The 499,229-nt window shown below is 43.5% G+C and overlaps 3 protein-coding genes across 13 annotated transcripts; all 3 read left to right on the top strand.

Annotated features, from left to right (window-relative positions):
* The first annotated feature begins 80,705 nt into the window (after positions 1-80,705).
* ATP2A3 (ATPase sarcoplasmic/endoplasmic reticulum Ca2+ transporting 3) lies at positions 80,706-220,194 on the top strand. Of its 2 annotated transcripts, XM_050929395.1 has the most exons (22): positions 80,707-80,871; positions 131,818-131,835; positions 133,552-133,634; positions 144,816-144,920; positions 145,835-145,973; positions 157,471-157,551; positions 160,001-160,086; positions 162,709-163,173; positions 183,345-183,433; positions 190,723-190,825; positions 191,730-191,861; positions 195,938-196,063; positions 198,007-198,225; positions 199,548-199,883; positions 201,035-201,255; positions 202,257-202,459; positions 203,779-203,864; positions 205,052-205,185; positions 205,991-206,108; positions 206,600-206,717; positions 209,861-209,936; positions 216,956-220,194. In XM_050929395.1, exons 1-22 carry the CDS (start codon positions 80,754-80,756, stop codon positions 217,032-217,034), a joined length of 3,135 nt encoding a protein of 1,044 aa, XP_050785352.1. In that variant the 5' UTR covers positions 80,707-80,753; the 3' UTR covers positions 217,035-220,194. The 2 variants fall into 2 exon arrangements, with proteins under 2 accessions (XP_050785353.1, XP_050785352.1); XM_050929396.1 differs by lacking the exon at positions 209,861-209,936 and having other exon boundaries at positions 80,706-80,871.
* Positions 220,195-234,086: 13,892 nt separating this feature from the next.
* P2RX1 (purinergic receptor P2X 1) lies at positions 234,087-268,277 on the top strand. Of its 3 annotated transcripts, XM_050929424.1 has the most exons (13): positions 234,125-234,552; positions 244,204-244,351; positions 245,127-245,198; positions 248,167-248,236; positions 250,897-250,993; positions 255,009-255,089; positions 257,725-257,866; positions 260,111-260,241; positions 261,956-262,046; positions 263,120-263,185; positions 264,016-264,117; positions 266,740-266,808; positions 267,259-268,277. In XM_050929424.1, the coding sequence occupies exons 1-12, from the start codon at positions 234,416-234,418 to the stop codon at positions 266,803-266,805; spliced, it is 1,203 nt and encodes a 400-aa protein (XP_050785381.1). In that variant the 5' UTR covers positions 234,125-234,415; the 3' UTR covers positions 266,806-266,808; positions 267,259-268,277. The 3 variants fall into 3 exon arrangements, with proteins under 3 accessions (XP_050785383.1, XP_050785382.1, XP_050785381.1); XM_050929425.1 differs by lacking the exon at positions 255,009-255,089 and having other exon boundaries at positions 234,088-234,552; XM_050929426.1 differs by lacking the exons at positions 264,016-264,117; positions 266,740-266,808; positions 267,259-268,277 and having other exon boundaries at positions 234,087-234,552; positions 263,068-263,166.
* A 17,104-nt stretch (positions 268,278-285,381) lies between these two features.
* On the top strand, positions 285,382-466,403 carry CAMKK1 (calcium/calmodulin dependent protein kinase kinase 1). 8 transcript variants are annotated; one of them, XM_050929423.1, is made up of 17 exons: positions 285,382-285,456; positions 346,940-347,509; positions 374,074-374,121; positions 384,018-384,071; positions 395,906-395,957; positions 397,488-397,621; positions 398,695-398,731; positions 402,401-402,422; positions 407,489-407,577; positions 426,162-426,361; positions 426,948-427,001; positions 429,412-429,485; positions 439,687-439,774; positions 445,645-445,773; positions 448,288-448,391; positions 456,291-456,338; positions 460,805-466,403. In XM_050929423.1, the coding sequence occupies exons 2-17, from the start codon at positions 347,042-347,044 to the stop codon at positions 460,875-460,877; spliced, it is 1,674 nt and encodes a 557-aa protein (XP_050785380.1). In that variant the 5' UTR covers positions 285,382-285,456; positions 346,940-347,041; the 3' UTR covers positions 460,878-466,403. The 8 variants fall into 8 exon arrangements, with proteins under 8 accessions (XP_050785380.1, XP_050785374.1, XP_050785375.1 ...); XM_050929417.1 differs by lacking the exon at positions 456,291-456,338; XM_050929418.1 differs by lacking the exons at positions 285,382-285,456; positions 456,291-456,338 and adding an exon at positions 286,474-286,486.
* The last annotated feature ends 32,826 nt before the right edge of the window (positions 466,404-499,229 follow it).

Here is a 499,229-nt window from a genome sequence, read left to right as displayed (position 1 = left end):
GAGAGGTTTGTCGTGTGTGTTTACTAAATACATATTGATAACCTGAACTGTAGATTGTACTATACTCAAGTGAGCCGCTAAGGGCGAGGAGAATCTAGGACGGGGATGTTGGTCTCATGTTGTTGTGAGCAGGATCAGGCTGTAAACTAGCTCGTTTCATTCGTTTATTGTGGGATGCGCTTCTTTTTCCACCCCTGCTTCTTTTAAGAGCAAAACTCTATGGCATGCTTAAAGCAAAATAAGCAAATACCATTGACCTTTCCTGCCCCACCCAGGCGTCTGTACCTACATGCTCTTACAGTCTATTGCCACAACCCCTTAACAGCTGATAGCATCTGAGCTCCTTCTGTCTAGCCCTTTAAGAAACTAGATCCTTTTAATGCATTAGACTGACTTTAGAAGTGGTGTCCACAAAACTTAGCTCTGCTGCACTGGTCCAGATCTCTGTGAGTACATGCTTATTTTGGTTTTAAGTGATTTCTACAGATTTAGCTTATGTCTGTTCCTAATCAATTTAAGCTAAACCAGAATAAGTGTGTGCACTGGTCTAACTAAATTAGTTTAAAATCACACTCTAAGTGAAAATGGGACAATTGTCCATACAGACAAACCCTTATAATATAGAAACTGGCAGCAGAGAATTGCACACACACACAGACCCTGAGCCAGTTTTGCCTTCCTTCAGTTTGCAAACATGGACTTTCTGGCTTCTAATGGAGCAGAAGCCAATAGGGCTGCCATACGGTTACTTCTGTACATTCATTAAACGTCGAGGAAGTTGATGCAACAGTACTCAGGTCTGGAAACGTGTAGTTGCTTGCTGCGAAAGTGAAAGTGATTGGGGTCATTTTGAGGGGATGGTTGCAGGTTGCACATTAGCTTAAAAAACTTTGGCAGTGGAATGCTGCATTTAAATTATGTTATGTATGTAGGGAGAGTGTGGTGTAGTGGATAAAGTATAGGACTGAGAATTGGCTCCAGGTTTGTAGTCTAGGCTCTGCCGCTGACCGGGGACACTCTTTGTTGGCTCAATTTTTCCAGTGGTGAAATGGGGCAGTATTCATCTAATACAAATGAACTGGTTGGCTTAATGTTTGTGAAGTGCTTTGAGCTCCTGGATCACAGGTGCTATATAAAGGCAATGTGTTTTCCTTGGTGGTGAATAACAGCCTCTGTAGTCTGAATCAAATATAAAGACTCTTTTTGACATGTTGTTTTGGGCAACTTGCGCAGAATTCTCCCTGTAGACCTTGAGCCTAAATCTATTCTCTGTCCTAACAGGATAAATTAGGAATGACTCCATTTTAAATCACTGGAACTGCCCTAGTATAACATCTGAGCACATCCACAACAGTCTAGCCCAGTGTTCTGATCCTATACTTTCATTTCCCTTGTTTGTTATACACAGCATATTTCATGCAAACAGGATTGTGCTGCTTTATGTGACACAACTGAATTATCACAAGGGACTGTTTTGAAAGTGACTGTCACAAGTGACTGGTTGTGTCTTCTGGTGACAGGCAAGTACCGCAATCACATGCGCTGTTTAGAAGTTCGTTTTGGTTTTAGGCAAAATCCTAAACAAACGTTTTAAATAAAAACAAACACACAATGAAGTGTTCCTGAAGAGGATACTTTTCAAAGTTCCTCTGCTGACACCAGCCAGTCATTGAAAGGTCAGTCTCAGTCAGGAGGCTGATAACTGTGTCTAAGGCCTTGTCTACATTGCAACTTCTGCTGCTTGGGGTGTGAAAAAACATTCCCCCCCACCCTGAGCGATGCAAGTTTCAGCACTGTAAAGTGGCAGTGTAGACAGTGTAGCGCTGGGAGCTATTCCCCTTGTGGGGGTGGTTTTATTACAGCGCTGGGAGAGCTCTGCGGCAGTGTTTTAACGTTGGCTCTGTAGACATACCCAAACTGTAACCGTGTAAGCAGCACCACCACACTTGAAGCTTAGAATGAGCAGGAGCTGATTCTGCCTCCCCAGGTGGAGCAAAGATTTGATCTCCTCTCTCTTTAAGCCAAATAGTTAAGAAAAGTGCCCCCTGTAAACAGGGAAGGAATGAAATAGAAGGTTAAGGAAATAAGATGAGTGAGATAAGAAAGGAATGAGCAGTTAACGTATGGGTTTAATCAGATCTCTTTGGCAGGACTTTTCCCTGTTCTGCCATTGTTCTGTTCCACTTGTGCTTTCTTTTCTCCAGCTCCATAACTGAGCTGCAACAATACAGGACTTCCCACAGGAGTGTACTGTGCTGTGGGCAGCACAGAACACAAAAAAATTGGTCCCGTCTCCCCCTAAAATCTGAGTCGCAATGTGTCTCATCAGAGTTATCAACCCCAGTACACGAATCGTAGTGAATCCTCAAATGGCTTGATAGTATTTCTTAATGTTTAAAGAATATATCCTGCTCCTTGAAAATGGGACAGAGAAGGCATGTTTTGGTTTGGAGAACGCATGGAGGAAGGTGACAGAAGGGCTAATGTAAATGGTGATTGCAAATTAGGGGAAGATGTGCTGTTTTCCCAATGTGTGTCATTCTAGTGCAGTGCCAATGTACAGCATTACAGTGCTACCCTGAAAAACTCTAGTGCTTGGCTTCAGTGGCTGGTCTCAGTGAATAGAGATTTCCCCACCCCGTCCCCTGCTTAATCAAATCTGTGGGATGTTCTCCTGGTGCTGCTTTTCTCCCCTGCTCTTCCTCTGTCTCCCCCCTCACTTCATTCCTCCTTGCTCCCCTGGTTTCTTGTTCCATTTCCCCATCATACAGCCTGTCCTTCCATCAATGCTTCAGCATTTTTTTTACATCTTCCCTGCGAGTAGGCGGAAAGACTTAACCTGTATCGTGTGCAACAGGAGCAGAAAGTGTTAGTAAACTGACGAGGGGTGAGATTGAAGCTTCTTGAAATATTTGTCAATGGTCCCTTCTCTCTTGTGGCTTATGTCTACACTGGCACTTCATCGACAAAACTTTTGTCATTCAGGAGTGTTAAAAAAACAACTCCCTGAACGACAAAAGTTTTACTGCCGAAAAGCACCGGGTGAACAGCACTTTGTCAGCAGGAGCGCTTTCCTGGCAACAAAGCCGCTGCCACTTATGGGGGCGGGAGCTGGGGGGAGTTTTTTGTTGGCAGGAAAGCTGTGTAGTGTAGCCATAGCCTCAGACACCAAAAGGTGATTTGGCATTTCTTGGAAGGGTCTAATGCTCATACAGTGGAACCCTTTTAAAGTGATGTCACTTACCAGCAAACTAGTTTTTTCTAAGCAGAGTTTCATTAGTAGAGCTGCATTTTACACATCACAGTGTGCTGGAACAGATGGAGAGTTCAATCTACTTCACTCTGAATGCAGTTCACTATATTCACAAACATACAGTGTGGTGTAATGCTTGGCCCCAAAACAACACAAAAGGCTGATTTTTTTAAGCTGCAATGACAAAATACCAAGGACCAGCTTCACATGGATTTCTTCTCTACGTATCTGTCTGGTGCCTAGTGTATCTTGGCTGGGAGTTGAACATGAGTGTGCATTGAATTTCATTGGAGTGGGGCACCCAATTCCCTTAGGCTCTTTGAAAAGCCCAGCCATAGGATGCTACTGCAATATAAATAAAGACCTTTAGCGGCTGAGTCATACTGATGAAAAGCCTATTGCAGCCCAGCAGCAGGTGTAGAGAAGCTGCTGGTTGCCACTATAACTGGCATTATCTTGCACCATGAAATATGATGGTTGTGAAATGAAGGCAGAAATTAAAACAAAAGAGACTGTGTGACGCCAAGTATGTTAACCCCAGTATTCTGGCCAAATTCCATGACCAGTAATTATTTTCTGTCTGTCTATATTTCCCCTGCAGTGGATACAGTAAATCTCTTTGAACTATTGCTTAACAATGCCATGTGCTGTTAAGCAGCTGTATACTGCCCCAGAAGTGGCTGCATCATGGGGCAGTGCAGTAATTCCTAGTATATGTAGTCTGAATAGCAGTTTAAATTTCAGGATGAAAAACTGTATAAACCTGAGCTATTGCAGAAGCTTCTCCTCCAGTAAGAATTCAGTGCTCTGTGCTCCTGGAACAGCCACTGTGTGTAGTTTTCAAGGACTCTGGTTCAGCAGTCCCCAGGGTTGCCAGCTCTGACTGACTGAAGCTATTCTGGGAGGATTTCTCTCCCCCCCCCCATGACGTAATGTCATTTTTAAAAAATATCCTATTAAAATCTCCCAGATTGCTTTCAGTAGTCACAGAGGGAGATGCTGATTCCAGGAGACTCCAGGCTTATCCTGGGGGCTTGGCAACCCTAGCAGTCCCTCTCTGTTCATCAAAGCATTTAAACACATGCTTAACTTTAGGTACATGCTTAAGGCATGGCCTTATGCAAATACCTAACGTTAATTAAGTACTTAAGTGCTTGTCTTAGAAAGGGACCAAATCCTGTGCATAAATGTTTTGTTTGGCCTGCTATTGTAAACAGGAATATTCCTATATGAAAGGGCAGAGGCCCTGAATTCTTGAAGTATCGGGGTAGCCATGTTAGTCTGGATCCACAAAAACAACAAGGAGTCCAGTGGCATCTTAAAGACTAACACATTTATTTGGGCATGAGCTTTCATGGGTAAAAAAAGGGTTTTTTACCCACGAAAGCTTATGCCCAAATAAATTTTTTACCCATGAAAGCTTATGCCCAAATAAATGTTAGTCTTTAAGGTGCCACCGGACTCCTTGTTTTTGTGAATTTTTGAAACAAGTCAAGACCTCAGTTCTTATCAAAATGCTTAATAGGTCATCTCTCTCTTGCATTCGCACCATTTTCCATTACACAAACAAGCTACAGTAAAACTTATATTAACCGAAAATGTCAACTGTTTTTCAACTTTTTTTTTTTTAAAGAGACACAAGGTGGATGAGGCAATATCTTTTATTGGGCCAACTTCAAGAAAGGAGAAGCTTTTGAGCTTCACGGAGCACTTCCTCAGGTCTGAAAGGAAACAGGCGTCCAAGCTAAATACAAGGTGGGACAGATTAAGTGTTAGGGGTTTACACGTGTTGTGGGAGACACACTTAAAATGAAGGGAGCAATTAAACCTCTGCAGCTGTAGGACAATGGAGAGTTAGTAGGCGACAGGGTGTGTTACAATGAGGCATAAAACCCAGCTGTCTGTTAAATCCGTATTTTTAGGCCTTGTCTACACTATAAGGTTTTGTTGACAAAAGGCTGCTTTTGTGACCAAACAGTGGATGCGTACACACTGCAATTTGACTTTTGGCAGCAATAATGCCCTGGTTTGGCGATTAAAATAAAACCACCCTGAGGAGAGACATTGGCTTTTTGCACAAAATTTCTGATGACCAAGTGCCAGGTAGGCACCACGCTTGATTTTATCATTTTAATTGGCCTCCAGGAGGTGTCCCACAATGCCCATCCTGAGAACCACTCTGGTCAGCAGTTTGAACTCCACTGCCCTTCAGCCAGGTAAACCACCATCTGCCCCACCTTCTTAGAAGTCCTGGGAATTTTTGAAATTTCATTTCCTGCTTGTTCAGCGTGGAGAGGTCTCATAGCATCTTCCCAGATGATTGTAGCAAGTTATCGCAGCAAACACTCTCCCGCTTGGATCACTGCGGAGCTGCTGGACCTGCTCAGTATATGGGGAGAGGAGGCTGTGCAGTCCCAGCTGCGCTTGAGGAATTTTGATAGGGGCATAGGCACCGACTCCATGAGTGCTCTGGGGCTGGAGCAAACATGAGGAAAAATTGGTGGGTGCTCTGCACCCACCGGCAGCTCCCCGCCCCAGCTCACCTCCACCTTCTCCCCCTCCCAGCGCTTGCGCTGAGAAACAGCTGTTTCACGCAGTAAGTGCTGGGAGGGAGGGTGGAGGAGGAGGAATGCAGCACGCTCGGGGAAGAGGTGGGGCCAGGGCGGGAATTTGGGGAGGGGTCCAATGAGGTGGGGAGGGGCTGGGGGGCGCAAGTACCCACCGGCGCCAACAAAAGTTGATACCTGTGCCTATGGGCAGATTTCTCGATGCTTGTGCAAAAAGGGCTATGATCGGGACATGCTGCAGTGCAGCGTGAAGATAAAGGAGCTGAGGCAGGTGTACCATAAGGAGAGGGAGGCAAACCGTCACTCCAGTGCTGCACCTAAGACCCGCCGTTTCCATAAGGAGCTGGACACTATCCTCAGTGGCGACCACCTCCATCACCAAGAGCCCTGTGGATACTTCAGCGGGCCTGGAGGTGGCGGAAAGAGGACCTAACCCAGAGGACAAAGTCATTGATGTAGAGGTGGAGTTAGACAGTGATGTGGAGCTCCTGGCCAGGTCGCATGGTGGGGCAGACAGCCAGGAACTATTCCCCACTCCAGCGGTGTCTAGCCAGTCTCAGCAGTTGCTCTCTGGCGAGCAAGAAGCAGGAGAGGAGACGCCTGGTAAGTGGCTGTGGTTTGTGTAGTGTGGAGGTGGGTTCAGGGTATAGAAATGTACAAGGCTGGCTGTGTTTCTGTGAGCTGGACATTTCCCTGTGTAGTTGATGCATGCTGAGAGCTCATGGGAATCCTCCAGAGAGATCTCCAGGACAGTTTCCTGGAGGTACTTGGTAATCCTTTGCCGAAGGTTCCTTGGCAGAGCTGCTTTGTTCCTTCCCCCATTGTAGGAAACTTTCCCTTGCCATTTGGCAGTCACTTGTGCAGGGACCAAAGTGGCACACAGGCAAAAGCCACAAGCATGTAGTAGATGAACCCTCGCTTCCTTGCTTACCCTCAGCAGTGAGATATCTGCTACAATGACCCCCATCTATGGAAAAGTGTGGGAAAATGTTAACAATTTTTTGCCTAGTAGGCTGCACCACAACCCTTGCAGAGTGCTTTTTGCCCCATGTAGAGCACCCCCTACTCCCCCAGCCTACATTTACCATGCTTTGGGTGTTCGCAGAGATGTGTGCTTGCCAAGAGTCAGTGAGAAAGTGATTGATATGTTAGAAAAGGTGTGTTTTACTGAAATGTTTCAATGCTGTGTGTGAATATAGCAATCATGCTTCTGTGCATTGTTCCTTCTGCTTCGGCAGATGTGGCCTTCAGGAATACCCTGCACACACGAACCAAACAGCTCTGCCAGATAAGAAAACGTCCAAGACAGTAAAGAAGATGTGCTCTGGGAGGTGCTGCACTTCTCCAATGCAGAGGAAAGGGAACACAAGCCAAAAGGCAGGACAGAAAAGAGAATCAGGAATTTAAGGACGCTACTGAGCAGATGATTAAAGTCATGGAGGTGCAAACGCAGATGCTGAAGTCCTTAATAAGGCTGCAGATTGATCAGATGCATGCCCGCCCTCCCCCACAGCATATTCAGAACTCTTTTTTCCATGTCCCCCCAAACTCCACCCGCACAGTCCTTTCCACTTTCCGAGACTTCTCGGTTTCCCCTTCACTCCACCCCCTCGGACATCTTTCACAATGATAGCTGGACCTACACAGAGCTCTGAAAGTCTGCCCTTCCTGGATACCTCCTTTCCCATCAAGCATCTTTATGTGCATGTGTGTATTGTTTCTTGCGCAATAGAAGCAAAGTTTTTTGAATGGTAACTCATCTTTATTTGCTTTCTACAAATTGAGATAGCAGGCACTAGCAATACATATACAGGCAGTTTAATCATTTGCTTACTGGAATGTAAGGCCCCAAATGTCACCATTGCTTCATAGGAAAACTGCATGTAATGTAACATTGCAGCACCAGTCACAGAGATATACATTACAGGTTCTCATTTTCAAAGTGTTGCCTCAAAGCCTCCCTGATTTGAATTGCCCCTCTGATAGCTCTGGTATCTGGCTGTTTAAAATCATTATCCTCATTGAGGTCTAACCTGCCAAAATGGCATCATCAGCACATCTTTAATCTGCCGAAGGACATTCCCCTGTCATCCAGCATCTACCCAGCCTGTTGAACTGCTCCTTACTGCTGTCCAGATTTCCAGTGTAAGGTTTCCTGACCCATGGCTGTAAGGGGTACACTGGGTCTCCCAGGATCACTCTGAGCGTTTCAACGTCTCCCACTGTAATCTTCTGATCTGGAAAGGAAGTTCCCACTTGTAGCTTTCTGTAAGGTCGGTGTTCCTGAAGATGGGTGCGTCATGCACCTTCCCGGACCACCCTGCGTTGAAGTCAGTGAAACGTCCGCGGTGATCCACAAGCACCTGCAACAGCATGGAGAAGTACCCCTTCCTATTGATGTACTCTGTCGCAACATGGTCTGGTGCCAGAATTGGAATGTGCCATCTATCACCCCTCCACAGGGAAACCCATTTCTACAAAGCCATCCACTATTTCACGCATATTTCCCAGAGTCATACTCCTTCGTAGCAGGATGCGATCAATTGCCCTGCACATTTGCATTAAGGCAGCCCCAACAGTCAACTTCCTGATTCCAAATTGATTTGCAACCGACTGGTAGCAGTCTGGAGTTGCCAGCTTCCACACATGGATTGCCACACGCTTCTCTAGCAATAGGGCAGCTCTCATTCTGGTGTCTTTGCGCCATAGGTCTGAGGCAAGCTCCGCACAGCATTCCCGGAAGTGGCTTTACGCATCCAAAAGTTCTGAAGCCACAGCTCATCATCCCAGACCTGCATGAGGATATGATCCCACCATTCAGTGCTTGTTTCCTGAGCCCAAAAGCAACGGTCTACCCTATGCAACTGTTCTATGAATTCCAATTAGCAATCTCAAGTTGCTCCAATCCATATATCACAGCATGACAGGCAACTGGGAGTCTTCTTCAGTTAAGAACTTCACAATTAACTGCTCTTCCATCTGTGATGCTTTCATGAGTTATCAGAGCATAGGAGAGAAGTTTGGGATCCATCCCTTCTCGCAAAGATGCCGGGGTGCACAGCAAAGGGCGGTTGAAAAATGGCCTGAAAGAAAACTGGAAACTCATGGAATGCTGGGACAGAAAGCAATGCATCATGGGACATTGAGCCTTCTTCCCACAAGATCTAGCAGCAGAAGATGTCGAGCCAGACTGTGGGATACGTACCCACAGTGCACTGCTCACACTGTCAATGCTAGTGCCCCAAGCGTGGACTGGCTCTGCTGACAAGGGAGTGAGTGTGAACATGCAATTCCTATTTTTATTATAGTGCTTTTTGTGTTTCGACATAACTTTTGTCGACAAAACTCTGTAGTGTAGACAAGGCCTTTGGCGTGTCTACAGTACAGACTTTACAGTGGCACAGCTGCGCTGCGCTGCTATAAAGTCTCCTGTGTAGGCTCTAATTAAACTACCCTCAATGCACAGCATAGCTATGTTGGCAGGAGAGTGTCTCCCGCCAATGTAGCGCTGTCCACGCCAGTGCTTTTGTTGGTTAAACTTATGTCGGTCAGGGAGGTGTTTTTGTTTTTTTCACACCCCTGACCGCCAAAAGTTTTGCCTACCAAAAGTGCTAGTGGAGACAGTGTCAGTGTCCAGCAGCATTACAAATTTAAGTTCCCAAGCTCATCATTTCAAGGTGTTCCTCTTTTTAAGCAGAACTTGGCGTTCTGCTTTTCAGACTGGCATATCAGGCTTTTTCCATTTTCATTTTTGCAAATAATCTTTTGTGTGTCTTCCTCATCCCCCAGAGTGCTAATGTTCCTGATAGTTTTGAAGTGGAGAGAGTATTCCATAATTAAAAGGATTGATGAGGGCTTATGATGGGGTTTGAAGACACTAGCAGGACGATGGTACCAGTTAGCATTACAAACGAGTGTGCCTCCTACATGTATGTAAAAAACAGCATCTGCCTCCCTGTGACTTTCCATCTGAGTGTCGTTTATGATGTGCTTGATCTCTGGCAACTTTTTACTGCTGAAATTGGGCTTCAGCTCCCCAGTTGTCACCTAGGTGTGTACCTCTATTGTGTGTTGATGGCTTGTTACATTCCTACATAAACTGTGGCGTGATGATACTGCACACAGCATCATGATTTGGTTCAGGAAGATGCTTCAACTCCAGGGGACAAAACACAAAGAAAGCTGCACCGGTCACGTGTCCGCCATGTAAACTCAAGGGACAATGCCAATGGAGTAAGCTGAGGTGAAGAATTCTACTTGCAACTTTTAGTTGCTGACACAGTGCTCAAAACATATTGGGGCTCTTGAGACAAGGTACAGCCTTTCATCATGCTTTACAGCCTGGAGCCAGGATCCCAAAGAGGCCATGTAGTCTAGCATGTAGCTCACTGCGGGCAGGGAGTCAGGACGTCTGGGTTGTTTTCCCGGTTTTGCCACTGACCTGCTATGTGACCTTGCTGTAGCCTTCAGTTCTCCTTTCTCGTGCTGTGCTTTTCCTTTCCCATCCTTGTCTGCCTGGTCTGTTTAGCTCAGTGGCTCTCAAACTTTTTTACTGGTGACCCCTTTCACATACCAACCCTCTGAGTGCGACACCCCCCTCTTATAAATTAAAAATACTTTTTTTATATATATATTTAACAGTGTTATTAATGCTGGAGGCACAGCGGGGTTTGGGGTGAAGGTGGACAGCTCACAACCCCCCATGTTATAACCTCGTGACCCCTTGAGGGGTCCCGACTCCTAGTTTGAGAACCCCTGGTTTAGCTCACAGTGGAGGGACTTTCTCTTAGGAAATCTATGTACAGCGCCCACCCCTAGCTGAGGCTTCGAGGTTGTACTGCCATATAAATAATAAGGGGCCCTGGTCTCAGGGAATTAGAAACCTAACTGCAGGGCCCCTGGCATTCTCCTTAGCTTGGGCTTAACTTGTGCGATTGAAGTGTGTGGGCTAGTGTTAAAAGCACCATGTTTCTTTGTGTGATATTTCATTGTAGCTGCCAAATATTGCAATTCAAAGGGCTGGAGATGGTGCCTGTTGGCCTGTTAGCTCTCTGCTGGTTCCATATATTCCTAGAGAATTGTTGTTTGTTTTCTCTTTTTGCTTCAGGCAGTGGTAGTCTCTGGATGCCTAGTGCTAGCGCTGTTCTCTCAAAACAATGAATGCTAGACATGGGTAGGTATTGCTATGTATTATTGTGGTAACTGTCCTGGCCATTTGTAGACTATTATGTATTTCGCCCTAGCTTGAGACTTTAAGCTACTCTTGTCTGGAAACTGCCTGAATCTTGAAGTATAGACAAGAGTAAGTACATTAGCTCAAGTGTGTCCAAATTTCTATCATGGCAGCTGAATGCCATGACTTCCTTGTGAAGAACAGTATGTCCTGATGCAGAGACTGGGAACGCCTGTTCTCGGCATTTCAGCGAATGTGACATACAGCCTCTGTGCAGCGACGAGGGTTCCCACCCACAGAGCTGCTGTCTGTGAGCCTCAGAGAGAAGGTTGTGTGTATATTGCCGTTCCCTCTACCCTGCTTGTGGGAGCTACTTTCCGCATGCGTGGGGGGGCTTATCCTTGCATTGCTCAAGAGTTTGGTCAGTTCAAGAAGAGACTTTGTGCTCGTTGACTCGAGACGTGGCTGACTCTCGGGAGGCCTGGAGAGCTTCTGCAGGGTCTGTACAGAAAACTGGGCTAGATAGTAATTGCTCCCGTTTGTAACCTTCCTGCCCCCAAACCTGGCCAACACTCAGTGAGTTAATAGTACTCCAGGGCAGGAGAGCTAAGTCTGCTGAAACTGAATTCTCTGCCTGTCTTGCCTGGATGCTTTCTAGGTATGTGTGTGTGCCCTGGGAAAGCCAGAGTTGGGGAGGGAGTCAGACAGAAGCTTGCAGAAAGTTGTCAGCCCGTTTTATTCAAAAACCTGCTAATAAACAGATTGTGAGGGTAGCAGTAATCTCACCAATGTACACTGAGCTGCTGCTCTCAGTCTCCTCCAGACTGAGTCTCTGAATCTTTGCCTTTTCTCAGTGTCTCTCCTGAGGATTTACTGCTCTCGAGTCCCAAAGAAAGGCAGCAGAGTCCTCGCCATACTTTGGCAGTCCCTGAGCCCAGCTCATGGCACTATAGAGTGAAGAAGGGAAGCATCCAGGTGAAATGAAGCGAACAAATCTCAACAGGGCTGGGCAAATACCTAACTTTAAAAACTATTTCTGGCACTTGATTTCTCTTCTTCCCACCTCCACAAGACTCTTTTGAAGTTAGGCTCCTTGCAGAGGGTGAATCCGTGCCTCATTTGCCTCCCCCCCCCCGCCCCCGTTAAAGCTTCACACAGTGGCCGCTTTATTTTGGGGATTGTTTCTCTTGACATTCCTCTGGTAGCCCATACATCAGGAAAGCTGGCACAGATTCCCCTTCCATCTGAACTACTGCTTCATCCATCTGGACAGCATGTTGACTACTTCCCAGCTCCACTAAATTATTTGGTTTCCAGCTCCCTGGGGGGCTGGCCTTGCTGCTTTTTCATTTGCTGAAGTAACGGTGCTGGCTCAGACACCAGCCCTGTGATAGTAAACATGCTTGACAGCAAAGCGTTGAATCCACTTACCCAAGGCTGCTTTACATTGCAAGCATAGTAATGAGCTTACATATGCAGACTACTGCAGTTGTCAGCCCTGCTCTATGACTTCCATTACAAACGAGTCTTTTGCTAAATCTCAGGTCAAAGTTGATAAATGTATCTCAAGCCCAGCTAGTGAGCAGTGTGATTCATTATTCGTATGGTGGGGTTTCACCGCCAGCAAAAACTCAGATGCTTTCCTTCCATGGATACCTATTGTTATCTACATATTTGTATTGAGAGGGAGAACTTTTGTTTTAGGCTACCTCTCAGCAGCAAAAAAAGACGTGAAGCAGTGAGTCTCCAAGCCCAGCTCACATCATGGGGCTAAAAGTAGCAGTGTAGACGTTCCTGCTCAGGCTGGAGCCTGGGCTCTGAAACCTGGCTGGAGAGGAGAGCCTCAGATCCCTGTGCTCCAGCCCAAGCCCTCACACCTACACTGCTATTCTGAGCTCTGCAGCCTGAGCCTGAGCTAGTTGATCCAGGCTCAGAGACTTGCTGCTGCAGGGGGTCGGATTCAGAGGGCCGGATTCTGCTCTCAGCTGGGAATCCATGGTAATTCCATTGACTCTGGTAACCTTACTCCTGCTGTGACTGAGAGTAGAGCCTGGCCTTCTAATGTTTTTGACTGTGGAGTGAAGGGGTGTCCAGCAGAGTTATCGAACGCCTAGTGCTAGCTTCTCGAACCTGGCTGTAGCAGATGTTCCCAGCTGATTTTTCAGTGAGCTGAAACTGTGCAGGGTGGGCCAAACCATGTGGGCTTTGGAAATATTGAGGAAATGTGATTGAACTTGGAAAAATGCTAGTTTAATGCTCCTGATGGGAAATAGCTTGGAACACAGAGATTCAAAAGGAGGGCGACACATGGAAAGCAATAATGGCGAAACACCCAAACAACCTCTAAGTTAACACTAGGTTATAAACAAAATGGAGGAGGCAGCAAGGTCCAGTGTTAAGAGGATTGGACTGGGACTTAGGAGACTTCTGGGTTCTATTCCCAGCTCTGCCACTGATCTACTGGGTGACCTTGGCCAAGTCACTGCCCCTCTGTGCCTCGGTTTCCCTTTCCACCCTTTGTCTTGTCTATTTAGATTGTAAATTCGTTGGGACTGTTTGTCATGATGTGTCTGTGTGGTGCCTGGCCCAATAGGGCCTTTATCTCTCGGCCTATAAGCTGTAATACAAATAATAAAAATGGGATAGAGCAGTCACGATGGTTGGAATGGGAGAGCTGCATCCTTTGAGATGCATTAAAATAAGGCTGTACAAAGAACTAGAGCTGATGCTGTAGTGAAGGGGAGATCAGGGAGTGAGATGGGATGGAAAAGTCTTTTCCCTCTCTCATTTCCATGGTTTTGTAGCTGGTTCTGGTAAACGTGGCAGAGCCTCCACACATGCTTGGAGTACAAATAATACCTAGTAGTTAGTGCTCTGGCACCTCCGCTTGGCTAGTTAATCAAGGCCGTTAACATTCTCTGAGATGCTCTGTCCTGGCTCCTGAGCTAAACGCTTAGGGAAGTTGCAAGTGTTTCACTTCCATTGATAACCTTTTTTTCTCTCTCTCCACACCTTCCCTCCACAGGATGTGGCGAACTTGCTTATTCCAATGGCTCTTTGATATTCGGCACTTCCTGTGTGTCCTGGGGGGCGGGAGGAAACATCGGATTGTGTGGACAGCGGAACTTGCTGGATCTGCTTCAGCTCCCTGACATGGAACGGGAGTGAACAGTAAGCAACATATGCCGTTCCCTGTCCTTGTGAAACAAAATGTCCCCTACCAAACCAATCTGCCTCAAATCCTCGCTGAGCCTACACAGAAGTCCTGAAACATCGATTTGACCTGAACATAGTTAATTATTTTGCTTGGCTCGCTGCCAGGCTCTGCAGGAAACACTTGAGGAGACAGGATCTCTGAGTAGATACAGCCTGGTTAGAAATGCCGTGCCTTGTGGGCTGATGACTGCTACACTGTATTGCAGTGGCGAAGGAGGAAGAGAGGCAGGATGATCCGGTGGTTAGGGCTCTAGCCTAGGAGTTGGGAAACCTGGCTTCAGTCACCTGCTCCACCACAGTCTTCCTGCGTGACCTTCGGTAAGTCACTTAGTCTCCCTGCTCCTCAGTTTCCCACTCAGATATTTCAGTAATGGTATTGGGGGGGGGAGATGCATATAAATATCCAAGACAGGAAAATAGCATCTAGAATCCCTGGCTGAGGTCAGGGCTTTATACAAACACAGAATAAAGATCTTGCCCCAAGGAGAGTACAATAGAGTGGGAGGGAAAATAGAAGCACAGAGGCGGGGAATGTCTTGCCCAAAGTTATGTAGCAGGTCAGTGGCCAAGCTGGGATTAGAACCTAGGGTGATAGGCCCTTTGGGACTTGAAACAGTTTAGTGTGGTGATGTCAGACTTTTGGGGAGAGGGCTGCCTTGGATTTTAAATAATAGTCCATGGAACTGGGCTACTCAAGGCCATGGGTTTCAGAGTGGTGGTTGTTTTTGCTGATACAGACTAACACAACAAGGAGTCCTTGTGGCACCTTACAGAGTAACAAATTTATTTGGGCATAAGATTTCATGGGCTAGAACCCACTTCATCAGATGCATGGAGTAGAAAATACAGGAGCAGGTGTAAATACATGCAAAGATGGGAATTGCCTTACCAAGTGTGAGGTCAGTCTGAGACAATTCAATTAGCAGTAGGATACCAAGGAAGGAAAAATCACTTCTGTAGTGGTAATGAGAGTGGCCTATTTCAAACAGTTGACAAGAAGGTGTGAGTAACAGTATGGGGGAAATTAGGTTTGTTTTGTAATAACCCAACCATTCCCAGTCTCTATTCAAGCCTAATTTGATGGTGCCCAGTTTGCAAATTACTTCGAGTTCTGCAGTTTCATGTTGGAGTCTGTTAGGGCCATGTTCCCTCTAATGATGCCCCTTGCTCATGTCAGTGGGAGGTTTGCACAGGTCCTTCTGGAGGAATGCCTGGGTGCACATGCAGCGGACTGGAAATCCCACACCCATTCCATGGATGTTACAAAAGGGAGCTTTTCACGGACACGAGAATCTGAATGATGCCACCTACTCATTTGGTTCATTGGGGCATTCGACATCATTGTCTTATGGGGCTCACAGCAGAAGGACGGCGCCGTGGCAGATCTCTCACCTGCCTATATTTGGAGTGTGTGTGTGTGATGGCACCGGCCGAAGCTAGTTGCTCCCTTTCTCACACCTGGGCAAAGCCAGTGGCACAGCACATCTACTGCCACTGCAGGCTCCCAGGGCCTTTTCCAGTCCAGCAGACAAGTGGTCGGGGAGGAGATGGAGCTGCTCTTGATGCTTCTCCTTTCTCGCCTGTAGCTATGGCCAGAAGCCTTTCTTGCTTTTCCAGAGGGGCAGAGACAGAGCAACTGATCCTGAACTGAAAAGTTGCTTATCCCAATCTCACTGGCCCCTCCTGCTTTGCCCCAGCTTGCAGAGTATGTGCTTATGTTCAGGTCCCACCTCTGCCTCTTCCCCAAGCACTGATAGACACTCTGGCCTGTCCATTTAACACGTTGCGTATCAACCTCCGCTGGTGCATGTGTGCATGCAGGAAATGTCACCAGTTAGTAGACCACACTGCTTTGTAAATGAGGTCAAACGGGGAGCCTTTTGTCAATATCAACTGTCTCATTGCTATAGCGACCATGTCCTCTGTTGCCAGACACACCTGTTTGTTTTTCCAGCTCCTTTCTGCCACTGTCAGATTTCTCTGCTCACATAAAACAAAAAAAAACACCCCTTCTTTTGTTCATACACATTCACGATTGTTCCCTTTTAAAGTGGTCTCCCTGCCCCTGTTAATTCTGGTTGCTTTGTTCATAGGGGCAGCATTTTGTAAGGGGGGCTGTCTCATATGCAGCAATGGGGTTTCAATTAACCTTCTAGTCCCACCCCAAAACCTTTATTTCTACCTGTAACTTTTAATAAAACTCCATTCCCATTGTGTTCACCTACCTGGAAGCAAAATAACCTATTTCGTACATGATGGATGTTTTATGCTGAGGAAGTAGACAGAGGCTTTGTTGCTCTTGTCCTGTAACTCTCTCATTAAATATCTTTCTATGATTATTATTATTTGTGTTACAGTAGCACCTTGATGAGATCCAGGCCCCCATATGCTAGGGGCTGCGTGTATAACGTATGTAGTGAGAGACAGTCCCTACCCGCAAAGAGCTCAACAATCCTTCCTTTGTCTATTTAGATTGTATCCCCATTTTAGAGGTGGGGAACTGAGGCACGGAGAGAGAAAGTGACCTGTTTGAGGTCACACCGGAAGGTTGTGTCAGAGCTGGGGACTGAACACAAATCTCCAGAGTCCCAGGCCAGTGCTTTAGCCACAAGACCATCCTTCCTTGTTCACCTCGAGAGCTTTCTCTCTGCTCATGCACACTCAATCCTTCACTCCAAGTCTGTGACCACCTCAGGGGAGGCTGTCTCATGAGTTCTGCTGGCACAGTCTCCTGAAGGAGGGCATTCATGTTTGCACTTAGCCCTTTCCCATCCATAGTGTTCAAAATACTTCATAAAGGAAGGCAGCTATCACCATATGCCTGTTTTACAAATAGGGAAACTGAGCCACAGAAGATGCAACTTGCCCAAGAGCTCACAAGCAAGACAATGGCAGGAATAGAAATCAGCTTTCCTAACACCCACTCCTGGGCTTGTTCTACTGATCTTCAAGAGCAATAACTCCTAAAGTGCCTGGAGTAGCAGCTCCGTCACACTGAGGAACCACTGTTCTTTGGCTCTTTGAGCCACCATGTTTTGCTGCCGTGAGGACCCATAAAAAGTGGGTTAAAATGCTTTCCTTTTCTCTACCCTGCCCCACCTTACTTAGAACCAAGTGCACCCCAAACTCTTAAGAGTAACAGTCGGGAAAGTTTGGGCCAAGGGTCCAGTGTTTATGCAAGCAGCTATTTTCACTTGGGAAGAAGCTTCTGGCACATTTCTTTGTTTAGAGTTGAGTATAGGGACGAGGCTCTGAAGCTGTATCCCCTGGGGCGAGGGAGAGGGCTCACCTTCCCTAAAGCCTTTGTGGAAATCTTCTAAAAATATTTCAAGGCTTCTTAATGTTTGGGCTGACAGCTTCCACTGCAGTGTGTGCTGAGATGCTGGGTAGATAATGGTTTGGCTGGATTCCTTCTGGGAAAGAACTGCGTTTGCAGTTCAACTAATGAAAGATTCACAATGCTATTGAGTTTGATAGCCAGGGAGCCCTGATTCACTGTGACACCTCGGGCAAGTGATGTAATTTTTCTGGGCCTCTGTGGACCAGAGGTAATAATACTTCATGAACTATCTGGAGTGTCACAAGGGCCAATTTAATATCTGTAAATGGTTTGTGAAATCCAACAAGTGTTGTTAATTCTGTAACTTCCTAGGAGGCGATGCTGTTGGAGAAAAAAGCCATCAGTTGGGCTTAGAGGGGGAGAAAAACAGGCCTTCTTTCTAAATGTGTTTGTGATACTCACAACAGCCTAAGTCTTAAATGACAAAGGCAGATCCTGGAGATGAAGGGAAAACTGGTAAATATTTACAGGGAGCCAGTGTATGGGTGCACGCTCTGTTATAACCAGAGAACAGAAAGTAGGTTAATCCTCATGGACGATGTACTTTATTTTTCTTGTTGAGTGTTTGCATGGATTATACCAGCAAGCCAACTACGTATAATGTGAGAGCGGGGTCCTGGGCATGGTCTGGATAAATACTGGTCATACGCTAGGAGCTAGAGCTCAGAAGAGACAAGTCGTTGCCAAATATCCAGGACTGTTTGTGCCAGAGAACGTGCACTGTAAAGATCAGTTCTTCTGTGGGAATGATACCTAATGCTAATTACACCATAGTGTTTCAGGTGCTATTGCTGGGGTAGGTGTTGGCTTTAAGGTACAGTGTAGTCTCGTGCTGGAACCTGCTGATGGATGTCACTGTTTAATGTACGTATCTGTTCAGATGTTTGCAGCAGCAGTAGGTACAAGTTGTAATGAACTGGCTGGAGTGTGAGCGTGTGTGTAAGTGCACGCTGTTGTCTGCTAACGGAATCTGAACTGCTGTGCTCTGTCTTGGGCCATGCACTGCTAATGGAGTTTCTCCTTCGGAGAAAGTGGCTTTTGGAGCAGGAAGGATCTGAGTTCTCGCCACAGTTGCTATCATGTTGCGTGTGGCCACGTGGTGCGTGTGTCATAGGGATTTCCCAGTTAGTCACATAATAAGTACAAGGAAGACGGGGAGTTGGTGGAGGAAGGCTGCTTCCAACAATGTCTGTACTTGAATTAAATGCTTCCCAGTGTTTTTCCTTTTTGCTTTGCTGGGAAACCAGTCTTTTCTCCAGCAGTGAAACTGTCACTAGAGCTTTGGCGTCATTCTACGAGGACGCTCTGAAAACACACCCAGCCTTTGGTTAGCTAAATCTGCTGTACGCTAGCGAAGAACTGCTTCCATAGCAGGAGCTCTCTTAGGTTTTTGTGTGAAAGCAAATTCTGGTTATAGTCTTTGTGGCAAGGTCTTCATTAATATGAAAATTTGCGATAGGCTGCAACAAGACTTCCGTGTGAGAATGGAAGCCATTCACAGTCTAGTGTTCAGCAAGGATGTGGGCTAGCTTTATGCTTCCATTTGCATGAGCTTGGATAAGTTTTCTCCATGCCTCAGTTTCCCTTGTCTATAAATAGGGATAATGATCCTAACCTGCCTCACAGGGATGTTGTGACTCTTAATTCAAGCATCCAAAGGCATAAGAGGATCTCATAATATCGGTAGCAGATCTGGTCAAAAAAACTTCCCATGAACAAATTATTTACTGAAAAATTTGGCTTCCACAGCAACGATTTTTTTTTTTTGGTGGTAAAACTTCATTTTTTGGTGAATTTTTTCATTCTTTGACTGCTTCACAATGAAAACTTTTGACAAAATTAAGTTTTTTCCATATTAAAGTTGTGTGGAAAATCCTACTTCTCTTCACATACAGCCCCATTTTTCTGGTGTCTAGGAGAAGAGAGGAGAGAGAAATTTTAAGATAGTGGGATTTTTTTCCCACTAAAACAGAATGAAAAATTTCTTCAAATGAAATGAAAACTTGTTTACATTTTGGGGGGGTGAAACTTACCATTTTTGACTAGATGTAACTAATATTTATACCCTCGTGTGCCACAGCTCTTGCCTGTATTGATTCTGCATATTGAACCTTGATTTGTGGAACCTCTTAATCTTTTTTTATACTCTCCAATCAACTCGCATTACAGCAAAAATTTTAAAGAGATCTGCAAAGTGGGTTAAAGAAATCCACCAGGTGCTGTGCTGTGAGGTTTACTTAGTTAATCCAACAGTTCAATAGTCTGACCCCCTTAAATTGATCGCTACATGAATTAATGCAGTACAACAGCTTCCTGACTATCAGCAGTGACTGGAAAAGATTGTAAAGCTCTCTAAATCTGAACCTCTGAATGCATTTTGATTTCCTTTGTTTCAGGGGGGAAAAAGCATTCATGGAGAGCAGCAAGTAGAAGGCAGATGAGGTCAAGTTCCAACTGAATATAGCAGATGCTAAAAAGGAGAGGCAAGAAGTGTCTATGTGGGGCAAGTAGCTAGGGTGAGGTATCGTGTTCTGTGTACGGAATCTCTTAAATTTCTGGCGACTATGACAGTTTACACCTGCTGAGGATCTACACTTTGCTGCCATATGTGAGGCTGAGACAATGCAGAAGAAACAGGCACAGGGACCTCTCTCACAAGTGGCTTTATTTTTGTTCTTTCTTTCTGTTGCTCTTTGCCTTAATCTAAAATGGCACTCTGAGTGGAAATATCTGAGCTCTTTGCATATGGACAAACACAGACCACGGAGGGAAATTCTTCCTCCTCCCATCAACCTCTGGGGGAGCAGCACTGGTATGTGGCAGGACTCAGAGGCTCACTTTGAGTTTGCATGGGCACAGGCAGGTGTGACTGCAACAACATGGACTTGCCATTCAGTCCCAGGGAAACCATTGGAGTCTGAGGGTTCCCTTCTCCTGTCACTCAGGATCGCAGCTTGGGAACACACATTCATTCAGCTCCCCATCCTCCAAGCTGATCCACGGAAGGGGAACCTTATTTATCCCAGTTAAAATCAATGGAAGCAGGGTGTGGCCTGCATCGATCAACTTGAAGGATCACAGCCGTGGTCTGGGCATATCTTTCCAGGAACTGAGCCCTGTTTCTGCTGGAAATCTGCAAATCCGCACCAAAATGAATCATATTTTTTAAAACTCTGTTTAACATTAATTTCATTGCTATTTATTGTCTTGTTTCCTCAGAGTAATCTCTAAATATTTCACAAGTTTATAATAGTATTTTTGATTAGTTTGTTTTTTCTGCATAAAGCACTCCTGGGTGTGCGCACTCTGGGGTTAAGAAAGGCCTCTAGGTTCTCGTATATCACTCAGCCCTGTGCTGAACACCACCACAAGGTACATGTTAATCCCCAATAATATATGCCTTGGCGTGTTCTATTAAATAGAAATCTGTCAAATACTATATAAAAGTCTAACTGCTTAGGAGCTGCCAGCTACAATAAAATAAACCCAGTAATATAACACACCTATTTGCTTAGATACAGTCCTGCATTTATGCAAAATTTTCAGCAGTGCATGAGGAGTTCAGTATGTTCACCAAAAAGACACATCTGGATTGCAGAGGCATCTGGGCAGCTTTATTCAATCTAAAGCAGGTGACACAAGTAGTTCTCTCTCCTGCAGTGTCACTCTGACAGGAAGCAGGTACTGGTCAAAACTTTTTAGTAGCAATGGGCCAACTCTGCAGTGAAGAATTGGTGTTATATGTATTGTATGATCCTGAAACAATAGCTAAGTAAAATAAACCCATCTGCCGTTGCCATTCAGTGAAATCTGAATCAGATGCCAAACTTCTCACAAATTATATCAGTCATACTTTACAGTCAGGGTCAATTTATTAATAGTTTACAGAGGGTTAATACGTTATTAATAGATGTTTTAATAAATGGTGAATCAAGTGCTATAGAGTCCAACAGGCCAAATAAGTTGCTTGATAACTGGCTCATAGCTATCTGTAACACTTTGTACTGATGGACTTAACTCTCTAGAACTCATGCTGCTCGGGACTGAAACATGCTCTTAACGTATATAAACCCTTTATAAATCATCAGTAAATGAACCTTAATATAAAATGCGACCCATATAATCTTACAGGCATCTTAAAATAAAATATTCCCATATAAATTTCTGTCAAAAAAATTTTAGTGTTTTCGCTGAGCTCTGTTCACAAGGACATCTGTTTTATGCTGAGTGGTTACACTTCATTTAGAACCGGTCAAGGTGCATGCGTAGCTTAATTCTTTTTTGCTCTTTATTTGATGGATATGACTTAAGCAGCGTGTGGGCGACTGATTCGACTAGAGAGTGCCAGGAATATAGCTACAAGTGACTGGGCCATCTTACAGATGGAGGGTATCAAAGGCCACAAGTGGCTTCAGAATACAGAGGAAATAATTTTCATTGATCAAATGGTGGAAGGAACCAGGCTTAGAGAAAATATCCCAGAGATGGATGGTGGGCATGGCTAACCTCACCCAGGTTAATAAGAAAAATACTAATGCCTGTGTTACTGTATGTGAGATTGCTTCAGAGTCACCTGGTATCCCAAGAGTTGGGTTTTCCCATGAACGTGCTTTCCTCTTCGAGAGGCTGATGGGAGCCCTTCCATTGATTGAATATATTTTTAAAGCCAGAAGTGATCATCCAGTCTGATCTCCTGTGTAATACAGGCCATAGAATTCCATCCAGTTACTTCTTCTGTATTGAGCTCAATAACTTGTATAACTAAAACATATCTTGCAGAAAGGCATCCAGTCTTGATCGGAAGACATCAAGAGATGGAGACTCCATCGCTTCCCTTGACAGATGCCTCGATGGGCTTTGGATAAAGCCCCAAGAGAAGAAATGTTAACAGGTAGAGGAGAGGGGGTCTTTCAAGATTTAAAGTTTCTGGGGCTCCGGCTGTGGCTGTGAGCCCCAGGACCTTTAAATCACCCCAGAGCTACCAGCTGCAGAGGCAACTGGGAGCCCCAGGGCTCAGGGGTGAATTAAAGGGCCCAGGGCTCCAGCCACCGCGGAGCTCCGGGCCCTTTAAATCACTGCGGGAGCCCGGTTGCCGGAGCTCCGATGGGGATTTAAAGAGCCGAGGGCGCCCTGCAGCAGCAGGAGCACCGAGCCCTTTAAATCCCCACCTGAGCCCAGCTGATGGAGCTCCGGCGGGGATTTAAAAGGCCTGGGGCTCCCCGCAGTGGAGTCTGGCTGCCAGAGCTCCAGCGGCGCTTTAAAGGGCCCGGGGCTCCCCGCAGCAGCTGGAGCCCTGGGCCCTTTAAATCACCGCCGCGGAAGCTGGTCCAGTCTGGCAAGGCGTACTGGCTCTTGCCGGTACACCGTACTGTACTGTCTTGCGTTCACCTCTGAGCAAGATAGTCAGTGTCAAGTACTCTCTTGAGCAAAAACCTTACAATAATTTTCTCAAGGCCAGCTTGCACCCTCCCCTTCTTTCTGAATGAGGTCCCTTGACCAGCAACTGACCCTGGACTTCCTTATTGGCTTTCACCAGCCAGGAAGGAGGTAGTTTGTAGCCTGGAGCTACCCTCCCACTCAGGCCCCAGTGCCACTAGATGCAGACAACAGCGAAGGACACACAGCGTTAATCCCTGCTCTGTCACCAAGGAAACTGCTCAGTGCAGAGCTGAGCAATTTCATTCCATAGAATTGCAGGAAACTTTCCCAGAGTGAGAGTCTCCACCATAACTGAATGGAGACAGACTGGGTTAACAGAGCAGCACAGATCCACGCTGCCAATGTTACGGCATAGGGGAGGGAAGTTTTCTTTTGTTTCCTATCCTGCCACGGCACACTGGTCTGCCTTCCAACCTCTGTAGTCCTGATCGGTCTGTGTGGCATGCAGGTGGGCATTAGAGCTGGTCAGGAATTCGGTTTGTTGAAAAATGCCAATTCATCAAAAGCAAAAATGTTCGTCAGACACGGTCGACTTCGGCAGATTATCCAACCTGAAAAAATATGGAGAAACATTTCAAACATTTTGATGTGGTCTAAATGAAAAATTCCAGTTTTCCAGATTGAACCAACTGTTTTGTTTTGCAACGTAGACTAATTAGATTGTAAAGAGGTTTTTTAAAAAAAAAAAGAAGAAAAAGATCAATCAAAATGATTGACCCAAAACAAACGTTCAGTTTTGGTTCACAAATATTTTTGAGATTTTGACTTTTGAAGATGGGGAAAGTTTGTTTGTTTGTCTGTCAAAACTCAAATATTTGCTGGACGGGGGCCAAGTTTCACACCCGGTCAGTTCTGGTGTAAATCCATGCATTTTCCAGGTCACCACTGACAGCCAGAGCCCAAAGCAGGGTAGGTCAGCCATCGTTGTAAGCCTCAAGATCTGCACTGTGCACACCCAGAACACTATGCCAAGGAGAAAAGCAATCCCATTTGTACGCTGTGCATGTTCCTCGCCAGCTCTCAGTGTCAGACCTGCTGGCCTAGGTCAGAGTCTAGACCCTTGTTGCTGATGTCCCCATGCGCTCATGTTCATCTCGGAGGTATGGCGTGGTTCACAAGTGAAGATTGCCTAGGAGGAGATTTGCTTTCTAATGACCGGCTCACCAGGCAGGGGCTGAAGGGGTCAGATGAATGGTTTTCTGGACATGTGGTTAGGAGTGTGCATTATAGGGCAAGCAGAGGAGCCCTGCTATCAGTCTTGCTTGTTTCTGTGGTGCCACCCATTCCTCTTGTGCACAGGACCGTCTCCAAGTCTGGCTCCTGCAGACAGCTGCTGCTTGTGCGGTTCATTCAGTTGCTGCCGTCGGGAGCATGTTCCTTAAAGCGTGAAGATCGCCACTCCTCAGACTGGTCTTCAAAAATATCCCTGCCACTGTAGACAGTGAAAGGACTACACTGGAGACCCTTACCAGGTGCTGTGCTGGACCCAAAGCAGAGCAGAACTCCATGCTGATCACAACTACGTACGATAATATTAGTACACACATTTTGCAGGTGGCTTTTAGGTGGCTGCACTTGAGCATAGTCCTTCAGGACTGTCCCCTGTCCCCCACCCTGCCCACTCTTTTTGGTCCCCAACAAAAAAACAACTGACGGGCACATGTCCCCTGCCTCTTGCCCTGCTGCTGCATCACACCCTTTTCTGCTTCGATTTTCTTCCCTGCCTTTGTGTTTTATTGAGTTCCTATGTCAAACTGCAGGAGACAGGTGCAGGGCATAGCCGCATCTGGTTGACTCAGTCATGCCCATGTCAGCTGGAGACACCGTAAGAGGCCTGATATTCAGGTAGGGTGACCAGACAGCAAGTGTGAAAAATCAGAATTGGAGTAGGGGGTAATAGGCGCCTACATAAGACAAAGCCCCGAGTATCGGGACTGTACCTATAAAATCGGGACATCTGGTCACCTATAGTCAGGAAATGCTGAGTACCCACTCTCTGTGTGCCAGGCCCAATTAAAGTGTCTCAGGTTGGGCACCCAAAATTTCAGGCACTGAAAATCACTAGTTACTTTTGAAAATCTTGGTTCCAGGGTCTGTCCAACATCACAGAGCAAGTCAGTGGCACAGCTGGGCAGGTCAGCCAAGGTTTCCTAACTCCAGGCAAGACCCACCCCAGTCACCCTGGCAACAATATATTGGGTGTTCCTAAGATGATGTGCTGTTTATTTGCTGTGCCTGGGAAAAGATTGCCCAGCTTTTGCAGAGATGTGCTCAATGCTATGGGGGAGCCAGTTTTGCACATTCTCAGACCATAGGATTTTGTTCATATGAAGCTCCATGTTTCCCACAGAAATGCCCCACTTCACACACTTCGATACACTATGTCTAGTTTCACCTGAAAATACGTACATGGAGGTGCCCGAACTGGTCCACGGCAAAACTGTGACATTTTTTTTCTGGCAGTGTCATGAATGAATTTTTGGTACTTTTCTCTCAGCCTAAATTATTAGCCAGAATGGAGGCAACTCTAAGCCCCTCCTTCCCTGGGTGATGGTCTGAAAAACAGAAGAGGATATAAACAGAGGATGCACCTAGGACCCTAAGTCTAGAGCAGTGCAATCCCTCTGGTCATTCCCTATTCCTGTGTAACAGCTAATTAGATCTGCCAAAGCTGCTCCTATTCAGTTCACTACCACCTCTCCTCACAGGGACTTTGCTTCTGAAATGCTCCCTCATCACACTGGAACCAGGTGCAACGCCAGCCCTTGTTTTGGTTCACAATGTGACTTCTTCCCTGCCTTTGACATAGGAACTCAATAAAATACAAACTACGGGAGACAGGTGCAGAGTATAGCCACATCTGCCCATTTGGCATCTGGTTATACTGGCATTACAAAAGGTTCAGAGAAGGGCAACTAAAATGATTAGGGGTTTGGAATGGGTCCCATATGAGGAGAGATTAAAGAGGCTAGGACTTTTCAGCTTGGAAAAGAGGAGACTAAGGTGGGGATATGATAGAGATATAGAAAATCATGAGTGATGTGGAGAAGGTGAATAAGGAAAAGTTATATACTTGTTTCCATAATATAAGAACTAGGGGTCACCAAATGAAATTTAATGGGCAGCAGGTTTAAAACAAATAAAAGGAAATTTTTCTTCACACAGCTCAGTCAGCTTGTGGAACTCCTTGCCTGAGAAGGTTGTGGTGGCCAGGACTACAACAGGGTTTAAAAGAGAACTGGATAAATTCATGGACGTTAAGTCCATTAATGGCTATTAGCCAGGATGGGCAAGGAATGGTGTCCCTAGCCTCTGTTTGTCAGAGGATGGAGATGGATGGCAGGAGAGAGATCACTTGATCATTACCTGTTAGGTTCACTCCCTCTGGGGCATCTGGCATTGGCCACTGTTGGTAGATAGGATACCGGGCTGGATGGACCTTTGATCTGACCCAGTACAGCCGTTTTTATGTTCACCAAGGCAATGTGGTGGCTGCTCAGGTCTCTGAGCTGTAGCTGGCTGTGGCTGTGGCAGTGCGAAGTTTGTCTTTCCTTCTCTGCTTCAGGCCCCAAGCTAGACGGGGGAGAACATCCTTTGTGTGTGAATGTGGTGACTCAGAGAAAAGCAGTGGGAGTTTGTATGTTGTCTTTCTGATTTGTTTCTGTGGTCTTTGGTTGGATCATGTTTAAATTCCTTGCTGGGATTCCAGTTCCTCTTCATGTGTTTGTGTGTCTCCACTTAACGTTTTATTCATGTTTTAATACATGTTGAACACAATTGTAATGCTAGAGTAGACAGGACACATGTTTGTTCCTGGTTGTGTTTTGTTTATTTTTATTTTTATTTGTATCAAAGGAACCTACAGTGAAGGTTAAAGGCCTGGGTTATACAGGGAATCAGACTACATCTAAATGGTCCCTTCTGGCCTTTAAAGTCTTTGGAACTAAGAGCCTGTTTGTACATGTCAATAGAAATCTAAATTGCATCTGTGCACTGCTGGCTTATGTTGAAGGCTTGGAGCTAAATTCATAGTGATGTGTAAATTTCATTTGTAAGCTGTTCAGGGCAGGGACTGTCTCTTCCTATGTATTTGTGCCTACCATAATGAATCCCTTTTTCCTGACTGAGGCCTGGTAATAACATTATGGTGTAGAATATATTATTGTAGTAGTTTTTCCATTTGGGATATATGTACGTGTACACACACACTCACTCACTCACGCATTGTCTCCCCCCCTCCCCATGAGTGATGTCGCTGGTTGGTTCTGGCTCTCACTGTGCAGCCTTTGCAACAGAAGCAGGTTTTTGTAACAGTGAGTCTTTTAACCAGTTCCTGTTTACATAATTGTTTCTCCTGCAGATTCCATTCTATTGAATTATGAGAGGATCTGGAAAAGCAAGCTATTTTGGCAGCCAAAATGAAGGGTAGCGTTACCATTTTGTCATCGTTCCTACAGAAATGCATTCAGACATCAGGCTCATTCTAGCATTAACCATCTCCCACTATGCAAATAAAGGATCAGCACCCCCCACTCCCAGTTTACTGAAAACCACCCAGCTCATCCGGTTCAATAACACACAATTGCTAATTAGCCTAAGTTCTCTTAAAGGAGATTTCTTAAAACAACTATCTCTCAGCTGTAGTGTCTGAAACAAAAAGCAGATCAATACCTACACCCCTTTTTTTGTGTTTTCTTAACTTTCCTGAAGTCATTGTAATAATACCTCTTAGAGTTATAGCACTTTTCATCTGTTGGTCTCAAAGCACTTACCCAGCTTTGTGTAAAGCATTATTGTCTCCATTGAAAAATGAGGGCACAAGGACACAGAGCAAATCAGTGGCAGAGCTGAAGGGTCTAGTCTAGTGGGTTATTTCTAGTCTAGTGACCTATCGGACCTTGCAGGCTCCCTCCCAAGACTCCAAAATGCTGTATATATGATTTATGGTACAGATGGACCTGAGCTGCAGATGTTGGGCTCAATTCTGGGTTTTGGGTATATTCAGATTTGTGGTTCTGGTTCAGTCCCTTAAAGAGACAGGCCCAAATAGTGGAATGTAAATCTGGTTTTGTTTGTCATCCCCTTAAAATTTGGGTTATTGAGATTTGAGTTTCTGGCTGTCTCTGATTTGCAGTAAATGTGCCTCTCATGATTTAATATGTACTGTGATTCCATGTACAGTGCAGGAGAGATTATAGGTATAAATGGGAATATATTGAGTAGAAGTCGAGAAGTTGTTACGTTTGCTTCTGATGTGACTGCTGCTGGAATGCCGTGTCCAGTTCTAGTGTCCACAGTCCAAGAAGGATGTTGCTAAAAATTGGAGAGGATTCAGAGAAGAGCCACAAGAATGATTATATGATTGGGAAAACATGTCTTATAGTGATTAGAAGCTCAATCTAATCTTAACAAAGAGGTTAAGGGGTGACTTGATTACAGTTTACAAGTACCTACAATGGAAAACCAAAAATTTGATAATTTAATCTAGCAAGCAAAGACATACCACGATCCATTGGCTGGAAGTTGAAGCTAGACAAATTCAGACTGCAAATAAGGAACAAATTGTTACCAGTGAGGGCAATTAACCACTGGAACATCTAATCAAGGGCTGTGGTGGATTCTGTATCACCGGCCATTTTTAAATGAAGACTGGATGTTTTTCTGAAAGATCAGCTCTAGCTAGTTCAAACTGGAATTAAGTCCGGGAAGTTCTATGGCCTATGGTATACAGGATGTCAAACTAGATGACCACTGTGATCCCTTCTGGCCTTACAATCTATGAATCAATGTAGATTGGTATTAGCTTACCGGTTCATCATTAACCCAGGTCAGCATTGACTGAGATGTTACCATCTGATGGCTGATCAGTAGCTTTGTGTGAAGTGAGTTTAGTGGTCCTGGATTCATAGGCGCCGACTCTGTGGGTAGTCTGTGGCTGGAGCATCCATGGGGAAAAAAAGGTGGGTGCTGAGCCGCCCTATCAGCTCCCCTGCCAACCTCCTAGTGCCTCCCACCTGCTGACAGGCCCCACAGATCAGTATCTCCCACCCCCATCCCCACGCCTCCCGCCTGCTACAATCAGCTGTTTAGCTGCCTGCAGGAGGCTGGGGGGGAGGAGGAAGGAGTGAGGATGTGGTGCACTTGGGGAAGGGTGTGGAACTGAGCAGGAAGAGGAGGGGTATGGGTGGGGCCTGGGACAGAGCCAGCGTCGAGCACCCCCCATCACTTTGGAAAGTCGATGCCTGTGCCTGGATTGGTTCCTGTTGGAGAGGTAAATCAGTAAAACTCCTATCTCGCTGTTCAATCTGTTGTCAAGGTGAGAACCAGCACTGAACGTGTATGGAGAGTCAGGTAATCTCTCATTCCTCAGGTTACATCTACACTACGAGCTAGGAATGTAATTCCCCTGCTCATGTACACATACGCTAGCTCTCCTCAAGCTACCATGTGTAGGTAGTAGCCTGTTAAAGTCACTGGCAAAACTCCTGCTGGCTTTAATGGGACCAGGATTTACTTCAAGGTTTGCATCGTAAACCAATATAACCTGGGATCCATCTTGTCCCACATATTAAAGTTCTTATCAGTGGTCAGGTAACTTTAGGGAGGGATGGTTTGTTTTTGTTTATTTACTTATCCATCACTTGGGTAGATTACACTTGTTCAGTGTGCCTGAAATCTTCCTTCTTTCCCTGTTGAGTTGATATGTCTCAACAGAAGAGCCTGCTCCTTGAAGATTGTGTCAACATACCAGCTTAGAGAGCAGTATACTGAAAACTCTGTGTTCAAATTGTAGGGTAGATTAAATAACAGGGTTTTCCTGGTTCTGTTTGCAGGTTAAGGAGCTCTGAAGGGACAGAGCGGCTCCAGGCACCAGCACGCCAAGCGCGTGCTTGGGGCGGCAAGCCGCAGGGGCCGCTCTGCTGGTCGCTGCGAGGGCGGCAGGCAGGCTGCCTTCAGCGGCATGCTTGTGGAGGGTCTGCTGGTCCTTCGGCTTTGGGGGACCTGCCGCAGAATCTGCGGGACCGGGGACCTCCCACAGGCAAGCCACTGAAGGCAGCCTGCCTGCCGTGCTTGGGGCAGCAAAATGCCTAGAGCCGTTCCTGTGTAGGAAGGTGTGCGATCTGGTTCTAGCAGCGGCAGCAATCAGTCTGCAGACAGCCAAGAGTAAGGTGCGGGATGAGTTCTGCTTCTCTGTTTTGGAGAGCAGCCTGCTTTGTATATCTGTCTTCTGGGGTTCTTGTGTAATATCATTCGGAATGCTAAGAAATAACCTTATGTTGCAACCTTCCAGCAGGTGAATTTGTTTTTATCTAATTTCTCTGCATATGCCATGAATGTAACACACAGTCCTTAAGGAGAATACTTGCAAGTCATTTACATTCTCTGCCTAAGTAACTTCAATATTCATAATTCTCAAGGCCTTTGGCCATAGGTACAAGTATGTGTATCTCCAGCATCTTGCATCCCATAATTTGCAAGTTACACAACTCTGCAAATGGAAGGAGATTCCTTTCCAAGGGGATAGAAAATGTGTTCCGGTCTGAACAACCTCCGCTGTTTATTTGATTGGGGGATGGGAGGGAATTGTTTAAAAAAAATAGGAACATTTAATAAGCCGATAATGACTTCTCTTGAGGTTGATATTTATTATAAATAAACACTGACCAAAGTAAAATCACAGGATCTGAGTTGCTGACATCAAGAGTGGAAAAAATGAGTGATGAAGGAACAAAGAATAGGTTAATTTACAGTAAGTGGGGAAAGTATCCAGCACCAGAAACTGAATGCTTAGCCCCTGACATATAGACAAAGCAGGGTAATGCTAGAATTCTGCTGGATCCCATACTTCACTTCAGGGAGCTTCTCCGTGGCAATAAAAGCTTGTAGGTGTCATCACCTGATGGGTCTGTCTTCCTCTATGGACTGTCAGAAGGCAGACCCTGGAGGGACAGCCTTAATAACCAGATTTTCACAAGTGCTCAGCACCCAGAACAATAGAAACTGAGCCATAAGTATATCTGGTCCAGGAAGGCGGCGAGGGTACTGTTATGCCTTTGGGGCTGGTGTGAGTAGTTTTAGTGTTTTACTCATTGAGTAACCCCACTGAAATCAAGGTGATTAATCAAGGAGTAAGGTACTATGCAGCATGAGTAAGGGTATAGGAATCTGGCCACGGACAGTGGGTAAAATAGGCCAGGGGAGGCTAAGCTTCCCCTAACCCAGGCTGTGGCCCTGCCCTCACTCCCCGTCTTCCCTGAAGCTGGCGGGGACTGAGCTTGCAGCCTGGAGTTCTGGGCTTGGCCAACCAGTGGCCTCGAGCTGAGGTCAGACTGGCCGGTGGGCCATGGCAGGCATGCTAGGGGGTGGGGTTCCTCTGGCCATGGTGTGGGGGAGCTCTGGTGGGTGAGGGTGATGGTGGGACAGGGCCGGGGGCTAGCCTCCCCAAAGTGGGGGTTCACATGCCACCCCTGAATCTGGCCCTCTGAGGGTATGGCTACATGAGGATGATAAACCCACAGCTGGCCTAGGTCAGCTGACTGGGGTTCCCGAGGCTGAAAAATAGCTGTGTGGACTTTCAGGCTTGTGCTGGAACCTGAGCTTTGGGACCCTTCAAGCGTGGAAGGTCACAGAATGTGGGCTGGAACCCGAGACCGAACATCTACACAGCAATTTTTAGCCCTGCGAGCCTGAGTCAGCTGACCTGGGCCAGCCAGGGCTGTGCCATGGGTCTTTTCCCCCCAGTGTAGACATACCCTGAGAGGTCGCTAGTGTTGTGTGTGATACACACACCCCTATGCATGTTCAGCTACATTGAAGCTACACCTCATGCACGAGTCTTGTTGGGATCGGAGCCCAGAGGACACAACTTTATCTCTTTGTGGATGACCCAGCTGGGTGCAGTCTAGATGAGTATGAAATATCCACCCCAAAGAGGCCAAACCAGATCATTTTACCAGCTTTCCATTTTTCCTATGGGATAACTCTAGGTTCATTCACTCCTTAGCCTCCCTCTGAGAATGGCAAATGGTTGCTAGTTAATGAAGGGAAGGGAAACTTTTGTTTTTAAGGTCAAGGCTGGCAGGTTATTTCACAGAAGCCACAGAACACCTATCAGATGATAACTTTGACTCCATCGATACCGGTCTGTGCTGGATTTGAACCCGTGGACCTAGAGGCAGAAGGCCATTTTTTGCTCACCTGATCCGCTCAACGATTGTAGCATGGGGGTGGTGTTTCTTCAGCAACAGAAGCAGTGCATTACATAGATGAAGTCATTGCCCTTGGCTGCTACTTTCATATAAATTACAACAGTGGGAGGAACTGAGCAGAAAGCAAATTGTAATGATTTGAAATTGCCAGGAGTGATTGTGAAGCCTGAGTTGTGTGAGTTGCAGCTGCCTCCCCCTGAATGTGAGTCAGTTTCTCATTCCCCTGCTGTGTGAGCGAGGCTCATATGCCACCTTTTGTTATTTCTAGCAAGGTGAAGCCTTTCTGATGATTCTGCAGTAGTCACCGGCGTTGAACAGTCACTTGGATTGCAGACACATATGCAGCAATTAAGCGAATGTGCACAATTCATGAAATACTAACCACGGTGGAGGAGAAGGAATAGCTGACGACAACTGACCTATGAGTAAGTGATGCCATATCTGTCTTCCAGGCTGCAGAATGCCTGGAGCTTTGCTACAGTTGCAGACGTTGGGTTTGTTGCACTTTCTGCCCCAAATCTGTATTTGGGAATATCACATTGGCCTCATGTTTGTCATTTCATTCCATCTCTATTAGGACAGAAGGTTTGGGAGGGGGGGAATACTACTTTCTGTATCAATGTTTACTCTGAATGTGAAGTGGGGGGGGGACTCCTAGTTTCATAGATTCTAGGGCCACAAGGGACCATTGAGTAGTAGGATTAATTGATTATTTGCATTATTGTAGCACCTACGATCCCCAGCCACATGCCAGGATCCCATGGGGCTAAACATTGTACAAACATAGGATAAAAAGATGCTCCCTTCCCCTAAGAGTTTACAGTCTTAAGTGTGAGACATGAGACTACAGATGAATACAGATAGAGACAGCAGCACAAAGAAACAATGAGGCCATTGACTCTTCTGCTAACCTAATGGTCTCAGCCCACCAGCAGCCTCCCTGTTAAGTTCCATGTAGGCATCACAGCAAAGGGGAATTTGAAAGAGGGATTTGAAGGAGAACAATGGAGAAGCTCTGTGGATGTTTAATCGTGTGGCCTGCCCTCCTACATGATACAGGCCACAGAACTTTACCTAATTTTACCGTGGTCCTTGACTTCAAGGATTGATTGATATTAGTAGGAAAGGGAGTACTTGGAAAGACGGTTAATAATACTTAGCGCTGTATTTTGCGTGCTCTAAACATGAATTAATCTTCACAGCACCTCTGCGACAGGGAAATCTGTGTGGTGGTGGTAATTGTGGTGAAGTTTTGAAACCGCTAAGCTGTGGAGGAGGTTAACAAACACCAATACAAATAAGGAAAATAGCACAAATAATGATGGGGCACCCAGGTCAGTGTTGTAGTGTATGTAACGGTGTCACTATGACTCTGTGTACTGCACCTTTAATTTTCCAAGAACTCTGTCTACCATGAGGCCCTCTGTTTTGGAAAATGGCACACAATACTCTCAAATGGAGACTTTGTGATGGTTTTGTGTCCCTTCAGTTGCTGAAAGCAGTTAGCACGGCTCTGCTGCACTTAGTATCCAAATATATACACCCAAGTATGTTGTGACTAGGGAAGGCCCCAGCTTCATGGCAGCCAGCTCTTGAGGAAAGCTTAAATGCACATTATCAGCTGCTTGAGATTTCCTCTTCACAGGCATTTCCTTGCAAAAATGTCGCTTTGCACTTCGCAGCCCCACAGTACCCAGCAGACATCAAACAATGCTATATTGTTAAGTGGGACTGCCAAGAATAAAGTCTGAACAACTGGCTGGTTCTACCCAGTTCCTGTGGAAATTACTTGGCCGGCTGATTTATGTTTTATTAGCTGGTCCTTGAGTTTTGCTCATGGAAAAAACGTCCCCAGATGGAACTCTCCAATGGCCTGTTTCATACTGCTACCATTCTACCTCAGGAAACAGCTGCTACCTTTACTCATCTTACTGCATAGAGGCCACCTCTGAACACCTTTGGTCAGCTGTGTCATCTGCCTGCTACTAGGACTAGTTCAAATGGGCTAAGATGGGAATCTGTTTGCCAGAAAGCCCTTCATCGGACAAGCTTTGAATTGCAAAGTGTGTGTGTGTGTAGGGGGGCATATAGTCATGATGTTGTAGTAAACACATAGCCTCTCATGAGGCATCTAAGAGACACTGCATTCTGAGTGAGCTCAGTTTCCCTCCATGTGCACTATAGGGAATGAGTGGGTTTTGTGTGTGTTGGGAGGTTCGGTTAAGCACCAAAACACTCAATTGTGTCTCCATAACACTTGGGTCTGTAGAAATGGGGTGGGAGACCTATGAGAAACAGGTTTTCATGATTACTAGCACTTCCTGGTTTGGTTTGGATTAGAAATCCCAGAAGAGAAGACTGACATGGCTACAACAACACAGCACAGAAGAAGAGTAGTCTGTCTTCCCAGTGCTTCCAGGCCAAACGTGATCCTTGACATGCAGAGGAAGAAATGAGGGGTGAGGTGACTCAACTTTTCTGAACCATCTAATCCATTACTTTATCACTTTTTAAAAAGCAGCAACTCTGAGCTTTGGTGAAGATTCAGGAGTTTTGGTTGTATCCAATTTGGTCTTAACCATCTGTTGTAAGACAAAGGTGCTTTAACTTGGGCTAGACAAAGCCATGAGGAGATTTGTATAAGAACCCCGAAAGAATGAAGCAGTCTTACCACAGGACTGTGGTCTTAAATCTGGCCGTCATGTGAATGGAATCTGCCTTTGTGAACCCATTTTGACATCAGAGCTCCCATGTAATGCCCAGAAGCGTATGAAGAGATGCACGAGTGCTTTACTCCAGTACATCATATCTGCAGTATTCTGTCCTTTCTTTAGCAAGAAATGTTTAAACCCTGTGCTACCTGCCCATCTCTAGCGGGCTGTCCACTGGCAAATAAACCTCGTCGTTCCTTTTAGAAAGACAAGGGGGTAACACCGTTGTCCAGGGCCCAGATGATTAACCATCAGAGCAAACTACCAAAGGAAGCGGTGGATTCTCCATTTCTTGATGTCTTCAGATCAAGACAGGATGCCTCTCTGGAAGAGATGCTTCATCAAACACAAACTAGTGCCTTCATTCTAGGGGTAAATAAGTGGAATGTTATGGCCTGAGTTTTTAATGGTCTCTTTAATGGTCTCTCTTTTAATGGTCTTTAAATCTATAATAATTTTTACCCTGTCTTATTCGTAGCTAGGCAAAACTTTTGTGTAATGGAACCCCAAATTTAGGAGAATATGTAAGCCGGCATCTTAATTTCCTTAAAGTCCCATCCCTGCCATAATAAGCTCAGAAAACGGCCATTCAAATAAGAGGTGGCATGGAGCGAGTAGTGATCGCTGATACCAATTTGCTATGAATTCTCCACCCAGTTTAGTGTGTGCTACAACATCCTATTTTTGTTAACCTGCCCTTTGTTTTTTTTATCCACCTGTTACAGATAAAGTCTTTTAGACTGGAAGCTTTCTGGACAGGGATTGTTGTTTACTAGTTGTGTTTCTAGCACAATCGGTTGTTTGAGACTTCTAGGTACCACTGCAATATAAACAATCAATATTTCAGTCAGCCTGTGCTGAGTTCTGAACTCCAGCTTTGGAGTGTTTCACGTGAATCTGGGTTGATTGATGGTTCAGGGTGGAAAGCATGCCCCAAAAGATAGTAGAGATGGGCTGTATCAAATCCTTGGATCCAGGTTGAAATCAGAGCTCACAGTTTGAGCTTCTCTCCATTAAAGGCCTGAATGAGAATGCTCCAAAACTTGGTCAAGGTGGAATTTGTATCTGAATTCTGAACCCCCAAGTTTGGGAATGTTTTCAAATTGGAATTTTGCTGCAGGTTGTTAAAGAGAGAGTGAGTGTCTGGGTTCAAAGATGAAGATCTTTAGTATCCATCCCAAAGCCAGGCAAAACTTCACGGCTTTAGCTGAGCTTTGTTTTGACACCCTGACTTCCTTTCCATAGTCATCGATTTTTGAGGCCAGAAGGGACCATTGTGATCATCTAGTTTGACCTGCTGTATAACACAGACCCAGGGGTTCTGCCTCAAACCAGTGATTTCTGATTGAGCTAGAGCAGATCCCTTTAGAAAGACATCCAGCCTTTAGTTAGAGGCTATAAATAGCAGTGAATCTACCACATCCTGAGATAAATTTTGCCAAGGGTTAATTAAATTACTCTTATTGTTAAAAATGTGCACCTTTATTCCTAATCTGACTTTGTCTACCTTTCAGATTGTAGCCATTGACTCTCATTTTGCCTTCATCTGCTTTATCAAATCTTTTCCCATGCAGATACTTACAGACCATAATCAAGTCCTCTTAACCGTCTTGTGGATAAGTCTCTCCTGTAAGGCAGGTTTTCCAGGTCTTGGATAATTCTAATAGCTGTTTCCTGAACTCTTTCCAATGTGTCAACCTCCTCTTAAAAGTATGGACACCAGAAATGGACACAGTATTCCAGCTGTGATCTCACTAATACTGTGTTTGAACTTCACGTTGGGCGTGTGATCTGGCCTGTACCACTGTGAAACAAAATGACTATCACAGCACGGTAGTGCTTGCATCTTCAGGGACTCTGAGCTTTTGCAGACTACTTAAATACTTTTGAAAATCCCACCCTAAGTGATGTAGGGACATTTGAAAATCTCCTAAGTGACTACATATTCACTCCCTGCTAGCAGTAGAACTGATGGGTTTCTACTAAGTGCTTTAGGCCATACACGCACTTTAGAAACCAGTTCTATTCTATTGCGTCTGTTCTGCTTACAGATTTTGAGGCTGGACAAAATGGTGTCATTCTGGCTTAAGGAGCCTTTTTTCCAAGCCAGTTGCTGCTGCACGCTCAAGTTTTGTCCCTGGAGCCTCTGAAATGCCTCTGGAGAGTCAGCATTCTGTGCGCGCACGGTTTGCCTGGATCAGTCCAGCCTCTGGACCAAGACAAATGTTTACACACAATAAGCAAACTGCAAGAGGAAATGGGAGAGAATGTCCTCTCTGCGTGACAGACGGTGGCTGTGCTGAATCTGGGGACAGCCTGTTGTCTCAGGGAGCCACACCCAACTTAAAGGGGCCTGTCCATTTCCCTCTGCTCCTGTACGTGGGCCCTCCCCAGCATCCTCATGTTAGACCATATTTCCTCCTCCATGCTATCACTGCTAAGCACGTGCAGGGACTAGGTCTCTCTCGCTTCGTACATATACATGCTGAGATACAGGCTTTTTATGTCCTGGGTACAGGCTCAGTTAGTTAAAGTAAAGGTCCACGTTGCAGGTGGAAAGCCTAGTTCTCCTGCTATCCAGACCACAAGGATTTTCAGTACTTTTTGGGCACTTTTAGGCCTGCATTGCTTATTGGAACTGAATCTTTGGTGGTTCCTCCCCCCCCCCCCCCGCCAGTGCTCATTCCCTCATTTTCTCCTGACAACTACTCCATTTTTAGCTCTTCTTGCCTCCTATCCACCCTCTCACTGATGCTTTTCTCTCCTGCTGTCCTCGTATTCAGCAGCTGTTTCTTACCACCCGCTATTTTGACTACTTAGTTAACTATTGACCCAGGTGGAGCTGTTCTGTTGTCTTTAATCTTTCTGTTTTCCATATACAAATACCAGGCTGAAGCAAGCAAGAGAAAGAGCCCACAAGCCCTGCAAGTTGTAATGAAAATGTTGTGCTGGCTTTGGCTTAAATTTATCCTCCCACAAATCGGCCCTCGCATGAAATCCCCTTAATTTTAAATTCAGATCACCTTTATAGTTCATGTGGTCCTTTCCTTCCTCTCTGCAGTGGGTCCATGGCCCGATCACACCTGCCCTGCCCACCAGTGAAGCTGTGTCACCCTCTGGGACCAGCATAGCTTTATTTTAATAGCACTTTATTTTAATCAAAGGCAAATGTTGCAAAGCACTTTGCACATCAAGCAATTTGCATGAACGTTGGTTGATGGAGCTGGAGCTGCTGCTAACTAGACAAAGCTGCTAAAGGAAATGACACAGTCAGGACAGGTCTGAGGGGAACAGCAGAACAGTGTCCCTAAGCCAGCCATCAAACCCTGGTTTTGGCGTGGCTCATCTCTCCGTGTTCCTCACCAAAGCACAAACGGGACTCGCGCTCGGCAACGTGGACCTTGCGCTGGTCAGAGCATCCAACAGTGGAAACGCGTTTTTACCTATCTTTAACTTACCCCATGTAGGGGTTAGTCTCAGAGGGTGACTTTTCTACCCCAAAACACAGGGGTTCTGCAGAGAATTCCTTTGCATTCCCACTAGTCCCGGGGACCATTGTGTGCCCAAACTGATTATCATCAAGGACAGGGGTTGGGGAATGGACTTTATGGCAGGATTTCCCCACTTCGTCCAGGTTAACAAGACACACGATGCCCTGGACATGATTCTAGTACTGACCCCAAGGAGGTACAGGGGTTAAACGTGGACGGTGATATCATTCCAAAGCATGCCGCACATGATGAAAAGAGAGCGAGTATGTGACACCCTAAGGGGAAAGATGGAGAATTGGAGCCGGTTGTGGATCTCCTCCAAGGGGCTACGGAAGAATTCCAGAGTGAGGTGCTCAGGTAGAACACAGACAAGGTGCTTGACGGAGACCTGCTTCATTCAGTGTCTCAGTTCCAGCTGTCTGTGTTATATAACATGAGCTTCTTAAAGGTACAGTTCCCCACAGGGGCTGCTTATGCGTGCCTGGTCCAGGGGGTGGCGGTGAATATTTGTACTTCTCTTGGACTCTAGTTTACTCCCAGAAGATGAATAGTTTGGGTGTTCGACTGGACGGCTGAACTACCCAGCCACTGACAGGCATACTATCTACCAGTGGAGAACCTGAAGCACAGCTGCATCCCGAAAGTGACAGGTCAGAAATTCCTGCATCCTTATCTCCGTAATATAGCATCTACCTTCATGACTACAATGATTTTATGACCCTTTTCTCCCATAATGGTGCATTGTGCGCCTACTGTCCGCCTCTTCCTCCTCTCACACTGTCTGTACGTGTGCTTGAGCAGACATTATCTGCTGCATTGCACTGCCCTTGTTTGGTGTAACTGAGCTCACTCAGGCTGGCTATGCTAAGATGCAATCCTCTGCATGTTAGGTCTCTAAGCGGCAGGTTTTCAAGTGCTGAGCACTCACAGTTGGAGCCAGACTTTCCAAAGTGCACAAGCCCCAGCAGCGCCTATCGAGAGAAGATCAGATTCGCTCAGCAGCCAGCATACACCTGTTGTGCTGAGCTCTTTGGCAAATCTGGCCCTAACTTCTGTTAAATATAGACACTTGCTGCAGTTAAACTAATGCTGCAAGTGGAGACATAAGCTGGATGCCGAAGGGCAAAGAGATTTACACACAGGCAAATTGAAGGCTCAGTGCCATCAGAGGTATGAAGTGTGTGTGTGTGTGTGTGTGTGTGTGTGTGTGTGTGTGTGTTCACTAAGAACATATCAGGATGTGGGGTCTGGATTTAGCTTCCCAGCCACATTTGCATTGAAAATCTCAACTTTGAAATGCAAAAGGATCAGTGAGTTTTTGACATTTAATGCAAGACTTGCCTACTTATTACCAGAGGAAGAATGGTTCTGTGGTTAGGGTATTAGCCTAGAACTTGGATGACCTTGGTTCAGATTCCCTGCCACAGATTTCCTGTGTGATCCTGGGGAAGTAACTTATTGTCTCTGTGCCTCGGTTTCCCCAGCTGTACAATGGGGATAATAGCATTGCCCTGCCTCACAACGGTGTTGTGGGGATAAATGCATTAGATTGTGAAATGCTTGGAGATCTACTGATGAAAAGTGCTATGTAAGAGCCAAGTATCAGAGGGGGTAGCAGTGTTAGTCTGGATCTGTAAGAGGCAGATACTATTATTTATTACAGAAGCAGCCAAACTGTCATTGCAGTTTGTGATGGCTCTGTGGATGTTTCCATTTTAAAATGTCCCTTTTCTCAGCAGTATATAACTCAGCCTAAATATTTATTCTGGTAATAGCTGTCTATAATGCCAGAGAATGGAAAACCCTGAGCTTTCCTCTGCTGACCAGCCCACCCCCAGAGTTTTTTCTGAGGTAGGAAAAAAACATGAATTTAAAATAAACTATACACCCCCAAATTCAGATAACGTTCCCTCTTCTGGATGAATATGGACAGCAGTGGAGCTCAGAACTGCCGTCTCTGCAGCCTGTAGGGGCTTTCTCTTCATCAGTTGTAGTAATTTTGTCCACCAAACGGTGGTACCCATTACTCATGAGCATCCCGCAACCTAGAAGGCAGCACCAAAGATCTGATAAATCCCTCCCTGGCTGCCCCAAGCCTGAGTGTGGGTGTAATTGTGAGCAGATCTCCAGTGTGCTCACAATGAGGGGTTGTGCGTGCATGCTGAGTGGAATCCTGGCCTCAGTGAAATAAATAGGAGTTTTGCCATTCATGTCAGTGAGGTCACAGTTTCATGCACTGGGCTTGTGGCACAGCTCCGGTTTGCACATATATTGGTGGGATTTGTATGCCAAAAATTGGGCATGGGTATAGAAGCCCCACCCTCCTTGTGAGGTAGGTATTGAGAATAACCCACTTGGATACATGGAGCCAGTCCTGGCTGATGGGTCATTTAAGTGACAAGCTCCTCTTGAGATACTTTTGATGATGTTTTATAACCCTTATAATCTAATTCTATCCTATACCTTTGAGGTGGGGGATCCCTAGTGGGCATGTAGTTTTACAATACCTAGAATCAAGGGGCTCTGATTTCAGGTGGGGCGGGGGGTTGCTTCTGTAAACAGGGTCTATGGAACATCCTTTTCTCTCATCTTCCCATGTTGCGTTCGTGACTATATGGAAGCTCCACAGGCTGCACTGACTCAGACTTGTAGCAGGACGAAGATGATGGGTTATTGAATTCACTTCTCGGTAGAACTGAGCATTCAGACGTGCAGGGAAGGGCGAGGGGGATGATTTTGTTCTCCCTCCTACTCCCCCTCCAGCCCCCATCTGCCATCACAATAACTAAAAGCAGATCCAGGGAAGCCTGCATCACCTGTTGCGTAAGGCAGTCTAACAATGACACTGCCCGGCCTCGAGCACTGGAGCGGGTTCCGTTGTACCTTCGGGGGACAATGCCAATTCATTTCAGGCCTAAAATAACATAACATTTGAAACTAATGAAGGGGTGGAGAAGGTCACAGCTAGATTAAACACAGAAATTTCCCCCTGGGTCCCAGGCAAGAAGCAACTTTACTTAGCCAGGGTTTTTTTAAAACCTGTTCTTTGAGGGAGGTATAAATTTTCCATGCTAAGCAGCGCATGAAGGGTGACTTCTTGTGTTGCTCACAATGCGAAAGGAAAGTTGGCAGATCTCCGTTCTATTGTGAAGGGACTTATAAAATTAAAGAGCTTCGGCAGGACTTCCTACCGACTGACTTTATCGAGGCTAACATGCACTTGGCACTTCTTCATTCCAAGCGCGCCTGGCTCCAAAGCCGCCCAGACGTACCCCAGGTCCGTGCAAAGTGTAGAATTGGCAGTCGGGAACGAGCTGTGGAGCTACACCATCTGTCAGCCCCAGCTTGGGAAAAAAGGACACGTTTCCAGCCCTATGTCGCCCCCTTTATTCCTGCTGCTGGACCTCCTTCCCTGCATCCCCCTGGCTGCAGCAGACATGGTGGAGATGGGGCAGACAAGGGGAGGGGCCAAAGGGCAATATGCTCTGACAATCCCCAGAAGCCACGTGGTCCTTTTTGGAACCACGGACAGCTGGTGCAGGTTAGCTGGATAGCAGAACAACTGATCAGAAATTCAACCCAGGCAAGTTCCTAGGAGGTGCCACAGACCAATGCACAGAAAGCTGTTGCCTGAATGGGGCTTGGATTAAGGGGGTGTTCTGTGTGTAGCATCACGTATGTCAGTGGCCCATGAGACATACCCCGTTACACTGCAACGTTATGTGTATAGGTCCTTGGGCTCCGGGGGTCATGCACTCTTACAGCACGTTGTCCCTGGAGTGAATAGAGTCCTCTACATTTGTATTTATTCCCAAGGCATGTCAGGAAATGAATCAAGCAGCCATCTGAAAACAATTCTTCTGAGCCCTTCACTGTTTCCTTCTTTTTGGCCCCAGTAAGGTGGAGTGCTGGGGACTGGCTTAATGACCTCTCCCTTTGTGCCCTTTGCATTGCTGGGGACAGTTGTGAAGTGCGAGGCCAACAGTACAGTGGTCATTCTTCTGTGGTCATCATGAAGCAGCCAAGGAACGATAACAGCTACAGCACAGCATTGTGCATGAGCTCATCCAGGCTGCTGGAGGAAGAGAGAGCCACAGGAAATGATGTGGATTCTTGTTACAGCCAGAGCTGGAAGAGGGAATGAAGTGGGGGTTGAGGCAGAAAAAATGACAAAATAAAACAACAACAAAAACCCAACACCCCTGCCAGCAAAGGTCACTGCTTTTGCCACATTGTAGTTAATTGCCACACAGATCTGATCTGTTATGGTTGGAACAGTTGGCTGTGGAAGTAAGGGGAACACTAACGAACAGGCCAGTGTTGGTATCTTTCAGTCTCCAGTTTTTTTGCAATTTGATTGACTTAGACATTCCTGAGCTGGACTGTAAGGTCCAAATGACCCTTCTCTGAATGCTGATCCAGATCACCACTTTGCCATTTGGACCCATCACTACAGTGGGCTGAACCAACACTTCAGATCTAAACATCCTGGAATTCAGATGAGTTCTGAATTTTGCTGCTTGGCAACACCCCTGGCTTGCACAGGACATTGAAGACGTAAAGAGGTAAGCATAAGGATTACTCTGCTATTAAGAAAAAAGGTAAATGCAGTGCTTAGTATACGGCCAGTGGAGTTTCAGTATAGTCGCAATTAGAAAAATAGCTGTGTAAAATAGACAATGAGGACTCCTTATTTAATAATAATATATGAAGCTATACCTATCTCATAGAACTGGAAGGGACCCTGAAAGGTCATTGAGTCCAGTCCCCTGCCTTCACTAGCAGGGCCAAGTACTGATTTTGCCCCAGATCCCTAGTTGGCCCCCTCAAGGATTGAACTCATAACCCTGGGTTTAGCAGGCCAATGCTCAAACCACTGAGCTATCTTTGTCTGGCTGTTTTTTTTTATCAAATTTGCCTTGTTACAAATCAGAAGTTGGTTTCTCTAATAGCTTCTTCTCTTTCTGCCTCTTAAATATTCTGCAGCTGGATGCTTAGCTCTTGGGTGGCTGGTATGTGAAGCACAATGGGATCCAGTGCGTTCTCCTTTAGCTGCACCATCTAGACCAAGTCGACATATGCAGAAACTTGCTGGTGTCCATAAAATAAGCAAATGCAATGCACAGGCCCAGTGGGAGGTTGAGAAAGGTGCTTGTAAGCCGATGCACCTGTAGCTCAGCCAAGACATGAACCCATTTCTCTTGAATCCTAGGCCAGTGCCCCATCCCTGGATCCAGATGTTGAACAGAGCTGCCAACCGCAGTAGCATTCCAGTCCCTTCCTTCCTTTAGGGTGGTCTTCATTTAACACTGGAATGTCAGCTGTAAACAAAGCTGTAATGGACTTTCTGAAACCCAGGACCTGCTGCCTGGCTTTTCCCACTGCTCCGTGCAGTCATCCCCTCTCAGACCTTCCACCTGGTTGGTGCAGAGCTCATCCTCATCCTCATCCTTCCCGTGACCCCTATAGGAAGTTCTGCCTCTAAGCTTTCACGTGACTGTGGGTCATCTGACTCATCTGGCCAGCCATTGCCGTGACATAAGGCACTTGTTACACGGGTGCTGTACAGCCACATCATACCCTAAAGAAGAGGTCATCCTTCAGTTCCAAACTCAGGCTTTCGGGGTTCACTATCTCAGCTCTTTGGCCCGAGGCTGAGAATACGAGTTGTCGATCCAGATGCAAACGTCTGTGAGACAGTCTCATCACTCACCTTCCCTGGCTTGCATGTGCATTATCACACTTCTGTATCTACCACATCTAGTCCCTCAAAGGGTGCGATCAGCACAGAAAATCAACATCGATGGAGAGTGTTGCCTTCCACACAAGGTTTTACTGTGTATTCTCGTTTTGCACTGAGGGCTTACAGTTGAATTTCTAGATGTAGTGTTTCTCTGTTGTTTACTTCTACCAAAGCTTGTACTAACCAATGTTAGTAAATTAATAGCTTAACAGGAATTGTAAAGCAACTACAGATGGATTTGGGGTTAAAACATTGGATTGGGTTTCAGGTAATCTAAATTTCAATTCCCACCTCTGCCACACCCTTCCTGTGTGACCTCAAGCAAGTCACTTCGCCTCTGTATGTCTCAGTTCCCACCTGTAAAATGAGAATCATGCTTTTCTCTCACCATTTGTCTGTTTTATCTATTTACACTAGTATAGATTTGGAAAGATTAGATTTTTATTGGTAAATGTTGGTAAACATAGATTTTGTTAGTTTTTCACTATAAAGTCAAACCATCTCCATTTAATATAATTAAAATTTACAGATGGGCAAAGTAAGAAAAAAATGCTGCTTGAGAACTTAAGGTTTGATTTAAAGAGGTCGACTTTGTCTATTTTAACCTGTGATGTTGACAATTTGTGTGTTAATGGTTAAAAAGCTTTTAAACTTTTTGAATCTCATTGTCTTCTGTCATTAAATAATTGTCTGACCTCCCCATAATTTCCTGCAAGTGTGAAAATTTAAACCGATAAAAATAGAGAGAGCTTAAAAATAAATAGATTATCCATCAAAATTATATATTTAAAAAAAAAAAAAAGGAATTCTGCCAAACTGGGAATGGGTGACAGGGGATGGATCACTTGATGACCTGTTCTGTTCATTCCCTCTAGGGCAGCTGGCATTGGCCACTGTCAGAAGACAGGATACTGGGCTAGATGGACCTTTTGATCTGACCCAGTATGCCCGTTCTGATGTTCAAACCTGATTATAAGCTTTTCAGGATAGAGATGCTTTCTTACTCTGTGTCTGCATAGGGCATGGCACAATGTGGATCTGATCTCAGCTAGCGCTTCTAGGTAGTACTATCATGCAAATAATAAATATGAATACCTGGTGCTGACTTCAGTGATCCCTAAAAGTTTACAGAAAAGTGAATTTTAAAAAAGGGACTCAGGAGAAAGTGCAGTTTCTGCACTAATGAAAGGAGCAGCCTCCTACACTGTTCTAAAGCTTCCTGGGCTTGCCAATGAATTTCAAACTCCTTTAAAAGAATTGTAAAAATTCTAGTCATTCCAATGTTAATGGTTTCCCTTAATTAAAAACTTCGAATTGATCTGGTCAGTGAGAAGACTGTGTAGGCCTAATGTTTTGCAAAAGTCTCATTAAATCAGTCAGATTGCAGTTTAAATTCAGTCAATTTAATAATTAAATAGCTAGGGAGTGATGCAGTGGTGGCTGTATAATGACATGATTAATGGGATGAATCTTTGCTTTAAGGAACAGCATGAAGTACTACCTAAAACCCAATCTTTTCACTCTAGAAATTGGATGTGGTTTTCAGGGATCCTTTATCCTCAATGTAGAAAGAAGATAAAGCGCCTCCCCCCGCCCACACACAGAGACAAGGATTTTGTACACCTCACAGTTTTAGGGCTGTTGGGTCAATCCTAGGCATTTGGTTCAGTTCACTTAAATTTTTTTTCAAAATTGCACAATAGATTTGGGGGCCTTAATTTGGATTTCAAACACTGACCCCTAGGTTTGAGTATTCCAGTCGAGTTTAGTGTAATGATTACCAGCATATGATTTTTTCAGCAAATTCCACAATTTCCACAGTTCTATTCACAAATTCACTGGTCTTCTACCAGTGTATTAAATTCTCATTCTACTGTTGCTTAAAGTTATTTTCTAAATACCTTCTATGAATAGCTCTTGGTAAATAGGTACTGCACAAGCAGTTCTTTGTTGGAATTCAAAATTCTAGCTGCATTGGTTAGTTCTGACTTGGATACACAGGGCACATGGTATAGTTCTTGTTCTGGAGATGGATCCACATAACTCTTATGCTCAGGTTTCCAATGTAAACCCTCATGTATAAATATTAAAGATTGGCTTTCTCTACATGTAAAATCCACTGTTTCTATGACCATTGCTGCCAGTTAATTTATTTGATAGAATATCTGCAGAAAGCAAACGCGAAGAAGGTTCTAATGTAAGTGGAGTGAATTCATTTTAAAATGCAAATGAACACTGCAGGAAACTTTTTTTTCATGATTTGCTCAGCTTTAATGCTCAGACTTTTCCCATATACAAAAGTAGCTATCTGTCTAGGTACTTGTATGAACTTCTTCACTCCTGTGCCGGAGCACCTCACGATCATTACAACACCTGTGAGATAGTTATTTTACAAATGGGAAACTGAGGCACAGAGCGGGTTAAATGACTTCCCCAAGGCCCACAGGAAGTCTGTAGCTGAGCTGGGAAGTGAGCTTAGTTCTCTTGAATCCCAGTCCAGTCCTTCCAAAGCTTGTTGATCTATAGGTTAAAGACAGATTGAAATCTGCATGTGAGAGAGAGGACAGTCAGTGTCTGACTCCTCCCCCAGCAAACCACAGCAACGCCAAGAACAAAATGGCCACTATCTCTGCAGACAGGTTCAGTTCTTTAAAAATGTAATAGCCTGGTACATAGGCAATGCAGACTCCCTGCTTCATGCATCAGCATTTAGATGTGGGAGTTTGGCTCAGGGTGATCTCTGCCCCAGCATTCTGTATTTAGTGAGCAACTCAGCAACCCTGTCTAGCCAACCATGACACGTTAAAGGCTCAGGTTTAATCCGTGCGTTAGAAAGGCATAAGTAGCTCGTGGATCACAGAAAATATTCAGCACTAGGGGAGGCTTCTGTGAATGTGGAGGGACGAGAAGGGTGGTGACGTCAGCCTAGGAAGCAGCATGACAGGTGCAGAGCCATTCGCTCCCCCCATCCCTGAAGATAAGGTATCGTGAGGGATAGCCGCAGGTGCTGTTTTGGTCGCAGCCCCGGTGCTACTTATAAGCTGAAGGCCAGCGTCACCTCACCTTTTGGTTACTCCGGCTGTTGTGTTTTGCTGATCCCCTTGGGTCAAGGCTGTTAGCAAGTGTTCAGACACTTGCACGTATCTGCACACCACCATAATGTGATGAGACAGTCGCTATGGCAACACTTTAATTAAAGAAAACAGCAGCATATTAAGCCCCTCCACTTTTTCAGCGTGAAGTACAAAGGGTGCTCTGGAACTTTAAGAAACTGCTTCTGCATCCTCTGTTCAGTTTTTCATGGACTATGAGGGTCTTGCATTTGAAACCCTTTGATGGTCCCTACGTCCGCTGGCTCCTTCTCTTCTGGAGCTGAGTGCTGATGTGCTGTGTAAGAGAAGCAAGTCCCTTTACTCCTAGGGCGTGGAAAGATTTTTAGGAAATAAACCACTATTGGGAAATTTGCAAACTGAGGAATGCACATTATTCTAAGCATTTCTGTAAGCCTTCAAAGGAAACTGTTCCTGTCCAGTTCGAATCTATTCTGCCATCTTAGGGTTTGAAATGATCCAGCAGAACCAAACAGTCTGCGGTTTGTCATATCTGTAAAATGTTGTCCTTCTATAGAATCTTTCATCCCGATTCTCAGAGCACTTCAGACATTTAATATATGTATCCTCATAACACCCTCTCTGGGATGGGTCCGCATCATTTAGCCTCATTTTACAGAAGGGATAAGCAAGGCAGGGAGTGATGTGACATACTCATTTTCACAAAACACTAAACTCTCCAGTATTCTCCCCAAGCCCTGTAGTGTTCAATCAGTACTGTAACACATTTATCTGAAGAGGGTTACGCTGCTAGTTAGTCACAGAGCCCGGAATAGAATCCAGAACTCCTAACCTCTCATGTTCCACCCCGTTATATGCTCCAACCTCCTGACACTTAGTTCCTATCCCTTGTACTGTCCTTTTAAAGTTTGAGTAAGGTGATTCCCCCCAGCCCCCTCACCGAGTGTAATATACTGCAGGTAGTAGGGTGACTGGCATGGAAATTAGAAGCACCGTTGACAAGATGCATTAGCAAGATTTTTTTTGTATTGTATATGAATATTGGAGTTTTGTGTCTTTGGCTCCTGGTACTACGAGCTTTATCTGTCTATGCTGTCCATACTAAGTGCTTGTGGTCCTGTCTCAGTATTAACTGGGTTCACTGTGGAACCTGGATGGATTATTTGGGGGGCAGTCTCTACTTTTGTTGTCCTAACATCATAGTCAGAAAACCAGAGGGAAAGATAAGTGTTCACTGAAGTGCAGAATATAACACAGACTTGAGCAGAATCATGAAAATTTGCAAAGCAGCAGTTTGGCCCAAAAGGCCCAGTTGATATAAATTCCTGGAGCAGGTGGTGAGCCGGAAAGGTTTTGAAGCCGAATGTTTGCTCAGAGTTTTCCATGCAACGTCCACAGCTCTTAGGTAAACAGGATTAGGTAGCGCCCAGAGCATGATAAGGACGTATCAATGCAGAGCTGAATGATGCAAGAATGAGATCAACTCAAAAATATTTATCTTCGGTCTGTTCTGCTACACCCACTCTTCCCCGGCCGGCGGAGTTGCAGGTGCCTTTCTTGCCCTGTGGCATCCCCACGGTAGCCCAGTGCTTGGCGAAACATCTGGGCCCAAACCCTGCTGGTCTCAAAGTCACAGTGCTAGTGCAGTAAGGCTGGCAGGATTTGCCCTCTTTGTGTGCTTCTTCCTATCACTCTTCAGGTATCAGGCCAAGTGAGACGGGCGTCAAATTAAATAGGTGGCAATGCAGTTTAGGGATAAAGCACTGGATTGGGACACAGGAGGCCTGGATTCTGGATTCTGTCATTGCTCTGCTGAGGGACTTTGGACAAGTTACTTTACCTCTTGGTGCTTACTCAAATGTAAAATAGATAATGATCCCTACCTCCTTGGTAAAGCGCCTTGAGAGCTCTTGGTGAAAAGCACTAGATAAAAGCAAGGTGATTGGGGGCGTTACTCTGTATTGCTAGTGATCAGTTTTCTTTCCTCTCCTTAACGTGGTGCAGAGCGTTCTCTGCATCACTAGCCCCATGGCAGGGCTGCCGTGCAGTGAGGCTACCCGCACAGTGGCCGCTCGGGAGCGTGCATGCCATGGAGCTGGCTCTGTGCTGACTCCCACATAGCATCAGGATCAGATTATACAGACTCAGTTATCCTCCTCTCCCGTGCAAGTGCTGCGTCGGGTAGAGAGCTGCTGCTCCAGCTCCTAGGTAGAGCAGCAGCAGCAAAAGGAATGAGTCCTGGGAGATAAACGCGTTGCAGCCTTGGAGCCCGGTCCTCGGTTGGGGAGGGTGGATTTCCAATTAGGTTTTAATAGGTATGAATTTCACCCTTATTTTGCAGAATCCTACAACTTTCAGGGCATTCCTTGCAGAATCTGCTGACGTACTCTGGATTTACTCGCTGTATAACTGAATGCAGAATAAAGTCTAGGAGTTTTCTCCCAGAGAAACAGGCTTACGTGCAGGTTTTGCCCGCTTCTCCCCACCAACAAACATAGATCGTAGGGTTCAGTTGCTTACTGTACATTTCATGTTGCAGCAGACAACAAACCTGGTAATGTTTACGTGAAATATTAATACTCCCTGGAAATAGGCCACAAAGTAACTATGTAAGTGGGTGTTCTGCTTCCTAGAGGCAGTCTGGCCCAAAGAGATAAGAGGCAAGAACAGGAAGTTGGTCAAGCGAGTTGTGTATTTCTCCTTTTAGCTCTACGGCTTTCATGGTGACAAGCCAGACAGGGCCTGCAAAGCCTTTATCTGATCTAGGTATTACCCTCTGGCAGGGAGTAATTAGTGGTTTAGTGGATTACACTGTTTGTTTGTATTGTGCTCTTGTACTATGGCAATAGGAGAAGGAAAATATTCAAATAAGGACAGATTTCCCTGTCTGCTTTTGCAGCAGGTACAGGCATGTACTACGTGGAGGCTCCCTTATAGAGAGTGAAAATCAAGCTCTCAGTGGCAAACCAGCAATCTTCTTCCTGGACTCCAGGGGAACATCCCTAAAGAAGGGGATAACCAGTGTTGCAAGTAGTTTTTAACTCTTATTGGTCAGGTACGACATCCCCAATCCTACCTCCCCTAACAAAAAATGTTCTGTGACTAGAGCCCTGTGCAGATACAAATTTATACCCGCGGGTGCAGATATCCGCAGATAGAAATCAGTATCCGCTGAACCGCAGGGCTGTCCCGGGAACCACAACAGCATAAGGGGAGGACGTGGGGCCGCCACTCCCAGGAGGCAGCTCCCCACGCTGGCAGCTCCTCCAGCATGGCTGTACTGCCCCCAGCCCGTCCACGCAGCTGCGTCTCCTGTCTGGGCTCTGTACAGCCCTGCCAGAGGACAGAATCTGAGTCCCATACTAGTGTTTGCTAGACAACCCTTGTGTAACCAGTGCTGGCTGGGCCGTCCATAAGGACAGAACCTTGGGACCTGCAATGCTAAAAGCATGAGCCTCTACTGTGCCTAAGTAGAAGGATTACAGTACTTATCCGAGTGCCATCACTGTGGTACTTGAGCAGCCTGAGGTCACAGGGGAGGTCCGTGGGGAACAGAACCAGGCTCTCTCGAGTCCCAAGCTAACACCCTAACCACTGAACTGTCCTCCCTGTCGCAATGGGAGGACTAGCCCCCCGCAAGCGGCAGCGGAAAAAGGCTTGTTAACTTCTGATGTGGACCAGTCCCTAGAGAGGGACAGACGCATCCTCTCTAGTGTGTTATTCCAGCATTCAAGTGAGTAATTTCCCACCCAATCAAATAACAACCCCCCTTCCTTATCTTGCTTGTTGTTCATGAACCCAAGGTACCAGCCATGTGAAACTTTCATAGACAGTAGAAGGGAAAGAAGTTTCATGTTCTTGGGGCTGAAGGAAGAAAAAGATCCATATGGAATTTGCACTGCTAAAAACTTTGTCTAGTGTCACTAGGAAGTGTTGGGTCTAAACTTTTGGTGAACTTTGGGGAGCCAAAACACACCCAGACTGGCCGTCTCTGCATAATCCTTTCTGAACCCTTTATCGAACAAAGCACTGACCTGCAAACTACTCATGACACCCCCTTTCTCAAGTAGCCATTAGCCTTTATCTCTATGCATTTACTTGTTAAACTTGCTTTTCCTGTAAAATCTTGATTGATTATGCATGACCATTATCTTTTGTTAATCACTTTGTTTACTTCTGTGTATGGATATTGATGCTCACCCCTAATAAAGGGGCCACACTTAATCTAAAGCTTTGAGAGCTAAGGATAGTGTGAGCCCGTTGATCAACGCATTGGTGTCTGGTCTCTGACAGAATTGTGTGCCCCATACCAACTCCGCACGAACTCGGGTGCTGGAGAGGTGAGTGAGGACTTGCTTTATTACCTAACAATTTGGGGGCTCGTCCGGGATTCCTTCTGGTGCGGTACCTCTGTCCAGTGGTCAGACCACTCATATATGAATTGGCAAGGCGCCACAGGAGATTTCTCCCAGCCAATTCAATATTGAGGGGTCATGTATTGGACAGCAGGGTAAACGCCAGTTGGAGGGCTCCTGTCAGACACCATGGGTCAAGGGACTAGCGTGCCTCTTGAGAGTCCGTTGGGGATTGTAAATAAGTTATGGAACGAAGGGAAACTCCCAGTACAGACAGGAATGTCTAGGAAGAAGTTGTACACACTATGTGTAAGGAATTGGACTGGGTATACCGCGGTATTGGCCGACCCGGAGATGAGGTGGCCTTCGTATGGCTCTTTCGAACAGGCTGCCTTAAGAGGAGTAAAGAGCCAGATCGAAAAAGACCATCCGGGAGAGTTATGTTACTGGTTTTGTTGGGACACAGCAGCAGAGCTGTGGAAATCTTTAAAAATTATGGCAGTCAGGTACTCTCCCGAGAGTGAACCCCCTCCAGGTTATTTCGATGAAGGGTGTAGACCACGGCGTGTTTTGACTCGTCAGCTGGTCCCCTCTGCACCTGCCCCTATTCCTCCGCAGGGGGACTCTCTCCTTGTAGCAGAGGGGAATCTGCAGGATACCAGATTGGAATTTCTGCAGAAGGATGAGGAGGAAATGGAGGGGCAAACCTCAGGAGGAGTGGTTACTAGGCTAATGTCCAAGCAGGTACGGCAGGGTGCATGCCCCCCCCCCGAGGATAGCCCAGAGGATGTCCCCGTCAAATCTCTTGCGAGTAATAAAAGTATAGTTAGAGAGATGCCTTTACAGGTGCACGATCAACCTTATATGGGCAATGATGGACGGTTACAACATGCTAATATTGTGGAATATAAAGGATGGCTAGAATGGGACTTGAAAGAGTGGGGACAGTTGTCAGGGTCTTTTGGGGAAAATCCCCGAAAGATCATAGAACTTCTAGAAAGATTGTTTTTAAGTTATAATCCTACTTATACGGATGTGGATCAGTTGTTAAGTAGAGTTTTGACCGGAGAGGAACGTAGTAGATTGTGGATGGCAGAAAGGACATGGGGAGATAGCAATGCAGCTAATCGTACTTGGATGGATAGGCGGGATCTGGCCGCTGGCTGGAATCCCCTAGACTGGACTCAGCCAAGGCTGACTCAGCTGCGAACAGATCGAGAGCGATTGTTAGAGAGACTCAAGGAAATGGCTCGCCGCTCGCCTAATCAGGCTAAGTTCATGCAGATTCGGCAGGAATCTGATGAGCTGCCCAGAAAGTTCTGGTCGAGGCTATTGGAGGGGGCCCGAATGTTCACTCAGATGGATCCTGAGAGAGAAGCAGACCACCCTACTCTTATTTCGTTTTTTGTGAATCAGTCGGTGACCCCTGTAAGGGATTACTTCTTAAAGTTTCGCCCTGGTTGGGGAGGTGAGTCAGTCACTTCAGTGTTGGACGTAGCTGATTTTGCCTGGGAGAAAGAAAGGGAAAGTAGTAAAAAGAAAGAGAAAAAGGAAGAATATAAGCTGATGGCTTTAGCTTTTCACGGCGGTGTTCGAGGCAAAGGCCGTGGCCGTGGCAGGGGATTCCAGGGTGCTCGGGGAAGAGGGTCCTGGCGACCCCAGCCATCAGGAAATTGTTTTCAGTGCGGACAGCCCGGTCACTTTAAACGTGAATGCCCCTGGGGACGCCCAGAGGGTCTGGTTGCATCCGCAGATGCTTACACAAGTGAGGAATACACCCCTGCACCACCAGCTCAGCCCATTCCCCAGGCCTGGATCAACTACGGGAAACAGCAGCAGCCGCAGCAAACTCAGCCTCCTCAATGACGGTACCCCTGGGGCGAAGGCAAACAATGTGATGGTCTTATTTCCTTAATGTCTTTAGCCGGCTCCTTTCTCACTTTCTCCCCTCCCAGCAAAGAGCCTCGTTTAACCCTTTCAGTCCAGGGACTGCCTGTCTCTTTCCTCATTGATACTGGGGCTACTTTCTCTCTTTTAAATCATGCCCCCTCTCCCTGGCTATCCTCTGAGGTTAAAACTGCGACTGGGGTGGAGGGCAACCCACAGTCTCTGGAACTCACTTTGCCTTTGAATGTTGTTTATGCTGATAAATGTTTTCCTCACCGTTTTCTTTTTTCCCCAGCTTGTCCGATCCCTTTGATGGGCCGGGATTTACTCTGTAAGCTTGAGGCTACTTTAACCTGCACTCCTGAAGGGGTAGGATTATTGATGACAGTGTTAGGAGATTCGGCCCCTACTCAGGGTAATTGGGAAACACCCCCCTCTCTCTCCCCTGACCTCACTGACTTGCCTTCAACCCTCTGGGGAATTTCTGACACTGATGTTGGCCTGCTCCTTTCGGCAGAGCCCGTAAGGATTCAGGTGAAGCCTTCCTTAACCCCCCCGTCAGTCCCTCAATACCCCCTGTCGCTGGAAGCCCGGGAGGGCATCCGCCCCATTATCGAGGGATTCATTGCACAAAAGCTAGTCCGCCCTCAGCGCACTCCCTGTAACACCCCTATACTGCCTGTCAAAAAGCCTCCTAAAAAGGACGGAGACCCTGTTCGTTGGCGCTTTGTACAGGATCTACGAGTTGTTAATCAGTATGTGGTCCCTCTTCATGCAGTAGTTCCTGACCCAGCTACTATCATCAGCCAAATCCCCTGGGATGCTGAGTGGTTCACTGTTATTGACTTAAAATCAGCTTTTTTCAGCATTCCTGTGCACCCAGACTCTCAGTATCTCTTTGGTTTCACCTGGGAGGGACAAAGTTATGTCTGGCAACGACTTCCTCAAGGCTACAGAGACAGCCCCACGATTTTCAGCCAGTGCCTCCGCCACGACTTGGAAGGTTTCACCAGTCCGCAGGGATCCACACTGGTCCTATACGTAGATGACATCCTATTAGGTAATCGCGAAGAAGCTGCCCTCCGCATCGATGGTAAGGCACTTTTATTATACCTACACACCAGAGGCCACAAGGTAGACCCTAAAAAGATTCAGTGGGTCTCACAGAAGGTCCGATATCTGGGCTTCCTGTTAACCCCAGAGGGAAGACAGATGGACCCAGCCCGCATAAAGACTATTCAAAACTGCCCTCTACCGAACACCAAGAAACAACTTCGAGGTTTCTTAGGATTAATTGGCTTCTGTCGCCCCTGGTTGCCGTCCTGCGGGGAGTTAAGCAAACCGCTCCACCGACTCACTGCTAACCTTGCTCCTGACCCTTTGCAGTGGTCCCCGGACACTATTCAAGCCTTTCAGTTACTCAAGGACAGTGTGGCCTCCTCCATGTCTCTCCGCCCCCCCAATTACAGCAAACCCTTTCACCTTTTTGTCCACGAGAGGGGCGGAATTGCTAGTGGTGTCCTTACCCAGCTGAGCGGGCCCCACCATTTCCCGCTTGCTTTTTACTCTCAGCAAATCGACCCTGTCGCTCAGGGAACCCCATCCTGCACCCGGACTCTGGCAGCAGCTGCCCTGCTGATCACAAAGGCAAAGAGCCTAACCCTGGGTCATTTTACCACGGTTTGGACCTCTCATGCCTTGTCAGCCCTTCTGCGTAGGGGCACAACCCAAGTCTTTTCGGCCCATCGTCAGCAACAGCTAGAGGCCGAACTCTTGGAAGACACTAACCTAATTTTTGAAAGGTGTGGACCCCTTAATCCAGCTACCTTGCTTCCTGACCTGCCAGTCCTCCAGGATCAGCACGACTGTGTGGCAGTAGTTTACAGCATCTTACAGATAAGAGACAACCTGTTTGACGTGCCACTGGACAACCCCGATTGCATCCTCTTCTCGGACGGAAGCTCCTTCTATGTTGATGGCAAGCGTTCCACTGGTTATGCTGTCACCTCTGAATGGGACATTCAAGAGGCCGCCTCACTGCCAGGCAACTGGGGAGCCCAAGCCGCTGAACTCTATGCCCTGGCCCGAGCTTGCCAGTTGGCCGCTGGTAAGACCGTTACCATTTTTACTGATAGCAAATATGCTTTTGGAGTTGTGCATTGTCATATCCACCTCTGGAAGTTTCGAGGTTTCCAGACAGCTGCCGGTAAACCCATTCAGCACCTCCCCCTCATCCACAAGCTTTTGGACGCCCTCCAAAAACCCTCTGTCCTGGCTGTAGTTCACTGCCGGGCCCATACTAAAGATAGTAGCCCCGTTACCCGTGGGAATGCCCTGGCTGACGCCTCCGCCAAGAAGGCTGCCACCTTACCTTTAGCCATGCCCACATTGGCTATTGCAACCTCCTCCTTTACTCCACCGCACCCCGTACCAGTACCCGCTGCTGAACTACAATCGTGGGAAAGCCTCGGGGCCACTCTGGTCAAAGGGACCTGGCTTATGCCAGATGGCCGAGCCTGCCTCCCTCGCTCCACATACCCCGTGGCAGTTCGCTGGCACCATGATAAAGGGGGTCACTACGGCACGCACGCCCTCGTGGACACTATCGCTCGCTTTTGGTATGCTCCAGGCATTCAACCCTATTGCCTATCAATAGTGAAAGCATGCAGCACATGTCAGCGTAATGGACCTGCTCCGCCTCTTAACAAAATTAAGGGTGGAAGACCTCCGCCTGCTGCTCCATTTCAACATCTTCAAATTGACTTTGCAGATATGCCAAAGGCTTTTGGGAAAAAGCACCTCCTTGTTTTGGTTTGCCCTCTGACTTCCTGGGTCGAAGCTTTTCCTACTGCTAATTGTACTGCTGCCACAGTGGCGAAGATTCTCCTTAGAGATATTGTACCCCGTTTTGGCATCCCTCTTGTGCTCGACTCAGATCGCGGACCTCACTTTACTGGTCATGTCCTTGGCCGTTTAGAACAAGGACTGGGCATTTCACACTCCTTTCATACACCCTACCACCCCCAGTCTAGCGGGAAAGTTGAGCGTATGAATAGGGAACTTAAGTTTACATTGGCTAAATACTGTCAGGAAACAGGATTAAAGTGGCCTCAGGTACTTCCCTTGGTCCTGTTTCACCTTCGTACTCGCCCAACCCGCGCATTGGGATTATCCCCCTTTGAACTGCTCTATGGACACCCCCCTTTCAAAGGCGGGGCGCTACCACGTGCTGATGTTTCACTATTGGGAGGGGATCATATGACCGCGTGTCAGTTTCTCTCCCTACAGGCTCGCCTTCGTACCCTTTGGAAAGCCTCGCAGTTTTCCCAGACCGTGCCGCTGGAGGAACAAATCCACCCGTTCCAACCAGGGGACTTCGTCTGGGCCAAAAAGTTCGTTCGTGACGACACCCTCCAGCCAAGGTTTACTGGACCCCACCAGGTTCTTTTGACAACCCAGACTGCAGTGTTCCTGGAAGGACGCAAATCTTGGATCCACCACTCCCACGTCAAGCCAGCCGTAGTGGACCACAGTGACGGACCAGCAGCTCTTGTCACCACTGAGGACACTGCCTTCGACCAGTGGACCAGCTTACCTCTCTCAGACATTAGACTTAAATTGACTCGAAAAAAATGAGAGGACCCTTTATTCTGACAACTGTATGTTTTTTTTTTATGCTTTTTTAGTTTATTTTCTGCTTATGAAGATAATGCTTTTATTAGATATTCCCACGAGGTTAAAACTCGTATTTTAGGAAATAGAAGTGATTGCTGGGTATGTACTCAATTTCCAGTAAATGCAGCACAGGGACTCCCCTTCACACCCATTCCCCTAACCACTGCTAATATGACTTGGATGCCACCGACTAGAATAAAAGATCCAGTCCAACCCAATCTTACATGGGACAAAACAGGAGTGCCAATTAACAAATATCTCAGGGTAACCAATCAAACAGGATCACTGTGTTTTGTTAAAGAAAAAGGGTCAACTTTTGTGGGAACAAGTAAATGCAACATATATTTTAATGGCACCGCCTTTAGTAAAAATCTTGGCTTCAAGCCTTGCGCATCCCACTTATCCCATATGTGGATCCCTCACCCCGATCCAACCTTTTCAACTTTTTCATGGAGGGGCAGGTTTTCAGAGTCAGTTTTTAAAAAGCCCTGCTCAGATCTCGAGGGTGTCCAACTAATTGTTAAAGGATACACAATTGCCTTCTACAACTGCTCAAGCAGTACTACACTGCCCTTTGAGGACAACACTACCAAATTGTGCCTCTGCAGTTCACACAACGACCCCTCTGCGTTACCAGGGGAACAGTGGTACAACGGGTGGTGGGTTACCTCCTACTTTGAGAAATGGAATACCCAAAACGCATTATATGGAACATACTGGGTGTGCGGGCCCAAGGCTTATTATTTTCTCTCCCCTGATTGGGCAGGGTCATGTTATTTGGCATGGCTAGCACCGCCTTCTCGCATCTCCCTCACTCCCCCTCATTTTCCCCACATTCGTAACATCCGTGAAACTGACAGAGATATTAATCTCCGTGATGGTTTGTCCTGGCAGCGGTGGGCTGGTCACACTAGCTTGAAGGGTGCTATCATCCGCCTACAGGGACTATTAGAATCTTTGACAAATGAAACTGCAACCCTATTTGAAAATCAGGCCGGGGAAATGTCCCAGCTGCGCCAGTTAGCTTTGCAAAACAGAATGGCTTTAGATATGATGTTAGCAGCCCAGGGAGGAACTTGCGCCCTCATAAATGAAGAATGCTGTGTTTTTGTAAATGACACCTACTCTGCCACTTTTCAACGTACCAAACACCTAAGGGAAATGGCTAAAAACTACTCCTCTGGCCAGCCACCTTATGATTGGTGGGGAGCCTTATGGAATTGGCTGCCCGGACTTGGGTGGGTTAAAAACCTCTTGGTGGGTGTTGTTGGGGCCATAGTAGTCCTTATAATACTGTGTTGCTGTATTCAGTGTGTCCCCTCCCTCATAAACTCATGTAAGTCAGTTTATTCTTTTCCCACTTCAGCTAAAAGCCTTACTCTCTTCGAATTGGCCCAGGCTGAAATTGCCCAGCGGCCCTTGAGATCTTGAAATAGGGTGTAGCTTTTTGATTAATAGTTATCTCAAAGCTACAAATGGAGGAATGTTGGGTCTAAACTTTTGGTGAACTTTGGGGAGCCAAAACACACCCAGACTGGCCGTCTCTGCATAATCCTTTCTGAACCCTTTATCGAACAAAGCACTGACCTGCAAACTACTCATGACACCCCCTTTCTCAAGTAGCCATTAGCCTTTATCTCTATGCATTTACTTGTTAAACTTGCTTTTCCTGTAAAATCTTGATTGATTATGCATGACCATTATCTTTTGTTAATCACTTTGTTTACTTCTGTGTATAAATATTGATGCTCACCCCTAATAAAGGGGCCACACTTAATCTAAAGCTTTGAGAGCTAAGGATAGTGTGAGCCCGTTGATCAACGCATTGGTGTCTGGTCTCTGACAGAATTGTGTGCCCCATACCAACTCCGCACGAACTCGGGTGCTGGAGAGGTGAGTGAGGACTTGCTTTATTACCTAACAGAAGCAGTTAAATTGTGAATCTGCTCTGAGAGGAGCCTGTGCAAATGGCATTGTGGAGTTCCATGTCTATTGCCTCTCAATGATTTCTGCATCAAATGGGCTTCGTTTACTAATATAAAGATACTTCTCTAAATCCCAGCCCTGCAGACTCAAGCTGTGCTCTGGGAGGCAAGCTGGGCTCTTTCCTTCACATACAACATTGCTACTGACGTAGGTCAAATTAGGCCTTCAGTGCCACCAAGCAACTCCATTTCTAGTCAGAGAGGTCGCACCAATGTAACTAAAGCTTAGTAAACAATCCTGCTGGTGATGGACAAGAAAAAAAAACAGAACCCAGCTCATTCTCCCATTGATCTGTTGACTCTGCAGGGCTAACAGGAGTGAAAACCCGTAAAAGCTTCACTCAGAGAAATAGTGTCAGGGAGTAGCAATGTTAGTCTGTACCCACAAAAACAAGGAGTCTGGTGGCACCTTAAAGGCTAACAGATTTATTTGAGCATAAGCATCTGAAGAAGTGAGGTTTTTTTTATCCACAAAAGCTTATGCCCAAATAAATCTGTTAGTCTTTAAGATGCCACTGGACTCCTTGTTGTTTTTACTCAGAGAAATAAGTCAGCATATCGAAAAACACAGGCAGGGACCAGATCTGTTGAGTAAGAAGGTGCTTTCAGTGAGGACTCGCACATGAGTCAGGGAAGACTCTGTCTAAAATCTAGTCAAGTGCAAATTGCTCAAATAAACAGTTGGGCCTAGGACATCCTATTCTATTGAGTGTCCAATTTACTTATCTGTTTAGAAGGTGTAAAACTTTACAGAGTCATTTGCTCAAGTTCACTCAGATGAGACCCAACACATACCAAAGGACCATGTATATAGCACGAAGAACTAGTAGCTAAGGCTAGAATTTTCAGAAGCTCACAGGATCCACAAATGGAGCTAGATTTTCAAAACCACTTAGGTACCTAAATAAAGGCTGGCAATGGTAGCTGATGGGTACCATAGCCCTTTTGAAAGTTTGGTCCCACCTGTCTTAAATCTGTTTCTATTATTTTAAGGCTGTTTGAAATAATAATACTAAGTGCATGTCTTAGTTTCAAGGGTAAATGCACCAGTATTTTCTTCTCCATGGTCCCTTGAAGGCACCTTCTGAAAGGTTTCTAGGTCCTAGCCATCACCTCTCCTGGGCAGAGACCTGCATCTTTCTCCCTTCTGACTGGGGTTTTAAGGCCGCATAGCTCCCAGAACTACACTCTGATATCCCCAGCAGACCAGTTTTCCTAAAAGGCCAGCGTCTGGGGTTTGCTTTCTCTCCATGGGCTATAACCAGTGTATTGCCAGCAGTTACACAGCTCCTTCTAAGCAAGCACATCTATTCTTAAGATAAAACCATTAGAGAGAGATTGCAGATAAAACAATAAAAGAATCTGTGCACATGCTAAAAAGCTTACCAGAGATCACCCCAATTCCAACATCGATGGCAGGAGTCAGTCCTCCAAACCCTGGAACTGGGTTTTCACTGTGGTAACAAGTTCATGTCAGTCTTCAGATCAGGAAGCAGAACCAAGGTCTTTTCATCCTAAGTCCTTTCTTTGTCTGTTTGCTGTCTGGAGAATCCGGTTTGAACCCAAATACGCGACCCTCCCCAGGTGGTGGTACCTCTCTAGAGGTGTTCTGTAACCCAAGAGATTTGCTTTAATTATCCCCTCTGTTTTCACTTTCTGTTGGAGCTGTGGTAACCTTTCCCCTGTGGAGTGCATACAATCCCTAGCCCACAGTGATACATAAACCATTCACAATATGGGCTCCCAAAGATCTTGCAGGAAACTGCCCTATCTGTCACCAAGTTTTTGGTGCTGCATGAACATCAGCTAACTAGACCTCACAGCATGCCCATATCTTTATTTTGTAGATGGGAAAAGTGAGGCTTAGAGAGAGAGAGGTTAAGTGACTTCCACAAAACCCATCAAAGGATTCCATAATGGACTCAGGATTAGCACTGAGGTGTTCTTGGATTGCAGGTCTCTGCTTTAGACCACCAAGCAATGCTGCCTGCAGGATGAGAAGCGGGGTGGGGCTGGACACTTACTTGAATAATAAGATCCCTAGTCATTCATTTTAGGGTTTTATTTCTTTATTGATGATTAATTGAAGCATTTCAATCCTAATGGAAGGAAATAGGGAGGAAATGGCTTGTGTGTTGTATTCATTTATCAGGTATTTGTTTAAATGGCTTTTACAGTTGCTGGAAATAGAACTTGATTGCACATTCTTGGGTACAAAAGCCATGTTGGACTGTGACTGAAGTGGCAGTTATTTGGACTTCGACACCCACTGTCTTTCCTGTACAATAATTTTCTTGTCTTCTTTCCCTTTCCTCCCCATCTAGGCTTCTTGCCACTAGTACAATATATACTGCTGTCTGTGGTACTGCTGCAACCACGCTCCATCAGTGTCAGATCCCACCCATTAGCTGGTGTGTCAATGCCAAAGGAAAAGGTTATGCTGCTGCTGCTGCTTATCCCTGCAGAAGAAATGTTCCTATCTTCCCTTTCTTAACACCCCATCATTCAGATGGTGTATAATGGTTCATCTGAACCTCTTGCCTCTGCATCATTAGGTTGGCCATCTTGTGAGATGTCTGTGTTGGCTGGGAATATTACAAGTTGAGTTGCACAAAATGATATTTCCACTAGGTTTCACATCACAAGGTTCAGATACAGGGCTTGATCCTGTGACGAATGTTAAGCAAAGTTCCAAACAGATGCAAAGTACCTTGGGGCAAGGGTGGCCAACCTGTGGCTTCAGAGCCACATGTGGTTCTTCAGAAGTTAATATGCAGCTCCTTGTATAGGCATCAACTCCAGGGATGGAGCTACAGGCGCCAGCTTCCCAATGTGCTGGGCGGTGCTCACTGCTCAACCCCAGGTTCTGTCCCCACTCCACTCCCTCCTGCCCCCTCCCTTGAGCCTGCTGTGCCCTCGCTCTTCCCCTCTCCCCCCCAGAGCCTCCTGCATGCCAGGAAACAGCTGATCGGGAGGTGCAAGGAGGTGCTGATCGGTGGTGGGTGAGAGGCACTGGAGGTTGGAGGTGGGTAGCAGATGGGGGCTGCTGACGTATTACTGTGGCTCTTTGGCAATGTTCATTGCTAAATTCTAGCTCCTTCTCAGGTTCAGGTTGGCCACCCCTGGATTGGGGCATTAGCTTGGCGGGATTTGTGAGCCCTCAAATTTCTGTTTTCTACCAAGTTCAAAAAATTGGCTAGCTTTGCACTGCGAATACAATTGCATTTTGGAGCTGCCTAATGAGCCTGCTTTTGACTTCTTAGCAATTTAAAGGTGCAGTACGGGGACAGATACAGGGGCACATCTACCATAGTAATGAAATGCCCCAAACCCTAGCATTCTTACTAGTCTCAGTTCCGCTCGTGCTGTTACCCTAAAGTCTGTGCGTGACTGCTGCCTCTTCCAGAGAATTTAAGCACTTCTGCTTCTAGCTACAATCAGGAAGTTCAGAAGCAATATGAAAATGGAAAAAAATAACTTGGATTTTTAACTGAACTTTAAAAAAACAAGCAGACTTGTAACTTCAGTTCAGGCTCTGGGGAAAGGTTCAGGTTAATTTTTACTTTATCTGAACTTGTATTCCTGAAACCTTCCCTCAGCCCAGATCTGGGACAGTTGTGTTTCCTAAACTGAAACACCAGAGCATCTCCGGTGCTCACCTGGAGTGGTGTTTCTGTCTGTGCCACATTCTGAATTCCTCTGTCAGGGCTTAGGCAAAGCAGCCTCCATTGATTTCAATAGGAAGTGGGCCTTGGTGACAGGTGAGTTGAGGAGGTTGGGTTTCGGATCCATATTGGGAAGCAGAGACAGTTCTGTATTATCTGCAAGTCACTTGCCTTTTTTTCTCTCTAATGCGTTTACAAGGATTTGGTTTTGTAGCAATGAGGAATGATTGGTCTTGTAATTAGGGCAGGCCACGGTTCACTTCCTTGCTCTGATACAGACTTTCTGTGTGACCTTAGCCAAGTCACACAGGGACAGATTTTCAAAGGTATTTTGAGGTCTGAAAATGCTCATAAGTGCCTAGGGAGGTTTTCAAAAACCTAGGTATTTCTGAGAGTCTCATGAGGGCCCAGCTTTTCATAGGTATTTAGGCACTGCTGCACACAGCGTTGCAATGCCAAACTGATTTATCAGCCTAAATCTTATTTTCCAAAGGGATTTAGGCACTTAGTTGACAGTCAATGAGATTTTGACTCCTAAGTTCCTAAATCCCTTTGGAAAATGAAACTTTGGCTCCCAAATGAATTAGGCATTGCAACATTGAGCTCAGGAATGCCTTTAAATACCTGGCCCTACGTGCCCACCTGCATCTCTAGGTGCCCAAATTCCTTTGAAAATCTGGCCCTTAGCCTCTCTTTGCCTCAGTTTCCCATCTGTAAAATGGAGATAACACTGCCCTGCCTCCCACGGGGGTAGTGAGGATAAATGCATTTGATTGTGAGGCTCTCACTCAGATATTATGGTGCTGATGGCCATATAAGTACAACACATAGATGGATAATCCAGTGTTTTCTCTTGTCCTCTAGTAGCTGACCCACAGAAAGGATGAAGGATATACAACTACTGCTCATTATTGAAGATCTCATTTAGATCAAGTAGCAGAATCATGTGGGTTTTGGAGCAGAAGTATCAGGGACTCAATCTTGGGTCCTCAGCGAAGGTGAGTCAGGTGATTTATTTTCGTTTTGGTGGTTCTTGACTTCTTCACATGGATTTGTTTAAACAAAGGGTGTGTCCACATAGCAATTGGGTAGACATACCCGCGCTAGCTCTGCTCGAGCTAGCACCTAAAAATAGCGATGTGGCTGCAGTGGCAGGGGCAGTGGCTCAAGTGGGATTGTATGCAGGTAATTAGCCCGAGACTTGTCTGCTAGCTCTGCTCAAGCCAGCGAGCGTATGTCTACCCTAGCTGGGAATCACTTCTCTCAGCTGCTGTCTAGTTGTACCCTAAGAAAGATGCTAATGTCCATAAGAGAGTACTCCAGATGGAAAAAAATAAACCTCACCGTTCTGTTCTGCAAAATTCTCAGCAGCTGTTTTTGGAATTTGGTCAGAAACAAAATTTCAGCCTCCTGGCTGCATATTATCATGAAATGTTTTAGAAAAGTGATGTCATACTGGAAAAAGGTTGGGAGAGGGAATGGGATGGCTGCCAGAGCTGACTCTCTCCCTGTAAAGGGAACCCAAGCAAAGGTTTATGCAGATAGTTGGGTGACGATGAAAAGTTTCCACCTGCAAAAGGTCGTGTGATGAATAAACTCATGATATTAACTGTGCTGTAATAAAGCAGTCTAGTGCAACTCTTGTGACAGTACAGAACAATGGTATATAAAGAGTCTTTTGGTGTATACAGCCAATTGTTTTAGGGCACTGCACTCAGGAGACCTGTGTGTTGTTCCTAGCTCTGCCACTGACCTGCTGGGTGTCCTGGGGCAAGTCACTTCACTGCTCTGTACCTCAGTTTCCTCATCTGTAAAAGGGAGATAGAGACAGATACTGACCTTCCTTTGTAAAGTGGTTTGAGACCTATGGGTGGAAAGGGTTATGTACTAAGAATTATCACTAGATTAGAAAGTCTACTCATATTAAATACTAAAACAAACAATATCAGCTAATTGTGTGTGTGTGTGCGCGCGCGTGTGCTCTCTTAGATCTGCATTGTAACAAGACTGCTGCAGTAGACACTAGGGAATCTATTCAGTTGTTTTCGCGTTTAAATAGAAAAGCTGTCTATGTGGCAACTCAACCAGGCAAGCATGCTTTATATCTAATGCATTTGCTGGAAGTGGTCGCACTCTGTTCCTGAAAAATATCTCCTCTATGTAGATAACTCAGCACGGTGTTAATGATGTGAAGTGGGATGGGTCTGGGATGGGGATAAAGACCAGTCATCTTCCCCCCCATGAAACTTCAAACTACCTGGCTTTGGGTGCAATCTGGTCCATTCTAACTTGCTCTTTGGAAGTATATTGATGAGGTCATATCTGTCCATGATGATTTTATCGGGGCGGGAGTGACTCCGTCACAAGCAATGAAAGTACCCCAACCTTCTGCTTGATAGGGTGATGGAGTTTTTATTAGGGTCCCCCTCCACGTACTGCCTCAATGCCACAATGATATGAGCATCAGCTAGTTATTGGGTATCATCTTCAAAAGTGGGTCAGTGATTTAGGAGCTTATGTCCCATTTTCATATGTGACAAGTGATTTTTCAGTGCCTGAATTTTGGTTGCCAAAATTGAGATGCCTTAAGGAGGCCTGATTTTTTTTTCAGAGCATGGGTGGTGACACCTTCATGGTGTCTCAGGTAGGGCACTCAAAATTGCTGTTCACCTTTGAAAATCTTGGCCCATGTCCCATTTTCAAAAGTGATTTAGTAGCCTGTTTTTTTGGAAAGTTAATAGGACTGAAGGCATTTTTTAAAATGCAACTTAAGCACTTAAATGACTTAGGAGCCTTTGAAAATGTTACTTTTTCTCTTATCTCAAGTAACTACATGCTCAAGAATCTTCATTTCAAGTGATTCCCTGGACACTGCTGTGCAAGGCTTTCAGCGTGGCCTATCAGCCAAAGAATGAAAAAGCTAGCAACAATTACATTGTTTTCTATATTTGCATCACTTAAGTATTAGCAGAAATGATGACACACTGCAGAGCTGCTAGTAAATTTGTTACTGATGCCATCTGTAAGAGCCTCCCACTCATGATGCTAAAATTAAATTTACTTCACTGTTTGTTTTACGTTTCTGTGCTAGGCTCTCTTGAGCCAGCCTAACCCGCACCAGAACATGCATCATTGCTCAAACCATACAGCACGACAGCCCTGCTGGAAAGCGTATCATAGTCACATACCAAAATGAACATTGCTCCTTCATATCTTTCTCACCAAAGATGGTAGGATATCCGTCCTGGTGTTGGACAGTGGAGTATTCGTTCTTGTTTCCCTTCCTTTCAGTAGTCTCAGGTGCACACAGTGTAATGCAGACTCTTTACAGGTATTGTCCACCTTCTCTTAACAGTGTGCAGAATTGCCAAATCTCATGACTTGTGATAGGGGACTTAGGGGCTTAACTCCCATTGTATATCATTGTAAACTTAACCTGCTTAGATGCTTTTGTAAATCCAACTATCTGCATTGGCACCTTTTAGGTTCTGCAATACTTCTGTAAATCTGACCCTTGTTTTACTTGAAGATTCAGCTCCTGGAGTCATGTGATTATGTGAGAATCTGAGCTTTCATTTTAAAAAGGAAGTGAGTTTCTAGCCTTCATGATTACATAAAAAGTGTGATCTGAGTGCACCAGTAAGCCTCATAAACCAGGAAGCAAATGAAAGGAATTCCAAATGTATTATTATTTGTAAAATCCATGCCAATTGTCAGTCATGTCAGCTGCATGATTTTGGGAGCCTGACTCATGGTTTTTGAATGTCTGAGGTTGGCTATAAGGAGTCTGGGTTTGGTCAGAGCAGAAAAAAAAATCCATATTGACTTAAATGTTCTGTTGGGATCTACACTGGTGGTATAAGCCATGTAACAGACACAGAGCTGTATTATCTTCCATTATGCCCAAACCGGACACTCCTAGTATGCAAATGATGCTTGGTTTATGCATATTGTCTAGTGGGTGTGTAGCGAGGATAGCACTGGGCAATCACAATATGTTGGTTTTCTGCTGTTAAACAGTGAGAGTGCTCTCAATTGTCTTTTAGCCCATCTGGAGATGTTTAAGACAAAAAGAAAAAAGAAAAACACCCAGCTCGGAGGCTTTAAGACAAATACCATAAAGCTGAAACTCAAAGGTACATAGTTTCCAGCACACCTAAGCTTCCAGGCAGAGAAACTACAGCTCTGTGATGTGTAGGGAAGGCTAGGAAAGCCAGTCCTTTCTAACGTGCACATTCAGTAACATGTGAACTGTCACTAGGCACGCTATTAATGAGGGGTGTGCTTCATAGTCTTCAGTATTGCCTGCCTCAAGTGTTCAAAGATCACGAGCCTGAGACCACTAAATATTGTGAGATTAGCTTAAAAGAATGAGGGTTTTTGCTTTGTTTAAAGTTGGGTTCTTTTTATTTACTTTGTGCTTTTTGAATCCTTAGTGTGCGTTTGCTTCCTGTCTCTTTGTTCTGTTTGTACAGCACCTAGCACACCTAGCGGGGTCTTGGCCTGTGTCTGTGGCTCCGAGGCACTATGATAATACAAATAATAGAAATCATCATCTTCAGTCTTAGCTCCGCAGTCATGATGGCTAGAAACCGGCTTTTTATTATTTTTAAAATTGAAAGCCAAGGTTGTCATGCAAGAGGATGATTCCAGCAGCTGGGACTTTTAGCAAAGCATGAAAAACTTACGGGACTCGCCATAAACTTGTGAGGGATGGCAAGACTGAGTTTGTAAGCTCCCTTTATGGCTTGTAGACTTCAGGTGAGTTTCAAGATCATCTGCTTTACGGACATGCAGAGTATTACATGGGAATGAATAGTGCATAGCCTCAGTCATTCTGAGCATCTGTGCCTCCTGGTCATTGGGGCTGCCAGTATTCCCCACCCTTATCTCTGGTTCGAGGGAGGAAAATTCACTGTACTTGCAAATCCTGCGAGGTTGATAAGACTATAACTGGGGAGTGCAAATGAAATGTAATATGACAACTAGGGAGCTGTTGTTTTGTGGCGTTACTATATAATCACTGGTTCTGCCATCCTTAGCAACACTTCGGTCAGCAAATGCACCATTTTCACATGGCTGGCTACCCCTCTGCTGGGAAGGGCGGTTAGGGAGGTATCCTTGTTTTTGTTCCCTCCCTGTCCCATTTGCAGTGGGTCACTTTTGGTAAATAAATAATGCTCAGAGATACTAAAAAACCTAACCAAGCCCCCTCCAACCCAAGCAGGCTTTCCTGAAGCGAGCCAGACCTGAGGGAGCTCAGGTTAATTTGACAATATTTTTTCGGAAAGAGCCCCAGCTGTGTTGCTTGGCATGGGATTGATGCTTTTTTTGGCATTTGAATGTCCTCTTTTTTCCAACTGAGGCTTCATGCTGTGAGAGCTCCCAGGAAGCAGACAAACTGCTGTGGGAGATGGTTTATGCGGCAGTCATTGGTATCCTGAGCTCAATCTCTCCCCCTACTCCTCCTACAATCAGATGTGGTCCCTTTGCTCTCCCACATGCCTGGCTGAGTGTGGCATGGATGAGAACCCGGCTTAGTGCAGAGGGAGATGGGTTTGGAAGGCATGGATTGTGCTTGCTCTATGGAATTGGTTTCTCAGTTATTTTGTTAATGACATTGATGGCTCATATTTGCTTTTGAATCCCTGAGTGTTTCTAGAGCTTCAGGTAGGGATGATGGCCAGAAGTGCCTTTTACTTTCAGCAGTTCACTAAGAGCTTGAGGCTTTCCCACTCAGATGTGAACCTGCCAAGGGTATTCCCACCTTTGTCACCTCTAGAGAAGATTATTGCAGCGGGTTCCATATGGGGTTCCCAGTGAGAAAGCCATAGCTAGTGCAGAATGCAGCTACACACATTTCACATGCCACATATTTCATCTGTTCCTTATGACTTCCACTTTGCTTCTGGGGGCAATTCAGGGTGTTGCTTTCAACCTGGTTAGTCCTGTGTAGTTTGATTCCCTGCAGCTTGAGACCCTCTCTCTCCATAAACACCATTTCAGTGGTTGAGCTCAGCTAGGATGTGTCCGCAGACTGTCCATCACTATGAAGCGCAGACAAGTAGCGGCAGAGCGCTGCTGGTGGAAGACTCTCTATCCTGGAACTTGGTTCCTCTATCAGTACAAAGTGAGTTGATTTCGGTGCAGTGTGAGCTCTATCTTATTCCTGAGCTGGAGTGGCTGGGAAGGTTGTGTGTCATGGTGGAAGCTGGTTTAATTAGCAGTAGATAATTGGTCATGTGAGAATAGGGCTTTTATTATCGTTCCTGCTCGCTAAGGTGTTGTGATGCCTACATTTTACACACTTGCAAATGAAGTGACAAAGTGTGGCAGTAGAACCAGGAGTGTGCCTACAGCAAACTGCCATGGCTGAGTCAACCTGTTTGATTCCCCCGCTACTCTCCCTCTAGCCAATCCGTTATCCTTTTAGCAAGGCTGAAGTCATATATTACCTTTTTGCTTTCAAAATCTTGGTCCTTGATTTTTGTGGCCTGATGTTTCCCCGGCACTCTGACTGGAGGCAGTGGCATCACGGGAACGTACTTCTTAATTCCCTTTGGAATAAGCGGTGTGAAGTTAAGTGAGGAAAAGAGCACTTCCCACTAGCCAACCTAACCAGCTTCTGTACTGCTTTTGGGCTACAGCATCCAACGAAGCTCACGTGTGCTGGGGAGCACTTACTTGTGCCAGAAACTCTCATCAACTTCCACCTCGATTTATGATTTCAATGGGTTGATTTACGTGAGTAAGTGTTCACCAGCGTAACCAGCCCTTTGAAAATACATGCACCTGCCCAGGGTATTTCAGAGATTGGCACTGGTTGAAGAGCCACCTTGGCTACCTTGGGAAAGTCATGTACATTTTTTTTTTCCATCTATAGTGACCTGTTCACCCACATTATCCCCTACCCTTCCGTGTCCCCTCCTTCCCATGTCTTTCAGTAATCCATGAGCTGCCAGCTGCACTTAACCTGCATTGCCGAGTATTATGTGTGAATGAATAGTGCATATCCTAAATCCAGGTTAAAGAGTCATCCCTGCCATCTGCTAGGATTGAAAGGTTAATCTAGCCCCCATGTCCTGAGTCTTTGGCCTTTCTGCTGAGACTGAAAACATATGGGCAGATCCCCAGCTGGTGAACTGGCGTAGCTCTGATTTCCGCCAGCTGCGGATCTGGCCCATGCAGCATGTCAACGGTAGTGTGATGCCTTTAACTAAATGATCTATCATTTTAGAATAATGATGGCATTTAATTCATGCCCAGTGATGAAGCCGGACAGAGTTTGTATATAAAATGGTAGGTGGGTTTCATAAATTTGGTTTGCCTACAAAGGTAAAAATCAAGGCTTTAAAAAATGGCTGGTGATACTAGATGCCGAACCTGAGACACCTTAAAGTGGCCTGAGTATCAGAAAGTGCTGAGCACCCACCTGTTGAGTTATGATGTGTTTTGTGGGAGTAGCTAGGCACAGCAGTCATGGACCTGTTGTGCTAGGCTCTGCACAAATACTGAACAAAAGACTGACCGTGCCCCAAAGAGCTTCCAGTGTAAGTCAGGGTCTGTCAAGTTAGGTTCCCAAAACTTGAGTCACTCAATCTCTAGCAGCCTTGCATCTCCCACGAATTTATTCCCAGTCTTGCAGTATGGTGGTGTTGTTTTTTTTTTAAAGCCCCAATTCTTGGGGGTCACATGAATATGTGAGAAGCTCATTTTACATTTTTGTTTTAAAAGGTAAATTTAGTAGGCTAATGCTCAAACCACTGAGCTAACCCACCCATAGCAACAGAAGGCAGATCCATCTACAGATTTAGATGCAGACCATTTACATTTTGGTGGCAGGGGCCCTCTTTTTATTCTGTTTGTACAGCACCTAGCACAATGGGATCCTAGATCATGACTAGGCTTCTGCGTGCTACCACAATGTTGTTGTTCACATGAGTTACCCTGAAGACTTTCAGAACCTGAGCCAAAGCCAAAAGACGACATGCTTGAGAATTACTATCCCTAAGGTAGCATGAGCTGACCTCTCAGCAACATCTTTCTAATATGGGCAGCTGAGCATTCATTAGACTAATTTCACGTCGTCCCTCGAAGAGCCAGAAGTTCGTGAAGACACTTAGTTACTATGGGCCAGATTCAGCCCTGAACCCATGAAAAGCTCTATAGCCCATCACCAACCCTCTGAGCCACCTGCTGTTTTAAAGCAAGAACTAGATAAAAATTCCTCCTCCACTTAAAATCCATAAAAGGAGCAAATAGAATTAGGGCTTTTATTTGGTAGGACCAGGCCTGTGGGCTTTGAAAGAGTCCTTTAATAAATTAGCTAGTCTGTCTTCTCTCACTTGCTCCATCACTGAACACAATCAGTCCTGGATCCAAAGATCTTCTGATTAATATGTCCTATGGACAGGTTTTTGTACATCAGTATAAACTAAACATCCTCCCCTGGAGGTGACTACAAGTGTGACTTGGCTGAGTTGTATTTTTGCCTATGTGCTTCCCTTCCTCGGAACATTTCTTTTTTTTTTGCAAGTGTATCTGTTTGTGTTTTGCTCAATACGCAAGCCCGTAAGAAAGAGGAAGGAAGCAGACACCACTGGGCTTGATACACGGTTAAAAATAGCAGTGCTCACTCGGCCGGGGATCCCGTGTTTGCTAAAGGTCATTTTCTCGAAGCCCTGCAGTTGAAAATAAGCCACTGAGCTTCCTGTTCAGGCTCATTTGTGACATGTTTGCCTATGGCAAGAAACCTTTTGCAAACTCACTGTTTTAATACCAGGCAAGATTTTATTTGCTACCTTCATGCTCTTCTTTCTGTCTTATTCCTGGCATCCTTTCTCAGGGCCAGATTGTGATAACCAGTGACGGTTGCCTGGCATTGGCAGCACCTTTCTCTTCCATTAACATCAGTAGGGCTCGTGGAAGAGTAAGGTACCACTCAATATAAGTAAGGATGTTATTGTCTCATTGATTCCTTGTACTTTGCTGTTGGTCTGTCTCTAGCCATCTGTTCTCTGTTGTCTTATACTTTCATTGTAAGCTCTTTGGGGCAGGCACTACCTTTTTAGTTCTGTATATGTACAGCACCTAATGCAGGGGGTTCTGATCCATGACTGGGGCTCTTAGGTCCTATGATAATACAAATAATTAATAATAATAATAATAATAATAATATTTCAAATTGGCCTTTACCAGGATAGAGGTCTGTGGTCCTCCCTTACATCTCTAATGGTGTAGCTACCAACTGGTGCAGGAGACTGAAACATTAGTGACAGGTTTCAGAGTAGCAACCATGTTAGTGTTTATCTGCAAAAAGAACAGGAGTACTTGTGGCACCTTAGAGACTAACACATTTATTTGAGCAAAAGCTTTTGTGGGCTACAGCCCACTTCATCAGATGCATAGAATGGAACATATAGTAACAAGATATATATACATACAGAGAACATGAAAAGGTGGAAGTAGCCATACCAACTCTAAGAGGCTAATTAAGATGAGCTGTTATCAGCAGGAGAAAAAAAAACTTTTGTAGTGATAATTGAGTTGGCCCATTCCAGACAGTTGACAAGAAGGTGTGAGGATACTTAACATGGGGAAATAGATTCAATATGTGTAATGACCCAGCCACTCCCAGACTCTGTTCAAGCCCAAGTTAATGATATCTATTTCTCCATGTTAAGTATCCTCACACCTTCTTGTCAACTATCTGGAATGGGCATTCTTGATTATCACTACAATCCTAATTTTCATAGATAGGGAACAGGGGTTCCCCTCTGATGGAAGGGGCAGGAGGAGAAGGTGGGCTCAGCCCCTAGAACATATAACTTTCCTGAGTTGCAGGTGTTCCTGAACTCGTGGCTCAGAGTGGGAGCTTACATGGAAGAGCACTGCATACAAGTTAACACTGTCTTGGTGAGCACTAACTTGTGCTGGTTTACCCAAATGTCTTTGAGGGAAGGACAGATCTTATGCAGTGTGTCCAAACTGCCTTCTTCTAAGGACTCAGTTTTATTTCCTCAAGGAAATCCCCACTTCTCTCCCCCGCAAACCCTTCCTTTCTCTTGCCTAGTGCAGTTCTACTGTGAGCTGCATCAGAGACCTGGGCTGACAAGCCTCAGCAGAGGAACTTCCTGATGACAAATGGTGCATTGCTACCGTGGTGCTACTCAGGGTGGGGGAAGAGAGAGAGTGGATGAAGGAAGGGGTTGAGAGATGGGCAAAGAGGAGGAGGACAGCCCAAGCAGAATTTACAGTTCAATGTATTATTAGTCATCACTGGCACTGACTAGTGAGTCTCCTAAGTAACCAGCTGAGTGAATCATTTATAGCTGAACGCTTCCAGTTCTACCCCCCCAACATTCCAAACTTTCCACACCAGGAAAGGCAGCTTGAAAAAAAACACACACATTCAAATGGCAAAAGATAACATTAATAAATTGTCATCCAATGCAGCTTTCCAGCAACTAAGCGCCACACTTGCTCCTTCCTCTCACTGTGACTCATGTAAGGCCAATTAAAAGCAGGACGGTAGTTGAATCAATAGCTGGATGTGGATCCTTGAAAGACTCGTCAGTTTAGTGTGCGATTTACTCCTGGAAGCAACCGCGTGAGGCTAGTTCCTAGTAGGCAGCATTCCTATCACCAAAAAAAGCAAGCATTGACACTAGTTGGCCAATGGCAGGCCAACTCTTGGCAGACTCCATGGAGTCTACCAAGAATGGCATGGACAATGCAGACTGAACCCATGCTCTCAATCAAAGATGGGTAGTGTTCGCCTGTCCCAGGACTGAGGCCAGCTTGCTGTCCTTGCTGGCTAGATGATTTGTTGTGTGGCTACAGGATGACAATTTCCAGTGCTCTGATGAGCAGGCAGTTTATTCAGGCTCTGCTCCCTGCTTGACAACATTCCTAGTAGTGAGCAGAACTTATCTTCACTTGGATGAAAATGGATGTTCTCAGGATCTCCTTCGAGATCCTGAATGGGCAGTATTTTATGTTATTAAAATAGTCCTCCTTATCGACTCTGACGGGTTTTGGATCAAGCTCCATGTGAGACGGGTTTGGTCCATAATCTCTCAGAATGTGGGACATCGGTTAGAAGTAAAATCCAAACATAGGTCTGGTCTCATAAACAGACACTCCTGAGCCCATTGCTGCTGGGTTCACGGAAAATACCAGGCAATTTACAAACTCATGAGAGAGCCCCAGTCAAATCCAACACCTTTGAGCTTTGCCCTTGGAAACAACGGGTCAGGCTAGTGTGATTGGTCCTAGTTACAGTGGTGAAATATCCTTTCAAAGGCTGAAGGGGAATTGATTGGTGTCCTCCTGCTTAAAAGAGAAAATGAGCAACATTTAGGGCCTGGTTTATAAAGATGGAGCCAGGAGTTTTGTGGGAAGGAACTCTGCATTTACAGCTAGCTAGTATAAAGGTGGAGAAGGAAGGTGAGCGGGGACTTCTGTAGTATAAGGTCTTGGCAGAAAACATTGCAAGGTGGCCACTGACCCTCCATCTGATGCCTTATCCATGAAACATTTGCTTTCCAGGGCTCTGATTCTGCAAATGCTTGTGTGTGTGCTTTTACTACAAGCACGTCACTAGTCTCATTGACTTCAGTGGGCCTACTCGTGCTACAGGGTAAACGTGCATGTTTACAGGATTTTAGTCTTGAAGGCCCTTTCTCCTTACCCATACCTGGTATGCCCCCAGCTACCTTCATGACTTCTTCTTTCCCTCTGCTTCTATGGCCCCAGCTGGGTGGAACAATTTATCGCCTGTCCTTCTGTGGGCACTCTGATTCCCTATACCTTTTATAAACTAATGCTGTGATTTCTTTGTGTGTATCTAATTACTAAGCTCTGAGCCATGATAAAACAGCATTATGTGTGGCTATATATAGGTAGCCATGCAAAGTTCTCAACTTCATTGTAGAACCGTAAGCAGAATGGGAGAAGAGGCGTGTGTGTGTGTGTGTGTACATGCACTCCTGATTTTGTGGGTAGAAGCAAGAAAATGTTGCTTGAAAAAGGGAGGCCAGTTACTAAGGGGCTTTTCTGCTTCTGTTGATTCCAGTGGGAGCAGAATGAGGCCAATAAATAGGGAAAAGGCCAAATCCTTTGTTTCCCAATTGGGAAACCTTTTCTATGCCTACGGCAGTATTTTATGTTGTTAAAATAGTCCTCCTTATCAACTCTGAAGGGTTTTGGATCAAGCCCTATGTGAGATGAGTTTGGTCCATAATCTCTCAGAATGCTGGACATCCGTTAGAAGTAAAATCCTAGCCCTGAATCTGAATGGTATAACGTTTAGTCACTCCTCAGATTTTCAGTTCGGACTTTTTTGTCTGCAGGAAAAGCAGTATTGAAGCTGCAAGAGGAAAAGAGCCCTTTCTTAATGTCCATAATAACAGGGGACGAGGTTTACTGCACGTGAACTGGGGGAGAACTGTTTAATGCATGACACACTCACTGTGGGAGAAAAGGGTAAGTGAACAAACTGCACAGGCGTGGAATGATCACAGGAAATAGGAATGCCACTGCCAGCTTAATAATAATCATGTCATCTTATGTTAGCGTCTAACAGCAAACAGAAGAGCCGGAAGCTCTTCTGATTCCAATCTTGAGCTGAAATATGGTGCAACCATTTTTATCCTGCACCAAGAGAGTTGCAATGGCCTCTGAAGTGATTCCCACCTCCTTGGATTAGCCCCTTTGTTTTTGAGCAGGTCATGAAGTATTTCTCCAGAATGCAGTAGCTTTAGATATTTTCCCCTGTCCCTCAACTAGTCAGAATTGCTGTATTGGAGAAAAAAAATCAAAGGAGAAGGGGGATTTTATGATTTAACTTTATACTCAGGAAACTGAAATGAAGTGTGTGGTTGGCGGGGGAGGTGGAGGTTGTTAGATGACTTTGAATTTACAGCTAAAGGTCTAGTCCTCCAGTTCTTACTTGCTCACTACTTCCTTTTGAATTCAATGGAAACATGATCTGAGTGAGGATTGTAGAATTAAGCCCTAGAGTATGTGGCAGGAGAAAATTACCCGGGAAAGATGAGAGGATGAGCTACAGTAAAATAAGAGCCTGCTGAATCTATACCCATCCCTCAAACCAGAATTTTTTTGCGGATATCCCTTGAAGTTTGGTTAACTTTTTATTTTATTCCTTGTCATACACATCCGCATTTGCTCTGCAGCAGCACAGGTGCCAGAATACCACAAAATAGGCAATTTTCTCAGTGTTTCCAGCGAGTATTACTTTATACCCAGTTTAGGGGAACAAAGCTAGAGATATAAAATGTGTATCTATATCCGATCTGCGATTCACAAACGCGGGCTGTGGCTATAAAGAAGATATCTGCAGATTTGCAGGGCTCTACAAATAGAGACAACAGCCCAGTCTTATGAAGATTGTATTGTCCACGGGGCAAAGCCTGTTGGGAGTCTTTCTATTGACTTCAGTGGGCTTGGATCAGCCTCCGTGTGCCTGATGCTCTCCTTACATTGTTTTTACACCAGTATCACACCATTGAATTCAATAGAATTATTCCTGATTTACTCTCAATATAATGAAGATCAGAATCAGACTCTCATGTAACATTTTTGTCTTGAATGGAGCCCAGTTTATTGTCAGTACTTAACAAACCAGAAATGGGTGGTGGTGGTGGTGGTGGTTGTTGTTACCTGATGCTGTCTGTTCATATCACGTTCATCACGCTGGTGTCAGAGTATAAATTATAAGGTTCATTTAAAAAACATTTTCTTTTCTCTTTTTAAGAAGTATGTTAAGTTTCTCTACCTTCTGCTTCAGGTTTTAAAAAAGGGATTATTGTGGGAAAGCCAAGTCAGATAAGTGAGGTTTGCATTGTGTTCTGAAAGCAGTGAGATTCATGGCTGGTCTGATGTGTTCCAGAAGGGAATCCCCTGGTTGTGGGCCAGCTGCCGAGAAAGCTCTGTCTCCCATGCTCACAGGTCTCACCCTTGTGGCTGGCTGTTCCAGTGGAATGCAGCTGTCATTTACTGTTAGGCTGGTATCTGCTGTAATAATGTAGAGTTTAAATTGGAATTACTGTTTTTATGGCTGGTTTTACAACTAACGTTTTTTCCCCACTGGCCACTGTTGAACTGACTCATTTACTGCTTAAGGTTGCTAATTATATTTACTTATTGATGAATTAGCAGCAGGTCTGGTACAGTAGGGCTGCCTATTATTAAGGTTGCCATAATAAGACCCTATTTTCAGTTGCTTATAACTTTCCCAAACGTTAATTATTTGGGATGAAATTTTACATGCTGAGTGTCCGCCTCGGAATGACTGTTTTTGGAAAATGTCAGCCAAACAATTCAGCTGTTTTTGAGACCATTGTTTTGCTCATGTATTTAAAAATAAAAATACAAATTCTGGCAGCCTTTCCTTTAAACTGCTCTTGAAGAAGGGATATGAAATTTGGCAGGGGGATGGCCTTTGTGTTAGAACTGTGCCTTTTGCTATCCCTGTGAAAACCTACCCAGACTTGGCCAAGTTTTAAGCCTTTGAAAAGTAGCAGATCACACATGCTCTGTAGAGACTGTCTAGAACGGGGTAGGCAACCTATGGCATGTGTGCAGAAGGAGGCACATGAGCTGATTTTCAGTGGCACTCATACTGCCCAGGTCCTGGTCACTGGTCTGGGAGGCTCTGCATTTTAATTTAATTTTAAGTGAAGCTTCTTAAAAAATTTTATTATTTTACATACAACAATAGTTTAGATACATATTATAGACTTATAGAAAGAGACCTTCTAAAAACGTTAAAATGTACTACTGACACGCGAAACCTTAAATTAGAGTGAATAAATAAAGACTGGGCACACCACTTCTGAAAGGTTGCCGACCCCGTGCTAGAACTTAGCTGAAATCTCCAAAAAGTCCTTCCTTACTAAGAATGCTCAGGCCTCTTGCAGCTCCTACCTGTGACTAAACTTCACATGTGTCATCCCCACAGAGTGACTGAGTATGCTGTAGGCTACGGCTCTGGATGTTCAGAAGGACTTTCCCTGTAATGGCTACACCCAGCTGCCACTGGAACTGAGAGTAGAGAGCCTGTCTCTCTTGTGCTGTCAGTGAGCCCACTACAGACACCCAGGTGGTGCCTGATTCAAATGCATATACGTCTGTGAAGAGGCAGAGGAAATATGACAATTCTTTTGCTAATTGGAGACCAGAATGTACATTGCTGATTCCATCAATGAGCCCAGTAAGGTGCTGGCACTTTCATTTGAAAGCGATGCTTGCTATGAACAAGTCACTTTTTTTAAGATTAAAAGTAATTCTCCAGGCTTCCCACTTCTATTCTAGGCTAGGACTATAACAGTGTTTAAAAGGGAACTGGATAAATTCATGGTCGTTAAGTCCATAAATGGCTATTAGCCAAGATGGGTAAGGAAGGGTGGCACTAGCCTCTGTTTGTCCGAGGATAGAGATGGACAGCAGGAGAGAGATCACTTGATCATTGCCTGTTAGGTCCACTCCCTCTGGGGCACCTGGCATTGGCCACTGTCGGAAGATAGGATACCGGGCTAGATGGACCTTTGGTCTGACTCGGTATGGCCGTTCTTATGACCAGATGTCCTGATTTTATAGGACAGTCCCGATGTTTGGGTCTCTTTCTTATATAGGCTCCTATTACCCCCCCACCCTCTGCCCCTATTTTTCACACTTGCTGTCTGGTTGTCAATCCTCAGCACCTTTCTGAGATCAAGATGCTTAGTCTGTTTGCTCTATAAGGCTCATATCTTGTGTGGTGTTGTGCTCAGCTCCTATTGACTTAAATCTAACCCCAATTCACTGACTTCAGTGGGAATTGCAAGTAGGCCCGGTCAGGCCTTAATTCTTCCTGGCTTTTGCTGCTATTCTTTAGCACATCTTCCTTGTCTTATCTCCAGCTGCCCTTTTATGATATATATGTAAACCACTCTACGGAGCCCTTGTTATGGGACATATAATCTGTTAAGCACTTGTATTACCTTTGTATTAAGGATAATACGTAACAATCAATTTTATTCAATGCAGATTTATTTGCTTCTGCATTTACATCCAGCTGATGTGCAGACAACTGACCCGATCAGTTTTTATCCTGCAAAGACTTAACCGGTAGGCTTAACTGGCAGTGACAGTAGTTCCCTTGAGTTCAGTGGAATTGTGAAGTTACAGGTACATAAGCCGTTGCAGCCCTGAGGGTATCACTGGACAGTTCCTTCCCCAGCAGGCTTCTTGTGATGCATCTGGTAAATATGGACCTAAAGGGTAGGATTTTTCACAGGCACTCAGCTTTCGTCCCGCTTTGCTTCCAGGGAGGGCAATGGCAGTTGCGTTAGGACAATGCTGAATGCTTTTGAAAATCCTATTCTGAAATAACGAAGACCACCGCGCATGGCCCCGAAAGGGCGCAGGTCATCCTCTCCCACCCTCACTTTATAGCTGCTCTCTTCTGCAGTCCGCTCAACCTCCTGTGGTCAATGAATTAGTAAGGTCAGTGAGGTTTCCTCCTGTGGCTGTGTCACATAGCTTCAAGGGCTGGTTCTTCTGTTAGAGTGCGAGGATCCTCCTTTTCCTCGTCTTTGTTAAAGAGAAATTTGTCATATAAAAAGAAAAGTGTTTTGTCCATTTAAAAGTGAGAAGGGGTGTGCTCTGGATAGGAAGTTTAAGGTAATGCAATAGCTTTGTTAATGCGGCTTCAGCTCCCTGCAACTTCGAGGCAGGAACTGTCACAGCTCTCAGCTGTGGGGGATGTAAAAGTCTTACGTGAGACTCATTCACTAAGAACCCTGCTCGGTAAGGGCTAAGGTGATGCTCGAAAGGAAGCGAAGGGTTTATAACCCAATCCCCAAGTCACTTTCCAATCCCCACCACAACCGCGCTCCCTCTAGAAAATGCAGATTTGAAAGCCTAGCCTCGCCAATCACAGAAGAGCAGGAAGGTGTGCGGGGAGTGGCAGAGCCAATCAGGCGGGGGCAGGTAGCTTGTGAATGGCGGTGGTGGGGGGGTTGAAGCTCAGCCAGGCGTGGGCGGGGGGCGCGCTCTCGCTAATCCCCTAGCTGCGTACGCGGGGGGACACCGCGCGGAGAGACATTAGCCGGGCAGACGGAGTGCGGGGGCCTGTGGGCAGCACCCCGGCGGGAGGGGCGGCTCCCCGGGCTCAGCATCGTGCGGCTCTGGCGGCGGGGGGAGTGCCTTGGTGCGCGGGGCTGGGCAGGGCACTGCGCAGCGGGGCGCGCAGGCGGTAGCCCCGGCGGAGGGCAGGGCTGCACCGCGAGGAGGCGGAGTCGGACCCGGGGCCAGGCTCACCTTCCAGCAGAGGGAGAAAAGGTGCCGCGCTGGAGGCAGGGAGGGAGGATCGAACCCGGGGAACTTTAAAGCGGACTCGACTTCTTCTCTGGGAGCTGCTGCAACGCAGGTCCCCCCATCCCGCCTCCAACTTCTGCGCGCTCCCTCGCGCCCCCCAGCACCCAGGCGGTGCTCCCCGACCGGCTCCCCCCAACACCCAGGCGCTGCTCCCTCCGGCTCCCCGACCGGCTCCCCCCAACACCCAGGCGCTGCTCCCCGACCGGGTCCTCCCAACACCCAGGCGCTGCTCCCTCCGGCTCCCCGACCGGGTCCTCCCAACACCCAGGCGCTGCTACCTCCGGCTCCCCCCAACACCCAGGCGCTGCTCCCGGACCGGGTCCCCCCAACACCCAGGCGCTGCTCACCCCGGCTCCTAGACCAGCTGCGCCCCGGCTCCCCGACCAGCTGCCCCCAACACCCAGGAGCGGCTCCCCTAGCTCCCAGACCAGCTACCCCCCCGGCTCCCCGACCACTTCCCCCAACACTCAGGAGTTGCTGCCCCGGCTCTCCCCCGCCCCCAGACCAGCTGCCCCCAGTCCGCCTGAAGTCCAGCGGCTGCAGCTGCGGCGCCCCGGCCCGGTCTCTCGGCGCAGCCCGGCGGCCCCGGGCATGGAGAACGCGCACAGTTTGCCGGCGGCCGCGGTGCTGCAGCGCTTCGGGGTGCAGGAGAGCTGCGGGCTGAGCCCCGAGCAGGTCCGCCGGAGCCGGGACAAGTACGGACCCAATGGTGAGTCTGCCCCGCGCGCGGCGGCCCGGCTCACCTGGGTGCCTGGGCACAGGGAGTCGGGGGAGGTAGCGGGCTTGGGGGTATCTGAAGGGTGGGGGGAAGGGGGTAGAGGGTTTGGGGTATCGGGGGGAAGGAGGGAGGTATCTGTGAGGGAAAAGGGGAGGTAGAGGGCTTGGGGGTATCTGAAGGATGGGGATTCAGGGGGAAGAAGGTGGGGGTATCTGGGGGGAAAGGGGAGGTAGACAGTTTGGGGTATCTGGGGGGAAGGAGGGAGGTATCTATGAGGGAAAAGGGGGGGTAGAGGGCTTGGGGGTATCTGAAGGATGGGGATTCAGGGGGAAGAAGGTGGGGGTATCTGTGGGGGGAAGGGGAGGTAGAGGTTTGGGGTATCTGGGGGGAAGGAGGGAGGTATCTATGAGGGAAAAGGGGGGGTAGAGGGCTTGGGGGTATCTGAAGGATGGGGATACAAGGGGAAGGAGGTGGGGGTATCTGTGGGGGAAGGGGGATATCTGGGGGACAGGTGGATGTAGAGGGTTGGAGGGCAAAGGGGAGGTAGACAGTTTGGGGTATCTGGGGGAAGGAGGGAGGTATCTGTGAGGGAAAAGGGGGGGTAGAGGGCTTGGGGGTATCTGAAGGATGGGGATACAAGGGGAAGGAGGTGGGGGCATCTGTAGGGGAGGGGGGATATCTGGGGGACAGTGGAGGTAGAGGGTTTGGGGGGTATCTGGGAGGAAGGGTGACAGTATCTGGAGGAAAAGGGAAGGTAGAGGATTTGGGGGGTAATTGTGGGGAGATACAGGGGCAAGAGGTGGAGAACGAAATTGAGGGCATGGAGTATGGGGGCGGGAGGTTACCTTTGGATGTGGGGATGGTGAGTCCGGTGGGAAAGTTGTTTGTTAGATGTAGTGGGGGTCCTGATTTAACAGGCAGAGGTGCTTTGACCTGTATGTTAAGGATACGGGGCAGCAGGGTGAGGGATGTGTGGGTTAAGAGACTTGGAGAGGGCTGTTAGGTTAAGGGGAGGTGGGTGTGGATGAAAGAATACACGGTTACCTTTGTCTTCAGGAGATGTTTATGGAGAATGGGGGTAATTTATAGTGGAAGGCCAGCTATACGATTAGGTTAATGGGGTTGTGGGTTGGGGTCAGGGTTAAAGCCATGGGCAGGTTACCTATGTGATTAGATAAACATTGATTAAGGAGAGAGCTTTTTGGTTTTGTAAAAATATTGCCTGTGGAAACCATAAATACAATGAATGCACCTTGATCAGCAGCATAAGGACTGGGAAAGCAGGTCACAAGGGGAGAGAGGCTGGCTTAGGAGATGGGGAAGGATTGGTTGCTCTATTGAGCATTAGGGCAAGGAGAGTGTAATCCACCCAAGTCAATATTTGTTTAATTTAGGAGGCTCCCTAGAAGATTGGCTCCACCCTAAGCAGTGTTTGCATACGTCAGTTACTGTTCACATAAACTCTTGATGAAATTGCTCTGGATGAAGGAGAGAGTCTGGTGGTGGGGCTATGGCAGGTGGGACATGGATGGGTTATATTGTAAAACAGACTGAATTTGAGACACTGTTTTTGAACATCTCGGACTTTTTTTTATGTTTCTGTTAAAAAAGAAAAAAAAACACTCAGAAAAACTGTTAGTGAACGCAGACAAGGGAGTTCTGCTCTGATAGATTCACACCTTGGGAAGTCCACTCTTGATGCTTTTGGAGTTGATTTGGGAGGCAGAAGCCATTTCTAACTGACTTCTCATGATAAAAGCCTGTTCAGGTTGTTTGAATTATAAATAGCAGGCTGGAGCAGTACTAGTGTAGCTCCGTTATCTCTGATGGAGCTAAACCAGTGTATGCCAGCTGAGGATCTTCTGTGTGGTGGAAGAACTTACTCCATGTTTGTCCTTGATGTAATTTTATTAATTTCAGTGGAGTTACACTAGGAGTGAATTTGGCCTACCAATTTTAAGGGCCTTATTCTAGTTCCTTCAATACAACAGGAATTCAAGATCTCCAGTAGATCTGAGTTGGTTCTTGTTGCTTCTAAATTCTAGCCTGGGATGCTGGAACCATTTTTGTAGTGGGGTTGCTGCTGATGGCAACCATGTATCTGGTGTTTGTTATTACCATTTCAAGCCAAGGGTTATGGTAACACCCCTACCACGCCTAGTTCCAGCACCACTGGTTCTAGCACCCTTTAATCTGATCTTCATGTTTCTAGGTTAAGGAAAATTCAGTCCAAATAAATTCTGGTGGGTGTTGCACCATTGCATCTTTATTCCCTTAAAAAAAAAAAAAGTAAGTATGGAAAATATGCAAATCCTTACAGCTGTGTTTACAAAATGGTACCTGTTTCACTGGTAAAATTGCCGTCCAGTTTTGCAGGTATCTGTTTGATTGCCAAACAACTCAAGTTCTGACTTTGACAATTTGCCTTCCTTCAGTTAAATCAAATCATGAAGTCTCTGCTGCTCAGTAATCTGCAAAAATCTCATTGCCATCATGAATTTGAGGATTTGTGCCCTGTCGCTGTTAACGCATTGTGGGGAGAATGGTTGGGGGGACCGTACCATTTAGGTAAAGGGGAATTACCACCGCCTTCAGGAGCATCCTTGAGCGCTGAGTGTGGAATAGCACTTGAAGCACTCTTCATTCAGCAGGAAATAAGGAACTCCACTGGCTCTGGATCTAGTTCCTGTGTCTTCCTATTTTCATGGAAACTTGTCTTGTCTTCTTGAAAATCTGACAAGTAATTGGAAATAATTGCTGCTTACCATGTATTGCCAAACCCTTCTGAGCATTCACGTGGACACACGTGGGAATATATTAAAATTGCCTTATGTACTGAGTGGAAAAAATATCTGGGTGCTATGACAGTTTTGCCCTCTTGCAGTACCAATTTGGTAGGAGGGGCCTGCTCCAAAGTTTGCTGATGTTAATGAGAGTCTACTTAGTTCAATAAATATGACATTGGTTCAGGCACTAGAGCAGCGGTTCTCAGTCTTCATTGCACTGTGACTCCCTTATGACGACAAAAATTACTACACAACCCCAGGAGGAGGGACCAAAGCCCGAGTCTGCCCAAGCCCCGGGCAGTGGGGAGCCAAAGCTGCCCAAGGACTTCTGCTCTGGTTGGGGGGCATGTAACCTTATCCTCACTGCCCAGGGCTGAAGGCTTCGGCTTTGGCCTGGATGGTGGGCTTTGGCCCTGAGTCCCAGCAAGTCCAACACCAGCATTGGCAATCCCTTTAAAATGGGATTGGGACCCACTTTGGGGGCCCGACGCACAGTTTGAGAACCCCTGCACTAGAGCATTACAGGTGCCCAGAGGTGCTGTGCTTCAAAAAGTGAAAGACGCTGATGCCGAGCAAGATTTATAAGCTAAGAGATCAAGCAGAGTATTAAGTGGTCCTTGGATTTCATTAATTCTATCAAGCAACGGCTTTGTAATATTGCCCTTCAGATAGGTGACCTACCTTGATTGTGTTTCTGTCAGAAGCAGAAGGCTGTGGGCACTGTTTGACACCCGATACATTTTCGGCTCCTTGGGCAATATTCTATTGCCATAAATCTTAACTCAGGGCACTATTTATAATGCAAACAGTGAGTTGTAACATGAGGCACAAGTGCTGAGAAGCTGTAAAGATGACAAGGCAACCATAAAAGTGAAACTGAAGTTTCTGATTGTTTATGGAACCTTCAGATGTGCCTGGACTTATTTCCAGTACTCATAACTTACTGATGGATCATACAAGATATTACCAGAAAAGCATATTTAAAAAATTATGCAGGAAGACATCCTGTAAACTTGTATTTTTAAAAATGTGGGCCAAAATTTTCAAACCTAGATGTCACACGTTAGGCTACTTAATCCATGTTTTTAGGCAATCTGAATAAAAGTAGCCTGCTCTTTTTCAGAGGTCCTGAACACCCACAAATCCCCCAGGCCACTTTTAGTTACGGTGTATTAGAATGGATGTAGGAAATTAACTTTAGGAACCCAGATTTGAAAGTGTTGGGTCTGGTGTAACTGGAGAAGTGGTCCTAGGATATAATTTTACAGGTAGGGTTTCATTTGATAAATTATCTTGTCACCTAAAATGGAGAAGTTAGAAATTTACATTGGAATTAACTAAGGTGAAGATGATGTGTGTTATCCCAGGGGTCAGCAGCCAAAATCTTTGTTCTATGCCACCAATGCCCTGTGCAGAGCAGTTTGAGGTGAGAGGGGTTAGTGGACAGGGGAGACCCAGATCACCTGCACCTATATGTGGCAGAAAGGGGAGACTAATGATGCCCCAGCCTCCTTCCAGATGAGTTGTCACAGTGAAGGCGCACACCCTTGTGCTGCCTTGCTGGAGAGAGCCAGGGAATGGGGCAGAGGAGCTGTACCAAAACCCCTGGGATGCCTTGTGAGCAATACAGAGTTTGCTCCCTGTGGGCTGAAGCGCTGCTCTGCCGTGACATTACCATACCTGTTTTTTTACTGCCTAGTGTAGGAAAGCACGTAAGCTCTTGCTTTATTTTAATCACGTTTAAGTCCTAGTGAAGTTGATGACACTTAAGCCTGTGCTTCCAGTTAAGGATAGGCTGAAGGGCTCTCCTAAATCGGGGCCAAGGTGAGTGGCTCTGTGGAGAGTAATGTATAAAATCACTTTAATGTAGCCCTTCAGCGGCATCTTGCACCTGCAGCTCTCAGTGCTTTGCAAACAGCAATAAAGTTCGCCACATCCCTGTGTTACATATTACAAATGGTGGATAACTGAGAAATGGGGAGGTTAAGGGATCTGCATAAGGTTGATTAGCAAGGCAGGGTCTTTTGGGGAGACAGAGCTTGGCTTTCATGACTCCCGTTTTGATGCTTTAATTGCAAGAACAACCCTCCCTTACCCTTGCTGGTTTCACTTTCTCATCCCCCTGCTTCATATCGTTTGCTTCCTTCTAAACCTGAAATCAAACTGCCAGTTATGGTGACCAGATAGCAAGTGTGAAAAATCGGGACAGGAGGTGGGGAGTAATAGGAGCCTATATAAGAAAAAGCCCCAAATATCAAGACTGTCCCTATAAAATCGGGACATCTGGTCACTCTACCGCCAGTTTTGTTGTGAATCGTGATCTAAAGTATTAATACATAATCCTTCTGATAAAGGACCTTCTAGTAAACATCATAGGCCTGTTTTCTTGTTTTTCACCTTCTATAGGTATATTGTTGTGCAGCTGAGACCCATAACATCTGTAGCTGAGCCCAAACATTGAAATCTAAAACGCTATCAATGGTGGTTGCATTTTATTTTAAATATAAATATTCTCCTCCAGCATAAAATTGCTTTTTCAATTCCAGTGCTCACATTTAAACTTATAGGAGGAAATGGAGAGAGGACCTGTCTATTAAGTAACTCCAATTAGTGGCATGGCAGCAAAACTGTAAGATATAGATTTATGGGCCTTTTTGCTTTTTAAAAAAGGAGTGGGGGGTTGTGTTCTTTTTTCATAATATCATCATCGTTGTTTTTTCTGCAAAGCAACCTACAAAAATGCAGATCTCACCATCACAGTTCTGCAAGTGCTCAGGAATCTGCAAACAAAATCTTAGCAAATGAATATTTTGCAGTGTTTCCACGTGTCTGATCCAGCTAATTCCCTCCTCCTTCTACCATTGCTTTTAAACCACAGGTTCTTTTTAAAAAAATGCAAATCTATAATAATGAACTACTTTTTCTAGAATGCCTAGTATGGAATGTGGTAGAAATGCACAAATATTTCTTGCCCTTTTTCCAGGTTTAAAACCAAAGGTCTGATATATTCCTTCACTACTCTGTTGCATTGAAATAATAGTTAATTTTAGTGGAGGTATACGATGGACAGTTGGGCCCCAAACAACTGTTTGTTTAGGAAAATTAATGTTGTTCAGACTCTTTCCCTGGGTCATCCCCGTGGTTTAATTCATCAGCTTCTTTACTGGAACCATCCAGTGGATGCATGCTGAAATCTGTGCCTGAGTTTTCTAAACCCTGGCATGTTTCAGCGCAAGACTTTATTACTAGCCTTGGCAGAATTTGATTTTTTAAATTTCAACAGGTTGCATCAATGCTTATTTTTATCAATTGCAATTTTCACAGTTGCACAAAATTATGAGTTTTAAGCTTTTTTTTTTTCAATTTTTATCAATGTAAATTTTTGTAGTTGTAAGAAATTATTGTGGGGGAAAAGGCTCAGGTAATAATGATTTAATGACAATGGACGTAGAGATTCAAAAAATTAAAGTTTTGTAATGTTAAAACACACGTTGTTGACATCACATCTCAAAATACACAATATAAATATCAGTATTTTTCTTTGCCTACCTGTAAATTTCAATGATCATCAATGGAAATATTTTTCCCTCGTTGTGTATGGTGAAATCAGTGTTTACTGACATTTATTGACAACACTCTTACCCTTCCAAGCCTATTTATTACTAATAATAGTAATATTTATTAATATTAAGCGCTACCATAGCCCTATACAAGTCCAAAGAAGCTTTCATATTAATTAGTTGAGATTTATCTTTATAATTTTATAATTTGATTTTTCTGACTCGGGGCTCTTGGTTTTGTTTGAAAAGAGGAATTCTGCATAGTGTTTGAAATGGTGATGGTGGCTAGGTGTGCCAGACCCTGCTTCTTGGGGGCTAAGAGAGGAGAAAGATGACAGAGGAAACATACCGATCAGAACCAAGGCTTGAAATGGAGGGGAATGGTGTTGCGACTACATCACTGTTCTCTATCAGTATTCATGCCTTTATGGTTAGGGTTGTGTGATGAACTGTATTGGTTTTATGCTGTTTGAACATCAGCACAGCTTTGAGCTGTTAAGACAACAAAACAGACTGACACAGAGCTTGAGTTCATTAGAAGCAGTGGCACGATGCACTTGACTTTCAGATGCACTCATTTTATTTTCTTCCCTCTGACATCGTATAGTTGCATGTGCATATGTGTGTTTTATATAATATAGCCTACATTATATACATTTGCTAACATATTGAATTAATTATAGGCAGTTACTAACCGGCCAAGGTTACATTCACACTCTCTCGACAATAAGAGATTCTATATCACTCTAAAATATTTAGCTTCTTGAGATGCTAGTAGGAAGAGGAAAAGCACCATTTTTTTTCATTTTCTGACTCATCCAACTCTGCTCTTCGTTCCTTTGTGCATCGCCCACCTTTTCCACCCCCAAAGCACACTCTGAACAGTCTGATTCATAAACATGCCCCCACCCCACCCCACCCCAAATCTTCTTCCCTCAGGAGAAATGCTGATGCATTAAAACATCTTGAGTGCCTGAAAATCTACGTAGATACTAAACACTATTCCTTTAATCGGGCAACAGAAAATCCAGGTTTTGATTTCCTTTTTCACTTGATAATACCTGTCTTGGCCTATGTTTTCAGAAAAAATTATTTGAGAAGAGGCTAACCTCAGAAAACGTAAACTCTCTTATTTCTGTTTCTCTGCTGCAGCATTTTAAAATATTCTGTATGAATTAGGAAAGAAGTAATTAGTTGCATTATTGTAAATAGTCATTTGTGCTTGTAAGATCTGTGGGCATGTGGAGTTACTAATGTTTGCTGTTGGGCTTACTTCCCCATACTTACTTTAATTTACATTAGTTGCTCAGTGTTGCCCAGTAAAACTGCACCTATTTTTTTAATGAAAATCTGCCTGTCTTGGGACCATCATGCAGAGAGCTGTACAAAATATTTTTGATAAAATGCCAGACCATGTGGAACTCTCTAGGTCTTAGGTTGCCTTCTAAACTCAGACTGGGTTTGCTGACACCTTTGTGACTCTGAGCCGGTTTATGCACATCCCACCATTTATGACTGTTTTGCTTTGAGAATATGGTTTCTTAACCCATTGTGGTTTGAAACCATTAGTTCCTGTAACTCTCAGGAGGGGTTGGTAAATTTAGCCTGGGTTCAGCAAGCACTTGGTACAGGCCATTTCTCAAAAGAATGTTTACACTTATCTTGGTGATGTGAAATCGAACTTCAATAAACTTCAGCCTGTTGGATCTGAAATGCTGAGGGCTGTGTGCGTGAGGTACAATATGATGAGTGTTTTTCACCTTCAGATCTGTGGATCTGAACCCACTTCTTCAGCTAGAGTTCTAGAATTAGAACTAGAATGAACTTGTTTGCTGGCTCAGCTGTGGTGATTGCAATTCCATCGTAATTGGAGAGAGAGGTATGATATAGCAGTTAAAGCACAGGGTGAGATGTCAAGAGATGAGCATTCTAATCCCAGCTCTACGAGTGACCTATTGGATTGGTAAGTCATTTACCGGTCCCTCTGTTTCACCACTTTACGGGCGAGAGTGCCTCTCAGCACTCTGGTGATGGATTAATTTATTAATGTTTGCAAAAGAATTTCAAAATTATTAATGGAAGAGTCAAGCAAGTCAGTTACAAAGTACGAAATTGACATACAACAATGTGATGATGTCATCTGCAGGCAAACTGAATGCTTATAGAAACAGAGTGTGGGGGATAACTGGATTATATTGCAGTGGTCCACACAGCTGCATTATTTGCATAGGTCATGTAAAGTATCCATAACAAAACAATAAATCCCCATGTAATAAGCTGGACTCTTTATTATGTGAGAATTTGTCTGTTTTAATCTTGCACTTTGAGCCAATTGTTCAACATGTTTCTCGCCCACTTCTAGTAATTCTTACTGTGCTGTCTCCAAACAACTAGATGCCTGCTTACTCTTAGTTTTATTAAAGATAGTTTGGTTTATTTTTTTCATCACTTTGATTTGATAGGTTAGGTTTTAGGCAAGTGAGTTGTATTTCTAGTGTCTCTCCCAAAAGTTCTCTCTAGAACTTGTTTAAAAAATACTAATGACTTTTGGAGGGAAATTTATAGAATGTAAATTTTCATTAAAACTTCCCCACAAAAATGGTTAGGTTTTTCAGTGCAAAACTGAAGGTTTTTGAAAACCATTTTTGGTTTTAAAAATATTGGGTTAGTTTTTCCCACCCCAAAACTAAAAAAAAATCATAAAAATACTCCTCCCCCCCACCCCCGCAAAAATAAATTTCATTTCCATTAAAATTTCTCCTCCGCATTTGGTAACTGCTACTGAGCTTGCTCCAGAAAGATCTGTGTCTGATAGAGGTGGGCTTGAACCAAATATCTACTGTCTGAACACCCCCACTTTAGGGACGTTTTTATCTGAGTCAGAAATTTATGGCACCAGCACATACATCTCTGTTAGCTAGTTTCATCCTTTTGAAATGATTGGGCCATTTGACTGTGCCTTAATATACAATTTGAAAAGAGACAAATATCCTAGGGAAGCAGAAGGTGGGTGTGGCAGTGTTATGTCAGGTGACTCTTTGTAAACCTCTTTGTGTATAAACCTTGACCTGATAGTGCAATGGGGCTGTACAATGATTGGAGTCCTTTTGCAGGATCAGGGTCTTATTCACTACACTCAGAATTCCTATGAGGATCCTGATAGGAGGGAAGAATTGTCCAGCTTGACTCGAACCTCAACAGCAACACAGCTTTAAGAAGCTGTAAACCACATATGTGCTCCAGAATTTTATGCAGGCAAGATTGTGCTGGACCATGGTCTGAAGCTATGTTAGCAAGCAGAATTGTTAGGGGGAGGAAATGCTGCAAAAATGGTTCTAGCCTGAGTATAATAAATTGCCGGGCTTATATAACAAGTCACTCGTATAATTGGCATAAGTGATCTGGCATTGAAATACTGTTTATGGATACATACAGTGTGTACTTGTATGTTTGGCTGCACCTGTGATCCGCAAGCGCTGTATAACTTTCCAAACGACTTTTTTTTTCCTTTGCTGTACTGCTGTCTAATGATGGGAGCTGAACTGAACATGTATAAATTTCATAAGACGAGCCTGTAGCATCCATTTGACTTGTAAGCCGTCAGACTTTTTCATGTGTGCTTATGTTATAGCCATAACACAAAGATGCTTTCACTTACTAGGTTCTAACAATGGGATATTGGATAACCCTGGTTATAAAGTAGACCTCTGGGAGAAGGCAACTTTTTCCCCACAGCCAACAAGAACAAATAGAATTCAGTTGGGGTTAACCCTTGTCATCGCTTAGAAATGTTCTTCAGGCTCTGAAATTCTAAGCAGGATCCTTTTTATTGTAAACTGCCTGCTGTTCTGGGCCTTTTATTTATAGCATATACCATTCCAGAAACACCAATACGAATGATGCGTTAACAAGGCGAGGTTCGTTCAGATGCCCAAGCCAAAGCCCATTCAAGGTCACTAGGAGTCCCATGTGCTCTGGATCATGCCTCAAGGTATGATTTTTTTTTTTTCAGCATTACTGAGCACTCACAGCTCCATTTGAAGTCAGCGAGATCTGGAGGAACTCAGCAACGCTGGAAAAATCAGCTCTTTAAAATATCTTCAAAATAGGTAGATAATAGTGAGGAGGAGGATGGTGGGGAAAGATTTAAGAATTGTATCTAAAGCACACCCCCAAAAAAGGACCTTTCTTGGTGCTTTCTGAGGAGGACAGGGTTGGGATTCAGTGCTAATATTGCTATGTCAAAAAACTAGAATGTTAAACCACTTGCTATCCCCTCTGAGAAAATGCATCTGCACAGTCCTCTTGTGATTTTATGAAATGTAGTGAATTGCTGAGCCAAACTTTCAGAATAACTTAGTCTCCATTTAGGCGTCAAAATAACTGGACAGATTTTTAAACGGTCTCAGCTTCTTGGGTGCTGAGCTCTCTTGAAAATCTGGCCCATAGTGCTTATGACACTGAGATTGACAGTCGTATCAAGGGCCTGCCTAATGTGGTTATAGTGCTGCTCTGGCAGAGCCATGAGGGGAAAGACTGTCTCTCTCATTCTTGACCTGCAACAGCTGTTAATCCAGGTGACTTTTCGCTGCAGATGAGTGTCCAGTAGGGGCTGAGTAGAGAGCACTAAGAGATAACTAGAAGTAGTGGTCTAGATCTCTTAAGAAGTCACGAGACACACACACACATGTTGCATGGTTATTCAGCATACTGAACACAGTTATGGGAACTGGCCCAGAAGGTCTAATGTAGGTGTCAGTTTCCTGCACATCTCTTCTACGCATTCACAGTAGTAGGTATGTATTTAATTAGTAAGTAGGAATGCATGGCACTCATGTCCTCACTCCAGCCTAAGGCTTTGAAGTTTACAGCTCACTAGCTGCAGCTGAACTTCTTTACAAGTTCCATGGTGTGAATAGTCTCTCAGATGTTGTCTCTGGGGATTCCCACACCTTCCGCTCTTTCCGACTTGTATACACTTGGTGGAGGAGGATATAGTTTTCTGAGGACATCCCCTCCAGATTCTTGATCAGGTATTTGAAGCAATCTGAAAAGAGATTTCCTCCACTGAACCAAGACTATGTGGGGATGGATCTTAAAGGCTGAAACTTTCAAAACAGTTTAAGGCATTTGGATTCTCAATTCCCATTAAAATTATTCCCCTGGGGGCCTTTGAAAGTCTTGGTTCAGGAAGGAGTTGTGTACCTGGGGAGATTTACTAGTAAACTATTCCAGTATAATTGGACCTCTATAACTCCACATGTGGACACTCTTATTCTTGGTTTTCCCATGTAGGTGAGTCCTAAAATGGGCACCTATGTTCTAGAAATGTGCTCAAGGGAGCTCATAGGGAGCAGGAGCTACAGCACACAACTATGGAGTCTCAATATCTTGTTTCTAAGGAGCTATGGGTAGAAATGGGGTCCAGCAGACCATCGGCATCTCACCATTGACTTCGCAAATGCCATTTGGGAAGGGCATGCAGGTATCTTTTAAACATTGGTGCTCAAAGTTGTTATTTGTTGTTTGTATTGTGCTAGGTGCTGTACAAACAGAACAAAAAGACGACAAAGTAAAATCATACTTTAATTATATTTGTTTTTAATGCGTTTGTGTAACACCCGCCCTTCTCCCCAGCATGGTGCACTGGAAACTAACTGACACATGGCACTTGGCCTAATTGTAATAGGAGAAGGAGAGTGATTGATATATGAGAGTGCTGTTTTCTAGGACAGTTTGTCTGATGTGGTTTATTTTAATGACTAGTTAGCAAAGCCTGTCCCAGGGAGAGAAGCAATTGAAAGGGGAGGAACAAAGCTTGTGAGTTGACTAATTTGCTGGATCGACTTTATAGTTTTTCAGAGCTGCAGGTGATACAAAGTTGCCAGCTGTCGGGATATTATTGAGAATCACAATTACAGGTTGGAGTTTTTAAAGCTCCCCATGGTTGTCTGGGAAAAGCTGTTTTTTTTTTTTCATGGCTTTTTGCCGTTATAATATATAAATGGCTGCCACTTCCCTTTGGGTCTCCAAGTGGGGTCAAAGCCAGGCTGCCCTCCATAAAGCTGGCTGCCCTTATTCAACCTCTGTGTCCCAAGCAGGAGAAAGTGACGAGGTAGAGGAGACTGTTAGGATGCAGGAATGTGGCAGAGATGAGGGGGAGAAGGTAGAGATTAGGGGAAAGAAGGTGCAAAACTCCTATAAGCAATTGGTGGCCGGGGGCTGCATTGTTGAGTATGCATGGAAGATCGAATTTTAGTATGATGTGATTGCACGCAAATAGGGGTTGGGGCCAAGGTAACTAAAGGCATGAAAACCCGGATGACAGACCAACACTCCTCTCCCCCGTTTGTTATTGTTCACGTGGTTTTTGTTGTTGCTGTTCTGATTCATGACTTTTTTTTTTTTTAAATTCTTAATGTTGCTGGTCCTGGGAGTGAGATCCGTAACGGCGACCTCTTAACAAAAAAAAAAAAAGGAGGGGGGGTGGCAGGAAATACGTTGCAACTAATTACCAACTGCTCCAATAATCACTTTATAAAAAGAGTAACAAAGGTATAATTTTGCAAGTCCAGAAATGTTCAGTAACTAGAGCTGAAAAGCTGTAAAGAGAAATGCGGTTACTTGAGTATTTCCATGACGTGTGCCTCTGTGTGTGAGAAACGCTCCTCGGTCGTGGTTTAATCCTGTTGCTTTAACCATTTAAAGGAATGCTGCAAAGCCCAAACCTTTTCCTATGCTGTGAAAAATCCTGTTTTCTTTAATGCTCCCTTCCCAGACTCATTAACACCCATGCAGTAGCCAGTGTCCATTGGCAGAAAGCTATTACATGCATATGATTTCAAGGTCAAGCTTAGGCCTGTTTATAAGATGTGGTTAACACTTTGAACAAGTGTCGTGGTAATCCAGCTAGGGGAATGTAGTCAATAAATTGGCTTTTTATTAATAATTCTTTAAGGGGTAGACTTTGAACCCTTTACTCACTTGAGTAGTCCCACTGCAGTCATCAGGACTGTTCTTGTGAATCAGACACATCAATGAGGTCAAAGTTGTTGAACAGTGTGAAAAAGGGGTTAAAAATCTGTTCCTAAGCTAACATTTTACCTATGAGGAAAATTATTTTCTCTGCTGAAGTAAGCTCACCTCATGCTGCCTTTTAGTAGGCCATCAACCTCTTGTCCAAAATTAATGTCGGTTGATTTCCCCAGTATAAAGAGAGGGGGTGGAAACCAACATGAAAATTCCAAGAAATCGTCATCTTTATTTTGCTGTCATTTTCAGACTTTTGGGCCAAATCTGCTGCTGATGTAACCAGGTGCATCTCCAATAACGTCAGCAAACTGGCTAGATAGCAATGACCTGACATTAATGGAGCTGAGTCTCACTTACGGCAGTGGTAAAATAGGCTTTTTCTGCCATTGACTCCATTTGGTGGAAGAGTCCATGAACTGGGGAATGAAGGATCAGACTGGTCAAAACTGAGATGTAAAATTGAGGTCCAGGCCACTGTTACTTTTTGCTAAGAGTGAGAGTTATAAACCCAGTCAGTGTCTTAGCCAGATTCTAACTTAGATAACTGTGTTCTGCCAACGTACAATTCCCCTATTCCCTGAAGTTTAAATGATACGATTCTTCTTTTTATCATTGTTTATATTGCTATATGTCATTAACAGCTTCCAAGTTCCACCCCAGTGGTAGCTACGTTGCCATAGCAGATGAAACCATTTGTGAGTTCCTCTAATATATTAAAAATTATAAAGGAGTTTGGTATTCAAATAAAAGGACCTAATTAAATGTAAGTTTACTTTCATGCAAGAACAAGAAGAACTGTGCTAAATCACGGATTTGCAATCACGGGCTGGAAGTGAGAAGAAACTGGGAAGGAATAGAATGGATAAAAAGACGGACAGTTCCTTGCATGTTTCTCAGTGGAGGATGCCTAGTAGAGTGTCAGAGCTTGAAGTCCACCCTCATGCTCTGTTTTAGCCATTGTTATATTTTGACTGTTATGTACTCAGTGCTGAAGGTGTGACTTTATAGGAGGAAATCCTCTTCTTGCTCTCACTATGTCCATGGTGTCCCTTGGTTCCTGTCCCTGACATTAGCCTGCATGTATTTTTGAATCTGGTGTTTTCAGTGGTTACATATTTTTAGTCCGTTCTAATCATGGGGTTGGTGGGGAGGGAATGTAATAAATTTTAAGGAACGAACCTTTGATTTTAACCTTTCAGCTTTGTGGGGACATTTTGAAAAGTTTGGTTTCCATGGTAAATGCAAAAGAAAATGGGATTAGGAAAACATATTTGTGGTTCTAAGTGCTAGAGAGTTAACCCCTTCTCCGAGGTGGGGCTTTTCAGGGACAGTCAGAAAATTTAGCTGATTAGCACAGGATGGGGAGCCAGGACAACTGAGTTCCAATATTGCTACGCCACTGACTTGCTACAGTAGCCTTGGACAAGTCACTTAACATATTAATAAGGGGGCAGCAATTTAATTAGTTTAATTAGTTAATGTTATGTGAGTGCTAAGCATTACTGACTAGGATGAGCTGTCTTTTTAAATGGTTGCCAGGTTGTCTGCACTGCCCTTCGGGGCTGAAGAGGTATATAGAGAGATTTGAGGTTTTTACATGATGGCCTCTGTTTGATCAGAAACCCGGGGACTACTACATAATCACTGGCTGGGAAGTCCGAATGCTCTTTTTCAGACGTGTGAAAATACATCTTGATGGAGGAGGGTTCTGAGTGAATGACATGCGTTCTAGCGCTGTGGAATTTGCCGGGTAGCTGCATGAGCTGTGACTTAATAGTTACATTGTTTTGAAACTCTGTTAGGTAGCGGGAGAGTGTGGAAAGTCTCGTTCCAAGAAGTGCAGTTATGCTGGAAAATTGCATTTGGCCTCTGACCTCTGGACTGGGCAACTCATACAAGGTCCATGGTGGTCAAGGTGTAGGGTATCCAGTGTAGTTGGGCATTTGCAAAGAAAGGGGTTTTGTCCTTTCAGGGCACTGTGTAAGGTGCAGCTGTTCAGACAGGCTGAGGATGAATTTTGGACAAGTGATGAGAGAGTTACAAGCTACTGGAGTATAGTCCTGAGGAATTCATTTGACCACCCTACGTTGGGGACAGCTGCTTGTGACATGACACGCAAATGCGATAGTGGTGGGTGCAATATACCTTTGCCTCCATCTCCACTTTATTTTCAAAAGCTGAGAGGCTTTTACCAGCACAACTCCTATTAACTTTAACAGGGGCTAAGCTGTTAACTTCTCTCGTCACTTTGAAAATTTGGTAGGGATGACGTTTAGGTTCAAGTGCGTTACTCTTCTGGGTTCCTTGTTTTTTGAGTGGGGTTGTGGAATAAGCTGGTGCTGTGGCTTTGCAACCCATCTACCCCTTCTTTAGTTTCGTTTCTGTGAAAACAAATAAATTCCTAAACTTTCTATGATACACAATCCTGTTTCCTTCTCCCTCAAGCACAAGGGGACATCCAGCTACGTGACATCTGAATGGGGAATGCGTAAAGCAGAAGAGAAAATTGTGTCTAAATATGGGATCTTTATTTGCATTAATTGCAAAGCGGCTTTGTCATCTTGCATAAACAAAGTGTGCCCTGTAGAAAAAGGATTGTGAAGTCAAATTCTTCTTCAGCTGGTATTTATATAACGCCGTGTTACAGAGCAGCAGAGTCCCATTAATGCAAAAGCTGTCGGACTCGCCTTTTAAATGCAGCTGTTGGCAATACTGCCGGCAGTTGCATCTTTTTTCTTTGAGCATCAGCAAAGCCTGTAAAGTTAACGTCTGCCAGCTAAGCGGCTAGACCCTAGACCTTGGTTTAAAATCAAATATCAGCTGTCACAAGGTGACATGGCCGAGGCATGTAACTGCAGAATGCTCATGCGCACTCCCGCATGCACTGTTCCCACAGCTGTGAAAACAATTGCCTCTAACATCTTTCTGTACTACGTGTGATCAAAATCATCTGGGATGGACACAAATTCTGCTTGCCTTGCCAATGGAGCTGTGCTAGTGTAATCAGTTTATTTGCTTGTTTCAGTTTCCCTGTCGACCTTCTACTGTTCCTTCTCGTTCATCGGCTTATAATGTAACTTGGTTTGCTGGTATTATGTATGGACATTGTTCTCTGCTGCTGTGGGCCGGCTTTAGTCTACTGCCCTGTTCATAAATGTGACAAATTAATAAGCCCGCATCTGTCTTGGTCTTTTGTTATTTATTGTTTGTTCATTATTTAAACTTTTGAAATTGTCCTCTGCCAGAAGTCTAGCTAAGCCCTGGAAGTTCACCTAGCCAACTAATTCAGTGCATATGAGCTTCATTTGCAGATGTGCGATCTCTGCATTCAAACAAAACAAAGGAACAGCATAAGATGATCCTAGCCTTAAAATCAAGGGCCCTTACTGTGCAAAGCTTTAAGCATCCTCGGCTTCCAAAGACATCAATGGGAATTGAGGGCACTTAAGCGCTCCACAGGACATGCTTGGCACCTTGCAAGGTTGGATGGATCCTAGCAAGGTGGTGCTTTGCCTGCCTTTGGTGGCTAGTCCATGTACAGAGTCTGCTACAAATTTCAAGCTAGGGAACCTGGGTTCTTGAGATTAGGCAGCATTAGGCCTAATGCTGATCCAGATTAATTTGGTTTCAGTTCCTGCGGACAGTGACCCATCATCACGATATATGTGTAACCAAGTAACTGTTGAGTCCTGTTTTAAATTCTGGTTCTGGGGAGAAGACCCTTTCCTACTTTGTGATTTAGATGAATTGGAGTAACTTATTTTCTTGTGCTTTGTTACCAAACTTATAGCAGTGAATAAAAATTGAGGTTGGACGCCTTTCTCCCCACACTTTCCCCCACCTCCGTACAATTTTTTACCAGTTAAGGTGTTAGGTTTTTGGCATTCGTCATTTAGGCAATGCTTCCCACTCATATGAATAATAAAACGTGTTTTATACACATACATTCATCAGTTGAGAAGCATATGATGAATGTGCATTAATATATCTCTCTGCATTGCAAGGATACTATATACGTTGTTTCATTTCTGTTCCCGCAGCCAGGGCCTCAGAATGTGTAAAAACCTTCATATCACTCCATACACAAAGGCAAATCTGGCTGACTTGTAAGAGTAAACTGTAGCGTCAACTTGTGGATGTGAGTTCCAGTGTCCAGGAACTTTAGGCCCTTCAAATTTTGCCCCGTCATAGAACAAAACTGCAGTGTCTCTGCTGTTGAGCTGGGAGGTAAGATTTGCTCCTTAGAAAGGTGGTGGGAATCAAGGGGATATGCAACTCACTGGAGTCTCTTGGATGCCCAAACTGGTCGCTCCTTTCTAACCAAGGTTATGTCTTTATTTGCCTATGCATTTGTGCTGGCCATGGACAAGTTCTCTCCAATGGTAAATGAAAATGGCTAGTTTGCAAGATCCAGAGAAAGAGCAAACTGACATTTTGAATCCATAATTCTGTAGCGGAAATGTAAGGGAGGCAGTGGAGCTGACCACTCAGGCTAGTAGATGGATGAATTGGACAGAGAAGGAAAATAGCCATTAGATCGTTTCAGCAATCCTGAGTTTTCAGGAGGGTGGATATTGATGCAGATCTGGGCAGCCTCAGATGAGAGCCCATTTTTCTTGATTTTGGAAACAGGCTTGTTTGCAGTGGCCATTGTTATAATTAGCTGGGGAAAATGCAAATATGCCCTCATATCCCTTCTTTCACCTTCAGGAGGTGAAAACAAACCAATCCAACATGGAGCAACTTAATCGGAAGATTAATTGGTAGCAATGGTTACACTGTCTCCTATGCCTGTCAGAATCCTGGTCCACGTGTAAAACTAAATTGAAATGTGTGGTGTTGGCTAATCCTGTCGCTGTGCTTTCCAACTAGATTGCCTGCTGTAAAACATTGTGGGGGAAAAACACCTATCAGCAGTAGTGTCTGGTGGAAGGGAGAGCCCACTTTTTTGATAAGTACTTACAAATTGCCTAGCAAACTTTACATGTCTGTCCAGTTTTTTTTTGTTCCATTTTGTAACCTCCAAGTCAACAAAGGGTCTAAAATAAGGAAAATGTGGTGAGTGAGTGGAAAAATGAAAACAACCCAGCTGTGCAGCGTGTCGGACAGGAAACCTGCAGAGCACGTATAAAGTTGCAATGTCAATGTTGAAATGAAACATTTGCTACTGCTCATGAATCTGATTTAAAAAAAAAAATGTAAAATCCTCTTTGAGGGCAAGATTGAAGATCTTAAGTTTCTGGGTGGTTTTTTGTTTGCTAAGGTGTGTGAAAGGGGTATTTTGGTTTCTAAGGTTTTCTAAAAAATTATTATTGATTCAGTCTCCCTGTATTTTTCTCATCCGTTAACATTCCCAAGAGTGAGGTTTTTTAGGTACTGATGGTATCGGTGTAAAGTTGAGTGAGCACCATTAACTTTTCCATGAATCATGGAGTGGGGAGGGAGAGGGAAGCCCTGTCTTGTTCTTTGGGATTTAAGTTTCTAAAAGAGTATCTAGTATCTAAAAGATCTAACCTACAGACTGGGTCAGGCATAGGGTAGTGTTGAACTCATGACGGCCTCTGTTACACTAGAACCATGGAGCTTTGGCTGAAAACTGCCTAATTAGTTTTTCTTTAGAATTGGTAACTGGCTTTTCTCTCCGGATCCCTCTCTTTTCCTCCTTGGATCATAGAATTTCCGCCCCCCTCCAAGATGTGCATGTGTCCTTTGTTCTGTGCACCTGCCTGTCTAGGGATAGTGGGGATATCCTGTGTAGAACCTGCTTGGTTTGGACAGGAGATCAGAGGGGGTTATATTTTTCACAAGTTCAAGGTTTTCCACTAAGAGTTTTTGAGGCTAGTGGCTTTAATTTTATCTAAAGGTCAATACAGGCTGTCTCCCCCCCCCACCTCTGTCCTTTTACTAGCATCTAAGGTGAATCAGAGCAATTTTAGCCTTTTGTAGGTAGGATTTAAACCATGGGCATCACTTTGAAAGTACTGTGCACAATCAGGACTGGATAATCTTAGAACCAATAATATTTACAGTTACTCTTGTTAAATCTCCTGCCCCAGTATGTGATCCAGTAGCCACCTGGTGTCAAGAAGGAATCCCTACCCCCACACCGGGTATAATGTTGCAAAGTGACCTAGGTGCATTATAATTGAGAGTGACACTGGAATAGATGGGGCTAAGGTATCATTTATTATTCAAATCCTATGTGCCTACTGGTAGCTGTGTGCACCTCGCAACATTACTCTGGCCACCAGTGCAACTCCACTGGTGTGATTGTTAGCACAGATAAGGTCTCCAGCATTAACTACACTGTGGTCTAGAGACCTCTCCTGAGCATTTAGATAACACTATTGCTACCACCAGATGATGGGAACAGTGATAAGAAATTTTTTAGAGGGGGCGGAGCCACATAGAGACAAAATAATCTAGTATTTCACCAATATAAAAATCTCTTGCCACGAGCGAAAAGTTTCTTATGTATAGATAGATGATTCCCAGAGAATTAATCCATTAAAAGTATTTCCCCCTCTCCCCCCCCACCCCCGCCTTCCCAGGCACTCCAGCAGAACAGATCTTTTGTACGCCACAGACATTTTTTTCATCTGATATAATCTAAACTAAGTGCACTGTATATTTCATTTTCCATGAAAATCCATCCAAGAAGGTTGCTGAAAATAGACCATGTTCTGAGAACAGATACCAGAAAAAGCAAGCATGTGTGTGCGGGGAGGGAGGTCAGTTGAGGGGAGAAAAGTTCTTCTTTATAATTGAACTGAAATTTTTAGTGAACTTAAAACAAGCACATCAACTCCCATGGAGGTCAGGATTGGACTGTGCCTAGTATTGAGGGTTAGGGCAGACATGTTTTATAATACTAATTTTGTTTATCAGCAGATGGGGAATCAGCTAGAGATGAGAACAGTCAAGTTTCAAATTTCACAATCTTAAACTGATGAGGGGGAAAAAAGGGTTTCCTTCTCCCCTTCAAATAGATAGAGATTCTCATGAAACAAATAAACCCAGGACACGTGCAGCCCTGTTTGAAAACCCAATGTCTGAATGGAATCTATTTGGTCTTAAATGCAAATTATTAATTTTTAAAATGGCAATATTTAAAGATCATCTTTTCCATTATCAGGCAAGTTCTGGGCTCTGTTTCCATTGCACCACTTAATGACCTTCCTGGCTCCTAAACCATTCCTTTCACTGTTTCACATCATTTAACAACAATCATAATCTCTAAGAGGAAAAATGCTGAGTCCTGATCTTGGCAGGTGAAGGAGAGAGAAACGTGTTCATGCTGTTTGGGCTTCAACATTTACACACATTTAACTGTCCGCAGTTGAGAGTCCCAGTAAAGTCAACAGGACGTCACAGAAAGCAAGTCAGTACTGCTACTCGTGTGAGTAGGTGGTTGCAAGATCAGGTTTGAGTTGTTCTCTTAATATATATTTTTTTAATTAAACACTTCCTGGACAGTGCTGTGAACCCCTACACAACTGCATTGTGTTGAGTCCATGTGAGCCACTGAAATTGACCAGATTAATTTTGTGTCCAAGCTCTGTAAAATGCAAAACGTCAACAAACAAACATGGAAAAGCAAATTAAGTGTTTTAAAGTAGTTTTAATGTCATGAGTGGGTGTTAGTAACACAAGTAAAGATTACGTGTGTAGGATTTTTATCTTAACAGCCATTTTAACGGGATTCTTTAAAACATTTTTTGCAGACCTCACTAAAGCGAAGTGTGATGGTTGGTCTTTGTAACTGTCTGCCAGCACAAGTGTCTTACTCTGATAAGATCTAGCAATGTTCAGAACAGGTGCTGAAACTGTGTCCTGCTCACCCCTGCAGGATTATCTTCTTGGGGCATGAGCTGTTTTTTGCATTTTCCTTGCCAGGTTTAACACAAAAGTGCATTATATGAGCATGTTGGAAAATTAACCCTTTCTTTTTGGAAGACTAGTGAGCAGCTCAAGTTGTGAAGACAGGGATCATCGAGGAGGAAAACTTCACATCTGCATACTGCAGCTTGTTTCTCTGATAGTACTTAGCGTTTCTACACTACAGTCCCTTTATTACAAGGCTTCACCTTGTTTTACCGTCTCTCTGTGAAGTTCTTTATTACCCCCCATTTTACACAGGGTAAACAGAGGCAAAGGGTTGGGTGATTAACACAAGGTCTCACAGCAAATTAGTGGCATAATTAGAAATGGTACCTAGGAGTCCTGGCTCCCAATCTACCGCTTTATCATAGGCACACGCCTCTTGTAAAGTGTGATCTTTACATGTTCGATAATTACAATGAGATACTGACTTTGTGCTTAGAAAATCCAGTGATAAATTCAGTGGGGTAGCCACGGACAACAAATCAGGTTTCGGTTCCATTTTGCTGGAAAGCACTGCTAGTGCGTAGATGTCATTTGTCACTGCCTTTGGAGGTTCTCCAGGTAATTGTCTATGGAATGGAGCTCCACAGACACAAGCGCAGGATATTCAAAGGTGTAAACAGGACCGATATTGTGTGATCACTGATGACTGAGTAACTTTTCTTGGAGTTGACTTTGTTTTTTTTTAAATAGAAACCTGTTAAGGTATTTAATTTTCCAGATGTTCTGCTGTAACCCAAGCCTGCACCCACGTTTCCAAGTTACCCTGTCCCACTAGATTTAGTACATTGTACATTCATCAATGTACTGTTGTGGAAACCCTGAAGGGGAGGGGTTTAAGATAAAGTGAAATAACACCACTGGTCAGAAGTATCTGAAGGAATTGCTGCGGGACCAAGATCTTCTCCCCCCTGTGAGTGAAACCCACCCCACCTCACCTTCGGGTCTGTGTGGTGTTTGGTGTGGGTGTATTAAATGGCCTTCTCTTGGCATGGCTGCTTATTAAGCCACCCCACTGTCAACCCTTTGTGTGTCAAATCAACCCCTTCACCAAGTGTCCCCCCCTCGGTGTGTAAATTTCCCCGTCTCTAGTACACACACACCAGTGTGTGTGTGTCTCTTTTCTTTTGTGTGTAACCTTCCCTCCCAGAAAGCAACAAAGAGTCCTGTGACACCTTAAAGACCATTGGAGCATAAGCTCTCGTGGGTGAATACCCACTTTGTCAGACGCATCTTTTTAGTCTTTGAGGTGCCACAGGACTCTTTGTTGCTGTTTACAGATCCAGACTAACATGGCTACCCCTCTGATACTTCCCTCCCAGGTGTTCAGAGGAAAGATGGTACTCTCTGGGATCAATAGACACTCTCCCTCCCTGTGCATCACTCCCCCACTTGCAGCCCCTCCCCACCAAGCTCTGGCCACAGCTTGGGGTGGGGAGGCATATGGCCCTGGGAAGGCATGAGGGGGGGCACATGGCCACCCTAGCTACAGCCCCCACTGCGGGGCAGGGGCTGCACAGTCCTTGGTTCCAGCCATAGCTGCAGGGCAGGAGCGCACAGTTTCACCTCCAGCATCGGCTTCAGCCCCTGACAGCTAAAGCCGAAGAAGTCACTGAGGTCCAGTAAAGTCATGGAATCCGTGATTGCCGTGACCTCCCATAGCTAAATCGTAGCCTTATTGATAGGTTGTTTATGGAAATCCTTAAGCAGAGCAACACAGGTTGTAATGAAGTGCGCTTTGAGAGAGGATGGATCCTGGATGCCTGTAATGTTGAAAAAGGAGTTGGAAGATACTACATCATAGAAGAAGGTTGAAAGTGTGAGGAACAAGAAATCTGGAATAAAGTTAAAACAGATGTGATTGATATAGCTCTGGACAGCATGTCAGAAGAGGAGGAGCAGAGATCTACCCCAAAGAGGTTGTCTTACATATCTTCTTCATCACCCATCAGGAGTTCAGTGACAGCAGCTAGCAAAGAGGGATCAAGAGGTGATGGAACAACATAAATGACAGCAGCAAAAGGAGCAGCAGCACCTTAAACACTTTGGCAAACAGGCCAACATCATTGGCTCAAGGATTCAAAATGAGATAGATTGTGTTTTTCTGGAAGACCAGTTCTATCACCGGCAGCAGTCAGAATGGAGGACAGTCCTTTATAAACCTACAAAAGACTCATCAGAGCACGACCAGCAGATCCAGAAGACAGGTTTATCTTTGACAACAAACACACAGATTACAGCATGGCACACGTTCTAGTGGGCTGGGAGGAGCTATTTCTCTCCATTGCTACAGAGAACCAGGTTTTTGATCCACAACGCCAAAGAAATCCACCCTGAGGAGACACAAGTTCTGGGTCTCCTATGATCATTCTGACAGGGATTACACTGGCGTACTGTTCAGAAGGTCATGTTCTCATTTAAGTTCCTGACTGGAGAGGAGAACTCTCACTCGGATAGACTACAACAGGAGCTGTCTCTTGAACAAACTGTGTATTGCCTTGCTCAGATGGCACCATGCACTAGGCATGATGCTCTGCCCAATGCCCTGGATTACGCACAACTCCTACAACACTCTCTCTCTCTCTGGTGAAAATGTACGATGATGGCTCTTTTCTTCACCGCCACGCTTGTATATCTGCTGTCCAGTCACAGCCGTTCTTCACTTGCTTTGTCCGTATCCCTGTGTTTTTTACTTCAGATACCAAATCAGATATTGAACAGGGAGAGGGGGGATGAGAGAAGATTGAACATAGAGGTTGATTTGTCCTTTAAATTGAAATTTTACAGAAAATTTTCTGGAAAAAGTTTGCATTTTATTAAACATTTTAAAATAGGAAAAATTAAAGATCAAAGAAAATATTGCAGCAAATGTGCGGTCTCCCAAAACTAAGCACAATGTTACATTCCATTCTTAAAAAAAAAAAAAAAAAAAAAACCCCCAACCACTCACAAACTGTATTTTGCTTAACTCTTCAATCTGCTGTTGCGTGTCTTATATTCATTACAGGATGTAAAGGGAAATGTTTACTGGTTTGCTTGTCTGAAAATATTTTTTTATGATAAGCTTTTGAAAACATATTGTGTTTTCCTAGAGGAAGAAAGTAGGCAGCTCATGGTTTTTAAAATTAATTAAAACTTCATTATATGAATATAATGTTTCAGTGTCATTTAATGTTGCTATCTGCTGTAAACTTCTGCTAGAACATGCAGGTGGCCAGGTATCTGCCTGAAGGGCTGGCCCCTGGAATTAATGATAGGGCTGCTTAGACAAATAAGACACTTGAAGTGAAAACTCTGTCTCACTAATTGTCATTTGTGAAAACATTGTTTGGAGATTAGATATTAAAGGATAATAGGGGCTGTGGGAGGTACAAAATGATACCTCTTTTTATTGGCTAGTACCCAAACTCATTTTGGGCTGTACACCTAACAATTCATAGGACCAGATCAACACTAACTTGTTAAAGTGGAGCCATCTTTCAGCACCGTTTCCCATTTCTCTTACTGGCCCAGAGTGGTTGATGCCTAAACAATCTGAGTGTACGTTGTGGGGAGGGTAGCCAGTAGGACATATTGTATTTTCCTCAATCTGCGTGAAAGCTGCACTCTGATACCAAGAAGTCTCCACACACTTTCCACATGAGATGGCTAATGGAATATTTTAGTCAACTCTTTTTTTGTATGCTAAACAAGCAGTATGTCCTCACTGGTTCCGTAGGACCTGATCCAAAAGCCATTCAAGTAAATGGAAACTCGCTTTCATCGGCTCAGTAGAGTGGGATTTTCTAAAGGGCTTGTCGTTGGCCCGGCTCTGCTCCCATCGAAGTCGAGTTAGGCCAAGGCTTAGCGCTTTTGGCAATTCCTTCATTCTGTTCTAAGGCCAGCAAGGAGGAGACCTTACATCAGTCTTGGAGCTGGTCAGTGTTTTCTGGTGTGGGCTTGCTTATTTATTTGGAACTGGAGGTTGTTTGTAGCTTAAAAATTAGTAGTATTCCGTGATTCATTATAAAAGAAGAGAGTCCCCTTAATAGTCTGCTTTTAATTTTTTAAAGCATACATTCTGGTCATACCTGTTTAGCAGGGACAGTTCTGGTTTATTTTTTAAGCAAAATATTTATTACTGTTCCACCGCTACCATTCAACAAAGTTGTCCCAAATCCAGCTCATCTGCGTTAAATGATTTCTCACATTTTTCTCCCCAAATGTCCCTACTTGTAGCTTACAAAATCTAGCAGGTGTATGTATATATTTATTTTTTTGTAAGTGACCCTGGCAAGACTTGACCTACCTTGACAATGATCCTTTCTGGAAGGGCTTCGTTTTTGGCATCCTAACTATGTTTGGCTTTGTTTTGTTTTGTTTCCTAAACTGTTCTATGATATTGCCAGGAAAATTTTTATTGAGTTGAGTATTTGGCTTACTGAAAGTGACCTCCTTGGGGGTGCAGCGTGGCAGTCTGTTGTGATGTGTCACAAAATCAACAGGTTGCTATTAAAGGTACCTAAGTTTTCACCAACTTAGCCTCAATATTCAAATGTGACTAGTTTTGGGTGCCTCTGTTTTGGCTACCCAACTTGAGAGCCCTTTGCCAAACCCAATTTTCACAAAGAAGGATGCTCAGAACTTTATGAAATCTGGCCCATTCAAGGTGTCTCAAGTTGGCCACACAAAATCAGGTCACTTTTTTTTTTAAGTAGTCCATTGATCCCAAAATAAATGTGAAATTATCAAAAAAGAAACAATTCAGATAAAAATAAGCACTCAGTATAAAGTCTTCAGTAAATCTAAAATGAAAGAGCCAAGGAGGAAATAAGAAAGGAAACAATAAAATAGAACTGAATACAATTAATGGAGAAGTTCACACTGTTAAATGACTTTGAATACTATTCGGCTTCTATATATAAAAGACTGGTGAAATGCCGTTCTAGCAAGAAAAAGAGCAGAAATCTTTCAGATCTGTGAAAAGCTTCTCCACCTTTTGTTTAAAGTGCTTTGAGATTGACTGCTGAAAAATGCTGTGTATGTGCTAAGTATTAATAAATGGTAGTTGGGGAAAGGTCCAACTTCACATCCTTTGTAAGGGAAACAAAAGTGAAACATTCCTTGTGATTTTTTAGGAAGGAGAGGGTGAATTTGAGGGGGTGATGGCAAACTAAGGAAGGGAAATAGTTTTTTGGGGTGACCTAGAAAGTGGGGGAAATGGGTTTTGTATCCTTTTTTGGTACATATTTACCCTGAAAAAATTTTTTTTGGCTGCTTCTCTTTATTTGAAAGCATAGGAATATCAGGAATTCCTTGTTATACTGGAGATCTTTAACAAAAACTCTTCCAAGAGTTTGTTCAGATGTTGACTCATAGGTTGACCCATAGGTTTTGTTTGTATTTCCCATGAAATGGAGGCTTTCTGTTTTTGTTTTGCTGCCTTGTCCACTCCCAAATGAAACCTACCCCATCAAGCCCTCTATCAAAGAAGACAAAGTTGTTTTACATATTTAATTTGTAAACATTTGTACCTATGGATAAAGCTAACTCCTGCAGAGGTGTAACTAACTCTGCAGGTTTCAGGGTAGCAGCCGTGTTAGTCTGTATCCACAAAAAGAACAGGAGTACTTGTGGCACCTTAGAGACTAACACATTTATTTAAGCATGAGCTTTAGTGGGCTACAGCCCACTTCATCAGATGCGTAGACTGGAAGATACAGCAAGAAGATATTTATACATACAGAGAACATGAAAAGGTGGAAGTAGCCATACCAACTGTAAGAGGCTAATCATTTGAGATGAGCTATCATCAGCAGGAGTATCCTCACACCTTCTATGGGTCATCTCGATTATCACTTCAAAAAAATTTTTTTTCTCCTGCTGATCATAGCTCATCTCAATTGGCTGGCCTCTTCCAGTTGGTGTGGCTACTTCCACCTTTTCATGTTCTCTATATGTATAAATATCTTCTTGCTGTATGTTCCAGTCTACGCATCCGATGAAGTGGGCTGTAGCCCAAGAAAGCTTATGCTTAAATAAATGTGTTAGTCTCTAAGGTGCCACAAGTACTCCTGTTCTTTTAACTGTGTAGGATTGTGCCTTTGGATTTTAGATTTCTTTAACTTCTGCCTGTAGGAGCTTGCCACAGTTACTGGGCTATGCTGTGTCTCAACCCCTCAGTCTCTCTCAATGCACCTTCACTCAGGTCTTAGGCCTTGGGCTGTCACTTCTCTTGGGATGGAATCCCATGGCTTTCCCACTTTCATTCCAGGGCCTGGATTGCAGTCCACTCCTGTACTGACCAGATTACCTCAGCAGGTCCGATTTACATTCAGTGCCTGCAGTTTTCTGTTCCTTCCAGGAGCAATGATGGTGGTAACCGGTGACCAGATAGCCAGAAAAAAGCGAAGTATTATTTATTTAGATTTTCAGAGAAAACATCTTAAAACAGACCATACGCCCATCGAGCTTACCAGGTGCGAAACTGTCTTACACATGAGGAAACCTGGTAAGTCTAACCTTCCTATAGACTTCTCTGAAGAGCGTCCCTTTGTGTCAGCTTGTCTCCTGAGAGAACCCAAGACAACTGGCCCTGCTCCCCTCTGCTGTTGAGATGCGCTATTACACTGTTTACTGTCCTTTTGGTCTCTAGTTCCCAGCCTGGAAAAACAGCTGTGTCACTTCGGATTGGAGCCTGGAAGTTAACCATTGTTTTGTGATCCCCCCACTCCCCCTAAGTGTCTGCTCGGAAAAGTTTCTCTGAGAAACCATTGTGCTGTTTTCTTGTGTGTTCGTTCCAAGCCCCTCTAAGCTGGATCAATGCATTCCCACAGGAATATACAGTCACTTCCCCTTACTGACCAGATCCCATAAAGTGTCATCGAAATGTGCACCTCACTATTCTATTATTATTACATGGCATTTCCAAGCTGTCGCAGAGTTTATGGCAGCTCAGTTTCTGTCTGCTGGCAGTGAGGGAATGTTCGTTTGTTTGTTTGTTTGTTAAAAAACTGCTTAAGCTTTATTTTATTAATGCTCATGTGGGTTTTATTTTTTCCAAAACCAGTTACTATTTAAATGCAGATTTTTAGCTTTTTTTTTCCACTAAAGGGATTTAGTGGGAAATTCTTTCCACTGTGTTGGTTCAGCAGAGAACAAAACTCTCCTTTTCATTTTCTCAATGAATATGATCTAGGATGTTGCAGTGGGTTTTGAAAACTGTTCCCCGCCGACACACACATCTATGCCAGAGCAGTTGTTGGAAAAGGGGATAAATTACCCCGCTGGTCAGGATTATGGCTTTCCAGAGAAGGAAAAATAAAAACTCAGGCCATACAAGTTTCTGCAGCTGGCTGCTAATGATTCCAGGGCTGGCGCTCTGTTCGCTTCCCTGTGTGTATTGTGGGGGGCGGGGGGGGCGGGATAGGCTGGGATCTTGGAATGCGCTTGGGCAGGCCTGGCTGACAGCAACCTCTGACTGGAAAGGGGATTCCCTTGATCTGGTATGAAAGGAAACCCCAGGCTTGTGGGTCTGTTACTGCAGTGCTAGGAAACCAAGGGCTAGTTTTACGTCAGGCAGTTGCTTCTGCCACTGCTGGGGAGCTGCAACTGTGCAAACACAAGGGAGGAATGGAAAAAAAGGGGGAGGAGAAGTAAAACAAACAGTGGAGAGTCTCCACCTTGAAGAAAAGGTCGGCTGATACGCACATCTTCCTATTCTAGCCTGACCTGCCAGAAAGCCACATTCGCTTAGGGGCTAGGCTCAAAGCTTGAAGCCTGGAGCTTTTTATTGACCTTAAACTGCTTGGCTTGATAAGAAAATTGAGCTTGTAAGAATTGTTGCCTGGTGAGGTAGTTCATTTCCGTTCTCTGCTCACCCCGACTTAACCCATTCATTGCCCTATGGACTCTTCTGTTTTATTTAAAAAAAAACAAAACAACAAACCCAAACCAGTTCAACTGACACCAAGGCTTTGAACATATGTTTTATGGCTGGCCTTTTCTTAAAGGTGATCACCTCTTTTTGTGGGGGCGAAGGGGAGGAGGAGACTTTTTATGATGTATAAAAAAAGATGTGTGAGGTTCCTTCTCCTCAAATTGGGTTGGCAGTTTCTTTTCCCCCTGCCTGTGTGCTTTTGTTTTACTTGTTTGCTTGTTTGACCTTGTTATTGCTTGTTTTTCTGGAGGGCTGCTTAGAGGATCTAGACAAGGGGTAGGCAACCTATGGCAGGCGTGCCGAAGGCGGCAAGCAAGCTGATTTTCAGTGGCACTCACGCTACCCGGGTTCTGGGCACCGGTCCGGGGGGCTCTGCATTTTAATTTAATTTTAAATGAAGCTTCTTAAACATTTTAAAAACCTTATTTACTTTACATACAACAATAGTTTAGTTATATATTATAGACTTATAGAAAGAGACCTTCTAAAAACGTTACAATGTATTACTGGCACGCCAAACCTTAAATTAGAGTGAATAAATGAAGACTCGGCACAGCACTTCTGAAAGGTTGCTGACCCCTGATCTAGACTGTCCTTCCTCAGCCCTCAAATAAAGGGAGCACTAGGATGTTTTGACTATTTTAAGAGTTTTCTCCTCATGTCTTTAGCAAGAGTTGGTGTTAAATAGATTCTGGTGGGTGTCAGTGATGAGTACAGTACTTCTAGACAAATACACAAGATGAGCCTAATCCAGTGACCATAGGTGTCACTTCCACCCAGGCTTTGGGTCGGGCTCTGATTGTGACAGTGGAGTCACTGCAGTTACTATTGCTGCATTCTCCAAAATAACCATATTTATGTGACTTGTTTTCTAGATTTTATTTTGTCTATAAAGGTCCCATGTCCTGTAGACATGGGTACAATTTAAGGAAACACCTCATTAAATACAGACCAAACCTATAACCAGCCAGCCCCACGAGCCCAGTCACCGCTGGGGAAAGCAGCTGGCTGAATATATAAGCCTTGCACTATATGGCCAGCCAACTTACCAACTTCTGAGAAGTGGTGCTTGGGAGGCACATTTTAAATAAGCTGGAGCTTGAGCGGTGGTGGGGACGCCTAGCCCCTTGCCATTGTGGGTTTGGGATAGGGTTGTGGATTTCAGGTTGTTGGCTCATTATTTCCCAATTTCTTCCTAACCGCTCCCCGTCCCAGCTAGAGAAAGATATTAGATTTTATGGTGATACGGGTGAAGAGTCAGGGCTTATCTTCTCTTTGGAGGAGCTGTGCCTAGGCTCTCTAGGCTACTCAAGCCATTGGGGACCTCTTGGCATCTTCCAGGGCAATGATATTTACATCCTGGTGAGTGCACGTGATGCCAGGTTGGCAAGGGCCTGTTGCTGCAGCTGCTCTAATCTGGCTTCCTGGGAAAGACGAGAAGAGGGCAGAGTAAAATTAGCTAGTTATTTGCAAAGCACTGGGTTGTCCTCACCATACTAGTACAGATTCTAATGGCCCATCAGACCACTTGGGAGGCGAGTCCCAGACTTGAGGGTCCCTCCCTGAGATCTCTCTGCTCCTAGTTCAGATGTTTAAGTCTGGCAGCTGCTGGCCTGGGTGCCTCAGCTGGGATGGGACATGAGGGGAGAGACTGTTTCTAAGGTACCTGTGAAATAAATCATATTGGGCCATAGAGGTCAAGATCAATAATTTGACTTGCACCTAGAAGCAAAATGGCATCCAGGGGGATGATGGTGCACAAATTAGTGGAAGAAAGAAGTCTGGGTAGCTTCAGTGAGATTTCCGGAATCTGTGTTTGAGTTCTTAGCTTCATCGTGTTTTCAGTGACGAGTGATTATATTAGAGGGTCATTTTCTAACCAGTCTAGCCCATGTTTTATTTCCCCTTTCTCCACAATTCACAGAAACTGTGGGATCAAGATGCTGTGAAAAGATCAAATGTTGTATTTCTAGATGTTCAGGTTTCTGCGTGCAACATGGCCAATTATTTGGCAGAAACTCATGTTGGCTTGTGGGCAGATCAAACATGAAATCTGACCTTTGTTTTCCCTCGAAAATTTATTGCTAGTGTGAAAAACACTGGACTAAATAGTGCTGGCTACAGTCAGGTATAGTGCAGAGGCTTTTTACTTGTACAGCTATGTTATTGTACCTCATTTATGACCTGCAACTCTGCTTTTCCTCTCCTGGACCTTACCAGTGCTGGGCTGGAGAGTGATGGAATAGTCTCTAAAGGGAAATCATGGCAGCCCTGCCACTTTAAGGCATTTATAGCTGGACTAGGCACAGCAGTGGAGAATAAGTTGCAGAGTTGTCTCATGCTATCACCTGTTTTAGTGCAGGAGGGAAACTTGTTTTCCAACTGCAGACTGTGCTCTGCTGAGGAATGAAACTGCCTGAATATTGCTAAAAAATAATTGGAGTTAATTTTTTCCTGCCTTTTTACAAATCTGGATACTAGGCAAAGATTTGCAGCAAAGATTTCCAGTTCTGCAGCACTATGGGGAAAAACCATGCATTGTCAAGGGACTATAGGGGAGGAAGGGAGTAGCCAACCTGTATTGCATGTTTGTAATGGATCATGTAGCTAAAATATTGGAAGGATGGTCTTGTTGTTAAGGAACTGGACTGGGTTTAGAAAACCTGGATTAAATCCCCAACTATGCTGCAAACTCCATGGGCATGTCACTTAATCAGTTTGGGGTGAGTAATTGGTTTTGATTTTCTTTGTAACATTGAGGTAAGAAAGTTCTGAGGGTTTTCTTTTAATTCATACCTTAATACAGGGTTTATATTTGGTTCATATTTGGAAGGAACTCAGGACAGAAAGGAAAGCTACTATCCCTGAAACATCAAGTAAATGTGTGTGTCTTCCTTGGCTACCACAGAGCACAACCACGAATTTCTGGTCATTGGGCTATTCGTAGTTGTAGTATAAATGTAGCACTTAGAGGCAGTAACTTAGATTAAGGCCCCGTTGTACGGGGGCATTGCACACACACAGAGTAAAAGATGGTCCCTGCCCTGGATAGCTTACAGTCTATAAAGACAAGACAAATGGTGGAAGAAAGTTAATATTATCCCCATTTTACTGACAGGCAATAGAGGCACATATTCAGTGACTTTCCCAAGGTGACACAGGAAGTTGTTGTAGGAAGAGAGCCTGAGACATAAGTCCTTGTATTAGAGGCCTGGTATGAGGCAGGACCTGCTTACAGATTCTGGAAAGAATGGGGCTGATATTGCAGAAATACACATTCCTAAGAAGTGCTACTTACAGAGTGCTTACACAAACACATCCCAATGTCAAGTGATACTACAACATCCCGATATCAAGGATGGTACAACAATATTCCCTAAGGATAACAGGAACACGCTGACCCCTCCTAAAAAAAAAAAATGAAGTCAGGATGACAGTACGTAATAGAGATGTTTTCATCGAACCAACGTGTATAAGGTGATGGGTGATAACTAGCTATGTCAGAGGGCAGTAAGGAACTATGTCAGAGGGGCAGTACTATCTTGTTTATATTGGGGTATAAAGATATATCCCAAAGGGAGTATTTTTGTCTGGCCTAGGGAGGAACAGAAAGTCCCACTGTTCACTGAGCTGGTCCATTGTTACGGACATACCTTCATTAGTGGTCCGGTAGAGTCTGAGGAATTGTCTGGTTGCCTTCCTCCTGTAACGAAGCTGCCTCTGGTGGGACACAACTGAGAGTATCAATTCAGGACAAATTGCTTAGAGCAGGGCAGTTACAGCCCAAGGCTGGGTTTCCTTTACTATTAAGGCACCAAACCAGTCCAACAGAAAGGACTTCGGTGTCACCCCACTGGCTAACCAGAAGTCTTACAAGCAATTCCCTCAGACACTCCAATTTTCCAGTATCACCATCAGCATCACTCTTTATGGGATGAATGGTTATGAAAACCAATACCCTGGTAAAAGAAAAAAGGTTCTCTTGATCCCAAAGGACCAAGCCCCAGACCCAGGTCAATATACAAGTCAGATCTTACCCACAAATCATGCTGTTGCCAATCCTTTAGAATCTACAATCTAAAAGTGTATTCATAAAAAGAAAGAAATACAGAGGAGAGCTAGAATTTGTTAAAGCAATCAATTACATACAGCAGTGGCAAAGTTCTTGATTCAGGCTTGTAGCAGTGATGGAATCAACTGCAGGTTCAAATCAAGTCTCTGGAACATCCACAGCTTGGATGGGTCATTCAGTCCTTTGTTCAGAGCTTCAGTTTTCAGCAAGGTTCCTCCAGAGGTAAGAAGCAGGATTGAAGATATAATGGAGATGATGCAGCTGCCTTTTATAGTCCTTTTGCCATGTGGTTTGTGCTTCCTTTCTTCTTACTGTGGAAAATTGGAGCAGCAAGATAGAGTTTGGTAGTCATATGGGCAAGTCACATGTCCATGCATGACTCAGTTCTCGACAGGTAGAGCAGCCATTGCTCACATGCTGCCTTGGACATTCCCAGGAAGACTCCTCTTATGGGGATTGGCGTCTCCCAAGGTCCATTGTCAGTTAAGTGTTTCTTGACTGGGCACTCCATCTGAAGAGTCCCTTCTCAATAAGCTGGCCAAATGCTTCACTGGTGCTACTTAGAATCAAACACATTGAGATACAAGTACATAGCCAATATTCATCACTTCAAATACAAAAATGATACACACATACAGCATAATCATAACCAGCAAATTACAACCTTTTAGTAGACACCTTACTAGACCACCTCTGTACAAGATTTGGTGCCTCTATAGGACGTCAGTTGCAACAATGATCTATACGGTCACAATAACGTCACAGCTCCCTTAACAGATCTTGTGGGCATTGAGTGGGTTTGCTCGAGATGTGCCAGGCCAGCTGTCTACGCAGGGCTGGAGTGGCACACAGAGGGAACACACATATGCGGCCAAACATCCAGTAACATTTAACCACACTGGTAACCCCGACCGCTGATCTGGTAAGTAAGCAACCTGTCCTCTGTAGGAATCACAATCTATCATGACAATAAACCACAAGCTAGGTAGAGTCCGAAATTGAACCAAGTTCTCCTGAGTCCTGGTCAAATGCTTTAATCACAAGACCATCCTTCCTTGGATTTGTGGCAGGAGTCAAAGGCCATTTGGTTTGGGTCCAGTTTGGGATAACTAGCATCCATTCTTATCTCTGGGGTTGGGGAGAGGGTATAGTCTTTTTTGGTGGTTCGGGTTCTGTAGTTTCCACACCGAAGTGTTGCTCTTTTAAGTCTTCAGAAAGCTCCACACCCCGTCCCTCTCAGATTTGGGATGGCACTTCAGATTCTTAAACCTTGGGACCAGTGCTGTAGCGATCTTTGGAAATCTCATATTGGTATCTTCTTTGCGTTTTGTCAAATCTTTAGTGAAAACGTTCTTAAAATGAAGAACATGAGCTGGATCATCATCTGAGGCTGCAATAGCATGAAATATATTTCAGAATGCGGGTAAAACAGCGCAGAAGACATACAATACTCCCTCAAGGAGTTCAGTCACAAATTTAATTAACGCATTATTTTTTTTAATGAGCATCATCAGCATGTCTTCTGGAATGGTGGCTGAAGCACGAAGGGGCATACAAATGTTTAAGATATCTTGGCCCATAAATACCTTGCAGTACCACCTACACAATGCCATATAAACTCCTATTCTCACTTTCAGGTGACGTAAATAAGAAGCCGGTAGCATTGTCTCGTGTAAATGAAAACAAACTTGTCTTAGTGATTGGCTGAACAAGAAGTAGGACTGAATGGACTTGTAGGCTCTAAAGTTTTACATTGTTTTGTTTTCCAGTGCAGTTATGTAACCAAAAAAAAATCTACATTTGTAAGTTGCACTTTCACAATAAAGAGATTGCATTACGGTATTGAATGAGGTGAATTTAAAAATACTATTTTATCTTTTTGACAGTGCAAATATTTGTAATAAAAATAATAATATAAAGTGAGCATGGTATACTTTGAATTCTGTGTTGAAATTGAAATCAATATATTTGAAAATGTGGAAAAACATCCAGAATATTTAGTACATTTCAATTGGTATTCTGTTGTTCAACAGTGTGATTTAAAACCGTGATTAATCGCGATTAATTTAAAAAATTGTGATTACTTTTTTGAGTTAATTGCTTGAGTTAACTGGGATTAATCGACAGCCCTAGTAAAAACTGATGCCCTGAAGCTGTGTATCAGTACATGCTATTGAAAGAGAAACTCTTTTTACCTTTTCGAGTGTTGAGCTTCATCCTGAGAGTATAATGGGGCTTGCATGCGAGTGTGGAAGGCTGAGTGGTGCTGAGATAGCAGGAATGCTCTGGGCGTGGCTGAGGGTCAGTTGAGTGGTTGGGGTAGTAGGAAGGGATGTGCGACGCCGACACATGCTAATTCTAGTTCTCAGGGTTATGAGTTCCTCCCTGTAATGAGTACTGGAAACGAAATGGGGGAAGGGAGATACTAAATGGCTGGTTTGTTTGGCATCTTTCTCATTTGGAAGTTGTGGGGCTGAAAATCTTGTAGGTGAAACAACTATTCTCTCCTTCTGGAGGACGAACCATCTCTCGCCTTTGTCTGGGCAAGGGAATAATCTCTCTACTTGCTGTGCTGGGACCCAGAGTGTTTCATACCATATTGGCAGAGTGAGTGTTATTGTTAGAGACTGTAAGGGATCAGATGGGGACAACGTCATATTTTTCACTGATGTTTAGGAGACCTGGTGTGGTTTCAAGTTTTCTGTTCCTTGAGCTAATGGAGATAGGGTTATCTTGCAGGAGAAGGAACAAGTGATCCATTCAATTAATTACCAACCGCTGCCAGTGGGGTTGTGAGTGGCCCAGTGGGAAGATCATGGCTGCTACCATAGTGGAGAGGGAAGTATTGGGGCAGTATTGGCATCTGGTAAATTAAATACTAAGGTTTGGGGAGGCAGCGTGGCCCAGTGAATTGGGCACTAAAGTGAAACTCAGCAGACCTGGGTTCTACTTGTGTGTCTGCCACTGACCTGCTTTGTGGGACCTTGGCAAGTGACATCCTCCCTCTCTGCCTCGGTTTCCCCACCTGTAAAATAGAGATGATCATTCTCACCTTTTGTAAATTTCTCTGAGCTCAGTTTGGTTCTACCCCTATTGCTGTTCTAAATATTACCTTGAATAAATGCTTCTTCAAAGGCACAATGAGTCCTGGACACCAGCTATGATTGATCTCAAGCTGGTGATGTCAGTTTGGGGAGGATCAGAGTTCAAGCCCCAGGTGTGCACAAAAAAGAAGTTATAAAACAGTAAAATTTTGAAGCTGTGATTTTTGGAGGGGGATTGTATATTTGGGAACTCCTTCCTTAAACAATTTTGAAGACAATTTGAGTAAGCTGGTGCGTTATAGAGCAGTTAGAAAAATCATCTGTTAAATTATAAGCAACTCTTAACCTTAACTATAGCAGACCTTCTGCTCTGTTACAATCTTGAGATTGTCTAATGGACGGTGACCTCCCTTCCATTCACCATCATGTAACATCTCTGTGGCAACTACAGAAATTGCTTAAGTAGAAAAGTAATATTAGGAAAGTATTTGTTGTTTTTAGCTGTCCCTCTTAATGAAATTAGGCAGATGAAAAAAGGAGGAGCCAGCTGCTTGTGGACCAACCAGCTTTCCCCAGTAAAAATACTCTGCAGATCACTGGTGGTCCAGGGACCAAGGTTTGAGAACTATTACTCTAATTCTGGTATAGTTCTATTCGTAATGCTGTATATTTTGGTGCACTATGCAGAAGTTAAAGGATACATTCAAGTAGAACAAATACAAATCAATCAACTCCAACCTCCCGCTAAAGTGAGCGAGCTACTAACACTCGTGGTTTAGTAATTGGGCCATAGTTTACGCTGTACGTTGGCGTTTTACTATGTAGTGTATATTCTTGAGTCATCAGATGATGGTGTATGTCTTGGGAGGGGGACTTAACTGGTGATTGTGGGTTTACAGTGTGGACTGAGGATGTATGTGGTATATCAGTGTTGTATATACTCCTAGAGCAATGGATGGACAAATTTTAAATAACTTTAAATGATATCTTCTTTGTGTTTTGTCTTATTTAACACTGCTGGAGGTTGTAGTTGCTCTTGAATGGTCACCTCCCCAGACGCTTATCTTTTCTCATGTGAAATATTTATGTGCTTTGCATATGTTCATTGTACAGTATTTAGTTAACTTTTCCTTTAATGCAAGCAAGTTTGCTGTTGCGGTTTGTAATTTCTTTGCTGAATGTAGGTAGCTTGAGTTTCCAAGCTACAAGCCTTAGTCTTGGGGTCTGCTTACTAGTGAGTAGCAAACAAAACAAGCTTCCTTTTATGCAACCAACTTCATCTTGGACTGCTTCCCCTCCCTCCCCCAGCCCTGCCCTGCAGAAATGCATGGGAGAGAACCCTACACGCAGAGATGAAGGCATCTGATAGGGTGTCAGCATTTCCTGTGTGAATTGAATCTCCATCCCATTCTGTTACACTTCTGCTTTGTGACTACCGGTGTTTACTGTACAAGGGCTTTCTCGTTAAATGGCTAAGTTGATGCTGTGGTATCGCTTATCTCTTTCTGTCTCTGGTGTGCAATAACAAACGTGATTCTTGCTGCTGCTTCTGAGAGGCCCTGTAAGCCTTTCTCCCCTCCCTACTCAAATTGCAGCTCAGGAACAGGCGTTTTCCACTTATGACCCTGCAGAAGTGAATCAGCTGTAAGGTGCAGAATGTACTCTTGTCTGCCCTGCCAGCCTACTAGGTTAAAAGGAAAGTGCAGAGAAAAGCATTTGTATGGGTCTCCCCTGGAGTTCTCAACCTGGGTACAGCTCACAGAGTGAGCCAATAGCAGGTGGAGTTGCATGGCTGGGAGCGCCTATTTATCAAACATTCCCAGCAAGTGGCAGAGTCCTGAAATATGCAGGGTGGTTCCCCAAATGAACTCTCCAGGAGAAGAATCAAAGATTTTTCCACTCTGAAGCCAACCTTGCAGCTTTCTGTGTTGTTCCTGGTGACAACACGACATTCAAGAGACCTGAGAGTGTAAATGTTCCACTGGAGAAAATGTTACAGGGAACAATCCTGCGCTGGCCCTGGGGAAGAACTGCTGATCTAGTGTTCTTTCCCATCTGGTGCCACTGAGCCTAATTCTCTTTTCACATCAATGTAACTCAAGAGTAACTCCACTGAACATTAAAGGTGAGAGTAATTTAGGATGGGGTGGGAGGAGCATTTTATAGGAGTATTACGGTTGTCCCCAATCCGAGCATTATAAACCAAGGAAATTCAAAATTAAGGTTTCACTTAAGACACCCAAACATGGTAAGAGATATACAGTTAAGGCACTCAGATGACCTTAACTCTGCCTTGCAGTAGTAATACAAATGCGATTGTGGTGTGTTTGATCCCAGATTAATTTAAAGCAATTTTTAAAGATAGGCTAGGTTTTTTTGTTTGTTTGTTTGTTTGTTTTTTGGTATATCGTCCCTCCCAAATAGCATCACTATAGGGCACTAGTCTGTGTAACTCGAGTGAAACTACAGGAGGTGATAAATAGTGGAACTCCTCTGTCTTCAAGTTGGATATTCTCTAAACAAGTGATCAGCCGAACTTGCTTTTAAAACAAACCGGCAAAGGGTTTTAAAGCCAATGAAATCCATCAAAAGCTTTCTCAAGCGCACAGAGTGAAAAGCTGCCAATCTGACATTGTGTGAACTGTCACTGCAGCTTGAAACACAGCAGATTATCTTTTGTGATGAGTTTTTGAGCCTAAGTATGGGTTGAAATTTAGTTGGTTAAAATAACAATTTATGTTTCATGGCTTCTCGACGAACAAAAGTGTCCCAAAATGGTGCTGTCTGGTTTTCTGTTCTGTGTCATGTATAGGTGCCGTATCCTGGCTGATGATAGTCTGGGGATTCTTGTTCTTTTAATTGACCTCCTGTTTTTTGGTTGTTTTTTTTTCCACTTTGATGTTGGCAGAATCTAGAAAATGAGGCATGTATCATTTAGTGCAATATAAAAGGAACTGATTCAACCACGCCCTTCCCCTTTCAAAAACTGAAAACCTTACAAAATGAGAAATATGGCCTAAGGAAAGCTAGCAGATAGATAAGCACCATTGTGGCAGCTGATGAACATCTGTGCTCACATACCTTGGCGAGAGGGAACAATTTTGGGGGGGCGGGGTAGCTCAGTGGTTTGAGCGTTGGCCTGCTAAACCCAGGGTTGTGAGTCCTTGAGGGGGCCATTTTGGAATTGGTTCTGCTTGAGCAGAGGGTTGGACTAGATGATCTCTTGAGGTCCCTTCCAACCCTAATAATCTATGAATGTCGAGCCAGTAAAGTACTTGTCTTTCACACCGTACACTGTTCCTACAACACAGTGATTTGACTTGAATGCTACAGGTACTCGAAGCCGAGGTCAGGTCCCTTCTTATTGCCCCACTTTCTTTAAGGTTGGGTGAGTGACTGGAGGATGATGGACTTCATCATCTTCCTTCTGGTGGTGGTGCTGGTCTTCTTTTTTTTATATGAATTTAATGTGGTGAAAGGTACCAAACCAACAGCTACCCTCTCAGTAGTCCACAGAGCAGGAACACTGGCAGGGCAGTATGTCTGTATGGTCCCCATGTGAGCTATACAGTGGCATTTGATTTTGACTTTACCTTTGACAAAGTTGGGGGGGGGGTGAGAATCTGAGAGCAGGTCTGTGAAGCGAATGCAGTGGGATAGAGAAGAAAGGCATTGTGGGATTACTACTTCATAGGCCTTTGTGGGGGCAATCTTGATATGTTCCTTGTTTCACCTTGTGACAGCAGAAATACCTCCCGTAAGGGAAAGATAATTGATTCTTAAGGACATTCCTAAGAGGGGGTGGGGGAGAGTGACTTCTTGGAATAATTTTGTCTAAGAGAGACAATGTGGTTTAGTGGACAGAGCACTGAACCAAGACTTGAAGACCTGGGTCCTATTCCTGGCTCTGTTACTGACTTGTTGGGGGGCCTTGGGCAAGTCACTTCCCCTCTCTGTGCTTCCCCATTCTGTAAAATGGGACTAGTGATACTTTATCCAGTGCTTTGAGATCTGTGGATGAAAAGTGCTGTATGAGAGCTAAGGAGTATAGTGCCTCGGGGTCCTGGCACGGGACTGGGGCCCCTAGGTGCTACTGCAGTACATGTGATTTAAGAAAAAAACCCAAGTAGACTTTGTTTAGAGAGGTAAAGCAAAGCAGGACCCCCTAGATTGGAACTTTTTCAACCTGCTGATATACGTTTGTTTCTTGTGCCAGTGCTGCTGTTCTTCCCCATGCCACAGAGCTTCTCATCAGAACCTTTGCCTCGGTGTGTATCACCAGCTGGAATTCCAGGCCACGTTGACCACGTGTGGCTTTGCATTCAGTCTCCTTCTCGTCACCTGAGTGTTGTGCCCTTACTCCTTTCCGTTGCCAGCCTGAGGGTGCCCATCCCACAAAGGCAGTTTATTTGAGTTGACAAAGGACTGAACTATTAATATTAGTCAATCGTAGCAGTATTCTGAGTGCCAGCTCCAAATCCGCCCAGGATAACCAGTCTCTTTAGATGCTCTTAGAGGAGGTCGTGTCAATATTTTGCAGCTCAGCTAATGCACCAGTTATTGCATGCGTGGTGGGAGGGTGGGTAGCGGAGAAATCCAAAGTGACAGGTAAGTGGCAAATCTTTAGTAATCCCTCTGGGTATCCACAGTAATTATGGGGAACATGAGGATAGTCTGTTGGTACTCATGTGGCTGCTCAATAGTCAGAATGCCATTTTAACCTAGTATAACTGGACATGCAATTCTGTGAGGCCCTGCAGGATTCCAAAACACGGACATGTAAGAGAACCCTTTTGGGGAGCTCAGCATATCAGCTCTGGTCACCTTTACTGTGGTCTCCTGGCATGGTTTATGCAATAAACTTCTACAATATTAAAATTCCACATTTCCTGCAAGGGAGTGTCTTTGTTTTACAGGCTGTCAATGCTATTTTATGAGATTCCCTCTCTAGAGCAGGTGAAATATGAAGACTCCAGGACGGTAGCTGCTATACAGCTGAATGAAATGACTTGCAAGAGATCATTACAACCACTCTCATTAGGAAAGAAATTGTGCCCGGCGCTGTAAAAAATTACTCACCTCTTTGTTCTTGTGTTTGAAATTGGTCTGTAATTTGTTAGCTCTGCTAACTGAAGCTTTTTATTATCTTTTTAAAGTGGATGGCAGCATGTGTCCCTTCTATGTGTGTGAGAAGAGAAGGTGGCAAAACAGTTTATCCTGCCCTGACAAACACTTATAAAGGAAAAACCTGCATGGTCAGCACTATGACGAAGCAGAGGCAAAGATAAGTCTATTCTTATTCTGTAGGGCAGTTTGGAAAATTGAAAGGGCACAGTCTGGGTGACTAATGGTGATTTAAGTTTTTAGATTGTGAGAAGCAGTCTGATTTATACCTTATAATTTCTTCCCTCAGTATGATGATGGTAGATTATGGGCCTAGGAGACCCAGTCACAGATCAGAATCCATTTGCACTGGCTGCTGTACAAAGAGAACAAAATGTTCCAGCAAAATGATTTTTCAACAGAAAATGTAGTTTCTGCAAAATCCTTGATTTTTCGATTGGAAAATTTTAAAAATTAACATGAAATATTTCATTTTGGATCAGTTTGGCCTGAATCTCAATATTTTGGTTTGTTAAACTGACCTAAAAGGTTTCGTTTAGAGTCCAGTCAGTAGGGAGCAGCATTTCTCAAAGTGTGACATTGCCTCATGGAAGGTGTCCTTTTGGATGTTTCATGTCCTGTTGTTCCCTGTGGGACAAGCTCTGTGGCTGGACTGTATCTCCCACGATGCACCATGCATTCGCCTCTCTGATAGCTATGTATGTAAGAAGGGTTTCTTGAGGTATGTTAGCAACAAGAAGAAAGTCAAGGAAAGTATGGGCCCCTTACCAAATGAGGGAGGCAACCTAGTGACAGAGGATATGAAGAAAGCTAATGTACTCAATGCTTTTTTTTGCCTCTGTCTTCACAAATAAGGTCAGCTCCCAGACTGCTGCACAGGGCAGCACAGCATGGGGAGAAGGTGACCAGCCCTCTGTGGAGAAAGAAGTGGTCCGGGACTATTTAGAAAAACTGGACGAGCACAAGTCCATGGGGCCAGATGCGCTGCATCCGAGGGTGCTAAAGGAGTTGGCGGATGTGATGGCAGAGCCATTGGCCATTATCTTTGTAAACTCATGGCGATCCGGGGACTTCCCAGATGACTGGGAAAAGGCTACTGTAGTGCCCATCTTTAAAACAGGGAAGAAGGAGAATCCAGGGAACTACAGGTCAGTCAGCCTCACCTCAGTCCCTGGAAAAATCATGGAGCAGGTCCTCAAGGAATCACTTCGGAAACACTTAGAGGAGAGGAAAGTGATCAGGAACAGTCAACATGGATTCACCAAGGGCAAGTCATGCCTGACTAACCTAATTGCCTTCCATGAGGCGATAACTGGGTCTGTGGACGAGGGGAAATCAGTGGATTTGTTATTCCTTGGCTTTAGCAAAGCTTTTGACACGGTCTCCCACAGTATTCTTGCCAGCAAGTTAAAGAAGTATGGGCTGGATGATTGGACTATAAGGTGGATAGAAAGCTGACTAGATCATTGGGCTCAACGGGTAATGATCAATGGCTTCATGTCTAGTTGGCAGCCGGTTTCAAGTGGAGTGCCCCAAGGGTCGGTCCTGGGGCCGGTTTTGTTCAATATCTTCATTAATGATCTGGAGTATGGCATGGACTGCACTCTCAGCAAGTTTGCAGACGACACTGAACTGGGAGGAGTAGTAGATACGCTGGAGGGTAGGGATAGGATACAGAGGGACCTAGACAAATTAGAGGACTGGTCCAAAAGAAACCTGATGAGGTTCAACAAGGACAAGTGCAGAGTCCTGCACTTAGGACGGAAGAATCCCCTTCACTGTTATAGACTAGGGACCGAATGGCTAGGAAGCAGTTCTGCAGAAAAGGATCTGGGGATTACAGTGGACGAGAAGCTGGATATGAGTCAATAGGGTGCCCTTGTTGCCAAGAAGGCAAATGGCATTTTGGGCTGGATAAGTAGGGACATTGTCAGCAGATCGAGGGATGTGATCATTTCCCTCTATTTGACATTGTTCAGGCCTCATCTGGAGCACTGTGTCCACTTTTGGGCCCCACGCTACAAGAAGGATGTGGAAAAATTGGAAAGAGTCCAGCGGAGGGCAACAAAAATGATTAGGGGGCTGGAACACATGACTTATGAGGAGAGGCTGAGGGAACTGGGATTGTTTAGTCTGCAGAAGAGAAGAATGAGGGGGGATTTAATAGCTGCTTTCTTGAAAGGGGGTTTCAAAGAGGATGGATCTAGGCCGTTCTCAGCGGTACCCGATGACAGAACAAGGAGTAATGGTCTCAAGTTGCAGTGGGGAAGGTTTAGGTTGGATATTAGGAAAAGCTTTTTCACTCAGAGAGTGGTGAAGCACTGGAATGGGTTACCTAGGGAGGTGGTGGAATCTCCTTCCTTAGAGGTTTTTAAGGTCAGGCTTGACAAAGCTCTGGCTGGGATGATTTAGTTGGGAATTGGTCCTGCTTTGAGCAGGAGTTGGACTAGATGACCTCCTGAGGTCCCTTCCAACCTTGATATTTTATGATTCTACAGTGCGTCATAGGAGTCAATAACTACAGTGCATCATGGAATGTGCATTGAAGCCTGACCCCCTAGGGGACCACGGGGCATGAAGCATTCAGAACTAGAGCTCCCATGAGGCAGTGCAGCACTATACAGAAATGCAGTTTAATGTTGACCTGCCTCCGAATGAAACGTTTTGTTTTGCAAATACAGAAACTTTTTGTTTTGATCAGAGATGTTCAAAACAAAACATTTTGATATTCCCATATTGAAATTTTTGACAACTTCTTGTTCTATAGAAAACTTCAATATTTTGGCCTTTCATCATGGTTTAGGATGAGGAGGGGGCTCAAAATTTCTGAATTTTCCATAGGACAGAAATTACAGGTTAGCACTACCTGGGCAGCTAGAAAATTGGGCTCCTTTTGTTTGCTAGGACCCATTTTGAAGGCAATAATTGAAAAACATGAGAGCTGATTCTCTCAAGTTTTTTTCCCTCTTTTCCCCCAAATTAGGTTTCTTTTGGCCACAACGTACAGAAGCTCTGGTGGCTTCTGTGACTCAGCAACACGTACACTGCCTTAAATTCATAGCCATTAAATTCTAGTGTAGTCCTTGGAACGTAGCCTCTGGTTTCTTTCAATCCCTCTGTTTTCCTGTGCAAGCTTCATTGTGCTGAAGAAGAACTGTGCTGATCACTTGTTGCATCCATTGAATGCTCATGTGGCCGTGCAGCTACGGGGTAGTGGTCAGAGGAGCGGATGAGCCTCGGCAACTTTTCTTATTCTTGCTGTTGATTTCAGTGGGAGCCAGGTGCCCTCCACTCTTTGACCTGAGTGGCAGCTAAAGGCTGGGAGAGGGGACAGGCAGTAATTATTTAATGACAGGAAGGTGTGGAGAGTCAAGAAGTTAGATTCATAACTGTTAAAACACACATTGTCAACACCACATGTCAAAATATACAAAGTAAATATCCCTAAATCAAACTCTAATTTCTCAGGCAACATTTTTCTTGTTTTGCGTATCCGTTAATTTTGATGGCTAGTGATGAAAATATTTTTTTCATTGGTTTGTGTGTGTGTGTGCGGTGAAACGAATGTTTGCAGACATTTACTGATAAAAATCTGATCCCTCCATGCCTAAGTGTAACTATTTAAAGGGGATGAAGTTAGGTTTGGAAACTCATCACAATAAAAAAAGTCTCTGCCTCTGTTACTAGTAAGACCTGATGCTATTAATTGAAAAGTTGAACAAGTTTAATTTTTTTTGGTCATTTACTCTTTGCATTTCTTTGAATGAAAATAGCCAATGGAAAATAGACGAGTTAGTTTCACTTCCTGGTTCTCCTTCACCAGCTCTGTGCTGTTGCTGCTGTATGATGAGATAGAGTTCATAATCTAGGTTTGAGTCACCTTTTACTTTATGCAAACCCAGCCTTAATTTGCAGTTAGAGTAATTCAAGCACATTTGACTGAAATCAGTCCTGGTGAAACTCCATTGAACTTACACTAGAGACAAATTTGGTCCATTAATTGGTATCAGTGAGCACCAGGGCTTGGAAGGAAAGCTTGTGTTTGCTGTCAGTTACCTATTTCAGTGCTTCACTATTAACAAAAACATCAGGCTGAAGACTAGGGTTGTCTCTCTCAAGGCCCATTGAATGGAGATGTGACTCAATCCCTTAATCTGCTTTGGAAATTTCAATCAAAGTAATTGGTATTTAATTACATGGACCTTTGATTTTTATTTTGGTGAGTGATCAGTTTAGTACTAAAAGTGGCAGGAAGAGCCTATTGCTGAGGGAGTTTATAGGGCATTGGAATGGGAATCCAGAGAGCTGCCTTCTATTCTCAATTGCCACTTAGCTGCTGTGGCCGCCGGCAAGGCACTTCTATCTGTGCGTCTGTTTCGCTTCTTACTGTTTGTCTGTTTTATCTATTTAGATTATAAGATCTTCAAGGCTGGGATTGTTTGCACTATGTGTACATACAAGGCCTAGCACAATGAGATCCCAAGCTTGATAGTAATGCCCAAGCACTGCCATACTACAGATAGATAACATTCATTATTTGCTGGCTTATGAAATCTGGATTCCGCAGGCTGAATTCTACTTTGTGACACTGATGCAAACTGAGGAAGTCAGTGAGCCAAATCCCCGTCATCACTCAATCAGCTTAACCTATGATATGAATCTACTGAAAAACCAACTTTTGAAAATGCAGAAAGGTTTGTTTGCTCTGAAAGACTTTGCTGGAAGAGTTTGATAAGCCGTGAAAAGTCCCATCCCTGCTCTCAAACAGCCATCAGCTAGCGACTCCACTATGCACGTTCCAGTCTTCCTCCGTACAAAAATACCTGTTACTGCAGTTTGGGGTGTGTGTTAGTGAACGTTTTCAATGCTGGTTGTTTTTGTTCATCCTAGGTTAGAAAAGGGTCTGACCCTCAGGTTTATAGCTGAGCTTTCTCAAGTTCAAGGGTGTTTGGATTTGTGTTTGTGTTTCAGACTCCTCTCTGGTGTGGACGTTACCTCGGTCCTCTCAATTCTCATCTTGCCGTGTTTATCCCCACGCCCCCTCTGTCCTTAAGTTTTATGGGGACGATTCGGAACTCAAGTGCACTGAATACTTGTACACCACAGCTAGACAGTGCGTGAGCGTGTCTGGCTTTGTCATATTACCTATCTTGCTCAGTTCTACTTGCTTCCTCCACAGAAGGAGAAATCGAAGCTTACGTGAGATGTTTTTGTTCATTCCTTTCAAAAAGATTCTTCCCTCTGAAATGTGTCTGCAGTTCTGAGTCACCGGTGCTTTGCTATGAAATGAGAATTCATTCACTGAATGCTAATGATATTTAAAAAAAAAAAAAAGACAGAGCGTGAGAGAATGAACGCCTTAGCTACCGCTGAGAGAGAGTGATCCAGCCATTTGCATGAAAAATTCAATGCATCTTCCTCCTCCTCCACAGTGGAAGCACTGATACTTGTCTGGGCTGAAACTAACTATGCTTTAGTGGATCAGATATGTACTGTGGTGACCCTTGAATGTGGAACTCTGCACCTTGGTGCATCCCTTTCCGCTTTCAGGAGCTGTCTGAAACATTATCAATGTGGACCCTGGTGTAGGATGGTTTCCCAGCTCCCAACCCAGGCTGAAATGTGTGCATACAATTAAATTAGAGCACCCAGTCTTACGGCCTTTTGACAGCAAGTGGCAGGATATAGAGAAAGTGGAAGAATTGGGATGTGCCTCTTGCCCTTCCCCCAGCTCACACAGTTTTCCTCTGTCCTCCGTTGGGAGCCCATCTGCTGTCTGGACCATATTCTCCTGCCTTCATCATTATTAGCTAGAAGTACTTTGACCTGCTGGCCGTAGTATGGCAAACTACGGCAAGTGCAGGCTGTTTGGGCTCTGTCAGGCTTCTACGTAGCTCTGTCAAACGATGCAAAATCCCATAGAAACCTTCACAGTGCACTGTGGAGAGGTCTGGTACAGTGTAGCAGAAACCACTGTTATTCCTGATTCCTCTTCTCATTAAAGGGCTGTCTGCTGCATATAGAGAAAAATCTAAAGATGGATTAACCTTAGGTTGTGTTCGCTCCTCCTGGCCCCAGATGTGAAATAACAGGGAAAGTTATTGTAACCCCTTGATAGCCAGAGAGAAATAAAAATGTTAAGGCTAAAATTCATTGTCTTTGGACTTCGCACAGCTAGAAGTCAGTGCTGTGTGTGCCATTGGAAAGCTGGTTTTCTGTTAGAGTAAATCCCTGAGGGAACTGGCACATGATGTGGGCAAAAGTGAGTGATAAATACATTTATAACTCAACTTTGCAGTTTATCACTTGGGTGTCACCTCAGCATTTATAAGCCTGTGTGCACCTGTGTGTGTATGAATTGAAAATCCTCTGACACAGATTTCCAGAAGTAGCTAGGGTTTTTGGGTGCTGGACTTGAGGTGTTTTGGAGGTGCCTGACTTCCAGAGCATGAGTGCTCAGAAATTTCTGAAAACTGGGCCCTTTTCATACGGATCAAGTAAGGCACACAAAATCACAGGCCACTTGTGAAAACCATGGTGTGTGTGTGTGTGTGTATACACACACATATATGCCAAGATTCATTCTCTAATGTGTGTGCATGCATATAAATATATAAACTATTAACAAAATAAACTTCTTGTGGGTTGTGGGTGGTGGTATATAATTGCAACACATAATATTGCATAGCCCTATATCTACCCCATTATTCCATCTGTGTGTGGAAACATTAGACTATTAATTATGCCTGAGAGTCCTTAGGGAACTTCTTTTCCTATTGCATTATTACCGTTAAATATTTTCATCCTTAGGAATATGTGAGAAGTCTCTGAAGCTTGTAGTCTATGCTGTAAATCTTCTTTATCAGGCAATTTCAGGTTAGGAGCTTTTTTTCCTTTCAGGCTTTTATTTTCACCTTGGGGCAGGTATCAGCTTTGCTTGCCATGAGTAAGATGTAAAGCTTTGCTCTGGTTGAGAGATTGGTTAGGGGCTGTGCTCCTTAGAACTGACAGATTTACCTCAGAAAGGTGGAACAGCAGGTGCCTGGTTAAAGCCGGAGAACACCCTGGATTGCCAAGGGAGCTCAGGGCATCTGTTGAATGAGTATTTGTAGGGGCCCAGAAGCGACTGATAGTAACATCAGTGACCCAACCAGTTGTAGGTATTGCAAGGTGGGGTTTAAGTGTAAAAAGAGAGGTGGGAGAAAGGGCTGATGACCAAATAAAATAGTCAAAATATATGGTTGGAAGGTACTGGAGAGCAGTCTATAGCGAATATTGAGACCAGTATAACTAGTGACTTGTGCAAACTCGCGGGTGTTTATGGTTACCTTGCCCTTCCATGCCCTGTTTGTCTGCTCATCCACCTATTGTATATTGTCAAAATGCTAGGCTGTAATCTCTCTGGAACTGTCTTTGCACTACTTGTTTGTACAATGACTATCATGGTGAGGCCCTGATTTGAGACCTGAAGGTGCTACTGCAATAGAAATGATCAATAGTAAAAGTGGAAGTTGTTAGCACCAACTGGAGTTTGTATATTCCAGGCATATCAAAATACTAGTGAGATCGGTGGAGAGATAGGTGCCCATCTAAAAGAGATAGCAGGGACACTTGAACTATTTTCCCAGTAGTCTCAGCATTTCAGACCCAGAGGAATCGTATTTATTTTGAGCATCATCCAATCCTCTGGGAACATTCCCCAGGCAGATGCATCAGAACTCTTCCAAACAATGGGCTTTCTGCCTAATGTCTCCCTAGGAGAAGAATTAGGAAGAACTTCTGTAAAGGGAACCTTCCAGGGGTCCTCCTTCCAGCAGGTTGTCTCCTGGGAGGAGCAATCGACTCTGAATCTTCCAAGCATATGTTGTAAAATATAAGGAAAAATAGCCAGCAGACGTACCGCAGCGGGAGTAAATTCTGGTGAAGTCTGTGGCAAGTGTTCAGAGCTGTTTTTAAAAAGGAATTATATTGTAGGTTAGTTCTGATTCATTCATGGTGTGTGAGCATGTGTACTGGAGAGACTTACAGGGATTTAATCAGACACCAGCCAGCCAGGTGCATGTGGGGAGAATGGAATTCTCATTTGTATTTATTTCTCAGGAGGTTGCAAGTGTTCTAAAATAAGTTGAGGAAGGATGGTCTTGAAGTCAAGGCACTGGACTAGGATTCAGCAGATATGGTTCAATTCCTGCATCCGCCACAGACTTATGTGACCTTGGGTAAGTCACATAGTCTCAAAGTGCCTCAGTTCCCCTCTTGTAAAGTCATGATAATAGTTCTCTGTCTCACATGCATGTTGAGGATAAAATCCGTATGCATGTGTGAGACACACCAATGATATGCTAAAACCCAGACAGACAGTGATATAAGACCAGAAGCTGGCAATGGGCCCTTGATGCTGGCAATGGGACTCCTTTCTGACAGATGGGATTTTGAAAAGTGTTGGTCTAATTCTGCTCCCATTGAAGTCAATGATAAAACTCCCACTGGAGCAGTGTTAGGCCAACCTTGAGTTCTTTTAAAAATGTCACCTTTATCTTCTCTCTTGTACTCAAAGGAGGGAAAAACACAGAGCTAGTCTGGGAAGGAAAGTATAAGTGACGGAAATAAATAAGTAAAATTAATTCCCTTCTGATCGGTTGACCTTCCTCCCCCTCCAGACAAAGGCAGACAAGCTACGTACTTTGTTAATCTCTGAAATGTTTAACCTATATAGTCTGTTAAAATATAATGCTTGTGAGAGGTATTGTAACTGACAACTCTTCTGATGTGGGACTGTTTTCAGTGCAAGCTGGATTTCCAAATGTCTTTCAGGCCATCAAGCTTTAGGGCAAATGATGGTCTATTCAGTATAATTAATAGTCTGTCAGGGAATGTGACTCTTTGATAACAGGGAGTTTTGGATAAGTTAGGTTGAACTGTATGAACAAAGTGAGGGCTAGGCAGTTTAGTCTCTTGTCAGGGTTGTCAAGATGTGTGAAAGAAGATGTGTATTTTATTGAAATTGAGTAACCTCTGAGTAATTCCAATCCTCTGCTCTGACACCTTTGCCTTCGCCTGGCTGCACTGTAATGGGGAAATGGAGACTGGTGTTCTGTTCTTTAAAATGAATGTTAGGAAGAGCAAAGGAGAAACGTGGACACTATTGGGAAGGATTATCATGGGATACAAAAGGAAATGAATTCTAGTTTGGTCTCTAAAGTGTATAGTGTTCTCCATGCAACCAGCATCCTGGAGGCATCCTACATCTCACCTCTCTTCCTTAAGATTTGTTAGGTTGTCTCCTGTTATGTTTGGTACATAGATGCCTTTTTTGCACCCCTTCCAAAGTTCTTGGGGCCTAAGGTGTGTGTGTACATGAGAACATGTGGTTTTCACAAAGCTTTCTAGTCTAACCACTCAAGCAGTTTGTTTCCGGTGCTAAATTCTTGTGTCTGTTTCCAGGTCAATAATATCTCTTCTTTTTCTTTTCTCTCCTACCGCGTCTGTTCCTTGGCATGTTGGTGGAAATCTGCAGAACTCCCTGCTGAAGAAGGTAGGTGGAATTATATTGACTCTGCTTTTTCTTTTTTCGACTTCCCCTTTGCTCTTAGTGCATGTCGCTAGGTATTCTGGGAGGGAGCTTAGTGTCAGCCAGTCCATGGAGACTGCTGGGCAGCTCACAAGGGACCTGATTGAATGCCCAGGGAAAGATTTTGCAGTGGAGAGAGTTGGAGGCCTAAGAGCAACCCCAGTTACATAAAGGCAAAACTTACCTGTATGAGATTTAGGAGGGGAAAGCAAGATGACTTCACACTCTTGAGTGACGCTGTCTAGACTCATGAGCTGAAAAACTGACCTTGAAAATTGTCTCATAAAGGAATTTTTTTACTTCTTGATCCTGGTACAGCAAATTATGGTAAAAGATCTCATTCTATGGAAATGTTAAAAAGTAGCTCTTGCACATACAGAGCATCCTGACTTACAGGGCATCCTACGCTAGACCAGTGCATGTCTACTGTAAAAACAGTGCTTTACACTTACATAGCACCTGTCACCTGTGGTTCCCAAAGCACTTCATAAAGATTATAAGCTTATACCCATTGTGCAGGTGAGTAACTTGAGCCCCCAAGAGGTTTAAGGGACTCCCCATGTGTCACATTGTGAGTCAGACATTCAGAAATAGAATGCAGGAGTGCTGACTTAGGTACAGATCCTCAAAAGTATTTAGGTGCCTCACTCTCATTGGTTTAAATGGGAGTTAGACTCTAAAATACCTTTGAGGATCTAGATTGTAGCTCCCTGCTCTGACTGCTAGACTGTTGGCTCTCAGATAAAAAGGCATCTATTGTACACTGATTTGTTGGGGATTATGAAGCAGGGTGGTGCAGTCCTTTTAAGTGTAAGAAGAATGGTTGTCTTCAGCACTAACCAGCATTTATACATCCTGTAATTTGAGCATGTGCAGTTTCCAACAGTACATGAATGAAGGGAAGGGGGCTGAATGTTAGTCTCTTTGGTTCAAAACATGCAAACAAACTTAGTTTGGAGGAGGCTCCATGTCTGATGTTGATTAGATAGATCAGATTTTGGCTGTGAAAATCCTTCATGTTGGCCCTTGAAAGGTGAGTTCTGTTACCCCAGAAGTTAGAGCAATGCATAGCTCTGCAGTGGCAGGCAGGGAACTCAGTTCCACTGAAAGAAAAACCTTGGGCTTTTCAAAATGTGTGTGTCATTTCTTTTAAACCAAGGAAACTTCAGGTGCCTCAGTTTTTAGTGATATCCCTGTGCACGGGGCCATTCTGTCTAATAGCCATCTGTGATCACCACCAGGAAACACTGCCTTGTTTCTTGGCTGTCTCCTTCCATCCCCATTTGTCTTCCGCTCAGCCCCTGGCAAGGGCTGTAATTCATGCTGGTGGAGTGTAGCATGATCTGGTCAGGCATCAGTATGGCTGCCACACGCTCACCTTTGGAGCTGAGCTGGCAATGATATGAGTCCTGATTCAGGACAGCACTTGGCATATGCTTTACTTTAGGCATGCGACTTCACTGTGGCATAGGCGCATATTGAAGTGCGGCCCTGAATAGAGATGCTTTCTTCAGTCAAGCCCACAGTTAGTAATACCAGTAATTTTAACTCAAGCATGTCCAACCTCAAAGCGGAGTACAATACCTTTGCACTCAAGCAGGCGTGGTAGCTTGAGCTCACCCAAGTTCATTTTCAGCACCTGTGTAGCGCTTATGGTGCTTCCATGTTTTGTTTTGCTAGGAAAGTCACTCTGGGAGCTGGTGCTGGAGCAGTTTGAAGATCTCCTTGTGCGCATTCTTCTCTTGGCTGCTGTTGTGTCATTTGTAAGTATCCTTGTCTCCTCTCTCTGTGTGTGATGCTCTCAAATAAATACCGGACAACACTGTCTGTGCTCTAAAAGCAAAGGTAGTGGTTGATACCCACTCTATGCACTTGGAAAGGTCCTGACTGTAGTGGAACTGATGCTGCATCAGGGAAACAGGACTTGGGGGAAGTCTGTGCGGGTGAGTGAAAAGAAAACAGAAAGGAGGTATGGGGTGGCACTGTCAGGCGCTCTCTTTGGAACCAGAGGACCAGCAGCAGCAAGATCTGCTGCAACCTCAGAGCTGCAGCAGCAGACATGTGACTCAGATGGCTAGGGGGCAGAGGATTCCTACCCCAATATAAGTCTGCTGTGCCAAACCCACCATAGTTTAGGGGATAAAATTTATCCCAAAAGAAGGTATGTCTAGACAGAGTATAGCACTTTAATCAGAACAGGTATATGGGATGCTAAGTGACTCTAGGTGCTTTACAAACCAGTTATACCAGCAGTGCAGCGACTGTGCAGATAACTGACAATAGCTTGCACACAGCTTTGATATTAGGCAATATTGATCAAGCCACTTATGTTATCCCAAAATTTTCTGGGTTCTTTAAATTTCACACTGAATTCTATTAGAAATGGGCAGAAAGACCTGAGGGGTATAAATGCCGCTAACTGAGCCACATGTTATATGTTCAAAGCCAATCCCAATAATATCCACCAAATTAGAAACTCTACAGTATCTAGGTACCTTGAAACTTGGCCATTACCAGGTTGTCCCACTGAGTTTTTAGTGATGATTTGGCAAATTTAAACCTTTGATCCAGATAATTCATGCTGAAAATTCATGTCAGACTTCTAAAAAGCCACAGCTGTTCAGCTGCAAATGTTTCACGGTGTGCGGTAATAAGTTCCTTCCAAACTATTTCGATAACTGCCCAGTTAGAAGACTGCGAGCTCATTCATTTAGCGTGGTATCGCTGTCTACTGTACTTGTGGCTCTCTAGCTAGTTCCTGCAGAATAGCAAAGTACTGTGGTATAGTGGGAGATAGTGCAGTCTAGAGGACAAGGCATTGCATTGGGAGTCAGGAGACACAGGCTATATATCCCGCTCAACCACTGACCTGCTGTCTAACCTTGGATAAAGCACTTCATCGTGATAGAGACATTCATTTTAAGGCCAGAACAGACTACTGTGATCATCTGGTCTGGCCTCCTGCATAAACTTCCCTGAAATAATTCCTGCTTCAAGTCCTGATAGCTGTGGTTGGACTCAAGAATATCTTTTAGAAAAACACACTCTTGATTTTAAAATGTCCAGTGATGGAGAATCCACCACAGCCTTTGATAAGTCATTCCAGTGGTTCGTTATCCTCACTGTTAAAAATTGTGCCTTATTTTTAGTTTGACTGTATCTAGAGTCAACTTGCACCCATTGGCTCTCATTCTACTTTTGTCTGCTAGATTGAAGAACCCTGTATTATCAAATTTCTGTTCCCCATGTGGGTATTTGTACACTGTGATCAAGTCAGCCCCAGTTGAATTTGAAATCGCGTTGTGCTAGATGCTGTACAAGCAAAATAAAATACCGTGCCTACCCAAAGAGTTGACAATCTCGACTGCATGGAATTCAGGAAATACCATTATAAAGTGTGACTACAGCACAAAAGATCTATAATCAGTAGGAATTTTAACAGGAGTGTTAAAATCCATGTGCTGGAGGAGCCACAGCAGAAAGTCTTTTGAGTTGCTCAGCACTTAAATTAAGCTTGTCCTATCCTCCTCCTGTCTCGTCTCTTCCACCCACCTCCAACACCGCTGGAAGTTCAAGCCCTTCATATTGGCAGATCCAAGAATATGAGCTGCTCTGAGTGAGAATGGCAGGCAAATCAGTACATTTTTTTAACCACGTGAATGTAGAATTAATGTACCAGCATGTTTCTGAATAGGTGTTGAACAAGAGTAAAAGAGGACAGGATGTGTGTTTTAAAGCAGTAGGCAAAGCTGCAACCAAAGGAAGGTTAATATGCAAAGAGAGACACATGACATGAATAGATGTGGTAGTTTTCTGTGACAGCTGCAGAGGTTCTGCATTCTCTAAAGTCCCAGTTTAGCAATGCATTTAAGCATATTGTCACTGTAAGTATGTGCTTAAGTGCTTTGCTGATTTGGGGCCTGAGCAGCCTGCCCCTGAAGTCATTTGGGCAATCTCAGTTTTGAAGCAGTGAGTCTCAACTTTTTTTCTCTTCATTGTTATTTTTTAATGGTCTCTTGTCCATTAAAACTTCCTTTTGCAGGCCATTAGCCTTGTGTGCAGACTCCAAGGCTAAGACAGAAAGTACCTATAATCCTGTTGCCTACACAGATTTTCCCCTTATTTCTTGCTAAAAGTTTTAAGTTACTGCATGAAAAGATAAGATTGTATTTAGCATCTCCCATTGAGCCCAGGTGTTGCTTAGTAGGTGATGTTCTGCTGCAAGGCTTGTGTAAGAAACTAAATTCAGCTTCGCTTATGAGTTGCGTGAAAACCGTTTTATCTAGAATGGGTACAATTAGCCACGGAGAGTTTGTTTTCGCTGCAGAGTTAACTTGGGCTCTTACTTGGTGGTTGTCCCTAACCAAGCTTCTGTCCTACGCAAAAACTTCTGACTTGAGTTTGGTGGTGCTTTCAACCTGGACTAACTGGCTATCCTGGATTATAGGCTAAAGCCTGAATGCTGCTTTTCACTCTGGCTGGTAACCAGTGGGGAGAGAGGCTAAACAAGTTGAGTGGTGATGGTCCTTCAGTGCCTTCTCACAGTTCCCCCTGTATGCCCAGAAGGACAGACAAGTTCTTCCACAATTCATTAGGAAAGAATCATATTGAGGCTCAGCTTACTGAAGTGCTAGAACCAAGGGACATACCCCCAGAAGTCCTCGTGACACATGGGGGAAGTACAGAGCCACTGTGGCCTCACTAACTTAAATGTGGCTTTATAGTGTGGCTGCTCACGCCTGGGCTAAGCTGGCCTGGGTGCCCTGATCCATGTGCCAATCACTTGAGTTAACTCTGCAGTGAAGACATCCTTAGTGCCAGGAAAAGCGTGCATGGGACAAAAAGAGTGGAGGGTTGTTTTTGATCCTCTGACTAGCAGAAGATTCAATGACTTGTTCCGTTCTTCTCTTCTCTTCTCTTCAGGACTCTATAAGGACGAGTGGACTGCATTTTTGGAAGGGTAGGAAAGTAGTAGTATGGGAAATCTTTGAAGCTTTACTTGTATACCTAAAAGAACATTTATTATTCATATTATTGGTGAACAGACATTTTCATGATGTTGTGTGTGAACCTCTTTTTAAGCTGAATGAAGAGGTGGAAGTGGGCTGTTTCTCCTTGAAGAGCTGTCTATTGGAAGAGAGGGTGAAAGGATTTAGGACTGGGGGAATGGAGAGGGATTCCAGGTATTATGGAGCTTTGTAGGGGAGAGAGACAAAAAAGACTGTTAGGGATGCACCTTGGGCATAGTGGAAAGAGATGAATAGAGCCATTGAGTGCTGGACTTTGGGTCCCCATGGAGAGATGCAGAGCTAGTCTACTGTTTCTCCCGACTAGCTGGATCAGAAGGGCCTGTGGAGCTCCAGCTCTGGTACATAAAAGGCTTGAGTGGCTTTCTGAAAACTAGAGATCTAGAGAGAGGGATGTGAAGCCTGGCTGAGAAAATGCCCTTTTTTATGTTGGCAAGTACAATCCTGCAGCAGGGTTGTAGTTAAGAACACAGGCAGAGTGCAAGAAAGAGGGTGAGGCTTATTTTTAAACAATGCCTGGTGGTGTGATGATGTGGGAACTCTGCCTGTTCACAGGTTGTGTGGGTCATTGGAGGTGAGACAGGGAACTTCTTATATAAGTGAAGCTTATTTTAAAATTCCACACATTAATCAACATTCCGATCTAGACAGCAGGGACCAAATCCATGTGTCTAGTCTGTATCAAGGAAGGAGGAGTCCTGAAATTGTTTACAAAATCTGTTCGTTTGGACCCTCTTGCTTTGAAATAAAGCCTCTCTTGACAGTTTAATGTCTGGGTGTCTCAAAGCCACTTTAATGCTAGTCAGAGGCATTACATTTTTAATTAAAAAATCCAGCGTTTTACATTATTTTTCTCCAGCTAGATTCTTGAGTTGGAATTTCAGCATTATGCCATTGTGTGTAGGAGTTGCTCTTACACCTGCTGTTAGCTTAGTCGAGCCTGTTCTGTTTAAAAAGCCTATTGATACCAAAGTTATGCGTGAATGAGAATTTGAGATATTGAAGCAAACTCCACCTTCTCGCTGTTGTGAATTCTGTCCTATTAGGGAAGGGATTTAATGGCATGGTTGAGTCTAATGCTATTTGGAATGTATAAATTTATCTTCTCTTTAAACCTCTACTGCAGAAAATGTTGTGATATCAGCCAAGAAGCCCTGACTGCTATTGGGGGTCCCATTGTGGCACAAATGCATAGTGAGACGGTCTCTGTTCTGAAGAGCGTGTATAGACAAGACATCAAAGGGTGGGAGGAGAAACTGGCACAGATGAGGGAAGTGACCTGTCGCAGAGCTAGGACTAAAACCTAGGTCATCTCTTCTGTCTTATCCACTAAACTATGTGCCTCCCCAAAATGTAGGGTGTAATTTATTTGACACCAATACCAAAATGTAGTATTTAATTGCTCTATACCTTAATATGGTGCGTATTTTTGAGGATTTCAGTGTGGAAGTGTAGATTCTAGTGGATGTATGAATGACTTTTGTTATTCTTAGCTGTTATGGAGTACTTATTCATCCATAGATCCCAAATCACTTTAGAAAGGTGGCTATGTAGATCATCTCCACCTTAGAGATGAGGAAACGTCTTGCTGCTAGAGAAAAGAAATTTTAGACTGATTCTGAGCACCCACAATGTAGCTTGATGTCTATGGATCATGACAGATTTTCTTTAATGACATAGCTATGGTGGGGCCATGTGCCTTTCAAGTTGAGGTTTCAGCTGTCACTATAAGTGATCCTCCAAAAGCTTGGCATGCTTATCTGACCTCACCCAAGCTTGTTTGGGCATGCAAGCAGATTACATGGTTTAGCAGTTAGATCAGGGCACAAGAATTCAGAACTCCCCGGTACTGTTCCTGGTTCTGCTCTGACTTGCTGAGAGATCTTGGGAAGTCGCTTCAGTTCTTTGCTGCAATTTCCCTCCTCCTGTGAGGGTATTGTGAAGTGCTGCAGGGCACTGTAAATGTGCAAAATGTTGTTTGTTCAAAATTGAGATGGCAGCCTTATGACAACAGGTTTTTTGGTGAGATTTCTAGTGCTTCCTGAACAGCTTGGAAACACCCCCATAACAGCTTGTGTGGGCAATTTTGGCACAGAAATGAAAAATGGGAGCACTGTGTGGATTTGGTTTGGGTTTGAGTTTTGGGAGAAGGATTTAGAGTTGGTTGGTTGTTAACTCTACCTATCACCTTTCTTTCTCAGCAAGACTGGTAGATCTTTAAGAGGAGTCTCTTCTCTCTCCATTCTCCCCCCCTCCCCCTCCCCGTATTTAATTTTTCAATGGAAAGCTTAAAAGCCTGTGTTTGTTTGCCGGGGTGGAATGTTGATTCATTTGCAACTCTTCTTGCCAGATGCAAAGTGTACTCTGTAACTGAGGCATGTATGCAAACTCGCCCTGGCGGTTTACACATCCTGAAGCTTTACTAATGTGTAACTGTCCTCCCAGTGACCTCTCCCACATCTGTTGTTGTTCTGAACAAATATATAGTGAATCAGCACAAAGTCCATACGTTAGTATAGCAGTTGGTCTATACAACACGGAGTAATCTGAATGCTGGCATTCTTGCTGACTCACTTAGGCTGTGTCTACACTACGCAGCTTTTAGCGACATGGAGGGTATGTCTACACTACGGGATTATGCCGATTTTACATAAACTGGTTTTGTAAAACAGATTGTATAAAGTCGAGTACACGCGGCTACACTAAGCACATTAATTCGGCGGTGTGCATCCATGTACCGAGGCTAGCATCGATTTTTCGGAGCGTTGCACTGTGGGTAGCTATCCCGTAGCTATCCCATAGTTCCCGCAGTCTCCCTCACCCATTGGAATTCTGGGTTGAGATCCCAATTCAAAAACAGTGTCACGGGTGATTCTGGGTAAGTGTGGTCACTCAATCCTTCCTCCGTGAAAGCAACGGCAGACAATCATTTCACGCCCTTTTTCCCTGGATTGCCCTGGCAGACGCCATAGCATGGCAACCATGGAGCCCATTTTGCCTTTTGTCACTGTCACCGTATGTGTCCTGGATGCTGTTGAGAGATGCGGTACTGCAGTGCTACACAGCAGCATTCATTTGCCTTTGGAAGGTAGCAGACGGTTACAATCCCTGTTGCACTGTTTGCCATGCTGTTGTAAATTGGCGATGAGATGACAATTGTCAGTCCTTCTGTACCGTCTGCTGCTGTCATGGGTGCTCCTGGCTGGCCTCGCTGAGGTCGGCCGGGGGCGCATGGACAAAAATGGGAATGACTCCCCGGGTCATTCCCTTCTTTATGTTTTGTCTAAAAATAGAGTTAGTCCTGCCTAGAATATGGTGCAAGTATACTAGAAAACCAGAGAGCACAGCCGCTCCGTGTCAGATCCCGCCGAAATGATGAGCTGCATTCTAGGGGGTACGCCTGCAACAACCCTACCCGTTGCTTCCCTCCTGCCCTAACCCTCCTGGGCTACCGTGGCCGTGTCCCCCCATTTGTGTGATGAAGTAATAAAGAATGCAGGAATAAGAAACACTGACTTTTTAGTGAGATAAAATGAGGGGGAGGCAGCCTCCAACTGCTACGATAGTCCAGGCAGTACAGAATCTTTTCTTTAGACGTGAAAGGGGGAGGCTGATAGAGCTCAGCCTCCAGTTGCTATGATGAGGACTGTTACCAGCCGTTCTGTACCATCTGCCAGGAATGACCTGGAGTCATTCCCATTTTTACCCAGGCACCCCCGGCCAACCTCACCGAGGCCAGCCAGGAGCACTCACGGGCTGATGATGACCATGGCAGACGGTACAATATGACTGCTATCCACCGGGAAGGGGATGCTGGTGTTCAGCGCTGCAGCAGCCCGTCTACCAGCAGCATGTAGTAGATATAGGGTGACATTGAAAAAAGGCGAGAAACGTTTTTTTTCCCTTTTCTTTTGGGGATGGGGGGGGGGAGGGTGTAAATTGGCGACATATACCCTGAAACACCTGGGAAAATGTTTTTGACCCTTCAGGCACTGGGAGCTCAGCTAAAAATGCAAATGCTTTTCGGAGACTGCGGGAACTGTGGGATAGCTGGAGTCCTCAGTACCCCCTCCCTCCCTCCATGAGCGTCCATTTGATTCTTTGGCTTTCCGTTACGCTTGTCACACAGCACTGTGCTGTGGCCTCTGTCTATCATAGCCTGGAGATTTTTTCAAATGCTTTGTCATTTTGTCTTCTGTAACGGAGCTCTGATAGAACAGATTTGTCTCCCCATAGAGCGATCAGATCCAGTATCTCCCGTACGGTCCATGCTGGAGCTCTTTTTGGATTTGGGACTGCGTCGCCACCCGTGCTGATCAGCGCTCCACGCTGGGCAAACAGGAAACGAAATTCAAAAGTTCACGGGGCTTTTCCTGTCTACCTGGCCAGTGCATCCGAGTTCAGATTTGCTTTCCAGAGCGGTCACAATGGTGCACTGTGGGATACCGCCCTGAGGCCAATACCGTCGATTTGCGGCCACACTAACCTTAATCCGACATGGCAATACTGATTTCAGCACTACTCCTCTCGTTGGGGAGGAGTACAGAAACCGGTTTAAAGAGCCCTTTATATCAATATAAAGGGCCTTGTTGTGTGGACGGGTGCAGGGTTAAATTGGTTTAACGCTGCTAAATTCGGTTTAAATGCATAGTGCAGAGTAGGCTGGATGTGTCACCACTGCCGTGCTGCTAAATGTCGCGCAGTGTAGCTGCTGTTTGTCAGCTCTCCTGCCGACAAAAAACTTCTACCCCAATGAGTGGTTGTTTGCGTTGTCAGCAGGACAGTGCTCCTGCTGACAAAGTGCTGTTCACACTGGCACTTGTCACGGCAAAACTTTTGTTGTTCAGGGAGGGGGGGAGTTCCAACACCTCTGAAAGACAAAAGTTCTTTCATTCAATTGCCAGTTAGACATAGCCTTAGAAATTATAGCACTGATTCGCAACATATTAGTGGTGCCTGGTACTGTACTGTGTCACTGATGTCACATACTTTCAGTGGTGCCTAGAAACTACATTGTTGGCCGCACTAGAAATGTCTAATATCACAGACCTTTTAGATGCTCTCTGGATAATATCTTCTTCCCTGTGGAAAAATACACGTGGCTATCTCTTTAAGGCATGTTGTCAGGCCAGATTTGCCTCCACATTTAGATTTGGTGCAACTGAGCTTTAGAAAACCTGCTCTTGTGATTGACCTTGGTGTGTGTGTGTTTTTTCTTTTATGGTGGTTCTTTCTTTGAATGCAGAAAACGACAATTTAGGGCCTGCGTTAAGAGAATGATGTGCAGGTTAGGCAACTGTATCATGCTCTGTTGCACCTATTTGGTTTTGCTGCTGAATAAGGGACTTTCCTGTAAAGACTCCAGGTGGCATGTCTGAAAAGCTAAAGCAGTCATAGGGTCTCAGGACCTGACTTTGAGAAGGATTGTTGGCACAAAAGTGCGTGTCCATTTGCATGCCTGATTTGTACCTGTGACTGCCTGTGTGATGGGAGCAAGTGCACGTGCCAGTGACCACATCCAGCTGGTAATCGGATGTGCAGTACTTGAAAACCAATCCTGACGTTTGGGATTCTGAATGACAGAGTTTCTGTGAAACCTGCACGCAGTGCTGGGGACTTTAGTTGGACTTCCAGCTTTGGCCTTCATCTTCCTTGCTTCAGTCAGCTAAACTCCAGGCCTTTGTAAAATCAAGACAATGAGGGGTGTGTGTGTGTGTGTGTGTGTGTGTGTGTGTGTATGAGAGAGAAAGAGAGAGAGAGGCTAATGTAACTGGAAGGGGAACTCTGTAAACATAACTAGGATGTCACAGCTACTTCCTTGAGGTATAATCACTAATTCAGTGTCCTTCTGCTTTCAAAGGTGCTTAGTATCAGAGGGGTAGCCATGTTAGTCTGGATCTGTAAAAGCAGCAAGGAATCCTGTGGCATCTTATAGACTAACAGACGTTTTGAAGCATGAGCTTTCGTGGGTGAATACCCACTTCGTCAGGTGCATGTCATGCCACGCAACGGTTGATCAAATCCTGGTCAGCTGTGTTTTAAGCCTGACTGTGCACCTCAGGATTGCTGGCAAGAAAACCATGCATCTGACGAAGTGGGTATTCACCCACGAAAGCTCATGCTCCAAAACATCTGTTAGTCTATAAAGTGCCACAGGATTCTTTGCTGCTTTCAAAGGTGCTTGATTCTCAGGCATTTGTTTAGTTAAACACAAATGGTTACACATCTGGATGTACTATCTCCGTCAGCAAGCTGTGAACTCGTGTTCTGACTCTTAAACTGCCTCTGACTGATTTTAAGTGCCATGCCTATTAGGGACCCTTCTCTCCCACTCTCTGATGGAACTCACCTGACTCCCTTTATTAGATTCTCCGCTCCGATGAGTAGGAGGACCATGTTACATATGCAGCTCCACTTTCCTTAGTGGACAGTTAGTTGCCTTACATCCCCAGCTACCTTGTTAATTGGTTTGCTGGTTTGAACATAACAGCAGAGCCCAGAGTCATGCACCAGAGTTATTTACTGGCTGAGACAAGGAGAGGGGGCAGGTTATGCATAGATGTGGAAGGAACAGATTTTAATCAGTATATATCAAGGTTCCTTGATTTCTCTCTCTTCAAAACCCAAATGGGGGGAAGAAGTTCCATAGCTTTAATCAAGAATACAGAGAGGAAATGTAGAAAAAATTATTATGTTGTACTTGGTAAATACTTGGTGACTTAGGCAACCCTGGCTTAGGCTGAAGTTAAAAGGAGTCTTGCCATCAACTTCAGTGGGCTCTGGATCAAGGCCATGGTGCACGCTGTTGTTGTCAGTTCTATTTTTCTCATGTGAGAAATCTCATGTAAAATAAAACTTTGATATGCTGCTATTTCTGAATCCTAACTTGCACCGTCATAACATTTTGAATAAGAAGCTTTTAGTGCCTTTGTCTTATTTTCTGCTAATGCAAAACCTTAAGTGGATAAAGAGAGAATCTAGGGGGGAAATAAACAGATCTGCTGGAATTCATTGAAAATAACCCATACAATATCGATTCCTTCCAAGTCCAAACACAGGTCAGTGAAGCATAACGTGAGCCGTTCATGCGCTGGTGAGCTAACAAACTGGTTTCCAATCCACTTGAATAAGTGACCATCTGACAAATCTCCGACCATCTCCCACCCTCTCTGCTTTGTCATTTTGTAATAATGGCATTCCATATCAGCTGGTAATTGCCTCGTGAAAATGACCTGTGATCACGCCACGCATCGGTTGATCAAATCCTGGGCAGCTTGTTTTAAGCCTGACTGTGCACCTCAGGACTGCGGGCAAGAAAACCAGCTTGCCTTTTAATTGTCCTTCAGCAGTTCTAGGTGGGACTGGTTTCTAACAGGAGGAATTGCAGATGTCCCTCCCGAAAGATCAACATGGGAATGGGAACCTCTGATACATACACGCCTTTGAATGAGCTGACATTTGAATGCTTTATAGTGTTGTTGTGGCAGTGTTGTGATCTTGCCGTACAAATGCTTTGACAAGCAGCTCAAGGTAGTGAAAATATGGGCATGAGGGATTTTTTTCACACCAGCACTTGTGCTTTTCTCACCTAGTCATCTGATTCATAGCTCTGGGTGCCTCAGGGCCATAAAACCCTAATCCAGTTAAGCTACTTTGGCAGGAGCTTAACTTTTTAAGCACCTGAGTGGTCCCATTACATTGACTGCAGTACAAACAATTGTGTGTTTTCAGTCTAAGCACATGCTCAGATACCTTGCTGAACCAAGGCATCTAACATTAATTGCATTCACACTCATGATGAAGGGCCTGATCCAAAGCCCAGGGAAGGCAAAGAAAGGACTGCCTCTGGCTTCAGTGGTGTGAGTGATGCCCCAAACAGCTAGCCGTTCCTAGTTCCACTGTCTTGCCACCCTGCAGATCCTGGCCTGGTTTGAAGAAGGTGAAGAGATCACTACTGCATTTGTGGAGCCAGTTGTCATCATGCTGATTCTCCTAGCCAATGCTGTTGTGGGGGTGTGGCAGGTACGTAACCACTTTTATCTCCCTTCTTTAATTCCTACAAGCACTGAGGTTTGTCTGGGGGCAGTGAAACTATTGGCCAGGCACCTGGAACTGTACAGCCTGCATGAATGAAGCCCTGGCTATTTATCTGCACAAACGGAAGCTCATGAGTTGGAACCATGTGCTAGGTTTGCACTGTAGTGTTAACTCGAGCTCCCTACAATCCAATTTACTCTTTTTCGAGCTAGCCAAGCTCAAGTGATAGTGGTCCATTTTGATGTAGTTCCAAAATACTAATGCTCCTTTGTATGTTCAGAACACTTCCCGTGCAAGAACCTCAAAGTGTTTTCCAAACACTCACTCACTAAGGTCCACGACTGTAGTTGCTCTAGGCAAGCATTAACCCCTATGTCACAGGGAAACTGAGGCATGCCTGGGTTCAAGGACTTTTTCCCTCACTCACAGAGTGAGTCCATCGCAGAGTTCAGTCTAGAAATCAGAAATCCTGAGACTCCATTGTTCTAACCATTAACAACTCTACCAGTTCCTCTCAGATGGTTCCATGCTCCTTTGCCTCTGGCACATCTAAGACTCATCACAAAATGTAGTACTTCATATACTGCTTTGAAGCCATTCACTACCCCTCCCCGTCTGACATAGGTAAACGTTTTTTCCTTTAGCCATGGGGCAATGAGGCATAGTAAGGTTAAATGACCTGCCCAATACCACAAGACAAATCAACTTCAAAGCCAAAATTAGAATTCAGGAGTTCCTGGCTCCCAGTCCCTTGTTCACAAAACTAGTTCATAGCTCAGTCTAGGCAGCTAAATAGGGGAAGGGCTGCTGATTATCAACAGCTGCTCCTTTCCCCCCCACCCCCCCCGGCATCTAAACCGTACAACTGGCTGAAGCTCTGCTGCACGCTGTGTTTACAGGAGAGAAATGCGGAGAGTGCTATCGAAGCCTTAAAGGAATACGAGCCAGAAATGGGAAAAGTGATCCGTGCTGACAGGAACGGAGTCCAGAGGATCCGGGCTCGAGATATTGTTCCTGGGGATATTGTGGAAGTGGCAGGTATGCCAATGATCTCTCTTCCTCCCCTCCCCCACACTCATCTCCTTGGCTGTATGCATAGGTTTGAAAACATCCTGCTGGGCTATGGGTTAGTTCTAAACTAACCCCCACCCTGAGTTAGTTTAGAACTGAACTGAAAATGCAGCGAAACTCAACCATCACCCTGGTTCTTTAATTTTGAGCAACTTTTGTTTGAAGCAGCCCTGTCACGGAATAATGAGCTGAAACAGGAACCGTTCCAGCATTGTGTGCTGCCTTAAACTGAATATCCAGCACTGTGCCGACTCTGCTCATCTGAAGTAAGTTAGGCTTTGGTCTGCATGGCTTTCCATGAAAGAAAATGGTCTCTCTTAAGGGTTGTGGGATAACAGTAGCCATCTTGGGGTGGAAAATGAAGCCCTTGTTTGCTTTTATTTTTGCATGTCTGTCTAAATTCAAAGCATGCTAAGATTGGGAAGGAGAGATGAAGAGGAGACCTCTGAGTGATAGTGGACATCCAGTTACACATGGGCTTGCAATGCTATGTGGCACCAAAAGGTGCTCATAGGACTTTAGGCTGCAGACCCAGAGGCATTGCACCAGGAAGCAAAAGTGTGAGAGTTGTTCTCCATGTGGCTCTGGGGAAGCCGCATCTGGAGTAATAATGCTTAGATTTTAGATCCCTGAGCTCTGTTCGAGGGAAGATGAATATCATTATCCTTGTTTTACAATTGGGAAACTGGACACAGAGAAGTGAAGTGACTTGTCCAAAGTCAGGAAATGTGGAACCAAAGTATCTTGACTCCCAGTCCCGTATCCAAAAGAACATAAGCTGTCATGCGATAAGAGGAAAGATCCTCTCGTGGATTATTAACTGGTTAAAAGATAGGAAACAAAGGGTAGGAATAAATGGTCAGTTTTCGGAATGGAGAGGGGTAAATAGTGGTGTCCCCCAGGGGTCTGTACTGGGCCCAGTCCTATTCAACATATTCAGAAATGTTCTGGAAAAAGGGGTAAACAGTGAGGTGGCAAAATTTGCAGATACAAAACTATTCAAGATAGTTAAGTTCCAGGAAAACTGTGAAGAGTTACGAAGGTCTCTCACAAAACTGTGTGACTGGGCAACAAAATGGCAGATGAAATTCAGTGTTGATAAATGCAAAGTAATGCACATTGGAAAACATAATCCCAACTATACATATAAAATGTAGTCTAAATTAGCTGTTACCACTCAAGAAAGAGATCTTGGCATCATTGTGGATAGTTCTCTGAAAACATCCACTCAACATGCAGCAGCAGTTCAAAAAGCAGACAGCATGTTGGGAACCATTAAGAAAGGGTTAGATAATAAGACAGAAAATATCATATTGCCTCTATATAAATCCATGGTACACCCACATCTTGAATACTGCGTGCAGATATGGTCACCTCATCTCAAAAAAGATGCATCGGAATTGGAAAAGCTACAGGGAAGGGCAACAGAAATTATTTGGAGTATGAAACAGCTTCCATATGAGGAGAGATTAATAAGACTGGTACTTTTCAGCTTGGAAAAGAGATGAGGAAGGGGGGATATGATAGAGGTCTATAAAATCCAGGCTGGTGTGGAGAAAGTCAATAAGGAAGTGTTATTTATTCCTTCTCATAACACAAGAACTAGGGGTCACCGAATGAAATTAATAGGCAACAGATTTAAAACAAATAAAAGGAAGTATTTTTTCCACACAGTACAGTCAGCCTGTGGAACTGTTTGCCAGTGGATGTTGTGAAGGCCAAGACTAAAACAGGGTTCAAAAAAGAACTAGATATGTTCATGGAGGATAGGTCCATCAATGGCTATTAGCCAGGATGGGCAGGGATGCTATCCCTAACCTCTGTTTGCCAGAAGCTGGGAATGGGCAACAGGGGATGGATCACTTGATTACCTGCTCTGTTCATTCCCTCTGGGGCACCTGGTATTGGCCACTGTCAGAAGACAGGATACTGGGCTAGATGGACCTTTGGTCTGACCCAGTATAGCTGTTCTTATGTTCACACCTGCCGCCCAACAACGCTGAGAGGAAAGACCAGCCCCCAGCACCTCTCAGTACCTTCTTACAAATGTGCAGACAATGCAAGTGTAATATTTACATGAGCTGGGTTTTTAATGTCTTGGGAAATATTATTTGTTCTGTCTGTGTGGGCTGGAATCCTTGGTAATTTTGGTTTGTTATTCATGGAAGACAAGTAGTGCAGGGGCGAGAGAGGCTGAGGAGAAAGCGTTGGCTTGCGAGCACTAGGGAGACTTGTGCTCTTGGATCTGGGTTTGGGTAGCCTCCATCTGCATTCGTGTACTTCATCCTATGGCTTATCCGCCTGTCCCTCCTCTTATTTGTAGCTATATTCCAACTGCATTGAGTGATCTATATATTTGACTTTCAGGGACATCACAGAGACCAGTGAGTTCATCCTCACTGTGTCCCTTGTACTGTCCGCATTCTATGGATGCAGAAACTGAGGCACAGAGAGACCCAAGGGTCACACAGCCAGTATGTGGCAGAGGCAGGAATACAACCCAGGTTTTTTGGGTCTCAGTCCAGTCCTTTAATCCTTCCTGTCCCCTACTCCTTTGAGCAGAGCCAGCCAGAATCTAGTCCTACAGGACTCATTGTAGGATTGTGTTCTTTACCTTTCAATATTGAAGGCTCTGTTGGAGGATTAAATAAATAGCATTTGTTCTTCAGGCTCGCTATGGTATATTTTATATTGATTAAAGTATAGGGTTTGCTAAACCACACCCCTCCCCAAAATGGCACATTTCAGTTAGCCAGCAAAGATTTTTCTTTAAACCCACTGTAAACCTCCAAATCCCTCAGATTCATCTGCTCTTCTCGACTTTGTGGACTTGCTAGTGGAAAAACGCTGCTGTTTCTTGTGCACTAATCCAATTCTTTGTTAAGTCTTCCTGTTGCACTTCATCTGGAAGATAGATATATCTAAAAATAATGCACAGAGGATAAAGGAGATGATCACGGGCCAGCCCCTCAGCTGGTGTAAATTGGCATAACTCCAGAGTGCAGCTACATCGATGAACGCCAGCTGGGGCTCTGGCGTGAGGTTAGCACAAACTGTCTTTGAACTGTGTATGAATAAAGAACTCTGATTTGGTCACATGTAAGGTGATGTCTGATTCTGCTAGGTCTGAAGACATAGACTGTTGTCTAGATGGTGTTCGGGCGGTCTCCTCTGTCTTCTCTGTGTGGGAGGGAGAGAACAGGGCATCAGGGACGTGAGCAATGGGTAAAGGGTTCCTCATTCTAGGCTCTGCTCATCCAATCTGGTTTTCTGGGGCGGTCCTTTGGGAAAAACAGGTCAGGGCAGTTTTTCAGCTCCACAACGCTCCCTTTCTGTGTGGGCAAAGTGAGCCCATGGGGATTGGCTGGCCAAGATGCTCTCTGGAAAAGGGAGGCTCGTGTCTTCCTCGAAAAGAACAAATTATAAAATGCAGCTGTCGCAGGCCAAACAGCTCAAGGATTTTTCCACCAGGGGAAAATGTCTCGGCCAGGCCTGCCCCGTTAGGCTCTCGAGCCGTGTGGTCTGGCTGTCTCTGTGGGATTTTAGGAGAATGCTGACTTGAGCAGTCAGAAGTCATTAAAGTACTTGGTGCTGAAAGTGGGCAGCTGCTCAGCTTGGGCCCTGTCTCTATCTGTCTTCTCCTTTGCCCCCAGGAGGAGCACAGACCCACCCCTTCGCTGGAATAAAAAGAATTAAGCTGCTTTTTCTTGAACAAGAATTTCAGAAAGAGAACTTGAAATAAACAACAAAGAGAAATTAAATCAGCGTCCATTGGGCTGTCAACTCTTTGGACAAGGAAATCTTTTGTATTATGCTTGTTTACGTGCCTGGCACAATGGCGCCCTGATCCCGAACTGGGACCTTGTAGCTGCTACTGCAATACAGATTATTGTTTTATTACTGCCCTAAACAGGACCGGCGCTAGGGGTTTTAGCGCCCTAGGTGCACGGCAATTTCGCTGCCCCGCACGCTGGTCCCGCGGCTCCGGTGGAGCTGCTGCAGTCGTGCCTGTGGACGGTCGGCTACTCCCGCGGCTCTGGTGGAGCTGCCGCGGTCGTGCCTGCGGGCGGTCCACCAACCATCCGCCCGCAGGCACGACTGCGGCAGCTCCACCGGAGCCGCCTGCCGCCCCCTCCAGCAAAATGCCGCCCACCAATAATCCTGGCGCCTTAGGCGATTGCCTAGGCCGGCTGAATGCACGCCCCGGCCCTGGCCCTAAACTCCCTGTCCCTGCCTGCCTTTCACCAGCCTTTCAGCCTGCTAGCAACTCCCTCTCCCTCTAACTATGTAGGGCAGTTAGTTAAACACCATCATGATGCCTCCTCCAGCTTCCCTGCCCCCCGAATTATAGCATGCATATGAGCTGCTGATTTTTTAATTTTTTTGTTTGATGTTGATGGTGTAATTAAAACAAAAGTAGTGGAGAAACAGCTGAGCCGTTGTCTGGGGATTCATTATTTAACTGAGACAGACTTAGCAAATTATAATACCTAGATTGCAAATACAAGAGTGTGTGAATCTAGCATGAGCACCAGCTCAGATAACTTTAGGGCCTGAGGGGGCATGATTGACACTGCTATTTAAAATGACACATGCCTGTAAACGCTGGTAGCTGACACATTTGCACACCTAAAGGGGAGCATATGTATATGCTACCTAGGACCAAACTCCAGTATTTTTTCCATTGGCAGTGGCATCTGTGTGATGGTTGAGGACGGGAAAGTGAAAACCATAGTTACCTGACCAGTTATTCAGTGCTGTGCTATGATATGGGGGACGGGGGAATGGTATGTGTGAGAGAGAGATTCTTTCTTGATCCCTATTGCAATTAACTGATGCCCTGAAAGGTGATATTTGATTACCCCAATTTAGCAAGTAAAATGGTGCATTCTGCTTTTGATCCTAATCCATGCCACCATATTTAATGCTCTGACCTCCTGCAGTAGTGAATTCCATTGGCTTTGGCTAAGTTTTCCAGGCATCTGCATGCCCTGTTAATGAGGTGATTCTATCCCTGAGTGAGTAACTGTGTGTGTGTGGTTCTGTCTCTGAGTGAATAACCGTGTGTGTGTGTGTGTGTGTGTGTGTGTCTCAGAAAGAGAGAGGTTGGGTGTAATGTATGGAGGACAGATGAGTGGGAGGTTGGAAGACTGAGATTAATGCAAACAGTGTGTAATTAATTGACTTCATTTTTTAAAAGATTTGTTGTTGTTTTTTCAAAGCTTGGGATCTACCAAGGGAGAAAAACCCCAAATTGATGATGGAACGACTGTCAATTTTAAAATGGAAAACAATGCTTTGATAACTTAGAATGAGCGCGCGCTCGCTCTCTCTCTCACTCTCATTTTTGCCATGATTGTGGAACATTAAACTGTAACTATCAGCTCATCATGGTGAGCCGTTGTCGCAGCCCTTCCTTGGCCCATGGGGGAATGGGGAGGAGGTCAGCACCCCCTGATTTCCCCTTTTGGATTGTGACTCCAATAACAGCAGGTAGAGCAGGGGCAATGTGCCAGAAACTCTCTGTTCTGCAGCCCTGTGGGTGGGGATATGGGAGCAGCCTGGGCTCTGCCTCCCCAACTCACTGGTGAGAATTAGCTGATCCAGGAGCATACGAGAGAGCAAATTGCAACCTGAGAAAAGGGGTGAAGTAGCTTAGTGAAGGGTTTAAAATCATTAAAATTATTGCCTGGTGGGTAAAATGAAGAACAGTTTAAATAGCATTAAATATGGCATTTTGGTTTGCCTTCGTAGCAGATTTCTTAAAGCTGGCCTCAGCTCTTCTCTCCCAGGCTGTCTAAATATGGTAGATCGCCTGTCTCTTTTGGGGGTGGGGGAGGAGAGGGGTGTTAAAGTTCATGTTAGAAATTAACATGAATACTGGTGCAGAGAGCCAGGATGTCCTTGTGATTAGGGCACTAGCCTAGGAGGTCAGAGTTCAAATCCCTGCTCCACCACAGACTTCCTGTGTGACCATGGGCAAGTCACTTAGTCGCTCTGTGGTTCAGTTCCCCATCTGTAAAGTGAGGATCATGGCATTACGAGGAATAAATACATTAAAGATTGTGAGATCTTCAGGTCCTGTGGTGATTAGGGCCATATAACTACCTTATAACAACAGCAAAGTGATAACTGGCAACATATTTGATAAGGCGATTCATTGCCCATGCTATTGACAATGATCCTCATCCTGCTACTGTTGTTCATGCTGAGTAATACCTTATTCTACAAGCCCCACTAAAATCAGTACCTACTGTCTACTACGTGTATGTAAGTACCTACCACAGTGTGACCCCGGTCTCTCAGCTGGAGTTTCTAGGAGCTGCTGAAGTACAAAATCAAAGATTGGCTTGAGCCAGCCCTGGCCACAGGACTTTCTGCTGAGCACTGCAGAGAGAGGCAATGTCCCTTGTGAGATTTACTAACCAATTCTGACCACTTGATGCCAATGTTGTTCCCATTTTTCTTGTTCCCATCCATTATGTTCCCATTTTCTTGTGCCCGAGCCACGTCCGTTCATTGGCTTCAGGCAAACTTTTTTCCTTTGGCCTTCACCGCAGTGGAAACTTGCAGCCTTTGATTTAGTAATGATTAGCTTCTATTTAGTAGCTGTCTAAGGACAGTTGATGCCTGGAAGCAAAACAGCCCCTTGCTAGCACAGGGCGAAGAAAGTTTGTGTGTTTAAATAAATAAGCTAGTTATAAATCTCTCATCTGAATGAGCCTTAACTATTACCAACCCAGTGGAAAAAACTCACTAGGCAGGTTGCAGTGCAGGCTAGAGGCTGATCCTGTCTTCGTGAAGCTAGTTCAGTTCTCACCCAGCGATTGGCACCATTGGCAGCCTCAGAGGATTTAAATATGTCCGTTCTTTCTCAGCACGCAAGGCAGAGTCCAGCAAGGTCAGCCCTGAGGCTTGTGCTATAAGCTCTGACCCCTGCTCTCTGGGATCTATCACCATAGTATAGATGTACCTGTTCTCTTCAGATCCTGCTAATAAATTTTAGTCCCCACAGATGGCAATAGATTACATCTCACAGATATCAGAAGGGTAGGCCTGTTAGTCTGGATCTGACCAAGTGAGTTATTCACCCACGAAAGCTCATGCTCCAATACTTCTGTTAGTCTATAAGGTGCCACAGGACTCTTTGTCGCTTTTTACATCTCACAAATAGATGACCCTTTCGTGTAAGGGGAGAAGAGCACTTTGGAATATCTTAAAAATGGTCCATCTATATGGATGCTGTATGTGTGTGAATAAAATCTCTTGCCAAGGGGGGTTTCAGTTCTCATTATCTTGCATTCTTTGATTCAGGGATACAGAAATAGCTGTGGTGCTGCCTGGTCATTAGGAAATACATAGAGGCAAGGAGCATGAAGGTCCCCTCCCTGAAATGTATACTCTGTGTACAGGGTTCCTGAATGAGAGGACCAGGATCACAGTAATCTACCCTAGCTGAAGGTCTGGAGAGATTTTTATCAGTGCTCCTGCTCCACTTGAATGTCTAGTGCTTAAATAAATGTAGGAGGCCAAGGGTCAGTTGTTGTGTAATGTGGGGTTACTTACTTGTGACCAAGGACTTTATCTACCTCAATATTTCCTGAAGAAACTAATCACTGTGTTGTCCAGATGATAAAGGAGTCAAATGGAGTAAATTACACACTGAGGGGCTGGAAGAGAGGGATGCAGCAGGAAAAGCAGCTTAAGAGGATGTAGGAAGGACCATTTTTAAAGTAGGACCACACACTTTATCTTCTGTCCCCTTGCACTGGGTGTTTTATCATGTACTACATCCTTCCTTTTGGCTGGCATTTTGCAACAAACTTGGGTGGATTTTTTTTTTCTGTTTTAAAAGTCTGTAAGTTTAACTGACATCAAAGGCCTGATCTATACATAGTTTTTATACCAATGTAAAGCTTTTCAGGTAGGGAGAGATTTTAATATGAATTATAATTAAAGCAGTACAAATTCCTCTATGTGGTGGCAGTTATACCTGTATAAAGGTGCTTCTTCCGGGATAGCTTATTCCTATACATTTAGGGGAATAAGCTGTACAGGTATACAACAACTTTATACAGATATTACCATGTCCACACTAGATGGTAGCACTGTTTTGATTATATCAGTTTCTAAACCAATATAGACGTAGCACAAAAACGGTAGGTAGACAAGCGACAAGATTTTTGGAGGGTGGTTATCTCGAGATGAATCAGGTACATGAGTATGGAAATAGGTAATTTTTGTGTAAGCGTCCAGAAGGGCTGCGGAACTCCTAGCAGCTGACTGTGAATGAATCGGCTATCAGAAGTCCCCTTGTGCCACCTTCACATGACTAGCACCACGGCTAGCGGGAGTTCCTCTTAGTTTGGAGATTTTCTTTTGCTACTAAGCTCATTCTTCCTTTGAACATCCCCACGGGGACTGTAACTGGCATTAGGGGATCAGACATTCAGAAAACAGAAATTTGTTGGCTCCCTCATGCAACTGTCATACATTCTCTTTCTTATAGTAACTGCATACACATAGAGGATGCTGCCTTTGCCACCTCTTCGCCCTGCTGTTCAGGGCCCACAGAGAGCCAGACTACTGGCTTTCTCAGTCCCTTATACCTCTGGATTCCACCAGGGACCAAAAGTAGAAAAGCCAACATACCGTCAGAGATGATGTGCACATGGTGTTTGCAGCAGAAATAGCTCAAAACCTTGTGACAGAACCTGTTCTCCTAAGGTATCCCAGCCAGGGTGTCAGACGCAAGAGGGCTGGTAAGAAGCCGCACATGGGAGACTTACCCCAAATAAATCTTCAACTTTAAAGATTCACCCCAAAGGCCTTGACTAAACAGTGTATAGTACATTATCTGGCATTCACCCAATAGGTCTTGATTCAATGCCCATTCAGGTCAGTGGAAAAGACTCCCATTGATTTCAGGCTGCATTAGATCAGGCCCTTAGCCCTGAAACAGCTGGGAAGGTGGCAGGAGGCCAGTGGTATCAGGTTTGGTGCATCTCCATTTGGGATATTGATTACCTCTTCCTCCTGCAGACAGTTACTTCTGTTGACTCCTGAACTATCTGCATTTTCCAGCCACTGCCCAGGAATACACTTCAGTGAATTCCAGGCCAGGGAGTGGTTCTTTCCTCCCATCCTGGCCTACACTCCTGTCTGAGAATTTATTATAAGTGTGTATTACACCAGATTAGTCATTTTCTGTTTAAAACAACTGGTGACCAGGCCACTCTTATCTCCAAGACTTTTGTTAGGAGCTGTGCCAAAGGAATATTCACGTTCATCAATCAGTTTTCTATAGCCAAGAGTGTGGTTGTATGGCTAAGGAACTGGACTGATATTCTTGACTCTGCCACAGACCTGCTTTGGGACCTTTGGGAAGTCATTTAATCTCACCATTTGTAAAACAGGTGGTAATGCTTTCCCTCCCAAGGGTCCGGAGGATAAATATGTTTGTGTGGGGCTCATGTACTGTGTTAATGAAGGCCATAGGAGTACCTGGATTATTTGTATCACTATGTATGGTATCTCAAGAGTTAAGAGGGGGATTTCGGCGTCTATGGCCCATTCAGTCATTGGTGCCTTTGCTGAGAGATTTAACAGAGGACTGTTGGTGGTGGTTTATCTTTGATGTGGACATTCATCCATTAGAGACAGAGAGCCTTCCTTCTCCTGGTTCCTCTGAACCTCTTTTTTCCACTGGTCACCAAAAGCCTTTCACTGTTCTCTTAATGACTTTCAGTCCTATTCTGATGTAATAAAACATTTACAGGGTGAAGACTATTTTTTACTTGGTTTCTAATGGCAGTCCAGGGTAGCTTAGCATTTTGATGGCTTGTTTTAAGTATGGGGTTATTTTTAGTTGTTGCAAGGGAAGAGAACATGTTGCATTTAATTTAACTTGGTAACTGTCATGGAGAGCATACAGATGTTTCAACTTCAGTGATTGAAACCGTGTACACAGAGCAGATTTAGATTTGCAGATTACCTGCCTGTTGCACTAAGTGCTATTTTATGCATTACAAGTTCAAAAATGAAGATCATCCTCCAGATGTAATATTGATAGCCCAACCCAGGTATCTTAAAAACCAATCGCCCACAAGGAGTTCGTACAGCGCGAGGGGGTCCTGGTCCATGACTAATGCTATTGGGTGGTGCAATAATACAAATAATAAAGGAGTAGCCAATAATAATTGATAACCATCCACCAACCCCCTTATCAACAGCCCAAGGAGAAATGACTGATCTTGGAGCATAAATCCTGTCTCTGGCAGAGCTAGGCCAGGGAGCCTGCTACAGAGACAAGGACCCTTTTTGGAAAATGCCCTGCCAGCAGCTTCTTTGAGAGCTCAGGCGCTCCAGTCACAGCCATGGGAGTGCTGTGTGGTGAGAGATTCTAGGATGTTGTGTTTTTCTGCAGAGACTCACTCACACTACAGCTTCTTGGTTGTCTTTCTCCAGCCCAATCTGTTGGCTCCTGGAAAAGGCTTCATAACTGTAATAACTCACTCCAATTTCAGGTACTCCGGCTTCTGCTCTTCCCTACAAGCACACTGGATAAGAAGGGCTGGTGTCAGAATTCTGTCTTACCCAATAGTGTAGTAAGGAAACTTATTTGGGACAGAAGGGGTTAATTACACTTGGGTGAGGGAGTGGGGTTCTCTCTTCCTTTCCCCCAAAATATGCTGTGGGACTCAGTCATCCACACAGTCCCTGGTGAATTCTCCAGGTCTTGTCCTGTATCCCACCCGCTGTGTCTCTCCATATTCAAACTCAACTTTACACATGGCAAAGACAGTTGCAATATCCCGTAGATCTGAAGGGAGATAGGGAGAAGATGGAGAAAGAACTTGCTAAACCATCAGCTGCCTCTTGTCAGCCTCTGCTGCTCCCTGGAGAGAGAGAGAGAGAGAGTGTGTGTGTGTGTGTACACACACACACAAACAGAGAGATATTGATATAAATATAAAAAACTAAATGCCAGCTTCAGTGGAGGCCTCATTAGTGTACCAAAGGTGGTTTGTAACTAACTGCATCTCTTTATCTTTTAGGAAACCAGAAGTTGTAAACTTCAGAGCCAGGCTTTAGCTTTGGAAAGAAGGAATTAACAGGCAGCTGTTGTTTGTGTTACAGTTGGGGAAATTTGTCTACAAGCCTTAAGATTGTGGCCCCAGTGTGCCAGTTGCTGCATATACACGTAGTAAGAGATGGTCCCTGCCCTGAAAGCTTATGATCTAAATAGAGAAACAGGAAGTAATGTTATCCTCATTTTAAAGATTGGAAACTGAGGCACAGGGAGATTAACTGGCTTGTTGAAGTTTGTGGCAGAGCTCGGAATTGAGACAGTTCTTCTGAGTCCAAGGTCTGTCCTTCCTCTTGCTCGTTCCCATGGTTAGTTCATGTGTCAGACCAAACCATTTTAACGTGTGGCATTTCTCTTCTACTTTCCCTCTCTTAGTTGGTGACAAGGTGCCAGCCGATATCCGGATCATCGAGATCAGATCCACGACGTTACGGGTTGATCAGTCGATTCTCACAGGTATGGGCAGTGGTGGGGGGTTGTGCTATTACTCTGAGTATGGCGGTCTTGCACCGAACAACTGCTACTGGAATGAGCCCTACGTGGGGGTGGAGGTGGGTTGTGTTGGGCTTGGTGCTCTAAGAATCTTCACACCCACAGAACCTTCAGTGAAATTTGTATCAAACGTTCTGCGTTCTGAAAAAGCTAGGTTCTCCTCTTAACGTTTTCATTTTCACACCTGTCTGGGGAATCTGTGGTGGCCAGCCCCTCTGTAACACATTGCAAAGGGTTCCCTAACTAATCCAGACACTTGGCAAACCAATCTGTACCATGTCCCTGTGAGGCTGATTGGTTAGCACGATTATCGGCCCTTTTTACAGATCGAACAATTTAAGACCAGGGATTAAGAGTGGAGTTTTCAAATGCGTTCAGCGTTGGCCTGACTGCTCCATTGAAGCGAGTGAGCATTTTCAGTGGGAGCAGAGTTGGGGTGAGATTTTGAAAATTGCTCGGCTTAGGACTATGTGACTTGCCCAGAAGGGGAATCAGTGGCAGAGTTGGGATTAGAACTCAGGAGATTCTGGCTCCATGTCTCATGCTCAGACCACTGGACCACAGCTAACTTTCAGCAGGAAGTGCCCAAAATCTTGAATGTGTTTGAGATTTTGTTAAGAATCAAGCCGCCTACACATGGCTACACATTTTACTGCAGAACAGGGTATGTGGCTGTCTTACACAGGTACTGAACTGTGGCTTGAAAGCAAAGGTTGCTTGATTCATGTCTATCTCGTTGTGTAGCAATTAAAGAGTTAATCATTTCAGATGTGTGATATTTGCTAAAATTGGATGTTGTCATTGAGGGGAGGGGAATTTTTTTTAAATATGAATTAAAAGAATGTTTGAAATATTACATATTAGCTTTAAACATTATATCACTGCTATCGCAGGGAAATCCTTTCTATTTTATTTAGATGAACCATTAGTCTAAACTCCAAATCTCCTTTTGACATGATTTTAAAAAGTCCTGAGCTTAGGATATGGCAAAAGGGAAGGGAAAACAATTGCAGAAATTAAACCTACAGGGACACCAGCACAATCTCCCTGAGATGTGGTTTTGTGCTAATAGAACTTTCTCCTGCAAGGTGACAGGAGATGCCGCAGAGGAACAAAATTATTTTTGTGCTCCGAGCGCGAAATAAAGACCTTCAGGAGAAGCACTCTTGATACTTTCATTACGTTCCACAAGGTATTCCATCTCTTCTTGAGGCCGTCGATTAGCTTTTGTGGCTTTGAGTTGTCCTTGAATAAGTGGAACTGTTGCCTCTGATTTTGATTCTTACATCCTGAGGAGATGGGATTTTCTTCAAATCTTGGAATTGGCTGTTGTAAGCTTCCCAGAACAGGGAACCATCTTTTGATCTAAGTTTGCATGGTGCCTAGCACAATGAGGTCCTGGTCCATGACTAGGATTTCTATGCACTTCTGGAATGCAAATAATTGGCAATAGTAATGTAGCCAGTCTCCATGCCAATGCAGGACTGTTCCTTGCAAGATGCAAAAGAAGGTTGTTGGACTAAAGAGGATTTAATTTTAGAAGCCTTTGTTTTTTCAGGATATCTTCAAAATAGAAAAGCAGCTAGTATAATCTTCACTGTCACCCTTATGAGTAATGTTTTCCTGCTGTTGCAAAGCATACCACAATTTAGGATTAGTTTTTGAGCCCTTCAGACCCAACCGACTAAGCCCATGCACAAAATACTAATCCTTATTCCATTTGACTTTCTCCTCACACAATTAATGCCAAGAAGCAACTTGGCTGAGATTCACCAGAAAAACGCGTGGTCTCTGGTGCCAGTTTCTCTGTAGAAGTCTTCACTGGTTACTTGGTGGCAATTAAAACCTATCTGGAACCCGGAAAAACTTTTCTCTGTCTTTGTGCCTTGCCTAGCTCAGTGGGGCCGGGGCCTCCCGATGCAACTACAGTACAAACCACAATAATTCAGACAGCAGTGTTGTTACTGCTGGAGTATGAGGAGGGCAGCAATTGGTGGGTGAGACCAGGGACTTGAATTTGCCGACTTGTATCAGGCCGTTCAGATGCCTAAATATGGAGTTAAGTGCCAAACTTTACATTTTCTGGCTCAAAATATTGGCCTAATCCTTTTAGGGTATACTGTTAGCTAAGCAGCTTTTTGGCTCTGGTAATTTTCACTTGAGTTTAAGCTAGTTATTTCCTATAACTATTCTCTCCATAATGAACAGATGAATGGACCAGCTGTAACATCTCATTGATGAATGTCCAAACAAAATGACCCAGTGCCAAAGATCTGTTTTCAAGGCTATGTATTGTGACCAACAGAAACTTCCAATCCACCCTAATAGAGGCCTTTTCTGGAACTGGATCTGTGTTGAGAATCTCAGTGGGAAACCCTGTAAATGGTTTTTCTCCCTCCTTTTGTCTCTACAGGTGAATCTGTGTCTGTGATTAAACACACTGACCCGATCCCTGACCCCAGGGCTGTCAATCAGGACAAGAAGAACATGCTTTTCTCTGTAAGTTTTTTCATATCCGTCACCTCCTCTCTTGGCTCTTGTAGAAACAGCCACAGGGTAAAGAACTTCATAGGCAGGTATCAAAGTGTATAAGTTTTTGAGCAGTACATTGTAATAAAAGATAATTACTCTTCACTGAAGGGCACAATTTAAGGTTGTATTTTTCCTAAGTGCTCAGTGCTATTGTTAAAGTCAATGGGAACAGAGTTAGGCCAATGCTGAATGCTTTTAAAAAATCCCACCCTTAACAGTTTACTTGGTGTCAAAAGTTGGCCAGTCATAGAATCATAGGGTTGGAAGAGACTTCAGGAGGTTATCTTGTCCAACCCCCTGCTCAAAGCAGGACCGATCCCCAGACAGATTGTTACCCCAGTTCCCTAAATGGCCCCCTCAAGGATTGAACTCACAATCCTGGGTTTAGCAGGCCAATGCTCAAACTGAGCTATCCCAGAACATCTGAATCTTAGTTGTGCTGCAATGTAGAGTCCTTCCAAAGGAATAACTGGATGAGAATTTCACAGTGGCCATGCTATAGGTCTGGGTCTTGTATCCTTGTGACAATCTGTGGTATGTCAACCCTGTGGGTCCCTTTGGTCTTTGAGAGACATTTGTACCCCATAGCCAAGTGGGTTTGCTTTTTTATTAATGTTTCTTTTTAAATTAGATGGAGAACAAAAATCACTCCTAAGCCAGCCCCTCAGTTCCACGTGTAGTTGTCTTTGGTTGTGGCAGTATCACTGAATTCAACCTATTGGAGGCATGTTAGAGGTGACTAACTTTAAACCTCCCCCCACAGCATTACAACCTATGCGACTAGTGAAAGAATATTCCACAAAGGCTTATTCACTGGGGCAGTTCTCACTTTACTGTTTGTGGCAGAGATTTTCAAAGAGGGCAGCCTAAGGGAATTTGGTGCCCATTTAGTTTTCGCACCTAACTCCCTTATACTTAGGGCCCTACCAAATTCACAGCCATGAAAAACGCATCACGGACTATGAAATCTGGTCGTCTGTGCGCTTTTACCCTATGCTATACAGATTTCACGGTGTTTCTCAAACTGGGGGTCATGACCCAAAAGGGGGTTGCAAGGTTATTTAGGGAATATTGCCACCCTTACTTCTGCGCTGTTTCAGAGCTGGGCGGCCGGAGAGCAGCGACTGTTGGCTGGGTGCCTAGCTAGAGGTGTGTGGCTGGAGAGTGGCAGCTGCTGACCAAGGGCCAAGCTCTGAAGACAGCAGAACGGAAGTAAGAGTGGTAATACCATACCATGTCATCCTTACTTCTGCACTGCTGCTGGCAGCAACTCTGCCTTCAGAGCTGGGCTCCTGGCCAGCAGCCACCATTCTCCAGCCACCCTCCTCTGAAGGCATCGCCAGCAGCAGTGCAGAAGTAAAGGTAGCAGTACTGTATCCCCTCCCCCCACAATAACCTGGCAACCCCCCGACAACTCCTTCTTGATTTAGGACCCGTACAATTACATCATTGTGAAATTTAGATTTAAATAGCTGACATGAAATTTATGATTTTTAAAATCTTATGACCCTGAAATTGGCCTAACTGGACCATGAATTTGGTAGGGCCATACTTATACTCCTTTAAAATCTCGGCCTTTGTGTTTATGGTGTTCTTCTGAAATCATGGACTAGAGGTGTAGCAGGTATTCCTGATTAAACATGCAGAACTCATGGGTTCTGATTCCCCTTCTGCTCCCCTCAGGCTCAAAAAGAAGTAATGGTACACTGGTGTAAAACTGATGATAGAGTTGGACCAATCTGAAGCAGCCTAAGGCTGGATTATGGATGCTAACTCACTCATTTTCATGACTTCATTGCAAAAGTAAGCAAAGCTCTGCAGAGTCACCTGATTTTTGCTTTTCTTCAGGATTTTTTTTTTAAAGTCCCAAATGGAAACTTGAAACTTGTGAGGTGCAAACAACTCTCAAACAGCAAAACTGGAGATGGACTCAGGTTGCAAAATTTGTATCTGGAATTTGAATGCTCCAGTTAGAGGACAGGATTAGGCGTCAGGACTCCTGGGTTCTTTCCTGAAACCTGTCACTGACTCAAGGTCCAATTTCTCTTACCCTTTCTGAACAAAACTGGTCAAAGTAATTTATGAAGCAAGACTGTTATACCTTAAAATCCATTAGAGAAGGGTGTGGGGAGAGAAAGGGGGCAGTCCTTTCACTTAGCAGTTTCTACTGGACCAAGCATCTTCAACTTTTCTATGCTCCTTAGGAGTAAAGGGTATACATTGCATCTGGAGATGCTTCTAACTCAAAAAAAGCCCCAAATCACACAAATCTTGAAGATCGCAGAAGACTCAGTAGCTAGTGATAGGTCTGGAGAAACCCCTGTTTAGGTTTAGTGGGATATCATCAAAAGTAGAAAGGCCTGTCAAGGGGTCACGGGAAACAGGAATTATTGGGTCCACGCTGGAGAGAAATTCAACAGTAACTCAGTGACAGGTCTCAGGAAAGAACTCAGGTGTCCTGACTCCAAATCCTGTACTCTAATTGGCAAGCCATCTGCTCTTCCTACACAGTGAGCTACCCATTTGCTGCTTTAAGCTCAAAGATCTAATATTTGTATATTCTGTACATACAAATGACTTCTTTTCCAGGGTACCAATATTGCAGCTGGTAAGGCTGTTGGTGTCGTCATTGCTACCGGGGTATACACAGAAATTGGGAAGATCAGGAATCAGATGGTTGCAACTGAGCCAGAGAAGACCCCATTGCAACAAAAGCTGGATGAGTTCAGCCAGCAACTCTCCAAGGTCATTTCTGTGGTCTGCATAGCTGTCTGGGTCATCAATATCAGCCACTTCAGTGACCCGGTCCACGGTGGCTCTTGGTTTCGTGGGGCTATCTACTATTTCAAGATTGCGGTGGCCTTGGCAGTCGCTGCCATCCCTGAGGGTCTCCCTGCTGTCATCACCACTTGTCTGGCGCTGGGCACGCGCCGTATGGCCAAGAAGAATGCTATTGTGAGGAGCCTTCCTTCAGTGGAAACGCTGGGTTGCACCTCTGTCATCTGCTCTGACAAGACTGGCACCCTCACCACCAACCAGATGTCTGTCTGCAGGGTGAGTTCTTGAGCTGTGCAAATGTGTAAACACCATGTTGCTTTCCCATAAGGTGTGCAGGGTCTTGAGGCTAATGCATAGGGTTGAGAGTCGGGAGATCTGAGTTTTAGTCCTAGCTCTGCAGCCTTGGGGTAAGTCACTTTCCCTCTGTGCCTCAGTTTACCCATCAGTATAGTGGAGATAATATTTACCTTCCCCACAGACATACTGCAAGGCTAAAACATTGTCTCTTCTGGCAGAAACTTTGCTAATTTGAAGGAAAGCATGAAGAAGTTTTGCATTATTGCAAACCTGTATAAACATGACCTTCCTTTCCTCCCTATTGGTGGTGAAAATCAGTTTATTATTATTTTTTGCATGGCTCTAGGGCTGCAGTTGTATAGCTCACTCTTCTTCCTTGTGAACAAATAAGACACCTGTTTAAAGGTGTGGCTTTTCAGAGGTTATCTTAAGGACTCTTCTATCTTGGTGCTTCTCTCTGTGATGGGGATCTACTTGAAATGAGAGCACCCGGAAGGGCATGTATTTAGTCTGTTCTCTCCCATGCTTGTTTAACCAAGCTGGTAAGAGATGAGAAACTTAAAAGCTGAACTTCTATCAGAAGTCAAAACTGGGATCAGTTTAACTCCCTGGTTTTAATATATAAGAAGGGATCACCCTGAGAAATCCAGAGGTCAAGATAAGATTAATACAACCTGGTTAATCTGTGCTTTTTTTTTTTAATCCATGTTTTGTTGTTGGAAAGTTTTGGTCAGCAGTCCCATACAGCTGAGTTTGGAATCTAAATATACTATAAACACATATTACTGGGTAAACACCGGGGGCACCATGGCTGAGGAATGAATCAATTTTATCTGCTATAAAAGAGTGTTATTTTCTGGGGGGCATCTCATTCCCCTGCCCTGTGGGGCTTGACTATATTTGGATTGACAAGAATAGACTAGGACGGGAAAGATGGGATAATCCAAGCACTCCTCAGTTTCCCTATTTAATCCTCCTGTCTAAGAAAAGATGTTTCTTGGTACTGGCACTCAGATTTTATAGAAAAACCTTGGAAAACAACATTTCCCCATAGGGGAAAGATAAACTTGCCCAGCCTCTCTCCCCTGAACCTCCCAGCTTTTATACTTTGTTAGAACAGTCCAAAGCAGACAACATGTTGTAGCATGGCCATATACGCTGTGAGCACTGACTGGTTAACTAGACAGTATTAATATTGGGAAAGTCTGAGATATCTGCTCTATAAATTATTTAAAATGAGATGGCACTGGAGCTAGCCACTTTAAAAGAAATGTGTCATTTCCATGTCTTGCCTAGAAAGGACGGATGGACGGACACACACACAACATCTTTATACACAACATCTTCCTATTATCCCTTCTGCAAAGCAGATATGTTGGAAGACGAGTGATTCTTCCCATCCTCCTCTACAGGCAGCCAGCGAAAGTAACATTTGTGTGACATTCTGCCTCAGGAGTATGTCTGGCAGGCTGTTCCTGTTCTGTAGCAGTTCTTCTAGTTTCCTTAGTGATATGGCAGAGTAAGTGGCCCATGTTCATCTGCATAATGAATGCGTGGGAGTCTAAAGGCATTAAATGCCAAGTTGATGGTTCTGCGGACAGATATGGAAGCATCTCTTGCTGATCAACTAGCTAACCTATAGAGCAGCGAGACTTTTTTATCCTTCCAGGAACCTGTTCTCACAAGGACAACGTTAAGGTTGCTTTCCCAGCTGGTTTCTTTACCAGGCAGACCACTGAATACTTTAAGTCTTTCCCTTTTTACTTTAGGACTCCCAAGATGAGCTGTTCAAATTGCAGTTCATTAAGGTTGCAGGGTTGCAAGCAGACTCCTTCATCTGGTTTTGGTCCATGTGCACGCAAACATCCTGTGTTTGGACAAACCACAAATTCAAAGCCACTCTCATCCAAAGCCACTCAGGTGTGTTTCTGGCTCTGGGTAAGAAGGAGCCTGATTCACTACGTTCAAGTGTGTTCAGATCTGGGATATGGATTCAAGCCCATCTCTGAATCAAAGCCATGGGGACTTCTCTTGGCTTCCACCTAAAATCATAAGTTGGTTCAGATGATGACTGATATAGGGCAGGGGTGGCCAAGCTTACTGACCCTTCAAGCCACATAAGATAATCTTCAGAAGTTCAGGAGATGCAAGACATGCATACTCTTCCCCGCAGGGTGGTGTCTACCCAGGCGCAGGGCGTCTGCCCAGAAGCCCCTAGCCCCACCACCCCGCCGCAGGGCAGAAGCCCGAGCTTCCCCCACCTCCAGTCTGGTAGCTGCACTTCAGCTATAAAAGAGCCCATGTGGCTCGTGAGCCATGGTTTGGCCACCCCTTGTATAGTGGTAGCACCTAAAAACTTCATCCAGGTTTGGTCCCCACTGTGCTAGGTACTGTACAAACATATATAGTAAATGTCAAAATGTCAGTCATCTGCTCCCACTGAAGTCAATGCAAGAGTCCCATTGATTTTAATTTTACAGGATTCAAACCATAAAAGGCAAGACAGAAAAGGGGTGTGAAACAAACAAGTCAAAGTCTGTATGCATGTGCACGGGGTGGGGGACAATGACACAGAGCAACAATAACAATATTTAATATCTGCAATAATCACAGTTCTCTCAAAACTCAGCCCAAACTCTCAGCAAACCTAGCTTGAGTTTATAACGTAAAATCAGTTGCTATATTAATTCACTCCTTTTTCAGTATCAATTTAATCAGTCAGCAGAGTCGGGGATCTGTTGGATAACATTATTCCAGGCCCAATCAGCTTGAGGAGACACAGAAATTTTGTGTTAATGTTTAACCTTCGGGAGTTCCCTGGTTAAATAAGGTGACTGCTTAATGGAAGGAATATGGATATTGTTCACAGATTTGCAGACTGTTAAAAAGGCAAATATTTACGCTGGGTGGTCATGACTGCTATTGAGCACTTAGTTATCTTGTAGGTATTCACTTCATTAAACAGACGGGCTCTGTCTTGAGTGAGAACTGTATAAAGCTTGTCAATATCCTGGACAAAGGTTAGGCATTAATTTGAGGTTAGCTGGGGCATGCAGCCTTTTATTAGGAAGAATTGGGGCTTCTGTAATGGTCCAAAGAAAGCTGTTGTCCAAAGGACTCTTTCAGACCTGTGTCAAGAGGTTTTACAAATAAGAGAGCTCCTTTGCTAACAGAGACCTGTGGCAAGAAACTGCATCCCTGTTTGCGAATCCTTCCCAGTCTGAAGGTTTTCTGCTTTTTCCCATCTCCCCCAGGTTTGCTTAACTCCTTCACTTGGGGCTGGATGGGGAAAAAACTTCTATGATGTTTGGATTTTCCCCCCCTTTTATAGCTTTGAAATTCAAACAGTTTGAAAATCCAACCAGCACTTTATGGGCAAAAATGGAGAAAAAATTTGTCGTAACATTTTTGTTTACAAATTCAGATTTTGGCAAAACCTTAAAACAAACGAACAAACCAATGGTAATATTCAATGTTTCTGTCATGTAACCCCCTGACTTTTCTTCCCCCTAGTGCTGGGCAAATAAATCATTTGTGCAGTATCTTCTGAACACCTTCCTGGTAGAAACCTTTCCTGGATTCTCCATGAAATACAGCTGACCAAACTTTGCAAATTTTCTCCAGTTGAATCCCACCATTCATGATACTCTGTGTCTACCTGAGGCCAGGTCCTGAAATTCTTATTCCTTTTTTACTCAGCCCTTACTCAGGGGGGAAACAAAACTTCTTACTAATGCCATTGCATAATTAAGGACTTCAGTATTTGGGCCTTGATCCATCAAAGCACTTAAGCACGTGCCTAACTAAAAGTGTGTGATATGGCTTGAAGCATGTGCATAATTTAAATGACATGTTTAAAGGTATGGACTTTGAGAGCGAATGCTCATTAGAGCTTTGCAACGAGCATGACACTGGTCCTCCTTCGTGACATGAATTATATGCAGTATACCAGCTTCCGATCTTTATCATTCTTCTTCTTTCACCACCAAGCTTTCTCTGCCATTGTTTGGTATGATAATTCCAGAACTGGGTGGTCATGGTAGCCTGGGAGCTGGCTTTCTTGGTGAGTTCACAGATCCGTTGCCTATTTTCTGTTTCATTCTTGAGAGTCTAGATCAGGGGTTGGCAACCTTTCAGAAGTGGTGTGCCGAGTCTTCGTTTGTTCACTCTAATTTAAGGTTTCGCGTGCCAGTAATACATTTTAATGTTTTTAGAAGGTCTCTTTCTATAAGTCTATAATATATAACTAAACTATTGTTATATGTAAAGTTAATAAGACTTTAAAAATGTTTAAGAAGCTTCATTTAAAATTAAATTAAAATGCAGAGCCCCCTGGACCAGTGGCCAGGACCCGGGCAGTGTGAGTGCCACTGAAAATCAGCTCACGTGCCACCTTTGGCACGCGTGCCATAGGTTGCCTACCCCGGTCTAGATAATTGCTGAGAGTCTCTTTTCTCAGCCTGATACATGCTGCTGTGGGTGTTTGTTGAAATTTTTACATAATCCCATAGGTTGTGCTCAGCACTGAGTAGCATATGGAACTGCCTCACCTCTTTTAAGTTTTGTCTTCATATGTTCTTTTGCTGTAGAGCAGTGGTTCTCAACCAGGGGCCCAGAGCCCCCTTGGGGGGCTGCGAGCAGGTTTCAGGGGATCCGCCAAGCAGGGCCAGTATTAGACTTGCTGGGGCCCAGGGCAGAAAGCCGAAGCCCCACTGCATGGGGCTGAATGAAGTCTGGGGTCCTGCCTGAGTCCCACCACCCGAGGCTGAAGCCAAACATAGGTTTGTGGGGGCCCCTGTGCATGGAGCCCCAGACAGTTGCCCAGTTTGCTATCCCCTAATGCCGACTCTGGCTTTTATATGCAGAAAACCAGTTCTGGCGGCACAGGTGGGCTGTGGAGTTTTTATAGCGTGTTGGGGGGGAGGGGGGCTCAGAAATAAAAAGGTTGAGAACCCCTGGTGTAGAGAGTTAGGGTAAAACACCATGTTAGAGTCAGAGGTTTTAAGGCCATAAGGGACAAATATAATCCATCTGACCTGCATAATAAAGGCCACAGAAGTTCCCGAAGTGATTTGAGCATCTTCAACAGAAATTATGTAATCTCCAAATAGACCCGTTCAATCTCACCGTTCCTTGTTCTGAAGCAATTTAATTGGAGCTAGATAATTCATATTAATCCCTGCTCTCCACCCAGAGACTGGGCTAAAAGCTTTCTTGTGATCAGCAAAACACAGATAGTAGCTAATTAACTTCCCTCCGTTTTTTTCTGTTCAGATCCAATCCTTGAGATTATTGTGATTTATTTCTGTCCCATAACTTCCTCTAGATATTCTTACTTTTTTCCCTTAATGATAATTAATGAATGACATGCAGCAACCCCAGCTACTTTGCCAGCCTGAATCTTGCTTTTGCTTCAGGGCTTTCAGTTCAAGTCTTGGTAGCTGATTTTTACCAACTTCTTATAATCCCTAATTCACCTTTCAAAATCAGTCTATTTAGGAGCTGTAGCATAACCTTAGAGCTCTCATTCAGCACAGCACTTCAGGATGTCTGTAAGTCCCTCTCTAATCAGCAAAGCACTTAGTAGGTGCTGAAATACCATTGACTTCACTTCACTGAGGCCTATTTGTAGTACAGTAGCGCCTAGAGGCTGCATTCAAGAGCGGAGTCCCATTGTGATAGGCACTGTGCAAATGCATATAAAAAAGCAGACTCTGCAAAAAACAAAAAAAACCCCAAAAAACCAAAAACAAGCTTACAATCTGAATAGACAAGTCAGACAATGGGTGGGAGGGTTAATAGGTGGGCAGGCGGGGTGAGGGGGAAGTGACTTTTCCAGAGTCACACATCAGGTCACTGGAAGAGCTGAGAATAGCACCCAAGGTCTTGTGACTCGAGTCCAGTGTCTAATCCCTCTAGGCCTGCATGAGGGAAGCCTGCACTGTTCTATGCACAGAGGACTCGGCCTTCCAATCAGTCAGCCCTGGAACTTTTTATAAGCTTGACACTTGCTGAATGAAAAGAACGAGACAAAAAATTCTGCCCGGATGAGTAGGGTCCTTATATGGAATACAGCTAAACCTTCCCTCTTCCTCCCCCATGAGCTGATCAACAGAATGGCAGGCATTCCCGACTTTCCCTGTTATATAATAAATGAATTGGTGGGGGGTATGCACAGTAGGTGCTTATCAATGCTCCCTAGCCCACAATGGTCAAAGCAGTCTGAATACTAGCTCTAGTCCAAGTTTGCATTGAAACCAGACCTTGGAGAGAATAATTTTAGAAGATTCCCACTGTCTGTCTGGGTTATTGTCTCTCCTGTATGGCTGCTTTGACAGGGGAGATGATATGGGAGGAAGCTATTATGTAATTATGTTAACTGCAAGCATTATTTAGCATAGGGGGAGGGAGAGAGAAATGTTTTACCTCTGTCCTCGCAGATTGCTTCCTTTTTATAGAAGAAGATTGTAGGATCTGTGTAATAAGTTAATAACTCTGAATTAAGCTCATCATGGAGCCTTTGAACAACAGTTATTGAAATTGACATTCAGCTCAAATTACATCTCTTAAAACTTGGCATATGGCACCCTTTTATGCTCCATTACTTAATACACCAGCAGGCCTAGGCGCAGAGGATGACATTTGGAAGTTATGATCTGATGGGTGCGTTTGGAAAGATAAGTACATGCCTCGTAACCCGTTGAAACAACATTGGATGAGCTGAACTTCCTGAGGGAACAAAGAATGCGTTCTTATTTTAAAACCGACTGCCTGGCTCATCCCTTCTAAATAAGGGCAATTGGCACTGGGCTAGGCAAACTACTGGACCTGATCCTGTTGAGATGCTGCGTGTCCTCCCAGCTCTTAATATCGGCGGGCACCGAGAGAACTCAACAGCTTGTTGTCGGTGCTCTGCACTTGGTTGGACCAGTCCCATAACTCTGCCATTGCTGTGCTGATAGCCAGTTGTCACCCTCCCTAGTGAGGGGGAGACACTGTGGAGAGCTCCATGTGGACTTTTACATAGATTGTGCACTGTGAATGCAGGAAGGGGAGAAGGGTAACTCCTTAAACAGCTGAATAAGAGGAGAGGTGCAGTGGATTGCAACTAGGAGAATCACCCATTGGATAGAGGAGACAGGTGAATTTGTGTTTCTATGGCAATCTGTTCTGCAAGCTGACTTCAGATCACTCCCAGATTGTCTCTCCTTTAAATATCCTGGTTTTGGGGTCTTTTGAATGAGTTGTTTCAGCAGTTCTGATGGACTCTGGCTAACATGCAAACACTCACATGAGTATCCTGGAAAATACTGTAGGCAGAACAGCTTCCCTAGAGTCATGTGGTTTTTGCTTGAATGCCCCTTTGTTAGGGCCAATCTACAGGACACTGCAGGTTGATTCAGCAGCTTCTATCTAAAACAAACACAAGCTGCTTTTCGTTAGATTCTCTTGCTCAGGGTTTCCGCCTCCTCCCCTTTTGGATCTATAGGACCTATGACCATTTTTCTAGGTTGCCAGTTTGAATCCCGCCCAAGTTGGTAATGACAAAGGGATTAGACAGATGCTTGGGGATCTTGATCAGCTTCCCAATAAACGTGAAAATGAAAGCATAAATAGATGATTAGGAGTGTTTTAAATCATAGCCGTTTATTACATTATGGTACTTTGCACTTTTCTACTGCATGTATCCATCTGGAGATCTAAAAGCAGTGTAAAAGTTCTTATCTGTATTTTGCAGATGGGCAAACTGGGGTGTAGAGAGGGAAAGTTATGTGCCCAATAAATCTCAAAAACAGAACTGGGATGCAAACCCAGGTCTCCTCTTAGTCCTATGACCCTAAGTTCATCCTTACTCCTATGGCATCACAGACACTTGTCCACAGTTCAGGATCCCAGGAAGGTGTGAATAGTTTTTGTATTAATCCCAAATGTTTTTTCTTTCTTCTTGCAAAGTAAACATTTATCATTAGGAACCTTATCACCGTTATTGATGAGCCTCTGACATCCCATACCACTGTCTCATTTTGGCAGCATTTTTATGGATTTCTTTTCATGTAGGGCAGAAAATACTCACGTTTAAATAACCCCCCCCAAAACTAACTTTCCTCATCTTGCCTCTCTCCTCTCAAATGAGCCTGCAGAAAAAGTGCCCAGCATTACCTAGAGGTAAGTATTTTTATGATCCAGTTGCTTTCCAAAATGTGTCTAGATTAGTGCTGTTACCCCAAGGGAAGAAATGAGAATTGAGCTGCAGAAGGACCATATCTATACATGTGTGGGTGGCAAGTTCCTAGGTTGTGGTGGTGTTTTTTTTTTAAGACCTCTAATATTACATTTTTGACACACATGTGGCTTTAAAAGGGTTAAACGCAGAGGTGTGCATTGGAGCGAGAACTTGAGCTGGGGCCAACTGAGTTTCCTCCTTTCTGTGACACAGGAGTTAGTATGCACCCTCCAGCCTTATAAGGTAAGCAGTGCAGCGGTTTGCATAGAAGATTTGTTTGGCTGGCTCAGCTCCAGCAGCTTTTCACAGAAAGTGCCATTTAAACTGCTGGTGCAGATAAGTTTGGGTTTTTATACGTTCATTTAAAAAAAAATGTTACCTATCCTGTTTATGGATTAACCTGCAGCTATTTCCTCTTCACTGTTTACAGTTACTGCAAACATACCCCTCTCTTCCTTCAGGAAATACGCCATAATGTAATAGCAAAAACCTAATCGCACAATCAAAATCCCCCTCCCTTTCCACCAAACCATCTTGACTTAATGCCATTGTATTAGTCACTGAGCACATTCTAGGGTAGGCAATTTAATGTAGCGCTTGGTTGCCATGGGTTACAGAACACCATTTTTAAATAGGTTTAGATTAGAAAAATAAAGAGGTTGTGACCAATAAAAAAAATTGATGGACTTAGTGTTGTGAAAGTGTTTAATTGTTCCACAACCTAGCGTGTTTGAGAAAGAAGACCTCATGTCAAGCAGAGAGCGAGAACTGGGTAGGAGGTTGGGGGTAGTTGCATTCTCCAGTTTGCAGATCAATAGCAAGTGCATCTGATGTGAACGTGTACAGCCCATAATATGGGTTCAATACATGGCACTCAGCTTTCAGAAGAGACCAGTAATTTCTAGTGCCTGTTTTATGGGAGGGTACTCAACTTGAAGCACCTTAAAATGGGACCTGAGTTTCAGGAGAAGCTGAGCATCCACCCTCCAACAATAAGAGTTTAAGATGGCACCAAAAGCTTGAGGCATCCAGAATCAATAGTCACATTTGAAAATTTCAGACATGCATGCATATGTCTTGCCCTAAATTCCTGTAGCTCCTTTGTTTATCTGCCTAGACATTTATATAGCTCTCCTCGCTGTCATGTTTGAGCACTTACCACCTTAGATATAACAGGCCAGGCAATGTTGTTGTGCTATTCTAGATACGGCTGTGTTTGAGTTTTGCCAGTCGTAGGACACACAAGTCCGTCAGCTCTCTTAGCAAAGTCCTTATGGCACTGGTTCTTGAATACCATGCTAGGAGAGGTGGGCTACCTTCTGACTCGAGGAAGGACTAAAAAAAATTCTGCAGAGGAGCAGACTTGGCTCTTTCACAATCTCATGGTCAATGGTTCTCTCAGATATCCTTCAGTGGTGCTGAGATACCATGATGATGATGGTCTGAGAATAAGAACCAGAACAAATTCATAAGAACATAAGAATGGCCACACTGGGTTAGACCAAAGGTCCATCTAACACAGTATCCTGTCTTCTGACAGTGGCCAATGCCAGGTGCCCCAGAGGGAATGAACAGAACAGATAATCATTCCCAGCTTCTGGCAAACTGAGGCTAGGGACCCCATCCCAGCCCATCCTGGCTGATAGCCATTGATAGACCTGTCCTCCATGAATGTATCTAGTTCTTTTTTGAACCATGTTTTAGTCTTGGCCTTCACAATATCCACTGGCAAAGAGTTCCACAGGTTGACTGTATTGTGTGAAGAAATACTTCCTTTTGTTTGTTTTAAATCTGTTCCTTATTAATTTCATTCGGTGACCTCTAGTTCTTGTGTTATGAGGAGGAGTAAGTAACACTTCCTTATTTACTTTCTCCACACCAGTCGTTATTTTATAGACCTCTATCATATCCTCCCTTAGTCATCTCGTTTCCAAGATGAAAAGTCCCAGTCTTATTAATCTCTCCTCATATGGATCTTTACCCCATATCATTTTTGTTGCCCTTTTCTGTACCTTTTCCAATTCCAATTTTTTTCTTATTTTTTTTAAGATGGGGCGACCACATCTGCACGCAATATTCAAGATGTGGGTGTACTATATATATAAACTAGAAAGAGACACACACACACACATTTATATTTTCTATCTTATTATCTATTCCTTTCCTAATGATTCCCAACGTTCTGTTAGCTTTTTCTGCCACCGCACATTGAGTGGATGTTTTCAGAGAACTATCCACAATGACTCCAAGATCTTTTTTGAGTGGTAACAGCTAATTTAGACCCCATCATTTTATACGTATAGTTGGAATTATGTTTTCCAATGCGCATTCCTTTGCAATTATCAACATTGAATTTCATCTGCCGTTTTGTTGCTCAGTCACCCAGTTTTGTGAGATCCCTTTGTAACTCTTTGCAGTCTGCTTTTGACTTAACTATCTTTAGTAGTTTTGTAACATCTGCACATTTTGCCACCTCACATTTTCAGATCATTTATGAATATGTTGAGCAATATTGGTCCCAGTAGAGGCCCCAGGGGGGCACACTATTTACCCCTCTCCATTCTGAAAACTGACCGTTTATTTTTACCCTTTGTTTCCTATCTTTTAACCAGTTACTGATCCATGAGAGGACCTTCCCTCTTATCCTAGGACACCTTACTTTGCTTAGGAGCCTTTGGTGAGGGACCTTGTCAAAGGCTTTCTGAAAATCTAAATACGCTATATCCACTGGATCTGCCTTGTCCACATGCTTTTTGAGCCCCTCAAAGAATTCTAGTAGATTGAGGCATGATTTCCCTTTACAAAACCCATATTGACTCTTCCCCAACAAATCATATTCATTTATGTGTTTGATAATTCTGTTCTTTACTATCATTTCAACCAATTTTCCTGGTACTGAATTTAGGCTTACCAGCCTGTAATAGCTGGGATTGCCTCTGGAGCCTTTTTTAAAAATTGGTGTCACATTAGCTATCCTCAAGTCATCTGGTACATAAGCTGATTTAAATAATAAGTTACATACCACAGTTAGTAGTTCTGCAATTTCACATTTGAGTTCCTTCAGAACTCTTGGGAGAATACCATCTGGTCCTGCTGACTTGTTACTGTTCAATTAATCAATTTGTTTCAAAACCTCCTGTGACTCCTCAGTCTGGGATAGTTCCTCAGATCTGTCACCTAAAAAGAATGGCTCAGGTTTGGGACTCTTCCTCACGTCCTCAGCCATGAAGACTGATGCAAAGAATTCATTTAGTTTCTCTGCAATGGCCTTGTTGTCCTTGAGTGCTCCTTTAGCATCTCGATCATTCAGTGGCCCCACTGATTGTTTAACAGGCTTCCTGCTTCTGATGTACTTTTTAAAAAAAAAAATTGCTGTTACTTTTTGTGTCTTTGGTTAACTGTTCTTCAAATTCTTTTTTGGCCTTCCTAGTTATATTTTTACACTTCACTTTCCAGAGTTTTTGCTTCTTTCTATTTTCCTCAATAGGATTTAACTTCCACTTTTTAAAGGATGCCTTTTTGCTTCTAACTGCTGCTTTTACTTTGTTGTTTAGCCACGGTGGCACTTCTTTGTTCTCTTACTATACTTTAAATTGAGCCTCTATTGTGGTGTCTTTAAAAAGTTTCCATGCAGCTTGCAGGGATTTCACTTTTGGCATTGTGCCTTTTTAATTTCTGCTTCACTAACTTTCTCATTTTTGCATAGTTTCCCTTTCTGAAATTAAATGCTACCATTGTGAGCTGCTTTGGTGTTTTCCACCCCACAGAGACGTTAAATTTTATTATATTATGGTCACTATTACCAAGGAGTTCAGCTATATTCACCTCTTGGACCAAATCCTGTGCTCCACTTAACACTAAATCAAGAAATTGCCTCTCCTTTTGTGGGTTCCAGGACTAGCTGCTCCAAGAAGCAATAATTTAAGGTATCAAGAAACTGTATCTTTGCATCCCATCCTGAGGTGATATGTACCCAGTCAATATGGGAATAGTTGAAATCCCCTGTTATTGAGTGGTTTTTATGTTTATAGCCTCTCTAATCTCCCTGAGCATTTCACAGTCACTGTCACCATCTTAGTCAGGTTGTCTTCAAGAGCAACCCAAAAAGAGAGAGGGAGGAAGATCTGATGAGCAGTATTAAACATTTTGTAGCTTGTGGCTATTTAGTGGGATGGGGGCACTGAAAGTATTTCTCCTCTTTGCATTGTAGGACCCTTCAGAATGTCCATTGTAATTATTTACTAGTTTAAAGGTTTAAAATCGACCCCCGTGCCTGGGTACCATACTCTGTTTGTCTGAAACCAATTCACAGAAACTGAAAATACTCCTCCCATGCTCTTGTTACTTAGTATGGGAGTGCTGACACTGTACACTGGGCTGTCCATCTAACTATTCAGATGCTTGAATGTCTCCCATCCCTGCATTTTCCAAGCACCTCGGAAAGTGTAAAAAACCTTTCCTTACAGCATCCCTGTGAGGTAGGGAAGTATTCTTATTGCCTGTATCATGCATGGGAAGATGAAGGCACAGGTAGCTTAAATGACTTGCCTAAGGTCACAGAGCAAATCTGTGGCAGAGCAAAGAATTAAAACTAGGTTTCCTGAGTCACTGGCTAGCAACTTAACAGAGCCATTCTTCCTGTCCAACAGCCAGCAACTGAACCCAGATTACCTGAGTGCCAGCCAAGTATCTTAGCCACAAGACCATACTTTCTTGTCCTTGCCTCAAGGAGTTTACAGTCTGAACAGCCAGGAACTCAGTGGGAGACCAGGCTGATGGTGATAACTTAGGGGTTTTTTTTTTAACTAAAACAGTGCGATCGTTGATGGCACTGCATCAGTGTGGGTTGATGAACCCTCCTGGGAGAAGTGGATTTTTCAGGAGGGGTATGAAAGAGGAGAGTGGGAGCTGGCCTGTTGGGGTGGAGGGGTCACAGCTTAAATGGGTAAGTAGAAACCTGGCCTGGGGGACTGTGGTGTTGAATCCTGCCTTCCTTGCCCACCCAAATGGTCCATGGAAGCCAATCAAATTAGCCATGTACTAAGGCGAGCAGAATACAGCCCTACTCATTCAGTGCTGTTTGCATATGTTCTGGGGGAAGCACGTACTGGATAAAAAACGTGTGTGTGTGTGTATTCAGTGCAGCATTGAGCTATGGTCATGGCTCCACCTTCCCTACACCAGAACATTAAGACCACAGCGTTGTCATTCCTTTCCGTGATCAGCTGCTGAAAGGTTTCACAAGCTGTTTTTTCAACCCATGTGCAAATGATCATTTAGCTTTCTCCATTTATCAACACCCTCCCCCATGTGCTCAGGGAGAACATAAACCAGGCTTAACCAGTGCTGACAGGCAGTCTATACAGAATGAAATCCAAGAGGAAGTAGCCTGGGATTTGTGGGAGAGAATGACGGGCACATATGCCAAGTTTATAAACACTGGCCTGTTGATGTTTGACTTTGCTTCCTGATGTTTGAAGAACTCTTCAGTTTCTATAGAGGCTAGAAACACTTCAGTGACTATGCTAAGAGTCTTATAGGACAGGGCACTGAAATAGGACAGCTTAGGAACGATGTTGGCTCTGTGAGCAGGCCTGGACTATTTTGGGATAAGGGTGGTTGGGAAACTCATGAGAGCATCACAGCTGACTACACGAGGCAGGAAGGTTTGCAATAGGATTAATGCCATTGTAAAGAGGTAGAAAGCTGCAGATGGTTTCTTCTGATGAGCAAAACTACCATGGTGGAGTTGGAAGGGGGTTGCGCTTATGTAATAAGTGAAAATCTGTCACCTGTAGGAGCCTAGAGGCCAATTGCTAGTCTGAATTCCTTTCTTCTGGGGGAGCAAACTGAGACCAGCCCCTGGTTATGATGCAGAACTCCGTCCCTATGGGCAGATGTTACACTAACCGCTAAGCTATGAATGCCTGGGGTCACTATCTCCCCATATCAGTTCATGAACAAGTGGCTTAAAAACGTGGGGAAGGAAAAATTGTACTGTAATGTTGATGAGCTTTTAAAGTTCATCTAACAGCTGCCAGATGTCAGGGTTATGCCTTAACAAGGTGAGCAACCAGCTGGGGCAGAAGTGAAAAGGAGCTGGGTGTTATGTAGGGTTAATCCTTACTGGACACTAGTCCACATGTCAATATGACAGTACCAGACTATGGGACTTGACTGGTGATGTCTCTGAAGGGATGGTTAAGCAGGATAAGGAGCACTGGGGAAGTGACAATTGCCTCAATTCCCCCTAACCAGTTAGTGCATAGGTGGGGAAATGTGCTGTTAAAGTGTTTGTTTCCCTTTGCCCAGGGCTGGACTTTTCCTGTTCTCTTTTGCTGATAATGTGTTAAGGCCACTGAGCCATAAATTTGCTATTTTGAGCCTGGAGCTCTCAGGTTACTCATTTGTTCAACTTAACTCCTCGGAATAATGCGTCACAGAAAGCAAACAGCCTGATTGAGGGAGAGGAACCAAAGGTGAGCTGTAAATACAGGTCCCTGTTTAGGAAATCAGTCAGTTGTTACCATCCTTTGGCACATTAGGGTTCTCAGACAAAAAAGTCAATAGTGGAAGCAACAGATGTTTTAATTGTAAGGTTCCTGTTCCAACCTCTCTCTAAGGTACCCATACGTAACAGGCATTGTGAAAGCCAGCTAAACTGGGCCTGTGCAGGAAATAAAATGTAGGTCTTCCCACTGGAGTCCTGAGCCTCATGTTAGCTGGTGGAATTGCCCTAGGGAAAAATCAGTTGTAGCTAACAAGGTCTATTCCTTGAAAGACAGTGTTTCTAGCAAAATCAAATCATTTAAATGAGCAGAAATTAATGAAAACTCCCCAGACTGGACTTCAGATCATTCCTGTCACCCTGGGATTGGTGCTCCGCCTGCTCAAAGCCATCCCGATCCCAGTTTCAGGCAGCAGCCGCTCCTGTAGACTTTTCTCCTTCTGCTTGAAAGAGAGCCCAGCTTGACTCTTGAATCCCAGGATGAGTTTGCAGGGCTGGCAGCAGTGGTCTAGATGCACTCATTCGTGGTTAATAAGGAAACGACGTCACTATAATCATGGAAGCTCCTCTGTGCTATTGGCCACTAACTTTTGAGAGAAGAACTGCACTTTAAGGACTCCTCCTGCAAGCTCTGGGTGTGCAGAAATCCCAGTGAAATCAATAGGTCTGTAGATTTGGGTCCTGACAGAGCTGATTTTGTGGCATTGGACCCTGAACCACCTCTACTTTCAACTCTGCGGAAGTTCAGATCCGGATCAGAACTTCCTGGCCCATTTCTAAACAGAAATGCCCTTTTAAAATGCAGCCTTAAAATAAATAAACCTCTAACTGTGTGTGGCCAACAGTTTAGATCACGAGAAACAAGTTGTACCTGTAGCAGCCAGCGTACTTGAGCACTGTATGATGGCTCCAGTAACCTCCACCGCTTCCCATTCAGGAACCATATTCCTTTGTCAAATGTTCTTTTACTTTGCCAAGTTTCCCTACTTAATAATTTGTTAAAATTAACACAGAAAATCACTAGAAACAGGGAAATTAATCTGCAGTGCATAGGGGTGGGTGGGGAGCACCCTAATTTTGGAAGCGTGTGTGATCACAGTGCATAGTTATGGCTCTAATGCAGGTAGACACCCACTGGCAAAGCCAACTGGAGAAACATGTGATAGGACAGTTGTCAAGGTAACTTCAGTTTTGTGTGTGTGTGTGTGTGTGTGTGTGTGTGTGTGTGTGTGTGTGTATACCACAGTAAACAGACATCTAAAGCTAATGTAAATTGACAGTGCCTCTAATGGGCAAGTTGCTGCTGATGGGGTGGTGAGAGACAGGAATCTATCGCTCTGATCAGAGCAATTTCACTCTGGAGGCAGAATCTTCTGCACATGTTTACAATAGGCTTCGGCCATTAGAAACTCACTTGTCGCTTACATTGGCATGAATATAGCATGTGGTGAATGGTACTGGATCGAGAGCCCTGAAGATTGATGTCCTCTATCTCATAAGAGGTGTGCCCCATAGCGATAGTGCAGGCTCTATCAGAGTGCTGGAGGGATGGATTGACCTGATGTTAGATGGTATGGCTGGACCAGAATTTCTCAGGTGTCTCTATCAATTTATGGTGTATTTAAACTTTCATTTAAAATAGTTTCCAGCCCTGAAGAAAAGTTTACAGAGGAGACTTATGATGAAGTGCTGTCTTCAGACTCTGCAGAAAGCCTGAAACAATGAGCATTTTATTTAAACATGATGTTAATGCTGAAACCTAATGACAGTGCAAATATTGTTAATTATTTTGTTGCTGAGTGGAGGACCTGAGTTCTGTCCTTTCTGACTGAAGTTCAGTGGGGCCAAGATGGTGTGTAGGATAGTGACAGTTGTGAAGTTATTTTGGCTGCCTTGCAACATGGACTGCAGGCTTGATAAGTGGCCTGAACAGATAATCTAGTTCTACTTTAGCTTGTAAATGCCTCTGTATCCTCTGATGAAATGTTGTTGTGTAACTTTGCTAAAGCAGCTCTTAGTAATTTGACCACAAGGTTTCTCTGGGCTTCCTACACAACATTGCGCTATCTCCCTCTACCCCTTTTCTGTGGTGACAGAAGTATCTCACTGCCCCAACTGCTAACTTCCACCCAGGGCCGCCCAGAGGATTCTGAGGGCCTGGGGTCTTCAGCGGCTGTAGGGGGGGGTTCCGCTTCAGCGGTAATTCGGCAGTGGGGGGTCCTGCTCCGGGACCCGCTGCTGAAGTGCCCCAAAGACCCGCGGCAGGGGCCCCCCCCTGCCAAATTGCCACCGAAGACCCAGCACTTCGGCGGCGGGTCCCACTTAGGTGGTAATTTGGAGGCCGGGGGGGTCTTTCTGCCCCGGAGTGAAAGGACCCCCTGCTGCCGAATTACCGCCAAAGACCCGGAGTGGAAGAAGCTTAGGGGGCCTGGGCCCCACGAGATATATCTGGGGCCCCTGGAGCAAGTGAAGGACCCCGCTCCAGGGGCCCCGAAAAACTCTTGTGGGGGCCCCTGCGGGGCCCAGGGCAAATTTCCCCACTTGCCGCCCCCCCCCCCCCGGGGCGGCCCTGCTTCCACCATCTTTGTATAATAATCCTTCTATTCAGCCGTCCCAGCCTGTCTGTGCAGGGCCTGAAATTGGAGTCTCTCCATTAACTTCAGTAGCTTTGGTCAGGCCCATAGGGAATAGCCTGTTTAAGTCTGCAGTCCCGTCACACTGCCTGTAGGGTTATAGTGGTTTGCTTAGTAGGATGGAGGAAGAAAACAGTTGCTCATTCATTCTCAGCATCTCTTCTTCACATGAATTCTGTTATAGAGCTGATTTTTTTTTTCATGGATCTGGCCCTAATTCTTAATGATTTGCTGACTAGGAGGTGAAAACAGTACTTGCCATATGTGTGTTATCATTCTTTTATGTTGCGTATTTGATTGAGTTGGGGGTTGGTCCTGCTTTGAGCAGGGGCTTGGACTAGATGACCTTCTGAGATCCTTCCAACCCTGAGATTCTATGATATGGTGGCCTTGTTGACTCTACTCTGGTTACAAGGCCAGCAAGTGTTTGGGCGTGAGCAGAGGCTGCAGAGAGCTTTAGCCTGCATGACCATTTAGCTTGCCCTCAAGGGTCACCTGTGATCTGGCCAGCCAAGCCCCAGGCTGGGAATCAGAAGACCCTGGGTTCTGGTCTCAACTCTGCCGTTGATGCACTGCGTGACCATTGTCATCTAAACTCTTTGCCTTAGTTTGCTTAATCTGTAAAAATGTGTTTGCCCCCTTTTCAATGCACTTTGAGAACCTTGGATGAAAAAATGGTGTAAGTGCAAAGTCATTATACATGAAGTAATATAGATTCATTAGGTCTTCCACTGTGGTCCACAGAGCACTTACCTGTTGTACAAGGCTAGTCACAAAGCTTTAGCATCTCCTTGTTTCCAGTGCTAAATTGCATAAAAAGACAGCTAAAAAAACGTTACTGCTATTAGCTGTATTACAGTAGCGTGCAGAGGCCCCACTAGCAATCGAGGCTCCCATTGTGCTAAGTGCTGTGCAGACACTTATTAAGAGACCATCTCCCTGCCCTGCAGAGATTGTAATCTAAATAGACAAAGGATAGTTGCATCAGAGGGGTGTGTGTAGATAGAGGCACAGTGACTTGCCCAGTCCCCTGGGAAGTCAGTGACCCAGCTAGGAATAGAAACCAGGTCTCCTAACTCCCTGTCCACTAGACCATTCTGCCTCTCCTCACTTTCTGATAATGCTGTTTGTGCAAGCAAGCAATTGCTGTAGTGCTAATGGTGATGTCATGGGAGTGTGAACGAGAGGAGTGCAGAGCCCATGCAGTCTATCAACAGGAGTGGTAGATCCACAAGACCAGCTACGTATTAAGCTGTGCTCCATACTATGAAAGCATTTGAGCACCACTACTATAGTCAAACCATTGCATGTATTGGGTGTTGAAGAAGCCTTCGCCTGGCTCATTGTGACCAAGGGGAGAGGGTCTTACCTCACCTACTTGTTGGTCTTATCCACCTGCTTTGTCTTGTCAGTTAGACTGTCAGCTCTCTCTGGGCCAGGGAATGTCATTTGCTATATGTTTCTATGGTATCTAGCACAATGGGGCTGTGGCCTTATTGACCTCTAGATGCTACTGCAATAGAACTCTTTAGACTAATAATTTAAAGGGTAGAGTCATACCAGAAGCACGAATGGAACAACCCATGTTTGTTTGTTTAATGTCTGGGGAGTGCTTGGAGAATAGAAAGTTTTATAAGTGGTTTGGAAATTCAGGCTCCTGCCTCTGCCAGTGTTGGTGGCAGGAGCTATCCCTGTCCTCTGATTTCCGCTTTCCCCTGTCTTACAAGTGAGTCTCAGACACAGTCCAAATAAACAGTGATTTCCTTAAGACCTCCTCTCCGGGCTCCCCCCCTTTATTTATTTTTTTTTTAATGAAGCATTTTCCTGTTTGACGTCTTGGTGGTGGTTACCAGGAGGTGGCGCTGCTCCCCAGTGATGCTGAGATCAAGGGAACCCGTTTAGTCACATGGTTATTTTTTTTTTCCTCTAATGCAAATCATAAATAACGATCAAGACAAATCGAGCATCAACACATCCTCTAGCAATCAGTGCAAGGAGAAAAGGGTGTCACCGATCTTAAAGTCAGCAGCTGCCACTGAAAAGCATTCGCTGGAGCAGGTAGGGAGAGCAGAGGAGATTTTGAGAGGTTAGGGTTTTTTACCATTGCTACATCAGGGAAGGAGAAGTTGGAAGGAGTTTGAAAGACAAAAGTTAGTAGAAATAGAATGTGTGGGCCTGTCACAACTTCCCAGGGTTTTATTAACTGAGCTGTCACATTCACACAGCATAGCAGTGGGCTGTAATCCCTGCCCATTAGCAGCACGAGCTGATGGCCAGTGGCCCCCTTGGAAAGGGGCAGCACAGAGGGCTCTTTACCACAGCTGTTTCCTGCTGTGGCTCTTACCCCATCTGAGCTGGCCGCTCTGAACGGCTTCCCCAGGGCTGTGTGTTTTCCAGAGCAGCTTGCTGCCAGACCAGAAGCCATAACCCTCTCTTTCCCCACTCCAAGAAAAATATGGATAGCTCCTTAGAAGCTGGCTCTGTAGTTGCCCTCGGATCAGGGGGAGGGAGGGCAGAGAGCAAACTAAAGGAGATAAACACGAAAAAGGCAGGGTATGGCTGGAAGGACTTGGAAGCTGCCAGAAACTGAGTGGGCATTTCTAAGCCCCCTGAAGAGAACACTGACGTATGCGTGGTATTGGTGAGATGCTGGCTAGAGAGGACAGGGTTGCTTCTACCCTTTAGCAGAGCTGGCAAGTGAATAAAAATGATCACATGGCTGCTTAAAGACTATGGCTCTGGTGCATAAAGTTCCTAATATTGTGTGTGTCTCTGATTCCTGCAGATGTTTATTATTGAGAAGATTGAGGGGATCCACTGCAGCCTGCATGAGTTCAGTATCACAGGATCCACCTATACCCCGGAGGGAGAGATGTGAGTACTGATGCCTAGGGCAGACCAGGGTTGAGCTATGCAGAGTTTTTAGCAACTCCCTGGCGCTGAGCAACTGGTAGTCTCTATGCAAAACTCATTTTCTACAGTGTGGCCTAGTGGATAGAGAACTGGATTGGGATTCAGGAGAACTAGGTTCTTTTCCCAGCTTTGCCACTGGCATGCTAGGTGACCTTGGGCAAGTCACTTCACCTATCTGTGCCTCAGTTTCCCCATCTGTAAAATAAAGATAATGATACTGACCTTGGTAAAACACTTTGTGATCTACTGAGGAAGAGCCATAAATATGAGCTAGGCATTATTATTCTTATTAATGGAAAAAGTTTTCCATGTAGTACAGCAAAGTGAGAAATGAGACACTCTGTGCCCATAAACGTGGCCCTGGATGCAGAGTAAATTGGAAGGATGATCTTGTGACTAACTTGTTGGCCCAGAACTTGGGACCAATTCCCAGGTTCAGTTCCCAACTCTGTCACAGACTCTCTATGACCTTAGTCAAGTCATGTAGTCTCTCTGAGCCTCAGTTCCCCATCTATAAAATAAGAGTAATACTATTTCCTTTCTCTGATCCTTTGTCTCTTGCCTATTTAGACTGTAAACTCTTCAGAGGAAGAGCTCTTGCTTACAATGTATATGTGCAACACTCCTCACAACAGGGCTCTGATCTCAGTCAGGGCCATCACATTCTACCTTAATAAATAATCATAATAATCATCTGACTCTTGTGATGATCCAGAGAGGTTAGTACAGCAGAAAACTCAAGTGGTATAGAACTATTTCATGATGAATGGGGTTTTCCACAGTGTGTGGGTTTTTTATTTCAAATTTCTGAGTTTAAGCAGTTATAGTAACAATTGGTCATGACCGCTTCCCTCTGCATGTGGGACAAGGCTAGAAACATAATGTGGGGCTGTTTGTTTCAGGAGACAGCATGGTCGAATGGCTCGTGCAGCAGACTGAGAATCAATAGCCTGGGTTCTGTTCCTGGTTCTGCCATTGACCGTCACTTTCTGCCTCCATCCCTCAGAGTCCTCACCTGTAAATCAGGGATAATAAATACTTCACAAATGTGTCCTGAGGCTTGGCAAATGGATTGGGATCTCAGCAAGGGACAATCAAGAGGGCGCTGCATGGGCTTTCTTATCAAGGTGCCAGTTCAGCCAAGCACATGAGTAATTCCAGTGATATGCTCCAGGATACAGCTGGGCTTTGCTGAACATGAGGCCCCAAGACTGGAGCTTGTGAGAGCCAATGAGTCTTCACCATTCTGGTCTATCGTTGTTATATGTTTTTGCTAATTCCACTTGTCTTGAAATGAAAACTGCCAGAGCTTGATGTGTTTGTGCCACAAAGGTTTCTAGCTGCTGCTTCTAGAATTACTTTTGTGTCCTCTTCTGCAGTGAGATTTTGTAGCCTATTTAGAGCCATGCTCACTGAGGCAGGCTTGATGTTCTGACACCTCCTTCCATGTCCCAGCACTTTAGTGAGACTCCTTCTTATTTTCTCCAGTGCTGGAAAGGTTCCAGTGTTGCATGAGAATGCTCTAGTCTTCCCGTTCCTGTGTTGATACCAATAGATCCTGTATCCAGGGCGAAATCCACCCCAGGGCAGTGAACCTGCACTAGGCCATATGAGATCATCTACAATCACTTAAGTTCCATATTAAGGGTTTAGCTTGTACATAGGACATTGTGTAGGCCCTCTAGATGATGTGAATTTCACCTGTAAGATGTAATATTCACCCATATGGATGAACTTTATTAAGGTTCCACATGGGATACAGTTTGTACTAAGGGGCCATGGGAGTGCAGCATGGAAACGCAAGCAAGTGGACATCAAAAGCTGATCGATCAGTGTTCTTGTTTACATCAACATCCTGTACACACAGCACATCCCACTGTGGGGAGTGAGTCATCTAGCACTCATCACCTCAGGCAACCTAATGGGGTTTGACTGACTGTCCCATCCTCCCTTTCTATGAGCTGAGAAATATGCATAATACAGACTTCCCTACCAAGGTGCACCTAACTTCATGTTAAGAGGTGTTAAATGGATTTGAGCAAACTCTTTGCTTTCATCCTGATGTATGTATAATAAGCTGCCTGTGGGATAATGCCATATAAAAACATGATCATACTGGTAGCTTAGTTTCAGCTGGAGAGTGTTATGTCCCATGTCACTTGGGGGCTCCTTTAATTAAGACTCAGTGGTGAGGTACATAACTCTGAGCTTTTACTACTCTGTCCCCATCTTGTGAGAGTCACATGGCATTTATTAGACTCCCAGTACTCCCTCCCTGCTATGCTCATTGTAAAACCAGGGAAGGACTTTCTGGGGCCAAATCACTTTGAGCTGCTGCTCACCAGCCCTGATCAGGAATATGGAGCGGGTCTCCCCGGAATGTTACTAGGAAACTAATCATGGCTTAGGAAAAGCAATCTGCAGGAGATGGTGTACTCAGGGGCCACACTGAATTTAAACTAGAAGAGGGTGAGAAGCTCAGAGTGGATGGCCTGGTGGCTGAAGTACAGGACTGGGAGTCAGTAGATCTGTTCCAGATCATTTGCTTTTTGACTACTGAAAAGTCATTCAGCCTCTCTGTGTGTCTCTTCCTCCATGTGTTAACTGAGTATAACACATCCCAAAGCTTAATAATTAATGTTTGTAAAGCCATTAAGGTCCTTGGATAAGAAGGTTCCATAAAAAATTATGAGCCAAGTCCTCAGCTGGTGTAAATCAATGTAACTCCACTAACTTCAAGGAGCTCTGCTGATTTACACCACTGAGGATTCTGTGTAGCCATGCATGCCTTCAATTGCAACACCTGTTTGTCTTTTCAAGGACTGATCTACACCAAAGCATCTAATGAGAAACTGCACTTGGAACTGGATGATTTTTGTTGCCTTGTCTTTTGTAGCACCTTCCTCCCAGCTCCTTGTGTGTATTGGAACAGGACTAAAATCACTCCTATTCAGTTAATAATATATTAGTAATTAAATGCACAAAATCCACCCCCAGTCCTCCTTAGGCTGTCTGGAATGAAATACTTTGAGCAACAACTTTCCAACCAAGAACTCACAGGACTGGTGCTATGAGGTTCTCTGGAGCCCTGTGTTCAGTTCTGATTAGTTGTCTTTGTGGCTGTCTTGTCCTAGGAAGCATTCAGTTCCCTTCTGCAGCTCTTTAAAATACTCCTACTTCCATTCAAAAAATGACTCTAACGGCCATATCTGTAATAAATGTCCTTACATTGTCTGGGCCCACCTGACTCTTATTTCAATCACAAGAATCTTGCATTGATGTAATTCTACGGACCCCAAAAGAGTTATGTGGTTTACGCCAGAATGAGAGTGAAGAAAATCAGTCTGAAGAGATCCAATTTGGCATACAGACTCTGGGGGGCTTAGAAACACCCCACAGATTTGGAACTGTGGGATTCTTTGTATTTTACCTATTTCTGGTGAGATAAATGTAGATGAATCCACCTGAAGGTTTTGTTGAATAAATTTTCAAGCAGTTGTCATGAGGAGGGAGTAAGGAAGTGTTAATACCTGCATTGACAGATGGGGGAATGTAAGGACACAGAATAATTGACTTGTCCAAAGCCCACAAGGAATCTGTGGCAGAGCCAGGATCAGAACCAGATCTCCTGAGTCCCAGTGTAGTGCCTTATGCACCCTCCCTGTCAAACAAACTAGCAAACAATCATGCTAAGAATGTGGTTTCATACTATGGACCTCCATGGTGTGTGTAAGTTCAATGAAAAATGAAAACAAAGGTACAGTAATTTGGGGAGAGGTTTTTTTTCTGTCTGAGGATATATATTTTTTTTAATAAATTTCAAATGTGTGATGGGACTTGTAGACTTGTTGAGGTGGGGAAATCATTTCATGTATTTAATTCCTTTAGCTGTTGTCACTCATAGATCTCAAAGCATTTTACAAAGGAGAGCTTGGATCCTGATCCCCATTTTATAGACAGGGGAAGTGACTTGTCCTAGGTGTTGCAGGAAGTCTGTGGCAGAGGTGAGAATAGAACACAGGTGTGCTAGCTCTTAGTCCAGAGTTCTCCCACCCCTGCTCCCCAGCCACACTGTCTCAAAAGAGATACTAGCATTTCCAGCTCCAATTTATATTTGAAGTTTTCTTAATAGCTTTTTAAAAATCCTAAATATCAACAAACTCCTTTTCTTTTTTAAATTCCCTTCCCCGTAGCCTTCTGAACTCAGGGTAATCCCGTGTCATTGCTGACCAGGAGAATTGCTGTGTCTGCCCTCTCTGCGTCCTGTATTTAAACTTGTCACTATGAAAACAGGGTTTTCCAACTTTCTTGGCCCCTGCCGGCTTTCCACTCTCAAGCTGTAACAAGGGCTCCAGAATGTTCTTTCCATTAGGAACTCACAGTGGAATAAACTGATAATAATGAATGTCTGACAAATTATTTTTCCAGCTAAAGAATGACCAGCTGAGTTTATACAGCCCTAAACTGCAGTTACCTTTGCTTGAATTAGGATAATTTTCCTGTTTCCCCTGAAGACGGCTGCTGTCTTTTAACCATAATGCAGCTGCCTTCTCACACAAACAAGAAATGGCATTTGGTTCCTTAAATGGTGATTGTGCAGAACCGTGACTGATGCCTTTCCTCTGTTAACTTTGACTCTCGTGCATGGTCACAGGCCATTCAAGAAGTTAAGGGGTCTAGCAGTCACTCTGTTCTTCATTAGAGAGTGTTTGAAAGCTGTTACCATTGGATGCATGTTTGCTGCCCTATGTGAAATGAGCTGGGGGCTTTTCTAGCAGCTCACCACCAGAATTAATAATACCTAGCTCTTATCTAGTGCTTTTTATCAGTAGATCTCAAAAGCACTTCACAAAAGAGGTCAGTAGCATTGTCCCCAGCAATTGGGATCCTTGTTGGCAGTCTGAGCAAAGAGAGAATTTTGTAACTGGATTAGTATGGAGTCTAATGGAACTAGCCTTTTCTAACGCAGAGCCTTTCAACCATGGATGCTGGAATACCTTGATCATTGCCTCACAGTGATGTTAACCCCATTCTACAGGTCGGAAAACTGAGGCACACACAAGTGACGTGTCCAAGTTCTCACAGCCAGAGTAGGGTGTAAGAGCTATGTAACTCCACACTGGCGATAAACCTTAGGAGAGAAGCAAATGGGATAAAGAATGTTATCACCACATACTACTAGGATCCTTCACCGTAGGTTCTCTGAAGCCAGCAAGGAGTTTTCCAGCCTCTTTCTGATGGAGTTAAGATCATCAGAGGACCCGTCCTTACCTTGACCAAGCTGGTGTTTCTACGATTATTGGTCAGATGAAGGAAACTGAAGAAGTGTTTAATTATTTTCCTTGTTTTAGTCCTTTCAGTCTTTGAGCATCCCAGAATGTGATCATTCACTGCTTCTTACGGTTTCATAGCACCTCTGCCTGTTTAGGATTTATTGTCTGTATTACAGTAATACCTAGAGGCTGCAGCTGAGCTCAGGGCCCTATTGTGCTGGGTGCGGTACAAACATAGCAAGGGACAGTCCTGCCTTAAACTACTCCTAGTCTAGGTAGACATGGCAGACAAAGGGCAGGAGGGGAAATGAATTGTCCCTGGTGATGCAGTGTGTGAGCGGCAGCGGTGAAAATAGAATTGAGATCTCCAGGTGCCCTATCCACGAGACCCATGAGATCCGTTCTGATTCTCATTGAAAAAAAAAAAAAAAAAAAAAACCCTGTAGAGGCTTTAGCATGTGTGTACTGATTATGTTCTGATTTGGATAACTGCATTCTGCCCACCTAAACCTGCCCTGATTAAGCAATTCTCCTTCACTTCCTGTCACAAAGTGCTGTGCTGTGGTTGCCATGTGCAGCCTTCCATGGCTGAACTTCTGGTGTGGGCAGGGTGATTCCAACAGGTGGAGTTTGTAAAGTACTCAAGGCTCCTTTGGGAGGAGAGACGTAGCCACATGTGTTGTAACAAGGATGGACTGAATGTAAAAGTCTTTAACTCTCTGGACTTGCTGGTTATGTAAACTCCTTCCTCCTCCCCCAATGGTTTTGGAAACATTGGCTCCCCTTTTATTAGCGAAGTGCTAGTGCATTGCAGCTGCACTTAGGCAGAGATGTTTATGAATGTCTCATCAAAGGGTACAGTTTGTGTCTCTAGCTTGGGAACAGCTAATCGAGAGCAGTTGCTGCACTCATCCTCCTTATGCATCCTTGTGTGCACTGTTCTGCTCTGCGCAACTCGAAGAAATTGCTTGGGGTGGACTGGAGGTTTTTGCCACCAGTCCTGGGCTCTGTTGGATACATGCAGAAATCTTGATCTCCTTGAGACATTCAACCTTCACGCTGTTCCATATCCTGCCATCTGTCTCCTTTACCCCTTCTTTATTCCACCTCTTTGCCCCTTTCTAATATTCCCTGAACTAATGCCCACTAAAGCTTTGGGTCAGAACATGTTTGTGTGTGGATCATCATTGCTGTACTTTGTCTTCAACAACAAGGGCAAGGTTTGCAGCCCCCTTCATTGCCCCTGCACATCTGAGGTTATTAATCTGTGCCCTGACTCACTATGGACTCTTGAGAGACCAGTGCTGGTACCTTCCTTTGAGACCAAAAAAACTGTCTCTTAAACACAGCTATATTCCAGCTGCCCCTGGAGAAAAAGTAGGGTTGCTTTTGAATCCAGATCTCCTATGCTGCTGGAATGGCAGAGTCTTTCTCTTCGGATGTTTACTTACTCCGCTGTTCAAACCTGGTTGACAATGACCTTTTGTGATCTTTTCTTTCCACTCAAAGAGTCCTATGAAAAGTAGAAACTAGGTCAAATTACCAAGGATAAATATAAGCAAGTATGTAGGGACAAAATTAGAAAGGTCAAGGAACAAAACGAGATTAAACTAGCTAGAGACAAAAAGGATAACAAGAAAACATTCTCCAAATACATTAGAAGCATGAGGAAGGACAGGGTAGGCCTGTTACTCAATTATGGAGGGAGAGGAGGGAAAGAAACAATAACAGAAAATGTGGAAATGGCATAAGTGCTAAATGACACTTTTGTTTGTTTTCACCAAAAAGGTTAGTAGTGATTGGACATCTAAAATAGTGTGAATGCCCGTGAAAATGAGGTAGGATCAGAGGCTAAAATAGGGAAAGAATAAGTTAAAAATGACTTAGACATGCACTTTTCTCTGATTAAGGGGCTATATCAGGGATGCAATTGGCTCATTGGGCCTCTTATGCGGCACATATTCCATTTAATTGCAGCCTGAAGGATGACAAGCCCGTTCAGTGTGGACAGTATGATGGCCTGGTGGAACTAGCCACTATCTGTGCTCTCTGCAATGACTCCTCTCTGGATTATAACGAGGTGAGTGTGCTGGATCCTTACCACATTCACCAAACCAGCCGCACAGAGGATTTTTTTAAAGATATTCCTGCTGGAAATAACTAAAGACCCTCCCTCCCCATGCACACGAGGAGAGATTATAAAGTAATGGAGTCAAGTAGTTAGTTTTGTGTCCATATTAAATTTGTTCCTGTGGCCTACTTTGCATGCAGAGGTTGACGGTCCTATAGAGTGCCCCACTCTGTTGTGTCAAATGTGTATTGTGTTCGATACAGAGGACACGGAGATTTCTGTGCTTTGTTCGCTCTGCAGCGGGTCCTTTTAGCTTCTCGATGGACTCGTAGCCTTTATCTTTGTGTAATGGAGACAGTAGCTGCTCTGTCCCTTCAGTTGAGCGGAACTGAACTGTGCATGGCTGGATTTTCAGATGAGCGGCTGCCTTTTGAAAGTACAAATTGCACCTGCATTCGTTTTATGATCCTTGCACCTTTTGTGGGTGCAAAACAGATGGCCAGAGGCACAGATACAAGGCTTGCACTCCCCACCCCCTGCAATGTATTTGTGGGAACAAACCTTTCAGGCACTAATTGAGCCTGTACCAAAGGAAGCTGGGCCTTGCTGGGCTTAAAAGTATTCCCCAAAACTGTGTGCATCATACTTATAGGAAGATTGTTACACAAACACAAAGCAGGATTATTCTGACTTGAGCAGCAAGTCAGCTTATATTGCAATCTTCAGCATTTAGTGCATGGTCTGAGTTGACTCCCATGGCCCTAGAGTGAGCACAATGCTGTTGGAATCTTAAGAACAGTGCAGTAAATAAAATCATCCTGGACTTAATCATGCAGGTTAGGAGACAGAGGTCATACAGCTCATGCTTTTCTTTTACACTGGATGTTTGTGTTCCTTTCTTCCTGCCGGCCAGTCAAAAAAAGCCTATGAGAAGGTGGGAGAAGCAACCGAAACAGCCCTGACCTGCCTGGTAGAAAAGATGAACGTGTTCAACACTGATACAAGCAACCTCTCAAAGGTGGAGAGAGCCAATGCCTGCAACTCTGTGAGTAGGATGAAGGGACAAAACCTATGTGGTCCCTTTCGCTGGGGAGTGAGGGAAGGGATGGAGGGAGATGGCATGGCTGTTTGTGCACGAATTCTCCTCGAGTTACCAGGATAAGAGGTGATGGGGTTGGAGTGGACTGACCTATATCTGATTCTAAATTGCCTGAGTTCTCAAAGGAAATGGGATATCTGCACCCTAAGACAACATCTCACCACCCAGGCCAGGATTTCCAGAAGTAACTAGTGATTGGAGACTCCATAAAGGTGCCTGGTTTTCAGGAAGTGCTGAGCCACCCTTCCTCTGAAAATAAGACACTATTTATTAAAGTGGTTCAAACTGGGCACCCAAAGCCACTAGCCCCACCTGAAAATCTTGGCCTTCATGTCACAGTGTGTCTACACATCGAAAGCTGTGCACTGGCTCGCCTACCTGAGCTAGCTAGACTCTAGGATAACAATGGTAGCGGAGACAGCTTTAGCCACCAGTAGTACAAACCCAGCTCAGATCCTATGTATGCGTTTAGCTCACTAGCTCCAAAGCCTGCAGTGTTTTCACTACTACTGTTACCTGCAGTAGCTTGATTCAAACTAGCTCACGTAGGATAGTCCAGACACAGCATTTCATGTGTAAAAATACCCTTTGGCTATGCTACAGGGCTGAGATTTGCAAAGCTAGAGTGTTTAGCTGGCCACTTCCCATTAATTATAATGGGAACTGAGCATCCAGATCCCTTAGCTTTGACGATCATCAGCCTAGATGTTCATAGACTTAAAGTCAGAAGGGACCATTATGATAATCTAGTCTGACCTCCTGTACAACGCAGGCCACAGAATCTCACCCACCCACTCCTGTATCAATGCCCTAACCTATGTCTGAGTTATTGAAGTCCTCAAATTGTGGTTTAAAGACCTCAAGGTGCAGAGAATCCTCCAGCAAGTGACCCATGCCCCATGCTGCAGAGGAAGGCGAAAAACCTCCAGGGCCTCTGCCAGTCTGCCCTGGAGGAAAATTCCTTCCTGACCCCAAATATGGCGATCAGCTAAATCCTCAGCATGTGGGCAAGACTCACCAGCCAGCACCCAGGAAGGAATTCTCTGTAGTAACTCAGATCCCCACCCCATCTAACATCCCATCACAGACCATTGGGCATATTTACTTGCTAATAATCAAAGATCAATTATTTGCCAAAATTAGGCTATCCTATCATACCATCCCCTCCATAAACTTATCAAGCTTAGTCTTCAAGCCAGATATGTCTTCTGCCCCCACTACTCCCCTTGGAAGGCTGTTTCAGAACTTCATGTTTAAAGGCACCTGAACAGAGTGCTCCTTTAGATGCACTGTATGGAGCCAGGAGTGTCCATCTAGACCAATAGGATGCACTGTGCTCCTTTAGACCATGTCTACCCTATGCTTTTGCAAAAAAGAAAAAATAATTAAAAAAAAATTCCTCCCTTTGCTCTCATGATGGAGCTGAACCATGGTAGCTATCGTGGGTGCGCTGGCCTAGGCAGAGCACCCACCACCTGCTGGTTTTCTAAGTACCATGTTGTCTTACCCTGCTCAGAGCAGGTCTGTAACATACATCTGTTGGAGCACTGTCCATGCCAGCGCTCCCACTGATGCTATCTATTGCCAATGGAGCTGAACCAGTGGTGACAGCGGTGGGTGATTTGGAGGACTAAACCAAGTGTAGACAGAGTTTTTGTGTCTTAAGAGGTAGTGTGAAAATCATGATGAAACTGGGAAGCTTCTTTTGCATCTAGCTTCCATTTATTGGAGTTGGACCAATTTCTCCTATAAACCTGCAAATTTATGCACAGATTGGAGAGTGGGTTTTTGGCAGGAAAACTGTCCCTCTTTTTATTTACTTATTTAGATTTAAATAACAATAAATCACCATGATAGATGCCCTCATGATTAGACTTACAGTTGCAAATGATGACCATCCAATAGAAAACACAAATCAGAGACAAATAATGAATGAATTCAGCCTAGCAAAAAAAAAAAAAAAAAAAAAATCAAGTAGCAAGACAGTTATTTAACATCCCCTCACTAGTCTCCCAGAAACCCACTTTCGGGATTCCCCCAAAGTCCTGTCAAATACGTGGCTTTTTATGGGATAAAATCTTTGTTCTCTGAAGGCCAAGCACCTGCCAGAATTGTCTGGCATAATACTAAAGTGGTCATGCAAGAGGAAGTGTTCATAAATCTTTGAAGCTCAGACAGGACTGGATCTAATGAGGCCCAGCAACTATCTTGCTGGAATCTTAGCTGTATAAATTATTTAAAATAGCAAATGCAATTGGTTATGGCCTAAACAGGTAGAGAGAGAGAGTGTGTGTGTGTGTGTGTGTGTAAAATAACATCCCTAAAATGTAAAACCTTCTTATAAACACAGCCTGAGTGCATAAAAGGGCATGAACACACACTAATGTCGCAGATCTTTGTCTTTCCATTCTGAAACTTGGAAGAAAAAATTGTGCAAGATGCTTTCTGTGAAAATTAATTTTAATGCTAAGCCGCAACATGCTGCCCGTCAAGACTGTCTGGTGCAAAACCTGTCCCCAAAGGAGCCTAATTGGAAAATGCATAGCTCAAAGCATGCACAGAGAAAACAGGGGAAGAAAAGTTAATTTGGCAGGGGCCTGATCCAGAACTTTCCAAGTCAATGGAAAGGTTCTTGTGGACTCCAGTGGACTTTGGATCAGGCTTTAAATGTCTTGATCTTTATCATAAAGTTAAAACTGGAGGAGAACGCTATGTATTTCCCCCTCTCTATATTACAGTAGCTGCAACTGAAATCAAATTAGGCAGTCATTTTTGGGAAAGACTTAAATACCACTGCCTTCCCCCCACCCCCAAAAAAGGCCCAGTCTTACAACTGCATGACCTCAAGCCAGAACTTAAAACGACTGTTTTGGCTTCAGGAGTGATAGGCATATAGAACCAGATCCTAAATATGAAGCCATTGGCAATAATATGCAAGAGCTGATGAGCTGATCTTCTAGCCTATAGAGTGTGAGTGTGAGTGTGAGTGTGAGTGTGAGTGTGAGTGTGAGTGTGAGTGTGAGTGTGAGTGTGAGTGTGAGTGTGAGTGTGAGTGTGAGTGTGAGTGAGTGTGAGTGTGAGTGTGAGTGTGAGTGTGTGTGTGTGTGTATACACACAGCTTCTGTCACCATAGTAATGGAAGAGGAAAAACAGAGCCTTTCTGATAACAAGAGCGTTTGGTTTGAAGTTAAAATATTTTTGTATCTGTTGATTAGCACGCAGTGCGGTAAAATGTTGAGTGCAATGCTTGTCTAGCATGGGACTGAGTCTATCCCAGTACAAAGTGGCTGCAAAGGAAGTGAGTTTGATGATCTGTCCATTTCACTTCCAAATATTGAGTGAATTCATGATGCCACTTGAGCTCAGATTGAAGGAGCAAAGGAGGTTAAAGCAGCTGGAGGCAGTTGAACTTCCAGTCGGCTAAATTACCTTGGGAAAGCTGTGGGGCAGAAAGTCCCCTCTGATGCTTTTCCTATTGTTGCTTAAATACAGAAGCCGCCTTGCCACCCTGACGAGTTTGTGCATTTATTTTTGACTTGTGCAGTGTTGACTCATCGGGCCCATTAGATAAAATCAAGTAGTGCCTGGCCATTGCCAGTCTCTTTGCCTGCATTTGACAGAGCTAATTGTCTAGGGTTGCCAGGTATCTGGTTTTCACATTGTGCATCCCTCAATCCCCTGCCCCAGCTCTGAACCCCCTCCTGCACCCCAAACCCCTCATCCCGAGCCTGCACCCCCAGCCCAGAGCCAATGCCCCTGCAACCCCTGCCCCAGCCCAGAGTCTGCACCCCCAGCTGGAGCCCTCATGCCCCCCCCGCACCCCAACCTCCTGCCCCAGCCGGGTGAAAGTGAGCGAGGGTGGGTGGGGGAGAGCGAGCAATGGGGGGAGGATGGAGTGAGCAGGGACAGGGCCTTAGAGAAGGGGCGGGGCCTAGAGAAGGGGTGTTTGGTTTTGTGCCATTAGAAAGTTCACAACTCTATAATTGCACCCTATTGAATTTGGCACATCTGTCCCGTCACAGGTAATCAAGCAGCTGATGAAGAAAGAATGCACCCTGGAGTTCTCCCGTGACCGCAAGTCAATGTCTGTCTACTGCACTCCTGTCGGTTCCAGCCACAACTCTGTTGGCAGCAAGATGTTTGTCAAGGTAACAGACACATGTGCATTGCCTGGTGCAGGGGGCTCAGTGTGGGAGAGCTTGTGATTGTTCCACATGCTGAGTGAGGGTGGGAAGGACCTAGCGTATCTCTGGGATGCTGCAGGAATTGTTCCTGATCTCACCTTGGGAGCCTCTACGTGCTACTGTAATATGAATAGTAGTAATCACCTTCTTCCCATGTCCACCTGTGCAGTTCAGAGCAGGATTAGGCTTTAATACTGGAAGCCATCATAATCCTCTTTAATAAAGGTAGAACTTCAGTCCCTAGAATGCTGGCATTTCCTAGATGGCTGCTCTGATGGAAGCTGGGTGTGTTCAGTCTCTGAAGAGTGAACACACTCAGTTAAAAGTTCTGGATATCATTGGGGGCTTCAGGATGTCCTAGGCAGCAGAGCTCCTGAAAGTGCAGGGTAATTGGGTAGCTCGAGAGGAAGACACAGCTTGGAAAGCTTTATTTCAATGCAGGAAAACCTCTGCACTTCCCTCATGGTGGCTTGTGATCAGTTACCCAGCATTTTGGGTTATCCAAGTTGTCTTTCCTTCTAGTCCCAACCTTATGGAAAAGCAAATGTCACCTGTCGCCTCTCAGCTATTTTCCTAAAGGCCTGGAGGGATTTCAGTTAGTGGACAAGATGATATGGTCAGGAGGGAGGAATAATGGGCTCATTGAAGCAATAACACAGCTGAAGTTTTGGGGTAGCTTGTTACAAGTGTCTTCACTGTCAAAAGTTTATGAGGAATTATAGTCCATCTTGCAGTGCTTAAAAGGGGAGAGAATCTGAGGTGGGATTTTCAGAAGTGCTTCTGCACCTAAACCAGTTAGGTCCTTGTGAACATCCTCCTCCACCCCTATGTGTCCAGTAGGGGGGACGCATTATTTATAACAATGGTGGACTCTCAGTCGAGCCCTCTTGACCTTGCCTCCATCCAAATCTGAGTTCAGTATTAGGGTGCCAGGTCAGGTAATTCAGGGAAACATGCAAGTCATTTAGGGAAGTCTGCACAGCAAGCAGCAGCCTGCGTCAGCACACTTGGGCACGCAGGGCTCGAGCTGCCACACTCAAAATAGTCATATAGATACTGCAGCTCGGGAGCCGAAGCCCACCCCTGTCCTTAGGCTTCAGAGCCTGTACCGGGGCTATTTTTAGTACAGTAGCCTGAGCTCCATGGGTCCAGGGCTGTTGACCCAAGCTCTGAGACTTGCTGCCACAGGCTGTGGAGATTGTCCCTTAAAGACTAGACTGATTTCTCCCTCAGTCTGGATTCTTCTTTCTAGTGACTTGAACCGAGTCCATCTTACCAGCCACCCCCTTTCTCGGCATGTAACCTTTGGTGCTGGAGGACCGAAGCTTTCTGTGGGCATCACCGTCTTTAAACGCTGATGAGAGAGTGCCACCTAGAGGTAGCTAAAGATATTGAGGAAGAACCTGTGCAGTGGGCTCATCAGACTATGGCTACACTACAGAGCTTACAGCGGTGCAGCTGCATCGATGCCACTGTAGCGCTGCTAGTGCCGCCGCTCTGTGCTGACGGGAGGGAATTACTCCAGCCCCCATGAGCAGCGGTAACTATGTTGTTAGGAGAAGCCTCCCACCAGCATAGCATTGTCCACATCAGTGCTTACATCACTTAGAGGGGCGGCTTATTCGCACCCCTGAACAACATCACTTATCCCGATGTAAGCTACAGTGTGTACATAGCCTCAATCTCAGGATGGCTTTTGTCTCTTGAACATATTACTTCCTTTTCAGAGACGTTCTGCACTCCATGACGTGCTGTCCTCAGTGACTGCAGTACGCACTGAATACCCCAGGGGGGTAAAACTGGCTTTTGTTGATGGTTAGGGAAGTTTTCACTCAGTTGTGCTTTGCTCAGAAGTTAGGTTGTGAGTAGGCATGTATGAGTGACTCTTGTTCCTTTTGTTTCCAAAGGGCGCCCCTGAAAGTGTGATCGAACGCTGCAACTACGTCCGTATTGGCACTAACCGGATCCCCCTCACGCTCTCCACTAAGGAGAAGATCTTGTCCAAGATCCGGGAATGGGGGACTGGCATTGACACCCTGCGCTGCCTCGCTCTGGCCACCCGGGACACCCCCTGCAAGAAAGAGGACATGCAGCTGGAAGACTCGACCAAGTTCATTAACTATGAGGTGAGGAAGTTTTAAAAGTGACCCCTGGGACAGAACATGGGGGCCATTTTTTGGGAAACAAAGGGTTTGCTCCAGCTCTCCTTTCCCTGGCACAGATGCTGACGGGAAGGTCTCTGAGAGCAGCTGCTTGGGAAGCAGAGTGAGGAGGATGTGTTGGAAATGCCGGGCTCCATGTGCCAGGGGTGTGGTGAAACTCCAAGCTGGGGAGTCTTCTGTCTCCTTTCTGCTCATGTAACTTATTTTGCTTCCTAATCCTGATCACTGCCTCTCCAGGAACACGCCATGCTGGCTGCAAATGCATTTCCTTCTTCTGCTGAGTTTTCCCACCAATTTAGAGGTGTCTCATTGGAAGTTCTAACAGACTCAGTGGTTCCGACTGGTCTCCGAGGGTTTCTACCGGAGAACCAAGTAGCCCAGTAATCCTGCTGGTCTGTTGCAAACCATAGCTGCTCAGAACCATGTGACAGATGCTAGTCATGATGCATAGGCCCCAATTCAGCAAAACACTTAAACATGTTTAAGTCCCATTGACTTGAATCCATTGACTCAAGTACATAAGAATGGCCATACTGAGTCAGACCAATGGTCCATCCAGACGAGTATCCTCTCTCTGATAGTGGCCACTACCAGATGCTTCAAAGAGGTTGAACAGGACAGTGCAATTTATTGAGTGATCCATCCCTTGTTGTCCAGTTGTAGCTTCTGGCAATCAGAGGTTTAGGGACACCCAGAGCATGGGGTTGCATCCCTGACAATCTTGGCTAATAGACACTGATGGATTTATCCTCTATGAACTTATCTAATTATTTTTTGAACCCAGTTATACTTTTGGCCTTCACAACATCCCCTGGCAATGAGTTCCACCTGCTGACTGTGCGAAGAAACACTTCGTATGTTTGTTTTAAATCTGCAGCCTATTGAGCATGTGCTTATGTGCTTTGCTAAATCTGGGCCTTCATGCAATCCCAGGAAGCATGCAAATACCAAGGTGATGGGCATGGCATAAGAACCTGAACAGAATGCAGTGAATAGCAACCCACTACAGCCTGTCAACTGGAATCTCCCCAAAGAAGAACAAATCAGGATTACAGTTGCATTATTTTAAATGGAGGGTGATACTCTTTCGGGCCGTATTATGCTCCCATTAGAGTTAGTGAGAGTTTTGCTATTGGCTGTAATGGGAACATGATCAGGCCTTTAGAGAGGAAAATTTGCCAGCATCTTTAGGTTTTTCCCTACGTGGGGTGAATTAAACATGCCCCTTTCCCTGGAGGGGAGGGGCATAATGAGTGTTAATGTGTTTCTTCTTCTCTTGCCCTCAGACTAACCTAACCTTCGTGGGCTGCGTGGGGATGCTGGACCCTCCCCGGAAGGAGGTGATGTCGTCCATTAAGATGTGCAAGAAAGCCGGCATCCGGGTCATCATGATCACTGGGGACAACAAAGGCACAGCTGTGGCCATCTGCCGGAGGATTGGGATCTTCTCGGAGAAGGAGGATGTGACGGACAAGGCCTACACCGGCAGGGAGTTTGATGATCTCACCCCAGAGACACAGCGGGAGGCCTGCCGTTCGGCCCGTTGCTTCGCCCGAGTCGAACCTGCTCACAAGTCCAAGATAGTCGAATACCTACAGTCTTTCCATGAGATTACAGCTATGGTGAGTCCTACAAAGGGCCCCTCATGTGGGTTTACTCATATTAATAATTTTGTAAATGTCCCCTCTGCTGTCAAGAGCAGGAGATGGGAGTCAGTACTTCAAGGTTCCAGTCTGAGCTGTAGAGTAGGACTGTTGCGCTGTGTGAATACAAAATTTTTATCCTTATCCGATCTGCAAGTCTGGTCTGCAGATATCATAGAATCATAGAATATCAGGATTGGAAGAGACCTCAGGAGGTCATCTAGTCCAACCCCCTGCTCAAAGCAGGACCAACACCAACTAAATCATCCCAGCCAGGGCTTTGTCAAGCTGGGCCTTAAAAACCGCTAAGAATGGAGCTTCCACCATCTCTCTAGGTAACCCATTCCAGTGCTTCACCACCATCCTAGTGAAATAGTTTTTCCTAATATCCAACCTAGGCCTCCCCCACTGCAACGTGAGATCATTGCTCCCTGTTCTGTCAGCTAGTACCACTGAGACCAGCCGAGCTCCATTCTCGGATATCCATAGATTTGCAGGGCTCTAGTGTTGTCCATTGGTTTGGAGCAAAGGTCTGGGAGTCAGGACTTCTGGATTCTGTTCCCAGCTCTTCTACTTACTCTGTATAGCCTTGAGGAACACAGTTAAGTTTTCCTATCTAGACAATGGGCCATCATACTACTTGCCTACATTACAGAGCTGTTTTGAAGCTGAATGTGAGCAGAGCACTTGGAAATGCATCACAGCAGTGCCAAGTGGTGGTGTTTAAAGAACTAATCGATAGGTAGAAGTCCTGCCAACAAACGTGTATGAATTAATGTGACCCAGACTTGGTTCTCAGGCTATGTCTACACTCTGAGTGATTCCCAGCTCCCTCAGCTGTCATCGAGCCAGCCTGCTAAAAACAGTAGTGTAGCCGTGGTAGCATGGGCAGTGGCGAGTGGCAGCACCGACTAGCCATGCCAAGTACAAACCTGCTTAAGCCCTGTGCGTACATGCTCGGCACAGCTAGTCTGTGCTCCCATGACTACACTATTTTCAGCATGTTAGCTCTCGTTGACTACGTCTACGCAAGCTGGGATTTTCACCCCTAGCTCATAGCCTCAGTCTCATGTGCTAGGCTGTTTCCTTCTATGAAATGTCCTTTAATAAAAAACCCATGCTTTGTCCAGACGGGAGATGGAGTGAATGATGCCCCTGCCCTGAAAAAGGCTGAGATTGGCATTGCCATGGGCTCTGGCACAGCCGTAGCAAAATCAGCAGCTGAGATGGTGCTGTCTGATGACAACTTCTCCACCATCGTGTCTGCCGTTGAGGAGGGCAGAGCCATCTACAACAACATGAAGCAGTTCATCCGCTACCTCATCTCTTCTAACGTTGGAGAGGTCGTCTGGTAAGGGCTTCCGGTTCACACCTCATGCTAGGATAGTAGGAGGGATGAGAAGTATCACCAGGACAGAAGTGTCCTTTCTGATACTTAAATATATGCTTGGAGCTATATCCCAGTTGGTGTAAATCAGATAGCAATGGCGCTATGTTGATTTACATCCGCTGAGGATGTGGGCCTAGATAGCAGCACCACTTTAGGTCCTGTGCACTCTGCCTCAGTTAAAAGTGGCATGCATACTTTCTTTCAGATTTCTACACATTCAGCAGCTGCTACTAAAGCCAGCCTTTCCCTTGATGTGATGTGAGAACCTCTGGCTATTTTACAGCATTTCCAATTTTGAGCACAATAAAGGAAACACCATGAAACACTGCAGTAGGGTCAAATACCATGGTGTCACTTAAGGATCAGCATATTTGTCACAAGTGCTGTAGCTTGCTATAAGTGTATCATTATGCAACTCCAGTGTGGTGCTGATAGATTCCTGTGAGGGTATTTGTGTCTGATGGGGTGAATGAGACTCCATTACAATGCTCACAGCTTCTTTCACTGTGAACAGTTTCCTGAAAAAGGCTTTCAGAACAAATCAGTGTGTTCTGCAGCAATCCTGGCCATGTACTGATTGCTTGCAGTTATCTTTGGAACCCCTTATGTCAGAAATTCAGCAGGTACATCTGTGCTGGTGACAAAAAAACACATTGAACAGTTGAGATGCCATGTGATGGGCTCCTTATGCAAATTTACGAGTCTGCTCCCCAGTGGTGAGATGGGTTGAAACTGCAACATTCACATCTGAGTTTCAAATTCCCTAAAGTTTGGAGGTGTTTGAATCCGGGGCTTTGGGATGAACTGCAAAATCCAAATCCATGTGTGGATTTTGAACAGCACCAGTGTTTAGAGGGCATTTGGACCCAGGGTTTTGGATCACACTCCAACTGTACAAGAGCAATCCTCTCTCTCCCTGACGTGTGTCTAACCTAGTGAGGTTGTGTCTTTTTTACCTGAAGTATTTTCCTGACTGCAATCCTGGGCTTGCCTGAAGCTCTGATCCCAGTCCAGCTGCTCTGGGTGAACCTAGTGACAGACGGGCTACCTGCCACTGCTCTTGGATTCAACCCCCCTGACCTAGACATCATGGACAAACTTCCCCGCAACCCAAGAGAGCCCCTCATCAGTGGCTGGCTTTTCTTCCGCTACCTTGCCATTGGAGGTGAGAGGCTCTGGCTAGAGATGTAGTGCCATGAATGGACAAAGTGCCGTCTATTACCTTGGCTTAAAACAATTGCTGACTAGCGTGTGTTAGGAGGGGTGGGTCCATTGTGATCTCCAGTAATGAAGAGAGGCATATTCACAGTGCAGAGATGTAGAGATGCACAATATCCAGGGAAAATATATTCCTCATAACAGACCCAGGACTTTCATACAACCAAAACAAGGCAAGCCCTCAAGAATCCATCTCTGCTAAGATCCAGTGCATTGGAAGAGTTTAATCAGCTTAGTCAGACATCAGAGAATAGCTGAGAGATATTTTACCTTCAGTAGTCCTAGGATTGCTGTGGTGGGAGCAAGGGAACTTTCTGGTCTGATGACAGGGCCAGTTTGGGATTCTTGCAGTGTATGCACTTGACTGCCTCTGCTAGGAGCCATCTTTTCTTCTGGTCAGGCTCCTAGTTTGAGCTACCCCAGTCCCCACCCACGCATTACCTATGGTTCTCTCCAGCTCAGGTAGCAGCATGAGAAGGCATTGTGACTGATTGCCCATAGCAGCTTTGGGATCAGACAGAAGGCCAGAGTGCAGAAGGGGATGGGCAGGGAGCAGGAGGGTCTCCACTTTCTGGAGTGAGGTGGATTTTTGTAGTGAATGTCAGGACAAAGGAAGCAAATAGGAATGTTGGTCTAGTGGATAAGGTGCGGGATTGGGATTCAAGATACCTGGGTTCAATTCCTGGCTCAGCTACAGAACTCCTGTGTGACCTTGGACAAGTCACTTATTCTACCCTGTGCCACAGTTCTCCATCTGTAAAATGGGGCTATCGCTTCTCTGCCTCTTAATGACAGTGAGGTGCTCTGGTATACTGTAGTGATGTACCTACATAGACTGGGTAGAAAGGTTCTTATTTAAGAAAGGGCAGGGGGACAGACCTTAGCAGAGTGTGAGGTGAAGCTGTGGCAATGCAAGGTGGGGAGAGAGGAGGGAGACAGGTTCAGGTGCAAGTGTTTTCAGAATTGTTGCTCCAGGCTCCTAACCATCTGGGATGGAATATGAGGAGTCCCCCTGTGTGCGTAGTATGGGTTTAGAGGGTCAGAACAGTTCAGGTCTCTCTTCCCAATTTGCTGTTCTTCCTCTACCTGAATAAGCAGCAAGGAGCCATAGCACGGGGTGGAATCTGCAGGTTCGCCATCTAGCACAAGGCAGTGTAACCCTGAGGGCCAGAGGTCCCTGTGCTAACGAATAACATAGCTAGCAAGAACCAAGCAATGAATCCAGTGCTTACAGGGCTACACAACCTGCTGTCTCTTTGGTTGCAGTGTACGTTGGATTGGCAACGGTGGGGGCAGCTACCTGGTGGTTCTTGTATGATGCTGAAGGGCCGCAAGTTACCTTCTACCAGTTGGTAAGTTGTGGCAGGGAGGGAGAAGGGAAAACAGTTTCACTTGAACACCACTGCAAACCCTAGTATCTAGGCTCCCCAGCAGGATCACCAGAGGATTTGTTTTCCTACCTGTCCCCCTCTTTTTAAAATTAAATTTTGAAAAGTTCCCAAGTCATTAAAAGAAAATGTGTCAGCTGAAACAACTGCAAAAGCTACCTCCCGGGTGAGATCCCACCTCCCATCAGCTGGTCAGCATGGTGGTGACTTTACCTAAAGAAACATCCCTTGTGTGTCCCCAGCCCTGATGGCCTGTAGGTGTGCACTCCACCCATGTCATTGTGAGGAGTCAGAGAGACATTCGTAGGGAGTGCAGCAGGAATTGCAGTTATTCTGCTTGATCGCTGCCTCTCTGATCAGGTGGGGTGAAGGCGAAACTTCCCTATCGCTGCTTTAAGGCATCAGTTTTAAACCCCTTAAATAAGCAAATCTCTTATTACTCAGTATGTTTCTAATGCATCTAGTGCCAGATTGGCTACCCTGGAGACTGATTATTGTTGTTTGCATTGCAGTAACTCGTAAGAGCTCCAGCCAAGGTTAAGACCTCATTGTGCTAGGTGCAGTACAAACTGAAGTCCCTCTCTTTGCACATATGATATGATCCGGAAGGCCTTGGTCCCTTGCACATCTCTTACCTCAGTCCACATCTATATGAACAAAAATGGGTCTGATTTTTGTCTCTCTCCCCCCTTCCCTTTTCCTTGCCCAAAAGATCTTTCATTCTGTGTAGACAAGACATGCAAAGAGTAGGAGGGAAAGCAGAGGCACTGGGAGGGAAATGGCCTTGCCAAGTGTGTGATAACTGGTGTAAAGGAAGGAACAGAAGCCATGTTTCCTGACTTCAGGTATGATTAATGCCAGTTGCAGGGATAGATTTTTTTTTTTTTTACGGAGACACTTGTTCACTTGGAAATAAACTGAAACAACTAATGAATCAAGTTCACATAGAGTACCTAGAAGCTGTCATATGATCACTATTGACCTACTAGATGGGCTGGATTCAAACCTGAAGATGAATGGGTTCATATCCTCTTATCAGTCCCCCCTGAGCCAAGAAATATTTAATATAATCACTGATAACTGGGGCTCATATCCCACCAGCAACCTGCCACTTCTGCCGGCTTCATGCCTGTTACTCTTCCTTCTGCCAGAGGAACTTCATGAGATGCACAGAGGACAACCCCATCTTTGAAGGCATTGACTGTAAAATCTTCGAGTCTCGTTACCCAACCACTATGGCTCTGTCAGTGCTAGTGACAATTGAGATGTGCAATGCTCTCAACAGGTACAGTATGTATGGGAATATCAGATAAATCATTCTGCCCTGAATAACATCTGAACCAAGCAAACATGTTACTGTCATTAGAGATGGCAATGTAAATACATTTGGATCTCTTAGTGGACATTTTGGCCGTATTAGCAAGCCAGTAGTATCTGGATCCAGATCCATTTTGGGTTTGGTGTTCAGATTCAAAACCACGCCGGGCTTTAAGGGTCAGGCTTGGATCTGACAATGCTGAAATCTCCCTAACTCTTCTGGTAAAATCTGGAGCCAGAACCGGCAAATAGTTCCCTTTGCAATTTTGGCTCTGACCCACGGATGGATCAGGGCTTCACGCTGGAGATTCTGGTACTGGCTGTCACAATGAGTAATATTTTGATGCTGTATGTGTACGTGTCCAATGAGTTCGGGAATCTGGTACTGAAGGAATAGCATGACATCAGCTATTCTCAAGCTGACCCGAAGAAGAGCTCTGCATAAGCTTGAAAGCTTGTCCCTCTCACCAACAATAGTTGGTCCAATAAAAGATATTACCTCACCCACCTTGTCTCTCCATCTGAATAGTGATATAGTGCATGAAATTCACTTCAGACTATTTATTTCCAGAGCCTAACAAGCTTGGAAGGAGAATAATGTATGATAATGGTTAAGTAATCCTTTTTCTTGGAGGAGGCTTTTATGCAGAGATCTAGCAACATATTTCTACTGATTAAGAGGGCTTAGGGATATATTGATTGATCCAAATTATACTTGAGGATGGAGTATTTAGTAGATAATTTGATCTAACTCTGCCCTCTCGCTTTTGCAGTGTGTCTGAAAACCAGTCACTGCTGAGAATGCCACCATGGCTCAACATCTGGCTGCTGGGGACAATTGTCATGTCTATGGCGCTGCACTTCGTGATTCTCCACGTGAAGCCTATGCCTGTAAGTGATGCAGCTAGCACAACACGCAGCTTGTAGGGATGTTATTTTGACAAGAAAACTCCATTGTACGTTTTACTTCCCAAGTCTGCTGATTTTCAGTGGGACTTCCCTGCCCAAAGGGTTTCCACGATCGAGCCTTGTGATTCAGAAGGATACAGAACTGGGAATTAGGAGTCTTGGGTTCTAGTCCCAGGTCGGCAATGGAATTGCATTGCGATCTGCAGCAGTTACTTCCCCTGTTTGTGCCTCACTTTCTCCATCTGTAAAGTGAATGTAATGATACTTACTGTCCCTTGCCAAGTTCCTTGTCATTATCTGTTCAAGCCTTAATGAAGTCCCTCTCTTTGCACATATGATATGATCCGGAAGGCCTTGGTCCCTTGCACATCTCTTACCTCAGTCCACATCTATATGAACAAAAAAGGGTCTGATTTTTGTGTCTTTCCCCCCTTCCCTGTTAATAAATATATTGAATTCTTCCTGCCTTGCAGCTGATCTTCCAGGTGACTCCCCTGAGCTGGCCACAGTGGGTGGTCGTGTTGAAAATTTCCCTGCCTGTTATCCTGCTCGATGAAGGACTCAAATACCTTTCCCGCAACCACCTAGAGGGTGAGCACACTGCAAAGTAACTGCTGACTGATTTCTGTACCATGGCGCTTGCTTTGTGCTGCTTTGTGCTTTCAGGCACATGTCATTTAGCGTCTCTGCTGATGTAAAGATTGGTCCATGCACACGCAGTCATAGTTACTTTTCCCCCAGTGTGGTGTATTGCAAAGGATCTGTCCTTCCCTATGTTTTTGTAATCACGGTGGCTGACACTAAAATCTTATTGTGCATTATGGACTTGACCACAATACACTGGAACAGCCTCCTCCATTGTCTATCCAAACCGCCCTCCTGTCTCGTACTTAAGGCCTGATCCAACTCCCACTGAATGTTTCCATTGACTTCATTGGGAATTGGATCAGCCCTCTTTAAAAATCTGTTTCTTCCAAGAATTCTTCTTGCCTTGTTCTTTTGACTCTTTTTCCTCCCAATGATGGTTCTGTCTTGTTTGCTCTCTCTACTGTATGACTAAAAGGTGCTGAGCACCTGAAACTTTGATTAACTTCAGAGGGAGTTGCAGATGCTCCTCACCTCTCCGAATATGGCACTCATGTTGTAAACAGGAAATATTGTATAGGTCTAGTCTTGCACCGTTTACATCAATTGAAGGTTTACCAACATCTCCAGTGGCAGTGGGTTTGAGCCCGGTGCTCTAAAGTACAGTGGATATTTACAGAGCTCTGTGAATTATATTTAATATGCTAATATTTTCTTCTTGTTGTAATGAAATATCGCAGGGAGCAATCTCAACATCCTAATTAAATCTTTCCTTTCTTTTCTTTTTTTGACAAACAATTTAGTCTTTCAATAATTCAGCCAGTGGCCTTCAAAACTCTGCTCCACTACTTTCCTGCCACCCTCCTAAGCAGACCTCTGGTATTCGTTCCTTAATTAGTTAACTCTTAGTGCCAAGTTCTGGAAAATATATCAGAATCTGGGCCCTGACATTTAAAGTGACTGGGATTGTAGTAGATGAATGGAGACTGCTTTTTAAAGGGAGTTTACCCAACGCAGCAATGTTGCCAGAAAGAACATAGACATCAGGATGGGAAGCTGTCCTGCCAATCCTTCTTTTCGGAATTCCCATGGCAGGAAGAAGGCTTAAGGGGTTCTGGCTGTCACCTTGCAAAAGAAGGGAGCCTAGGTGGCCAATCCCAGGTTACTTTTGTTGCTCTGCCTCATATTTAGCTTGCCTGAATGTTGCTCTTCTTATCACGGGTGAGTGGTGGATGACCTGGCAGAGCACTTTAACTGTGTTTTTTCTTCACCTTGGGTAAATACTTTGACCATATTAATAATCATTCCATTACAGCAGCATGTGTCCAGGATGCCTTTCTTAGTATTTCTTCCTTTTCATTTCTGAAGACAGGTCTCTTCTGCCCTGTTGAGGAGGGATTCCTTGGGGTTGTAATCATTAGTGGACAACTTGGTCACTGGCAAGGACAAGCATGTGCCTTCTGAGATAGTGCTTATGAAAAGCTATCTTTTCAAATGCTTTTCTACAATATAGTTTGCATGGCTTCTTCAAGAACACCTGTGCAGCCCCATTGCTTTCATATCCTACACTAACAGCTGATCAGTGGGGCTGCACAGATGTCCTCGAAGCCCTACTTTGGCCTACAGAACTCTTCCATTACTGGAGATGATCCGCAAGACAGTCAGACCCCAGCTTGTATCTCTTCAACCTGCAAACTCAGCTGAGCTCTGAGCTGTGTTTCATAAACAATCTTCTTGACTTACAAACTGTGCCTATTTTTATATGGAAATATTGAGTAGGGAAATCCCACTGTGCTATTTTTAGAGTTACTTTTTAGGGCAGAACCACCCTTTAAAATTGCCAAGAGCCACAAGTACTGAATACGCAATCTCTCTGTGACTCTTGGACAGTTGTGCAGCCGTTGTAGAGTGACACCAGTCCTGTGTAAGTGCAATGGCAAATCTGAAGATGAAGGTTGGTGCTCTCTGCCACCCAAAGCATGAGTATCTCTGCATTGCCTCGCTTCCTGAAATGTGCTGGTGTTTTCAAAGGTGCCCTTGCTTTCTTGCCAAGAATTAGATCCTCCTCCAGCTGGACTGTGTCAGAAGGTGAAAGGTGATGTAATTCACTGGAGAGGGTGTATATGCCAACGGCATGTCAGATTTGCTCAAGGATACGTCATTAGTAAGACCTGCCACAGCTAAGGAGATTCAGCTAACGTGTTAAAGCCCTGTGCTTTCTGAGCAAAAGTTCTCTCCAGCTATCACCACGTAGTCTCTGGGAGGTCATCACATATGGTATAACGAGGACTATGAAGCCATCTGGAGCTGTTACAAAAGATAATGCAGCACCAGCTTTGGATTGCCCTATGGTTGCCTGTTCAGCACTTGGCCTTGTTCCAGGCAAATGCTTCCAATCTTTTGTGGGCAGAATGCTGCCACAGTCCTCTTCCTCTCTTGTTCACAGAGATGTGCAGTCTGGTGACTGGAGTGAGACTCTCCTCTGGCACTGCTGTATTGACCAGAGAGGATCATGGTGTTACAATTTCATTGGTGTACCCTAGTTGTGTGTCCTGCTACAACAGCCTCTCACACCTCTCTCCAGCCCTCCTAATGGGCTTCTTTGGGTGTTGCCTCTCTATTGATTTAACTGTAAGGTCTTTCAGAAAGTTAGTCAGGCTCATGCTTCTCCCTACCTTACCCTCAACTCCCAATAACCAGATGTAACGATAATCTTGTGGTTAAGGGCTTGGGAGACCTGGCTTCATTTCCCAGGCTCTCCCACAAACTCCTTCTATGACCACCATCTCCCAAGGGGGCTTTGGCTGCTACTGTAATACAAACAACAATTCCCAGAAGTGATTGCACCAGCTATTGATGATTCTAGCTGCTGAGTCCCATCTGCCATGCTGCCAACCCACCCGTTCGTCCGCACTGTTTGCCATGCAGCTGCATCATGCTAATGCTGATTTCTGTGAATGGCCTTTGTCTGAACACTGCGTCACAATTTCTTGCCACTATTTAATCGCAGCAAGAGAACAAAATCATACCAGCCTGTGCTTCAATTGTCACATTCAAAAAGACCCAAACTCCTGTATTTACTCCACCTAATTCCTCTGAATACATTTTAAAAACCAGTCCTTAAATCTAGCATTGTCATTTTTCACCAGGAATTCTCAGGACAGTCAGACACACGTGGAGTGGGGAGCACCAGCTGAAAACCTGCAGGAATCCAGATCAAACAGGGTTGGCTCTGTTGTGTGTATTGTCCTTGTCCATCATGTTCCTGCACCTGTGCCAGACACTCTCATGTGCTGTGGTGTCCTGGTTTTACAGCATCTCGGTGGAACTGCCAAACAGCACAGGCTCCACTCTGGAAAATGTCCCACAATTGTTCAGTCTGTGATTATTGTTCAGTAGTAGGACAACAGGATCAAACAGCATCTCCAGTTCCTTTGTGAATCACAGAACTACAGTGTTCTAAATAAGAAAAGCATGTGTGTTTGTGTAGGAGGGGTCGTGTGTTATCAGAGGTGCTCTCACAACTAAAATATATTATTATTACATAGCCCTGGAAGGTCAGATGTTATGCAATGGCTTAGCTCCACTGACATCAGTTTACATCAGTTCATGATCTGACCTCAAGGTCAGAATTTTCAGAAGGACTCAGCACCCACAACCAGGGCCACTTTTTCAGATGAGGTCAACGTACTGGGTGCTGAGCTCTTCTTGTAATCTGGTCGTTATTTTGGTGCCATGAGAGCTGAGTTCTCTAGTTCGAGTGGCCCCAGTTGTGGGTGCTGCACAGCTGAAATTCTGCCGAGTAGAGTGATGACTAGCAAGTGCTGGCTTGCCAAAGGAGGATTAGCGCTCTGGGAGGAGGAGGCACTTCCAGTCATAGCTACACAAGGAAGGGCCTTACTGGACTCTGCTCCATAAGGCTTTACTTCTGATAATGCTCTCATAAAGAGGAGATTCCACTCTTACTACTTGTTTAATATTTGACCATATTTTCCCTTTTTCAAGTGTCCATAAGTCTCTTAAGAGGCTTTCTCTGCTTTAAAAAAAAAAAAAAATTAGAGGCAGAAGTGCAGGTATCAGGTTGGAACAAATACATTGATACAGACTCTGGAGGCTGAAAAAGTGTCATCCCAACGGCTCACCCTCATGCTTTGCAGCTAGAAAATCACTTCTGAGAATGTAGGAACTGATAGACCAGATCGGGGCAATGGTCCAGCTAGTCCAATACCCGTTCTCTGACATGGCCAGCCCCAGATGCTTCAGAAGGAGTGGACAATTATGGAATCATTGGCCTATAAGGGAAGCTGCTTTTTAACCTCTGTGAGGTTGTGGTTAATGTATGGTTTCAAGCATAAGAGTTTTTATCTCTTTTATAAGGTGGGATTTTCAAAAGCACTTACAAGAGTTGGGCCTCCAGTTCCCATGGAAGATCAATGGGAGTTAAGAACTTTTGAAAATCCCACTCATATTTTTCAGTCTATATAATGTCAGGCTCCTCTCATTATCCACATAAATATCCAGTCCTTGTTTTGAATCCTGCTAAACTCAGGAACTAGGCATATCTTGTCACAATGAGTTCCACTGATCTATGCTTTGTGTGAAAAAAGTGCTTCCTTTTATCAGTTTTACATTTGTTGCCTTTCTGTTTGTTTGAATGTCGTCTCATTCTCGTACTGGGGGATGACATTTACCCTGTCGTCTCTCTAACCCTAATTATTTTATATATCTCTATCATGTCTCCTCTTACTCATCTCCCCTCTAAACTAAGCAGTCCTGATCTTTTCAGATTCTCTTCACATGACAGTTTTTTCATGCCTAGAATAATTGTCATCATCTATTTCTAGACCCCTTCTATATTTCTGTTCTAACTTTTTTTATTTGAGGTAGGGTGACCAGAACTTAGCCTGGTATGACCAGTAAGAGTGCATTGTTGGATTTATATTGCACAGAGCTGCCCAAAACAATGCCCAAATCTTTTTCTTGAGTCATTTCAGTTAATTTAAAGCTTGGAGGACTAGTTGAAATTAATCCTTCCAATGCTCTTTACCTTTCATTTGTCATCTCAAAATTCCATCTGCCTTCATGCTGCCCTTTCACCCAGCTTTATTTTCTTGCCTAGTTTAGACTCAGACTTTAAGGCCAGATGGGACCATAATGATCATCTAGTCCAGTGGCCAGATCAATATACATACAGACATGAGTTCAGTTCATTGAGGTTCAGATTCATAGCAGAGATGGTGAGTTTTGTAGTTGCAGAGTTCTTCCAGAAATAGTTCATAGGTTATAGTCCAATCCCTCATTTACAGTTCATTTAAATGATGTTCTTTTGACCTCTGAATTATCAGAATACAGCATAGACAGAGACTGTTGGTTACATCATTGACCCTACTCATACATATGTAAATACACAAAAACACAAACCTTATCTCCCCACATGTCTTTTGAGGGTTATTTATTTTGCAGGACATTTAATCCTTTCTAGCCATGCATCACAAGTGTGCTGTGACACATCTGTATTTTTATGTCTGCTTTTGGAAGCAAATAATTTTTAAGTGAGGTGAAACTTGGGGGTACACAAGACAGACTCCTTACAGGGGGTACAGTAGTTTGGAGCCACTAAACTAGTCTGACCTCCTGCACATTGCAGGGCACAGAACCTCACCCACCCACTCCTGAAATAGACCCCTAACCTCTGGCTGAGTGGCTGAAGTCCTCAAATCATGCTTTAAAGATTTCAAGTGGCAGAGAATCCACCATTTACAGTAGTTTAAACCTGCAAGTGATCCATGGCCCCTGCAGAGGAAGGCGAAAAACCCTCAGGGTCTCTGCCATTCTGAGCTGGGGGAAAATTCCTTCCTGACCCCAAATACAGCAATCCGTTAGACCCTGAGCATGTGGTCATAACCCTCCAAGCCAGACACCTGGGAAAGAAATCTCTGTAGTAACTCAGTGCTCTCCCTATCTAGTGTCCCATCACCGGCCATAGGAGATATTTGCTGCTAGCAGTCGCAGATTGGCTACATGTCATTGTAGGATCTGAAATGTTGTCACCTTGTTGTGTTCAATGCCTCTTCCAGATCATTAACCGCTATATTAGACACTACTCCTAGAATGGAACTTTGAGCCACCACACTGATGATCTTTTGCTTTGTTGAAAATTGGCCAGTTCCCCACCTTCTTGTTCTGTCTTTTGGGTCAATTTAGAACCCATGTCTGAATTTTATTCCCTATGACAACGAGGCTTTTGGAAACACCAAATACGTTGTCAGTCATCTCTCCTTTATCTCCTAATCTGTTGACACTCTCAAATAGTTCTAGTAGATTGGAGAGGCATGATTTCCCTTTACAAGAACTGGGCTGGTTTATCCTTATATCACCTTTTATTTAGTTTTTTTTAAATAATTGTCTTTAATTATAATTTCAACCAGTTTCACTTTGGAGTGAAGTATAAGCCCTAACCGGTGTGCAGTTCCCAAGAACAGCTCTAGTGCCTTTGTGTAGGTGCTCTTGCTGTCCTCCAGTCCTGTGCTGCAACAGTTGATTTTAACTAAAGGTTGCATATTTATGTTAGCAGCTCAGCCTCTGAGAATGGTTGGTTTGGCCCATTATATGCGCATGAGGTCAGTTCTACTTCACCTCCACACTTTAAAACCCTCTGACTGTTCTAGTGCTATGACAAATGGGTGTGGAGATAATGGAAATATGTAGGTCCTGATTCAGATCTTGCTTACGCTGCTGTAAATCAGGAATAACTCTGTCAATGAAATTACATCTGTGTGAGATCAGCATTGGGGCTACAGGTCCTTAAACCCAACATAAAGAGAAGGTTTTGCCAAACAGTGGAGATATAAATTCTACTGATCGTAAATAAGTCACAACATTTAGAAAACACCCCTCTCACCAATATCTCACAAAAATACCTTCACATTGAGACAATAACCAACCATAAAAGGCATTCAAAAGCACATGTGAATCTCCATAGCGATGCATTAACAATGTGGACTAAATAGTTATTGTCTCTAATGGAGTCTGAGAGCAACAGGGAAGATGATGTTATGTTTCCAAGTCTGTTGAGTGTCCTTGTATGTTAATTTCTCTCTCTTGTTACCTTAGCCAAACTGTCATGTGGAAGGGAAAAGAATGTTTCCAGATATATGTCAGGTTGTTTGAGCTGAGAGGTGTTACTAAGGAGAGTATTGCTGCTCCTTTGGAATATGTCAACATCCACCTCAATGCCCTGCTGGCTTTTTGAAGGCTCTCTTGTCATGCTTTGGGGAATGCAGGAAGAAAAGAACTTTTGGGGTAGTCAATTATATTTTTGTCAAGTCCGAATTTCTTGGTCAAGGTATAGTCAAGGTCCAGACTCCAGAGGAAAATAATAACAATAATGATAATAGTAAGTTAATAAAAAGATATTGGGGTCTGTTCAGTAGCATCTGGCGGTCCAGATTTTGCCCACAGTTTGCCTATTGACTACCCCTGCTTCATATAATCAGATAGAGAGGTCTGGGGTGGTTCCATTTCAGGGAGTTGGTCCTCGTGGAAGAGGCTACTGTAGTCTGAGACCCTTAGAAACTGAAGTCCTGTATTTAGCCAAAGAACAGGGGCAGCACAAACTTCCCCAGCAATATGCCTCAGCTGTTCCAGAGGGAGCATCTCAAGGCACAAGAGGTTATTTTAGTTTCTGTCCCTTTTCAGGCTCTCGGTCTCAGCTAATGCTGCCAGCAAGGGTGCCAGCAGTATTTGGCATTTATTTCCAGAGGCACAGATTATATTGCTTTTTGTTTGCTGCCATATGGGTTGGGGGGAGAGAGTGCTATGTCCAAACATCTGAATTCCTCCAGTGTCTTCTGTCACTAGGAGAGTGGTAATAAAACACACTGAAAAGGCAGGTATCCATGATCTTGTGTGAGCCCAGGACACATCCTTTGGCCAAAATTTACACATGTTCAAAGCAATGACTACATCAAAGGCTTCTGCACTGTGAGGCAGGAATGAAATTGGAGCTGGTGAAGTGGCCCTGCCTCTCAGCTGGCTGTTTCTGCTGTAGTTATTTGACTGATGTTCAGAAATGTTAGGCTGGGATTTTCAAAGCAACATAATGCAATTAGATGCCCAACTCACATTAAAATTTGGTGGAGTTTGGCATCTGACTCCTTTGGGCTCCTTTGAAAATGCCAGGCTTAGTGCAGGGTATGACAACTCTTCACATCTAAGGTGATTCTATTAAAAGCTTCTAGATAAACTTTTCAAAAGCCTCTAAAGAGTTTAAGAGCCTAAAACCTAGGACTTGGACTCCTAAGTAACTAGGGTGCTTTTGAAAATGTTATACTATCTTTTTTTAAAAAAAATTGACACTTGTTACCAAACTCTGACAAGTCAGCTCTGAACTTTACAAAGATCCTTAAAACTCAGGGTTTTTTTAACTCATTTGTACTGCTAAGCACCACTTGGGTGCTCAGACGATAAAGTTATGAATGCAATATAAATACACAGCGCTCCGACTCTGCACTTTCCCTATCACTCCAGGAGGCATTACTCGTTTGGCCTGAGAGTTTGAGGTTTATGGCTGCGCAGTGGATGAAACTTCCCTCTGCACACTGGTGAAAACGTGCTGTGTAAACTGAGGAAGTGGGTGTACTTGTATTTAATTTCCAGGGGAGTTGGAAATGATGGCCAATGATAGTGTAATTTAGGTATTCCAGACATTATGGCTGGAAATTTCAAAGGAGCATAAAGGAGTAAAGTGCCCAACTCTGGTTGCATCCCAGTGGGATTTGGATACCTCTCTCCTATAGGTTCTCGAAAATCCAGCTAATGCAAAGAAAAGTGAACAAGTTAAAAATTTCTTAAATATAATATGAACAATTAGCCTCGTGAGAAACTGCCATCTTAACAATTCAGTCTAAAGTGGGCCTGAAAGAGATGGCTTTCCCATGAGTAAGCAGTGAACATAAACATTTTGCAAAATAAAAGTTCTCTCTTCAAAATAAAACATACCTTCGAGTAACTTGATTTTCCAGGAGTGAAGCTGGATCTCTATCATTCCACACTGCTTTGCAGGGCTGGCTCCAGCTTTTTTGCCACCCAAGTGGCGAAGCAGGGGGGAAGATAAAGCCGTGATCAGCGGCAGCTCTACCACACCGCTTCATTCTTCGGCAGCAGGTCCTTCCCTCCAAGAGGGACTGACGGACCCACCGCCAAATTGCTGCTGAAAACCCAGACATGCCACTCCTTTCCATTGGCCGCCACAAGCACCTGCTTCCTTTGCTGGTGCCTGGAGCCGGCCCCACTGCTTTGTGTCATCAAATGGGGTCCTTGTGACTCAGGAGCATTAAAACAACAGCCACCTAAGAGAGATGCAGCAGTCCCACTCAATGAATAAAGAAACTGAAATACCATCAAGTATTTGTAATTAACTTTTTTCAGTGCACATTCTTATTGCCTACAGGCTAGATTCTGCCACCCTCCCTTGTGTTTTATAGTAGCTTGCTTCTAGAAGTCACTACAACTGCTTGCGGACTCCAAATTGGCAGAATCTGGACCTACATAGTTAAGATGAGAATTTTTTCAAAGCTGCCTAGGGAATTTGGACACCTGTTCCCATTTAAAAATAATTTTCGCTCTGTAAGGCACTGTTTCTAAATGCTCTAGCTTTCCTTTAAGCCATAAATCATCTAATGCATCCCAGCAAGTAGCTGGTTCTGCCATTGACAGGGTGAAGAAATTGGAGGAAAAGGCTGGTCTTGTGGATCAAGCACAGGACTGGGAGTCAGGAAACCTGTGTTCTATTTCCCACTTGGCCATGACTTACTGAGAGACCCTGGGCAAGTCAATTTATGCTGTGTGCCTCAGTTTCCCAATTGGTAAAATGAAGTTAGTACCTACCTCACAGTGATGCTATAAAACTAAATTCTTTCATGTCTATACAGCGTTTGGGAATGCTCAGTTGAAAAGCGCTGTAGAATTCCCACGTAGTAGTACTGTTCCATGTTGGTTGTACTGGGGTTCATGTATCCCTGTGTGATGTATTGTGAGGTAGCCATTTCAAAAGTGAAGCCAAGCATTAAGAGCAAAAGCAGCAGATTCTACTACTCCATACTCACCCTAGATTGGCCTTTTCGTAAGCCATCAGGTTATACAGGGTCCTACCCAGCTGTATGACTCAGTGAAATGTCTGTCTCAATAACATTATAGGTGCTTGGCTTGCTTTTTAACCATAGCCAATTTCCTTTGTTTTGCAGGAGAAGAGGGCAAGAAATGAATGACATAAAGGAAACTCACTTTCTAAATAAAGAAACCCTAAGCTGTAACTCGGACTGAAGTCTTGCATGTTTGACCATCACTAGAAGCCAGCAGGACATGCATGTGTCCGACTATCAGACTAATGCGGGTGAAACGTTGAAAAGAAAAATACTGATTTTGTTTTTGTTTCGTAGCTTTTTTTCCCTGTACGTAATGGTGCAATTACTGGACAGCTAAATTAGTTTGGGGATGAAACTATATGTAACTGAGTCATTGTAACACAGCTCCTTGGGGGTCCGCTCCTGAAAAGTTTGAGACCCCTTAAAAAATAGCCCCAATGTGTGAGCTCAGTAAGGCATCTTTTGTTTTGTAAAAATGTGGTAGGTGGGAGGTCGTGCTTTCACAGTGGTGCACAGTATCTGTGCATGAGCAGTGATGACAGAGGTGCATTCCAGAGCTGTGATGTGGCAAAACAGACAGTATCTCAGTACCAAGGAAAAGCTTATCTGTGTGTATGGGCAGGGGAGGTAAGCAAAGAAAGGTGCATGAGGTGCAACAGGTGTGTTCCAATTGACTTCCAATTTAGTAGAGTGATATCCATTAAAGTATAATACCTAGGTGGCAATGCTAGTGCTCTGGAAGCCACATTGCCTAGATGTCCAGCTTTGGTGGTTTCAATGTACCTGTTTCCTGGTATAATTACCAGTGTTGTAGATCTTGTGGACATGTATTTACTTGCAAAGATTTTTGTGGTGGAAGTTGAAACTTCCTCTATTTATCATATTATTCTCCATTCTATTTTCCTCTTGTGAAAATCTTGCACCTTCTCAGGCTCATCTGACACCAAAGCATGACCCAGTCCTCTTGTCCTTTCTCTTCTGTATAACACCTTGTTAGCTCCCTTCCTGTGCTAAGCACCTCCGCCTAGACAGCTTAAAACAAAACACGGAAATGGAGAACTCTGGATCCCCCCTCATCTAGTGCTCATTCCTGATCAAATTTACTGACTAGGTAAATCTAGATTACCTAGTTTTTAAAATATGACTACATAGAAGGTAGAATAAAAGGCTTAAAAGGGAGTTGTCCATTAGTTAATGTCAGTTTTGGGAGACAATTTGTGCTCCCAATATGATGTTGAAAAAGGGAGAGGTGATCACATGGGAGCAAAAGTTGTCTCCCAGAAATTGACATTAAGACTTATTCTACCACCTATATAATCTTATTCTTGAAACTCACATAGAACATTTGACCAGGAATGGGCACTAGATGTGGTAGGATCCAAAGTTCTTGATGAAGGGAAAAAGATGCCTACAGTTCTCCTTCCTTCTAAACTTCACCCGGGTGTATGCCGGAGCATCGGGGTTAGTTATTGCTTTGCTTTGCTGCTATTTTGCTCCATTCCTATCTGCATCAGTTTCTATTTTATTTTTTAAGTCTCTTAAAACCCCCAGTGCTTTTTGTCTCTCTTCCGTCCAGGCCAGCTGGCTGAACTTTGACAAGCTGGCTACCTTAGGTACAGTACGTGCCAAACACCATCCTTTCCTTTCTCTCCATCACCAGCATTGAAAAAGATGGGTCGCGCCCCCAGACCAATGGGAATGTACAGACTTGTTATACTACTGATCTGATTTAATTGTACAGAAAACCTTGCATGAAATGTTGTTACTGTATTTAATATAGAATGTACTCAAGGAATTTTAATATGGAGCTTTTAAAAAACAAACAAACATCTTTATAAATACTGTGTGATTACAGGAAAATTGTTCACGGAAAAATCACTATTTGCTTTCTTTGAGAATTTTTCTTTTTCCAACATGTTTTGTATGTTTCAGTTTATAGAGCTGATTTAATTGAGCTGATTACACAGGCTGACTGATTCTTTTTAGAGACCATTTTCAATGTGGGTGGAACTTATCCTTGAGCAGAGGGTCAGTAGATGATCCATACACCTCTTAAGCTCTCTAAAGAGGGTTTAAGTGGGACTTAAGTGGTGTTTGGGCCATCCATGCTTCTGTACAGAGGTGAATTCCACCTCGTTTTATTACAAAGATCCCCACCACTCCATGGCTTTCTGAACAGCCTTTGGAAATAAATGGTGGGAATTTAATCAAATATTTAAGGGCCACATTCAGCCCTCATGTAACCAGAGCAACTCCATTGCCTTTAGGAGAACTGTTTCTGCTTATTCCAGGGTTGAGATTGATCCTCAACATCCTGCCCACCCTATTGGGGGTGGAGGGTGTCCATGGAATGTAGTGCAACCAGAGCTGCCGAGTACCTGGTCTGTAAGTTGTCCCTGTTGGTACATGTTCATATCCATCAGAGATCCATATTGGATTATGGGGAGTCATGGCCAGATCTGCAGCTCCTGTGAATCTGTGTTGCTCTACTGGAATTACATTGATTTACACCAGCTGAAGATCTGACTTGTGACTTTTTTGGTACCCAAATGTGTGTGTTTTCTAAAGCTTTTGATATTATTTTAAAAATCTGTAACAAAGAGGGTTTAAAATATTTACAAAACATGTATCTTGGGCAAGCATGGGACAGGCAAAGATATGACGTCAGTAACTTTTAAGTCCTCTATTAAATTCCTTTTGGTCATTTGCTTTGCCTCATCTGATGCCAAGAAGGTGGAGACAATTATGTTAAATCATTGCGAGGAAGAGGCAGGGGAAATATTAGTTTTTATTGCACTGGTTTTAATTTACGCTCAACACAGCTAAAATGCACTATGGTGGTTCACTGTGCCTGATGATGTTGGATTGAAATTGTGAAATTACAGGATATGAAATTCAGCAAATAGAGTGCAACAACTCTCAGCCATGTTCCATGCCATAGGTTTACTCTTCCCAGTAGCAGCAGGTTTTGTCTTAAAATTCTGTTTGCCCTTTTCACTGTAAGCTTCTGGGTCAAATCAGTGGAACCTACACTAAGGACACCTTCAACAGGTATTCACTCTACTAAGGGTGACCTCCTTTAAAGTATCCCCATTTTCTAGTAGGATCCCTCATTGAAGGACCGTGTCTCATTTTTTCTTTTGTTGCTTGTCATTTGGCTGGCTGCTTTAAGACTGGTTTCCCGCTAGACGTTTTGGGGTTGTGGAGGGTTATAGTTCAAATATTTTAATGAAGTAGAAAAATATCCTTAGATCAAAATTATTTTTCCTTTATGCTTTGCTGAAGGGTCAGGATAAATTGCATAGAAGTTATTTCTTATTTGTATGTCACCAGCAGTGTGCTGGTGTTCTTCTGCAAACTTGAAGGTGGTTAAAACCTAATCCCATTGATTTCAATATGGTTTGGATCAGGTCTGAATTGCATCTTACGGAAACATTTGATTGTGTGCAATAGAATGGAGATGTCCACTGGAGTGGCTTTTTTTTCCCCCTGATTGCATGTTGCAAAAGGAGGCCTGTGATGAAAAGCTGTCTAGTCTCACTTCTGTTGGAAACCAGGATCTAGGAATCACAATTATTGCCTTCTGGTGTATTCAGATTCTTTATAATAGTTTAGTCTCTTTCCATCAGTACTTCCAGCCAGCCTGGGCCATTACAATAGATCCTCCTAAACAAAAGGAGCAAATCATTCATCATGCATCGCAGCTTGAGCACCAGAAAAGTAGCCTGTGTGGTTGTCCATGAGCACTTTAAATTAATTTCTCAGGGGCCATTCAACATGTTGGATCACACCTGTAAAATAAACGTGGATGGTAAGGAAGAGACTCTTCTCTCTTGGGAGAGCACCAAGTGTGAGCATTGGGCAATGGCTATGAAGTCCACATTATGCTGTTTGAGGACTTGAATATCCTTGTGGCCGATGACTGGATAAATTCTCTCCTACCAAGAACTCTCCTATGGAACATCCATCATCTGAGAAGGGTGTATTATGTATGTGAAAAGACTGCTGTTGCTTGAAACAGCAGGGTAAGGGGGAGGGAGGGGGAGAAATTAGTAGTATCACATCTGAAATTTATATTCTCCCTTAATTCCTCTATTGGCCAAAATATGGCTAAAGGTCTTGATTCTGATTCCATACATTGTCTGTTTGACTTGCATGGTGCCTTTCACAAGAATCTGGCACTGTCATGATGACATTGTCTTATTTACATGTTTCTAACACTTGGCCAATCGAAGACCAGGGTGGTACCATAAGGTGTCATAATAGTGAGAAACTGAAGGTTTGGCCTTTATGAGAAGAATTGGTAGGTAACTTTAAAGGGACCCTTAATTCATGCAACAAGAAAAGGGTTTGTTAATGGAGCTTTTGGGAAGTCCCATCCTATCTAGGTACACGGTACAGTAGATGGATGGGGTATGAAAAGCCAGATCAACAGAAGGATCCTGAGGTGGCAAGTTTCAGTTACTGTTACACACACCACATTTACTAAACTGCTTAGAACTTAAAGCCCTGGTCCTGCCAACACTTGGGTGTAGCTTTATGCATGCAGAGCTCAATCTAACCCCCATGGTAGTCAATGGGTGGTGTTGTTTCAATGACTTCCATGAGCTTTGGGTCAGACTAGTGAGTCCATCCCATTAAATTTTAACAGACAAATGTTTGCAAGATTAAGGCCTAGATTTGTTTTTCGTATCATGGAATAGCCACTGTCTTAAATAGAAGAATAACTGCATGAGATTCTTGACTGAAAAATTAATGGTATTGCAAAAAATCACAGGATCGTCCCATCCCACTATTACTACTTCACATTCTGAACCACTGAAGACACAGACCAGGTAAGACCCACCAAACAAATATCCAATGGGGAAAACCTTGTAGGGAGTATTTTCCAAGTGGGTTGCCTTGGGCACTGGCCATGGTCCTGATTAAAGAAAAGAAGCACTGCACTGGGATTTAATATCTTTATGGACCATTTGGCAATTTATCCATCATCCTTAGGAGTCTCCTCCCTTTTTTGCCACACCCACTTAATTTTCTAGGTTGAGCATGTTCCTGGCATGGATGAACAACACTTCAGACCTGCATAATGCTTCTCTAAAGAGTTGCATACATGTGACTTGTATTTTCTCTATGCTGTGATATGTATTTTTATAACAATCTACATGTTTTCAAAGGTTTTATCTTCACTTATCCCCTTCATCTACCTGTCTCAGCAATTCCCTACCCACTGATTCCCAAGGTATTCTTAATACTCAGATTTTCACTGCCACTTTCTCCCACCAGCTTCTGATTATCCTACCAATCCTCCAGTGCTACCTTGAATTGCACGTCAGCCTGTTTGTTCAGCTTAGCAAGAGAAGAGCAGTGGAGGTGGTTTTATGCTGCCAAAATAAAGACCTCTAGACCCCATGAGGCTGGTAACAATGGTTTCTGCCAGGCATAGATTGGGATGATCCTGGGTTTAGGGTATGCAGGAACAAAATTAGTGAAAAGACAGATATGGGGGAGATACAAGTGTCCCTTGCATCCTCTCCTTTTGGTGCCATTCAGCTTTTGGTAATGTGAGAATGGAAAACTAAATGAGTCTAGAATAGATCTCTGTGCTCTGTATATACAAGAGCCTAGACAGGTAGGTGTACCCTACCTTAGGGATATTTGTATAGCAGACTCATGCCCATGCTATGTGGAGTCTGTGCTATGTTTTGTGAGTGTACTCAAGACCATGAAGAGAGAAAACACTGATTTGTTTACAGGTGTCATTAGTGTAATGGCTTGAATCTGTGAACATAGCAATTTTGCTACGATGCCTGAGCAGCCGAATCTAGAAACCTTGTTGAGTTTGCACTTAGTGAAAGATAAATTGTTACATCTTTTTAAAAAGAGTTGTTTGGGGGTAGAATTAAACAAGGTTTCCTATTTTATTATGAGAGATATTTTTCCACTAAATTACTGATTCCTAAATGGTGTACTTTTGTCTGATGTAAATAGCCAGGTGTATTGTGAAGACTTAAGAAGGGTCATTGTAGTCACATATGTATGATCCACTCTGTTCGCACAATATTGAGCTGATTTGTTTTATACTTATGAAATTACAGAAATAAAAGCAATTTTACTGGATGGCTCTGATTCTGCTTTTCTTCCCTATTTGTTATTCACTTTGAGGCAACTAAAGAAACTAGTGAGAGCCACACATAGTGCCTGTGGCCATTATTTAGCCCTTAATCTGTGGCGTAAAAGATCACGGAATGTGGACTCAACTTTTTAGGCCAAACAAGGTTTGTTTCTAAATAGTAACAGTTCCTTAAAATTTGTTCAGATTCTTAACTTGAGGATTTTTTGGGGAGCATATTAACAGCATGTCCCAAAGGAGGTGGTTGTACCAAAGTCTTGAATCATTGATTTCACTGCATATATAATCGAGGGGTTTAAAAAGAAAATAAGGGGTCTTAATGTCACTAGATCACAATTTCCTATGGATTCTGGTAGCAGCCACGATAGAAATATAACATGACTACAATCCCTGGCTGCAGGTGGTACATCTGCTTCCAATTCTGGTTGAAACTGGGAATTAGAGATATCTGGCTATGGATGGTTGTGGAGAAGTTTTAGAGAGTGCAAATTCAACTTGAGGGTATAGCAATACAAAAATTATTTCCTAATGTATCCAAAGTAGTTCCCCGACCCTCAGCATGTGTGTTTTGAATGTGTTCTGCATGTGTAGAGGTCACCAAAAATGCTTTGTGTTTTCACTGCCATTTAGGAATGTGAAATGATTGAGGGCTGTACTTTAAAGAGCTACATTCACAGCTTAGTATAAATCAATGGTCCACTGAGATCAGACTCCACTGACCTATACACCAGCTGAGGGTCAGGCCCAAGCTTGTGTTGTCCTCCCTTTCTAGAGAGCTCATGCTGACTCTGAGAGTTGGACCCTAGGCAGGCTTTATAAACAGCCTGTTTAACATGGTTGGGCACTGGCCAGAGGAACACCACTCAGCACCTTTCTAATAAGAATCATGCTCTAATAAAATATATAGGCTTTCTTCTGGAAATAGAGCACAAGTGCAGACCAGTGCTGGAAGAGCTGGCCTGCAACTGCTGCAGGAAAGGACACTTCATTTCCTCATTATCCATTGCAGAATAATCCTGAGTCTCTATAATCTTGAGTACACCAGAATCAATGATCAGCCTGACCAATGCATGCTGCAGGCCAACCACTGGGAGACGTTTCTGCCTGGGATTAAATCAGGGGAGCAAGAGGGGATTTGCTGGGGTAGAAAAGGGGATAGCAAAGTGAAGGGGGTAGGGCTGAGAAGGAGGGGAGAGTTGCCTGGGTATCCTCTTCATGATCTTCCCAAATTTAGACCAAACTCTCAAATCCTGCCTCTACCTGATGTTTGAGCAAAGTGAAGCCACCTGCCTTGCCCTACCTCGCCCCTAACTCTCCTCACCTATCCAATGGCTGACCAGAAGGACACTAATTCAGAAGTTAAGTTTAGCTTGGGGCTGTATCCACCTGATTGGTTCCATGGTGCTGTACAAGAGAAGTGTCACTTTGGACAATGCCCTAAGGCTGCATGGGTTGCTGGTTGTGCTGGTGATAAGTACAACATCCTCGTCCTAGTGCTTTATCCAGCCTCCAGCTGAATTTTCCAATGAAGGTTTATGCTGTCTGTATCAATGGTAAATTTCCTCTCTGCACAATTCATAAGACATCTCTTAGAGGGAAAGAAACATCAGGGGGTATTTACAGCTGGCCCTCCCTGCTGGATGCTAAGACTGAGATTTTTTTTTCATAGCTGCGCAAACTTATTTCCTATTAGTTTTAATGGGAATTGTACATCTGACTCCCTTAGGGTGAAATTTTCAGGATTCCTAAGTGTTTATTTTAGAGTTGGCTAAGTCATTGCCAAGTTATTTGTAAGGTTGGATGTGTTGTCATGGCAGCTAAGGATTGAATGCCATTTATTTTCCCCCTTCCCCACATAGTTTAGTTAATGCCATCAGAACTATTTGTCAGAGTGCACACTGTAGGACAGGAAAGCATATACACAGAATAAAACAAACTACGGGGAAGAGGCTTAGGGAGGTAAAGGACAAGTTAAAATTGGAAATAAAACTGAACATGCTGTTTTGCATAGAACATTATGTAAACTTATCTGCAAATATTTTCCCCCTATTGCTCTCACAATTGCATATCCATGACCCAAGCTCTGGCTGGGATCAGGTCCCATTTTGTTAGGTGCTGTACACACACAGTGAGATGTTCTTTACTCAAAGGGCTTACAATCTGAGCCTGGGATTTTCAACAGAACCAAAGGGAGATTGAACTTTAAAGGGAGTTGGGTGACAGACTCCCTTTTGGTTCTACTGAAAATCCCAGCCTGACTCACAGAAAGGCAGGACTGGCAGGAACCTTGAGACGGCATCTAGCCCAGTTCCACTGCATTATCTAGACCAGCCACCTCGAAGCCCTCCTGCACCCCAACTCCCTGCCCTGAGCCTCCTGCTGCACCCCAACTCTCTGCCCTGAGCCTCCTGCTGCATCCCACACCACTTCTGCACCCCAATCCCCTGCCCTGAGCCCCCTGCCTGTACCCCAGCCCCTGCTGCATCCCACACCCCTTCTGCACCCCAATCCCCTGCACCCCAACTCCCTGCCCAGAGCCTCCTCCTGCACCCTGAGTCCCCTGCCAGCACCCCAACCCCCTTGCTTCACCTCAACTCTCTGCCCTGACCCCCTGCCACACCCCTCATGCACCCTCTGAGGACAGGGAGGGGGCGGAGTTAGGGTGGGGACTTCAGGGAAGGGGTGAGGCCTCATGGAAGGGGTGGAGTGGGGGCAGGGCTGGGGGCAGCAAGGGGGCGGGGCTGTCAGTGATGCAGCCCTTGGGCCAATGAACTAGCCCTCATGTGGCCCTCGTGGTCATTTTGAATTTGAGACCCCTAATCTAGATTTTCCCTGATAGCTGTTTGTCTAACCTGTTCTTAAAAACCTCCAGTCAAAATGACTCCATAACTTCACTAGGCAGTTTGTTCCAGTGCTTAACTACCTTGACAGTAGGAAACTTTGCCTAATAATTAATTTAAGATTTCCCTTGCTGCAATTTAAGCCCATTACTTCTTGTCCTCTCCTCAGTGGTCAAGGAGAACAATTTATCACCCTCCTTTTTATAACAACCTTTTATGTACTAGAAGACTTAGATCTCCCCTCAGTCTTCTCTTCTGCAGACTAAACACACCCAGTTTTTTCAATCTTTCCTTGTAGGCCATGTTTTCTAGACCTCTAATTATTTTTGTTGCTCTCGTCTGGATTTTCTCCAACTTGTCACATCTTTCCCAAAGTGTGATGTTCAGAACTGGACACAATACTCCAGTTGAGGCCTTATCAGCACTGAGTTGAGTGGAACAATTAGTTAGGTCTTGCTTTACAACACTCCTGCTAATATATCCCAGAATGATGTTCACTTTTTTTGGCAACAATATTACATTGTTGACTCGTATTTAGTTTGTGATTCACTCTACCCCCCCACAGCCTACTCCTTCCGAGGCAATCACTTCCCATATTGTACTTGTGCAATTGATTATTCCTTCCTAAGTGGAGTACTTTGCATTTCTCCTTATTGAATTTCATCCTATTTATTTCAGACCATTTCTCCAGTTTATCCAGATAATTTTGAATTCTACTCCTGTCCTGCAAAGCACTTGCAATCCCTCCCAGCTTGGTATTGTCCACAAACTTTGAAGTGGTCTTTCTGTGCAATTATCCAAATCATTTATGAAGGAATAGAGGGACCCCTTTCCAGCTTGACTGTGATCTATTGATAACTATATGGTTTTCCAACTAGTTGTGCATGCAACTTTCAGTAGGTTTATTTAGGCTATATTTCCTAGACAAGATAAACAGACCCTACAGCCTTCAGCACCACTGCCATTCAGTTTATTCTGAAGGTCATCTCCACAGCCACAAGAGACAGCTACTATTTAAAAAAATATATTGTCTATATTTTACACATGGAAAAAGAGAGAGAGCAGTTCAATTCACCTATTCAATCAGCAGGAAAGATGTTGAATAGCAACCAGAAATTAACTCTTCCTCCCCTACTCTAGTCCTTATGCAATACTCTACTGGTCTGTCTACACTGCAATGTAAGCCCTAGATGAGGAGAACTTGAGTTAGCAGACCCTGGGTTTGTTAACCTAGGGCTTGTGTCTACACTCATTTGTAATCCCATGTTAGGAACTGTTGAACCTGGGTCTCACTGTGAGGCTCCAGCATCTACGTTGCCTTATGCGGACCCGAGTCCAATCATCCATATCCCACAGTGCCCTCCCAAAATGTGGCTGCTCTAGCCCTTTGTTCATGGTGCTGTTTGGGAAAATCTGGGTGTCCACCAGACTTGACTGTCCAGAAGACAAAGAAAGTCAGCCTGTGGGATTTTGGGATACTTTTGGCGGATTCCCAGAGCATGAGTCCAGTGACACTGCAAAGCAATAGGGCTTGACTCAGGCTGGACCCTGCACCCCCATGGGGGCCTGAGACCCTGGATCTGAGCCCTGGGTTGTTGCGACTTCTGTGTAGGTGAAAGGGAGGCTAGGCTTGAATTCTGGACTTTCACTGCAATGTAGTCAGACCCTAAAGGTATGTCATCCTTTCATTGATAACTTGGATGCCTGTTTGCCCCTAATCCCTCTCATGTTCCCACACAAAACCCTTTCACCTGAGTTCAGTGGTGCATTCAGCCTGGGCTACTTGGCCCAGCTGGGGCTATAGACTAAAACCTGAGTGAAGTTTTTCCTCGGGTAACCTGCAATAAGGACACAGGCTAAACCACGAGTTCTGATAGTCCTCCACTATCTTCCCACAACCCCCCATGTGCTCTGCAGGACAGACGAGTTCTCCCACATTTCACTGGGAAACCATCAGAGCAGCTCAGCCCGCTGCAGCACTAGGAACCATGAGATGTGCCCCCAGAAGTCCCAGCAACACGCAAGGGTGAGTGCAGCATCAGCAAGGACACAGTAACCAAGGCTGGGCTTTGCAGTGGGGCTGCTCAGGTGCAGATTGGATGATTTAACTCGGCAGTGAAGATGTGCCCTTCGATTGTGAGACTGCTACTTGGCCCTTTCATTACTCCAGAACAATTGGTGACTAGTCTTTCAAAAACAACCAACCAACCAACCCTGATATCACAAATCATAAGTGCAGCATCTGCCAGTACACGTGGGGAAACCTTCTGGCCATATCCTGCTCCTCTCTTTTGTGATGACTTCGGAGTTCCTCTCCTGTCTTTGTCTATCTCAAGCTTTTAAGTAATATTGGCTCAGTCGAGCAAACACTGATTATGTGCCTAGTTCTGAACCATTGAAAGGAATGTGAGTTTTGCCACTGACTTCAGTGTAAATAGGATCAAGCTTTCAGTACTTATCATGAGTCATTAACAGATGGTAATAACTTTTATGGCCTGACATGTGGAAGTAAGACTCATCCCGCAGTGTTTGCAGGGTCCTGCCCTTATTTGTGACCAAACAAATACAAGTTTAAATGCAAACACATCTTATTTTGCATTAACCACAAGTTAATTTTCCATAAGAGAGAGCCAGCCCCTGCATGAGAGGTTTCAGTCTCTTCTGTCTTTAAAATGTAAATATACTTAGGGCTTATGGTTATCAGTGTTGTTTGCTTTAAAAATCTGTAGGTTGTCATTAGAAGAAGCCAACAATATTAAGCTGAGTTGGAGTGTTTATTAAGGGTGTTTGAGTTCTGTTTTGTTTTCTAAGTGTGGTAGTAGTGCAGCATTTCTGATATCCTCTCTGATCTCCCAGACCATCACTCTGCAGTGTGGAAGTCCACAGGACTCCTCCGTCCTTTTGAAATCTTAGTGTGACTAAACAGGAGTGCGAGAAGTTGTGATGATGTTGAGCACGACTGACTGGTAGACTATGACAAGTAATGTTCAGCAGCATGGAGCTCGATCCTCCTATGGGCCGACTCCTCTGGCTCAGATCCAGAAAAGCACTTAAGCATGCAAATAGGCCCACTGACTTCAGGTTTGAAACCTCCAGTTCACGCGCTATAAAGAGTCACTACTGAAGGCTAGCCCCAGGTGGCGGTAGGGCAAAGATGATGGATGGAACTACACGCTGCAGGAGCATTTTGTACTGGCACTCCAGGCCAGTTACAGATAGCGTTTGGAAAGGACTCATTCTCTTCCCTGTGTCACTAATACCACCCGAGTGTATTTAATGTTTACATGCTCATATGCTGTTCACTGATGCTGCTGTTTTCAACTTCATGCTTCTTTTGTTTGTAGTTGGTTTCACTTTTCTTAGGGCTAGGCTACACTGGAGAATGCTGCCATTTTATATCTGTATAGTTAAAGTGTAAACCTCTCCTTAGTACTGACATAAAGGTGCTGATAATGGTATAGCTTATTCCCATTCGGGAAGGGAAATAAACTATACTGGTATAAGGCACCTTTGACCAGAATAACTGCATCCATGCTAGGACTTATACCCTCATAACTCAATCGGTCATTAAAAAAAAAAAATCATCCCCCTGACCAACAGTTATCCTGGGATGAAAACAGAATATAGACCAAGCCTTACACACTGTTTCAGCTGCATATGCTGCATCAATTAGTTTTTAAAATCCTGTTTGCACTGAAATATTAGTTCAGATATTTCATAAAAACATTTATGTTCACATCAGAGTTTATAAAGTCAATATATATTAAGCAAAGTCTACATTTAGGATTAAAGCTGCCACACAGAATCAGAGTTCTGGCTGGTGTAGATCAGCAGAGCCCCAGTGACATCAGGTAAGACACCTTCTCTCAGTTATGAGCTGCAATGGAGCTATGATGGTTTACATCAGCTGAGGATCTGGCCTAGGGGGTCCCTTAACTGAGTATTTTACCTGCAAGGCAGCAGCTTAGCATAGTACTGGCAAACAGGACTTCATTTTAAACTCCCCAAACTAAGCATTTTTATACCATCACCAGATGGTAGATGAGATGATCTCTATCATAAACTCATGCATTTTATGAACAGGGAACCAAAGCTTTAATTAGGGAAGTGTTGTAAATGTTGCCATTTAAGAAGGGATACAAACTACCACAATCATCTCTGCTAAAGATCTAGGGGCAGAGTTTATTCTCCCTGCCCAAGATAAATAACACAGTGCATTATCCAGCTGTACTTGCTCTGCTGTTTTGGTGCCAGGTAGCTTAGCAATATACTTTCAAGGCTTGTTGGTTACTGGTAATAAAGTAATTAAGACAGTAGGGTACCTACTTTAATGGGTGCATGGGGTTGAGCTAGGATGGGGTGGGGTTAGAGTAGGTTTATTTGGGACTTGACTGGGGAGCAAAGGTACGAGTGATGTACGAGCCTGTGGGTAAGGCCTCTCTGGGGAGTGAATGAGCGCAAGGCCTATAGCAAGGCTGAAGATACATCCCGGGATGTGGGAGAAGAGTGTAGGCCTAAGCTTTCATAAGCTTTTTGGGTTTCCAGCTCCTCCACCTTAATGAAGCCCAATTCTGAGAGCTGGTGCTCAACCCTTTTAAGTTTAAGTTAAGTTTAACCCCATTAAGTTGTCTCAAGTTTGGCACTCAAAAATAGAAATTATGAGTCACTATTAGACCCTCTGACTAGAGGAGTTCAGTCGCTCAGGGCAGCCAATCCAACAGTTGTCTGAAGAAATTTTAAAATCGGAGATGAATATGGTCTCCCAAGGAAACTACTTTAGCTGAAAGATTACCCATGCTATTGAATCCAAGTCCTGGAGAGAGTTACAAGTTCCTCTTTTACAAGAGAGTTTGCTGTTAAATTTAGATGTCCTATTTTCCTTATTCCCATTTCTCTGGCAAGGGTGTGCAGCCTTCCCTAAAAGGCCTTCTTTCGTACAGTAGGTTATGATTTATTCCCCCCCGCACACACACAGATGTCTAAGCTTATAAGGTCTGTCTGTTCTTCTCAGTAGCGATATCGGGCTTCACTCTTAAATGGTTATCATCAGCAATTTATGTTTGCTCTTGGCTTCCCATCTGATGGTTTTCTGCGTTCTCTAGGGCTTAGGAGCCTGGAGTACATCACGTCACTTAAAAGTAAGCAAAGGGGTGCCATCTGATTTAGATTTCTAAGCTGCATGGTATGCCCAAAAGGTTACTATGAAAGTTCATCTGTGTTTCCATGCAGTCTATTTTAAATGCACCAAGTGGCTCCTTGTAGTCTTGTGAAAGGATCTTGTTATAATCAATTTGTTCAGCTCTTTTCTTGTTTGTCAAGCCTTCAAGTTATTGAGCCTGTATGTCAAAGTGTTGCCAGGCTAAAGCCAGTAGAAAGTGAAAAGTGACTAGGTGAAAATATTGCCATGTCTCAACAGGTCTGCTCCCTGCTTTTATGCAGAGCCCTAACTGCTCACAGTACAAGTGTATTTTAAAAAGCATGTTTTACTCTCCTTAGCCTGGTATAGTCACAATAGCCAGAGGAAGGGGTAGTTGGAGTCTAGCCTGGTTCCTATATCATTCAACACAATTGTCGTGAATAACTCCTTGGTTACTGGGGATGTTGCATACATTAGGAAGAGCCCAGCTTGAATCTCAGAGGCCAAGCTGTATTTGCAGGGCTGGCTGGCTGAGGTTGGGGAGAAAAACCCTCATAGTGCAGAAATCTTTGAGGCAATAATTATGGAGCCTCCTGAAGCTATGTCTCCCCCCCTCCCCAAACATACACATGTGATGGCAGAATCGCACTTTCAAAGCTGCCATACTGGAAACCATTTGAAAAGTTGCAAGGTAACCTTGCTGGGTCTCCTGCAGTGGGATTTCTACATTGTACTTACAGCTTTCGCACTGGAGAGGAGTCTTAGCCAAAACCCTACTTCCAACCTTCCCTCATGTCCTGATCCAAGTCTCAGTCTGAGGCTAACAGGCCCAGGCCCATTTTTGGCACTCATTTACATGTAATAAACATCACATTGAGAAACCTCCCCCAGCCTGCTAGAGCACTGTGGCTGTAGCTCTTTGCTCCCTTCCTCCTGAGATTCATTACATAGATCACATGGCAAGAGGGTAGTCCTATCTTGCACCACCTTGGGCAAGTCCCTTCACTCCTGACCCAGCTTGCCCACCCATAAGTGGGGAGGAGTCAATAGCATTATCTTTCTAAAGTGCATCGATACCAGTGAAACTCTCACATGGATGCAAGTTATTATTATGGGCCAGATCCTCAAGAGCACCCCAGCTCTGCTCAGCATGAGCACAAGGGGCTTTCCACCACCTTTCAGATCCTCAGCCCTGACCCTGGAGGGCAGCTGCAGGCCAGTTTGTCTCTCAGCAGAAGAAAGCAGCATCACAGAGATGCTGCTCTATCTTTTTCCTCCTGGAATTTTCTCCACAATCCCACTGTGCTTCCACCAGGCAAGAAGAGCCAGAGTGAAGGCTTGGCTATGTCCCTTTCTCTCCCTGGTACAACCCCAGAACAGCACCTGTGCTAAGGGAGTCAGGACCAGGTACCATAGATCTGGCTATATCAGGTTTACTCCATCTAAGGATTCCCAAACAGAGAGAATCCCCAGATGTCCCATTATACAACTGGTGCAAGAATCTGGCCCTGTTAGTATCTGAGTTATCTTAGTACTAGGAAAGCTTCCTGACTCCTCCAGAACGTTCCCTGAAGCATGAGGATGACTATCAGAATTGTTCCAAATGCATTCAGTGAAACCTAAAATCTTTGTCTGGATTTGGGTTAAATTTACAGGCTTGAAACATAGTTGAAGTTTGCACAATGTTTCACTAAAATTTTCCCACTACTGAGCTAAACTGGGCTGATTTTATGGGATTTGAGTTGAAAACAAGTGAAATTCCCGGTTGTGCAAACTTCTGATGTGAACTATGGCAATTTTGCCTGGGTTCTGCTTTGTGATGCATCTGAACCAGAAATTCAGAGTGAAAAGTGCTGTGAAGCCAGGTGGAGTGGAATCAAATCAGAAACTCATGGGGATTTCTTAAGTGTACCTTCCCTAGATTACACAGTCTTAACTGATTCTCTTGTACATTCCAAATCCATCTCTTTAGAGACACACCTGAGTCATACAGTTTAGCTATGGATCTAACCTCTCCCAAAGTTCAGGAGTGTTTGCATTAGGTTGGAGGAGTGAGAGGTTGGATTGCATCTATTTTTAGTAGCTAGGGTTGTTGCAAATGGCAGTCAATAAGCTAGGCAAGATATTCACCTGAGCCCAGGTCTGGGAACCAAGTGCTCTTATGTTTTTAGTTTATCTTTAACGGACTCCCTCCCTCTGTATCCTTGGCAAATTCCATGGTCTTTCAGTGTCTGTTTCCCCATTTACCATAGTTGTATTACCATAGCACTTAGATGCTCCAGTCATGGCCTAGCACTCTCACTGTGCTAGGTGCAGTACAAACACAAGACAAACACCATCTATAATATGAGGAAGCTACCCACATCTCAGGTGTATTGTGAGATGGTTAATTAACATTTACAAAGCTCTCTAGCTGTTGCTAGTCCTATTCCTGGACATAGCCAATCCCTTTATAATCTTACTGAAATGACCATATTTGCTAGAGATAGGCCCAAACCTAAATCCGAGATCTGATCGGCGCCACACCCCAACGTTGTGACTAGCCCTTATCTCTATGATGGCCCAAGAGAAACCCCTGGATGCAAACCCCACCGAACATTCAGATCCAAACTCCTTTCCTCGGGCTGTTGTTTTGAGTTCATGACTCACCCTTTGACTTCCTAGTGCAATGCTAATGCCAAGAAGGAACAGAACTGTAGAGGAGAGTGCATTATTGGGCTGTGGAAAGCAAGTGAGTTACCAGAGAGTTGCACCACCTGACGTAATCATAAAGATAAAAAAAAAACCCACCCAAAAACCCACAGGAAAAAACATTATTTCCCAGTATACAGTTGCTTGGAGGAGCAGCGTACAACAGGAAAGGGTCCCATGCACTTTCAGTAACCCACAGCAATCTACAAACTGACTTAGACCGTGCATCTTGATTTCACAACTTCCATTTTTTGCTAACAGGCAATTTCTGTTACCTGGAGATGATTTCAGCTTTCTGAGAAATTATATATGGCAATGTGCTGATCCTACCAGCAGGTCTGCCCCAGTCAGGGCAATCTGAATAGTAACTCTTAGCACATTACTTTGCACTTTGCATTGTCCAAACGCTTTGTAAGCGTTAACACATCCTGCCTGTGTTGTGCTGCAGTTACTGTGCTGCCGGATAGCCTGGGTTGTATGCTTCCGTTACAGATTCACATATCCCCACCCCCAGACCATCTAAGGAGACATTGAGTGCACTGTGCACACAGAGGTGAGCATATAGGAAGAGCAAGCTTCCATCTGCTTGCTGAGAAGGAACCAGATGTGCAGAGGGAAACACTAGTAGATTTTTGTGCAAACAGAAGACTTGACCTCTTGTATTGAGGAGCTCCACCCACTACAGTCAGAAGTGACAGAGCCTGTGTTTGGTTTGGGATTAGGCATTTGCATAGAAAAGCTTTAGTCCTGCTGCATCAGCCATGGGGCTCAAACTCAGGGAGAAAGTCGCTTCCTTCTTCTTTGAATATGACACCCCTCGAATGGTGCTGGTGAAAAACAAGAAAGTGGGACTCGTCTTCCGGCTGATTCAGCTTGTGGTCCTTGGATACATCATAGGGTAAGGATTTTCTAGCTCATTACATAGCCTTTCATTTCAGTGAGAAATTCCAAATGGCAGCTCTTCTGAACTTTCCAGATACTATACCTGCTGACTAGCCCTTAAGTCAATGCTAGTGTTGCCACACATTCAGTTCTTGGTTGGCTTGGCTACTAGAATTTCTGTTCGGCCCCCTTCTGGATGAGACGTAAAGCTGAGACCTTGCCGCTTATGTTCCTTAGACACCCTGAGCAGGGGCATTAGATAGAGTCTAATGTTGTGGGTAATTATATTTTGTCTCCTTACAGTCTCCCAACAGTTTCACCTGCTAACAGTGTTCACTTTGCCCTGAGCTGTTTGTTGAGCAATGTTGCACTGCACTGTTAAATAGGTGCTGTGTTAAACCCCAGAGGTGGCTGCATGTCAGTGATGAGTGTAACAATCCCAGTATGTAAACATCGTAAATCATAGTAAGCTCACTGGAGGAAAGGCCTTCTGTAAGGGCCTGATCCAAAGCCAATTAAGTCATTGGTTCAGGCCCTCAATGCCTGCTGCTGTTACTGTTTTCATCATATTAACCCTAACCCTAAGCTTTGTAATTTGTGAGACCCAAGCAGCTGAAAGAGGGAGGAGGAGGAGTGGAGGGGAATAAGGCCATACATTTCATCCCTCTCTGGTCCTGCTTCCCAAGAGGAAGGTAAGCCTATGGGTTAAAGAATGAGCAGGGGATGAGGTGCTTCCAAAAGAGCAAGGCGCAAATGTCTGCTTTGCTTTGTTTGTGCTTAAGGCTGGACCTGAAGGCAGCTAGAGCTCAGCAGAAACTGTTTTAAGCAGAGAGTAAATAAAGCAAACGTGTCGAAAGCTCCTCACAAACTGAAAGGCATGTCCTGACCCCGGGTGTTTAGAGCTGCGAAGGATATTGCAGCAAGAGTTCACGTCCCCTGAATTGCCTGGGAAGTTTTCACCACAAGTTTGTTTCTAAAACTGCTACTGAACTGACCGCCCCCGGCAGCCATCAAACTCTGTAGTGTGGCACTGGGTGTTTTTCAAAAAGATGTCAGAATCTCTGCACCGTTTGCCTAGTGAGCCTAGCCACATATTGAACCATCTCACCACAGAGCATGCACGTGATTCAGAGTGCATGTGGGACAATGCAGTCGCTGAAATACACTAATGTAGGCAGTAAAGTCCCTGCACCAGCCTCCATCTCGGGGCAGGCCAGATAAGGAGCATGGCAGATTCAGCACATCTGCTGCAGCCTCTCCTGGTGAGGCTGCTGTGGAGCATCCAGAGGAACTTAAACTGCCCTTCCAGGATGGCAGCCTTGAAGGAGGGCTACAGTGGTGGAATGGGAGTAGAAGATCAGCTCCTGCTCCCATAGCGGATGCATCCGCTGAGGTGTATTCTGTGATGGAATAATACTGATGTCCCCCACGAACGCTGAAGATAGGCAAAGCCCTAAAGATGGACCTCAATCCCTCTTAGGAAATACTTGCCAGAGGGCTTCTAGCTTCCCACAGCAGAAGGCTTGTTACCTTGCATGTCTAATGGTGTGAGGTAGGGCTGTGAACGATGCTTGGCTTTGTTTAACTCTTGTGGATGTGCAATTAGTAGCATTTGCATGAGGAGCAGCGAGTGCATACCCTTTATCCCCAAATAATCATTGCTTAGAGGCAGGGCAGCAGCCTCACAACGGGAGGATGATGGTGGTGAGAACAGTAATTGCTGCCGTTGGGACCCTGCAGGCCCTGGATTGCCAAACATGCTGTCTGGAAAGTGGCTGAAAAAACCTACTTTCTATGAAAGAACAGAAATGATGTTTGGTCTTTCAATGCCCCCCTCTTTTCTGACCAGCCCCATCTTCAAATCTGAGCTGTAGGGCTATTGCAGAATGGGATAGCTTCAGCCTCCATGTAGAGATCAAGGGTGAACACAAACCAGAGGCGTCGGGGAGGGGAATATGGCCTGCAAAACATTGGAGAGAAACAGGCAGGAAAGCCTATGCCATGGCTCCAAAGCCAGAATCCAGTCCTTTTTTTTTTTTTAAAACCTCAGCAGGTAGGTGCAATAAAGGCACAAACCATGATATGCTGGCAGCATAGGCAATACAAATGACTGCCAGGTGGGTAGAAGGGTAATTCTAACCCCCCTTCCCCCTACCCTTTTTGGAGAAGGGTGAAACTTGTTTAACTCCAACATCAGGCCTGGGAGAAAAGCTTCTTCTCTGTGTGGGAGACTTTTGCTTGTGGACTGTGTTAGCCATCTCTGCCATGGCAGATTACATGTCCTGTAGCCTCTAATGGCCACAAGTGCTCAGCATCTCAGCTGCACTATCTGTCTGAAGAGGTTTCTTCCTGTTTCCCCAACTTTCTGCAGATCAGAACTATATTCTCCCTTAATGAAGAAGCCTGAGGAAGTTAGACTTCTTTTATCTTTGAAAGCAAGTTTGCCCGGCAGGGTTATTTTTACATTTCATATGTAAATGAGCCCAGTTTTCTTGAAGAACAGTTTGTTGGGCAATTATTATGGCATTGGGTGACCTGCCTGCCTCTGGGAAGAAATGATATTGCAATGACACCAACTGCTGCGTATTCAGCCATCGTAGTCATTGATAGCAAAGACAGCACCTTTAGTTTCCACTTGACCTAAAGCAGATTAGGCTTGAAATTAGACCAAAGATTTCAAACCATCAGAGGAGTGAAGTTCTGGAACAGCCTTCCAAAGGGAGCAGTGGGCGCAAAAAACTTAACGGGCTTGAAGACTGAACTTGATATGTTTATGGAGGGGATGGTATGATGGGACTGCCTATGGTGGCATGTAGCTGACGTGCAGCTGTTAGCAGCAACTATCCCCAATGGCCAGTGATGGGACACTAGATGGGGAGGGCTCTGAGTTACTACATAAAGTTCTTTCCCAGGCGTCTGGCTGTTGATCTTACTGAAATGCTGAAGGTCTAACTGATTGCCATATTGAGGTCAGGAAGAAATTTCCCCCAGGTCAGATTGGCAGAGACCGGGGAGTTTTTGCTTTCCTCTGCAGCACAGGGCATGAGTCTCTTGCAGGTTTAAAGTAGTATACATGCTGAATTCTCTCTAACTTGAAGTCTTTAAGTTGAGGACTTCAGTAACTCAGCCAGAGGTTCTGGTTCTGGTACAGCAGTGTGTGGGTGAGGTTCTGTGGCCTGTAGTGTGCAGGAGGTCAGACTAGATGATCATGGTGGTCCCATCTGGCCTTAAAGTTGTCATAAACAGATAGCTAAGGGTTAATGTCTCTTACACCTGGAAAGTAGTACCTGAAACACCTGACCAGAGGACCAATCAGGAAACCAGATTTCTTCAGATCTGGGTGGAGGGAAGTTTGTGTGTGAGTCTTTTGTTCTGGGGTCTTCTGTCTGTCTCTCTCTCTCGGTTATGAGAGGATTTCTGTTTCCTGCTTTCTAATCTTCTGTTTCCAAGTTGTAAGTACAAATATAGTAAGGCAGTAAGGGTTCTATTGTTTTCTTTTGTATTTACCTGGGTATAGTTGCTGGAGTGTTTTGAATTGTATTCTTTTTGAATAAGGCTGTTTATTCATATTTCTTTTAAGTAATTGACCCTGTATGTGTCACCTTAATACAGAGAGACCATTTTTTATGTATTTTTCTTTCTTTTTAAGACCTGTTGGAGTTTTTCTTTAGTGGGGAACTCCAGGGAATTGAGTCTGTGCTCACCAGGAAATTGGTGGGAGGAAGAAGTCAGGGGGAAATCTGTGTGTGTTAGATTTACTAGCCTGACTTGGCATTCCCTCTGGGTAAGGGGGAAAGAGAGATTAGCTCTCGGTACTTCTGTTTTCCAAGGCTGGAAACGGGGGAGGGTGGAATCCCTCTGTTTAGATTCACGAAGCTTGCTTCTGTGTGTCTCTCCAGGAACACCTGGAGGGGGGAAGGGAAAAGGTTTATTTCCCTTTGTTGTAAGACTCAAGGGATTTGGGTCTTGGGGTCCCCAGGGAAGGTTTGGGGGGACCAGAGTGCCCCAAAACACTCTAATTTTTTGGGTGGTGGCAGCTTTACCAGGTCCAAGCTGGTAACTAAGCTTGGAGGGTTTCATGCTAACCCCCATATTTTGGACGCTAAGGTCCAAATCTGGGACTAGGTTTATGATAAAAGTCGCCGAGTCTTTGAGTCTATTAGTTTTCAGTAGCAACAGGACTTGGACATTCTCATGCTAGAAGCAAAGTTGGGTTTAGCCCACTGACAAAAACAGAAGCAGCTTTATATCTCTGTAGCTTCCTCTTCCTCTGTACCCTATATTTATCTATGTGCATCCTAAGATAGAGTTATCAATGATCCCCAAGCACATGCAGTCAAGTTTATATGCAGAGACTTTTCCAACTATAGTGAGACTGTAATGCTATTTCATTTGTATTTTCCCTCCTGTTGTCCTACTGGGTTTCTTTTACCAAGGAGAGGGTTCAGAAGGAAGTGAGCATTAGCTTACACCATATGAAAAAATGATCATTTGTTTGTCTTGGTGTGTGTTGTGTACAGAATGCAGGTAGCAGATACAACGCATCCTGTTCCAGCCAGCTCTAGCAACAGTGAGGCTTAGCCAGCTGGATCTGAACCCAAATCCTCAATCTGAGCATCTCCAAATATTGAGGAAGTTATTATAGTACAGTAGCATTAGGAGGCCGCAAGATCAGGGACCCATTGTTCTGGGTACTGTACACGCCTAGTAAGACAGTTCCTGCCCCAAGAAGCTTTCAGGAAGAACAACCACGATGATTAGGGGTATAGAACAGCTTCCATATGAAGAGAGATTGAAAAGTCTGGGACTGTGCAGCTTGGAAAAGAGATGACTAAAGGCAGATATGATAGAGGTCTATAAAATCATGATTGGTATGGAGAAAGTGAATAAGGATGTGTTATTTACCCCTTCACGTAACAAGAAGTAGGGGTCACCCAATGAAATTAACAAGCAACAGGGATGCTGAGGGAAAGATGCAGACAATGTTCAATCCTCTGGTCTAGTGTGGGAACACACAAGAAAAAGTATCAGTTTCAGATCTCTAACTGTCTAATCCTATGCCAGAAACTAAAACGCAAATCTGGTTACCAATAAGACTCTTTTTCCCACATTTCCAGTGGGTCCCAGCCATGCTAGAGAGTGATATGCAGTTCTTGTACTGCCGGGAGAATCTTGGAATATATATATTTACCAGTAAAATATGCAAGAACCACAAGTCTCAATTCCCTCTGGATTCCCAGCTGCTGCCTCTGCCAGGAAGGCTCATTTTCAAAACCAACCCCTTGCCCGCCCCATATACACACTTAGAAAAAGATCTTTTAAATGACTTTCCACAAGTAGTTCTACAGGCAACAAGAACTAGGGGGCTCACTCATTTGCCTAGGATCCATCAATTATTTGCCTGAGCACCCCAGCTATGGTGGCAAGGTTCAGGGCCGACTCTAGGCACCAGCAAACCAAGCATGTGCTTGGGGTGGCACATTTTCAGGGGCAGCATTCCGGCCATCCTTTTTTTTTTTTTTTTTTTACGCTTCGGGTGGCAAAAGCCTAGAGCCAGCCCTGGCGGCAGCAGCAGCTTGTGCGGGGGGGCGCCCTGGGGCCAGTGTGTTTCACGCCAGGGGGGAGCAGCGCCCGCACCTTGTGGCTGGGCCGGGCAGGCTCCGCACTGGGGACACTCAGGCTGGGGGCCACCCTGTGGGGCACACGGAGCTGCCTGTAGGTGCTGCAGGGCAGCTGCCCCTCAGCGCCGCAGCCGGGGCTGAGTGAAGCGACCCGAACTGCCCAGGGACTGCAGCAGGGCGGCTAGAAGCAGCGGGACCACAGAGAGCAGGGCCCATATCCTGCTCTCCAAGGCTCCGATCCCTCTAGGGCTACCCTGCCCTGGCGCCTTAGCCCCCTGCTGGGGTGGTCCCCAGCTCTGCCATCCCGGGTCCCGGCCAGTCCTGGAGGCAGGAGCCCTGGCTGGAGGGACCCTGGGCTGAGGTGGGGCCCAGGACCCCCACTGCTTACTCCAATCCTGCCAGCACCAGACCGGCTTGAGGCAAGGGGGGAGTCAGCACTGTTGGCAGGGAGCCCAGGGCTGAGGTGGCAGGGGGTGCGGGTGGAGGAGGGCAGTGGTGGGGGGCATGAGAGCCCAGGGCTAGGATGGGGGCAGCCAACAAATTTTTTGCTTGGGGTGGCAAAAAACCTAGAGCCAGCCCTGGCAAGGTTTAGGAAACCTGGGCTGGAGATTTTGGCACAACCAAGGCATTCTTCTTGTTCCCCTTCTGTTTGGCTACTGATGGCATTAGGTTCCTAGTCCAAGTGTACAACACCATCTACTGAAGCAGGTCTACGCTGGCTCTGAGCATCTACTGCCCTAGAAAAATTGCAAGACAGGCTCACGGTCCCTTTCTCATCTAGCCCCCAGAAACCTGCTGCAATGAGTCTAGGCCGCAGACAGGCACTAAAGCGGTTGCTGCACAGGTGATTACTAAATCTGGCAGAGCTGGCCCTGCAGAAGTGTTGCTTTCTGTGACTCAGTAGGCAGAGAGCATCATTTTAGCCCTATTGGAGAGACAGCGTGGGTGAGGTAATATCTTTTATTTATTGGACCTACTTCTGTTGGTGAGAGAGACAAGCTTGCGAGCCACACAGAGCTCTTCTTCAGGTCTGGGGAAAGTTCTTTGTCACTGTGGCAATGTTACCTTTCTGTTAATGAGCGGCAAGTATTGCAGACCTGCCTAATGCTCTGGGGCTATGGGTATTGCAATGTCTCTCTAGGCACCAGGGCCATCTCTTCTTTTGTTAAATGCATTTGCTTTTTATTTCAATAGGGAATACGTTACATGTGACAGCACTGGAAACTGCTGAAATCCCTCAGCCACAGCTGCAGTACGAGCTTTCCCAGCCACGTTGCTCCCTGCAGCGTCCGGCAATGGAAGAGCCAGCTGTGTGGCTAAGAGGGCTGTTCAGTCTCTGTGCTCATTAAGGCCCCAGGTGCCCTCAACTCCCAGTGAAGTCAATGGGAGTTGAAGGTGCACAATACCTTGCTGGAGGCTCTCATAGAAGCAGGCCCTTTTGTTCTTGGCTTCTCTGCTAAAAACTTGGTGCTCTTCGGCCTGCTACAGCTGTAGTTTTAAGATGGGAAAAGGGAAACACTGGTGATGCATGTGAATTTTTGCTTCGGCATCTGTCTTCAAGGAGCTGGGCTGAGGCTGAGACCACTGTCTTGTTTGGTGGAGGCCACCCAACAGCCTTTTAGTCACTGCTGGATGGGTCAGCAGCAGCAGGGATTGAACCTGGGATCTCTGGATCGAAAACCATGAATCTCTCTTTCCTGAGATAGAAGATTCATGTTTGTAGCGGGCTCATCAACCTCTATATACAGTCTTGCCACCACTACAGGGGGACACAGCCCCACACTCAGTGGGTGTAGGTTAATGGATTAGGGTTGGATTTGAAGTGGCATCCTAGGGGCTTTATAGTTCATTTCCACTCCCCTAAACTACCATGCAGTTCTTCCCTCAGCAAGAGAAATGCTCAGAGTGCCCAAAAATGGAAGTGATGAAATTCACCCATTATTAACATCATTTGCTCATCAGCTGAGCGCAGCCTCTGACATAGCCACATGGTGAAGGCAGCAGAGGACAATTACAGGCATCCGCCGCAGCTAATGACCAATGTTCACCACCATTGCCTCTATGCTTTCCTAGAAAACGCCCCCAGCAGAGCCCTCACTTTGCAAGCCAGAGCTAGTGGGATCCATGCCCACATTCTGCAGGGGATGAAAACCAGATCGCTCCTTTTTTAGTCTGACTGACTCGTATGTGGATGATTCCACGAAGTGTTGGATTTCAACTCAAAATGGTCACCTGGCCTTGTTTACAATTTCTCAGAGTTAATTAAAAGACAGTTTGTTCATGTAATATGCTAATTAATGTTAAAATCTGGCCATATTGAAAGTATTAATGGCCATATAAATGTGATGAACCATTCATAAAGTAATCTGTAAACTAATATTTAGACAACTAACTAACATAACTTACTGCCACTATCCTCAGCTTGCCAGTTATCAGCTGAGACCACGTGTTGGCTAATCATTAACCTGAGTTACACCAGCTATACATTGCACTGTGGGACAGGGTGATGTTTAGATCATTGAATGTTGCTCTGATTTAATTTCATCTGACAAGAGGGTTCCATCATACACTTGATCATGAGATCAAATTCAGATTAAGAGCAGGGAAATTCAAGCAGATCCCCCACCCCCTACACAGACTACATTGTGGCTAACTTCCTGCAAAATCAACCCATGCCATCCACAAAAGCTGCCGAATTCACGTGGGTAAAGAACATGCATTTTAGTTTGAAGATCTCTTTCTTTGTGGAACTATCACACATTTTGTGCTGTTGTTGAAATCTGGAGACACTGACATTAATTTAAGGGGTGGGGGGGTCATGTTAGGAAGTGGTTAGAAAAGAGAACTGTAAGTTAGGACTTTCAGGACTGTGGGTTCTATTTCTGACTTTAACACTGGCTGCTTTAGATTTTTCAATTCCTAATTTTATAATCTTTGAAAAGGGAGAGGAGATATTTCCCCACTTTGTGGTGGTGTAGTAAGGCTGAACGAGTTGTTTCTGTAGAGCACTTTGAGGCCTATAGATGAAAGAGGCTACAGAAGAGATTGAAAGGCCTTCAAGATACAGGTTCTGGCTTAGGTCGATTCCTGCAACCCTTCTTCATACAAGTATCCTTGGTGGAATCAATAGACTTGTTATGTGAGCTAGACTTGCAAGATCTGCAACACATTAATATAGCACCTGCAAGTGTGAGAGACTTGGCTGAAAAGTCTCTCAAAACAACCTTCCTTGAAGGTATTTTAGGTGTTCGTGGTTCTGGTCCAAGCTCTGACCAGGACGTTGTGCAAAAAGGAATGGTAATTTTTTTTAAACACCAAAGTTTGGTTTGGGTTAGGTTCAGATTTCGAGTAGGTTTCGGTGTGGTTTCTGTTTGAACTGAACCAATTCCTGTTCCCCACCAGGAATTTCAAAATATATTTCAAGATATTTTGCACAGAAATAACTCAGTAATAACGCTTTTCAAATCTACCTATAGCGCCTTCCATCTACAATTTCAAGTACTTTACCAACATGGCTGAGTTAAAACTCACAACACTGCTGTGATGGGTAAGTTTTGTTACCCTCATTTTGTAGATGGGGACATTGAAACCTGTAGACTCAGTTAAGGATCAAATTTTCTAGCTTGCCTCAGAAAGTGTCCAACTTCAGAAGCGACGTGAGTCTGATTTTCAGAAGGGCTAGCGCCATCACAGACCTAGTGTTGGGGATGCTCAGCATCTCTGGAAGTCAGGCCTGTGGCTTCTAAAGTGGGAGACCCAAAGAAACCAGACCATGCTTGAAAACTTAGGCAACTCGGTTAAGCCCAAGGTCACATAAGGAGTCAGTGGCAAAATGAGGAACAGAACCAGGTCCCCAAACACAGTTCTGTTCTTCAGCCACTGCACTGTGCTTCCTCCTTCTGAAATATCTGTGCTTTTCCCATTCTGCAAATGGAGACCATTCTATGTCTACTCCATCCTGGTAACTAGACAAAAAACAGATACCCCACTGTACTACTAATGAAAGTGATGTTCTGTAACTCATCTGAATGACTTTGTTTGCCTAGGTGGGTTTTCCTCTATGAGAAGGGTTATCAGTCACAGGACGGCATCATCAGCTCGGTCTCGGTGAAGCTCAAAGGTTTAACCGTTACTAACATTAGTGGGATAGGCCCACACATCTGGGACGTGGCCGACTATGTTTTCCCACCTCAGGTAAGGAGGAGGGAGGGCTTTTTTCTAATCACTGTCCTTTATTGGCACCTTGCGGAGGAGAGGGAACCAGCAAATGACTCTTCAGCTCTACAGCCTTCTCTGTGAATTGGCAGCATGTGCTGGGCTACCACTGTCTGAAAGGGCATCCGTTCTGCAACACACTAAGGGCCTTATTTCTAGAGGTCCTGAGCATTTGCCACTTCCCTTAAGGTCAATAGGAACTGAAGGTGAAGCACCTCTTAAAAAAAAAAAATCAGACTACAGGTTACCGTCAGCTCATGACTAGTTACTATTTATGGGGCTCCTTTGACTCCTCTCCAAACCAGGGGTTCCAAATGGCTGATGAGGCTCTGGGGAGGTGCACCACCCATCAGCAGCCCAAAATGATGTATCCCCAGGAGACAAAACATCACAGATAGTCATTGTCCCTCATCTCCTTATCTGGCTGGGTGATATTTCATCTCTATTTCCTCCTACTGCTCCCCCTTGTAGCATCTCTGCTATCCATGGGAGAGACTGCCTGCCTCTCATGAGCAACCATCTGGTTAAGTCTTTAAAGTAGCGGTGTTGGTAAGAGGGTTAAGGATGAGTCTGCCTACGGGAGGAAGGATGGGCAGTACGTATTCTAGGTGGGGTTGTTTACCGCCTGGGCCATGGTCAGATGGAAAGTTTTTGCATAACAGTAATACCGTACACCCAGTAACTCCTCCCGCACCATGATGACTCACATGAAAATAAGTTTCCACTTTTGACTTGATCGCATTCCTCTTTGTAGGGGGACAGTTCATTTGTGGTAATGACAAACGTCATTATCACCCGCGGACAGAAGCAGGATATTTGCCCTGAGGTAAATAGAATTGTTTTATATTTGCAGGGATTTTCTTTTTTTCTTTTCTTTTCTTTTTTTTTAAATTAGGGATAGGTGAATAAATTCAGGGGGAAAAAATCAGGCCTCTCCCCACATCCCAAATATTTGCCTAAAATTCCAGCCAATCCCCCAAATAAAAGAACTTATAGAGAATTTACCCAAACTCAATCACACCTCAGTGTTTGAGTCCAAGTTTTGTGGAAGCTTCAGGTCAGTTCTTACTGTACCACACTGTATTAATCCATCATGTATCATCATGGGAAACTGAGGCACAGAGGGGGAAGAGACTTGCTCAAGGTTGCATAACTGGGGATAGCTGCTCTACTGACTCCCAGTCTGCTGGCCCATCCACTGAACCAATGATGAGACTTTGGAACTGTCCTGCTTTGGCTGGTTATTTCAATAAGAAATCTGGAGTCACAAGTTTCCTCTATACCTAGTGATAGGCAAGTCAGTTCACAAAGAATTCCTCTCTAATGGATAAGAGACAGTCTCTAAACTAGAGCAGGCCAGGGTGGAATTGTTCCCTGTAGTAGCAAAGTCCCTTCTCTTCGGGGGTAACACAGCCCACTATTTTCCCACCAATTTGCTAGTAGCAAGCTGCTGATCTTTAGCTTTATAGATATTAAGATTCTTGGCCAAGAAATATGCTGTTTATAATGCAAGGGAAAGCTACAGTTAATGTGTTGAATGCACTGTACTACAGTTGCCTTCCATAATAAAACATCCCTAGTACTGACAAACTCATTAGCAAATCTATTTTCAGCCTCCCCCATCCTCCCCACAGGGTTCGCCACATTTCAGAAATCCAAAAAGATTGCAAAGAAACCTTATGTTGCAGTACATGGTCTTCTGAAGCTACCTGCGCTCAATCTCTGCAGGCTGCTGAGATTTCTAATGCCATTTGAAGGATTTGGATGCTCAAGTCCCCATTAATTTTTAAATGGAAATTTGAGCATGCAATTCTCTTGAACACCATTGAGGATCCAGCCAACATATATAACCAGGACCAGTACAGGTTGGATTATCTACTACAGTTGATTAGCTTGCTGGAGTTTACACCCTGCCTCCTTTGTACTTTACTCCTGAGGGCATTCTGTGTCAAAAAATTAAAAATTCTGCGCACAGTATTTTAAAATTCTGCAAAATTCTGCAAATCGTATTTGACAAATAAATATGGAGGCTCCAGCATGGCGCTGGAGAGCACAGGCCACTGGCTGCACAGAGGTGAGAGATCACTGTACAGCTCTCCCCGGGACACAGACTCAGCAGTGAGGCTGCACCCAACCCTAGTCCAAGGACCAGGCCTGCCCGAGAAACACCCCAGGGCCCTGCCCCTTTGTGCCATGTGCACCAGGTGTGGGCAGGTAGGCTCAGCAAGGCAGGATCCAAATGTGGAAGAGCTTAGTGTCAGGGGATTCAGGTGTGGGTTGAGAGGGCTCTGTGTGGGGGACGTGGGTGAGGAGGGGATCTGGATGCACAGGGGCTTCTGGGTGCAATGGTAATGGGACTCTGCAGGGGGGGTCCAGGGGAAGGAGATTGGGGCTCAGCGCGGGAGTCTGAGTGTGGGGGCAATAGAGCTCAGCAGAGGGGTCTGGGTGTGGGGCGCTTAGTGGGGAGTCCAGATGCTGGGGGAGTGGGGCTCTAGGGTAGGAATCCATGTGCAGTTGGTTGGGGCTTGGTAGGGTGGCGATCCATGTGTGAGTGGCTCGTCGGGGTGGTGCAGGGAAGTGGGGCTTGTTGGGTGGGGGTTCTGGGTGTGGAGGAGGGGGTGAGGCCAGCAGGAGGGTCTGGATATGAGGGGGTCTGGGTGCATGGGGGTTGAGCGAATAGGGGAGCAGCTCCCTGTGCAGGGATCCCTCCCCCTGTGGCTGAGGAGCAATGGGTGTAGGAAGCATGTGGGGGGGAGGAGGAGTTTGCAGAGCTTCCTACAGCTCGGGGAGAAATCTGGGGGTGGGTCTGACCTGGCCCTGGATGCCTTACAGGGGAAGAGGAAGTCCCAACCTCCCCAGCCCAGCCGGGACTAGGAGCTGAGCCCAGCACAGGGTAGGAACCACCAGCTGGGTCTTCTCCAGCCTTGCCTCCTGCCCCACAGTGATCTACCATTCTGCCGGCTGCCATGGGCACTTGAAACATACTGCTGAGGAAGGTCACATGACCACTCTTGAGGTTTCCCTTTGCTTCCCCATCAGAAAGTCATTTTTCTGTGGGGAAGCAAAGAAATCTGTGGGGGACAAAAATTCTATGCATGCACAATGACACAGAATTCCCCCAGGAGTAGTACTTGTATTCACAAGATGCTATCTCTAGTAGGCAGGGGATGGGACTGCAGTATCTTCTTAGGCCCAACAGTGAAGACAATCAGATTCCCTAAGGATCTTCCACTCTCCTTTTCTGGGAATGGCCACCTAGAAAATCTGCCTCTCATAGGGCACAATTCTCAATCCAGTTTAGGGTTTCTCTTTACTGCAGAGTTGCCTTGCATTATAAATCCAGTGTTGCCCCAATTCATGTCCTGTCTACACACAAAGTGCCTTGAGTGTGGTGGTGCTTTTAACTTGAGTTGACTGGCCCAGCAGGTAGTAAGGGTACAGCTCAAATGAGCACAATTTGGCAGCTGCTAATCCAATCACTCAATGTGGCTCCAGTGCTATTTTGCAATGTTGCTGCTCTCACTAGAACTAGGCTAGTTTGAGCAGTGATAACTCATTACTCTGCAGCAAAGCCCCAGCTTGAAGGCTTGTCTATGAGGAACATTATGTGCAGCAAGCTATATGCTGTAGTTTCGCACCCTGGCTTGCTGTGCAGAAATATCCCCATGTAGACAAGCCCTTATTCTAAAGACAACTGGGACTGAAGAGGGCTTTCCCATGCACAGTATAGAGAGGGATTGCTAGACACCTGACTTCCAGCCACTGAGCGATGTCTGCTTTTTTTCTCATTATAGCTGCCAGATGCAGGACAATGCAATAATGACAGTGATTGTATCCAAGGGAAGTACAGTCGCCAGGGGCAAGGTAAGAAGGGAGGCATTAAGATTGTGAGCTCTTCAGGGCATGGACTTTGTCTTTCATTGTCTCTGAAGCCCCTAATGTGCTTTTGATGCTATATGAATAACAAGCTGCCCTCAATTCTTAGTCTGGACCATACAATGAGAGGCATATTGGAAATGCAGAGGATTAGACAGGTTGTTTTGTTACTTTCTCACAGTGCAAGGAAGGTGGCAGTATTTCAGCCTGTCGGCAGAGATGGGTTGAACCCATTTGGAAAAGGTCAGATACATCTGAACATGGGAAGATTATCTCTTGTTCCCACTCTTTGGAAAAAGGGTCAACCACTCCCTCTATTCCATCCACACCTGCCTGTGCACTCCGCAGGTTCAATGCCAGTGTTCCTAACTTCCTTCTCAGGGGGTTTTCTTCCAATCTTAAGGACATGAAGATAATTTCATGAAGGAGGGTGGTCGGAAAATGGCTTACCTACGTAGAAACAGGATTGTAATGGGGCATGCTGGTCATTCTATATCCTAATATATATCCCTCCAACATGCTCTTGGACCCTATTTAATTATATACTTTGACTTCCAAGGTTTTTTTTAAGCTTATAAACATGGAGAAGCTGACAAGGGGATCTGAGTGACCCTAGTAAGGTCTCTCCAGACAACTCCCATATTCCATGCCGGAGTGATCAGAATCTACCAGAGAGTGACCATTAACTGGTTACTTTTGGGGAGTCACTATTCCATAGCTGCAGTCTGTGCATTTTTAAAGGTTACTTGGGTAAATCTGGAAACTTGTAGGGGAAAGCTACAGGGGTGATAATGCGAGGACACTGTACAACATCTGAATTCTGGCTGATATAGCAATTTTCATAGTGACAACTTCAGAGTATCACTGAATACCTCTATGTGTACATAGACTCCATCCTTGCTGACGAGGGCTATATCCCTCCCAGGAATGGGGGCGGTAATTAAAACACAACCACTGACCATTCAGATGGAAGCATCTTGGACAATATGTTAACTGGTTCTTCTGGTCTTGAGCTTTCTCCTACCCCTCTGCAGAAGGGGTGGGAGATCAGAAAATCCTCAAATGCAGGACAAAAGCCCCCCAGATGTTCATGCTAATCTTTAACAACTACAGAGGTTGAGTGAATACGGGAAAGATATACTCCGATATTCAGAGAAACCCACACAGGAAGTTTTAGGCAGGAAAGGGGAGGAGATGGGCATCCCCTCATGGGAGAGGGAAGTAGCAGTGGTGGTTTAGCTGCAGGATCAATCAACATCAGAAAACAGAAAGCTGACATGGCAGACTCGTGCAGACAGACAATGCACAGCATGAGAGAGACCTGTATACCCCCAGAGTACTCTCATCCCAGCCCAGAGAATACTCTGGGGGGATGAGAAAACTGAGGCAGGGAAATGCCTGTAGGTTTTATTGTTTTTGTATAGATCTGGGTATTTCTCATGCTATTAAATGTAAAGCGCAATAGTGTGTTATAAATTTGCAGAGAGTCTGTCTGCGTTGTATGTGCTACACCTGTCGCATGCCCTTGAAAAATTAACCTATAAACCCAGAGCATCCATACAACTGGAATTTTGGGAAAGGGTGTGGTTAAGGATGGGAAGTCTGAAGGGTCAGTATTAGTTTCCAGGCCAGGCAATTGGACTATGGGATCTCAAACAAATCCTCTGTCTCACACCCCCTACGAAGAGTGTACCTAGAGACTCCAGGCCAGAGACACAGCCTGTTCAGATTCCGGAGCATTTTAGCTTACAGGATTCAGTGGTTGGGTCCTTCACAGCAGTGTGGTGAATGTCTAGAAGAAACCATTCAACTAGATCTGTGACAACAGGTGCTGCTAAAAACTGAGCAACTATCTGGACTCACAAGGAACAGGATCTCCTGATCCTCAAAGCCTTACTGCTTCCTAACAATCAAAGTGAACTATTTGCTGGGGTGGTCAGGGGGAGTCAGAACTCCTGGCATGTGTTTATGGCTTTACCATGGACTCACATTCTTTGGCCATACCCAATTCCCTTAGCCTCAGTCTGCTGGGTGAAATCACCCCTGTACAGAAGGCCAGCATAAGACCTATTTTGCTGGTTTAAAGTGTTGCACAGACCCTGTGCTGACCCTCTGCACAGGGGTGAATCTGACCCACGTATGCAGATAGTGTTATTGTTCCCCCAAAGTTTTAAAACTGAGTGAGTTAACCACAGACAAATTGCAAAGCCTCATAGATGCTCTGCTTCAGCATTATTGCCTTCCTTGTGGGGTGTGTGATATTTGCAACCAGGCCTATTATAATAATTAATTAATTAATTAGTTACTGTTTACTCACAAGCAAGATCAGGGTCCCATTGGAAACACACAGTGTAAGAGACAGTCTGTGTCCCAAAAAGCTTACAAACCGAACAGACAAAAGAAACAAAGGAACGATAGTTATCGCCGTTTCACAGATGGGGAACCGAGACACAAAGAGACTACATGACTTGTTCAAGGTCACACAGGGAGTCCGTGGCAGAGCTGTGATTTGAACAGTCTTCCAAGTCCTAGGAGCACAAGGCTGCCCTTTGTCTCAATAATGGGAGATTTGACAGTGAGCATCTACAACTGTTAGACAGTCCCATAATTCAACTGCAAGTGTGAACTTTAAACCCTATCTTCTTCAGGTATCATGACTGGGAAGTGTGTAGATTTCAACAGCAATAACAAGACTTGTGAGATTTTTGGCTGGTGCCCTGTAGAAGAGGACAATCAGATTCCTGAGTAAGAAATGGTCCTATTTTCAGTCAGATTTCCCTTCTTGGTTGTGAGGGGTATTGCTAGTATTGCATGTAAGGTTAGGATTGCACTGGGAACAAGACCACTGCCTAACTACTGCTGCTCATGAGCCAAATCCTGAAGCCCCTACTCTGGCAAAACTCTAATGGGGCCAAATGCCAACCCTGCTGCTCCATGACTTTGGAACATGGCCACAGTTTTGGCTAGCAGTAAGTACATGCTTGGTGATCAGGTAGGGTGGCAGGTGCCATATGTTGCAATTTCAGGGTAAATGTACTTGTATTCGCCCTCCATGGTCCCATGAAGGCACATTTAAGGTTTCTGGCTCCCAATTGTTACCTGTCTTTGGCAGAGACCCATCACTCTCCCTTCAGATCTTAAGGCTGCACAGCCCTGTGCCAGCCAGTCTGATATCCCTGGCAAGCCAGTCTACCTAAAGGCCAGCCCCCCTGCATTGCTTTCTGTCTCTGAGAGCTCTGAACAGCATACTGCCAGCCATTACAAGTTACCACACAGCTCTTTAAGCAAGCACATGTATTCTTAGGGAAAAAGCATTACAGAGAAAACATATAAAAAAAACCATTAAAAGAACCTACATGCATGCTAAAAACTTCCCAGAAGTCACCTTCAGCTCCAGCCTAGAATACTTGTCAATCATTCGAACCCCACAACTGGGTTTGCCTCCTTGGTTTTACAAGTTCCTGTCAATTTTTCAATCAGGAACTAGACCTCCCAAGTGGACAATTTAGCTGTGTCTTTATACCACACAGGCCTTTGCTCTCCAGTATCCCGGACCAGGCGAGCACCAATCAATGGCTCTCCCCTCAGGGCACAGCTTCAAAAGGCCAGATAACCGGGGTCGTAGAATTTGCATTAATCACTCCCCAGGAAATCAATGTAACACTTATTGTCCCAAAACTCCATGCCTGCTTGACAAATTTCAATACAATTTATTGTTGGTGTAGTGTGCGGGTGCTGGGTGGTGGGGCAGCCTGTGACATACAGGGGTTCAGACTAGATGATCTAGTGGGGTCCCTTAAGTCGTTAAGCTTTATTGAACTCCTTAAATTTCCCAGATCTCACATTTGTCTCACCCCTTATCAGCAACCAAGGAACTTCCATCACACTCTCACAATGTGTATATGGCTGGGAAATTCTGTGGAGTGTCTTGCAGAAGTGCTCTATAATGTACATGCCAGAACAGCTTACCTGATCCAGCAGCAGGTGCCTTCACTGCTTCCATTCCCCCATCCTCAAGCTGGGAGTCATAATCTTCCCATTTGGATTCTGGTGTGTTTGAGTGGTTGGGGCTGTCATGGTTACAGGGCTAGCTGTAAGTTTGTCCTCTTCCAAGTTTCTCTGAGTGCATCATTTGAGGTCTTTTGCCTTTACCACAATTCTTCCACATTTAGACCATCCCTGGGCTACAGCACCCTGTGGATCAACCATTCTTATCCAGCAGGTTCAACTGAACTCAGGTACTTGTTGTTCTTCCCTGCAGGAGTCTGTGATTGATGGTTTGCAGGGATCAGACAGCTTCCCTGAAACAAAAGTAGTATTTTAAATACTGGAACAAAGCACTTAGAGAAAAAGGATTTTAAAACAACCATCTCTCTTAGCTAAAGGCCTCCCATCCCCTGAATATTGGCAGACATAACATCTCCAGACACACTGAATGAGGTATCATGTGTCAGTTCCCTTGAACCACTACTCCTGTGTCTTGAGAGAATGTTCCTTTTTAAACCTTCCACAGTTCTTTTAATCACCTGCATTCCCAGGCCTTTTCCTATCTTGGCATCGTCTCTTAACAACTCTCAAGAGTTTGCTGAGAAGTGCCTTAACTGCAGCCTTTCCCTTCCTGCTTGTTTTTCCTGACAGCCACCTATTAATCTAAACCAATATAGTCATACAGTAAACATCCCAATAACCATCTCAACATACTGTATTAATAAATTACAGAGACGCTCCAAATCCATCACAGAGTCTTCCAGGCACTACGGCGAAGGTCCTTCCCCTTTCAGGGTAAGTCAAGTTCCAAAGATAGGCTTCCAGCAACTCTCCCAGGGTCAAGCAGTGCTGCAGCTCTTCTCTGAGACTCAGAATCCTTACCCTGTTTATTCAGGGGTTCCCTCCCCAGCAACCTCAATATACCCCACTAGTGCTGTATTGCCCAAGCCTCTTCCTTCTTCTGTGCACCCTTCCCAACTTCTTCTAAATCTTACCTCCTCAACTCCTCCCAGCTGTCTGCTCCCCAGCATTCTCTAGCCCAGCAATTCTCAGCCAGGGGTCTGAGGCCCCCTAAGGGGCTGTGAGCAGGTTTCAGGGGGTTTGCCAAGCAGGGCCAACATTCAGTTCAGTGGGACCAGGCGCAGAGAGCCAAAGCCCTGCCATCGAGAGCTGAAGCTGAAGCCTGAGCAGCTTAGTGTCATGGGGCTCCTGGTGGCGTGGGGCCCTGGCCAATTGCCCTGCTTGCTGCCCCCTAATGTCAGCTCTGGCTTTTACATGCAGAAAAACAATTGTGGCCTAAATGAGCCATGCAATTTTTATAGTATGTTGGGTGGGAGGGGAGAGGAGAGAGTCAGAAAAATGTTGAGAACCCCCACTCTAGCCCACCACGAAGAACCTCCTGCCAGTCTTTCTCCTGAGCCACAGGCTTGCCTTATATACTGTAGCCTGTCACATGACTGACACTTAACCTGACCCCCAGTCAGGACTTGCTCTCTGTTTGGTCATGTGATCTTTAGAAGACCTACGAGTCCCAGAATATCTGTCCTTAAAGGAGCCAAGCCTTGGAACACGGCTGGCTGGACCCATGCCACAACTACTCTTAAAGAGAGGACAGATTGCCCTGTTACACAGGAAATGCAGCTAGCTAATAGAGCACCAGGCTGGGTACATATGAACACATAGCATTTTTCATAAGTTAGTAGTTTCAAAAAAGTTGCCATTGTGCACTGCAAATGGCTTCTTGATTGAGCAGATCTTAGCAGAGGGGAAATTAATTTTTCCTCCTTATATCTCTAACTGGGAGGAGGGTTGCTCCAACCCAGTGAGGTAGCTGAGTAGTCCCCATGCTGCTCCTCTCACTTCCCTGCGCCACCAGAACTGGGGAGAAGCAGGAGCCTATCAAACACATACCCTGCATGCATTCAAGAGATGGGCAATAATAATGGCTCTGGGATCCTTCTCAGTCATCCCCGCCACAAGATCATGTTATGGGTGCTCTGACCAGCTGATTACCAGGATCCCCTCTCTCCTTCCTCTACGGATGCTTCCAGACTTTAGGGTGTATTGTTATGCCAGGGTTTTAGTAGCCTCCTCTCTTCCCTAGCAATGGTGGCATGAAAAGCCAGGAGCCTTGAGTCCTGGGTATGGGTAGAGCGCTACCTGCCCCTTTCTGAGGCTGCACAGAATCTTATCATAGAAAGTCAGGAGCTTCCATCATTGGGAGTGAGAGCCTCTCATGAGTCATGGATTTGAGCTTGTTGCCTTTAGTGGGAGTTTTGCTTGAGGATAAAGACTTCAGAATTTGGCCAACATGTTCAGCAGAAAAGTAACTGAAATTCCTCTGTTCTAACTGTAAAATGTCAGGTGCTGTACAGTAGCCAGATGCAAAACTAAAGCCTAGTCTCTGTATCAGCTAATTGGTCAGTGGGTGGAGATGAGCAGGACATTTGGCTTCTGCATTATTGCTTCTCCACAGTAAAGTCAACACAGCATATAATGAAAGGAAACTCCTCCATCAGGCACAAGAAAAGGTTTGTCTGCATAGCAAATATTTCCTCTTCTCTATAGTGCTTCTACCTAGGATACTTTGGAATTCATCTTTTTATCTAGAAAGTGCAAGGACCAGACCAAATCTCTCATTGGGTCCTGAATGTGATCATTTGGATGCTATCCCATATAATTTCTTTGCATCTATTGTTCTTCCCTTTATTGTAATTGCTTTAGATGTTGGCAAACTGAAAGACAAGCACTTGTTAACACATGTATTTTTCAGCCCCCCATTGCTCTTAGAAGCTGAAAATTTTACCTTATTTATTAAGAACAGCATCACCTTTCCCACGTTTAAAGTCTCCAGGTGAGTCCATTTTTTTTTAAAGAGATCAAATGTCAAATCTGTATGACTTCCTTTTTTCTGATCGCTCATGAGTTTGATCCCTGCCACTATGTAAAGCGATGTAGTATTGTACTTATAGCTTTTGGCTCATTTGATGCAGAAAACACCATCTTTTGTTCCTGAGTCCAGTATTTAGTTGACTGCAGAATTCTATAACAAATCAGTTAGCAGGAATCAGGACTGGTCCTTAAACGAGTCTCTAACCAAGATGGAGCTGAAAACTCTGACCCTCCAAACAATAAGACCGCTCATGTGAGTAAAGTTCTGAACTTATTCGCAAGAGCAGGGCCTAACTTTATAACACGTGGTTTAGTGTAGCTGGGAGTGAGTCTCAGCCTGGGCAGACAGATTTGCACTAGTGTAAGGGCTTGTCTACACTGGCAATTTTACAGAGCTGCAACTTTCTCGCCAGGGGTGTGAAAAAACACCCCACAGAGTGCAGCAAGTTTCAGCGCTGTAAAGCACCAGTGTAAACAGTGCACCAGCACTGGGAGCCACGCCCCTCGTGGAGGTGGGTTTTTTTTAGAGTGCTGGGAGAACTCTGCCGCGACCGCACAAGCCCCGTTAAAGCACTGCCAGTGTAGACTAGCCCTAACTCTCTCACCTTCTGGGTATGGTGTTCTGTCCCATCTAGTGGCACCAGGACCACTTAGAGAGAGAGAGTTAAAATGAGTATGCTCTACAGCCTTAGCTAAGAGCTAGTTGGCTTTTAGCTCATGGAGTAGAGGCTCATGCTCTAAGATCCAGAGGCCCCACATTCAATCCCACCCGCTGACAACCAGGGTCTGCTGGTGTTACACTAGCACACTAAAAATAGTGGCGTAGATGTTGCTGTACTGGCAGAGACTCACTCCCAGCTACACTGAAACATACGTTATAAAGTTAGGCCACCTGAACTGAGATACAGGAGATTGGGTGGCTAGCCCGAGCCTCTGCAGCAATGTCCACACTGCTTTTTTTGCCGTGATAGCTCAAGCCCAGCTAGCATGAGTCTGTCTACCCAGACTGGGAAGCTCACATGCAGCTGCAGTGTAGCCATACCCCTAGTGGCTAGAGCACTGGATTGGGACTCAGGAGACCTAGTTCTATTCCCAGCTGTGCCACTGACCTTGGACAAGTCACTTTGCCTTCTATATGCCTCACTTTACCCATCTGTAAAATGGGGGTAATCATGCTGACATCCTTTGTAAAGCACTTTGAGATCTACTGATGAAAAATGCTTACATAGGAACTAGGTAGTATTAGAAGGAACACTTCAGCTATGTAAAACCTGCTGCGTTGGTGCTAGCATTCAGCTGTATTTGGCTGTAAATGGTGTCTAATTTTAGTTTTAAAATCAGAGAAGCGGAGATTGCAATTAAATTTACTGGAGAGCTCAGTTGTCATGGCACACACACCTCTCTTCTTTCTCTGTCTTTTTATTCTTCTGAAGGCAGAAATATAAAATGAAGTACTACAGTGGGAGCAGCTAACGCACCAGGACAATCTAGATTGTCTAGAAATTGTCAAAGGCCCTTCACATCATTACAATTTCTGTTTCTATTACAGTAATTGATTTAGGAAATAATTCCCTCAGTGCCTCTCTGTAAACTGTCTCTCTGACCAAACGAACAGGTGTAAGAGGATTCGTTGCTAGTCTTATTATAAATTTAATCCAGAACAAATGAACAAAAGTCATTTGTGCTGGGCATGACAGATTTCCCTTCTATAGATTTGTACTGTCCCTGTACTATTTATGAGGTTAAATACACAGTAACTTGACATTAATCCATGCTGCTCTCTGAAGCAGCATGTATTCAGTAGAGTCTGTCCAGCCCACCATTACTCAGTGCCATGGATTGCCAGTTCACCCAAGACTCCCAGGAGAGGAGAAAGAGACTAAGATATTCTACAGTTGTAATAAGGTGAAATGCACAGAACCCAGCTAAACAAATCCCTCTATCATATTTTGCCTTCACTATCTTAATTTCTGCATGACAAAACCATGTTACAAAGTTAAAATGGGACCAGTTACACTGATGTAAATCCAGACGAACTCCAACTGACTTGAATGAAGTTACTCTGGTTTACAATAGTGTAAGTGAGTGTTATGCCCTTTTGGCCAGGAACTCTCTTAGTATGTGTTAGTACATCACCTAGCACAATGGGACCTGTCCTGATTATACTGCAATATAAGCAAACAAACAACAGAAACGATCTGGAGCACTGTGCCTATAATGGTTTATAGCTAAAAGCCGCTCTTCCACTGCTTTCAAAACAGTCTTGTCTCAATCCCTATTTCTGTCTCTGTGTCTCTAAATTATAAGTTTTGTGAAACAAAGTAAGTTCTTTGCTCTTGTGTTGCTGATTTTAAAGCACGATGCTCATTATGGCCTAGTTTTTCGAAAGAGCTCAATACTCACTCAGGCATGAAGGCATGTGTCCAGATTTTCAAAAGAACTTGGCACATTGGGTGCAGAACTCTTATGAGACTCTGGACATCAGCTGCTGGGTGGTGAGTAATGAGCTCATTTGAAAATCTGGCTTTTTATACCACAACTAATCATAAACTATCACATTTCATTCAGTTGACATGCAGATTCTTTTTTATTCACAGACGCAACCTGGTGGAGGGCATTACCACAAGCTATCTGAAAAAATGCACCTACCACAAAAACAAAGATCCCTTTTGCCCTGTGTTTGAGCTGGGATACATCGTGAAGGAATCAGGACAAAATTTTCGTGCCCTGGCCCTTCAGGTACACAGATTTCAACTGATGTTTGCTTTGGTCATGAGAATGAGGGGGCATATGAGGTTGACCTGAAATTTTTTTTGTCTTGTTTTTTGGTTTTTTTGGCCACTGAAGTGAAAAATCATCATTAGCACAGCTCTATACCTTGATCCATAGTTCTGACCAATCACTTTATATATTTTGTTTGCAGCAAAATCCAAACTTGGCAAATAGGAGTCAACAAGGTGTCCTTTTGGGGGGCTGAGAGCATGTCAGCATGCTGTCTTGTAAGTTCAGACAGCAGCAGATCTCCCCCTTCCCCTCCCCCCTCGCCTCTCTCTCTCACACACACAGCTTTCCACAGTAATGGTTGCTTTGTCTCAGAACAGATAAGCATGCCGGCTGTCAGAAACGGAGCTTTCAAAGGGCACGGCATGCCTGCAATGATTCCAAAACAATGACAAGAGTGGCCAGTTGATTTAAGGGGATTATGGGACATTCCGGAGGCTGATCAGAGTACAGTAATGCAACACCTCGTTCACACTGACGCTGGGGCACTCCAGAAGGGGTGCATCAAACATTATTCTACTCGCCGAGGTGGAGTATGAGGAGCGCTCTACCCATGGAGTCAAAGCGCTCTACGTGTCTTGCCAGTGTGGACAGGTAGTGAGTTAGAGCGCCCAGGGCTCCTTTAATGTGCTGTAACTTGGAAGTGTAGCCAAGTCCTTAGACTACAGAGAAATATGGTCTAATCTGCAAAAAGAGATCAGGAAAGGCAGAGCATTTTGTGCTCATGTTAACAAGGATTGTGTGTATTTGCCACGTTGCTGATCACAAGGTGCTACAATGTTGTTTGTTTTAGAACAAATAAAGAGGGTTTTTTTTTCTGTCTCCACCCTTATCCTATTTGGCCTTTGTATTGAGAAACTCACCACTGCTTTGGTTCAGGCTTTTTTGCTTCCTTATTGCTTTTTGTTAACATTTCCCTCTCCACCTCCACAAGTGCACATGCATGGCTCATACACAAGCCACCTGTCTACATGTTAGCATCTTACACCAGGGAAGAGGAATAGGTGAAACATGTTACTATGGAGCTGTGTCGACGTTGCTCAGTTGATTAGATGGAAAATGACCTCCTGAATCCAGCACTATCTAATCTGTGCCCCCTCCTCTTCCTCTCTCCTTCCTAACCACAAGAATCTGATATGTTCTCTCCATCACTGGCCCAGCCTCATGAGTGACAGTTCCAAGCCCACAGCAGTTGTGTACTAACTATTGATCCACTGAACTGGCTATAAAAGCTAGTAAAACACGGAATCCATGCTACTTACTGTATGCACAGAAATGGGGCCTATACATGAAGACACTGTACCTCCCTGTTACCATTCTTTTTATTTGTTGTTGTATTTCCAATGGTAGCCCATTGTAACTGGTTGAGAGATTAATCTTTTCAGCATGATTGGCCAGATCTGTCTGTTTAAGGGGTTACAAGTTTATCTCTCTCTAATCCAAGGAAGAGCATTCCTACAGATGGGCATGAGCTGCAAAATTTGGATCCACGCCCAGCCTGCACTTCAAATTTTAGGGATTTTCAGATGCAGGCTTTTGGCTTGGGCTTCTCTCTAATAATCACAAAATGAAAGTCCCTTCTCTCACAAACACAGGATGCAATCATTCTATCCACCAGCTTGGGCTGTGACATCAACCCTGCTGCCCCAGTACTTAGTGGAAGGGGTCGTAGCTGCTCAGGGTCATGCTTCTAGACACAGGTTACTGAACAAAGAGGAGGCAACCTTGTGAGCACTATAGTGATACCATGTAAACAGCAACAGTCAGCACAGCCAGCATTACTAGGCTCCTGTATCCAACATGAGGACTTCCCAGTGAAGCTCTTGATCTGCTGTTTCCGAATGGAGCAGCATGATAGTAGAAGAGGCATTGGAGGCTCTACTAGTAAGTGAGGGTGAGGCTAACATGGCAAGTGTGTCATACAAAGAACCAGATGATTGCAAGGAGTAATCCTATGACACTGAGAGTCCTGGGTGAAGAAAGGGAAATAAATCGGCAGGACTATGTATCATGACTGGATCTCTGGTCCCTTAGTAGCATCTTTGGAGCCAGCTGTGGAGAGTGAGTTTATGGAGAAGGAAAACGCATCCCTTTCCAAATTAAAAAGCTAACAAAACCAGGATGCAGCAGAGCATCCTGAGCACAAATTTTTGCATGATAATGATGTGGATATTTCCTGTCCTTTTGTCGTGTCTCTCATAGGGTGGGGTTGTCGGTATCACCATAGACTGGGACTGTGACCTCGACTGGCCTGTGACATACTGTAAACCTGTTTACCAGTTTCATGGACTTTACAATGATGACAATAATGTTTCATCAGGCTTCAACTTCAGGTAAGATGGCCCTATTGTCTTCTGTTCAGCCTTCATATATAGTTTCTTTCATCCTGGAGGATCTCAAAGCACATTACAGACTCTATAAAAACAGGGATTATTCTCCCGGTTACCAAAATAAATGTCACGTTGCATGTGCAAAGAGCAGCCGTTTGCTTTAGACCAGGAAGTGAAAATTCTCCACCTCCCTTTAATCAGTTGTCCTTCCTCTCTCTTCCTCTTCTCACACAGCCAGGCACTCACTCTACACTCCTAGCTCTGAGCCATTGCAAAACCCTCCCGGGGTCACACATATGCCCCAAATTAAAAACACCATCATAATCATAACACGATATATTTCCTTTGCTGAAATGGGTTAGCAGATCCCATAACTGTCATTATAGCTGTGTAGTGCTACACCTGGCACTGCACTTAATAGTAACATGTAGCTCATATATAGCACTTTGCATTCTTAGATCTCAAAACACAGGCGGTCAGTATCATTACTGCCTCTCTGTGATGACAGGCAGGGCGGCTGGGCCAAATTTGAGTGAGTGACATTGTGACTTAGTGTATGGGGTCAACGATTTGATCTGGCTCCCCTGCTGTCATAACGGGGGGAGGGGGAATAGGGAGGCAGCCAGGCCAAACCTGAGCGGCACTGTGACCCTCTGTGCCGGGTTCCAATGCCAAGAGCAGGGCCAACCCCCTGGGACAGGAGCCGCTCCTGCAGGGTGAGTGCAGAGTAGGCTTGCTCTCTGACCCTACCAACCCCGCAGAGTTGGCGGTGCCATGCCAGCAGGTGCTGCTGAGAATGGTCTGTGCTCCCTCAGTGGGGTGAGGAGGAGCAGAAGTACCCAAGTCAATGATTTTGGGGTTCCCCCCATCAAACTTGGATGCTGGCTGGGCTGCAAAAAAAGACAACATGCAGTTGGTGGGTCACCTTATTAATATGTTCCAAATGTAGTAAGAGCATGGGTATATTCACTACACATATTGTCAAGAACAAGGTATTTGTGAGTTAGGCCAAACTTTCCTAAAACCAGCCAGATACTCTCTAAACTGGTACCGCAGTGATCACAGAAATTCACACTCTACATTCATTCACCCATTAGTGGCACAGGAGTCTCAGTCGAGTGCCTCATCATAGGTTGCCTACCTATAGATATTGAAATACCCATCCGTTTTTTTGTATTTGTTTGTTATTCATTTCTTTAGATTTACGTAATAGTAACAAAATGAGAGCCCTGTGCACCGTAATACTTATTCTTCTTGTAATAACATAATACACTCAGTAACAATAAACAACAAATGTTCAGACAGGAGCAAACGAACTCATCTCATCCTAGCCAGTCGTGAAATTTTCAGTTGAATATTTTCAGTTCATTCACTGATTTTGATTTGGAAGAGGTTAGCTTCAGGATAAAAATAATACTAACAAGCTGTTATCTAACACTTTTCCTTAGCTCTTATCCTCAAAGCACTTTACAAAGGATGTCACTATTATTAGCCTCATTTTCCAGATGGGGAAACTGAGGCACCAAGCAGGGAAGTGACTTGTCCTAGGTCATCCAGCAGGGCAAGAGTCTCCCAAGTCCCAGTCCCTTCCTCTGTCCACTCAGTCACAGAAGTTCTAGTTTCTCAGTTTTCTAAGTGGTTTATATTAGTTTCGTTTATTTTTGTTTTCTAAAGACCGTGAAAGGCCATTTAACATATTATCTGTCTGATTGGAAAGGTATGCCAAATACTACAGAGATAACGGAACTGACTACAGGACCTTGTACAAGGTGTTTGGAATCCGGTTCGATATCCTGGTGAATGGAAAGGTAACATCCTGTGTGAATTCATTTTAAATTTAATTCACAGATTTCTCATGAGCCTAGCTTTTAATTTCATGGCCAGTTCATGTGTTGTTATATAATCCACTTCAGTATCTGAACCTAATGCATCTCAGGGTCTTAGAATGAAGGTTGAATGAGAGTCAGGATGGTGCGTATGCCATTTCCATATATCCCTAAAGTTCATTTACTGAAGCAGAGGGGTTGAATTGTTTCAGAAAACTTTGTAGGGATGGATATGATTTCTGCTGGAGTCCTGGGTGCTTCCTGCTGTGCCAGAGCACACTCTCTCTCTCTCTCTCTCTCTCTCTCTCTGCTAGTTAATAGATAAACTGCCAGTAGATGGCACTTGGGAACATGTAGCATAGTTCCTGGTTTTGCAAATGGTTCTCTCTGTACAGCTATTTGCACCAGCTCTTTACACTTTCCACAATGGCCATTGAGCACTGCAAGCCATCTTCGAAAGATGGAGTTTAAAGGTAATAGGTCACAGTCATCAAATCTAATGGTTTGGTCAGTCAGAAAGTAACCATTGTGAGCTGATGGTCTCTGTCTTTTCCTGGTGCCCACATCCCAGAATCACGCCTACATTAGTATAGATGGCACTATGGTTGGCAGTCTCAGCACAGACATCAAGCATGGGTGTGGAGATAGACTTGCCTCTTGTCACTAGAAACTGGTCTCTTTGGGTCATGAGTAGTTGAGGAGCATTGCGGGAGGAGCATAAGGAAAGTCATTGGAACTGCCCATCCTTTTCCTGTTCTTTGCCTAAATAGAGAACTCCAGTTGCATGGATGGAAATCCCAGTGTCTTCAGGAATATTCAGTTCACAAAAGAAAAAGAATGTAATGGCTTGATATCTAAAATGCCCCGTCACCCCATCCTCTTCTCTAGAAGGGAGTCCACAGCTCCTGCAGAACTTTGAGAGGGAGTGAACTCTTTCAGTGGTAGCCATGCAAGGTTCCTGAGCAGGGTCATCTCTAGCCCTACCTGTTCCTTCCCCCTGCAGGATTCCTCTGCTTTATGAAGAGAACCTGCCTATTTTCTCTGCTTTTATTCAGGCAGGTAAATTTAACATCATCCCAACGATGACCACGATAGGTTCTGGAATTGGTATATTTGGAGTGGTGAGTATTGCTGTGTCCAGCCTGCATCTGAACGTGCAAATTATTCTGCTTGCATGTGGCACTGAAGTGAAAGTGACTCTGAGCTATAGCAAAATACCAGCTCCACATAGGCATCTGCCTGGCCCTGTAAATCTGGAAAATGCAAAATGAATAGAGAAGATATTTCCTTGCAGCGCTCATCTATCTCCAGATCCCCTAGATATGAACAAACCACGGTGCAATGGGGTTTGATGTTAGACAGTCTGCATATCAGCTTGGGCTGCCATCTTGCTGGACCCAGTCAAGCTAAGGAAAGTCAGACTTGGTCAATATTTTCCTGGGAGACCTCCAAAAGAAACGCTAGAGCAAATATTCTGGCTGATAGGTAGAGGTCTTCCTTCTGCATGTGTACCAAACCAATACCCCAGCATAGTTTTCAGTGGTGAGGTTCTGTCTTTGAGGTGAGATACCACATTGGGATCCTGCTGCTTGTGGCCATTAAAGACTGCATGGAACCTTTTGCAACAGGAAGGGTGTTAAATTTAGAGTGTTTGCCAAATTACAGTTTAAGTAATTACTTTCTGCCTACATAAGTCCCCTGGCTTGAATCCTGCATGTATCACTTCTGTCCTAAACTAAGGTGCAGCCTGACTGTGCACTATTAAACAGCTGCCATGTTCCACGTCCAAAGTCGATGAAGTGACTGCTGTTTGCAAGGTGCTTTGGGATACTTTGGAATGAATGATGTAGACTCGGGAGATTGGTGCAGATTCCTGGTTTAGAGGATCTAATACTTTAGGTTCTGCCCTAACCATGGTTTGGTTTCTGTGTCATACTTTGTCTGATTTAAGGCATCTGTAGTGTGTGATCTGCTCCTGCTGCACTTTCTCCCACGACGAGATTATTACAAACAGAGGAAATTCAAATATGCGGAAATGAGGACTCCTGTGTCTGTAAGTAACAATTCATTTCTCTTTTACCTGAGACTGCAGAGGGCAGGAGGTATTTGTACATATGTATGTGTGTTCATGTATAGAGATTATACAACAAATCTGTGTGTGTGTGTGTATAAAAATATATTGGAGAGCAGCTAGACACTTCCCTCTTTGGATGGGTTGGATCTAGTGATTGTCAAATCCATATAACACTGAACAGAGACTAGAACCCAGGACCTTCAGCTCTGAAGTTAGAAAGCCCTTTGATATGAAGAATTTCCATTAGCTCTCTGCTTATTCCCTCAGTGATCCAATCACTTAAGAGCGACAGTCATGTGCCTTTAGGGTGAGGTTTTCAAAAGCAGTCAGTGTTTGCGCTAACTCTGCAATGACTGGAGTCAATGGCAAAACTTCCATTGGCTGCAGTGGGAGCAGAGCTAGGCCAGCACTGAGTGCTTTTAAAACCCCCACCCATGTCACCTTAGAATAACATTGCAACATTGTAAATCCAGGTTGTTTTTCACAGCTGCCTAATGGATCTGGACTGTCAATTTCCATTCAAATTAACAGCTATTCCAGAAATTAAATTTTAATGGGTGTTGAGCACCCAGATCTCCTAGATGGATTTGCAAATCTCAGACCTTATGTCTAATGATCCATTCTGAGTCGTGAGATTGAGTGGGGGTTAAATCCTTTGCTCCGTCTACTGTGCATCCTACAGGCCAAGAGGTGACTTGCAGAAAGAACTTATTCTTGGGTGTTTTAAAAGAATACCCATTGAAATCTGGGGTAATTCATGAGTCACTGGTCATACACTTACTGATCTTTCTAGGATACCTTTTAACTAGTGCTGTCAAGCGATTAAAAAAATTAATCGTGATTAATCAAATTGTTAAACAATAATAGAATACCATTTATTTAAATATTTTTGGATGTTTTCTACATTTTCAAATATATTGATTTCAACTACAACACAGAATAAAAAGTGTACAGTGCTCACTTTACATTTATTTTTATTATAAGTATTTGCACTGTAAAAAAACAAAATAGTAATTTTCAATTTACCTAATACAAGTACTGTAAATTGAGCAATCTCTTTATCATGAAAGTTGAACTTACACATGTAGAATTACAGTATGTACAAAAAACCTGCATTCAAAAATAAACCAATGTAAAATTTTAGAGCCTGCAAGTCCACTCAGTCCTACTTCTCGTTCAGCCAATTGCTCAGACAAACAAGTTGGTTTACATTTGCAGGAGATAATGCTGCTTGCTTTTTGTTTACATCATCATCTGAAGGCATTCTCATGGCATTGTTGTAGCTGACATCGCAAGATATTTACATGCCAGATGCGCCAAAGATTCATATGTCCCTTCATGCTTCAACCACCATTCTAGGGGATATGCATCCATCCTGATGATGGGTTCTGCTCAATAACAATCCAAAGCAAAGCAGACTGACTCATGCTCATTTTCATTATCTCAGTCAGGTGCCATCAGCAGAAGGTTGATTTTTTTTTTGATGGTTCGGGTTCTGTAGTTTCCACACTGGAGTGTTGCTCTTTTAAGACTTCTGAAAGCATGTGCCACACTCCATCCCTCTCAGATTTTGGAAGGCACTTCAGAATCTTAAACCTTGGGTTGAGTGCTGTAGCTATCTTTAGAAATCTCACATTGGTACCTTCTTTGCATTTTGTCAAATCTGCAGTGAAAGTGTTCTTAAAATGAACAACATGTGCTGGGTCATCATCTGACATTGCTATAACATGAAATATATGGCAGAATGCAGATAAAGCAGAGCAGGGGACATACAATTCTCCCTCAAAGAGTTCAGTCACAAATTTAATTAACACATTTTTTTAACAAGCATCATCAGCATGGAAGCATGTCCTCTGGAATGGTGGCTGAAGCATGAAGGGGCATACGAATGTTTAGCATACCTGGCATGTAAATACCTAAAAAAGTGCCAGGCAATTGCCTGTTCTTACTTTCTGGTAACACTGTAAATAAGAAGAGGACAGCATTATCTCCTGTAAATGTGAATAAACTTGTTTGTCTTAGCAATTAGCTGAACAAGAAGTAGGACTGAGTGGACTTGTAGGCTCTGAAGTTTTACATTGTTTTGTTTTTGAGTGCAGTTATGTAACAAAAAAAAATTTATATTTATAAATTGTACTTTCACAACAAAGAGTTTTCACTACAGTACTTTGAGGTGACCTGAAAAATACTATTTCTTCTGTTTATCATTTTTACAGTGCAAATATTTATAATAAAATATATCACACTTTGATTTCAATTACAACACAGAATATATACGAAAATGTAGAAAAACATCCAAACTATTTAATAAATTTCAATTGGTATTCTCTTGTTTAACAGTGCGATTAAAACTGCGATTAATCGCAATTAATTTTTGTGAATTGACTGCGATTAATTGACAGCCTTACTTTTAACACAGACTTACTCTGATTTCCAAAGAGTTGGGAATGCTTCACTAAGCAGGGTGTGAAACATACTGAGACCAATTGGATCATGGTTACTGTTGCACAAACAGAGATTAATCTTTATTACTGATGCCGTTGTGGGGTAATCCCAGAAGGAATAATTGTTTAATTTGGTTTGGACTGGGCAATATCACAGGAAAAAGAAGAGGCTTCCCCTTCCTCCATGAGCAATCTGCAGAACAATGTGATGGGCTCTCAGTGAAACGTAAGTGGCCTCTCCTATCTAAGTTAGATGAACCACTGGAAGTTGATGAAGTCACACCATTCGACCCAGTGGTGAATTTGGTCGTCCCTATTTCACACAAGGCACGAGAAAGATGCTGTTAAGATAACAGAGCTGGGGAGAGCAACAAGAGAGAGTTGAAATGGGGTTGCAGATGTGGCTTATGGTTGGTTAGATCAACAGATGAGGGCCATAAAATCTTAACAGGTGTTAATGTTTCATTGTGTGGGCTGGGTGGATGCCCTCATCATGGAGATAAGATCTGGGGTGAATGGCCTGGGTTCCTCCCTAAAGTTCTGGGTGTGACTATGGTAAAGTCAGCTGAAGTACAGCTTAGCTCAGAGCTGTGACTCTTGGGAAGGTGCTGGGCAGGAAGACCCATCTAGGAGAAGGTGGTGATGACTTTTACTGAACCTGTCTCTTTCTTGGCAGGGTCTGCACTGAAAGAAGAACCTGCATCCTCTTCCTCTTCTGATATGTTGTAATTGCCCCCACTTCATCAGGCCATCACAGACCAAATGCCAGCTGAACTCACCATTTTATACCTTAGACTGAGTCTTCCTAGGCTGATACATCTGGTCTGTGTTTCAGCAGACTATATTTGTCAGGATAGGAGCGCACACCTTTATGAGCGCAGCCAAAATGTGAGTGGAAGGCCGATGGGCTGCAAGATAGCAGATGGTTCTGATTTAGTCACAGCTTTAGGCACTGACTAGCAGTGACTAAACTATTCTGCCATGGGGGATCCCCACTGACTTCACCCCAAGAAAAGAGAAGCATGGAGCCCCATTTAATTAAAGCACAGAGGGACTTTTTCCTTGTTGCTCTTTTTTTAAAGGCCCTCTGAAGTTAGGGTGACCAGCTGTCCCGATTTTATAGGGACAGTCCCGATATTCAGGGCTTGGTCTTATATAGGTGCCTATTACCCCCTACCTCCATCCTGATTTTTCACACTTGCTAGCTGGTCAGCCTATCTGAAGTGCTACCATCCTTGGTCCAAATACAATAGACAGAGAGGGAGAGAGGTTAGGCCAGACTAAATACTGAGTCTCAAAAACAAACATGGGCAGACCCAAACAGTACTGATTACATCACCTTCCTGATCCCTAGTTGGGTATTGGCATCACATGTGATAAGGCGCACACCCATAGACTTTAATGAGATCACAGCAGACAGTTCTAGTTCCACCTAACCTTCTGTGGGCTGACTATGAAATGCACAGAGGCTGTTTGGAGCTATGCTCTGGATTAGCCTAGGCTCTGCCTGATTTGTAGGGACTTTGTTAGCCCTGGCTAAGCCACTGTCCAGTAGAGGAAGTGCCTCCTCCTGATGAGGACCGCAGTGTTCCTCTTGGTCAATTACAACACTTGATAATTATATGTGGTGGGGAAATGGTTATTTTGTAATAATGTATTGTATTAAAATAAACCTCTAGTTTTTCTACTAATTCACCTCTTGTGCCAGTGCTTGTCCTTGGAGGGTGTAGATAGATACAGTGTTTCTTACAACTATCTTAAGTGAAGGGTGCATTCACACATCAGTTTTAACAAGGTTTTAACTCAACCCATAACACGGTTTCACCTAGCTCATGACAGTATTTTAACCTAAATTACTGATATGTGGTAGTAGTCTCAACCTTATCTACATTTTAATGTAGTTCTTCTCTGGGAATATATAAGGAAATTGATTCTTACTGTTAATCCAGTTTTAATGTAAATGTTGTGTAACAGGGTCAGGCCAGAGGGTATCAGGAGAGTGTTCTTATTGGGATACAGTGTGCTGGCACGCGCCGAAGAATTCAGCATCTCAGAAAGGTCGTATATACAAGTCTACAGCTCTTCTCCTCTAGCCTAACAAAGAATGTGACCATAAGCAAACCCAGTGCAACAGCCAGAGCTGCATGTAGACAGTGAGGATATGCCAACTCATCATCTTGACTCTGCAAAATCTAGACTGCATCTCTCTGCTCACTTTTTCCTCATGCTGCACATGCCTGGGGACCCTTTAAATTGTTGTACCCTGTTTAATTCTATTTCTATGGCCAGTTTGCTCTGCACTCTTCGGGGAAAATTCTGTCTGAATTGCTTAATTGTTAGTTTCCCTCTGCATCCCAACTTCACCCATAGAAAACCTATTTTTGCTCAAATGACATATTGTGCAATTCTTTCATCTAAGGAGCTCAGAACATTTTCGACAAATCAACTAGTTAAGCTTTACAACACTGTGTGGGTAGTAAGGATTTATAGAGATCACTTCATCTGCCACAGAAATCCAGCCATCTCTGGTGTGGGACGCACGAGCTGTTTGACAGCACACAGCAATATTTCACCACAGTGTAGGGCAGGAAATGAAGGAGAATCTTGTAACATTTGTAACTGCAGGAGGAATTTAGTTAGCAGGTCACCTAATTGCATTGCAGATCATTCATTAACAAAGGTCTGTTCCTCCCGTTTACCCTTAAAAAGGTACTTTAGCTTTCCCACTAATCTATACTGACTGATCAATTTAAGTAATCTTTTCTACCCTTTGTAGTGACCTTGATATTATACATTATAGAACTTTAAGAGAGCTGATGACAAGAAACTCCATATCCTCTATCAACTGGACTCAATTAAGGTTAAGAGACACAGGGAGAGAGAATAGCTCCCTGCTTCTGAGGTGAGCAGATGCACTCACAGGCTCTTGTGTTAGGATACACTCTGCAGGGATGCCTTTGCCAGGAATTAGATCATCAGGACAGTACATGATACCACATTCTGACTTTAGACACACCTCATTCCACAGTTTACAAAAATCCTGCCACTGCTGCACTGCATTTAGTGATTTAATACAGTATTAGATGTACCTGGTCCTAAGTGAACTATCACTTCCTAGATACCTTGCATCACTGTGTCACACCAATACCGGAAGTTTCAACAGCTACAGCCTTGTGCACATGCTCTGGAATAACAGAGCATTTCTGCAGCAGTCACTGTGCACATCCATGCCATAATCATAGAAAGCTGACTATCAGTCACATCCCAGAGCTGCTCAAGAAAAACGCGAGTGCAACACATGCGTTATGGGTGAATCTTCAAGTAATAAATAGGGTGGTTAAACACTGGAATAAATTGCCTAGGGAGGCTGTGGAATCTCCATCTCTGGAGATATTTAAGAATAGGTTAGATAAATGTCTATTAGGGATGGTATAGACCGTATTTGGTCCTGCCATGAGGGCAGGGGACTGGACTCGATGACCTCTCGAGGTCCCTTCCAGTCCTAGAGTCTCTGAATACGCTGCAACAATAGTTGTCTAGTGTGGCTGCATTGTTCCCCTTACAGTGACAGACTACAACCAGCAGATGGAACTAACAGACCATTGATGGCCTTTGAATTAAAAGGCAGCATAGGAAAATTTGAATTGTCAGAGATCACAAACACTGAAATGTGTTCGCACAACCTTTTGTGACAGTTGAACTAAATCAATCCTTATGGTAAACCAGTGCAAGCTGCATGCAGAGAAACGGATAGTTCTTGGCTTCTTGGTATTTTAACTTTTGGACTCTGATAAGTGAATTGGGAGGCAGGCTTTGTATTTTGTTTTTTAAAAAGGAGAAATAAAGCATTTGGGAAAATGCTACTTTATCAGTACTGCCAACCCTAAACATTCAAGAGTCGGCTTCCCTCCCCTCCCCAACCATGACTTTGTCATTAAAATAATGATATTTTAAAATATATATACATTGAGTTCTTTTTATTTGCCTTCTGGTTTATGAGAATTTAGGGCATATTTTCAAGATTTCTGAAACCATGAGGGCTTAATAAAAAGAGAGCTCAGATTCTCACATAATTACTTGTCCCAGGGCCGGAAGCTTTAAGTTAAATACCAAATATCACGAGACTCTTGATAATATCGCAAGAGTTGGCAGCTGTTTTGTTTTAATACAGATCTTCCCCTTTTGCTCCATTGAAATGTAGAAAAACCTGTAACACCTCCAAGGCTAGGCCTGGTGGAAGGTATGATATATCTGGGTATAAAGCATGTGAAATAAGGCCGAATGAGCAGACAGAGCTGCACTAGCTCTTTCATTCATTCAGTCTAGGCAGGTCGGTCCTTCTTAGGTATAATTTCTATGCTTCAGTGTTGTCCACTCATAAACCCTCCCCTCTATCCTGCTGCTTTTAAATTATGTTTGATGCAAAAATAGCTCATCCAAGTAAAGAGAAGAGGTCTCCCTGACTCTCATTCTTCTGTCTGGCTGGAGCCTTTTTGTCTTTCAGGTATTCATTTGGATGTGACAGTGAGTCTGAGAGTCAGGGGCCTGGGGAAATGGCCTCTGAAATGACTGATAAACATTCGAGAAGAAAATGAAAATTGCCTTTTGATTGTGCCTAGTTCTCTCTTGTGCCAAAAGTAAACTGGAGAGAGAAAGGTACAAGTGTTATCATGGGGGATCTTGGTAGCGCAATGCTGCCCCCTACAGTTCCTGAATGTTTATAATACGAGTCAGTGGAAGATTATTTTGGACGGTGCAAGTGTGTATATTGTGGGACAGGGGTACCAGATTGAACCTTTTGGTCTCTCCTTCTGACTCATTTGTATCTCAGCGTTGACCTGCTATCACTGCAGAGGTCAGGAACTATTTTTGTCTATTTGGTGCATTATGCATAATTCCCCTGAAGAGAGTGCATGTGAGGCTGTAATTCCCTGTGGCGCCTGAGTTGGTCTCCTTCTATTCCTCAGAAGGGGCCAAACCACATCTGTTTACCATAGCATTAGCCCAAGGGGTTTTAGTCCTTATTTTCAAGTGCTGTAGAATTTTTGTTAATAATCTCCTCAGTTTGCTGTATGTTACAGCTCCTTCTCCTGTTTAATTGGGCTTTGGCCTTGTAAATGATTATTTAATTAATAGAAAAAATACAATGTAGTCCCTGATGAATTAAATGCACTCTCCAATCCTTTCAGCCAGAGATCACACAGAATTAATGTCTCAGTGACCAAATAGACATTAGTGTTATTAATAAAATAATAATAATATTACCTCTTATGTAGCTCCTGTCATCAGTAGATCTCAGAACACTTTATAAAGGAGGTCAGTATCATTAGCCCTGCTCTACAGATGAGGAAAGTAAGATACAGGAGAATTTAAAGTACTGCAGCTGGTGAACAGTTTTATTGCCCTGTCTTTGGAATCAGTCCAACACAATAGCCTAGATCAGAGCACTCCTGAACTTTGAGGAGTTTAAAATCTGGATCCAAATGTAACCCTAATAAATAACGGTCTGAGCATTTACTTATGTCAGTAGCCCCAGACGTACTTTCATGAGTGAGGATTATACTATCAGGCTCTAAATAAATATACGAACACATTCATATACTTCGGCCTTGTCTATATAGGAAAATTGACCATGTGGAATATTCTATTTCTCAATAGCTTGACAGAACAGCTTATTCTGCAATAACAATGACAGAATTTTTTTTCCATGTAGACAAGGCCTCAGATTGTAAATTCTTGGTGGCAGGGACTATCTTATCATTCTGCATGTGCATAGTGCCCAGCGAAACTGATCCCTGACTAGGACCTTTAGGTGTTACAGCAATGCAAATAATAATAAACAATAACAACATGATCAAATATATATTTCCCATTCTACACAATCTCTCCTCGTTCTAATATGTTCATTCTTTCTCCACTGCAGCATCCAGTCCTTAAGTTAAAACACTCTTGGATTTCTCCAAAACAAAGCTGCTACTCCTCTGGTTTCAATTATCTTGACAAATTCTCCAGAGGATACTCAGTGAAGAGCAGGCAGGAACACCTGCTGCTTTCACCTGCTCTTCAGCAATGCTTCCCATTCCTTATGCCCCAAGAAATTCATTCGGAGACAAGTCCATGATAGATGGAGAAAGGTACCTTCTGTAGTACTGTCACACTAGACATTCTCTGTTGTGCCTCAAGTCATAACCCCAGCAACAATGTGGTTGTTATATAGCTCATTTCCTTGGCTGTAAACTTAATTATAAATTATCTTAATTATTCCACGATATTTTCTATGGGAAACTATTTCCTTTTGTCTTTTTTTTTAATTGCTCACTTTATTTTAGAGTGAGTAACAGGCAGGTAGGGCCAAATCTATTCCTGATGCAATGATAGTGAAGTCCCTGGACCAGATCTTCATCTAGTGTAAATCAGCATAGCTCCACTAATGTCAACAGAGCTATTCCAATTTACACTAGCTGCAGATCCAGTTCCGTGATACAGATCTGTCCCACTGTTTCAAAAAAGAAATAACAACTCTGACTTCTTCTTAAACAAACTGTACTTGTTACACAATGGCAGAATGCGTGTCATGTCACCCTCTGGTGGCTGGCCCGAAAAAGAACCGCCTACCAATGCTATTAGCTAATGAAGTTATTCCTTTAGCTCTGTGGTTTTCAAACTTTTTAGGCTGTGTATCCCTGGCCAAATAACATTGCCTGCCACGTACCCCTAACTGAGATAGGGTCATAATATACCCATGAAAACAGAAAAAAAAATCTGTAAGGGATAACATAATATATTGTTTGCCATTACAGGATTTTTCTCACATACCCCCTGACAAGAGCTTGAGTATCTGTAGGGGTACGCATACCCCCGTTTGAAAACCACTGCTTAAGCTCAGGTGGTAGAAGTCTGTACTGCAGTACTAAAGGAAATAGGTTCAGATTCTGCTAATCTCCCTTGTAGAATGCTGGTACATAACTAAGCCAAGAGTTTTAAAAGTGACCAGTGATTCTGGCGCCCAACCTGAGTCATGTTAAAGGGATCTGAGTTTCTCTGAGTAGTCCTCAGACCTTTCTAAAAATGAAGCTCCTTTAATGCAACTTAAGTTGAACACTCAAAAATGGAGGCTGTCAAAATTACTAGTCACTTTTGAAAATCCGGGACTGACTTTATTAATATTTTATAAAACAGGATCAGTAGGGAAAAAAAATCTCATTCCTCAGATCAAAAGATTCCATTCTCCCCGCAAAGCATGCGAGCAATGCTTCGTTGGCATTACTGATCATTATACACACTAGTTTGAGAGGTACTGAAAGTGTTAGTGAAACTGTCCAGTGTTTAGTCTTCCATATTGACATCTTTATCTTGAACTATTTTATACTCCAAAACACACTACGTATGAGCACATTCTACGGATCCTATGGTGCTAAGGCACAGCAATGTTTACATATCTAGATGTGTATAAGAAAAGGTTTCTATGGCTCTCATTGTTCTGAACTGGGAGATGTTTTGTCTTGATGTGTTTATACTTCCTGCAAGAGTTCTGTTAAAGCTGATATACAATTAGCTCTATCAGTTTGAGCTCCCTAAATCAAAGGCTGCTGACACAATACTGTGGCAGCCTTGTGATCTCATTGTATCTTGTAAACTAAGCAGAGTAAAGTCTTGTCTAGACTTGAAGAGAGACATCTAAGGAGAACTCAGGTGATGCAGGAGGCAGTGTTGAAGATTCAGGGCAGTGGCAGTTTTCTCTCTGAGTCAGTATTGAACCAATGCTCCAGGGTACTGTTAAGGGGCACCATTCAGTTGTAGGAGGGCACAGTCTTTTGGATTCAATGTAAAACTGAGGTCAATTAAAAAGCCTCACTGCATTTTCTGCAAGAGTACAGGCGTTACCTAGAGATTGTCCTGAATTAAAACACCCTGGCTCTAAACACCCTTGAGTTTGGGGTAAAGTCTGGATCTGTATCCAGACTTTGCAGCTCAGGCTCAACTATTTTGTAAATACTGGTATTCAGTCCAATTACCTGAGGAGTTGCATTCTGCCCCAGATGAATGCAGCATAAGAACCTGAACAGAATAAACCACACATTTGCTCATTTTCACTCCTTGCTCTGAAATACGTGCACTGTTCAATATCTACCACATTCCATCCTGCCTAACAACTGGCAAAGTCATTCCTGTGCATAGACAAGTTAAGACCTATCTGATGAAAGATTCTAGATAAATAGGATATTGGGTTATGTTTTACATGTTAGGTTAAACTGGTAGAACAAAGCCAAGAGTTAAGGGAATGCTAATTATAAGATATTAACTAAGTGTACTCATAAAGGGACACCAATCCAAGGCTCTAGACACCCTGTGTAATGGTGTGGAGGTCACCCCAGTCTGCCCCCAAAGGTCAAGTGTTAGCCACTACCTAAATTCCCCCTCACACAGGGCATAAGCAAGTCCAAACAGATCTTTCTAGTATTAGAGCGCCCTGTGTGGAGGGTCTCATTTATTTAACAGAAAAGGACAACACGAAAACATAAATGAAAGCATCAGTCAGCTACTCCACCAGAAACACACTGCCTCTGGATTAATCAATCAAATGTCTTGCCCCTGTAGCCAGAGAGCTCTCGCGGGGACTGAATTACCTGCCTGCTGGGCGGGCAGCTGGATGCTGCCCTTTCCCCAACAGTGCATCGCTCTTTGCTGAGTGTGAGAAAGTGGGACTTTTCTGAAACACTTATGAATCCCATAAGTGCCTCAGTTTCCCTCTGTACTTTACATTGTAAAAAGAAAAAAAGGTCTCCTGCTAAACCAGTGCAGGAAGCATGAAGTGGGGGGCCACCTGCCTATCTGGAGTGGGGGCAGGAAGGGGAGGGCTGGGTCATTAAAAAAACTGGCTCAAACTTTCCCTGAATCAACAGACTGGGGGGTGTGCCCCCTACCAGGCATGGAGGAACATCTGGGGGTGTGTGGTGGGGCCTGGGCCAGCTCCCACAAGAGGGAAAGGAGGGAGCACCACTCAGCCCTACTCTGCCCCCAGCTCTGCTCCAGCCCCACTCTCAAGCCCCAGGGCCTGGCTGATAGCTGCCGGCCACGGCCTCCAGCCTGGCTGCAGCTCCACTCCCAGCTGAGGGGCCCCAGACACATTTTATTATTGGTAAGGGCAGGTGAGAGGAAACATTTGTGGTCTTAATTTCTGCCTCTCTGCACTAATCGAAGGACTGTAAAAATCTGTGTGCTTGGTGACTAATAAACAGTCCCCTTGCTTTGAAAAGGCTGCCAGTGTTGCTGGAAATCCTGACTAGGAGCATTGTACCTGGAAGGGCACAGTACAAGCCTCCCTGCAGGAGTCTAGCTTAGCTGGATTTCTGGTGCCAAAGGCCCAGTCTTGGAGGCCACAGGCCTGCCCTGGGGAACTGTGTGGGTTCTTGGGGCATGGCACACTAAAGCAGTCACTTACCAGCTGGGCATAGACCAGACCCTGTGACATCAGGAGGTTGTGTGCCCAGTTTGTTCTCCTGGGCTGCTCTGGTCCCTTGCCGGGGAGCACTTGCTCTCTGGGCCTGTTCCTCTCCCTGAAAATCCTCTCACCAGGGATACACTACTGGGAGTAGCTTCCTACCCAGCTCCCCTGAGGAGTCTCAGGAGCTTCTTCTGTTCTGGCTTCCTGACTGAGCTGGGACCTCCTAAAACTTTATTATGTCCAGGTGTTCCTTAACTAATTAACTGCTGCCCAGTCACCTAGATGATTAACTACTCACAGTACATCTGGGTTGGCTCACTCTCCTTAGCAGAGCTTGTCACAAGTAGGCAGGGCACCTGACCCGAGCCCCAAGAGTATGCGTCTACACTTCAGTTAGACACCAGTGGACCGATCTGACTCAGGCTCATAGGACTCGGGCTAAGGGGCTGTTTAACTGTGGTGTAGATGTTTGCTCCCTAGGGCCTTGTGAGGTGAGAAAGTCCCAGCCAAACCTGAGCATCTGCACCACAACTAAATAGCCCCTTAGCTTGAGCCCTGCAAGCCCAAGTCGGCTGACATGGCCCAGGTTTTTAATTGCAGTGTAGACATACCTCAGGGACAGCTGCCCTGTGCTACCCTACTATAAATTATGAAAACAAAATTAGATCATGCATCAAACACCAACTTCTTCCTCCCCCCACACATCTGATTTCTCCCTAAGGTGGTCCTCCTCAGCAGCCCATGTAAGTAGATGTGTCTTGCAATGTGCCCTGAAGGGCAATAGTCCTCTCCTTCTTCTAAATCAAGGAGTATAATTATACCCAGCAGTCAACATCTTCAAAGCTCTTAAGCACCAGCAATTAACCCTCACAAATAAGTATTATTTATCTCTATTTTACAGATGGGTAAACTGAGGCATGAGGCGGGGCAAGGACTTGCTAAAGGCCAAAGCATATGCTAGTGTCAAAACCAGCATTAGAATTGGACCATCTTCGTATGTTCAATCAGCTAGACTGCTAGGGATAGACACAGGTTCTAGAGAGCTTCCTTACTGGCTTTCTTTGAAGTGCTTCAAAAGGAGATACACCAAGAATACTTATCCTGTTTCTACTCTAATTAGATTGTAAGCTCTTCCAGGGTCTACCTTAATCAGGGTCTGTAGACCCTCCTGTAATACAAATATGATGATAGTTAAAAACTCAAGCAATCTTTTAAACTGTGCCTTGTTTATTCTGTAGAATACACGTTACCAACTTATACATGTTAGACTTGTTGAGCTAGTTACATCTCGTTTCCTTGGTTTTAATATTGGTTTCTTCTTATCTGACTGTTTATTCAGAACCACTAGTAAAGGATATGAGGAGACAAATTAGTGTACATATGTAGGGAAGCCTGTTTTTCAAACTTGTATATTGAATTTGGGTGCCTATCATAAGTACATATGCCTGAAAATTGGGCCAGGTATGATTAAATTTTATGGATATTTTTGCATCCAAATATCAAACTGGGTGCATAATGCAGCCCTCCGTGTGCATTTTGTAACATAACCATATTAGAGAACGGTGCTGGTAAATTTAAACCAGAGCATGCTTAAAATCTCTTTATGGAACATCAAAGGAACTAATTAAATTGCTTTGTTTTTCCTTTTGCATTTACAGACTCAGCAAAATGATGGTGGAACAGGAATAGTAAAGAAAGCGTCAGGCTCTCAGCACCATTTCTCCTTTCGTTTGGTTTCGGTTTATGAATCTCCCAAGGAAATACAGGCAGGAAGTGGTTCTTATTACTATTTTATAGGATTCCTGCCAATCATTTTTAAAAATGCAATCAGTGGTGTGCATTTTCCAGTATTAATATCAACCTCCTGCAGACTATGGAGCTCCAGCTGCAGGCTCAGCATTGGTATGAAATGATCCATCAGATAGTTGGGTTCCTTAGGCTTTGGGAGTTTGGGTGGCAGCATTGGACCCCCAAAACTGCACTGTTGGCTGATTTCCAAACCTCAGAAGACAGAGAATCACGATTAGCTTGTATGTGCAGGCTCCTTTCAATAGGAACTCAAGCTGTAAAGAGAAAATGATAGCAGAGGGTGAGCAGTCTTCAGAAAGGGCCTAATCCTGTTGGAATTACTCAGGCAAAACTCCTACTGAAGTCAATGGGCCCTTACTTAGGTCCAAATAACCCCCTACATGGACAGGAACGGTGGGTGGGAAAATTACTAGGTTCCCCTCAGATTCCTCTGAATCCTTCCTCAGTGGAGGGGTTGTTGGGGATTGTTCCTGCCTTGATAAATAAAAGTGGGGGATGAGGTTTGCCCCTTAAGTGCCACTGGTCACTGAAACGTGCCCAGATCTTGGGAGGATCTTCCAGAGCTGTCTGCACTGCTTCATTGACCCAGTTTGAGCCACGTTGACAGGACATCTCCTACAGGCAGCAAACTCCAGAGACTTTTTTTAACAGGAGAGCTCATTGTGGAGAAGGTTTGTTGGGGGATGTCTATATTAACTGCTAAACAGATTCTCCATGGGTGGGGGGTGTCCCTTCCCCTTTGTGGATACCTGTGAGCATCTGAGAACAGTGATGCAAAGACTGCCGCTTTCTGTCTTTTCCACAGGAAAAGGGCAAGACCTGGGTACATTAGTTCTTTCCATTCAAGAATCTTATGGAGATGTTTAGTTTTTACTCATTGCAATACCTATTGTCTCCAGAGGGAGTTTTGCCCGTGTAAGGACTGCAGCCTAGTGGGAGTTTTGTGTGAGTGACAAGCACAAAATCTGGCCAGTAATAATTAGGCCTGGGTAAACCTCATGGTGTTTGAGCTTTCACAAACCTCTCTTCCTAGATTTTGGGTTCCCAAAGCCAGCACAAGTTCTTTCCTACCCTGTAACTTAAACTCCTGAGGATTTTTCAATTAAAAAAAAATAAAAGCAGTCTGTATTAGGGATAGAGAGCCTCCACCCCAAACTTCCCTTCCCAAAAAACAGACTCACAGAATGAGGTACCTGATACACTGTGTTGATATTTTAATTTGGATTTCTCTCTCAGGCAGTGAGAGTTGTGTTCATGTATCTAATGACAGAATTGGATTGAATAGTATTTAAAGATATGATACCATGGAAACTACAGCACGACTATAAATGAAGGACATTGCAAGGATATTACTGCCAGGTTGCCGATTAAATTTTAAAACTAGATGGTCAGTCTAAAATTCGTCTGACTTGAACTCCCAGCCATTGGTTCTTGTTATGCTTTTCTCTGCTAGATGAAAGACCCTTTAATACCTGGCATTTTCTCCTCATGTGGATACTTATACACTGTAATCAAGTCACCTTGTGATTTTGTTTTTGATAAGCTAAATACATTGAGTTTTGAGTCTCCCACTTGTAAGCCATTTTCTCAGAATTTAACAACTCCTTACCATTTGTTACTTGGCTGATAAAGCAAGCTTTGCTAAGAGTGCTGAGGCTTGGATACATAGAGCTAAGGCAAGATAAGAGGTCCGATTAATGACTGCAGTTTAGACTAAATAAAATAAAGTCCTTGCAAGGCTTAGTGGAAACATTGATATTTTAATAACTAGTGTCCTCTTAATAATTATCTTTTGACACTTCTGTGTGCAGAGTCTAAATGCAAATAAGCAAGACTGTTGGATGGGAAACATTTCTTCCCAGATCTGGACCTTAGCGTCCAAAATATGGGTGTTAGCATGAAAACCTCCAAGCTTAGTTACCAGCTTGGACCTGGTATTGCTGCCACCAGCTAGGAATTATACAGTGCCTAGCTCACTGTGGTCTCCCCAAAACCTTCCCTGGGGGACCCCGAGACTCAGATGCCTTGAGTCTTACAACAAAGGGAAATAACCCCTCCCCTTGTTACTTCCTCCCAGGCTCCCCTCCCTGGATGACCCTAGGAGATTCCCTGCTTCCAGTCCTTGAAACACAAGTACCGAGAGATCTAATCTCTCTTCCCCCTCACCCAGAGGGTATGCAAAGTTAGGTTTAGTAAATCTAACACAGAGATTTTCCCCCTGACTTCTTCCTCCCACCAATTCCCTGGTGAGCTGCAGACTCAATTCCCTGGAGTCCCCACTAAAGAAAAACTCCAACAGGTCTTAAAAAGAAAGCTTTATATAAAAAAAGAAAGAAAAAGACATTAAAAATAGTCTCTGTATCCAGGTGACTATATACAGGGTCAACTGCTTAAAAGAAAAATAAATAAACAGCCTTATCCAAAAGAATACAATTTAACACATTCCAGCAACTACACACATGTAAATACAAAAGAAAACAACATAAACCTATTGTCTTACTATCCTTGTACTTACAACTTGGAAACAGAAGATTAGAAAGCCAAGAGATAGAAAGATCACTATCAGAAACGAGAAAAGGAACAGACCAAGACCAAAGAACTCACACCCAAAACTTCCCTCCACCCAGATTTGAAAAAGTCTTGTTTCCTGATTGGTCCTCTGGTCAGGTGTTTCAGGTTACTGTTGTTACACCTTTACAGGTAAAAGAACATTAACCCTTAGCTATCTGTTTATGACAGGAGGGAGAGATGAATTCTCTTCCCTACAATAGTTCACTCTTGGGTTAACCCTCTCCACAGAATGGAAAGGGCTCTGCTGCCAGTGTTCAGATACATTAATAGATTTGTGTGGAGCCTCTCAGGCTCTCTCTTAAGCTCATTCAATTACAAAGCAAATGCTGATTGGAGACTCATGGAAGAGCACTCCCAAACCATAGAGATTAGCTAGCAAACTGATCTCTGTCCCTGCTCCAATGAACTATCTGCATTTGTTAAAGCACAGGATAGCACTGCCAGTGGTGGCAATGACAGCAATGCTGATGGCAAGTTGGGTCAGGGAGTAAAGGATACCGGTAGCTTTGATCAGTTAGGGTATCATTCAGATGTATTCTACTACTAATCAAAGGGGTGTATTAAATTCTAGGGAAAAGTAGGCAAAATGGATCAGGAAAAAATCGTCATATAATTTAGTGTACCTGCTTATGCGCTTAACAGACTGAATTCAAATTGTGTTAGTCAAATGCATCACTTATCCACATCTCCGTATAATTTCAGTAAATGCTTGTATTTGCAGTCACAATTAAATTCTATTAGTAGAGTCTGAAATTGAGCCTTTGGATTAAGGAACCTTCCGTAGTACTGATGAGGCTGAAGCAGAAGATCCTTGAAAGATTAAGTGGGGCGGGACCTCTCTGCATCAGGACCCTTGAGAATGAGCATATTTCTATCAGGCAAATTCTAATTTTAAAAGCACCTCTATTGTATTGGGGGTTGTTATTTTTATTATTTGTATTTTGGTATTGCCCAGAGACCCCAGTCCCAGTGTGCTCAGTGCAATAGAAACATATGACAAAGAGAAGGTCACATCCCAAAGAGCTTACAATCCAAGCATAAGATGAGATAATAAATTGGCTGATATAACAGAGAGACTAGGAGCACAAGAACAAGGAGATTAGATGATTAACATGATAAGCAGCAGTTACAATACACCAGCTAAACTTTGGTAATTATTTTTGTTGTCATCATGGCACAGAAGAGTCATTCATGCATAGATTTGTAGATTCCAAGTCCGGAAGAGTCCATTGCGATCATCTCGTCTGACATCTTATATATAACACAGGCCACAGAACTTCCCCACATAATTCCTAGAACAAATCTTTTAGAAAATATCCAATCCTGATTTTAAAATTGTCAGTAATGGAGAATCATAGAAGATTAGGGTTGGAAGGGATCTCAGAAGGTCATCTAGTCCAACCCCCTGCTTAAAGCAGGACCAATCCCCAGACAGATTTTTACCCCAGTACCCTAAATGCCCCCCTCAAGGATTGAGCTTACAACTCTGGGTTTAGCAGGCCAATGCTCAAACCACTGAGCTATCCCTCCCTCTGGGAGGGGAGAATCCACCATGACCCTTGGCAAGTTGTTCCAATTGTTAATTTCTCTCTCTCTCTCTCTCTCTCTCTCTCAAATGTATGCTTTATTTCCAAACTCAATTTATCTAGCTTCAACTTCCAGCTATTGGAATGTTTTACCTTTCTTTGCACGACTTATGAATACATTAAATATTTGTTACCCATGAACGTACTTATAAATTGTAATCAAGTGATCCCTTAACCGTCATTAAGATAAACAGAGTGAGCTCCTGGAGTCTACCACAATAAGGCATGTTTTCTAATCCTTTAATCATTCTCATGGCTCTTCTATGAAACCTTTTGAAATTATCAACATCCTTCTTGAATTGTGGACACCAAAACAGGATGCTATTCTGTCCAGTGGTTGGATCAGTGCCTAATACAGAGGTAAAATATAACCTCTCTACTCCTACTTGAGATTGTCCTATTTAAGCATCCAAGGATTGCATTCACCCTTTTGGCCACAGTCTCTCACTGCAGGATCAAATTCATCTGATAATCCATCACAATCTCCAAATCTTTTTCAAAATCACTGCTTCCCAGAATAGAGTCCCCCAGTGTGTAAGAACAACATTTTTTATAGATGTATACATTTACATTTAGCTACATTAAAATTCATATTATTTGCTTGAGCCGTTTACCAAGCAATCCAGATCACTCTGTATCAGTGACCTGTCTTCATTATTCCCCCAATTTGTATCATCTGCAAACTTTATTAGTGATGATTTTAAGTTTTCTTCCAGATCATTAACAAAAAAGGTTAAATAGCATAGGGCCAAGAACCGACTCTTGAGGGATCCCACTAGAAACAGTCCTGCCTGTTGATGAGTCCCTATTTACAATTACATTCTGAGACCTATCAGTTAGCTAGCTTTTAATCCATTTAACACGTACCATTTAGGGATGTAAATAAGGTTTAAAAATAGTAACCATTTAACCTATTAAAATTCTATTGGTTAAAGAGTTAACTGTTAAGGAGTTCACACAGGCGGGTAACTGGGAGGAGTGTGCGCTGAAGCACTCCCATGTTTTACACGGGGCTCCGCTGCTGGCCCCATGCCTGGAGTCCCGGCTGGGGCTGGCAGCCAGGAGGCTGGGCAGCAGCAGAGTTTGATCGTTAACTGAAACCAATAAGACTGATACTTATCAGTTAAATCGGTTAAACTTTTACATCCCTAGTGCCATTAAATGTATCTTTCCAGTTTTTTAATCAAAACATCATGTGGTACCAAATCAAATGCCTTACAGAAGTCTAATTGTATTACATCAACATTTCTTTACCAGCCAAACTTGTAATCTCATAAAAGAAGTAGTCATGTTAGTTTGACAGATCTATTTTCCATAAACCTATGCTGATTGCATTAATTATATGACTCTTCTGTAACTCTTTATTAATTGAATCCCATATCAGTCGCCCTGTTATCCTGCCTGGGATTAATGTCAGACTGACAGACCTACAATTACTTGGGTCATGCCTGTTACTTTTTTTAAATATTGGCACAACATCAGCTTTCTTCCAGTCTTCTGAAAAGCAACATTAACAGTCAAGTAAACGCCTAACCCAGCTCTTTTAAAACTCTTGGATGCAATTTATATGGACTTGATTTGAACGTGTGTCACTTAAATAGGTGCTGTTTAATATCCTCCTGAGATACTAGTGGAATAAGGAGTTTTATTATATGGTATGACTACATCATGATTTTCCTCCAAATACAGAACAGAAATATGTCTTTATTCATGACCTGTAAACTTCTGATTTTTAATTTTTTATTAGTGGAGACAAAGCAAAGCATCATTTTTACTAAATATTTTGGTCTCACCCTAATTTGTGAGGTCTCCTAGACTATCATACAACACAGTCCCTCTCAAAAACTCAGCATCTGAGAGCCCTTGGCCTGCATTCACAACACACACATTTGGACATGTGGCATGGTCGCAGTTGTATTTAAGTTATTGCTGTTACGAAGCCTTTGGTGATTAGAGGTAAAAACTGCTGAAATCTTAAGGCCTCACACTCTTCAGTTGAAATAACAAGAGGAGAACAGTGTTCTAGGCTGCTTCAGCTCCAAAAAAATCACAGAGAGCTCCTCACTTTGTATTTTGACCCCACGGACATAGTAGGGAAAGATTTTGCACTGGCAGAAAGGTGGACTGGATAATCAACAACATCTTTTCCTTCTCTACATTCTTTTTATTGTACCGCACTTAGCACAGTGGGACCCAGCCTGGTTCTGGTGTTTAACGGCTACCACAATTACTGGAGTTACTTCTGGTATAAATGTTCAATAATAATAACAATAATTAATAATTTAGATTTATACAAACAGCTGCTTCTTCCCAGCTCAGCCTCATTTTCTACTTGAAGTCAGAAGGCTGAATTTATGCTAGCAAAATCATTTTCCTGTCAATCTCTAACCTAATCTGGTATCGTGAAGATTACCTTTTAGAAAGTGCCATGATTCAGCTCCTTCTCCCACCCCCACCCCCATAATGAGAAAAAATTTTAATCCCATGATTTTTAAGACAAATAAATTCTGAGTTCTTTTTATTTGCCTTCTGGTTTCTGAGCCTTCAGGGTGCACTTGGATTACATTTTCAAGCTTTTTTCTGCAACAGTGAATGCTAGAAAACTACACCTCCCCCCCCCACACACTTATAAATGAAAGCTACGAGACTCCGACAATCACATGCCTCCAGAAGCTAAGGCATTAAAATAAACAGCAACTATTGCAAGTTTCACTATAAAATAGCGAGAGTAGGCAGCACTTGAAGTGTGGGGTGAAAAATCGCTGATCACCCACTCCATCAGATACAAAGGGCTGTAGTAATCTGCCATTGGAAAACATTGGCTAAGATTAATTTCTAGTGACTTTAAAAATATTAGTCATTAAAAAGTAAATTGCTACCACTGCTTAACAAAGCAATGGAGATTCCAGTAGAGATACTAGGTGTATTTACCCATACACTGTCCTCTCTTTAAATGCACGTAAAGATACCTTTTTTCTGGATACACAGTCAGATCAAAAACCTCATCAAGGCTGGTGATCTGCGAAACATTCACAGAATTCTCCCAACACTCAGGACAACAGTGATGTAACTCCACATGGAAGAAATACGTTGCAATTTCTTTGTGAAGTTTTTTAATCAAAACGCTCCAATCAACCTGCAATTTACAGCAAGTTTGGGGAGAAAAGCCTATGGAAAGCTCAGAAGCAATGAACCAACGGGAAGCCAACCTCATATAGTCATTTACATAGTCCTCTGTGCTTCCAATCAGAAACCAGAGTTATAATATACCGTCCACCAATCGCACTGGACATCAGAAATTGCCAATAGGAGGAGAGCCGAGTATGCTGCTCATGGTACAGAATTCCTGATAGGAGGATCACTTGATACTTTGTATAGTCTCTGCAAACAGAGGCACGTTGCATGCAGCCCAGGCAGAGCCCTAGAGTCGCAGCCTCTCTAGAGCTTCCAGCAACCTGTCCAGGTGAGTGCCAGAGGGTTACATGCTGGGGGAAGCAGCATCCGATAGGAGGGGGAAACAGAGAGTGCTGGGCTGAAACCACCTAGTGCTCATATGCCTGCAGGAGCAAAGCTGCAGAGGACTTTGCTGGGAAGGTAGGTGCAGCCCATCAGCACTAGGAGGAGAGGAAAGTGCATACAGCAGCCAAGCTGGGCTGGAGAAACTTGGCTGGCCGGTTAAGGATCTAATGCCTGGCAGCCTTCCTGCTTCCTTGTGCTGACTAAAATGCCCCATTGCTGCAGCTGTCTGGGATCCCCACGCTCCGGCTGTGCTGGTGGAAGAGACTTTCTCTAGTCTTTGTACAGATCCTAGGGTCCACGGGGCTGCTGCCCTGCTGAATCTGCCCTTTTCACATTGCTGGATGCGTTTCCACCTGTTCTCCCCAAACCTGAGGGGTCCATGACCAATGGTAAGCAACTGCCAGTGATTTTGCTTGTGGCTGCACCCCGGTGTGCCCCTTTCATCGAAGCAGATGAATGTTCAGCGCTGATGGAACAAAAGCGGAGGATTTGGAAGCGACTTTCTGGCTTTAAATCATTTAATTGGGAGGGAATCGTTAGCGAATAAAGGAGGAAGATTTAAATCATCTGCATCCTGCACAGTATTCATCCCTTTGTTTGTGTAATGCATATTTATATTGGTGCAATATTCATTACATACCTTTTGTTCTCATTTGGTCATTACATCCAGCAGAGCATTTGGACAAATCATAATAACAATGAGATTGCTTTGCTCTGGAAGCAGATGCAGAATTCTCTTTGTATCCCATTTTCTATTTTGCTAAAATGTCTTTAGTCTGAAAAAGGAAAACTGGAATAAAACAACCTCAGTTGGTCACTCCATCTCTTACTCCTGTGATGCTTCTTAGGGGTGGTGCCTTGGAGGGAATCTGCTTCTTGCACTGTATTCTTTCTAGAACCATATTGACAGTGGATCTAGTGGAGCAGCCAGATAATATTCCAGTTGTATAAGCATATCTATAAAAATCTGCATGGTATGTATTCACAACTGCATCTTTCCGTTTTTATGCTGCAAACACTGGCAAGTGATTTGGATTATTTTTTTTTATTTTAAAGTTGAGACTAATTATCGTGCACTGATTATAACACTGCTTATGTGTGATTAATTCTGCGCTGATGACTTTTTTTTTTAAATTTAAATGTTTGCTATAAATGCCTTTTGTAGACCTTTGAGGGCAGGGAATGTGGGCCAAATTCTGCTGTGTTACACCAATGTAAATCTAGAGCATCTCTATAGATTGTGTAAATGGAACTTGATCCCAAGTCTTTACTGATGTGCCAGATTCTGCTGTGTACACATGAAAATCTATGCTAATTCCATTGACTTCAGTGGAGTTACGTCTGATGTTAACTAGTGTAACTTTGAGCAGAATTTGTCGCTCGGGCTATAAATTTACAGTGCTGTATATAATAGTATTGCAAATTTTGTCCTCTGTACACCTCAAATTTGACTTTAGACTGAAAAAAATTGCCATGCAAAACCTGAATTTTAAAAAAACCATGCTTGTTGGCTGTATAGCAGGAAAACCGGCTGAAGCCTTGAAGAGCTTGTTTTTTGAGTTCTGCAGTGGGGGAGGCAGGTTACTGCAATCAAGCTATAAATCAGCAGGTAGCTGGGAGCTACTGTAGTTCTGGAGATTGGGTAGGAGGCAAGTCTAAGTGCATCTATCAGTGGGTATAACGCAAGAGGTGCCAAGGTCAGATCTAGTCATTCACTGTTATGCTGGTTATACAGAATGTTCTGAGTAAACCCTGGGGGGCGGGGGGTGGTTGTAGTGCTGCTGTTGCACTGCTATGAATATATAGGCTGTCAGAGAATTTCCAAGCTAAACACTCTACTGCAATAGAGGTTGAAATTGACAGAAGTCATCAGTCTGGGAGGGAATGTGTGTTTTGTTTTTTGTTTTGTTTTTCCCCTACCTAAAAGTCAAATCACACTCATTTTATTCACCTGAGTAGTCCCACTGGCTTCTCGCACTCAAGTAAGAACTGGATTCTCATGATCAAGGTAAGCAGGGTTTGACCTATTCTTTTAAATTATTTTTAATCCCCCTTTTTTTAGTAGCAGAGAAGCAAAATAATTTGTGATATTTATTTATAAAACATCCACAAATCTGGAGTTTTGAGGTTGTTTTTTTAAAACTCCACCTCAGTTTTTCTTTGCTAAGTCAGAGTTTAAACTAAAAAGGATTTTCAAAAAAGCTCAGCTTCTATTTAGGTACCAGAATAAGTGCCCAGATTTTCACAGCAGCTCAGCTCAGCACAGCATGTTGAGTGCTATGCAGTTTTGAAAATCTGGCTCTTATATAGGTGTTAGAATGGTTACTGAGTTCTTCTGAAAATCTGGCCTCCCTTATGGGTGCTCAGCATTTGAAAATCTGACTCTGAGCTCCTTTGAAAATGTGATCCTTAGTTCTTGGTAACAGCAGAAGTTTCTTTTGCGTTTCAGTCTCTCAGGTATATGTGTTTACTGTGAGCTGTGATGAGAGATACTAGTTGGTTAGTTAAGATCTGCTAATGAGTCTATAATAGAACTGCAACAAGAGAAAATCATGGAAAGATTGTATTGGAGTCCTGTGTCCATGTTCAGTTAGATCTGTTTGACAGTGGTGTGTGCTGACAGTATAGAAATCTGGGTAGTAATGTGATTAATTATTTACCAATATTTTAGCATTAGAAAGTGAGTGGGTTTTTTGTTTTGTTTTGTTTTTTTAAGGTGGTGAAACTGTTGTTTCCATCTTCAACACATTGATATGTTGACATGGTAGCAGTGGTTTAATGTGAGCATGTTATAAGAGGTATGATGAAACAGTAGACTTTCCAGTGATAAGAGAGGCATGGGAAAACCCAGATCTTTAAGTGAAAGGTGTATTAGATGGCTAAGGAGATGTTGTGTGTGGCTGGGATGTAGTGTAGTGTGCAAGACATTGCTTTTGAAAAGTGTCTGTGTGTCCATGGAATGTTTTGTTTTAATGTATAGCTTTGTAGTATTGTTTGAAACTCAGGGACATAGTCTTAAAAATAAACAAACTGATTTGAATAGCTTGAGAAATTAATCTATAGGAAGTACCTCTATTAATTTCAGAGCAGGGAAATATACCCGAGTCACTTTAAGGAAGGATGGTATGCAGTTAAATCATAGGTTTTAGATACAGAAGGCCTGGGCTCTATTCCCAACTCTGCAGCAGACAGTGCACCAGAATTCCAGCGGTCTAGGGTACATTCTTGGCTCTGTCACAGGCTTTCCTGTGTGACCTTGGGCGAGTCACTAGTTGCTCTGTGGCTTAGTTCTCTGTCTGTAAAATGTGGAGAGTAATGCTTCCCTACTGCATGTAGAGTGTTGTGAAGATAAATTAATTCATGTCAGTGTACTGCTCAGATGCTACAGTGATAGGAGTCCTAGAGAACAGAGCTATTAAAAAAAAAGAACCATTTTTACAATTTATTATGAAAATCTCAAAAAAATTCCACCATGAGTTGGTTAAAAAACAGCAAAAAAAAAAAAAAAAAGCAAAATTTATTGAGCAATGCTTGCAAAAAAACCTTTCATCTAAGTTTTTTTTGAAAAACTTTGACCTATCCTGATAGAGAAGTCCATTAATATTTTTTTATTGTGGCTAGCTCTACAATGATATCTACTAACTGGAAGACTATCCCCCTTGCTGTGCCAAAGTCCTGGGAAGTTAGTTTTGAGCCGTCTTGGTAGCTTGGATTTTCTGTTGTGGCAGTGCACAGTATCAGCCTTTGCAATCACCAGTATTATTTTGAGATTAGACTGTGTTATTACTAGATTTGCATATAGTGCCAGTTGAAAGTTTCTTCCCCTACCAGTATCTGATGTCCACCTTGCAGTCATGCATGTACAGTGATAGCACTTTTATTATTATCTCTGTCTTACTATTTCTTCTGAATAATTCTTTTTTTTCCCTCATCATTGCCTGTACATTGTTGGTAAGGAAAGCTGCTTGTGTTGCAGTGATAGCAGGTTCTGCAGCTGTGCTATCAAAGCAAAATATGTGATTCTATTGTGGTTATAACTCAGTGGAATGGTCTAATTTAATAGTAATCATGGCTATTTCATTTACCTCTGTCTTTGCCATCATATCAAGCTAAACATATAATTCAACTTCTATTAACGTGTTTATTCTTTCCCTGTAAGTCACCACAGCAGTTTTGACTTGTTTGGCTTTTGGCATAGGATCACTTTGAAATGGTGCTTCTGAAATTGCATAAGGCAGGCAAGGAGCCTTTAAGTCTGTCACTTAAAAAGAAGAAAAAATTGTACATTGATGCTGTGATCCTACAAGTATTTGTGCACGATGCAGCAGGTTGTTGTACTGCAGCATGTGTATGAGGCTGGAGTGTGCACAGGAATGAGTGAACTTAATCACAAGGCATGCTGACTTCTTTGCTCACAAGTGTGCAATGTATGGGTGGCAAATGGATATGTCTTAGGAAACATGGGTTTAAGCTACAGCTTCTTTTGTTCCAGTTAGGAGCTCAGGTACATTATTATTTATTTGTATTAAAGTAGTACCTAGGGCTAGGGCTTCAACTGAGACTAGGCGCCCACTGTAATAGGTATTGCGCACATACAAGAGAAATCCCTGCCCAAAGAGCTTACAATCTAACTAATCAACACAAAGGATGGGAAGGGAAATAGAAGCACAGAGAGATGCCTTCCCCAAGGTCATACAGCATGTCATGGAGCAGAACTACAAATAGAACTCAGGTCACCCAAGTCCCACTGCCATGCTCTATGCGCAGGACAACATTGCCTCTCCCAGTCGCCTCTTAGGTGCCCTCCTGCTGAGAGATTGTAATGCAGTGTCTGTGTATCAGGGTCTCACTAATACAGCACTTGCATGTGTATGTGTGATTCTCTGCCTTTGCTCTGTAGAGGACCACACACTGAATGTTCTCCATCAGATATGATGCATTAATCGGCTCTAGAGGACTAACTTTCTTTGGATGGGAATAAGTGGCTAATAATAGGCAGAACCCATGTGGTTTCCCCTGTGACGGCAGCATAATCTTGGAGTTTTAGCCAGTGAGGTATTAAACAAGACATCTGTCTTGAGTGTGTTTGGGGGTGGGAGGGCGGGAGAAGAGTGCTAAAGCAAGGCATCAGGCTCTATCAATTTACAGTGCAGTGGATGGGTCCTGGAAGCAGCATCCACTGACTAGTAGCATTTTCCTTCCAGTGTTAGTTTCTTTGTCAGTCTGAAATAAAACTTTATCATGTTCTCACTGTCCCCATAGCTCTCCAAATTAAATTCTCTTGTGGAGCTCAAAGGACCAGTCTGTGGTTCTTTTTGTTACAGTGGCCATAGTTAGATGATAACAGAATGGGGGGACTGTGCAGTGCCTCGTAATGGTTATTGTCAGAACTGGCTGCAGCTACAGTGCAGGCATATATAGGAGCAAGATTTAAAAAACCCAGCTACACCCAGGTTTCTGATAGGAGCAATTTTGTGTGTGTTAGACTATGAATATGTAATACCAAGTGAGACAGATGGATTGCCTGGGAACAAGCTACAGTGAGAGGAATTTAGGGACAAAGTGGACAGCATGCCTGAGTTGTCCTGACAAAGTCCTGGGGTGTTTGTCCCTTAGAAAATACTGAATAGTATACTGAGAGTAACACAAGTACTTCTGCACTGTAAAATGTGTCAGAGGTAACCCAGTAAGACATCTTAACACTGATAGCTTCACAGTTCTGTACAAACACTGACTGACTAATCTTCGTAATCCTGCTGTGAAAAGGGGTAGGAGGTTACAGATGGGGCAATGGAGACAGAAAAATTAACTGCCTTGATCACCATGACACAGCAATAACTGAGTCCTTTGTGAACATGATTTTAATTTCCTTCACATTTCTGCTCATGGGACTGGATAAGAGATAAATGGGATCCTTGAAGTTGTTCCCAGAACTGGGTCTTGTGGAGAACACAATCCAACAAACCTGCCCCCAGACACTCTCTATAAAGACTATGTATAAGCATAAGCTTATCTGATTGCCTGAAATATACAACGTGGAAAGCAGTATTAGAGAAGCCACAAAACGGATGCTGCTAAAAAGATCCCTTCTTCTACTGCAACATCAGAGAAGGTGGGCATTGTACTTTCATCAAGGAATGCCTGCATCAAATGCCAGCCACGTTGTTGTTAGTCTGCTTTCTGTAATGCTGCAGTATAGGAGATGCTTAATGGTGCATAAATGGAAGTGTCCTGAAAACTACTTTGGATGTAAGGGAAGCCTAAAGGCTTCAGTCATTGATTTTGCAGCTAAGGTGAGGGACTGATCTCCATTAAAAACCAAACATGGATTTGGCCTTGTGTAAATCCATAACTCTAATCAAGTTAATGACACTGTGCTGCTAGTCAGTTAGGACAACTATTCTTGAGGTTGAAACTTGAAAGGCAGAATCTGATGTGAAGGGATGGTTTAAAGTTGACCTACCAGTGCAAACTCACTTTTTTCCTTTGGACAGAGGAAGGCAGTAGCTTATGATTTTACATCGGAAAAGTCAGGGTAAAGAATTGCAGCCCGTGGTGACTCAAGGGATTGTTAATAGAGTACAGAGACTTTCACTGGAAATCAGTGGGGTTGGGATTCTCAGAGGAGTTAAGCATCCAAATCCTACTGAAATTCATTGAGTTCTCCCTTAAGCTCCTTTGAAAATCCCAGTGTAAGAGTCCTGTTTAATTAAGGATGAGAATTTCACCCTAAATTCATTCTCATGTACATGGATGCTGGACATTTGTCCTTTCAAATGTTTGGAAGCACCATTCGTACATATGCTGCAGAATTGGCACAACCATGGGGGACATGAGGATATGTTCCTGCTGGTTCTCCTTATATTTTATTTACCTGTTGATGAGTGAAGACCAGGACGCTCGTGCATTTACACTCTTGATCCCACCTAGACTTTTGGAAACTGTGTCCTCTCAGGAGGTCGAAGAGTGCTGTGGTCACCAAGCCTAACGTTGAAACGATCACTGACAAAGGGCCAACTGAGGCAAATGCAGCAGGCATTTCATCTGCTAGTTCATATGGGCTCTAACACCTTGTGAGTTCTAGGGTGGCCAGCCGTCCTGTATTACAAGGGACATCCCTTATTTTTTCATCTCTGTACAAGATTGGGAGTTGCTGAGTGCTGCAAAAAGCAGCAAGAAATACTCCTGGCGAACGTAAGTGAGTTCTTCTTCATAATTAATATTGGGAAGAGGGATGGGGCAGGGGTGCTAAGAAAACAGTATGTTATTTTTGAAATACAGTGTTGGCAACCGTAGCTCCTAACTGACTTCCATATCATGCTCCACCCTGGGCTCCAGATACATCTGTGACCCATTTCTTCCAACTGCCACAGAACCTTCTGGCCTCCCTTCTCCCAGTTGTCATGGAATCTTCCCCACTGCCTCTGTGACCTTCTCCCTGCCAACTGCCACAGAACCTCTCCCCTGTCTCTGTGAACCCCCATCCCAACTGCCACAGAACACCCCGTCCCTGCCTCTGTGACCTTCTCCCTGCCAACTGCCACAGGACCTCTCCCCTGTCTCTGTGAACCCACATCCCAATTGCACAGAACACCCCGTCCCTGCCTCTGTGACCCCTCCCCCAACTGCCACAGAACCTCTCCCCGTCTGTGAACCTCCATCCAACTGGCATAGAACACCCCATCTCTGCCGCTGTGACCTCCTCCCCAACTGCCACAGAACCTCTCCCCGTCTCTGTGAACCCCCATCCCAACTGCCACAAAACGGCCCGTCCCTGCCTCTGTGACCTCCTCCCCAACTGCCACAGAACCTCTCCCCGTCTCTGTGAACCCCCATCCCAGCTGCCACAAAACGGCCCGTCCCTGCCTCTGTGACCTCCTCCCCAACTGCCACAGAACCTCTCCCCGTCTCTGTGAACCCCCATCCCAACTGCCACAGAACACCCCGTCCCTGCCTCTGTGACCTCTCCCCTCAACTGCCACAGAACCTCTCCCCGTCTCTGTGAACCCCCATCCCAACTGCCACAGAACGCCCCGTCCCTGCCTCTGTGACCCCTCCCCTCAACTGCCACAGAACCGGTCTTCCCGCTAACAGTTTCAGAACCTTCCCCCTGTGTCTGTGCCCCTCCAGCTCCCACAGAACCTTCCTCCCCCCAATTGCTTCAGAACCTCCCCCTGCCTCTGTGACCCCCTCCTCATCCCAACTGCCATGGAACTTTCCCCCATTGCTGTGACCTCCCAAATGCCATGGAAACTTTGCCCAGTCCCCACTTCTGTGATCCATCCCCTCCTCTCCCGTGCCCTCCTTGTTGCTACAAAACCTTTCCTTGCTGGCAGCCCTCCGTCACCCACCTGAGCAGGAGACAAAATGCAGGAGCAGACTCTCCCCCAGCAGTGTCACCACCCTTTGGCAAGTGTTTGCACTGCAGTGACTGTAGTAATAAAGAATGGCTGGTTTTGGTTTCTTTAAAAAAAAAATCCACTATGGAAAGATTCTGGTTTCTATGACTAGAAATGGATTTGTTTTGGAACTGATGCATATAAACAGTCAAAGCTGTTAGCTGTAACCATTAAAGCTCTAAGTGGCTTGTGCCTGGTCACTGGAGACACCGTGTCTCCCCATGTGATACTGCCACAGTTAAGATCTTTGGGGGCTCTTGAGCTGGAGTCCTCTCAGTCCAAATCAAGGGGCTACTGGCAGAGCCTGTGTGGTGAACTCCTTCGCTGTGGAAGTTGCTTCTCCTCATTTGTCAGCCAAGACTTGGGGTTGTTTGGCTTATTGTGGTAATGGAGACCACATAAATACATTAGATAGTCTTCTTGATTACATTTGTTGACTGTGTTTGGTGTGGATTGTAAAGGTGGATGGAGGGTACCAGTTATTGCTATACATGGAAAGAATAAAGATAAATACCAGCTGAACAAAGGATAGATGGATTTGCATTCGCAACTTCAAACAAATATTGAAAACTGTGTAGCAGGACTGTTTTTTTCCAACATTATTCTTTATATTGTGGTCACTCCTGAGGGTCCCAAATGAGATCAGGGCTCCATTCTGCTAGCTGTTATGCATACAGATAGAGATGGTCTCTGCCCACGAAGAACTTGTAGTCTAAATAGAGAAGACCGCATGGGAGGCAAAGTGATTTGACCAAGGTCGCACAACAGGTTAGTGTCATCCCAGGCTACTGCTGTATCCAGTGGGTTGCACTGCCTCTTATGGTACCATACTTAGTTTTTCTTTTCTCTTTGTCTGATCTCTCTTCTTTCTCTATTGCTTTTCATTTCTTATGCCTTCTTTCCTCCTTCCTGACCTTCCCCCTTTCTTTTCTGCTCTGGCACTCTGTTTTGGGAGAGAAATACAAATTCATCAGCCTGATTTAGCTCTGGAGCGTGAACATCTTAAAAACTGTCCTTTGGAAAGTGACCTAATCTTCAGCAAAGAGAGACAGTTAAACATAACTATTATTCATGTTTGGCCATAAAGACAAAATATATTGTAGAAGTGGTTGGAAGTTATTGTTGACATAGCTCATTCATCCCAAAGGTATTCATCACAAGCATCACTATTGAGTTTTGATAAGGCATTATAGTAAATAGATGCTGTGTGCACAAGCATGCTGTTTTTATTAAACAAACCCTGTTTGAAAAAAGAAATTTTTAAGTACTTTGAAAATAAAAATATGCTGATGCTAATTGATATATTGGCATAATGTTATCCTGAAGGATAAAGATGACTTTTTTAAAAGGAGAAATGTACCATGTGTGTGTTTTAATCCCATGTGAAAGTGTTTTCAGGACTGGGCCCTGCAGAAAAAAAATGCTTAATTAGAATATGTAAATTTAAACAAGGAAATTACAACATATATATAATTTCCAAATCTCCAGTGAACTAGGTTGCTGTGTAATCCTCAGGGGCTGTCATTTTAGGGCCTGATCATGCATGGTGTGGAGTGCTCTCAGCTCCCAAGTCAGTACCTTCCAGGATAGAGCCCTTAATGATGGTTTCAACAAGAAATGCAGTCTGACGTTCACTGAGACTGGAAGTTCTGAGCAGAAGCCACAGACATGGAGTATTACTACAGGAGATTTCCCAAAGTTCTTTTTAGGGAAAGTTCGCATTTTAGTTTCTGGCATTGTTTTGTGTTAATAAGTGTTTATATTTGTTGCTAGTTGCAAAGCTTCAGGGCTATCAGAAAATTCCTATGGAAATTTCCTGTTCTCTTTGTCTTGACTCAACTTTGCTGGGATTTATCAAGACAGGAAATGTGGGATATAAATATGGGAATTTTAAGGAAATAATTATTAGTGATTGTGTCCATGATCCTGCAGATACTGTGGCCCAAATCCTCAAAGGTATTTAGGTACCTAACTGCCATTGATTTCAATAGGGGTTAGGCAGCCAAATACCTTTGAGTAGCTGGGTCTGTGTAACTTTATTAACATGTCTGTATGTTTGCAGGTTTGGGTTCTTTGTCATATTTCTCACTGGATCAAGTGATTTGAAATTTTTTCTATTCCATTGCAGTTTTTCTTTAGTTTTATTTTTGGCACTAGTAATACAGAAAAAGTACAGAAGGAGAAATAATAAATGTCAAGCATGTGATATGGGAAGATAGATCAGCAGCTTTTTAAAACCATGTTTTCAAGTTCTGTTGTTTCCATATGTTTATAAAATCTCTTCTGCCTAGAATCTTATAAGGTTTATTTACTTGCCATTTTTCACTGTGTAGCAGCTTGGTAACTGGGCCTATACTGCAGGGATCCTTTGAGAAGTTTTGGATGAGAAACAGAATCCATCCCTGAGCACCACCCCCGTGCCCCAGTTTAGCAACAGGACAAAAGAAAGTCCATGGGTTACAGTAATGGTTGCTTCCCTGAGGTATGCAGTTTTGGCCATTGGATTTGTATAGTGAGGATCCACTGACCTGCTCCTTGTTGTCCCAAACCCATTCTGTGTTGCCATGGAGTTCTAGCACACAGATCCCTGACCCACTGTTTCCCACCCAAGTTCTTCCATATCTGGGGAATTCTCAGTCTCAGTCTTAATCCAAAACACGCTGAGGGCCACAGTTTCTCTGGACAGGACTAATCTGTTCAGCTGTGTCACAGGTTGCTGTCTATTGATATAGAGCAATATTTCCATCTGGTTATTTTATAGCCAACCACAATTTAAATCTATGCTTCTCTTGGAGTTGAAGTCCTTTGTGCCAGAAAGTGTGCTGGATTAATTTAGCTCATTCGTCTCTGGTGTAACTTTTTAGTATTTCATATGAATCTGTATCTGTGCTCAGACAAAGCTATGAAGTGTTGAGAGTGATAAATTCTCCAGCATGTATTGTTCAAGTACGTTTATAGTGAAGTTGTTAGCTAGTTAGCAGTGACTGTGCTAATTATATTGGTGTGAGCATAAACAGAAATTAATGCTATGATGCTGTGTGAGAGATGTTCCACTGCTTGCTGGAGAAGTATTTATATTCCATGTTGTTTTCTGAGATTTGGCTTATCATTTTCTCTTCTCTGGCTCCTCTGTTAGAGTCCTTGTTATGTTGTCAGCAAAGCGACTATATTTATTACTGGGGACAAATTATGCCGTATGGAGGAAAATCCATGGCCTGATTCTCCTCTCAATGACAATGGTGTAAATTGGCAGTAATCCCACTGAAGTGAGTGGAGTTAAACCAATACAAAATCTGCGTAAGTGACGTAACAGTCAAGCTCACTGTGTCTTACACTTCACTTGTTTATACACCTTTGTAGCTCACTGGCTTTAATAGTCCCTCCTGATTGACATCATTATAAGAGAGAGGAGGATCAGGTCCTGTTAGTTTCATCTTGCAGCGTTTACTGCTCATCATGAATGGGAGTCACTTTCGCAGAGTGGAGGCATAACCTGAACAGGTCCTTATAGAGACATAAGGAACACACAGCCCTGGGAATCCTGTGCATTCCCCAAGCTGAGGGGAAGAAGATGAGGGCTGCTCCCTGGGACCCCCAACTCTTATGCGAGGGCCCAAAGAAGCCCTTTTTATTATTAGCACCATAATTCATGTACATGTTAAGAGCAGAGCCTGCATATCACTGCACTCTCTTATAGACCCATTGGTTACTGCTTCCAGCCAAGAAAACTTACTAACTTCCCTAGCATAGGGTATTCTCTTGGGGAACAAAGCACTGATTGTACATCTCAGATGATCAGTTTCCTTGCAGGCTGTGTGTGTGTGTGTGTGTGTGTGTGTGTGTGTGTGTGTGTGTGTGTGTGTATATATATATATATATATATATATATATATATATATATAAAAATAAATTTTCTCTGTAACTGCAGAGAAAAAGTTCCAGGATTTGCTCTTTTTTTAATGATGAAGTCTGAGATGGCAGGCAGATTCAGATCACACTGATCAGAAGCCAGGCCTACAAACTCGTGAGAATCAGAATTTAGAGAGAGAGTGGTCCAGTAGTTAGAGCACTAGCCCAGGACATGGAAGCCCTAGGTGCAATTCCTAGCTCTTCCACAGATTTCCTGTGTGATTTGGTTAAGTCACTTAGTCTCTCTCTGCCTTGATTCTTAACCTGCAAAATGGGGATAATAGCACTGCCCTAACTTGTGAGGTTCTGTCAGAATAAGTACATTAGATTGTGAAGTGCTCAGATGCTGCAGTGCTCACCTTGTAAAATGGATTAAGCACATACTTTCCACCTCCTAACAAAGTGGTGTGGGATTCTGTGCTTTGAGCTGACCATGTCATTTTTGAGTCAATGAGTACCATGTATTCATTTGCTGAGCAAGCCCAGGTTGAATACACCTTGCAAAGACTTACTAGCGTGTAAATAAACAGCTGCAGACACTCATGCTTATGTAGGCATATATCTGTATCATACTGAGGAAAGCAACATTATTTTCTAGGCCTTTTTAGGATGAAACTAAAGACATCAGAGCTGAGCTATGTATTCACATCACACTGAGTAGTACTCTGGTTTGCGTTTAACTATCAGAGGTAACTGTCCATTGACAGTTTGAATTAACCCCCTCAGTGTGCTACGTTAAATATTTAAATCACTCTTATATGTAGATAAATTTGTCTAGATCTACCTTATATGTAGTATAAATACCACAACTTAATGCTATTTTGCTTCTGCTACCACTGAAGCATATTGACCCCAATTCAGGAGAATACTTAAGCCAACCAAAAGAATCCATCCCTCTAAAAGTACATAAAAGAGGGAAAGCTCATGGGACTTAACAACATACAAGACATGCAAAGAATGGCCTAGGATAGACAGGGATGGTGGAGGCTTGTTCATGCCCTAAGCGATGTTTGATGGCATGGGAAGATACAGGTTCAATATACTAATTCATTCAGTGCGCAGAAGGGATCTGCTCTGGACATGAATCATGATTGTGTAGTGAAGGAAACTGTTGTCTGTAGGATCCCTGACTCATTTGTTGCAGAAGCTGGAAAGTGTGTAGTAAATGATGCAGGGGATTGCAAAAAGAGAGAGGACGATTTTCTCACAATGCACAGTCAACCTGTGGAACTCTTTGCCAAAGGATGTTGTGAAGGCCAAGACTAAAACAGGGTTTAAAAAAAACAAAACAAAACAACTAGATACATTCATGGAGGATAGGTCCATCAGTGGCTATTAGCCAGGATGGGCAGGGATGATGTCTCTAGCTTCTGTTTGCCAGAAGTCGGGAATGAGTGACAGGAAATGGATTACCTGTTGTGTTCATTCCCTCTGGGGCACCTGGCATTGGCCACTGTCAGAAAACAGGGTACTGGGGTAGATGGACCTTTGGTCTGACCCAGTATGATCATTCTTATGTTCTTGTGGATAAAGCAGTTCCATGCCCTAGGGCAGCATTCTGCGTTTAAGTCTCTGACTGCCAAATGCTGGGAATGGACGACAAGGGGATGGATCGCTTGATGGTTGCCCTGTTCTGTTCATTCCCTTTGAAGCATTTGGCATTGGCCACTGTCAGAAGACAAGATACTGGGCAAGATGGACTGTTGATATGACCTAGTATGGCCATTCTTATTTTTTTCTTTGATTCTATTCCTGTCTCTGCCACAGAGTTCCTGTGTGATGCTGGGCAAGTCACTTAGGCCAGACTTTTCATTGATGATCAGTAATTGTGTGTTCCTCATTTTTAGGGTACTTGATCTGAGGGCTTGCAGTCTGATTTCCAGAAGTGATGAGTACTCACAGATGCAACTGGGGTCAATAGGAGGCTTGGGAGCTGTGATTTGAATGTGTGAAGTGGTGTTTAATGTTATGCATGCTGAAATATCAGGTCAGTGCTAAAACTGGGAATCCAGAGTAAGTAGATACTTTTGACCATAATCCCTCTGTGCCATAGTTCCCCATTTGTAAATTGGGGATAATTATGCACTCTGTCATTTTACAGAGGTGTTGTGAAAATAAATAAATATTTGTGAAGCATGCAGGTTCTATATTGATGGGCATCATAGAAAAGCCCATGAGGAAAGTATTCTATAGAGTAGGATTTGAATAGTGTGCAGTAAACAAGGCATATGGGACCATACATTAAACAGTGAGGAGAAAACAAAATATTGAATAGCTGCTCATTAAGTGAGCACTATCCATTTTGTGCAGTAAATGAGGCAGGAGTCGTGGAAAAAAGAGTATGTGATAAGGTAATTAAAGACTGTATCATAATGTACATGCACAAGGGAGCAGAATTAAGGTTGCACAGGCAATCTTATTTCTGGCATTTACTAACTTTTGAGTGCTTGACTTTGCAACCTTAATCCTCTTTTACCATAGTTTATTTGTGTGTAAGTTAATATTTATATTGTAAGTGCGGATTAGGGTCCCATTGTGATAGGCATTGGCTAATTGTAAACAAAATCATGAATTTGCCAAGAGGAGAATATATAACGTATTAGAACTTTAAATCCAATTAGTGATCCTCTATTAGTGACCTATGGCTGATGATGGATGGTTGTATAGTGCTGAAACTTCTAAAGCCACATTCTGTGGCTTTCTGCAGGTAACTGCATTGGTAAAGATTAAAAACAACAACCCTAAACTCTGCAAGATTCGGTATATTACAAAACAGCAGTTCTGAGAGATGGTTTTCTGATATGATGATTTCAGACTTGAACAGATACCATGCATTTTTATCATTGCCTCTCTCCCTCTTCCCCTCTCCCCACAAAGCTTCCACGCCTCTCCTCCCACACCCCCAAATCACTTCCCTTATCATCCCAGTTCTCTCTTCCTCTGGGCCCCTTTCTGTCAATCTGGGGTTATGCTAGATTGTGGTTTGTAATGTGAACTTTTACCAAGTGGGATGGAACCAACAGGAGTGAGTGCTGTGTCCTCACGGTCAAAGGCTGAATAGTGCTCAACAACATGCTGAGATATGTAACTTTATTTTACCTGTTGGAAATGAGAAAATTAATTCCCAATTGACTCAATTTATTGTGTGACTAATGTGCCCATTCCTGCAACCCTTATTCACGTATATAGTCCGACTGTGACAGAGTGAAGCCCAGGGGATGGAAGTACTGTGTTAGTGAGGGGAGGACAGACAGGCAGATAGAAGAGGTGCTGTCTTTCCTAGTCTGAGACTGTTGTGTGGGAAACCCATTTCTCAAGACTGCTGCTGTTTGGTCAAAGCTGAAGTCTTGCCCTGTGAGCTTGGAAATGAATGGATTTCCAATGGAGTATTACAGGTGGTGGGGTCCTCACAAGTGCTGTATAGAATGGGACTGTTCCCTCCCTGCTCCATGTCAGGATTAGAGCAGGATTTTGAGTAGCATTCCTAACAAATCCTTTTAGTCTTCTCTGTGCTAACTGCTCTATGCTCAGAAACAAGATTATCTTGTTGCTTTGGTAGATCATTTTCGTGCAGCCTTCAGAAGTGTTTTGCTCCCTTAAGTCAGCCAAAACCACTTAAAGGTGCTGTCTGGTTTTTACCAGCCATTATCATGTAGTGACGTTCAAGTGCTTTGAGTTAATATAATGCCTAGTAGTAACTCACCTGATTTTTATACATAAACATTAGAGTGCATCTGCTCCAACATGTTTCCATACTCCAATCAAGTTGCCTCCTTTCTGTCTCATAAAATATTGATGCAGGCAGTGCTTGTAATTTGGCTTGAAGTGATAGAATAAAGGTATGACTTATTCATATAATGTAGGAGTTCATTCCTTGATGTTGGGTGGATTCATTAAAGCCTTAAGACATGGCAGGACGTGACTTTAATATGTGCTTATATTTTACAGTAGGACGTAGCTGATTTCCACTCATCACTGGGATTTCCATTGGGAATTACCAAGTGAATAAGTTAACAAATGATAAGAAAATAAAGCTGGTCCATTACCAAATGTATAGTACAAGTAAATGTGTTCTGCTGGATGTTTTAACAAAACTAATTGAGTCTGAGTAACATGAGACTGTGACATCTGTATTGTTTTATTGATTGCATTGTCAATATTGTTTCTTTGTGCTCCCCCATCTATCTGGTTCCACTCATTTCTTTTTTTAGGCTTAGATAGTAATCTCTTTGGGACACGGAGCATCAACTTGTTCTGTGTTTGTACAGCATGTAGTACAATGGAGCCTGGTCCAAGACTAGGGTGCTCAGGTGCTACCACAGTACAAAATAATAAATAATAGTAAATTGAACCTCAGAGCTTTAAGAACTGCATAGACTCAGGGACTCCAAGGCCAAATCTGAGTTTATTAGCCACAAGAGAGTGTATCAGAGACTTTGCTATAGCACTCTCGCTTTTAAAGGCTGATCCTGTAGCTGCCATTGACATGCTGTGCACCATACTCCTGCTCGTGGTGGTAATTCTCTATGTAGTGTGGTCACAGGATCAGGCTGTAAAACTTTTCTATAGTGTGGGGAGAACACTGTTCTCTTAGCTTTTATGAATTGCAGAGCATTTGGATTATCTGAGGTTCTTTTATGGCCAGGAAATTTGAATTATTCTGGATCTCTAGTTCCATTGAAGGGGCGGCTGTTGGTAAATACATGAGCAAAGCAAGTGCGTTCCAAGAATCTGAGTATTCTTAAAATAAAATCAGAATGAATACTTACTTGGCCCAAGCATTTCCCTTCTATTAGATCCTCTCCCTCTTTTTGCTGATACAGTGACCTTTTTCGAAGACACAGCTTTTATTAACCTAGAAATGCACTGACATTTCTGTATGAGAATGACTCTTAGCAAATATGGGAGCTGTGCTGAGACTCCTTTGCAAATTGGCAGCATAATCACCTGTGAGAGAACAGATAGCTACTACACAAACGTGTTTGTTTACAGAGGAATTTGGTTTTCCTTCAGAGGTGTTTCTTTGCACAAGTGCTTTACTGCAAGTCTGTGAACATGTGTGGACAGCTCCATCATAAAGTACAAAATCAGCGTAGGGAGAGATTTAACCAGAGTTAGTTAATGTTCATATTGGTGCCACATCTCCAGAGACTCCCTGATGAAATCATGAAGGCATTCTTCTCCCTGGCATTTTCTCCTTTGTCTGAGTTTCTGCTTGGAAAGTTACAATTTTGTCAAACTTTCATGAATTATGTAGTTCTTACGCTTTTGTGGATTCGCTTTACATTCTTGACAGGAGGCAGGTGACCTATTCTAAACTCATCAAATCCATTGTCCTTGGGACTGTGCATAAGGAAGGCAGTGTTGTGTAATGGTTAGAGTTCAGGATAGAAAGTCAGAAGTTCAGTATTGAGACAGACATGTCCCAGGTTGGATGGTTCTGATGAAGGAAGACTTGCTTCACTTTTCTAGTATTGTGTAGCATAGAAAGAGGTTATAGAAAGACCTGTGTGTTTTGCCTCTTAGATCTATAGCCTCTGTCTTGTTTGTTTCTCTGTCAGGTATGTATTTGATGTGATAATGTTGTTCTCATGAGATGTTTGCACCATTGCGTATAGAGCGGAATCCACACTAAGTGACCACATAATCGGCTGGATGAAATTAGTCAACGAGTAACAACGATCACACAATAAAAACCGGTCACTTGACCAAAGTTCTGATCACAGGGTAGTCACTTAAATTAAGGTGTTGACTCTGGGAGGTTTTCGGACTGAAGTAAAAACAGTCTTAAATGATCCTTTACTCCAAACTACTGTCTCAATTGCAAGGGATGCCAGAATCCTGTTAGGTTCAGCGCCTAATGCAATAGAGCCCTGATCCCTGATTTGGGATTTGGGTGTGTAATTCACTTAAGCCTCCTTATAAATCTTAACAATAATAAATGATAACAAGGAAATGCACATGAAAGAAGACTGTAACTCAGCCCACTTGTCTCTGCAAAGCAACTACAATTACCTGAGGAAGCGGGAAGCATGGAATGTTGCAGCCAAAATCAGGACACTTTACAGTCTGATCCAGTTCCCATTGAAGTCAGTGTGAGTTGGATAGGGCCATTATTTCTTCAAGTGGCAGTCAATAACATAATGTATTCAGGCTCACTGATACATGTCAAGCCAAATAATCTTTTGCTAATTAGGACAGACAGAATTTTTCTCCTGTAGAACTGCTAATTCTAACTACAATCTTGCATCTCTGCCAGAAGCCTGTACTTTTTCTAGCCTTTAAAGACCGCCTCCCTGAGGGGGAATATGGGAGTCTTAAGTGTTTAGGCATAATTAGAATGATACAATTAAATTCCTTATTTATTTTTTTCTTTTGCATTTCATGAGAGTTTTTTAATTACTTTGATATAAGCGATGGTAGTAGCTAATTGGATTTCAGGCTAGATCTGTGTAGGCACCAGTGAAGAGAGAGTGGAAACAAGTCTTGTCAAGAAATTAAACATTTAAATATAGTTCCTAATGAGACCAGTAAACTCCCAAGAGCAAATTAAAAACAAAAATCCCTTTTAATGTGTTAATTTATCAGCCAACGTCATCTTAAAGGGAATGAGAAATATAAATTTGGGATTTAGGTGAGCAAATGGTATGGTAGATCATCCCCTGTACTATGCATGAAAACAGTGCTCCAGAACTGTCCAAGAGACCTGAGCAGAGCAAGGCTCACCTCTGCACCCCGAGGCTGTTTTACCTGCTGTTAATCCCCCCTGCACCCTCCTGTGGCTGGTCCGCAGAGCCTGCTACAGTAGGAGAGGCAGTGTAGCTTAGAGGATAAAGCACCAGGCTGGGAGTCTGGGTTCTGTTCCTGGGTGACACTGAGCAACTCACTTCATCTCTCTGTGTCTGTTTCTCCGTCTGTAAAATGGAGAAAATGGTAAGCCTCCTTTGTAAAGCACTTTGAGCAGTGCTATATAAGAGCTACATATTATTATTATTATTGTTGCTGACACCACAGAGAGCTAGAGTGTGACCCTGGCTACAGTGTTGTGCAGGGCAGTAAGGGGATGTAAGGAGTCCCCTTATTACTCTGTGCAGGCTAGAGTTATTTTGGGTAGCAGCACTGGAGAAAGAAACTACTTTTAGGCTGCTTCTCCCCTTTTTGAAGCATGTGAGTGGGTGGAGACTTGGCTCTGTCCCTCCCCATGATGTTGGTTAATGCAGCTGAGCTGGCATACCAAGGAAAATAATCTGAACCAATTACAGGGTTGGTGCACACTGCATTCCACCCTCTTCCCCATATCACATCAAAGCAATGGGGAAACTAGGAAGCAGAATGTGACTCTGAGTTGCAGTCCTGCTCCTGGTCTGCTCTGGGGACAGCGCAACAATGTGCTGCCCCTTATTTGGGGTTTATGGCAAAGACGCAATCAAGCTCTAAAGGCATTGGGCCCAGAGCCATAAAGGTATTTAGGCTCCTAACTTCCACTGAATTCCTTTGTAGATCTGGGCCTTACTCTTTTAGCTCTGGTGAGAGAAGCTCATGTTTTAGTGCTGGAGGTCCCAAGCTTGGTTCCTAGTAATTACCCATGACATCAGTCATTGCACGTGTAGAATACCCTTGGAATGAAACCAAGCATGTTTCTAGTCTGGGAGAAGGGGAACAGGATGGCAGCAATTGTGTGGCCTTGTCTCTCTATAAAACTGTGACATGGCCATAGGAATTTACGGTGCTGCTGCTTTCAAGCTGAACGCCCACTTTTGTGCCTTCTCTCCCTTTGGCAAGAGGACAGGTGCGGAGGCTCTTTGGGGCAGAGATGGTCTCTTACTATGTGGTTGTACAGCCCCTAGCACAATGAGCTAGAATTAGTAATGTGTTAGTTTGGGGCCTTTAGGTGTAGTTGTAATATAAATAATAACAAACTTTGAAATCCTGGGCCAGACTCTTTGATTCCTCTGCTATCACCAAGAAACTTAGGAAACCTGACTGTGATATGAACAAAAGAAGGGGAGAGAAGCACCAAATGAAATGTAAACTATCAATAAAGTTCTGTTGGAGCTTCAGGTCTGACCCAGTCAAATCACAGCAGCATTACTCTCTTAGTAATTTGTTGCCACTGTAACCATCAGTTACAGCCACCAAGAGAACAGAGTGATTGATTTCTCCAAATCCTGATGATATAGTCTAAGCTGGTGCTGCATGAGCAAATTGAAAAGGGTGATTTCTTTTTTTTCTCCTCCTGTCTTGCTGTTTTAGTGAACAGGTAATGTTTCTCGCAGCTTCACATTAATTGCTCCTTTCAGCATCTGCTGGTGCACAGAGCGGCAAAATGAATAGTCATTTTCTATCTCCTTTGATACAGTATTTCCAGAAATATATGATTATCAGAACTAAGTAGATTCATGGCGAGATCCTGGAAGTAGATGTGTGGGCAGTAAATTGCCCACATATATTTGCTGAGGGTGCCTGAAATTATCTGCTAAACTAGCTGGATGAGGAGCATGAATAAGAAAAGTAAAATGGTTGGAGAAGTGAGAAATAGTGTCTAGTAAATTTGGGCCAGATCCTGGTCCTGTTGAAGTCAATGGCAAAAAGCTCATGGACTTCAATAGCAGCAGGATCAGGTCACAGGTCACTGGGAGTTTGTTAGGAAACATGTGATGGGCAGATAATCCCCCTTGTCTCTAACAAGGACTGGATTTACTTAGCTGTTCTGAAGTGTGAAGAAATGCGTGTTTTTCCTATAGAGAAGGAACATAACCTCATGCTCCCACTGATACCAATGGAGAGTTTTAATCTTGATTTCAGTGCAAAGATCAGCTGCATCACAGACACTCTACATTTAGGTATAAAAGGCAGGAGGGGTCTTTTATTCGGAAGACTCATCTCTAGGGTTTCTGATATAGATGGCATCTGTAGACTGACTCGATGCAAGCATCCTGGTGTTTAATTCCAGTTTTCCATTCCTCTATTGATTACAAACTGAAAGACTGGGTCTACAAGATATATGGTGCAAATTACCACTCCACCTTAAATTTCACTCCCCATCCCTATCTATTAGCATGTTCGGTTAGCATGTGGCGCTATCAATGGAGCTGTGGGGTCTCAGAAATATACCTGAGGACTGGTTGTCACAACTCCTTGCTTTCTATTCCCTGTTGTTGTGTGACCTTATGGCCTGATTTTCAAAGGTGCAAATCACTTACATTTTCCATTAACCTTAGTGTGAGCTGGGGTTCATCAGCACCTCTGAAACTCAGGCCAGGAATCTCTCTGTGCCTCAGTTTCCTCATCTGTGTAATCAGAATAATGATAGCTACTTCCCAGGGACAACATAATGCTTGTAAAGGGCTTTAAGTTCCTGGATAAAAGGTGTAATAGGAGAGAAAAGGATGATTGAACAGCACTTCATAGAGCAATTTTCATCTTCAAAGCTTAATACAAACCTTTACTACTCATCCTGTCCGTTTCTGATTAACATGAGATTTATGGGCCAATTTGTAGGGTATGAATGGACATGGGTTTTAAAATCATGTTCTTTATTTATGTATGTATTTATTATTTTGGTTGGCACGCCAACTAAAACAGCACCTCTTCATAACCTGTAGAAGACCTTGACATAACTTTAAAAATACAGCAGAACTAACACCCAAACTTAACTCAACAGTAGCAGTGCAATTCAGTATAGCTAAGCCCCTTCATTTTCAGTTTAAACCGATTTTTACCAAAAAAATCCTGGGTTTTACAAAAAGTATTATTCATTTTTTTTCTGATTTTTCACCCTACTTTTGTATCATTTTAATATAAAAATTACTTGTTTTATTAGGAAAATACAGTACATTGCATGACGTATATATAGTTTGATAATACATTAGTCTGTGTGTATATACAAAGCTGCCTGTTGAAGGAAGGCTATGTATTAGTCTAGAAGATACACATAATAAACAAACAGGAGTGTATGCACGCTTCAGTGTGCACATCTGAACGTACTGATGAATCTCCTGCCTGCCACATACACATTTCAAGCTGTTAGCAGATAACTGTTTAAAGATTTGACACACTAAAATGGGAGAAAAAATGAAAATCTGTATCAGAATGTGTTCCAGAACACAAGGAAGCATTCGAAAGTTTTAAAAAAGGATGGATGAAATTGAATGTGTGCGCTGCAAATGGTGTGGTCCAGTTATTAAAGGTAAATATTTATAGGCTAATAGTTCTACGTTTACAATAGTCAACTGTTTTTTCAAATGAAAAGTTTTATTTGGGGATTAGCGATGTATTGTTTTCTTAAACGCAGAGGCGCCGTTGTGTTTTCAGTTTGGTTTTAGTTCTGCAGCAAACTAATGCTTTGAATTCCATTCATTAATTTGATCTACTGAATACTTTTTCCTGTCTTTCTGTCCACCAAAATAAACCCTAATGTTTACCCAGAAAAATTATTAATAGTTTTTTGCACTGATATTCACCTGTTTTTGTTGTTGTGGAATAAACACTGACAAATTCCTGGGAAAAATTTAAATAAAATAAAAACTGAAAATCAAGAGTGCTAAGTATAGCCCACTACCAGCAAAATTCACCATTCAGGCTGTCAAATAACCCCTCTCTTCCCCATTTTCAAATGTCTGAGAAAAATACGTAATTTTTAGACATCCAGTGCAAATTGTGCTACCATATTTGCGGTATATCAGAGGACACAGGAGCCATATATGTCAGCTTTAACAATTCATAGGCAAGGAGCAGGACCGGTGCTAGAGTTTTTCGCGCCCTTGTCGCACGGCCATTTTCCCGCCCCGTGCTGCTCCTGCGGCTCCGGTGGAGCTGCTGCAGCCGTTTCTGCAGAGGGTCCGTTGGTCCGCGGCTCCGGTGGAGCTGCCGCAGCCGTGCCTGCGGTAGATCCACCGGAGCCGCGCGGGACCAGCGGACCATCCGCAGGCATGACTACGGCAGGTCCACCAGAGCCGTCTGCCGCCGCCCCCCGAAAATCCTGGCACCCTAGGCAATTGCATAGTTCGCCTCAGTGGAAGCGCCGGCCCTGGCAAGGAGGGATTACAATGCTGCTTCCAGCTCCAAGTTGTGATCATGCTATAAACGGCTTTCATAATTTAGTGCAGCAACAGAATCCCATAATGTTATCATAGACGGAATAAGTAATCAGCATCTCAGAAATACATGGCTGTGTTCAATCACATTTTCCCCCAGTGATATATAACCACCAGGCTGAAGCTGGTGTGATCCAGACCTAGGAGATTGGATTAGAGCCCCCTAATTTAGAGCTTTTCTGTCTTTTTAAAAAATAAACTCTCATTTGATGTTATTTATTGCTATGAAATTTTTAATGCTCTCTTCGCTTGCACTCTCATCTTTGCTTTTGTTCTTTCCTTCCATTCTTTTCTTCCTTTTCCCTCCGCTTTTCTCCCTCTCATTCACCAAATGCTGCCAAAGAAGCTTGGTCCCAAGGAATCTCTGCCATTGAAATGTGCCAGCAGTTGGAGAGAGACAGCTCTTGTTGCAGTGAAGTTCCTGTGGGAGGCTTTGTCCATACTGAGGAGAAGGGTGAGGGTGCAGTGGAAAATAACAAACACTGGGGCTGATCCTAAGAAGTGCTGAGTGTTCTCAATACTGCAGCTGAGAAAGCCCAGCCACTCTTAGAAGGAACTTGGCATCTTGCAGGATCAGTGCCAGAATATACAACAGATTGCATGACTGTATCGTCCACAGGAAATCTTAACCCTAAAAAGATGATTGGGACTTTTATGTGTGTGGTAGTGGCGATGAAGGCACAGAGGTCAGATGGGTTTCCCTCATTGTTATCATATGTATTCTAGTAGTATCTGGAGGCTTCAGTTGAGCTTTGACCTCGTTGTGCTAGGTGCTGTACACCCGTCAGGTAAAAGAGAATCCATGCCCTAAAGAACTTACAATGTAAAGACAGGACAGGTGAAGAGTGTGAGAGAGCATGTTATCCCTGTTTTATAGATGGAGTACAGAGGCACAAAGAGATTAAGTAACTTGCCCAAAGTCATACACGAAGGCTGTGGCAGAGTTGGGAATTTACCCTAGATCTCCTAAGTTTCAGTCCAGTGCCTTAACCACAAGACTATTCTCCCCCTTCAAAGTGTTGTTAATATAAGAGGAAGTGAAAAGATTCAGTCTCTCTCCCCTTGCTCTCTCAAGGGGAAAAAATGAGATAAAATCTTGCAATTTTCAACCATGCAGAACTCCCATTGAGTAATAAATAACTTGCAGCTTCTTATTGGAATGATGGTCCCTATTGTATTCCACTGTGGGTTACCCATGTGCACCATGCGCCCAGAGCCAGATAATTTGAAAGTAGCGTGCAGCATTTATATAACATCTTATCATCATCAATAGATCTCAAAGCAGGCAAGTAATGTCATCTTCATTTTACAGGTGGAGAAAATGGACATGCTAAGAGATTAATATGATTTGGCCATTGCCTAACAGCTAGTGAGTGTCAGAACAGGGGAAAGAACCCAGTTGTGGTGTGCATTATCCACAGAGGTCATTGCAAGTTTTGAATGTGTAAAGACCGGGTAATTACAGCAAGTTTTAACTAATGGATAATAAAAAGGGAAATTACAGAAAAAATCAAAACACTGGAACAGATTTAGTAACTGGGACGAATAATTCTGAAATATTTTAGAATTTAATGGATGAATGCATTTACTTAATATAATGAAGTGGGTCGCTGTGGTTTTTTTAATCAAACAGATGGGTAAAAGATTATGAACAAAAATGAGATCTGAATACAATGAATGCATTTAATTACTGAAAAAGACAAGAGGATTAGTTTTTAAACTCAAGGAGCGAACTAAAGCATTGTTCTACATTGTACATTCAGAGAGTCTCAAATATTATTTTCCTTAAATCCAGATTATTACTGTTTTAATGATTTCTGGGTGTTTTGGCACAAATGTTGGATCCATGTCTGAAGTTACCAGGATATCTGACACAATGCAAGGAAAGCTTATTTGGTTAGCGATGTCTGAATGGCCAAAGGAATGTGAGGGAAGCTGTGACCAATGGACTCCTTTATATTATGCTGAATTTCTCAAGGGCAAAAATTGTTGCTGATAGTAAAATTTAGCACACATACAGTGCTCTTAGCCACTTTTGTGAAACATACTAGGATCTATGGATTACATATAATTTCTATTTTATAGATGGGAAAACTGAGGCAGTGACTCATCTGAGTAAATCGGTAATAAGGAATACACTCCATAGTCCAATGCCATATCCCTTGAATCATGCCTTATTAAATTAGCTTATCTCCTAGTGTTATGAACCACATCTATACAATATGTTTCTACTCCAGCTTTTTTTTGTGAGATGTGATTTTGATCTTCATACCCCTGGGAGGTATGGGCAATTGAGGGTTCTAGAGCACTTGTATTGCTTGTCAAGATGGTTCTATCTTTGCAGGTTGCTAAGAATCCTGTTGTAAAACCCTTTCTAATTACCATTTTGCTTGTTTTCCAGATCAATTCAGGAATGGCTTATAGTAGCTGATACTTTACCAATTCCTAATGTTACAAATTAATGGTTTATGCCACTTGAAAGCTTGGAAAGCCAGATTTCCCACAGAAACTAATTATTGCTGCTATCATATTGAACTTCTTACATGAAGGTGCTTTTCCTTTTTGTTGTCTGTCATTCCTTGTGCAATTTGAATTGGATGCATGCTGAGGATTTTCCCATTCCATCGGGGATTTTCCCAAGCCAGCTATACCTGGTAGATAACATGTAGCTCTCCGGCCTTGCTGCAGGCCTTGCTGCAGGGCCAGCCTCAAATCTCTTTCCTGTTGGCAGTCATTAAAATAGGATATAGATAATCTCACCTTTGCCAAAATCAAAAGACTTGTGTGGTGGAGACACCCACTTTTTTACTGTTTTGCTCTTGTCCCCACAAAGAGGGGCCTGCAGAAAGGGACCATGAGAAACCCCTTTATTAGGTACAATCTGAGAATGTCACTGGATGGATCCCAGGTTAAAAGCATTGACACAGGGCAGAATGATCAAACCCATCTACGGGCTTCAGATCATTAAAGTGGCCAGTGTGTATGAGGGGAGAAGCCAACTAAATACAGCAAGTGCTTGTATTTAATCTCTAGCCAAAAGTGCAGATCAACAAAGTTGAAAGATAGGGAATTTATCTAGGCCTGAGGTAGGAGTGGGAAAGTGAAAGTAAATCTCATTCTCATTGATGAAGGGCTCTGTGTTTGCCTTCACCTCTATGTGCCAAGTGAGGCCAAGCTGCATTTGCCATTTTTTAAATTAATTCTCCCTTTCATTGCACCTATCTCATTCTCCAAGCACACTGAATAATTAACAAAACATAAATTTGAGCACTACAAATTCAGTGCTTCTCAGGCCCTTGTCTGTACTTGGTAGGGTGGCCAGATAGCAAGTGTGTAAATCGGGATGGGGTGGGGGAAATAAGGGGGCCTATATAAGACAAAGGCCAAATATCAGGACTGTCCCTATAAAAACGGGACATCTGGTCACCCTAGTACTTGGGATTAGCCCTGACTCAGCCATTGGTAGCCAGCAACCAATGGAGCTGAACAAGTGCAAACCTGAAGTGCAGATTACAAAATCTGTCCTTTACACCCGCTGAGTTTACAAAAGTATCAATAAACTCCATTGGTGCAAATTGGAGCTTTCCTTGTCTACACTTGGGGTTTGGATTGGTGCAGTTACACTAGTACTTGGCCACCATTGGCTGAATCCTAAGTATTGACCAGTACATTAGATACAAACATTTGCTGCATGGATTGGGGAATATTACAGCATTGGGGAAAACATCCTTATTTTATAGCAGGGGTAGGCAACCTGTGGCACACAAGCTGATTTTCAGCATCACTCACACTGCCCAGGGCCTGGCTCTGCATTTTAATTTAATTTTAAATGAAGCTTCTTAAACATTTTAAAAACCTTATTTAATTTATATACAACAATAGTTTAGTTATATATTATAGACTTATAGAAAGAGACCTTCTAAAAACGTTAAAATGTATTACTGGCACGCCAAACCTTAAATTAGAGTGAATAAATGAAGACTTGGCACACCACTTCTGAAAGATTCCTGACCCCTGTTTTATAGCATACTACAATATCTTGAAATAATGGTCCAAAACACTACAGTTTATAGTAGCCATATTGAAGGAATTGGGATTGTTGCTTTAGAATACTGTAGAATTTTATTTTACATGAGGACTATTTACACCACCACATATTTACATTTGCTACTGTGAGTTTATAGTATAGCCTCTGAGTGTTGCTATTTACACTGCTTACCTTCATTACAGGAACTTGGTGTTAATGAATGACATTGCCCTACAGAGCAGGAAATACCCAACAACTCAGTTGAAATGTTAAGGCTCCGGGTTTGTATGTAGTCTTCCAACATTTATTTGAGGTTTGCCAGCTCATGGGATTTCTGCTCAGCCCTACTTTACAGGCTGAACAAAATATTTTTGTATTTAAAGAGCACCAAGTATATAATTATAATAATTAATTAATACCTTGTAGCAAAAGAGTGCTTCCAGTACGTTTTCCTCAATACTCAGTTCTTTGTTTTTTGTACGTCTACTTCTTACAGTCTAGAAGAATCCCTTCTTTAGTTTTGTATTTGAATTAGTTATGATATCCTCCAGTTTATTTCAATACATGGAATCTCATGTTTAACTTGAAGCACATAAGTAAGTAGACCCTACTGAAGATAGTGCTGTATTGCAGCATTTAAGTTAATCTTACTCTGTTTATTTCTTTGGCTGTATTGGGACCCTAGATTCTACAGTTTTTGTCCCCTTCCCTTTACATGTGTGGTATAATAAATGAAAAGCATTTGGGATACAGTAGCTTGGTTATCTGTGGCTATAACAGGGCAAATAATTTGTAATGAATTTTACTGAATATTCCCTAAATCTGATAGTTGTCTGTGAGTGGGTAGGGATTTTTTCTGATTTAGAAATGATTTGCCAAATAACTTATTTGGATAATTTTTTTGGCCTGTTGCTTTATTAAAGTCTTAGGTCATGTCTAACTACCACTTATGCTGGCAAAATTTATGTCACTCAGAGGTGTGAAAAAACACCCCCTCAAGCTGCATAAATTTCACTGATATAAGTGGTAGTGTTCACAGCACTATGTCAGTGGGAGTGCTTCTCCTGCCGACGTAGCTACCGCTGCTCGTTGGAGGTGGTTTAATTATGTTGACGAGAGAGCTCTCGCCCATTGGCATAGAGCAGTTACACTAGAGATCTTACAGCAGCGCAGATGCATCAATGCAGCTGTGCCGCTGTAACGTCTCTAGTGCAGACATAGCCTTAGAGACAGATTTCCAGTCCGAATACTCGTGTTTACAAATTTTAAAATGTGCTTTATATGACTATTCTCTAATGTTTCCTTAATTTCATTGTTATCATGCAACTCCCCCAGTCTTGTAACCTCCCCATAGTTAATCAAGAGAGGAGCGAGTTGGGCCATATATATTAGTATGAATGGCACTTATGAAGTTAGAGGAATACAGCAGCTGGGCTAATAGCAGAGTGTTTTTTACTGAGTGTCTAAACAAGATACAAAACATTACACTCTGTGTAAGTGTGGATCTAATCTTGACTAAGAAAATGCTTGTAATGGGAATGAGATCCTATTGCAAGCTGCTGATTAATCAGCAGCTGCTTGGATGGCTGGACACTAGAATAGCAGGCAATCAATCATTAGACAGATTCAGCAAAATAAGCAGACTGACTTTCAGTCCTCTTTCACAAGCAAAGACACTTTCAAATCTTGGTTGCTTTCAGAGTCCTCTTGTTGGCCCAGGAAGTGCAGGTGAAGTCAATTGTTACCATCGCAGTTCCCTTCACTCACAATATTTCTGCATGTTGTTATTGACCACTTGAGATAGGTGATGATGCTCATGAAGGCACACAGTCCTGTCAGTTTCTTCTGCAAGCCTGTGCCACTGTGTTGGAAAGCTTGGAAGTGCTGAGGGAGAGGTATTTGCTGACTGGGTACAACCAAGATGGAGGCAGAGTGAAAAGTGATTGTACTCCATGATAAATCTATGCTAATTGATGCTATCTGAAGTTTTGCCCCTTCATTTCTATTTTTTACAACATTTGACTTAAGTTTGTTGGATTCTGGCTGGCTAGTGAGCATTAATTAGTATGAGCTGTCTAGCTGAGGTCACGTTGCTGTGTGGCATGTTGTTTACTACTTCATTTTCTTCCAGCCATCTCCCTCTACCCCCCTCTCCCCCACAATGAACACCAATAATAGCTAGAAGGTTATTCTGTGGCAATGAGAGAATTTCATTCTCAAAGGCCATAGTGGGAGCAGCACCTTCTTGTCTATTTGTTTTTCCATTTAATTTTCAAGAATCGTATGAATAATTTACATCTAAACTTCTCCTCATTTATTATTACAGTTGTCCCTAACTGAAATTATAGCCCCATAATACTAGTCAGTGTAAAGACACAGTCCTTACCTTGAAGAGTACACTATGCATAGAAAAGACAGACAACGGAAGTATTATTTTTTTTCTTATTTTGCAGATTAGAATGTGAGACAAAAAAAATTAAGTGACTTGCCCAAGGTCACACAGGGAGTCTCTGGCAGAGCCTGCAATTGAACCCAGATCTCTTGAGTCCCAGTTCTGTGCCTTAATCCCAGAGGCATCCTTCCTCTCTGTGAAATACAGCAGATAGTATTTACCAGATTACCATGTCCCTCTGGCTTTTACGTTGCCAAGCTTTATCTGGAAAGCAGGCTCCTCCAGCGTCTTGACTGATGCATTCTAGTATTTTAACATTTACTTGAGTTATATAACAGCCAAACAATCTGTTTTGTGAGTTTAATGTAAACCTAATTCCAGTGAGTCACATGGCGTGCTTGCAATGGTGCAAAGTTAATGAGTCGGGGGAGTGACAGTGATTCTTTCTGGGCTTCTGCATGGAAATCTCTTGCTGCCTGAAATATCCCTGCTGTCTCATAGTCAAGTAAAGCTGCCAATTTTCCTCCCCCCAGTCACTTTCCATCATTGGGGACTTGTTCCGAAACTTTGAGAGAGCAGAGGATGCATCACATCAGCTCTCATTCTTCAATACTATCAAGCCCAATGGTCTTCATTAAAGTGATCTGTATGCCACAAGCAATTGTCTATTGCCATCTCCAAAAGAGGTGTACATGGTTGTCCCAAATTCTCCATTATCTTGGCCATTATTTAAGTGCATTGCAGGGCAGAGGAAAGGGGTGTGTGTTGGGGGAGGAGGAGAGAGAATGATAATAGCCACTCAATTAAAAAAACACAGCCTGGTTCTTGTCCTGTAGAAACATGCCTTTTATAAAAAAATCAAACAATGCAACATCCATTAATGTGAAAACTTGGGCATAAATCTTAAGGGCCAAATCCTCAGCTGGTGTAAATCAGCATAACTCCACTGATGTCAATAGAGCTATGCCAGTTTACACTAGCTGATGCTCTCGTCTCTTCTTAATGTCAAAATGAATACCTCTAGATGTTCTTTCATGTGCACTGAATTCTGGTATGCAGAATGGCCCTCTGTTTTAGCTCACAAATGTTAGTGCTGTCCACATGTACATGGCATAGTTCCAAGCATGACTCTGACAGTAGTGCTGAGCAAGACCAATCTACATCAGTTTAATAGTTTGGCTGGTCTCCTCAGCATGAACTAGTAACTGAGGCAGTGCAATCAGATTTAGGGCCTGATCTTACTCCAGTTTAAGTCAAAATAAAACTCCCATTGAGTTCAGTGCAAATGGGATTAGGCCATAATATTGTCTGATGACTTTCAGAGAAATCTTCTCATGCTGCAGACACCTTTCAGGGTCTCACATAACCTAGCACATCACTGGGGCACAGTTGAGCATGATTTAAAATAAAACACAGCAGCGCTGAAGGATTTTTATTTCTTTTAAACTTAGTCAGTGAATATGTTGGATATACAAGAGGAAGGACCAGCAACACTTTCTTGCGCTACACACTAATGCAAACAGGTGGTGTGCAAACTTCCACCACACAACTCAGACAGTTTAGTCTGCAACACTCTTGCTGTTTGAGTCCAATGCACCTCTTGAGCAGAGACTGCCAGTCATGTCCCTCTGGTGGTTTTTGTGATGTGCACAAGTGGCGATCAGAATAAGATCACCAAACTAGCTAGCACTTGTAAGAAGATTTTGAACTGGAGATTCCAGAAAGGAAAAACTGATCTACAGAACTCACTGTGCCACCTAGCTGCTTGATCTTGAGTTTAGCTGTTTAGCTAACCCAGCATGTCTCTTATAAATAAATTGTTTGCAAGAATGGAAGGGAAGTGCTGGCTTATATACCCAGTCCTGCACTAATTTTAAAAGCATGCAGAGCACTTGTAAATTATTTTCATCTCCAGATAGCCTAATTTCCATTGTTTCACCCCACCCTTCTTTATAGCCTTGTGTCTCCCATCCCTGTGAAGATTTTCTGATCAAGTTCCACTCCCTTTTAGAAATTGAGGTGCTCACTTTAGATTCTTGTTTTTCTTTTTGATGCTTCACAGATTGTCACATTGAGCTGAGTTGCTGTTTTACTAGCAACTCCGTGGTTGTAGGCAGCTGGGCAGGCCTGACACTTCAGTGATCTTTTCCATTCACACTGAGCCAATTGTTGAGAGATGCCAGTGGTACAATCTAGAAGCCTGGAAAAAACCCACAGGTCTGGAATTTCTGAGCCTTTATGTGTTCAAGGCTTTGCAAGTATTTCCAACCCCACCCAAGCAGAGTTTCTTGATGAGTAAAAGGGAAAATGTTAGTTTCTCCTGCATTTGAGACATTTACAAGCAAATCCTAAACTTGAATTTTTTCTGCCTGCACCAATGAATATGTGAAGTCCTGCTCAAGAAGGCAAGGCAGCCAGGGAGTGAAATTCATCTGGGGAATCAGTACACCGGAGCAGTAACAAAAACAAACAGAACATCCATGTTGAAAAATTGGAGTTTAAAAATGTTTGCTTATAATCAAAATCATGCTATGGTAACTCTGGGAAGAGAATGTTTGATTTACAACTGATAGCATCTTTAGAAAGACTGTAGTAGCTGCTGATGACTGTTTTATGGTTTTTAGTTCCAATAACATCTCTTACATTAATAGATAGCTTCTTATGGTCTTATCTCTGTGTTAAAAACTCGGACGAAGAATTTTGTTATCTAGGGCCCAGTCCAACTTATATTAAAGCCTGTAGACAGATGCCAGTGACTTTATTTGGACCATTTCCCCCCCCTAAAGAGTGCGCGGGGGGAGAGGTTGTTCAAGAGCTCAGCACCCACATTTGGGATCAGATTTTTCAGCCACTCCAATTATGATACCTGTGGCCAGCTTTTCAAAAGAACTTGGCATCCAATGTGCACCTAACATGCTGAGCTCTTTTGAAAAGCTGGCCCCAGTTGCAGGTGCTGATCCCTTCTGAAGTCCTTAGTATCTGCATCTGCTGGAACTCAGTAATAGAAGTGGTGTGTGCCAAATTACCTCCTGGCTGTCCTTTGACTAGCTTTGTGTTCCAGGAGAGCTCTGTGGTTGAGGTATACTTGCATATCTACCTGGCCTGTGCAATTATTGTTTCATCTCCATCCCAGTAGTGCTCTCAGAGCCTGATGGCCACAGTCACACATCAGTATTGTTGGAGGAATTCTGCCTTCATAGGCAGCCTTTGTGAACACAGCTGAGATAAACGCTTTACAGAACTAAATGCAGTAACAGCTAATCCCTCAGAGCAGTCACCCTGGTCTTGCACGATGAACAGAGACTTTGCTGTTTTGATTAACAGCACTGGCAAGAACATTAATACACTTTTTATTTGGAAATGAGAAGAATCTGTCAAGAAGAAGTTAAGGGATTAAGTACCAGGTGGAATATTGAGGTGGATTTCCTGACCCAATATATAGATATAAAATCTGGATCAGTAATGTGCTCAGTATTTATTAGTAAATATGCACTAAACTGTCACTCTAAGGAGGAGATTCACTGTAGTGGAGAGGGTCAACACAAGGCCTATGCAATGCTTGAGACCCACTTACACCCTATTTTTAGGATTTAAGTGATGTATAGGTCTCGTGCTGGTCTTCTGCACTGGAGTGAAATTCACTCTGGGCGTATGCTGAGCTTGCTATATTAACAGCTGACAAACTATCAACCAGCAATTAAAGGACACATCCCAATTTTTAAAGCCTCAGCAAGACTCAAAATACCCTGATTCTTGCCTCCCCAGCAAAAGCCTAAGCAAATAAAAGCAGCTTGCTGTGCCAGTGTTGCCAACTCTTGCAGATTTATTGTATCTTACGCTTTTTAAGCCAGTCTCATGATTTTGGGGGACCTGAGTCCCCCAAACGCTGCTTGAACGCTGCTTGTTGGCAGTACCGCTGTGCTCCCTCAGTATCAACAAACACAGTCCCTGAGTGTTGGAGCAGTGGGGAAAGTGACCCTTTCACTGGCATCTCCTTGATGTTTAACTCGGAGGACTGTTAACTCAAGCAGCAGAGCTGATCTCCGTGTCCTGGGTATAAAATGTAAAGGGCAACATGGTCTCTCAATAGGCAGATCCCACCCTATTAAGCACTTTAAAACTACTCCTGGAAATGAACTGATATTCAGTGCAGATGTCATGCTCTGTGCTAGAAGCACTGCTGAGTAAGGGCAAGGTTCTGATATCCTTACTCATGCTTAGTAGCACTTTACCTCACAAGTAGCCCCATGGGTAAGACTTTGGTACGGTACTGTTCAATATAAGTAAAGGTATCAAGTGAACAACCACCTTAAGTGTTGAAACAATACAAGAAACAAACCTACCCTCCCCAATTCACTAGTTTCCATCCAATCTCAAACATGTTTTTTTTTCCATCTTCCATCTAGTTATAAAACAGTCAAGTAAAATACAAAGGAAAGGTCACTTGACAGACATACATTTTATATCCAGTGTGCTTAAATGGTTTATGGAGTCGGAACTAAAAGACAGCTGTTAAAGATCTAATCCTTGATTATTTTTCTTTTTAAAGTACAGCTGGAAAACTTTAAGAGTACGTCTACGCTACCTGCCGGATCAGTGGGTAGTGATTGATCTATTGGGGATTGATTTATCGCATCTAGTGTAGACGCGATCGAATTGATCCCCGATCGCACTGCAGTCGACTCTGGTACTCCACCGTGGCGAGAGGCAGAAGCGGAGTCAATGAGGGAGTGGCAGCGGTCAGGTAAATCTACCTAAGGTACACCAACTTCAGCTATGCTATTCTTTATTCGCGTACCTGAAGTTGCATATCTTAGGTCGACACCTCCCTACCCCCCAGTGTAGACCTAGCCTAAGAATCCTACTGAAGTCCCATTGAATGGTAAAACTCCTCCCATCTTCAATAGGGGCAGGATTTCACCTCTTAAGAGTTGGGGAATCTGACACTTAATTGGTGCCTAGGCCTTTTGCTAGCACTCTGTGCAGAGGGTGAATTTCACCCTGGCCAAATAAACTGAAATAAATAAGACCGGGTAACGCTGGAGATAAGCTAATTAAAAAATATTATCTCATTCTTTTTTGTGGAATGACAGAGTACAAGATAAACGTCTTTAATTTTTTTTTCTTTTTTTGAGTGGAAATATAAAGAATGATGATTGCATAGGAAAAAGGCTTCATATTAAACAAAATTATTCTGAATGCGGAAGTGGCAATATAGCATTTAATTCTAATTTAGAGTTTTTTTGGGAACACATGATTGACAGAAAGTGAGGAGTGCATTATGTTGTTTCTCATCAGGTTGTCATTCCTGCTATCCATTTACCTGTCAGCGATTTACAGGAAAGCTTGTCTTTGAATGCCATTAACCCAGTTTCACGGAAAACTACTATACACTTATTTTAACTTAGTGTCTATACAGACTCTTTACTGTATTCTGCTCTTGTGGTGAGGGGCAGCTGCAGGCACCAGCGCAACAGGCACATACCTAGGGCGGCAAGCCGCAGGGGGCCGTCTGCTGGTCGCCGTGAGGGCGGCAGTCAGGCAGCCTTCGGTGGCATAGCTGCGGGAGGTCTGCTGGTCCTGTGGCTTCGGCGGCAATTCGGCGGCTGGTAAACTGAAGGCGCAGACCGGCAGACCTCCCTCAGGCAAGCTGCCGAATTCGCGTTAGCACCGGACCTCCCGCAGGCACGCCGCTGAATCCGCGTTACCAGTGGACCTCTTGCAGGCATGCCGCCAAAAGCCGCCTGCCTGCTGTGCTTGGGGTGGCAAAATACATAGAACTGCCCTTGTCTGTAGTAGAAAACAGACTGATTCTGTCCTGACTTTCACTGGTCTTAGTCCACAGAGAATTTGGACAATCAACTTCTTTGGAGTTACTTCAGACTTACACGAGTTTAACCAAGAACAGAATCTAGTCCCCAAAACTGGACCCGAGTGGTAGTGGTTTCCTTAAATTGAAACATGGTTAATTTTTTTCCGGTTGAAACTTGCAATTTAAGCAGTCTCTGTCCTTTTACAGACTATGGTACAAAACATGAATGGTGGTTGTGAACTAGATGCAGAAAAACATTGACGGTCAGATTTATACTTTATGGATTGTCATGTCTGTGTTAATAACTTGGAAAAATAGATCCAAAATGGTGGTAATAAACAGATATTTTTCTCCTTGATCATAAGAGAGACCAAACTATATCTCTTTGGTAATCCTCAGAAATGTATAATATACCAGAAGAGAGGAAGGATGGTCTTATGATTATGGCACTAAATTGAGACTCTGTAGATCTGGATTCAGTTGTTAGTTTTATCATAGGATTCCTATGTGATTTTAATCAAGTCACTTAATTTCTCTGTGCCTCAATTCTCTCATCTGTAAAAAGGAGATAATAATCCTTCCTTTCTCCCAGTCTTTGCTAGATTTGTCTATTTAAGTGAAAGCTCTTTGAGTAGGTGCCATCTCATACTACATGTTTGTTCAGTGCCCAGCACAATGGGTCCAAACATTTGTTGATAATGCAACAGAAGAACTAGCACTGCTGTTATCTATAGGAGATAGAGTCAAGCCTGCACACGAATGGAGTCAAGGCTGCAAAGGGATGGAAGCCTTTTCTCTTCCCATACTCAGAATAGTGATGTATGCAGCCCATGTGTCCCCCATGCAAACATTTCTATGAGTGATAGTCAATAAATAATACTACTAAAAGATTTGTTTTTCTAAAACTTAAAATTTTTGCCAAACTCTCTTCTTGACAGTGACACTGTCTCTTTGTTTGCAATTTAAACACAGAGGGCTTGTCTACATCACAAAGTTGCAGCGCTGGTGAGGGGGTTACAGCGCTGCAACTTAGGAGGTGTACACATCTGCAGGGCACCACCAGCGCTGCAACTCCCTGTTTGCAGCGCTGGCCGTACTCCCGTTTTGTCTCGGGTGTAGAGGATCCAGCGCTGGTGATCCAGCGCTGGTAATCAAGTATAGACACTCACCAGCGCTTTTCTTGACCTCCGTGGAATAAGCAGGTATCCCAGCATACCTGAGGAAGCCTCTGGTAATCAAGCTGGTCTCCTTCCCCGGTTTGCTCTCGCGTTCCCCGAACCCCGAGCAAGCAGGTCTCCTTCCCTGCGGTTTGCAGGGTGGTTCGGGGAACGCGAGAGCAAACCGCGGCGAAGCTGGTCTCCTTTCCCGGTTTGCTCTCGCGTTCCCCGAACCCCCGAGCAAGCAGGTCTCCTTCCCTACGGTTTGCTGGGTGGTTCCGGGAACGCGAGAGCAAACCGCTGCGAAGCTGGTCTCCTTTCCCGGTTTGCTCTCGCGTTCCCCGAACCCCCGAGCAAGCAGGTCTCCTTCCCTGCGGTTTGCAGGGTGGTTCGGGGAACGCGAGAGCAAACCGCGGCGAAGCTGGTCTCCTTTCCCGGTTTGCTCTCGCGTTCCCTGAACCCCCCTTGAAGCCGCCCAACAGCGCTGCAGTGTGGCCACATCTAACACCACTTGCAGCGCTGGTTGCTGTAAGTGTGGCCACTCTGCAGCGCTGGCCCTATACAGCTGTACTAATACAGCTGTAACAACCAGCGCTGCAAAATTGTAGATGTAGACATACCCAGAGACTGTAAACAGTATCTTACTGCAAATGTGGAACACCTGCCAATTATTTCTCTGCTGATGGACAATGTATATATTAGAAACCCAATGCTGTTTTGCAAGGTGAGAACCTGATTAGGTTTGTTTGAACAATTGATAAATGTTTGTTGTGCCCATTCCCACAAGAGTTAAGTTTACTCTGAGTTTATAGTTGCCCATCTAAGCAAAAGTGGTATTGCTCCAAAGATTGGCTTCAGTATATATCTTATCTGTCCGTCTCTCTTTACTTTAGGGTATTTTAGAGTTTACCATACTATCTGAGTGAGCACTTCCCTGGTTAAAAAATATTAAATTTTTCTGGCTGGTGAAAATGCCTTGGCATTCTGCTGTTGGAGATGTTTTTTAAATGGCTACTTTTACAAATGGTTATCTCTGCAAATATCATCACAAGCAGAGAAGAGCTGTTATGGGTCTGGTCCAAAGCCCATTGAAGTTAAGGACATTTTTCCGCTGACTTCATTGAGCTTAGGATCAGGCCATCTAGGGGCAAAGTTGTGTTTTTTTTGTTTTGTTTTTTTTTTTCAATTTAACATTTTTATTGCGGTAGCTCCTAGAGGCCAGCTGGGTTGGGGCTCCTTTGTGTTAACTGCAGTAATTAGGAACGATAATCCCAACTCTCTGCCTCCCAAGCCATGATTAGATTGCACTTTTCTGTATGCATTGTAGCAGAGATGTGTTGTAACACTACTTTTGATGTCTTGAAATTATTATGACCTTTGTTGTCACCCCACATCTTTTGATATTCCTGCCAGAGTTTCTTGGCTTTCACCAGGCATTGAGTCTCATCCTACTGTACCTTAGGTTGGCATCCCCAGTGCAATCTGCATGTAAATGTCTGTATGCCTCTTCTTCCCACAGAGCGAGGAGATCCATTTCTTCTGCCCTGCAGCAGGCAGGAGCATATCTGGTAGCTCTCTGCGTGGATGCTTGCAAAGATGGGCTGGTAGGTGTGCTTGCCAAGGTGGGCAACCAGGATGAAGCATTTCAGAAATATGCTATGGTTTGAAAAGGGAGAGGGGGCTTCCAGTATTTATGATCAGTGGAGTTCAAACTTTTGATTAGAGCGACTGCTGTCACAGAGATGGGGCATTGTGTGACAACTGCTGGAGGACTGTTAGGGTTGACAAAGGTAATTCAGTGTCTACACTTGCACTGTGTCCACAGAGGCAGGTTAACTTCAGCTCTGCATTGTTTGGGATGGTGGTATTATTGTGTCAATGAAGTGGGGTGTGTATGTCAGCAGGAGACAGATTTAGGCGTCAATGCGTGCAAAACTGTGCTGAAACAAGTTGATTTAGGTTGATGTAAATTTGTAGTGTAGACCAGGCCTTAAATTAAACTGGAGCCATGACCTGAAGTTATTTAAAAAGAAGCATGGGAGAAGGGAGTGAAAAACCATCATCAGAGTGACACTTACCTGCAAAGGTCCCATCACACCGACCATGGAAGCGTGGCCGAAAACCATGAAGCACAATCCACACATGTTTGAGGTAAAACATAGTGTGTCCTATATTGATGGAGTTCAAATCTTGTTAAATTCATGCGTTACTATGGCATTGCTCAGCTGACTTCAGTAGAGCCATGTCAGTGTACACCTGCTGAGAATCTGGCTCACTGACTAGAAATAACCTGGACTTGAACAGAAGTTTGACATAGTTTGGCTTCTGTTATAATTCACTCTCTCCCAACCTATTGCTTTAGGCCAGCGTGGACAAAGCCAACGTTTCCTTTAGGCTGTGGTCATCAGAGATGCAAGAGGCCACGCTATACAACCAACTCCTGTGTGCTAAGACCAACAGTAACAGGACAGGATGATTACACTTTACTAGTATTAGACATTTTTTATGTGAGTGACTGCAGAGGTCTCCCTTGAATTGCTGCTGATCACCTCAAGACAAAGGACCAGACTTAACTCTTAAAGCCAGAGGACTCTAAATCAGGAACAAAGCTGGCCCTGATGGTGATGACAGGTTCAGGGATTTGAAGTTTTCCTGGTGATCAACGAATCTCTCTTAAATGTGGTTGTTTTCTCTTCTCTTTTCGGTGCTAAGTATGTACCTGTGTTATAGCCTCACTGGGAGTTTTGCTGTTGATTTCAAGTGGAAACAGGCTGAGGGCTCCAACCTCAGACCCAAAATACTTGCTCTCTTTTTAGAATTATTTTTCCGTTGATTTCCCAACCTGGAAAGGAAGGTTGCATTGGGGTATGATCATTTATCCTGAAACCAGAAGTCCATTGCCTCCTGTATGATATTTCTCTTAACTGCTTGTGTGATTCCTCTTCTGCCCTTTCATGGTTTTAGACTCTCCTTGACATTAGCAACAGTCTAGAAGACTGCGGAATTAACAAGACCAGAAAGAATTAAGCTCCTTTCCGCTAGCCTCTCTTCTCAGGGTGCAGCTTCTTGTCTGTTGGGTTCATATTTCACTATTTCCAGAAGCACCAATTCAAAGTACAGTGGAATTCTGCTAGTTATGTAATCCTACTAGAAGTCCTTAACTCCCTTATGCAATGGCAAGGAAACTTTGAGGCTGCCAGTGGACGTATAGTATTGATTTGGCACTTGAGCAAGAATGACTTGGAAGGAGATAGAAACGTAAAACGGTTATCGCAGTGGGGAACTTGACAGATCTTATGGCATTATGACTGTATCAAGAGAGATGATAATTGCCCTTTCATTGAGGTTATGTTAAAAGGTCTCTTTAGTGTGAATGAGAGAGAAGGAAGTGGTTTGCAGCTGTGTTAAATGAATTACAGCCCAAATGCCTTGTGATAACAATAAATGCTTTGTTTTTCCTTCTTCACTGGGACTTTTATAGCACATCAGACATGATTAATGTTGAAGGAAATATCAATAATATGCTGGTGACTTTGACCTGTCTGCTAAATCTTGTGTAACACACTGAACAGTGTGTTACATGTCCCGCCTCAGTGGCTGATCCTCAGATGATAGGTGTTTATTACTGCTCCCATTTACTAAAATAACTCAAGTAGTAGAGGACTGTGCTGAAGAGCCTAAATTCAGACCATGTTGTTGGTACATTGTGGGGGTTGTGACACCTGCCCATTTAACAATGATTACTGAAAATGGTGCCAAACCTCGTTTATCCTTGACTTTGCTTGCAGCGGCACATACAAGTAACAGCTAATTTATGTAATGAAGATATGGCTTTTGATGGGGTAAAAAGTGCTTGGGATCTTTTACTTCCATGTGGATGGCCAGAAGAGAAAGACAAAAAAATATCTTTGGTTTGACATTTTATCCAAAGAAAGGCACTATCGTAATAAAGCGGCCCCCTAGTACTCCAGTGTTGGCAATGGGCTTGAGCCCAAGTTCCAGTGCAGGGCTGAGACTTGTAACATCCTGATCCAAGAGCATGAGAGGGCTAACTAATGGTCTAGTCACCGAGTCGCTGTGTGACGGTAGACAAGTCACTTGCTCTCTCCATGAATCGGTTTCCCTCCTCTCTAAAATGGGACTGATAGAGACATTTGCGCCTTTTGTAAAGTGATTTCAGAACTTTGGAGAAAAAGAGGCAAGTATTATTATTGTCTGTTAATGTACCCAGCCTGACACTGGCACATTGGAAGCTTACTCCCTAATGAGAAATTTCCATTCTTTTTCTGGATCAAGACAGAAACTTAAAAGGCCTGGTCACTTTCAAAAACCAGATTTTCAGAAGAGCTTAGCAAATTGGGGTGCTGAGCTTTTCTGAAAATCTGTTCCAAAGAATTCTGCCTTAATATTAACCTACTATGACAGTTGCCCCAGAATCATCTGACTCTAACTTTATTTCACAATGTTTTCTTTTTTTTAAATGCATTTTTGCTGCAACACTAAACTAAACTGGAGAAATTAACCACCCAACCTACTTATTGTGCACTGCAGAGTGAACCATGTCATACAGGCTAATTATCCCCATCAGACCCCATGTACCCTTCTTTGTTTACTGTGTGATGCACAGCATGTCCAAGCTTAATTTTTAAACGTTAGTGCTTAGAAGTTTAACTCCCATGTTTTATGTGGCCTCTGAGTGCTCTTGGCCTCGATCTTACAACTGCATAGATCCCACTGACTTTAAGTGGGGTGCTCTGAGGGGATGAGGGTCTGCCTGGGCAGATTTGTTTGCAGGATGAAGGCCTCTGTTTTCTGAGTCTGAAATAGTTTGGCGATAATAGAGGTGACTTTCAGGACCATGTGCTGGTGTGGCTTTTAAACCAAATATTGGGTGACATCTGATGTGTCTCTGAAGTTGACTTTTGGACCTAATAAATACAGCCATTTATATAAATGTCCACGTCTTCTGTAATATAGATTTCAAGGAGTGTGCTGCCTATCTCAGCCTAATGAGATCAGCAGCAATTACCCCAGGGTCTGTGAAATGGGAGCCTGTTTCCAGCCCCAGAGCGCTGGTGTATTAGCATATAAAATGGACAAGTGATTTAGATAATGAAATGATCTGGGCTTGCACATAGACTGAATGAGACTATCAGCTCCAATGTGCTTATTCATCAGATGACTCACATCTCATTCATTTTTAGAAATAATACTTCCATTTCTTGACACTCCCAGAATCTTATATGCAGAGATGAGCTTTTGAAAAATCTTGTATAAAAGAACAAAATTAAAATGGGCTAAGAAAGAGGGAATGTAGGAGGGATGATAACAGTTAAATCAAGACCTGCAGATAAGAATGTGATAAGATGTTATATAGAATGGGAGATGAAATAACTTATCCTGGCAACATCAGTGTCTGTCCAAAGAAATTAGCCTGAACTTTATAACAATTAGGAGACACTAATACATCTTGGGTGCTCTTGCTTCCTAAAGAGGCATTGTGGATCTGACATTTGACTGGGACTCAGGATATGAATACCTGAGTTCTCTTCTGAAGACTGTGACACCTTGGAAAGCACTTCCCCTCTCTCTGCTTCTGCTTCCCTCCCCATCATTATCTATTTAGACTATTAGTTCTTTGGCACAGGGACAGTCTCTCACTATGTATTTGTACAGCAGCTAGCACAATTTTGGTTGAGGCCACTAGGTGCTACTGTAATACTACTCCTGCTAATAGTAATGGAGTGCAGAGGTCAGGGATTGCTCTGCAGGTGTAGTTCCGCTGACTTCTATGGTTTCTAAAATCATGTTTTTCTGTTTTAAAAATGTTTTTTCTTTACCTTGCTGCTCTGTGAAAGATGCATAGGACCAACAAGGGAAGTGAGTAAGGCCCAGGTTTTTAAAGGTATTAGGTGTTATGATGCTCAGCATTGTAATGCCTTATGTAGGAATCTAAGTCTCATTTTCAAAAGGGGTTTAATCACTTAGGACCCTAAATTCCACTGGTTTTTAGTGCCTAAATCCCTTTAGAAAACTGAAGTTAGGAGCCTTAATCTGCAACACTGAGCACTGCAACATCTAAATACCTTTGAAAATCTAGCCTTAAGGCCATGATCCTGAGAAGATGAACACACATGCTTAACTTTAAACATGTGAGTAGCGTAACTGACTAGACGGGAAACAGTAAAAAATGATTATACAAAAATTGCTGCCAACTTTGTTTTTATAGAAATGAAGCTGGGAAAAAATAGAGCAAAGAAATATATTCTTCGAAGGGATGCAGATGTGTATTCCACTCAGGTGTATGTGTGCCCAGTGTGCAAGAGCTAGAAAAACTTTCCACAGCAGTACCAGGTGGGAAGGGGCACACACATGCCCTATGCCTTCAATGGCCCTCCTTGAGGCTGTATAAGGGCGGCGCTGCCCTGTACCCACTCAGTTCCTTCTTACCACTCATGACCTGAATCTGAACTCCCCATGTGGTTTTCCTTATGGTCTCTTCTGTGCCACAGTTAGCTGATAATCCTGTAAATTGGGTTTTATTTACTGTTTTAGTTTTCTCTTCTCTGCTTTTGTTGGGTTCGTGTGGTTAGTGGCAGTGCTGAGCAGTGGGGGCATTCAGCACTCTCCGGCCTTTATGAGGGGTGTCCATTCCTAAAAGTGACCGCACACGTTGTTGTTTATTGTGTCTCAGAGATGTGTAGTATCTGCTGGTCCTTCAAGAAGCGCATTCTCATCTCCACATATCTGTGTCTCAAACAGCACCTCCTGGAACAGGCAATGAGGCCTGCCTCGGTACTGACACCGGCCCTGGATTGCTCTGCCCGCATGCAGTCATCTACCATGGTGCAGGCTTCAGACAGACTTTTGGACTCCATCTACCCTCCAGGAGTGAGGAGAGGTTGGTCTTCCTCTCCTGGGGTTCCTTGCAAAAGGACCCATAAGACTGATAGGAGCCATTCAAGCTGTAAAAGAGGCTTATCTTCCACCACAAAGAGGGGATTGGAGCAGCGCCAAGATTCACCAGGTACCTGGGTAGAGTTGGGCTGTCAGCCTGTATCTTCCTGATACCGAGACAAGAGACTCTCGGCTCTATTCCATTGACTCTGGATCTGTTTGTGTGGCAGATGCCAAGTCTGGTACTGATGGACAGTGTTCCCACTCTGCACATGGTGCCTCCAACCTCACAGGCACATAAGGTGGCGAAGAACCTGCTCTGTCTGTCCCTGGTTCACCACTGATATAGGAGCCTACGGGACTCCTGTTGGCTCTGACTCTCCACGGGCTCTCTACTTTGTCAGCACTGGGGCAGGGACTATTGCTAGCACCATCACTGATGCCAGTTAAGAGAAAATCTAAAACTGCCCTGTCTGTGTCTTCAGCACCGGTACCGACTGTGCGTTCATCTGGGGCTCCAGTACTGAGGCTTTAGTCTGTCTGGGTGTTGACACTGGGCAATACATTGCCACCTGGTAAGCCTATTCTTCTACCAGGCTTAGAGGCGAGACCTTTAATGTCCCAGGAGGTGTTTGCGATACTGACCATGCTGCCACCTCCAGTACTGCCTTTGTTTTTGTCCCGAAATGAGTTGCACAGATTGGGCCGCCCAGTAGATCCACTGGGTTTGGTACCTTCTATGCCAACTGATATTTCAGAGGGCCCCCTCTAGCTCCTCTCCATCCCTGCTGTGGTGCACGAAGTTCAGTAAATCATCCAGGTCACCTCAAGAAGACGACCCTTGGTGCCAGATTGTACCAGTCATGTAGTAAGGAGAGGCTGGTGTGGCCTGAGACAGTTTTGCCTCCAGTGTCTTACTGTACGGAACCTGTGGGGCCCCCATTAGATCCTCCACTTGGCTGCAGGAGGATGTCTCTGGAGTCATCCATGTTAGAGTCTTGTGTGCTGGAAGAGTGAGCAGGCATTTTCCTGCTCTACACCCACCCCAGAAAGATGAGCCATTGTTGATGGAACAAGCTTTGCTCCAGGCAGCTACACTGGCTGTCATAAATTTATCCTTGCCCTCCCCAGAGGACTCGCTGGTCTCAAGCTCATCGTCACCTGTCCCTCAAGATTTTAAATCCTATCAGGATTTGCTAGAAAAATGGCCTTTCTGCTTGGTATAGACGTTGAGTTCTTGCAGGGAAATACCCACAAGCTGTTGGATATTCTTCAAAGGAGCAACCCCAGGAAGGGTGGTAGTCCTGATTAATGAGGCTCTTTTGGAGCCACTGAAAGCCCTATGGAGTACACCTGGGTCACTGTCTCCCACAGCTAGACAAATACTACCATGTACCTGCCCAGGGATTCAAGTATTTTGACTCTTATCCAGCTCCAAATTCCCTAGTAGTCATGGGTGCCAATGAGAGGCCAAGGCAAGCGAGGTTCAGATCAGCCCCCAAGGAAAGAGCCTCAGAGACTGGACACAAAGATTTATTCCACTTCATTTCTACAAATGCCAGCAGCTAATCAACAGGCACTGTTAGCCAAGTATGATTTACTTAAATGGGAGGCTCTGTCAAAGTTTGTAGATAAACTCTCTGAGGATTCCAGGAAAGCGTTCTAAACCTTGATGATGGAAGACCGTTTAGTTGGAAAACATTTCTTCAGTCTGCACTAGACGCTGCAGATAGTTCCTCCAAGATTATGCCTCTGCAATCATAATGAGAAAATTCTCAGGGTTATATAATTCTGTTATAGTGTCTGTGATGGGGTGTTTACCCAACACCTGTCCTGAAAGGGTTAATGCAGACTGAGAAGGGGGCTAATTAACCCAAGATTTGGGCTGGGATTTATAAAGACAGGAAATTAGAAGCTGAGGAAGCTGCTGGGAAAGTCTGCAATCACTCCCTGAGAGAGAGGAGATGCATTTGGGCTGGTAAACACAGATGGGTGCAAAGCCAGGAAGGTAGGAAAGGGCTCAGGGAAAGGCAATAAGGTCTAAGAGGGAACATCTAGAAGATCCCTGAGCCAGAACTGGAGTAGAGAGCAGGCTCGGGTTCCCCTGCCAGCTACTGAGGGAGTTGCACTACGAGGCAGTGAATAGGAAGACTGCCTGAGCTTGTCTGTAGGAAGAGACTTTCCAACCCCAGAAGCGGAAATCATTTGGTTACCTGGCTGGAGGGATGAGTCACGAAGAGGCCGCAGCAGCCTGAAGAGCGAGAGAGAATCTAAAGACCCAGAGGGAGAGTCGTAGAGATGGCGTGCAACCATGGGAAGTGATGTTGACCTCATGAGCTATATCCCTGAGTGACCAGGAGAAGGCATCATCCTAGCGGTCAGTAGTGGACCCAGTCACATGCCCAACATACAACAGACTATAGTGGTCCTTCCCTTTGGTGGTGGTTTTCTATTTTCAGATGAGACTAATGAAACATAGCATTTGTTCAAAAAATTTGGAGTGACCCTTTCTTAAAGTTTTATGGCCCTATAACCAAGAAGAGAGAACACAAGACTCTTCATTCCCAGCATTGCTATAGACAACCTTTCTACCCACCCAGTCAAGTGGAATTACTGAAGAGAAGGCACGGAACTCAGAGCTCCAGCTTTGTCTCCAACCAGCAGGCCCATTTTCAGGTATCTGTAGGGAAATCAATTTCTGACTATTCCTGTGATGACAGCAAACCAGTGATTCACAATCCATTCACTGTTATCTCTCCACTTGGGAAAAGACTGTCGCACTTTTTGGATGTGTGGGAGTCCATAACCATGGGCAAGTGGGCCCTAAGTATCCAGAGACTGGAATATCCAATCCAGTTTCTCTCCATCTCCCCTTCCCACTCTCCGTCCCCATCCCTTTTCAGGTACGCATCGCTAAGTATCCGCTTGCTCAAGAGATTCAGGTGCAGCTTGCATTAAAAGCTGAAGGACCTGTGGAAGAAGTCTCCCTTCAGTTTCAAAGAAAGGGATTTTATTCAAAATATTTTCTACTCCTCAAGTCTAAGTGTGGTCTAAGGTCCATTCTGGATCTTTGCAGTCTCAATGTGTTAATCAAGTATGTTAGCTTCTGCATAGTCTCCCTATCATCTAAACTTCCCTTTCTGGATCACAGCAGTTGATTTGCTGCCCTCAATCTTTGCAATACTTACTTCCAAATCACAGGAAGTTTCCCAGATTCATGGCAGTGGGCAGGCAATATCAGTATACTGTTCTTCCCTTTTGGCCTAGCATCAGACCCACATGTCCTCACAAAATGTGTGGCAGTAGAGGTGCCATTCTTCAGGAGGAAAAATATACACATCGTCCTTCACCTAGATGACTGGCTAGCGTGGGGTGTCACACTGGCTGGAGTGGCTCACGACTGTGAGTGCCAAGAAATAGGGCAATGATCCCAAACCGGTAGACTATAATTAGACTTCATCAACTCATTAACAAATGTGAACTTCTGAAGCACTATAACAGTCTTACTGTGGAGTTACAGACAGTTCCCTTGGCCATTCTAGTCTCTCTTACTACCCAGGCAAGCAGGATTTAGTGATAATTGGTGGCAAGACACCAAAGATCACACAATATTCAGATTGGTCCCGGTCCCAGTCCCAAGAGACTCACCCCGTGTCAATCTGTACCTTAACTATCTCACCAAAGACAAGGTTTGTAGCCAATCATGAAATTAACTAAAGATTTATCAACTCGGACAAAGAAATTAGAGCGTTATTACAAGGTTTAAAGCAGGCAAGCACATATCCACAGATGAGTTGGAATCTATGGTTTTAAAAGGTGACAAATTTGTAGTAATCTGGCAGCTCTGAATGTCTTTTTTGTGGCTAACCCAATTTGACCTTGGGGAATCTCTCTTCTATTTCATAGTTCCAGCCCCGTGAGAATCCAAACACCAGAAGAGAGATGAAACATTTTCTTGTCTGCTGTTTTTATTTCCTTCTTCCAGAATTCAGGTTAATGGGATGAGCCCTTTTGCAGGTAGCCTCTTTCTGGGTGTGAAGGGATAATTAACAAAGTCTTTGTATTGTGATGTCCCACAATGGCCCAGTTAGTTATAATAGACCTTGGTGGTTAGAAGACGATCACTCCTGACTGAATTCGCAGTTTTATTTTTTACAGTCATATGCAAAAACTTAAATATTATAGCATATAATGAAACTATTATAAGTAAGACTAAAGCATTCAGCAACTTACAAGCACTTCATAATGTCTACATACTAAACACATTGTTATATGTTCAAAAGCCACCTTAGCTGTACTAACACATAGGTGAAACAGACTGGTTTCCAGCAATGAAGTTGTCAGTGTTCAGCTGTAGCCTAAGCCCTGGCAAGATCTGGCACCTGGTCTGCCACCATCACATGTTGTGGCACATCCCATCATCAGGTCGTTGCACATTTCCAGTTCATTCTCTCTCTTTTTGACGCTCTAGGACTTACGCTGAACAAAGACAAGTCAACACTGGTTCTCACACAGAGACTGGAATTTATCAGGGCCTTGCTCTATTCTACAATAGCAAAGATGGGTGCTAAAAGAATTTTTACGGTGTGGGTGCTGATGGAAACCGTGGAAACCAGGGGATGTGGTAGCACTCTTAGTTCCAGCACTACTGGTAGCGAAGGTCTTTCTTCCTCAAGAGAGGTTCTGAACTATTTATAATCTGTGTCTCCCCCTCAGGCCCAAATGAGCCTCAGATTGCAGGGTCAGAGAGCAGCATCGGCTTATGTAACCTTGTATGCAAGACTGCATCTTTGCCCTCTACAAGCGTGGTTAAGATTGGTTTACCAATTAAGCAGACACCATCTGGACAGCCTGGTCTAAGTTTCTCCTGCAGTCTTTAGAATGATGGATGGTCTAGGGGACAATGTAAGTGCAGGTGTCCCATTTGTCCATTCCCTTCCAGCAAAGACAGTTGTAACCAACAATTCTACAATAGGCTGGGGTGTTCTGACTGAGAGTCAGAACTTCTTGTGTTCTGTACCTGGCTGTACCAGGACTTTAGTAAGACTCTCTGCCCTATTTCCCATTCGGTAAAATGATTGTTCTTGCCCACTGTCCAGCCTAGAGGTCTTCAGGGTTAACGTCTGTAAAACACTGTTAGGTCATTTGGGAATGATAGTTATGTAAATGAGAATTCCCACTGAAATGCAATAGCCCATAACTTCAAAAACAGGAAGCCACAAAATAGGGCTTTATTGTTGAACCGAACTGGTGAAAGGAAAGCCATAAATAGTTTTCTTAAGAGTGTCATTAATCTTAATCAGCTACTGGAAAATAATTCAGAGTTATAGATTTTAAGTCCATTATGATCAACATCATGTCTGACCTCCTGTATAGCACAGATCAGAGAATTTCACCCAGTGATTTCTTTGAGAGGGAATTATTCTTCTCTACTCGTAAATGAACACTATTGAGCCCAATAACTTGTGGCTGAACGCACGCTTGCTTATTTTTATTTATTTATTTATTTATTATTACCATAGCACCTAGAAGTCCTAGTCATGGACCAGGACACCATTGTGCTAGGTGCTGTACAAAACCCTGGCCCAAAGAGTTTACATTTTAAGTATAAGACAAAAGACAACAGGGGAAGTCAGACAGACAGATTGGGTAGCAGAAAGCAACAATGACAACTTTATAAAATCCACTCTAGATGTGAAAGTTGAGAGGAGTGAGAAGCTGTCTGTGCTCTGAGGGGAATATACAGCTCCATCACTGCAGTTTTGGGAATTGAAATCACTCGGCTTTTCAGAGGTGACCAGTGCCTGCAACTGCAGTTGAAGTCAGCGAAGAGCTGCAGGTACTAGGCACTGCTGCAAGTTAGGCAGTTGTGTGTGAGATGACTGAACAGTGCTGCTTCCTAGCAACTATTGTATTAATTGTTTTAAATGACAGATAAGTAATAAGAACAAAAAGTGGAGAGAGACAGAGGATAATGCTAGACTGGGAGAAGGGGGTGGTAGGCAGAGTTTATAGAAGCTAAGTGCTGGAGTATTTGTTATCAAGGGTAAGGAAGCATTGCTATGGCAACAGATTACTAATATTCTTATTTTAAAAGAGCGGCTGAGCTTTGAGAAGTGCTTCAGAGAACGGCTTCGCTGGAAAGGTCAGCTTGCTATGTTGAAGTCCCTCTCTTTTAGGGCCGGATGAGTGGCCCAGTGATGTCAAGATTGGGCCCCAAAAGTGCTTCTTTGATGGGGCTGGAGGAGACAGAGAGTTTGTCCACATTTTGCCATGAAGAATGTGCAAGAAACTCCACACAGGCAACTTAGTGAAACTTCTTGTGCCTTAAGTGGGAGTATCCCACATGGAGGCCGTGGGGGCTCTGTTGTTATGATTAGTATGTAGAAAATCAGTGCATCTGTAATTAAGTGGATAATCCTGTGGTTTCATGAATCTGGTTTAATGCCCACAACAGGGATAGGCAACCTATGGTATGTGTGCCAAACGCGGCACACGAGCTGATTTTTCAGTGGCACTTACACTGCTCGGTTCCTGGCCACTGGTCCAGGGGGCTCTGCATTTTACTTTAATTTCAAATTAAGCTTCTTAAACTTTTTAAAAACCTTAATTACTTATCATACAAAATAGTTTAGTTATATATTATAGACTTATAGAAAGAGACCTTCTAAAAATGTTAAAATGTATTACTGGCACGCAAAACCTTAAATTAGAGTAAATAAATGAAGGCTCGGCACCCCACTTCTGAAAGGTTGCCGACCTCTGGCCTATGACATAGCCATTAATGCAAAGTACTGTACATACTGTCCAGTATGTGAGAGTGGGCATGCAGCCAGCAATAACTATTGTCTCAGAAGAAAACCCAAATGTTGTTTATTACATTTGTTTTCCTTTGGTCAGGGTCACAGTTTAGTCTGATAATAACTATTGCTCCTTTAGCAGCTTTTCCTCACTTTCAGGAAACCTTTGATGAGATTCCACGATAGGTCCCACTTGAGCCACAATGCAAACAGCAGGGACTATCTAGAATTGTAACAAACAAAGCCCTTGTTAAAAACAGGAAGCAGACTCCTTGTGCACTGTTTATTCATGCAAATATATGCACATGAAACCACTTTCATTGCTGTGCATTTCTCTCTCCTTTCCTTTCAAGCTGCAAATAAGACTCTCTTTCCATAGTCTTCTGCCCTGTGCTGATTCCGAGAGGGTGCACCCTGATTACCACACTGTTACTGAAAGGCCATGATGCTTTTGCAGTGTTTCAGAGATAATTTGTTGAGTGTCATATGGGCCTGATCCTGCTCCAATTGAAGTCAAAGGCAATTTTTCCACTCTGTGGGATCATCAGGCCCAATTTTTGGAAACTACTTCTTAAGTTCCAGTTCCAGTGGTTCCCCTTTTTCCGTTCATTTGTCCTTGCATGCCTTTTTTAGGGCAATTTCAAGACATCATTACAGAGAACACAAGAAAATGGCATGCCTGAGACTAATCCATGTATTTATTTACCTGGGAACAATCCAAGTATTTTTTATTTTTGTTTGCTGTTTAGCTTCCTGTTGGCACAGATGTTTGAAAAGCCATTATTAAAAGGAAACTTGCTCACTGTTTTGAATCCTAAATAGAGTATAGTGTCTTCACTTGTTACTTTGCTGTTGAATTAGGTGGGTCAAGATACTTCACTATTAATATTTAAAAATACTTCAATCATTATGGTTCATTGATTCTGATGTCTTCTATTATTTTAAAGCAACCCCCCCCACAAACAACAACAAAAACAACCTGCAGATGGTTATTGTGCTAGTTCCCCTTAGCTTGTCCTATGGCCTGCTTCAAATTTTGTCGTTCTCAGAAAAAAAAAGAGTATTACAAAAATGCTAAATGTATTTGTAATGGAGCAGGTTGGCATATACATAAAGTCCAAGCTGTATGTCTGTGTTGGTCATCTCTACCTGATAGGGTGTTTAGGAGAGAGACATGGATGGCCTAGTGTTCAGAACAAAGGACTACTCACATCTGATACCAAATCCTTCTGAGTGACTTTGGGCAAGTTACTTATTGCCTGATTTTCAGAGGTGCTGAGCACTTTTGTTGACTTCAGTGGGATGTAAGGGTGCTCAGCACTGCTGATAATCAGGTCATTAACCTTGGAGCCTCAGTTTCCCCAGGAATTTACTCCTGAGCTGACAATGAAAGGCCATCAAGAAAGGAGAGGAGAGGAAAGGAACAGCAAAATAAAATAATCTGTTGTAATTATTCAGTGAGAAACAACATTAAAGTACTAAAATAGAGATGTGTATGAGCTACATATTTTGGATCTGGAATCAAAGTTCAAGAGATCTTTAGAAACCAGACTGTGTAGCTGGTCCCATCTCTTCAGTAAAAGATATAAGACAAACCTTCAACAGCAAAGAAATTTACAGCAATGGCTGAGAGATACCGTATGTGTAGGGTCCAAATTCATCGGACACAACTCTCATTTATTTCAATGAGAGTTGCACTTACTTAACGAAAGTTAAAAATGGGTTCCCAGATATATCTGTGGACAGTAAAACAGTGTTGTAGCAGTGTCTTATTTCATCACAGTCTTGGGGCTTTAAGCCTGAATGCTAACTTTCCTTTCACTTGAATAGATTTGCCACTCAGCTCTTTTAGTCTCCCTAATGTTTTTTTGTTGTAGGAATTTCCTTAAGGAGAATATTTTATAGTGTAATTTTTGGTTGATTATTGCTTATATGTGCAATTAGTGTAATTGCATCTGATTATGCCAGTTGGAGTGATCATGAAATTAGAACATGCAATGATGAAGTATAATGCATTCGTGAAGTCTTTTGTAAAATTTTCTGAACCACATATACCAGGGATCAGCAACCTTTCAGAAGTGGTGTGCCGAGTCTTCATTTATTCACTCTAATTTAAGGTTTCATGTGCCAGTAATACATTTTAATGTTTTTAGAAGGTCTCTTTCTATAATATATAACTAAACTATTGTTGTATGATAAGTAATTAAGGTTTTTAAAAAGTTTAAGAAGCTTCATTTAAAATTAAATTAAAATGCAGAGCCCCCTGAATCGATGGCCAGGACCTGGGCAGTGTGAGTGCCTCTGAAAATCAGCTTGCATACTGCAGGTTGCCTATCCCTGACATATACTAAGCAAAAGATGTTCATTTTCTTTTGTTTTGGCTGTGGTGTGTTTGAGTGTTAAGTTCAGCATCCTGGCTTGCTACAAAAGAGAGAGTGTTAATTTGTTATTAATTATTCTTAATATTCTTATTCTTATTAATATTATTTATTCTTACTTGTGATACAGTACCATCTAGTGACCACAACTGAGAACTGCCCCCATTGTGCTCGATGTTATACAAGCAGATAGTAAGAGATGGTCTCTGCCCCCAAAGAGCCTACAGTCTAATAATCAAGGCAGAAAAAGGAGGTAGTAGTATTGCCATTTTACAAATGGACAGTTGTCACACAGAGTGATTTAGGTGATTTTCCCAAGATCCCACAAGGAGTCTGTGGCAGAATGAGGAACTGAACCCACATCTTTTGAGTTCCAGTGCAGGGCCATAACCACAGACCATCCTTCCGGTCTCCTCCATTCACTAGTTAATATTTAGAGCATTCTGAAATAGATGAAGATTTTTGCTCTTACAATCTAATATTCAGCCATGGCATGATAAGCGAGGATCATAAACAGTTAATAAAAAAGGGGGGGGGGGTTTAAGGGAAGAAGACAGACAAGTGTTACAATAGCAAGATCATGTGACTACACAGGAAGGCAAGTTATCTGTTCAAATAACAAGAGAGTGTTCTATAAAACAGAGTAATAAACAAACCCAAGGGAGAAGGAGGCTGACATATACAGATGATCCAAACAATACGTTGTTATTATGTATTTGTTATGTGGTAATATCTCGGGACTCCACCCAGGGATCCAGGCCTCTCTACTCGGTGCTATCCAAACATTGAGCAAAACCCAGAGAGATTATAGTGTATGTCTGTCTTGGTCATCTCTGCAGGCGTTGCCAGCATTCTTTCTCTTTTGGCCATTCCTTGTTATAGCCTCTGGTCATTTGTATTCATTCAGCTTTGGCTGCCCTGAGGCTGAGAGTTGCTGTGGGGCTCTTTTTGCAGATGCTCAGAAGGAAATTAACTTCTACAAAGACGGATTCCTTCATGCATCCTCCTGCAATATCTCTGGTGAAGAAGGAGATGGTAGGCGGCCTTTTGTTCAGGCACTGTGTTGCTTGGGAAGCAGTTAGACATGAGAAAACAAATAATAGCTTTGGAGCTTAGAATTCTTTGCAGAAAAGATGGTTTAACTCTATGGCTGCTGTGCTTAGATACTACAGTGATAAGAACCGTATGTGGCTAGATAGATGTTAGGGGGCATGTTTCAGAATAGCATATCCTGGGTATATTTTTGAAGGCCAGTAATGGCATCTCTTATTGCTGCCCTATATTAGCAGGTGGTTTTAGAAGCAAGGGGGTACTGCCATGTACCAGATAGCATTGAAGGCCATTATTTTCAAAAGTAGCTAGAGATTTTGATTGCTCAACTTGAGATCTCTTAATAGGGCCTGATTTCCAGAGAGTGAGTGTTTAATGCATCATGAAAATCAGCCCCCAAACTCAGAGAGAGCAAATATTTGCACTTGTTATTGTTATTAATCATTATTTGTTTGACAATGTACATCAGGTGCCAAAGTGCTAGGCACTGTATAAATACTTACTAAGAGACAGTCTCTCCTCCAGAGAGCTTACAACCTAAATAGAAAACGCAAACATTGGAGATCAGAGACACAAAGAGATACTAAGTGACTTACCCAAGGTCACTTGAGTAGTCTATAGCAGAGCTAGGAAATGAACCCAGATCTCCGGAGTTCCAAGTGTCCTAATCACAAATTTATCCATCCATCATCTAAAGAAGAAAATTCTTGTTGACCAAGGGAATGAACCAAACATTGAAGCAAATTTGTGATTTTCATTTCAACCAGTGTTTGCAAGTACTTTATAGAACAGCAAAACTCAATTCATCCTCCTCTGGCTTCCACATACAGTACAGAGAGACCTTTTTCAGAAACACACTCTTTATAAATGTATATTTCATACTGTGCTCTGTGCAGAGCATATCTGGAAAACGTGCAACCGTTTGAAAAATAAATTGCAAAGCTGCACAAAAACATAATCAACTTTAAAGTGATGGTCTACGTGCTGCAGGGGAATAGCTCCTTTTAAAGTGAAAAATAAAAAATAAGATATCAGTAAGTAAATTAATTGGGCTTATATAAACTTATCTGTATCTTTGGTTCATGTCTGCAGCGTAATCCTTTGATCAAGACAGATGTTTGACTTTGGTTGGCATCAGACAGATGACCATGTCTAAAGCACCCTGCCCACAGATGCAGGATATGGTTTATAGATAGCGACTGTGTGGTTCAGCTTTTTTTCACTTGAGGTGCTGGCTCTGGGTTGCTATTCAGAATCCTTATAAGAGGCAGTAATGTTATGCCTGACAAGTTTTCCAGACTTGGGGCTCTGTCCACTGTAGATTGTGCTTCAGGGAAATACTTGCTATTTGGTGCTGGGTCTTGTATAATTACAAAGTGTAAAATGAGAGTGGATGGGTATTTTGTTTGCTTATCCTGAAATCAGTTGTTTTGATAATTCCTATTTGTGGAGAATTGAATAGAGAATAAGAAACTTTCTATAAGGTTGTTGTTGAACCGGCCTCTTAAGAATTGTTAGAATTCTGTGGCAGAGATATAAATATCATATCAAAAAACAAAACAAACAAACCCTAATGTAGAGGCAAACTCATTTTCCTTTGAATTCTGTCCAATTATAGAGTGATATCTACAGAATCTGATTGTTTACTGTGGTGTTCTGTGTATGTAAAGCCTCGTATGGCTTATTACTATTTGCATTACACTAGTGCCTAGAGGCTGCAACCAAGATCAGATCAAGGTTGTGCTAGGAACTGTATAAACACATAATAGACAGTACCTGCCCCAAGTGCTTACAGTCTGGGGATTCCAGTACTGTGAGTAGTCCTATTGAAGTCAATAGGCTACTTACAGTAGTGTTTGTATAATATGTAAAGCGCTTTGGGATCTTTTGGCATAAAGCGCTGTATGAATGTAACATTGTATTAATCATTATTCTGTATAGAGTGGCAATATCTCTAAAAATGCCTTGGAGCTCAGCTCTGAGATTGTGAGCCAGGTTTAAGCAAAAGGGCTTGCACACTAAAACAGTGGGAAAGAAGGAAGAAATCCTCATTTGCAATGTATGTGCCTTAATGCTGAGCCATGTGCACAGTAAGCCCACCATTTTCTGCTCCTGTTGGATGCAGGGAGGACTAGCACACGCAATCCACTCGATATATGTGGTTTGGGCCATGCATTTCCACACTGTGCATGGGGCCCTCTGGCCATAGCTCTGTTCATGGTCAACACACCTACACTCCTTAGTCCTAAATTCCTGCAGAGACTTGCTGCAGAAGTGACTATGTCAGTGTGCAAGGTGGGATGTGGGGTTCCTGGCAAGGTTCTTTCCTACATTGTCCCTGTGATTGGCTCTGGAATACCCAATAATCTCTGTATTAGCCCCTGTGTGGCAAACTTGTGGAGTTTTATTTTTTTGTAAAGAAGTCATTTAATACACTGGAAGGATAAATTTAACCCCCTTCTTCCCCCCCAAAAACACTTAGTTTTATTTTACAATTCTTAGAAGTCAATGTCTATGTACTACATCTTTAAATCTCTAAGAAGCATGTTGCCAGCAGAAACTGACAGCCATTTTGTATTCAGTCCAGCACAGACTGCTGCAGAGGAGATGAGCACACTGCCCTCTTTCATGGAAATTTTGCATTTGTTCTTTCTTGTTTTGTTGTTTTCTTAGTCTAAAATAATAAGACGTGTCTGTTTTGTATACAGAGAGCATGCAGGGAGTTTCTTTCTGAAAGACTGAGATACTGAGGCACTTGGCCTGAGGGTATGAAAGAGTAACCACAGTGTAACACAGATATTACTATTTAATATGTTTCATAACAGCCAGCCCAAGTGCCCCAGGGTCTTTCCAGGTAGTGGGGGAAGGGTTAGACACCCCAGCTTCACTGGGGGGGGGGGATTTGTGCAATAGACTGAGCTATCACTTCTGGCAGACAGTCCGTGTATTTTAACTGCCAGCCTGAGAAATGCCCCAAAAGCAAATGCCCCCAAAATCTATAATAAGCAGCAGCAGAAAAAAGCTTTGGAGCATTTACTGCTGTTCTGGGTTTGTTTCTTTTTAACTGATACTCTTTAGGGAGAGTATCAGTTAAAAAGGTGACTCTTTAAGGTGATTTGTAAGTGACCATGGGCTATTGCCTCTGAAGGAAATGGCTTGTGTTTTGGAACAACCTGATTTCTTTTTAACAAAAAAATCGAAGCCATGTTTAAATTGTCAAGCTAATCCTCAGTGGAGGATGAAATCGGTTGGAATTCTGGAATGGTGATTAATTATGCTTTCAGATAACCCTTTTGTACATCAGATTAAATGGTTTGAGGCTTCTTTGTTCTGATCTGAAGTAAATGCTGAAGCTGGAGCGTGCACAAACAGTGTGAGTAGATCAGTTTGCATGGTATGCACCTCTATCCAGAGCTGCATCTGTTGCTGCTGCATCTTAACAGTGAGCCTGTCAGAGACAATCTGGTAACAAATTGTATGTGGGATGGATCTGTCTCTTCCTTGACTTAATGACTTCACTAATCCATGGGAATCCATCTCCTTCCTATGCTGTGATAAAGGCTAGTTTCTACACTCTAGGGGCCAAAACTCTTGACTCCAGTGCAAAGCCCAAGTGTACAAGCTTTGGACAGGAGTTCTTCACAGGCTTCCCATCTCCAGGCCACAGAGCACTAATAAAGCTGCTTCAGAGTTACTGGTGAAGTCACAGGGCTGCAATGTCCACAACCCTGTGCTCTACATGAACAGAAATTAGCCAAATCTATATGCAAACATTTATGTTTAGTGTGAATGCAGCATTCCTCTCTGGAAAGCTCATCCAGATTGTACACTTACAGTTGATGGAGCATTAATGGGTTCTTGGTGGGGGTATCAGAAATTTCTCTCTTGCTCCTTACTCTGTGAGCATCCCTATTCTCTGAAGGGGATTCATGCTTTGGGGCTAGATAGTTCAATATAGTTTTAATATAAGATTTTAAAACTGATCTGCCATTTGATTGCAGCTTCTAATGACTGTGACATTTTTGTCACTTAGGTAAACTGCAGAGAGAGCAGGGAATGATTATGCATGGGAGGGAGAACAGTGTTACTGCAAGGGGAAAATTGTTCAGTTTTGCTTCTTTCCATTCTGTGACATTTAGTGTGCTAACAAAGCATGAAAATTCTTACCTGTTGGCATGTGATCAGATGTGATCTGGAGTTAAGATTGTAGGCCTAATTCTTCCCTTGCTTACACCCATAAAACCCTATTGAAGTCCATGAGGCTGCGTAGATGTAAATAAGGGCAAAACTGGACCCCACATCCTTACCTGCTCATGCAGTTTTTCTCTTAAACCCTCTTCACAGCCTCTTTGCAGCAAGGTTCAGCTTCATTATTTTTAATTGTGCATTTATTGAATGCTTAGGGCCAGGACCTTCCTTTGATCTGTGCACAGAATCCCCATGATCTACAGCAAAGTCCTGTGTCTGCCTGGACTGAAGGCGATAGGCTGCTTCTGATCTTGATTTGCAAACTGGTGTGAATCACAAGTAATTCCATTCGTGCTGGAGTCAGACTGGCGTAGGTGACATCAGAACCAGTGTATGACAATAATTAATAACTCGACTTATGCGTAAATACTAGCCTGCTTGAGTCTTTATTCTTGCATTTTTGTACTTCACTAAACATAATCCAGAGTAAGAGAGAAATGCTAGGACTAACCAGACAAAAAATCCAGTTAAGGGATTCAGATGTATATGTCCTGCAGCACTGTGTTGTCAGAGATGATTAGTAGGTGACAGCTGTATATTATATATGATCATTTGCTTTTGTGGACCTATCAGCTTTTTTTATAGTCGTAGGTAGTTGGTGGTTAAGTTAATGTACCCATCAGATAGCTAATTTCACCCTTTTTCATCACCCTTTCAGAATGTATTAGAGAGCAACTCTGTCACATATTTACACTGCAGCTCATGTACTAGTCCTTTTGTATGTTTTAAAAAACTTTTCTGTTGATTCTATTGTAATGAATTGGACATGTGAGTATGTGTGACTGCCCCTTAGTGACTGGAATCAGCAAGGTTTAACTGTGTATCATTGGCCCTGTACTGCTAACAGCAAAAGAAGAGTGTGACGTTCTGTACCTCGTGGGAACACCTTACACCCCCATGTTAATCCTTATAATATGATTGTGTTGTATCTAATGCAAAGTTTGTCGTGATGGGTGTCATCGGAAGGTTCATGATGTACTGAGCATTGTTGTTGTGGTAATATCATAGTAATCGTTGTTATAGTAGTGTTATGTTATAGGTTGTAATTTCATGTATATAGTTATGAGGTTGAAAATGCGTCCTCATGGCTTAAAGCAAGACCATGCAAAAATTCTGCAGAAGCAGAGGGGCAGTTCACACCTCATCAGGGCATGCATGGGACAAAACCAGCCCAGCCTCACAGGAACAAAGGACACTGGCCTAGGCAACAAAAAAGGATCTGTTGGACTCTTGAGTGAGTCACTCCCCTTCCTTTGGTCAGTTGAGGACTGCGATGAGGTAATGCTCACCTGACTCTGAAAGGAAGGTAAAATCAAGAGGGAAGAAAGGACATGATAAGAGGGAGAGAGGTTTGACATGCTCTTCCTCTCTCTTCCACCTACATCTACAGACACCACACCAAGCGACTGAAGTGCTGATCAAAGGGGAGAACCTCGCTGAAGAGCAACCAGCCAGCTTGTGGTGAGAAGCATCTTGAATTTGAAAGGGCATTGAAAGTGTTAAGATCAGCTTAGACTGTGTTTTGCTTTTATTTCATTTGACCAAATCTGACTTGTTATGCTTATATTTTAAGTGATTAGAAGTCAGTCTTTGTAGTTAATAAATCTGTTTGTTTATTCTACCTGAAGCAGTGTGTTTGGTTTAAAGCATGTCAGAGACTCCCCTTGTGATAACAAGCCTGGTACATATCAATTTCTTTGTTAAATTGATGAATTTATATAATCTTGAAGTGTCCAGTGGGCATAAATGGACACTGCAAGATGGAGGTTTCTAGGGTTGTGTCTGGGACCACAGATATTGGCTAGTGTTATTCGGTTGCAAGTAGCTGGGAGCAGCTGACATGCCAGAGGCTGTGTGTGAACAGCCCAGGAATGGGGGGTTCTCACAGCAGAGCAGGGTCAGGCTGGCTCCCAGAATCAAGGATTGGAGTGATCTAGCAGTTCACCGGTTCAGATAACACCAGATGGAAACGTCACAGAGAGTTCCCTTTAGTGCAGGCGGATATAGGCTTTTTTCCCAGCAGGAGGTTGTGAGATCTAAGTTCTCAGGCACTAAGATGGACAGTGTAGTGATCATCGTGAAGTCCTATGTGGCTATGGATTTGATGCACTCTGTAAGAATGGTTGGTTCACAATATGCGTTTTTCCATGTTCCATGCTGTGTGATAGATAAGGCAACCTCTTGCAATATCTTTGGGAGACCATATTATATTAAGTTTCTGAATGGTTTATGTGTCATTGTGGGTCAGATGTCGCATGCAGTCCCATCAGGGGAGGGTGAACACAGCTCCTCCAGGAAGTGAAAACAGTAGGGGACGATTAGAGCAAATCATTCAGCTTTAACACCTCCAGAAGGTATCTCCTCTCAGGGAGGCTCGAATATTCTGGTTCAGGCTAAAGTCTCCAGAGACCAGTAAACAAGGAAAGGGTGCTTGGATAAATAACCCGAGTTTAAACTGACTTGAGGCTTTTCTTGTAATCACATGGAAAACCAAGTTGAGCCATATGTTGGAATTGGGAGTGATCACTGATAAGCTATTTAGCATGTGTGTAGGTTCTTTCTTTTTTTTTAATGCTGCTACTTTAATAATAAATGTGCTTGCTTAGAAGGAACTATGTGGTAACTTGTAACTGCTGGCAAAGTCCACAGAGAGAAAGCAAAGCGCAGGTGCTGGCATTTAGGCAGACTGGCCTGTGGGGGTATCAGAGTGTACATCTGAGAGCACTGCTGCCTTAAAAATCTCTGCCAGAAGAGAGAGACATGGATCTTCCTCTAGGAGAGGCGAAGGCTGGGAGCCAGAAATCTTTAAAGGGGTCCTCTCACAGACCACACAGGAGGAAATACTGGTGCAGTTGCCCTGAAATTGTGACATGCTTTACCTATAAATGTGATTTAAAACAAGATCAGATATTTGGCTTTTCATCCCCGTCATTATTCTTTTAAGAGGCTGTACTAATTTCCTCCTTCCGGTATTAGAAACTAACACTATCTGTTGATCTAGATATGAAAAGCAGAAGTATCTTTTAGCTGACTTCCAGATTAACTGATGAAATTCTGCCCTTATCACTTGTAAATGTTTTGTAACTAGTTTGTTGATTGGTTTTGCTTTTCCTTCTGGATGTTTTTAACTTATGGCTCCCTGCTGACATTCTGCCTTCATTTTCTTCGAGTCTTTTTCACGTGCCTGCTGCTGGAGGTTTTGGCTACATCCTTGCTTAGCTGATGCCATCACTCAGTAATCTTTCATTGTGTTTCCTTCTAGAGATCCATGTGGAGAACGTCCTTCATGTCACATGTTTTCCGTGAGCCCTAAAACAACAGCTATCTGCAGTGTCATCTGAGATCTTGAGAACCACACACAGTTATGGGAGATTCTCCGGCCGACACCACTGATGAAGGTGCAGACACATGCTGCAAAGACACTCAGACTGACCTGGCAGAGAGAGTAGCAGCCATAGATGTTGCTGTTGGGCCTAATATAGATGACCAAAATGTTCAGGAAGCAATAGAAGAGAATGACACAGTCTTTTCTGACAGTGTAGCAGACATGCAGAGGAATGGGGTCCATAGTGACATGGTAACAAATGAATCTTTACCTTCACAAGACCCAGACGATGTTCATCAGATGAATGTTCCAAAGAAAGCTCCCACTAGGCCAGTTCTATCCAGCCGAAAGTTGTCTCTTCAGGAAAGATCTACAGGAAGCTACCTGGCTTCTACCAATGCTCCAGGCTATGGTCCTTATGCAACAGGACCTTTAACACATATCTTGCCACGTATAGTGAGGAGACCAACGATAGAGTCCAACCGGATCGCCATCTCAGATTCTGAGGTAGGTTTCTTTTCTGCTGTAATGATGATGCCAAGGTATTATGCTGTCTTTTCAGCCTGCTGATAGGAAACTTTAGCGTCCAAAGCCAATAGTTTCAGAGGCAGTAAATTTAACTTATGCAGAAATGCCTAAAAACAATAATAAGCTAAGATTATAAGCAACTTGTAGCATAGGTTGTAACATAGGTAAGCAACTTGTATATGTCTGTGCCTTCAACACTTGAAGCAGTCCTTACTTCTATTGTAAATGGACCATCTGATCATCTAGGTCATGATTCAGTAAGCTTCGTAAGCATGTGCCCAGCACATGAGTTGTCCCATTGAAGTTAATGCCTTCCTTATAACTATTCCAGTTGAATAGTAGAAGCAGCAGCTCGGTAGGCTAAATTTGGTATCCCATTCTTTTTTTTTAATGAGTAGCAGTAAGGCTGGTTTCAAATGAATTTCCTTGGGTTTTTTTACCGCATGTGCTCTCAAGAAGTTTATCTGCTGTGGCAGCTTTGTCATGATTATTTTATGGGTTTACGCATGTGGAGATCAGGCATTTCCCATCATGCCACGTGAATGAGGTTGTGGTTATTGGAGACATGATTTAATTTCATGTGAAGTGTAAATATATTGCGATCTCCCTCTCCTGATTTTTTACATTTTTATTGACTTCCAAAAATAATTCCTCAGGTAGAAGCTAAGTTCCTCACACAGTGTTTCCAGGATTGCATGGACTCCCCAAGAGCCCCACCAAACAGCTTTGTGAATGTGCAGATTACACAGTCCTATTTCACACCTCAGAGCTCACTGAATAAAATAAGGCATGAAGCAGTCCACAGTGATAAAGCAAGCTGTACAGCGCTTGAATAATACAGGAAGTGCTCACAGACAACGCTGAAACTTTGATAGGGTTTTCTTTGAAAGCTCTGCATAATGAAAGGCCTGGATTCCTTTTGTAAACTCTGTAACCCGCTCTCAGAATAGCACTTACAACTTCACTCAGACCATCGAAAGCTATTCTGGACAGAGTACTGGAAAACAATCCTGACTGGAGGGAGGCAAAGATATACTGATCTTTTCCTTCCCTAATGTGTGAGATTCCAGGATACACAAGACCATCGGTAGTTCTCTTAAGGCCAGATTTCCAAAGAGGTCAGCTCTAGAGCTGGTGAGGATTTTTTTCATTGGAAAATGCTGATTCATCAAAACCAAAACCTTTGGGGGAAATATATTGGTTTTGACAAAGCTTTTATCAGGAATGTGTCTTAGATCCAAGATAAAATTTAGAGAGAGAGAGAGAGACCCCAGGCTAAAGTAGCCAATAGCTCAGGAGCTGGGGAGACCCAAGTTCAAGTCCTTGCTCTTAATGAGGTTGAATCTGGGTCTTCCTCGTCTCTGGTGAATGCCCTTTGTGAAAGGGCTTCGTTCTGTTTTGTTCGTTTTGCAGAACAAAAACAAATTCTGAAATCTCAAATATTTTTACAAAACAGAATCCTTGTTTTCTGGCCAGCCCTACGCAGCTCCCATTTGGTCGCTTATTTTGGTGCCTAAATGGGAGCTGAGCTTTTTTGAACATCTATCACTACGTGTAGATGCTAAGCACTCAAGAATCTGGCACCTCCATGAATTCGAGCCGCATGCCTGTTTCCCCATGTTTCTCTTCCTCTTTTGCTTCCTGTTTCTACAACCCCTTCGTCTTCCTCTTTCTTTCCTTCCTCCTTTCTCTACGCTTTACAGAAAGATAGCTGCCAAGCCAATTCAGTTCAGTGACCAGTGGTTTCATGCTGAGGTTTCATCTTTCATCATTAGATAGTAAGAATTTAGTGGCACCTCCTGGCCTTCCCCTGCATGGGAGTTGAAGGTCCCTGACTGCAAAGACCAGAACTGTCCCTCTGCATGTAGTAGAGTGGAAACAGGATTTGGGGAGTGTACATGGGGGGTGAGGATCCCTAGCTCATCACAGTGTAATGCTCCTTGGAGATCCCTCTGTGGCAGGGGGAAGGTGGATAGGAGTAGTTGCAAGTGGTGATGGAGTGGGGAGTCTGTGACTACACAATATCTGTTAGCCTTGTCCTACATAGGGGGGTTGCTGATCTAGCCCTGAAGTTGCAGTAGGAGGCATAGAACAGCTGGGATGGGGAATCTTTTCCCTCCTCCATCACCTGTATTGAGAACCCTCAGCACAGTCTGGTCACTCAAGAGATTACTGGAAGAGAGAGTTCCGTGGCAGTTTCCACACCATTATTGCCACCAAATCTCCTTTCCCTCTGGAGACAGCAGCTAGATGGAGGAACCACAGTAGCCTTTCAGGTGGGTCCCAGTTCTCCAGTTTCATAGTCTTCTCATGTACTTGCCTTCCTTAGTGTGGGAGATTTTAATAGTTTGGGGGGTTCAGTGGGGCGAGGTGCATTTCGTGGTGTCTGAATTGTTTGCTCCAGAGGAAGGGTTTCAGTGATGATCATCAGAGATGAGAGAGGCTGCATGGCCAGTCCACAGGAATGACTTGACAGTGAAGGTGAGGATGGGAAGATGAGTGACTCGGTAAAGATAGGGAGATTCAGGGTCTGTTGGAAGGTAGAGCTGTGGCCTGCCTAAAGGGATGGGTAATATCAAAAGGTTCAGAGAGTCAAATGAACATCTAAACTATTGGATGCTTAACTAAAGGTTTTAAGGTACTGCCCACAGCTTATCCTTATGGGCTAACTACTAACCTCTTACACCCATGCCACCCTGCTACAGTCAGTGAGATGCAGCTGAGGGCAGAGGATAGCTCTGTATTATGGAGGCTACATCCTTTAATAGCTAGAGCATGAGCCTGGAAGTCAAAACTCTGGGTTCTAATCCAAACTCTACCACTTAGTTACTGAATGACCTTGGGCAAAGTCACTTAGCCTTCCTGTGGTTTAATGTTCCCCTCCTGAAGAATGGATATAATTCTACTTACTTCCTTTGTAAATCTCATTTTGATCCTCAGGTGAAAGATACTGTAAAAGCACAAATTATTATTACTTTTAAACTATTGTTCTGTTGTATTTTTTGGAGCGGTGGACCTTTGTGAGTCACTGAGCCGTGAGATAGGAATTCATTGCACTCTAGCATTAATAAAAGAATAAATATATGAATATAACAAACTATAGGTGTCTGCAGTATTCTTTAGCCCCAGTAATATGCTTTAATGGAGGTTCAGAACAAATTTCAGAAAACTTACTTGACTTCTGAATGTCAGCGCTGTAATTCTGCAGTGATTTCTACTGTGCTGGGAATGAAATTTGTTTCAAGGTAACTGCAGTGGAATATATTACAAGTTCCAATCTGCAGGGAAATTCAAAAGAATCAAAACACTCATATAAAATCAATATCTTAGTCAATAGATGTTGCTTTCGAAAAGAAGCTTGGTTTGAAATGCAAATACAGAGACCTTCATTTCTCTTCTCCAGTAGCAGTTTTTATTGTGCAGTGCTGCATTTTTAATGGTCAGTTTAACGTAGCTATTAAGAGCCCTACTACACCATGACTGAAATACTTAACAAAGCTGCATTCTATGGAAAGCATCATACATATTAATGGAGCATCACTGCAACAGGAAGAGGTGAAGGGATACATTGGCAGGGAGTCTAAGTCAGAGGGACCTTGTGATATTTTTAAAGACAACAATATTATGGTTCAGGTTTTAAGGGTAGCCTGGAAATCTATAGGCGCAATCTTGCAGACTTTGGTTATGGTTTTTATTATCTGTATATTTTGCAGTACAAGCTTTTCCCCTCCAGAACTCCTCTAGAATCCTTCATTTGTTCAATATAGAGTGTGGGTGTGGGTATGTGCGCCCAGAGGTTTTCATCTGTTTCTTTCTGTATTTGTACAGTACCTAGCACAATGGGCCTCAGCTGTGATCAGGGCTCCCTAGGCACTACTATAATTCAAATAATGGTATCTTTTGCTTTCCAGGCCACTTCTGCCCTGATTTACGTCCAACATAACCCCACTTGCTTCAGACAATCATTTTCAAAAAACAAGGATGAACAAAACTTTCTGTAGTTGATTGTGCCACACAAGCAGGGTTCATTCTTATCTGTGTACCATGGTATTTAGTTGTACCTGGGGAGCTGGGTGTGCCAATCTGTGTGAACTGAGATGAGAAGGTGCTATAGGCTCTTGGATAGGAATCTGCAGTCTTTGTGAGGGTAGGGCAGAGTTACCTTGGGGAGAAAAGTTGCTATGGGTTTGTTTGTTTGTTTTTTCCCGTGGCCCTGAGCATTGATTCTCATAGGCATTTAGGGGTACATTTAGAGAGAGGTTGAGGGCTCACGTCCACATGCTCACAGATACTTGGTTTCCTGGGAGCAAACGGTAGGTGTTGATTATGTTTGTGGAATACACATTTCCTTAGTCTGTATGTTTAAGGTCAGCACTGTTATCTGTCCAGAAAATACTTTTTTTCCCCATGAAGGCTAATCTTTTATGGCATCTGTATGAGTCAACCACTGAAATAACGCCTTCTTCTAGTACTCTTCTGGGAAGTGTCCAGGATAGTTATGCTTCAGTGAGGTGTTTCTCTGTAAGACATTACAAACGGAAATGAGAAGGAAACATGCAGGACAGTAGGCTCTGGGTCAGATTTTGAAAGCTTGGCCTCCATTTTTTGGCTCTAGGAATTTTAAGACATCAGTACTATATTTACACTAAAAATTTTATTTACTGATGTGGAATTTTAAAATACAACCTCACATTATTATTATTGCTCAATTGTATTATAGTAGCATCTAGAGGTCCCAGCCAACATTGGGATGCAATTGCGTTGAGTGCTGTTTAGACAGATAGGACAGCATCTCTGCCCCAAAGAGCTTATAGTTTAAATAGACATGTCACACAAAGGGATGTGATGGGAAACGGAGGCACTGAGAGATGAAGTGGCTTTCCAAAGGTGACACAGGAAGAGCCACAGCCAGAAATTGAACCATATATCCTGAGTCCCCAACAAGTCGTTTATCATAAGACTATTCTTCCTCTCTGGCCAACCCATGCACTGATTAAGATAGAGGATAAGAGGCTGCTGCTGACTAATGGAATAACTCCTTTAGCTCACTCAATGGAGAACTGTGCTGAAGAGTCTGGGCCCTATCTCTACTGATGAGCCATCCCGTGGGGTTGTTATACATGCTATTTCCAACTAGGAAGATGGGCCAAAAAGAGAATTGGAGGCTAACTCAAAGAGAACTCTACTGGACAGTGGTACTGAACAGTAAACAGTGAAGGTGGTTGCTTTTTATTACAGAAAACAGGACTGATAACGCTGTCCTGTAAGAGGTGGCAGGCAGAGGGGAAATATGGGCAATGACAGAGAATGTAGAACAGAGGCTAATCACTGACTAGTGGAGCTCAGAGATATTTGATATCACAAGGAGAGGTGAGAATGAATAAATGGAGTGATGCGCTGGTATCTTTTGCACAACTACCACTAGGTTGTTTATCATTTGTTTAAGCATTGACAGTGAGCTCAGGTCTGTACAGGACACAATACAGACAGTTCCTCTTCCAGCATACTTACAGTCAAAACAAGATAGATATGGTTGACAAAGATGTATGAGGAAGCCCCCAGGATGAATAGGAATTTGTTTAAAGCTTACGCTATTGTCTATTCACTTGCTTCTTCTGTGCTTCACTACAGAAGAGAGTCATTAGAGTGGATTTGAATGAAGAGAGAGAGTAGTCACTTGGCAGAGGAGTTATGGGCGGGGAGAGGGGACATTCCAAGTGTCTTGGTTGATGCCACATTGAGGCTTTTATCCTGCCAGAGATGAATATAACTGCGGTGATAATTATGATCATGCTGTGCTGCTTTTTATACAGATCCCTAAGGAAGCTTTGGTAAACAGTTCCTTTGTGAGCTGAGAGGCCAATAGGGCAGGCTCACAGACTTGCCTCTCCAGTAGTTGAATAATCACCAGGTTTCAGTGCAGATGACCTTTCAAGTCCTTTCCAGGTGAGTCCTGTGGGACACATTTGTACTGAAGGCATTGGTGACCTGCATGTGTTAAAGTGCCTTTAAAACTACTCCTTTCTCCTTGCACTGACTGTTTGGCGTCATCAGTCAATGTCTTTCTAGAGACAGTGCATCCATCATCCAGAGCTAGCAGTCATTACCCAAGGTAAATTATAGTCTTTGCAAAAATGAAGATTAAATCCATGAACACATCTGCACTTTGTCAGATATGCAGGGATAGTCTACATCAATCAGAAACCAAGATGGATTGTCCAGCTAGACCCTGGGATGTATCAGAATTTCTGATCCGGTATTGGCTATGCTTTCATCAGTCATTATGCCAGGAGTTGCAGCAGTTCAGTGCTTTGCCACCATAGTTCCTATGCTTAAAACTAATTTCAAAAAAACACTAAAGAATGTGCTGCAGGTAGATGGATGGGATAATCTGATAGGTCTATCTACTGTGGATATCTGATGTATTATAGAAGAGCCTGCCATACACCTGTAGAGATTCTACTAGTCCTTTTGGGGTGGTTGTTCCTTGCCTAGAAAGCTGAGCGGAAATCTCCTTTCAGGAGCGGGGCTAGTTCTTGAACTGTGGCCAGGAGGACCTGTTGCATAAGTTCTTGCCCTAACTCTGTAGTACACTTACTCTGTAATTCCTTTAAGATTGATTAATATTACTAATGAAATTACTTGCTTTTCATCCATAGGTCTCAAAATGCCTTAAAAAGGGGAGTAACGTGATCTTCAACTGAAGCACAAAGAGTTTTAGTACTAAGGTCCATAACAAGTCATTGCAGAGCTAGGATTAGAATAAAGGTCTCCTGGCACAGAGTCCAGTGTTCTGTCCACTGAACTGCACTGTGTCCTTCAATATTAGCTGTCTGTATCTACAGCTTGCACCTTCCTCTTCATTATATACAAGATATTGAGGGGATAGCTATAACATACCCAGGGTACAATCCAGACTAATGAGTAGCTGTGTCACCCCTGCCCTCTAACCCGAGCTGCCCTTTACAATGCTTTGCTGCTGTTGCCTCCAATCTGGACTGCTCCCAGACAACCTCCAGGTTGAAAGTCACTCCCAGCTTTGTCAGTGTGTGTGTGCTGCTCTCCAGCCTTGGCTTTTACCAATCTTGGTTATACTGCAGGGTGACCCCAACACACACTGTCTTAGATTCCCTCTTTCCCACCCCCCAGAATGTATGTCTTATATTGCCCAGCCCTCTCCTGGACAATACAGACTTTATAATTTGTATTTGTTTAATAGAAATAATATGCACACATTTTGTTACCCCAAATGAAGTTTCACAGACACTTCAGTTTAAACATACTGGATTAGATAAAACAAGTTTATTAACTACAAAGAGAGAGATTTTAAGTGAGTACAAGTAATGAAGCCTAAAAGTGAGAGATGGTTACAAGAAAAATCAAGATAAAAAGCAACTGGTTCCTAAATTAACAAACTAAGTTAAATTCAAAGCAAAGTTTTTCTCGTCGCATGCTCTCAGCAGTTTTACTGACCAAACTTCTTAGGTCAGGACCCCTTTTCAAGTTCAATGGCTGCTTTCTTTGTCTGTTGTGGTGCAGTGAATTAATGGACACAGAGAAAGAGAGAAGATGGGTGTGTTGGGTTATTTGTCCCTCCTTTTTGTAGTGTCAGTCCCTTTTTGGAAAACATTTCCAGCTGAGATTCTGGAGACAAAGTGGAGAAGGGTGTTCCCTAACCTGTTTGAGTTTCTTTTTCTACCCTTCCTGCTTGATGACTGTTTACTGCTTAAATGCAAATTAAGCAGAGCGCACATTCCTTTGTTTGAAACAGTCCTGTTTGCCAGCTTCTGCTATGGTATGAAACATGTGGTAATAGCATTATACAGGGAAATCTTATAACTTCACATACAATGCTGCCACACATATTTTATCAGAACAACATTGACTAGCAAACTATGAGTTTTCAGCTGATACCTCACAAGGCATACTTGTAGAAATATTATTATAGCAGGGTGTAGGGTGTGGACCCAAGAGTACATTCTGTCACAATAGATTTTTATGCTGAACTTGCCAGATTCCTCCTTTGGCTATGCTGTTAGAACTGAAATCTGGTTTATTGTCAGAATGGGACTCTGGTGCCTGTATTTACAAAAAATTGGAGATGGGAGCTTGTCTCTCTGAAAAATCTCATTACAGACTGACTTTGAATCTCTTAATCGCCATATCTGATATGACTCGTCTTACATAAAACGGCAGAGATATTGCAAATGAAAAAGAAAATGTAAGAACTCTAAAATACCATGCTGGAGTACTGTATTCGATAATACACCCACTCATTCTCCTCCCTCTGCCCCCCCCCCCCAAATTAAGGCCAGCCTGTGAAAGCAAAAGACCCCTTTCTCCATTTGCTAATCTGACTCTTTCTTCCCCCAACTACCTAGTATGGTTAATTAGATTACCATTTCTTTCCCCCAGACTCTCCTGACTGATTAAATTGTCCTTTTCTTTCTTGCTCTGTCTCACATTCTCACACTTACACACTTTCTCTCTCCTCTCCCTGTTTGAATTCACCATTCCCAGAGCCTGCCTGTCCTGTCCATTCCCTGGGATCACTGATTAGGTTGTCCCTATCTCTTTGCTGCTCAGGCAGCGTAGTGTGTGTAAGTGGAAGGCCATACAGCATATGCTTAGCAGAAGCAGAGAGCGTGGACCAGGTAAGTGGTTGCTCTTTCTTATTTCTCAGTGCTCTTGCTGCTGCTGCTGCTGTACTCAGGCTGAGAAGAGTCTTTAAGGATCTGCAGAATTGCAACTTTTAGGTCTGTAATTGAGTGTCCAGGGTGGGTGAAGTGTTTGCCAACTGATTTTTGAATGTTAATTCTTGACGTCTGATTTGTGTCCATTTATTCTTTTGTGTAAAGACTGTCTGGTTTGGCCAATGTACATGGCAGAGGGGCATTGCTGGCACATGATAGCAACCCCCATCTTTTCATGTTCTCTGTATATTTATACTTGCTCCTGTATTTTCCACTCCATGCATCTGATGAAGTGGGTTTTAGCTCCCAAAAGCTTATCATCAAATAAATTTGTTAGTCTCTAAGGTGCCACAAGTCCTTGTTCTTTTTGCTGATACAGACTAACACGGCTAGCACTCTGAAACCTTTAAGGATCTGCTATCTGCTTTCCCACTGTCTGTTTCCAAAGTCCAGCTTTCGGAATTAACAGATTCTTCATCCTCTTTCATTTAGATTGCAACAACAGTAGAGTGAACTCATCACCTTGCAAGATCAGACCATTAATTATTTGTTCAGTTGTTTTGAAGCATCTAGTGCAGAGATCTATGAGAGAGAGAATACTGAACTGGGTGGATGATTGGCCTCGCACAATGGGGCCCACTTGTGGTCGGTCCTTAAACACTGCTGTAACAAACACAATAATATGCTACCTCTGTATTTACCCTGCTTAACTAATATTTAACCTACTTATTAGCTCTGAATTTTTGTATATTATTATTATTTTGGAGCATCACTCTGAGAACAGAGATTAGTACCTTTTAAGGCCAGAAGTGACCATTGTTATCATTTAGTCTGACCTCCTGCATAACACACAGGCAATAGAACTTCCCTGAATTAATTCCTGCTTCAAGTCCCAACAACTGTATTAAACTAGAGCATGTCTTTTAGAAAAACATCCAATCTTGATTTTAAAATTGCCTGTGATGTAGAGTCCATCACGACATTTGGTAAGTTGTTTCTATAGTTAGTTACTCTCACCGATAAATTCATACTAGAAGTAAGGTGCACATTTTTCAGCTTCCACCCACCCTTTGTAACATTTTAACACTGAAACAAACATGCAAAATTAAAGGACTATTCCACCTCCTTCTTAATTTATGGACAGCTCCTGTGGCTAATGCAGAGAACTGGAAGTCATGAAATCTGGGTTCTTTTCTTGTTCTGTTCTGACACAGTCTCACTGTGCAACTTAGGCAAGTCACACAACCTGTGAGTGTCTCCATCTTTTACATGGGGATGTAATAACTGGACTTCTGGAGTTGGTCCTAGAATACGGACTCCCATATTTGATTCTGTGACTTTGATTTCTGGTCAACACTGATCTCTTGTGCTTTCTTTCCCCCCCTCCAAGGGAGAGCCTCGTGCATGATGACAAACAGAGCATCTTGTTTTAAGACAAAACGAGTACTGTACATTCAAATAGACACAGCATTCTAATTCTCTGACAGCCTTTTATCAAAGGATCTTAATAATGTTATAGTTCCTGTTCTGATTTATCAGCAGTTGTGAACACTTTGGCATAATGGAATCACTAGGGATTAATAGGCAGCAGGTTTAAAACAAATAAAAGGAAGTTCTTCTTCACGCAGCGCACAGTCAACTTGTGAAACTCCTTGCCTGAGGAGGTTGTGAACGCTAGGACTATAACAGTGTTTAAAAGAGAACCACCATGAATTTATCCAGTTAAGTCCATAAATGACTATTAGCCAGCATGGGTAAAGAATGGTGTCCCTACCCTCTGTCAGAGGATGGAGATGGATGGCAGGAGAGAGATCTCTTGATCATTGCCTGTTAGGTTCACTCCCTCTGGGGCACCTGGCATTGGCCACTGTCGGCAGACAGATACCGGGCTAGATGGACCTTTGGTCTGACTCGGTACGGCCGTTCTTATGTTCTTAAAATACTATCTTTAAAGAACACTGGGCCCAAAGACAGATGTTTCTCCCTGATAAATTGTATAATTGTCTTGTTCTTCTGCTACAGAAAAACAATTTAATAAAGTGGAGTCTGCCACTCTTCCCAGCTGACATACTGCAAGCAAAAATAAAGTAAATATATGTATTTATTTTGATTTTTGTAACGTAAAGTCAAACACGTGGTGTTCACAACATATTTGGTGCATTAATTGAACAACCTATAAAATTCTGTCTTCCTTGCTCCCTTCCCTAATGTAGCTCTGTTCCTTTGTAGATCTCTGAGCAGTTTGCAGAGCCAGTGAATGTCATTATCCCTATTTTACAGATAGGGAAACTGAGGCACAGAGAAGGGAAGTGACTTACCTAAGACCAGTGACAAATCCAGGAATAGAACCCAGGTTTCCTGAGTTCCAGCTCAATGCTTTATCCGATGGACCTCACTGCATCAGCCCCCTTCATCCATCTACTGTACAGCCAAGTATCCTTCCCCATCCCTCTGCTCCTTGGCAGCACAGCTCAAATGGTACTTCACTGCCAAGGCTTCCTCAACTGGCAGCTCTCCTGAGGACCCCCTCCACAAGAAACAAGGTAGGAAGGGACATTGGAAGTAAATACAGTTGAGGGCAGGAGCCGGAGACAGTCTTGTGTGATCTGTCACAGTCGATAGGAAGGAAATAGAGTGAGACATTTAAAGTAAGGAGCTAGGTTACATAGTGTAAGCAGTTTGTCTCTGTTATGGCTTATATTCTGTGTACTATACCTTTATATTGAGAGACATTTCCCATGCTTCTGCATAGATAGCTGCCATTTTTGTTCAGATGCAGACTGCTATAAAAGAGATATACACACACTGACTCTCTCAAGGAAGAATTTGCTGTTCTGAAGCATATGTCATTCTGGCTGAAAGTATGTGGTCACTCTTTGCATGTAAACAAACATGTTTAACAAATTGAACAAGGATGGAACAAAATAAGATATTGCATTAAAACAAAACAATGGATTTCGTCATCTTTCACTGTGTGGGGAGACCCTGGACTGTTTGCTTCTTCATTTGAAACAGATATGATTCATCCCCTTTAAATGATAGCTATATCCAAAAAAGAGGGAAAATAATAAACCCCAACCCTCAAAATCTGAACAGAATTGGGCCACGTGAATTCAAATAGTGGGCACCTATATCTGAAAATATTTATAGAACATACAGGACAGTTGTATAACCTGAATATGTAACAAGAAGCATATAGCAACAACTACAGTACACATTACCTACTCTATAAAGAGTGTACTGTGGTGATGGTAAAGGCCTTACATACTACTACTGTCTTACTCACATCACTGCTGAAATGGTTGAGGTTAAGCATTCCTCATATTATAATACGACTGGAAATGGCCTTGTTTAAATAACTGCCAGTCAGCAAATGTTAAGGTGACCTGTAAAAGAGAGGGGGAAGGAATTGCCCTTGTGCCCTTTTTTTGTTTCTTCATGACTGATAAAGAGAGCCTGTAAGGTTGGTTTTTGTTATTTAACAGTTATTGGAAGGTTTTTTTACATTGTAAATTCAGGTCCTCATAAGTCTGGAGGTCTTTATGGTGTTTAATGGAATAATGACATCAAACCAGTCAGGAAAGTTGAGCTAGTGAGAGGGGGGAAAGGATTTTTAATCAGACTATTAAATCTCTCTTTGATTTTCTTCACACCTATTTAGATTCAGTGACTAATATTTTAAAAGAAAGGAAGTTAAACCCACTCACACAGTTAAGGAGTGAGAGCTAACAATATACCACATCTGAGACACCCAGTAGGCCCTCCCGCAAAAGCCAAGAAGACCAGAGTTGGCATTCCTGAATCCAAGTCATCTTTAACTTTCTCAGTGGTGAAGGCTGTTGGCAATATCCTGTCATAAATGTTAAGCTTCATTGTTAGTTGGGCATTTGCTGGAAACTTTCCAAAAGAAAAATCAGTCTAAAATTTCCCACAGGTGTGAAGATTCCTTCAAAGGGTCATACAGCCTTTCAAACTAATCTCGCTTCTCTGCAGTGCACTCATGGGTGAGTGGGCAGGTTGAAGTCTGACCTAGAAGTGGTAGAAAGCCCTCAAGAGTCTTCCTAAGTGGTGAAGTTTGAATAAAGGAGAGAAAGAAGTTTTAGAATAATGGCAAGGCATTATGGGCAGACAGTGGTTCTGTCAAAGAATTGAAGCTCTCAGTGCCCCAAACACTCAGAATAGGCGTAGTCCCTTGAGTCCAGGCTACTTTAAATATAAATTCTTTCTAAAAGGATCTAATCCAGCTGGAGAAATTATCTTCCACAAAAATGAAATCTTTGAGGTCAGGATTAGCAGAAGTCCCGCCCACATCCATCATTAGAACTTAGATGAAAACTACCCTGCCTTATTACATGGAGTGAAACTCCATTAGTGAGAGCCCAGGGATCCTCAGGAATCTGTTCCATTCCCTACATCTGCAGGGTAAGAGAGTTTGTCTAGAAGAGCCAAGCAAGTTCTGTTTCTATACCCTCTCACTGCCCCCTGCAATTTCTCTCTCTGAGACAAGCATGCTGTGATATTCAGTTCCCCAGCATGCCTAGTAAATTAAGCATCTAATTCAGTATTGAGTTTGAGAGTACACAGTGCGTAGCCATTTAGATAGACGATGCTTCTGACAGTAGCTCAACCTACTGTAGGCTTAAAATATTTGTCTTGGAATGAAGTCTTTCTCCTATAAATAATCACAGACAGCAAAATGTGTATGTTAGGGGGAAAGGAGGGGAATGTGTAGGCTCTGATCATAGAAGGACCTTTCATAAGGCTCACTGAACATTCTGCATATGTAAAACTTAGTCAGATTTGTCTGAGAAATCCTTTATTTTTACATTCATTTTGCAATTAACTTGGAATCCAAGACACTAGTGAAATATATCTCAATCAGTGGATACTAAAAAAGTGTTTTAAAAAGGCATTTGATTTAGGGGCATATGGACAGATTTATTAAGGCACTTGAAGATGCACACAAGTGTGTAGGTATCTAACATCCTTTGATCACAAAGGATTTGTGACCTCTGGAGCCAAAGTATCTGGACTTTCTAAAGTGACCAGTGATTGGGTGTCTCATTTTTTGTGTGTGTGCCCTACCTTAGACACATTAATGGGCCCTGATTTTCAGAGGGCAAGGCTATTTGTTACTGAAATACAGATCATAAAGGACTTGTAACCCTGACATGGCCTCAGCTGGTGTTAATTGACAGAGAGAGCTCCATTGACCAAGGCGCCCGCAAATTGAGATACCCAAAACTATTAGGGCACTTCTAAAAATTTAGGTCCCTGTTGATTTGACTTCAGGTTCTTTGACATGAATGGAGCTACTCTGATTTGCACTAGCTGAGGATCTAGCCCTTTGTGTTATTTGCCAGGCCAGCCACCTTAAACCCTCCCTTGAAGTACAATTTTCTTTCCTTTGTTTTGTACTCTCTTTCTCTAATCCCTCTGAAATCAGAATAGGATCCAGAGTGTTTTTTCTTTACCTACATCGGCCATGGTCGATTCAGCATTCATAGCTGGAATCAGAGAAGGTTAAAAATATTTTGTAAATGCTAGAGATTTAGACTTAGAGATTTTCACTTTTATACGCAGAATAGACATTTTGTCCTATAATCTTAATATGAGCAGCATACTGGGACCATTTGAAATTGAAAGATGCTGCAGTGATTGATGTTCAGTTTTCTTTAGACATCCTGAATGCTGGGAAAATCAGCAATATCTCAGATCCCAGTGTGTGTAACTGCTGCTATACTATGGCTATTTATTAGTGGCCATTGTCCAAAACATTTTCAAGCATGATTTGCATGTTTAGTTCTGATTCTGTTCTCACTTGCATGAGTGTAAATTAAAAGTAGTCCTACTGAAGTCTATAAATGAGATCAGAAGCAGGTCCTCAGAGCTGACCCCTTTATCTTAAACCTTCTTCCTCTCACCAGGTTATGAGTATTGAATAATATAAATGGACGTGAATTACTGAAGTTTTCCTGGTCTTCATTTCAGATGCTCCATAGCCACCAGAGAGGCTGAATCCATCCCTGTGCGGATGTGAGGGTCAGCGTGAGTCCTAGGCACCTCTTAAGCCTTACTTTGAGTATCTTATAGTGGCCCTCTGCAAAGCTGTAGCTTTTAGATGGCATTTTGTGAGGACTCCAGGCTTAAGTTTTCAGTAGTGTCTAGTGATTCTGGATGCCCTTCCTGAGACACCTTTGAAGGGCCTGAGTTTTTTCCAAAGTTCTGAGCACTCAAGTCTTCTGAAAATCAGGCTTCTTTAAGGAGTTGCAAGCTGGGTGCATAAAAATTATGCCGTCCAAAATCACTAGTCACTTTTGAAAATGTAACGCCTCATCAGCATTTCTTCCGTGTGCTTGTCTTTTTTTGCAGCAGACCACTTGCTGGCCTCAATCTTGATCCAAAAGTATTTGTGAGGCTCAGCCTCAGCTAAAGGAAAGTGTTACATATGGAGTGGGAAACTGCCATTGAGTTTGGAGAAAACATGTTTGTCTTCTGGCCACCTGCACTCCTGGTGCTGTGCTGTACATGACATCTGTGAGCACCCAGTACATTAGCTGTACTTTGGCTGCTGTTGAGCAGAACTAATGGTGTCTATTTAGACAAGCATTAACTTTATTAATGTAAGCAGAATGTGATTACTATAATTATAGCAGTTAGAAGTTGTTCCAGAAATCCAATATTATCCTTGCATGGACTAACACACATCTCCTTCTGTCTTCCCTTCTGCTGTCAGATGGCCCCTCCCAGGCCCCCTGAGCTGCAGAGATGTTAGTTCTTATCCACCTTTCTCTCATGTCAAACCACTAAATCCGCCTCAAACGCTTCTAACACATGAGATACTCATTTCAGTATAGACATATGACTTTCAGCAACATTAGCGCCATACTGGTAGGTACTGGAGTGCCCATTCTCCCATCAATGCCACTGCCTCATTTGGGCTATTAGCCGACCTGGTTCTAGTAAACCTTTTTATTTTCTCTCCATTTTACCGTGTGGGAGGCAGCGTGGTTTAATAGAACAGGAAACTAGGAGACAGGAGACCAGAGTTAAATTCCTGCTTCTGCCATTGACTTGTGTCCTTGGACAAGTCATTTTATTTCTCTTGTTTCCATAGTTACCCAGTCTACCCAATCTCTAAAATGGGGATCATAATATTTCTCCACATTTTGGAAATCAATTTCAGTCCTCTCTTGAAAAATGTGACATTAATGCAATTATTACTACTACAGTGTTATTATTGGAGGCTGCTATGGCCCATTGCTGAAGAAGACTGTAATGTTTTTATACAGGAGAGATAACTCTATGCCAAACCAGAAGAGCAAGCCAAATGATATGTCAGAGCTTATAATATTTCACAGAAGGAGTGCCTGAAATATGAAAGTGTCAGTAGCAGTAATGCCCCCAAATATGTCCATTCTGTGCCGAAAAACATTTCCCCCTCCCTCCACCATATGTAATCTAGCTTTCCCCCTCAGTAGGAGGATTCCTGCCAAAATACTGCAGCTCAATAAATCACCTTGAGTCTCCACTTAGGGTTTTCAACCCTCCAGGATTGTCCTGGAGTCTCCAGGAATTAAAGATTAATCTTTAATTAAAGATTCAAGTATCAGAGGGGTAGCCGTGTTAGTCTGGATCTGTAAAAGCAGCAAAGAGTCCTGTGGCACCTTATAGACTAACAGACGTTTTGGAGCATGAGCTTTCGTGGGTGAATACCCACTTCCTCAGATGCATGTGACAAAGTGGGTATTCACCCACAAAAGCTCATGCTCCAAAACGTCTGTTAGTCTATAAGTGCACAGGATTCTTTGCTTAATTAAAGATTGTTATGTGATGAAGCCTCCAGGAATATGTCCAACCAAAATTGGCAACCCTACCTCCACTCCATTCTTTCTTTTAAATCAAGATGCAAGCCTTGTCCCTGTATCTGCCCCATTTGTTGAACTGACTTTCTCTCTAGGGGTGAAATTTCAGGCTTTTACTTCAGTTTCATGAAAGAAGCTCCACCTCCTGTTAAAATTTAAAGAAAAGGAAAAGGGCGGCAGACTACCATGAACGCCAGCTCTTTCTGAGAGCAATAAAGAGGTGGCAGGCAGTATCCAGTGCTAGGGTGCAGTGCAACAGCAATAAATTATTGGATCTATTAAAGTTTAGTCAGCTAAAGTGCTGTGTATTAAATTCTATTAGAATCTAGAGAAGTATAGTGTATGCGGCTCACAAGTAAGTCAGTGTCAAGAAGAATCTGGTTGCTGCAAGCAAGCTAAGGACTGCAGTTACACTTAGCCTGCTTAGTGACAAAAGCCATTCAGTTAATAATAAACTAGTTTATTAAAGAGTTTTATTTATTATTTTATCCAGCTTGTTGCATTGATAGCCCATATTCCCCCCCCTCCCCCTTCAAGTGCTGTCCTGGAAACCAGTAAAATGAAATTCCGGTTGGATGTTCTTGTTTGTTCATATACCCCAGAGCTGAAGCAACATGGCATATGGAAGAACGTTAGGGCTGTTGATTAATCGCAGTTAACTCATGCGATGAATTCAAAAAAAGTAACTGCTCCCCGCCTCAGCTCACCTGCGCTCTGCCTCCGCCGCCTCCCTGAGCGTGCCACTGCCGCTTCTCCCTCCCTCCCTCCCAGGCTTGCCGCGTCAATCAGCTGTTTGGCATGGCAAGCCTGGGAAGGAGGAGAAGCGGAGCTGAGCAGCGTGCTTGTAGGAGGAGGAGGCGGAGCAGAGGTGAGCTGGGGCTGGGATCGATTCCTCTGCACCCTGTCCGACTTGCTGCGGCCCTCCTGCCCCAGCTTACCTTCGCTCCGCAGCAAGTAATGAGCGGGTGCAGAGGAACTGCTTGCGGTAACACGAATTCAGATATAACATGGTAAAGCAGCCCCATCCCCTGGAGCGCTGCTTTACCACGTTATGTCCAAATTTTTGTGTTATCAGACCGCATTATATTGGGATAGATGTATACTTTGGATTGTTGTCAAGCAGAACCCATGAGTAGCATGGACGCGTGTCCTCTGGAATGGTGGTTGAAGCATCAAGGGACATATGAATCTTTAGTGCATCTGGCATGTAAATATCTTAAGATGCTGGCTACAACATTACCATGAGAACACCTTTTCTCACTCTCAGGTGATGTGAACGAGAAACAGGCAGCATTATCTCCTGCAAATGTAAACAAACTTGTTCGTCTGAGTGATTGGCTGAACAAAACTGAGTGGACTTGTAGACTCTAAAGTTTTGCATTGTTTTATTTTTAAATGCAGGGGTTTGGGTGTTTTTGGACATATCTCTAGATTTGTAAGTTCAACTTTCATGCTTAAGAGATTGCACTACAGTAGTTGTATTAAGTGAATTGAAAAATACTATTTTATTTTTACAGTGCAAATATTATTAATAAAAAATAAATATAAAGCGAGCAGTGTACACTGCAGTGTAAATATTTATATAAATGGTACTGTATTATTGTTAAACAGTAGGATTAATCGCAATCAATTTTTTTAAGTGTTCTAAAAAATTTTAATTGCTTGACAACCCTAAAAAATGTCTTAAAGTCTGGAAGGGCTTTTTGATTTATATCTCTGAATACTGAGGCTGTTTCCCCACCCCTGCAGCCTTGCTTGGACAGGAGTACATATTTTAATTAGATGTTACAGGTAAAATATTTAGAATGGATGCAGTTTTCAAAAGTGCTTATGGGATAGATTTTTTTTCAAAAGGACAAATAGCATTCAGGTACCTAACTCACTGATTTTCATGACACCTAACTCTCATTTATTTCCAGTGGAATTAGGTACCTAAGTGCCCCTTTGAAAAATTACATCTATGTGATTTAGGAACACAAACCGCACTGAAAGTCAATGGGCCTTGTACTCCTAAATCACTTAGGCCCCATGAGTGTAATTTCTTTCTCAGCCTCCTCTCTGAGCTAGAAGAAAAGCCCCACTAATTCTGTATGTAAAGAAAAGGGACCCTGGGTTGTAGCCATCAGTCCTTAATCAGGCAAAAGTCCTATAGGCTGGTCCATAGTAATAAAGGATACTCCTGCTGGCTACCAGAGGAAGGGAAGAAACATCCAGTATGCACAGGTTGTTCCATAATTTTCCATTATGGGCTTTCTTGCACCTTCCTCTGAAGCATCTGGTGCTGGCTATTGTAGACAGGGTATTAGACTAGATAGACCACAGGTGTGATCCAGTTTGGCAGTTCCTTCTGTGTACTGGTTATAGAATTTAGATAACACTGAGATCTCTGGCAGTGATTATATTGTGAAACTGAATTATGATACAGTAATTAGGACTGCAGATTAACTGTTGGCTGAGGAATCGGACCTGCTGTATTGTGCACAGTCCTGGAGCATAACAAGTCATAAGGGAAGCGTGCATGAACTGCACTTGTGCTTTGTTTGAGAGGATACACAGTGTACAAGGGCATCGTTACATCCATGACCCTGAGAATCAATGTATGTAGGGAAGCAGGGGTTAGATGGGGAGTAGAATAGGAAGCTGGAAACAAAAACATATTGGTTGGCTTGCTCCCCTGGAAAGCCAGGAGAGACCAAGGACAATTGGAGCATTTCTAAAATGAATGCAGCTAGGCAAGAGAGTGGGAATGAAGCAGGGGGTGCAGAAAAATAGGAGAGGAGGCAATTCCAATTAAACTGCACCTGTTTTGTTCCAGCGGTGTTGTGAAATTTCTTGTGGTGAAGAGCACTACAGTAAATGAAATGAATCTGCAGGTGAAGTATTTTTCTGAAATGCTTACAGTTCCACTTGCAGGGCCAGTTAGACAGGTGGAACTGAAGAGTCTTAGTGCACGGATTGGACAATGGTGCTGGAGGAAGAATTTAGATTTATTAGGTTTATTCCCCTTTTGGGAAAGGAAGAGCCTATACGAAGGATGGGCTCCGTCTAAATCAAAACAGAACCAGATTGCTGGCGTGTAAAATTGAAAAGATCGTAGAGGAGTTTTTAAACTAAGGGCTGAGGGAAAGCCAACGGGTGCAGAGGAGGCACACGGTCCAGATAGAGACATCCCTTAGGGGAATGTTAAGGGAGATACTCTGTATCCTAGTAAAAAGGAGAGGATATAAGTGGAAAAAGTACAGGTGGGACATGAAGAGAAACAGTCAAACTAAAAAGAGTCCTGTTCAGTTACATCAGTGAAGGCAGACAACTAAATATAAACACATTTTATAAGTTCCTGTATACAAATGCTAGAAGTCTAAAAACTAAGATTTGTGAACTTGAGTGCTTGGTATTAAATGAAGATATTGATATAATAGGCATCACAGAAGCCTAGTGGAATGCTATTAATCAAAGGGACACAATAATACCAGGGTACAAAATATATAGGAATGGCAGAGTAGGTCATGTTGGTAGGGGAGTGTCACTATATGTAAAAGAAAATAAATGAATTAAACAGTAAATATAATGACAGGTTTCAGAGTGGTAGCCATGTTAGTCTGTATCAGTAAAAACAACGAGGAGTCCTTGTGGCACCTTAGGGACTAATAAATTTGTTTGGGCATAAGCTTTTGTGGGCTAGAACCCACTTCATTGATGCATGGAGTGGAAAATACAGGAGCAGGTATAAATACATGAAAAGATGTGAGTTGCCTTACCAAGTGTGAGGTCAGTCTAACGAGACAGTTCAATTGATAGCAGGATACCAAGAGAGGAAAAATAACTTTTGAAGTGGTAATGATAGTGTCCCATTTCAGACAGTTGACAAGAAGTTGTGAGTAACAGTAGGGGGAAATTAGTATTGGGGAAATTAGGTTTAGGTTTTGTAATGACCCAACCACTCCCAGTTTTTATTCAGGCCTAATCTGATGGTGTCCAGTTTGCAAATTAATTCCAGTTGTGCAGTTTCACGTTGGAGTCTGTTTTTTAAGTTTTTTTTGTTGGAGAATTGGAACTTTTACGTCTGTTATTGAGTGACCAGGTAGATTGAAATGTTCTCCTACTGGTTATTGACTGACCTCACACTTGGTAAGGCAACTCACATTTTCATGTATTTATACCTGCTTCTGTATTTTCCACTCCATGCATCTGATGCAGTGGGTTCTAGCCCATGAAAGCTTACACCTAAATAAATTTGTTAGTCTCTACGATGCCACAAGGACTCCTCATTGTTTGTTTGTTTTTTGTAAATAGAAATTCCATGCTTGAATAATAAGAGTACAGCAGTAGGAATATATTACTGTCCACTTTACCAAGATGGTGTCTGATTGTAAAATGTGCAGGGATATTAGAGAGTCTACAAAAACAGAAAACCCAACAATAATGGGGGATTTCAACTATCCCCATATTTTCTGGTACATACCACCCCAGAATGGGATGTAGAGATAAAATTTCTAGACCTCATTAATGACTGCTTCTTGGAGCCTCTAGTCTTGGAACCTACAAGGAAGAGGCAATTCTTGATTTGGTCCTAAGTGGAGCACAGGATCTGCTCCAAGAGGTGAATATAGCCAGACCACTCAGTAATAGGGACTATAATGTAACTAAATTTAACATGCTTGTAGGGGGGAGAAATAGCAAAGAAACTTACTATGGAAGCATTTAACTTAAAAAAGGGAAACTACACAAAAATGAGCAGACTAGTTAAATGGAAATTAAAGGGAACAGTCACTATAGCAGGGATAGGCAACCTATGGCATGCTGTCAGGTTAATAAACACACTGCAAGGTTTGTTTTCTTATTTCAGTAGGACTTCTTAGACCTAAAAGAACATATTTGAATTTGGTAATTTATCCTTCCTCTCATCTTTTTATTTTCTTTTTGATTGAAGCTGTTGATGATACAGGATCTCATTTTCAGAAGTGCTGAGAAACTGCAATTCCCAGTGAAGTCAGAGAAAGCTCACGGTCTCTGAAAATCAGACCCTCAGTACCTAATCATTCTGGGACAAATTGTCTCTTTTGTCTAACTTTGAATTTCAATGGGAATTAGGCACCTACCTCATTTAGGCACTTTTGTAAATCCCACTAGACACCTGTCTGCATCGTTATGTGCCTATGTAAATCTGGCCCAATGTAAGTCTTGCTGTTGACTTCACGAGGAGTTAGATTGGCCCCATACACATGTAGCCTCCTTTGTTTAGCATAGTTCCGAAATGAAAGTCCACCACCAAATGTGCTAGGCTCAGGAGTGGATCTGTGTCAATATTTAGTGGTGCTGCACACACTGAAAATTGGGCAGATTCTTTCTTCGCACAGCAATGCCAGGGATTTGGCTTTCAACATCTTCTTGCCTCTCCTAAGATCCACCAAAGCCATTCATGAGGAATCCCCGTGCTTCAGTACTGTTCTTGCTATTGCCACCTTGCTGAATACCACCCCACAAAGCCACCTTGGCTGTGGTTGTGTTGTGAGGTGGGATGGCGATGTATGTTATTTCTGATAGGGTCAGTCTTAACTGACCAGGAATGTTCACAGAGGACAGTGCCCCAAAAATTGGCATTTACAGCCCTGCTCCAATGGACTTGTTTCCCACTTGCTGTGGGGCCTCTGCAGGATTTGAGGGAGGAGGGAGTAAATTATGGAACCTATCCTCCTTTCTTTCCCCTTCTGACTGGCCTATATCCGCTGCCAGTCTGCTCTATTCACATTAGTGATCAGCTGGGATCCTGGAAATCCATTTGCCATGGGAAAATGCAGAATTTGTGTTTTTACATTTGGTGGAAAAAAAAACATATACAGTAGAACCCTCTTGATCTAAACCTTCCTTATCCGGCTCTCCGTATTAACCAAACTGGGCCAGTGAGACTTGGGCAGACAGCCCCGGGCTCCCACTGTCAGTGCTGAGCAACGGGATTCCCACTGTCAGCCCATGTCTCACCACCCAGGGCTGACAGACATAGAAGTATTTGGCACATGTCAGAAATACAAATTGCAGTTCTATTAATTGTTTTTGATTATAATGAATGATGTCACTGGTAGACGTCCAACTTGCTTAAAAATTGTAGTTATATCAATAAAATATTGTGTTAGGTACCTAGATATAGGGTAGCTAGGGAAACTAAAATCCAGCGTTACATTTTAATTACAGAAAAGCATGGATTTTTATGTGTTTTTTATTGGAGAATTTTGATTTTTTTTCATGAAAAATTAGGATCCCTGGTGGTCAGGACCATAAGGATCTCATGTCATGTAGCAGTTATTTTGAGTGATACATGTGTGGTGCTCCTCAACAAGCAGCATTTTGGATCTTGTACCAGTATCCTGACATCTGAATCCTGTGCCCCATAGGAATCATCCAAACCCTAGCAAAATTCAACAGGAAGGGGAAAAGTTCCATTGCATTTCTTTAACCTCACATACCTTCAGTAAAGTGCACAGAGTTGCTTTGCTTATATGCTCACAAATACTCTGCAACAGCTTCTGTCTGTACCATTAGCCACAACTGTCTGTTCAGCTGGCCTGTGCTGGTGTTCTATGATGTTATACCATGGGCTGACTATTGTGCATTTAGCAGCAGTCCAATGGAGGCTCATCAGTGAATGCTCTGACAGCATACTCTTCTTGCTGTAGATCATAATAGAAGTCGCATAATGTGGTTTCATTCAAACACAGACATGTTGGCTCCAGCGGAATAAATTTCACTTTCATTTTTGTGAAATGCTGTCAGGATAATAAACACACTGCAAGGTTTGTTTTCTTATTTCAGTAGGACTTCTTAGACCTAAAAGAACATATTTGAATTTGGTAATTTATCCTTCCTCTCATCTTTTTATTTTCTTTTTGGTTGAAGCTGTTGATGATACAGGATCTCATTTTCAGAAGCGCTGAGAAACTGCAATTACCAGTGAAGTCAGAGGAAGCTCACAGTCTCTGAAAATCAGGCCCTCAGTACCTAATCATTCTGGGACAAATTGTCTCTTTATTTACATTGTCTAACTTTGAATTTCAATGGGAATTAGGCACCTACCTCATTTAGGCACTTTTGTAAATCCCACTAGTCACCTATCTGCATCATTATGTGCCTAAGTACCTATGTAAATCTGGCCCAATGTAAATCTTGCTGTTGACTTCACGAGGAGTTAGATTGGCCCCATACACATGTAGCCTCCTTTGTTTAGCATAGTTCCGAAATGAAAGTCCACCACCGAATGTGCGAGGCTCAGGAGTGGATCTGTGTCAATATTTGGTGGTGCTGCACACATTGAAAATTCTCCCATGGTTGCTATGTATCCAGCATGTATTTAATGTGGAAGATATTCCTAGAGTTCACTGTATGCATGCACATACTGTTATGTGTCTTCTGCAGGGACAGTCCTGATTTTGGGGTCTTTTTCTTATATAGGCTTCTATTACCCCCTACCCCCTGTCCCGATTTTTCACATTTTCTGTCTGGTCACCCTATTTTGAAAGGTATTTAGGCACTTGCTTTAAATGGCTGTTAGGCACCTAGATGCATTTGAAAATAGCAGTGGTGACTGTTCTTATCTTTAGGTGCCTAAATGCCTTTAAAAATCTGGCCCATAGAGCTCATGTGGTCCTTTATAGTCTGGTGATGATATCTTTGTTTAGAGACAGAAGCGTGTTTGGCTCTTTTCTTAGCTTGTAGAATTACCTAGGTAAAATTTCACCCCAGAGAACTGAACCTTTGATGCCAGAGTTTTCAAAAGGCCTCTGTTCCATATGTACTTAGGGCCCTGACGGTGGTACAGTCCAGAGACCCTTGAAAAAATTGGCCCTTGTTTCATGACTCTTAAAGAGTCTGATCCAAATGGAGTCTTTCTATTAATTTCAATGGTTTTTGCATTATAGCCCAGATGTAAAAGTTACAGTTGTTGGCCGTATGTTGGATGCGCTCCTTGTGTTATCTGGCTGCTTCGCCTTGTTATTGTGCTCTGCCATTACCCCAGATGACTGAGCTGATCCTGACTGCGTTCTCCTTAGTTGCTCATACGGTACACCAAGCCACTCCTAGAAGAGCCTCAGTTAAAGTATTGTCATTTAGGAACAAAGAGACAGATTCTGATTTCACTTACATTCAAAGCCCTCAGTGGGATGGGTCCAGAATACCTAAGGGACTGCATCATAATTCAGGACCACAACCTCACACGAAAGCTCGATGCTTCAGGAACAAGGGAACTGTCCACTTCAAGAGTAAAACTCATGTGCAGGTGATAGAGCTTTCACAGAGGCTAATCCATGACTGTGGAACAGTCATAGAACAGCTATGAACCTTACCACCTTCAGGACAAAATGTAAAGCTCACTTCATCCACTTAGCTTTCCCACACAATAACAGGTAAAAATAACCCAGCTCTTTCAGAGGGATCAAGAGAGACCCACTACCAGGCATGTCTCATCTAGTATACTGTTTTGCATGATGCTCAGATTCCATGTTGAGGAGTGGTATTAGAAAATCCTGGATGTGTAAATGTGGAGTTACTTTGGATTTACACAGATGTAACAGATATCAGAATTCAGCCCCATGTCTTTTTTGTGGTGTTTCAGGACAAAAGAATATAGTTGACATTCATCAGTAAAAGAGAGACAGATAGCTGGTGTGCTTCTTGCAACAGAGCTAGCTACTTTTGTGAGCTCTGATATTATCTTCTTATATAATCAAGTGCCTTTATAAATAATTGGAATGTGATAAACAAATCTGTTGCTGTACAAAATGGAATAGAATCCTGCTCAGTGCCTCTTTGCCTTATTAGTAAGGATTAATAGGCATAGAAAATAAATTAGAGCTGGCTGAAATTTTTCAAACACATTTTTTCCCCAGACTTTGGGGTTGGGGCATGGGAGGGATGAGGGAGAGGAAAAAAAGAAGAAAAACACAAAAATGAAAACAAATATTATGAAAACAGTAGAGAAAACAAACATTTAAAAAATCCCACAAAAAGTAGGTGGGTCTGTTTTGAACTGCAAAGTGAAAACTACTTTGAATTTTTTTATTTGTTTTGTTTGTGATATTTAATTTTTAATTTTTCAGACCACTCTGACACAAACATATTGTAGTCACTTAAATCACAGCTCTGACTGTGATGCAAACCAGAAGTAGATCTGGTGGAGAAGCAGCTTCCATAGTTATATACCGTAGTTACTTTTCAGAGTAGCAGTTTTAAGTTTGCAATGAATTGCATCCTATCCTTAATGGAGCATTAAAAGAACACCTTTAGCTCCCTAGATGGAGCACATGACTCCTAAAACAGTGCAGATCCCCATGGAGTTCCCCAGGGCACGCAGATCTGTGGGAGGAATTGAAGGTCCCAGAAAGGCAGCATATTATACTCCTGCCTTGACAGTTGTAATGAACTCAGTTGGGTGGGCTCCTGTCACATCTGGCTTTTTTTATTCCACCTTAATTACAATTACAATGATCTGAATTTATTGGAATTTCACTCCATGATAACTCACAAATAGAGGTTAATGCAGTTTACAGATAATTGATTCTAATAAATATCAGATCAATTTGAGAGTTCATTTTTTTTGGGTAGTCTTTTAAATGAGCTTGCCTGAATGCTGGTTTCTTTTAAAATGTGTATTCTGGATGTTTGAATTCTATTCCTTGTTAACTGCAGTGGTTAGATACAGCCCCCCAAATTTTAAACATAAAAGGGCCAGATTCTGCTCTGATTTATACCAATAACATCATTGAAGTGAGTGGAGTTACTCCAGATTTATGCCAGTGTAACTGAACTCAGAATCTGGCCCATAATTACTTTGTTCTATTGTCATAAAAATGCAGTAACTATAACTTAACATATAATGGCTTAAATAAGCCTTAATGCTTCTGTCTTTGGGACTTTTTCTTCTCTTGGTATTGATTCAAACTCACAGTAATTCCCTTTTACTAATACCCTATTTTTTTCTCTTTTTGATCTGCAGGACTGTGTGCAATTAAACCAATACAAGCTCCAAAGTGAAATTGGCAAGGTATGTTTGTGTAATGAAGGTTTCTATTACAGTACCAGCCAGCAGCCCCATTGTGCTAAATGCACACCCACGTGAAGACACGATCCCTGCCCTGAAGACCGATATAGTCCAAGACTATATTCAGCGTTTCTTTTCTTTCCTCTTATTTGTCTTATCAAGTTTTGTTCAAGATCAGGGTTGAACTACTTTCTCTGAAGTTGTCATAACCTTAGTCCCAGATTTGGACCTTAGCGTCCAAAATATGGGGGTTAGCATGAAAACCTCCAAGCTTAGTTACCAGCTTGGACCTGGTACCTGCTGCCACCACCCAAAAAATTAGAGTGTTTTGGGGGCACTCTGGTCCCTCTGAAAAACCTTCCCTGGGGACCCCAAGACCCAAATCCCTTGAGTCTCACAACAAAGGGAAATAATCCTTTTTCCCTTCCCCCCTCCAGGTGCTCCTGGAGAGATACACAGACACAAGCTCTGTGAAACTACACAGAGTGACTCCCCCTCTCCGTTCCCAATCCTGGAAACCAAAAGCACTTTCCTATTCCCCCAGAGGGAATGCAAAATCAGGCTAGCAAATCCAACACACAGATCTCCCCTGATTTTTTCCTCCCACCAATTCCCTGGTGAGTACAGACTCAATTTCCCTGAAGTAAAGAAAAAACTCCAACAGGTCTTAAAAGAAAGCTTTATATAAAAAGAAAGAAAAATACATACAAATGGTCTCTCTGTATTAAGATGATACAATACAGGGTCAATTGCTTAAAAGAAATATTGAATAAACAGCCTTATTCAAAAAGAATACAAATCAAAGCACTCCAGCACTTATATTCATGCAAATACCAAAGAAAAGAAACCATATAACTTACTATCTGATCTCTTTGTCCTTACACTTAGAAACAGAAGACTAGAAAGTAGAAACTACTTCTCCAAAGCTCAGAGAAAGCAGGCAGACAGACAAAAGACTCAGACACAAACTTCCCTCCACCCAGAGTTGAAAAAAATCCGGTTTCCTGATTGGTCCTCTGGTCAGGTGCTTCAGGTGAAAGAGACATTAACCCTTAGCTATCTGTTTATGACACGCCCCCCAAATTGCAGACAGTGGGGAAGCTCACTGGCGGCGATTTCCTTCTAGAACTTGAAAATAAACAGATTAATACAACACATGCACCTTTACATATACTACTAAGTATATAACTAACAGACTTCTACATTTTAAGAACACTTTTTAACTACTGAATTGTGGGAAACTCTCACGGGAGAGTGCATCAGCAACTTTATTAGAAGCTCCTGTGATGTGTTGAATTTCAAAATCAAAATCTTGGAGAGCTAAACTCCAACGAAGAAGTTTCTTCTTGTTCCCCTTGGCAGTATGAAGCCACTTTAGTGCAGTATGATCAGTTTGTAGTTGGAACCGCCGTCCCCAAACATATGGGCGTAGCTTTTCCAGGGCGTACACAATGGCATAGCATTCCTTTTCACTGACTGACCAGTGACTTTCCCTCTCAGACAGTTTCTTACTGAGAAACACGACAGGATGGAAGTTGTGATCTGTTGCTTCCTGCATGAGCACTGCTCCTATACTACGCTCAGATGCATCTGTGGTTACTAGGAATGGCTTGTCAAAGTCCGGGGCCCTGAGCACAGGGTCAGACATGTGCGTTGCCTTAAGTTGGGTAAAGGCCTTTTGACACTCATTAGTCCACTTAACTGCATTTGGCTGGGTCTTTTTGGTCAGGTCGGTCAATGGGGCAGCGATTTGGCTGTAGTGTGGTACAAATCGCCTGTAGTATCCGGCCAAGCCTAAGAAGGATTGGACCTGCTTCTTTGACTTTGGGACAGGCCACTTTTGGATAGCATCCACCTTGGCCTGTAGGGGGTTTATGGTTCCTCGACCCACCTGGTGCCCCAGGTAAGTCACTCTGTTTTGGCCTATTTGACACTTTTTGGCCTTAACAGTTAGTCCGGCCTGCCTGATGCGCTCAAAGACCTTTTCCAGGTGTAGTAGGTGTTCGGGCCAGGAGTCTGAAAAAATGGCCACATCATCGAGGTAGGCAACTGCAAATTCTCCCAGTCCAGCTAGTAGACCATCTACCAGCCTCTGGAAGGTGGCGGGTGCATTTCGAAGGCCGAAAGGAAGGACATTGAATTCATACACCCCTGCATGGGTGACGAATGCTGACCTCTCCTTGGCAGGTTCATCTAGCGGTACTTGCCAGTATCCCTTGGTTAAGTCTATTGTAGAGATGAACTGGGCACGTCCCAACTTCTCCAATAGCTCATCGGTACGTGGCATTGGATAGTTGTCCGGACGAGTGACAGCATTTAGCTTACGGTAGTCCACGCAAAAGCGTATTTCCCCATCTGGTTTGGGTACCAGAACCACTGGAGATGCCCATGCACTGGTAGATGAGCGGATTATACCCATCTGTAGCATGTTCTGGATCTCCCGTTCTATAGCAGCTTGGGCATGAGGAGACACCCGGTAGGGTGGGGTTCTGATTGGGTGAGCATTACCTGTATCAATGGAGTGGTATGCCCGTTCAGTCCGTCCTGGGGTGGCTGAGAACAATGGGGAGAAGCTAGTGCACAGCTCCTTGATTTGTTGCCGCTGCAGACGTTCCAGGGTGGTTGAGAGGTTCACCTCTTCCACGCCACCGTTTTTTTTTTCCGTCGTAGTAGACACCGTCAGGCCACTCAGCATCATCTCCCTGGACTGTAAACTGACAAACCTGTAAGTCTTTGGAATAGAAAGGCTTGAGAGAATTAACATGGTACACTTTAGGCTTTAGTGAGGAATTGGGAAATGCTATGAGGTAGTTTACAGCTCCCAGGCGCTCTTGGACCGTGAATGGCCCTTCCCATGATGCTTCCATCTTATGGGCCTGTTGCACCTTCAAGACCATAACCTGGTCTCCTACCGTGAAGGAACGTTCTCTGGCATGTCTGTCATACCAGGCCTTTTGTTCTTCTTGAGCATCCTTTAGGTTCTCTCTAGCAAGGGCTAAAGAGTGTCGGAGGGTGCTTTGTAGGTTGCTTACAAAGTCCAGAATGTTAGTTCCTGGAGAAGGCGTAAACCCCTCCCATTGCTGCTTCACCAGCTGTAATGGCCCCTTAACCTCGTGACCATACACAAGTTCAAATGGTGAAAACCCTAAACTGGGATGTGGTACAGCCCTGTAGGCAAACAGCAACTGCTGCAACACTAGGTCCCAATTATTGGAGAATTCGTTGATGAATTTTCGTATCATGGCCCCCAAAGTTCCATTGAACCTTTCCACTAGGCCATTGGTTTGATGGTGGTACGGGGTGGCAACCAAGTGATTCACCCCATGAGTTTCCCACAGTTTTTCCATGGTCCCTGCCAGGAAATTAGACCCTGAATCTGTAAGGATGTCAGAGGGCCAACCTACCCTGGCAAAGATGTCTGTTAGGGCCAGGCACACAGTGTTAGCCCTGGTGTTGCCTAGAGCTACTGCTTCTGGCCATCGGGTAGCAAAGTCCACTAAAGTCAGTACGTACTGCTTTCCTCTGGGCGTCTTTTTTGGGAAAGGGCCCAGAATATCCACAGCTACTCGCTGAAATGGGACCTCAATTATGGGGAGTGGCTGGAGAGGGGCCTTGACCTGGTCTTGAGGCTTTCCCACTCTTTGGCATACCTCACAAGACCGGACATACTTGGCAACGTCTTTGCCCATCCCCTCCCAGTGGAAGGACTTCCCCAACCGGTCCTTGGTTCTGTTCACCCCAGCATGGCCACTGGGATGATCATGGGCTAAGCTTAAGAGCTTCCCCTGGTACTTAGTTGGAACCACCAACTGTTTTTGCGGCTGCCATTCTTCCCGGTGTCCACCAGAAAGAATTTCCTTGTATAAAAGTCCTTGGTCTATAACAAACCGGGATCGATTAGAAGAGCTGAGAGGCGGTGGGGTGTTCCGTGCCGCCGCCCAAGCTTTCTGAAGGCTGTCATCTGCTTCCTGCTCAGTCTGGAACTGTTCCCTTGAGGCTGGGGTCACCAGTTCTTCCTCAGACTGTGGACTTGGGCTTGGTCCCTCTGGAAGCGATGTAGGTGATGGGGTTGTTTCCGTTGCTGGTGAACCGCTCTCCGCTGGTGCACCTGAGGGTATTTCAGGCTCTGGCTGAGCCTTTTGGGTATGGCTGTCTGTTGCTTCTGCCAGTTTTGGCTCGCTGGCGCCCTCTGGCGTTGAGTTTGAAGATGGGGTTGCACTTGCTGGTGCTGGTTGCTGTTCCAGTTCCGGGCCTGGGACTGGAGGTGCTGTGGCTGTTTCAGTGGTTGGCATGGAATCCGGGTCCACTACCTCTGTCTGGGTCTCTGGTAACACAGACGGGGCCTCTGTGGACGGCTCAGGAACAGGAATGGGTCTGGAAGCTTGCCTGGTTTGGCTACGTGTAACCATTCCCACTCTCTTGGCCCGCCTCACCTGGTTGGCCAAGTCTTCCCCCAGTAGCATGGGGATAGGATAATTGTCATAGACTGCAAAAGTCCACATTCCTGACCAGCCTTTGTACTGGACAGGCAGTTGAGCTGTAGGCAAGTCTACAGCTTGTGACATGAAGGGGTAAATTGTAACTTTGGCCTTTGGGTTGATGAATTTGGGGTCAACGAAGGATTGGTGGATAGCTGACACTTGTGCCCCCGTGTCTCTCCACGCAGTAACCTTTTTTCCGCCCACTCTCAAATTTTCCCTTCGCTCCAAGGGTATTTGAGAGGCATCCGGGCCTGGGGATCTTTGGGGTGATGGTGGTGTAATGAATTGCACTCGCATGGTGTTCTTGGGACAGTTGGCCTTGATATGTCCCAGTTCATTACACTTAAAGCATCTTCCATCTGATGGGTCACTGGGCCGAGGTGAGTTACTGGAGACTGGTGAGGTGGAAGGGTAGGGTGTCTGTGGCTTTACTTGGGTGGTATGTGGTGTCTTTGGCTGTCCTCGGTTGTAGGGTTTATGGTCTGTGTGCCCCCTGGGGTAATCGTTCCCCTTGACAGTAGCTTTCTTGCTTTCTGCCAGTTCCATCCATTTGGCTCCAATCTCCCCCGCCTCAGCGATATCTTTGGGATTTCCATCTTGTATGTACCGTGTGATGTCTTCAGGAACACCATCCAAGAACTGCTCCATTTGTATGAGGAGGTGCAGTTCTTCCAAGGTTTGAACTTTGTTTCCTGTTATCCAGGCCTCATAGTTTTTTGCAATGTAGTAGGCGTGTTTGGGAAATGACACCTCTGGTTTCCACTTTTGGGTTCTGAAGCGCCGACGGGCATGATCTGGGGTTATCCCCATTCTGTATCTGGCCTTGGTTTGAAGAAGTTTATAGTCATTCATTTGCTGCTTAGGCATTTCAGCTGCCACCTCTGCTAAAGGTCCACTGAGCTGTGACCTCAATTCTACCATGTACTGGTCTTCGGGGATGTTGTACCCAAGACAGGCTCTTTCAAAATTTTCCAAGAAGGCCTCGGTGTCATCACCTGCCTTGTAGGTGGGAAATTTCCTGTGCTGTGGAGCAATAATTGGCGCCGGGTTGTTAGGGTTGGCTGGCACATGCAGCCCAGCTTTTGCCAACTCCAGTTCATGTTTTCTCTGTTTTTCCTTCTCTTCATTCTCTTTTTGTTGTTTTTTCCATTTCTTTTTGGTGTTTTTCCATGTCTCGGCGGTGGGCCGCCTCTTCTTCTGCTTGTTTCCTTCGGTAGGCCACCTCTTCTTCTTCTAGTTTTCTTTTGTGTGCTGCCTCTCTTTCTCTCTCCCTTATTTCCATCTCTGTTTGTTTTATTTCCAGTTGTCGCCTGTGTTCAGCTTCTTTGATTTGTCCTTCGGCCTCAATTTTTGCCTTAGAAGTCATGATTCCTGTTTTCTTGTGTTGGGGTGCCCTCCGGTGTTTATCTTCTGAACTGCAGGTTCTCTGTTGCCTCCTGAAGTCTGCCTAGTAACAGTGCCTTTAGCTAATTTTCAATGTTAAGTAAACCTGAAAAACCACTTTATTTGCATTTATATAGTGCTGGTAATGACTCTCAATGGGAGTGCTATTGTGTGACAAAAGACCCTTAACAGTCTCTTAATGGCTTCTCGCTTAACATGCAAGCCACAAACTGCCAGAGAGAGCAGAAAAAAAAATTCTCTCTGGTTCCCTTTTAAAACCAACTGTTTCTCTCTGCTAAAAAGCCCTTAGCAGAGAAAAGAAAAATATAATATTCCTACTGGCTTCTGGATTCTGTCTATATCCCACTGCTGCCACCATGTCATAACCTTAGTCCCAGATTTGGACCTTAGCGTCCAAAATATGAGGGTTAGCATGAAAACCTCCAAGCTTAGTTACCAGCTTGGACCTGGTACCTGCTGCCACCACCCAAAAAATTAGAGTGTTTTGGGGCACTCTGGTCCCTCTGAAAAACCTTCCCTGGGGACCCCAAGACCCAAATCCCTTGAGTCTCACAACAAAGGGAAATAATCCTTTTTTCCTTCCCCCCTCCAGGTGCTCCTGGAGAGATACACAGACACAAGCTCTGTGAAACTACACAGAGTGACTCCCCCTCTCCGTTCCCAATCCTGGAAACCAAAAGCACTTTCCTATTCCCCCAGAGGGAATGCAAAATCAGGCTAGCAAATCCAACACACAGATCTCCCCTGATTTTTTCCTCCCACCAATTCCCTGGTGAGTACAGACTCAATTTCCCTGAAGTAAAGAAAAAACTCCAACAGGTCTTAAAAGAAAGCTTTATATAAAAAGAAAGAAAAATACATACAAATGGTCTCTCTGTATTAAGATGATACAATACAGGGTCAATTGCTTAAAAGAAATATTGAATAAACAGCCTTATTCAAAAAGAATACAAATCAAAGCACTCCAGCACTTATATTCATGCAAATACCAAAGAAAAGAAACCATATAACTTACTATCTGATCTCTTTGTCCTTACACTTAGAAACAGAAGACTAGAAAGTAGAAACTACTTCTCCAAAGCTCAGAGAAAGCAGGCAGACAGACAAAAGACTCAGACACAAACTTCCCTCCACCCAGAGTTGAAAAAAATCCGGTTTCCTGATTGGTCCTCTGGTCAGGTGCTTCAGGTGAAAGAGACATTAACCCTTAGCTATCTGTTTATGACAGAAGTCTACACTTATTTTCCTTCCAAATGAAGATTTTGAGCTGGTTCTCTTCCAGGGTGTTTCTTGCCAAATGTAACACCAAGGTCGTTTAATGAATTAACCCAACCAGTGAGAAAAGAAAGATAAAGGCAGGCACTTGTTCTCCGTCAGGGCTGGTTAAATCTTATTTCCATGTAGAAATTGCTGATTTAATTCTATTCTGTATTTAAAAGTCTCGTAACGATTCCAGAAGAGATTCACTGAAAGTTATTTCAAGGTCTGAATTGGTGAACAGTTCAGACACCTGCACATTTGAACTCATGCCATGTGTCTGCAGATGGGTCAGTAAATGATCGTTCCCTAAAGGCTGTACTTGCTATTGCTATCTATGTATTCCATTTAGAAGTGACTACACCTGCTTCCGCAGGTAGTTTCACCAAAAAGGTTATTAGCTCAAACTTCTCTAGGGCTCACAGACTCTGACCACCTCAGAGAGATGTCTTCTTACTTACAAACTGACTGTATAGATCAGTTAAAGCGTCCAGATTAGCAAGCACCAGGTTGTAGTAGAGTAGGTGTTTCATAAGCATGCTATGATTCTGCACTGCAGCCAGTCCCTGGGGTGGTAGTAATTACTGTGTATATCAAAACATATGTGTGGCTCATTTCCAACTTTTAGCACCTGTTTTCTGTGACAAGAAGCCACAGTTGCTGCCTTCTTTTTGTCCTTCGTATGCATGCAGGAATGGGAGAAAGGGCAGTGGGTGGTTTCTGTTGCAAGGCTTTGAATGTACCTGTCTAGATTAATTGTGTATGGGCATAGTACCTGGAGAGAGCAGAATCAGGGAAAGAATATTGGAGACTCTTGCTAATTCTCAAATGTGCTCATCTCCAGACTTGACAATTCTCATTCACAGATATTCTCCAAAGGGTCTCCTGTCTTCTTATCAGAGAGAGCGCTCTAGGCAGTTCTCATATCACCAAGACTTTATGACACATATGCAGTTTACCACAGCACATTCATTAGTGGAAGTTTACCATAAAAAATTAAAATAGAGATTGGTCCAGGTCAGGAAGCTCACAGAGATGCAATTCTGAATGCGTTTGGACCTGAGTCGTTGGCCTTGCACATGATAGAGGTAGGAACCAGCTGCAAATTCAGATCTGTCTCCAGACTTTTCCATGGTTCCAGGGTGTTTGGATCTGGGAATTCTGTTGGTGCCTCACCTCCATTTAACGCTAAATTACATCTATCAGAATGAATGAGCAAAGCCCTGTTCTTGATTTTTTTAAAATTGTATTTCTTTAATTAGGGCCACATTGCAATACGCCTACTCCTCTTGTGTAGTACCTTACTCTTCCATTAGATCCATGGAGGTGAGTGAAGAGTATATTACTATTCAAGGTGAGTAAATGTATCACAGTCGAGCCCTCACTCTTGTGCAGAGGGCTCACCAAGCCCTATGCTCTCCTTAAGACCCATTTAAACCTTATTTTGGTGGCTTTAGTGGGACTTTAGTAGACAGAGCTTGTGCAGGCCTTCTGCAGAGCAGTGAATTTCACCTTTACTTTCTAATCTGCCACATTAAATAATTCACAATGGGCCTAATCCATAGCCCAGTAAAGTAAATGGAAAGACTTCCATTGACTCCAGTGGGTTCTGGGTCAGGCCCAAAGCTTTGCTCACCAGCCCTTCATGAGATTTAGAGTCTCATTCCAACTCTTAAGTCAATGGAAGTGCTCCTACTGATTTCAGTGGGAGTTGGATCACACCCTTCGTATAAAAAGCGACAGAGTCCTGTGGCACCTTATAGACTAACAGAAGTATTGGAGCATATTCGTGAGTGAATACCCACTTCATCAGATGCATGCTTATGCTCCAATACTTCTGTTAGTCTATAAGGTGCCACAGGACTCTTAGTCTGGATCTGTAAAAAGCAACAAACACGGCCACCCCTCTAATACTTGACACCCTTAGTGTAGTTCTTTTACATGTATTCAGTGGGCAACTATTGGAGGAGGAATCTAGTTGTAGTTTAATATTTTGGCCTTGAAAATGTATAGAGTTGACAGACAACTAGACGAAATTTCAGTGGTTTTACTTTGAGTTCCCACTGGAGCTGTCATGTTCCACATGCTCTAATACTGACCTTTCCATAAACTGCAACTGACCAGGCAACACACAGTCACTGTGCCAATTAATATCAGCTGAAGATATGATCTACAAAGTGTTAATTTCCTATACACTCCCAGTGCATGGAAAGTCCTGTATGAAAATGGTGGGGGCTTCCAGTTGTGAGGGGGTATAGGAAGGGAATATAAAAAACTAACACAGAAACAAAAAGACTTTAAAAAAGAAAATTTTCCCCAATGTTCAACTTGTAATAAAAATATAACCTTGGCTCAGGGCATTTGCTGAGGATTAATAACTGGTTGGAGTTAATGGCCTGAAGCAGTTCCTTCTAGACAGTCATTAATCCTCAGGAAATGCTCTGTGCCTCCATCATTATTGCCCAAATGCAATAGCTGCCAGGAGAGGAAGGACGTTATTCCTGGCATTGAACATAACAATGAAGAGGAGAGAAAATCCCTTTGCCCCTATATGTGTCCTAGTCCATCTGAGTTTCATTTCGTAGGGGGAAGGGAGCTGCACTGTATAACGCAATCTGACATCACGTGGAGCTTTTGCTTGAGGCTGTTGAGGGTACTTCTTATTTTTCACTGCAAGGCCAAACACGATAAGCCTTGAGCAACAGGCAAACAAAGCCAGGCAGCCGAACTGACTGTGTAATTTGTGTTTATTTATAGGGCTCCTATGGTGTTGTGAAACTGGCCTACAATGAGAGTGACGACAAGTATTACGTAAGTGCCTCTTTCCCCATATTACTGGCTGGTGTTGATATTTCTGGTTCTTTTTTCACATCCCAGAGAACTAGCTCTCTCCTGCCCTTTTTTTTTTTTTTAAATCCTTCTGAGCCACGTGGCCTATGAGTAGGAAATCAACCTGATAGGGCATGAGGCTACACTTTTCAGTGTATGTGACGCAGAGCAGAGTAATGTGAGCAAAACTTAGTGTGAAGTGTTATGTAATGAGTGGAGATGTTGGACACATGTTTCAGAAATAGTTCAGCAATAATTTTGCCTGCCTATCTTGACATTTTCTAGATATGAAAGAGGCCACCTGAAATGAGAGATCTACTGTGCTTCTAAAAAATCTTCCTGGAAGGAACAGGCACATTTCATAACTGAATGTTGGGCCCTATATGGGATAACCCTAGCAAGACAACCCAGCACAGCACTGTGTGGTTTCTTTGTGACAGCACTGCATGTTATACTATTCAATAAGCAAGTCAATGTTTAGCTGTAGGGAGTGTTTCCTAGGGGATAGAACACTGGAGTGGGACTCAAGAGACCTGGGTTCTATTCTGAGCTCCACCACTGGATTACTGGGTGATCTTGAGCAAGTCACTTCCCCTCATCAAGCCTCAGTTTCCCCATTGGGGGTAGTGATGCTCACATTGTTGTAAAGTGCTTTGAGATCTACAGATGAAAATTACTGTATAACAGGTAGGTATTATTATAATGAAGACTATGGAAAAATCAAGATATTATGGTGACGCGCTCTGTAGCAAGCCCTGCAAATAAGTAAAAATCAATCAGTCCGTCATACAGCTAATTGTAGGGTTTGGGCATAGAGGCTCAAAAATGCCTCCTTAGTTCAGAACACACATAAGCACATACTTAAGTCCTTCCTGAACTGAGGCCATAGGTTTAAGACTTCTACTTCTAAATAGCTGTTAAATCAAAAAATCCCAATACCTGTCACTTCAAACCCACAGATAGGGTAAACCTGGAATCTCTAATCTGAACCCTTTCCAAATTTTCTATTGAGGGGTCGATTTGACTCCATAGTGCCATACCTACCCCTGTAGTTTTTGTTCTCAATTGAATCAAAAACCACAAAGCTGTCAATTTTTTTTTATTTGGATGGATCTGAGATCTCGTGAGAACAGCTGATCTTGAGCGATTTCTACCATTTTGCAGGCCTGAAATCTGATGAGAAGTCCAAATCCAAACATGAGCCCTCTTTGGACCCAAACTTTTGACAGGGTAACTGATTTGGTGGATAGGGGGAATGCAGTGGACATAATATACCTATTCTTCGACACATGACATTCTGATAAGTAAGCTAGAGAAATGCAGGCTTGATAGAACTACCATTCAGTGGATATATAATTGGTTAAACAACCGCAAACAAAGATTAACTATTAATGGAATGATGTCAGATTGGAGGGACTTCTCAAGTGGAATTCCACAGGAATATGTTCTGGCTCCAGTGGTGTTTAACATCTTTATTAGTGACCTGGATGTAGGAATAGAGAGCATACTGATGAAGTTTGCAGATGACACAAAGCTAAGGGGTGTTGCCAGTACTATGGAGGATAGAGCTGAAATTCAGAGGGATCTTGATAAATTGAAGAATGAGGCTATAGATAATAAAATGAAATTCAACAAAGACAAAAATAAGGTGCTACACTTAGAGAAGAAAAAACAAATGCACAAATACAGAATGGGGGAAAACTGGCTTGGCAGCAGCACTGCTGAGAATGATCTGGGAGTTGTGGTGTAGCACAGCCTCAATGTGAGTCAGCAATGCAATGCTGTTACAAAAAAAGCAAATGCAATTTTAGGTTCCGTTAACAGAGGCAGAACATGTAAGTCACGGGAAGTGATAGTACCACTCTACTCAGTGCTGGTTAGGCCTCAGCTGTAGTACTGTATCCAATTTTGATCACCAATGTATAGAAAGTATGTAGAGAAACTCAAAAGGATCCAGAGTCAAGTGACAAAGATGATCAAAGGGATGGAATGCAAGCCATACAAGCAAAGGCTGAAGGAACTGTGTATGTTTAGGTCGGAGAAGAGGAAGTTAAGGGGGGTTTTATTAGTGGTATTCAGATACTTGAAAGGTTGCCACAAAAAAGATGGAGCAAAGTTGTTCTCTTTTTCCACAGAGGGCAGGACAAGAGGCAATGGGTTCAAACTACAGCATAGCAGATTTAGATTAAATCTCAGGAAAAACTTCCTATCTGTAAGAGCAGTACAATGGAACAGACTGCCTTGGGAGGTTGTGGAAGCTTCTTCACTGAAAGTTTTCAAAAGGAGACTGGATAACCATCTGTCTTGGATGGTTTAGACACAACAAATCCTGCATCTTGGTGGAGGGTTAGACTAGGTGACCCCTATGGTCCTGTCTAATGATTCTAACCCCAGTCTAATTTTAGTGAGGGTTGGGATCTGAACACCTCCCTATCTCTTTGAAATTGAAGATCCACATTCAGCTTCTTGGCCAACATTTGAAGCACAGACTAAAGAGCAACCCCAGATAAATCTGGCCTCCTGGTCTGAAGTTTCTTTGTCTGAGTGTGGTGTGGGAAACACACATCCCATGGAGTGAGGAAAGCTTCAAGACTAGAGTAGCAGCCACAGAGCAGCTCCACTGCTCATCGTCTGGGAAGAAAGGTTTCTTCCCCTCTACTCACTCTCCATGGAGGGCCCCAAGTACTTTGGCTGTGCACACCACTTAAGTCCCACTTAAATCCAATTTTGAGAGCTTGCGTAGTAGTTAAGTGGTGCATAGGCCTCTGATGGCCTTCTACACAAGAGTGAATTTCACCCTGAAATGAGAATTAGCCCCTTAAGTGTCAAATTGGAGAGCTCATAAATAGCAGACTACAACTGATATTAGTCACATTGCTTACTGCATTTCTGGAAGGTGTTCAGATATTATAGTGATGAGCACGACATAAGAACCTATATAAAACAGAATAGACTGTGCCAGAGCCAGGAGATGCCTGGAAATCTGACTGTCCCTACAACTGTAGTGATCTACATTCTGTGTGTGAAACTTGCCTCCATTCAGAGAGGCAGGTCAAGGCCTATGGCCCGCTCAAGCCCCCCGCACAAGTAGAGTACAGGAATGAGGTATAAGCTCTCCAAATTGGTTCCTCATTCCCACGGTAATAAGAAAGAACTTTCACAAACAGCCACCCTGTTGCTCAGATATTTTTCCTTCCTGACTTGCAGTTTTGCTACTGAGCTTTTTTAGCATGACTGTTAACATCATTATCCAAGATTATCCTAGCCGGTCATATTTCCAGCTAGTGTGAGACTGCATAGGAAATATATTGAAATGATAGAAGGAAGAAATGATGCAAGATCTGGAAAAGACACCCTGAATCTATCCAACTGGATGGAATCACAATTGTTTCCATGCCTTTCACTTTCTAACCCACTAAGTCCGTTAATTGAAATGTTTGCTGTTCCCATTAGTTCCTCTCTCTGCTCTGGCCTCTTACAAACTCTGCCCTATCATGCCGATTTGGATGGAAACTGCATATTGCACAAGACATTGTTCTCAATGCAGCACCTAGTGACATGCTAATACAGTCATTTCTATGAATCCTCTCCTCCCACTTCTACCTGAGGATGCCTCTGTAACATGGAGGGAAGCAAACCACTGAACATTTTAGATTTATTAATGCAGGGATTTTAATTTTATTTCCTGGGCAAGACTTTATTCAGTGAGTGTGCTCGGTGCTACACAGAGGGCTGGTTCAGTGAACCTGGGGGGGTTGTGTAGATTAGGAAAAAAGGTCAAATGTAGGTTGGGACGAGCTAACCCTGAAGGTACGGTGATCATTGCACTTGTGTTAGATGCAGGTTAACACCTTTTATGTTGGTTTAGCTGGTGAACAGCTAACTCAGGGTAAAATGTGCTAACCTGTGTCTTCATTAGGGAAAAGGTCTGGGTTAGTGAACACATGTTTGCTAAATGCCGCTTAATCTCAGTTTCTTTTTCTAAACTAGACAAACCTTCAGAGGCTACTGCAGCCAGAGTGTATCACCTACTGCTGGGAAGATTCCATTTCAGCCCTGGTACCTCAGCAGAGACCCTGATACACAAAACCCATTTACTCAGACTTTGTGCAAGGAAGGAGCAGAGGTTCACAATGATCCACCCTCCAAATCCCCAATAGACTTTAAGACCAGAAAGGACCATTATGATCATCCTGTCTGACCACCTGCACATTGCATGCCACAGAACTTCTGCCACCCACTTCTGTAATAGACCCATAACCTCTGCCTGACTTACTGAAATCCTCAAATCATGATTTAAAGACTTCAAGTTACAGAGAATCCACCATTTACATTAATTTAAACCTACAAATGACCCATGCTGGGGAGGAAGGTGAAAAAAACAACCAACTCAGGGTCTCTGCCAATCTGACCCTGGGGGAAATTCCTTCCTGCCCCCAAATATGGCGATTAGTTAGACCCTGAGCTTTTCAGCAAAACCCAACAGCCAGGCACCAGAAAAGAATTCTCCGTAGTAATTCAGAGCCCTTCCCATCTAGTGTCCCATCACTGGGCATATTTGCTACTTGCAGTCTCACAGTGCCGATCTACCATTGTAGGCAGTATCATACTATCCCTTCCAAAAACTTATCAAGCTCAGCCTTGAAGCCAGTTAGGTTTTTAAATAAAAACATAAGAATGGCCATACTGGGTCAAACCGAAGATCCATCTAGTCCAGTATCTTGTCTTCCTACAGTGGCCAATGCCAGGTGCCCCAGAGGGAATGAACAGAACAAGTAATCACCAAGTGATCCATCCCCTGTTCGCCCATTCCCAGCTTCTGGCAAACAGAAGCTAGGGGCACCATCCCTGTTCATCCTGGCTAATAGCCATCGATGGACCTATCCTCCATGAACTATTTTGCCCCTCACTGTTCCCCTTGAAAGGCTGTTCCAGAACTGCACTCTGATGGTTAGAAACCTTCATCTAATTCCAAGACTAAACTTGTTGATGGCCAATTCATATCTATTTGTTCTTGTCTCAACATTGGCACTTAACTTAAATAACTCCTCTCCCTCCCTGGTATTTATCCCTCCATTCTATTTATAAAGAGCGATCAGATCTCCCCTCAGCCTTTCTTTGATGGAGAGGCTTCCAGTTTCCCGAGGCGTTGAAACACCCTGGAATTTGGCAGATTTTTTTAGAAAGCTTAAGAGAAATGTTAGAGAATTGTGTAATTAGCTAATGATTGCATTGCACCTCACATTTTCCTGTGTGTTTGACTGACATGCAGCTTTTAATACCGAGATAAATTGCATGTTGTTCCACTTATCGCTGCTGTGTAAAACCATGTTACAACAATACACTTTGACGAGAGTTGTCAGGCAGCCGAAGGGGAGATCTAATGCAAATGTGTAGCACCAGCAATTACCAGGAGCAATTCTGATTATGGCAATTGAGGAGGGACTTTTTTATTCTTTTTTTTCCAAAACCAACATTGCCAATTTCTTTTTTTTGTCTTCATGTTGAAAAGTGACAACAAATAATTGGAGAAAATTAGCATGTAAGTGGCCTGGAATTGTATATGGTATGTAGCCGAAGCTCACATATTCTATTTCAGTACAAGGAAATGTTGCCACCTAGCTTAAAGGAAACAGAGAATGATTGTGCAAAAAAAAGTATATACCTCTAAACAGGACAAAACTTATTTTTAAGACGCAGTATTTTAGTCATGTTACAAAATCCTGCACAGTGCAAAATCGCAGCTTATGATCTTTTACATGATTGTTGCTGAAGTATGGGCCAATGTGCATTCTGTGTTTTTTACTGCAGAACTTTTAAGTACCAATAGCCTGACTCAATTCTTTTGAAAGTCAGTAGAAAGACTCATATAATGTTAGTGGATTTTGGATCAGGTCTCAAATTAGGCATATCCCTTTTAATAAGAAATCAGTGGTCATCCCATGTGCAAGCAGGACTTCATTTTTTTCTGATTTTGACCTTCTATTAAAGGAAAAGTAGAAAAATGAAAAGAATCCCATTGACATTGTTGGGCGTAGCCTGCTAAAGCACGGGCCTCTAACATTTGAGTTCAGTCCCTGCTGATAACCTGCCATTACACCAGAGTTTGCAAAACTATGCCTTGGAACCCATACAGCTGTAAATATTTCAGTGTTACAGTTTGCAGTAGATGCATTAACAGTGATTAGAAAAAGAGGCCAAGCACCTTAAAAGGCAAAAACTACAAAGCAGAAACAACATATGTCCCTGTCGAAGTGTAGTTTGGAGGAATTTTGCTAATGAAATTTGAGTCTGAGAAGCCTCAGGCCATGTATTTTTCCCGTTCCCAATCTCTAAAACAGCTTGTAGCGCAAAGTGATTGAGAAGGACAATTGCTGTTCCAATTCTGGAAAAAAATGATCCCATTCCATTTTTTCCTCTGCAGCTTCTTGGTGGAGATGATAATGATTATGTTTCTTCATGAAAGCTTTCCAGATGCAGCCATAAATCCTCCATTAAAAATCACACCAAAAAATAGAGACGAATGGGTAGCAATCCAGGTTCCTCAGACACGGATGCCATCACTCGGTCACACTCTACGCATGCAACTCGTACAATGACCAAGATGGATAGAGTGATTGGATGTAAACTGTTTAGATGATGATATGATAAACAGTGCTTGGGATTAGTGATGACAAATTTATGATCAGCATCTGAATAGCATTATATGCAGGCACTAATGGCTTTCCCTTATTCAGCAAAAGAGGGTTTGTAATCCCTTTTCATTGGGATGTCATTCTGAAACATGGCAGATAAGGGTAAAGAATAGATGGGAGGGGGCTACTGGGACCATTTGTTTCTGAAGAGGCTATTGAGGCACTTGTCACTACTAAGGGAAAATCCACCACCAAGGTTCTGAGAGAATTCTGTGTCTGAACGTCTCTGTTTGGATAATTAGCTTTGCTTGAGAGCGGAAATAGGTTGGTTCTTTTGCGAATGCATTGCCTTGGTGACAGCTCTGCTTGAGCCTGGAAGGAAGAGAGACTTGCTAAATCCCCATTGTATCTCTGCTGTTATGCACAGCTAGGATGCAGTGTGGTGATTTGCCTCTCTGACTTTCACTGTAGTGAAAACTTGACTATAATACTGTTTAATCATGCCTCTATTCTTTGTGGTAATTAAATGACTCCTGCTTGTTCCGCAAGAAACTTTACTGTTCATCCCACATACGGATTTAGAAAACAATGGGATGTATTATGATCCAACCTCTTTGCACTGCTCTGATGGCATAAAAGGGGCTAGAAAACTACCAGAGTTCTGCAGATGAGGAGTTCCCAAGGGTTGAGGAGTCACCAGTAGACAAAAAGCTGTGGTGTAGCCGCAGCTGCAGTATAGGAAGCAAGTCCGAATGCTGTCATAGGCGTCCCACAACCTTAACTACGTTACAGTATCCATACAGTTGCCATGTAGTTCCTTTCAGGTGAGTTAAGAACCGTTGAGATGACTGGGTTACTACTACTTGCTTCCCTCATTGAATGTGAGAGCGCTGCTTTACTAGCGTCTGAAAGTTGCTGTATCCTTAATCCTATGACAGGGAGGAAGGATGGTAGAGTGATTAGGACACTACCCTAGGGCTTGGAAAATCCAGGTTCAGTTCCTTGCTCTCCACAGACATTGTGTGCTCATGGGCAAGTCACTTAGGGCTGGATTTTTAAAGGTATTTAGGTGCCCAGTGGAATCTTCAAAAGCATCTAGGCACCTAAAATTCATTGATTTCAATAGATGCTTTTGAGAATCCCAAGAGGTGCCTAAATATCTTTTAAAATGTGTCCCTTAGCCTCTCTGTGCCTCAGTTTCCCAATTGTAAAATATGGATAATAGCATTTCCCTGCCTCACAGGGCTGGTGTGAGGGTTGTGAGGTGCTCAGATATTATGGTGACTGGGGCTATATAGATACCTAAGCTCGACAGAAAGGTAGTGCTGATAACAGGCATTCCCTCTATGCCATTCCATTCCCTACAAGTTCTAGACCCAGTAGGGTAGATATCATGATTCTTATAAATTATTTGTATCATGGCAGTGCCTAGTGGCATTAGCTGAAAGCAAGGCCCCATTAGTTTAGTAAAGTTGATGCTTGCCAGTTTTTGCTAATGAACTAGCAAAACTTGGTGAATTTTTATTTTAAAGTTCATTTTCACTCATCAAATGGGGGAAAGACTCCAATTTTAGGGATGGGATCAGGACAATGGAACATTCTCTTTATTGGCTGAATCTGAGTGAAATAGTAACCGTGCATTTTAATTTCTTTGGTGGGTAGAAATTAATGTTTTCTGAAGTTCGCTTGTCACTGTAATTTGGGTGCAAGGGGAGAAATAAAAGTGGAGTGTGTTTATAGTACACTGAGAACTGTCCTGTCCTGGGCCTTCTTTCAAGGTGCTGATTGTGGAGGTGGTTTTTGGGTTGTAGACATCACAAACTCATTTCACACAGACCACAGAATAATTCAGCCAACCAGTTGGAACCAAGATTAGACATGGCAATGTATAGGTGAAGGACTTGAACTGTCTAGTCTCTATCTCCTGATACTACTATTTTCAATGTGTTTATAAAATGGGATTGAATGCCAGAGTCTCCTCTCAGTTACACCAGCATAAATTCATATTTCATTGGAGTTAGTCCAGCTATCCACTGATCCACTGAGATTTGAATCTGGCCCTTAAATTATATAAGAGACACTGAAAGGATGGATGGGGTTTCTGGCTGGTAGCTGTATCCTCACCAGCAGAGATAACTAGCATCAGGTAACGTATAATAAAGTGTCCTTCCATTGAGCACCATTTCACTGGGGTCACTCCACTGTGTATTACAGATATGGAAGTTTGATTAATAGAAGTAAACTACTCATTTTGAAAAAGCCTCAGTAGAGCAGAATATTTCCCTGAGCAAACTGTCATATGAGCTGGTTTCTCATGAAATATTTATTTGTAAAGTATTCAGGGATCACTGGAGTGGCTGCTAGAAGGTTATTTAACACAGTAGTATGTATGGAGTCTCAGAGATTTGATTTATTACATTCAGGTTGCCTTTTGCCATCACGCCTAATGCCCATTTGGACGGCAGAAAAATTACTCTTATGTCCACCAGCTCACATCAACTACATATTGGTTCCAAACAACTGTAGGATACTGGAATATGAGAATGTGGAGGGATGGAAGAGTGTCACCCAATGGCCAGCTTATTTAAATCTATGCTTCCCTTTGTGTTCTCTTACCCATTGTACCCTGCAGTTCCTATGCTACCCCACAGATCACTGTGCCCCTCAATCTGTGGTACCACAGTGACAGGCATCCTTTAAACATCTAACCCAGAGCTCTTGGGCCTGGTTCTCAGTTACATGCAACTCTGATAGCGTAAAGGGGGCAGAAATGGCCTTGTGCGAATACTGCCTGTGCTAACGTCTTCCCCAGCCAAAGGGCTCGCTGCTATTCTTGCTCCCAGCTCCTGGCATAGGGTGAGGCAAATATACACAGGTGTGGCCAGAGTGCACCCCAGTTAATTTGCCTTCCCAGAGTCAGTGGCAGTTGTAGGAAGCCAAGTGTAAGTGAGAGTACTCCAAGGCTACTCTCACTTGCCCCAGTGGCTGCGTAGGCCCCTGAATATGGAGAGCAAAAAGCTAGCTTAAAATCACCTTCTCTCCTCAGACACTGCTCAAAGCACAGGAACAGAATGTGACAGCTCTTGGGGTACCCAGCACTGGGAGCCACCTTGTTACCCCCTTCATCCAGCAAGAGGGAGTCTTTCTTGTGGTAACTGGATGTCGGCTCCCTGATACCACCAGCCCTTCAAGCACTCTCCTCTGGACTATGCCTGCCCTAACTTTGCCTTGCAGTTTAATAACAGTTGCACCCAGCCTCTGAGTCCCTCTGAATTGTTCCCCAGTGATACCCAGACCCTGACAGTGATACCCAGACCCTGACATTGGCTACTCACAGGAATTTCAGATCTTTTGCCCCCAAAGGAGCCGTGTACCCCAGTTTACCAGTTTTACCGTAAGCCAGCACTTCTCTAAGCCACACAGAACTTAATGGGCATTTATAATAAAACGAAAGAAGGGTGATTTGAGAGAGAATAAATATTTAACTGGAAATGAGAGAGAGTGGTGGAAACAAATGGTCACAACACAAAACAAGCACATAAAATGCAAACCTGGTTCTCTACTTATCAAGAGTTACTGTCTAATGAAGTAGATTTCCACCCCCCAAAAGCTCAGTCTGTTGAAGAGTTGGCTGGAGCCAAGATCTCAAGAATCCCCACTCCACAAAGGTTTTCCTCTGGATACAGAGTGCTTCTTCCTCCTCTGTGCTATACTGAAAACAGCCTTTGGTGTCTAGTCACAGATAGGGCGAACACTTATCTTTAAGTGGTTTTGTTTGTTTGTCATTGCCTCTCATGGTTTCCTGTTGAAAGTTGTAGTATCACACAAGGCTAAAATATTGAGCCTGCTGGCATCAGCAGCCAACCAGGGCAGGGTGACAACTCCCTTTTGCCCTAATGAGACACATAATCCCCTGGTGACTAATTTCTACTCTCAGTCCGTAACGCAATTTTTCAATATAAATACTGTGATGGGGCAAGGCTAGATGGCTACAGTAAAGTACTGAGGAACAGGTATGTTAGCCCCAGGCTAAACAAATCCCTAGAACCGTGGTAACCAAATGGCAGTTGCTCCAGGTTAATCAAGGGACCTGGGGCCAATTAAGATCTTTTTAGAAGGCAGTGGAGATAGCTACATTGATTAGAACACCTGCAGCCAATCAAGGCAGGCTAATCAGGGCACCTGGGTTTAAAAAGGAGCTCACTCCAGTCAGGCTGGGAGAGTCAGAGGAGAGGAAGTGCATGTGAGGAGCTGGGAGCAAGAGGCATAAGGAGCTGAGACTGAGAGGGTGTGCTGCTGGAGGATTGAGGAATTATCAGACAATCAAGCATTATCAGACACCAGGAGGAAGGTCCTGTGATGAGGATAAAGAAGGTGTTTGGAGGAGGCCATGGAGAAGTAGCCCAGGGAGTTGTAGGTGTCATGCAGCTGTTACAGGAGGTACTATAGACAGCTGCAATCCACAGGGCCCTGGGCTGGAACCCGGAGTAGAAGGTGGGCCCAGGTTCCCCCCAAACCTCGCAACTCCTGATCAGACACAGGAAGAGTTGACCCAGACTGTGGGTTCCACCAGAGGGGAACATCACTGAGGTGAGCAAATCCGCCAATAAGCGCAGGACCCACCAAGGTGGAGCAGGACTTTTGTCACAATACATTATTCTGTAAATATCTGTACATATGTCTCTCCGTGATTATGAACTGGGACAAGTTACGAGCTTTCTATAGTTACCTTACATGTTACTTTTTAGGGATGGCTATCTTACATGGCATGTGTGTTGTAGTGAATTTGTCGGATGAGAGATGTTTGCAAAGAGCAGAACGCTGTTTACAAAGGGGTCTCTGTGTCACAGAGTAACTGAGACTCGGGCCCCCTTCTTACTTATCTGATTAAGATAAATGAATCAGATTTATTTTTGCTTTGTAAAAAGATGGGTAGAATTGGCCTTTTTATATACCTAAAGGAAAATCATTCATTCTTTCTTAGATTTTAAGTATTTTGAAAGTGTCTGTCACTAATTAAGCTCTCTCTGCCTTGGATAAAGATCTGAAAACTGGAGTCCCACACTAGTATCTGAACTGAATTGTAAAGCTATAGCAAACAGTGCGAGGACTGAGCAGTGAGTGTAACTCCTAGTATCATGGCTTTGCTCTGTTTAACACTTTTTTTTTTTCTTCCTTCAGGCTATGAAAGTCCTCTCCAAAAAGAAGCTACTGAAACAGTATGGATTTCCACGTAGGTATCATGCTTTTAAAGGTTACAGACAAGCCCTGCAGGCCTTACCTGCTATCCACTGGAAATTTTGCTGGAGTAAGGCATAGAGAACCTGGCCTCCTTTCAAAGCTGCTTGGGTGGTTTGTGGGGATAGGCCTACTGGATCATCTATAATAAGGATTAAGGACTGGCACAAGCTATCATCCAGAACACAATTTCCCACCTCACTGCTCCTTGGTGCCCTCTGTCCCCAGACAGTCTTGCTCCCTGATGGTAAAACATGGCCTCTGTACTTGTGTAGCATATAGAAGCCCTTTTTCTTGTTGTGCCTCTACAGTATCTTTCAGCAAATTATCTGAATAAGCTTTCAGGCACACTCTTTTGCATGCACAAAAACAAGACACTCTACTCTTCCTACTGTATTTTCCACTGCATGCATCCGATGAAGTGGGTTTTAGCCCACGAAAGCTTATGCCCAAATAAATTTGTTAGTCTCTAAGGTGCCACAAGTACTCCTTGTTCTTTATACTCAACCTGTAAGGAAAAGCCATTTTGAATTTGTAATATAATCCAAAGCCGCCCCTGCTTGCGTCCCAGCCATCAGGAAGTTAACTCTCCTCCTTGGATGTCCCACAGTGGTCTACCACAGAATGTGAAGGTGGAGTCTAAAGGCTCAAACAGGCTCTCAAAACACCTAGGGCCAGATTTTCAAAAGCACATGGCACCCGACACTCTGAGCGCGTTTGAAAACCTGGCCCTGACTGGATATTGAGCCCTTCTGAAAATTCTAGCCTTGGGGCCAGATTGTCAAGTACCCAGTATCCACAGTTGGAGACAGATTTTCACTAGATCTCAGCACCCAGCAGCTCCAGTGGTGACACCGATGGCCAGATTTTCACACGATGTTATGAGCACTTTTGAAACTGTGGCCTTAGAGACAGTGCAGCCATCTCTGGGGTGGAAGGCATCAACCAGATGTATCAGAGTAGTTGGAGGCAGATAAATTGTGGCTAGTAACACGGAGTAAATCCCTTTATGAAAACATCCCATGGTCTCCTTAATGTTCATGAAGAATTTTAGTTTTAAGGCTTCACCTGAGAGGTCTGAAGCACACAGAGCTCAATTCATCGGCCATAGAAAGATAATGGGTTGAGTTGATGCAGCCGAGCTTGGGACCTGCTGGATGTCCTTCCAGAGCAGACTGTAGGAATGTTGGTGGGGCAGTGCTGATACCCTTGTTGTACTTGTTATGCAGCTGACTGATTTCCAATCCCCAGAGCAGCCAATCTGACTCTTTTCACTGGCACTAAATTTCAAGTTGACTTTATACAAGAAAATAAAAGGCATTGAATTGTGTGGAGAACATTCAGTAGGTCAGTGTGTCATCTCTCAGAGGTCATTCAACCCCTGCTCTCTTACATCTGTGTCTGGCTAGTTGTATATTTTTAGGTCCTGCACCCATTCAAAGCCCCATGTTCTACAGCCATTCACTGTGTTGTATTGTGCTGCCAAGCAGGGATAAAGCCCAATTTTTTGTTGCTGCTGTTACAGGTCGACCTCCCCCTAGAGGATCCAAAGCAACTTCTGCTGGGCAGCCGAAACCAATGGCACCGCTGGATAGAGTTTATCAAGAAATAGCCATCTTAAAGAAACTGGACCATATCAACATTGTGAAACTGATTGAGGTGTGTATGCCAAAGTGGGTTGGGAGGGAAGGGGCGCTGTTATTCAGGTCAGACTGTGTGGATGGTTACATTCAAGTTTGGTTTTTTTAAGTTAATGGGAATCAGGAAGTAAAATCACCTAGATGGCTTTGAAAGTCGCAGCCTATCTTTACAAATTAAGGACCCGATTCTGCCCACGCTCCAGACAGTGGGGCTGTGTACGTGGAGGGCTTGTTTGATCAAGGTCCAAGTTTATAAATAGTAGATCCTTAAGCAACCACAGAGATACATGGGTTCAAGTCAAGTTTTAGCTGCAAAGTTTGGTGAACCCTGAATCCAGTGTCATGACAATTATGCAAGGCCATAGCTTAGCTCTGTTGGTGTCCTGACATTGCAGCATGTGCCCAGTGAGACCTATGCTTGCCTGTCCAGTGGCCCCACACTGCAGTTAGAGAGGTCTGGATGCAGCTCCTTTCTGAGCTAGTAAAAAATGTGCGTAGGTGGACAGAGGAGATTGCGACAGGGTGATATTCCCAGCTGCTGACAGTCCAGGAGTTCAGGACCCAAACTGAGAAACTTCCTAGCATACTAGTGTGATATCCTTTCCTTAGACTGTAAGGCCAGCCAGATTTTTGCATGTAGGTTACGTGGAGACAGATGCATAGCAGCCTTTCTTGCATATACTTTGTCTGAAAATCGGGCTTATGTGACTATGCCATGCATGAGCAGGGCCCTTGGTGTGTACAGTGGTTGTGCTTAACATGGGTGCAAGTCTTGCTATTTTAAGTCTAGTCTGCAGAGCATCAGAGAAGGGTCAGGTTGCAATGTGCAGATCTGTAGCTAAATTTCCCAGGTTTAGGGATGCTTGAGTCTATCTCTACTAAAAACTGGTAAGAAGTGTGCGCGCACATGCGAGATAGATATATATTTTAAGTCACAAATCACATATTACGCCATTAAATTTCAATTCCAGGTGCTCTGTGAGTTTAACACCCTCCAGCACAACATGAATATGGGTAATTATAGAGTATTGTTGGATTAAAGATGTCTCCCTGTCTGTTTCCCATCCCTTGCCTCTGTGATATCCATTTTAGGTACTGGATGATTCTGCAGAGGACAATCTGTACATGGGTATGTATCTCCCTGTTTGTTAATCGAGCCATACTTGTTTATTCTCACTGAGGTGTTTTAAGGTTTCATAGGTACCAACTCTATCTCTGTGTGGTCTGTGTAAGTCTCATAGTTATGATCTCTCCTGGATATGTACATTAAAGTCTCCTAAGGGGCCGGAGAATGCAGAAAGGCATTGCACCAGTGTCATAGAATCCTAGAATATCAGGGTTAGAAGGGTCCTCGGGAGGTCATCTAGTCCAACCCCCTGCTCCAGCAGGACCAATCCCCAGACCCCTAAGTGTCTCCCTCAAGGATTGAGCTCACAACCCTGGGTTTAGCAAGCCAATGCTCAAACCACTGAGCTATTCCTCCCTCAGGTTCAGGTGGCCTTGCACTTTAAGAGAACTGCACAGAGCAAGAGCTGCTGCATCCACTGACACTGAACAAATATACTTTGTGCTTGCTGCACACACTCAGCCTGGCTTTAATTCATCCAGCTAGAGTCAAAGGATGGGAGAAGTGGATGGCTCCTCTTGTCTCTGGGGAGTCTACTGTGATATGCAAAGACAGAGATCATGTCTGCCTCATGCATGCGCACAAGGAGTGGAGGGAATTTTCCTCTGTCCTGTCTTCCCTAACACCTTTGTGAAGAGTCAGCCACAGTATCTACAAGGATACGCCTCATGAAATAGTAAAGGAGGCTCTTGAAGCTGCTGGGAAAGGAGGATCTGCCTAGCAAATGAAGCTGCTTTCCTTTGAAAGGCCAGTTTCCCTTTCAAGAGCAGATTCAGCCGAAGCCCACTTTGTTTTTCGAGAGACATCAAAGATGTGGCAGTTGAGGTGGAAACGCAAGTATAGCAGGGAGCCCAGCTAGTGTGGCTTTTTGGAGGCCCGGTCTCCTGAAGGGGCATGTGTGTTAGATTCCTTTTGGTTGAATGAAAGTCAGTGCAAAGTGCAATTCAAAAAGCAACAGAGGAAAAAGATACGCTGCTGGGTTACAGTAATGGTGATAGCAGTAATAATAGTGGGGCTGCTTGTCAACCCCTTACTCATACTGGAGCACAGTTACTCACATGAGTAGACCCACTGGAGTCTGAGAAGAGAATGGGTGAGCAAACTAGGGGCAAAACCACCTGCATAACTATCTCCAATGTCACCCTTTCTTTAAACTCTGGAATAGCTTATGTGAGTAGTAGTTCAGCAGTGTGATGAAAGGGTTTATAGATTGGGCCAGGAGTACTAGAGTGGAACATTAAGGGCTGCTTCATTAGTACTAGTAGGTACATTTGAGAACATTGTAAAAAGCAATTCTTTCATGTGCAGTTAAAACCAAGCCAAGGCATATCAGCGCTCTGCAGAGAGTGCAAGCCTGACTGTTCCGTCTACATGTCTCAGTGATGCTGTATGAAGATGTAGATCTAATCCTGAGTGGGGCTGATTTTCATCTACACACTGCTTCCTTTGCAATGCTCAGGGAACACAGAGCAGCTACTAGGCTGCTGTAACCTGGGACAAGGGCCTGCAGAGAATTAGGGAGCTGTAACCACGCCTCTCTGCTTTACAAAGAATAAGCTTGGCAAAGCGGAGAATCTGGCTGTGTATCTCTAATTCCTGTTGAAGTCAGAGGACATGGTAAGTGCTCAACACATCTCGAGCACAGGCTGTCTGACATTAGGCTTTCAGCTGAATGGTGTCACCCTTGATAGCACTTCCCAGCAGGACGATCAGAAATACCAGGCAGGCTTTCCTTCTAAAATGTACTGTAGACAATCAAGTACAAAAGAAAACAAGGTGCAGGACAGAGTGAGCTATTGAGATTTAAGCACATTGGCTTGTTTATAGTTTAGTTTAAAAGTAGGATTTCTTGCATCCATGTACACCATGCAGAGCTTGGTGCTAAGAAAACTGAGAAGCTGAGATAGAGGAAATGGTAGAAGTATGAAATGCTGCCAAAAGCAGCGGCTTCCTAAGCCTGCAAAGAAAGACGAGTTGGCCTTAGTATATTCCAGCATGTTATAGTTGCATCTTGATCTGTTTTCACGTCACTGCTGTATGGTAGCAAATGGGTCTTTTTTTGTAAATAGAATGGTCTCACTTTACAGGTGACAGTTTGCACTGGGATTTTGCTAGTGTTGTAGTATCTTGTTTAACTACTTGTGAGGGAAAGGTCTCCTTGGTTTTGGCAGATCACCCCCTAACAGTACAGGACCCTACTGCCTAGCTCAGACTATACATCTGACACAAAGGTGTCTAATGGTGGAATTGCATTGCTGGGAAACCCTGTGCTATTATGGAGCAGTGATAGCCACTTTGGACTTTAGGCTGCAACCCATTTCCCAGCCTAAGCCCTGTTTTTGCTCAGCAGACCCCAGTGAGTTGGTGTTACACCTGTTTACACCTGCATAAATTGAGTCAGAGAGTTAAATGATGGACATAAGTTCACAGAGTGAGGCCGTGGCAAAGTCATAGATAGAGCCCAGGAGTCCTGCTCTAAGCATGGTGCCAGAGAGTGCTCAAGCCACCCTTACTGGAACCAGTGAAGGGAAAAAGTTCTCTGACCACTGTGCACAAGGTGCACACATACCTATAGTGAAATAGATACGTGCAACTCATCTTGAAGAACAGAAGTTACAGAAAGGTAGGTTAACCAGTTTTTAAATTTTTTTATTTGTATTTTATTTATTGAACCTCAAAAGGTTTGGTTTTATGAAAGAAAAACAAGTACCAGATGGTACCAGGCTGTGGCCCATCTAAGCCTCCCACACAGAAGTGTGAGGATTGCTTTACTCCTTACTCCTGTGTGCCAGCTACCTACTTCACTGTGTGGTGGAGCAGCCTCTGCAGGGCTACTACTGTTCCTTCTTCTGCACAGGGGGACAGAGCCAAGGCCCCAATGTGCCTTCCAGTAGAAGAAATAATCTGCACTAGGAATATGGCTGACATAGGTGACTGGGATGGGGAGGGAGCAAACTCCTGGATCCAACGCCCTCTCCCTAATATGCCATACAGCATAAGTGCACCACTGTTCGTGGGGAGGGGGAAGTAATCTCTAAGGCTGGTACAGGTTATTCCCTGTCTCTCCTGCTCAGCCATAGCAGGGTGGGGAACTGGGATGCAGATTGGGACTCTGAGTCACAGGCTGGTTCCGGAGAAGTGCAACAATGCTCTGCTGCTTACTCAGCAAAGCCACAGTTTCACCCATAATAAAAATGAGAACACTCAGATTGTACAAACTAGAGCACATTTCAAACTCATATAATTGCATCCATTTTATCTGTTGATAGTTACATAGCTATCCTGCCAATTTAATACATTACTAGTGAGGATACACATTCATACGATAGTATGTTTTGCTATTGATGATATTGCAGTGATGCAAAAACAATGCTGTTATGCAAGAAGGGAAAATCAAATCAAGAGGGTCTGGAAGCCAGGAGAATGGAAGTAGGGTTAGTAAATTGGCATCTGTTGTCTCCCAGTTGGAGTTGGCCTGGGTAGTTACATTTATCTCTGCTCAAGCAACAAGATCTTTTAATTCTGCATCACCTTGTTGGGTGGGATAAATTGATTACAATGGTTCTGGGACTGGGTTTATTTTATAGGCAAATATGCTAGAAATGTGTGTCTGCACTAAACAGGATTCCTTCCCTCGTACCCATGGTTGCTTTTTTTTCCTTTTTCTTTCAGTGTTTGACCTTCTGCGCAAGGGGTGAGTAGCCCGCAGGGGACTTTGGGGAATAGAATGTTTAGGTGTTTGTAGTTCTCATCAGATGGAGAGCCAGCTTCTGAATGGAGGAGGACTCATTCACTAACTCCCTGGGTGAAATGCAGAGGCGATGAGTAAGATGATGCCAGTTGTATGTCACTAAGTGGGTGCAAAGGGGACAGACTTCGTTTGCAGTTAACACCACTGTAAATCAGATACTCTGTAGATTTTGTAGTCACTGAGATTTACACTGGCATAACTGCTTTCAGAATCTGGTGAAGGGAGTCTGACTTGATTAACTTACATGTCAAGTGGCCAGAAGACATTTTTAAATGTAAGTTAAAGTAACTTCCACCTTATACTCTCTTCTGTCATGTCTATGTATAGGGTAAGTTTCCTTAGACTTCCTTTCACTCGTTTACTCACCAGTGTCTAACCTTACACCAGTCACTGTTGAATTCTCCCTCCCCTGAATTATTTGAGACACATTATTTTGTAAATGCAGGAGCTTTTCCACTTCCACACATTATATACAGTTTACAGCAGATCCTGAAGAGCTTACAATCTTAATACGCAAGACAGGTCCAGGAAGGGAGAAGGGAAGTATTACTAACCCCGTTTTTGAATGCCCCTGCCTCGAAGAGAGATGAAGCAGTCAAGGCCAGACAGAGAGCCTCTGTCGCAATGAGCAATTGAACACAAATCTGTAGCATAGTCTAGTTCCTTTGCCACAAGACCATCCTTCCTTACTTGCTGCTTTGCTTTTGTTTCTCTTGGGTCCTAACACTCAATTTCAGTTCTTTAGATTCTAATGTGGGCTCTGCTTTTCTTTTTGCTGAGTCCGCCTGTGACGGGTTGGATCACAGAAACCCTGTTGTGGGAGCTGCCACCCGCTGTGCCAACACTAATTCTACCCCTGCTTCCCCTGCCAGCTCAGGACTCCAGCACCCTGTCTTGCTGAGCCAGACACTCCCATCTGCTCCAACAAAGACCCAGGGTCTGAATTACTTGCCCCAAAGCTGCAGGTTTACCTGAAAGCAGCTAACAGAAGCGTTCCTGTCTAACACTCAGATGCCCAACTCTCAATGGGGTCTAAACCCCAATAAATCTGTTTTACCCCGTATAAAGCTTATTCAGGGTAAACTCATAAATTGTTCACCCTCTATAACACTGATAGAGAGATGCACAGTTGTTTGCTCCCCCAGATATTAATATATACTGAGTTAAATAAGTAAAAAGTGATTTTATTAAATACAGAAAGTAGGATTTAAGTGGTTCCACGTAGTAACAGACAGAACAAAGTAAGTCACCAAGCAAAATAAAATAAAATGCGCAGATCTATGTCTAATTAAACTGAATACAGATAATCTCACCTTCAGAGATGCTTCAGTAAGTTTTTTTCCTCAGACTGGACACCTTCCAGGTCTGGGCACAATTCTTTCCCCTGGTACAGTTCTTGTTTCAGATCAGGTGGTAGCTAGGGGATTCTTTATGATGGCTCCTCTGCTTCCTTTGTTCTGTTCCACCCCTTTATATATCTTTTGCATAAGGCAGGGATCCTTTGTCCCTCTCTGGGTTCCCACTCCCTCCTTCTCAATGGAAAAACACCAGGTTAAAGATGGATTCCAGTTCAGGTGACATGATCACATGTCACTGCAAGACTTGATTGCCCACTTACCAGCACACACATATACAGGGAGACTTACAGGTAAACACAGCCATCTGCAGACAATTGTCTTGGTTAATGGGAGTCATCAAGATCCAAACCACCATTAATGGCCCACAGTTATATTTCATAATTCTAGTTTCAGATACAAGAGTGATACATTTATGCAAATAGGATGATCACACTCAGGTTATAAGCTTTGTAATGATACCTTACAAGAGACCTTTTGCATGAAGCATATTCCAGTTACATTATATTCACTTATTAGCATATTTTTATAAAATTATATAGACTGCAATGTCACACTGCCAGCATACGAATGTCCATACTGGGTCAGACCAGTAGTCCGTCTAGCCCAGTATCCTATCTTCTGACAGTAGCCAATGCAAGTGAGAACCTCTGCATTCTGTAGCACAGATGCAGTGTGATGTGCATTTGATGCACAATTTTCAGTGTGACACGATAGTTGTTGTTGCAGCAAACGATGATCATCACAGAGTAAAATGAGATCATCATTAGAATTTTCTGCTCCAAATGAGTAGAGGTAATGGCTGAAAATGCCTTCCAGAGTACCACTGCCAGGTAGAAACATGGGCTAGAATCCTGGCTCAACCAAAAAAACCCAAACAATAGAGTTGTGATACAGTTTTAAAATGTCATAGCATATTCGTGTGTCACTGCACCGTGTAGCAGGGTTGTTGCTATTAACGTTATTATAGTGGTGGGGTGATGGTTTTAGGCCTCATCTAGTAGAGGATGAAAAGCTGTTCACTGTCTAAGCCAATTGAAGGGTAGCCTTTTCCAGAATAGAGTCCACTGTGTTGTGTAGCATGTTATGGTAGTTTAGGGCGTTTGGCACTGGCCTCACTCTACTCTGATTTGAAGCCACTGTTAAAATCCCACTGACTTCAGTGGCATGAGAGTCAAGACAGTGGTGAGCACTTTTGAAAATCCCACCTTTAGCAACCGCTGAAGACAGTGATAGTCTTTCCATTGGCTCCATTTGGCTTTGGATCAGGCCCTTAATTAGGGGTCAGTAGAAACACCCTTATTGATTTCAGTAGGCATCAGCTTGGGTCCTAAGGGTGTAATATTACAAGGTACTGAGCACCCTCAGTTACCATTTATTTCAAGGCAGGATTGAGCCATAAGTCTCTCCAGGACCTGTTACTTCTGCTTTGGAGCTAAACAAAAGAAATGGTACAAGACATGAAAGGAGAGTTGAACCACTGAGGCTGTGTGCACACTACAAGGTGAAGGTCTGATTGTAGCATAGGAACTTTAATCTAGCTAGCACGGGTAACAGTAGTGGCAGCATGGGCCAGCAACCAGAGCATATACCCAGGATCCCTGGAGGGCTTGTACTCTGGTTGCTAGCCTGTGCCAGATTAATGCTAATGCAGATATGCTTAGGCATGCTACAATCAGACCTTCATTTTGCAGTGTAAACAAACCCAAAAGCTCCTCTTTCCAAACTCCCCTCCCATACTTTTATTTAGGGCCAGGTTCAGCTCCCAAGGAAGTCACTGGGAGCCGTTCCATTGACTTTAATTGCACTTGGAATAGGCCTGTGATCCAGAAAAGAAGGACTAGGAGAGCTAAATCTGCAGGGAGATTCCATACATTTTATTTCCCTTTACCACTTTTTTCTGGGCTGCCATCTCTTGCAGGTTAATGGTGACAGAATGAGAGGCAAAGAAGGTCTTACTGGTGATCAGGACAACAATTGTCCCTTTGGGGAAGGGAGAAAACTCTCGAGTCTCTGCACAGCTCAGAAAAACCATTGCAATCAGCTGCAGCCATGAGGGGGGCTGTGCCACTCTTGAAGCAACCCTTCTACCTCTAGCAGATGGCAATTATACTTCATTAGCAGTCCTGTCACTCCCATTGCTTCTCCCAGGATTCAGTGACATGAAAATGTTGCCATGTGATGGGGGAGGAAGCTGGAAATCAGTGACAAAAATGGAAACAGAGCATTAAGCTCATCTAGTGAAAGAAGTGGGGGGAGGCAGCTAAAAAGCACAGAGTTTGTTGACAGGAGAGATGCAGTCCTGCCAGCTTCCTTGAGCTCTATAGGATGGGGGGTGGACAGGGTGGTTAAAAGAAAGGATAGCTGCTGATAAGTTGCTGGAGACCTCTCTTGCTGTCATTCTATTGTGCATTGATTCTCAACCAGAGCTCAATCCTGCAAGATACTGAGAACTCTAGCTCGGATCCAGCACAGCATTTAAGCACATGCTTAAGTCTCTTGAAGTCAGTGGGAATGCTCACATGCTTAAAGTTAGAGTGCTTTGCTGCATCGGTGCCAAATACATTGCAGAATCAGGCAGAATCCTGCAAGATGTTAAGCACCCACACCTTCCATTGTCATTGAGAGTTGAACGTGCTCCTTACCTCTCTGAAAGTGCTAAGCAGCTTGTAGGGTCTAGGCCCTCTATTGCCATTTATGCTTGGCTCTCACCTGTGGGCAGGGGAGAGGAGGGTCACTTAAGAGATTCTGCACGTCCATTAACAATGAAGACATAAAGGGGGCCACCAGGCAGTGGGGAAGGGAGCTTTCAATCCACCTGCTCACTCCTGAGACTTTCCCAGCTGTACTGAACCTTGAACAGGAAAACAGGGTTTTTAGAGCTGCTAAAATGATAAATCAGAAATATTTTCATGTTAATGTCAAATCCTACAAGGGAATATTTAGCCCTTAGTCTGGTCTCATTGAAACCTGGATGACACTGGTTTTATTGCCCTTTTCTTCAGGAGCAAATCCTAACTAGCATAATGTCAAATCAGAATCAGGCCTTTGGAAGACTACATTTGATATGCAAGTCATATGCCAACTGTATGGTGCTTGTGAAGACCATAAAGCAATATACCAACAGCAGTTTCTTTCTGTGAGACTGATAGTAATGGTTGTGACATGCTTCTTTAATAAGACAGTTTTGCACTTTTTATAATACTTTTCATCCATGGTTGTGAGTGTTTCACATTGGGGTAGGTGGTATTCTGATTTTACAGAAGAGGAAACAGACAGACAATTAGGGCCTGATATTTTTTGAAGTGCTGAGTGTGCCCAGTTCCCATTGCCTTCAGCTGGAGTTGTGAGTGCTCAGTCCTCTGAAATGAAGTCCTAAGGGTCAGATTTTCAGAAGAGCTCAGCTCCCATTTAGGCACCAAAGTAAATGGCCAGATTTTCCAATGAGCTGAGCATGCTGGGTCTTTTGAAAATCTGTCCCTAATTGTCAGAATGGGAGATGCCAGATGATGAGCACTTATGTAGGTACCTGAATGGGAGCTGAGCTCTTTTGAAAATCTGGCCTGAAATGGCTTGCCCAAGATCATGCAGAGTCACCAACAGAAATAGAACCCAAGAGCTCTGTTTACTAGCTGACTGCCTTTTTCCTTTCAGACCTGTCATGGAGGTGCCAACTGACCAGCCATTCACTGAAGAGCAGGCTCGGCTCTACTTTAAGGACATTGTCTTGGGCATAGAGTACTGTGAGTACCAAGATCAGTTGCACCTTTACAAAGCATTGCATTCACCTACATTCTTGTTTGAAGCCAACCTTTTGGTCACTGGTGAACTGTCAGGAGTAAAAGGATACTCTCTAATCATATGGAGGGATTTGCAAGATTGGCAATGACCTATCTCAGCCTGGTTTTGTATAGGCTGTATCAGAGTTATTCAGTGGCAGCCGTTCTTTAAAGGGGCACTATGAAAACGATTAGTAATTTTTTATTGTTAACTCTCTTGGATAGAAGTTGTAGACTTCAATCCTTACAGCTGCGCCAAGCTTGGCTGAAGCCAGGAAACAGCATTTGCAAAGACACAGGCAAAGAAAGTCAATTAGCTTCAGTTGAAGTGAATTTGCACTGCTGCCAGCTGAGCTGTGGGGGATGAGCTTGCAAGTGGCAGCTGGAGGGCATCTGTCCTTGTCTGCTCCCTTTGGAATGCATCTCAGTGACTCATCATTACTCAGGGCTGTGACATGGGGAGAACATGCCACCTCATCACCTGCCATCACAGCTGGTGGCTTGTGTATTTCACAGAAGCCTCATTCAGTATCTATATATTTTTAATGGGCTATTGTACAATTTATTTTAATAAATCAAATATTGTTTCTCCCTCTAACCTGGCAGATGAGTTCTCAAGTATTTTGGGCCAGATTCTGACCTAAGATCCAGGCTTGAGCACTACAAAAGGGCCAGATTTTATCCTTAAATGGTATTCAGGGAATTTCCCTGGCATAAGGGAACTGGCATATCACTGCTGACAAAGATAATAAGACAGCCCCTGTGCCAGCTGCCTCACACCACGTGTAGAGAAATGTTGGGGAAGGAAGGGAGTGGTTGTGTGGTGGACCCTATGCTAGTGGGATAAGAGCAACCTTTGACTGGTTAGCTCTTACTGGGTCCGATGCACACTGGCCCTCAGGAATCAGGATCAAAGATCCATTTATGGACTTCTTGATGCTCCTTCCTTTTCTGCACTGAGCAGAGATCTAGCATTCCAGAACTCCCAGGACCTCCAAGATATTTAGGCACTGTGACAAAGTTCCTCCTCTACCTTGGTGGGTCCTGCGCTTATTGGCAGATTTGCTCACCTCAGTGATCTTCCCCACAGTCTGGATCAACTCCTCCTCTGTCTGATCAGAAGTTTGAAGGTTTGGGGGGAACCTGGGCCCGCCCTCTACTCCGGGATCCAGCCCAGGGCCCTGTGGATTGCAGCTGTCTATAGTGCCTCTTGTAACAGCTACATGACAACTACACCTCCCTGGGCTACTTCCCCATGGCCTCCTCCAAACACCTCTTTATCCTCACTACAGGACCTTCCTCCTGGTGTCTGATAACGCTTGTACTCCTAGTCCTTCACCAGCACACCCTCTTGCTCCCAGCTCCTCTCACACACTTCCTCTCCTCTAGCTCCTCCCTGCCTGACTGGAGTGAGCTCCTTTTTAAACCCAGGTGCCCTGATTAGCCTGCCTTGATTGGCTGCAGGTGTTCTAATCAGCCTGTCTGCCTTAATTGGTTCTAGCAGGTTCCTGATTACTCCAGTGCAGCCCCTGCTCTAGTCACTCAGGGAACAGAAAACTACTCATCCAGTGACCAGTATATTTGCCCTCTACCAGACTCCTGTACCACACTGGCCTGGGTCTGTCACAGCACCTAACTCACATTGACTTCAGTGGGGGTTAGGCACTTAAATACTTTGGAGAATCTGGGCCTCAGAGACTAGGAATGAAATCCTGGCTCCATTGATGTTAAAGGTAAAATTTGATTTAGTTGGGGACTGGTCATGCTTTGAGCAGGGGATTGGACTAGATGACTTCCTGAGGTCCCTTCCAACCCTGATATTCTGTGATTCTATGAGAACTCTTAACTTCTGTGGAAAGGCCATAAGGCAATATACCAACAGCAGTTTCTTTCCATGAGACTGATAGTAATGGCTGTGACATGCTTCTGTAATAAGTGATACAATAATAAATAATACAGTTTTGCACTTTCTATAACACTTTTCATCCATGGTTGTCAGTGTTTCACACTGGGGTAGGTATTGTCGTGATTTTACAGGTATTATCCTGATTATCCAGGATTTCACTCTAGAGGTCTCGTCATACTGACCTGAATAAAGGCTGTAGCTTCATTGACAACTTTAGTAAAGCTATCTATGGGCTAGTTTGCGTTACTCTCATTTATATTGAATTACACCTTCCAACACAAGCTGTGAGTAGTAAGTCAAGAGTTGAAGGATCAGACCGTAGGGAGACTTCTAGATATGTAACCTAACCTGTTTTGCTTCCATCGTCTGAAATGCAACATTTTCCACTGTTTCAATCCTTAGTAAAAATCTGTTTTACTGAACCAGAGGGAATAATTTCTAAATCACTTCCACTGACCATGTTTTTAAAAAAGCGAAGACATAGCCTTGTCAGTCTAAAAGAAATGTATTATCCTGTAATCTGTACTTAGAGCCTTGTCTATCTTCAGTTAATTGGATCTCAGAAAGACACAGGGAGCGCTACTGCTCTCCCCATAGGCTAAGCAAAGCTTTAGGTATTGCTTGGCTATTTTACAGAAGAGCCATCTCTGAAAGGGTAACTGGAATGTGAATGTCCCTAACGAGCACAGCAGGCTTTGCTGAGATGAAGGAAGATCATTCACAAGGCCATAGTCATATCACACGCTGCAATACATTAGTTCTGTCTTCCACCTGAAACTAAAGGGACAGTACCAGCCACTGAATGGAAATGAAATAAATACTTACAGTAAATGTGATTGTACTATGGGTTAAGGCTGCAGGGTCCAAGACTATTTTGCCAGTAGAGTTTATAGAAAAATTGTAGTTTTTTGTTATTAATGTTTATATTCTGATAGTGCCTAGGTGCCTCCACAGAGTCCGGGGGCCTGTTTTGCTTGACACTGGGTGTGCATGTAGTAAATGACAGCCCCGTGCCCCAAAATATTTGCAGTCTAAAAGATAATCCAAAAAAAGTGGATGGGGGAGGTGGGCTGAGGCTGGGTAACAAAACCGAATAAGATGTTTTAGTGGTGATAATAGCAAAAACAATAGGATGTTTTGTTTTAAGCTTTTGGGTAACCATTTGTTTTATTAGCTGCTAAAAGTTAAGAAATGTGCTCTATTGCAACTGCTGTGTAAATGCATAGCAATTACTATGTAATTACAGAGAAAAGTGTACCATTTGTGCATACTGAGGGAAAGTGTTGCCAGCAATCCAAAGATTGCAAGGTAATTTTAATGTAGGCATACATAATTGTTATGTAATTTGCTATACTCAATCACCATGCAGCTGTTCTAAGCTCACAATGTTCACAGCAGTAACTGCATCATTGCTAGTTGTGTTTTATTAGATTAAATGTTAAAAACTGGATTCTTGTCACAAACTGGAATGTATTAATCAAGAACAATATGCTGCATGTTGTATGTAAGGCATCTTGTTTTAGATGGAAAATGGCTATGACTGAATACAGGCCTGTCTATGTAATACTGTAGAAATATTGGCTTAAGTTAATTATTGGTGCCCATCACAGAGTAGGCTGGCTCCATAAGGAGAGTTGGGCTCAGCCCCACCTGTGCCTAATTATCGGTTGCCAGTGGTTGGGTCAAGTATCCATGCATCACCCAATGGTAGCCAGGGGTTGTTGCTTCTTATAAAAGGAAGCCTGCTCAGTTGAGAGAGAGCCACCAGTAGGGAGATTCTTACTGGGATATAGAATTAGAGAGAAGACTGGAGCAGAAGTTTTCCCTACCAGTCAAAGGCAAAGGTCTGGCTGGAGCTGTGTGCAGTGACAGGCAGGAACAGAAACCCTTAGAGTCATAGTGGACTGCAGAGCACTGTGAGGTGCCCCGATTGAGCAGGGGAAGACCTAGCATGAGGCTGCCAGATGTCTACTTTTGTTTTCTTGATCTGTATTGTTTCAGTCAACTAGATTCTGGAGTATCTGATATACACAGGAATCTGGGACATTTCTTCAGAAAACTGAGGTATTGGCAGGATCTGGTGCTAAATAAGATAAAATTCTGTTAGTGTCCTTCCTGAATCCACGCTACAAGCCATCAGCATTTACCTTTCCTTGCCAGTGTGACAGTGAATGGCACAAGGTTAGCTGACCAAGAGTGACATTACAATGGGTGACACAAATGTCCCCAAACCATTGATTTTTTAGTTTATTAATTTCATTGTATATAAATATAATTCCAGTTGCGCCTGCCTAAACTCTAAGTAGGGTGTGCACATGCATGTGTGTTTGTGTTGTCCATGTATGTTTGTACACACACAGTTAGATCCCAGTTCAGCAAATCACTTAAACACATGCATAACTTTAAGCACATAAGTAATCCCACCCTTATTCAACAGGGCCGTGATCAAAGAAAGCAGCCCTATTCAGGAAAGCGCCATATCCACATGCTCAAGTGCTTTTCTTAGTATTGTAAAGTCATTTCCTGAACGGGGAGTGAAAGCACTCTGCCATGTGCTTAAGTAGCATTGAAGCCAATGGGAGTTAAGCACATGCTCAAGTGCTTTGCTGAACAGAGATGGGGATGTTCACATGCTTAAAATTAAGCATGTGCTGCACTTAAGTGTCATCTGAAACAGGGCCATGATGATGTATTGTGCACTTAGATAATGCATTTCAGTTGAGCAACTCAAAGAGCTTAACAAACATTAATTAAGGTTCACAATACCCCTGGAGAGAAAGCAAGTGTTACCCCATTTTATAGATTGGGAAACTGAGTTGTCCAAAAGTTACCTTGACTTATGTAATGAGTCAGTAGCAGAGCTACGAATAGAACACAAGTCCTGACTCCTGTTCCCCAGTCCAAATCCCTAGACGACACTTCTACCCAATACAGAGAACAAATCATTGTTTTTCTTTAATATTGGCTAACAGTTCTAGAATCTGGAATCCCTGTAAATAGGAGTGGCACAACATTTCAGAGTCAGACCACCTTCCACCCTAAATAAGGTTGAAAATGTATAAAACAACCCATGACAAATCTACAGATTTGCTGGAGTAAAAAGAAAACCCCATTTATTTGCTTAGAGTATTTTATTTTTGACATCTTGAATACAGTTAGTAAGGTTTCTTCCAGTTTGACTTAATGCTAATTTTCTTGTCAATAACCAAGCTTTAAATTGGTTTGCTGAATAATGATGAATTGGATGTCCTGCAGATTTGCTTTGGCAGGTGAACCATGAAAACCAGCACCAGGTAAAGTAAGTAAAAGAGGAAGGATGTTTTTTCCACAGCTGTCAGGCTGACATGTCTTAACGAGAAATCTCTCTCTTGCTGGGAGTTGACATTTGGTTTAACAAAAGGAGGTGGAGGCTACACTACATCTCTTTCCAAATGGCTCTGTAAGTGTGTGTGCATACGTGCACGCATGTGCACGTTTGAGGTGCGGGTGAGAGAGAAAAGGCTTGTTATATAAAATTGCACCAAGCAATCCATTTATCAGTATGGGGTTTGGCAAGCACACAGTCACTGCAATACTCTTTTGAAGCCTGAATGTTCCTGAAGTCCTTATTCGGGCAAAGCTCTAGGACTTCAGAATTCAGCCCTGTCTGCCTGTGCATGTCTGGGTATTCAATTACTGCACTCGCAAGACAGACATTATAGTTTAAACTAAATTCTTAGTGAGTCAGAATGCTGATTCATTCTCCAAGGGCCTGCTTTAATGAATGACGCTTTCACAATGATGTCATTGTTTGTTTGTTCAGTCTCCTTGGATTTGGACTAGAAAGCATCATACCTTAAGGCAGTGGTCACCAAATGGTCGATCACGATCAGCTGGTCAATCCTAGAGGATCCCCTAGTCGATTGCAATCTCCAGTAGTGCAGTGGGGCTCCCAGAAGTGGCCAGCACATCACTGGGGGCAGGGGAGTAGGGATCTCCCTCTGCGCACTGCTCCTGCCTGCAACCACCACCCCCGCTGCTCCCATTGGCTGGGAACAGGGAGCTATTGCCAATGGGAGCTGCGGGGGTGGTGGTTGCAGAGAGGAGCAGCATGTGGAGGCACATGCCCCCCAGCCATGGTTGCATTGGCCCCTTCCAGGAGCGGCGTGGGGCCAGGGTAGGCAGGGAACCTGCCTTAGCAGGAGCCACGCTGCACCACCAACTAGGAGCCGCTGGAGGCCACACCCCAGCCCTGAGCCCACTCCCAGAGCCAGCACCCCGAACCCTAACACTCTGCACCAGTCCAGAGCCCCCTCCTGCACCCAAACTCCCTCCCAGTGCTTGCATCCCTCACACCCTCCTGCACCCCAACCCCTTCCCCAGGCTCAGCCCAGAGCCCCTCTCACACTGTGAACCCCCTGGCCCTAGTCCAGAGCCTGCACCCCCTCCCGAACCCCAACCCTCTACCCCAGCTCATTGAAAGTGAGTGAGGGTAGGGGAAAGCAAGCGGAGGGGGGGCGTGGAGTGAGTGTTGCAGGGCTTTGGGGAAGGGGCTCCTTTTGCTTTGCATGGACATTAACCCCTCCATTCCTGAATTCTCTGTAACCGTAGACAAAATGTTCATTTTGTGGCTTTGGGAATTAGAGAGTTTAAACTCCCCCACCCAGTCCCTGGGCCTCCTCGAAGTGTTTTACTGGTACCAAATGGATATAGAGTAAATGTTTGTGGCATGCTTTATGGGGATTGTATTGATGTAAAGTGTTTTTGTAATTTTATTTGTTACTATTAAGTATTGTAAGAGTTTAAAATGTATTGTTAAAATATTTTTCTTAGCATGAAATTGAAAGGAGACCATTCCCTCTTACTGTATGTAAGTAAAGGGCCAGTGTAAACACTGACATGCCATAACAATTTATATAACATCTTCCTCATCTCACTACAGAATTAGAGATTTTGGCCTGTATGTATTTACTATAGATGGGTTTAACTAGAATCTGAATTGTGACCCCCCCCACCCCAACCCCCCAAACCCTTCACAATTTTAGGGTGAGGTTGGGTTCAGATACCTGGATTGGGCCCAAACTCTACAGTTTTAATTGTCAATTAGCGTCATTTTGTAAGGGCCTGACTCGGTCTTTACACAGGCTAAACTCCCATTGGCTGCAGTGGGAGTTATGTCATAGTAAAGACGAACTGCAGGATTTGTCCCTTTGCAGTTTATTTGCAAGCATGATATTAGTTTTACCTAGATCACAAGAAGCTGAAACAGCTGTGAGTGAAATGAAGACACTCCATTCTTTCTACCACCTTTGCATTAGGAAATGTAAAGTGTCTCTATTGATTGTATTAAGGAAAACCCGCTTTGCTTACCATGTGGCAGGTCTACTGCCCGCTTAAGGGAATGCCTGTCATCTGTCAGTTGAACTAGTGGGTCAGAAAGAGGAACAGGAAAGGATAATGAAGTGCAGCTAAAACCATTGGGAAGTTATCTTTCCAGCAGTACAGTCATACAAAACAATTCTCAGTCAAATCCCCCATCAGCTTCTGGAGCCCTGCACCGTATACTAAACCCAGAACAATATAAATGCCTGCTGTGCTGATCAAAAGCTGGCTTTTCCAAAATAAGGCGTAATCTTTCTTCTGTACCATCAATATGTGAATCTAATTCCCATTATCTTGAAAGGGGAATTAAGTAAATAAATCAACAGAAGAGTCAATTGCAGTGTGTTTGTTTTAAGAGTATTCTCAGGACTGTTATCAAGAGATGGGTAAATTCAAACACTGGTGACATGGCAAATAAAAGCCCTGGTGTACCCAGGGTCTTGTTTTGGATTTTGTCAGCTGCACATTCTGCGTGACACATCTGTTGTGTGGGCTTTTGCAAATGTGGCTGTAAGCACATAATGCGCATGGAGAAGGAAAGATGGTCTTGTGATTAAGACACTGGCATGGAACTCGGGAGATTTGGGTTCAGTTCCTAGCTCCACCACAGACTGCCTGTGTGACCTTTCTAAGTCACTTAATCTCTCTATGAATCAGTTCCCATCTGTAAAATAAGGATAATAATACTTCTTTTCTCCCACTTCTTATCTGTTTAATTTGAAGACCTATCTAGGCAAGGACTGTCTTTTTTACTATGTATATACACAGCACCTAGCACAGTGGGGCCCTGATTTCATCTGGGCCTCTAGGCACTGCTGAAATATAAACAGTAGGAACATAGCCGGTGTTTGTGTGTATTGTAATAAATCTATAATGTCCTGTTTCTCCCGCCTCTTATTAAATGTTCTTCCCCGACTTTGCTAATTGCCTGTAAAATGCTGGTTTTAGTGTAGGAGATTCTGGCACTTCTGCCTAATCCGTGACAACTGATTTTGCTTATGCTATGAATTCAGAGTTTCCAAAGAGCTCAGCTGCCAGAAGCTCCCATTATGAAGTTTTGTGGCCATATTTTCCAAGGAGCTGAGTAGCCAAAATGCACTCACTGTGCTAAGCTCTGTTAAAAATCTGGCCGTGGGTCCAGGGGCTGATGCCTCCTGAAAATTCTGGCCCATGTGGCTTGGTCAAGGTCATAAAGCAATTCGGTGTTAGACTAGTGAATGAAACCCAGAAGTCCTGATTTACAGTCCTCTGCACTGAACACTAGGCTAAATATACAAGGTGTAAATGGCCACAGGAAGCAGGCTGGCTCTTAAATGTAGCCACTTTATGTCCACTTGCTTTGGATCATTCTTGGTATCTGTGGAACACTGCAAACTGGCATAGAAGCCTTGCTTCAAAGAACAGCATTTTGTTTTAAGCTTTATCGGCTGCTGCTGCAGCTTCCTTGGTAGGGTGTTAAATCATTTCTCCACTACAGGGCTGATGTGAGAGTAATACTAAGCAGACTCTGCAGCAGCACCATATGGATTGCTTTTGCCCTTGAACAGTAACAGGCTTCTGTTTTAATCAAATATAATTCAGCCTTAGTAAATAGCATTATGTGCTAATATGTGGCAATTTTTTGTAATGGGGTTTTGGAGAGTTAGTAATGAAGTGCCCGGGCCCTGGGATTTCCAGGAGGGAGAGCAGAGAAGGAAGCTGTTTTAAAAGACAATGGGGAATCATCTCCCATTTCCCCCTTCCTGCTTTTTTCTGCTGGTTGGTATAGATGAACAATTCCCAAATATCTGCTTTTGAATGACAAGCACAGCCTGTTTTAGAGTCTGAAAGCGGATGTGTCTAGAAATGAGGGAAGAGGGGGTTCTCATTTAAAGATGAGTTTAGTGATTCTGAAATGTGTTGTATTATCACCCCTGAAGGATGGCTTGGTGATAGGTACTGTAAAAGGACCAGAACAAACAGATGTGGTCTTTTCATGCTTCATTAGCAGTAAGGAATGCAGCAGACAGGCAGAGTTGAAGGAAAGAGATCTGGATTGAGTATGCACAGAGAGAGAAAACTGTGTTTATCCAGTAGCAGCCTGACTACCAAACTAGGTTCCTCCTTAAACCTGACCCTCTTTTTCACACAGTCAACCTGTGGAACTCATTGCCAGGGATGTTGTGAAGGCTAAAAATATAACTGGGTTCAGAAAAGAATTAGATCCATCAGTGGCTGTTAGCCAAAATGGTCAGAGATGCAACCCCATGCTTTGGGTGTCCCTAAGCCTGTGACTGCCAGATGCTGCGGCTGGATGATCAGGGATGGATCACTCAATAGTTGCCCTGTTCTGTATATTCCCTCTCAAGTATCTGGCATTAGCCACTGCCAGAGGACAGGATAGTGGGATAGATGTACCATTGGTCAGACCCACCATGGCCATTCTTATGGTCTCCGGTCCCACTCATCATACCACAGTGCGTTCATTGAAAGAGTGCAGCCTAGGGAGTCTTCCCTGTGGCACCGTACGTCTGTGACACCAATTTTTCAGTGTTCTACAATAATGGTGTAGCACAATGCAATTTACAGTTGTATTTCCCTTGGGAGTAGTCCCATTAGTGCGTCACACTGGGTGAATGGAGTATTGTTGGATGCTGGCCTGGCTGGAGCACCTACAGAGATCAGAGGAGGATTGACAGCAAGGGTGACATTTGTGATAGTAGTTCTTGAGGGTTTCTCATTTTGATATCATTGAAGTAGTCTGGATTTAGCTAACTTTGCACATGAGTCTGCAAGCACTCTGACCCCAGTTCAGAAAAGAATTTAAGTATCTGCTTAACTTTAATCACTCATGCTTAAGTGCTTTGCTTCATCAGTGGATGCTTTGCTTCATCAGGGCCTCAGAACACAGATGTCCTGCTGATCTCCTGGAGCTTTCTCAATGGGAACTCTGTGTCTAGAATGTTTGCAGGATCAGACTCTTGCTGATATGAGTCAAGAACAGCAAAATGTAGCACCAAACCCTTCCAGCATTTCTGCATTAAAGTCCCTCTGTGTCTCTTCAGGCCTGTCATTCAGGAGCAAAGAGACACCACTCTTGAGAAGCTGGTGAAGTGGGCAGAGAAGGAGGTGGAGGAGGACAAAGTTGAAACCAATACATCAAGAGTTTTGGAGGGATGTAAGCCGACCTCGGACTTATATGGGTTAGGAAAAACTTTCCACATGGGCAAGTTATCCCATAAGTGCCTGCTGTGTGGTTATTTGCACTTTCCTTTGAAGCAGCTGATACTAGCCGCTGTCAGAGCATCCTGCAGTAGATGAACCATTGGTCTGATCCAATATGGCAGGGCTCATGTTCTTATCCTAATAAACGATAGCCTTAGATTTTCAGCGGTTTTGTACTACACATCCATAACCATATTTCCTCACTGCTAGCATCACTTAAGTGAAAATGCATTGGTTTTTAAAAAAAAATTAAAAGCCAAGTTTGCAGAAGTTTGGGTGATTCAATTTTATAAGGCCCTCATTTAGACACCTACAACCTGATTTTCAGAGTTACTGAGCGTTCAGCTGCACTGATTTCAGTTGGAGTTGTGGGTACTAAGCATCTCTGATAATCAAGCTCCTTGTGTATCAGGTTGGGCCCTCCAAATTAGTAGACATGCTTGAAAATTCTGTGCCTCTCCTTCGCCATTAGTAATAATTGCCTCTCTCACAAGGGCTGTTGTGAAACTCGATTATTGGATGTTTATAAGATGTTTAGAGATTCCTGGATGGAAGATGCTATAAGAAGGATAAGAATTATTATTAAGATTCAAATAGTGCCTGAGTTGCTGCTGTTTTCCCAAAGAAATGAAGGATAACTCTCTAATAAAACTGAATTTAACCGAGAGCTCCAGAAGCAGATTTTCCCCCAGGGGCTTTAACTGTAATATCGTACAATGTTTCATTTTCATTATGAAGCAGTATTGATTTATTTTTTAAATCAGGTCTGTCAGTTAGCATTGAGACAGCAGAGCAACTTGTACACAGAGAGCTTGTTATAGTGAGCAGCCAGTCTCAGCACTAAAGAGCAAAACAATTTCCAGCCAAAATGAGCAACTTAAACCATTTGTTTGACGTCTTTGACAAATCATCTGCTCTGGGATTTTTTTTACCAGAAAACTGTGTTCTGATTGGGCCAGATCTATATTGATTTACACTACTTTAGGATCAGACTTATTATCTTTATACTGGAGTAACAGTGACTTCATTATTTGGCTGTCTCTGACACTCCCTAGAGTGCTTTTTGCACTCAAGATCTTGGGTATGTGGAAGGGGTGTGATCAGATTACAGCTCTGCTCATTCTACTGTAGGTAGACATCAGTCGGAAAGGTTTCTCAAAGTCAAGTGTCATGGTATGGTCCAGAGAAAAGACCAACTGGTTTATGGCTAATCAAGCAATGTCTTCAGTTGCTGAGAGAAGAGAACAAATGTCTCATTACAGCATTTGTCTCTACAGTAGTTGAAGATCATCTGTTAATGTTGGATTCCTGCCTGCTGGATCAGGTGAACCACATCATTCCGCAACATAGGACTGAAAGGCTAACTGCTTCATATCAGCCTGGAAAACCAGCCTCAGTTCATACCAGTACACAGCAAACTGTCAGATATGTTAGGGAGAAAATCATTATTTATTCATACCAGTGATGCTGGCCTGAAAGTGTGCTCTGACTTACTGGGTGGGGGAATGCATGTTCGGGACACGATTGAGATGCCTGAACAGCTTTTATAAAGTGTGCAGTCACAAGCTGAAATAACTCCCTACCAGTGCTGCCTACGAGCAAAATGGGGTGAATGTTGAGGCTCACACTGATTCCCGGGCTAGCCCCACATATGTCTCTGGAGGAACTGGGAGAGTGCTGATAAAGACTTCCTAGAATAGGTTTCGATAAGAACTAGTATTTGTTTTTGTTAAGTTTATTTTGATGAGTGTTGATCTGTATGTCTTTCTGTACAATATGTTCATACAGCTCTGCTGTCCTGTTGTGTGTGTAGTTTATAGTTTTTAATACTTAGAACCAAGAGAAGGTAGTATTGTTAATTTCCCTCACCTTGTGGCTGATGTTTCTAGAGATAATGAACAGTAGGCTTAACATGATTGCCTTTAATTCCAACCACTATTGCTTGCGTTAACAGGATCCAGGAGACAACCTAACCCCAAGCACTCTGAGCACTGATGAAATAAAGGGTTAATATGGTGCGAGTGTAAATTTTGCAATTTAATTTTACTGTGTATAAATGTCACCAACTCCCTTGTTGTGATCTGTCTGTGTGTCTTCAGGAGCCAACAGTGGCACAAATGTATGTTGCTTGTGCTATTGTCCTCACTATATGATAATCAGGAGCTGTTCATGCTGATAAACCCTTTGTTTTCAGGGCAGTTGGGACAGAATGTTTAGCTTTTTCTCTTGAGCTTTCTCTTTATTTCTCCATACTGTGAGGTGACAACTCCAGTGTTTCCTGTCATTGCAGCAGCCCTGTCACTGCCGCAGTCTTTTGTACTGGAAATGCAAATCACACCAATTTGCTGAAATTTTGCTGCAAGCAAAATGATATGGAAGAGAACTGTTATCCAGGGTCATTTTCTATTACAAAAAGCTCCCCCTCTGCAGTCTGTTTAATCCCTAAGGGTTCCAATGCATGCAATAGTCACTCTTTTAAAGGGCAAAAGTCACAGGACCCTTGGTCACTCTTCAGATGACCTTCCTGTAAAACACAGCATGGAGCTACAGAGTAATTAACTAAATTACGTGACACTGTAACAAACATACGTTCATGTGGTCTTCAGCATGGTTTCCACCTATGTCACGAGTGCTTGTTTTGATATTCACTACTTTAAAAGAACAGGCATCTTATGTTATGCTTTCAGCTAATCAGCTGATACAATAGATGGGTGTAGTCTCATATTATTTGCCTCCAATTTGTTTGTATTATATAGTCAGCAATCACAATCAGTTTTACAGTTTTTATTGTGGTCTCTTGTAAAACTGGAGAATGGCCCAGGCTAAATGCCCTGTACTTTACAGAATTTCGGACCTGAATCCAAAGTTTCGTCCCCTTTCTAATTAGAATTAGCAAGTTACTTTTATTTCATTCATGAGAGAGCTGGAATTCTCTTGTTTCCAAAGCTGGTTGGCTGGGAATTTTTTTGAAATCTGGTGTTTTGTTTATGTTGTATGGATAAAGAGTTTTTGGTTCTTTTCATAGGACCAGAAATCACTGAGAGTTGTTTTCACTGACTACAGTCAAGTCCATATGCAACTATATTTTATCGTTCCTTACACAGCCCCATATGTACCAAATGCATTTCACAGTAATGTGAGACCTGGGACTAACAGCTCTGTTTGGTCCATTGAGATTTCTTTGAATAACTATCTCCACCTGGAAATGGGTTTGCAGAGCTCTCCCTCTGTTTGAAATAATGTTTCAAACTCTTCAGGATGGAAAAATCTCTACATGGCCCGCACTAGAACTGAAGACAGATTTCTTTGATTTTTAGCTCCCTTCTAGGTCATTTTATTATTTAATATAAATAATTAGAGGGGGTGTTCTGGCTAGCAGTTCAGTACCAAGTTATCCATTGTTGTAAATGAGCAACACACAACTGAAGTCAACAGAGCTCCTCCCATTTACATCAGCAGGGAATCTGGCCTGCAATGTTTAGAAATGGTTCTATTCTCATTTCTTTTTCTCATCGGTATGGCTTTCGCATATGTAACAGGAGGTTGTGTAGGGGAGAAGATGGGGGTAGTAGTGTAAATATCTTTGAGTTAATAATAATGGAGATATACCTATCTCCTAGAACTGGAAGGGACCCTGAAAGGTCACTGAGTCCAGCCCCCTGCCTTCCCTAGCAGGACAAAGTATTGATTTTGCCCCAGATCCCTAAGTGGCCCCATCAAGGACTGAACTCACAATCCTGGGTTTAGCAGGCCAATGCTCAAACCACGGAGCGATCCCTCCCCCCTGAAAAGGTGTTAACTGATACAATGCTGTTATTACCATAGGCACTGACTCCATGAGTGCTCCCGGATTGGAGCATCCACGGGAAAAAAACAGTGGGTGTTCAGCACCGGCTAGCAGCCCCATGGATCCTTCCCATCCCCTCCAGTGCCTCCCACCCCCTGGTGGCCCTGCCGATCAGCTCCTCCCAGCGCCTCCCGCTCACCACAGTCAGCTGTTCAGTGGCATGCAGGAGGCATTGTGGGGAGGAGCAGGGGCAGGAAGAGGCAAGGGGAGAGGGTGGGAAGATATGGGGTAGGGGCAGGAAGGGGTAGGGGTGAGGCTTGAGGAAAGGGGTTGAGTAGGGGCGGGGCCTGGGGCAGAGCAGGGGTCCAGCACCCTCAGGAAAATCCCAAAATCGGTGCCTCTGGTTACTACTATTAGAGAGGCAGTGAATACGACCCTGGGTTGGTGCTCAGGAGACCTGGATTGGCCGTTGTCCAGCCATTTGACCTTGGGCAAGTCACTTCACCTTTCTGCTTGTTTCCCCACCTGCTTTCAGTGTCTTTTCTATTTAGATTGTAAGTCAAATTTTGACTAAGGCTCCTATGCCATTTAGGTGCTTTTGAAAACTCTGCAAGGAAAGAACTGTCTCTCACCATGTTTGTGTAGTGCCTAGCACAATGGGGCCCCGATATTGGTGGTTGTCTTCTAACTATTACTATAATACAAATAAATAATACTCATTTGCAATCTTTGAACATCATGACTTGTGAACCATGTACACTTATGAATCCTATAGTTTAATGAACTTGATCCCAGTTACAATTTATTATGAGTTTATTTGTAGTATATATTATTTAACATTTTATATTGTGATTGCACCCAGAGCCTACCCAGATCAGGGCCTAATTGTTCCGAGTGCTGTACAAACATATCAACAACAGTTTCTACACCAAAGAGCTTGTGTTTACTGTCTTTTTATTAGATTTCACAAAGACAAGTAAAATATTTTGAAAGATAAATATTTATTTGACTTGGAATCATGTTTTACTTTGTTTTGTGGATGAAATAATTAAAATCCCGGACTAAATTCTCCCCTGGTGTAAAACTCCATCGATTTCAATAGACTTTAATGCCACAGCTGAATTAATATGACCTATATTTCATGGTCTGTATTTTTCTTGCAAAAATGTGTTGGGAATCTGAGCCCTGCAGTCTCTGGCTTATTCTTTAAGAATCTTATATTTCACACTTGCATGAAAGGCAGCTAATCATTTCCTGAAGGGAAACTGCCGTCTCATTTTCTTTCTTACATTACCATGATGAAATGTCAGCTCATCAATAGGTTTGCTCTGCAGCAGATGTCTGATAATAATTACTGTTGTCATAGGGTGTTTAGTGTTTACCCAGATTGTCTAGTCAGCCTCTCACAGAGTTAACCGATTCACATCACGATATAATTGCACAGCAACAGCAAATCTGGAGTAGAATGACCACTGACGTTTCTTAGCACTATCCTGTGAGCATTCGTCTGGGAATTGGTCCATTATGCATCTAGAGTAGCTCTTAAAGAACACTTACTAAAAGAATCTGTTGACTACTCAGAGGCACAATGATACTGGGTAAACACATAGTATCATACAAAGAAACCAGTTAGATCGTTGTATCCTGTTCAAGTTCTTATAGAACACTTTGCTTTAGATGACAGTGACATTTCAGATAACCTTTTCTGAAAGTTCTTGTTTAAACTGAATCCTGCTGTCATGATATTGCTGTACAATAAATCTAGTTTTCTTTTTATAATTTCCTTCTTCCCCTTTACTCCAGGACATAAAAATTCCTTTTCTTACCGCAACAGTATTGCCTCCAGGATAAACTGCAAACCAAGTAGTGAATTTGTTGTAAGGCTATCTCTTGACCTCGTGATCTGCAATGATGAGCTTTTCAACCTTATATAATTCAGCTGGATCTGATATTTGGCAATGCTATAAACCAGTTAAGACTTAGTCCATTCTCGCTTGCCCAGGAAGCAATTCATTCATTCAACCTAATCATAATTACAGTCTTTCCTGTTGTAACATTTCAGAATGGAAGTTGGTTTGAAACATGATTTTACTATGAAAGGGTTCCTGGACAATAGCTTGTAAGGCCACATTTCTGAACATGAGAGTGGTTATTTTCAAGGTTGGAATATTTTTTTCTTTCCTTTTATTCTCTTTTAGAATAAAACATTCTGTGTCCTTTCAAAGATTCCTGTTTATGGCACAACTAGAGCATTGTGGTATTCTCTAGAGTGCTGGCATCGACAATCTGATTATCACTCGGGTTTAAAACAGCCTCTTTCAAACTGAAAATGTTCACTGATTTTTTTGATGTCAGTTCCCCTTGGCACAAGGATGCTATCTTAGCCCCTTCGATCTTCCAGTCTTCTCATGTGGGCATGTTCTTTCTGTGTGTGGGTCTAATGTTATGTAGATTAGCCAAGTAGAATTGCAGTTTTGAGATAAACATCTAAAAAATGGAACCCATGGGCTGCATCCCACAAACCTTTACTCGCATGATCAGTCCTGTGGATTCATTTGGAGCTAGTAGATGGAGTAAAGTTTTGCACCATCTGCGAGACTTGAGTGTAATTACAGTATTTCCTTCTTCAACAGCAAAACTCCCTCTTCCTGAGTATTAAGATCTCTGGGGCTATGCCCACTCTCTTTTGTTAATTGCCTTTATCAGTTTGTTTTTCCCCTTAATGTTTGTTCAGTGTTGGCGAACAGTGCCAGATTGACAGCCCTCGCTGCATCTCATGTGACACGCATTTGACAGTCCTCCCACAGGATGCTGCATCGTGATTGAGATGCCATGCATCTGGCCAAGCTGCTGGAAGGCTGTGGGCATTTGCCTGCACTTGCACCTTTTGGACACTGGAGGCTGCAGTGGCTTCTGCTGAGCAGGCAGCCATGTGCCACCAGGAAGTGGCACTAGTGAGACTGGAGCAGTGGCAGAAGGTGAAGGGCCTGATATGGGCCCTGGGCTCCACTTTTGCAGGCAGCTGCTCCAGCCACTTAGGAGTTTCACCACTCTCACTTATCCCCAGGATCCCCCAGCATCAGGGTGCAAGGATGTTTCGCGCCCTAGGCGAAACTTCCACCCTGCATGCTCCCCACCACACCCTGAGGTGCCCCCCTTGCGGCAGTTTCCCATGCTCCGCTCTGAGGCACCCCTCACCCCACCCCAGCTCACCCCTGCTCCGTGCACAAGCATCTCAAGCATGCTGTGGCAGCTTCACTTCTCCTGCCTCCCAGGCTTGCGGTGCCTAAGCTGATTGGCGCCGCAAGCCTGGGAGGCAGGAGAAGAGAAGCAGCCACGGCGTGCTCGGGGAGGAGGCGGGGCAGGGGTGAGCTGGGCAGGGAGTTCTCCTGCTTACTGCCCCCCCCACTTACTTGCTGCAGACAGCCCTCCCCGTGCTCCCCTGCCCCAGTTCCCTCTGCCTAAATGCCGGCAGTGACCGGGGCAGCTGAAGATCCAGCTGCCGTGGTCACTGCTGAAGAAAATGGCGCCCCCCAAATGCCAGCGCCCTAGTGACTGCCTAGGTCACCTAAATGGTTGCACCGGCCCTGCCCAACATGCTTAAGAAGCCCCCATGAACCCCAGCGACCTCTACTCCTCAGTGACACAACATGCAGGCAAAGTTGTAGAAAGCACGTCTATTAATCCTAGACTGGCCAATGTTACTTGATGAGGTTCTATTGCTCATTTAGCAGCAACCCAGCCATGGCTTGTATTCCTGAGTCCTGGTCCCTTGCCAGTCAGTCCCTTTTGAAATGTGACTGTCTTCCATTTCCACTCACCATACCACACTGGGGACTAAAATCCTCCTTTTATGCACAGAACAGTAGTGCTCTGACAATCACTGGTCCCAGGGCTGTGCTGGTATAAGTGGTGACATGTATACATAAAAATGCTTTGACTGACTAATTTACACCATATAAATTAAGGTTGCTGTCATTTTAAATACAACCACCCATGCTGATTTTTTGGCCATTCAAATTTAAGAGTGAGCTTCAAAAATACTAAGCTTAGCAAAGGGGAAATATTTTCTAACTCCCCATGAGGATTGAACAAGGCTCACTACAAAACAATAGTGGGTCAACAACTATTTTAGAAAGTATGATGAAGCCATTGTATTTCTAAAATCTGATATATAGGCCTGGGCATTAGCTAGCATTTTGTTGGAGAAGGAAGAGTGCTATTATATATTGTGGCTTCTTCCAGATATGCTGGGTAGCTTTTGAAGAGCATGTTCCCATCTGTTTACAGTGCACTATCAGAAAATCATTCACCGGGACATCAAGCCTTCCAACCTGCTCTTGGGAGACGATGGGCATGTCAAAATAGCTGATTTTGGAGTCAGTAATCAGTTTGAAGGGAATGATGCCCAGCTTTCCAGTACTGCTGGGACACCAGCCTTCATGGCTCCAGAGGCGATTTCAGATTCTGGCAAAAGCTTCAGTGGAAAGGTAAATCTTCGATTATCACTAATTAGTCTGAGTTTTAGGACCTGGGGAACATGAAAAGAAGGGTGGTATCCAGACCATCCTCACTGGTGTCTCTCTGTTCGCAGGCCAGGTAAAATAAAGAAGAATTTTTCTTTTATTATTGAGTCAAATCCTGAGGTCCTAACTCTGTTTTACTCAAGACAAAACTCCCGTAGACACCAATGGGAGTTTTGCCTGAGTGAGGCTTCAGGTTCTGATCCATTATTATTTGTCTAGGTCAGATTTCTGCCAGTCTTCCTCATGTTAAGTTGTCTTCCTCCACAAGTAGTCTGACTGAAATGAATGGGATTGTTTGTACAGTGAGGAACTACTGGATGTGATTAAGGCTGGCAGAATCTGGCCAATATCGGTCAAAGTGTGCTAGGTGGTTTGCAGACTTCTTTGTGTGCATATAGCACTGTATCTATCTAATTACATTGGTCAAGAGCTATAAAATTAGGTTTCTAATGAAAAAGAGTTTATTTTTATGTTTGAGAAAATCGCTGTCTGATCTAAAATGTATCTAGCTGTTGGATCTAATTTACTAAGTGCAATTGCTTTCTTTCAGGCACTTGATGTATGGGCCATGGGAATTACTTTGTATTGCTTTGTATATGGGAAGGTAAGGTGACTGTAGAACAATTGAATTTTATATAGGAGCCGTGGCTTGGTTAGCATTAGTCTGATTCTCCCACAAATAGGTGAAAAATAATAAACAGAGAGCTTGAATCTGCAAGCCCTAATTCTCCCAAATAGTCCTAATGAAGTCAGTGGGTGAATAAGGGTGGCATCCACGCATAAAAATTCACAGGTCTGCCTCATAGCTTACAACAGTGCCCAGATCAGCACCAGTGGTAATAATAGTGACATTCTTTTTTCCCCAAATATTTCCTGGGTTTAGAAACAAATCAGGCTGAACATGTGGAGAGAAGCATGAGTTTGATACAAAAGTTGCTCTAAAGTGCTTTAAATGATCCAGATAGTGTGCTGTCCGTCAGCTGATGAACACGGCAGACCTGTGCAGGTTATGGTAACTTGCTGCATGAGCAAAAAAAAAAGTTATGGTTTTGTAGGATCCTCGCAAGGCCATGCAGGGCCCCACAAATCACACTGCACAGTTCCAAGGCTTTTTAGCTGATGTGACTATAATTGACGGGGGTAAAATGTAAAGGAACAAGTAATTTTGTTACGGTTGTGATATGGCTTAACTCAGGATATTTTATTAGTTACGATAACTGCGCCCTGGGCTATTTCTAAAACAAATTATTTGCACCAAATCCTGAAGACACTGGAATCTCTCAGGATTTTATCCCCTAGTGATATCATTTTCCCATGGGTTATGGCATGTAGAAAAGTGGAAGAGAGAAGGTAAATAAAATACCAATGAACTGTTCTGTTCCAAGAAACCCCCCTACAGCTGGCCTTGTAGTAAATACTGTGCACTCATTTCCCTTCATTTTATAACTCGCCTTGGCTGGGCAGTTCAGGGGACAAGGCCAGAAAACCATCCCCTATCCCACCAGAAGCAGGTGCTCACGCTATTGTCTTGGGACCAGCTGTAAGGAGCACTGCTGAATGCGCTGCCCCACACACTGCCCCTGAGGTATGCTGCAAGCAGAGTGTCTCAAGTAAAGGCCAGTTGTCACAACAGCTCCGCTCCTGCCCATGTTGCTCAGATAGGAAGAGCCAGAATTTAGGCATATATCAATCAGCTGGAAAAAGTTACATTCGAAACAAATGTGCATTGAGCTCATGTATCTGAATTTAGCATAGAAAATTTAAAAAGTGATTGAAGAAGACTATCTTAGGCATCATGTAGGTTGTTAGTGCCCAAGATCTGTAAAACTGTTCTATGAAGTATTTTTAAATCTGTTTAAGATCCTAGATTGTGAACGGACTCTCCCAAGTAAATGTCATCCTTAAAAATTAATATATTTGAAAGCTGGGTCCTGCTTCATTTACCTGTGAAGACTTGAAGCTCAAGATTCTGTTTCACCTGCAAAAGTCAATGACATTGCAAGCAGACAGTACAGGCAAGGGGAGTCTGTGATCTGACTAGCTGTCATAGAAGGCCCCAGAACTATGGACTGACATCACAGCAGGCAACTAAAGAAGGAAGCTATTTTCCATGTATCATATAAAAATACACCCATATATTCCCTTGAGTGGAATTCGCCTACTTGTGGAGGCTCCATACAAGGTCCTCCTGACCAAAAATCCCCATGGTAGCCCTGCATGGCACTGGCTGACAAAGCAACACCACATGGGGACTACACCCCTGTGTGTGTGCTGTGAATGAGGGTTTCCCACCGGCTCCAGATAAACTGGTGTATAGGAGAGCATTGAGGGGAGAGGAGTAGGAATGGAACCTTTGGATCTGTGCTTATACAAGTCCAGTAAATATTGTCTAGAAGTCTAAAGCAGGAGCAGACACATTCCATAGAGTGGAATAGGGGCTACGTGGTAACCCGCAGCGTTCGTGTAAGTTGCATGTGTGCAGGGTGGGGTTGGATTCCATCCCCTGGCCTTGGGTAATTTTCTTTCTTCATCTTTGTTCTCAGATAGGTGAATCTCCACTATTCATTTTGAAGATGCATTTCTTAATTACCTTTTGTATGGTAAACAATAATACCTAGCACTTATATAGAGTTTTTCATCAGATCTTAAAGTGCTTTACAAAGAAGGCCAGTATTGTTACTCCCATTTTACAGATGGGTAAACTGAGAGACAAAGTGACTGGCCCATGGTCACCCAGCAGGTCCGTGGCAGAATCCCAAATAGACCTCATATTTCTTGAGTCTCACTCCAGTGCTGCATTCACTGGGCAACCCTGCTCTTTTAAAATCTCTGCCTTTAGCTTTTTAAGTAAGGCATAACTCTGCTTGTGAGAGGTGGGAATATTTTACTAACATACTCTGCATGTATCTTCTGGGTCAAATTCAGAAGAAACATGTAGCAAAAGTATATCTGAATGGCACGTGCTAAACACTTGAGATGCCTAACAGCTGGAAAACCATTGCTTTGTTTTGTAGTGCCCTTTTATAGATGAATACATTCTGTCTCTCCATAACAAGATCAAGAACAAGGCGGTGGAGTTCCCAGAAGAGTAAGTAAACTTTACTGCACTATTGTAACATAAAGTGCAATCTGCAATGTTATTAACTGGGCAACATACATGATAACTGGTGGCTATTGTGCTGACTCTGTGTGGAGTTTTATGTGTGTATTTGTTTGTTCTGAGGTTTCCTATCTGTGTATCCTATGGCCCCCATTATTGTAGTATCTTATTGTGTATTTATTATAATTTTGTATTTGTATAAATCTTTAATGTATTTATCTCCACACCTGTGTGAGGTAGGGAAGTGCTGTTGTCCCTATTTTATAGATGGGAAACGGAAGCCTGAGACTAGGTAACTTGCCCAAGGTCACACAGGAAGTTTGTGGACTTGAATCCTGGGTCTCTGAAATCTAGCTGTCTAACCACTGAACTATCTTTCCTTTCCAGCTGAGCTAGCCTCCCTCTGGAGCTTTGGGGATGTTGTTCAAGTTGTGTTTTCTCTGTTCTTTTTTTCTTTTGCTTGGTCTACACTCTATTGTTTGTAAAAGTGAGAAATTCCATGGGCCAAATTCTGGCCATAAATGAACACGTGCAGTTTTCACTGAAGTCAGCTGAAGCTGGGTGCAACATATGTGAAGATAGAATTTTGGCCCTAAGTGACTAAACAAGGTTTTCCAATGCTTGACTGAAACAAGATACTTGACTAAGGGCTGGTGGTGCCCGAGGTATCAGCATAGTGTACAATTATTTAGTTACTTATTTATTTGGGTTTTTACAACGTCTAACAAAAGAATACCCCTCCAATGCTCGTAGCACCCTTAATCTTAAAAAATGCACTATAAAACAGACAAGATCAACTCAGATAACCTAATGACAACATGTATATTATAACAGAATCAAACCAACCCCAGTGCAATCCCCAGAGCACCAGCCCTGTCCAACACCCATCTTATAGACAAGAGAAGAAAGGTGGGCCTTGCAGCATGTCCTGAATGCAGAAAAACTCGAGCTGTTATGAATCTTAGGAGGAAGCATATTCCAAAGGTTTGGAGTGAATGGAGAATGCTCTGGAATCTGCCCTCTTGGTTATAGCCAAGGGGCTTCAGCTCAGGTGCTTCCACTACCAGAGTGTGGTACTATGTGCAATGTTCACAAATTTTGCTGAAGAAAGATATTTATTCAAGTCCAAATCCAGCAGTTCAGTATCCTCATCACTTATGATAAGCTAATAGCGTTAGCACGAAGTGAGTGGTTTTAGTGAATAGCTGTAATACAGTGATGGAGGCTACCAGAACATGGTGCCATGATTTCCATAAGGATTGTGTATCGAGAAGGGAACTCTAGAAGAAATGGAGGGATAATCAGAAGGAAGCTACTGGAAGCATGTATGGCTGCAATCTATCTGTGAACCCTGCCGTTGTAGCAGAATTCTTCATCTCAATCCTTGTATTCTAGTGGAGTGCTGCAGGGTTAAGATATTCTACTAACCCGGCCTGCTAAAAAGGCAAGATAAGTAGAGACACCCCAGAGATGCAGTAGGCTCACCAATTGATTAGAAACTGCAGTCTGCCTCTTTGGCAGTGCCCAGAAAGTATCACAAGCCCTGACATCCCTAATGGTTTTCATAGTCCCTTTTTTATCACAGCTTAAGATCTAAGACTCTATGAACAATGAACCTAATGCTTAATGCAACTAAATAGTAGTAAAGGAAAATAAATTGACTTAAGACTATATTAAAGAAACCAATAGTTCAAGAGGCTGGAAAAACAGAGAAACCCAGCAGGATAATAGCAATAGTTCAAGAGGCTGGAAGCCAAATCCAACAGTATAATAGCATCAGTCTAGAGGAATGTTTTCCAAGATGGGAATTTCACCCTGCAATAGTGGGTGGGCCACAAATGTTCTGTTATGCCCAATAGTACAGTGAAATAGTGACATCTACAGCTGTCCTGTTGCCTGTGTCCTGTAGTAATAATGAGAGTCGTTTCATGCCGTTTGTAACTATGGGGTTGGGTTTCTCCCCTCATGGATGCTCATCCAAAAATTTGCTGTACAGATGAGTCAGTTCAAAAAATAAATAGTTAATAATATATGAGGGGGCTATCAGGAGAGCTCCTGTGAGAGTCATGTTGGTACCAATGAGTGCAGGATGTTTGGGTATTTTGTTTCTAGGGGAGGGGCAGAGGCAGCATGAAGGCTCACAAGGATGAGTCCCAGGGGATACATGTGAAGGCTCTGTTCTCTTGACCCACAGAAATCATTTGTTCTATTCCTGTCAGCTTGAACTAGCTAGCTGAGAAGTCTGTCTGCAGATTTATTAGACTTCTGGCTTCTATCAGTTACCCCATTATGATGTAATAAAATCAGCCAAAGCAATATTATTGTACTAGGGCATGTGTGCCAGTCAGGGCCAGCTCCAGGGGTTTTGCCGCCCCAAGCAGAGGGGAAAAAAAAATAAAAAAGCCTCGATCATTATCTGCGGCAATTCAGCAGGAGGTCCTTTGCTCCGAGCGGGAGTGAGGGACCCTCCGCCGGATTGCCACCGAATATGTGAAAGTGCCGCCTCTCTCCTGAGTTGCTGCCCCAAGCACCTGCTTGATAAGCTGGTGCCTGGAGCCGCCTCTGGTGTCAGTGATGTTTCCAGAGACAGACATGAGAAGATCCAAATGAATCATCAAATCTCAACTTCCTAGAATAAAATAAAATATCAAAACCTCTGATTCTCCCTTAGTTGAAGCAGCACCCTATCTGAGCTACTGCCGAAGGACAGAGAGTATAATTTCTTCCTTTTCTTCTCCCTTTGCATGTACTGCAGTGTTGGAATTGAAATGATTGCCAGTTTTACCTGAGATAAATATTATTTTTATTATTTGTAATACTGTAGTGCCTAGTTTTGGACCAGAACCCCATTGTGCTAGGTGCTGTACAAATATAGAACAAAAAATAAATATGATTACTTCACTATTGGCTCTATTGTCTTCTGCGTCTCTATATTTACTGAGAAAATACCTTTATTACTGCAAATTGTATCAAGTTACTTATGAACCAGATTGTGAACCTCTTGTGCTCACTGGTAGTTCTTCACGCAAGTATTGTGATTTGAGTCAATGGGATTACTTGTGTTAGTAACCACTCATCAGTGTAAGTTTTCCAAGATCTGACCCTGAACCAAAAGTTACTTTCCCCCCTCTCCCTCCCTTAAGGATCAGAATAGTAGTGCCCTCTACTAAAGTCCTGTGATAACAGAGGTAGTAGAGGTCTGAGTGATATATTTTCATGACCCTGGCTTAGTTTGATGTGGGACACAGTAGAACTGCACTACTGGATAATAATGTAACGCTAGGTCCTTTGATACTTCCTGTGCAGAATATTAATTGGGAATGAGAATTGTGTTGGAGGATAATGGTTGGCCTTGCTGCTGAAGGACTGTATGTATAGAAAGCTCTCTTTCAGAATATTCACCTACACTATAATGGATTTTTTTACTGAATTGGTAACTAGGATGTAACAAGGTTGATCCCACACATGCAACATGATAAACACATGATTCCTAACCATGTGGGTGTTCCTTATTGCAGCACTGAACTTGAATAGTGTTCTGCCTTAGTTCAGATATGAATAGGGGAACTAATACTATGTCTGTTACCTGTTTAACTAGTACTGCTGTCTCCCACAGGCTTGATTATTCACTGCCTTTCATCTTGCATAGTCACATACACCTGTGCAAAGTGGGTGTAAAATGTTTTCATTTTGATATTGGTAGTATTTCACACTCACCTTACACAGGCTGTAAATGACTACACCACATACAAGGCAATAAAGATTCAGTCCCCAAGTCTGTGCAGGAGGAGATATCAAAAGTGCAATGCACCATGTGAAAAACAGCTTTAACCGCCACCCCTGGCACCAGGAACTAAGGCTATATGAAACAGCTGCCTGCATTTTCACAGAATGTACTGATGATGATTGATAATAGAATTCCTTCAACTATGAGAATTACTGAGTAAAATTCTATGGCCTGTGTGCTATGAAGAAGTCAGACCGCATGATCATAGTGTTCTTTTTGGCCTTAATAATATTGATCTGTTGATCTCAGGGTTGTGCAGTGTGGCAGATGAATACGAGCCAACCACATTAACACACAGTTGTAGTGGGGAAAATGCTGTTATGTAGTCCATGTTTTCTGTACTCTTGTCAAATGAGTCTGTCAGTCCCTGGTTACACTTAACATGGCTCTGTCTGTAATGTAGACAGGGCTATAAAATATCTGTAAACATACCTGCCACTTCTCTGCGCTTTCACAGCTTCAGGCCTTCCCTCTGGCTTTTGGATGATGATTCATTTATTTCTCCATTTGCTTTTGGATGAAGTACCCGTAGCTGGATTTTTTCCAGCTCAGCCCAATACCCAGACAGAGAATTTCTGACCTACTTGCATTAATTAATCCTTCATTTTAGTCAAAATCTAGAGATAAAATTACTTCAGTATTTAGAAGTGTGCATGAGGAAATTAAAACTCTAATGAAACGTGCTCCTGGTAAAGTACCAGGGTCTCACAGCCCGAATTGTAGTCAGATATTCATTATCCAGTGGTGTGAATCATTTTTAAGATGCTAAGGACCTTCTCCTGTGAGGAGCTGTGAACCCTCAATTCCCACTTAAATGAGGAAGGGGCCAGATGAAGAGAGTGGCTCCCATTTAGGCACTCAGATAAGGTCCAGAGTATCAAAACTTATCAGACCCCAAAGTGAGCTCCTTTGAGAATCTGCTCACTTGTCTAAGTGCCTAATAGGGAGCTGAACTCTTTTGAAAATCTTGCTCCAATTGTAGGTGCTGAGCCTTTCTGAGAATCTGGCCCTTAGAGTTGAGGGCAGTCAGCACATTACAGATAATCAGGCCCAAGGCATTACAAATATGGACAGAACTCACTAAGGTAATTCATTCTGTGTTGCCGTTGCTGCATGATTTTGGATGGGTGTTTGTTTTAACAGAGCTGCGGCAAAGAATTGTTTATGTAGGCAGTCGTGTCTCTGCTCTCTCGGGTCCTGGGCAATTTGCCCATCATCTCTCAGCCATCATATATTTGGGTTAGCAGTCAGTTTATGAGTGACTGTTCCCATCTGTCTCCACAGTAAGTTATTAACATTTAATGGGCTAACTGGGTTGTGCTAAGAAACCTTTTCTTCATTCAGCCATCTTCTTCAGCAATAACTCTTGCTGCATGATTTATTTTGACTTCTCATTGACCTATTCTCCCAGTCTAAAAAAAATCTTGCTGCACATTAAGATGTTGAGAGTTTGGGTATGGCTACACACTGAGTGTGGTTGCAGTGCCAGCGCTGGGAGAGAGTTCTCCCAGCGCTGCACGTACTCCAGCTCTTCATGGGGATTAGCTTGCAGCGCTGGGAGACGTGCTCCCAGCGCTGCGGCACTGTTTACACTGGTGCTTTACAGCGCTGTATCTTGCAGCGCTCAGGGACGTGTGTGTTTTCACACCCCTGAACAAGAAAGTTGCAGAGCTGTAAAGCGCCAGTGTAGCCAGGCCCATAGTTACTGTGTGTTGATTGCTGTCTAAACTAAATCCATTTATTTGATAAAAATGGTAACAGAGAGATGCATATTAAGCCAGAATTCACTGGACTGATTCCACCTCAGACCTCCCACTAGAGTGACCAGATGTCTCGATTTTATAGGGACAGTTCCAATTTTGGGGTCTTTTTCTTATATAGGCTCCTATTACCCCCACCACCACCACCTGTCCCGATTTTTCACATTTGCTGTCTGTTCACCCTACCTCCCACAGAATTAGCACCTAGCTATATATAGGGGCATTTTGGAGTCAATTTATTTTACCATGGCTGCAAAAAACACAATTTTCTGTTTACAGAGGGTCCATGAAAACTCAATCTCTACGAACGATTAAATAAAGAAATGTAACTTGCAGTGCTCCGATATTTCAGCTCCCCTTAGGCCAGAGACAGTGGGGTAAATATTTTCTGTATATATGCAGCTCTGTTCATATAAATGAAAATCATGCATGTAAACTCCTGTGCATTGTGCTAGATATTTAAGAAAATGGATTTAGGCATAATTTCATCTTGGATTAAGTTACAATTAGCACTAAGTAAAAATTATTCAGGGCTAACAGCAAATTGGTAAAGGCTTTGTGTCCAGACATCTATTAAGAGTATAAGAACTGCTATGTGTGTGATTCTAATAAGGATCTAAAGTTGACTCATTCTTTTTCTGACCTACAGTGCAATGTTAACAATTCTCACTATTTTGTCATGAGTCTCATGATACTAGGTGTTCTTCCAAGCTTCTGGGAATATGCGAGAATCTCAGTTTTCATTTAGAAAAATAAAGACATTTCCAGCTCCCTTAGTTGGGGAAAAAAAGCTGGAAAACATGGACCCTAATTGCTCCAAGATCAGAAGGCAGTTTAAAAGACCCTAAAGTTGGTTTTTAAAATCTCATGGTTTTTAAGCCAGTTCATGATTATTTGAGGGCTTGTCTCAATGGTTGTGGTTAGCAATACTGCTGCATGTTTGAATTGTGAGGAAGCCCTGTGCCATGCTTTAGCAATACCTCTGGCTGATTGGGAAACAGTGTTAACGAACTCCAAAGTATCGTGAAATCTTCCATTGAAAAAATTGTCAAGTACGACATGAGTTCTTTTTAGAATGGAGGAGTGAAGGGGAGAAATAGGGAGACTCCATGAGTCTGTAAGGGGAGACAAGCAAACACGTTTGTACATGTATGTTCCGAACACATGGAAGATATTTTCCCCTTTTTGGTGCACATACCGTCCCTTGGAACTGACATCTCCTCTGACATGATGCATGGACATGCTGATGTAAGTGGTTGGCATTTTGTTTAGCATTGACATAGTGAATAGCCATTGCATGGCCATTTTCCTTCCTTCCTCTCTCTCTCATTAACTGGGTAATTCAATTAGTTTCAACAGTACTTTACCCAGAACTGCATGAATGTCCCACAGAGCTTGTCTGCAACAAAGACAGCCATGCATTTGCCCTTCCTTATGATTTTTCATTATTTCTGTGTCTGCCTAGAAGTCTTCCTGGGTGCTAGAAAAATATCAGACTACACCTGATGTCCTTTTTATTTTTTTTTTTTAATCACATTAATACTGCTTTTGCGCTGACAGATAGTAGGCCTTTTAGAAAGGACAATCTTACCTTTTATCTCAGCTACCTACTGTGTTAGCAACCCTGACTGCTTATTTATGACCTGATGACTACTGCTTTCTGCACCAGTATTAGTATCTTTTATAGCCCAGATCTTGTTATAAGAGCATCATGGTTTTCCCTTTTCCTGCCCTCTGCCTAAAATTTCATGTGAGTGGCAGTCTAGAAAATGGCAGTATTCAACTGGTTGTTCCTGTCCCTCCCATTATCTGGGCCTGATCCTCATTTACACTAAGACCCCTTGGCACCACTGTGGTGTTTAAAGAATACCACTTTATGACCCCTTTACACAGCCAGAGCAGTATTAAAGAGCCTCAGTGTAAGTGAGAAGCAGGCCCTTTTGTTCTCGCTATTGGTAGCTATCACAGTTACAGGGTTAGCTGTACTTCTGTCCTCTTTCAGGGCTCAGACCTCTATCTCTCCTGGAGTGAAATGCTACAATTTTCCTGTTCTAACACGAGGCCCTAGGCTACAGAATCTATAGCTGAACTAGGGTACCTGCAGTTCTTCTCAGTCTATGATCAGTGGTGAACAGGGATAGGATAGCCTTCTTGAAACAAAAGTGGTGTTTATTTTAACAGTGGAACAAAGCATTTAAAGCAAAAGTATTTTAAAACATGTCTTTCTGACCTAAAGGGTTCCCATCCACTGATGGTAACCTAGGCAGGCCAGTATGTTACTGTGTCTGAGGCCATGGCTACACTTACAGTTCTGCAGCGCTGGTAGTTACAGCTGTGTTCGTACAGCTGTGTAGGGCCAGCGCTGCAGTGTGGCCACACTGACAGCTAGCAGCGCTGCAGTGTGGCCACATTTGCAGCATTTGCAGCGCTGTTGGGCGTGGTGCATTGTGGGCAGCTATCCCAGCATTCAAGTGGCTGCAACGTGCTTTTCAAAAGAGGGAGGTGGGGTGGAATGTGACAGGGAGCGTGGAGGAGACAGACAGAATGGATATTTGGAGTTGACACTGTTCTCAGCTCCCTGCCTTGCAAGTTCTAAGGACTGGAAGACACACAGTGCCTACCTTCAATCATTTTAAAAGTTCTGACCCCCTTCCCCCACCCCTCTCTCATTCACTAAATGCAAATTATGTACTCCTAAATAGCCGTCAGACCAGATAAGCAGCTGCTCAACATGGACTTCCCCCTCCCCCTCTGCCGTGTGAGCGTGCTGTTTCTCTCTTCAAGCAAATAGCTGTGAACATTCCAAAGTAATTCCCCTGCCTGCCTCCGCTCGCTCAGCAAACAGGAGCTGTGTTTGTTTTTTAAATAAGCAGTTTGACTGAACTCCAAGCTCTCCCTTTCTTCCGGTTTGTTGTGGACAGGAATTCTGGGATACCTCCTTATACCCCGGAGGTCAATAAAAGCGCTGGTGGGGTCCACACTTGCTGACCAGCGCTGGATTACCAGCGCTGGAATCGCTACACCCGAGGCTCGACCGGGTGTACAGCCAGCGCTGCAACCACGGAGTTGCAGCGCTGGCCGTGCTTTGCAAGTGTGGCCACATCCTAAGTTGCAGCGTTGTAACCCCCTCACCAGCGCTGCAACTCTCTAGTGTAGCCATGGCCTGAGTCTGGTTCCCCAAAACAGCTGCTCCCCAATCTCAGTGAATTCCCAGGCATTTACTCCTCTGGTTCAGACCAGTCCTGTAGGCTCAGTAGGAGATCAAGCCAGAGTCCTTAGGGCCAATAGTTCTGGCATTGTCTCTTAACAACTCTTAAGTGTTTTCTGAGAAGTGGCTTATCTTAAGCCATTGTGTCCCTTCCCGCTTGTTTTTCCCAACAGTCCCCTTTTAAAGTAAACCAACATATTCATACACTAAACGTCCCAATAACCAGGTCAACATAGTGTTCATAAGTTATTACAGAAGAGCTCCAAATCCATCACACTAGTATGTTCCTTAATATGATTTGAATGTAATTTATTTGTATATAGTTGGTTCATTTCCTTCTGCTTTTGAAGAGAAGAGAGAGGGAGGCATTGTGCCTGGTTCTCACCAGCATTTTTAATCTGTCACATTCATGAGCAATGAAATGCATTCTCACGGAACGGAAGTGTTTTCCTGGCTTGAAATTGTATATTGCCAAGTTCCAGCTTTGAACAAATATATGCACTACTGAAAATTGTTCATGACAGAAATGCTGACAGAGATCATCAACTGACTATCATGGTGCTAACACACACTAATGTAATTTTATTTCAGAGCATTGTCATAATAAAAATTATTTTTGTTGATACCTGTGTTGATAATATTACTGATCATGCAAACCTTTGCTTTTTAGAGTAATCCATTCAAGGGAACAACTTGCATGAGCAACTACTGTTTGTGTGAATAGGGATTTACAGGATTGGGGTCTAAATTACTAAACCCTGGAAAAACTATTTAAAAAAATTAAATGTTTTTGCTACCATTTGTGTTGATTGTTTACTTTTTATAAGACCCATATCTTGGAAATTGAAACTGTTTCCCTTCTTTGACCCTTTTCTGGCACAGTTCTGTAGTATTTTGGTTGCAAAAGCTTCAGACAATGTTAAATTTGAAATCAGTTTTCATCAGCATTTATGGGAACATTTCAATTAATACAACCTGCAAATTCAACCTGGGATTTGAATATCAAACAGGGCTATTTCTTTCCAACATGTTGTTGTTAATAATAATGTTTCTGCAAGCTAAATGATGTATTTAGTATAACCTGTACAACCCCATGTAAATTGTGCCTGTCGGTTATACCTCATTGTTTCATTCTGCCCTCAGAATACCTGTAAAACCCTCAATCTTCAAATATGCCCTTATTTGCGCCTGTACAACCCCTTTGCCTGTAGGCAGAATCTGGTGTACGTTATCCTTATTAGTGATCATAAGGCCTAAGAAGAATTGATTTTCACTTCCCAGGCTGAATTTGCCGGCAGTTGGGGGGTGCTGGTGGTGGAATTCTGTACTTGTAAACTGAGCAAATTAACAGAATATTACTACGAGAAGCTTTACACATAACCTTGTCATTTATCATTACCTTATTAACCATATATTGGTATTTTCTTTAATCAGGCCACAGATAAGCGAAGAGCTCAAAGAAGTGATTGTAAGGATGCTGGATAAAAATCCAGAAACAAGGATAACGGTTCCTGAGATTAAGGTAAATTTGTCATGAACTTTATATTTATTTGGAATTGTTTCATATAGTTTCAGTTGGTTTCATATTTCTTATATTACTTGTAATGTGACAAAACTTACCAGTATTTCTGTTTTGGGGCTATATCAATCAGCATAGCTCAAAGGGTGAATATATTCACTTTGCTCCATATTTGTATGGCTTAAAATCACTCTGATGCTGTTTATTTCTGATAATATTAAAAAAAGAGGATTTTTAATTAAAATTGTTCAAAATCTGGATAGAACACTGATAGCATTTCCCACAAACATTTGTGTTGATTGCTAACTCCAGTGATCAAACCTGTTTCCGCTAGCAGACATAGATGTGTGTTGCAGTGACTGTGAAGCTGAATACCATACGTGTATATACCTGTTGTTCATAGCATGCTGGCTGTTGTTACAAATACAGGAATGGGATCAAGGCATGCAGCATCCATTTCTGTCAACATTACCTTGGTCATTGTTCTGCAAAGCTCATGAATCTAAAGCAGCGAACTCCCCCTACTCCATGCTGCTTTGTATATTTTGTTTTACGACTGATACCATGTTCTGCTATCGTTAATCACTGAGAAGTCTCACCTATTTGAAAAGAGGCAGAAGGCTTGTTTACACTGGCACTTTACAGCACTGCAACTTTCTTGCTCAGGGGTGTGAAAAAGAAAAATCCTGAGCGCAGCAAGTTTCAGCACCGTAAAGCACCAGTACAGACAGTGCCCCAGCGCTGGGACCCGCGCCCCTTGTGGAGGTGGGTTTTTTACTCTCCCAGCGCTGCACTGCGACCACACAGCCACGTTAAAGCGCTGCCATGGCAGCATTTTATCATTGCCAGTGTAGACTAGCCCAGAGAAACTGAAGTTGAATAAAGCAGGGGTGGGGGTGGATTGACTGTATCTATCCTCTCCTAATTTGCATCTCTGATGTATCACTCTTGTTATTCACAGTTATTTAGGTCTAATTGTTTTGCAAACTCAGTTTGGAATTGCTTTTAACAAAAAAAAAAATCAAGGAAATTGTATGGGGGATACATAAGGAAATTGCTGTTTCTGAACCATGTTGGTGCACGGAATACCAATTGTCTCCTAATTGAAATGCTCACATGACTCAGGTATTCCATACTTTTAATAAAAATGATTTCATTTAGGGTTGACTGTGGTGTTTTGCCTCTGAAGAGGGCTGTTATAAGCATGAATAATCATTTTTGGCATACACAATTTAATTAAGTGCCATAAAGAAGCTCTTTGCTGAGCTCTTGAAAAGTGCTCTGGACACCTGCACTAAACTCCCTTTAAAGTTTGTAGGCAGTGAACATCAGTCTTACTGAATGCTGTGGACTAGTCCCCAGGAGGTAGGCAGGTATTTTTTAAAAGGATACTGGATGCTGTTCTGATTAACATCCATAGGACCAGCCCTTGGACAAATACATTGATATCAAAGAGCCCCACTCTAGTACTGTTTGTTTATACTTGTAACCCCTTGTATTATGCAGCATATTAGACAAAAATTATGTACAGGCCTCCCATGCCCTGAACTGATTTACATGGCATTATGGGACAATGCTAATTAATTACAAGATAATCTAATAAACCATGTGGTTACTAAACTAGAGGAGCAGGGAGCAGCACAAGAAGGTGAAGTGTTCTCTTGGGAGGGAAAGTGGGAGGCCTGCTGGAAGATGCAGGTACATCTGGGGCTCCTAAACCACATAGGAGCCTGTCATAGTATAATTCCCAAATCTGAACCTTAGCGTCCAAAATATGGGTACTAGCATGAATTCCCCTAAGCTTAATTACCAGCTTAGATTCTGTATAACTACCACCAATCAGGAATTTTAGGGCCTGATACCCTCTGGTCCCCCCAAAACCTTCCCTGGGGACCCCCAAGACCCAGATTCCTTGAGTCTCACAACAGAGGGGAAAAAACCATTTCCCTTCTCCCTCCTTTCCTCCTCCCAGATTCTCCCCGCCCTGGGTACTCTAGGAGAGAGAGACAGATTCCAGCTTCGTGAATCTAAACAAAGGGATTCCACCCTTCTCCCCTCCCTTCCCTTCCTCCCGGAGAGAGAGACAGAGATAAACGCAGAGAGCAGGTTTTTCTTCCCTCCTCCCTTTCCTTTCTCCCACCAATTCCCTGGTGAGTGCAGACTCCCTTCCCTGGAGTCTTACAAAAGATAACCAAAAAATCAATTAGATTCTAAAAAAAGAGGAAAACTTTAATAAAGAAGGAAAAAACATAAAAACTGTCTCTGTAATCAAGATGGTAAATATACAGGGTTTTTTAGCTATTAGACAATAGAAAGAAGCTTTCTCCAGCAAAAACACAATTTAAGCTACTTCCAGCAAGTACACATCTGCAAATAAAGAAAAACAAGTTAAAAGACTATGACTGCTTTTGTACTTACTTACTATTCTGAATAGATAAGAGACTGTAGTAGGGAGATTGGCAGAAACCTGGTTGCACCTCTAGTCCTGTCCAGGACCCAGAGAGAACAACGCACAAAACCAGAAACGACAAACAAAAGCTTCCCTCCACCCAGATTTGAAAGTATCTTGTTTCCTGATTGGTCCTCTGGTCAGGTGTTTGGGTCCCTGTTTGTTAACCCTTTACAGGTAAAAGAGACATTAACCCTTAACTATCTGTTTATGACACGCCCCCAAATCGCAGACAGTGGGGAACCTCACTGGCCGTGATTTGTTCCTAGAACTTTAAAATGAACAGATTAATACAACACATGCACCTTCACATGTACTAATACATATGTAAACTACAAGACTTTCTACATTTTAAGGACAACTTTTAACCAGTGGATTCTGGGAAACTTTCACAAGAGAGTGCATCAGCTACTTTGTTAGAAGCTCCTGAAATGTGTTGAATTTCAAAATCAAAATCTTGGAGAGCTAAACTCCATCGAAGCAGTTTTTTGTTGTTTCCCTTGGCAGTATGAAGCCACTTCAGCGCAGCATGGTCGGTTTGTAGCTGGAACCGCCGTCCCCAAACGTATGGGCGTAGCTTTTCCAGGGCGTACACAATGGCGTAACATTCCTTTTCACTGACTGACCAGTGGCTTTCCCTCTCAGACAGTTTTTTGCTAAGAAACACGACAGGGTGGAAGTTGTGATCCGGTCCTTCCTGCATGAGAACTGCTCCTATACCACACTCAGATGCATCGGTGGTTACTAGGAATGGCTTGTCAAAGACGGGGCCCTTAACACGGGGTCAGACATGAGCGCCACCTTAAGTTGGGTAAAGGCCTTTTGACACTCATCAGTCCACTTAAATGCATTTGACTGGGTCTTTTTGCTGAGGTCGGTCAGTGGGGCAGCGATTTGGCTGTAGTGTGGTACAAATCGCCTGTAGTACCCGGCCAAGCCTAAGAAGGATTGGACCTGTTTCTTTGACTTTGGGACAGGCCACTTTTGGATAGCATCCACCTTGGCCTGTAAGGGGTTTATGGTTCCTCAACCCACCTGGTGTCCCAGGTAAGTCACTCTGTTTTGGCCTATTTGACACTTTTTGGCCTTAACAGTTAGTCTGGCCTGCCTGATGTGCTCAAAGACCTTTTCTAGGTGCTCAGGCCAGGAGTCAGAAAAGATGGCCACATCATCGAGGTAGGCAACTGCATATTCGCCCAGTCCTGCTAGTAGACCATCTACCAGCCTCTGGAAGGTGGCGGGTGCATTCCCCAGCCCGAAAGGAAGGACATTAAATTCATACACCTCCGCATGGGTGATGAATGCTGACCTTTCCTTGGCAGATTCATCTAGCGGTACTTGCCAGTACTCCTTGGTTAAGTCTATTGTAGAAATGAATTGGGCACGTCCCAACTTCTCCAATAGCTCATCGGTGCGTGGCATTGGATAGTTGTCTGGACGAGTTACTGCATTTAGCTTACAGTAGTCCACGCAAAAGCGTATTTCCCCATCTGGTTTGGGTACCAGAACCACTGGAGATGCCCATGCACTGGTAGATGAGCGTATTATACCCATCTGTAGCATGTTCTGGATCTCCCGTTCTATAGCAGCTTGGGCATGAGGAGACACCCGGTAGGGTGGGGTTCTAATTGGGTGAACATTACCTGTGTCAATGGAGTGGTATGCCCGTTCAGTCCGTCCTGGGGTGGCTGAGAACAATGGGGCGAAGCTAGTGCACAGCTCCTTGATTTGTTGCCGCTGCAGACGTTCCAGGGTGGTTGAGAGGTTCACCTCTTCCACGCCACCGTCTTTTTTCCCTTCGTAGTAGACACCGTCAGGCCACTCAGTGTCATCTCCTCCCTGGACTGTAAACTGACAAACCTGTAAGTCTCTGGAATAAAAGGGCTTGAGAGAATTAACATGGTACACTCTGGGCTTTAGGGAGGAATTGGGAAAGGCTATGAGGTAGTTAACAGCTCCCAGGCGCTCTTGGACCGTGAATGGCCCTTCCCATGATGCTTCCATCTTATGGGCCTGTTGCGCCTTCAAGACCATAACCTGGTCTCCTACCTTGAAGGAATGCTCTCTGGTATGTTTGTCATACCAGGCCTTTTGCTCTTTTTGAGCATCCTTTAGGTTTTCTTTAGCAAAGGCTAAAGAGTGTCGGAGGGTGTTTTGTAGGTTGCTTACAAAGTCCAGAATGTTAGTCCCTGGAGAAGGCGTAAACCCCTCCCATTGCTGCTTTACCAACTGTAATGGCCCCTTAACCTCGTGACCATACACAAGTTCAAATGGTGAAAACCCTAAACTGGGATGTGGTACAGCCCTGTAGGCAAAAAGTAACTGCTACAACACTAGGTCCCAGTCATTGGAGTGTTCATTGACGAATTTACGTATCCTGGTCCCCAAAGTTCCATGAAACCGTTCCACCAGGCCATTGGTTTGATGGTGGTACGGGGTGGCAACCGCCACTGCTGTGGCATTTAATTATATGGGAAAGAAGACACATCCTCCGACAAGCTTCTTCCTGCTCCCTCGCAGTCATCTGTGCCTCCTTCCACTGCCTGCGTCCTTATCCAACAATGCCCTTGTTTGCAATGTAATCCGCCTCCCCTGATTATCCCCATATGTTTGGCAAACAAGCTGAACAGCTGGAAGGTGGTAGGAGGGTGACCATGTTTTTTTACTGATGTAGTATGAACATCAGTCTGTGTGGCGTCTAGGCAAAAAAGGTAAGTTGTGAGGGCAGTTGCACAGCCATGTAACCACATCGTGTATCGGGACCTCTCCATGACCCTGAAACGTGACATTAGTGATAGGCCAAAATGCTCAGACTTGGGTACCATATTATATGTTTACCTCGGTGGCCTGATTTCCAGAGATACTGAGCATTTGCAGCAGCATCTGAAGTCACTAGTTGCTGAGTGCTCAGCACTTCTGAAAATCAAGCCACTTGTTTAGGTGCCTAAATTTAGGCACCTAAGTTTGAAAACAGATTATGGCACTTTTTCTGGGCCTGTGTTGTAAAATGTCTATGTATGTGAGAGAGAGCTGCTGTTGATGACTGGGATTTTCGTAGGTTTTGACTGAATTCAATGGAAATTGAGTACCTAACTCTTTTTTAGCCCATTTGAAAATGTCAGCCAATGACGGTTGGTGCTGATGGTCTGTTATGGTCTTATGGTCTCTGTAGAGACACTATGCACAGTCATTGGAGTGCAGCAGACTCTCTGAGTTAGCCCTCAGTCTGTTGATTCAGCACATTCCAACCTATGTGGAAAATGGAGCCATACCGACTCACAGCTTGTAATAATATTCAGCCCTATATTCATTATTTCTCCATGTTAACTAACATCCATACTATGTGAAGTACAAGGGACAAACACATTTAGGATTCTCTGCAGTGGCTTGTTCACAGCTTTCTTTTTGTCCCTTTTCTATGTAGTTGCATCCCTGGCTAACAAAGTTTGGGGAGGATCCACTGCCTCTGGAGGAAGAGCATTGCACTGTGGTGGAGGTGACTGAGGAGGAGGTGAAGAACTCCGTCAAGACAATCCCAAGCTTGCCAGCTGTAGTAAGTGTAAACAGGAGCTTTCTGAGGTTTTATGTTCCGGGAGATATGTCACTTTCTTTGAGCCATCAGCCTGTGAAGCAGTCTCAACGTGAGGGGCAGACAAATTTCCAGCGTATGATGTGCGTGATTTAGCCATTCAAGTCAGTAGGCGTTGTTCATGCCTTTGAGCTGTGCATTTAGGTCAAAAGGTTTACTGGTACCGCAACACACGGATGGGTCTGATCCTGCAGCCATTATCCTTATGACCATTGACATCAAAGGGGCTACTCAGATAATAGGTGCAGGGCCAAGCTCCTCAGGTGGCCAGCACCAGAGGAAGTGAATGATAGAAGAAATTCAAATTTGGGAAGACTTATTACCAGACACATCAGTAACTCCAGTTCCAACACCACCACTACTACTGGAAAAAGGAAGAGCAGTGAGGGAGAGTAAAGGGTTGTTTGCATTGTTGGCTGTGCAGCCGCCCGTGTATACAGACAAGGTAAGAAGCAGAGCTGCAAATAGCCCAGAAAATCCAGCATAGGACACACTCTGGTAGTTGTTGAGCATATTCTCTTTGAATCAGCAGTAAGGACCTGATCAAAAGCCCATGACATCAATGGGAGTCTTTTCATTGACTTTAGTGGGCTTAGTACCAGGCTGTTGGTGCCTGTAGCAACTCAGTAAGCACTAGGCACCTCTAGAGATATAGCCCTAAGAACTGGATATCCTATTCTCTTCCCATTTTGAAGGCAATTTAATCATATGGCATTTTCCCTCTAGAAATAAATGTATGAAACCTTTTCCTACAAAATCTTCTATGTGATGGAATAATAAACACACTGCAAAATATTGACCTCCAGGTTTAAAATAAATAATTACAATGGGTAGTTAAGAACTCAGCCTTTCTGCTTTAGGCATTTAAACACTGGGCTCCAGTGTTGGGAGTTGAAAGACTCACTTCCCGTTTATGAAAGGAAAAGATGAAGTTGTAATGAAAAGGGGACACGTTACTGACTGCAGATTGAGGTTATGCTTAAGTGTGCGTGTGGTTACCAGATGTCCTGGAACTGACATATGAAGTGCAGTATTCCAGACAAATATAGGCCATGGTCCAGAAAAGCCTTCCTGGCATAAAACTAAATGCCTGCTTTTCAATTATTGAAACAAAATACTGTTAACATATCCTCACTAATTTAAAAAGCAAAGGGAGGCAAGCAAGGTCTAAAGCCTGGTGGCTTAAGAACTTCCACACATGTGGGAGGAAAATACTAATACTATCCCATAATTTGGGGAAAAATCCATAGACCAGAGCTGCAGCTGGTGTAAATCAGTGTAGCTCAATTGGTTGGTTTCAATGGAGCAACATCAATTTACATCCGCTGAGAATGTGGCCCCATGTTTCTCTACTGATTTTAGAATGCAATCACTGAAATATTGCAGAATTTGTGAGCCTACCCCATCACTATGAGCCAGCCACCCTGTGTTTCTTAGATAAGATTGAACTGTAAAACTTGTTCTAAGGTGGCTCGTGCTTTTTTCCCCAAAAGCAGAGGGTTTCTCTTTTCCTAAAATATTTGTTAAATAGTGAAAGTCAAAATGCCAGCCTATTTGACAGCCCTGGAAACTTAGGTACTCTGTTTATCCTTGTGCATTTCCACAATATCTAAGGTCTTATACTGTGCTTATAGTGATGGTATCTGATATTCTTCAGGGAATCCTGATACCTAGAAATAGAAATAATAAGATCTGTTAGTAACAGAGATGGCCCCAAACTTAAATACCATGCACCTGAATGGAGTTAAGGATTGGGAGCGTACAAAATCTGAACTTGAATCTGAATCTAAATTTAGTGGCTAATCTCTCTAGGGAAGGATGATTGTGACAATACCTTCACCCTGCCACTGAGGTGGTATGGCTATTTACCTCTCCTTATTTGGGACTAGTTATAAAACCACATTCTAACCTGTAATGACTCTCACAGCTTCCATATGAGGTAGATAAAAGAAGTTTTTTATTTCCATTTTACAGATGGGAAAAGGTATATAAAGTGGCCAGATCCTCAGCTGGTGTAAATCAACATAGTTACATTGAAGTAAATGAAGCTAATTCATTTATGCCAGGTGAAGGTCTGGCCAAAGAGGTTTAAAGTGGCTTCCCAAGTCACAGAGGGAGTCATTGTCAGAGCTGGAACTACATCTGAAGAGTTCTTGGCTCCCAGTCCTATGCTCAGGCAACCAGCCTGTTCCCTTCCCTCTAGTCAATAGGTGTTGACAGTGTTCATGTAACTATTTCTAGCAATCCTTTGCAACTTCAGTAGCCAGTGGGTCAGCATTTATACCAAACAGAAACCTAAGGGCTATTATACAGATCCCTCTAGTTCAGTTTTTAACTGTGAAATAGCATTACAATTTTATTAAATTATTAACAAAGTAATCGTTACATTCCTCTGATCTAGTGCTTAGAGCTGCATTATAAAGATGATGAAAACTCTGTGCCACCTATCTTCTCTGATCTGTTTTTCCTTCTTCAAAGATTTTAGTGAAGGCCATGCTAAGGAAACGCTCATTTGGAAACCCATTTGAGGTTCAGGCCAGAAGGGAAGAGAGGTCCATGTCTGCTCCAGGAAACCTATTAATGTATGTATATCTACCCCTTCTAGTGCTCAGCCTGAGCTGTATACATCCGCTTCAGTGAACAAAGTAGTGTGGGATTAATAATGGAAACCGTTTTCAGATAATTTCCTTAGAAGTTAAAGGCAAAATTCATGTGGAAATCAGTCAGTGGAGTTACTTAATAAAGGCCTCAAGTATCATTTGGGGTTGAAGTATAGTGAAACATCCACATTAGAACAAAGTAAACATTTAGTTGTATGGATGCAGCTACTTCCATATTTAGGGCCACATCCTGAGCTGATGTAAATGAATGCAGCTCCGTGGACTTCAGAGGAGTTGCACCCATTTAGAGCAGCTCAGAATCTATCTTTTTAGCCAGTTTGTTTATTTTATACTGTGTGTAGTTTAGACAGTACTCAAACATCAAGCTAGTAAAGTATCCTTTTATGAAATGCGGCTAGGTTATTTAATTCTTACGTAAGTAACCTCTGCTCTGCTGTCCATAAACAACAGAAGTAGGAGGTTTGGAGAAAGAGAGGCCAGCTGAGTCATCTAGACATTAAAAAATAAAAAACCTGTGCAACTAGAAGCTTGCTGATATATTTCAGCTCTGCTCTGGAAATCAGTGACCCATGTAGTCTGTGCAAACTAACAAACATGCACATCCTGGACTAGAAGCCAGTGAGTGACACCTTTGACAGTACGTTATTAGTATTGTGGGAACCAACAAAATGCATCATACGTAATAAACCAAGTTACAGTACATAGCATATGTACAGGGGCGTCTCTAGCTTTTTTTGCCTCCCCAAGCGTGGCAGGCAGGCTGCCTTTGGCGGCTTGCCTGCAGGAGGTCCCCAGTCCCACAAATTCAGCGGCTTGCCTGCGGGAGGTCCGCCAGTCCCGCGGCTTCGGCGTACCTGCCGCCGAATCTGCAGAACCGACGGACCTCCCGCAGGCAAGCTGCCGAAGGCTGCTTGACTGCTGCTCTTGCAGGAACCAGCAGGGCTCCCCCCGCGGCTTGCTGCCCCAGGCACACACTTGGAGCGCTGGTGCCTGGAGCCACCGCTGCATATGTACATCATGCCCAAAACTCAACATCTTCCCTGCTAAACAAACACCACTCTTAGCAGATTCCCAGAGATGCTGATAACTTTTTATATATATTAACTAAACTACCTAACTACATCTTTGGAAATACAAATGTAGTCTTTTCTCTCACCAGTGTGTAGGGATTTCAGCGAGTTGCTCTCATTAAAGATGAGGGGACTTTAGAGCCCAATCCTGTACTAATGAAGTCAGAAGCAATTTTGCCACTGACTTCAGTTGGAGCAGGATCCAGGTAATATGCAAATTCCCAGCACGTAGTGGAGCCTAGATCAGTTAGGCCTTGTCTACACTGCCACTTTACAGCACTGAAACTTTCTCACTCAGGGGTGTAAAAAAACAACCTCCCTGAGAGATGCAAGTTTCAGTGCTGTAAAGTGACAGTGCACCAGTTACTCCCCTCGTGGGGGGTGGGTTTTTTTTACAGTGCTGGGAGAGCTGTCTCCCAGCACTAGTGTCGCAACTGCATATCAACACTTTAACATTGGTAGTGAAGACATACCTTCAGAGTGTTCAGACAATGTTGTGCGATAAAGACTAATCCTCATTAGAACTTCCCATAAAACTGGGAAGAACTGATCTTGAGGAAAAGTCATTTAACTGTAAGGATTTTTGTTTGCTACTTGGATCAGGGATATTAGCCAGGGCCTTAGCCTAATTTTAACTCACAGTTCCCTGTATGAGACACACAGGCCAAGTTCCAACTCCCATACGTTTCCTTAATTAGATTTTGCACAACAGATGGTAACAGAGGACCTGCCATACACTGTACTAGTTAGATGTCTGGTGCCATCTAGCTGAGTGTCCTATAGCTCTAGCTGTCTGCCCAGATCCTTACAACAGAGGGAGAATGACTACATCCAGTTAGATACTTTTCTCTTTTGTATCCACCTCCCTTCTCCCATCTACTATGGGAGACTCTTTCAGAGGTAGGAGAGTTAAAGGACCTTGATTACCATAAAGAAGCACTTTTGCTCTTTATATTTTATTGCCTTAACCTTTTCAGAACCAAAAGCCTGCTGTAAATCTACTTCATGATTAACCAACTGTGGATAATGAATAGCACTCCTAATCCAGAAAGGAAAGAGTTACTGCAGTCATGTTGAATTGAACCTGGATAACAACAGAAACACATCTAGTTTTATGACTTTACGTAGAACAGGTTCATCATATCTTTTTCCCAAGGATCCAATCCTGCAAGGTGCTGAGTGTTTCCTTTTAGGGTTCTGAGCATGCTCAACCATTGAGATTTGGCCTGTAGTGAGTGCAGAGATGTACCATGCTCTCTGATTTCTGCTGCCAGTTTCCTGAAGTTCACTGATTTTCAGTCTACAAACTGACAGTTTCAATCTAGGCTGGCAAGCGAGATGTCATCCAAGAGACTGCTCTATATGATGTGATTGTCAGCATGAAATACAGTCTCAAGGACATGTCAGAAGAACATTTCCAATGTGGATACTTCATCAGCTTAGCGGGAAGAGCTAATCTTCACTTTATATAACTCTCAGACCATCACCTTCCATTCCTGTTACCCTACGACATTGCTACTGTCACCCATGTCCACACATAGTTCCTTTTCACTCTATGATGTTGAGACATTACTGAGTCTAAAGAAAAATACCAAATTGCTGTCACCCTCTAGAGTATTTAACTCGGGGGAAGCAATGGGTGCTTCTTTTTTTTCTTCAAATCTTATCCTAACTGGTGTATGTTAGGATTTTCTCTTGTTCTCATAGATATTACTGAGATACATGGAAATAGCCATACTAGATTAAACCAGTGGTCCATTTAGTCTGTCTGACAGTAATCAGTGCCAAATGTTTAAGAGGAAGGTAGCATAAGAAACCCTTTAGTAGGCAGTGATAGAATAAACTACCAGTAGGAGATGTTTCTTCCTGACCTCTTACGCCCTGGAGCATGAGAGCTTATAGCCCTGCTAAAAAAATCTTTATCCAATCTGTCTGATTTTTTTTAATCTTATTAAGCTTCAGTGACAGGTTGTATACCTCTATTGTGTCCCTTTTTTTATCTCCTCTCTAAATTGAACAATTCTAGTCTTTTCAGTCTCTTCTTGTATGGAAGCTTTTCCACGCTTCTAATCATTTTCAACCACCATGTCTGGACTTAGTTTCCTTAATAGCCTCTTGTGTGGCACTGTGTTAAAGGCTTTTTGAAATAAATTATGTCAGCTAGTTCTCATTTATCCACTATTGTGTTGGCTTGCTCAGGGCACTTGATTTACAATAATGAACCAGTTCACTGATTGAATCAAAGCCAATTTGTGGTTGCTCCAAAGCAAGGAAGTTTATATCCCTTCTTTAAAAAAAACTTTATCCTATCTATTGTAACCTTTGTGTGTGCAAATGCTCAACTGTGCTGTCCTCTTACTTAATTGTACCCAACCAGCTTATGTGCTATCATGCAATCAGCATTTCTGGCACCTTCCAGTAATGTTTGATTACCCTAAACTAAGACTTGCAAAAATGGACCTTATGGACCAACATTGGAATGTTTTTCTAATTAAATCAAGAGACACTGATACTTCAGACAGTATTTCTTACATACAAGGATGTATTTAACATTGTAAACAGATAATTTTAAATAATTTGGATTTTTTTTTTATACATTGTAAAAGTTAGATTAGTGCACTTGAATGAAAGAGATGTAAGCTTCTTATCTTTCCCTGTGTTTTGCTTCATTGCATTTAAGAAAATACAGAAAACAAGAGGCAAAGCTATTTTATTTCTATGAAGTGGGAGTGTTCATTGTACTAGGTGAATTATGTCCTGATTACACTGAGTACATTTGCAAGGAGAAATTGTGCTAGATATTAAACCCAGGCTTCATGCCATCCATTTACAATGGATTGTTCTGTATAAAATCATCTCCAAAGTACATGTTATGAATGATGTCAAGTTAATTGAAATCTAGAACAAGTGTAAATGATAACAAACTTCTAGGAGCTAACAATGTTAAATGACATTGTTACAGTATAAGGGCTCGATATTGCAAAGTCTGGCCCTGATCCCACAAAGCACAACTTTAAGCTCATGAGTAGTCCCACTGAAGTCATATATTACATATATTTGATTTGAGGTCATAGTCATACTCGGTGTGCTCTAAGTCTTTGCTGGGTCAAGGCCAGAGTGCTCAGCATCTTGCAGGATTAGTCCAAAGGCAATATTGTGTATGCTGCTTCGGAAGTTCATGTTCAGGGACAGTATGTGACTTCAGAATGGTGGAATAGATTTTCAGCTGGTATAAATCGGAGTAGTTCCATTAACTTTAATGCAGCTATGCCATTGACACCAGCTCAATATTTGGCCCATGTAGTCTTTAAAGCAAGTACACATAATACAGAACAGTAAGGACTAGACTGAGGGAAGGTTATACTATAGGGTGGCTGATCTGTTATATGCCCGCCACTATCTACCACCTGTCTTCAGTACATACAGTATCGGCAATGATGCAGCTCTGTTATCCAGATGGCCTGTGAGCTGTCTGTATGTCTCATCTGAGCCAATATCTATGTGAGCATTTGGTTTATAAGAAAAACAAAACATGACACTTTCCTCTAATGTATCTAAAGTAATTTGCACTCAGTCCTATGTAAGATTCATCTTAGTTATATGGGGATAGCTCTCATTTTAAGAATTTTAACTGTTCAAACCCAATTAGTCTGCAGAAACACAGGCAGTAACTTTGCTGAAAGTACAAATCCTTTTGACAGGACCCACCCTTGATCTTCTAGTCTTGTGAAATGTGTGATAGGATTGTAAAAGATGCAGGTGTTCAGAATTTTGACTTTACATCTCATAGAGCAGGCAGTATCCTCAGCGTCAAAGTTCCCCCTACAACCATGTGTGTGTCCAGTGGTGACTGAGAGAGAACAATACCTCCTACTGAATTACCCATATCAGTTCCTAGGAGCTCTGGGTATTGCTGAGCACACCAGTACCCACTGGACTCAATTCTGCTGTCCTCACTCAAACAAAACTCCCATGAAAGCGACCTTGCAGACTTCAGGATTTGGCTCATGTTCCTCAATGGGAATTGAGAGCACTTTGCATGATCTAATAGTGAGCCTCTGTGTGCTGAAAACACACTGGAAACTGAGGTGTAACCTGTGTCACCTTTATTATATTAAAGGTATCTCTCATATTAATGAAGCAAACAAATTTTTAAAAAATCCCAACAACACTGTTTTTCCATATCCCTGACTGTACTGTCTTTGAAGTGTGGTAAATCAGTGATTATAATGTTGCATTTAGTTCCAATTATAGGAAGGAAAATTACTTTCATGTTCCTATATAGGAAAAAAGAAAAGCAATTAGAAAACTTTCCCAGTTTCATGTTCAATTTGTGTAATTAGGCTGCTTGTAAAATAGTTGGGAGTTTCTAAGCCATATGCACTGGGTGCTGCTGAAGTCAACTTGCATCTGCGCCAATGTCAAGAATCTTCCTGCAATAAGCCTTTTGACAGCTGAGTTAGCTTTTCAATATCTGGTGCCTAATTAACATTTCTGAAAAGGGATCTGCCCTTTAGAAAAAGAGAGAAAGATGCCAATTTAACAGCCTACTTATTGGGTTTCTTAGGTTGGAAGCTGCCTGACTTAATTGATTTCTTCACAATCCTTCTACTACCTGCTCACAATATGCCAAGCTCTATTCTGGGAAATGCTTAGGAAAGAAGATGCAGATCAAAGTTCTTTGCGATAGCAGGAGGCCTTTCATAGCTGTTACAGATTTTGGTCCTTAAATGGCCCTGTTTAAAAATAGTTTTTAAATTCATGGGAAGGGCTTAAATTCTTCACTTCTCGTAAAATTTTGAAAAATCCTTTCCTATTTGTTATTTATTTCTTTACTTTAGATGTCTAGAAATGTTTAAAAGGCACCTAGGCTTAGGTATTTGGCAATATGTTACAAGTGAATGGAGCTAAAATGAAGACGGCTGTTTTTAGCAACACTATTTATATAGCTTCTGTGTTTAACTGCTGCTACAGGTCACAAAACACCGTGAGGCTGATCTCTTGGCTCTCATTTTGGTCCCTCCCTACATGCTGCTCCAGTACACAGGCAACAGAGAAAAGGGTGCCATAAGATAGAATAGCCCTGAAGGCTGCTCTGACTTATGCTGGGGGGAGAGGAAGGGTCATTTTGGTCACAGCAGCAGCTTCCTGGAATCTGAGCAGCTCAAAGGTAGTGTAAAGCCTTCTGTAACTCCCCTCTGGGCTGTTCTGTCTGTGCAGCGTCTCTCAGGAGATCTGTACAGAATCTGACTCTTTGGTTTTTTAGATCCTACATGCCCAAACCACCCCCACCGTGGCCCCCCAGCACCGGACAGACGGGGGGGACTGGTGAGGCCCCAGCCCTGCTGCACTGCAGCCTGAGCACCCTCAGCCCCTGGGTGGCACGGCCACAGTACACCCAGTCCTAGTGCTGTGGGTGGCCAGGCAGGACGGTCTCCGTGCCCCCAGTCCCAGGGCTCCAGGCAGCACGACTGCTTTGCTCCCAGCCCTGGCGCTCCGTGTGGCGCAGTCACTGCACCTACAGCCCCGGGGCTCCGGGCAGCCCCCAGTCCTGGTGCTTGGGTGGCCAGCACTGGGCAGGCAGCGCAGCACGGCCCAGCACCAGTGGCCCCGAGTTGCTGCAGGAGGCATGCTGGCCTGCGGGTGGGGCCACAGTAGGCTGTTTGAGGAGGCAAAACCTCCCTTGCATACAATACCTGCTGCCCGTGACTCTCTCCAAAACTCAATTGAGGCACATTGGTGGGGCAGCACGTGCAAGACTTTCCTTGCCAGTGCTGTGCCTATTGTACTGAGAGAGGATGCCAGCCCCCAGGGCTATCAGTTCAGCACCTTTTACCAAAATTACATTCACTTTTAAAACATATCCTGTTGACACTTGTAGCCAGGTTAAAGGCTTCATTGTTGATGGTATTGGCAGGAGACGGGCTGCAGAAAGGATGACAAGTTTACCTTAACCCTTAATTTCACAAAATATGTGTTTAAGGGGTACATCTACACAGCAAAAAAACACCCCTGCAGTAAGTCTCAGGGTCTGGATCAATTGACTTGGGGCTAAAAATAGCAGTGTAGATGTTTGGACTCAGGCTGGAGTCTGGGCTCTGAGAATGATGGGGAGAGTCTTGGAGCTCAGGCACCAGCCTGAGCCCAAATGTGTACACATTGTCAATGGAAAATCCTGTCCAAGTAAATTTCACACTAATATATTTTCAGTGCGAAAGAAGGATGTGTGCTTTTATTGAAAGCAATGGCTCATATTGTGGCAAGGGTAAGCAGTATTATAGTCTGTCTAATGGTTTATAGAATAACTTGGGCACAGAATTTCACAGCATTTTGTTAATCTAGGAGCATCACATGCAGAAGCACCCATCATCTGCTCAATGGTTTATGTGCCTAACTCCCGCTCAACTTGTGTCCTTTGGCAATTAATAACACTACATGTTCATAACACCTCTACATGCTAAGGACACAGACCCGTATGCTGCTGAGCACCCTCAACTCCCACTGATTTCAGTAAGTGTTGATGGCACTGAACACCTTGCTGGAAGCAATTGGCACCCTGCAGGATCAGTTTCTGTTAGCACAGGTGATTACTCCAGTATGCACAGCACTATGGGTGACAGCATTAACTGTCATGTTTTTTATTTGGTCTTTAGCCTTATTAAACATTGCTGACTAATACTCCATCCTCTATTTAATTTCATTCCCTTATTATTCAGAAACATGTGTTCATTTGCCTTTTGCCAGCATCTTCTTTACCATTTTCTTCCTTTATCTCATTGTTTGCCCTTAGGGACAGGTTCCTCTTAAGCTCATCTGTATATTTGCATCCATCTTTAAGGTAACTGTGTGTTTGTGTTTCCCCTGGGTGTAATAGAATTATAAGTCCTCTCCTCAGTTGTCATGCTTTCTGTGTTATTGAGAATATAAAATTCCATCCTTCATATAGGAGCAGTTTTGTTACCGTATTTATGTGGTTTGTTACAGTATTTATGTGTGTGTAACACTAACATTCATTCTCCAAGTTACTTGGGGTTTTTCTTGGTCATGTTTCCTCACCCTTCTTTTTTTTTCTTTTGGGAAGGATGGGAGAGGGAGACTTGGTGAGTTTTAGCAGAGATGGGGCTCAATCCAAAACCTTAGATCCAATACCCACAAAATTTGGGAATCTGGATCTGAACTTGCAGCTCAGGCCCATCTCTAGTATTTAGAACTTATGAAAGATTAATAAATGTGGCTACAACCAAATATGCAGCAGGTAATTCTACCATTACCTCTCCTCTTCAAGTTTCTGGGACTCTGCTGTGATCATTTGGGGGGGATGAGTTGGACTCTGCTGTGATGAGTTGGGGATTGGTCCTGCTTTGAGCAGGTGGTTGGACTAGATACCTCCTGAGGCCCCTTCCAACCCTGATATTCTAGGACTGATATGGACAAAACCTGTTAGTCTACATTTCAGCATTTCTCATATCCATCAGGACCTAAGCAGACAGCATGCATATTTTGCAACAGATTCCATGGATCTGTCCACAAAGTATACTATCCAATTCAAAACAACAACAACAACAAAAAACGTAGTTAATGGAAACTATTGGAGGTGATTAAAAAAACGACATCTCAGTGCAAAATCCCACTGTGCACAGCCAGCTCAAATCATAGTTATTCTGCCTAGAGTTTGACAGAGATGGTTTCAGATGAATGCTTGGAAATTAATCATGTCTCTTGAAATTCCATTTGAGCAGCTCCATTATTATGGAGACAATTGTTTGCTTAGGAGCTCATTTATCACTGTTAAATAAATAGATGAATCAAACTAGAGACACCTCCTGCTGTAAGAGTGAAGGATTTTGAAAAAATTCCCCAAAAGTACTGGGAAGGAACTGAGCAGAGTAAAGGCTGATGAAGCACTTTTATTGGCATTTGGATTGTGATACATGGGACTGTTTTCAATTCTGAAAAAAGAGAAAGTTTTAGTGTAATAGTCTTTTCCACTTGGAAGTACAGTTCAGGAATTCATAGACAGGTTCACTGAAGTCAAAGGAAGTTTTGCACTTATGATGACTTAAAAGACCATGCTCAGAAAATCAAGCTCAGGAGAAACCCCTTGTATCAGCATCCAGTAAGGCTAGAGAGATGCAATACAATACAAAAGTTCACCACTTACCCCATGATACTTGGTTTCAGCCACAGCCTCCTGTTTAGTCTTAACAGCAGCATATGCATGGTCTCCCAGTAAGGGCATGACTGAGGCTTATCTGCATTGGAAATTCACCCTGATTCCAGCCATCTGTGGCCAGTTGGCTCCATTGAAGCCTACACTGGTTTCAAGTAATCTCAGTTTGTGCAAATTGAGGGTTATTTTGTCAACAGTTATTTTGCTCTGATACAGAAACTTCAGTGGCTGGCCAGAGATTGCTGGAACTAAGACAAACTGCCAGTGTAGACAATGCTTGGGTTTTGGAATGAATAACACAGCCTGGTGCAAATGAAACCTGTGATTGAGGTCTATTCATCAGGAACCAGAGGTGCAACAAACTGCTCACAAGAAAGATGCTGCCATTGTTCTGAAGCAATTTTTCTTTAAACTTAGGACCAAATTCTCTACTCAGATACCCAGGCATAACTCCTGGCTGCTTCATTCTCATTAACATTCTGCCTTCATTCCCACAGAAGTCAATGGGAGTTCCAAGTGCATAAATGAGGGCAGATATTGGCCCATAGTGAAGGCATAGATGGCATTAGGAAAGAATTCTTATCTGTTAACAGGACAGAGAGTGAGCGAGCTGTGACTGAACATGGGACTAGGAGCCATGATTCAAATACTGATTGTAGTCTCTTTGCCTCTCTATCTTAATTTTACTATCTGTTATGTTGTGAAGCTTGCACCATTAATGTACAAAAATTGCTAGATGAGTGCCATGGGTTATTACCACTGTTAACAATGGTCTCAACAGTGCAGCATGTTGGATAACCACACAGAGCAAGGTTCATTAGCCTGCTATTAACCAAAGTAACACAAATACAAAATAACACCTTAAGAAAAGCTATTTAATGGAGACTAGCATTTAGCCTCAGTCCTCTCAGCATGTACTCATGTCTCCTATGGTGGCAGCACAGACCGCAGACTATTTACTGCAAGATCACCCCAGCTGTCTGTAGAAAAATGAATTTAGTTGATATTCAGTATTGTATTGAATGTTTTGTCAATTTTTGCTGTATTGCACCCATTCCACATCCTGTGGATCACATTGCCTTTAATACTAAAACAAGGTGTATCAGCTACTGAGCATTACAGGGAAACATTTAATCTGATTCATCAAATTGCAAACAGTAGCAAACAGTACAAAATGACAGCAGGCTGTAAATAACCAGTGAGACACCATCTGCTGCTGAATTATGCTTGCCGTTATCCCACTGCACAGACCTGCTTGCATTATATCTGATAATGAAACCTCCTTTCCTGTTGACGGTAATAAATCATTTAAAGAGGGTGATGACAGCCCCTGAATTAACTGGGATCAGCCACTGAAGATGGATCTGTTACTCAGCATGTTGGTGTCAGGCCTGAAAGTGCATTGGGAAATGGTCAGTTGTTTATATTCAAGGTCAGGTTTATCACCTGGGCTGTGATGGTGCACTTAGGAATGGAATTATGCTTAATGGCAGCCATTCTTTTTTCTGTTTCACTCTTTAAAATAAAGGAACGCTTATGTGTGAGCTGTGATACAGCTTCAAACTAAATGATTAGGTGTGATGTCCAAAAAAATTCACTTAACCAGTTTTAAGAGTTGACTAGCCTTGCTACCTCTCCTAGGCTGTCTTCGCTGCAGAGTAAACTCAAGTTACCTACACTCTGGTTACTTCCTCTCAAGTTAGCCTAGCTCGGGTGAGAGCAGACATATTGTGAAATAGCACTCGAGTCACACAGTGTGATTGTATTAGCAGCAAAGTGATTGTGTTAGCACTTGACAAGTTGCACTAACTTGAGCTGGAGTCTTTGCCACTTGACAGGCTTGCCAACTGTTCTTCCAGTATAAGGTGCATCTCCAATAGGACAGTGGACTTGGCTACACTCGAAACTCCAAAGCGCTGCTGTGCTCTCCCAGCGCTGCAAGTACTCCACCTCCCTGAGGGGATTAGCTTCCAGCGCGGGGAGCCGCGCTCCCAGCACTGGGGCACTGTTTACACTGGCGCTTTACAGCGCTGTAACTTGCTGCGCTCAGCGGGGTGTTTTTTCACACCCCTGAGCGAGAAAATTGCAGCGCTGTAAAGCGCCAGTGTAGCCAAGGCCAATGTGTTAGTATAGCTATACCAGTGTACCTATACCAGCAAATCTATTTTAGTGTAGACAAAGCCTTAAAAGCACCAGCACACTTGAGTAAAGGGTTTTTGTGTGTGGATGGGACTCAGACAGGGGCAACACTCAAGTTGGCATTGCAATTGAGACAACCGACAGTCTCTTGAATCTGCAAGAGAGGAAGCTGAAATTTAGGAGCATTCTGAAAAGGCTGAAGACTTTGAAGTAAGACAAATATAAGTAAGTTACCTTCATTTTGGTTTAGTGGCTAATACTGAGCAAGTTTTGCTTAGACTTTTTCAATGAATTATCAGAAACTGGAAACTGAAAATTTTTAGCTAAAACTTTTGAATTATCAGGAACAATTTTGAGTTTTTGTAAAAATGTTCCATTTTTAGTGTAGTTTTCAGTAAATATTTTCAGTTTTTGGATTTCAAAATGAATTTTTTTATTGAAAACCTATTTTTTATTAAAAACATTTTCTAGTTTGGGTTTTTCTTGGAAAAGCTGAAAAAGGTGGGAAATTTTGGGGAAAAAATTATATAATTGGCATTTTAATCAGCAGCCGTTTGCAGTTGAGCTTTGGAAAAAGGGTTGCAGATGTCAAACCATAAAATCAGTTAAACAAGTAGATTTTAAAAATATAAACAAAATAAACTTTGCTGCCTTTCTGTATGTCTGTTTCTGAGAATTAAATCTGTTGTACTAGTGCAATAAAAGGGAGTTAGTTGAGAATGTATTTTGACAAACTAAGGAGCCATAGCCTCATGATACAAAGTCTTATAATACTTGAGAGATCAGTGCACTGGTGTTGATGCATTTTTCTTTATCACAGTTTAACTGTTTACATGGTCTACTTTTTAAGGAAATACAGTTTTTTGTTTGAAAGTCATCCTTCATATAGTTATTGATGAAATTGGTTTGGCTTGCCTATTGGAGAAAACTACACCTGCTCTATTTTTCTAAATGCCTGTTTCTAATTATTTACTTCCCTTCATTCATTCATCTAGAAAGCAAGGGAGCAGAGAAGGAATAAAGGACCCTGATCTCCCTGACGTCTGTGAAGATGAGGCTACTTCATGAAGCCACGTGCATGTCCTGGATTGGTTATTTACTGCTGTTGTAACCGTTGTGTTGTGTCACACACATTCTGCTCTCACGAACCAAAGTTTGTGACCTGAAAAACTGAAATTGAAAAGAGGAAACAAGCAACAACAACAAATAGTGCAAGTTCTTTGGAAATGATTTACTCATGGAATGCTATGTTGTATTACTCATTGGCTTCATTCAACATGTAAGATGTTTCTCTGTATTTGAAATGTGCCTCATTCTCCATTTGTGCTTCAGCCTACATTGTGTGGTCATTATAGTCTGGCATCTTGATCAATTAATATGTTTTTATTAATAATTCAAAGAACCAAACTTTATCTAATAGGGCACTTGCCATCAAGATGTTTTCCAGCTTTTTGCATTCTGCATTCAAAGTACCAAGAAAAAAGATATGCAGTAGCCAGGTCTCCTGTATTACTCAAGTGCTTAAATTTACTGGGGCACAGTCTTACTTCTGCTGAAGTCAATGGCAAAATTCCTATTGACGTCTGTTAAAGTAGAATGAGATCTTCCACAGTGTAATTCTTTGTGCTTTTCATTTTTTCTTATTTTTGAATTATATAGCTCCTTTTAACATATAGGGCCACATTAGAGTCATTTTAGTACAATATTGGAAATATACGGTATTGCCATCCATCTGCATTGAGCTTTCAAGTGTCCCAGAACAGTTAAAGGCCCTGATATTCATCTGAATATGATGGTTTAGGGCACCAAGAGCATTTGCTTATAGAATGTATTTAGTGTGACCACATAGCAAGTGTGAAAAATCAGGACGGGGTGAGGGGTAATAGGAGCCCATATAAAAAAAAAAAAGCCCCAGATATTGGGACTGTCCCTATAAAATCGGGACATCTGGTCACCTTAAGTGTACTTGCTTATAGAGTGTACTGTTCCCAGAGGGCTGGGATTTGATTCCATTTGTGTGCTAATGTGTGGACAGGAATTTGTATTTACAGATCTGAAAGCATGAGACAATGGATTTGATTTGTCACTTAAGGCAATCTGATTTTCCTTTCCCACTCACCTCCCAGTCCACCCCATAAGAGAGAGAGAGTACGTGTGTTTGATTATAGCTTGAGTTTTTTACCTAACTACTGTTTACTGGTGAATGCCCTGAAATAGGACATTTTCCTATAAGAGAGTATGTTAGTATATGATTCTTAGAGGTTAAGCAAGAGACCCAGAAAAGCTACAGGACAAAAGTTGAGTTAAATTAAACTCATTTGTGTAGCATTTCAATACTTTAAGTTTTATGCACTTGGTCCTTTGCTGTGGCATGCTGTTGTAACACCCCTAATATGGTTTTAATAATATGCATGAATCTTCAGTGTTGTCAAATTAGGAGGTCAGAGATTTGTTTGGAATCCCAAGTCAGCAGCAATGGAGGCTGAAACCACTACAAAAGTAGTTATGTCATGTCCTAGGTTATGTCCTGCTGCAGTTCCACAGGAGAGAGAGAATAGCTGCTAGTTTGAGTTCTGAGATGAGATTGTCATGTTGCACAGGTATAAATTTGGAGTAATTCATTCACTTCAGTGGAGTTACTTCCGATTTACATTAGGGTTGCTGTGTTTAGTCAGGCAAGTACAAAGGTGTGTGCACACCTCTATAGAATCATAGGACTGGAAGGGACCTTGAGAGGTCATCTAGTCCAGTCTCCTGCACTCAAGGCAGGACTAAGTATTATCTAGACCAACACTTACAGATGTTTATCTAACTCACTCTTAAAAATCTCCAGTGATGGAGATTCCACAATCTCCCTAGGCAATTTATTCCAGTGCTAAACCACCCCGACAGGAAGTTTTTCCTAAAGTCCAACCTAAATCTCCCTTACTGCAATTTAAGCTCATTGCTTCTTGTCGTATCCTCAGAGATTAACAACAACAATTTTTCTCCCTTCTCCTCGTTACAACCTTGTATGTACTTGAAAACTGTTATCATGTCCCCTTCTCAGTCTTCTCTTCTCCAGACTAAACAAACCCATTTTTTTAAATCTTCCCTCATAGGTCATGTTTTCTAGACCTTTAATCATTTTGTTGCTCTTCTCTGGACTTTCTCCAATTTGTCCAGATCTTTGGACCTGCGGCACCCAGAAGTGGACACAATACTCCTGTTGTGATCTAATCAGCACAGAGTAGAGTGGAAGAATTACTTCTCACGTCTTGCTTACAAGACTCCTCCTAATACATCCCACAATTATGTTCATTTTTTTTGCAACAGTGTTACACTGTTGACTCCTATTTAGCTTATGGTCCACTATGACCCCCAGATCCCTTTCCGCAGTACTCCTTCCTAGACAGCCATTTCCCATTTTGTATGTGTGCAACTGTTTGTTCCTGCCTAAGTGCAGTACTTTGCATTTGTCCTTATTGAATTGTATCCTGTTTACTTCAGAGCATTCTCCATTTTTTCCAGATCATTTTGAATTTTAATCCTATCCTCCAAAGCATGTGCAACCCCTTCCAGATTGGTATCATATGCAGACTTTATAAGTGTACTCTCTATAGCATTATCTAAATCATTGATGAAGATATTGAACAGCACCGGACCCAAAACTGATCCCTGTGGACCCCACTTGTTATACCCTTCCAGCATGACTGTGGACCACTGATAACTACTCTCTGGAAACTGTTTTCCAACCAGTTTTGCACTCACCTTATAGTAGCTCCATCTAGGTTGCATTTCCCTAGTTTGTTTATGAGAAGATCATGCGAGACAGTATCAAAAGCTTTACTAAAGTCAAGATATACCACATCTACCGCTTCCCCCCCATCCAGAAGGCTTGTTACCCTGTCAAAGAAAGCTCTCAAGTTAGTTTGACACAATTTGTTCTTGGGAAATCCATCCTGACTGTTACTTATCACTGTGTTTATCTATGTCAATGAAAAGGGCAAAGAAAGTCAAAAGGCAGGAGTATTTTCCGTTATTATGCATTTAAGTGCAAGTTCTGCAGTGTTGCTGTGAGGAAGGCAGCTAGAGTATACATTGTTTCAGAGAGAAAAGTGGTAAATTAAAGCTGGTCAGGATGAGAAGGTAGGTTTTTTGGCCTTTTTTAGGGTGTGAATGAAATAAAATGTTATAAACCCCTTGTTTATATCTTATCTTATAGCTTATATTCCCTCTATTCTCCTCCACGTCTCATTTTTCAAAGAATCATTAATTTTTAAGACCTGAAGGGGCAATTTTGATCACCTAGTCTGACCTCCTAAAGAACAAAGGCCATAGAATGTCATCCACTTTCTTCACCACATCCTTATGATTCCATATGTTAACAGGCATCTCTGCTTGCATCGTTCTCTCAGTGTTAGGGTTATAGTTATTTTTTATTGCACAGAAGTGTTGTTTTGAGAAATGCAGATTAAGTGTAGCAAGAGATAGGCAGACCAGTAGCCTTTATGTCTATGGTCTAGTTGTAGAGCACAGGTCTGGGAGCGAGGAAATGGGAGTTCTCATCTGAATTCTGACAATGACTCAGAGTGTGAAGTGGGGCAAGTCACTTAACTTCTCCATGCCTCAATTAATCCATCTGGAAAAGGGGGATAATAATACTCCCCACTTCACAGGGGGTTGTGAATTTTAATCAAAGTTTGTATCGTGCTTCAATAGCACCTTCTACCTATGGATAACAAAATATTGTAATTCATTATATTTATGCTACAGAGTAGTCACCATAAAAGCAGGTGTCTTAAATCAGCCTAGTCTTGGAGTTATTGCTATATTTTTTTTTTTGTAAAAGGAATGGTGCTGATGGAAAACTCATTTACTCTTTTCTTCAGCTCAAACAAGAAGTCTGCAAAGAAGAAGTTACCAATTACAGTATTATGGAGCATTATTTCTCAGCAGAGGTATTCTCTTGAATTCATTTGGGCTCTAGCCTTGCCTATAGTCAAAGTTGCACTGGTTTTAACTGAGGTGTGACTTTAAACCATTTAATTATATAGGTGTCAAAAACCTTAGTGGACACTCTGAATTCAATTTTATACTTAGTTTGTGTCAATAAACTTGATAAGGAAGTTAAATTTTGAATATAGCACCTGACATCTATCTACACTAAGGAGATCTTCCAGTTCAGCTTCATGGTGTTAGCTGATTTGGGGGAGGAGAATTTAGGTTATTTCTTAAACTAATGGATTTATAGTTCAATAACTCTCCATTTTGAAATTATGGAGGAGATTTTTCAAAGGACTCCAGTGGAGTCATGCACTCAATTTCCAGTGGGATTTGGGAGCCAGACTCCTTTAGGACTGCTTTGAAAATCCCAGCCTCAATTAATAAAACAAATCAAAATCTTAATATTTTTGGGAAGAATAGGCTTTATGTACTATTGCTTTAGCTATAGGACACTGTGCTGCTTTTAATCTCTTAAATTCTCCCCAAAATTGTTTTTAGAAAATGTTCAATGTTCCTTTTAAAAAAAAAAACCCGTAATAGACCTGTTTCTTCCAATCCAGACAAAAATGAATTCTGCTTCAGAGACTTTGTCATCTCTGGCTTTCAGGCCAAGATTTCTTTTCCTTTAGATGACAAGAAATCATCCTAATTCCATCACACAAAGCAATCTTAAAATCTGCACACAGTTCAAAAAGGGGAAATTATGCTAGCATCAAAAGAAGTCTAATAACTTCTCTGCATGTCTAGAGGGAATGCTGTGAAACGACATTCCACTTGTGTCATCCTATAAGAGTGAAATGTACCACATGTTTGCAGCAGTGTTAGTGTAGCTTGGAGCAATAGTGCCTTTCTGCTATGGGACAGGAGCAGATTACATTTTTTTTTTAAATTAGCCTTTCATCTTTGACAATCCAGCCCTATCCAGAATGGATGAAAATCATTTTCTTTACATAAATATCGGCATTGGGATGATCTGCAGAGCAAGGGGAGGGCTGGAATAGCCAGTCTCTGATGTCTTTGTGCAGTCCCTACATTTTGTATTCAGCATTCTCCACCACCATTTATATACTAGACAGCACTGTTTCTGCTGTAAGAGTATCCTGCAGATAGGGTGACCAGATGTCCTGTTTTTATAGGGACAGTACCAATTTTGGGGTCTTTTTCTTATATAGGCTCCTATTACCTCCTACCCCTTCCCGATTTTTTACACTTGCTCTCTGGTCACCCTACCTGCAGAAGAGGGTGCCTGAATTCATCAAAATGTGTGTACTCAAGTCCACATCTGTGAGAAAACACCTCTAACAGTTTTTTTGTAAAGCACTTGTCACTTCTTATAATTTAGTCCAAGTTGTAATTAAGTTATGTCTAATTTGAGAAGCCTTCAAAGAAATTTCTGCATTTAAAAAAAATTATTAATAGATCTAAGTTCTTAGCTTGAGAGATAACACTTGGTAAAGTTTGTCAAGTCAGTTAGCAAGGGCAACCATATTAGAGATCTTTATCATTTTGGGTGGGAGTATTTCAATATGAACATGACACTTAAAAAAACCCCCAAATTCCCATTGTTTTCAGATGCTTATCATTACACTGTAGAGTCTGAGTGAAGCATGTACACTTTGCCAGTGCAAAGTAAAGAAACAGACGTTTACAGTATAGCCTTTCCAGTTTGAGTCACATCATCAGTTCCTATAATTGTTGTCTACAAGAGAATTTAGTGCACATGCAGCATTAATCATGACTTTAGATTTAGATTTTTCTATGGTTCTTTTCAGTGCCTTGAGATATGTGAAATAAACAAAAATCCTCTCTTTTGTAGGTTAAAACGATAATGAATCAAGTGCCACAAAGATCTCTGTAAGACCCACCTGTTTATTTACCATATATATTATCTATCATAATATATAACATATAAAGCATAATTTGAAAAGTGGCTAACATTAATAACATGTTCACAGATTTTCTTTGGCTTTCACTCCTTTGGTGACAACAGTGTTGTGTCTTGTTTGAGTAGCTTCTGACAAGACACTCGTCTGTTGGTTTTTTACTTTACTTAAAATTGCCAGTGGGTTGCATGTCAGGGCAGTCGTTGAGTTTCAAAGATGTTAGGCAACTTAGAGGTCATTTTTGTTGTTGTTTTAAGAGGAGATCAGATGCTAGCTTGATTCATTTTATTTGCAAATTGGGTACAATTTGAAACATTCTTATACTGCTCAAACTGAAGACAATGGAAGTTTTGCCACTGACTTAGTGGGAGTGAGATCAGGGTCCTAAGTGACTAACAAGTAGCTCTGATAATCTTGAAAAGAAAGCTTTAAAAATAACTCATTTTGTTCTATTGGTTGTAGCTGTTATATCTGTCTTCCAAGCAGGTGTTTATAGCAAAGCATAAGCTCTTATGTAAACTCCTCTTTGGAGACAGCATAATTGAACATGCTAGCCATGAGACGAGACCCCTTGAACTGCTTACATTTCCAGAAACAAGGACAAAGAGAGAATGCAAGGATTTTTCTTTAGTTACTGTGTATGATAGACCTGTGCCATGTTGGTTGCAATGGATTTCATTAAAGGAATGTCACTGTTCCATGGATCATGATGTCAAAGCAGTAAAATTATAAATAAATCTACCTCTGGTGGGCAGGTGCAATCTTAATTGTAATATTTATTTCAGGAAAGCATGGACTGTGAGTCAAGTGTAAATTCAAGAAATTGGGAGCGGGGGGAAATCCCCTTATAGTAAGAGTTTCTAGGCCTTTAGCTGCACCAACTGAACAGAGGCTAAGTTAAGTTCAGAGATGTGCTGTGGTGTGAAATAGATTACATTCAACAAAGTAAGCATGAGGGCTGTAGAGAATGTACCCTTTAAAGCCCAGATTTTGGTCTTTGTAATGCTGCTATAGCAGCTGGAGTTAGTGTGTAAGTTCAAGTGACACAAATTTTATTTTAAATGAAAATATGAGAGTTACATGAAATCAACATAGATGTCTTTCTTTTGAAGAGTTTCTAACTTACTTTGCAGTTTTACTGCATGATTCCAATTCTAGACTAATAAATTCTTTTATTACAAATAAATCAAATTCAGATGATAACTTGGCCTCTTTGTGAGCCCAGTCTTGTAAGGTGGTGAGTGCTCATGGAAACTAAATGTGTGTTTTTTTGTATAAGTCAAGTATGTCACTTTTGTATAGGTGTTACATGCATATGTGAATGTGCACTATAATTTATGGAAGAGACCATTTAAATTTATATATTAGTTTATAAAGGAGTCTATACATGGTCTACTATGAGTTTTAATATCATTTGGATGTAAGTGACATATTTCTGTTCCACATGGATCTCCTGGGAGTTATGGTGTGCGCTCAATACCCATTGATTTCAGTGGGAATTCACATAACTCAGCACATTGCAGGATCCAATGCCACAAAAGACTTTAACAATGCAAGGATAAATAATCCTGTATGTATCTTAGTCCTAGAGCCTTACAGCATAAATGAAATGAGATCTAAATTGTATTGGGAATTCAGTAGAAAATTTTCTGACAAATGCTTTTTAAAGGTGCACTCCACCTTGAAATCTCTGCAAAACAAAGAGGATGCTGTTACAACAGCATTCCTTACTTAGGCAGATCGGTACTGTAGGTGGGAAGCAAACTATCTATAGATCAGGGAATGCACCATATAACAGTCTTAAAATGAGGAGAGAGGGCATGGTACAGTCCTTTCTTAGGGACAAAATGAACTGTAGTGCAACTGAAAGAAAGAAAGTCCCCATAACAGATTTTACTATTCATTACTTGTCTAGCCAGCTCACAGTTAAGATTAGACATTCTGTAGTCCTTAAAAAAGCAAACCTCACAGGGGCTTCAAATGACTACCTAAAGTATGACTTGAAATTTGTTTTCTTGTGTTTTGTGATAAATTGCAACATGAGATCCTTTAAAGTCTAGGAATATGTGTGTCGTCTCTTCTCATGATTAGTCCAGGAGGATCAAACAAAGTTGTATTCACATTGTTCACAAATACCCATCTCTCATAAAAGCCACCATTACTCTCTCCCCCCCCCCCCGAAAAAAAAAACCACACACACCCCAACACATCTTCTTTCTCCCATCATCAGCAAGTCAAAGAGCTGTGTGGAAAATGTGCAAAAAAGAAAAGGCCTTCTCAGTATAACACATGTATAACATCTCCTGTGTAGGGCAGCAAGTTGTGTACGTAACAGATCATTTGTTGCATGATTGCAAATTAAATTTCAGTGTCATGGCTAGCAAGAGCTTTTCAAGACTTATACAGCAAAGAATGTTACTTCTCCAATTCAACTAAGGTTCCATCCTGCAAGGTCCTGAGCACTTTGTGTATTGACACCAGTTGGGCTACTCACATATTTAAAGGTAAGCATGAGCTTAAGTTATTCCCAGGATCCGGGCCAGAGTCCTCCACACTGTGTAGGATCAAACCCCTAGATCCTTGCTGCATGCTGCTCAGGTGTAACTTAGCAATTCCTGATCCTTGATGCTAATACAAAATGTTTGTGATCTGAGACGAGAAGACAGAAGGAAAGAGAATAGTCTCTCCATATAGAGGACATCTAGATACTAATCTAAATGAAAACTAGGAAAGTGGAGTTGCTAGAGCTTATGTGCACTTTTATTGTGTTTTAATGAAAAAGATTAGCAACTCTTACAATATTTTAGATTTTTACAGCATATCTTGGGACTGGGAGGAATCTAGTGAATTTTTGTATAGTGCATTATGACTTACTGGAGATTCTCCTTTTCACCTAAAAACGTTTACAGAATTGAACAAAAAGTGAAAGCATTTTCTTTCCTGGGCCAGAGCACTGTACAAAAACACAAAAGATCTGCTTCACTCAGAACTCTGGATGTACTGGAGTGGGGGAAAGAGGAAGTAGCAATTTATCCCTAGCTTTTTATGCAGGAATAACCTTCATTCACTGAATCACAGTCACTTAAGCTTTGCGTTTCCTCAAGCTGAGGAAAGCGCCTTCGTTCAATATTCCTTCTCCATAAAGTGTTTCCAACACTACAGTTTTAAAAAAGAATGATAAAAGCTAAATAAATTATAATTTTCAGGATACAATGCTAATACCATGTGCCGTAATTTTGCTGCTCTGTACCTGATTTATATGCCTGTTCTGTGTTGGTATTCACATCTGTTGTGTTATTTGGTGTGAGGTATAGCAATCTATGTATTCTACTATAACTGAAGCATGATGTATATGCGCTTTGTATTGTGATGGCACGTGGCCATTACGGTGTAAATATGTACTATTAAGAGAGAGGCTATTTTTTGCATGCTTTTATACTCTGGAACTGAAAGGAAAATGACATTAAAGTCTATAGAAACTCCTAATGCTGATGTAGTGATTGAAGTACAAATTATTTTAAATTTGCGTATTTAAGCATTGAGGCTGAAATTCACCCCAACGCACAGAATTCATACTAAGCCCTATTTTTCAATTAGGGCTTAAGCATGGAAGGTACTGAGCATTCCAGCCCATTTTTAAAAGAGAACCACACGAGCTAATTTTCTTTAATACTTCATTAGGTCATATTCATCCTATCTCCCTCCACATCTGGAAATAACACAAGTATCAGTCAAAATTGGCCAGTATGTTTATAATGGAGAGGTTACAGGGAAATTGTCATCTCCTTGCCACTGAGAACTGCAACAGCTTGTACCAAGGATTTTCAGCTCTGGTGTTTCAAGAGAACATTGGATGGGCAAGAGGCAGTGAGCCCAGAGGGATAGCCACAAGACCATCTCTCTCAGCATGCTCCATAAGATCATGCTGCCCCGTCAGCTTCTTGTGTGGCAGTCACCTCTGCACTATTATAATTATGCTAAAGACACTTTTACCAACCCTGCACTAATATTTATCTTGTGTCCTTCATTGTTGTTTTTTTCATCCATTTTAGGTAGGGCAAAAGGTGTGCTTAGTGCTGGAATAAATCCTATCCTCAGTTCATATTCATATCACTGACCATTGTGATCATTGCTTAAATACAAACCCCTAAGATCACCCTGCCTATGAGTTTGCTCATACAAAATAGCAGCTGGCTCCTAATGAAGTGTAATATTACCAATGCTGTAATGGGCAATTCAGATAACTTGACATTTGAGCAGCAATATGGGTCTGCATGGACTTTAAACTAGCATGCAAAGGATTAGAGCAGTGGGAAGGTATTTAAAAGCACGATGCTTCCAGTGCTTTCCTTGTCCTAGTATCTCTTTCGCCATATGCAAAAATGAAATTTGTCTCTTCAGTCCAAGAATTACAGTATCTAAAAACCCCAGGAGAGACATCTCATCTGTCTCGTCATGTATACTTTGATCTATATGAACAAAGATTAAGTACTTTATTCACTTCTTAAAGCTCATTTTACAACTATACTTGGGCACAAAACTTTGAACAATATTATAGAGGGATTTTGGGTCCACGAAGTGACCACACTACCTTTTTCTACCCATGCATACAAAAAAGAGTCAGATCCTCAGCTGATATAGATTTATGTAGCTATATTGATTTTCCCAAGGAAATGGAGGTCACCACATCATTTGAAACTAGACTGCAAAATGTATCACACTGTGTGCTTCAGCTGAGAGTTGAAATGAGATAACAAGACAATAAGGAGGCTGTTCCAGAAATCCAGACCTATAAAGAAGAATTTTGCTCAAAAAATGGTGCGCCTGACTAGAATGACTAAGAGTAAGTCAGTCCTAGCAGAAGCAGGAGGGGAGGAAATGGAGAGAGACAAGTTCCATGGTGTAGGTTGGATCAGGGTAATGGAGGCTTTTTAAATGAACGTAAAAGCAGCAAAGAATCCTGTGGCACCTTATAGACTCACAGACGTTTTGGAACATGAGCTTTCGTGGGTGAATACCCACTTCCTCAGATGCATGTAGTGGAAATTTCCAGGGGCAGGTATATATATGCTAGCAAGCAAGCTAGAGATAACGAGGTCAGTTCAATCAGAGAGGATGAGGCCCTATTCTAGCAGTTGAAGTGTGAAAACCAAGAGAGGAGAAACTGGTTCTGTAGTTGGCAAGCCATTCACAGTCTTTCTTCAATCCTGAGCTGATGGTGTCAAATTTGCAGATGAACTGAAGCTCAGCAGTTTCTCTTTGAAGTCTGGTCCTGAAGTTTTTTTGCTGCAGGATGGCCACCTTAAGGTCTGCTATAGTGTGGCCAGGGAGGTTGAAGTGCTCTTCTGCAGGTTTTTGTATATTGCCATTCCTAATGTCTGATTTGTGTCCATTTATCCTTTTCCTTAGAGACTGTCCAGTTTGGCCGATGTACATAGCAGAGGGGCATTGCTGGCATATGATGGCGTATATTACATTGGTGGATGTGCAGGTGAATGAACCAGTGATGGTGTGGCTGATCTGGTTAGGTCCTGTGATGGTGTCGCTGGTGTAGATATGTGGGCAGAGTTGGCATCGAGGTTTGTTGCATGGATTGGTTCCTGAGCTAGAGTTGTTATGGTGCAGTGTGCAGTTACTGGTGAGAATATGTTTCAGGTTGGCAGGTTGTCTGTGGGCAAGGACTGGCCTGCCACCCAAGGCCTGTGAAAGTGTGGGATCATTGTCCAGGATGGGTTGTAGATCCTTGATGATGCGTTGGAGGGGTTTTAGCTGGGGGCTGTATGTGATGGCCAGTGGAGTCCTGTTGGTTTCTTTCTTGGGTTTGTCTTGCAGTAGGAGGCTTCTGAGTACACGTCTGGCTCTGTTGATCTGTTTCCTTATTTCCTCGTGCGGGTATTGTAGTTTTGAGAATGCTTGGTGGAGATTTTGTAGGTATTGGTCTCTGTCTGAGGGGTTAGAGCAGATGAGGTTGTACCTCAGTGCTTGGCTGTAGACAATGGATCGTGTGATGTGCCCGGGATGGAAGCTGGAAGCATGAAGGTAGGCATAGCGGTCGGTAGGTTTTCGATATAGGGTGATGTTAATGTGACCATCACTTATTTGCACCGTGGTGTCAAGAAAGTGGACCTCCCGTGTAGATTGGTCCAGGCTGAGGTTGATGGTGGGGTGGAAGCTGTTGAAATCATGGTGGAATTTTTCCAGCGTCTCCTTCCCATGGGTCCAGATGATGAAGATGTCATCAATGTAGCGTAGGTAGAGGAGGGGCGTGAGTGGACAAGAGCTGAGGAAGCGTTGTTCCAGGTCGGCCATAAAGATATTGGCGTATTGTGGGGCCATGCAGGTGCCCATAGCAGTGCTACTGATCTGGAGATATATATTGTCATCAAATTTGAAATAGTTGTGTGTAAGTATAAAGGCACAGAGCTCAGCAGCCAGTTGTGCTGTGGTATCATCAGGGATAGTGTTCCTGACAGCTTGTATTCCATCTGTGTGTGGGATGTTTGTGTAGAGAGCCTCTACATCCATGGTGGCTAGGATGGTGTTTTCTGGGAGGTGACCAATGCATTGTAGTTTCCTCAGGAAATCAATGGTGTCACAGAGATAGCTGGGAGTGCTGGTGGCATAGGGTCTGAGTAGAGAGTCCATATATCCAGACAGTCCTTCAGTGAGAGTGCCAATGCCCGAGATGATGGGGCGTCCAGGATTTCCGGGTTTGTGGATCTTGGGTAGTAGATAGAATAACCCTGGTTGGGGCTCTAGGGGTATGTTGATTTCTTCTGGTGTTAGTGTAGGGAGTGTCCTGAGTAGATGCTGTAGTTTCTTAGTGTATTCCTCAGTGGGATCTGAGGGAAGTGGCCTGTAGAATTTGGTATTGGAGAGTTGTCTGGCGGCCTCCTTTTGGTAGTCAGACCTGTTCATGATGACAACGGCACCGCCTTTATCAGCCTCTTTGATGATAATGTCAGGGTGGTTTCTGAGGCTGTGGATGGCATTGCGTTCTGCACGACTTAGGTTGTGAGGCAAGCGATGTTGTTGTTCCACGATTTCTGCCTGTGCACGCTGGCGGAAGCATTCAATGTATAGGTCCAGACTGTCATTTCGACCCTCAGGAGGAGTCCATGTGGAGTTCTTCTTCTTGTGCTGTTGGTGGGAGGGCACCTGTGTATCAGTGCACTGTTCAGTGTTGTCCTGGAAGTATTCTTTGAGTCGGAGACGGCGAAAGTAGGCTTCCAGATCGCCACAGAACTGTATCATGTTGGTGGGGGTGGCAGGGCAGAAAGAGAGTCCCCGAGATAGGACAGACTTTTCTTCTGGGCTGAGTGTGTAGTTGGATAGAGTGTGTAGTTGGATAGATAAATGAAAGTAGGTAATTTTGAATTGGATGCTGTAATGAACTGAGAGATAGTGGAATTATTTGAGGATGGGAACAAAGTGTGAAGCAATTAGTTATACATGTGATTACATGTTTCCTATAATAATGGTGCTCTGTATTTGGCCTGGGTCGCTAGCCATATTTGGGGTCTTGCCCAGTTGTTTCTGTTAAGAGGATAAATTATTGATACAAGTCAGGGATTTCTTCAGTCCAATCCTATTTATTTACAAAGACTAGACACAAAGTCATGTTTTCCTGAACACAATAGAAACAAATACTGGCAGGCAGTTTCCTAGCTCAGAAATCCAAGTCTGTCTTTCCAGCAAGTACTATGCCCTTAAGAAGTTCTGTCTCTTGGCTTCCTCTTAGGGCTTTGTTCAACACTGCTCACTGGCTGTTTGTTGGATATTTCCTCTCTCTCTTTCTCTCTAGCATGTGCACACAGCTGCAACCAACCAGTCCCTTAGTCCCTGTGCTTGCAATCAATTCTTGGGAAGTTACATCTCCTGCACAGTTTATTTTCTGATGGGCCTTGCTATGTGGCCCATTGTGTTGGGCGGTGGCTTCTTAATGTTTCCAGAAATCACTGCATAGAGGGGCATTTAATTGCTCCTTCCATTTAGTCTGAAAAAAGGTGCTACCCATTGGCTCTAATAAGATCTGTAATTATCTATAGATCATATGTCTTCCAGAATAATAATACATGTTTAACTCAATGAGGCACACCAAAAGCTACAGTGAGATCCAGAAAAGTCTTGAAGTCATTTCATAGGATTTGTATTAGAAACAATTATTTCTATAAAACCATCAATGTATGTATATATGTTACAGACAGATATAAAGTCAAGAGCCCTATGGTCAAGGCCAGCTCCAGGCACCAGCTCAGCAAGCAGGTACTTGGGGCGGCACGTCTGGCTCTTCGGCAGCGGGTCCCTCAGTCCCTCTCGGAGTGAAGAACCAGCTGCCAAATTGCCGCCGAAGAATGATGCGGTGGCAGTAGAGCTGCTGCAGATCGTGATCATGGCTTTTTTTTTTTTTCTTTTTGCACGCTGCTTGGGGCAGCATAAACCCTGGAGCCGGCCCTGCCTATGGTGGAAAACTTACCATCTGTTTAAACGTCCTTTTCCTTCCCTGTCTCCCTTCCATCCTGTCCTTCCCATTCCTTTACTTTCTTGTTCTTTTGTCTTGTTCTCTCATATTTGAAGAACAAAAATTCAATAAAATATTTTCAAAGAAGAAAGAAATAGATGAACTCTGATGCTGCAACCATAATCTTCAGATGAGGGGTCTGTAGGAAGGTTGAATTAGAGGTGTCTACAGGAGTATTACACTGGTAAGAAAGTAGGGTGTGAAATATTTATTTTTGTTGTTTAGCCTTATTTAGCCTAATCTTATCTTTCTCAAATGCTGGATGGCCTTAAAGCTAAGGAAGCAACACACCTGAAGAAGTAAACATGGAAAAGCATGCAAAATAGGTTCTGTCTTCTGAAGGTAATGGATTTTTCATTTTATGTCAAATAACTTTTGAATCAGTATACGTTACATATGGCATATCTACTGTGGTTTCTGAACATCTATGGTCCATCATTTAGGCAGGTAGGAAGGCAGAGCCAAATTCTGGTCTCAGTATGCAGGTTGTTCTGGATTCTAAATGCATTTGGAGCATAGTCCGTGTCAGGTCTACTGTATGATAGCGTAACCCACCACAGGCTATTATTTTGAAAGGAGTCATGAATGCAAAGATGCTTTAGTTAATTGAATATTCCAGTGCTGATGGAATTTGTCTAGACATTTGAATGCTTTGGGTTTTATTTTCTTAACATGCTTACAATATTTCAGTATATATCAGAGCAATCCATTGTGTTACCACATACCAGGAGAAAAAATGTCTTTTCAAAATCCATATCCTCATACAAGAAAGAAGATTGTGTCATATCTTACTTGAAATATCTCATTGCTTGAGTCTCGCAGTATAAAATCTGCCCAATTAAATTCAGTTAAGTGAAATGGAGACCATGCTTTCCATTTTTAAGATTTGATTCACTTCTGATTTGCTCATCATTCAGAGAACAAAGCCTTTCCAGTGAGTGAATGTCTCTTCCACAGAAAATACCAAAAAAGGAATAAACTGCTTCATAGTCCCCACCAGCACTCATGGATCCAAGGCTTGGGATGTTTAAAGGCTGAAAGAACAGGAGTGTTTCACCAATCCTCTGTGGTATTTATCTATTCTAAGAAATAACTTTAATAATAAAAAAATCTATTTTGTGGCCTGAACGTATTCAAAATAGCTTGCAGTACCCTAGCTCTCTCAGCAGAATTACATTCAGACATTACAAATTAATGAAGGTTTGTTAAACTGAAACCAGCCTGTTTTACCTTGGACCACTATAAAACTAAATTCCAGTGATCTGGTTTGCATTGAGCATTGCACTGGCATGTTCACTGCAACATAACTAAAGCTGCATCTCAGTTATGCTCATTTCTTTCCTAGACTTTATATGAGTGACAAGGAGATTCTGAGTTTTAGACTGGGATTGCTGAGACTTAATTTTTCAAGCTGCAGTTGCAGTGTCACCAGGGGCGGCTCCAGGCACCAGCACGCCAAGCGAGTGCCTGGGGCGGCAAGCCACGGGGGGGCGCTGTGCTGGTCGCCGCGAAGCCAGCAGGCAGGTTGCCTTCGGCGGCAGGCCTGCGAAGGGACCGCTGGTCCCGCGGCTTTGGTGGACCTCCCGCAGGCGTGCCGCCGAATCCGTGGGACCGGGGACCTCCCGCAGGCAAGCCGCCGAAGGCAGCCTGCCTGGCATGTTTGGGGCGGCAAAATACCTAGAGCCGCCCCTGAGTGTCACATACCACGTCCTCCAAAGATTGCCAAAATCCTCCAATGAAATGTAAATAAATCATGACCTGATAATTTTTAATGCAGAAAACTTTTTAGAAAACAACACTTTGAGGCTATATCATATATCACAAAGGCTTAGCAGAGGACACAAACTTTTTAAATTTTACTGCTTTCTTCAAAATGTGTGTGTATTTGCATCAAATGACCAACTCTGTTTTGTTTTCAGAGCATCATTTTGGGAATAAGACTTTTGTCCCTTCCCTGTTACCTTTTTTCCTCCATCATAAATTCTAAGCAGTGTTGACAAATGGGAACCAATGCAAAGTGACCACCTGGAGGGTCTTCTATTCAAATGCCAGCATCATTGGACAATGAGTTAGCTACCACCCAGAGAAACCCATCCTTCCAGGTAAGATAATAACCAACACATCACCTGATGGCAGACCAAGATGATCTTGAGGACAGAGGGATTCAAGAGGCTGACCAGGAGGGTCACCTAACAAAGGGGATTGCAACTTTATAAAAGGAGGAAGATTCTCTCACTAGCCATTTTAGAAAGAGAAGGGACCAGAAGCAGGCAACACTGAGCAGGAGTAGGACTGCAGAAGGGACCTGGGACCAAGAAAAAGCACTGACCCAATCCCAAAGGGGATCTTGGAGTGGTGAGGAAACTGAGGCAGGGATTTGTGTGTAGGATTTTTTTGTTTTTCAATAGATCAGTATACCTCTTCTCCTCTCTTAGACCGAAGTGTGGGGGCAGGGGAAGGTAGGGGGAGAGGTGTTTGGAAATCTCTTTTCAGAGGCTGTGTTACTCCCAGTTTCAGACCTTTTATCTGATGCCCTTCCTCGGGATATGGGGTGCTGCCACCTAGTGCTCTAGACACTGAAATCAGTGCCTGAGACCTTCTGAGCCCACCATCATTCACACACAGTCCTGCAGAGCTTTGCCTAGGCTGTGGGCCTTCTGGGCTTCTTCTTAACCCCTTTGGGGACAATGTGACAAGAAAGCAAGGAACACAGACTTAACAAAGGAATTTCTTCAACACAGTGACTTTACTCTGAGGAGCACTTGAGTTACAGCTCTTTGAAAACAACAAAAGTCCTGAGATGTACTCTCCCCTAGTCTGAGTTTCCCCTTCTGTGAGTCTGGGGTTTGTCAGCATTCCAGGCTGGGCTGAGTCCATCCTGCCCTTTGTCTCCTTATCTGTGGTGGTGGTCAGTCAGAGCAGCATCCCACTTTTAAGTAACATCTCTGGCTCTTGGCCTGGTGCTAGGATGCCCAGACCCTCTCCCCCTTTGTCATGCTTATTCCATATGCAGGGCCCTGCGTAGAAAAGTCATTATTCCATGGGTATGGGCCAGTAGCCGAGCATCTTTCCAAGTCAGTAGCCCCAGATTGCAGTCTTGATGGGGCTGGTGATAGTCCTTGAAGGACTTGTCAAGTATTTTTCTTGGACAGGGAATTGCCTGGGATGCAATGAGCTTCTCTTGGGCAAGTTTTGACATGTTCAACACGCAATGGGGTGGAGTTGGACAATGCAGAACACACATTTTGTGGGGAAAATCCAGGACTAGGCGTGTGTTGGGGTCACCCTGCAAGGAGTAACCAGAGTGTGGTTGGTGACAGGTTGCTGGATCAGGATGTGGCTGTACACTAACTCTCAAGGTGTGACCTGCTGATTGTGAGTGACCCAAGTTGGAAGCTGCAACAGCAAAACATTGTGAGGCACCCAAGGTTGCAGGGCAGGGGTGACACAGCCCCTCACTGGTTTGGATTGTACTTCAGAATGCCATAAAGTTAATAATTTAACATAGGCATACCTCTCTGTCCCATCTACCAATGGCTATTCTGTGAGAAATTCATTCCTGGACACAGATTTTCAACACCCTAAAGTACAGGATGTTTGGATTTATGGTTTGGGTTTGCATTCATCTTTACTTCTGAAAAAAAGTCTTCTGCAGCAAACTATGTGACAGCCAATGTCCATTTTAAATACAGCCTTCAAATATTCATTTAAAAATGCTAAAGTTGCAGCAAAAGTTTGGCAAATCCTAGCAGGGCAACTGCTCAGAGTGGAGAGCCACTGTCAGGAAGAAATACAGAACTGTCAGACTAGGTCTGACCAATAGTCTGTCTAATCTAGTATTTTGTCCCTGAAATTATCCTGTACCAGATGGTTTAGTTAGAAAAAAGTGTAAAATCCCCACAGTAGAAAAGTATGTATTAGCGTTTCTGGGGGAAATTTCTTCCTAACAGCATGTAGTTAGTCATTGACAATTGTACTGAAGCATGGGGGCTGATATTCTTTATGCATTTATTTTTTGTGGGAATGGTCACGTTTGAAGAGACCAGATAAAGACCTTAGACTGTTAAATGTTTGCTTGTTGTCACCAGAGACAAGAAGGCATCACTTTTCTATGTTGCTGGTGCTCTGATTTCCTCAATAATTACGGATAATGGCAATAGTGTGTTAAAGGCATGGGATCTCAGATTTTAAAAGAAAAAGAATATTCCATTAATCTATAATTCACTCAACTGGGTCTGGGGATTGTGGGTGTCTCAAACAGGGAATGCTGAATCTCGAATGTCCTACAATAATGTGGCACAATAAGGCAAAGGAGGAATTTTCCAGCTTTTAAACTCAGACACTGAATGTCATTTTAGATTTTTGTATCTATGTTTCAGATTATTTTCAATCTCATTGCTGATGCACCAACCCCTAAAGAGTTAGTAGTTGAAAAGCTTAAATTCCCATCTGAGTGGACTTCAAGAACCATAATTAGCTTTCCAGCAAGGCAATCAAAGACTCCTGCTATCAGATTTTGTCATCAGAGGTCAAACCTTCATACTTAACAAATCTACTGTACTCCTTTGTATTATCAGACAAGTGATTTATATGATAAGATCAGGGAAAAAACATGCCCTAGATATTCTTCAGAGCCATAGCAACTGTGTTGAACTTGCTGCAAACAATGTGCCGAGAGGGGAAGTAATGGGTACAACGTGGGAAATAGGCTAATAAGATGGGGGGAAAGCAAGATGGAGTTATTAAAAAATGAAATCAACAACACAAATAAATAAATAGCCAGTTTAGTTGGATTAATGAAGTTGCATTCTCCAATCAGTGTTAACATGCTAAAAAAGCCCCATATATTTCCAAGCATGAAATAAAATACAGAGCTAGAAAAATGGCTTGAGGCACAAGGTCCACTTCTAAACTCATTTACACCAATGTAACTAAGGAGTAACTCCAATGAAATTAATAGTATTACACTGCTGTAAAACTAGTCTGTGTGCAAAGTATCAGGACCTGCTATTTCTAAATATGCATTATTTGAACATTAATTGTTCTTGACAGGGTTCCCTTTCAGTTAGAAATGTTGTGCAATGAAAATAGGCATTTTAAATTAAACACATTCATGGAGATGGAAGTCAAAGAGGTAATTTTTTATATGATTCAGAGTGTTCCAGAGACCTACAAAATTCACTCATTACTAGGAGCTTACTGAATATCTAGGTTTGAAAAGGGATCGTGGTAGATCTTCCTGACTGTCTCCTAAATCATAGAGTCATAGAAGATTATGGTTGGAATAGACCTCAAGGGGTCATCTAGTCCAACCTCCTGCTCAAAGCAGAACCAACCCCAACTAAATCATCCCAGCTAGGGCTTTCCACCACCTCCCTAGGTAACCTATTACAGTGCTTCACCACCCTCCTAGTGAAGACAGTTTGACCTAATATCCAACTTAGACCTCTCCCACTGCAACTTGAGACCATTGTTCCTTGTTCTGCCATCTGCCACCACTGAGAAAAAGCCGAGCTCCATCCTCTTTGGAACTGCACCTTCAGGTAATTGAAGGCTGCTATCAAATCCCCCCTCACTCTTCTGCAACAAAATAAGCCCAGTTCCCTCTGCCTCTGTCCATAAGTTGTGACCCAGCCCCTACTCATTTTTGTTGCCCTTTGCTGGACTCTCTCCAATTTGTCCACATCCTTTCTGTAGAGGGGGGCCCAAAACTGGACTCAATACTCCAGATGTGGCCTCACCAGTGCTGAATAGAGGGGAATAATCATTTCCCTCTATCTGCTGGCAATGCTCCTACCAATCAGGGGTGGCTCCAGGCACCAGCGCAGCAAGAGCATGCCTGGGGCGGCAAGCCGCAGGGGGCGGCCTGCCGGTCGCTGTGAGGGTGGCAGGCAGACAGCTTTCAGCAGCGCACCTGCGGAAGGTCTGCCGGTCCCACAGCTTTGGCGGCAATTCGGCAGTGGGAAAGCCGATGGTGTGGCAGCAGCGGACCTCCCACAGGCACGCCGCCAAACTCATGTGACCAGCGGGCCACCCACAGGTGCGCTGCCGAAAGCCGCCTGCCTGCTGTGCTGGGGACGGCAAAAAACATAGCGTTGCCCCTGCTACCAATGCAGCCCAATATGCTGTTAGCCTTCTGGGTGGCAAGGGCACACTGTTGACTCTTATGCAGCTTCTTGACCATGGTAATCCCCAGGTCCTTTTCTGCCGAACTGCTGCTTAGTTGGTCCCCAGCCGGTAGCGGTGCATGGGAGTCTTCCTTCCTAAGTGCAGGACTCTGCACTTGTCCTTGTTGAACCTCATCAGATTTCTTTTGGCCCAATCCTCCAATTTGTCTAGGTCATTCTGGACCCTATCCCTACCCTCCAGCATATCTACCTCTCCCCCCAGCTTAGTGTCGTCCTCTAAGTGCCTCAGAATTGATTCCTTGAGGACCTGCTCCATGATTTTTCCAGGGACTGAGGTGATGCTGACTGGCCTGTAGTTCCCTGGATCCTCCTTCTTTCCTTTTTAAAAGATGAGCACTACATTAGCCTTTTTCCAGTCATCTGGGACCTCCCCCATTCGCCATGAGTTTTCAAAGATAATGGCCAATGGCTCTGCAATCACATCTGCCAACTCCTTTAGCACCCTCGGATGCAGCGCATCTGACCCCATGGACTTGTGCTCGTCCAGTTTTTCTAAATAGTCCCGAACCACTTCATTCTCCACAGAGGGCTGGTCACCTTCTCCCCATACCGTGCTGCCCAGTGCAGCAGTCTGGGAGCTGACCTTGTTTGTGAAGACAGAGGCAAAAAAATCATTGAGAACATTAGCTTTTTCCACATCCTCTGTCACTAGGTTGCCTCCCTCATTCAGTAAGGGGCCCACGCTTTCCTTGACTTCTTCTTGCTAACATATCTGAAGAAACCCTTCTTGTTACTCTTAACATCGCTTGCTAGCTGCAACTCCAAGTGTGATTTGGCCTTCCTGATTTCACTCCTGCATGCCTGAGCAATATTTTTATACTCTTCCCTGGTCATTTGTCCAATCTTCCCCTTCTTGTAAGCTGCTTTTTTGCGTTTAAGATCAGCAAAGATTTCACTGTTAAGCCAAGCTGGTTGCCTGCCGTATTTACTATTCTTCCTACACATCGGGATGTTTTTTTCCTGCAACCTCAATAAGAATTCTTTAAAATACAGCCAGCTCTTCTGGACTCCTTTCCCCCTCATGTTATACCTTTGCCCAGGTATAAATTTTTATTATTATCAATTAAAATATTTGTGATGGTTTATGTGTGTGGTAAAACTGATGCTTACTGATATTTCCCAATAAAAATCTAATCCTTCCAAACCTAATTATAATGTAGTGTATATTCTAATATCCATTATCTACCATGAGTCTGCCTGCTTCTGTCCTAGCACTATTTCATAACACTAATTATTGGAATTATTTAGGGTGATTCAAGGGTATATGATCAGTAGTGATACTAATACTCTTACTAGTATAAGAAAGGGACAATTTAGGCAAAATAGCAGGAAGGTTTCCTGCCAATGAAGTGTATTAAACTTTGGAGCAGTCTCCTAAGAAAGGTGGTGAAAGCCTCATTATTGAGCACATTTGAAACAAGACTGGACAAAACACTAGAAAACATACTGCTGGGAACAAAATCCTACCCTGGTAGCAGGTGAGACTCAATGACCTAGTACGATTTTCCACTTCTGTACTTCTAAAGTTTTTTCATTTGCTGAGTCTGATTCATTGATGAGGCTACTGTGTCCTTTCAATGCTAACACACAGAATTGGGCAGGATAGAAATGTATGCAAAAAGACAACTATTACAGTAATCGTTCACTGTTCTGCTCTGTTTAGGGATACCCATGCTCATGGAAGGCATGATATTATTTGGCCCTCAGTAAATAATTTACTTACTTTAAAAATTGCCCCGTAACACCACTACTTAAACAATTATACTCCAGACAGCTTTCATTAAGGGCCAGTTCCAAGCTCCTCCTCTGTGGCTCTGGAAGGCCCCTCAGTGGTAGATTGGAGGGGTAGTTTGATAGGAAGATGCAGGATGAGGCAGTGCCTCCATATGGAGTCTCCTGTTCTCTGCTCCTGCAGGGCGCTGCATAAGGAACTGTGAATGCAACTTCAGTCATTGGGCTGAAGCCGCTCAGGCTGGTTGCTGGGCTCTGGATTTTGGCCTTAGTAATATTAAAATAAATATATTAGTGGGCAAAAACAATACTCGGGTAATATTAACTACACATTGGTATTGTCCAAGCAAAGAGTGAAAGATCGGGAAGACAGTGAGAGCAATGAAAGTAGCAAAGAAAGAGAAATAGACTAAAAGCCACCTGAAGTGCATGTGTGGGCTAGTTAATTCTCTCTGCACTGAGGGAGCATGAAGGGTGGCTCCTGACCTTAATTTGTTTTAATGTTAAACACAATGTCCAAAATTTTCAAACTTGGATGCTGAACGTCAGGCAGCTGCAAACAAGTGGCCTGACTTTCTGATGTGCTGAGCACCCCTAGTTCCCACTGAAAATCTTTATTTTTCTCTAATTTTTAAATTTGTTTAACTGAGGGCTGGCCATATTCTGACCTCTAAGTGAAAATCTTCTTTAATGCAATGCAAGCTCTGTATGTAACTAATAGAACTCTTCAGCTTTCGGACAATGATTAGTTATGGAGAAGGACAAATGAGTTCAGGGTGCAATACTAGTACTAACAATGTGGGGGAAGAGCAATGGAGTGTTGAGGGTTGTAGTCATATGTCCCAAACAGAAGACTGAATCCAGCTCATCCATTCCTAGCTCTAAATACAGTGCTGAACTTCAAATAAATGTAATGTTACACTAACTAGAAAGATAGGGCACACCTTGCTCTAAAGGAAATCCATAGCTTCAGCCTGAGGAATGGCAAGGAACCACTGCTGCGATATGCTGAGAAAGAACCTGCTGCGTTCCACTAATGTAGCAGCCAAGTGAAGAAGAAGGTAATTTCATCAGTCCTTTCCTCTGGACCTCTGCACTTTGCTATTAAAGTTCTGTAGCTCCAATGTTAACCCCATAAGGAGCTGAAAAATGTCTCTGGAGTTCTTGTGTGTAAAACTGGAGAAGCCAGACATATAATAGAACCAGCAATTTCACAGGAGGGTGTCCAATCCATGCACTGTACAACTAACCCAGCTGGGGATGGAGAATGAATGCTTTATTAGAAGCCAGCTAAATTATGAGCCATGCTGGGAAGTTTCCTTTAGGAGTTCCTTTCTATCTAAGGAAATGTTATTCAAATAGCAAGATGTAAAGGTGTCGGCATTACCTGTAATGCATTCATGGCTAGAGCTGTATGGTAATTTGCGCTAAGACACAGTGTCAAAAGTTGTATTTCAGAAGCTTTAGAAAAACAAATATCTAATCCTTTTCTGATTTGTATTATGCTCTTGGCCTCAATGATAGCAGGTATCAGTGGGTGCCAGTTATGCATTGTGTAAAATACAGTAGTATTTTCCTTTTTCAGTTTTAAATTTGCTAACTTTCAATTTAATTGTGTCCCCTTATTCTTGTATTATGTGGAGAGAGTAAATAGGAGCATGTGATTTACCTTCACTAATCATTATTTTGTATGTGTGTCTCGATCATATTCCTTCTTATTCGTGCCCCACCACCCTCAGCCACAGAAGTTTTTGGATGACAGGGCTTGCCTGAAAAACTTGCTCTGTTCTCATAGAATCATAGAATAGAATCACAGAATATCAGGATTGGAAGGGACCTCAGGAGGTCACCTAGTCCAATCCCATGCTCAAAGCAGGACCAATCCCCGACTAAATCATCCCTGCCAGGGCTTTGTCAAACCTAACCTTAAGAACCTCTAAGAAAGAAGATTTCACCATCTTCTAGGTAACCCATTCCAGTGCTTCACCACCCTCCTAGTGAAAAAGTTTTTCCTAATATCCAACCTAAACCTCCCCCACAACAGCTTGAGACCATTACTCCTTGTTCTGTCATCTGGTACCATTGAGAACAGTCTAGATGCCAGATGATGATGATGATCCTGCTATAAAATGACAGAAAGAAAACTAATATTTTTAAATTAAAACACTGACGCGCTCATTTCCTGTTTGGAGACAGGGAACATGATCAGTTAGGCCAGGGGTTCTCAATCTCTTTCTTTCTGGGCCCCGCCTCCCACAACATGCTATAAAAACTCCATGTCCCACTTGTGCCACAACAGCTGTTTTTCTGTGATAGTTTAAAAGTTGTATTAAACTGATGGTTATACAGTTAAGCACGCATATATAATATAAAAAAGAAAAGGATAATAGGTACAAAAATAAAAAAACCTGAATATTTTCAAGTATTAATATGCTCGAGCCCCACCAAGTGGGTCTGAAGCTGAAACACAACCCTGCCGCCTGGGGCTGAAGCCAAATCCTCAGCTCTGCCATGTGGGGCTGAAGCCGAAACCCTGCTGGCTGCTGCGCAGGGCACCCTGTAGTGTGGGGCAGGCAATTGCCCTGCTTGCTACCCCCTAACACCAGCCGTAATGAAGACAACAGGCTTCAATATATCATGCAGGAAAATTAACACACACTGTGGTAAAAAAATAAATAAAAAAGCAATGTGTGAGGCGAATGGCTTTTACTTTTTGTATGCTGCTTGCTGTATTTTGGCAGATCCCCTGAAACCTGCTGAGGGGCCATGGACTCCCAGCTGAGAACTGCAGTTAGGCACCAGCCAAGTGAGAATCATGTTTGGTCCACCCAAAGATTAAAGATAGATGGCAGTGTCTGCCTGAGCACCTCATCCTGTTTATAAGGTTTGAGCCTTCTGGAAAATATTAACCATATTTTTCTGACTAGCTAATGCAGCTGGATATGTAACCCACCCAATTATAAGGGAGATGATGAGTGTGACTCTAAAAGACAAAAGGAGGAGAATGAGAGAAAATATCTGAGAAGGAATCAGAGTGAACAACATCAACTGGCTATCACATATTGTCTTTCACTGCACTAAAGGTGTCAAAGAGGGTTTCTTTTGTTTTCCTGGCAATCCTTAGTTATTTTTTAATGTGAAAATATAAACTCCAGCTCCAAATGTAAGGCATCTCACTGAAGAAGCTTTCTCCCCCCAGGAACTGTGCCAGTAAATACAGCACAAAATATCTCAGGCATTTCAGTTCTGATCACTCTGAGAGAGACAGACCATTGTTATTAGACTCTTGCTTTTGTGTGGCCTTGAGTAACGAGGCATTAGGTGCCTTATAAGTATCTTAGACAATTCTCTTTCCTACAGTAAAGTATTTTGCCTCCAAGGCTACTTAGTGCTAGTGAGATGTGAATAAATTCAAGGGAAAGGCTGCTAATAATGAGGTACAATATTAATACACCATGGAATAGAGATTTGTAAACACAGCCATGCCTGTAGCAGAATGCGGCCTCTTGCTTTCACCTCTTTATACGCAGCCATTTTGTAAAGAGTAATTGCAAGCATTAATAAATCTGAAGCTGTACTTATTTCTGAGGCATTCTCAGTTGATTTAGCATAAAGAGCGACGGTGCTCCCAGAATCAAACACCACCATGAAAAGGGATAGCACCGGGGTGCTAAGTGAAGTAGGGGAGTAGCATCTGGCCAATCTTTGATTTGGATTATCATAACTGGTTGTTTGTGTCAAATTTTCAGGAGCAGGTAGAAACAGACCTGTCCTCAAAGTGGTAGGTAGGAGTGGCAGCACATAGGCCTGTAGACCCATCCCTGGTGCGGGGTTCAGACAGAAATACTTTGTATTTCATGGCATGCACACCTGATCACCTGAATGTTGCTAAGCATTCTCTCCTCCTTTCCCCCCCCCCCCAAAAAAAAATAAAAATAAAAGCTATATCAGGGTGTGACAGGTTGAAAGAGGTAGGGACTCCAAAGAAAAGGTTAGACGGATTAGTGCAAGTGAGAGTCAGGTTCAACACAGCTACAAACTTTTAAAGTCTGATGAAAAAATTAAATATTATGGCTGCATTGTTGATCACAGCTGCCTCAAATGATGAGATGCCTTCAAACCTCCATCATCTGGCATTGGTTAGGCTCGTGGCCACCTATCACTATGATGATCACTTAGACGGCTAGTTTATGCAAATATATTAAGCTTGTACTATCTTGTTCTTCTCCTGTTTATCTACTTATCCACCTTTCCATAATCCTAGAAAATGAACTGTCTGTGGCATTTGCACAGTACCTGGAATAACAGGACTCTGCGTAGGACCTCTAGGTACTACTGGAATATGAATAATTAAAAGCCTTTATTCAGTGCTTATGTCTCATATGGCTACAGATCTCATGGGAGGCCCAGGTCTAAGCCAAGTAGTTTTACTTGCTTCAGAAATAAAACAGCATAGTCTTTGTGTCCACAGACTTGATTTGCCAAAATGGGACTGAAACAGTCACCTTTACTGAAATAATTAAACAGAATATCTTCTGTTATCTATTTGTACATTCATCAACAGTGACACATGCTGTACTGCCATGCTTTGAAGGTTTTCCCCCTATTCACAGCAGTACCTGTGCCCCAAGTTCAGTGAGAATACAAATAATATGATATTAATAACTTAATTATTGAGCTACCGATTTTACACTTATTACTGTTCAGCACAGCCCATTTCATAAAAGATGCTTACTCATAGTCCTTCACATAAAGGAATTCAAAGCTTCTGCTTTGTTAAAAAACAAAAAAAACCTCCATCATGTACTCACATTTAATACAAATTGACCATTTAATTAGTCCATTTGAATAAACAAAAATAATTCCTGAAATCATGTTTGTTAATCTAACCACATAGATACACCAGAACAGAATGGGTCATGATACCTACACTAAATTTCCCAGAATGCCTCAGGCTTAGGACCAGTGTTTACAATCCCTTGCAAGGTATCAAAGAAGTAGTTTGGGGGGAATACTTCCACCATAAGTTGTGAATAGTATAAAGAAGACACCTGAAGCTGGCAACTGTATTCTGTGCGTCTACTGGTCCTCCCGAAGCAATGTGTCTTCAAACACCTCAATAAGGTATGACTTGACAATCAACAGTTTGGGTTTTTCTGTACAGCCCCTTAATTAGTATTTTTCCCAGAGAGAGCTCTTTAACTCCTCGGATACTCACACATCCCTAAGGCAGACCTATTCAATATCTTTTTCCTAAATGTACATCCCAGACCACTTCAAAGCAAATAAGGGTAAAAAATTACTAGCCAGCAAAAGGCAGGGAGGGAATTGCACACTTTACATACACCACATATGCATACAAGCAGTCTCCCATATTTCTTGTCTCAGAGATTTCTGCTGCTTGATCTAGGCAGTTATTGGACATTATAATTCTAGCAAACCTTTAAATCCCAATACATGTTACTTGGTTAGCTAAATACGGGCTCCAGTGCCTCTCAAGCCTTAATTATTATTTACTGCAAGTGATCACTAGTGAAGAGTACTACTCTCTTGCACTGAAGTTTAATTAAATTAGTGTTGCCAGTGCCAAACAGTCAACAATCATGAGTCAGGCCTAAAAAAAAAAAAAAGCAACAACCACAAAAACATGTGATTTTAAAAATATTTTGAGTTCTTTTCATTTGCCCTCTGGCTTTTGAGTCTTTAGGGTTCATGTAATAAGGGCTCAAAATTGATTGATTAATTTTTAATGACAGCTTAATTTCTGTTGTAGTCACAGTGACTCTAGTACTTTGTGTTTTTTAAAAACCCACTAAATATTGCAAGCGCTGACAACACTAACAGCTTTTAGTGCTTTCTGCTGGGCTGGTTTTATTACCATGGCACTCTTCTATTTCAATCAGGCAGCTGCCATCGTGTTCCTTCACATAATGAATGGCTCTGTTATTTTCAGCTTGGTTAGACCCTTTCAGAGATTTCAGCTATGATACATATTTAGCTGCGACTGTTTACATGGTAAAAACTGTACAAAAGATCTCATTAGGCAAACTATTTTAAAAGACTACCACAGAATATCTCCAGATGTGTCAAGGACAAACCTGCCCCCACCTTTATTATACTGTCACATTAGTTAGACAACCAACTTTTGCAAATCCCTTGAATGACCACGACAAACAGGATTCACTGTATTTATATGTACTAAATATTACATGTAAATGTCTAATGATGTGTTTAAGTTTCTTGTACTTAATGCTACTTGAGTAGCACTGTGTGAAGTTATTTCATTTATCACTTTCTTTTAAAAAATCAGTTTCCAATGATGACTAGCAGCAGAGCAGTAAACGTGACCAAGGGCCCTTAACGATAGCAGCCCTGGCTGGATTTCTTTGCTCATGTAAATTAATGTCTTGGCACTAATGCTATCTGAATGGACACTTTCTGTGTTTAATTTATTATAGTGGTGGGAAGAGGGATAGTACTGCACAGGGTGAAGCAAAAAGTCCCAAAGTAATTTTTCATGAATCCCAAAGAGCCAGAATCCTGCCTGACCATACAATGGCTTCACAGCAACTGTCTAACCTTACAACTGAGTCATGTAGAAACACAGTAAGAATGACAGTCTTCCTGCACAAAATCCACTACACAGTAACTCCTATATCCCTTGCCCGCTTCTTTTCCATAATAGTTTATTTTAAACTCCTAGCTGATTCCATTCACTTTACCTCATCACAACCTGCATCCAAAATATTTGGGCTGTATGCTTACTCTTCAATCCAATTGCACCCTTAACTGATCACTCCTCATCAGTGACTATTCACCACCTTCTGCTATGCCTGCCTTGTGTAGGATGAGTTACAAATAGCCTCTGTGCCAAGGTCAGTTGCCCTGTGAGCCTCTGCCTCACAGTCCTATGCATGCCCCTTCCCTACCCCACCCAGATTTTTTTTACTCTTTAGTTCTGCTGTACCCACAGATCAGAGATGCAGCTCCCACCCCCTTTTTTTTATTATCAAGCAGGTTAATTCTCTTTGGCCAGCTTGCTGAACCTCTCACAGTTGCAGTTAGAACCTGAACTAGGCTTGCCTAGCTCTAGCTGCTTACGATAAGCCAGCCAGCTAACCATCAATACTGTAGTCTCCCTGTCTGGATTCCCTCTACTGCTATTCTTACCATCCTGGCCTGCCCCGCCCCTTTGCCAAAATAAAACAAAGCAAAAACAAGACTATGTCTACAGTGCATAGTTAACTCAGGTGACTGTCACTTGTGTTAGCCAAGCACTGGTGTGAGCATCCCCACTGCAAAACCTAACATATAGTGTTACTGTGTCCTCATGGCTTCTGCAATTGCCTCTGTCTCTGGGGGCATAGCCCACAGCTTTTTGTGCTGTGGCGCTTTAGAATTCTTTCCTAGTCAATGGTGGGAGGATTTTTATGTCCTTTGGACAGAATTGTGGGAACAGCACTAGAGGACTATTGGCACTCAATTGTTTTAGCCTGGCTCCTCGCTAAAAAGTGGGTGGGTGCCAGCCAGAGTTAAAGCAGAACTCCAGTTCTAATCCATACACCCCACCCCCCTCAGGTCAGCTAGCCTGGGTTTTAAAACACCTCCAAACCTGGGTCAGAGGTTTTTGTCTGTGGCCTAGTGGGGCGTTAAGGCTAAAAAACTGAGTAAAAGCCCAGGTTAACTGTAGTGTAGACACATGCAAAACAAAAAAAGAAAATCACTGTACAGAGCTTGGGAATGTTTAGGTCAATGCCTCTTCTTATTAGTTTAAGGACACATACCTGTAGAGAGACAAATTAAAGAAGCCCAAATTGAATTTCCAATGATTCAGGGTTGTTTCAGATGATGCTTAGCAAACCACAAGGGTCCCTAGATCATACAGACTCCACCCAGGGAGAGGTGTGATGTTTGTTGGTTACATGTCCTTCCTGTGTGGCTGGAAGATGAGCTGCTTCCTGGTGACTGAGAACTCTGTAGTGATAGTAATGTGACCCACCTGGCAAACTAGGATTTCTTTCCTTTTAATCACTGTCATGCTTAGATTACCTTACCGGTTTCATATCTTCCTGTCTGGGAACAGGACAGTCTCATCTGCTATTCCCGAACTATCTCAAACACACACTACTTTCTGCCCACTCACCCCCAGCATTGTTACGGGGGGCTCCGAGGAACATTCAGGGGGGCACAGTAGGACCCAGGCCAGCCTCTACAGGGGGTGGAGAAGGAGCGCCACCTAGCCCTGTTCTGTCCCCTGCTCCTCTCCAGGCCCCTGTCCCCGCTCTGCACCCGGTCCCAGCTCCTGACTGATGCTCTAGCCCTGGCTCCTGACCGAGGCTCCTGGGGGTGTGCGGACCACGACTGAAAGTTTGGGGACCACTGATTTACTATATACTATACTATTACTAATATATTAAATATTCTTATTTTATTGTTCATGTTTGTAGGTTCAGTCAAGTTGTCCTTACACTGCAGATGACTTCCTGACTGCAGCTCTTTCCTCCAGGGCAGGTTGGCAGAGGGCCCTGGGGGTTTTTCATCTTCCTTTGCAGCATGGGGCACGGTTCATTTGCTGGAGGATTCTCTGCACCTTGAAGTCTTTAAACCACAATTTGAGGACTTCAGTAGCTCAGACACAGGATAGGGGTTTGATACAGGAATGGGTGGGTGAGATTCTGTGGCCTGTGTTGTGCAGGAGGTCAGACTAGATGATCATAATGGTCCCTTTTGACCTTAAAGTCTATGATTCTCTTATGTTAGTGTTAAGATATAAGCAGCACATACATACTGTTGCTCTCCAGAGACAATGCAGAGGAAAGAAGCCAAAACCCTGGCAGGTGTTAAACAACCATTAACAGCCATTGTCCAGCAAGGGAGCTACAATTCAATGACTTGCCTGCATAAAGCCACATCAGGAGAATTGCTCAGTCTTGCCTGGGGACTCAGCAATGCCCACCAGACATGCCTGGACTTGTGTTCTCCAAGCACATGGGACTGAGGGTATAAAACAGAACACAGGGGCCCCATTCTTCTTCTGTCCCCACCTATGCTGCAAGCAACAAAGACACTCGGAAGACTCCAACAGAGGAGTTTAAGTTTAAGGGACAAACCTGTAAATTAAGGACTGCAATATTCAGTGGCACAGGCGCCAACTTTCCTTGGCGACAGTGGGTGCTCGTGCCTCCCCAACCCCAACTCCACCCCACCCCGGCCCCTATTGGACCCCTCTCTAAATCCCCGCCCTGGCCTCGCCTCTTCTCCAAGCGTACCGTATTCCTCCTCCTCTTCCCCCCTTCCTCCCAGCGCTTGCCACATGAAACAGCTGTTTCGCGATGCAAGTGCTAGGAGGGAGGGAAGGAGGAGAAGCAGGATGCGGCGGCGCACTCAGGGGAGGAGGCAGAGGTGAGCTGGGGTGGGGAGGCGGGGCGGGGAGCTGCCGGTGGGTGAAGAGCACTCACCAATTTTTCCCCGTGGGTGCTCCAGCCCTGGAGCACCCCTGGAGTCAGCACTTATATCCAGTGGGGTGAGAAGAACTGCTTAATCTAGGTGTTGCCCAGTGTAATAGGTTTGAGAGTTTAGACTGCATGCTTATATTTTGTTTTATTTTGGTAACTAACTCTGATTTTTTGCCTATCAATCATTTATAATCACTTAAAATCGATCATTTATAATCAATACATTTATTTAACTGTTTACCTTTACCAGTCAGTTTGCCTGAAGTGTCTAGTGAATCTGCTCAGGTTTGCAAAGGCTGGTGTATATCCACTTTCTATTGATGAAGTGGGGAACCAATTAATACATTTGCATTGCTCATCTTGAGCAGTGCAATACAGAATATTCCTGAGCTACAATGCTGGGAGCGAGGGGGATTTGGCTGGGGCATTTCTCTGTGTGATTCATGAGTGGCTTTGGGAGCATTCATGCAATCTAGCTGGGTGTGGGGCTCCACATGTGGTTGTGCTGAGTGACAACAGTGTCCAGAGGGGCTTGCTGCTTGTCACTAGAAAAGCATTGTGAGAGACAGCCCCAGCTGGAGTGTTAAGAGGGCATAGCAGTCCCACAGTCCCAGACTGCACTCCAGGGGTCCCATCACATATAGTTCAACTCTTGTCCTGATAATCCCATGTTTGTTTTATACACACCTAGCCTGTAGGCACTCAGCTAGTAATGGATCCCATAGAAAATAGGTAGGAGATAAAGGGTTAACCTTATTTAATAAAGCCCAAGAATTGAATACCAATTACCATGGTAACAAGAGCTGTTGAGGTTTAGAAGTGCAGTTTCCCCAAGACACTCATTTACACAGAAGTCTTACTTGACTGAATATATTAGTATCGGCTGAAGCATGGTGACGCAGTCATATTTATGAAGGTATTGCTTTTTAATTGGTTTCAACAAAGTGCTTCAGCAACTCAAAAGTTGGAGCTGGGGGTCTGAATTGAACTTGGGATCAGCAGTGGCTCCAAGCACTAGTGCTCCAAGCGCGTGCCTAGGGCGGCAAGCCATGGGGGGGCCCCCGGGGGCCCCCTGCTGGTCCCTGCGAAGGCGGCAGTCATGCAGCTTTCGGTGATGCAACTGCGGGAGGTCTGCCGGTCCTGCGGATTCAGCAGCAATTCGGTGGTGGGTACACCAAAGCTGTAGGACTGGCGGACCTCCCACAGGCATGCCGCCAAATCTGTGGGACTGGGGACCTCCCGCAGGCATGCCGCCGAAGGCAGCCTGACTGCCGTGCCTGAGGCGGCAAATAAACTAGAGCCGTCCCTGCTTGGGATTGTGAGTCACTTACTGGCCTGCCGCTTGCCTCAATATACAGTGACTTAATTATGTCATTGTTAGAGACTGGGTCTCTTTTCTTGATTCACTGTTATTGTGACAACTGGGTTATGTAATCTGGATGGAAAAGAAACTTCCCATGATCACCACTAACCTCTAGGACACAAGAATTTGTGATCTGTGTTTTGGTTTCTTATAGCTGAGCTGACAGTGCTATCCTAAATAAAGATACTTTAAAAAAAAAGTGTATTCAGCCCTTGAGAGAGCATCCTCTGGCACACACCCTTTCCTTCTACTCCACACTGAACCCCATTTTCTTCAAGACAAGCCCTCAGTACCTTGCACCAAGGATACTGCTCTGCAGTGTTATTGGAACCACAGTTACTAAGTGTACTATGCTGATCACATATGATATACTTTTTGAGTTAGTCGTCTGTCCATCACTGATGTTCCAGATAGGGGTCAAAGGTCAATCTCTCCTAAGAGACAACAGATATTGTAACTGGAGGTTGTGGAAGCTGCTGCTGGTGAGTCCTAGAACAGATCGTACAAACTAGCGACGTTCCTTTAACATTTATTGCCTCAGTCGGTGAAACTAATAAAGGGAGATTCAGATAATCCACAGATGTTCACTTGGATGCTGACATAACTGCATTAGTTGACAAAATACACCAGAGCAATATTCTTTCTGCAGATCTTCTCTGAATTGTTTTGCTGTCATTGGTTAGACTTTTATTTAAATGGTAACCTCTTGGTCTCAGCCTTTTGCTCTTCTAACTTACATCCCAGCTCCTACATGATCACTTTGAGGAGCTAACCTTTTAAAATGAAGGTTAGATCACTTCTATTCCTTTAAAGCCATATACAATTGAAAAGTGGGGGCCAATCCTGCTCCCATTGAAGTCTGGAGCAAAACTACCATTCATTCACTGGAAGCCAGAATGGGGCTTCACACTTTGGAATGCGTTGCATTGAGAACTACATTTGTTCAAACCCTTTGCTATTATTTATACAATTACCATAGCCATGCATGATGCTTCTGCATGCAAATAAGGCAACACGGTCTCTGCCCCCAACAATCTTAGAGTCTAAATTATCACAGAGCAAGAGATGAGAAAACACTGTTTGGTGGGAGGAAGTAACTAAGATGGCAACAGAAACCAGCTTAAAGCTAACCTGAGGATTTTTCTTCATTGTATTTGTCTTGCGGAGGAACACTTGCAATGCTGATTCAGGAATGTTTTGCGCTTTGTGTAGCAAAAGAGGACAGGACAGGCTGCTTAATTTCAATACTGGAGGTAGAAGATTATTCTGTCTTTTTTTCATGAGTACAAAAAGATGCAGTGAGCAAGACATTTAAAGGAATGCAAATATTCAGCTCTATTGCTTTACACATCTAGTTTATTTTTCTTTTAGTTTTGACCTGGCACAGAACCATAGCATTGCTGCAAACTAGTTAGTTATATTACAGGTTTTGTTGCTAAAAGAGAAAAACTGGACACACATGTCTTGGTGTTAGCTGGAAACCTTAGTTAGTATAATTTCAGGATTACTGACTTTTGGAAAGGGGCTGAGCTTTATATATATATTGCTCTCCTACTTCTGATTTTGTGATAGAAAAGTGAACATGTAACAATTAGCTGATGGTTGACTGAATCTCTGGCATTTACTAAAAACCTTCTTTATACAGGTGCCCAGTAAAGTCTGTTTAATATTTTGTTCTGGAGTAGTCAAAGACAATTAATTGGATTGTACCATTTGAGATATGGATGCACATTTGCAGAAAGGAAGGCTTTCGTATGGAAGAAACTTTCTGGCATAGTTCTTAAGGAACAGCTATTTAATTATATAGAGTTTTGGCCTTTTAAAGAGGGAAAGATTCTATTTCTGCAGTAGACTTTGGAACAGTGGCACAAACCACTCTCATATATTCCAGTTAAGGTGCAGATAAATTGGGAAAAATCACCTTCTTCTGGGCTCATTTTTTTCAGTGAATAAGTCACAGCATTTAACAGACCTCATACAGACCTGGAAGAACTGTGCAAATTGCATTTATATTGATGTGTTTAATACAGTGTGTCTTTTGGACAGGTCACAGTTGCAAAACTGCAATTCAGCTGAGGGGTTCTGATAATGTAATCATACATTACTGCAAAGCTTCAGTGGAGTGGTTATATGTTCTCAGAATCCTGAGAATAGACTTCTAAAATGTAATTAATGTGCTGAATATAATATACCAGACCTAATCTAAATAGCACAGAATGGGTTCTTATGGGTGGGTTCAATAATTCAAGAACAGGTATCAAAGTAAATCAGTCTTAATATTCTCTAGTTGTCATAACAAGCTTTTCCCAGTGGGATTCTTTCCACAACTGGGCAAGTGAGAGATGACTTCTTTCCAGAGAAACAGTGCTCTTCCTTTCACTTGTAAGATGCACGCAAACGTCATTTCAAATCTTTCTAGCTCTGTCTACAGACTGGAGTAAGCAAGTTTTGGAATCCATGTAAATGCACGCTTTTTTTTTTTTTCCCTGTAAAGCTTTTTCAACCTTTTTGGTGACCTGTGACCAATACAGTTGTTCTCTTAAGGCAGAAACATGTTGGGGTCAGTTTGTATAAGCTGTTAGGTTCTTGTCCAGTAGAGCTCTAACAATAGAACTTTATAGCTATGCCAATTTACACCAGCTGGGGATCTGGCCCAATATGTTTATACTTTCGTAGAATCATAGAATATCAGGGTTGGAAGGGACCTCAGGAGGTCATCTAGTCCAACCCCCTGCTCAAAGCAGGACCAATCCCCAAATAAGTAAAAAAAACGAACAACTCGATCACAAGAGGATGAAATAATATAATATATAAAAAGGCATTCCCATGGACTCCAAAATTTGTCAATGCCAAGGGGTCTGCATCTAGATAACTGATTAATTTCTTTATGTTCATCAGCCACATAGGCTTCAGAGAAGTTAAATTTGAGATTAGCTAGTCAAAACCCCAAGTGCAAGCCCCTAAAAGTCTTGACTTAGGTTACAACTAGCAAGAAACACCACTGATTTAAGACAGACTTCGTTATTGTGATTAGAAGCAGCTCTGTTCACCACCTGGAAGTGGTCCACAGGCCTCAGTATGAAAACCACATCTCAAGTGGTAGAATTGCAACCATAGCTTAGAAACAGATTTTAGTTGAACCTAAAATAGCAGCCAGCTTAGATGACAACTGTGTTACTAGCAGGATATCCTGATCTGATAGCTATAGAAGAAAAATTTAAATATAGATTTTATTTTTGTATTCCCTATATGAAAATCTCAGTTTGTTTGATGACACTAAGGATTTGCAGGATAGAACCCAGTTTGATCCCTGGTAAGAGAACACTTTTAGAAGTTGAAAGTTTCCTTATAGTCTTTTGTAAACAAATTAATCTATCCTGCTGTTAAATCCTTCAATTATAAGAGTTTTAAAAAAACAATTTACTTGTAGCTATTTACACTCCGCTGACGTTTTACATTTCTCTACTGAACAATGCAACTCAAAGTGTTTCCCTTTGTTTTTGTGAGGGTTGTTTTTTTTTGGCAGCAATATAATGTTTGGGTTTCAAACACTGCTAGGCAAGGTTTTATTAAAAAAAACAAACAATCTTTTTATTTAAAAATAAGTGTGTGGAAACATGGCTATTGATCTTTTACAATGTTATAAAAGCTTGTATTTATAAAATAATTGAGCCACATATGATTTAGCACATCCTTCTAGGGCAAAAGGAATATTTTATACACTTTTAGAATAATTTGCACACCACCAACCTTAATAAAAGGAATTGGCTTATACACAGAGACGTCAAGTGGACATATAATTATCTGCTTCTTAGTTAGGAGAGGCAGTTACAAAAGGGGTCATACTTAATAGGCTCCTGGCAATAGCTTGCTTCTAGGACAGCTGAAGAGTGTCCGTCTCCCAGAATTTGCCTAATAGGTGATAATGGTGTGGGAACTGATTGTTGGAAGGTATAGCTCAGAGTTCCATTGCGAGTAGATGACTGGGCTGCTGCAATCATCGGTCTTGTGGTGCAACTGAATGCAAGAAGCCACAGAAGCATTCTTTATACACAAGTAGTCTCAAGAAGCCAGTCTGCCATCAGTAGTTAATGATCAAAGGTTTTTACTTTAAAAGAACCAATAGGCTTTTTCAAACAGGAAAGCCCTTACCTGTATGTCTGTAACAGGCAATAGGGTATAATTTCAGTTCCTCTTTTCCTGCAGTCATTCTTCAGTACCAAGATGATCCCCAGGCTCTACCCTTTCCCAATATGCGCTCCTAAAAGGAAATTAAGAGATGACCCTCCCAACCCTTCCCCAACTTTTCCCATGAGACAGGGCTGTTCCTTCCATTGCCTGAAGTTATCTCTCAGGGAGACAGACACTTTTAGGGCCTATGGCTGTTTTTTTCCTGACAGAAAAGTCAGGTAATGTTGGGGGCGGGGGTGATACCTGTGGCTTAATTGCTTTTAATGCTATTAAGCAGTTAGAAATAATACATCAAATACGTTCTTAATGCTAATTTTCCATGTAAGCAATTGCTGTAGCTGCCACAAACACATAATATGATTGCAGATGCGACAATAGGTGTCCATGAGATTAACTCTGTGTGATGTCCATGCTTGTGAAAAAAGTTAAGAGCTCCTGAGAGAAGCCTCCCACCACCTATGAATTGGGAGTTTATTGTCCTTGTTTTACAAATAGGGAAATTGAAGGAGCAGAGGGGTTAAGTGACATTCCCAAAGTGCTACCATGAATCAGTCAGTGCCAGAGCTGGAGATAGAACCCAGGTGTCTGTGCTCCTAGACACATGCTGCAAGAACTCCACCACACACTATAGTGTGTACCTGACTTTTTCAGTTGGACCAATGTGTATTCTGAGCACAAGTCCTGCTGTTCAGAATAGCACTTTGAATGATGAAGTTAATGTTGTCAACCTTTTCCTAACATTTTATGTAGTGAGAACACCAGAAGCCAGCAAATGGAATGCTGCAGCATGCCCATGCATGAGAAGAACGCTACACCATATTGCATCATAATAGTTCCCGAGGAAGAGCTCTGATGGCCCCAGTTACATTATTCTCTCTCATAAACTGTGGAAATTAAATAAGGGAAGAAAAACTATATTGTTAAGGATTTAAACTGACAAATACAAAACTGTGACAAGCCAAATATTCCATCATTTTATCACGTTATTCTTTTAGCCTCACCATGTGTTTGTAGGTCAAATAAATGAGGCTTCATGCTTCTTGTTCGTGTACATAATGATGTAGACTACCAGATTGCTATCCCTAAGGGCTCACAGTCTAAA

This window comes from Gopherus flavomarginatus, chromosome 19 (assembly GCF_025201925.1).
Source record: "Gopherus flavomarginatus isolate rGopFla2 chromosome 19, rGopFla2.mat.asm, whole genome shotgun sequence".
Lineage (NCBI taxonomy): Eukaryota > Metazoa > Chordata > Testudines > Testudinidae > Gopherus > Gopherus flavomarginatus.
Note: the sequence above shows the minus strand (reverse complement) of the source record. Positions and strands in the feature narration are given on the sequence as shown.

Bases quoted from the DNA above. Each gene is read 5' to 3' on its own strand.
- ATP2A3 (XM_050929395.1), top strand. From the start codon at position 80,754: ATGGAGAACGCGCACAGTTTGCCGGCGGCCGCGGTGCTGCAGCGCTTC. The intron at 183,434-190,722 runs GTGAGTACTGAT...ATTTAATTGCAG, and splicing joins TATACCCCGGAGGGAGAGAT to CCTGAAGGATGACAAGCCCG. The intron at 206,109-206,599 runs GTAAGTGATGCA...CCTGCCTTGCAG, and splicing joins TCCACGTGAAGCCTATGCCT to CTGATCTTCCAGGTGACTCC.
- P2RX1 (XM_050929424.1), top strand. From the start codon at position 234,416: ATGGGGCTCAAACTCAGGGAGAAAGTCGCTTCCTTCTTCTTTGAATAT. The intron at 257,867-260,110 runs GTACACAGATTT...TGTCTCTCATAG, and splicing joins TTCGTGCCCTGGCCCTTCAG to GGTGGGGTTGTCGGTATCAC. The intron at 260,242-261,955 runs GTAAGATGGCCC...CTGATTGGAAAG, and splicing joins TCATCAGGCTTCAACTTCAG to GTATGCCAAATACTACAGAG.
- CAMKK1 (XM_050929423.1), top strand. From the start codon at position 347,042: ATGGGAGATTCTCCGGCCGACACCACTGATGAAGGTGCAGACACATGC. The intron at 407,578-426,161 runs GTGAGTACCAAG...ATCTGTTTACAG, and splicing joins TGTCTTGGGCATAGAGTACT to TGCACTATCAGAAAATCATT. The intron at 445,774-448,287 runs GTAAGTGTAAAC...CCTTCTTCAAAG, and splicing joins TCCCAAGCTTGCCAGCTGTA to ATTTTAGTGAAGGCCATGCT.